The 456,015-nt window shown below is 35.8% G+C and overlaps 1 protein-coding gene across 1 annotated transcript; it reads left to right on the top strand.

The window, feature by feature from the left end:
* Nucleotides 1-42,588: 42,588 nt before the first annotated feature.
* On the top strand, nt 42,589-452,391 carry ERC2 (ELKS/RAB6-interacting/CAST family member 2). The gene is made up of 19 exons (XM_086470650.1): nt 42,589-43,245; nt 109,894-109,917; nt 110,543-110,959; nt 155,531-155,605; nt 168,241-168,396; nt 175,121-175,288; nt 217,540-217,707; nt 243,830-243,967; nt 251,690-251,830; nt 252,378-252,518; nt 255,938-255,973; nt 261,769-261,798; nt 262,686-262,879; nt 268,586-268,597; nt 283,234-283,369; nt 322,912-323,072; nt 398,988-399,135; nt 416,316-416,450; nt 452,209-452,391. Exons 1-19 carry the CDS (start codon nt 42,589-42,591, stop codon nt 452,389-452,391), a joined length of 3,120 nt encoding a protein of 1,039 aa, XP_086326776.1.
* Nucleotides 452,392-456,015: the final 3,624 nt, after the last annotated feature.

Raw genomic sequence — 456,015 nt, 5'->3', positions numbered from 1 at the left:
TACATCACTATTCAGTTTTGACAGCTGCAGAAAATGGATCACTTTTTTGTTTAGGCCATACCAACTCATCCTTCATCCCTACCTCCCAATTACATTGTCGATATGCTGGTTTACTCCTTGTTTTCAGAACTCTTGCCTCCGTGCATGGGAGCATTTGCATAACATCTAGTCATTGAGATTATTGCTCCCCTTTCTGACTTACAGGGAGAAATCAAAATTTTTGCCTTGCTGTATTTGAAGGTCTGTCTAAGAGTTAATAAACTTCACAATTTTTTTTAAACCATTTTTAAACCCAAATATTACATCTTATTTGCACAAAACATATTTCTAAGGGCAGCAGAGGCTTGAGGATGAAAAGAATAAGGCTTGGTTAATCTAAATGAAGAAATTTAGCCATTCATTTACTTGTTCAAAAAGAAAAATACCATATATTTGATCCTGTTATAGGGGAAAGGAACATATCAAATGGCCTGTTGATTCACCAAAATCATGACTGCAAGAGACTTAGATTTACATTCTGTCCTGGAATGCACATTTGTTTCTGAAGTAAATGCATATATGTGCACACAAGACAAAGATTTGGCTTCTTCACTACACAGAACTTCAGCTCATACACTGTTCCACGAGACTCAGATGGGGAAAAGTAAAACATGTTTAAGTGAGTTTTGTCAGAGAGGAAGGAGTTAAGCAGCAGGTACCTTTGCTTTTAGTTTGACTAGTGGTTTTCCTGTGCATTCAATGCATAAAGCAAGTAAGTGTACTGCGTAACTCGGTAACATTAAATTATCTTTGTTGAGTTGAACAGGCTGTTGCCCTTCGGTAAGTCTTTTTATATCTGAAGCAGAACTGGTTTGGCTTGCATATAACATGTCAAATTAATTCTTTAACACTATAGATGAAGTTGGTCAAAGTAATCTAATTTTGTTTACTGCTTTATCGAATGCCTGAAAGACTTGCCATTTTTGAAGGATTGTATTTTAAGTGCAAGATTTTTATATAATTAAATGCAAATATGCAGATTTGAACTTCCTACAATAATTTAAAAAATATTGCTTCCATTAATGCACATTTGGCATTGTATTATCACGAAGGCAGGATAACTTTTTTTTTTTTCTTTTTTTTTCAGTCTACCTTGGAAATTTCCGCCAGAAACATCATGTGTCATTCCCACTTTAAAAGGCAGAATTCTAAAAATACCCAGTGTCACTTAACTGAACCACGATTTCACAAGGAGTCCCTATGTAATGTTTATGTATTGTGAGAAGGACTGTCTCAAAGTACTTATTTATCAAAGGTGGAAAGGAGAACTGCTCTGTCCCACAGCAGGACAGTTACCTGTCTTGAACTGGGAGTACATTGTGCACTAAAGCTGATAGTACAAATTTTAAGGCAGTGTAATTACTTGCAGCCTATAAATTGACATACTGTCTTAAATGAGCAAGGAAATCTATCTATCTAGTGTACATGCTATAATTTATAATGTTTTTTAAAGAAACAATACAAGAGTCTTTGAAGATAAATCTTGCTCAGATACACATTTTAAAAAATACTTAAGTTTTTTCACCTTTCAGTATTTGTTACTATTTTAAATCATGAGAACCTTTCAACTTTCAGACAATTATTCTATTGTGTTTGAAGGGTTTTAACACAGATTGCATCAGGTAGTAGAACTCCAGACTTAACTTGTGGTTTTATCTTCCCTGTATCTTCTCACTAGGTATGAAATTAATTGCCTCCACTGACATACATTTTTGAAATGTATGACTATGGAATTACGTATTACCATTAGGCGTTTTTGTATTTTGGACTGGATGCTTTAGCCGAGCATTCCAAACTCTATGTGGATAATATATCTATTCATGACATTATGTCTCATTGTAAGGACTATATTCTAACTTGCCATGCTTCCACAGTATAATTAACTTTTGTAGTTTTATTTACTGATTCTTACCTGCAGAATTTCATGTAAGTATTAGAAGCCAATATAATAGGAGTTGACCTGAAATATCTGAAGAAATCTAAATATTATGTTTCCTGTTACTGCTTGTACGAAAATATTATTTAAAGTGCTTATGCTTTCAGGAAGGACAATAGAGGGGATACTACTTCTTTCTGTAGTGCAAGGACTGTTGGAAGGCTCTTTGTTTCCTGATAAATTAATCGCCAGCGTTCCCAAGTCTTTGGCTTGCCATTCCAGAGGACTGAATAAAAATGCTTTCAGGCTACATGCATCTCTCGTAAGGATCATAAACTACTGTACAAAGCACTTCAATCACTCATTAATTAAACTTTCTAATAGTCCATATAAGCAAGGTAAGAGGATGAGATTTCAGTGGGAGGTAGGTTTACCAAAGTCCCATCAGGTGTCTGTCTTGATCTCCAGACACATAAATACCATTAATATCTGGTCTTAAGTGACTTAAGGGAACAAGTCCTATTGATTTTTCAATCACTTAAATACTCACGAAAACCCCACTCAGAATTGTCATGCTTGTTTTCTAGGTGGATAAATGGATTGCACAATGATTAAATTCAACATTGTTAGTGATAGATTCTGGAAGCTGAAACAATAGGGGGTTGGCCTGGGATTTGGTTTGTAAATGCATTTACAATACAAATGCAGTTGAGAGGGTCCCCCAAGAATACATTTCTTTGGGACTTGCATATGGAGTGTAACCAGATTTGTATTTGGCATTGTTGCCGCATGGGAGAGTATTTTTTAAATAGTTGAGTATACTGCAAGTGTGGTTTGAGTCCATTAATCTCTGGTTTTTAACTTAATTTTGGAGGAATGGGTTCCCAAACCTTTTCAGAATAACACGACATTCACAGAAAGTATTTACCTTACAGTGTCACACAGAAATCATCATCCTTCCTCTTAATACTTGTATGTAGTTTCTCCGGGATATCCTGCCATTGCAGATAAAGTAAATCAGGAATATCTTTAAGGTGTATTTAATTTTTCGTAATGAAATACAGTAGTTTGAACTATAGAGAAACTGTGTGCACAGGTGAGCAAACAGCAAATCTCTGTCAAGTGCTCTGCAGATGAGCTCTGAAACAAAGGTGACTGCTGAAGAACAGCAGCCCTGAAAGCATGAAGGTGTCTTACATGCTACTGGACAGGTTCAAATTCACACTTAGTTTTCAGGTCTTTAGAAGTTAAATGGGAAACAAACAGTTTTGGCCTTACTTCCAATGCATTTTAGGGAACATAAATGAAAGTTTTTAGACTTGTTTTCTTGATTGCTTCCTGCAAAAGCAAAACGATGAAGAGTAACTGTCAACTTTATGCAATCAAATGCCAGCATGAGATGGTGTTAATCTTTAGCTAGCATACTTGATTAATGAAATGAATGTATGAACTGTATGCCAAGTAAACTGACTGTTGAAATCAAACAAAATCTATCTTTCAAGAAAATCAGTTACTTTTTGGCACTCCAACTGATACAGGACTGCATGTTCTGCTTTTAAAATAGTATTCCAAACAGGAACTTACGTGATGTCCATAAATTAGACTTTATATGTGATGTCATAGATCACTACACACTAAGAAGTTTTTAAAAACTAGAGTATTTCTAAAATACATTCCTGTGTAGCAGAGGAATGCAGTTCGCAAAACCTGCTTTTGTGGCCGGGAAATGTGCAGACTATACATACCATAGTTTTGTTCTCAGGGTGGAGTATTACACATTTCCTCCCTTCATATTTATGGATTTAAATTATAGTTATGCTTGAGATTGTGTTGCCTTTGTATAATTTGTTACCTTGCAATGACTATTGTGTGGGAGACTGACACTTTTATGTTCTGAAATATAAACAGTTTAGACCACCAAGAAGTGCATAAAGAATGTAAAGAAATTATGTTCTTATTGCATATGCATTACATTACAACATTAAAGTGGGAAGACAAACTCAGGAGTAAACCACCCAAATTTATGTAAATTGAAGCCTACAGTAGTCTTTTCCTTTTGTAACCTTCAACTTCATTGGTTTGATTGAGTTGCAGCCAAATTCATGGGTGGCAAAAATGGCAGTTACTCCAGTGGCGCTGCATTGTATCAGAACAACAGCAAATCTTACTTTCCTATCAAGATAAACTCTAATTAGCTTCTTGGGCTTTATAGCATATTGCTGTAAGTATTTTCTGTATTCAGGTATCTCATGCACACCTATGAATATTAAACTTTGCATGCACCATTGTTTGTAGGAATTGTTCAGAGTTTACATACTTAACTGAATATTCCAGTAGCCTGTTTTGGAAGAAACATTTTTTGAAGTGAGCCTTGCACGTGGCATGTTGAAATTGCTCATGGCTATACAAGATTCTCATCACAGTCATTTGCTGTCCTGTTTCTTCACATGGCAGTCTTAAAGGAAAAATTCTCAAATCCGCCACAAAGCTAATTTCAAAGTGTATGTGACTGAAAAAGGGTTTATGTGTAGTATTATCATAGAATTGGTGCGAAGTGTAGAAACAGAACCTATTGCATAGTAAGGCAAAACGTTATCATCAAGCAAAGAATGGATTGTGATCTAAGTTAAGTACCTGAGTGGCTGCAGATTTTTACCAAGTTTTCTTTCTATGTTCTTACTAGCAGAGAAACAAAACCTCATGGTGCTATACTGTAATACACAGTGATTGTCAAAACACAAAAGAGTTGAGTCATATTTCTTACAAATATATTCCCCATCAAACGTTGAGGAAGAATAAAGCTTACATCAAAATAACAGTATTTTCTGGTAACGAGATTAGAATGTTAATTACATAACACTAATATGTAGCATCAAGTTTGGAACCTTTTCAGAATGAAAGTACTAATGTTAAGCCTGTTAAGTGAGGATGGACCAGCGCTGCTTCTGAAGGATGTATCGTCTTTTTTTCCTAAAAGTATGTTTTGATATAGTTTGTAATAAACCACTATAAAAGCAAAGATTACCACTTAATATTTCGTTCTTGTCAAGAAAGCGTCTTCGGCAAAATACTTACAAATGAGCCTCTTACTTCTTAAGTCTTGACTGAAATGCATTATGCAGAAATCTGACAACTGTTCAGTACAATTTGCAAGCTTCAGAGAATTCAAAATACTCTTCGGTGTCTAGGCAGAAATTCACTGTACAGCAGGGAATTTAGGTAGGTTCTCTACATTTTATCGGCCCATGTTGTGTTTAATGAAGACACAGCAAGCATCTCAGAATTACTGTCTGACAGCTAAGAGGTTTCGCTCCAGGTTAATAAGCTGGATTTTTCTTTTCCTCTCTTCCATTTTTCCCCTTTGTAAAAATCCAATAGGCTGTCCAGTCTTTTATTACTTTTCTTGAAGGAGCCTTCTTTTGGATAGAGATATCATATTGGCACTGATGCATTCTTCAACTTCCTGCGTAGTAACTGTCCCATGTGAAGTGACTAGGTTCTACTACATAGCAGAAGCATTTAGTGTAATAAAATTAATACGTCACAGCAGATACAAAATAAATATCTGATTTGAGGACCACATAAACTGTCCTCAGAAGAAATTGATGAGTATGAATTTGAACATACACTAATGAAAGCTAAATTAAGACAACAAAAACCTTACCAAGAAGTAGAAAATAATAACCAAGTAACTGACATAGTAATGAATCAAAGATGAATTATTATCATAAAGCAAGGAAAAACTAGTGAATCAAACACTAATAAAGTAGAAGTATATTATACTTTAAAAATTAAAAATGTAATCTGAAACTCAAAATATTGAGAGCCCAAAAGAGTGGAGAAAAGGGGGATCAAGTGGAAAAATGGAACAAGCCACTGGATTTTTCTGAGCAAGCACTTGATCAGGTGTTATGCAGATACCTTTCTCCCCTTCTTTATTCTTTTTCTATATAAATATACTTCGAAAGTGCAACTTAGCTTACAGAGTAAATGCCCATAAATCGTTAAAAACGCCTAAGATGAAAAAACCTGTATCAATCAAATAGGGAATGTTCATCAGAGCTTGGACAAATCATCATGCAGAGGATATAGTAGGAGAAAGCACCAAAACAATCAAACCAGCTGCAGAAATATAAAAGAAAATGATAGATTTAGCAAATGAATGCTAGTAATTATATTTCCATCATTTTGTATTAGATTGTTTGTCTTCTTGGGGTAAGATTTAACTTATTCAGAATCCAAACCATTCTGATTTCTAGAACTTAGGCAAAAGGCCTATTCAGAACACCCAAGGGAAAGAAAAAGTGTATGTTCATGTTGTAATGGATCATATCTGAAAAGTGAAAGGTACATTCTGAGCTTCTGAGGCTTCTGGTGTTCAATTTTTAAATCAAATTTCATGTATTTTAGAGTAAATTTAATACTGAGTGGTTTAACTGCCTCAGCTTGGGAAGTGCAGGAAGGTATGAAGGTGCTTCTTTTCAGGAAATAAATGGAGCTCTGTAGTATCAGAAAAAAATAGATGTGACAATAATAAACAAACATACTGAATAGCAACATTAGTTAGAAATTGTGTGGCTTTGAGAAATCGGCCATGAGTTGATTTTTGCCTTCAAATGAAATAATGGAAGTACAAACAGAAGAGATGATTGCCATTTATCTTGCTTTAAGAGAAATATATTAATTTATATAAATGGATATCCTGTGTATCCATTTATTGTAAACTGGGAAGTGTTACTAAAGGAGACCATGCCTTCTTTTATGGTGTGACGTTATTACAAGATGACAGCATGTTAAAAAAAGGTCTTTTTTCTTCAAAACTGTTAATATTTTCTATACTTTTTCCAGTTGTTTCTGATTAAGGGAGGGAACTATAGAAACGTTACATGTGTTAAAATAGTCAGTAAGGGCAGTAAATACAAATACTACACTTTATTGTAACATGACTTAGGAAAAATTAGTTAATATACCATTGAGTTATATAGGGCATATGTGATTATTTTGTGTATTTAGAAGTTTTGTTAAGATGATCAATCTAGATCACAGCACTTCTGTGTAATACGGGAAGAGAAGCATATACACGGGCCAGAGGCTGATGCAAACAAGCAGACATCTCTACAACCATTTTCAGGATGCTTTTGTATTTTTGCTAATCTGATTAGAAAAAATCTGAGTATCTGCAGACTGAATGTAAAGGTGTTTGTGCTGAGAGATAAATAGTAAGATTTTCTATCGAATTCCCTCACCTGCCATTTTTCTGCACTCTAAAAAATGCCATTTTCATAGGCATTTCCATATTCTCTTGTCCTTCCCGTTACTGGTATCTGGTTTGTTCCCAGAATTTCAGCACATTCTCTTTTCCTTCACCCTTGAGCTGTACATATGATTTGATTCATGGTTATGTTTGAGGGGAAGTGATAAATTGTTGCCACCTTCACCTTCTGTATTATCTAGAATAAGAATATGAAGGAAAAACTTACATATGTCTAGTTAGCATAATTTTCTATTTGGTCCCATGGGTTTTCATTTGGTTGATCATTTGTTTCTTTATCATCATTGATAAGAGTATTTAACCCTAAATGAAAAAAAAAAAAAAAAAAAAGATTGTCCTTTTCCTTGACATTCTTGATAGTCCCTGTAACTGTATGAAGAATTCTGTTGGGCAATTAGAATTTATATTTTCCAAAGATATTGTTAACATTACAGGTTATACATGATGGTGAATCAGTCCCTCAATTAGTCCAATATCATAAATGCTCCCAAATGGAAAGTTTTATTATAGTTTTGCCTTCCCTTCTTCAGAATTTCACAGTTGTATTTACCGTTGGCAATAGATGAAACTTCATAGATTTTTGTAGACCTATAAACTCTGCTCTAACAGTTCCATTTCCAGACATTCCTAGGATTTCTTTCATATTTTGTGAGGTACTTCGTAAATCTTTGACTGAATAAATGGTGCATTAAAAAGTTAACCAAAGTAGTAATAGCAGATTCAGCTCTTGACTAAAAGAAATAGTCGCAGAAATTGATTTGGCTTAGAACCCATCAACTACACTGAATTTCCACCCCCACCCCCACCCCCCACCTCCATCCCTGAAATTTAACAATAAAAAGGCTTTTAGAATTGGAAATGTTTTGCTTTTATTCTTATGTCTTGTTTTTAATGTGTCCAACCCTTGGATATAGCTAAAACAGAAAATGCAGTGTAATGGATGGCAATTTAACACAAAAGAAAAGGATGACCTATGCTGATATAATGCTTTCAATCACATTTTGTACGAGTCTACCCATTTGTCAAGTTTTCTGAGCAAAGCTCTTTAATGGTAACTTGCTTCTTAAACCAAGTTGAGCTCGAACTTGGATGTATTTCAAAATTATTTTAATAAATCTCAGCAAATGCTACTTGCTGAATATTGTCATTTTCATATGTGCTTTAGAATTTCTGAAGATGTAAATTCATTTAGATGTAATCCTTATCAGTCTTTGAAGAGAGTGTTCATTGTGTCTGGCAATAATTGTTTTGCAGAAAATTGGGGAAAACAGCCTGGATTTCTTGAACGGTTTATGATTCAATCCCACTTAATAAGTAAGCTTTGCCAACTGTTTTGTTTCTAGCATGGAAGCTTTATATATATGGGGGTGTGTGTACACACACACACACATTAAATATATATATGGGATTGTTCTTTTAAGTATACATACACAAAAATGTATATAAGTATATACTGTTTTTCTCTTCCAATTGTTCTGAGAGCTTCATACTGTTGAATTGGATAAGCTTGAATAGAAACATTGGGACGCTAGTAATTCAGGATATTCCTTTTGAACAGGCAAAGTATCTTTATTAAGAAAAGGAGATAAAAATGTTGTGCCATAGCTTTCAAAAATGTTCTGTGCTTCAAAGAAAAATACACTTATCTGGCTACTACAAGATGAGACTGAACTTGTGATGACAAGCGTGACAACAAATCGTCATGTTGCTTGCTGTAGCTCAAGTCAGTCTATTCTTCCTTCTGCAGTGATTTTTCTGTACTACTGCAGTGCAAATGTACATCTGATAGTGTTGCTGTGTTATATTCTGGAACAAATGAAATCTGCCCGCAGTTATTCCAGTATCTACAAGAAATTGCTTCATACTTGTGCAAATCTTTACAGGTTATAAAAAAATTGTCAGTTTCTGAAAGGGTGTTCTATAATATTATGTCGTACCTAATGATTTTAATTGAGTGTGCTTTTACAACATGTGCTAATTCAGAAGCATACATTATTGGATCGTAGTTGTAAGAATGACCCAAATTCTGTTGCTTTTATGCACACTAAATAGAAAATACCTTGGTTTTAATGGAATTATTGCCAGACCAACAGAAGTTTCTAAGGACTGTCAGTAATGTTACAGACGAAGAGGCTGCAACACTGGCATAGTACTATTTCTGTTTCTAGCAGTGATTAAAAATATTTTATCTGAATTTTTGTATGATTATTCTTAGCCAAGTGTATGCGTGTATGTGCTTTTTGACTTGTATTTAGGGAGTTAAAATATGAAGCTGGATAGATGGTGTGCTACTACTATACTGTCAGAAATGCCCAAATAGATTGTCCAAAGATAAGTCTATAAAACAGCCATATGGCCAGGAGCTGAAACACGGTAATTGCAATTCCGGAATAATTAGGGTGTAACCTTTTCCCTTCCTACTTTGCTTTTCCATTTTAAAAATAGGGCAGTATTATTAAACCATTTGATAGGATTTTTCTTCAAATATGTTAGATTATGCTCTAAGTGGCATCTCACTTTCATAGCAAGTACATTGCTCTTGTTTCCAGTAACACAGAAAAATGCAGTTTCATCTCATCTCTATGGCTACATGGTGTTATGCAACACGACTTTTGAAAAATTGTAAGGGGGGGGCTTTTTTTCTTTTCATTTTATCAAGGTAAATAAATCCTTTTGTTCATTCTCAGGGGGAAGCAAAATACTGAAAATAATAGTATAAGAAAGGCTACATGGTTCTTTGTGTGTATGATACATACTATTTCATAAATGATTTGACTAACTGGCAACTTGAAGTACTGAAGCATTGCACAAAAGCTATTTGGAAAGGGATTCCTTACCCAGGCCTTGCTATACACACATCACCGCTGTTAGCTACTGTGTAGAAGGGGTGTATGTCTTTTCAGTTCCATTTCTTTCCTGAAAAAGGAGTTAGTTATTGTGTTTTCTTCTTTCATGCTAAGGAAATTAACAACTTAGAGCACTTAAGATCTTATTGAATGACCTTTGTATACTTACAAATTTGAATAAGCCAAATAACATCACCGTGGAATTAAACTTTTAAGGCCAATTGAAAGGTCATGGAGATCATAAAATGCTTACACATTTGAACTCTGGTTTGGTGACTGAAAAGAAGGTGGTGTCTGACACTTAGAACTGATTAGCATGGGTGAAAAATAAAAACAAAAGGAGATAAATAGGGACAGTGTTGACTACCTAAAGGGCAGAAGTTGCTGTGAAATCCATCATCAACTGATTTATGTGAGTTTCAAGCTCAAAAAATATTTTATGGGTGCTTCAGAAACGGAGCTATTTTTTCCTTCATAATAAGTATGATATGGATTGTGTCAATGAAGACTTTCTATTCCCGCCTTCCATCTGTGTTATACATCCATCTGTCATACTTTATCCCTGTTTAGATTGAAAATGTTCTGGATTTGTGGCAGTGTTTGCATCTACAAACCGAACAACCAATAGGCTGGATGCAACAGAAGCTGTAAGACCTATTGATATAATCACTTGGAAATAGGACCCCTTCTACAAGTAAGAGGCCATTTTTGTTACTGGAGTTGCTAAATTCTGGGATCCAATCCTTATCACATTACAGCTAAGAAAAAACCATGGTTGCACTCTACTGTCCTTAGGACACACCACTTCTGAACAACAACAGATCATCCAAAGGATAGCTGGGAACAACTGGCATCTGAGTGAACACAGTGCTAATACTTCCTAAAATACAAGACTCAGGCTAATCAATAAACATATTTTTTTCTTTCCCCAGATGACCAAGCCAAATGGCTTAACAGTTACTGTATATACAAGCTCTATAGTCTTTGCTGACTCTTTGATTTGTTACAAACTGGATATGTACAGAAGGGACAAAAAAGGAAAACGATTTATCAATTCCCGGTTAATTTTTTCTATTTAGTTCCATCTTAAATATTATCACAGAGTTCAGAGAAGAACAATAGTTTTACTTCTCTGAGAGAGGCTCTTTTTCCCACATACTTAAGGACTTTTTCACTAAAGTTACACAAACATTTATTTTAGATTAAAAAATGCTATTCCAGTATACTGTTAATTTATCCAGTTAACTGTATGACAGCACTTTCTAGACAAGAATCATTCCCTTTTCCTAGAGAGAGCTATATTTAATATAAACAGTAATTTATATATATATACACTTACTCAAATTATGACTCATGAACAGGTTGGAGGTTGGAAATATAAATAAATAAATTAGGAAATTTAAAAATAGCTCAGAAGTATACTTACTGTATTTGTAAAAAGAGTTTGATTATATCAGAGCAGCAGAGGGCAACATGGTTATTACATGAATCTGCACTCTGAAATGGCACCTTTTTTTTAAGTTCTGGTTTCTAGTATCTGAACTTTCAACTAGAAAGCCTGTCGTCTGATACTGTTAAGACATTTCTTATAAAACTAAGCCAGCATTTTTCACCATGGTGAAAGCAAGAAGCTCCTTGGCTATATTAAAAGATTCAATGGAGATTTTACCCTCTTATTCACTGCTATTCTTTTCTGTGGGCCAGTACAAGTGTTTCATGCTGTCACATGTGGAGCTGGACTGAGAGCTGATCTGACTGAAAATTTTGTGTAGGGGAAAAAAGGGAAGAGAAATGGAGGGGTGCGTGTGTAATTTTCAGTGGATCGCTTTCTTGATTTTCACCATATAACCATACAAATAGCTGTGCTGTCATAACGGAAAAAACTGTGCAGCACCATGTATGAATTGGTAGATCATTGAGTAGATGGATAGCAAGGAATGCTAAACCTGGCATTGCTCCTAAAGTAATATGTATCAGATTATGCCCTCATTTCTGGCATTGTGGTAGAGATATCTTTTTTTCCTGGTAATTGTGATGAGTTCTGGAAATGTCCCATAAAGCAAGACTTAAAATACACACCAGGCAGAGCAAAGACCGGCTAATGCTAGTGCTGGGAGACCAAGAAAAGACTGCGTCAAAACTCGGATCTACAGCATCACTGCACCTTATATGAAGAAGCAGTTCCTCAAAAGAAGTAGCTACTTCCCTGCTGATCCTGCTGTCAGATGACAGAAGACTATGGTATGAACATTTACAAAAAAAATTCCACTGGAAAAGAGACTAACTTTAGGAAAAAGCTATAGACTTATATATATATTTATTTATTTAGGAATAAATGAAATTGTTCCTGATCACTGGCATGACGAAGCTTATTATTTGTCTTAAAGGAGCTCCCCTTATAAAAAAATACACAATTTTTGCATAGTAAATGAAGTCTCAATGTGTTTCGCACTTCGTTTGTGCAGTCATAAACTGTCATACTAATTCCACAGCATCTTATTTATTTATTTATTTATAAATGTGTATTAATTTTGTCATGACAAAATAAGCAACCTCCAGCCATCCTATTAATCTAAGAATGGCATGGAAAGCTAAAAGTGCATATAAACATGGAAACAATGTTTTAGACACTTTGAAAAATTTTTATAGCTTCCCTTCAAAATCAGGGCATAAGAAGAATGTGTCTTATGAAAAGGGGACAAAACGTTGAGAGTTTATGTTTCTGTAATAACAAATAGCACTGATAGTGCTAGAATAACTAGAAACAGTTAATCTAGTTTTTGCGCACGGGAAATGCGCAGCCTTGGGGATACTAGTCCACCTCGGGTTCTGCTGTAAGCAGTAAGCAGTGATCTCAGGGATAATACTGTACCCTAAATTCTATTAAAAACTTCCAGAGGTGATCGGTATAGGGATCGTCTCTGTACTTAAAGAGCTGACCATTGCTGGAATTGGACTAATACAAAGTACTTCATCAGTTACTCAGTAGCTTTCACTTGTTTTTCCAGTATCCGTTTCATAACCATAATCATAATTCCATTGCAATATGTTTTTTTTTCTTCTACAAATACGAATTCTAATTATTGTAGTACTTTAATGCTTGTCTTTCCCACACCTCTCATTAATTTCTTCCTTAGTTTATTTTGTTCTACTTACATGCTTCTTAGTCATTTCTATACCTCTGAAAGTGTTCTACATTCCAAGCTGATCTGCAAAACAGCATCTCTAAGGTGCATGAGTTTGGTGACCACAGCTTAAATTTCAAATAGCAACATGCAGATCTTAACTATTTTCTGTTCTTTGTAAGGACTATGTGATTTTGGAACACCTCAGTTTGAGCTTCAGTGGCATACAGGATTTGTCTTTTAATAACTTAGTGTAGGAGAACTGCAGTACCCCAACCGTCTGCTTTATGCTGAACTCTCTGAAGCAGCCAATTTTGTCTTCCAGAACGTGGCTGCTGCACATGCTGGGTGCTGATTGCAAGTATTATCTTAAGAGAATCACTTTTCAATATTTAAGAAAATTACTCTTCTTTTAAAGGCATTCTTTTGTGCTTTTATACTCCTGCTGGCTTCATCACACCAGGAGGTAACTGACAAATAGCATCATTCAATTCCATGGCTGCCTTTGCTGCTGCATTGTGTTTATCAAACAGATTGGGAGGAAGAAGAGGACTACGAAAAATCAACAACCTGCAGTTTCTCAAGAAGCAAAGAGTGTAGCTTGGCGCCAAAAAGAAAAACCTGTACTGTGGTGCAACCAGGGTGGTTTGCCTGTGTAACAAAATGGGAGCAGTGTTTGAGAAGGGCCTGAAACAAAGATTCATAGCCTTTGGACACCCTAATGTCCTGCTTTACAGAGAACTCATGAAAAATTGAATGCAGAGAGGAGCCTGGCAAGAAAGAGTGTAACCCAAATATCTGTTATTAGGCATTTTCCACTAGCTTCTGTATTATTAGGTATATGATAGAAAAGTTCAATAGTGAGTGTGCTAAACAGCCAGTATTAGAGGTCTTGAAGATCTAGTGGTTTATGGGCAAACAACCTGAACTCACCTGACATTCCTGAGTACCTGCTGCTATGCCAGACTAAATCCTTTTTAAGCCTGATCTTCTTTCTTCACTTCTATTCCTTATAATACACTGTGGATCACCATAATCTCTGCTCAGTAACAAGAGGACAGAAGTAAAGAGCTATTTCACTCAACAAATATAATTGTAAACTATTATAAACTAAATAATTGTCAACTTCCAAAATACTCTGTTTTCTTTAGCTGTGCTCCGGTGTTCCTGTCTTTTTTCCTCATTAAAGACAACAAAGTAGTTTTGCTCAGATTCCCTTTTATTTCTAAATTAACTCTTCTGTTTGTCAAGCACAGGCCATAGTGCTGTTTAGGATCCTAAAACTGCAACTGTACTTGAACACCAAAACCATGAATCCCATTAGCTGCATGAAAGAAGTAGGCAAAATATTTCCAGTGAGATAAGATTTGTGCAGAGAAGTCATATATTTTCTTAGAGCAAGTGCTGTAGCTGCAAGATATTTCTAATTTTCAAACGTAATCCTCTTCAGAACTGCTTGGTCAAGGTATTAAAAAAATGAATGCAGGAAATAAAAATATATTTTGGAAAATCCAAAGTACATTTAAATAAGGAGTAGAGAAATGTATGTACATATAAATAAGAAGCAGATGAATGTTATTAAAAATACCGCTGTTGTAACTACTGCCTCCTGGTTTATCCCAGTATCTCTCTGGTTCCTCCACTCATATTAAAGATGGTCATATACAGTTCTCATACAACACTAGTAGAACAGTCTGCTCAGGGATCAAGAAATCATGCACTGTATTGTAGTCTGATATTTCATGGTTTATAAAAATCTTTTTAATTGAGCTATGCTTCAGTGATTAGTGCATTTATCCTCCCCTTCACAATGACTGCTGCTGCTGTAACATATGGTTTGCTTGTCTGCCTTTTGCTATACATATTTGCTTTCCGATTGCACTGAAGATTTCAGAATAAATTCAGTACTGCATGGCAAAATACTCCTGTATCCCAACATGAAAAGTCTTGTGGTTTATAGTTTAAAGTTCACTTGCATATAGGTGTTTTACATCCTGAAGGAGCAAGAAATGTTTTTAGTACAATGGAAATAAGCTATATTCATGAGGTTTTCCTTTGCTTTTCTCTTACCTTCTCTATGTCTGATAAATTTGTAGAAAAATTGCATAGATGTTTCTTCCTCTAGCTAGTAATTTCACTGAAGTATTTTACCAATACTTGTGTTTGTTTCTATCGCCTGATTTTTCTGGGAGTTTTGAATCTGTTCCTCAACATTTCTATATGGCTTCAGAATAGATGATGCTTTTGTTCTGCTTTTTTTCACATCTGCCAAAATAATATTGTGCTACTCAATGCTAATGGATTGACGAGAGTATACATGTTCCTTCATCCTTAAAGGTGAGGGAAGGATAAAGCAACAGCTGTGTATAGGCTTCATTTTTGCTTCCTATGTATGAGGCTTCTGTCATTTTTCAGCAGCTTCAAATAAGTCTTCTTCCTAAGATCACATCTAAATGATAAAGAAGACAAAGTATGTGAAAATTAAAGTTACAGTGGTATGTTTAATCCATAACCAGAACTGGTTGGAAACAAAATTATTAGTTGTTTCCACTAAGCTTTGAAGTTTGATGTTTTCCTGGTTTTTTCCCTTTTTTTTTTTTTTTACTTGACTCCCACAATGAAGTCAATTAGGCTATGAGAAAGCCCACAAAAATGGACAAAGGAGATTAGGCATAGTTATACGTACAGATTTTTTTCCCTCTAAACAATACTTTATCAAGTGATAACTGAAAAAAAAGTTCCTTGAATTTGTCAGAACTATGTTATGAGATTCACCTTCTCCCTCGTTGCACAGTCACACCTCAGGCATATTCATGCTCACAAATTGCGTATGCTGAGATTTGCAGTCCACTAGAAATAGATGTGCCAGACTGACAAGGAGGAATTCCTGTACGTTAGCAGCCATTTTGTACCTATTTGTAGGGAAATGTTACACAATGTCAAGCTAACTATTAGAAAACATTTCTCCCTCTCTATTTTAACTTGTAAGCCCTCTCCTTTTTCTTTTCAGTGTATAGCTTAACAAAGAAAAAGTCATCAGTTTGATTTAATGGAGCCCTCCATTATTATTATACACATAAATCCTTCTGTTACAATACATGGTTGTGTTTCTATTACTGAAGTCACAAATTGCTCTTAGTCAGAAAGATAATCCACAAACTATACTAGTGGAATAGGATGTAAAAGTGGGATTGGAGCAATGAAGAAAGCAGAAACTCTTAGTGGAGAGATGCAAAAAAAGACAGTACCAAGTTGGTCCCTGGATCTAAATGCCTCTAACTAAGGATGGCACTTCATCTGCAATCATCAGTACAGAAGCAGGCTTTTTTTCAAGCAGGCACATTTCAGGTTCTGAGGAAACCTTGTTCATGAGATGCTTCTGTAGAAAGAGGAAAAGAATGTCTTCAGAATCAACCAGATATAAAGAAAGATTTTCAGCTACAGTTACATTTATGCTAGTAAATTAAACAGGTTCAGGAGGCATTTCTTGGCTCTGGAACTTAACCGTTAAATCGTTAGAACAATACCTGTAATGTTTTGGACTAGACAAGCTCCCTCTCTCTCAGTTCTCAGCCATGTTTTGGAAATTGGCATAAGTTTGAGCATGTTCCCAATAGGAAATCTACATGGGAATACCCTATTTTGAGAGCTGAAAGAGTCTAGAAGCACAAATCCAGATAATGCTAAACCATTTCCTCTTTATGCCAGAGAGTGGGTCTGGATAAATTTAACTACGTGTGCTAGTATATGTGTAGTTTACAGGATTCTAAATGGTAAAAATGAGAAAAAGTAAATGAGGAAAAGACCATTATCTCTTTTTAGTTCTAGAATTGGTAAGTGGACATAACCCCTTGAAGTTAGATCCGCAAATAGTGACCAAGTTTTACTCAAATGTGGGAGGAGTCCTGGTGTTTCATTTCTTGTGTTCTCCAGATTTTTTTTTACATAGTATAACTTTGTGTGTAACAAATACATTTAAAATTAATTTTAAAAGAACGTTGGAATGACATAAAACATTCCCTAACTACAATCATGAACCATGAAAGCAGGAAGAGTGATGTTTTAGCTATAGAGTCAAGCACAGCTCATAATATTCAATATTTTTTTCTGAAAGGTTCTGGGAATTTGTAGTGAAGCTGAAGATTGAGAGAACCCAAGCCTTTGTATCATAGTGTTTCACTGGGAAACTTGTGGAGGGTTTTTTGTGTTTTCATGCAAAAATACCAAGGAGTAGTACTAGCATTTATGTGAAAGCATCTATAAAAACACTTTGTAAATTATCTAAATAACATATAAAATGAATGAAACTTAATTCCCCATAAATTTATACTTTGTCTAATCCTATGGAGTATTATGAAGTGCATATAATGTGTTACCACCTCAAAACACTAGTTCTATAGATCCTCTCCAGCATGTCCATATAGAGTAACAGATGGAAGACTATCAAGTCCTCCTGCTATAATCATAACAGTTGTGTGAACCTCATGCCTTCTACATAATGTCAGTTATTAGCTGATAACTAGCATTAGCGTGAGCTGGATTGGCCATCCATGGTTAGGCATATTATACTTCATGCTCTTCTGTTGGACATACAGTTCCTCAGCAGAATCCACAATGTACTAAAACAGGGAAGCATCTACACGTTAATTTTCAGTTTTGAAGCAGTCATACAAGGCTACTCTTTTTCACTATTTTCACTTTGTTTGTTAATTTATTTGATCTAGTGGGGAGCTATGCACTGTAGAATTTTGATTCCATTTTGGGACTACTCTTGTGGATCAAGTTTCTAGCTCCACCAAGCTTAGGTAGTTTTGGTTCCTGCCCAAGTCCTTCCACCATGTGAATGTGATAAAGGCAGTAACTCAGGCTTCAGTACCCGGCTGTTTAAAATTGGAGGAGAATGTCTTGCCAATAAAAGGTTCTCTTACTTGAGCAACTGCCCTCCAGGGGCAGAACTACAGCTCTGCTGAGAAAGGATGAGGTACTGGGGGTGAGTAGTCCTACAATCCTGATTTTGTTTATGCCTGCCAATTTTGCTGTAGTGGTTGAGATTGTAAGTAGGGAAGGAGATCTCAGTTTCCTGCAACTGGAGAATTGAGAGGGGAACCTCAATTGCCTTTATCTGCAGTGCCTCATGTTGATGCTTGTAAGTAGAAGTTTTAGATTTATTTTTCAGGAATAAAGTAGGTATTTAGAAGCTTAAGCCTTACTGAAAAGTCAGTTGGACTTTAGCTCTGAAGAGTCTAAACTTTTTTCTATCCTGAGCAGATTAGCAGTGCAGTACATAATAAATGGTTTAAATTATGCAATTACAAAAAATAATATACTTTCCCAGTTTGGTTTTGCATAACAATACATTATAACTAATTCTCCAACAGCATATTGTGTGTTCATGTACACCCAAGTAATGTTTTTCCATCCTCTGTAAAGCATGTGTCACTATTAGATTAAAAATAAATAAATTATACTGATGATTTTGAAAACCAAGACAGCAGACTTCGATTGGTGCTCTGTCATAAGGAAAGTAAAGAAGGAAACTAACATTCGGTGGAAACTATTTTATGATTCAGTTTGACAGTTATTTGTAGGTGGATCTCTGAACTGATGAAGAGGAAAGAGAGCAGTCCTAGAAGTCATTGACTGACAGGTGCAATACCTCTGTGGACTGGATTAATAGAACCTCATTCTGAAATCAACAGAGAAACTTAATTTTGTTTTAATGATTCTGTTTGTTTTTCTGGGTCAAGTGCTCACTCTGAGTCTGATCACCACATCATGGTAAATGCAACTTTATTTTTTTCACCTGTAACCTTCAGTATAAATCATGTAGAATTTGGGTAGGTGTTTTTCTTTTCTTCTGGAGATAGCAGTGTACTCCATGTGAAAGTAGTTTTCTTGTGTGGTTCCATTCATTTTCTTTTTTCTGGGCCTTACTAGTTGGGAAGAACTTGCACTATGAAAGTAACTTTCTGGTTGGAGCCTTGCTGGGAATCTGATATTAATATGAATATAGAGCATCAACATCCATCATGACTTAGTTTCTTCTCAAAAAAAAAAAAAATCCCTTAAACACTTTCTTTGAATATTATTTAAACAATGTATCTTGGTAATACCCTGTAGTAGTTCTACTAGACAATTATAGCTAATTTTAAAAGTGCCTGTGAAAGCAATAAACAGCTAAATTTTATCAAGGAGACTACTGTCCCATTTATTTGGTTCATACTGCAACACGAGGAAATGGAATTACTGATTCCACTTCTTGATAATAGTCTAATCTAGCATTATCTTATGTATTTGTGGTTTTTACCATGAAAACACAGGGTCTGCATGATTGTCTCTTATTTCTGCTTCAGAAGCTCCCATGCTTCTAATAGTTTTCCTGTCTCTGTTTCTATTCATGCTGTGTTTTTCTGAGAAAATAATTCAGGTTTTCAAACACTAACATAATACCAGAATTATTTTTAGGTTTTTTTTAACTTTTAATTTTTAGCTAAAATATAGACTGTTATATCACATTCTTGACTTAGCTTCTGTAATAGAAAATGAAAGCTGGAAGCAACTCTGCCACTAGGGAAGCACAGATGAATAAATCAGGGCCAGGTTCAGTAGAATAAAGCTAAAATGCATTTTCCTCAGTTTTTAAAGCATGCACCTGCAGTTGCTTGTTCTCAATCATGCAGCAGCAGTGACTGAGCTCCATTTCTATTTGTATTTCTGTTTTTTAAAAATGAAGCATTAAATAGCATACATCTTCACCAAAATATGGAAGGGAGCTAGCTGCTGCTAAAGTGTTATTACCACAGGTAAGAAGAGAGCTGGGAAGGATAAAGGGAGGCATGGGAACAAAAGACAATCAGTAACGTTATATGTTTTCTAATGTTATTTTGAATTATTTATTACTAGAATAACTAAACAGAAAAATTATAATAGTATGTTTTACACTTTCCTGTTTCCAAAAATCAGTATAGCATAGGCTGAGGAAGATAGCACACTTAAACGATTAAAGTATATATGAAATGCAGATTTTTAGGGCCTCACTTTCATTAAACAAAAAAATAATTGTCATTAATTTCAGTGGGGTTTTCACAGCTCCTAATGTATGATACAAATAGAAAGAACTATGAATATGATGCATTTTTAAGGCAGAAATCTTCTCAGAAGGCACACAAACCATTTTGGAAAACAAACTAACAAAAGTATGCTAGCCAAAAATGTATCTGAAGGCAGAAACTGTTGAAAAGTGCAAACCTTGGATATAGCATCACATGACACTTGTAAAACTTAAACCAGTATTTATATTATAAGAGACTGCTTTCCTCTGAAGGATATCTCTAGTAGTTAATGCATTGAAACCTCTTACAACAAAAACAAAGGAAAAATATTTACTCACATGATATGGCTTTTTTCTTTTTGTGCTTAATGGCACCCACCTGCATCGTGACACCAAAGAAAACACAGATGTTCCTGTGATTAGGCTGAAATGAGAACTTTCACCAGCTGCAAAGAAGTCAGTCTTAAGTAATACTACTGTTGTTATCCTACCATTTGGATTTGGATTCCAGCATTGTCTTGAATGTAAGGAATGAGTATTATTGAAGGGTTTGGATTATGTGACCCTGAGGTTGTTTACAGGGATGTTGTTTCTACTAATACAATAAGTAGATTAGCTGTAAAATTCTGATTATTTTTTTCCCTTACTTGAACCGCACATTTCTCTAACAATGCTTTCTGAATACAATTTGGCAAAATATTTTTTTCTGCAAAGCTGTACACCAAATGGTCTTGTCCGTAGTGGGTATGTTCTGTTCTTTGGCACTAGTAATACTGACAGTCCCCCATACAGATGGTCTACTGCTCCATGGTGGTCTATAACTAATTCTGCTACAAACTTTATTGAATGATAGCAATATTATTTCACTGCAATATTGTTGCAATCTTGCAGTAACTTTATGGTGTTTTCCCACAATGATTATTCCTTAGAAAGGAGGTTGTGAGGCTACTGGTCTTCTGTCAGAATGATCCTGGCTTTTGCAGGCTATCACAAGGCCCATAACCTTTGCCAGTGAATGAGTCACAAAAAAGATAAAGCAGAACCTGATGTTCCTGTCTTTTCTTATAGATGAGGATGGTGTGATAAGTTGTTTAAAAAAACCAAAAAACCACCCTGTCAGCAGCTGACACCACTTAGAACAAAAGTCCTGTCATCGTTAACAGTACTGAGGCAGAATTGGTGTTAGCAATACTGAGACAGGTCTGGAAGATATTCTTATTGCACACTGAATCCAAATTAAGCTCTAAACTTCTGAAAATGGACACTGCTTGTGCTTTGAAGCATTCAGTGTAGTGACCCACATTTTATAGTGTTTATCCATTTTCTTACAGATACAGGCTTGCTCTCTTCAAAAGTACTTTCTGTTTGCCTTTTAGATCAAGTGAAATTGTTTACAAGCCCATGTCCCCTCCTGTCAACTTCTCCAGGAACAGAAGTTGTCCGTCCATAACTTCCATGGTTTTGTAACCATTTAAAGAGAAATCTCTTCAAGTAAACATACAGGTTTGAAAAGCAACGGAGGTTTGCATTTTAATCATGGATTATCCCATTACTTTGAACTCAAAAAATATTTGCCCCATGTTGTAATTATAGCTGAGGTAGACATTGTAAGAATACGTCTCTTAGAAAGTAAAAACAGCTATACTTTTGCTATGAATTGTGTTGTTTTGAATGTTTGCACTTCTGAATAAATATTCACGACAGCAAACACTTTCAACTGGCTTTGGATAGTTCAAATACAGCAATGAAGGGATTTTGTTAGTTTCAAACATGGCTGGCTGAAATCAATTTAATTTGACACAGTTTTTAATAATAATTCCATAAAAGCTGTTCTTATAATGTTTCATAGTGGCATGTATAGGTGTATATGTGGGCAAAAGAGAAATAAAATACAGATTACAGTAAAACAGCTACAGATCTGAAACGCTTCTTAAAAACATTGTTGCAGCAAGAAGGTTAAGAAGATAAAATACATTTGTGAAATTCTATGTAGGGTAAGGTATGAAGTTTCATTGAAGTTATGAACTGAGGATGATCAGTTATAACTGTATCAAGAGCAATTAAACTCAAAAATAAGGTTTGAAAAGAAGGAAAAGTAGAAGAGGAATAAAACCACATTTCTTTGGATGAGAAGCCAGTGATGTTTATAGAAGTTTTTCACTCCCCTTAATACAAAACTAAATAAATATAATCTCAGGAGCAATTTTTAATGCAGTTTGCAGTTTTCTGATGAAAAGGGCTTTCAGGCTTCACATAGCAGCTAATTACCTGGGGTTTTTTTCTGCATACTACTTTTTAAACAAAAACATGGATGCCTACTTAATTACTTAAGACAAAACACAGACTTTTTCCTGTGTATGTACGTATATACAGTGATGTATTTTAGACACCATGTTCTTAAGCATCTGGCTTTGAACATTTTTGGCCTTCAGTGAAGAGGGAAAAGAAAGTGATTTAGCCTCTGCAGTTTTACGCAGGCATCGGTGTATTTTTAGGCTATTTCACAATGAGTAACACACTTTCCTTTCAGACGTTTGCTGGGTGGGGACTGGAACCCCTGGGTTTGCAATGAATGGACAGAGACAAACGCCGTGAGAAATCCACGGGCTTGCAGTACGTGCTCGGCGGCTGCCAGCGCTCTGCCTGCTGCCGGAGAGCTTGCTGCTGCCCCCGGCGGCAGGCCGCTCGGGCTGGTGGAGCCCCGGCTCCCCGGGAATGCTGGGAATGTTGAGTCAGGGACGGACAGCCCAGACAGTCAGGCTCGCTGCTGACTGAGGGAGACTCGCTGAGGGACAGAAAAACGAGGGACAGAAGCACACAAGCCCTCCCCCGACTGCAGCAGGTTCCCTCTCTTCCTCCCCTCGTAGGTGTTCGGTGGCTCCGGTTCTGCCTGCTGCCTCCTTCCTCCGCGCAAATGAGATGTCAGCTAAACGTGATGTTGTAAAATCCATGTGAGGACGAAAGACAGATGCAATGATTTGAAAGGTGAGAAGCTTAAACAAGAATATGGCTGTAATATATTACTGTAAATTTATTGTGATTAAGGAACTTGATATATATTGCTTTCTACAACTGTCTGGTCGCTGAAACTGGAAATGAATTGGCAGAACAGGCTTTTAATACCGCTTTAGAAATACGTTGTAATAAATGGGACCAAGTGTACATCTTATTCTGGTAACAGAGTGCCTCTTCCTACAGAATCGTCAACCAGAAACCTCTCTTGCAATTTCTATTAAAAGCAGCCATAGGAGGCTCATTTTTGTGTCCAGTGTTTAAAAATATCATTGTTATTAAAGTTTTCTAAAATAGAATTGATGAGCTTTGGGAATTCCTAGCTTTATACCTAAATACTGGATAATGTTTGGTGTTTTAAAAATCGTGTTAGGAAAAAGGTGAGAGAATTCCGTTCCCTTCTAGTGGCTGGCAAATGGAAATCACAAACTAACAGGATATTATTTTGCAGTTATAGAATTAATTAATACTTACTGGGGTCCCTCATTTATGATGATGTGTGATTTTATTTATTTATTTTTAAGATCATTTTAGGTTGGACAAGAGTGATGCATATGATAAAATCCATGCATATATTCATCAGGGATACATATATATTTTGCTGAGACCACTAGAGTAGTAATGTGATGGAGAAAGAATATATTAGATATCTGTTTTTTTTTTATTAGTGTGTGATTGATTTCTAGGCGGCTACCTGCTAAGCCTTATGATGGATGGATGGGAATCTACTCCCTTAGAGGCGAATTGCTATTTCCCTTTTGATGGACACACCAACCGACCACTGGCGTTGGCAGATACAAGCTCGTTACAAATAAGCACGGCCAATAAGTGCAGTCAAGAGGAAGGCAAATCCTACTTGTCAGGGTTAGTTTTCTGGTTGGCTTTTTAAATCGGTGGTTTCACTTAACTATGTGTTTGTTTGGGATTTGTTTTTATTTCCGATTCCCGTGCCCCCATCCCCCGTGAGCATGTCCAGCTCGTACGCAGCCCCTTCCCGGCAGCCCCGCCGAGAGCAGGCCCTCCTCCGGCTCCCCCCTCCTTCGAAGGGCGGGGAAGGGGGGAAGGTCCCCCCCCTCCATCAAGTCGCTTCTCCGCTGGCACTTAAATCTCCCTGTGGCGAAGTCGAGGACTGAAAAGATCCTCCGTCTTATGCCTGCCCCCACCCCCGCCAGCCTGCTCGCCGCCCCGCTCTGAGGGGAGATGCTGTGGAGATCCGTTCCCGCCCTCCTCCCACCTCAGGAAATCGTGGAACTCCACAGCGTTGGTTCAGCAGCTCCTTCCAGGGCGCGGGGGGAAGAGACCTCGTTTTCCAGCCCCAGGGTTAGAGGCACCTAGGACTCTCCTCCCAGCCTCCCTTCTCGTCAGCGAGGAGCGAGGAAGCCCGACCACCTTCCTGGCTCCTCTCCTCCCGCAGACGGCTGTCAGAGCAGTGCGTCCACCCCCCGCCTGTGTCTCTCCAGGGACCCCTAAAGCAATCTCTCTGCCAGGGGGATTTCCTCCAATTCTTTTAATAGAAAGGCCCCCAGCCCGCTGCACCGCTGCGCGGGCCAAAGTCACCCCCTATCTACCTCGGTGCGGGCCGAGCCCCGCGGCCGTAGCAGCCGCCCGCGGAGAGGAGGGAGGCGGCCCGGCTCGGTGTCCTCGGGCACTCGCTGTGAGCGGGAAGGCGGTGCCGCCCTGCCCCTCCCTCTCTCCTTCCCTCCTGGGCGGGCGGGGCGGGAACGCCCCAGCTTCCTCAGCTAGGAGAGGGCCGGGGCTGGCGCGCCCCCCCCCCGCCGCCGCCGCCGCGGCGCCCCGCGGCCGCTGCCCTCCTCCCCACGAGAGCCCGCGCGGGCCCTTGGGGCGAGGGCGATTCACCCAGCGCCTCTCCTGAGCGCCCGGGCGCCGGCTCAGGTCGGGCCTCTGCCGGCTGGCTTTACTGCGGCGGCTGGCTGGTGTTTTCTTTACCTGCTCTATGGGAGAGCAAAGGCTCTTGTAGCCCTTATCCCTTCAGGGTCTCATCTGCTTGAGCAGTGTGTTTCCCGATTTCGTCCTTTCCCTGGATACGAGGAGGAAAAGGTCCCTTTTTAGGGTCTATTTTTGCACAAGGGGAGTGTGCAATGGTAAGTTTCTCCAATTCCCTTAAGAAATATGTTTCTGTGGGAAAAGCTTCGTTAAGTTTCTTCATGCAAGAAACTTACAGTCTAAGTCTTGGCTTTGTGGATGACTGTTGGGGGGGGTGTGGTGTGTGTGAAAATCTCCACATCTCTTCAGTGCTTTATAAGAAACCTTTCTATTACTGTTATTTTTATTTGAAAGCCCTGTGTAAAACAGTTTTCAAAGGCATCAAGGTGAGTTAGCAATTTCACTTTTGCTAGAGGAAACTGGGCGGGGTGGGGGGGGAAGGAATGACTTTCTGTCCTGTGAGTGAAGGGAATGCAATTTCTTCTTCCGAACGATTAATGAGATAAGGGCAGCCCCTGAGATTAATGGCTTCACAGCTCAGGTTTAAACTAGATGTTTAAACTACAGAGAAACTCTGTGCTGTATCTCTTACAAGTGCACCCAGGGTGGGGTAGATCTTCCAGTTAAGAACTGAGAGATTTCTTATTTGTTGTTTTTTTGTAGTGCTAGTTAATTTGTACTATGTCTTCAAATAGACGTTTTCTTTTATCACTGCTAAAATTTCAAATGCAAAGGGAAGGAGATAATGTTTTGCTGGTGAAAGAGAAAGTGTGTATGTGGGCTGTCTTCCTCGTCATTCTCTCAGAAGTGCCATTTGTTTACTTGAGAGAGTAGATGATAAAAATACTGACTCCAGAAACAGCGTGAATAATTTTGAAGGTAGTAGCTGAGGATTGAAAAGTTGTTTCTGTGCTAAAGTGTGTTTAGGCAGGTTTGGAAGAGACTTGGCTGCTATTATCTTTAGATAGCTCCTATTTTAATCCTGCTCGGTTGATGGCGTACCTAGGCTGATACGCTGTCTTCCTGAATGTGGAAGATGATACTGTCTTATTTTCCTTCCTCATGCTAGCATTGAGATCACGTGCTTTGACTTTCTAGTTGTGTGGATTTTTTTCTTCTATACCACGAAGATGGCTTTATGAATAGAAAGTGTCTTCTGTCTTGAACTAAGATGGATACCTGTTTCCAGTAGGTAGAGGATTCGGTTACTGAAATGGTTTCCCTCCTTCCCAAGCATGAAGGAGAAAGTTGGCATGCAGAGGCATCGTTTGTTCTTTCCCATCGTACTGTGCAAAATGGAGTTCCTCGCTTTAGAAATTGTGTGTCCGGTTTTCCCAAGTATTGACCTCTTTTTACCTTCAGTTAGTGTTTGAATGTCTTGTTATACTCATTATACTTCTAATACTTTCTCTTGTGGTTAAGCTACATTTGGAGGAGACCCAACCCACCACCACTTGTATTCGGTAGGTAGCTCTTCAACTCCCCTAACATACTGGTTGTCAAATTCTGATGAATGGTAGTGTAAGATATAATTATCCATGCCAGTTGCACCTCCTATTTCTTGCCTGCTCTGAAGGCTGCAGAAAGGTGGCAAGGGAAGGGGTGGTCCATATTCTTAGCAGCCAAATACCCGGTGAGCACATTCAGCCATCTTAGAATGTGAAATATACCTGATATTTAGCGAATGAGTTCTTCAGCATGTATGTTTTTGTAAAAGAATGCTCAAGGTGATTTTCTTGCTTTAGAAAGATGATTCTTGTAGACCTTTGAGGGATGACAAACGGAAAAGGAAGAAATTCTTTACTGTGAGAGTAGTGAGGCACTTGGACAGGTTGCCCAGAGAAGCTGTGGACACGCCCTCCCTGGCAGTGTTCAAGGTCAGGCAGGATGGAGCTTTGAGCAACCTGCTCTAGTGGAAGATGTCCCTGCCCATGGCAGGGAGGTTGGAACTAGATGGTCTCTAAGGTCCTTTCCAACCCAAACCATTCTATGATTCTATGAAAAGAGTGGATTTTTCACCCCTCAAAGAGGGTGAAGCAACCAGCCTGTGTATCACTTCCAAAGATAATGTATGTTCTCCTACCTGTACCTCTTATGGTGTTTATTATATTTTTGTCCACTATGATGCATTTGTTATCTTCTCTGTGTAGTTTAGTTTGGAAGACACATGGGATATATATAGAGATGGTTAGTCAGATACATCTAGGAAATACCACTGTGAAACTGAGCAATTTTTTTTTATAATGTAACTGCTCTTTTATTTGCGAGATTATATTTGTTTTCTTCAGTTTTAGGATTGCTTTAAGATATTTGTGATATAAGTTTTAGTTTTTGAGTGATCTCACATGTATGAGGTTCCCTCAACTTATAAACTAGTATTAATGTTGCAAAATAAATATTTGCTACAAAGTTCTGGCAAAAGGGCAAGAGTTACTTTACAGCAAAATGAGATTACAATTTCTTTTTGAGGATCATAGTTGATCAAGAGAAAGCTCAGAAACAAAATTCTCTAAATGAACTGGAAAGTGCTGCTTTTTCTAGGTGATAATTAGAAGAAAATGCAAAGGAAGATCAGCAGAAACATCAGTTAAATCTTTCTGGAGCTTTTGTTTTTTTAATTGGTCACTTCTTTGTGATGTAATGCATTTTATAAAGAAACAAATCTTTGAAATAAAGTGAGATGAATTAATGCTGCTTTGTTACTGCTTGTATGTAAGGTGTGACAAAAAAAGTGATTATTTCCTTGGAGAATGGTTGTGAACTACTTGTGGAGTCCAAGAAGGCTTATAAGCATAGATATCCAATGTTTGTATAAGAAAATGGAAGTGTCTTTGAATTAACATTGGCAGTGTAGTATTTAAGTTGTGTTGTTGCTTTCTTGGCTGTTGATATTGGGAAGTTCTTACTATTTATTTAGTGATAGCAGCTTTGCAATACCCAGCTTTGGAATATCTTGAGTAGGTGATTTTTTTTTTTTTTTTGGAGTAGTTGTAACAATTGGGAACACTGACCTCATCTACTTTCAGAGACAATCCATCAGGTGCTGAGCTCTGGCAAAGGAGAGAACAGTAGCAAAGATGTCTTAGCACTTCACTGGATAAGGCTCTGCTATTGTCACACTGTTTTTGTTCACAGAAACCTGGAATTCTTTCACACTATTGGAAGTGTGGACTTTGGAATGGACAATCTATGTGTTCGGAAGTTACATATCACTACAATATCTTTAATTTATAATGAGAATAATGAGGGAGAACTGTAGTAGCAGAATTTCTGTTCTTTTAGGATGGCAGGTGGAATATGTCTAAGAATTTGAGGTGTACCTCAGAGTTTCAAGTTGTGATTGGATGTGTGGGAGCCTTTGTTTTGGATGTTTAGCAATGCCTAAGTTTTAAGATTGGATTTGAAAGGGGATATTGGCTTTCTAGACAATCTTTTCTAGACTGTCTTAGAAACTCACTCTTGCAGACTGGTGTTCACTGGAAGTGCTTCAGTCTGGTTAACGTGTGGCTTCCTTAATGACCAATGTACTTTTATTTAGTTAAAGTATTCCACTTTCAACAAACATGGTCTTTTTTTTTATCTTCTCAGTGCTTGTCATGCTTATTATCCTATCCCTCTAACTGAAATCTCAGTGCAGCTGTACAATCTAGCAGGTAAATTCCACAAAAATGGAAAATTATGAGACTTATTTTAGAGTTAAATCACTTTTTAAGAAGTATCTCAAATTCCATGAGAAATACCATGGAATGGTGAAAGGGGGAAAAAAAAAGATCAGTGAGGACTAAATGGTACAGGTATGTGTGAGAACAACGTGCTGTAGTTATTTGGACCACTGGAGTTGAGGTGGGAAGTCACTAAAGAAAGCAATGTCTGTAATGATCGTCTAGCTGAGTATAACGTGCAATTTATTTCAAAGCAAAAGAACTGTAACTGCCATTCCTGAATTTTATCCAACAGATGCCATGTTGCACAGAGCATTGGTAATTTGTCGGACAGTTTCCCTCCAAGTAAATAGCCCAGATCACGTGGGATGAATGCTGACTTACTGGTTATGCTATTCTACTGACTTTGAGAGGCTAACAGAGCACACTTTGGAGACTTTGTTCTAGTTCCTAGTGGAGGTTTACTGTGTCTGTACTCACGGCTACACTATTTGGCATCCATTGGGATTGTCTCATTGCAAAAAATAGCAAATTGAATTGGCTTTGAGACCACAGTACTTGAATTCTCAAGAACTGATTTCTCTGTCAAATGTGTGTTGAATCCTGTTGGAGATTGTGCTGATGCTTTTTCAGTTTTCAGTATCATTAACTAAGCATTTCTTGTGACCAGTAGAATTAATTTACAGGTAAACTGCTGAGATACATATTTCATTGTTTGTGGTATGTGCAATGTCTGAATAATTTACTAACTTTATAAAACAGCATAGGTCTGTGTTTCTGTGATGGTGTGGACTTAGACTTAAGTGGTTTTCTGCAGTACATTTTTACCTCAAAATACATTGTGGTTGAAATACAGTTCTTATAACTTACGTTCTTTGAACAACTTGGGTTAGTGGACAAATATGATATGGTAAAGCATAGTTGTTCTTTTTGTTGACTGATGTTAAATAATAGTGCAAGAAATGGGTACTCTCAGGTGCTTCTCTGGGACAGTTTGCTGTGTAAAGCATGTTTATTTTTCATGGCTAAATATTTGCAGTCATGATGTACTTTGGTTTTCATTTATATATCTGTTTCACAGACCTCATTTGAAATCTACTCAGACAGTTTGTAATTCCTTAAGGAAAGCAGTTGTGATAACATCTGTCGTCAATGTGAAATGTTTGTCAGATGCCCCTAAGGACTTTTGAATGGCACTTGTGAATTGGCATGATTAAGCTTAGCTAGATGGGTTTGGTACCAGCACAGAGGTGGAAGATTAGGTTATGCTATAAAGTTGCTAATAATGAACAACCAAGTGGTTGGGGAACTCTTAAAGCTTTTATGTGAATAAATAAATAAAAAGGTGATTCTAGAGGTACAGTGCCTTCTAATGGTTCCAGGGTGCTGATTCTATGCTGAATTGAGAGGTAATCTACTAAATCACTTGCATCACTCCCAGAGCCTGTAAGTTCCTTGGAGAACTTTGATCTAATGTGGCTGAGGCACAGCCAGATTCTGTTTCTGACATGGCCTTGAAACATGTGCATACTCTTATATCCCTGTGAAGAGAACAGAGAGGAGAGACATTCTGCCTGCGTATTTTTGAATTCTGATGGCTTAAAAGCATGCCGAATGCACAAATGTATACTTTTATGTTGGAGTATGTATATTACTACTGTTGAATCCAATACATGTAAATACATAGTGGATATTGAGGCTTGTTAAATTGTAAGTATCCCAATATTTAAGTATTCTTAGAAAATGCTGGCAGTTACACAGGTAGTCTTAATAGCCAGTCCTATGACTAGTCTTTGCTTTCTTTGCAAATGGGAACTTTGTGGCAAACAAGAAAAGTATAGCTTTATCCTGAAAAAATATAAGCCCATGTTTAATAACATTCATGTGAGTAGCCTTAGCAAATTGAAACTACTCCATTGTGTAGCAGTATCTCTGATTATTTCTAAGATAGACTTACAAGTTTTAAATGTGTCTTAAAATGAAAAGTATTACATTATGTAAATGACAGAATATTCTTAAACATACTTAATGTGAAAATAGTCAAATTTACAGGTCTAATTATAAATTCAGTTGATTTCATTTTACACTATTTTAGTGTTTTTAGGTTTCATTCCTAAAATAAATCGTTGCAGTCTTTAATGTGTGCTTAATATTTGTATGTGTTATCAGCTTATGTTTCGAAGACTGTTGGTATGAATGTTGACAATAGACATCTGCTGTTGCATGAACCTGTGTAACAAGTTTTTTCAGTATTTCACCTTTATGGCCTTATTTGAAAAACATTGTTTATTGTGGCATCATCAAAACATTCCTGATGCATTGGAAATGTTACTTTTCCTATTGTAGACATAACTTGTAAGGAAATATTTGTTTAATATCATGATATTTTTCTTCCTGCACATTTAAGTGACTGTTCCGTGTCTTTTATTGTTAATCTCTTTTAACCTTATTTGCTATTATGTATAGCAAGGGGGAAGACAGATAATAGATGTTTCACAACATGTTTACTAAAGCATTCAGTTTGAAGCAATGTCTTTAGTATAAACTCACATATAGAAAAACATTAAAAAGATATTTTCATAAGTATAACTTCTATGAATCTCTTATTTGTATTACTTTTGAAGGTCAAATGTGGTCTTTTCAGTACCTGAATTCTAACAGCTCTTTCTGCAAGGTCTAAAGCGTCACAACAGCTCTCCATATTGGTTCCTCATTCCAAATTTATGGAGTGATCCTTAACTTATCTTCCCTTCTTGCATGATGTCATAACAGTTTGTCTTGGTTTGAGAGACAGGTGTCTGCGGAGGAAGGCAGGAGCCTCCCTTGAAATGGAAAATGCAACCCCCTTCCCTCCAAATTATTATAATTTTGAAATTAACGGGCCTTCAGGCAAAGATATGGGGAATAGGAATAACAGTTCTTTACACACACATATATATATGTGTGTGTGTGTGTGTGTAAACACAAGGCAGGGAAAAACAAACAACCCACTGGTTTACACTGAGAGTCAGGAATACAACCTGACCCCCTGTTAGGGTGGCAGTAGCAGTCCGATAAGATGCTGGCTGCAGTCCTCCTGAAGCGATGGGTGTAGTTCTGTTGAGGCAGCGATCAGGTAAAAGAGTCTGATCTTCCTCCGAAGGTCCAGTGGTAGGTAGGTAGCTCTTGTCCTCTGGAACTCCAGTGGGGGAAAAACTTCTCTGGGAATCCAGTGGAAGAAGGCTGCTAGGGTGTTCGAAATCTCAGTTTTTATTTGGCGTGGACTGCTTGGCTCTTTCCCCCCGGGCGGAGCATCTCACAATGGGATGGGGAGTCGTGAGGCAGTTCCTTGATGGGCCATTAACAGGAGATGGCCCAGGAGCGAGTTATCGATGGGTCAGGCGATAAGGCGTTGTTGTGCCCATTAACAGGAGATAGTCCAGAGGGGGGAGGCAGGGAGCACCTCCCCACCTGGTCTCAACAGCTCCTGAAGATGGTAATAGAATACTTTTTTTTTCTTTTGGCACATTTTACACTGTAACCTAGGACACAGTTGATATAACAAACTTCTATAATATTTGTCTTCGTAAGTACGTGTTGCTTACTGGGCTCTGTTAATCCAGAGTATGCGAATGGGGAAAAAAATAAATGCATACAATTTACAAGAAAAATTCAGGTTTCTATCAGAATCGCAACTCGGTGTCATTAGCATGCACATAATTTAGAGCTAACTTTTTAAAATTAAATCCTCACCTCCCTCACATTTGAGTCAAGAATTTGGATTGTAATTTGCTTTGTCGAGAGTTCAGTTTTCCTTGATCTTAAACAAGGCAGAAGAAATGTGGACTTAGATGATAAATTAGCTATATGAAGTTGCGAATGTGCATCAACCTACTTGCTTCACTTTTTAATTGTGTACAACTTGGATGCTCCATGAGCAAGGCAAATGAGATTGCGGCTAAGAAGAAGAAGCTTGGCTATTTGAATCTGAATATAGCTATATTATTTTTACTTAGATTTTTTGTTATTTTGTTCTTTTACTCTACTATTTTCTTTACCTTTTAAAATTTGCTATAAAAGTGGAAATTCAAGCTGAATTATGTCTTCATTTGACTGTTTACATATGTTTATAATGAAATATGTATAGTATTGCTATAAGAAAAAAAATCTTTTTTTTTAATGTCTGGGACTGTCTCTCATGTCCCCTTGAAGTTACAGGTGCTCTGTAATGAAGCTTTAAAAATTAGGCTTTTGTCATGATTAAGTATAAAAGAACTACCCATGTAAAAGGGGAAGAAAGGTGACATTTGCCACTTTGACTTTAGAAACAGTAGAAAGAGCAAGACTAGTCTTCCAGTTTTTGCTAGAAAATTTTCAGATTTTTTTAAAATCGTGCTTATTTTTAGTCTCTAACCTCTCAATCAAAATAGAAAGATAATTCAATCTATAACAGGCAGTGTTCTGTAAACTGGTAAATAGTCATTCAAGTTAAGTAAATTTTGGCAAAAGTGGAATTGTCCTACTTGGGCATAAATTAAGTAATCCTGAAGAATGGTATATACTTCTACATTTTAAATTTTTACTAAAATAGTCTCCTTTGGGGAAAAATATTAAGACATCTACTTTTTTATTGTTGTTGAATAGTTATTAAACTAACCAGGTGCCTTAGAATAATCTTCCACAAGAGACTGGAGTTTGTAAATCCAGACTTGCATTGATAAATAGGATTTCTTATCGAGAAGTGAGAGGCAAGTGATTAACAATTACAGGGTAGAAGGCACAATGGGATACAGACTAGGATACAGAATTTAGCACACGCAAGACACCCACATACCTGCAAAGACTAAAATGTTAGGAATTATTTCTCAAGAAAGACAAAAGCTTGCGAAGCCTTAGAAGTATCTGCGTATCCTGAGGCCATTATGGTGCAGAAAAGTTGAGAAGACTAAAACCAGAAAGGATGCAGGCAGAGTTTTGAATGTATATGTTTCTCTCCCTTATTACTTGTGATTCACACCACTCACCCTCTCAAAAGTAGGATCTTAACCTATCTTTGCAGAGCGAGCAGATGGGTAGTAAAACAATGATATGATGAGTCCAGGACGGTGAACTTTGATCAATTAAAACGAAGGTATTTTACCCTGCATCTTTGAAACTCTTAATAACAGTGTTAATGCTGGTGCATAGCATATTTTAAAGAAAGGATGATGCTAAACATCCCTGCTTCTGTTGATTAACTGTTAAATCAGAATAAACTTCGATAGTGATATATGGACTGCATTGGAAAATATTTATTTTGCAGGCTGTACTTGGTTATGTTTGCCCAGAATTGGCAGATACGCTGCCCTATAGCCTTTTTATAAAGTTAGTGTGTCATCTGGCAAAACCAATGAAAATTAGAAGTGATGATTCTGCCATTGCTTGTCTATAGAAGCCTTTTTTTTTAAAATTATCTATCTTCAGGTCTTAAATATTTGACACAACATAAGAGAAATAAAATAAAACCATTCTTAAATTTCTCACCTCCCTTAAGCATCTTAGAAACCCCAGGGAGACTTTTTTTTGTCACATGCAGGAGTGTAGGAAAGGATTCTTTTAGTGGAAGTGTTGGAGATAGTGTTAGGAAATAGTGTTTCAACAATGAAGAGACCTAACTTAAGTTACAAAGTAATGGAGGTGTCAGTGAAGTTTAATACTACTTTTATTTAAAACCTATTTCTAATTAATATTATGCTTTGAAACAGTTACAATGTCTCTAACATTGTAATAAAAAAGTCAGTGCATTGGAAAAAAAAGTACCTCTATTGAACACTAGCCTTATTTTAAAACTGTAAAACTTGTATAAAGGAGAATTAAAAAGGTATTGTTGACTCCTCACTTAAATATACGAGAGTGAATTATCAGGGTTGTCAATTATATGAGTCAGAACTGCTTGGTTTTCAAGATTTTTAATACTACATTTTGAGCAAATATTTCCCTTGCCAGAGTTTTCTGATTGGATGATAAGTATTAATTGCTGTCACTACACCAGACACCGTTAGAATGCCTGACAACTTTATTTTCCATGTATGCCATTAGATGCATATTCAACAGCCATTCCTCCTTTCTCCTTCGTATACTATTTCATTTGTATGAAATAGAAATGAAAGGCAGGCAGGTGTGATGAACTGTTCCTGTGAGGTGACAAATGCCAAGTCTTTCACTTAGCATTGATGGGAGTTCAGGGATGCCCCAACTTGCAAGAGCAACACAGACTTTGAAACTTGCTTTATACACAACTACATATGCACTATTTCTATAACTAACTATGAGATGAGAGAAAGTAGGTAAATTTAATGTTTATTGTTGAGTAAAAAAAAGTATTGTGTAGACTATAGTAAAATTTAGATTTATATTAGAAATGCAGATTTGGGACACTCTAAGGAACCTAAATGAAAATGATGTTGCTTTTAATGTTGTCATGTATGTTGTTTTTCAAACCTCTGAGGAATAGCAGAGTAGTAGGAGGAAATGGTTGATTTTCTTATGATTAAAAAGAGTGTGCATATATAATAAATAGTTTGATCAGTTTGGTAAGTCTGAGTAGGAAAAAAGAATACTTTGCCTTTCTAATAAAAACAATGCAGGTCTTGTACTAACCCCATATGAACCAGGACTTTGTTATCTTTTTGTTTATTAAAATAAGACATACTGTGCTGCTCCAATGAATGAATGAAGAAAGGAAGCATACTGTACAATAGATTTTGGTTCTCTGTATCTAGTTTGTATCAGCTTGTTTTTTTTTTTTTTTAAATCAGCACAGCTAATAAGAAACATACAAAGAAAAGAAGATTCTCTTTTATGAGGATGTGTTGAGCCACTGTTAAAGCAGTCAAAACCCAAGGTAAAACAAAAGAATGTGCCAGAAATATTTCTGGCTGTTGGTCATTGCTTTAAATACACATTCATTCCTGGACTTCTGTGTACAGAGGTGGTTTTTGTAGTTGTAATAAGGGTATTTGATTCCTTTATTTTCTTAAAGTCCTTACTGTTTGCCAGAATGTGTGTTTATGGAACAGAACTTTTTCTGTGAGTCTGCTTCCTTTTGTGGTGTCTCAAAATACAGGGAAGATGAGTCCTCGTGGAGAATACAGGAGCATTATTTTCTCTATCACTTATTTCTTCTATTTAGTTGCTTTTAGTTTATATCTGGGGAGCTGTATGGTACTAAACAGTTTTGAACAGTTTGGAAGCCACTGAGTATTTTAAAAATCAGATAATTTCAGCACTTAGCTGTCACTATATATTATTTGGGGAGGATATCTGCAAGGAAGGGGTTCCCTTAAAGCTTTCAATAGTGTTACATATGTTTGAGCTCTTGGCTGAATGTTAATATTGGCAAGTGGTTATGCAAAGCTATTAAGTATTTGGCTAATATCCAGACTTACTGCTGTGTAGGTGATTCTGGCCAGAGGAGACGACACAAACTCAAAATTGGCCCTGAGCTTTCTAAGCATAACTGTCAGGACTTTTTTCCTTTTTCCCTTTCCCCTATGCCCCCGTCCCCCCCCCCCGTCCCCCCGTCCGTCCCCCCCGTCCCGTCGTGTCCCCCCCCCCATCTGTATTTTGGTGGCTGTTCTGGCTCCGCTATGTCTGCCTACGAAGATGGTGTAAATGGTCACCATGTGACATAGACACAAAGTGAGGAAGTAGCTCCATGCTCAAATGCTGATTATCAGTTGATGATAAGGATACAGTAACACTGACCCATATGAAACTAAGTGTGCCCTAATGGGGGGGGGTCAAAAACCAACCAACCAAACCAAAAAGCAAATCCAAAAAAGCCCAACCAACCAAAAAAAAAAAAAAGATACTCCAAACCAAGCGCAAAAAAACCCCAAACGTCCAAAAAACAGGTGAAGGAAGAAATCAAGTCTCTTTATACTTAACTCAAAATATTTGCCTGCTGCTAGTAGGATAAAGAATGATTTCTATATGATTAAGATGATACTTTAGATTTAGTACTCAATGTGCTTCCTGAGCATAGTCTGAATATTTGCTCATAGTGTTTTCTGTTATGAGAATATCTTGGGAGGAAAGGTTTGCTACATTTTGTTGTCTCTGGCCCTGGATCTAGTTAGTGACATTTTTCTACATCTCTTGTGCTTTCCAGCATAGTGTGATTTGATGTGTGGCTCAACACCCCGCCCCCCCCCCCCCCCAGTTGTTAAATCTGCTGTGGAATTAGCCACTGTGTGATGTCTAGCTTGTTAGTGAAACCTCTAAAGTAAAACTGGTGAGAATGCTCTAAGTGCTGTGGCTACATGCAGAATTGGTAGTAAAGTTCAAACTGTTAACTGTTTTTAATGGTTTGGAATATCTGTTCTGAGACTGCTGGGTGCTTAGGCCCAAACATTTTACAAGAGAGACACGGAATGTAACAATAGATTGTCTTTTCTGAATTGAATGAAGGAGGAATTTAATCATGTCATTAAAATTTATTCAGACACCATAGGCTTTTGTCTGGCAAGATCTACTTTCCATTTTTTTCTGAACCATCACGATTCACAGAGTTCAGGAAACAGGCAAAATAGTCCCCAGTCTGTTCTGAGGCTAAACTACGATGCCTCTCTCAATTCTTTTGGACTTCTTATGAAAAGATTGTCAAGACACAATGCAGAAAATTCTCACTTGCTTTGAACTTGGTGACACTGACTTATTTAAACAATTTAATGAAATTAGTTGGGTGTTTTTAGGGGAGGAGATAAGAGTATGTAGCCAGTGAAAATCAGAAATTATGGGATTCTGTAAAGACATTATTACAAGAAAACTGTAATTATGTAAAATGTAGAAGTAATGTATTTGGAAACTACATTGACTGAGACGGACCCTTCCATTAGCATCATATTAGGATCCTATGTTTTAGGTGTATATAGAAAGATTTAAAAGGCAAATAAAATGCAATGTCAGAGACTTAAGTGTTGTGGGAAATGTAAACCCATGACATTGTTGTCTGCAGAGTGCAGGTGATGAGGTAAAGCAGAAATGTGGAAAATAAGCTAAGGCTAAGTTAGAACAGCCACCAGGAAGTATTTTAGCATGACATAGACTATTTCATATTTGCTGGGATTTTTCAAGGCTGGTGAGAATGGGGTGGTGGAGGGGGAAGTGTCTGGAGCTCCCCCCAAATGTATGGTTAATTTTCTAGATCTTTTTGTAGAGTTTTTTTTGCAATGGCAAATATTAATGTCACAATTATAATGGTTAGTTTCGAAGGTATGCATTATGTACCCTAAAGTATTTTTAAAGTAAGAAAATGTTGAAACAAGCAGGTGGGCATCTGTGTTTTTTTCTAGTACTATTAGGCTGATTTGAATTTTAACTCGAAATAACCTTTTATGGCACACTGTATGCAGTGGGTCTGCAGTCTGCCCCAGACCAGACTGAATGAATCTTGGTGACTTTGTCTCAGAAGTTTTTAGGGGGATATAATCTTTCAGTTGTATTGGAGCTCCTTTGTGCTTGCTGCTGCAACATCCACAGCTTCTGGGCTTCTGTCAAGAGGGAGGGTTGATCTCTTTAGTTGTGCATGTACTGTAATTGTCTATACAGCCCTTCCATCCTCCCCATAATGTATGAGATTCTTTTATTTCTGCTTGATTCCATTCTCTGCTCCATGCACTAAGGTGCATAGGGGTTATGCTTTAGTTCACCAAAGAAGTCCTTGAAATATTGGGTGAAAACCAGTTCTTCAGAGTAATAATTCCTCCCCCCCCCGACTAAAATAGCAATATAAAATTGGTTTAGTTTTCAAGGTAGAATCATCTGTATCTCACCTGCCCACTCTAAGTTCAACTACACCAGCTTTGTGTGAGCAGGTTCTATGGGAAGATGGGAGAAAGGATCTCCTCTCTTTTTCTTTGGGCAGTGGATGATCTGTGTGGCAGTTGTTGAGGCCCTGAGTCTGATACTGTTTCTTCATGCCTGCAGTTTCTGATGTGTTGAGACACACAGTACGTCTTCCTCAAACTGGGAAGGCTCTGTGTATTAGTGGTAAGAGTGGAAAATGACATAGGTGCCTTTCTCTCCTTTTCTCTAAAGCAATGGTATATGGCTTGTACTGTGTCTGAGGCTTTTCACAGCCATGAAGGAAGGCTCAAGAAGCACAACTCCATGTGCTTTCCTTTCTCCAGGGCATATGCAAGAAAGCCAGTCTGAGTAATGCAGGTTGTAGAAAGTAATAAGTTGCAAATGAAAATAGATATGAACTGTAAGAATATCTTTAAATCAAGATTTTCAGCTTTTGTTCTGTGAGCTATCCTTAGTAGCCTGTGAAAGTAGGAAATCCAAGCATATTGTCAGTGTACCTGCACTTTTCTACATAGAGGTCTCTATCTTGATCAGGACATTTTTAGGGGGAAAATAAAACTAATAATTAAAAATGCTGTGGAAGTAAATAAAATTTCCTTGGTTGGTGGTGTTTTACTTCTCCTGTTGCTTTTGGGATTTTGACCGACATATGAAAGTTACAATGTTAAATCAGTATGTGAACATTATTATTAAAGAAAAAGGGAGTCCATAGAGAAGTTAGCTTCCTTCTGGATGAGTGTTCACAATTCCCTTTTTCAGTAGGGCTCAATGGTAAATGTTGGAGTGCTAAGCAAGATAAAAGCATTTTCTGCTTTGAGATGATAATGTCTCTAAAGTTCACACAAGTAGGGAAAAAAAGACAGACCAGAACTAAAACTCTAAAAGGCGAAGCAAATACCTAAAAATACATATCAGAGACATAAACCAGAAGATAGGTAGGATATTAAGTGACTCAAAGGAAGAGTCAAAAGTTACTTATTTATCAGACTGAGGCAATGGAAAGGAAAAAGAGTATTGATGTGATGTAAGGGTATCCTATACTTATATTTTTGAGAATCAACAAATCTGCACCAACCCCCAACACCTGGCCATGTATCAGGTTTGCTGCATCTAAAAATATTTGATTGTATCTTATCTAGTTTACATTGACACTTTATGCTAGCAATCTTAGGTTTTCACCAGGACAGATTGTTATTTTTTTAATTTTATTTTTTTATATTTTAGATTTTTTTGACATGGGAGAATTGTATCTGTGTAGAAGACAGTTGCTTTTGCTCAGGATCTGTCATGAGTTAGTGGAAGGAAAATGATCTCCAGCTTTGATCTCATATGAGATGCTCTTTGAAGGAGCTTCAGAACTAGAAATAGACAAGGATGGATTTCTCAGGGTGCATTGAGTGTTATTTGGCCAGAGGATGGCTGGCACTTGCAAATTAGGATAAGCAATTGCATTGCCCCCAGTTACCATGATAAGAATCGGTTTCTATTGATCACTACATTGAAGTTGAGATGGCAGAAAAGCTGCACCATTTTTTTTTTTCTGGGATAAGCTGTAGGTTGTCTCTTGAATGCTGGATGACAGATGAAGTCGGGGGCAGATTTGGATACTCACGAAAATGTCTAAATTTGAAAACACAAATCAGCAAGTTACACCTGATTCTTTTAAATATGTATGCCCTGGGGTTGAATTCTGGAAGCTTTAAGAGGTTTTAATGTCTCAAAAAGTTGGATCAAGCTTTGGTCTCTAGAATTAAAAATATTCATGTTATTTTGAGTTATGTTATCCTGAAGTAGAAAAGAGTTACTAGAATGTAATTTTCTGTCTATGTCCTCCTAAATAGTTAAAACCTTTTTCTTATTGAAGTAGGTACCCCTACTTTGCTTTGTGCATAGCCAAATTGTACATGGCAAAAAATGGTAATGCTTTATGACAGAATTACTGGTCTTGTTAAAATAGTGGGTATGGAACAATGTTATGTTGGCTTGTTTGATCCATTTTGCCAAGGGCAATGTTTGTGTTGAAATGAATTACTTTTAATGGAGCAGCCTGGGTGCAGTACAAAGAGTTCAGTGTTTCCAAGTTATCAATATTGAATAAATACCACACTGATATTTTTGCCCGGTACCCGTTGTCATCAACGTTTCAGTATAGTGTAGTGCCATGCCTTCCACTTCTGAATCTTGTGATTCTTGACAGAGGACTCTTGTGACCCCTTGGGAAAGAGGTGAAAATTCACAAGAAGTCACTGTTGTGTAATAGTAGTTGAAACAAGTTGAAACATTTCAGCTAATTCAGATGCATACTGGTAATTCAGATGAAACAAAAGTGCTTCAGACTATGCTGGCTGTTAAACTTGATGAAAGTGTAGCATATATGAAGCAATTCTTAGAATTCATGAGAGCCATGTGGCATGTGATTGTGTGGAATATCGAGGGGTCAGTGGAGAACTCGGCATGCTGCTTGTTTGCTGATGTCATTAGTGTCCATAATGTTTTACGCTAATATTGTTGGTGAGGACTTAATATACTAGAGGTTATTAATAAATATGACGTCAAATAATTCTTCTGCCTGCCCCTGCACTGACACTTTGTTTTCACAGCAAATGTAGAACACGTTTTAAACTGCTGGGAACTAATGCATCTATAGATAATGAGGATGCCTGGAGGGTATGGTTAAAGATTACTTCAAATTTTGTTCTTCCTCTAGTTACCTTTAAAATAAATGGTACTAGATCTCGTTAATGACCACCAATTTAATTAATAGCACAAGTTTATTGAAATGGGCAGATTTGTTTTAAAAAAAAAATAAATTTTGTTGGTCCTAATCCTAAAGTCCTATTTTTATGTTTATATTTATGTTATGTAAAGTTAATAAACTTACTTGAAAGTTGGTAAATGTATAATGATAGTATTGAAAAATTCGAAAACAGAGCATTGCTCCACATCTATCTGTTTGGTTAAATAAATTACAAGGGTAGCTCTGTCAAAGCAATCATATCCATAGGAAAAATTGTATTTCACAAACTCCTTTTCTAAATGAAAACCTAGATTATTGTCATGCAGCCTTTTCCTGGAGAGTTTATTAGCAATAAATATTAGCAAGCTAGTGCTTCATTGAACAAATATTACTCTGTTGTAATACATTATGATTGTTTAGAAGGAATATTTACTCAAGCTTAGTTTCATTGTTAATTTTTCTTAGTAAAATACACTTTTACTTGTTACAGCTAAACTATTATAAATAGTTTCCTTCATCTTTTTTCCTGTCCAAAAACTTCTTTAGTTCAAAGAAAAATTAAAAACGCTGCCTATTTTCTTGTTCTGTCTTAACTAATCTAATCTTATTAGAGAATATACAGAACTGCTGAATTGCTACTTTTATACTCTTTTGAAAATAATAATTAGTTTGGGTAGTTCTTAATGTCAACAACAGCTATTTCTTTTCCTTTATATAATTCTGCATGGTCAGTCATTTAAGTCCATTAACGTGTCGGCTAAGTTATGTTTTTGGGCCTGCGTTGTTTATTGCAATATAAAGCTTGTTAAACTAAGTCAAAATGTCATGATATTTTCTAGCAAGAAAGAAATGAGCAGTTTTTTCTTTTCAATGAAACTAATCTGAAAATGCATTTTTAACTAGTCATCCTGAATAAAAAATTTATAGCAAATTTTACTTTTAAAGTAATTACTCTAGGAAGTGGGCTACTTTATTTTCTGATATATGCTGATTACTTGTAAACTTGTTCTCCAAGGTGAAAATTTACTTAATTTTGTAATATCTTTTTTCAGGTCTCTGACTTTGGAGGAACTAGATTTTTGCCTACTGGAAGAATGCAGTGAAACTGCCAATATTTCTAGCTGGAATTATAAATTTAATATTCAACTTTAGTGTTACTAATTTCTTACTAAATAGTACCTCAAAGTAGAAGAAAAATGTATGGAAGTGCAAGAACAATCAGCAACTTAGAAGGAAGTCCCTCCAGGTCTCCTCGTTTGCCAAGATCTCCTCGCCTGGGCCATAGGCGAACAAATAGCGGAGGAGGAGGAGGAACAGGTAAGACGTTATCAATGGAGAACATCCAGTCCCTTAATGCAGCCTATGCAACATCTGGACCAATGTATTTGAGTGACCATGAAGGTGTAGCTTCTACTACTTTCCCAAAGGGCACAATGACTCTTGGAAGGGCTACGAATCGAGCTGTGTATGGTGGTCGAGTCACAGCTATGGGGAGCAGTCCTAATATTGCTTCAGCTGGACTTTCACACACAGATGTCCTTTCTTATACTGATCAGCATGGAGGTCTGACCACATCTTCACACCATCACCACCATCAGGTTCCTTCTATGCTAAGACAGGTTAGAGATAGTACCATGTTAGACCTGCAGGCTCAGCTTAAGGAGCTACAGAGGGAGAATGATCTTCTCAGAAAAGAACTAGACATTAAGGACAGCAAGCTGGGATCCTCCATGAATAGCATCAAAACTTTCTGGAGTCCTGAGCTAAAGAAAGAAAGAGTATTGAGGAAAGAAGAAGCAGCCAGAATGTCAGTTCTTAAAGAACAAATGAGAGTTTCCCATGAAGAAAATCAGGTAAGTAATTCTGAAAGTTTTTCTGTTGATTTACAACAAAGTACAGAATATTTTGCTTATGGGACTGTATCTGATGATGGAACAAGTTTGACATTTACAGGAGTTGTGTATCTTGATCTATCTGCCTCTGGCTGCTAAATGGTAGGAAAGCACATTAATAACAATCTGAATGCACATTATAACTTCCTTCATGCAACATTCTTTCATGTTATAGCTGAAGAAAATAATTGTTTGTTACTACTTTCTTGTTTTTGAGACTCCTGTGCTTTTTTGCAGCAACAGTCTAAATATACGTAGCAACCTTTTCTGAAGAGATAAATGAGCCACCTTTGCGAAAGTATAAATAAACATTGAGGCATATTTTGAGAGCTGTATAGGGATTTGGCTGCTGAGTTTTTTAAAGATACGATAGGATATTAAATCCCCATATGCAAGCTTCTGTAATTCTACATTAACAGAATGAGGTTCAAGTTGTGTTTTCAGCAATGTTTCAGAGACCTGTCTCATAGAAAAACAGCATCATGTAAATGTGTATTTTGAATTCTTCTATTCAGAACATAACATTCCTTTCCAAAAGTTATAAAAAGATAAAATATTTTAATCTGGATGAATAAAGCTATAAGGTCAAGCTTTCAGACTGTACGCTATTTCACAAAGCTATAAAAACAGTGACACAGAATAGATAAAAAAAAATTTTTGTATTGCTGTCTCCACACACTTTTTGGCTGCTGGTCTTATTTTAAGGCTGCTCCTTTTTAGACCATCTGTTAACTTTCCCTAGACAAAAACACAATCCTGTGTTTCTCTCACTTCCAGATTCTCAATCTAAACTTCTTTGTTGGCAGGCAGCAGCAACTGAAATTTTTAATTTGCTTATGAGTTTGTGATATCAGTGCTTCTTACCAAAATTTCCACCTCTTAGGCATGTCATGAATCTAAATATCTATGGAACTAACAAGCCTGATACCAGTTACTTCAGTGGGAAACTGACTGGGTCTTGATCAGGATTTCAGAACAGTGGATTAACTTACTGTTTTCTTGTATAACTTCTGTGTCTAGACTGACAGCAATAGTTACTGAGTATTTATAGTAGATGCACTAGGATGCTGCTTGAACCAATATTATTGAAAATATGTCTGGAGGTTCTGCTGTTCAAAAGCCTTATTGGTTAGACATTCTAATCGCGATAGTTGGGGTTACCTTAGCAATAGGAGAAATATTCTAATACACTCCATTTTGGTAGCATTTTCTACGGAAGTGTCACATTAACATTTTGTATTGGCATTTGGAATCTGAATCCGGTATTTAGAGACTGTCACCTGCTGGAGTGGTTGTGTGCTTCACAACCCTTTTGAAGAAATTTTTTCCTAGTGTCCAATCTAAACTTCCCTGGCACAATTTGGGGCCATTTCCTCTTGTCCTATCACTTCTTACTTGAGAAGAGACCGACCCCCACCTCACTGCAACCTCCTGTCAGGTGGTAGTGGAGAGCCATAAGGTGTCACTTGAGCCTTCTCTTCTCCAGGCTTAAACAACCCCAGTTCCCTCAGCTGCTCCTGATAAGACCTGTTCTGTAGATGTTGCACCAGCTTCGTTGCCCTTCTTTGGACCTGCTCCAGCACCACAATGTCTGTCTTGTAGTGAGGAGCCCAGAACTGCATGCAGTATTCAAGGTGTATTCACCAGTGCAGAGTACAGAGGCACAATAACTTCCCTACTCCCGCTAGCCATGCTATTTCTGATACAGGCTAGGATGCTGTTGGCCAACTGGGCACACTGCTGGTTCATATGCAGCTGTCTGTCAACCAATACCCCGAGGTCCTTTTCTGCTGGGCAACTTTCCAGTCACCCATCCCCAAGCCTGTAGCATTGCTTGGGGTTGTTGTGACCAAGTGCAGGACCTGGCACTTGGCCTTGTTGAACCTCATACAGTTGGCCTCAGCCCATTAATCCAGTCTGTCCAGATCCCTCTGCAGAGCCTTCATACCCTTGAGCAAATCAACACTCCTGCCCAACTTGGTGTCATCTGCAAACTTACTGAGGGTACACTCAATCCCTCCTCCAGGTTGTTGATAAAGACATTAAACAGAACTGGCCCGAATACTGAGGCTTGGGGAACACCACTTGTGACTGGTTGCCAACTGGATTGAGCTCCATTCACCAGCTGGTGAATGGTGAAAACTGAGCCACCCAGTTTTTTTACCCAGCAAAGAGTAGACCTGTCCAAGTCACGAGCAGCCAGTTTCTCCACAAGAATGCTGTGGGAAAGGATGTGATAGTCTTCCTCATCCTCTAAGCAGGTCACTTTGTCATAGGACATCAGGTTAGTCAAGTAGGGTCTGCCTTTCATAAACTCATGCTGACTGGGCCTGATCACCTGGTTCTCCTGCACATGCTGCATGGTGGCACTCAAGATGATCTGCTTAGTAACCTTCTGTGACACTGAGGTCAGAGTGACAGGTCTGTAGTTCCCTGGATCCTCCTTCCAGCCCTTCTTGTAGATGGGCATCATATTTGCTAACTTCCAGTCAGCTGGGACCTCCACAGTTAGCCAAGGCTGCTGGTAAATGATTGAAAAGTGGCTTGGTGAGCGCTTCCCCTAGCTCTGTCAGTACCCTTGGGTGGGTCCTATCCAGCCCCATAGATGTGTGTGTCTAAGTGGTGTAGCAAGTCACTAACCATTTCCCCTTGGATTATGGGGCCTTCATTCTGCTCCCCATTCCTGTCTTCCAGCTCAGACTGGGTGGCTACCTGAAGAACTGGTTTTACTATTAGAGACTGAGGCAAAGAAGGCATTAAGTACCCCTCAGCCTTTTCCTCATCCTTTGTCTGTCACTGTTTCCCCTACATCCAATAAAGGATGGAGATTCTCCTTAGCCATTCTTTTGTTTGCTAATGTATTTATAGAAACATTTTTTCACTGTCTTTAATGTCAGTAGTCAGATGAAGTTCTAATTGGGCTTTGGCCCTTCTAATTTTCTCCCTGCATAGCCTCTGCTGCCTGCCTCTTCTTCCAAATGTCATAAACTCCTTTTTTTAATTTTTTTATTTCATGAGTTCCAGCCAAAGCTCTCTGTTCAGCCAGGCTGGTCTTCCTTGCTGGCTCATCTTCTGGTACATGGGGACCAGCCTTCTCCTGTGCCCTTATTTTCTTCTTGAAGAATGTCCAGCCTTCCTGGGCTCCTTCACCTTTCAGGACTGTCTCCCAAGGGACTCTGTCAACCAGTCTCCTAAACAGGCCAAAATCTGCTCTCCGGAAGTCTAAGGTAGCAGTTCTGCTGATCCCATTCCTTATTTCTCTGAGAAGAGAAAACTTTTCTTTGAATTAAGACAGTTGCTTTTGCATCTATGTAAAATTCTCATGTCCCCAACCTCCTATGACAGTAAATCCACAGATTAACATGTCATTTGAAGAACCACTGCTCTTCATTTGTTTTTACACTAGACTTTGGCTCCTTTGCTAGGATTTCCTGTTCCTTGTACTGGAGGAAACGTTAAATAGTTAAAGGCTGGTGCTGGCCTCAGTGCTAATTTTATAGGACACTATCATCACATCCCTCCCTCAGCTCTTCCAGGCAGGAGAATCTTAGCATGTGTGATAGTTCCTTTTATGAAACTCTGATATTTCTTTGATTCTTCTCAATCTTTTTCAGACCTATTACATTTTTTTTGAGGTGAGGAGACCAAAAAGGCTCACGTTTTTCATGATATAGGTGTAAAGTGTTATGCATTGGTCTTGTATTGTTTGCCCTCTTATTCTGTATGTCTCCCAACAATTCCCAACATTCAATTTGTTCTTTCTAGCTTTGGATGACTTTTTTTTTACTGCTACTGAGTGCTGAGCTAATGTTTTAGTGGAAGTATTTATCACAGCTGAAGAATCTCACCAGTAGTTATAATCAGTTTAGATCCCAGCTTGTTACACATGAAGGTGGGCTTATTTTCACTTGTGTGAAAATTCACTTCATTTATCTCTGAATTTCATCTGTCAGCCCTTGCCTAGTTGCTTAGCTGTATAAAATCCTTCTTTGCATTTGGCTTTTGTCTCTACTGCCCTGAATAACCTAATATCATGAGGAAAATTAGTCATCTTGCTGTGTTCTCTGGGTTGCTTAGGACCTGTCAGACAGTGCAAAGCCCAGCCACAGGTTGCAGCAAAAGTCCACAGGGGGCTTCTGTTGGTTTTATGGCTTGTCCATGTGTTTCTGCTATTTCCTCTCTTGTAATCAAATATTTATGTATGAAAGTACCATCCCGCTTACCTAATTGCTGCTTATTTTTCTTGTAAGCATTTGGAGAGGAGCCTTTCTGAAAGAATGGCTTTGGAAGTCCAAGCTGGCTGTGTCAGCTAGTTTGTCAGTCTTACTTATCCACATAGTTATTGATTCCTTCAACAAATTTCAATTAAAATTATCAAAAAGCTGTACTTTTAAGGACAAAGTGATGTGATCTATCATATCTGTACTAAAAAGTGATAGATCTATCCTTGTTTGTCTGAGGGTTACTGGCTTTTGAAACTTCCTTTCTTAACTGAGATGTTTCTTTCTGAAACACTAAAAACTGTTTTCGGATTGGATGTGTGTGATGAAACTGACCCTGAATGGGGCCCTTAGTCTAGTAGCCAACTTTGGGAACTCTGAGGAGACTGGAGAAGGGCAAATCTAGCTGTATAACAAAAATATAATTTACTAATTTTTATTTAAGTTTGATATTTTTATTGTGGTTTCTGGAAAAATATTGTAAGAACAACCAAAGAAAACTATTTGTAAACTGTATTAATTATTGTACTTCTAAAAAAAATCATTAACTATTTCTAAAATATAAGGAATATAGGGGGAAAAATAAAAAAGGACTAGTACTCAATATGGATCTGTCAAGAATAATGTTGAAGTCTGATTTTCTTGGATGACAGGAAAACAGGCTTTATGTATCAAGGAAGAACAGTAGTAACATTGACATTGGGGAAAACTTTTTACATTGTCTCAAAGATTTTCATTAGTGAGCTCGTGGGAAGCCTGTGAGATGGGATAGGCATCCATATAATAGCACTCTGGTTGGAAGACTGTGTCAAAGTAATTATCAATGATTCATAGTGAAATTGGAAAGATGTCTAGTAGATTCTAGTAGGGATCTGTCATGTGTCTGAGGCTTTCATCAGTGTTCCAAATGATGGATATGTATTACACACCCAGATAATGTCAAGCTGTGAAGGGTTAGAAACATGCTGGAAAATAGGATTATAAATGAAAACAAACTTGGCAAATGGAAGAAATATTCTGAAAAAATAGGATGTGTTTCAGGAGAAAATTGGTAAAAATCGAACTTTTTGGAAGCGAAAAGAGACCCAGGAAGAAGTTTATGGACAGTAACTTGGATGTTCCTGACTTTCTTTTGAAGATTATTTTACTTTTGAAACTGTATGCTTTGAGCATCTGTTCTTTGATATTACCCAAAGTTAGTTGTCTTTCTATTTTTCATATTCTTTGTGACATTTTCTCACAGCACAAATAGTATTATCCTGTATATGGATTGTTTGTATACATAGAGGCAGGAAGTACTCTAAATGTTTTTAACGATTTAAAATGGTTCTTCATCTTGGAATAGTCAATTTGCAATGTCTCCATTGGAGAGTTCATTATTTTTTTTTTTCCAGGTAGATAGTTATTTTCTCTAATCTTGCTTGAATGTATTCTAGTAGAGTAGAAGGTTTCAACGGAGAGCAGAAGGGTATGAGGTGGAAAGGACTGGGAGGACACAATTTATTCAGAAGTGTTAATTCCCAGAGTTGTTGCCTGTCTGTCAAAAAGGAGGGATAACTAGTTTATCTGTTTGGATTAGCTGGTTCTAAGACAGCATATTAATGTTTATCAGTTGATATGCTGCTTTTATGACACTGCAATAACTGAATTAATTTACTGTGACATTTTAAAAATAAATTGTTAACTCAGTTACACAAAATAATGCCCTGTTCCCTACTTATAAATGTTATTTAACTACATAGTTAATCCAAAATGAACCACTATGCAATGAACTGTGGCTCTTTTCCATTCATGATATGGTTATATGTTGTTGGAAACAAGTGGTGAGCTTGACTCTTTCTTTTTTTTCTTACAGAAAACCAGGTAATCTTAATGTGTTCTTTAAAAACATATTAAAAATTTTTGATCTTAGTTCCTGTGCTGATACTGCAGGAGTTTGCTTCTGATTAATGAGATGAAAAGAAAGGATAAAAAGGGTAGTGAACAGTTCCTTTGGGAGGCTCATAGTTTTGAATACAAAATTGTTCCTTGAAATTATTTTCATATATCTATAGCAATATGAATAACCCATAGATGCTGCAATTAACAGAATAGAGCTGATAAAATAATCAGTAGATAAGGATATGCATATTCATAAATTCAGAACGGTGAGTCACTACTCAATGTTATTTCACATGCTCTTCATTTTTACTTTGATTTATGACAAGTATCTAAGTAGAAGAGTAAAAGAAAATGCACTAAGAAATAATGTGAAATGATGTTTCCCTTTGTATTAATTAAACTATATTCCTAGTAAGCCTTGATCAGGCTAATGTATACATTCTTGGAAAAAACCCACAAAAAACCCCAAACCAAACATACCATATATTTATTTTACTTTCTGATGCATTGCACATCATACTAAGTACTCTCTTTTAGTCATCTTTCTGTCTTGTAAAAGAAAAGTCAGGAGCAAGGGCTATAATTTAATTTGCTGTAACTTTACTAGCTTATCTAGGAACTAGTTGGTGGATTTAAAAAAAGAGTAATTAAAAATTGTAGTTTTACAAGTATATATAAAGAATATATACTTGAAAAATATTAAGTTTTAATAGTAATTTCTAATAATAACAACAATATGTTTACAGCAGCTCACCACTTAACTTTACCCAATGGTTTCTGTGGCTGGGAACAGCTCTGTCTGCTTCCAAACTGGACAGTCCATTGCTTAGACCCTGCTGGCATCCCCTGAATGCAAGTCAAAGGAAGTTAAAGATCTGTTGTCTCGTCACTCTGTCTACTTCTGAGATTACTCTTCATCTTTTTTTGAGATTTTTTTTTTATACCCATTGAAATTCTGAAGGCTTGATCCCAGTGGAATATGCAGGGAGTTTCCAGCAATTGGGTCTTCAGTCTGAGTTCCCAGATAGATATTTTCTTCCTTAGTACACACCGAAGTATATACTTTCTTACTGGCTGGAAAGGTGGCCCTCCCTGTTGTTCCTAAATACCAGAGGTGGCCAGAGGAATTTTTTGGGGTACAAATACATTTCAGCCTATCTCATTGACTCCGGGTAATGTGTGTAAACCACAAACTTTGAAGCTTATTGTGAATATTTATGAAGTACCAGGTTATACACAAAGGGTAAAGCTAGTAACCTGAGAAGTGGAAATGTTCTGTTCCTGTTTTCCAGTGTGTCCTGAGGTATGTTCTCACATTAATAAACTAATTTAATAACAAAAAAATTACTTGATCTTTTCTAAAAATGTCTATTTTCAAGAAAAAAGTTATATTTAAGTTTAAAATATTTAAATGTATATAATATTTACAACCAGTGAAAAGTGTCTTTTAAGATATTTTAAAGCCAGTAGGTTCAGCACATTCATTCACCTTATTTTCTGTTTTTCACTGTATTGTTGTTTCCTACTTTGTTCAGCTTCTTTAATACTTCTGTCTTAAGAGCTGCATGCATACATGTCGATTTTAAATTTGTTTTGTTTTCACTGTTTTCTTCATGTAAATTCATGTACATTGATGGTAATTTAGGTAAGTGCAAAATATTCCTCCTTTACTTTTTTTTAAATGAGACAAAGTGCTTAAGTCTTTAAATGTGTGGAATAGATTAAACATTCATCATAGAGCAAAACTTCATTATCTGAAGATAGAATCATAGAATGGTAAGATGAAAATTTAATGGAACTTCAAAATAAAATGGTTTCTGTCAAATGGGAAGAGGCTAAAATAGCAGGACTCCTCTGCTGAGGATTGGTGATATATGGGTGGTGTGAAACAGAGCAAATAAGCCATGCCGGAATGGTGTGTGTTGGCTTTTGTGTTGCTGTAACGGATGATGAGGAAAGGCTACTAGCTCTGTGGTGGGGAGTGGAAAGAGGTAAGGAGGTTGGTCATAATACAGTAGATATCCAAGGAAATTTTGAGGAAGTAATAACTCAAAAGTGTTTAAGGGTGAGTGGGAAATGTAATTATTTTTCACTATTTTTTTTACTGTGGGATTTTTAAATGTGAAAAAACTTGGTAAGTACTGAGCTAGAAAAAGAATAAGGGGAATGTGTCCCTGTAAATGTGCAAGTACTTGTTTAGTCTTCACTGAAGCTTTTTGGTTGTATCTTGGTTTAGATAATAGTACACATATATACATTATATAGTAGAAACTAATAGTTTAAGTTGTGTGAAAATTGTATCACTTGTTAATGGTCATTTGGAAAGGATAGTAATAATAAGTTGTATCCTTTTGTGCATTTTTGAGATATAAGCAGATCTGAGGAAAGTAAACATGGATTTTATGTTCTGTGCCCCCTAGTATTTGAAAAAGATAAGGAGTATGAATTGTAGTTTCTAGGGTGCTGTGTGTAACTGTCAGCTAAAGGAGCACTATTAGGTTTCGAACAAAAGGTACTTTATTAATAATGCTAGAAATTAAAAGTTTTTCAAAAAGTGACTTAAAGGAATATGGGCAAAATACCTACTTTAGTCAGTTGGGTCACTTTTTTTGTTTGCTTTTTTTTTTTTAAAAATACAGGATATAGCTCACTCTTAATTATGCCAATATGCTATCATTTAAAAAAAAATTTCAATTGCATCTTGAAGTCTTAGAATGAGTGTCAAATAATGAGTTTCAGTGAGGTTCTTTATGAAGACTCTTAAACAAAACCAGTTATGCTTTAAGGAAAGATGCATTGACTCTACAGCAGAAACGGCATTCCAATCAAAGGTGTTTGAAACTGTGTAATGCTGTATGACTCAGAATTTTGATCTCATCAGCTTTGAACAAATTCATATCCTTAGCTAATGTTTGATGGTACATCCCTGAGATACTACAAAAAGTGCTTCTCTTCTGGTGATCATCTGCTGTGTAAAACAAAACTGAAGCATTGCACGAGGTGTTTTCTGAAAGGCTATAGGATTATTAGTTGATATTTTAGCTGAATTTAGTAATTTCATTGTTTGTTAATTTTCACTTGCAGCTTCAGATGGATGCTGCATCCTATATTCCCTGTTCTGATGTGCTTTGAAGCGAGGTTCTGCTGTTCAACAGTGATTATTGTGCTGCTGTGTGGGTAAAACCCACTCAGAGAAGCCAGGATTCTGACAGGGTCTCAGATAACTACTTCAAAAAACGTAGATCTAGCAGGAAATAGGTTGGGATAAAACTATCTTTAAGTTACCCTTGCTTTAGGCTTGTAGTACTATTTGAAGATATTCCTTCAGTACATACTGGTAAGCCACACCTCAAGCATGGCAGCTGCTGCTTTTTGCTGCCTCCTGCCTTAAATTAGGGATCCGTCCAGAGCAGGCATTTTAGTAGGGTACTTTATGCTGTCAGAATGACGTAAAGGAGATGGGGGGAGAGGTAATTATATTGTAGATGAACTGTTTTGAGTTTTGTTAGAATTGGGAGGTATCAGATACGTTGCATAAATAAACTATTTGATAATACAGGAACTTATTTTGAAATCAAGGCTTACAAAGCATAAATAAAGTCTCAAAGTTAACATTTAATCTCACGAATAATACAGTTTCTTACAGGCGTGGTAGATAATACATCAAATACTATCCTTGGTGAAATTCTTTTCCACCGATTGTGATGGAGCTTGCAGTTTATGGGGTGTTTTTTAAAACTAATTTTTATTTCTGTTAGCTTCTGTAAACTGGTTTCCTTCCTGCATTTAAACCTTGAGGCCTTACAGTGAATCTGATAAAAAGCTGGAAAGGACTCTTCAGAATTTTCCATCATCTGAAGTGGGGGAGAGAAAAGGGAGGAAGTGCTGAGAAAAAAAAATGAGTCATTTCTTTCTCATTATACATTTTTAGTCTTTACTATTTCAGACATTTTCCCTCATTTTTTTTTTTCCTTACATCTTGAATTTTCTGGGAGTTGTCCCCAGTTTATCTACCAGGCAGTCAATGCCACATTCTATTAGCCTGCAATAGGGAACTCTGTCCTCTAGGCTATTTCTGAAAAAACACAACTGTCTGGCTGTGCTGCAAAGCATTATTTTTTGTTTATTTAAGATATGTATATAATTTAAAGATAAACTTGCATGACACTTCCTAACTCTTCTGTTATGTTCCTGAGTTCGTAAGATGCATTTCAGCTTGTTGTGGGGTGAGGGGAATGCTATGATAGTGACTTGACCTGTTGGTCACTATTTCAATTTTCTTCTGAATTTTTGCATGTCTGGGAATTATAGTGTGTTAATGTCTTGCACAGTCAGATTCTGACTTTACCTGTTGTTTGCTCTGTTCAAGGTTTGTCTCATTCCTGACTATAGAACCATGTATTTCCTTGGTGCCAGTTATAAAAGCTGTCAGTTGCAAATATGATTTGCTGCTTGAATTTGTTGCTAGAATATCTGTCAGCCAAGTTAGCAAAAAAACCTGGAATTCAGGAGCCCTTGGTATATTTCATAGAGGATAACTTTGCTTCAAATGGGTTTGCCTATAGCTGGAGCAAATAACTCTTTTGAATTTAGTAATTTTAAAATATTTGGCCTGTGGGATGGGGAAATAATACAGTATTTACTTTTTGAATTTCCTGAAGCATCTTCCACAACATAGTTATTGCTCTTACTCTTGGTATTTGCAGAGGATATACAAAGCTAACAAAACACATGTGAACAGAAGGCAGAGTTAATGTGAAGTGCTCTTCAAACCCTGAAGGGAAAGGAATAAATGATGTTTTTGCCAAAAGGAAAATCCTGAGGCAAATCAATGTAAATATCTCAGTGTTAGAGACTCGGAGGACACTGAGGCCTTGTAAGGTAATCTCTGTTCCAGTTCCATCTATAAATGAATGAGTGTGTGAGGTCTCTACATCACATTTCTGTAGAAGAAAAGCAAAGGTTGGCAGAAACTAGAGAAAAAGCATAATACACGCTGGGATGCAGCTTCAGAGGAGCAGCAAGCCTGAAACAAGGTCAGATTTTTCAGACTCAAGTTTTCCATTTAGTTGACTTCAGTATTAATTGTACAGGGTACAACTCTTACTGCAGAATCCGTGTTTGAATTGAAAGAAAAACACAGAAAGAGATGGGCAGTTGTGCTTTGAAAAGTAAATACTTCCTATGTATTTTGTTTTAAATTATGTGTAAACTGATGTTGTATAATTCTTTCAATTTGTAGGTAGAAAGTCTGAAAGTATAGTCCTGTTAGTGTATACTTTTTTCTCTGTGTGATATTATCTCCAGATAGCTAATGGTTACTGATAAAGCGTACTGTTCTCAATTCAGTGAAAAAATGCCTAAGTATCATGGTACAGTATTCCTGCTGGATACAGTAGAAGGTGGAGGTGAAACAGTGGGTTGCTATTTAAATCTTACTATACCAAAGCATTAATAAAATTTTTCAATCCAAACTTGAAAAATACTGTTTGAAATCAACAGGTCTGAGATAAAAGCCACCTAGTCTATTGAAGTATAGATGTAATTACACACGCACATACATACATATACATAAAAAAATTATACAGAATTATTCAGAATGTTTTGCATTCAATGATGATGTAAAATTCCTGTGTGAATTTCTACTGTTCTCTGAGCAATAGACACTAAGCTGTATCTCTTGGAATTTTGAGGGAAACCAAAATTCCCAATTGCCCTTATTCTACAGCCAAAATTGTATTTCTTCCTATGCCACTGAAAATTTACCTACTTGTCTGCATAGCTCTCTGGAATACGGAGTATATGTTACCCACATAAAAGCTGTTTGAAATAAAGGTTTGTACTGAGTTTGATGTTAAACCTAGGTACACATTATGTTGTCTTACTTGGTTTTGATATATTTTGTAAAAGAAACAAACAAAATCCCAAAATGAACCCATAACATTTATATTTCTGGAGATGATTAATACTGCCATGAAAATTACAATATACCACTGTAATGATGTTACAATATCCTGGAAATCGAAGTTCTTCCTGCAAAATTTGTGTTCAGAAACACATTGTGTTGTATGCTAGTGTTTTATTAGGAAGTTTCTGATACTGGAGAGACTTCGCATAACTTTTAATCGTTGCTTAACAACTACTTAGAAGGCTGTTACCCTCTTGTGGATAAAATGTGTTTATTTTCTCTTTATATTATTATTTTAGGATTTTTATTGTTCTATTTATAACATTGTGGTGGGTTGACCCTTGCCAAAATCCCAGGTGCCTACCAAAGCCACTCTCTCACTCCCTCTCCTTAACTGGACAGGAGAGTGGAGAGGAAAAAAAATAACAGGCTTGTGGGGTTGAGATAAGGACAGGGAGATCACTCAGCATTTACTGTCATGGTGAAACAGACTCAATTGAAGGGAAATGTAGTTTATTACCAACTAACTCGGAGAGGAGTAAAGAGAAATAGACCCAAATCTTAAAACACCTTCACCCCCCCCGCCCCCCTCCCTCCTTTCCCAGGCATAACTTTGATCCCAATTTTCCTCCCCCGCAGCGGCACAGGGGGAAAACAGGGAATGGGGGTTGGGCTCAGTTCATCACACTGTTGTTTTCTGCTGCTTCTTCCTCCTTAGGGGGAGGATTCCTCACACGTTTCCCCTGCTTGAAGGTGGGGTCCCCCTCATGGAGAAAGTCCTCCATGACTTCTCCAGCGTGAGTCTTCTCACGGGTCCAGTCCTTCATAAACTGCTCCATGTGGGTCTCCTTCATGGCGTGCAGTCCTTTAGGAACCAACTGCTGCAGTGTGAGCCCCCCTCATGGGGTCTCTGGCTGCAAACCTGCTCCAGCGGGGGCTTCTGTCTCTCCACGGGCCACAGGTCCTGCCAGGAGCCTGCTCTGGTGCAGGCTTCCCAGGGGGTCACAGCTTCCTTCAGGTATCCACCTACTCTGGTGTGGGGGCCCTCCACAGGGTGTAGGCAGTCATCTGCATCCGCCCATGGGCTGCAGGGGCACAGCCTGCCTCACCATGGTCTTCACCACAGGCCCCAGGGGAATCGCTGCTCTGGCGCCTGGAGTATCTCCTCCCCCACTTCTTCACTGACCTTCGTGTCTGCAGGATGTTTCGCTCACATATTCTCACTCCTCTCACTCACTGCAATTACTGCTGCGCAACAACTTTTTCACTCTCTTAAATACATTATCACAGAGGCGAAAAACGCTGTCGCTGATGGGCTCAGCCTTGGCCAGCAGCAGGTCTGTCTTAAAGCCAGCTGGCATTGGCTATCTCTGACAGGGGAAACTTCTAGCAACTTCATACAGAAGCCACCCCTATATCCCCACTGCTACCAAAACCTTGCCATGCAGACCCGTTACAAACATGTACTTATAACTCATATATTCTTGGTTTGGTTGAAATGTGGAAGTGAATGAGCTGAATTAACTGCATAACTGTGTATGAGTAATCTAGTAGTTTCCTTACACTATAGAGATTTTTGTCTTTAGATTCCCTAGTGAAGTTAAAGAAGTGGGGGAGAGAACTATAGAGTAGAAAGCACAAAAGTTGCTTAAGAAAGCAAAACCAGGCATTCTTCATGCTGTTCAGGCAGTTCATCCCCTGAAGAGGGAGAGCTGTCAGAATGAGAATTTGAGCAATTAGACAAGAACACTCATGGTAGGCCTTTCCACGTGAATACACTGCATTATTCTTGCTTCAGGTCTGCAAAATGAACAAGCAGTGCCAGTCTGGCAAAGTCCAAGAAAAGTTATTTCTAAATAATATTTTAGATAAGAGTTTGTTTTCTTAAGTACATATATAGGTGTTGCAGAAAACACTAGATTTAGGATTTTAGGATGCTGCTTGGAAGTACCCTTACTTTTCCCATCTTGATTTGAATATCAAGAATTCTAATTAGTGGATATTAGTAGGAGAGACTAATGATTAATTGGGAAGATAAGTCTCAAATGGAATAAATGATCAGATATAAAATAAAATCTGTATTGCCAATGCTGCTAGCATACCCCTGTAAAGTCCCAGACCTAAGATATTTATTAACCAGTCATCTGTTAGCGCTTAGAAACAAGGATAATGTGGTGTTGTCCGAGATGTCTGCTAGATAGGATTTATTATGGTACCTATCGTGTATAATCTTTGAATGGTGACCAAAGTAGGTACGAGCCAAGAGCCTACGAGCCAAGGACATGTTCCTTGACCAAACATGGTCAATTCGAGGAGTGGTCGAGACCTCCGACTTGCGGACCACCTACCCAAATTATACCACCTACTCAAAAGGGAACAATAGAAGACTGTGACAGAGGCTGCGTGCTAATTTGCATCAGAAGCGAGAGAAGAAGAACCAATCATCGAGAGAGTGATAATGATCATGCATTGTATAGACTGAGTATATATGAATTTAAGACATAAATATTTGTTGATTGCAACAGGCAGGCGGACATCTTTGGGAAGGAGCCCATGTCCCCAGTGCACATCGTTAATAAAGGACGTCTCTACTTCTCTAACTTTGTGTAAAATTTTTCTTACCACTGCAGATTTGCAACATAGCTATAACCATAAAACACAAATAGAAGCCAGCAGTAATAGAGATTCTATGTTAAATAAATAGGGCATTATCCTTTTCAGAACTCAGATCTGTATAAAGCAGTGCTGCAGTGTGTTACACAGTGTTGTGGTATTAGTATTTCAGATATTTTAACACATCTCAATTGAAAAATTAAAAAAAAAACCAAACCAGTAGAGAAGTAGTTTAGAAATAAGAAGATGTCTTTGCTTTACACAAAATTGGTCCCAAATTCTATTATTATTCTGTTTGGGTGTGTGTGTTTACCCCCCCCTGCCTCCTCCTGCGCCCTGTCTCCAGTCTTTCTCTGCATTTGTTGCATGTCTCTGCCAGTTTTAGGGAATAGCATTCTTGTCTAGCTGGCATTGTTTATTTAAGCGTTACTTTTTCAGTCATCCTGTGGGTGCTAGATAATTGAAAATTTCTGAAACTCAGCATCGTGTATGTGCCTTTTTGAAAGAAGTCCTATTGTGTGTAGAATATCCATCTTTACATTCTGATGAAGGTTTACTTTTAATAGCTTTAGGACATTCTTTTACCTTTTGGGCATCCATTAGGAATGGGTGATTCAGCTTGTAGAGTTTTGTTTAGAGGATGTTTCTCTGAAGTTTCATTTATTTAAAATTCTGTTCCTTGTGGGTTGTGACTTTCTCCACTATTTTAATACCCAAACCTGAACATTTATCTGCTTGACAAATGTGTGTGGCTTGATGTCTTATGATCTTTGCCATCTCATTCTTTTTCTGTAGGACTTTGATTCTTAGTGGGAGGGGGTCACAGAGCACTTGCAAAGTCACTTTATTTTTGTGCCAACCAGCAATCTCGCACATTCTTCTGCTGCCGCTTTTCCCAGTAGTTGTCATCAGAATTTTTATGTCAGCATAATGTGCTACATTAGGGACAAAATACTTAGGTTTTTTCCCCTGGGTTAATTTTCAGGTGGATCACTTCCCTGACTGTTCACATCTAGTCATGTGCTGATGTAAAGCAGGTAGAGGTTGAGTGGCCAAGAGTAGGAGAAAGGGGGATCTCAAATTCTGGCAGCAGTTTAGATTCTGCTGCTGAGCCTTTCTCTACTGAGGCTTGACTGCATTTGGCACTTAAGAAATTTCTTTGAAGAAAGCATGAATATCTGTACTAATACTGCAGTCTGTTTCAGACATACCTCAGTGGGTACAGAGAATAATATTTAGACTGCTTTAGGTATTTTTTACTTGCATACTTACATCATGAGAAAATAGTGGCTCTGATATTCTTGTGACTGCAGTGTACAACATAATTTACCATTGAATCCCATTCTCTTTGACAGGTCAACACTGCATTTTAGCTCTGATGATGTCTTTGGTGTTTGCCCTGGCACTTTATTTTCAAATGTCCATAACTTTTTTTTTCTCTGTCTTGATGTAATCTGAAGGGTTGGGTTTTTCCAGTGACTTGATTAAGATCAGTCTTTCCCTACTACCATGGGAATGTTTTGGTGGTTTTTCTTTTTTTCTTTTAATCCTGGCTTAATAGTGTCTACAACAAATTTGAATCTTTCAGCTTTGAAGGCTTACTTTCCTCATACTTCTTTTTCTAGAACTAAGTAATCATCTGGTTTTAGTAATTATTTTAACAGATGAGTAATTCTAAAACGTACAGAAACAAACAGTTTTTAATGCAAAAAATCTAGTAAGTATATTTTGTTATGAAGCATGTATCCTTTTCTCATTTTATTGCTTAATTAATTTTTACCAGAGAGTAGAAAATTCTGGAAAACACATAACAGGTTTTACTGCTGTTCTTGTTTTTAATTCAGCTCGCAAAAGGCTACTGGGAGGATTATGTGTGATCAAGAAGAGTGAGTCAATTTGTATAAACTCCTTATTTGTACTATTTACACATCTTAGACATTCAGTATTATTTTGCCCTTTTCTGTTGTGCTGTTCAGATGTGACTATGCATTTTCTTTGACTCTTAAATTTAAAGTCTGGAGTGTCTTGAGGTAGTAATTCTGAATGCTAGAGGTTTTCTACTCACCTACTTTCCCCAGATTGACAAGCTTGAGCATTTAAATACCAAAAGAATTACTGTGTTTCTTCTTCATTGATGCTTTGAATAGAGTGGTCATTAAAAGCAATGTTTCTGTTTCACTGTCTGGAGAAAAGCTGTACCAGGCATCAGTCACATCTGAGAGGATGAAAAGCTTAGATGTGAGGAGCCATGACAAAAGGCGAGGTTTTCTGTTCCCCAGACACTTGTCCTTCCCTTTTCCTGTATAACTGTGCTCCATAAGTAAGTATATGGAGTGGAGTGCTGTACTGAGGGATCACTTTAACTGAAACAAGCAATCATTTGTGAATATAGATGTGGACATAATGGAGGACTTTGTAAGTAGTTCTATGCCGTTATAATGAGCATAACAATTGGTAAACTATTGTTAAAATTTAAGTGGTGGTTTTTTCCCATTGGCAAGCTGCTGTCTAATCAAAATCTGTTTACACTGCCTTCATTACAATTCAGAAAAGAGGAACATCCCTTTCCTCATAATCTGGAGCAAGTCCTTCTGAGCTGGAGTGAATTTACCTTCTCTAATAAATGAATATGAGGAAATAGATGATGTCTGTTCAAGTTAAGTTGCTGCTTATAGCATGAATATATGCAGATTGTTTAAATACTGAAATCAAGCTTCACTTTTTTGGCAGGAAAATCTGCAAGTTGTAGGCTATAGATTGGGGGGAAAAAAGATTTTGATACAAATTCTGGGAAAGCTAAATCCGTATTAATTAAAGCCAATTAAAAAAGCAACACAACTCCCCCCTCCCCCCAACAGTCCAAAATACAATAACTGGTATATAAAATAACCATGGCTTGAGGTGTGTGTTCCTTTGTTTTGAATACTAAGAAGTGTAATTGTTTAACTAAGGCTCTAAACAGTATGCAGCAGATGAACATTTCTATTATAAAATTATTCTGAAATTATGAAACTTTAGGGTTTAGGTGTGAAGCAGGAAAACCCAAACAAAATCAGTGAAGTAGTGGTTTCCTTTTGAGGTGAAGTGGTTTTGTCTTTGTGTGTGAATCTTGTTTCCTATGGTTATTATAGGAGAGCAGGGAAGGTGGATATTCTCGTGTCACCTGCAGAGGCAAGCAATCAACTTTAGATCAATACATTTGCAGCTGTTACATACCTAAAAGCAGTGCAGCCATACTGTTAAAGAGAACTTCACAATTCAGGATGGTAAACTTAACTAATAGATTGCTTTATAAAAACACTTTCTTTTGCTTTTGTGTTAAACTTTAACCAGAAGTTGATTCATTTTTGGACCAATATGTATCAGAACTCTGCTACTCTGTAGATAACACGCTCGGCTAATTAAACCTTCAGGTTGTTTCCGAAGAGAGGATTTCCCATAATACCAAATTTGGATGAAGCTTTATTTCAAATAAGCTATTAATTTCTTTTGCATTTCAAGAAATTATACCGAAAAAAATTTACTTGGGCTTTCACGAACCTGTGTAAAACAGATTAAAGAAGAATAAAGGTGGGAAAAGCAGTGGCTTTGGCAGATTACATAGTAATGCTCAACAATTCTAGTATCACTTATAATGGTGTGAAAGGTAGGTAACTATACATGCTTCTGCAGTTCACAATCCCATTTACTAAATTGCCAGATAAGACTCTTAAGGAAAATAGAGCAGTTAGTGATAAGTGCTGTAAGGATCAAGTGTATACCCCCACATTTACAGTACTTGTATTTTAAAATTCTGCCTATGCACAACTCCATTGTTGAACTTTGCGTTTCAAACTGATAATTCTTGTATATGAAGCAATTCTCCTGATCTGCCTACATATTATTAAGATGATGCTGCCTACATATTATTAAGATGATGTAGTTTTTTCTTTTAATGTCTTTCAATTTTCTGCTATTTTTCTTGAGGTTTCTTTTGCTTCAGCAGGCTGTTCTTCAAATTGAATACTGTCCAAGCAATGAGTTAAGTGATTCTGAACACAGTCTTACAGGTTTCTGTAGTGCTGTTCTATTTTAGTTTACGTTTTCCTTTAAGCTGGGCAAAACTGAATGATGCTGCAAACTAAAAGGCCTTAGTAATATTCTCCATTGAAAGTGGAGTATTTCAGTTCTTTGTACAGAAATCTTTAGTACAGCACAGCTAAATTATTTTGAGTATTTAAGAAACACATGTTTTAAAATAAGTTTGTATTTCTGAGAACTGTGGTGGCTTAATTCCAGAAACAAGAACCCTGTACAGCAGCTGAAGTAGTTCATGCTCTGCTGTGTATGGGCAGCTGGAAATACTCACTAAACAAACACGTTGTTTTTTGGTTTCATTGTGTTGGATCTGTTGTAAATCTGGAAGTTCAAAAACCCTATTGTCAAGGTTTTGTATCTTCTAAGCATATGAATTTCATTCCTGCATTGCTTTTGAATATGGATCTCTGCCATCAAATCACTTAATTTTCCTTCATCAATCATAGAAAAGTATTTTTATACTTTAGTGACTGAGGCTTTGATTTTTCTAGTGTGAAATACCACATCAGCTTTACATTGTCTCCGACTATGATTCCCACTATTTTAATTGCATGGATTCTTGCTGTGCTGTAAGGGATTTCATGATTAAATATCAGCAAAACTGAACCCAAATTTGACCTTTAAGACTGCTATAAGTTTCACTAGATAAATATTCCTAATATTTTACTAATATTATCCTGTATTTAAAAGTTCAAAATTTAACTCTTTATAGTCATTGATGACCAAAATGTAAACCAGGAGGTTTCATATCAGTAGAACACAAGAACAGGAATTGTGTCTGAAGGAACACAAGAAATACTTTTCTTGGAGTATCTGATTCCTTACTGTTGATTTAATTTCCATTTTTTTTTACAGTTGTAGCTGATGATCTGGAATCATTCTGTAGAATAATTCAGTGCCTTCAAAGTGAAACTGCAGGAAGAAAATGCACTTTCAGGCCCCCCTTCTAGCAGTGTCTGTCAGTTCTAGATCCTAAATCTCTGCATTTGGTAGTGAACCTAACCCTTTTTAAAATTTTATTTTAAAATAATCTTAAATGGTCTTTAATGGCTATTCTGAACCAGTTATAAAATTAAGGGAAGGTGGTGGCCATTGATGCCATCTGGTAGGGGAAAAATAGATTGAGACAAACAGCTGAACCATTTCCTTTGCAGGGAGTGGGATGCACATGGAGGTAAAGATTCTGTGGAGGAATCACACTGATCAGAATCATAGGATCAGTCTTGAATACGTAAGGGAGTCTGGCTGTTAAGTAAATATCTGTACTTCATAGATAATATGCCCTATTAGGCATCAGAGCTATAGTCTAAATATTAATTTCAACCTAGATGTCATTTGACCTGCTTTTAGTCTTCTGGCTAGACGATGGACATATTGATGGATAGTGCTTGATAAGCTATGTCTGCCACTTTTCCAACTTATCATTTAAATCTAATTCACCAGATTGACTTAACAGTTGTGGATTTGCTTTGAGTTTTAGGCTGTCCCTTCTGTGCAAGGACCACAGAACAGAAGAATAGGTTCATTTTCCTGCAACCTCAAAAGCTTATTTAGATTTTAGTTAATTTTTAATTTTAATAAAAAAACTTAATGTTGGATGAATAGATTGTTCTCCCTTCAGAACTTTGGGCCAATAAGTTTCTCCTAACTGAGGATGAGAAACTAAGACCTGAAAGGAAAATTGTGTTAGAAACATAAACTAACTTGCAAAAATTTAATGCAACAATGATATTTATTAAAATGTCTATTAACAGAAGCAATAAGAAAACTTACGTTTAAGAGTGTGTAATGCATAGCTGGTAAAGTAACTAACAAGTGGAAAATGCAATGTTCATCACTCATTTGATTTTTAATGACTTTGATTATCAGATCTGCCTTTTCATAGAATAGCTAAAGAAGCTATGAAAAAAGTATTTAATGCTTTTAAAATACGTATTACTGTGTAGGCTGCTGTTCAAATGAACGGTTCCATGCTGTGCCTACTGCTTAGCTATATGAGAAGGCATGCATTTTGGGAGATGTTTCATTCTATTTGATTCTTTGCTTTTAGGAGACCATTTATAGTTTATCATTGCCTGTGTGAAAAGACAGAGTTTATGCTTTTAGTTACTTAAGGCTTGAGTGTTCAATAGCACAGGTACAGTGTACTCTAAATTCCTTGGCAACTATTAATATTCAGTCTGTAGTCACACCTTGGTACATGTGGTAACCTGAGCCACATTCAAGTTATGCTGGCTTTCTTCTGACTTGCACCTTGTACCTGATTTTTACGTGGATCAAGAATAAAATATACTTAAAAGTCATATTAAACCCAAAACAAAACAAACAACCCTGAGCTCACTTCATACTTGTTTCTAAACAACTTGGAGAACCTTGTCCATTTCTTTTCTTTTAAATGAAATATTATTTGCAAAATATAAATACAGGTGATCTGTAGGACAAGTGATAGAAGCCAAAATTTGCAAAGGAATTTAGGTCAGCACAATAGTTTATAGGTCTACTCTAACTTCTAGGCATTCAACACTTTTCTGTGTATTTTTTCTTTAATTCTTGTGTGGAAAATCCATAATCAATAACTGTTAAGGGACCAGGAATTCCCTTCCTGTTGTCAGCAGAATACCTCTGCAATAGATTAGTCATAGTTCCTTTTATTGTGTTCTTTCGGTCCTATGAAATTTGCATTCTTGGTTGCATAGTGGCAAAGCTTTACTGTATTTCCTCTAATGACTTTTAGATATCTTCTGTTTTCCTTTAACAGCTTTATTAGTTAAAAACCCGATTAAAAAAGCCCCCAAAATTAGAATGGAATATCCTATTACATTGTATAATCTCTGACAGATACAGGTCAGATTTGCCTGGGTAGTAGGGAGAATTTTTAACCATATGGCTACGATTATCAACTGTGACAAAGAATGTCTTGCACTATTTTCCTCTTTCCATATATGTGTAATAGTGCCCTTAGGACCACAGTGCTCAAAGCTAACAAAAATTTGAAGGGAAAGAGGAATCTCTGCCCATTTATCGTTTAGGATAAAAGCTGCAGTGTACCTTTTATTGCAGATGTTTTCTTATGAGCTTTTGTAGCTCAGCAGTGCCCAGCTAGAAAATGGGTGCAATTCCAATCCTCTCTTTCCAACCAGGCTCAAGACCCAGCTATTGCAAACCTACGTGGATCCAGTTTTCATGGCTGCAGGAAGTCATTGTTGTCTAGGATTCTGACCAGTATATTTAGCAAGAAATGTCAATACATGAATGGATATAACTTAAAATATGTAGTTGAATTATCAACTTATGGTCACTTATTTCTAATAGAAATTCATGAAGCAAGGAAAATTGGAAACTTTGCCTGTAAATGAGTTACCGCTACCCTTTATGGCTTTCTTTTTAGACACTGAAACATAACAATTTTAAAATGGTGGCAAGAACAGCCCATTTGTTGAAATTTTCCATTTGCTGGTAGGAAAGGAATATTTTACATTAATTTTTTTCAATCTTAATCAGATAAAGGCTATTTTTGTTTGACCAACTTTTTAGTTTAGAGCATAACTAGCTTTTCTCTTGATAATAAAGTTCCATCAGTATCAATAAATAAATACAAAAAAGGTCTGGAATAGCTCTTGGTTTAGCATAACAGATGTCTATTCACATCCCTTACAGTGTATCTGTTCCTCTTTATGATGAGCCACTGTTTTGTAAGCTGAAACATGAATACATTAATAAAGTATGAGTGACATATTTGCAATGAAATGGACCAAAATAATGAGATCTGTCTTCTGACACTTCTCAGAATATCATAGAAGTATGGAAGCAGTTTTGAGATGTCTGTGTTGAAATCCAGTTTTACATTGGCTGTTTGGACTCTTGGATGTCTATAATGCTCTTTGCTTCTGTTAGATGGTTGGCAGCCTTTGGCAGTTCCACAATCCTTCTTTGTGAGACTGAAAATATCTTGTCACACGAAAGTATTTTGAAGACTTACTACTGCTTGCTTTTTGGGGAGGGGAACTAGAAATCTGGGTGGTTTGGTTTTTAGCTTGGTTTTCATCCCCCTGCCCTGCCTTGTGTAACAGGCATCTTTTATTCTCTAAACTGTTATGAGATGGAAGGTCTTGTTTTCTGAAACTTTGAAGATTTGCAGGTTTTGTATAAGATTGCTAAATAGTGATTTGTGCTTGTGTGGCTGCAGAAAGTGAAGATGGGAGTCTTACATTTTTGTAGGAAAATATATTCTCTGGAACTGAGTAAGTATACAAAGCAGCATCCACATTATGAAATGTGCAGGTCTAAAGTCATCTTCCTTAGGAGAAACCAGTGAACACCTTGGGACAGCAATGACACAATGTGTAGTCAGGCCCATGACATCTTCTGAAGGAGCCTGTAAAATAAACAGTTTCTCTGCAATTAAACTTTTCAGTAACAACAGCATCTGCGTGAGTTATGCATGGATCTAAATATGCAAACGTGTTTAAATCTACATTAAATCTGATGTAATAAAAAATATCGGAACTACATATAATCTGAAGTAATTCCTAAAAAGCATATCTTGAGTTTATGGAATAACTTCATCCAAAGTTACCCTGTTTCTTCTTTCAAGGCTTACATTTAGAAGTAACTGGAATGTTTTAAAGATTACCTCATATGTGGTTTAGAAAAAAAAGAAGTTACAGATAAGCAGTCTTTATAAAGACAAATCAAATTTCTTCTCACAACCCTGTAAATGTAGTTTTATTTTTTTAACAAGAATTTAAAGTATTTTACTAAAAATTTTTTTCACTTTAAAATTTGCATGATTTTTTTCTGAGAAAACTTTGAATTAGTGAACTAAAGCAAATTCTATAGACTTGAAAATTATAACACTGCAGTATTTTTTGACTGTTAATTTAACAGAGAAAACACAAAAGGATTTAAAACTATTTATTTCTACAGTTTTCTACCTGTGCATACAGCTTGATACACAGTAAGAATAAATTAACGTAGCAAATTTAAAACAACATGAGTAAAAGAAATTGTTTTTACTATATTTTTAATTTTTTTTATAAACAACCCACCAAAACTGAACCACAAAAAACTTGAGAGGCAGAGTAAATTTTATTCCCCTGTGTTTGAAACAGTTGAATTTATTGGCTACCTCATGGCAGAGGCTGAAGTAATAAAATATTCAAACAAGCCATAACTCTACTGTTAGTGTTTTGTCAGTGGGGCAATGGGATAATAAGGCATTTGAAGGGAGGAAAAATGTAGCTGGCATACGAAAACAGCAAGAACTACTTTTTCAGGATTTGGTACAAACACAAAGAGGTTTTCCTTAATTGTTTTCTTAAGTGCCACATGTATAGGCCATTTCTTTCTTATATTATCAGATTTTACCAAATCTGTGTTTTGGCAAATCAGTTAACCTCTTCAGGAATCTGACTACTTAACTCAAATTACTAAAATCATGTTGTTAATGTCTTTTTAATGTTATGGATTAGATGGGAAGCACTGCAGTTTGTTAGGTAAAATGCTGGTTGTAAGTAAATGTAGCATCATCTGTGACCTCAGTACTAGTGCGGAGAAAGCTGGTGAGGGCACACACTGATGAAAAGAAACTTGATCCTAAGTGCCTAGTTTGTACTTTCAGAGACTAAGAAATCATAGTTATCTAGAATAATGCCAGCCTCAGATGTGTGGACCTGAGGGGCACTAGACACAAGCAAACTCTAGGCTGACCTGAGGGGAATATTAATTAGCACTAGCACACCTACTGTTCTGTCTTGAGCTTAGTAGCTTTAGCCTAGATGAGAACAGTGATTCTTAAAACAGAATTTAATGACTGTGTTAGAAAAATGGTTGTCAATATGACCATAAATTAATCTCTAGAGTAATTTCCTCTAACATGAAATAGGGTATGTTTCTGAAAATTTAGCTTTATATCTCACATACTAATTTAACTTTCTTTTTACAAAATATTAATGCAGTTTTATTTTTTTAAAAAAAGTACATAACCGACTGCTTTCAACATATTAGAGTAATATTAGAATGTTCATCCAGACACTTTATTAGATGGAGAAAGAGGAGTGTGTTTGATGGATCAAATCCCATGGTCCCAACTAGTTTCTAATGGATGAGGTCACGTCTACTGCCCAAACTTTTGCTGTCTTTCAGCTGCCAACTTTGCTGTGCTGCTGAAGCATGTGCCTGCTTGGCTGCTTTTGCTGGTGTGTCTCCTCATGAGAGACATTGCATTGGCAAAGACACCATGAGTTGTGGGTAAGAGCCCAGAGCTTACAGCTGCTGACATTGCTGTCTTACTGGAGTGTGTCCATGCTGACATTTTGCCACCAGCTGAATGTCAGCTGAGGGTTTGTCACTTGTGAAGTTGGCTTCAGTGGAAGGACTGAACATTTTGAGGTATTCTGGATATTGTGGAGGCATAGCAAGAGGGAAGAAGTATCTTACTGCAAGAATCAGCAGTATATAACCCATCTGAAAATAAAAAAAATACTGAATGATCATTTTGAACAGTTACCTTGCTTTAAAAATGTTCATAACGTGGTTACAGAAACATCTATTTTAAAAAAACTTGATTAAACAATTAAATAGTTTTATTAGGAATACTGTGCTGTATTTTAGATATATGCCTATAACTGAATTTACTATGCCTTGACCCTATTTGTATCATTCTTACTGTGCGCTGAAGTTGGTGACATAACTGCGTATATGGTTGAGGAAAAACATGGCTGTCATTACTGAATGAATGTATGCTGAGAGATGAGGGCTATGGCTTAAAAATACTAATGAAACTATAAATATATTCTAGTAAGCCTTGATACTAAATAGGGTAGGAAAGCAGGAGTATATGAAGGCCCTGGGTTTTCATTCCTTGAACTGGAGTGAATGCTACTCATACAGTGCCACTGTTGGCATAAGCAATGTATTTTGATATGTCTTTTATTGAGGTAGATAAGAATGTTAATTTTAAAATCAGTTTGTGCAAGCTTGTGCTTAATGCTTTGAAGGGAGATTGTGAAAAATGCCTAGGGAAATTGGGAGCAGATCTGACTAACTTTAGCTATTGAATTTGTGCTGTGAAATAAAAAAATTATTTTTTTAAAAAAAAGACCTTAAAAAAAGGTCTTGCAAAATCACATCCTAAAGTAAAACATAGGTTTTCAAAAAGTCATACAATACATACTCTATAGCACTTAACCTTTCACAGTCGTGAAAATGTAGTAACCAGGAGGAAGACAGTTGCTAATTGATTGTGTGTTATATATTAGTAGTACCTTGTTCACTCCATGTTAAAATAATACTAAGAAAGTATGACCCAACTCTCCTTTTATCAACAAAAATTAAAACCTCCTGGAAAATTATCTGCACAAGACACAAATATTTATTGGAGTTTTTGTTTATAGATCTCTCTCTAAAAGCTTTTCTATTGATATCCTTTCTATAGGTATTCTGAATCATCCTGTAGAAACAATTTTGTAGGACTTTGTATTTGCTGTTTGGAGATCTCTAAACACATACTCTGTTTCTTTTTGTGTAAAGGACTTTCCATAGAGCAAGGAAGCATATTGATATTTTTATGTTTTGGTATATGGGAAACTGCTTTAATATTTCATTTAACTGTAGTCCTAATGGCATATCTGGAAAGCTTATTCTCTGTCAACTGTACAATTAATAAAATAGTCTGCTGAAAACTGTATGTTTTAGTTTTATCAAGATATGAAGTATGATATATGGTATCACATCAGTATTTTATCAGTTGGATCAATGAATGTCTAAAAATCCTTTTCCTCCTGTAAATAATACTCTATCGTCTCAACAGGTACCTAAAAGCCCTTTACTGATGAGAATATTTTATTCTTTTCTTTTTCAAATATGCACGTGTGTTAACTTTTTATTAAAATGCAGTCATTTTGGTTATGTACCAAGAACAGGGAAGAAATGGTAAGAGTGCCTCAGAAGTTAGAAATGGAGTTCCTTATCAATTTATGGCATTTACAGCATGATGTAAAATATGTTTAATAATATATTGGCCCAAGAGGAAACTACTCAGACTCTATAATGCTGAAGCGGCCCGAGAGTTAAATGCTCCTTTAGCTTCTACTTCATAGCTTATGATCTAATTCATAGATTCATCTTTCTCTGACAAAACTGAAATGGATCATTTTCAACTTCTGGTGCCAGTTTTCAGTGTGCCAAATCTAACTACCTTCAGTTGTTGGCTTTCCAGCAAAACTGCCATCTGCTTCACAAATTAATGAAAAGAATTGAAGTCTTGCAATTAAAACTGGCATTTCAACAATAGTGCTATATTATTTTTGTTGAATGTTTATTTATTTAACAAAGTGGTAGTCAGATTTGCCAATCAGTGCCCCATTGTGTAATGTGATATAAAGCCCATAGAAGAAGTAGGCTGCTAAGAAGTATTTAGATTTTCTTGGACAGATTGGAGAAAAAATATTTTTGGCAAATTAAGATATTTTTCTTTGTTACATTTATTGCTGCATTTTTGATGTGATGACAGCATCATCAACTTCCAGTATCAGATTTACGAAAGTTTGTTCCTGGTTGGTTTCTCTCTATACCTTCTCTTTTGCCTGGGCTGTTCTGCATGTAAGCAGATGTAGAGAAAAAAAAAAAAAAAGGAAAACCAAATTTGGTCTGTCCATTATGTTTGTACTCAACTTGTTATCTTCTGTCTGACTCTTTGAATATTCTCTGCTTCCACCTTGCTTCCCTAGTTTTGTCTCTTTATGCCTCTTTTTAGGTCAAACTCTTTTCCACACCTGCCATATTATTTCCTCCTAGGCTTGTTATTTGTCAGTGAGCTTCTATCTGAAAGTACACCCTATAGGTAATATCTCTTCTTATCTATTTATTTTTTCCACCTCACGTACCTTTTGCCAGCTAATGACATTTTTTTCTGGTTTCAGTTCCTTACCATTCTTTTCTCTTTTTCTTCCACTCTCTTATCATGCTTTGTGCCTCACGTGTTTTAGCTTGGTTTTTGTGCCTCAGGTTGCCTATACAGTTGGAGAATATGTCTTTGTACAGATCTGAACAAGTGTTAGGGTCTGCTTAAATGAGTTGTAACTATTGTTCCTGTTGGTGTCATCTTCTTTCTATTGCCATCACTTTTCCTGTGAATTACAGTGTAGGAGTGTTTGCAAAAACAAGCTTCTGGAGGTGAAGGAGTGTAAAGCATTTGATAATATGACTCCTAGTCTCTCTTGTCTTAATTTTGGTTTTGCTAACTTTATATTTTAATATACATTTGTATGGGGAGGGACGGATATCATGTTCTTGGAATGATGGTGGAGGTAGGCTGTGTTTCATACACAGCTTAGAAATAATTATTATGAGCCAACAGACGTGTGTTACTGAATGTTGAGAGAAATTGTATGACAGCAGAAAGGGAAAATATGAAACAGATGTACCATATGTTACTGTGCATTTGTTTTCTATAATAGAACCATGGGGCATGCAAGAATAAATGTATTATTCATAAAACCCAGTAAATTTTATTTCTTTTTGCAAGGGTTCGGGAAAGCCCCAAATTTATATTTCAGATTCATTCTGAGGACTATCTTTGTGCTTGAGCATAGTGTTTGCTGTACTGACGATAATTTTTTTTTTGCGCTTTTTTCTGTGTGCCCTTTGGCAGTTGGGAAAGCACCTAAAATGGGCCTCAAATGCCCTGAATAGCTGTAATAAATATTACTTGAGCAAGAAGGGATGTGCAGAATTTGTGGCCAAATGTATATGTTTCCCAGACTATATGGGTGTTGCTGGGGAAAGAATGGGTTTTAGAAGGTCTACCTGGCTATTATGCACTGGAAAGTTGTCCTGGTTTGAGCTAGAACAGAACCAGTTCTCTATTCAATGATTTTACTTCTCAGATAAGTCGCTTCTAAGTGACTGCACTTTCTGAAGTTAACGGCATTTTTTCCAGACAGCATCTGCTTCTAGAAGTGATAGTGCTTGATGTTTATAGTTACTACCAAGGAATGGTGTGCAGAGAGGCTCTTGCTTCTACTTCTCATATAGAAACCAAGATCACTGCTGAATCTTGTGTGCTGTGTTGAAGTGCTGTAAGTAAAAAGGTCACACTTGTAGGGAGGAGTGGACAGGACAAGTGATCCAAACCTGACCAAAAAAATATTTAATTCCATATATGTCATACTCAGTATAAAGCTGAGGGATCACAAGGGTCCAGCCATATTCTTCTATGGCCAGCATCCGAGGAGGACTTTCTCCGTTCTTCTGCCTTTGATCCTAGTCTTTGTATTCCCTTCTGTCACTCAGTCCACTCTGGTGTTTCCCAGTGCCTGCCCTGCGGTGTCAGTGGTGATGTGATCATCATCAGGGGGAGTTTGATATTCGTTTTGTATACATTTTGTATCTATTTTATTGTTCGTATAAATATTACTTTTTCCTGTTACTGTTTTATTAAAGCTGTTTTATGTTATATGCTTTTTTTTTTTTCCAGTCCATTAGTGTGTCTCTCATTCTCTTTGTCATCCCCTTCTGGGAAGGGAGAGGGTTTAAGAGAGTGCACCTGTCATTCGTTTAGTGGCCAGCCCAGCCTTAACCCATGACAAAAGTAGATACATTTGCTAAGATTTCCCTGCTGTTTCTGGCAGTTTCCAATTATTTGCTATAGCATAGGGCAGATAATGGGTATGAACATTACCCTTCAGTTTTAATTGTGGGAATTATTTGAATTATAGAGTATATTTGAAGTATTTTCTTACTTCCTACCTGGAACTTAAAAAAAAGATTGTTTTAGTACTTCATGAAAACTGACCCACTAGTGAAGAATAACATGTTTTTTTTTTTTTTTTTTTTTCTGTTGGAAGGGAAAGATGATATTTTGTTGAACACTGGATTTAAGAGTGCTTATCTAAGCTTCTCTGTTTTCTCTGTCCAAATAGTATAAAAGTTTCCCTGATTCACAGTGTATACATGAAGTTCAGCTGTATGATGTGTTTAATTAAAACTCACTTGGTTTTACTTTGAGTGTAGTCTTGGGGATTGACAGTCTTAGATTTGTAAAGGAAAGAATAAATTGTACGTAAGGATCTAATCCCCTTCTGACTTGTTTTTCTTTATGTCATCATTCTGTTGGCTTCAATGAATCTACTCCAGATTTGCAGAATAATGAGTAAGAGAAGAGTTAGGCTTCAGTATAATTTTTTTTTTTTTTGACGTACAAATGTCTCTATTTCAGTTGGTTGTGATGGTCCATCCATCAAATCTGTGTCTCCAGTTTAAAGACAAGGATGTTATGTGGGATAGTGTCAAATACTTTGCACAAGTCCAGGTAGATGACATCAGTTGATCTTCCCTTATCCACCAACACTGTAACCCCATTGTAAAAGGCCACCAAATTTGTCAGACATGGTTTGCTCTTAGAGAAGCCGTGCTGGCTGCACCAGTCACCTTGTTTTCCATGTGCCCTAGCATAGTTTCCAGGAGGATCTGCTCCCTGATTTTGCCAGGCATATAGGTGAGACTGATTGGCCTGTAGTTCTCTGGGTCTTCCTTTTTTTTTTTTTTTTTTTTTTTTTTTTTCCTTTTTGGAAAGAGGGGGGTATATTTCCCCTTTTCCAGTCAGTGGGAACTTCACTGGACTGCCACGACATCTCAGATACAGTGGATAGTGTCTTAGCCACTTCATCCACCAGTTTTCTTAGGACCCACGGATGCATCTGATCAGGTCCCGTGGACTTTTGCACCTTCAGGTTCTGTAGGTCATCTCAAACCTGATCTACTCGCTACAGTGGGTGGTTCTTCATTCTTTCTGTCCCTGCCTTTGCCTTCTGTGACTTGGGCAGTGTGGCTGGAGCACTTGCTGGTAAAGACTGAGGCAAAAAAGACATTGAGTACCTCAACCTCCTCTGTATCCTGGGTAACCAGGTCTCCTGTTTCCTTCTGGAGAGGGCCCACATTTTCCCTTGTCCTCCTTTTATCACCAGTGTACCTATAGAAGTTTTTCTTGTTGGCCTTGATGTCCCTGGCCAGGTTTAATTCTATCAGGGCTTTGGCTTTCCTAACCTGATTCTTGACTACTTGGACAATTTCTCTGTATTCCCAGGCTACCTGTCTGTGCTTCCAGCCTCTGTAGGCTTTGGTTTTGTGTTTGCGTTTGTCCAGGAGCTCCTTGTTCATCCAGGCAGGCCTCCTGGTGTTTTTGCTTGACTTCCTCTTTGTTGGGTTGCATTGCTCATGAGCTTGGAGGAGGTGATCCTTGAATATTAACCAGCTTTCTTGGGCCCTTTTTACCTCCAGAGCTGTGTCCAATGGTACTCTGCCAAGCAGATCCCTGAAGAGGTCAAAGTCTGCTCTTCTGAAGTCCAGGGTAGTGAGCTTGCTGTGCACCCTCCTCACTGCCCTGAGGATCTTGAACTCCACCATTTCATGGTCACTGCAGCCAAGGCTGCCCTTGAGCTTCACATTCCCCACCAGCCCCTCCTTTTTGGTGAGAACAAGGTCCAGCATAGCACCTCTCCTCATTGGCTCCTCTGTCACTTGGAGGAGGAAGTTAGCAGCACATTCTGGGAACCTCCTGGATTGCTTATGCCCTGCTGTGTTGTCTCTCCAACAGATATTGAGGTGGTTGAAGTCATCCGTGAGGACCAGGGGTTGTGAATGTGAGGCTGCTCCTATCTGTCTATAGAGGACATTATCCACTCTGTCTTCCTGGTCTGGACCTGTAGCAGACGCCCACTATCATGTCACCTGTCCTTGCCCTCCCTTTAATCCTGACCCATGAGCTCTTGGTCAGCTCCTCATCCATCCCCAAGCAGAGCCCCTCCTCCTCTTCCCTGCCTGTTCTTCCTGAAGAGCCTGTATCCTTCAATTCCAACACTTCGTAGGAGTCATAGGAGCCATCCCACCATGTCTCTATGATGCCAATAAGATCATAGCCCTGCAGGCGTGCGCGCATCTCTAACTCTTGTTTATTCCCTGTGCTACATGCATTTACATAGAGGCATTTAAACTGTGCCCCAATGAAGCTGACTTACTGGCTGGATTGGCTGGAATTCCTTTGTACTGCTCTTCAGGTGCTCTTCTGCTGACCTGTGATCCCTTTTCAGGCTCTGGGCATCTATTGCTGACACTGGCATCAAACTGGTAGGAGTGGGATGGATTGAGCTTCCCCCTCTCTGGCAACTTTAGCTTAAAGTCCTCTTCACCAGCTTGGCAAGCCTATGACCGAAGATGCTTTTCCCCTTCTCTGACAGATGGACCCCATCAGCCTCTAGTAGACCAGGTTTCTCAAAGCAAGTCTCGTGGTCTAAGTAGCTGAACCCCTAGCTGTGGCAGGTTTTTATTTTAAAAAGGGTTGATGAACAAATTGAAAGATGGGAAACTTATTCTTCTCTCTTGATTTTTTTTTTAAAATGCAATTACTGCTTTAAAATTTGCATTAAATATCTTTTGATCATTACAGCACAACTGAAATTCTATAACCAAGTTAAACTGAAACTTGGCAGAATAACTTAGATATTTTTTCAAGCACTGAGGCAAGTACATGCTTTAAAAACCATATTCAGAGGAGCCAATGTAGATTGCTAGGAAATAAAACAGCATTTTCAGTTTTGCTGTGAGTCAAAACTTACAATTCTAAGTCAAAACTCTAAGTCATTTGGAGTTTCTTTTAAATGGGAAGTTGAGGGCTACATATCCTTTTGGTTTTCCTCAGGGGAAAATGGAAAGAAAAAAACCCCAACATTTGGATTCTTGCAAAGAGGAAGTGATTAATATTATTTAATTATATATATTTTTTAAAGATGCAGTGATGACTGATCACCCTCCCCATCTCTTGACTCCAAGGAAATCCTTCTTTACAATTCCATGGATTTTGGATTCCAGTATGTAAAAAACCTGGGATATGAGCAATAGGATTGTGATATATATGCATAGCATTTGAGTGTTATATATTGAGACTGGAGCTATTCTCAGTAATGCTATTGGCGTATCTGGACTAGACAGTCATAGGCACCTAGGTCTGATTACTGTTCCCCTCACTGCTTTAAAAGATGGCCTCTTGAAAAGGATGTTTGTGATAGCTCCTTTTTAGCTGATTTTCCAGTTGCTATAGAAATGTTGATTTGCATTAAAATGAAGGCTGTATGTGTTTCTGTGGAAATTGCTAGGATCTCCGAGTGTCTGAAAATGAAAATAACAATCTTCTGTGAAATCTTCAGGACAGTTTCCATCTGGAAAAGAAAGAAAAGCTTCACCATTTTCTCTTTACAGAACTACAGGTCCTGTAAAGCTCCACAGAGAAAGACACTTTAGTCTTGAATTATTTCTATAGAGTTTAGCCTTCTGTGTTTAAGAAATTACGTATGTATTGAAATAGCAGATTAGAAATATATTAAGTACTGTCACGATAATAATCCCATTTTTTGTTCTCTCAATTTTATGCTCTGTGTCACGTTAATTTGTTAAACATCCACATGACTCCTTTTATGTATGGGTAAAATAACTTGTTCAATATGTGTCTCCCAGTTTCATATATGCAAGAAATTGCATTTCTGTATTTTTTATTGAAATGATACTAGAAGAGCTTCACTTATTTAATTCTCATGTTGTAATTGTATGTGAATGTGCAAACCAATCTTGAAGTTCATTCAATGTTTAGCTTGATAGCCGAGAGAACTTCACTCTGAAATAAAATAAAAATAATCTTTGAAATAATCTGTTACAATGGACTGATACATTATAAGTCCAGGAGTTTCCTATATAGATAGGTTAAATTTAGTGTCTAGATTATTTGATGATGTAAGTTTATCCTAGAAAAGGAGTAGCAGAATACAGTCAAGATGATTCAAGGCAGGAAGAGGAAATTAAATTTTTCACTAAGCATGAGCAAACCTTGCTTTGTTTGAGATTTTATGATCCTTGTGGTTATTATTTTTTGGGTGCTTTATTTTTTCGAATTTGGATTGGCAGGACTTTGCATTTAATCAGAATTGAGAGGGAGCTGATCTGTTATCTGTTGATGCTGCTCTGTAGCTACCTTATGTAGTACTGTAGAAACAAAAAACTACCTCACAGGCTTCTTTGAGGTCATGGAATTCAGTTAAAGAATTACTTTTCCCAACCTTTTTTCTAGTTATATGGAATTTTATTTTTGAATAAGGGCATAAATCCGTATTCAAATTGGCAAAACTTAATTCCAATCAATGACATACCTTCTTTGTGTTGTTACCACTACCATTTATTTCTGTAAAATTTACAATTTCCTGCTAAAAGCAATGAGATTAGACTAAAATTCAACTTTTGAACACAGGAATTTTGAATGATAGCCTTACTGCAGGTGTTCTGTAGTACCTCCTGGTCAGAGATGACTTTTACAAAAAGTAAGCAAAAGGGAGTCCATCTTTTTTGTTAAGACCATTTATCAAAAATAGAGTCAAAGCTTCTGTATTGAATAGACTAAAATGTCAGCCTTTGATACATGTGCTTTGGTGGGTAAAGATGAGGTCATTATAAGAACTCCCTTAGGAGCTACAAAAGGTCCTTCATTTGTTATCTAAGGAGATCTGAATTTTGATGTGCTTAAAGGTTCTCATTATGTGTACTTCTTACTTATACACGCATATGTTATAGTGTCCAGCTGCTGTGCTGATTGGCACAGTAAAATAAATAGAAAAGAAAACCCCCTAGTTTTAGAATATTGATTTAATTTCCTATGTTGCTTCTGGTCCACTTCTTAAAATCAGCTGAGATTTCTGCTCTGAACCTTGCTTTTTGTTGGGTTTGTGTGGGTTTTTTGATCTGCATTGTGAGACCTAATGATTTTCGTAGCCAAATATAAAGCTTGTGATGGCTTCACTTGCCTGCTAGTTCCTATTATTACCTAACAATGAGTTGAGAGCCTATGGGTTTTTGCTAGTTTGTCAGAGGTTACAGGTATTCCAGTTATTTAAACTATTACTTGCTAGGTAAGAAACTGAGACTCATAATCTAGGAAAGAAATAAGAAAAACCTGCTTTTTAGCGTTTTTTGGGTGGTGTTTTTTTTTTTCCTTCTGAAAAGTTGACTGACATTGCTCTGGCATAATGTTTCAAGGGAGGATTGTTACACCATCTAGGAATCTAGTCTTTCTACTCAGTTGAGCAGAAGAATTTTATTTATAAAATATTAAAAAATATTTTATTTTGAAGAATCCTATTTTGGGGATTACCTTTGGGGGGGGGGTGGGGTGTTCTTGAGACTTCGCAGGCCTCCTATCAATCTCCCTAGCTCACTTCTGAAAGTTAGATAATGAACTCCCATTTACAGACAGAAAGGCTCCTGATATTTGTACTTGAGAACCATTTTTTCATATTTAGTAATGACAAGATGAGATTTCACTTTCATTGGTGAGGAAGTGGTCAGGGGCAGTATAAACGAAAAATACAGTTTCTGTATGCAGAAAGTATGCCTGAAAGACCTATGGCACATCCTTAATTTTTCAGTTGAAATTAATGTTTCCTTACTGTTCAACTAGTTTTCCTCTGGGTGTAGCTGTATGTATAGCTGCTTCTTCTATGGACAGTGTGATTGAAAGCTTTGTGGAGTCATCTGTTCTTTACTCTCTTCTCCCAGTGTATTTGGTATGGGACAGCCATAATCTAGCGCAAGAGGTAGGTGAATAGATGGAAAAAAAACAAACCAACAAACTGTATTCAGTCTTCCAGTACTTTTTCAGGCAAAATCGCTGTGAGAAAGATACAATGATCAGGCTTGCCTAAGAATTTTTCATTGTTGTTGCCATATTGCTGTAGTCTTTAATAGGAAATGTGTGAAAACTGTAGTTGGTATTTTGGAGAAGTAGGATTAAATTTCCAGATGACTGCGAAGAGTTATTTTCCAAACTAATTAAAAAAAAAAAAGTTACTCCTATTTGTATTTTGTTATTAAGATGTTATACATCCCTATTGTTTACCACATGTGGAAATACTTGAGTAGCATGTATTGTTGACATATTCTAAAATTAGCTTAGCTGACATATTCTAAAATTAGCTTAGTATATGTGCAGTTATGAAGTACAAATAAATTCAAATGTAGCTCTTGCAGTTTTAATATGGAGTTAGGAAATTTGGATGCAGTATGAGCTTAAAAATGACATACAAATAACTTAATTTAGAAACTTGCAAATTGATCCGAAGTGTCAGTGTATTTCAACTAAGATGTAATAGATGTAGTGTGTTTCATAAATACAGAAGACAGGTACATTATGACACTTAATTATGGTATGTCCTATTTTCAGTAACAGACTTGCAGCACAGGCTGTGAGAAGCATTTGTTTGCATTCTGATATTGCTGAGAGATTTCAATTAAAACTGAGCTTTGCTTGTGACAGTAGTTGGGCAAAGTAGTTTAGGCTCTCGGTTGAAATAAAAGATAAAAACAAACAGTGAAAGATAACACAGAAAGGTAGACAGGGAAGAACTAGTTTTGTATTCAAACTTTTCCAGCTTCCCAGACAGGGAAGAACTAGTTTTGTATTCAAACTTTTCCAGCTTCCTGTAGTTACAGGTAACCATCTATTAGGGATTTGATTCAGAGTGGTCCCAGGAGGATACTCTTCTCATGTGCTGTTTCTTCTATGTGTTATATTGTAATTTGGAGTGCTCTGTTGGTCAAGCATCACCCCTGCAGTCCTTTAATCATTTAAGGCCAGAAGTGAGTACCTCAGATGTGTGCAGGAGGCTGGCAAAGAGAAGACTGTATAGGAGCTCTACACCTTCGCTTTATTGGAGAGCTCTGCTCTGCAAGCTGTTATCTGCTAAGTAGCAATGGAGCAATTTGAGAGATGCTAAACGAAGCAAAAAGTAAACCTGACTCGATTGATTGATGGATTCCCAGGACTAGTTCTCAGGTGACACACAGGAAAATGGGCTGCTATTATACTCATTAACTGTAGCTGGCAGGAGGGCTGACAAAAATATCTACATACCCTTGTAGATAATTGTTCTTACTCTACTAACAGGTAATTCATTGGTTCTGTAGTGACCTGATCATAGCAAATTATTTTGTGTAACCTGTGGTCTTTAGTGTACAAAAGAAACAGTCTCATTTTAGCTGGAGACATAGAAAAGAATTATACCTTATGGACAGTCAATATACTGTAAATTCTTGGCCTCTTCTTTGTGGTTCACTGGTATACTAAGTTTTGAAAACAGTGGTTTAGAGATTTAAAAATATTTATTATTATTTTTCATGTTACAACATAAGCAATGTTCCATGGCAAAAAGTCCACAAAATATGGAAAACTGGTTAACTCCATAAGCCTACAATTATTTTTCTATCATATTGAATCATATGATACAAATAAGCATGGATAAATTAGTTTCTTTTGGGTTTGGACTCTAATGGGGGAATACAGTTACTCCTACATTCAATCACCCTTGTGTTTGTGTATGCCAAGGAGTCACTGATTACCTAGATAATGATGACATAGCTGATATATTCATACAGAATTTTGAAAAGCCTTTTCAAAGTCCCCTGTCAAATGTTCTTAAAAGAACTAATCTGATGTGAAGTGGAAATTCTTTCACATGCATTAATCACTTGTAGAATAACTGTCATGGAGTAATAACACATTGAAATGAGTCATGGAGATTGCTTATGAGGTCCAAAAGGGATCTCCTCTGTTCAACATATTAATTATATGAAAAAGGGGGCAAAGGGTGTGTTGGCATCTTTTGTTGATGTTCTTCATCAGGATAATAAAAGTGAATACTGACTAGAAAGATTTGCAGCAGTGTACTGAATGAATGTATGATAAAATTGGAAATTAAATTCAATACTGGTGAGTGAGAAATGGTGCATCTGAGGGAAAAACAATCCTAAATTTACATAGAAAATGGTGGTCACTGGTCTGTTAGCACACAGAAAAAACGTTTTGGGGTTATAACAGATTTTCTACTGAAATGTTAGCTTGCATGTTCAGTACAGTCAGACAGCTGATTGATAATTAAAAAAAAATTTGGGAAAAAGGAATGCTATGCAAACTAGAGAACATTAGTGACAGTTTATATTTTGTGGCTCATCTATGTCCTGAATTCTCTGCAAGTTAATCTCCCCTTCATCTCGAAAAGGTTATGGTAGAACTAGAGAAGGTAGTACTGAGAAAATAAGGTAGGGTAAACAAAAATATGGAAGGTCTACTAAGGTTGGAAAAGAGATGACAGAAGTGGGATGTAATAGAAATCTGCAAGAGTTTCAGGAACATGAAAAAGAGTGAGAAATAACTGATATTTCTCATAAAATGAGTGTTGGCAAATACCAGATGAAGGTAGCATGGTCAGAATTAGCAAAAAGACATTTAAACAAAAAATGTGGAGTTAAGCTGGTAGCTCGTGCAGGACTTTGGCTTCTACAAATTCAAAAAGTCATTAGATAAATTTATTAAGTGTCTTTCAAGCACTGTTAAGCACATAGATCCCCAATCTGGAGCTAGAATGCCTTGAGCTGAAGACTACTGGAAACTAGATCCCGCTCTGCTTATGCCTCTTCTACTCTTCCCTAGGCATTCAATATGGGCTGGTTGTTGGATCCAGTACAAGAACATTCTATAGTGCCTGACTTAGGAGCCCCACTGTTTCTTGCCCTTATTCAAAAGATGTTTCAAAGATTCTTTTGTTGTTGTTGTTATGTAGGACATTTTCTCACTAGATGATGCAATCACAATCTTTTCTGTAAAACCACAGAAAAAGAAAGCGCTTAAGTTGTATTTGAACTACATTTAAACTGGTTACCCCTCCCTGTCTGTAAGTTTTAAAAAAATTATTCACCTGTGTGGACTGTATTCAAAACTTCTCTCTGATCTTAATAAGAACAGAGTGATCATAGTCATAAATAACCTAAGGTCATCAATGAACAGTGACAACTTCTATACATCCATCTGTGTTCCAGACATTCTTCATCCTGGTCCTCTCAACCAGGGATTCTGTCTCCAAATCAAGAGGAAAACGTGCCAGAAGGACATCTCTGTTTGGAACCATGCTCGCAGTGCAACTAAATTAATTGTCAGCAAACTTACAGCAGATACTCTTGTTCACAGGCAGATTGTGTTAATTTAATTCATAAAAGCTGTTAAAACGCTAAAAAATTTTGGTCTCTAAACAAGAGTTGCCCTTATCAACTATATGCTTAATATCAAAACTGGCAAGTAGATCAGTTACAGGATATTTTAGGAGAAAATACATTTGGGTTTAGCAAAGGTTACATTTTATTGGCAAAAATAAAAATGTTGAGATATACCATCTGGTTAGGATTATTCTGACCTTTATAGACAAAGCTTCCTTTAAGTGGGTACCAGTTATCTTAGAAAGCAGTTGAAATCCAAGGCACCAGATATAAAGTACTAGAAATTAATCAGATTTTACATATGAGTTTGAATTCAGAGGAAGGAATACTGTCAAAAGGGTTGTTGAGTTTAAAATCAAAAGACCAAAAATGCTTCCTTTTTCTGTGATTTTGAAACAAGCACATTTTGATGTTTCTTTCTTATGTCATGTAAATTTAACTTTTCTGCATCCCGATGAGGAGTAAGAGCCAGCAAAACCATCAATGTTCCAAACAGTCTAATTAGCCTAAGCTACTGCAAATATTCATATTATTTCTGCTGAAAAAAATTTGAATACTGACTGGTGGAAGTGTGCTATATTTGGGGAATATTTATAACTAGCTACAGTGCATTGATGTATTTATTGAATAGTTTTATCAGATGCTTGCAATGAATCAGGCTTCAGGACCAGAAAAAATGTATCTATGCATCAGTAATAACATAGCCTTCTGGTATTGTGTCTTGTACAGTTGAATTTTAACACAATAAAAACTACAAGCATGCTTTCTTTTGTATGTAGGTATGTAATTATCAAACTTTTGTCATTGGGATAACTTTCAGCACAGCTTCGTTTTGAACAAACTTTAAAAAATGGATTTAGTATAGAAGAATACATGAAATTGCACAATAATTTAAGTAGAGCTGCTTGATTATTAGGGTTTATTCTTAAACTCTTGGTTAGACTTAAAGTATTTAGCTGAACAGAGCTAAACACCTGAACACCAGGTTCCTGAGGTGTCTTGTCAGACTGCCCAAGTTGGAAATTATCAATTTATTGCCCTAACTTATAAAGACTGTTGCATTTTCTTTTTCTAAATATTATGAGGAAAAAAGGTAATAAATTAACAAAATATTAATGTAAAGTCTATTTGGTTACAAAAGTAGTTGAATGTATCATTTTTCTTTGTTTTATAAAATGTCTGAAGCCATTTTCTCCTTGATTCTGTTTAGTGATAGTTAAAAATAAATGATCCAGCTAACTGAAGACTTTTCACTTGGTGGGTAAACAGTTGGTATTACTTTTCAAGGACATCAGGATATTTTGTATTTCATCACTTCTCAAATTTATCTTCTGTGGTCCAGCTTGATTAAACCTCCTGTGACCTAGGAGGAAAAAGAAGCAAAGATCTTAAAACACATAAAAAAATGTTATTGACCAATTAAAGTTTAGGACCATGCAAATTTAACTTTTTTTTTTTTTTCACCTTTCAGATACTTCTTGTGATAAGCAGAATACAGAGTAATCATAGAATAATAGTTGCTTGGAAATATAAATTGATTAATTATTTTATTTAGCTATTTTACTTGCTATAAAGAGGAGAAAGGTTTAAAGAATTAAAGAGCTTTAACCTCATAGACAACAAAGCATTGTGAACTTGATGTGGGTGTGAAAGCCACAAAATTTTTCCTTAAGAGTGTTATATACTGGTGGCATGTAACTGGACTTGTGCACAGCATTTGACACTGTCCTGCACGACATCCTTGTCTCCAAATTGGAGGGACATGGATTTGACGGATGGAGGACTCGGTGGATAAGGAACTGGCTGGATGGTCACACTCAAAGAATTGTGGTCAACAGCTCCATGTCAGAGTGGAGACCAGTGACGAGTGGCATTTCTCAGGGGTTTGTATTGGAACTGGTGCTGGACTGGTGCTGTTTAACATCCGTGTCGTTGACATGGATGGTGGGATTGAGTGCACCCTCAGCAAGTTTGCTGATGACACCAGGCTGTGTGGTGCGATCGACATGCTGGAGGGAAGGGAGGCCATCCAGAGGGACCTTGACAGGCTGGAGAGGTGGGCCCGTGCAAACCCCATGGAGTTCAATAAGGCCAAGCGCAAGGTCCTGCACCTGGGCCAGGGCAATCCCAAGCACAGACACAGGCTGGGCGATGAGTGGATCGAGAGCAGCTCTGAGGAGAAGGACTTGGGGGTGCTGGTGGGTGAAAAACTATATATGAGCCAGCAACGTGCGCTCGCGGCCCAGAAGCCAGTTGCATCCTGGGCTGCATCAAGGGAAGTGTGGCCAGCAGGTCGAGGGAGATGATTCTCCTCCTCTACTCTGCTCTGGTGAAATCCCACCTGCAGTGCTGCGTCCACCTCTGGGGGCCCCAGCACAAGACATGGACTTATTGGAGCAAGTCCAGAGGAGGGCCATGAAGACAATCAGGGGGCTGGAGCACCTCCCCTATGAGGAACAGGCTGAGAGAGTTGGGGTTGTTCAGCCAGGAGAAGAGGAGGCTTCAGGGAGACTTTATAGCGGCCTGCCAGTACTTAAAGGGGACCTACAGGAAAGGTGGGTCTCCTTACCAGGGAGTGTGGTGACAGGACGAGGAGTAACGGTTTCAAACTGAAAGAGGGGAGATTTAGATTAAATATTAGGAAGAAATTGTTTACTGCGAGGGTGGTGAGACGCTGGCACAGGTTGCCGAGAGAAGCTGTGGCTACCCCTCCATGGCAGTGTTCAAGGCCAGGCTGGATGGGGCTTTGAGCAACCTGGTCTGGTGGAAGGTGTCTCTGCCCATGGTAGGGGGTTGGAACTAGATGATCCTTAAGGTCTCTTCCAACCCAAAGCAGTCTTCTCTTTTGCAACTGAAGACAACCAGCAGAGCCCTACAGTGATGACAGCATCTCTTGCTACCCTTTCCAAAGGAGTTTTTTGACAAGTGGACTATGTGGGTATCCTTCTAACGTTTTGTCTCAAAAATAACTTTCAATTTTCCCCCATGCAAGTACATTCAATCTGAATAGATTACGCTGTGACACATAGACAGGCTAAACCACGTACATGTTTACATTTTACTCTTGTAAGATTTTCATATATAAATGTTCATACAAGGAGAAGGTATATTTTGTTTTTTTCTGGAATGGACAGCCTTTATCTTTTGAAGTAGTAGTAACAAAAGAAGTTCTTGAGGTGTTTTCAAGAACCTGCTTTGTCAATAAGTATTTATTGTGATAAGCAGTTTTGGAATGGTTATTCACATGAACATACCCAGATATTTGATTCGTATTGAATGTGGATGGCACTTAGTCAAGATTTCTATAGGCTTTGTGTATCAAAGGAAAAAAAAAAAATCCTCCCTAGAAAGTATAATATATTTTACTAAGGTTTTTGACAGTAGAAATGGCAGAGTGCTATTCTAAGGTACACTTCTCTATAAAGGCTTTTTTCATGTTCTCAAAGTTCAGAGTACAAGTGGCCTAGACTCTTCTCTTGGTAAAAAAAATTCAATATCTAGGGCTGAACTTGTGTTCCCAGTACAACTGGGAATATTAAAGAGAGGGTCTGTGCAATAGATGAATCATGGTAGCTGCTCAAGGCATTTCACTGTCGAGAGACAGTTTGAAGAGGAAAAAAAACCCCGAGTACCTTTGGCATGGCTTGAATAGACTGAATGTGCTGGGTTTTTTTGTTAGAAGTGATACCAAGTGATTCATTATTCCACTGAATTTTGAATTATAAGTGAAGTTATAAAAGCAGTATGAAACAGGCCTTTGAGCTGCAGCTTTTTGATTCATTGCTGCAGACATCAATGAGGTCAGTACGTCATGTTTGTGAGTAAAATTACAGTTTTAAGACTGTAATCTTTCTTGCCATCTTGGGTTGTTTTTTTTTTTTTTTTTTTAAATAGAACAAGGTAAATTAATGATAATACAGAGGAATTGAAGCAGGAAGAGAAGGGGAAGCTTTGTAGAATTATGTCCTGTTTTGTCTGAGATAATGGTTTAAGACTTGACAAAAGGACAGTGTTCCACTGACCACCTCTGTTCTCTTCTATGATCATGTAACATCTCTGTATCAGATACAGAAACTGATCATATGGATAAAATAAAACCTGCAATCCAGTCTTCACTGCCATCATTCTGACAAGTGTCTTCCTATTGGAGATAAAAAGTAATGTAATGCCTTTTAAGCTGCGTTTTATTCTCACTTCTAGGACTTCTGATCTCTTTTCTGAACTCTGTGATCATGCATTTTGGTGCCTAGTCTTTTTCACCTCTATGGCTTTGAATACACTGTCTGGCTGTCCTGCTTTTTGCACCTCTACATCACTGTCTGACAGTTCCATACCACTGAGTGGCATCATTCCTGAAGAAAAGGTCTTAAATTATTTTTTTCTGGTGTAGAAATAACTTCTAATAAATGTGCAGAGGATGCCTTGCTGTTGTTACTTGCTAGTAACAACACTTTATCTTCCCCCTGTAGAGTAAATTGGAAAGAAGTAAATTATCCTGCGATCATCAATCCATTTGCTGGTTTCAGCAGCAACTTGATCTACAGGCTGCAATTAAGAATGTCTACTCTGAAGCACAAAAGAACCGTGTTGTGTTTAATGTTCGTTTCTCTGTGCATCTCTAATGAAACACGTATGTCGATTGGAATAATGCTGTTTAGTTAACCAACTCTTCTTTTGCCTCACACATTTTAAATGTAAGGCTATATACAAGCTTGCCTTCTTGGGCTAGAATAGAATTCTGACTGTAAAGAGACTTAGACAATACTTACAGAATTAAACCAGGTTTTTTTTTTTTCTATTTTTCAGTTGAAAAAACAAATTCAATTTTCTTCAGAAGTATTAATTGCAATACTTTAAATGGCTTAAGAGACAGTCTTTTTTTTTTTTTTTTAATTTATAGTGAATGATACAAGTTCTCACTTACGGTAGATTGTGTCCTCTAGAAGAACTTCCTTTGGATGGGGCTTTCAGGTCCCCTGTATAATCAGAGAATTCTAGTGCAGATTTTGCACCTCAAGGAGCATCTGTATTACTGTATGCCTCCTAGAAGGTGACATAAATGCATTTGCTTCTTTATAGATTGAGTGAGAAGGCATACTGGAAATTATAGGAGCCGCACTATGTGGCGTAGTGGAGGGTAATTCGGTAATTCCACTGTGATTAATCCTTTGCTGTTACTAATGATCTCATCTGTACTTCATCAGAGTGTATCAGAGCAGTATCTGTTCCAGTTCTTAGTGTGGTTAGATGGTCTTAAGTTAGAGAACTGTAATTCAACATTTCATTAACTGCGAGCAGTAGTGCGGTTGTTTGAAATATTAGAAATACTAGTTGTTCTGTGCAGTCAGTGCATACAAAGCTGTTCAAGAATAGTGGAATATATTGTTTCTGTTACTAGGAACGTGATGTGAGAATATCACCTAGTAGAGTAACGATTCTGTTGTTTATTAGAGAAGGAATTACAAATGGAGGGCTTAAAATCAGCTTTTCTGGATTTGATGTGCGAACAGTAAGGATTGCTGATAGTGACAGCTAGGCCAATAGAAGACATTATAAAGACTAGTTTGGAATATGGGAAAAAGACTAATACATCATATTGCTTGTCACACTCTTCCTTCAGTGGTAGTGCTCTTTTTTTATTGCCATAAAGGCTCTGGGGTGGGGGGGTGGTGAGGGGGACACTCGTGATTTCATCTGATTTCCAACTTCTTTGCACTTAAGGGTGAACAAACAGCAGCCAGAGGAAGAACAGAATGAAGCTTTATCTCCATTAGCCTTTATATAGAAATGCATATCCCATAACCTTTATATAGAATTCATTTACCTTTGATTATTTGCATTTGTATTTGCAATAGTGTCTTTGGTTTACCAGATTTTTGTGTAAGTAATTTGTGCTGCAAAAAGTATGTTTTTCCCTAGAATTCTCCTAAAATTCTAGTGGAGCCTGAATGATGTCTGACATCAGACTAATTTATCTTACAATAATGAAGTGATACAAGAACGTGAATGAAGTGCAGTACTGAACCTAGGTAGTCTGGCTTCTGAGAGATTAACTGCACCAATGTGTGAGTTATGAGTTTGGTAGTTTATTTTCAGTCTTTTGTGAAAGTCAGGATAGAAATTATAATCAGCGTTGTGAAATGGAACTCAGAAAACACTGTAATCCTTCAAAAGAAAAATATTTCTGTTTTCCTTGAGAAACATTTTGTATGGGCACACCTGTCTTACTAACTAGTGGTTGCCAGTGCAGTCTTTGAACACATGTATAGCAGAAACATTAAAACTTGAAAATCTTTGCAACACCACAAAGCAAACATAATAACGGATCATGAAGCTTTCTGTTTAAATCAAATGTTCTTCTAATGAAAGTTGGTAGATTAGCTGCATTCAGTCATAAAGTTTAGTTAACTTTTATAGAGTTATTTTTATCTTGGAAGTGAAGTTAAAAGCATGTGTAGCACAGCAAAGATTATTGTATTTCTCTGATGTTTAAAATTGTTACTTGATGTTTTGCTTTCAACCTAATGAACTCAGAGGAGTTTCTCTCTCTCTAAAGGTTATGTTCTGAGAAAGGCATGGTGTTAATTCCCCAAACAGTGGTATTTTTACATGTGTACGGTGATTCACTGCGAAGCAATGACAATGCATCCTGTCACTTTAGGCTTTTGTGAAGTGGATTTAGTGATATTTCTTTAAATACTGAATAGTATGTTGCTTTGTCCACCAGACTGTGGAAGACCTTCTAGGTACGCTGGGGTGTATCATGTAGTATGTTTTGTCTATCATAGCTGACATTTATTGTACATTTAAATCGCTACATATACGGGGTTTTAAAATCATTCCATCATGTTGGAAAATAGTTTATTTTGCTCATTTTTGTTTTATTTTCTTTTTGTTTTTACTAGTCATCGTATTTGTGTATGTACTTGGAGAAGTAACAGCCCCCCTACCCACAATAAGACAGATATTCTTGTTCAAGGTGTTGCTACTGCATGAGTTCCACTGGAAATACAACATTGTCTGGGAAACATTAGGGTTAAAGGAAAGCTGTATTTGGAAAATACGTGTTGAGCAAAATAAACCAGATATAAGAGTGAGCACTTGTTCCAAATGTACAGGAAAATCTAGAGAAAGTGTGAATTATAGAAGAGAAGGGAGGAACCAGAGGTAGATTCAAGCAAAATAGAAAGCTGTAAAGCCAGTTTGTATGGTTAATATACTCAGTCTCTTATGTGCTGCATAAGAGTAACATAAAATGATCCCATTATAAAGATGCATCTGAGCATGAATTAAAAAGTAGAAAGATGTAAGGTTACATAATTTCTTAAAAAGTTGAAAGAAAGAGCCCATAACATAGCTGAGCAGGATGCATGGAGTGTTTTGGATGACAACATGAGTATTGATTCTATACTCTTTTTTTATACAGCATAAAACAAATTCTCTCTTGTCATGTAGTGCAAAAACTGGGGATTAAGGGGGAATGTGTTGAAGGGGGTATTAATTTTGATCACAAATCTGTACTTAAACTGCAATGACTTTGTATTATATAGGTAACAGATGTGTAAGCTTGTGATTTGGAAAAAAAACCCCTAGCAGTTACTACTAAATAAGCCTTTTGAACTCCAAGGTGGTTCTAAAATGCCTTACCTACCCCACAGATCTTGTGGTGTTTTGAAGGAAATAAATTGTAGTGGTGTGCTTGTGGAGCTTGCATTGCTTTTTATGAATATAAGGCTGGAATACAGACCAGATCCTGAAACGGCTTTACCTTTTCTTGCATTAATCCCTGATTTGTTTTGTGTCCAGTTCAAACGTGGCTGCAGAGCTTTAATAACTCCTTTCTTTCTTAATAGCTGTATAACTGGAATAGTCTTGCAGCATGCTTACTTAAAAGCAGTTTGAGAATAAAGAAAAAGTATGATACAGCAGACTGTTGGCAGGAAAGAAGATAGTGCTAACAGCTTAAAATTCAGCACTGTGGAATGCAGTTGGCCCCAAATGACCCTTAGTACCTGTTTGTTTAATTGGAGTTGGCAACGAAAGGCTCCCTGGAGGCTTCTGGGCACTTCATGAATTTGAACCACTACTAAATAGTGGACCAGCATATGGATATGCTACTATTTCAACACTGTAGTAATTAAGATTATGTTGTGTACTTGGGGGAAAAAATCTACCAACATACAAGGAAAGAAAAGGGTGGTGGTGGTAAATCATAGCTGTAAAGAATCTTCGAGCAGTTTAAAATGGAATATTTACTGCATTTAGGTGCTCCCCTGTAGTGATTTAATAGTGCATCTGTAGTCTTAGCTAAAAATTTTCTTGCTGTTTGTGGATTAGTTTAAAAATCATACCATTAGTTTAATAGATTTTTTTCCTACAGAAATATGCAACAGATTTTAGTCACATTTACAGAAAATAAGTCAGTAGTACTTAAAACTTAAAATCCGAAATACTTAACTGCTTAATTAAAAATTGATTAGGTATTTTGTGCAGTACTGAGTGTTGAATGGTGATTAGGAAGACATACAAATTTAACCGTTCTTTGATTATGTAGCTGTACTATATCTATAATGGCTTCTTAGGAATGAAAACTGTCTCATATTTAAACATGCAGATACAAAACATTGCATCTGACTGGTGGTGGTTGCAGTGCAAACAGTGTGATTGTATTTGGCATTGATTGACCAGTGTTAGTGTAACCAAGGGAACGAAATAATTTCTAGCTTAGAAGTATTGTGGTTCTGTATCAGAACTTGGAAAAAAGAGCCAAGCTTAACTTGATTTGTTGTCAAGTGCTAACTGTAAGTCAGGGATTAGTAAATTCAGAAAAACTTCTACGGGGAGAAAAAAACCTCAATACACTTTTTCACTATAGCCATATACGTAGTTTTGGGAAAAACAGCAGCTATTTTTGATTGGTGATGATAATGCAGCCTGTGAACTAAGATTTTAAACTTAAGAATTAAAGCAAAGTTCCAGACTAGTAATGCTTTGATTTAAATTTGAGCTGTATTCTAGTTTAGGGGTCCCCTGGTCTTCATTTAAGTAGTACTGGAGAGGATACTTGGCTATGCACTTGCGGTGCTCCAAACCAGAGGGGGTTTGCTACTGGATTTTAAGTTCAGTTGTGTCTCATGTTTGCTTTTTATTTATCATCCTTTCAAGGCAATCCAGTTTCAGACTCAGGGTTGGATTTTCAGTTTCTAGATACTTTTGTGTATTACACGTTGAGGAACAAATGTTTAGATTTTTACTTTTTTATATGTATGTATGTACAGACACATATGTTTATGAATTAAATACATGTAAGCATGTATTGGGTGTATATGTAAGAATGTATTGGGGGTGTGTATACATATATGTGTGTGTGTGGTGGTGTCCTTGTCCCATCACCCTGCCCCCAGTTGTTGAATTGTGAGGGGAAAATTGCCATTTCTTTTAAGAAAAGACCTGGCTTAGGCTGTTTTCCATACTTACAACTTGTAATTCTTACATAAAGTTAGTTAGTTAATTTGTTTGCTTTAGGCATGTGTCCGTGGTTTTTCTTTTGTGTTCTTGTACTTGTTAATAATTTTCTGCAGGCTGTGGATTTACTGCCATCTTGTGAGAAAACTTAATAACTGCAGTTTTCAAATTACAACGTACCGGATTCATTTAGGCCATAGATGAGAAGATACTCGTATTAAATCTGACAAGAATGAATATAGATTTTAAAATGTTGTGAAACCAACGTCTTCCAACTTATGAAAGCATGTTTTTGTGAACTGTGTAGACCTTTTGAGCCCCAAATGTTGTCTCCTTAATGATTTCTCTTTCCTGCTGATCTGCACTTCTTCAGTAACTCAGGATGAAAGGTCTTCCCAGATGGTCATCTCGCTTTCTCATGCATCATTTTTCTCTGCTGGATCTAACTGAACACTGTTCTGATTTGAGCTACTGAAATCTCTATATTGATGATTTTTTTCTTAATTGTAGCAGAACACATAGTTCTAAATCTCCTTTTAAAATTGTTTCAAAGGGAAATGATTATGTATTATGGTTAATCAACTCACAGTACTATTCCTAGTAGAGGAAGAATAATTGGAAGCTGAAAAGTGCTCTTTTATGCATTTTGAGTGATTAAAATATAACAGGAAGAGGTTGAAATTGGAACTTGATTTATCAGTGTTTTTATTTATGGCTTACTAAAAACCGTGCTTGAAGTTGTCATAGGAATAACGTATATGATTCTTCTAGTGGCTGAATTAAAATATAGTTAGAAAGTTTCAAAATCAAAAGATGGAGAGCATAAAAGAAGGTCATACAAAATGTTAAGGTGCCGCACTCCCACAGCTTTTGCTGATGCTATTCATTTGTATCTTATGTCAGTGACGATTTCCTGTATAGGAACTTCAAGCACCCATTTCACATGGAAATTAAACATGTATGTTTGCAATGCACTGCTGGGGTTTTATCTAGTTTTCTATCTTGCCTACTCTGTGTCTTTCAATACAGTGAAAATAAATCACTGGAATCTCCTTTTGAGAAATTGATGAGCTGTATCAGGCTGTTTCTTCATACTGTTTCTTAGATATGATATGCAAAATGTTAACTTTTACAGTATGTAGCATATTAAGGTCACCTGAGAAACATCACATGCTGGAAATAATTTTTTTTAATATTTCCGACTTAATTCGCGTCATTCAGTGTTTTGTCCATTACAACTTCCTGACAATGGCAGCCATCTCTGTTTCAGGCTGTTATGACTTATTATTTGAAACATTATTTGGACACCTGTATTGTTTTCCTTTATGTGCGTTTTTTTGGTAGCTTCAGCAGAACCTGTACTATGTTCACAGAAATTCCTGTTCTCAGATTTTATTTTATTTTTTCAAATAAAAGAAGTGGGATGTTTCTTTGGAGGCGGACTGCAAGTAGTGAAAGTGAGCCCAGTTCACATGATTTTTATCTAGGAAAAGGGTTCTTTTTATTTTATTTTTTTTTCAAGGTAATAGTGAGCTTTCTGCCCAAAGCCCCTAAACTTCATAGCAAAAGGGCAGGCGGATAAAGGGAGGGACTGAAGATCAAATACTGCAGGTTTTCCGGTGTTTGAAGTGTGACCTTGTTTATTCTCAGTGCTTTCCTTTTGTAAGTAATTTCTTGACTCAGTGCCTGAAAAAGAATTCCTTTAATGTCGCTAGACCTCAGTTTTTCAGAAATAAGGAAGTAATAGGCCTTTTTAGCATCCAAGATTTTTGCTATGCTGCTATTTTGACTGAATCAGCAAGCTGGACAATATATTCTACTGTCCAAAAAAAGAGAGGAAGTTACCCACCAAATATTTCTCAGCTTATCAGGCTTTTTTAAAAGCTGGCAGTCAGAAACAACTAATTCTTAACTTCCTGTTCTTCACTAAATGAAGTTTACACAACAGTTCACACTGAACTGGTGTTACTGAATATAATCTCATGGATATACCAGGAAGAAGACAAATATAATGTCCCAGATTTTCAAACAGATGCGTTTCAGTTGTATATGACCACAGAAGCAGTAATAGAGCTCAGCCCCCTATGACAAATGCAAATCTTTACAATCTCGCTTTTAAAATAAATATTCCCAGTATATGCTTTTGGCTTTTATTTCCGGGCCTGCTGTGATCATTGCTAAACCTGATTTCTTCTCAAGCCCCAAAACAGCATTGAAGAATGATGATCCTATGGCATTCTATTACTGTTTAAAAAAAAAACAATTAGGGAGTTCCTAGAGCTTTTCTGAGAAAGAAAGGGAGTCTGACAGGGCAGTATTCGATCAGCTGTATTGAGGACATAGTATGTGATTTCACTGTGAGGGGAGCTCTGCATTTTTTTATTTTAAAAAAACCCCAAAACACCCCCCTGCCCTCTCCCAACATATGATTGATTAATCTCTGTTTTGATAAAATAAATTTGTAACTGAAATTATGGAATAAAAAAAAATATTAAAACTTGTAGATATGGTGAAACTGAGTCAAATAATGTTTTAATCATTTTTCAGAAACTTTAGTTAGATCTTGGCAGGTTTGAAGGTTGGGGAATGGTCAGTAGCCTTTCTTATTGACAGTTCAATGTGTACCTCTGCTTCTTTGCTCATTGGTTTGACAAGACTGACATCAGGGAGGAATCTTCATATCCCCTTCTTAGGCAGTATAATTTCTAGTGCCTGAAGGATTCCATCTCTATTGCTAAGCTTTTCTCAGGAAGTAGTAGTAAACTGATACAGTGCAGTTAATAGCATTTTGTGGGAGCTATCCTATATTGGCAGTATGAATTACTATAATTTCAGTGTGTACAATATTTACTATAGGAAATGCTCATGGAAACTCTGAAGTATTGAGTTTTATGGCTTTTCTTAAATGTTAGTCAGTCAAAAGTGTTGTTTTTGCAGTAGCACTGTCATCCATAGGTAAAGGCTGGTGATCTTCCTGCTCTGTATTGAAATGGTTCAGAATATCCCCTGTTCTTAGCTATTGCAGAGGTATTCAAAATCCCAGTATGTTCAGGACCCACTGTTTATATCTTGAGCCCTAGCATCAGGGATAACTGAAGTGATAGAAGAGTGCTCCTCAAAGGAAGGAAATATACCTTGGGTTTAAGGCTCAGAGGAATTAAAATTTTTAATGACAACCGTGAAAGATGTTAGGTTGTTCTATGTAAATAACTTTTGGTTTTGCATATAAAAAAAGATAGCCAGCAATATTTGGGATTGTCATTCATGTTCTAAATATCTTCTTTTAACATTTTTGTGGTGGAATAGTAATGTAGTGGTGTCATCTTGCATCTTTAACACGGTTTATATATTACAAAAAAGTTACTTTCTAAGACTTGTATAATTTTGCTTAAATAATTTGTTAGAAGTTACTCAACATTTTCCTGTAGGGAATGATTTAAGGGAAGCAGTTGTAATTGTTGTCAAACTAAAATATTTAGTGTTGTATTTGCATAGCTCAAAACCAAGTGATTGACCTAAAAATTTTTTTCTATTTAAGCAACAGGTCAAGGACTTTCTGAGAAGGAGTGGATGTACTGGGCTTATTCAAAGGCATGCAGATGAGAGCTGATTAATGCTTAACACTGCAAAGTAGTAAAATACCTGAAAAGTATACTGTGTGTTTTCTTAGGTGAAAATGTTATAATGGAAACACTAGAAATAACTTACTTAAAAGTTATATTACTATTATTAGTATTATTATATATAATTATATATTTTTATATATATAAATATAATTATATATTAATATATACTATTATATATTAAGTTAAAATACTTAAAAATAATAACTTAAAAGATACTAAGAATAATACACATGAAATAGACTAGACATAATTATAAGCATTAAGGCCGCACTTATTTGATCTTGCTGTTAGAAAAAAAAAATAGGTTTCTTCTAATTGTTAAACAAGACATAAAGCAGAGGTGCTGACCACTTATAATCGTTGATGAACCCATATGAACTTTTCATAAGAGGTGTGTTAAAATTTAGCATGTTGGCTAAATTCCATGTGATTTACTAACTTACTCTGCATGTGACACTTGCTTTTCTGGGCATTAGATACATAATAACTTACTAATTATAACCATAACAAAAGCACTTTCCTAGACTTCTGCCATGATGATGTGAGGCTTGGGGGATTCTGCTCTGTGAGTGCTGTTACTCCTGGGATTAGCTGTAGGACTGAGATTCTGCTTATCTTTAGTTAACTACAGGCAATCAGAATACAAATCCAAAGGACTGGTTGTGTAGAGCCTAGGCTATGTGAGAAATCTTGTGTGGGGAGAGTAAAGCTTTATGGTCCCTGTGTTGGGTTGGTGTCTGGGGGGTTTTGGTAGCAGGGGAGGGAACTACATAGGTGGCTCCTGTAAGAGGCTTCTAGAAGCATCCCCAGCTCCAATTCAGACCTGCCTCTGGCCAAGGCCAGGCCAATTGGCGCCTCTGCAAATAACTCTGTTTCAGAGTGGAAAAGGCTGTTGGGCAAAGTCTTTGTTGGTGAGCGGAGGAGTAGATGGGGATGTGAGAGAAACAACCCTGTGGACACCCAGGTAAGTGAAGAAGGAGAGGGAGAGCTGTGTTGGAGCAAAGGTTCCTGTGCTAAGATGGCAGGCTGACCCCCTGCAGAGCATGGAGATCAGCGGTGGCCCAGAGATTGGCCTGCAGCTTGTGGAGGACCCTGGGCTGGAGCAGGGGACCGGGCCTGAAGCAGGCCGTGACTCCGAGGAAGCCTGTGCTGGAGCAGCCCGTCTCTGGGAGGATGGCAGCCCTGGGAGGGACCCGTGCTGGAGCAGGGGAATGCTGTGAGGGCGTCTCTGTCTGAGGAGGAAGGAGCAGCAGAGAATGTGTGGCAGACTGACGGTAACCCCCATTCCCTGCCCCCTGCACTGCTCGGGGGGAAGATTTGAGCTGAGCCCAGGAAGAAAGGGAGGGGTGGAGGCAAGGCGTGTTTCTAAGACCTGGTTGTCTTTCTCGTTATCCTTGATGATGGTGGTTGTTTATTAAGTTGTTGTTGTTTTTCACCAAGTCAAGTCTGTCTTTTGCCCATCACCAAAACTGATGAATGAGCCCTCCCTGTCTTGTCTCAACCCTTGAGCCTTTTGGTTATAATTTCTCCTCCTCATCCCTTGGAGGACAGGGTAGGGGTGAGCAAGTGGCTGTGTGGTGCTTTGTTGCCAGCTGGGTGGGCTCAAACCACGACAGTCCCAAATGGTCTAAAAGCTTCCTTAGAGAACCTTAAGTGCTTCACTCCCTAAAAAGAGCAGAAATGGTGTATCCTGCCAAGAAAAGAGTGTCAGAGAAGCTGCAGTGCATTAGAGGATGGACAATTTCTCACAGTATAGTTATCTGATGAGAATAGTTTTTAAATATCAATGCCTAAGATGTATCTTTGAATGTCCAGGACTTCTAAAACTTGCATTGTTCTTACTTGGGTAGCTAATGTTACAGACAGAATTTTTGGGAAAAATGATAATCTGCTTTTCTTAAGCTAACGTTGATTTCCAGGCATTGTTAAAATGTACTTTGTTTTTTCCTCCTGGTAAATCATAATAAGTAAACTTGAAATAGATTCTTCCAGATGTCTTCAGCTTGGTCAAAATCTGTGTTACAGGTGATTTTCCATCAGCTGAAATACTTTTTAGTGATTCTGGCATTGCTCAGCCCTAAAAACATACTAGCAGCATTTTTCCGAAGGGAAGAGGAAGGGAAAAAAGGAGGCCACAGTCTTGTCATGACCATGTGATTGGACTGTTTAAAAGTTGTAGTGGTACCAGTAATGATCACCTAAATACAAAACTTTGCTTTTTGCTACCATAGTCATGAATTATATATTTTAATAAAACTTTTTTAGTAACTAAAGAACTTGATGTGGACGTTTTTGTGAACATGTGTCTTTGCGGATTACTCCTCTCAAGGCTTTGTTTGACTTCTTACATTTCTAAAAGTCCTTTCCTCTTGGCTTTCTGGTTCTTATGATTACAGGCTACAAGACTGGGCCCATGAATATCAAAGTGATTTTTATCAGTAGGAAAAAACATACAGGTTAATTCAAATTTTCTAGGTTAAAGGAATTGAGGAAGAAGTTTGTACTGAATTTTTGCTTTTGAGATACTGACTACTTTATGCAAGGTACACCATAACTGAATTCCTATTGGTAAGTGTGGACTGAGGTAAAGTGTTACTGTGTCTCCAGAAAGATAAGACTGTGTTCTGACTTTGGTTAAAGCTGGCTGATAAATATCAGAAATTTTCCAATGAATAAATAATTCAACAAATAGTTTTCAGCTAGCTTTCTTCAGAGAGAAAAAAAAAAAAGAAGTATCCCATTTAAGAGGCAAGGTGGATTTGAAAGACCTGAAATGAGAGCACACACAGAAAGTGATGGCTATGCTGGAGAAATGTAGTGGAAGAAAAAAGGTAAAGATTATTGGGAGAGATATATCAGACATGTAGTTAGTTTTTTCTGTGCCAAATTACTCCACGTTAACAAATGAACTTCATTGCTTTAGAGATGGATTTGTGGTACTGTAAATATGTATTATGAAGAAATATTATTTGACAGAATGACAAGTTGTATCTGTGGCAGCAAACCTACTTAGGGCAAATGGCAAAGCAAAGGAAGTAAATGAAAAATGACAGCTCTCAGCCCACAGCAAACCAGGGAATCAGGAAAGAAATATATTTACAGATTATGCCTTAAGAATTAGGTGCAAAACTACTATGAAACGTGCAATACTAAAATGTTTTAGCCTACATTTACCCCTCAGTTATAAATGGAGATGCATTTTTGTACGATGACCTCAAGTTTTTAGGCAATACTTTGTCTTTTCAATGTAGTTGTTTTTCAGCAAAATGTTTGTGTGAGATGACCCAGAGAAGCTGACTGAATAGTTATGAAGTCTGATAGTTCAGATTAAATATAAAATGTGTGTTAAGAAATGCAGATTTAAATGTACATGACAAAATTCCTTATTTAACTTGTAAAGCACGATGTTATGGGCAGGCTTAGGGTGTGATAGAGTGGCTTGGTGGGCACCCACCACAGTCCTTTTTGGCACCCAACGTAGGGCAGAAGACAAGGCAGTTTTGTATTAAGCATGCTACAGCTATATTAGTTGCCAGGTGTCATGCTTCTGTGCAGGTCATGGAGTTTGTTGTCTGCACTGCTTATCTCTTTTATTTCGCTGAGCTTGGGAAAATATTAGTACAGATAATGGCTATGTGCTTTGCCTTGGAACTGGTGGGCTTGTTCTGGGGGAGCTATTTTGTGGGGAGGATGAGGGAATACATCTCCCTCTTCCTACCCGGGAGTGATGTGGATGGTTTTATTATGCAGGTTCCCAAGGTTCACCCTTATGTGAGCTGTTTAACACTACTAGTTGACACTGTTGGCATATTATGAGGTTTGTGAAATCTGGTGTCTTCCTGGTGTAAGAGAAGACAACTTTTGGGTGAGGTGATACTGAAATGTGTCCTGAGGCAGCCAGACCCTGGGTGGCAGGGTGTGTGGAAGAATTTGGGCAGGTTTCTGGGGCGGCTATCACCTCCCATAACCTGGGACTTTATACCTGAACAGGCAAGCAAACCTGGCAAACTGACATACCACCTGATAGAAGGGCATCTTGCCTACCCCAGTGAAAACCAGCAGCTTCTTCTGAAAACCAGCACTATACTGGGGCCTGGCCTGTGCCTATCAAGCCACAGCGCAGTACTCTGAAGGACTATGGTTGAGGCAGGGACTCAAACAACAGCCAGTAATTGCTCCAGTAGTGAAAAAGAAACAGTGACAAGGAAAACAATGGGTCACTATCATTGATTAGTGAGGGAGGAGGAGGAAGAGGAAAGGTGTGATTGAGAAGTCAGTCCTTTGGCAAAGAAATTGGAGGAAGGAGCGAGAGAATTTAGACAGGAAGTGGAAATTACCTGGTCCCTGACCTTATCAGAACTTCGAGACATGGGAAAAAATTACAGCTGCCAGCCAGGTGAGCAGATTGCTGCCTGGCTGCTCCAATGCTGAGATAATGGGGCTGGCAGAAGTTGGAACGCAGGGAAGCCCAGCAGCTGGGATCGCTTGCTACAAACTGGGGAACTGAGAGAGGAATTAGAAAAGAGGCAGCTATTTGCAGCCTCTGGAGATAGCTCCTCTCAAGTGTGAGGCCAAGATATCCAGAAATCCAGAGGATGTCCTGTGCACATGGGCCACTTGGAGGAAGGTGTTTCAAAGAGCCTCAGCATCCTATTCTACAGCTTGGCAGCGATGCATTGACTGGATATAGAGAGTGTCTTCTTGGCTCCAAAACTTTGAAGAAAATCTGTAGCTCCTCATGCCTAAGGGCTAGTGCCTTAGCTGTCAGGGGCACCCCAAGAAATCAGTCCTCTCCTGCCCTGGTCAGAGGGAAATGGAGCCCCAGGCGCGTACTGTGTGGCACACCCTGGTTCTTCATGCATGACCAGAGGGAGGACATGAGGACCTGGGGTGGTGAACTGGTGAACCCATGTTTAATCTGGAAGCCCGTATATGGGAACTGTGAGGGAAGACAGCCAGTAAGAAGGGACCACCCAAGAACACTGTTAGTTGCTGTAGAGACACAAGAAGGCAATTGGTGATCTTGCAGACATAGGAGAACTGACATCACCTCCCTTGATCCTGGTAAGGGGACTTCTGGTCTGGCACTGCAAAGGTCAGACAGTGAATACTCTGACCAGGAACAGGAATAGAGGGGTCCTTGCCTTTGGTCAGGAAGGAAAAAGATGACACGTTATAGTGGACTCTGTGGATTCGATGGCCTGGCGCATCAGACACACAGAAGTATAAGGCCTTGGCAGACACTGGTGCCATCAGGCTATAGGGGCACAGGATCCATCTGGATCTCTGGAGAGACAGGAGAACACCAAGAATTGTCTGTATTGGAGGCTGAGGTGAGCTTAACAGGGGACAAGTAGGAAAAGCACTCCATTGTGACTGGCCCAGAGTCTCCTTGTACCCTTGGCATAGACTGCCTTGAGAGAGGGTACTTCGAGGACCCAAAGGGGTACCGATGGGCTTTTAGTGTAGCCACTGTGAACACAAAGAAGATCAAACAGCTATATACCCTGCCTGGCCTCTTGGTATATCCCTTCATTGTGGGATTGCTCCAAGTTGAAGAACAGCCGGTGCCAATTACTACCAGGATGGTGCACTGGTGGCAATATCTCACATACCGAGACTCCCTGGCTCCTATTCATGAGCTGATTCATCAACTGGAGAGCCAAGGAGTGATCAGCAAGGCTCACTCATCTTTTAGCAGTCCCATATGGTCAGTACAAAAGTCTGACAGAGGGTGGAGGTTAACAGTAGACTATCGTGGCCTGAACAGAGTGATGCCACCACTGAGTGCTGTTGTACCAGATGTGTTAGAGCTCCAACATGAGCTGGAGTCGAAGGCAGCCAAGTGGTATGCTGCGATTGACATTGCCAATGCATTTCTCTCAATTCCTTTGGCAGCAGAGTGCAGGCCACAGTTTGCTTTCACATGGAGGGGTATCCAATACACCTGGAACTGACTGTCCTGAGGGTGGAGTCACAACCCTACCATTTGTAATGGACCAATCCAAACTGCACTGGAAAAAGGTGATGTGCCTGAACATCTACAATACATTGATGACGTCATCGTGTGGGGCAACAAGGCAGAAGAAATGTTTGAGAAGGGAAAAGAGTAATTCAGATTCCTCTAAAAGCTCATTGCAACATAAAAACCAGCAAGGCCAAAGGACCTACCCAGCATATTCTGTTCTTAGGAATAAAATGGCAGGGTGGATGCTGTCGTGTCCCTATGAATGTGGTCAACAAGATAGCAACTGTCTCCACCAGCTAACAAGAAGGAAATACAAGCTTTCTTAGGCCTTGTGGGATTCTGGAGAATGCATATTCTAGGTTATAGACAGCTTGTGAGCCCTCTCTGTTGAGTAGCCTGAAAGAAGAGTAGGCCCTTGAGCAACAACAAACCTTTGAGCATATCAAACAGGAAATGGCTTGTGTGGTAACTCTTGGGCCTGTCTGGACAGGACCAGCTGTGCAAAATGTGCTCTACACTGCAGCTGAAGAGCATGGTTGTGGAGAATTGCCAGGCTCATTGGTGTCATTGTGAGTCAGCAGAAAGTTGTAAGGTTCGATTTAAGCAAGTAAAGCAATGTGCTTATTGTGCCCTGCATGGAGCAAGGACAACAGCTGAGTAACTTGCTCATGTGATAAAGAACAGCAAAAGGTTAAGAGTGCTGTTATCCACTTCTCTCTTGTACAAACCTTGTGAGTGGAGATAACAGCCAAAAGAGGGAGCCTGGCAGCAGCAAGACTGTCCTGTTTTGGCTAAAGCGTGTGGAACTAAGCAGGAAAACCATTTCAGCACAAAACTTTCAAGGCCATGGCGCCTGAAGTGAAACCTTTGCTTAATTATCTAGAAAATTAATGTTAAAGTTAACATCCCTACATATATTAATGAGAATTATAGGGATCGTGCTATAGGTGTTTGACTGTGTTACTCAACTCTCCACCTAAATCATGCTATATGTAACCCATGGGAGGGGAAAAAAAAAATTGGAGGTTAAAAAGAGGAGAATATGGGGTAGAATTGGGAGAAAGGGACTGAAGACCTAGAAGAGACACTTAACAAACTGTGCTCCTCTTCCTCCACCCAAAATAGGATGCCTTCTTGATAAGAATTGCACCTTAGTCCTACAGCAAAGAATACCCAGGAAAACTTGGCTAGTATTATTATAATATATTTGTGCTGTTGCAGTAAGTGTATTTTTCAACAGCATTTCCAAATTTGTTATATCTGTCGCCTTAATAAGTTACCTATATTTGCAACGTTGCCAAACTGCCTCAGGGAAAATCCCTGAGAGGGCTCTGACAGGCAAATGTCAAATCTATACTCTTAACATGACGATGGTCTCACCTGGAGCCTCTGGCAGAAAATACCAGGAGAAAACCGAGGTTGACCATTAGAGTTTTGGAGGTGAGAGCATTTGTTATTACATAATTTTCTTCTGGAGCAACCACTATGCATACTGAAGCCCTACTTCCTCAAAAGTGGCTGGATATCACCTGCTGATGGGAAGTTTTCCTTTTGTTTTCCTTTGCTTCCATGCATGGCTTTTGCTTTATTAAACTGCCTTTATGTTGACCCCAAAGTTTTTTTCCATCTTATTTTCTCCCTGCCCCTGTCCTGCTGAGGAGGGGAGTGATAGAGTGGCTTGGTGGGCACCTGGCATCAAGCCAGGGTCATCCCACCACATGTCTGTGTTAAGAAATGCAGATTTAAATGTACATGGCAAGATTCCTTATTTAACTTGCAAAGCATGGTATAAAGGGCAAGCTTCACAGAATTTGACAAGGCACCAAATGTAAAAGCATAATGAAAGAAAAATTAAGGAAAGCCGGTAAACAAGAATTCTCTTTTTTCAGATACATGATTCTACCAGCAAATGGTGTTATGCAGAAGTTGTCTCACATCTGTTGAATGTCCAGAATTTTTAATGCTGAAAATGCATTGTGTGTGTGATCTGAGTCTCCTGTGATTCCTCACAAATTATGTCTGTCTTCTCCTTTCATCTCTTTCTATCAGTCCTGTCTTATTCAAGCAAAATTCTTGTCAACTCATCCTCGGTGTTGTTTTTTGGATGCCAGAATTATAAATTACATTAGACAGATGAGCAAATGCATGGGAGAATCCATTTCTTAAGTTATGCTGATGAAGAAAATATCTCCAATTCCCTTTTTGATTTTCTCCTACGGAAGAAAATAATGATTTGCATGTTTGTGCTTTACAATGTTTAGTTATAAATATTTGCCATTCTAATGCTCATACTTGTTTCGGTAGTATAACTAAAGTTAATATACAAATTGGTTTAGATGCAGTTGATGAAAAAGCTTTACATAGTTTGTTGCCTTTCAATGATAGAGCTTCATACAGTGAAGAATTAAAATGGAGCAATGGCAGGTTATAGACTAAATAATGAAGCTTGATTTTAGAAGATGAGAGTATAGTCAATAGCATAATTTGCTGTTACACTTGGTCAGATATATTCAGTTGTAGCTTTCTATAGTGTACAGTTACACAGTAGAGTGTGTTTTCCACAGTCTTCTGTATCGTCATGTATTTGCCACTGTCAAGAGACTAGACCATATCAACTGTTCTCGCTCTGTAGATTCTGTATTTATGACCCAAGACAGAGGGCATTTTAGTTAGTACATTTTATTCCTCTCATTGAATGCACCATAGAGATAATGTGATCATGCAAGGCTACTTATTGAGATATCCCATACCATGAAGAAGTTAGCTGTGGAGACTGCTTAAAATAATCATCTGTAGTTTGAAGAATAAGTTCAGAAAAATGCTGTGTTAAACCATGCCTTTTCAAAGGCTATAACAGTTCATAAACTACTGACAAAATCCTTTGTCATTTTTATTTGCATTGATAAAAGGAAAAAACCCAAAGAGTATATTGAAATCTTCAATTTGGTTTGATTTCCATCTCTTTGTCATGAATCCGTCGTCCTCATATGCTCTTATGTATTCCCATACTGCTACCTGCCTGGTGTAAGGTAAGGCAGTTCAACCTCACGTCCCACACTGCAGTGTGTGGATGTCTGTTGCTTGGACCTGCTGTCTTTCCTGGACTCTGATTTTTCCTTCTAAACTTGCAGGGTTTTGCTTTCAGTTTGTTTTCACTTTGTCAGATTGTTTGATCATCACATTATATGGAAGTTCTAACACTGAGAGGACAGACTGTTATCACAGTAGTCATTATTTCTCGTTGTTGTAAAGCCAGGTAAAAGGGTCCCAGAAGACAAAGCTAATACATTTTGTCCTTGTGTTTGGAGTAGGAAAAAATGGGAGAATCAGGAGCTAAAAATGGAGCCATGAGGGACTAGATAAAAGGACAGTGGGGGCTGGGAGGGAGGATTGAGGCATTAGGTGGGGAAAAAACATGCAAGTCCAATAAACTAGCTATAGCTCTTTTTGGACAAAGCATCAAAATAACAAATCATCTTGGATGGCTACAGAATTAATTGCTTCAAATCTACTGGATGATCTTGCCATCACCCCGTTTAGTCATAATGCTGTACTGAGTTATTTAGAGCAGAAACTATCAAAGAACATACTCAGCAGCTCTGGTGCCCAAATTTGAGTGATTCCTCTCTGAGGAATTAGCCTGTTAGATTATCACTACATTACAGAAAACTACTAGCAAATTGTATATGGATGGATGTAGATTTCAAAATACATCACTTGACGATAGCATAAGACCACTTTCTGCCATCAAATCCCTCAGGTTGGCTTTCCCAGTCAAGACAACCCCAGCTATAATTTCTGTCTTTCTGGACCTTACTCGAGGTTTGTCACTCCTTCTGTGTTAGTAGCAGGCAATTTTTTATGTGACAGTAGACTGGATTCTTCCACATGTTCTTTGCTTTTGGTGCCGGAGTGATGGTGTAAAGTATGATAAGCTGTGTACTTCTGTAGGTGGGCTAACAATTTTAAATCAGTAAGTCCCTTTATGATTTCCTTTTCCTTCATTGTTCACCATGTATCTAAGACTTTGGGATGTCTGAATGTGCTTATGTACTCTGGCCCAAGGCATGCTGTGGCAGGACAGTTCTCTGCAGGCAGTTCCTTGGGGAATAGCCAGTTGGCACAGATTGAAGGAGCTTCCTTCTGTAGAATGTGAATTGGCATCTGGGAAAGGTCAGTAATTCATCTTCCTTTCATATTTTTGTTTCAATTTATGGGGGCAAATTTTGAAAACCTGCACTGTGCTTAATTCAGAGAAAGATTAATGGAACCTCCTGTGCAGCTCTACGGATTGCCTCTTGAAGTTGAGCTGTACAGAAGGAATGAGAAAGTTCTGAGAGAACTATCTAGTATCAAAAAATTAGCATGGAAATATTTCTGGTCAACTGGTCTGTTTTTAATAGAAATTCTGAAAAATGTGATAGATTTTGCATGTGTCTTTTTTAAATCCCATAAAGTTCTATGTCTATTTAATGACAGCAGTGTGACAGATATTCACAGCACTCCTACATTCCTCCCCCACTGCAATTAATTATACAATTTCTTTCCACCTTCACAACATTTGTTCTTTCCTTTTCTTAGCTAGCTGCAGATATAAAAATCTGTGCCAGCACAAGTCTAAATCTAGTCCATCATGTTCAAAGAGAGTTCTGAGTCTTGAAGGTGTAAAAAAAAAAAAAGGATTCTTTTATGTCGAAGTAGCAGTAGTCTGCCACAGTTGAGGCTGTTAGTTTTAAGATGATTACTGAGAAGCAGCCACAACTACTGTTGTGCTTAGTGACAAACATGGTTGTGGGTAGAACCTAAGAACTGCGTACATAGGTTGCTGTGGGACAGAAAAGAAAGTTGTCTGGTTTATCTTAACAAAATTGCTGTTTGAGTTCTGATTTCTAGTTATTTGCGTGTTGATCCAACAGTTTTGGCTTTTACAGCTTGCATTCAGAAGGGCTGTGTGTTAGCAATGCGTATGTTAAATTTGCTTCTATTTTTGTCTTACAACATTTGAAATATTTTAGAAGTTAGTTTCTGTTTGCTTAGCTAAAGTCTTGTAGACATATAGGCATTTGGTGTGCAGGGACTGCTTGACATTGGGAGAACATCTATTTGTAAACGTTTTTTAGCATCAAGTAATAAATGTCTAATTTAACATTAGGAGAACGTATCTGAAATCATTATCCAGATTGGAGAAAACAGTTCTTTTCTTTTTACTATTTCGAGACTACTGCTAGTTGCTGAGTATTGCTGTTGCTTAGTAGTGAAATGATTTTGGAATGCAGAGGGTTTAGTTTACTGTGCATAATATGCAAAGTAAATTTTTATATGCATGTTATTTCAGCCAGTCATTCCTTTGAAGAATGTATAGATACGAACTTCATTCTTCAGATATATGCCCTGGGACTGGAGCTCTGGCTCATAGCTGATGTGGATGCCAACTTGAAAATTAATTAATTGAAAGGGAATTTTCTTTGTATAATACTGAATGAAATTTTGTTTGATCGAAAGGAAGCATTTCACTTAAAAAAATTCTAATTCAGTTTAAAAAAAGTTTAAAAATAAAAATAGCAGGAAAAAGTTTAAAAGACTAAACTTCTAATTTGAAAAGCAGAAAAGAAAATATTTATTGAATTCTTTTGAACTTTTGAGAGGCACTGTTTGCCAAGCTTGATGCAAATTTATGAATCACTTAAATGGATCCAAATCTATTTTTCTGTAATTACTCCTCTGAAGATTTTGAATAACGTCTAACCAAGGTTTCCTTCCATAACAGGAGTAATAGAATCATAGAACAGTTTGGATTAGAAGGGACCTTTAAAGCTCACCTAGTCCAACCCCCATGCAGTGAGCAGGGACATCTTTAGCTGGATCAGGTTTCTCAGAGCCCCGTCCAACCTGACCTTGAATGTTTCCAGGGATGGGGCATCTACCACCTCTCGGGGCAGCCTGTGCCAGTGTTTCACCACCCTCATTGGAAAAAATGTCTTCCTTATATCCAGCCTAATCTATGCTTTTCTGTTTTAAAACTTTTACTCCTTGTTCTATTACAACAGGTACTGCTAAATGTTTGACCCCATCTTTCTTTATAGGCCCCCTTTAAGTACAGGCAGGCTGCTGTAAGGTCTGGCTGGAACCTTCTTCTCTCCAGGCTGAACAACCCAACTCTCTCAGCCTGTTGTCACAGGGAAGGTGCTCCAACCCCATGATCATTTCTGTGTCCCTCCTCTGGACCTGCTCCAACAGGTCTGTGACTGTCTTGTTCTGAGGACTCCAGAGCTGAATGCAGCACTGCAGGTGGGGTCTCATGAGAGCAGAGGGGCAGAATCACCTCCCTTGGCTCGCTGGCCACACTTCTTTTGATGCAGCCCAGGATATGGCTGGCCTGGGCTGTGAGTGCACATTGTCAGCTCATGTCCAGCTTTTCATCTACCACAAAAACAGTAAAGATTTGCCAGATAGGTCAGTTCTATGATTCCAAGCCCAAAGTAGCAAAAAATGAATGTTTCCCTAAATTATAAGACTGTATGAAAATTTTTATATAACTTTGTTATTGTAGTTGTGGTCTTTTTAATTGTTGTCACATTTGTAGCACTATTACGGTTACCTCTGAATAAAGAAGTATTTTTGTAAATGAAGCTGTGAGTCTCGTGCATAATCGCTTTCTGTTAGAAGCTGGGATTTAAACACCACTCCCTCCACCCCCCCCACCCCTCAGTCAGTAAGAACAACAAAACCTGAACAGAGAAAAACCTGTTCCTTGAGCTTCAATATAGAAACTTGTAGTGTGTATTTTAAATACTTTAAAAAAAATCCCATACCAATGAAACTAACTGTTGGGTGTAATCTTAATGTAGCTTGCAACATCATCAGCTAAGCTAAAATGTTCTCAAAGATGAGAATGGAGATATTCCAATGTATTCTTTGAGATGTCTGTCACATTTTTTTCTGAGAATTTCCTTTTTTTTAAAAGTGAAATGTTACCTTTAGTTCCTCCCTTGCCTTTTCCATCTCAATAGTCATATATTGAAGAATGCAGTGTAATGTGAAGGTGGTTTCTGGTTTTGTTTTTCCTTTTCGTATTGGTACTCTTAAACCAGGATTTAATCCGTATTTCTGCTCTAATGCTAGTGAAGAAAAATGATATATTTTTTTATAAAGGAAACTTACGCTCTGTTTAGTCAAAACTGAATTGTTTTTAATTCAGTAATTTCAAGCGTCTGTTCTCCAACTTTTGGTGTTACAAAGCTACAAAGGATTAGAGATTACAGTAAGCCTCTAATGCAAGATGTCATTTAGTTTGAAATCATCGCAAAACTACTGTATCGCCTAGTTAAGGTAGTCTACAAAAATTATGTCCCTATGACTTCACATAGTGAAAAAGCATTTAAAAAGAAATGGTTTTGATTGTTTACTTTGCAGCATCTGTCCATCTTTGTCTTTGCCTTCCCATGTCTTTGCTAATTCACTCATTCATGATAATCACTGAATATAATTTCTGTACTATTTGAAGATTTGATTTGGATTTATGCTGAATTTCTCTGCTAAAACTGTCAGTCTTGGGGTCATAAACACTCCAAATATTAGTACATTTTAAGTGGGAAAATTGCTACATCTGGAGGAGTTTTAGGTTTATTGGGCGCTTTTAAGTTTATATAAATAATTTAAAATATTATGACATTAAGAAAAGTTAAGAATTACCATTAAATAAAAGCAGGGCTGTAAATGAGTAGCCTACATTTGTATGCTCTTAACTCACTCTGTGCCTAATAAGATGGAAATATTAAGAAAATTAAGATCTGGACATTTATTAAAACGGTGCTGTTTAATGATAGAACCAACTTAAAGTGTGTAGTTGTACAGAATTCTGCCACTGGCAATACTTTTTTTCCATTTGAAATAACTGATAAAATACATGATTTCAAAAGGTTATTTTCTTAAGGTTTTGCATTTTTCATTTTGTTTAAATTATTGTTACAAACTGGAAGCTTTAGATGTGATTGTGCTAAACATGAAGGGAGTATCAAATGAAATGATGTTTTGTTGTTTGTTTGGTGGTGTGGGGTTTTTTTGGGGTTTTTGTTTGTTTTTAGAATGTGGAGTTGCAGAATATCCATTAATGCAAGAAAGTCTGGTGCCATGCATTTAAGTCCTCTAATTCCTGCAGTTAAATGTCTTCTGGTACAAACGATGTGACTATTTGGAAATTCATATTTCTATAAATTCAGTATGCTGTGTAGGCAGTGAATAGAGGGAAAAATAAGAAGAAAAATGGTCAGATAAAAATATAATCTGAAATTAACATCATAAACCATAGTGATTTAAGATCATTATCTATGTTCCAACCTTAACATAGGCAAAATCCTTTTTGATTTTGATTTGTGTGGAATAAGAAATGCAAGATTCAACTCTTGAACAGAGAAAGACCCCTGTACTCAGATGTAGTAGAAATATTTTAGGACAAGTTACTGTGTTTTGAAAAACCTTTAAGTGCAAAAGAACAGTAAGATGAAATAGGAATGTTATTATTCACTGTGGGATTGATTATTTCTAATACATTTTTCTTTGTCACATCTATTGAGTAAAGTCTGTCTATAGGTTATATATTTGAGTACTGTGAAGTTGTTGGTGCCTTTCTGTATAACTCAATAAAATTGTTTTTTTCTGTTGAAGGTACTTTTTGTTGAATTCAGTTCTTTCTGTTGAATCTCCTTTGCTTGCATCTGACCTTTATTTATGTTGATTTTGCTTCATTTTTTCATTTACCACGCTGTTCAGTTTTTGGATGCCAGGAGAACAAAGGTTTGTCCACTACTTGCAGTCAATTTATTTTTCAAAATTCAGTATTGCTTATTGTGGTTTCTTGTTTGCTTGTTAGAGATACAGTAATCCTGTTTACTAAACATGTTCATAGCTTTAGTTGCCAAAAGATAAAACCAAAACCAACCAGCCCCAACTCAGCCGCTCCCCGAAACCCCCTTCAATTATAGTGAGTGCTTTGATTGACTTTATAAACAACAATACTGTTGAGCACCATGAAGGGCAGAATTATGTTTAGTCTATGAAGTAATTTAGAAAACATGGAATACTGAGTCTTTAGCTTTGTAGGTACATATTGACTGTACGAATGGATGTGTCACTGCCTAGTGTTTGGGTTTGTTGGTTTGCCTTTCTTTGCTATTTATTTTATCTGTAGCTGACACTATTTTGTGTGTGTGTTTGTTGTGTTCTTTTATTTTTTCTAGAAGCACTTGAAAGATACCATTACAAATAGCCACATGCATTTGCTATTTTATAAGGTCATTTAATACACTTTCATTATTGATTCTAATGAATTTTTGCAACAGCGTACAACAAAAGTTTAATCGAAGACTAATCCTACATACAGATCCTAAACTGATTTTGTTTTTTCTTTTCTTTATTGCAGCATCTGCAAATGACAATCCAGGCACTTCAAGATGAGCTTAGAACCCAGAGAGACCTTAACCATCTTCTCCAGCAAGAAAGTGGAAACCGAGGGGCTGAACATTTTACCATCGAGCTCACAGAGGAGAATTTTCGAAGACTTCAAGCAGAACATGACAGACAAGCTAAAGAGCTCTTTCTGTTGAGAAAAACGCTAGAAGAAATGGAGCTTAGGATTGAAACACAAAAGCAAACACTAAATGCCAGAGATGAGTCAATAAAAAAGCTTCTGGAAATGTTGCAAAGTAAAGGTTTGCCATCTAAAGGAATGGAAGAAGACAATGAGAGAACTCGCAGGATGGCAGAGGCTGAATCTCAGGTTAATCATTTGGAAGTGATTTTAGACCAGAAGGAGAAGGAAAACATGCATCTTAGAGAGGTAATGAAAAGCTCATTTATTTGTTTAAAAGAGATTGTCAAAGTACTTGCTGTGGTTTTAGAAAGGTACTTTAGAGTATCTAACTTTTCTTTTTCCGCTCCAATTTTTTCATAAAAAAGATAACATGCATTTATTTTACATCTGTAATAAATACACAACAGGACTGTATGAGATTTGAAAGCAAGTCTAAGAAATTATGGAAGAAAGGTAATTGTATTTTGGGCTTATCATCTCTGTCATTGTTGCTTTGCGTGGTTTCTGTGTTCTTTGTATTTCGAGAAGTCAGTGTTTGGCAGATGAAGACTAGAACTAATGAAGAGGGAAGTAACACCTGCTGCTGCTAGAAACTAAATAGTCATGAGAGCATGCTACTTTTGTGTTTGATTTTATACCCTTTGTGTTTTAAATTTTTGTCCCTTCCATATAAACAAAGGCTTCTGCCTATGTGCATTTCTAATGTATTTTCACTTGTGATACCCCAATTTTTTAGGTAAATACACCACATAATGTTGCCACATTAAAGCACTGGGGTGATGGCTGCACTGTACTTTGAGAGATCTTTAGTTTGATCCCAAGCCCACCTGCACCAGCTGCCATCACTTGTGAATGCATTTTTTGGGACTGGGTTTGGGATGATTAAATTAGTATAATTGAAAGAAAATCAGTCCTGATGTCAAGCCAGGGCACCTCTAGATGCCAGCAGCCCATCAGTGTTATCAAGTCACTAGTGTCAAGCAAACAAGACAGGGTGAGTCCTCAGAAAGACTTTGTTGCTTCCTGCTAAGAAGGGTGAAAATTGCAGGGAGATCGTGTACAAGCTATCCACAGAAAGAGAAGTCAGGATAATCAGGTCTCTTTCCTTAGAAACTCAGCAACGGTGTAGTCTGATTGAACTTCCAGTCTAGTAAAAACACCAATTTAACTGACAGATCGAAGCATGAATAAAATTAGTACAAGAGCATAGAAAACTATTTTTGACTGCTGTATATCACTAAACGTATGAATGCTGAAGATTAAGAACAGCTAGTTATATCTACAGAATGTTGTCAAAATATTTTCTTTGCTATGGACAAATTCTTCTGTACTTAGCATATGGCTACTTTAGTGGGTTTTTCCTTTTTTTTTTTTTTTTTTTTCCCTAGTCCTCTCTAGATTATGTACTGAGGACTCAGTGGTATCTGGGGGCCTATCTGAAGCTTGGCAACTGGAAAATTTGCAAGGCACAATAATACATTTCAGTAAAGTTTTCTTGTGAAGGTGTGGATCCTGAATCTTTTCACAGCAGGAATTTTCATTAAAAAGCGATGTCACCTGTTAATGAAGTCTGAAAGTCAATGGATCCTGAAAGGAGTTGCATAAGGAATTAATGATACTGAGTTTGTAATGAGGGATGCTGGTGGGAGAGTTCTATAAACTGACAGTTTGGATTTAGATCTGCTGTTCTCCGAGTATTACATAGAGTCTGTTTCAAGGATGGATGATTTGCTATTTATTATTTGGTTTGTTATGTTTGTATATAGCCGGTTGCACCAGTATCACTTAAGTTTGTGAATCCTAATTTGAGTATGAATTGGTCATATACATATGTATTGGACAAAATACATTTACAGTGGAAATCTTAAGAAGGTTTCTAGTTAGCACAGTAGTCAAGAGTGGTGAAAGAAATGGACTAAAATGGACCTTGAAAAGTAGATAAAATGTAAGCTTCCAAGTAAAGTACTTGGGCATGCGATTTATCAATTACTCCAAGGAATGCTGAAAGAAGGTCATTCTACTTATAAACTGTGCATGTTTCTGCTATATTTATACTGAATTAGCTTTATGTTTCAGAGTTTCCCAGGGTTACCCTCAGGGGCCAGGAAAAATTTCTCCCTCAAATTATATGAGGATATAGTGTTTGTCTTTCCTCTGGAGTACTGCAAGTATAGAAGCGCCAGGGGTTTACTGGAGTTTCTACCTATGACATGCTGATATGCGTTGGCAACTGATCAAGGTTTAAAAATTTTTAGGTTTGCTGTCTGGAATCTGTCCCTGTCGGATTGGCAGGAACCATCTAATGGTTTGGAGATTTTTGGCTAACAATTTTCTGGCTATTGTAAGAATTCAAGGCTTTGAGTGAAGACTGTTTCTCCAGCTCTCTCCCTGTTGCACCTGATATTTATGGGGTTTGAATTTTTTTAAATGTTTTTTCTCTTTCATATTTGAAGTTTGTTGTGGAGAGTTTGGAAGTATGATATGTAGGCTGTATGAACTCTTCAGAAACTAAATGTTTAGTAGATGCCTGCTTGTTTTCCCAGGAATCTGGATTTAATTGTTCAAGTGGGCTCTTGGAAAATGTTCTGAGGTTTGCATGTTGTCTTTTGCTGTCTTGTTATAGGAAGTTGTCTGCATGCTTTGAGGGAATATCAGATATTCTGTATAGTTTTATCTATTTGTTAAAAGTGCAAATGGATCAACTTTTGATCTTCATATGTAGCTTGGTAAGTCCTCGTTGTTCTGCAGCACTTGTCTGAATTGCTGTCACTGTGTGTAGTCTTTATCTTGCACAATAGTTTTCCAACATGATAAACCAGGATTTACTGTGTTGAATCTTCTGCAGTAGTCTCCTTGGTGGATAGATATTTTTATTTTTATTTTACTAGTGTTTATAAGTTTTCATCCAAACTGTGTAAATGACCTTGCAGGGTTACTGGATATTTTTTTTTTTTCCCTGAGAATGCTTTAAAAGTAAACTGGAACTTGGATACTGTTTTAATTAATTCAATTCATGAATTATTTAGTATTCACTCAAATTATGTTAATCTTTCTATATCTTTAACAAACTATTTGTCATTTTAGAACTTCATCTAAAATATTCTGCTTTCTGTATTTTTTGCAGGTTGGAGTATAGAGCTCATGTGTTCAGTATATTTCTGAGAAACTAGTATATTGTCATGTATAACATACTGTTTGATCAAATTCGGAACACGTGTTTCTGTTTTCTAATTAGTTTTGCTATCTGACTTTCTGCCACTGCACTCGAAACAAGTTAAAGAAGATGAGCTTCTTTGTAGCAGTGCATTAAGTTATTCAATGAACAGGTGCTTTCCAGTGTGTCATTTTACCCTTACGACGACAGATTCTGCTGTAGTCTCCAGCGACAGGAGTGCTATCTATGGAAAAAAAGCTGAACATGGTGGAAATGAGGTTGAATGTGGAAAAAATAACTGAGGAGTACTGATTTTCTACAGCCTCAATGCTACCTTAAAAAGCATATGTAGATTGGCTTCTCATAAGCTATGCCATTGGTATTTAGTTTAAAAATATTTTCAATATGAAGTTTTTCAGTTCTTGAAATCTACTTGTGTACCATCCTGTTACATTTTAAATCCTAGCTGGAGAACGGCCAAGTCTTTGAACATGTTTTCCCCTAATGCAACCATATCGTTCTCCTTTATGCTGTTCTTGGTTCTTTAAAATAGTGCCAGAGCTGGAATCCGTCTTCTCTCTTGTTCATTCACTGTCTTTTGGATCTCTCAACATGATGGAATAGAAAGCTAATGGATGAGAAGCAGAAGAAATTGAATTTGTTATTAATAATCACTAGTGGGTGGAATTTTGACCAAACCAGTGAATTAAACTAACATGCTGTGAGAGAAACCAAACCAACTGGTAGTGAATCATTGGCAGTTAAGCACACTCTCTTCTACACACTCATGTCTCCAATGGCTGTCGATTCTATCTCCTTGACCCACACACCCCTCAGCAGTGATCGTACTAAGAATTGAATAGCAAGTGGTATGTTTTTTGTTATTCCAGAGCTGGTTTTGTCTACCTAGTAATTTTTTCAAAGTTTACTTAACTAGGTAGAGAGAAATAACTTTTCTTGTTGTCTTTCAGTCTCTACCACTTTGTCAGTTATGAAATGTTTCTCGTGTTAATTTTCTGCCCATTTCATGTAAGCATGCATGTTACCAGAAACCAATATCTTGCTGTTGTGATTCAAAGTAATTTGTTGAATATCCAAGAATCATGTAAAAATATCTCTTTCTTGAGCCATTGTTGTTTCTTTTTTCCTATGAATAGCTGTAGCAGAATTTCATAATATAGCTGCCTTCAAAGATCTGGAATTTCTCCAAGCCTTAGATTATATTTCTTAGAGAAGGTACAGGGAAGAGACATACAAATATATAGTGTACCAGAGGCACAGGAATAACTCCGGAAAATAAAACAACCCATTTTTTTTTCTTTGTTTTCTTGTTCTTAGCAGATTTGGACTGACTTTTGTGTGTTAACTACCTGGCCCTCAAATATTGTACCTTTCTGCAGTGTACAGTCTACTGCATCTTTAAACTTTGTTTCATAGAGGCAAACTTGTGAGGATAGGTTTACTCAAATCCTGTGTTTGAAGGTCTTAGCGATGGGAAATTTGAGGCTTATTATACAGGGGGAGGAGGACACTTCAGCTGAAGTTGGAATCCTGTTCTTTTACAGGAATAGCAAGGAATGTTACTGTTGGTAAGCTTCATTAAAATGTTTGGACATAAGCTATGCAAAAAATAGGATTAGATTTCTTCCCATGTATTAAAGAGTTTAAAATCTAGGCAATAAGCTTTCACAAGGATAGCTAGATTCCTAGTTTTGTGATAGTTATAACAAAAGTTTCCTTAGTTGCTGATTTACAAAGCAAGAAAGAACAAATAGAACTCTGATTAAACAGCAAAAAGTATGAGCATGTGTTTCTGCTTCAGTTTTGGAGATGCAGCCTAATGAAGAGAGAATACTGAGCTCTTTTCCATGGTTTCTGAGAACTTCTGCCCAGTTTGCACTCAGTTTTCCATCACTGAGTTAGACTGAATCCTGTGTCTGTAGCTAAGCTCACTCAAATATTTTTGTTAATGTTTTTCAAAGGTAGTTGAATTTTATTGATAATTTCTGAAACAAAATGATATAACATTTGCTTTGATAAGGAAATAATGCATCCTGTATGGAACAAAGTGGTCTTTGCAAATACACATGTGTAAGAAAAAGGACTTGGCTGGGTAGTCTCCCTGTAACTACATTAATGGTTGAAAATCTGTCTTGAAGCCATAATGTCATACCATGGTATTCTTCATGTGCAGAAATAAATATCATGAAGATCACTAAATATATATTCCTGTCAGAAGGCACAAGATGCCTGCCTTAAAGTTCTTAAATTGGTTATCACATATCTCTTCTGGAATTTTAAATAAACATTAGTTTCTGTATAACTTTGGGAGAACTGTAGGTAATATGGCAATTTTATCACGTGGAAATCTAGCACAGATGTTTGGTATTACTTTTTTTTAAACGTAGTGACCACACATTATTTACCCTAAGTACCATTAAGTATTTTTTTATTATTGCTATTAAAAACTTGCCTTAGGCAAAGTCCCACTAAACCTCTAGTAAAGTCAAATGTTAAAATTCCAGCAAGTATTTTATTATATATACATCACGTATGTTACACATGCCCTCTCTATATAACATACAATTTCACTAAAACAGAATCTGAGATCATATAGGATTTTATATACACATTTTAACTCTTATCTTGCATGTGTTCTTGAAATAATGTTGTTGCACATGGTTTAAAGCTACAGCTTTTTTATATTTAGAAGAAAGAAGAAGAACACAGCTTCTTTATTATAATTTAAAGTGTACTTCTAAACTTTCAAGAGTTTTTTAAAACTTGCTCTGTCTTTGAACTCAGCTTGGTCAAATAATGAAGGCTGCTGATAGGATTTGAACTGCCGTCATGCATTAGTTATTGTGTGTTTTTAAAGTTATTAATGGAGCAAAGTTCCTTCTTCTGCTGTGAACAGAACAGATGCCTTGCAGACTTTGGTGTTTACTGTAAATGTCTTACACTGGAGCCAGTAGTAATTTACTAAGGAAATGCTTTATCGACACCAAACGTTTCTTCCCTGAAGTTAGTTATGTAGATTAACAACCATTCTAGACTGAACCTCTTTATTGGGTTCATTAGTGCCTCTTTCCTTTTATTTCTTCTGGCTCAGCTCAAAATATTAATCTTATCAGTTGCTATAAAGACAATTACTTTCTATCAAAATATCAATAGTAATATGTGTTTTTAAGGTGACCCTTTAAGTATACAGAAGGACTTTGCAATGTTGGCAGTCACTCCAGACATGAGAAAGTAGACAGAACCTGATTGTGCTCTAGAGAACAGTTATTACTTCTAACATAGCTCATTCAGATTTTGTTATACCCCATGATATTCTTGCCAGGGTGCTTGGTTGCCATAGTTTTTCTAAGTCGACATGGAGGATTAGAAGCTTTGTTCATTTAGAAATCAGTTTCTTTAAAGGCGGGATTGCTTTCTGGTAGTTTGGAATCTAGAATATGAGAAAACTGTCTGTTTCAAACTGATATGTCTCAGAGTAGCAACTGGAGAAATTATTTTAGGAAGAGAGAGAAAAGTCAGAGATTCATGGATACACTGGCTTTTCTGTACCTTACAATATGTGGAGGTGATAAGTGTTGATCCTGCCAACATCCCTGGAAACTGCATCCTTTAGAAGGTAATGTGGGGACTGTCTTGAATTGCTGTAAAACTCGTGTTTTCCCCAGATGCGGAAATACTGTCTTTGCAGGGCTGTTTGCTCAGTTCACACATTTACAACTTTCAGGCTGCATTTAAACATTTTAGAGACTAGCCAAAAATGAATAAGAGAAAAATGATCAAAATTGATGGTTTTTGATCAAATCAAATTGATCATATTATCAAAATTTGGTTTCTGTTATAGGTTTTGTTTACTTTCATCTTCTCTCTATTATCTCTTGAAGTTTCTGTTCTGTAAACATGCTGCTACTCAGTGCTGTGGCAATAATTTAATTACTCTATTCTATAATGAAATTAATTTTCTCTAGCTTCATCATCTTGTCCTTGTTCATATGAATGATAATAACTTATGTATGTAACTCACAGCTCTGACATGTTGATGTGTTTTCACAGAAAGACTGAATTTGCAGGGAAGAGGGAAGTTGGTTACCCTTCAATTCCTATGTATACTATTCTGCTTTAGAGTCTCTAAGTGCAAGAAGGTGTACCCAGAGAGTTGTTAAGGCAAGGAATAGATTGCCCAGAGTTGTTGAGGAACCTTATTGGGCTGAAGAGATACAAGATACAGATCATAAATCCCACAGAATTTATGCTCATAGCACAGTTTATTATGCTTAGAAGTGTTTTAAAGTCACTGGTCATATTATGTGCCATCTTCAACATTTATTTTAGAATTACTTGATTACTTTCATTTAGTAATTCTGTTCCCATTAGATAATCCATGGCTAAGACTTTTCTGAGAACAGTCACTAGAAAAAGAAAAAACTTGCCAGAGAGAATGTGGAAATTTGCTGCTCCTACTGAAAGAGAACTGGACTGAGAATGATTATGCATCTCCTTAGTTGCTCTGCACAATGTAATGCCTAGACAGCGCAACGCCTCGACAGTGCTGTCTGATAGAAGCCATGTTTCCTAATCACTTGTTCCATTCAGGGAGAAATCATATTTCTACCTTCTTAAAGCCTCTAGACAAAAAAAAAAAAAAAAAAAAGTAAAAGACTTGTGCTGTGTTGTTCGTATAAAATACAATGAAAATAAATGAGAGGGGAAAAGAAACATCACTGAATAAAAAACAAATACAGAAACCAAAACAAAGCACCAAATTATTTAAGATGTAGTTTTATTCTATACATAGCTCATCATAAATAATGATTACCTCTTACTTCTCACTGGGATCAGTCAACTGAATGTGTCTTCCAGAACTTCAGCACTCCAAATATAACTAAATTATTGATCTGTCCACTGATCTGTATTGCTGATGATGTTTGCATGCCTCACAGTTTGTTTTTAACAAATTATCTCTCGGTGTCTTTCTTAGTATAAAACTCCTCTTCTATAGATGAGGAAAATGAAGCAAAAGGTAAGTCAGCAAACCACCCAGATCTTCTCGGAAAATCAGTAATGAAGCAGGGGGAAGCATCTACATGAGTTCCATGTACATTCCCTGGCCACTGTTATTCCTTTCAGTCCACTGTGCAAATGGAACTGCAGTAGTTGAAAAAGGGAGTGTCTTTATTCAAAGGTTTGAATTTAAAATAGAAGACTGTATTTTAACATGCTATTGTGCTGAACAGGTTCTGTTTAAAACCTTGGACTTGGTGATCTTGAAAGTCTCTTCCAACTGAAACTTTTCCATGATTCTGTGAGTCTATGAGCTACAAGAAGCAGCTGTAAGCAACTATGGTCAAATCACCTTAAGGAGGAGACAGCTGGAAATGAAAAGGCTTAGCAAAAGGGTAGTGCTGATAGTTGTGTGAAGAGGAGGCCCTGGGTAAGAGGGTTTTTAGTTGTTAATTTAAAATCAGCTGAGTGCTTCGAGTGGAAGAGTTGCCATTAGATGTGAGATTTCTAGTACAAGCACTGCTCCTTCCAAGCCAGCCAGACCTAGAGTTTTATCAGATTACCAGTTCTGTCTAGTGCAAAGCAGTCAGTATATTGTGTATTTTGAAAATTCAGGGGGATCAATTCCATTCCAGATGTGGGCAACAGTATACATCTTTAATATCTGATAACTTTCTCTTGTATTACAAGCTGTCTCTTGAGGGGAAGATGTAATATTCTGAAACACCATTGCTTTCTATTTTCCTTCTATTATTTACTGTCTTTCATAGTCTTGTAAGATCATTGTCTTGGTTTGAAAAGACAGGTGTCTGTGGAGGAAGGCAGGAGCCTCCCTTGAAATGGAAAGTGCAACCTCCTTCCCTCCAAATTATTATAGTTTTGAAATTAACGGGCCTTCAGGCAAAGATATGGGGAATAGGAATAACAGTTTTTACTAATATATATATATGTAACACAAGGCAGGGAAAAACAAACAACCCACTGGTTTACACTGACAGAGTCAGGAATACAACCTGACACCCTGTTAGGGTGGCAGTAGCAGTCCGATAAGATGCTGGCTGCAGTCCTCCCGAAGCGATGGATGTAGTTCTGTTGAAGTAGCGATCTTGTAAAAGGGTCTGGTCTTCCTCCGAAGGTCCAGTGGTAGGCAGGTAGCTCTTGTCCTCTGGAACTGCAGTGGGGGGAAAAGCTCCTCTGGGAATCCAGTGGAAGAAAAGGCTGCTAGGGTGTTCAAAATCTCCGTTTTTATTTGGCATGGATTGCTTGGCTCCCCCCCCCCCCCCCCCCCCCCCCCCGGGCGGAGCATCTCACACTGGGATGGGGAGTCGTGAGGCAGTTCCTTGATGGGCCATTAACAGGAGATAGTCCAGGAGCGAGTTATCGATGGGTCAGGCGATAAGGCATTGTTGTGTCCAGTAACAGGAGATAGTCCAGAGGGGGGAGGCAGGGAGCACCGCCCCACCTGGTCTCAACAGCTCCTGAAGATGGTAATAGAATATTTTTTTTTTCCTTTTGGCACATTTTACACTGTAACCCAGGACAATCATGCCAGCCTATTTTCTATCAAAAGAAGCATAGACCTGATTACAGAGTATTAATGCAGGTCCTAGGTTAGTCTTCATATATACAAAAAAAAGGCAGGGGGTGTTTAGGATGAGGTCAAAGAATTAAGGCTTCGGTCAAGGGGGTTCTTAGTTATGTGCTGAATTATTGTTCATACTTCTCAAACCAATAAACTTAATTAAACCACATCCCTCTAATCTTCTGCTTACATTGGACGTGTGCAAGCAATGTGTCCTACTTTTGCTGACTCCTGCTTGCATTTCATATTGAGGCACAGCTGATTGAATCTGCTGAGTTTTTTTCAGCTTCCTTTGGGGCAATAGCCAATGGACAATGTTTAAGTCAGGATATTTCAGTAGTTAATGATATGGTCTCTTATGGCAGATGCTGTCTTCCTACTTCGAAACATTACAAAGAATTTAAGACCGTACTACTAAGCAAGTGTTAGTGTAACTGTCGTGTTGGGTGCATTTACTGCAATTTAAAATTACTGACCTTCAGCCAGCAGGCATAAGGAGTTGGAAACATGCTTACAAGGTGGACCTCAGATGTGAACCAACTTTTATTGCAGACTTACTGTCTTAAAACACCTCAGAAGGAAAATCGGTCTCAAAAATTATTGTCATTCATTTTAAATGAAAGCTGTTGAATCTTTTCGTGATAACAGTGCTTTCCCACTGTATGAATATTTCCAGAAGAATATTGGAAGAAGAGACCAAGAATCTGAGAAATTTCAGTTATTGTCATGCTGCTGTATACTGGCATCTCTTTTACTTACCACTTCCTGCATCGTCTCACAAGAAAATCTTCGAACTCTAGAGGAAAATGAAGGTTTTGTAGAATAATAGGTTGAAGAACACTCACTGTTCTTCTAAATCCTTTATACCTGTATAGCTCCAAAAGCAGAGTAAGATTAGCAAACCCCATCTTGTCATTTTCAGGGCTAGTCTTCTAAATTCTAAACCAGAACTGATATTTCCAGCACATCACATGCTTTAGCTAAGTTGAGACTCCTGTGTCTTAGGAATCATGCAGCCTTTATGTGGACTAAAAACCCAGGTATTGTAGTCATACAAGCCTGACTTCCAAAAACTGCAGCAGTCTAGCCTCCTGCCAGAGACTATGTACACCTGTGTATGTATGCTTATGTACACATTTTTCCCTTTACATGGATGCAAAGAACCGAAAGGAGAAAATGTGTTTTGTCATCTTTAAAAAAAACCACCTTCCCCATTGCGCAGTCCCCTAAAAAGGAAATACAGCTTTCCATTTGCTAAATTTTTTCCTTGTATAAATCTTAAATTCTGGTAGCAACATGAGTTTTGCCTTTGTATATGCATGGCCTATCTCAATAATAATAGTGGAAGTGTATTATAGGCAGTAGAATATAGCTAATAATGTAAACTCTTCCTAAGGGTTCATCTGAAACTCAGTTTGATGAAGGAAAAGTGCAATGTTGGATTAAACCATTTAATGAAACAAGATTTTTGATCTAGTGAACAGATGTAAATTTCTTGTTGAAACAGTCTGAACCCTTTCTTCAGAAAGAATGTACAGACTTTGAACTACTGGAAGTGGAATTTAACTAGTCACTAATTAGCTGATTATATCCTAATTTCATAGATGTATTCATTGGCTTGTGAGATAATCTTGATTATAGGACTTTTTTTTCTGTTGACAGCTTGAGCCTGAGAGTCCAACATGATTATAGAGCTCTTGATATATGTATTTGCAAATATAAAATTTGATAATGAGCATAAATATATCCTATCTCACTATAAAGATCTGGTTAAAATATTGATGAATAATCCCAATGTGCTGTGAAAGACTCATCCACCAATTATGGATATGTTTGAAAGTGCTGAGGACCAAATCCTGTTTGTGGGGTTTTTTTTGTGGGTCAAATGAGGTCAGTAGGATTAATTGAGTGATTTAAGGTGAATAGGATTAGATTTGAAAGAATAAATGAATCCAGACTTGGTTACTGGTTGGTAACTGCTTGGTTACACTGGCTGGAAGGAAGTACTTCACTGTAGCTTTTCTGTAGATGGAGCTAACTTCTTCACCTGCTTGGCTTATCTCCATTTAGCAACACATGTATCACATTCATTTGTAAAAGTATTTTGGTTGCTCTTCAGATTATTTTCTTCTTCCTGAAACATAAAACTATCAAACAAACAAAAACGCACAGACTTTTTAGAGCCGTATATGTATAATGAATATATTTAGAATAGTCACTGGTTCTGTGTGTTCTTGTTACTGTCATTTACAGAATTAAGGACAGTATTAATATAGGCAGTTATATGAACTCAGTGGACTACATACTATTATACATACCTGTAGGGTTTGGGCCCTTGCCTTTTCCTTCCACTTTCATACAAAAGAGTTGAGCAATATTCCTGCTGGTTGTTTACTAACACTTCGTAGTTCTTGTTGAAAGAAATGAACTGATAAATAGAAACGGTATGTGATCAGGGAAGTGTGAATCAGACATGTTTCCCTAATTACTGAAAGATGAGTGCATATTATAGACTGTAATGAATTATAAATTTTTTGAGGGTGTAGAGAGACAAAACTAGTGTTTCGTACTCTGTAAATTCAGAAGGTATAAGGGGTATATCTAGTGTGTTCTTTATTGCTCTGCTTTTTACACAATTTACTTGAATTTATTCTTTTTAAATATACAGTTTGTATTCTCTCCTACACACTTATGATACTGGAAGATTTTGTACATAGACCAAGTTCCACTGATACAATTCAGAAGAAGAAAAACAGTCTAGTAATTGACGTAGAGAAAAATGCTTAGTCAACTTACTGCTATACTTGGTAATTGCAAACAGGTTCTTCTTAGTGGTGTGTCACTGAGCTCTGGCTACTGTATTCCTCCATTAACAAAATTCTTACGCTGCCATTCCTCTGCTATGCTGGCAGTTTGATCCCTAATTCACTTCAAACAAGCACTTCTAGTGAACATGTTCAAAATGGGGTTAGTAAAGGGAGATCTTACTAAAGGGAATGTGCTTCACACACTGTTCTCCTTAAAATCTGCATTTGTAGTGTGCATTATTTTCATCTGTTAATAGATAATTAACAGCTATATATATTTTTCTTTAGTCACAGTGCTTTAATTGGCTTTGGCTCATGTTATCTTTTATTTCCCTGAATGTAAATTTATTTACAAAAATATGTGGATTTTAGGTTTTAGATTTATAAATATGAATATAAGATAAATGATGTGGTTTTTTCTTTGGCTCATTATTTGACCCAAAAAAAAAACATTGGAAAAAAATATTCTCTTAACATGCGGTCTTTAGGAGGAGAACTTGAGTAATTTAAGTTCGTGGTGTCTTTTCAGCAAGTTCCTGCAAATAGCGAATTAATTAAATTTCTACTTTTTCATTATTGCTGAATTTTTACAAGGTTTATTAGCCAAACCAGATGTCTTCAGATGCTGAAGAGGAAATAGTGTATTGTTTACTAGATATCTGAAGGTATTGGGGAAAAAAAGTGTTGTTAACTTGTGCCCTTATTTGCCACAAAATTTGCTGTGACTATTGATACTATTCAGATGACATTTTAAGATTAAAGCTTAATTGAGTTCAGGTTTCTCTTCTTCAAGTGATTTGTGTAATTGCAAATCTAGATAAACTGTAAGAATTAGTCTGTTCTTCAGGATCGCTTTTGATAAGAAACATGAATGTAATGAAGTAATGCATTTTCTGTGGTAGTTATATGCTAAATAAGTCAAGGTATGGTTCATATTGTTTGGTTGTGACTGTCTTTAAAGTGTGGTATCTTGATACTTCTTCACCAGTCATTGACAACATATCCCACCTGTATGGCACAAAGTATATTTGTGCCAACAAAAAAGCAAAGATGCATTGTTACCGCCATGCTTCCGAAGCATGGTTCAATTTTGTAAGTTTGTAGATCTGGCTAATGTAGAAGAGGTTTTAGTCATTTTTATTATGTTAGATGAATGGAATGTTATGTAGGCAGTACATATTAAAATTTCTATTAGAAATTACTATACACCTATTATGATTAGGCTGTTCTTTTGCAGCATGCTCATTAAAAGAAAGGTTGCATGAAACTTTTTATGTTTTCCTAGAGGGACTGTGCTGTGAAAGCTGGAGGCATGGAGAAACTTCCCATATTCTGTTTTCATATATCCTCTTGTCAAGCAGATTAAGAAAAAAAAAAAAAAGCCACACGATAGTCTAAGAGTACAGAATGTTTTTGTCCAGTTTTCTTGCTTTTCCAAAGTTTTCTTAAGTCAGCAATTGGTTTATAATCTACTGTCATATAGCTCACTAACTAGAGTACTTTATGGTTCGCTTTTTTCTGGTGACTGATTCTGTAATCATACCTTTCTTTCAAGATGTATAGTTTGTTTAAAAACAACAGTGTGAAAAACTATCTCCTGAATATTTCTAATGTTGGCATTTTGAATTACAATGGGAGCATAATAGGCCTTATCTCATTAAAACCGCAGTACAACTGTGCACATGCTTATATGAATAGTCCCAGTGAACATTGCATAGAATTGCATAGCACAGGGAAAAACATTAATCAAAGATCTAATCTCTTCTCTCCTTATATCACAAACCAGTCCCCACACATGGAGATTTGCAATGAGAACTGAGAAAAATTAGTAGTGGTACTTTATTATAAATGCTGCATTTTTCTTTAATACCCAGCAGCATTCTCAAACACCACTTCTCCATTTCCATACACCTTGCTTTGTTTCCTCTGGAATAGTCTTCTGCAGGTGTTCATTTTCATGGATATGCACTGTGAGGTTTATGAAGATACAGACTTCCAGGTATATAAAATTAATTCAATATTTGGAGGTCATAGACATTCACATTATGCTTGTCACTTAAGAACGTCCTGTGAGTTGCTGTGGCCTATCAAGTGAGATACTATGATCTGCATCTGTTAGAAATGAGAAACTTTGTCATTCTACAGTTTCAAATGTAATATCTCCTCTAAAAAAAAAAAAAAAAAAAAAAAAAAAAAAAGAAAAAAGAAGACAGAGGCGAGGGCACCTAAATAAGTCCTAAAAATCAGCCAGTATGTAGCCTCATGGGTTCACGTCCTTCATGTAAAGGCTGTGAGGTTACTGTGGTCACTAGATGGCACTCTTGAATGAGGATTGGTTTTCCTTCTGGTTTTCACAGATAATCGCGCCCTATTAATTATTTTTCATTGCTCATTTAACAATGATAGAATTAAGAGGAAGACTACCTTCATGTAAAGTCGATGGAAAGACAATTTCAGAGTCTGTAAACAGAATGCAGTTTAGAATAGCTGCATATAAGAATCAAAACAAGGAGACTAAAAGGTATAGTGCAGTGCTCTACAGAAAAAGCAAAATCAGCAATTCAGTTGTTAGGTATTAGTGGAATTCGGTCCCAAGGTGTTAGTCAAGGTTTGTAATTTAATTCACAAAAGTAAAAGAGCAAACTAGGATGTCATATTTCTCTTTTAAATGGGTTGGAGTTTCACCATCGTATGTGTTCTCGTACCCCAAACGCCGAACACCACTACACTGATACTGTGTGACTGGGACCTGGAAGGTGGATGGTGGAGAATATCTGAAGTCACACTGACATGCCCTGCTGCATTTCATGATAGGCTTGTAATACTTAGCTTACTCAGAAGGTTTCCTTGCCCTTGTAATGGCATGATAGTGTATAACCATGCTAAAGAAGCCAAAGGCAATACGTACATAGCTGCCTTCACGTCACGTAGTTTGTGATGCATTTTGGATCCTCTGACATGAAAGCCAATATATAGATATGCCCTTCAGGAATATATGAAATAATCCCTATAATTACTTCATTATGTAAAACAAAGTACTTGGCATTAGATAAGAAGATTATATAAATATAATAGATAATAAGATGCAACAAGATTTTTGAAAAGTGTTTTTTGTATTAACTGTGGTGGGAATTGTAAATCTAAATCTCCTATTCAAAATTTAATCTCTTGTCTGCATGAGATATTAATAATTCCTTTATTATTTTTGTGTAGTAGATAATACTTAAATAATTATTATTCCTTGAGAAGAAAGAGCTGGGACTTACTCAAAACAGCAAAAAAGATGCACTGTTTCTATTAAAAAAATGTAAGAAAACGTTGAAATGGAGACTCTTGTATAGATCACTCAACAGGCCTTCATAATTTTTTTAGTTTTAAAATTTATAATTCCTTAAAATACATGAGACTTTTAAACAACATGAAACTAATAACATAGAATATATGCAAGACATTAAAAGAGTTTCAGAACCAGATCCTGTAACAAGAGAGAGAACATGTTGAGCAACCAGTGACCAGTGGGGCGGTGGGGAACAGAGTGGGGAAAAAAGCAGAAAAAAGAGAAATCAAAATTTTTCTTGTACCCTTACACCATAAAGATTTTCTTTGGCCTAGGTGCTACACATCAATAAAACACATCTAAACACATTTCTTTATTCTTCAATACTTTGAGTGATAACATTTTACTTTGTATTTAGTACAGGGAGCCTCTATTCTGAAAAGTTAAAACCAGTCCTCATCTAAAAACCAGGCGAGTAAATAGTTTCAAAGTGTTTCAAACTAGTTTCAAATTATGTGACAAAGTTTTGTTTGATGTATATACATCTTTCTTATGTCAGTACACATATAACACTGGAGCAACAGGGATTTCTCAACTTTTTTCTTTTTTTTCTTTCTTTTTTTCTTTTAAATCTGTAGTGAGCAACGTAATAAAGGAACAGTTTACAGCAGTATTGAAAAGATGACTAGGTGGTGCAATTGCATCTGTTGAAAGAATAGTTTACTATTAAATGTCTGACAATTAGAATTTAATCATCTTTTATAGTAAAATACAATTTAATTATTATGAGCTGGTCAAGTGTACAGGCAAACCGTGATAGCATATTAGGGAACCACTTATGGTTATTTGAAATGTTAGCAAGTTTTTAGTAAGCCCTTGAGTTCAAGCAGCGCTGAATAGAGCCGCTGCATCTCACAGCTTAAGGCACCCATGAGACACAGTGCACTCTCATGGCTCCAGCATTCCTTGTTTCAAAATTATGCTGAAGAAGTTACTAGCCAAAAGAACAATGTTTTCAGTGAGAAAACATGTTATTCTTCTACATCTTAAGATTCACAGGCTGCATCATTCCAGATCGATTTTTCTGTCCTAAATATGAGTGATTTTTACAAGTGGTTGTGGAAGGTAGATGAGATAGATGAGATCAGGTAGATGAGAACACCCAATATTCTGCCTGCTCAGTTGTTTCCTTTGCTGTCATGTATTAAACATCTGTTTTGATGAAGGATTACAGTATCCTAGGGAATTACCATACTGATAATTCCCCAAGATACAGCTTTCGTTCTTCACTTTTTTTTTTGGCCTCACACAGAAGATACCTGTGGAGTTTTTTGTAGCTTGAACAAATAACATAATAGTGAACAAACTTGTGTTGGAGATTTTTTTCTGATTTTGTAGTGCAGTTAAACAAACATGCCACAAACAACTTTTTCCTTTTGTAGAGTGCTCTCAGGAGAGCTTTCTCATGAAGGAAGCAGAATCCATATTCTGTTTGAAAGTGAACCATCAGAGCACAGGAGGAAGTATTTTTATTGCAGATGTGTTGTTATTCCCAACAAAAAAGTCGGTCCATTTCAGAGCAGAGATGGACTGAACACCTGCACATTTCAGAGTCAGAACAATCAGTTTGTTCTCAATTATTCCTGACTCGCTCAGAGAGAGTAATTTTCAGCTCTCAACTTGAAAAAGGCATATTTTCACATAGGAGTACATCTGGCAGACAGAAGATTTTCTGCTGATAACAAATCTCAGAAACCATTATCAATATAATGTTACCCTTCAGCCTCTCAACAGTATTGTGAGTGTTTACAGAGGTCTTGGCAGTGCTTACATCCCATCTGCATCATTAAGGAACAGGATGATTGGCCAGGAAAAAAAGCTAATCTTACCAAGAGATTGGGAACAGATAAAGGTACTCCCTCTTGTGCATCTTTCTTATCCTGAGGAAAAAAAAAAAAAATAAATTTGAACACCAACTCGAATGATAGAATTTATCAAAACAATAGTGGACTTCAGGACGGTAAACAGAGCTGCTGGAAGCATTCCAATTGGTCATTTGTTTCCATTGAGCTCTTCAGTAGGAGAGTTTCTTGTCTCTGTCACATGTAGTTGGAATCTTGGTGCCACATGTAAACTTGTTCTTCAATTTATTAGCCATTTTTTCTGAATGGTTTGCATTCCAGCAAAGTCTAAAAATACTGGTTTAAATCTCCAGAAAATCTGGGTGGTTTTTGTGTCTGATGGAAAAAAGTACAGAGTTGGAAACTTGTATTAAAACTTTCTCTCCTTTTGTTCCTTTGAAAACGAATTATGAACACATTATTAGCAAGCTGAGTATTCCCAGTGTATGAATGTATGGTGCTTGAGCTTCATGGCAATCTTTGATTCAATTTAATATTGTGGAGCTTTAACTAATGTGAAATGTATTTTGAGTATTCTTTACAGTCTTTTCCTGCTAGAATCATTGGGCAGTATGATAGTGATAAACTCCATAAATAAGGGCAAGTGTAGGCTGTGTAATTACAAATGCAGCAAGCAGGGTTTGGAGCTGGTATGCACATCATCATATTGTGATGTTGGTGAAATGCTTACCAGTTCTTAAAACATGCTGACAGTCTTAGCAGAAGCTCTCCAGACAAGAGGAGTGGAAGAACTAACTTGATATATCTAGTTTGCCAGTTGTGGGGGTTTTCCATCTGTGGATTCATTGCAAGCAAGAATATCAAAGAGTTCTCGGGTCTGTGGCTGGTCAGAGATCTCTAAGGGATGGTTTTCTGAGTCAATGGTCAGGTTAACTGATACCTGTGTTCGTGTCATTGCAGTTATTCTGGCCAAAGCAGCAGTTCAGCTGGCATCTCTTGCATGTTCTTTGGATTTCCTGTTTCAGCTGGCTATAGGGGCCATGTTCAGTAATCTCTTAAATCAGATTTCTTGTCTCTGCAGGAGAGTTGCATTTGAGACCTGTGTTCCTTCCTCATGTTTAGTAGCATGTTTTTGGGTAGATATTTACTTATAGAAAAGTCAAATTTAGATGTTTGTAAGAGCATGAAGGAATTTACAAAGAAAGCTTATATCAGATTGGAAAAGATTTTATACATGATTTGAATAATCACATTTGTCATTGTGACAGATGAATTTATTTGACTGTATTCCCTCCAGGTTATTAATTAATTGTAAACTTGGCGGTCATTAGTGTTTCTAGTCCTTCAACAGACTGCTGCACCTTAAGGTTGCAGTGACTCATGGTTAGATTTATGAAAAAGCTGCAAGAATTCTTTTTCCACAAAACCACCCTCCCCTCCTTTTGCAGATCTGAGTTTAATAGTCCAGATCTAATATATTGAAGTGCTTTGTCTCCCATCCCTTTTCCATTTAACTTGGAAAGTGGAATTACTTTAGCAATAATGGTATCAAGGTGAAACAATTGAGACTTTTCTGTTAGACTGCGTTGTCCCACTTTGATACTCTACTGTGTTTCATCATGAGGTGATCTTGCTGAAGCCATACTCAACACTTTTGCCCAAGATAGTTTCAGAATTCCACATTGAATCAGGTTATATGCTAACCTGTATTCCTTCTGAGACACTTTCAAGTCATAAAGAGATTATGTGGCACTACTTAGATATCAGAAGAGCCTTGTTATTTGAAGGCTGAAGACCTCCTTTCCTGAACTATTAGTCCTGTTGAGAGACTAAAAAATTTGACTGTCTCTTTGAATAAGCCTTTGCTGTGAATTATCTAGCTCTGAAAACGTTCAGATTTTTTTTTTTTTTCCAAAAGCGTGACATTCTGCTTGGGATTCCCTTACAGGCAAACACTGACAAGGGCAAGCAGCTGAAAAAAGGAAAGTTTACCAAAGTTTTTCAGCTTGACTGTCCTCTGGATTTCTTTGAGATGCTTTGACCCTTTATGTATTCTACTTCCTGCCCTCCCCTCCCACCCCAAATCACTTCCATTCTCATCTATACTCAGAGTGTAGAAAGAACAGCAATAGGTCATGCCTTGTTCTTGCTTCTTTTATTCTGTGAGTGTAGCTAGGATGCATGTGTAGAATAAGTAGCAGCTGTTATAACTCTTTTGCAGGTGTATAAAGCATGTGAGTAACCTTGTGTGTCTGTCTGGCTGTCACACCTGCCTGGCTACACAGCTCGGACTCCAGTTATTTCCCAACCTCCAATTCAATAAGCAATTACTTGGGAATGATGGCTACATAACAATTTATACAAATACAAACATCACTAACAAAATCAATGTAACTTACAGATCACGGACTTGAATCTGTCTTTTCCAAGGAAATTTCCTGCCTATAGGCCTATTAATAATTCCTTTTTTCCCTTTCTTTCCTCTAGACCTGAAAAGTTCTACCTTAAGTTTCAGAAATGGACCCAAATATTTTTGGGGTTGACAATTCTCAACCTCCTGCAAATAAAATTAATTTATTTCTAAATCAGTATTCAGCTCATGAAAATATAAATCTTCCCTTTTCTACTGTAACTTTATGTTTCTGTACATTCATGTTTCTGTCACTGTAGTTTTGAATAAACACCATCAAATTAATTGCAAAATCAGCTGCATATGAGCTTTATTTGATGTGTATGATACCTTGCATAATGTTTGCTTTTCTGGACACTTCACAATTGCAAAGGTTTCCGTTGTCCTTAAGCTGAAACTCAGCAATAGCTAATAGGATAGAAACTGTGAGAGATACTAGGTTATAAGTGCTTTTTGTGCAGCCTTTAGTGTTTTTGGCTTATTTCATAGTCTTCATCCATAGATGAAGAATCTTGAGTCAATATGCAGAAATGTTGTTGTGAAGTGCAGCGGGAAGTCTGGTAATACATTTGTTGCAGTCATCATATGCATTAACCACAGGTTGTTAACTCGCCTGTTACATGGAACATAAACATAGAGGTCTGGCTATTTTCATTTTATGTGCATTTATGTTTAGTTTCAGAACCACCAATAAGACCTTGTGTATGTGTATCTATTTTAACTTTTGGTCTTTGTTAGAAGTATATTTGTGTGGGTCTTAAATTAATGCAGTTTAAGGCAGCATTAGGGTTCACTCACATTTCTCTTCTGCAGTAGGATATAAGTAGATTTTATCTGTGAAGTGCTGTTATGTTAGTATGTGTAACTACTTCAATTTTATGACAATTAGTAATTTGATTTTCAAGTTGGTATAGTAGTTTGGAGGTGCTTTGCAATGTAAGTATTTTTAAGAACAGCAGCAAAAAAATATTATTGGTATAATTTCTGCTCAGCAGTCTACAGAATGAACACACTTGCCTTTTAGTTAAAAAATGAAAAATAAGAAAAATCAGGCATATTTTACGTGGAGCATCTACAATTGATGTAAATGCAATTACGGCTAAAATATTGATACTGTTTTTGTGTCAGAGGATTTTCTGATACAAAAATGTTTTCTGGACAGTAAGATATTCTTCATACTTACTGTTAAGTGTATGGTCACTCACAGTAGCTTTGCAAATGAATAGGCGATTTTATCACTAATTAGTTAACACTAATATTTTAAAAATTTCAATGTAAATAATAATATAATGTCATATTTGTTGTATTAATTGATCTATAAAAATGTTTTGGGGAATTATTTGCATTTGTTCTTTTGCACGGTAGGAATACTCTGTGAAATGCCGTATAGAGAAGATGGAATCTGAAGAGACCCAAATGTTCTTTTAAAGATATTTTAGACAATAATTTCATTTTTTTTTCTGCAAAGTAAATTCAAACTCTAATTTTCTCTATCCATAAAGTTTCTTTCTAATAATTCTGAAAAAAATTATGATACCCACACTTCTGTCATGTGCTCTTCCATGTTTTTTAAATGTAGGAGTATAGAGGGTTTTTTTTTCTCTATAGGGTGTCTGTTTTGTATTCAGAAATAAAATTAGATGTAGACTGTTTATCTTTTGCACTAATTCTGCCTTTTGCATATCTTCAGAACTCAAGATGTCTAAATTGTTCCTTCCACCCTTCAGGATTTGAAGCACTACACATCCTGATTCTTGGTGTAAAATAAATTAAAAAATTCACACTTACTGTGAAGGATAGGCCGCACATATAAGTTACATATTGAAACTGTGCATATTCTCTTACAGAACACCTTGCAGCTGTGGAGATATAATTAAGAAAATACTTATTCCAGTTTTTTCTTGAGTGAACAATCTATCAAAACCTTGCTAGGAAAGGGAAATGTCTTTAAAAGTTCTCATTATGTTCTCAGCTGTATTACATCAATGGTATTAAAAAAATGGATTTATACACACTGTACCTGAACAAAGTAAACTGTAATGGGGTTGTTTCACTGTGATGACAGATTTGCAAATTATTATTAACAGTGTAAAATATTTTGTATTTCTCTTTGCTAGCAAGTTTCTGAAGGACATAAGATTTTAGATCTTGCCACACTCAGAGGCGGAGTCTGGCCTAACCTGGAAAAAAGCAAGAGAAAAAAGGAGAAAATAGACCTGTAAAGAACAAAGCTTTTGGGGATTTTCAGGGACTGGCTTGAAATCTCTTGAAAAGAAACTGAGTTAATGATTGACCTTGGGGGGAGGAGTGCAAAATAATGAGGTATCATTAATTTTTCATAATTGCCAACATTATAGGTGATAACTGGAAGCAATATATTGTTTTGTTGTGAAAACACCCTTCAAAAGCTTTTTTAGGTGCCATTATACCATTATAGGCAAACAAAGAATTAGTGTGCTTATTTATGAATTGTTAATCTTGTCCAATTTAATGCACTAGGAAATCAAATCTAACTGTTGGGGTTTTTGTTTGTTTGGGCTTTTTGTTCTTGTTTTTTGTTTGTTCATTTGTTTATTTTTTTTTCTAAATGAACAAGTAATTCTATGACTTTTCAGTGGAAGAAAGTCTGTCCAGCATGTTTTAAGTGTTATCATAAAATAGCACTGAAGTAAAGGATGGTTTTAAACTCTATTTTTGTAACACATGGGCTGTAACAGTGCAGGCTGTCTTTTTTTTCTTAGTGGACCATCTGTTCATGTACTAGTACTTAATAATGAGAAAAAGAATAGAAATAAAGACAAAAATATCTGAAGGTAGCTGAGAAAAGTCTTGTTTGCAACTTGGAGAGTGCATGTGAAAAATAAAAGCTCTTCACTTACTCTTGGACTGTGTTGATACTAGCATAATAGCGGAGCATAAGAGCAATAGCTTTGGAGAGCTAAATAGTTCGTACTGAGGGTATTTTGGGGAATTTATGCTGGATTTTTTTTGTTGTTGTTGTTCTCTGCTCTTTGCTTCCAAGAGAGAGAAAAGCTGCTTTTGTGCTTTTCCTCAAACGTTTACAGTGTGCTAGATGTTGAAGGAAAATACAGTTTGACAAGAACTTGGAAGTGAAGGAACAATATGTGTAACTTGTGCTAAAACTTTCAAAGAATTTTAAGTTATATTTGTAATTTAATCAGAGAAATTTTCAGATAATTATAGAATATCTCAAGTTGGAAGGGACCTATAAGGATCATCCAGTCCAGCTTCCTGCTCCTCACAGGACTGCCTAACACTACGGTATATTACTAAGAGCATCGTCCAGATGCTCCTTGAACTCTGACAGGCTTGGTGCTATGACTGCTTCCTTGGGGAACCTGTTCCAGTGACCAGCCGCCCTCTCAGTGAAGAATGTTTTCCTAATGTCAAATCTGAACTTCGTCCGATGCAGCTCCGTACCATTTCACGAATGTTCAGTTAGGTTCTTAAATCTTCTGTTTCATCCTAGAAAACTCCTCAAGAGAAGAGTATAGTTTTCTTTTTCTTTTTTTTTTTCTTTTTTTTTTTTTGTTAAATGTTTGTTTCTCTTTTTCCTCTCTCTACTCACTTTGCACCCAAAGCAGGCAGATTTAAAACAAGTCTTTTAAAGACATTTTTTCCATATTACTAAAGTAATATTGTAAGAGAACAGCCAGGTACTTGGAAATTATGAAGCATAAAACCTGGTTTTCTGTAGAACTTCTCATGTCTTTGTCTTTACACAATATATGCTGTGCTTGCACAAGACAAAGCTCTTAATGTAAAAAAAAAAATAAACAACGCTCAGTTTTTCTGTACTAGGATCAGGTAGTCAGTCAGTGGGGTTTTTTTTGGCAGAACTTCTGTGTCATTTGCTCTAGAAACTGGAAGAATGTGTATTGAATGAAACGAGATAAGAAAAGAAATAGTGGTATCATAGATTAAAGGGATTATAAGTGACTTCAAACATGATGTTTCTTGCTGGCTCTGTCACTGCATTTCTCCTTATTGTTGGCCCAGTTCTTTCAGGCAGAGCTTTTGCAAATGTCTGCTTACTTGTTTCTGATTTTCTGGGTTATCATCTTTCTGATCCTAAGACTTCTGTAAATGCTAAGTGTTTATAATTGCAGATGAAGTCACTGGAAGTTGCAGATAATCTTTTTTTGGGAAAAAAAATCAATCAGTCATCCAGTGACTGGAGCATCTCATACTTTGTATGGTGTGAACAGCTCGTAAATGACAATGCTGTTAAGTCAGGACTGTGAAATCAAAACAACATTAGTTAGGAATCTGGGAGGGATATCCTTCTGAAATAGCCACATAAATAGTGGAGAATAAATATGTAACTTTTCAGAATAAATTTCAAAATGTAACAGTAATCCACACTTTGATTAAATTACAAATGTCACAAAACTTTTAAGGGCCTGTTCATTAACATAGGAGCTGTTTTTTCTTTTGTTTTTGAGAGAGAAATATAAAGATCAAAACTATAAAAGTTGTGGTTTCTATGTTTAAGACCCATATTGTGCTAGAGATGATGTGATGGTTTTACAGAACTATTTCTGTAGTCCATTAGGCTGTAGTATTGCTCTTTCATAATTCCCATTGCTATAATACATTGTTTAGTTCATGCACACCATGTTTAGTCAATAAACAAACACCCGGAGCATGTGGAAAGTTCATTTTCCAGAGGTTTTGGAAAAATTTAATTAGATGAGATAATGTAGTGTTACGGTAATGCAAAAGCTAAAGTATAAAATACATTCACTTGTAATCTGAGCACTGCTCAGACTGCTTTCTGTTAAATGCTTTCCGTTGGAAATTACTTGCATTAAAAATGCAGCGTTGCTTTCTGATGGAGGAAAACCCTTTGAATGATGCTGTTCTTGTTATGATTTTGTTTAACAAAGTCTTGAAAAAAAATCTAATTTTGTAGCTTAGAATGTTCGAGACTCTTTGTTTTCATGTAATATTACCAGTGCAGTGGTCTGAGAAGTAAAAGAGAGGTGTACTTGTTCCCGACTTTGCTATGCTTCTTTCAATAGGCTCTGCTGGTATTTCAGCATATTTGGAACTTAATAGGATATGGTCTTTAATTTCTTTATGGTTGGTCTTGTACGAGACTGAGTAAAATTTGAGGAATTAGTTGTGGAAAATAAGGACAGCACAAGATGTGTTCGGGGCCTGGACCTTTAAAGCCCAGTGATGTTTATATGTATTCATGTGAAAGTACAGCATTTATGCTTGGATAACGTGCAAATCTCATACCATTTGCAAAAAACCAGAAGGGAGACTTGTCTTTGTGATAGCTCAGTATACCATTAGATTTTTAGTCCTCAAAGTTCTGCTAAAATGGTAAATGCTTGTTGGAATTCAGCTCCAGAATTACTGGAGTGAAAACTCACTAGCTTTCCAACAGCTTGATGGAAGTTCTGCATTCATGGGAATGTCCTATTTGCCAGAGGAATATTTGAAGGATGGATTAGGAATAATCCAATAGGATTCTTTTTTGTCTGCTAGTTTTTTCCTAACAGTATAATAAATGCAGTCCTTAAGAAGGTGAGAAAGAATAATACTTATGCAGGAAGGCACTTTTCTCAGTGATGTGTAAAATTAAAGTGACTGCCCTTTATCCAAGCCTGAGTCATTGTCCACTTCATAATTTTGATGCCCCTCTGGAAAACAGGTACATGCAAGCTTGCACAAAGTGAACAGCATTTGCGTTTTCTTCTAAAATACAGAAGAGGATTTTTGGCAGTGATGGTGATATATTAAACAGCCTTGGAGCAAGGGCTGAAATTGAGTCGTCTTGCTAGCTGTAGAGACTTGTATGTCTTCTGTGTACTCCAGGGAATTTGGACTTATTTCTGCTCAAAGAAGAGGATTCAACAGAAGAGGTGCAATATGCTATCCACCATTCTAGGGCACTTTCAGAAGTGAAATGTGATTTTCAGTCTTAGTAGAGGTAATCAGTGTATGTGTCTTTTGGTTGCTCAAGAATGGAAGAAGCAGGTGGAATGCACTCTGAATATCCTTATTAAAGTGGGTTCCAAGAGGAAGACAAAGAATATTCTTTAGTTCAGACAGAACTTATTTTTGAGCAAAACACCTTGTATCTTACTGCTGACAGTATTAGAGGCACTTCTGAACACATGTGGAAAGGAAGTGATAGACATCTGCAGTACCTTCCACTGCTGCAAGGAAGTTTTCATGTAAATCCAAGTTTTGGATCCAAGTACTTATGTTTACAAATTACAACTAAACCTCAGGAAGTCCTACTTTATAAATATCCCACCTTCCAGCCATGAGAATATTCAGAAAATTTGGTTAAGATTTAAATTTCTCTGATTTTGAAGGGTCACAGGACTTCGAATAGTAAGAGAAGCCCATTCAGCTTATTTGTATAAGTTGTGTTATCTTGAAAATAATTTGCCTACTCTTTCTGTTTATTGATGCCTTGTATGAGTTGTTCCTCTGTTGTTTAGTCCTTACACTGGGGCAATTTCTCTTCTCATTCGAGCTTGAAAGTTCTGGTCTACTGTCACCTTGATCCATATTTAATGACCTTATAAAACTAATCTAATATTAGAAGGACAGAGCTTGCTTTTTCTTCAGCTACTGTCTGTAGATAAAGTAAACTTTTAAAATTTAGATGGGTGAAGGTAAATAATGACTAACAACCAAATATGGATATGAACATCTATATTTAGATGTTGGTAATTGAGCATAATCATGCTGATGCCTTCTTAAACAGTATGCCTAGAACATTTAGTGTGCAACTATTGGAAACATATATAATGAAGTATTAGGAAACCCTACATCAAGAGTAAGGCTGGAGAGTGTTGAGTAATTTCAGGTAAAAATCATTCAGATGAATTATAATTATTTTTTTAAAAAGTGCACTTAAACCTGTAAGAAATTGAGAGGCAGTGCATAAACAAACCCCCAATGTCTTAAAAACCTTATTTTTAATTCTGAGTTTTAAAGCATTGTTTATTGTGAATAAATCATTACGAACTGATTGTTAACTATCAGATAAGCTATGGTAATTGAGAGAATTTCCAAGAACTGATTTTGAAAGCTATTCTGTTGTAAAAGAAATTTTGTAGCATTGATATTGCTCAAAAGATAAGAGAGAAAGATACTGAGATTCAGGACTCCTTCCTATAGATAGGAAAGGGAACCAATGTGCTAAGTGAAATTTTGAACCACATTCAGTTCTATTTTCTTAGCAAAAAACCCCTTGTTAACATGATCATTTCTCATTTTGTGAAACAGTCATTGATTTATTAAAAAGACCCCCCAAATTTGGTACTTACGCTGTATATAGGGTTTGCTCTGTATGCATACATCTGCAGATGGGGAGAACATCAGGGTGTAGCAGAAGAAATAAAGGGGGGCCTTCAGGGTGGCCTACTTCTTCCAGTCAACACAGGGTACTGGTCATGACTGCACCACAGAAGTCCTACAAGCCTTTCTGTGGTAAGTTTGCTACAGTGAATGAATTATTTGTCAGTTACACTCATATTTATGTTTGTGATCACAGAACTAACAATTTGTGCATGTATCTTGGAATCATTTTTTTTTTAATTTTTCAATTAAATTTATTTTATCATTATATTTCAATTTCTCTGTTTATCTTCTGTTTTAAGGGGTTGGATAATCATACGAGCTACAAATCAATTTAGGGTTCTTTTTTCCTTTTCCTGTCTTGCAGATACTTATCATCTGGTAGGAAATGCATTGCATAAGAGAAGGGTCAGAAAAAGAAATTGATGATCCCAGCTTGAAAGACTAAATTGAGGCAGGTAATGATGCAGTTCCTTGGCTCATAATTCTTCCCATCTGATATGAGGACTATTTAGTAGCTGTGTCTTAGAATACTGCATGATATAAATGAATTAAAGAACAGAATCACAATCCTTTTACCTAATTGCTTTGTAAAAAGAAATTAAAGTACCATTGTACCATTCTTTCTCTTAGATCACCCCTGTGATGAGATCATCCAGTGTACCACCATTTTCCTCCTAGAAAACATGGACGATAGGAGGATCAGAAGAAGCCTGCGAAAAAAAGGATTACCTTGCACTAATTTTTTCTTTAGAAGTATTTCCTCATGTTGTAAATTGTTCTAAAGAAAATGCTATCATCCAAAATTGCAATAAGATGAAGAGCTTACAATAAAAGTCTATAAAACATATTCTAAAGTATGTTTTTATTACAAATGCAAAGAAACTTTGGCGTTAAATTTTTCATAAAACAATACAGTTCCAAAACTGTGCTTGCAGAGATATGGTATGGAGGACTTGAACAATGAAAGAGACAAGTGCACATAAGAGATCTAACTTATAAAGGTGTTTTATTATTGGTATGTTTGCCAATCAATGAAAATATTATATCAGTTTCCTTTTTATTGCCTCTAAGTATAGTGAAGCTAAAGTAAGATACCTTGTAGTATCTTTTTCCATTCTATTCTGCTTAACAGACTTGCATATGTTTTCATCTGCAATGACATTGCTGCAGAGTGGTATCATTGATTAGCATTACACTTGGCTTATGCCGATGTAAGTAAGGAGTCAAACCGTTGGTTCATAGGGACCTACTGACCGCTGAAGTTCAGCCTCGAAATTCAGTTTTCTGAATAATGGCAACAGCAATATCCAAATAGAAAATTAATAATGTAAGTAAAGGGAGCTTTTAGCATGCTCAGATACTGACTATGGACCTGTTACTGAAGAGATTTCTGTTAGGAAGGATTTGGTGCCAAGAGTTTTGACATTTGTGGGATAAGTCCATCAATTGGCAGAATATGTGAAGAAGTGATTTTGGAAGTGGAAGTTATGTGGTAAGACATAAGGGCCTAGAAAATCTGCTAGACTGTATTGGAAAAGTCCATAGAGAGCTGTAAATAACTGGATAGTATTTAACCAAGAAGCAATGGAGTAAGTAAACTATGAAATAAATTGTTTCTGTAATATGTCAACAGAGTTATGTAGTTGGCACGTTTCCACCGGGTAACTTTGTACACTGTCTAGGTTTCAGCCCTTACTCTACACAGTTTCTCTCTTCTTTGTACAGTTAGCCTACATCTTACAGTTTTTAACCCTTAAACTATTTATAAATCTTTGTTTTGAATTATCTTGTGCCAAAATGTCTTTATGTACAAGCTTTGTTACCTGATGTCAGCAGAGCTTGGGTAATAGTTGTTAACAGTCTACTGCTATATCTAAACTAAGGAAAATGTATCAATTCATAGACCTGCTAGGTAAGTTACTGTATTTTTTGGGGGGTCATTTAATGACAGTATTGTACATTTTGTGTTCATCGAGAGCTTCTAAATGCACAGTAAGTAGCTAATAAAAAGCGTGGAACATATATGAGAGGATTTTATACCTAGATGGAGGATTTGGCATGTTCAACCAGTAGTATGCACTTAAACCAGTGACAGAAATATAAGATTCAGGCTCCCTAGTGTTTTACAGAAGGCCTAGACCAAATTCCACACAGGGAGGTTTGGGAAGACATAGAAAGTAAACTGCCATTTTTGAAAGGATTGTTAGGACTGACCTTGTCTAAGCCCCTAAAAAGTAGGAGATATGAAATAAACGTAAAATGCAACATCTCAGACAGTATGAAGAAAAAGAAGTGTTGTAAGCAACAAACCTGAGAGAACTGACTAAATCAGGTTGCTGTATTTCTCTGTAGTGTGAAGGTTGTATGAAAAATAAAAGAATAGTCAGTGTGAGTTATGGCATCCCTAAAGAGAAGTGTCAACATTAACAGATGCTTAACTCCTATCAGAGAAGTATGAAAAGAAAAATGGATGGATTGAAGGATGGATAAAACATAAATATATTCAAGCAAGGGGTGATACCCTATTACAGCCTCAGAGCATAGAAATTTTCTGTTAACATGATAATCAATGAGTTAATAATGTTAATATTTATCTTCTAGTAACTGACCTTAAGAATAAATGAAGTAAAATTAATGCATTCCCTAAAATATAGTGGTCTGTATAGTGGAAACTTGGCAACAAGTAATGTAAAGCAAATGTTGAGTGAAATTTTAGTCCATCTGTGTTGCAGTTTTCACTTGTTTAGTGCCTTTTGCTCAGCTATTTCAAAAAGCTTTACAAATATATTATTAATATGTCAGTGAGATGTGTTATTTTGAAACTAAATTGTAAATAAAAGGCAGGAAAAGGTGGTTCTTCATTATCATACATATTCTGGTCTCTGTGTCAGCACACAGACTGCTCTTTTTTTCTGAGTTCTAGGTCATAGAATGTTATAAAAAGAATGCGTTTGGTATATGCTTATCTATACATTTTTATTATCGTAGTTTTATCAACAATATAGATTCTGAAGTGTTGATGCATTTATTATGTGATAATTAGAGCTCAGGAATTTTTCAGATTTGCTTTTCTTATTATGGCTAGGGATTCTCAGCACCAGCTTGTGTTTTCCAAAGGTAATTCCTCTTTTTAAGTCAAACTGTGCAATTGCAAATCTCCATGGTAACACTGTAGATTCTTCTGCCAACCTGTGCTCTTGCAAATTTGCTTGTCAAACTGAAGGTAGTTTCACAGTTGTACCAAACCAGTCTTTGTCGTGTAGATAAAATGTAGAAATAAAATCAACAATTTTATTGGCCATTTTGTTTGTAGTAGCATGTATTGTGTATCATTTCTCATTTATATTGCAAGTATTTTATGTGCTTGGCTCATTTGAGGGCATAGGAAGTGTTCTGAAGGGGAATTTTAGCTAGTAGTTGTACGATGTAGCATATGTCTATTTTAAGACAAACATGTTGGAGAAACAGCTTATTGACCAAGACAACTTTAACATGATTCTTATAGTATGTTGAGAATTATTTTTCTATTTTCAAATCTCTGTTCACTAGTGAGATAACTGTCATTTACCTGTCATGGGAATTACTAGCAAAATGACTTGTGCTAATTGAATCAAAATGGCATAAAAATAATTGCTCCAGCTCAGAAATATTTTCATAAATAATGAGTTAGAAACGTGCATCCAACTCTTATAAGTAAATAACCTGAGTTGGCTACCATGTAAAGGTATATATTGCTATTAATACCATACTTCAGTGGCTAAGTTAGATTTGATGTTGGCTGGTAATCCTAAAATTACTTACTTTTTCAGTTTATGTCGAGTCTCAGTTTTGTGATAAGAGGAAGCTATCTAAGGCATCCTTTTCAATGTTGTAGAGACCTTTAGAGGAGATTCCCTGTAGCCATGGGTGAGAGCAAGAATGGCTCAAAATAGATAGATGTTTCAGAGTCATTAGTGTGGCACAGCTTAGCCTCCCATGGTGCCAGACTTCCCTGATTCCACTGGGAAGCAATGCGGTGTATCCACTATGTTGCTCAGAGGCTGTTAAGCTGAAGAGAAGCAGTGTGTGATTTCCTGATCTCAGGAGGAGGCAGCACTGTGGACTCTAAAAACTGTTCATCCCGATTACTGCTGGCATGTAAGGTGTCCCTAATGGACCGTCTATAAGTTGTCTTTCAGTGTCTGATAAAGAAACAGTTCTTGAGTGGGACTTATGGGGCTGTGCAATCGTTAGACTGGGCAGATAATGTAGCTTCATGTGAAATGTGGAATGTGTGGACTAACCTACCTTCACACCTTAAAATGAGAAGCAGATCTAATGCATGATCGAAATGCTGTTGGCATGGCTTAGTGACAGGATATACCTGCTTATGTGTGGGAAATGTCTGTATTTTTACTCATGAAATGGATATGCATTTGGTCATATGATTAGTGATGGGCTGCAAGTTTTTTGGGAAAATGGTAGCAATGTGCAGGCTGGCATAATTGTTCAATAAGGCAGAAAGGAAGAGGTTGTGGGCTGAATAAATTGTTCTGGTTTCCTACATGTAGTTGGAAGTTTACCACTTCTGATGATTAAAAATACTTATTGCGTGGAATAACAACTGGTGTACTGATGCCTATACTTAAGATCATGTGAAACTTATTCAGGTGTATGAAGGTCCAGGTAGATGTCTATTCAATAATGCTGATGATCATATGTGCAAATCTTGCAAGGGGGAAGGTATGTACCATTGGTGCATAGTAAACTCTGGGGAGAATAATTTCAGATTACTAAATCATGTTGTAGCTGGATTTGGTCAATTTTACATGGTGACTTGATATTCAGAAAGCATTTTTGTAGATAGATCTTGTTGAACTGGACTGGAAGTCCAAAGTCAAAAAGACTAAGTTGAGACTTTTAATGGCTATAACCCATCTGCTTTTTATATATTCTTCAGTTCATTTGTGGGACAGAGATCTCATGAATATGCATATGCAGTCAACTGGTGAGCAGAAATAAATCTATAAGAACAGACCTTTAATAAAATATAAGTAGTAGATCTTTTAGCTTTCTGAAAGTTTGTTGTGATTGACAAGCCATCTTCATTTCTTCATGGTTTTTTTTTTTCAACTGTTTTTATAAATTGTAGGTTTTAATTTTTATTTTGTTTTAAGTTTAGGTTATGAAGCTTTTAGTAGAAACAGTTGCTGCAATATACCTTGGAAGGAAATGAAACCTGACCTTTTGATGACCTGATAGAAAATGACTGTTATCTTGTTTGCAGTTACACATTTATAGCTTGCTGTTTTGAGATATATGAAAGTATCTTGTGTATGCCATCCTTCTCTGTACAGGGCCACAAAATGGCAGAAGTTGGTGTAGGGGCTGAATTACAATTGCTGCAGAAACTATGATCAGAAATTTAGTGGTGTGTAACTTGTAATTGTTACTTTTTTCCATTAGTTTGCATTTATGTTATAAGAAGGGTCAATAGCTAAGTTTATCGTACTCTTTTGATTTCCACAGACACCATTTTGAAAAATTTATTCAACAAAGCATTATGTCACTGTATTTTAATAATTTTTTTGCTTAAAAATCTTTGTACTTAGATGGTGGTGCTGTTCTTGCAGTCATTTTGACATCTTTATGATAGGATCTTTCACAGCAGTATCATTTGTTTTATTCGATTTAAGACTTTACTGTGCTTGAAAAGTCTACTTTCAAACCAATTTATTTCTGGTCTGAGTCTGTTAAAGCTAATTGGACATTAGTAAACATTGCTGCAATTCTTTATTTTGTAGACAAATACTTGGCATATTAGGAAGTTAAATATTTAGATGTAAAACATTGCAGCAGCAAGAGTAATAAAACATATTAGCTTTTGCAAATTGTCCTTCCAAATGATTTTTTTTTTTAAGATGGTTGTAAGAAGAGGTTTAGTTTTAGTGGATACAAGGCTTTAATTAAACCGCAGAACTCCAGTTAAAATTTCAGTTTATGTACAGCAGAAGAATCCAGAACTTTTTAGGAAGTACCTGTACCAGAGCCCAAAAGGAGTGATGGCATCTTGTCTATACATACCATATTTGCCTTAGACTGGCTAAGTTAAGCTCTAATTGCAATGTATAAGCAATAGTAGGTGGCTCAAACTGGGCTAGGGGACTCAGTATCTTTTGATGTGTGTTCCTGAACTAGAGTATGTGAAAGCAGACAAAGATTTTTAAAAATTAAAATGTTAAAAGTATAAATGAAAAAAAGGTAGTGGATCCATTTAGATGCATCAGTGTTGAGACCCCATTGTGAATAGTGAATTATGCAAACTGAACGGAAGTCAGTGTATTCACTCAAGTAAAGGGCAGAGCAGGCATTTGCCTTGATGGTAATCTGCCTGCCTTTGTCTATGATGACAAACTGTGAGTCATCTGCCCTAAACCAGAAAGTCTTCCAATCTCCCCAGCTGTGTAGGGAAGGGTTCAGAATGTGAGTGGCTCCCTTCCTGTGACAATGTTTTCTACCTCAGCCCCTTCTTGAAACTCTAAAAGGAGTGTTTCCTTTGCTTGTTCAGCTCTGTTTTGCTCCCCCAAGCATGAGAGGAACAGGAAGGTGAATGGGACTTCTTAAGAGAAAGAAAAAACGGTAAAGAAGAGAAAGCTGCTGCTTCTAGGGTGTGAACTGAGGTCCCTGCAGTGCCTCCAGGCTGGACATGAGCATTATATTGTCTTGTGATCCACACAGATGAGAAAATGAGATCTTCTGAAGAGGGTTGCCTGGGTAAGAGCAGAAGAGAACATTAAAACTCTGCCCTTGCCTGTTACTCTTTCAGTTCCTTTCTTCTTCCTAAAGATATCGTGAAACAAGTGTCGCTCTGAGAAGCCTTGAGCTCACTCTGCCGTTATCTATATTGAAACAAAGATAACATAAAATATTTAAAATAGTAGTAATCCCAAGCTTTTGAGTTTGAAAATATAGAAGTAGAAATCAGATAATATATAGCATGTAATTTTTTTCTCAGTATATTAAAACACTTATTTGTTGAAACTATACCTATTGTCTTCGGCCCTTCTGCAAATGTGGTGCCAAAAGTTACCAAAACTAAAGAAACCCCATACTTATGCTGAGCTAAGTTTAGTGCCTAAACATGTAAAAAATAGAAAGTGTTAGATAAGCCTGTTTTGTCGTTGCTACCGCTTCTGTTTCTGACATGGTGGGATTTTTTTTAAATACATGTAGTAATCTGTTATTTACAGAATTTTGTATCCTACATCATCGTGTAGTTTTTCTTTGTCTGTTTCCAGTCTTATGCTGTTTACATCACCACATGGATTCCCGATGTTGTGAAAATTCTTCTCTAGGGTTTGATTTTAATCACAACAGATGATACCAGTAATTTCAGTGGAGATTCTTTTGAGTCACATCTTTAGACAAAACTAAGCATTTAGATATTTGAGATACCTATACATTCAACAGTTATTTTAAGTACTGATGCACAGTGAAATAGTTCATAATCTGTGCCTTAGCCCCGTCATACAGATATTCATGTTCAGCATATAGTTACAGAAAAGATGCAGTCTCTAAACTGTGTAAGGAAGTGGTGTCTTGCTGCTTATATCACCCTGAGGCAAGGAAAAAGAATAAACCAAAGAAAAGTCTTTGTTTTCTTTAAAAAAAAATCTGGGAGGGGAAGCGGCATTGTTTTGAAGAGACAGTATCAGATATTTTTAACTCTGTCATAATTTTAGTGCAGATAAGAATCTGTAGCATCTTTTATGCACTTATGCACTGAGAAAACTTTTTTTTTTCTGATCATATTTTCAGCTAAGGGATGTATTTTTGTTATGATAAAAAGGGAAGGTGGAAAGAGGAAACTTGAACAGATGGATTCGAGTTACCAAGCAATGCTTTGTTTCCCAGGCAATGGAAAAAAGTCAGAGCAGGTGCTAAGTGGATTTTCTTCTTTCCTTTTTAAAAATTTTTTAAATTATTGTGAGCTGATGTATGAACCTCAGTTTAATAGACTTTTGACAGACTTCATAGAACGATCAATATTTAGCTGGATGATAACTACTTATACAGGTTGTTTACTGTGTGACCTGACTGGTTCTTTTCTGTAGTTACAGTAGCGCACAGTATAGGTGGCAAGCAACACGGTACAACTAGTTTTTGTAGATGACACTATGAAACTAATCAAATCTTATTTTACAATATTCTGATTTAAATGTGTTCCTGTAATGATGCATTCAGGCTCTTCTGCATAATATAGGTTTCAGAGTGAAATGACTATTCTGCATTCTTAAATGTTTAGACATTACCCCCTACCTCTTCTCTGCTTAGAGATTGACTTGGCGTATCTCAACTGACAGGTAAATCTGTATTGAATTGGTGGGTTTGGTTTAGTTTCTGGCAGATCCAAATATGGGATTTTTTTTTTTTAGAGGTCAATGCAAAATAATTTTGCTCTCCTTTTTGTTTTTGGAGGGGGTGTGGTGTAGTGAATTTTTATTGGCAAGCATAAAGTTTAGTTTTAGGTTAAAAAGCACGATTCTTACTTTAAATTTGAGTTGCTTTCTAATTGTTTGTTTTGAAAAAGGTCAAAGGCAATCGAAAATGAAAACTGTTTCAACTATTTTTCCTAAATATTTCATTTAACACTTTGAAAAACTTTGATTGCTTTAGACTTCTAAAGGTTTTGAAGATAGTTTAACAAAATACAGATATATTTGTTAATGAGCTTTTTCTTAAAAAAACAAAACACCCACTCCCCAAAAAACCCCAACACTCAAATTGTATGAAAAATTGTCCATCTTTTATCCAGAAATATGTTACTGCTTTCCTGTCCCTCTCTTGTCATATATTTGCATAACTTAACAGGTATATAGCATTTCTGTTAATCAATGTTCCTTTTTACTACTGTCATCCATACAAATATGTATGCTTACTTATTTCAAAATAAAATTATATTGGACAATCAAATTGTATGTAGTGGAAAAAGCTGATCAAAGAACATTAATGTTTATATGATATATTGTTAAAAATCCCAGCTTCTATGGATATAGAATATAATGCTTAGGCAGTCCTTTTGTGCATTAATTTGATCCAGCAATCCAACACTTTTATCTGCACATCCAGTAACTACTTGGGAATGTAGGGATGAAATTTGCCTGAATAGCTAGGGGCGATCGTTTTGTTAATTGAGAGCTTTGACATTCTGTTACATGACAACGTAGTAACTGTAATCTTTATGATTGTGTTATAATATCTTAATTTTTCATCTATCAGTATGTCCAAGTCCTTCTCTGTAGGGGCTGCTCTCGATCCATTCATCCATCAGCCAACCTGTATTGATACCAGAGGTTGCCTGGACCCGGGTGAGGGACCTTGCACTTGGCCTTGTTGAACTCCATGAGATTTGCACAGGCCCACCTCTCCAGCCTGTCAAGGTCTGGCTGGATGGCCTCCCTTCCCTCCAGCACTATCAACTTCACTGCTTGGCTTGGTGTCATCTGCAAACTTGCTGAAGTGCACTCAATACCATTGTCTGTCACTGATCAAGATATTAAATAGTATTGGTCCCAATACAGACCCCTGAGAGACACCACAAATATCACCACAAAACTTTGCATTTAAAAAAAATTGCCGTACCAAAGAGCCAAGGAACTTACACATTTGAAGTACTATTAGCTCTGATGTTTGTTGGCTTTGCTGATTAAAGCCTGATGTTTAAGTACTAAATAGCCTAAACCAGCAATAATTTTAAATGCATGTGAGTAAAACCCACCCATATTTAGTAAAGCACTTCCTGGACGATTAGGGAACTGAAAATCAAAACCATAAATTATTTTAGCTGGTGATTTCACTGGGCCAACATGAAGAGAAGAGAGACAGTAAGGGATACACTAAAAGGTAGATTAAAAAGTAAGTTAATAACGGAGCAGTATATCCATTAATAACAAGTATTGATATTAGTAGATACACCTATGAAACTGTGCTTTTCAAAATGTAAAGTGTTCCATGCTAATCAATTTAAAGCATTGCTGCAACATGGGTATGTATGTCACATACGGAATACCAGCACTTGTTGGCTCACGCTGTTTGCAGTGGTACTCTGATCAAGGATTGATGTTTTATCAATGCCAAGTTTATAAAAGTGATTTCTAAAAAAAAGGGGAACAGCATGTTTGAAGTTCAGTGTATATTTAACACCAGCTAATACCTTCTTCGGTAAACTTAGGAGATCTGTCCAGCAAGAGTGTGAAATACCTGGTACTACTGGCTCCAAGTAGTTGAGTTTGACTCTGGTTTTGGCAGTGTTATTTTGCTTCCATTTAAGAAGTAACATTTAAATTGTTTTCTTCGCCTGCATTCAGTCTGAAGCAGAGCACAGATGCAGAATAGAAATTAAAAAAAAAAATCACTGGGTGTGTGCATAGGTTGGAAGGTGGGGAAAGCACTAAAATGGATATTACCCTTTGTCTTTTTCTAGAAGAGAACTCTTAGATTTCAGCTTGTTTAAGGAGATGAACAGGATATTAGTTATTTGAATATAAGAACTATTGGAAAACTCTTTTCTTCTACTTACATGATCTGACCCATAGAAATATCACAAACACTATATGTTGGCAATGCTTGTGATATCCTCACAGTACTGTACATGCTTTAAAATGTGATGGGTGTTTTTTGAGGAATCTCTGTTGTGTGTTCTGGATCTTAGAACATTTGTTAATCTTTGATGTGACTATCGTTTTAAGCTTTGCCTGTATGCTTCTCATGGCAGGAGCTAGGGAAGTCTACTTTTAGTTACGCCCTAAGGTAGAATTCCATTATTATTCTGTGAGTAGTAATGTGTTACATTTATTGTAAAACTGATGTGATATTTGTTTCTTTTTCAACCTTATTAAAAAAATTCTTTGTGTGTTCAAACTTCTAAAGAGGCAGGAAGGAGTAAACAGTTTTGAAGGGTGAAAATAAATCTTTAAAATAGTGTATTTGTTGGGTAAGAATTTTTTAAACACTATGGATTGCATAAAGTATTTGTTATGATAAGGATTTTACATTATTAGAATTTGAAGATGTGATTTATAAAAAAAAGTCTTCTAAAAAAGAAAACCCCACACCCAAACACAAATGCCTAAAAATCTTGATTTATAACTCCCGACTATGTTTCACTCATGTGTCCTAATCTAAATTAAGTGAATCCTTTTAGTGCAGCTGGGTTATGAATAAATGTCTATTTTGAACATTTAGTTTTTAAAAAAATGACATACTTTTCCATGCAGTTTTAAAGCTTCATGTGGACTGCAAAGAGAATTTTTTTTTTAGCCAGGATGTTTCCAGAGCATATATGTTTTGCAGAAGTGTAAGTGGCATGTGAAACTTTTATTTTCTGATCCTAATTGACTACCCCTGAAAACAAATATATGGGCTTCCTTTACTTGCATGCACTCAGGGGGTTTGTTCTAGGTATTTAAATAAAATTAGAATGGGGAAAAGAGAGAAGACTATTTTATCGTCAAGTTTCTTTCTCTGAAGATATTTGTGAAGCGATAACTTTTCCCTTTTCTGAACTTTGGAGAACTAGTTTTGGTAAGAGGAAAGAAGATTAATGATACTGGGCAAAAAAGACATTTTGTTCCTTCTACAAAAATAGAAGTAAATTCTCAAGAATTCTGGTGAAAATAAAGTTTCAGTAGCTCCTTTCAGGAAACATTCTATGTGCTTTCAATTAGAAACTAAATTGTCCCACGTGTATTTCAAGCTCCATACACAAATCGCCTTTTCATGTGAAACTTTTTATATGTGCTCTCTTGCCAGAGGACACTTCCAGTATGACAACATACATGGTTCCTCAAGGTGTTTTTGACATACAAGTCGAAGAGAAACTGAGTTTCTTAATGCTCAGATTATTTTCCCTTATATTCTGTCTTTAGACATACGGGTAAAACATATCATAAGCCCTTCTTTTGTGCATGAATTCATGAATAAATGTAATTATTATCATTGTGAAGAAATATTTTGGGTAGTGATTCAATATGGTGGTTTTAATCTGGTGTAAAACCTCCTCCTTCTTCCCTCCTACCCTTCTTCACGCACCCAAGTTTTCTAATGTGGGCCAGGAGTGGTGTCAGAATCATTGTTCAAGAGTAATACTGAGGCAAATGAGATTATTGCTAGATTTGTCTGCAGTGATGGACTATTGATCTTTGTTTTATAGTTTGTTGGTGGTGCCTAATTCATGCAATTTTTTTTGTATTCAGCAAAACTCATATTTGCCTGTTTATTTGAAAACGCTAAATGAAGAGAGAATGAGGCATGCATCTGAGTATTTTGCTAAAATTGAGAACTTAATAAATTTAAATACACCTAATTTACAAAAGAAACTCTTTCTCTAGTACAGAACTCGTATAGCTATCAGCTTTATTTATAGTTTCCTGTAGTATTTAATTTCATATACTTATATCCACATTTTCATTTCTTCAAACTATAAAATTTGTTGGGATTCGACAAAATTTCTTTAACAGGTTCTCACAGAGTTCAAGTACCTATAGTAGTGGGATTTTAAAAGATGACCAATGGCAATGTTATTTTTGGAATTGTTCCTAATAGGTGGTTTTTTACCTACACACTGGAGCCAGACATGGAAATTTTCAGTGTTGTCAGTTTACGGTTTCCAGAAAGATAAAGACTTTGACTAGGATTTCTTAAATATACTTTAATCTAAATTACTATGAGACCATTTTGGCTGGGGGGTAGATGTGAAGGGTTAGAAAACAGGAAAGAGAATATAAGCTTATATGTTGAGAATAAATGAATTCCTGTATGTTACATTTTTGCAGTATTCTGGTTAAATAGAATTTGATCAGTCTTTCTAATGGTATTTTTGGCTGATGAAACTCTACTGTTTAGACACTTCGGTTAAGTGGCTGTTCTTTTACTTAAATTAAGTAACTTATTGAAATTATTAATTTACTTCTGAATTAAATTTTAAAATTCAGACAAGCTGATCGTGCAGAAGCAATACCAAGACTTTCTTTTCCAGGAGAATGGAAGCAGTCTGCTTTGAGGTGTTTGAGAGAACTAGCAGCTCCTATACTGTTGCCTGCTGTGATTTACGGATTTGTACATTTTATCTAGGAATGCAAGAAGCTAGATTTACTGACACAATGGTTTCTCAGACCTGTTTTTACATTGCCTTAGGTATAGTTGCTGCCATCTTTAATCATTCATCTTACTACTTCCAATGGTTGTTTGATTCTGATGTCTTTGTTCCTATTTATTTTTTCATAAATTTTGAATTTTGTGGGTTTTTTTAACAATCTAGTTTACAATTCCATTTTCCTTCTGTTCTTTAATCAATAGAAGTTTACCAGTTGAAATGCAGGCATGCACTGGCAGTTTCATGATACCATCTCTAAATTGCCTCATTTTCTGAAAAAGTCCTTTCCTTTCTAGTAATTTATGTCATGCTATTTTAGGCAGTTTTATGTAAATAGAAGGTAAAACCTTGAACTGTGTTAACAGCATTCGTGTAGCCTTTTCTTTAAGAGTTTCAGCTCAGTCTCATCTAATCAGAACAACACAGTCACTGATGTCTTAAACCTTAATAAAATACACCAGAAACAGAATAAAAGGAGCATTAGTCTGCAGCACCCTGGCTTTTCCTACAGCCAGATGATGAAGTGTCTTATAATAAAGGTGGAATAAAAAGGCAGTTTTGTTTGTGTTTTAATTAGTATTAGGTTCAGACTGTGCTATGTAGTGCAGGTTTTGAATATCAGTCAATGATAAAACCTTACAAGGTGTTTTTATCGGTTTCTGAACAATAGAACAGTGCTTATCTTCTGCCATTGTTTTAGGAAGTATATGATAAAAACTGTCTTCTCTTGGGATTTTTTTGTTTAAATTAGTGGTAAAATTGTGTGCTAAAGTTACTTTTGAGGCCAATGCAAGGTACTAATCTATCCCAGAAACATGTGGAAAGAGGGCGGAATGGCCAGCTTTGGTTTAGGACTCATTTTGGTCTAAAAGCAAGGAATATTAGAGTAAATTTAATGCGCAGAACTGATTACATGTCAGTTTTGTGGGGGTGTGTTAATCACCTTGACAACTAAGCATCGTTATGAAATCCCAGGTGTGAGCATCTGATTAAGCAGAATTATAATTCATTTGTATGTGCAAAGTGTTACTCAGAACTACTACCAATTGCAGTGATACAGATGTCATATAGGTGATATAACAAAAGCATAATTTAATTAATGAGTATGTTTCTGAGGGATTATTAGTATAGACTTTGGTTACAGAGATGATGGCACAAGTACTTTATAATAGATGTAGGTATCAAGAGTTCCACTCCAGTTCAGGTTAAAAGAAACTATCCCCAATCTGTTGTTTGTTTGGTTTTTTAAAAGTTTTTTTCTGTTATGTTCCCTGGGCTTTTTATTAAAAGAAATTAAAAAGACAAAGCAGCATCGTTCCAAAAATGATTTAATGGATAAAATCTGGTTTCCTTAGGCTACAAGGACTTCATGAAATGTTCGGAGTACCTCTTGGTTAGCTGTTCAGGCAAATTCAAAACCCTCCAGATGACCTCAGATAGTAAACCAATCAGTATAAGCTATCAGACATGTAAAGTGGTAGTATCCTTGAATCAGTATCCCAAAAGTATATGCCTGAATCGGGTACCCCAGAAGAAAAAATGCATACATAGAACAACACATTCAAGAGCTGAGCCTTGTGGCAATCTCCAAACATTTGAATCTGATTGGAAGAAAACCCACACAAAATAATAAAGTGGGAGTCATTTTCTGATCTTCCCCAGCATCCTAAAGTGTGCTTCATTTTACCATTAAGGATAGAGAAGAAAAGCTTTTAAGTCAGCCAGCATCAGATTGATTCATAAAGCAAACAGGAAAAGTATTATAAGGCAAGGCTTCATGCTATGATAGACATCTAGGAATACTCATCTTTGGCAGTCTATTCATCTTTGGCTAAGGGGGTGGAAACTCTGATTTGTCTCCCTGGGTAATGTGTGGAATTCTGTTTATATTCCAACTCAGTTTATGTGGCCTTGGGGAGCAAAGTCTGGTCTTAGAATTAGCTGTAATTTTTGCTGATCAGATAGTGGTATGACTGGCCAGCTATTTTTCCATGACTTTTGTAGCAGAACTGTATGACAAATCTATGACATACTCTTGTTTTTTAAAACAATTGTGTAGTGAAGGTACTTGTTTCGTTCGAACGGCTGGCAGTAATTGAGACATTCACTGTATAGGTGATTTGCAAGGATTTCTTTCTTTCTATAATGCAGAGACTTTGTTCTATAAAAAACTCAAACAAACAAACAACGAAAAAAGACCGTTCAGACATAGTTTTTCATAAATGCCCAATGCAAAATCAGAAGTTCACTGTTGTCTTAAATTAGAGGTAATTTAAATATATATACATATGTTTGCAATTCATTTAGTGTAATGAAAAAGCATACTTAACTTTAGGTATGCATTTAAACACTTGCACCTAATCTGACTCTTGCAGGCAGTGCTGTTTTATCAAGATATTAATAGGCTATTTCAGGTCAGAATTGAATTCAACAGTTTATCGCATCGTTATGCTTTTGTGCATCCTTTCTATGGAAAGAGCAGAGTGGGCAAAATAGAATAGGCAAGACATAAATGTTTGTGGGCTAAGATCATAGGCCGCTAGATGTTTGTAGGCTAAGATTGTGAACAAACAGAGGAGTCTGAAAAATGAGATCAAACTGGTATGATCTAAAAGGTCTTAATTTACCAGCCATTTGACCATAACTTGGCTACATAACTTAAATCTGTAGGATTAATCTATGTTCAGTTAAATGGAACACACATGACTAACTTGTGTCTTTCAGTTATTTTAATATATTAGGCTACACAATTTTTTGAAAGTATTTTATAAAGATGTTTATTATCAGTAGATTTTAGTTAACAACGTGCCCCAAATCACTCCTACTACTTGGTCTTTAAAGAGTGTTTTTTTTCTCAAAATCATTGGTAAGTGATTAGCTTGTTGCTAAACAGAACAAAAAACTGATAGATTTGATAGAAACTGAAAATTATGACTTTTAAACTTGTGGATTACAAGGTAGGTGAGACCCAGAAACGTGCTAGAATAGGCTGAGGGGGAGCAGGATAATAAATGTGCAAAATCCATAGTTGTTTGTCTTTTGATTGTTAGTCTATCAATTGTTTGTCAAGTTGTATATTGTTTGCTTCACTCAAGAAAAAGCAAACTTGAAGGATGAGAATAAAGACGATTTGAACCAACAGTGTTATGGCTTTTTTTATAATCCCCCCTCCCTGAATTTATGAGGATAAGCTAGGAGAGGCATAATTTGGAAGATACAATAGGTTCTGGGGTCAGATAATGTCTTTGTGGTGAACCTAGCTTCTCAGCCTACATATTTTCAGGCATAAATGTATTTTTCATGGTTATAAAGTTAGTTCCAAGCGTATATGTGGAGCGCCGGGGTAGAAAGAACGGAGTGAGAAAGACATCTACCATGGCAGTCCTGTCCTTTAGAGGGGAAGGACTCTTAATATCTATCCCATTTCAGTTTTGTTTTCTAATTAACTGGTTTGTGGGAGGGGTATAAGCATCACCAAATAATGTTGAATTACAGCTTTACATTGTTCTATATAGATATGTGAGTTTTTATTGAGTTATCTCACACCAGGATAAAACTCCTGTGTTTTATAAGAGACAGAGTACTGCTGTCTTCATACTCTTTTCTTCTAAAGAACAGCAGGCATTAATTCTGTTAACTGTGTGTCTTAACTAATGCAATATAATTTTCTTTTACCTGTGGATTAAGATGCATAAAAAATAGTATGAAAATGTGAAAACTGAAATGTAATTGCTACTGTAGAGGGTGCTGCATCAACCCACTATATAATTATTATCCTTAAAATGTCAAATTTAAATATAATGTCTTCAAATTGCTTACTTCAGATTTTAGAGGAAAAACTAAGAAACAACTACAGTAAAAGATTTTAAATGACTTAACGGTGTTCGAATTGGTAAGAACTGAATTAATTAAGTTTTGATGTTTAGGCAGAAACAGCAGCTTTGTATTTGGACTAAGAAATTACTTGCTGGCTTTGTCACCATTGACATTAATTATTGATAGGGGTTTCAGAAATAGCGCATGTGCTGTCAGAGTTGACTGTAATATAAGATAGGGACTGCAGTGATGCTAGAGGGATTATAGAGAAGGAAGCACCTGTAGCATTTAGAGTTATATGCTTCTAATCATCAGACTTTTATTTTGTTTTACTAAACTCATATGAGTGATTAAAATAATGGAAAGATGAGTCGTCAGGCTTATTTCTATCGTGTCCCTCCACAGGAATTACATAGAAGAACTCAACTTCAGCCTGAGCCAGCAAAGACGAAGGCTCTTCAGACAGTTATTGAAATGAAGGTATGATCTTTGCATGTTTTCCCATACATTATTTTTGTAGCGTGGACTCGTGTACTGGGTATGGCTGGCATTGAGTTAAATTTCCTTGTAGCAGCCTGTATGGTGCTATGTTTTGAATTTGGAACGAAAACAGTGTTGATAACGTGCTGATGTTTTAGCTGTTGCTGAACAGTGCTTACTCAGAGTCAAAGCTTTCTCATTTTCTCATTCTCCTCCCTCTGCCCCAGCAACTAGTTTGGGGTGGACAAGAGGCTGGGAGGGAATGCAGCCAGAACAGCTGACTTGAGTTGACCAAAGGGATACTCTGTACCATAGAATGTCAGGCTCAGCAATAAAACTGAGGGGAGGACATTCAGAGTTATGGCATTTGTCTTCCGAAGTAACTCTTATGCACGATGAAGCCCTGTTTTTCTGGAAATTGCTAGGTGGCTGACTGCCGATGGGAAGTAGTGAATGTATTCAATAATTTGCTTTGCTTGCAAGCACAGCTTTGCTTTATGTATTCAACTGGCTTTATCTCAGCCTGTGAATTTTCTCACTTTTGCCCTTCCAATTCCCTCCCCTGTCCCACTAAGGGGGAGTGAATGTGCGGCTGTGTGACACAGCTGCCTACCAGGGTTAACCCACAACACCTCAGTTTATAACTTTTACTATGAAATCATTAAATGCTTCCTTTTACTTCTCAACTTATTTTGCTGTGAAGCTAGAAATAATTAGTATTTCTTTCTCTCAATCTGTTTTCTTAATAAGACTTGATTAAAAAAAAAATCAAGTGCAGAATTGCTGAAAAGTGAGAACCAAATATTGCTTTTTAAAAAGACTCAGGGGGTGGAGGGCACTTTCAGGTCGGCCGAAGTAGATGGAATAAATTGACAAACAGAAGCAAACACCAACTGTCCAAGCCAATGTAAAATGTTTTTCTTCTTGATCTTTAAAAACAATATTTCTTTTGGTGGTTATTTGCTATCATTTTACATCTAACCTAAGGAAAATATTCATTGCATCAGCAGAGTGATATGACAAAATGTGATGAAATAGTCCTGAATATAATTTCCTCTCTTATTTAATGTTACTAAAGTGTTGTGGTTTCTGTCCTCACAATAACAAAAGATAAAAATAATAATTTAGAAGGTGAAAACTGATGTTTTTGCATAGTTCTATGAATCTGGAATGTACATCTTTAAGAAAAATACCATGAGACTTAAGATAATTTGTGAGTTGGCAATGCTGTCTGAAATACATTAATGATGGTCTTTCATTTCAGTCTTAAAAGGAAGTGCAAATTAAAGGCCTTATTTTGCCAGTGACTTCTGTTATGAGCAAATGAGTTCAGCATGTCTGAACATTGTGGTAAATACACAGTTACAACAACAGCAGGACTTCATAAATACAGTATCTGTCCTTTAATAGATAATAATTAGTTTGGATTATATGAGTAACAAAGAAGGTACATCAATTACATTATTCCATCTGCTGATGTGTATTTGCCTTGGACCTTCCCTGTTTATTCTAGGTCAGAAATCTATGTATGAAATCTAAAACGTGTGGTTTTGCAGTAACTTGTTACCCTAAGTATATGGGAAAGTAAGATACTGGCTGAGAAACTTGTTTCTTTCTATTAATATTCAGAATTATAAATTTAAAAGTTTGGGGATACAGAGATGGTGTGTTAGAATAATTTATTGTCTTCCATGTGGTTTATTAGGTATGTAAGGGGTATGCTGCAAAATAATTTGCAATTCTTCTTCTGTACCAAAACCCTTTGAAAGGAATGGGAAGGAGGGGACGAGGACCCACGACATATGAAAGACACACGTGAGGACTGTAGTTGCAGCCATGCTGACAGTGTGTGTCCCTGAAGACAGGAAAGTCTTTTCTGTTTGTCTCAGGAGAGTTGGGTGTGGGGTGATGTTCCACTCTTTAAAAGTCTTTGTAGTGAGGGCTTTCATTTGTCATGGGTGAAGCTGTAATTGCGTTGCTTGGAGCATTCTGATGCAAAGCTGCCTTTTGGCTCTGAGGCAGGCAGTTCTTTCTTTTCCTATGAACACATGCTCCTCTGGGGTTGCCCTGTCTAAAATAGGCCTAATATTGAAAAGAAAAAGGGACAAATGTAAGATGTTGAAATCCACAAGATTAAACAGCAGTTTTCATTACAAGTTCCAGCTTTGGAATGTTTTCAAGTAAATTTAAATTGTCTTAATCCAGACAGCATTTGTTTTGAAAAAGATGTGGAACATTTGTTTTGAATGATCAAGCATTGAAGCAATAATTTCCCCACAGTGTTGAGGGCAGAAGGAGGGAGAGGATTACCCTGCAATATGGCAATCTGAGGCCATACACTTCCCCATGCAGAGGCTCCAAGCAGTATACATTTCTCTTTACTGCACCCAATCCCTTCCACCCCCTCCCCACATCAGCTTTTGTCCGAGTTCCCTCTGCAGCACCCCCAGGCTCTGCCAGGAGGCAGCTTTCCCCCCTTCCTAAATCTGTCTATTCATTCCTGTGGTTTTCTTCTGTACCTTGCCACTGCTGAATGCTTTCTGTCCCTTCTCCCAGTTAGTCCTCCCTTTCATGTAATGAAGTGTATACCCTTTTCTCCTACCTATCATCTCATATATTTTTTTTTGATCCTAAACAGCTTTTCTTCTGTGATACCTTTCCTGTCCTGTCATGTTCTTCATTTCTCTCTGAAAGCTTTACAAGTAGCTGCATTTTCTTATAGCAATTGTGTTTTCTGTATAACTTGTGTTCTTGACCAGTGTCTATCTTCTGTATGCTTATTAAAAAATATATGTATATAAAAGGGGTCAAACAAAAAGACAGAAAATTCACATCCTATGTCTTGAGTCCTATTTCTAGCACTTTATTTATTCCTTTTCAGGTATCAATTGTCTTTTCAGAGGCATTGCACAGGCCTTTCTTTCCTAACTTTCTGGTTTTGCTTCTTGGACGTGTTTACTTCCAGATGTCTTTTGCTTATTCTTTGCCCTTACATTCTTTATTCCCTCATCTGCAACAGACTTTCTTCTCCAGAAGCCTTTCTTTCTTCTGGAAAGCAGAGTCACAGGGCAGAAGGAGGGCAGTATGGTTCCTTTTCCCACATGTTCCTGTTATTCCCTCAAACTCTTGTGGGTTTTTTTTTGGTTTTGGGTTTTTTTTTTGAAACTTGCTTAATCACATGGTAAACTTTACTTTCAAGAGATTGTTCTGTTTTATTTTGTTTCCCCAGCCCTCCACCATGGTTTTTTATGAGCTCCATTCTTTAGAAAGTGGGGCATACTTGATATGCTCTCTGTACCCTGGATTTAGTAATCTGCACGAAACAGCAAGTTACATCATGGTGTTCAGAGAAGAGCCACCAGAATGTTTAAAGATATTACCAAACAATGAATGTCTTTAGGGGCTTAATTTTGTGCAGTTTAACAAATAGGAAATGACAGAGCAAAGAGATTACAGTCTGTAGACACCTAACTGACATATCCTCATTAAAAAAAAATCCACTCCAGTAATGAAAACAAATATATCGTAAAATACTGTATATGGAAGCTAGAGGTAGCAAATACACACTAAAATACGGTGTGTATATTTAACAGTGTTCATGTAATTTTATGACTTGTGTTGTGCAGGAAGCCAGTCTAGTTTTGTTGCAATGGTTGCTTCTGAGTTTGTGGCTACAGATATATGTAATCAAACAGCTTTTTTTTGGCCATGCCTAAGTCTTTGTCTGTTTAAGTCTAAAATAAAGCTGGTACATTGAAATCCCTTCCTTTAATTGCAATTGCATCCATGCATACTTCTTTGCATATTGTGCGCTCACAGATGCCAGATCACTGATATCTTTGAATATCAGTACTGATATCTTTGAATATCAGTGATATCCAAAGTTGATTAACACTGATTAATATACTAAAAAAAGAGTAAAAACACACTTCATTCTTTCAATAACAAGTACTCCTGAGCACATGAATCAGGTCAAAACTTGCTCGTCTGTTGTGAGGGCCCACCTGGAGTACTGCATTCTATTCTGGGGTCCCCAGCGCAGCGAAGACATGGACCCGTTGGAGTGGGTCCAAAGGAGGGCCACAAAAATTATCAGGTGGCTGGAACACCTCTCCTATGAAGAAAGGCTGACAAAGTTGGCGTTGTTCAGCCTGGAGAAGAGAAGGCACAGGGGAGACCTTCCTGTGGCCTTTCAATACTTAAAGGTGGCTTATAAGAAAGACGGGAACAGACTTTTCATTAGGGCCTGTTGTGTTAGGACAAGGGACAATGGTTTTAAACTGAAAGAGTGTATATAAGGATTGGACATAAGAAAGAAATTTTTTTGTGATGAAGGTGGTGAGGCACTGGAACAAGTTGCTTAGTGAAGTTGTGGATGCCCCATCTATGGAAGTGTTCAAGGTCAGGTTGGATGGGGCTTTAAGCAACCTGGTCTAGTGAAAGGTGTCGCTGTCCATAGCAGAAGGGTTGGACTAGGTGATCTTTAAAGGTCGCTTACAATTGAAACCTTCCGTGATTCTATGATCTTGTTCAGACAGTTCTGGGCTTAAACCAGTGATGTTACTTGAGAGAGAAAAATCAGAAATGAGTTGCCTACAGATATGGTGTAAAGTGTAGAGCATTGACCATCCTGAAATATATATAGTCTAGCAAGAAGAATTAAAAAAATCTTTAAAAATGATAAGCTGTAAAGTAAATGAAAATATTTGTGGTTTACCTTACTTGCAGAAAGAGCCATCTTTATGTATTGATCCAGCTTTGATATTTCAGGTATGGGTTTGGTTCTAAAAAAGTGCGTACGTGTGTTTGCAGTGCAACATACTCTTATTGTTAAGATTGCATGAGCTTTCACTCTCTCTTGTCTTCAAAAATAAACCCGAATATTCTCTGTATTAAATTGACAAAGTTCAAAAAAGTATATTGTAAGAGTAATCGTGTGTGGTCTGTTGATAGCATGTATGCATATGTGCATTAAGATGAAAGTTTTATTAAATGTGAAGTTTCAAATATTTACTTCTGATTGCTTGTTGAATGCCCTACAAGCAAGATTTTTAACAGACATAGTTTAAATTTATGAAGTATTTGCAATGATATCATAAGACAGGCTGGCATGCTGTATTATTCACAAATGTTTTGCCCTTTTCCTCTGCGCAAAGTGTTCAGGAAATGCACTATAGCACTCTTTTTGTAAGGGCTGGATATACAAGATTAATGAAACATTGTAGAGTTAGTCTCCTTTGCATTGTGGAATATTATTTTCTTCAGCATCAGAACACATATTAATTGTTTCAAGTTTCAAAAGAGATGGATTTCTGCTAGGTCCAGCATAGAAGTAGCCCTAACCTCTCAAACAGAATGTCTGTAACACTATTCTAATAAAGGAGATGAGGAAGAAGAATTGGTTACTGCTGGAAGGAGGGGATCGATTCGGGCAAGTACTCTGATCTGTATCACAAATCCTGCTGTATAGTCTTATGTCTTTTAACGGATTTAGAGTGCCTGGCTGGAAAAATCTGCACAAATGTTGTGTTGTTATAGAACTCGGAAGATGTTTATTGGTACCATTTAATACTAGGCTGCTTCCTTAATATTTCTACGAAGGAATCTTCTTTGTGATTCAACACAGACCCGTGTAGTTGTTTAGAATGCTGCTAGTGCGGATAAGTCTTAAAGGTTTGAAGGAAATACTGCATCTGTTCCTATTTCAGTTTCTGAAAGATTGCCAGACCCTATGCCACAAGAGCTGGTTGAAAATTTTCCAACTGAAGTTTTCTGTGGGAAAATGCTGATTCAGCTGAATCAGAAGATTTTATGGGAATGTGCCTATTCTGTCAAAACTGTCAGTGAAAGCAAATCTATCTAACTTTCTATCCATCATGTAAGTCAACCCAGCTCCCTTGTGGCAGTACCCATTGGGAGCTCTAGGCTGTCTGTGTTATCTTTGACCTACCAGGTTCCTTGCTTTCCAGCAGTTGTCCAGAGAGGAAAACTTTTAGGTTTCTCTGGCAAGCCAGCAGCCTGTCTGGTGTATTTGCAGAATTGCCGGTCCTGTGTTGTTCATATATTAAGGAGCAGTATCTTTGACTCATTGAACAGTCTGTGAATGAAAGTAATGTCTGGCTTCTGTCATGTCATCACTGATGCTTTTGATAAATTATTCTGAACAGATTTTAGTCTTCAAAATTTGTGAAATTTCTTGCTTCAGTTCCAGTAAAAAGTTAGTACAAAACCAAGAGTGGCAACTTTTCTAGAGACAGGGAAACTAGTTTTTACACAGCTGTAATCATTATAGGCAGAGATTGATTAAAAAGAAACTTTTCCTTGGAGAGCTCAAACTTGTGATAAAGTAGAAGTACAGAAAATGCTTCCAAAAGTTATGCTAGATATTTCTCATAAAGCTTAAAAATTATTCTGTGATGTATAAACCTTATAAAGAGTGTAACAGACTGTGCTATAAATTATTTCTGCCATGTTATATTTGCAAACATGTAAAATACAAATGCAGTACAAAAAGCCAGGCTCTTCAAGACTTAGCTAGAGAGATTTGATGAGGACTACTCCCAGATGAGATGACATAACAGGTCATGTAAGTAATAATATATTTCAGTGCAAAATCATTCTAAAGTGCAGGGAAGCTGAGGTTTTGCTTTTATCTTCAATAATAGGAGTAGAAAATTTCTAAAATGAAGTCTGATGGAGCAAGCTGATTTGGTGGTAGTGTCTGTTGTGTGTAAGCCTTGATAGCTGTTAAAATTATTTTTTCCTCTTTTCTTTCAGTATTTTTCTTTTAATGTGATTTCTCCAAAGATAAGATTTAATGAGAATTCTTCCCCTTTCTTTTATTCATTTCATCTCATCCTTTTATTTTACTTTCTTCTTTTTTTAAAAAAACCTGTTTATGGAAAAATGGTTTGTGAACAGAACAGTTAGCATCTTAAAAATATTTATTTTCTGTCATGAGAAGAGCTGGTCATTTAATAGAAAGATTACTTGCTTTTTAAGATCATTCATACAGCCTTTGCTTTATGATACAAGTAATGCTGGTTCCATGGACAAATATTAATAAAGTTTTGGCAATCTGTCACGTCATGTTAGACTTATATTGTAAGTAATTTAAGTTGCATTTTACCTGTAGTTAAAAAGTTGTTATTCAAAAAACCAACTCCATAATTATATTAGATATAGGCACATAACCTAAAAGCTGCATGGAAGTCTTCCAGAATGAGGGGGATGTGGGGTGTGTGTGGTGTTTTTTTTTGTTGTGGGGTTTTTTGTTTGTTTTATTTTGTTTTTAAACTTGCATCCCTAGTCAGCTGCTTTGTGTTTTTTAATTGATTTTTGGTGGAATACTCTTTCTCTTTAAACATACCATTCAAGAAAGAAAAATATGGACTGCTGATTATGATTATCATCAGCATTTCAGTATCAGATATTTTCCAGAAAAGAAACAGCTAGTCAGGTAAAGGATAAGAAACTGCAAATTTCACATTCCAAGATTTTTTTTTTTTTTTTTTTCCTTTGCATTCTGGCACTTTTTTCTCTTTTGACTGGAGCTCCTTTTCTGAAAGGGGATGCAGTTGATTTGGAAACTTGTAAGATACAAGAGGGAGTTTGTTCCTTTTCAGAGTGCGTTACTTTGTTTATATGGTATGAAATTATGTTTACTGTCATTGAAGATAGCTCTCCTTAATTTCTGTTTTAAATTCCTATTCCTCGAGATTTCTTATTGAAAAATTTTACATCCTTTCACAAACACAGTGAAATACTCTTCAGACAGGAGCCACAGTGTATTTGCATAGTTGCACAGCCCAGAAACATATCTGCCAGGGAAAACTGGTATATCACAGTGTGATGCAAGTGAATGAATCTGCATTCAGCAGCAGGCTAGGTATATTTTTGCCATTTCCACAGTGTTAACAGTAGGCAAAATTTGACAAGTTCCCCCGCCGCCTTTTTTTTTAAGTGAAAATTTGTATTCTGGATTTTTAAATATCTGGAAGGGAGCTGACTGTGTATTTATCAGGATTCTGACTCACACAAAAATTTCCAGGCCACTTTATATGACTGTTAGCAAGTGTTTATCCTGCTGTTCATTTTAAAGCCGTTCTCTTTGTATGGTTGGACTGGTATATACTTACCTATATCAGTATAGTATTATTATTCATTTACTGTGGTTTTGATTGTGTGATTGAACAAAATTGTTAATGAGGGCATGGTCTTTCACTGAAGAAATGTGCTTTTATTCTCATGCTAATTTTCAACTAACTGTTTTGAATGAGATTATTTCCATGTTCTACTGCTTCCTACAGTCATCGTATCATGATTTTCTGATGTTTTCAGTGGAACAGTATTTGATTGAAAACTTGTTGACACATGAATAAAAGGAATTATATCTTGTAAAGACTTGTAAATTTAATTTTTACATTACTTTGGTTATGAAAGATGCAGCTGGCTATTTGCAGAAGAGAAAAGCCAAGAAAGAAGCGTTGAAGTCAGTCCTACTTTTGGGAAACACATCCATCTGCTTCTACAATTAATTATATGGCAGAGCCATTTGTGATTAATTATTAAGGCATTAGTTATTAAGGGTGCTAAAAATCTATACACGTTGATAGGGAAATGCTGAGCATATTTCAGTGGCATCACAGATTGAGGCTTAAGATCACTGTAGTACAATTACCATGGAAGTAATGACAGAGAAAGAATATTCTTTTTACCCCATTGGAATTAATGAATATTTGCCTGCAGTATATTGTGTCTCATGATTGCAAAGCACAAATGAAGACACACAATCAGGGCTTTAACCTGTCAGATCTTGAAAAACCTCCAGAGATGGATGACACCATCTCTCTGGGCAACCATTTCCAATGCTTATACTCAAAATATATCATTTAAGGTACTGCAAGGCTACTTTTAGGTCCCCCTTAAAGCCTTTACTTCTCTAGGCTGAACAAGCCTGCTTTCTTCTGCCTCTTCTTAGAGGGCAAGTACTTCAGCCCCCCAGCCCTCTTGGTGGTCCCTGCTGAACTCATTCAACAAGCCTGTGTTGTACTGCAGGGCTTAAAACTGGACGCAGTACTCCAGACAAAGTCTAGTGAATGCTGAGTAGAAGGTGACAACCTCTTCCTTTATCTACTTGCTGGCTGTGTTCACAGAATCACAGAATGTTAGGGGTTGGAAGGGACCTTGAAAGATCATCTAGTGTTCGTGTTAATAGAGTCCAGGATGTTGTTTGCCACCTTTGCTGCCAGGTCACAGTGCTGGCTCCTGTTAAGCTTGCTGTCCACCAAGATCCTCAAGTCTTTTTCAGCAGAGCTGCTCCCCAGGGAATTGGTCCCCACCTGGTATGGCTGCAAGGTTTTCTTCCTTCCCAGGTGTGGGACTTTGCTTTCGTCTTTTGTCAGATTTCCTAAGGTCCTTGTCTGCCAATTCATCCAGTCTATCTAGGTCTCTTTGTATTGCAGCCCTGCCCTTGAGCATATCGCCTGGTCTCCCAGCTTGGTGTAATCTACAGGCTTTGTGAGCAAGTACTCTAATTGCCTGTTTCGGGTCATTGGTAAAGGTATTAAACAGGCAGGTCCCAGTATGGACCCCATGGTACTCTTGTTTACTGATTTTCAGGTAAAGTGCAACATGTTAACCACTATTCCCTAGGCCTGATCATAGAACAGCATAGTTTTTTACCTTGCTAATTGTCTACCCATCCAGACATGTCTTAACTTGGATACAAAAATATGGGAGACAGTGTCCAAAGCCTTGCTAAAGTTGAGCTAAATGACACCCACTGTTCTTTCTTCACCTACAAATCTAATAATTTTATCACAGAAGGCAATCGGGTTGGTCAGGCATGATTTAGTGCTGGTAAATCCCCACTGACTGTTCACAATTACCTTCTCCTTCATCAAAAATATCCAAGAGGACTTCACCATAATTTTCCCAGGGAACAAAGTGAGGCTGTCAAGGCTGTAGTTCCCTGGTTTGTTCTTTTGGTCTCTTCTTCATGATGAGTGCAACATTTTCCTTCCTCTGGTTGTCAGGGATCTTCCCCAGTTTCCATGATTTTTTGAAGATGCTAGAGAGTGGGCTTGCAAGGACATCAGACAGTTGTCTCAGTATGCTTGGATGCAGCCTGTTGTGTCCAATAAATTTGTATGGGCTGAGTTCTCACAAGTAAGCCTTGACTGAGTCCTCACTGTTGATAGTCCTCTTCCTTGTCCTTTCATTAAGCACAGAGGCCTGAGACACCTTGTTGTTGAAGATTAAGGCAAATACTTGTTTCCTATGTAGTTCAGATTAACTTGAACTTAAGCTCAGTCGCTCTGACGTTATGAAGGCAGTGTGCATAGATTATATCTGTGCAGTCCTTCTAGTTGGGTCAATATGTGCTATGATTTATCAAATGAACTGTTATGTGACCGCTTCCTTTTCTAGGCAAACTGTCTGTATCCTAAATTCTTTCGTTAATGGAGATATATGGGACACCTGTTTGTGGTTCATTGGGTGTGTTCGTGTGACATTACTTTGCAGAGAAGCTTGGAAGTTCTAATGCTAATTTTCGTGGGATTGTTTCACACTGCACAGGTAGAATACTCGCACACAGCTCCTATAGTGTGAATTATTGGTTTTGACACACTAATAAGGGAAAAGATGTGGGCAAATAAGTTTCTATATATCTTACAAAATAATAGTATTGTTAACTACAGTAAGTACCATTCTTTGAGATGTATTGCCCCACACAGGAATAGGATTGGCTGAGAATGAGTGTTCTTTATTTCCTTAGTTGAAGGCATAAAAGTTAATTCAGGTTATTTTGCTCAGTTACTGTAGTCAAGAGTATCTGTATGCACTCCAGCATGTTTGGTGAAAGAGCATCAGCTTCAGAAAGAAAAATTTTGAAGAACCACAGTTACTGTAAATTAAATCATGTTATCATTTATTTTTAAGTAGAGTTTCTCTGTGGGTGAAAACAGTAAGGAAAATGCAAACTTTAATTTCATATTACCAATATTTATTCTGTCAGATCTTGGAAAACCTCCAGGTTTTCAGACTATGAATATTTTCACTTGTTTATGAACACCTTTTTGTACTGCAAGCTAAATAGTTAAAATACTTCCCATTCAAAAACCTGTATTAATTTTACTAATGTAAGAAATAATAAAAGAAAACTTCTTTTAATCTGAGACTTGTTAATGACTATAAAGATAAAAGCTAAAATGGTAGAGGAAAAAGGAGGAATGATAGTGTGCCATCTAAATTACATTGTTTTGAATCCATGTGGATTTGTAACAGTGGTTGGTAAATCTCAAAATTAATGTGAGTTTCATTTTTGCTTTAGTACCAAAAGTTCAGATGCTTTTTGGAACTTTGTCCAAAATATTATGTGTCTAAAAATGCTAATTTTGCCTAGCTGTATTATGAAAGAAGGTGTTACAGGAGTTCTAGTTTTGCTTGCTTTTAGGCAGCCTAGAGAAAGTACTGGGGTACTCTTAGAACTCAGGAAAATAAAACTAATTTTGAAAAAAGAAACAGAAACAAAGTCGTAGCTAAACGGTGATTCAGGCTTAGCTTTTCCTGACTAAAGAGTCAATTAAATTTGTATTTTTTCCTAAATTAGATTTCTTACTGAATTTTACTGAATCAGGATTGTTTTTTGATTTTTTTTTTTTTTTCATTGACCTCAGTGGAGCAAGAACTTCACCCTGATCGCTGATTTTTGATGGGTGGTTGCTCCTTCACATTCTTGACCTGATTGTCTGACCTGAATCACAATGTTTTCAATTTCTTAATAAATGGCTGCAAACAGATTTCCTAATGAGTCATTTTGCAATGCTCTTTTAAACAGAAAATCATATGAGAAGTTTGCATAATCACCTTTTTAATCTTTGGACTTTCACTGAAGAGATTTAGTCAATTTCCAAATGACTGGCAAGGACTGAAAAAATCCCTGGATGTTTTCAGTGCTGTGCTGGCACACATGACAGCTGTTGGCTGTGATGTAGAAATTTGATAGTGGTTGTGGTTTTGTTTATTTTGGCACTCATAATAAGAAGTTCTAAATCCCCTCTTAGTGATGTGGCTGAAGTAGTGGAGGAAAAGTATATGAGGAGACAACCTTTCTTCCTCTTGACAGCAGGCAGAACTCTGGACATAGGGAAGCTCAGCCTCAGTCTGAGTCGCATAATGAAGTGGCCTGTTGTCCTGCAGCGATGATGTACTGGCCTCCCTAGGCTAAACTTTGTGTTTAAGAGCTTGGAAGAATAGCGAGGCTTAGATGGTTAGTAAGGCAAACAAGGTATGTTATCATGTACTGTGGAAAATAGGGCATCTTCCATTCTCCCTTCATCCCTAACTGTGCAGGAATGAAGACAGAATTTTGACAAGAATGTATTCTCTACGGACTACACAACAGAATATAGCTTTGTACATTTTTTTCTGGTGATGAGAGAGGTCTAAATTCTTCATTTCTTTAAGCCAAAATCAATAGAATTACTCTTGGTTTGTGGTAATATGTGTGATCTGTATTTGTACCATCTATTTTTGCTGTCTTATTTAATGTTCATGCAGGTACAGATATAATTCTATTATGCTTTTACATTTTGTATCGTTTTAAATACTCTTGTTTTTTTACAATTTAGGATACAAAAATAGCTTCACTTGAGCGCAATATAAGAGATCTTGAAGATGAAATACAGATGTTAAAGACAAATGGAGTTCTGAATACAGAGGACAGAGAAGAAGAAATCAAACAAATAGAAGTTTACAAGAGTCACTCTAAGTTCATGAAAAATAAGGTAAGGTCTATTAATAAAATAGCTTAATGCAGTTTAAATAATGGAAACAAAAGATTTAACTTGACCTTTGCCGACACAAGTAGCTCTCTGCGTGTCTTCTTGTCATAAATCTCTATTATGAAATACTCAGTAGCTATGGAGAGAAGCATTTTGGATAAATAAAAGCGTGTTTACGTTTTGACTTAGGAAAAGGTAAGGAAGAGGCTATTTCACCACTTCTGCAGGGGCTACTACAATCCTGAGTGTATACCATGTTCCCTTTTCCCTTTCTTATGTATGGTGTTTTAATGTTGGCTTTTTGAATGAGTTCATGATTTTGACTTGCACCTTTTTGGCACAACTTTATTTTTTTCTGGTTTTGACTGTAGTTTTACAGTAAGGACTGCTGTTCCATAGATGATGCCAAATGTAATCTACTACGTTAAAGACTTGTGATCTGATGGCTTTGTTCCTGCAGAGTACCTTGCATTTCATACATAGATATTATGAGCTGACCACAAGCAGGTAGTAAACGTGTAGTGATGTAACACATTTCTTGGTGTCAAGCTCATAAAACAGTATTGCTTGGTCTTTATTTTAAAATACATCAGAAGTAAAGCTTGATGTATAAATTGTCCCATCTGGTATTTTTACCTCTTTTTATTGTGATGTGCTCAGCTGCTGTCTAGGTAAAAGTGGGCACTCCAAGTAGTGTTTCTTATGAGTTCTAATATTTCTTTTCTGATATTTTTATAATTGCCCTAAAAACTGTAATAAATATCTATAATATTACAATTTGTGCTGAATACAATTTATTCCCAGCTTTCTACCTTGAATGTGTTTTATTTATAAAGTGATAAAGTACTGAATTAAAGTGCTCAATAAAAAGAAAAAAAAAAAGTTTGAAATTATGGAGACTGAAGCTGATGCTCCCATTCTCATATAAATAAATTTAGGTCTTGGAAATAGCTTTTTTAAAAATATTATTTGTAAGCTAGACTAAGATGGGGCAAAACAAGTCTGTCCCTTGTTTATCTGGGATAGAATCATAGGCCAGCCATGCTAGGCAGGCTCAAGTCAGCCAGGACAGCTGACCTGACTTAGCTACAGGTGTAGCCTGTTCCATAATGTCATGCTTATTATAAAGGAGGAAGGTTTGCTGGGGAGAGGGGGTTCTTCTAGGGTTCTTTCTGCTCTTCATGTGGCTTTTCCCTGCTCCTGAGGACTAGATATTCATTTGGCTGAGTATAGCTCTGTGTGTCTCTGTTGGTATTGGTGTTATCTCGTTAAAATCTGTTTCACTTCTACCCACGAGTCTGTTCTCCTTTTCCTGATTCCCCTCCCTGGCTGGTAAGGCGTTGTTGGGTGACAGAGTAACTGTTATAGTTTAGCCCTGGGTACAGGCTAAACGTAGACACGAGTCACAGCAACCTGAAGTGGAAACACTGAAGAGGAAAGCCACCCATCTCATTTCTCGAAGTGCTGTTAAATATTTGACCATAATGTCAGAAAAAAATTTAGGCAAACAGCTTTGGTAGTCATGATTATTATGAAATCTTACTTTATTTTAGAATTCTTTCCATCCTAGTTATTTGTTTGTGTTTTGTTTAATATTTAGGGGGTATTTTTGTGTATGTGAAATTCTAGGGAACTGAGATAGATTGATGTACTTTTTTTGAAATGTGTACTTGCAACTCTGAAAAAACTGCCTGAGGAGGAACTGGTCCTATTACCTTTTTAGAGGCCATGTAAGCAAATAAAGTAAGAGTTAATTGCCTTAAAGCCTTGTTCTCTGCCTACCATTGTCTGTTGATGCTAAAAATACTTAGTAGTGTTGCTGTTTATGTACGAAGTTTCTGATATCAGGTAGATAAATACCATGACTGCTCTTTCAGAGTTATGCAAGCTAAGATTCAGAACATGTATGCAGCTTGTCTATGGTCAGATAATGAAAGTGTCAGCACCTTCTGGAGAATCAGAGTTCCCTGATTTTCCATTTTCTTGTGTAAATTAGACCTTCATTATCTTCTTGACAAGATGCTTTTACTTTGTCTGAATTCCACAGCGAGTAAAGGAGTAAGAAAATTCACCCCTGTGTAGTCTTGGATGCTAAAGATTTTTCTGTCTCGGAAGACCTGTTACTGTGTCCCCGTTTGGAAACTGTAGGATCTTGTGAACTACATCACAGGCAATGTTGGTGTCTTGGGATATTGGGGCAGATTTTTATCTTCCCCTGGGGGTTTGTGCTACAGAAGAAATGGAAGTGTTAGTGCCTATGTGGAATGAATCCTTATTTTAAAAAAAAAAAAAAATCAAATATATTTATTCTGTTGAAAAAAGTAGCGCTTAAGCTACAGAAAAATAGCTGAAGTTCCTAAGTAGCATTGTCATCAGGAAAACTATTTTGCTTATTTAAACATTATTAATTTTGAAGCAATTCAGTTTTAGTAATTTACAGCAAAACTCCTAATGCATCTCAGCAAATCTGTTGATATAAAAATAATTTACAAAGCCTACAATCACCATAGTCTTCTGATGCCTTTGAGAGAAAAAGCTTCAGTATATTTCTGTGGCACAGAAAGCAGATGAATAAGACGACTATTAAACGTGCCTTGCTTTGTCATAGTCTTCTGATCTTTGATAAATGCCACATTTTGATGAAACTTTGTTTTCTTTCATCAGTCCTTTTCTTCCACTTAAAATTAAGATTTGCAGCAGAAGATATTATTTTTATCATTCATCTGAGAACCTCTCAAGGTGGAAAAGCATTTACGTAGCTGTCAGCAAACCGATCTTACTATACCTGATCTGTTGAACCCGAGATTGTTAAATTCTGATAAACGGGACAAAACTCTTCTCACTGTTAACAGTTTTAGGTGCCATAAAGCTCTTAATATGTCACATTTGCTCTTGAAGTATATCTTGTTTTAAACCTGTTCTTAATTTCAATAAATGGAAAGGTATTAAATGAAGACCAATACTAAATATTATTTATTGTACATGAGTGGCAGAGAATATTGGAAAATGTTCCTTTTCTTATCTAATTCTTAGTAATAGTCACTCTTTCCAAATATATAGGCTTTCATTTTAATGTAACTTTCAGTTAAATAGTTGTAGAAAAGAAAACTTGCTTAGATTTTTTTTTTTTCTTGCCCAATTGACTCTCCTTGTTCTGTTTTTGAAGGGACAAAAATTGCCATCACTCACATGATACAGAAATCGTCAAAACAAGTCTTAAAGTTTTCATGACTGATGGATGTGAAGCTTCAAATATCTTCATTAAGGATAAGAAGAAAACATATAGAATGATATGCATTTTAAATAATTTCTGCTTTGCAAGGTTTCCTTCTCTTCTACTGTTTGTCCTTTGGCTAGCAGCCAAATATTTAAAGGAACACATGCATTTTTTTAGGTGTGAGTTTGCACTTTGGAATTTTAGTTCTTTGAGTATTAGAACTCTCATGCTATCAACAGGAATGAGTATGAAAATCTAGTGGTAGTTTTGTACAACTCGGCAAATTACCATTAAGATGAGTTTTAAGACTTGATTAGGCTGTAACAAGGCACTCTGTGTATAAGAACTTTTCACACTGTATGAAGGAAGCATGCAGGTTCTAGGTGATCCTGTAGAAGACATATACAGGAAAAGAACCACAGCATTTTTTTGTTGATAGGCCTGGAAATGCGATAAACACTTTAAAAATAGACCTTGACCAATATAACCTGTAGAATCTACAGACAGACTTGTAGAGTCTACTGTATGCAGCCACTTCATTTGCATTGCTACTGTTCTTCCATTCCTTAAATCCTCCATTTTAAAAAGCAGGTGTCATTTGTCACATAAGACCAGATCCTTATGATGCATAAATCAGCATAGTTTCACTTAATGGTATTATTTACTTAAAGATTTAGCCAATTAATTTTAATATGCAATGTTCAGGGGAAAAGCTCTGATTGTCTTCTTTTCTTTGTTTCCCAGTTACTCTATGTAATGTCATGTAAGATTTTGGTGTGTAAAAATAATAATGTAAGAGAAAGTATAATGGTTTTCTGGAAATTCTGTTTTCTATAGAACTGAAATTATGGGAGGTGGCAGAGTTGTAAATTGAGAAGGAAGACAAAGGAACTGGGGTTTCAGGAAAGGAGGTGAAGCGAGGTCATATTGGGCAATGTTGAAAATGCGGTGACAGGCAAATTACAGGTATGAAATATGTGACATAGTGGGAAGGTCAGGATCAGAGAACAAAGTTGGAGATCTTCAGATGCTACAGCATTTATACCCAGACTTGCAGGTTATCTTCATTGTAGTCTTTATAAAGTACAAAAATGTTTTTGCCTTTGTCTTTTTTTGTACTGAGATCAGGAGATCTCACTGAATTGGGGCTGTTGGTCTTCCACACCATTTAAGATATAACAAAGTGAAAATGTTTGCGCATCTGCTGGAGACAGAAATTTATTTCATGCCCTGTTTAATTTTTTTAAGCACTAATAGATAATGTAGAATTTTAAAAAAGTAAATACACCCAGGTCCAAAAATTTCTTTTGAGAAGTTTTGTGGTTTCTTGTAATGCCTTTGGTATTTTTGATATTTTTTTTTAAATGGAAGTTTTAGTACATTTCTCCATTATACCTTATTTTAATAAAACACCAGCCAAAAGCATAATTTCTCAACTTTTTTTTTTTTTTTTTTTTTAAAAATGAGAGCTCTAACACATTCTTAAATTCCTGGCAATTTGTAGGTCCTGTATCAAGAACTTTATACTAAACAGATTCTGTTTCTAAAACACAAAGAACATAGCTGCAATAAAAATGAATCTTTTTTTTTTTTTGGTTCTTTTTTGATTATTTCTCAGGGTGTGGATTGTATCATGGAAAAAAGTGGGAAAAATTTCTAGGGGAGATTAAACATTTGTGATGTTCACATGGGTCTCGTATAAAGCATGTGGTGTAATTCAGATGGGCTGCAGATCTAGGATGTGTCTTTATATCTTGTAGGCAGATTTTCCCATTGTTCATTTTGTATACATTTTTGTCTTCGTTGCTATACTTGCTTACATGTTCTGGCAAGGGATGAAGGAAGGTGATCTGCTTTCAAAAGAAAGTTTTCTCTAGCAGTTTCTTAACTGCACTTTTTACATTTTCTTGACATCTGATTTTTGTATGCTCCTTTTCTTATTTTGATATTTTCAGACTGTGAAGGTGATTGCTTTTAGTGCCAGTATAGATGCTTGATTTTATAGAGTAGCTCAGGGGTAGCTAGCCAAGTACATTAACCAGCTAGACAAACATATTGAGATTTATAAAGAGAAGGAATAAATATGTTAAGGCATATGGACTATAGTCGGAAGAATCATTTTTTAAATTTAATTTTTAAGGATAGCCTTGCAATGTAAAACAAAATAGAAATATTCTGATCAGCAGTAAATGCTTCCAGTGACTGTGCCATACAATATAGAATCTGTGAAATATTTTAGTGGGTCTTTAGGATGTGATTGAGTAGGACCAGCCTGTGGATACATATTCTGTTTTTTTTCCTGTGGGTTTTTGAATCACCTTCCACTTAGTCCTGTTAGATTTCTTGCATCCCAAATGTCTGTTGGGATGCAGCTGATGGGGAAAGAATGGAAAGAGTTCTTCTAGCGCTTCTCTGGTTGTTGCAGAATTGAAATTTGAAGTGTGGCTTCTCTGAATTATGCAGATGCACTGAGGAATTTTATTTCAAATAAACCTCATGAGATGATGTATCTGAATTCATCTGGTGACCAGTATTCTTTCACAGGACTCTAAGAAGAATAGTTATATGTCACATAATTCACCATCCTTTAGCATCATTCTGTGTATGGTCCAATGCTTTCTTCAGACTCATATTCTAAATCTACGACATTTTTGTGTTCTTTGGCTACCCTTCCCATTTATTATTGTGGAAAGGGAAGAATAATCCCAATTCCATGACATTTACTGATGAACCTTAAATTCATTTAAATTCAGAAGCTCTGTCTTAGTGACTGGGTTTCTGCTGTTTCCCCTAGGACACACTTTTACAGTCTCACAGACCTTTCACTCAGTGGAATTTTTTTATAATGTTTTCCCCAGACTTCTCCTAGGTTAATCTCTTTGGCTTGGCTTTCCTAGTACCTGAGAATTCTGTATGAACTGCCAGGGAGGGAAAAAGGAGGTGGGGATGGTGGGCAGCAATGCATTTGCAGGAAGAGTAAGGTTAAAATTCCACTCCTCTGTATTCCACTCCTCTGTTTTCCTCTCCTTACTAAGATGCCTGCTTTTCCTTGTCAGGCTCCTAAAAAAACCTTTGTTCACGCTGGCCAGTGATGTCACAAGAATCATTCTGTTGGAAGGAATAGGCTATTGAATTGAATTTATACTTTTAGGAATGCTTTTTTTTTTCTATGCATTTTTGCTGTCCTGCCAAACTTGCCTCACACAGGATAAATTCCTTTGAACTTAAGTGAGGTCCATGGTTAATTTATAGGCCAAATCATCATGTACAGTTTTTAGCAATTTCCTTTTAACATCTGCAACAGCAGGACAATCATTCTTAAGACAGGGTACATCAATTGAGTTTCCTGTAATTTAAAGGTGTGAGTGTAAAAAGTCCACAAACTAATTCTCTTCCAGAATTTACAGGTGTCTGAGTTGTCGTATCATGTTTGTCACACCTTTCAGATTTCAAGTGCAACTATGAATTGGAAATGAAAATAACGATCTAACCTTCTTTTTCCTGTTACAGATTGATCAACTGAAACAAGAACTGTCAAAGAAAGAATCAGAGCTTCTTGCCTTACAAACTAAGCTTGAAACCCTTAGCAATCAGAATTCAGATTGCAAGCAACACATTGAAGTGCTTAAAGAGTCACTTACTGCCAAAGAACAAAGAGCTGCCATACTTCAGACAGAGGTATAGTATCTTCTGATCATAAAATGCAATAGAGATATTTAGTTAATAGCATGTGTCAATGTGATGATGTGTTTGTTGCAAGTCTGTGTAGAGGGCAATTTGTTAAAGAACAGTGAAATAATTTAAAAACCTTTAAATGCCAGTATATTTGGTGTATACTTTTTGGTAGTACACCAGCTCTCGTTCTAGAATTTTTTTAGATGCACCTGTAATTGCATTCTAAGAAAATGTTTGTGCCTAATTCTCAATCTCATTCTAATTGGCTTCAATGAGGGGAGCTGGGCCTTAATGACTTGATTGTTGTCATTTCATTTCTTGTTTCTTCATCTATTAGTTGACTGAGTTTTTCTTTTGGTTGCTCTGCCTTGATGCTTCTTTTCTACTGTGTATTTCTGTTCTGAAGAGTGAAGCTACTGATGTATTTTGATGGGATCTGTTGAAGGGGGCATGATATTAATCTGTGGTTATTTTTTCAAGTGCAATCAACACTTATTTTAAAATATTAATAATTTCAGTCTTTAAAACAGGCCAGTGCATTAGTTATGTATATATCTACAAAGTCAGATCATAAAAATATGGGTAATGGAATACACGGTTGAGATGCTTATCACATTCAAAGAAATGTGTAAATCCAGTGTTTAAAATGTTGTCTGTTAGTTAATTTCCTGGGCTGTTAAACTTCATAGACCTGGAGCACACAATACTGATTAGATTGATTCGTATTATAACTTTTTTTTTGAATGTGTGTACCCCTTTCAAGCTACAGAAATACCTGTGAAATTCAGTCATACAGTGCAAATAGTTTCTATTCAGAGAAGTGTATTATTTAAGGTTTACGGGAATCTTACAGAATGTTTCAAATTTATCGCTGATAAAGCTCTAGGAGAAGAAACAGCTTAAACTCATCATTATCATGGAAGCAGGAAATAAATATTTCTAAGATTCTGATTGTCCCTCTGTTCTGTATGTGTTATCCTCTGTATGTTAAGAAGATACAGATGAAATCTTGGAATTTCCAGCTTGTGTTTAATGGGCCAGCCAGCATATGTATATAATAAATACAAAATAATCATAGTAGAACAAGGGTTAAAACTCCAGCAATTTTGGCAGATCTAGCTTTTGAGTAGTAAAACTACATATTTTAAATCTTTGTCTGTGCAAATCAGGTTTGCAAGGTTTGTATTACCTGTCATGCTGCTGAGGATGGTGATGAATTTCATTGGCTTTCCACTGATTTGAGTTCATAATTCTTTATCAGACGGATATGTGTTCAAGGCATTGCAGTCTTATGGCTGGCAAATGAACAAAAGAACTGAATCTACAGTGCTCTTGATGAAGGGCTACTGGGATTGTACAGTCCTGGTGGGGAACCAGTTGATTTCTGACAGGGATTCAGTTCGTTCTCTTCCCAGTTTCTACATAAAGCAGTTAAGCTTGACCCTTTTATATGAAGCAATATAAGTTAAAATTAGCTGTGACTGCCTGCTGGTCTGCAGGTGACTAGTGGTTGTATTGTGTCTGTTACACAGCCCCATGGGGAAACCAAGTGAAAAATTAATGTTGCAATTATCAAAGAGGTAGCTTGATAGAAGGAATAGTCTAAATAGCAGAGAATGAATCTCCTTTGTTTGGCCTAGCATGTTATTTGTGATATGAGTGATTGTGACATTTCGTACAAATAATATGATATTCTTCCAGCTTTCAATGGGAAAAAAAAAAAATCTGTTTAGGTATAGGATTCATGAAAGATATGTTCAGTATAATTTCTATTCAGTGGAAGATATCAGTTCCTGGGTTTGATTATTTATTGTAATTAACCCTTTACTTCTATATAATCCAAAGCTTTCTGATGACAAGATTTCGTTTTTTTTTCTGAATGAAATAACACTGTAAGCTAGGTGAGTCATTGCAGATATGAGACTTAAAAATGAGGCAAAACATCTCATAAATGTCCTCACAGTATATCTTGGTTCTAGACAGTTAAAGCTGTCTCTGCATGGACTTGCTAAATAATTGAGTCTGAATTTGTTTGTGACTGAATCTTTAGAAATTGTGGGTTTTATTTCATATGCATTATTGTCAGCCTTTGGTAATTGCCTCATAAATTGATGAAGCTCTGAAACACTACAAACTATTTTATATTCCACATAGAAATCTAGGTGATTTCTGTTTTCTGCTTTGAATCAGGTGTAGGTAATGATTTTATCAGACAACAGGTTTTTGAGTTTCTTTGCTCTTTTTAACATATCTTTGTAAAGAGAATTGGGGAAAGTTGGTGAATTATGTCCACCTCTTATGGGAAGTAATTTTAGTTAAAATTTGCTGTAATGGTCTGTTCATGTACAGGAGGCTTTTGGCAGAAGGGTCACATTAGTATAACTGTTGTGGTTTGGATGGTTTTTGTTTGTTTGTTTAGTTTTGTTCTTTTTCTCCTGGGAAATCATATGAAAATGAAGGCCTCCGAGTATTGGGTTAATACCAGACTTACATTTTGAGATATGGTATATCCCAAGTTGCATTAGAAGCAACACAAAGAAAACAAGCTTCAATTCCAGTTATACACATGTATTGATGCAGCTACTATTTGAAATGGTTTACCAAATAATTTTGATGTAATAGCAGATTTAAAGTGGGAGGTAACTTCGCTTGCCTCAATCTCTTCTATTTACTTCAGAAAACATAGCATTACAGGGTGTGCTCTTGTATGCACCATTCACCTATGAGGCAGAGACTTTAAGTAACTTGTCTTAAACTTTAAAGTAATTTAAAAGTCAGCAGTTTACCTGATCTTGAAGTACTTTAATAGCATGGGTACTTTGGGCAATATTAGTTACATCTAATTTTTTACCCATTTAAGATGCACTGAATGTTTTCTTACTTTCCTGTGCTCAAATTTGCACCTCAAATTTGCTGAAAAAGATCTTTTGTGTTCTTTAGGTAGAAATAAAGCACGCTGTGTACTCATTAGTTTCTCAAGCCAGGACTTAGCAGGAAGAAACAGTGTTTTCATTCGTTATTTTAAAGCCTCGAGGTTGTTGTAGGCGTGTCACAGGCTGTACAACTTTCCGTCTAGAAGGTTAGACACTCAGGCGTTACAAATAAAGAGTGGTTTCTGGAGTTAAATAATATTGAGGCTCGCAAAAGATATATGGTTAGTCTGAACATACTTTTTACCTAGTTTGATTAGACTTTGAATCAAGAGCCCCTTAAAACTACTGACCTATCCAGTCTTGTTTCCTGGAATAGAGTTTTAAGGCAGCTTTCAGCTAGCCATAAGAAATACACTCATATAACCAAACACGGGATTTGTCATCAGTTGCTGTGTAACTATGTGCTTTCTCTAACAATCATGAAAACAAGTCACAGATCTCTGCATTTAAGCAATTTCAGAGATTAGGAAATAAGATTCTTCAAGGCTGACATGCATGTTCTAATGATGTTTTATTGTTATGTATTTTTAAGACCCTCAGGATTTTGGCACATTCCTTACCACCCTGCTGTATGCTAGGGAGTTTTTCTGGTTAAAAATGATTGCTAGGTTGTCTCTTCTCCACAAACTATTATGTTACAACTTCCAGACTGGGTGTGCAGTTTATTGGAGAGAGAGTCTGTGGGCGTTCTGGAGAAATGCCCTGGAGCTCCGAGGAACACAAAAGCTGGACAGCGGCTGAATTTGTAGATTGCTACGTCTACTTCTGTAGGCCAGTGTCCTGGATTCTTATCAATATTTAGTCAAAACCAGAAAGAACCCATCCTTAACATAAGCTACAAGAAGATACCTCAGTAAAAAGTAATTGCTAAGACTATAGAGCACTGACTGGATGCCGTAAGTTTGAGGGGTTTTAGAGCTGATTGTGTTCCTAGTGTTGGCCAGTTATGAGGTGGTTGAAAGCAGGCTGTTAGTGTTGCTTGTGCTTTTTCTTATCCTGGAAGGAAATGCCTGCTTTTTTTCTCTGTTTTCTTTTGCCTGCTTATTTGCCCTTCATGTATTTTGACTGACTAGGGGGTCAATATGTGGCAATAAGAATCAAGTAATTTTTTTGTTTATTTCACTGTATGCTTCATTGTATGTTTCAATTAACAAATTCATGCATTCAGGCTGCATTCTCTTTTTACATCCTGTAAAAACTGTGTGATGCAGCAAGTCAGGAAAATTCAAAATGATGCCTTAGATAAAAATTTACCTGAACTCCCTTTATACCTGCTCTTAGTTTTATGAGGATCCTTTTTGGTAATCTCTTCACAAATATGGACTTCATATATCTCAACAATGTCTGTCTTCTGTACTCAGAAATATCCTGTTTTTCAAAAAGACTTTTTGTATTTCCACTTAGTCTTTAGTTTGGACAACTCTGGGAGAGCAGAGGGAATGTTTGTATCTCATATGAATCTTTACTGAAAATGTTACATTTGGTTATGTGTGAGGCTAAATGTCGGCTAATTCCAAGTATCAGCAGAGGCAATTGATGTTTTGTTTCTGGTATGTATATTAAGCTATGTTAAATTAAATAAAAAACCAACAACAAATCAAGAGCTTTTCTAATGAAATGCATACATTTCCTGCAGAAAATATAGTCCCTGCAACAAGAGACCCATGATAGGATAAAAGGGCTTTCTATGAACTAAAATCATGATCCTTCTTACCAGTAATCTGAAAATGGGCAAGTGCCATTTATTTGGTGACCAAGCATGTGGCCTGCAAGTCTAGATGGATGAGGAATAAAAATACTGCTTTGGCAGCTGGGATCTCCGAGACCTGGGTTTTAAGCTGACTAAACGGAGACCTAGGCTGTGCTGTGGTAGCAATCCAGCAATGATTCTAGACACAGCAGGTTTTGGTCTCTGCAACTGGGAACTGGGGGGAAAAAAATTTGTTTGCTTAGAGCAACCGAATCTTCTGTCTCCAGGCCTCAGGTCTTATCTAAAGGGAGGGCAATGGCTTCCAGCAGCAGATGGGAAAGCAGCTGCAGGGAGATGCAGGGTGAATGGCAGCCCTCCAGCAGGTGGAAATCATTATGGAAGGAATTTTGTACTGTACAAGCTATTGTTGGTTGTTACCAGATGAGTAAAATTAATAACATTTCAGCCTGCGTCAAGCCACACTCTTTTCCTCCTGCATGTTCACATTGTCTGTTTGTATGAGATAGGTTTTTATTAATTATCACTGTAGAATTTTATGCTGTCCCAAAACATGCTCATGACCTGCCTTGAAGGGCTTCTTTCTGGAGGCGAAAGTAACCATCAAAGGCCAGTTTTAATCTTGAGCGCAGTAAGGTATTCGTAGTTTGCTGTGTCAACTTCCTGCCTAAATAGGATTACTTTGTAATCACCTTGTTGTAGTTAAATCAGCTTAGTAAATCCTGTGTGTGTTTAAAAAAAAAAAAAAAAAAAAAATTCCTCAGCAGGATTTCATTATTATTTAGCTTAATAACAGCACTCTGCAGGTTATCTTCAGGTTTTGGAGACAGCAGCTGCATATGATGCAACAGGATGTGATTCATAGAATCCACGTAATGGTTGAGGTTAGAAGGGAGCTCTGGAGGTCATCTGGTCTGACCCCCCTGCTCAAGCTGGTTGTCCAGGACCACGTCCAGATGACTTTTGAATGTCTCCAACGATGGGCGTCCACAACTTCTCTGGGTGACATGTGCCAGTGTTCAGTCATCCTCACAATGATGTTTCCTGATGTTCAGAGGGAATGTCCAGTGTTTCAGTTTGTGCCCGTTGCCTCTTGTCCTGTCACTGGGCACCACTGAAAAGCCTGGCTCAGTTTTCTTTACAATCTCCTTTCATATGTTTATACACAGTGATAACGTCTCCTCTTTTCTAAACTAACCAGTAGCAGCTCTCTCAGACTTTTGTCATATGAGAGCTGCTCCAATTCTTTAACAGAGACTTTAATCCCTTAATTGCTTTGTGGCCCTTCACCGGACTCTCTCCAGTATGTCCATGCCTCTCTTGTACTAAGGAGCCCAGAACTGGCCACAATACCCCAGGTGTGGTCTGACCAGTGATGAATAGAGGGGAAGGGTCACCTCCATCAACCTGCTGGCAGCAACCCTCCTATGCAGCCCAGGATAGCGTTTGCCTTTTTGCCACAAGGGCATGTTGCTGGTGTTCAGTGTGGTGTCCACCAGGACCATGATGTCCTTTCTGCAAAGCTGCTTTCCAGCTGGGTGGACCCCAGTGTGTACAGGTGCATGGAGTTGTTCCTCCCCAGGTCCAGGACTTTACATTTCCTTTCCCTGAACTGCATGAGGTTGCTGTCAGCCCATTCTTCAGCCTGTCAAGGTCCCTCTGAACAGCAGCATCACCCTCTGGTGTGTCAGCTGCTCTTTGCATGTTTGTACCATCAGCAAACTTGCTGAGTCTACACTCTGCTCCATTATCCAGATCATTAATGAAGATTTGAACAGGACTGGATGCAGTATTGACCTCTGGGGTACAATACTGGTGCTGCTTGATACTCTTCCACCTCCCTCCATGGTTCTTACAAGCTAGGTGTAATTGAGGGTGAGGCTTAGAAGTAATCAGTTGGTATTAATTATAGTTTCATATAGTCCAAGTATCCCTGGAAGTTCACTAGTTTCGCTTTTTGTTGGCAATTTCTATCAGTGTTTGTTATTCAGTAGATTAGATTACATTTGTATCATTTAAAGTCCGGTATTTTCATGACGTCTTGGCAAAATTAGCTCAGAAAATTTTACTATGAAAGTATAGCTTAAGTTTGAGCTCATTCTTACAGAGTTGGTTTCAATGGTCAGAAATTAAGCATAAACAGATTATAGTGGTTCTTAATCTCTGCAGAATGTTGATACTATTGAGAGGCATGACTAGTGTATCTGTTTATTCAGATAGGTGTTTTACACATGTTCCAGCAGATAATCAGAAATAAGAGGACATCTGGATTTTTTGAGTATAGTTATTTTCCTTTAAATAATGATAATTGGATCAGATTTCAGGTACAATGGCGCTTTGTCACATGGTGTGAGGAAAAATTAAAACCAATAGTAAATAAGTTAAGTCTCGATCTAACATGATATGCTGTTTGCACGGTGTTTCTGTTGTCTCAGTGATGTCAGTGTTTTGGGTTTTTAGATTTATTTGACTTAAAAAGCTATCATTTGAAGTTTTTATTGACAGCTGAAACAAAAAGATATAATCCTGTAAAGCAATAACTATCATGGTGGCCAGAGTTGGGAGGTCTGAAAAGGTTTTATTGCCAGAAGGAAAAATGTTTGGAACTAGTCCTTAGAATGTTCACCACCTCTGCTACGTGCATTTCATTTTGTTCCATTTTTAAGAGTATATAAGAAAATAGTGCCAAACTATGCGAACTCTTCCTACCCTAATGTATATAGCCTTTGTTGTGATTATCTCTTTATTAATTATGTGTAAGGCCTGAGGTCAGATAAAATGAGCCAAGGTCAGGCTACTCCAGCTACAGAACACTGAAAATGTCACTGTGCTCAGTGAATTGTTAATAGGAAGTTTGTTAGACTTGCCAAGATTTTCCTTGCTGTTGTGAGAAAGCTATAGATGTTAATTTTTAAATGAAGCCTTGTAGTGTTACTGCAGAGGAAAGCATGAATGATTTCTGTCGAGGATTTGAAAAGATGAGGCACTACCATTTCTATACTTCAAAAAGTGGTAGATGGTACAGTTTGAGAGTGTATTTGCACTGCATATGTGCAGTGTCTGGCACTTAATTACTGCTCTTACTGTCAGCAAAAAAACTCTTACATAAATTGATGGAAATAAATTTGTTTCAGCTGGGTAGCTCAGTGGAGAAAAACGTTACTTTCATAAGCAATTCTGACACAAATGTATTTAGCACTTTATTAGTTAGTGTATCATTGCTTTAGATAATACACCTGTGAACTGGCAGGTGTGGTGTTTGAAGGTTAACAAACTGTGAAAAAAGTAAATGTCTACAAAGGAATTTTGTAAATTGTAAGCATAGTCCTGTCAGTGGAGAAAATGGATTAGAAAAATAGGTGAAGTCTGTACTGCAGCTGAATACTGATATGTTCAATATAGAAAACCTAATAAAAATGAAGAGGAAAGGTGATTATAGTAGGTATTTCTGGCAATCTGTTTTTTCTTTTAAACGTATCTGTTTATAGAGAAGGGCTATGAAGTGATTGACTTCTTGGAAGTTCTTAGTTTGCATAAAGAGCAAATAAAAGCAGACAGCACAAAATACTTGGAACAAAACTGAAAATGCTTTATTTTTCTTTCTATTACAATGTTGATATTTGATATTGCTTGAAATGTAAATCTGCTTTTAATTTTACAAAAATAATGTTATAACTATGGTTATTTCATTCACATTTTCATTTTTCTATGCTAGAGTTTATTTTGAAATTGTATTTTTCTGGGTTTTTTTGTGATTTTTTTTTTTTTTTCCTTGTTTCACGTCGGGCTGGGCCAGATATTTCAGTGTGGTCTCTTTGCTGTACTGCCAGTGTATTGTTCTGGTAGATCTGCTATATGTGCAAAGGAAAGATCACTCACTGTAAAAAGTACTGTTCTGGAGGTTTGTGTACCATTTTGCTCTGTTACTCCACAGCTGTTCACAGTTTTCTTGACAGCGTATTGCCTATTTCAAATGGAGCTTTAGCTCACGTGGAATTTGCCAGCCATTTCACTTGTTATACAGTTGTCGCATTTTGTGGGCCCCTGTGACAGTTTAGAACAGGAGAGAGGAGCATAGTGGCAAGGCAGGAAATTAAACTGAAATAACACTTATATTGGCAAACTGCTATATTTAAACAGAAGTAAACTGTGAAACAAAGGGGGGGTTTGTGTGTGTTTTTTTTTTTCCTTTGTTTGTCTATCTATTGGAGGATTTCAAGACTTGGCTATTCGAAGGCAATCAAATGGCATTTCAGTGCTCTCTGTGCTTTGAGCAGGAGGTTGGACTAGTGACCCCCTGAGACCTATTCCAACCTCAGTGACTCTGTGGTACTATAAATGAAGCTCTTTCAAATATATGATAGGTAATACTGTCCCAAAGATGTGTGTTTTCTGCTTTGTGAGTTGTATACTAGCATTCGTTTATTCAGAGAAAGACTGAATGTCGATTGATTTATTTACACACACGCACACCCCAAATTGAATCTATTCTTGGTGGTAGCTTTAAATGGTCTGGTTTTCTTTTGGGGACACCATTATTTGTATTTCATAAAAAAACCTGAAATGGAATTGCCTGAGAGAGGAAAAGGTGACTGAAAGAGTGGAGAGTTCCATTTGCGGGGCCTGTAGAAAGTAGAGCCCAGAGACAGGAAACACAGATAAAAAGAAAATCCGAAAGATGAAAGTAGAAAGATATGGGTTGTATACTTGATATGTGAAGACTTTACACAAGTTGTTTGGGACAAATAGTTTAATGAATGTTAGATTTATCTTGCTGTCAAAACACTTCTCATTTCTGTCTATTTTATTTAATTAAAGTGATAAATAATTTTTGTCGTCCATGTCCTGCCCTGCCCCCCCATCCTGTCCCATCCCCTAGCTCTTAGATTTACAGAAAACTACCTTGTTGCCATTTAAAACAATATTCAATTAGACAGCTTTAATGGGTTTTTATAACCGAGCAAAATTTACTGTGATAAGATAAATTAAGCTTCAATTAGTCTTGATTCTAGTGGATGGAAATGAAATGAAAAATATTAGTACTGTTATTGGCTAATTTGAAACCTGTTCTCTAACTGAAGGTGTTTGGAGAAGAACTTTGATAAGATTGCTTCAGAAATGATTCTTTGTATACTTTAACTATTGCTTACATTGTGATTAAGTCTAAAGGGGCCCAGTTATGACCCTAGTCTATTGGCACTGTACACAAAGAACTGCAAAGAAAACCCCACTTCAAAACAGTATTGGTATTTCACCAGCTAGATGCAAAACCAAGGGGAGCACAAAGAATTTGTAGATGTTTATTAGCATAATAATTAGTAGACATAACCCCCAGTCTGAAACTGTTAATGATGTTTTGCACATGTTGCTATGATGATGAAATGTGAGAAGTTACTGAAGTAATCTTGCATATTTTTGCTTGAGACAGGTGGGGAGAAAGGGCTAGAGGCACTTAGAGTTGAATCATTTGACTGAAGGGATATGGGAGGCTATGGGTTGGTGAATAAGCCATAAATGGCCTTAAGGCCAAAGACAGGTGGCTTTTGTGTTTATAAAAGTGAAAGAGGGAAAGGGCTATGGTGGCTGGTGTTTTGTGTCTGCTGTCTCGGGGTAAAAATGAAAGAAGATAGCAAATCATCAGCGAGGGTGATCCTTGTGTAGGGTACATACAGCTAGGTAAAAGTTTGCTATACAAAGTATGGACAAGGTAGGCATTTTTTACTACTTACGTTGTACCAGTGCAAGGATTGGGCTTTTTAAAAATAATTATAAATATGAGTGTTAGGAATGCAATGCAGGGATGTGATGTGGGACAGTTCAGCCTTTGTGCTGGGACTAAGGTCAGAGACTGCAAACTGTGTCTTTTTTTAATTAGCGATTCAGTTTGGGAGCATCCTTGTTCAATGAAGAGATCTGCTCTTCTTAACATAGATAACAGAGTTCTTAGCTCATAATTGCTCTTAACCCTAACTCTCAAGTTTGTGGTAGGTGCAAAGATACATTCTCAGCCTTCCCTCTATCTCTGCAGAGGAAGAAATCATGCTCACAGCAGAAGCAGAGTTTAGTAAAATAGGAGATGTGACCTATTTGAAACAAAAAGCTTCTGCAACAGTGGTTATTCAGAAATCTTTTGATATGCTCATACTGCCAGTAGACCTCAGATGGCTTTTTGATTCTTTTCTTGGTAGGATTCTGAATAATATTTTCCTTATAGCTGTGGTGGTGTGGGTGTTTGTGTGATGTTTTGTGTCCCATCACTGCCCCCCCGCCCCGCCCCCCTGCCCCCCTTTTTTTCTTTTTTTTTTTTTAGCTTTTAGAAGGAAAGACATTTCTAGATCTTGGTGTCACAGTGGAAAGTGAAAGTAAGAATCTAAGCTTGGGAAAGATCAGTAGTTTCACAGGTGACCTCCTAATATTTAGGGAAACCTCTAAATGAGATCACTGAAGGCAAACTGAAGTTGTACACTTCATGTCCGAAGTGACAAATAACATAATTGCACAATACTTTACATTTCTCTAGTACTTTCCATACTTAAAATCATCAAATAATGCGGACTGTGAGAAGTTTTGAAAGATTTGTCATTGTTATAAGTAAAAAGTGTTTACACATTATCTCCTGCAAAAGAAGCAGCAGCTGCATTTTCTCCTGAATAATTTAGTTCTGTCATCATTTGGTATGTTTTCAGCTAGCCGGTGTGGTAAACTTAATGGCATTCCAGTTTTGTGTCTTCCATTTTTGATTTCTGTTGAAGTGAAAGCTGGTTTTTCATTTTATAAATTGGATGGCATAGAAAGCCAGACATAAATGTACTGTTCTGTTCAGACAAGAAGGGTAATACATGTGTGGCAAAAGCTGTCTTTCTGAAGTAGATTTGGTACTTCACAGCTCTACCATGGTAAGTCATGGCAGTTAAGCTGTGTAGCCTTAGGGCTTTAGTAAATAAAAATCCTTGTGGACTGTTGGCTGGCACAAACATGTGGGAACAATCATCCTGGTTTCCAGTTGTTGCAGGGGGGAATTGCAGTTGTGCACAGTGACCCATGGAAATAGTGGTCTCACACTTAAAAAGAAGCTGGGCTAAACAACTACTGTGCATGGTGGCACCTAGTTAAATAAGGATATTAATGTCCTTGAAGCAAGAATTTGTAAAGATACGTAGTTAATGAGAAGGCTGTGAATTTAATTTAATTAAAATACAAAATGTTCTCAAAGGCAGGATGCTAATTAACATTTGCTGGACTGGACTAGGTAGGAAGTGCTTCTAACAGTTCCGAAATCATCTGTCTCCTTTGAAAAATGTTCTTTTTACATCTTTGGTCATGTAAGCGGTTAATGATGTTAGTAAACTGTTCAGTTAGTTGACTGTGGTGCAGTTCTCCATTTGTTTGGTTCTTTGATTCTTTTCCTGTGATTATTTTAATGTATGGTATTATAACTTAAATCTTAGCTCTTCAAACAAATCCTTTGCACTTGTGTTTCCTGCACAGGATCATATACCTTCCCCCTTCTAGCGTTAGTTACATTATTTCTATCCAATAAAATTTGTAATGCAGTAATATTTGTTAAAGAAATAGCATTATGTGGCATTAAGTAACTTGAATCTATGTTGTTGTCTTTGTTCATTATCTGTTCTGTGAAATATAAAGACAAAAGGCTTTGCATTGTTTCCTCTGTACTTCTTCATTGAACATGCACTCTTTCTCACATGGAAGATTAATTTACTCCTATGATTCTCAATGTTAATTTCCATATTTTTGAGAAGGAAGCATGGGATGTAAAAAGTGATGAGAATGCCAAGGTTTGCCGATGTTGTTACAGGCACAATATATTGTAGATTACTTGCTCTTATGGGATCATGCTTTTCCTACCCATGTATTCCACCAGCTGTAGGTTACAGTGAATCCTGATGAATCTCCAGTGTATACTCTTTGCTGCAGATCGGCCTCTCTGTTTTTGAAAGATTCTTGCTTAATGGTAACTATGAATATTTTCAGTGTGATAGCATTTTTTGTTTTATAGAAGAAACTGTGTAAGCAGTACCAGACTAGAAGAAACAAAGAATTAAAAAAAATTGTTTTAAAAATGCAAACAAATATTTCTGATGCATCTGAAGGAATAACAGTTACAAGAGAAGTAAAGGAGAGGAGATTTTTGTCAAGCATTAATAATAACCTAAAGAAATTGAAGAAAATCAGGTGTTCTACAGAATCAGTGGGAAATGAGTGAAAAAAGAGCATGGAACTGTGGAGAGGGATTGCAGAAGATGCTACTACTAAAGAGCTCTGGGATAGAAACATCAGCACTGGTGCATAGAGCTACTTAAACGTTCCCTGAGCCAGAAGAAATGTATTTAAGTGTGGTAGAACTAAGCCCTAACAAGATAGATTCAGGGAGTTAAAGTCAACTATTTAGTGAGTTCTGAAAACGTTGGTACTAGTGTAAAGTTAGATCGATAAGTAGATCAGAAGATAGAATAAAGTGGGTAAGGATGCTTTGGTTTCTGTTTCTGTAGGAATTCATTTGCTTCCTGTTTTAACATAAGGGGTCAAACTAGATTTGCAGAGGCAAACCTTAATTCTGACTTTTGTAATGTGTGGTGCTGATTTTTGCCAAAGCTCAGTAATAATTTTCCTTTAAAAGTAGTTGGTTTTGTAGATATTCATATAGGGCTTTTGAATCATCATTGCCTTTTAAGTTCCCTTCTACTTCTGCCTTTCAGTGGAAATAAGCTTGATGCATGCAAAGTGCACATCAGATACTATTACCAAAGTTGACTAGAAATAGGCTGAAACAATTCTGCAAATACTGCATTTATGAAGACTATTTTCTTTCTCATGTCCTTTTGCTTTTGTTTTTCAAATTATTCCTCAGGTCAAACAAGCAAACAGCTGTTTCTTATCTTTAAAGGCTACTTTCTTCCAGCTGCCATACATGAGGCACTAGATTGGTAGAGGGTGGGAAAGACTGAGGAGTGTGTAAATAAAAACAGTTCTGGATCATGTTCACTGTATGCTTAGTTTCCCCTTTAAACTCTTGAAGTTCCAAGAAAATGCTTAAAATACTTTCCATTAGTTTAATTACTCTTGCACTGTATCATTTACTTATTGTTTTGAACACCACTAGAGCAACACTAAATTGGATTCTGGAATAGATTATAGTATTCATAAATACTATAGCTGTCTTCCTGTAATACCTAATTGAAATGGAAACCGATATCTATTATATCTGCCCACTTCTAGATATTCATAATTTTTGCATAAATAATATTTTGCTGTTTTCCAAGTAGGTGTACTGTGGTTGAATTTAAAATATATTTGTAGCAAGATCAGAGAAAGTTACTTCCCATTGTAAAACACAACGTTTTTCAGTAGTAAATTTGGAGAAACATTGCAGTTGAAATATTCTTCACTGAGAACACTAATGTTGTCTTAAAGCATAAGAAAAATAATAAAGTAATAAGAAGAAAATTTTTGGTAGAAATTGCTACAAGTAGTAATAGAAGTTGCTCAGATGGTTTTTCTTTGCACTTCTGCAAAATGTATTCATGATGCCTGCTTGCATATCCAGTCTAACAGAAGTGATTCTTTGGTCAGTGGCTTGCATGGGAAATGGATTACTACAGGAACGTTTTATATTGGAGGTTCATCCTTAAATTCAGATATGTAGCAAAATCATTTAAAAATAAGCACTCCTTACAGTGCAAGGAAGGAAACTGCAGAGGAAAAAGCACTCAGATATATTTGAGCTCCAGATTATGCTTCACTGATCCTTTCCATGTTTCAGAACTCTAAAACATAGCAGTGCACAGTTTTTAATGGACTCTGTGATACATTGAATTTAAAACAGAACATATATTTTGCATCTTGATATAGTTCCACATTCTTTTCTGTCTTTGAATATTTATGGATAAATTTCTCTGCTTTATATGAATGTTAACCTTAATTCTCTGCAATACCTAGTCATACCCACATTATTTGAGTTGCAATAAGGTAATCTTTTCCGTTACTATTAGTTTATTTCATTTTTGAGGCAAGTGTAAATTTCATTTTGTGCTTTTGTCTTGCAGAAATTCCATTTTCTTAATAGACACAGATAGTTACTAAGATATTTAGTTGTGGAGATGTTTTATCTTTCTACATAGTTGATATAAAAGAAAATTACATTTCTCTTACTTTTTTTAGGCCAGTTTTATCTTTCCTGTGAATAAGGTCCTGGTTGACCTTTCAATATAAGGATTGATTTGCTTCCTTGTTTATTTTGAACTGTTGCTAGAAATTGGGGAGGGGGGGAGAGAAGTTGCCTTTATTTTTCCCCATTTTAGTATTTTATGCATGATTTCATAAAATTGTGGTAAATGTAGTTGTACATGTTTAATACAGCTTTAGGTTTACATTTGCAACAGACTGGAAACAATTGAGTAGTTTTCCTAAGCATAACCGTAAACATAATGAAGCTTATCCTGCCAAGTGTCAGGCCACAAATACAGACACATGTGTGGTCAACCTGCCCTTCTTTTCTAGGAAAAGTGCCATTGGACTAAATAAACTAAGTTTAAATCAGGCACAAAATCTTTGCCAGACTTGACCTAGACTCATATACATTGGTGACTCACGGTTGTTGCCCAGCCCTGCAGCTGTGTTGGTTTATGAGCCAAGCAAAAGTTCAGGCCTATCTGCATTGAAGTGCCAGTTGCCTCTGTTGCCTTTTCCTCTTCCAGCATGATTCTGTGTACTAGTGGTCTGGCAGCGGGCTGGTTTACTTTGTGTTATCTTCTCTCATAAATTTTGAAGCAGTCTGTCACATACCTAGTGACAGGGTAAGCTTAAATGGTGTATGTTTTTCCTGGACACAGAATGCTTTCAGGAATTGTTAGAATATATAAGAATGCATTTTTATACTCACTTTTGTATAACTGAAATCAGCTCTCATTCCTCCTCCTTTAATTATGAAGCTAAATAAAAAAGGAATGATACAGGGGATGGGAGCAGGCACAAGTGACCTGGAAGGAATAGGGAGACCCCATCTGAGCATGCAGGTAGGGCATTAAGAAAGCCAAAGCCTGTCTGAACTTGAATATAGGAAGAGATGTGAAGGGCAACAAGAAAGGTTTCTACAGGCACAACAACAGCAGAAGACTAGGGAAAATCTGGGCTCACTGATGAATGGGAGTGGAGACCTGATCCTGAAGGACATGGAGAAGGCCAAGGTACTGAATGCCGCCTTCACCTTCATCTGTAAGACTAGCTTTCAGCAATCCTAGGTCTCTGAAAGCAGTGCCTAAGTCCAGGACCAGGTAAATTTACCCTCTGTGGAGGAGGATCAGGTCAGGGAATATTTAAACAAACTGGACACACACAAGTCTCTTGGCCTTGCTGGAATGCATCTACAAGTGCTGGTGGCGTTGTGTCAACTATCTTTGAAAGGTCCTGGTAGTTGGGGGAGGTTTCTGAGGACTGGAGGAAAGAAAATGTCGCTCTTATCTTTAAGAAAGGCAAGAAGGAACTATAGGATGGTAAGCCTCACATTGATCCCTGGGAAGGCCATAACAAGGAAGGAATAATCCTGGAAGCCATTTCCAAATATGTGACAGACAAGAAGATGGTTTGGAGTAGTCAGCATGTACTTGTGAAGGGGAAATAACGTCTGATCAACCTGATAGCCTTCCTCAGTGAGGCAATTGCCACCACCAGGGTTGCACATAAGCATATACTGTTGATGCCGGTGAGGTCCTAAGTATTAATGTTGCTACGCAAGATTGTGTCTGTTCTGTCTATGAAGTGCTATGATTTCTTGGGCTTTTCTTTCTAAATACACCACCTAGTCCTAAAATCTTATGTAAGTATATGTCAATGTACTACTTGTTTTCAGCCTTTCATTTTAGCTAGAGTAATTCCATTTGCAAGCTAACTTATCTTTAAAGTATACTTTGCCTTCTTATAATATAGATGTGAAGGCAAGAGACTGGTCTTTATTTCTGTTCACAGTGGAACAATATAGTTCCTAGTTATTAAAAAAGCAGATTATAATTATTCTATTGTTGTATCAATTCTTTCATGAAAATATTAGGAATTTGGTTAAAATATATTAGCAAACGGAGTGGTTACAGCTAGCTGACAGCACATAAGAATAGTAATGGCTAAATATGACTTTGAATATAGCGGGATGCCATGATAAAGGACAGGGTTAGCCTGATTTCCCCAGGTCTATGATTTATGAATTTCACCAGCTTTCAGATTGCATGCCTGCTTCTCAAAATGTCTGATGCTTTAAGCATGCTTTTAGCACACTCTCAACGTATACTGTCATAGGCGGGTTGTTTTATTCTCTAGAATTTCTGGGGATATCAACTGGGGAATATAGTAATTTTTCTTGTTGGTTTAACTAGCGCTGAATTTAACACACAGTTTGTGACAATAAAAGTAGCATTCTGGATGTACCTAATGGTAAACTCTGCCTTATATTTTATTTAAACTATTTGCAGTTTTGCTGGGTGGATTATCCCCAAGAAAAGCTGTCTTTTCGATGGATTGCTGATAGTTTGATTTGAAATCTGACATTCTCCTTTGCTTATGTTGAGTTGGACAATTCTTAAGCATTTTTGTTAAGAGTATTTATCTTTTGCAGTTACTGGCAAACTCTTTTTAAATACTTAGTGCTTTTTAGGTAAGTGGAAACCTTGAAAGATCATCTTTGTTCAACTTCATTGTGGGAAAGGATGGTTAAAGCAGAATTCTCACCACTTACCTCATGAACAAAATCACAAGATAGCCGGAATTTTGGGACCTTCTAACTTTTTGTTATGTAGTACATTTCACATTCAGCCCATGCAGCCCAGTTGCTGCATGCCCATCTCTGTGACTGGTGAAATCCTCAGGGAGAGTTGGTTTGCAGGTACTTCCTAATGTGCTGCATTGTGGTGCCAGGCTTAGTGTAAGCACATCTATGCTTTTGCATATGCTTGTTGTCTATGCTTTTAGTGCAGGAGGTATGTGATACTGACAGATTGAGGCTTAAATTCAGATGAATCATAGAATCATGTACCTTGGGGGAGGGGGCTGTAGAGGTCATCTAGCCCAAGCTTCTGCTCAAAGCAGGCGTTAATTAGGGCAGGTTGCTCAAGGCTGTGTCCTGTCAAGTTTTGAATATCTCAGGAATGGAGATTCTGTAACCACTCTAAGCACCTGTTTTAGTAGTTGACCAAGCTTGTGGTGAAAAATATGGCTTTTTTCTATGTCAAGGTGAAATTTCCATGTTCCGTTTGTGTCTCATCCCTTCCCAGTGCACCCTGGAGAAGAGTTTGGCTCTATCTTCTCACACCATTCCACTAAGATATTGAAGATGGCAGTAAGATCTCCCTATGGCTTTTCCTTCAGGGTGCACAAACCTGGGACTCAGCCTCTGTTGGCACATTTTGTGCCCCAGTTCTGTGGCCATCCAGGTGGGGCCTTAGTTGGACTCATGCCAGTGTCTTAATATCTGTCTGGTACTGGGAAAGTCCAAACTGGGCACAGAGCTTCAATATGATCTCACAAGTCCCAGAGACAGGCTTCACACCCACAAGGTAGGTGATGCCTGTTCCTCCACTTTATGAAGAATTTTGTGTTCTGATGCATAACCAAAAGAAGCATTTCTAGAACATGAGTTCAGAGTTGCAATGTGTTATTAATTCCAATAACTATTATTAGTCATAAGTCCAAGAATTATTATTCACTTACAGTTTGAAGATAAACAGTATGATGAAAAGCTTATATTATTATTTGATGTGTTATTTAACAGTTCAGTGTATTAAAAAAAAAATAGATAGTATTCTGTCAATAAAAAGACAAACTTTCCTGTCAATAAAAAGACAAACTTTCCTGTCCAACAAAAAAAATTGGTGTCAACCATAGATCAAAAATTATTACCAAAATCATTTCAGTGATTAAATCTTATTTTACTCTGATGGGACAGATGCAATTTTTTTGACTCGAAGATCAGGGTATGTTTTTCAAACTTTGCCTTGGCCAGTTGCAGGGTTTTCTTGATGTTTTTGTATTTTCCCTGTTTGCTTCTGTAGGAACAGTGAGCAAATGGTTTTGATGAGCAGCTGCTCAAAGAGAACATGAAAAGAAGCCGTGACAGCAATTTAAGTCAGTCTGATAGCACCGGTTGTCACCTGATTTCATCTCTTCATGAAGGAGAAAGAGATCCAGAGGACAGTTATGTGGTTCTCTGCTTCCATCTCAACTTACTGTACTGAACCCCATAACCATCTCATAGGAACAGGAATAAAGGCATGGCATACTTTGAAGTTCAGGGCCTCTCTTTATTTATTTCATTATTTTTGAGCTAGCTGAAAAGTGTCAGCAGTCACATGCACATGGGAGTTGGCCTTGTGGGCAAGAGTCATAGCAGAGTTCAGATCAATTATGTTGGATTTTCCCCATCTAGGAAAGAGTTCTATATAGCCATAATAGTTTTATAGGTCTAAAATGTAGTGGCAATAGTTAATGCAAAATTTTAAAATATGAACAATCATAATTTAAAATGTCAAATGCAACAGCTGAGAAGGCACTCAGGATGGCAACTGTGATGTGCCATGTTGATAAATCAAAATAATAAATTCAAAACATATGTTACGATCTCAGTAACGTAATCCAGATTATGCATTAGAGGGTAACAGTCATGCATTTTTGAGTGCTAAAAGTTTACTTTGCCTTTGACCTGATGCCTTAATGTATGTTGAAGGTACAGTTTTGCTGTATTGTGATAAATGGTATTTGTGTTGAAGTGGTACTGTCAACCGACGTTTTTATTCAAATGAGACATACAAGTTTGGTTTATGGTATAAAACTATAAAGATTCTTATTGCATAAGAATTTTATTTCCTTCTCTTTGTTGCACAAGATGAAGGAACTTTAAGGTACCAAAATTTGGGGGAGGGGGGAAGCTACTTGCTGTGGTAAAGCCTTAAAGTGAGTGTGAGAGCATTTTTATACAAGTGATGAGAACCTCCTGGACATGATTGACTTAAATTAACTTGATTGCTTTTTATCAATCGCAGCTGCACTATTTAGCATAAAAATGCAAAACATCCAAAAATCATTTGCCTTGCAGTGTAGTAGAAAGATGGTTTTAGTTAGTCTTTAAGATGTTTCAAATGTTTATTCTACACAGATTCTCTGAGAACGGATCCAGAACATATCTAGTTACAGGGAATTAGTACAGATATTGTAAACTTTGAGAAAATTAATTAAGGAAAATATGCTGCTTTATGAATTACATATTTAGGATTTTTTTCTTTTAACTGTGTTAGTAAGTTAAACAGTTCAAAGATATTTGTTATAGTGGCATAACCAGGCGTCTGCTGTTAAAAGCTAAAAGAGAAAGACTAGAACTTTTTGTACGATGTACAATTATCTCACTTGCTCTCTCAACCAGTGACATGGTTGAAAGAGGAATCCTGGAGTTACATAAAAATAAAATTCTTTCTAAATAAGAGGAGAAAATTTTAGACCAGTGTTGAGGATTGGAACCCAGTGTTGAAAACTTGACCAGGGAAAGGCTGCCACTGTTATTTAAAGGCTGTGTTCTGTATATTGAGTTTTGATATCTGATCTCCATTTTCCATCTGAATTTCCTTTTTGTAGGACTGTACTGCTTGCAAACTCAGGATCCTGTGTTTGTTTCAAAGGCTTCTATTTTTCAGTGGCTTGATGATTTATATAGCATGTGACCTTGAGGCTAATTAGGTACTTCTTTGTATTCCCTGGATGCTTAATATTATCTTATTCATGGGAAAAATATTCGTGTATATAAAACTTGCATTGTTTCCTGTCATTCATTATAACCAGCAACTGTGCTGAAGAAGAACCTTTATTATGTCAAGCAATAGATTTTATTAAAGAACGAGATTACCTGAAGTCAATCTTTGGGACACTTTGAAGTGTTTTTGGTACAGGATGCCTACATTGAGGTCAAAACTTTTTATTATTCCTTAGATTCATTTACTCGTACATGTTCCTAGGATAATGATGCTGGTCTTCAAACAGATTCTTGGAATTAAGATGTTCAAAATGGAAAAATAGCAAGTTAATGGCGTACTTGATGGTACAATTTCAGCATCTGAATGCTTATTAAATTAAAAAACAAATATTTTTGTATACATGTGTATAAAAGTTTGTACACACACACACATATATATATAAAAAGAACTGAGAAGAAAGTATGGGGACTATTTTATTTTATTACTATGAAAAGACACCTTATGCTCCTCAGGTTTGTTCTTTGTTAACGTTAAAACTCACATCTATATGCATCCTTCAGCAAATAAAGTTTTAATTTTCTTTACTCCTCTATTGGGTCTTGCAATCCAGTACAGAAATGAATGAGGGTACAGGGTTATATTTCTTCTTGCATGAATAATGGAAAGGTTTAGACAGTTTCGGTTACAGAGGCACCTAATTGCATCTGCACAAATTTACAGGCAGACTGCAGAGGTATTACTGGGGGTATAATATATGCAGGAGGAACAAAGGCTGACTTTCCTGCCCTAGATTTAATTTTCAGTAATGAGAGGCCTAAAAGAACCACCTTATTTTTTGTAAAGTGAGATGGGAATCAGAGGGTAATACACCTCTGATAAGCACAGATATGCTTTTGCAATGCTATCTTAGGGTAGATCTTTATTTAATTAATTAACCAAATGATATTGTACTTGGTTTGTTCTGTTCTCTAACTCCTAGCTCTTCACTGTTTCTTTAAACTTTCTTACTAAAGGAGTACTTGGAAATTCTTTGAAGCATGATTTTAAGCTCCAAAGTGCTTATGCATTTTGCCATTTAGTTGAACTGTGTGAAATGCGTGTCACTACATGGAATTATATAGAGAAAGCCACTAGGGATTGTTTAAGACAGCTTGACAGGTACAGGCAAAAATATTGGGTTCTTTAATGTGTCCTTTAAAATGTACTGGATTGGGAAGGTGAGGGAGTTTCTGGGGATTTACTGGGGTGCGTGGTTTTTTTTTTTCGTCTCCTTGAGATGATATTGTAATACTAATTTGTGCTGATAAATATAATTAAATTTGCATATTGCAGGATTCTGTGTAGTTAATCTATGCTAAACTTTACATTAAGATTCCTTTTTTATGCTGGCGTTGTCCTGTTTCTTGTAATGTATCTTCATTTTCCCAATCTTTTGGGGAGAGTAGAAAAGGGAGCAGAATTTCACCCATGTGCAGAATAATCTGTCTGGAAAAAAGATTACGTTCAGAATACTTTCCAGGAAAAGAAGAACAGATGAGGAATGATACTTGCTTTATTTATTTATTTACTTTTAGAATTTTCTGAAAGGGCAGATTTATAAGGCTCCATGTTAACTGTCAGAGATTGGGGAATGAATTTTCATACTCAGGTTTCATTTCCAGGGCTAGTAAATCTGTTTTCATGTAGCCTCTACGTCTGTGTTAGATTATTTATACCCTGACTTTTTAGCAGTAATATTTGTTAATACATGAATATGCATATACATCTTTAAATATGCACTAAATATATAGAGACTAAAAAGAATATATACTAAATATATCTACTATATACACTAAAAAGATATTAAGAATGATTAAACAGTAAATAGTTTTAAAAAATCAATGTTTCTTGCATATTTTCTATGGCGTATTAGCAAAATCCTTTCGACAGTGATTTATATCTTCATATTTAAGAATAACCTCAGTTGAAAGGGTTAAAATCTTGAAGAGTCAGTTCTCAAAGTGCTTCAAAAACATACTTTCAACAAAATTCTTTTGAACATATTCTATTAAAAAAGCAGGAATTCTGGTGATATTTTGTATGGAACAAAACAGTTACTCAAACTTCATTGCTAGCATAAGATTTAGAATAGAATTTTACGACTTCCATTCCCAGATTGGACAGCAAGCTTGAAACAAATAGTAAAAATCCATTGTACCTAAAGTAAAAACATGTTATTCTGAGTATCCCCCTTTGAATGTGCTATAAAAGAATATTTCTCTCGTATGAAAAAACCTTTTTATTTAGCCATTCTGAGAGCCACTGTGCATCCATTTTGGTTATGAAATCTGTTAAATTAGACTAAGGCAGTATCTTTCTTTGATAAGAGTGCTGATCTTGTAGAGAAAGAAAAATACATTATGTCTAATCTAGCTGAATCTTAGTAAGGCTTTTCATGCTGTATCGTGTTCAAGTGATTATAGTGGGACACTCTTCAGGCCAAGAATGGCAGAACTGATAAAATACTGGCGAACAGAGAAACAGTGTAGATAGTACGAAAGAGGAAAGGCCAGGCTGGGGGAAATTATTGTTGAAGCATCTCAAGACCTGGTATTGCGGTGAGGCTTATTTAATATTTTCATTGTGTAGCTTGCCAAACTTTGGAAGCACACATGTAAGATTTCATGAAGATGCACAGACTAGAGCCACTAGCAATGCTGAGGAGATTTGGATGAACTTGAATTCTGGAGCGAGAAAAAGGGATGAGATGTGGTAGTATGAAATGCCGGGTTGTGCCCCTGAGGACTAAACTAGAACATATATAATGTAAAGATCGAGGTAAAGGTAGTAATAGTGTGTTATTCAGAAGATTGCTGTAGTCATCAATAAAGTGTGGCTCTGGAAAATCTGATCCTAGAATGTATCAAGAGAGATTTCTGTTACAGATGGGTAATGTTTTAATGTATTCTGTGAGATCTCATCTGAAATGTGGTTTATGTTTCTGGTCACTAAGATTCAAGGAAGATTAATTCAGGATAGGAGAGGTGCAGAGGAAGGTTAGAGGGATGATCAGGAAAATCGAAAAACTTTCTTACGATGCTAAAAAGGCTTGGCTCCATTGTATCATTGTATTCTGGTTGTATTTGCAGGGGTCACTTCAGCCGACTCATTTTACCTATCACTGTTGTGAACTGGTGACATTCCTTTTTCTTTCAGTTAGGATATATTTGCTAATAAATAGCAATTTCCAACTCTGTGATGAATGAGGTTTTAAACAACTTCAGATTGTTTACTTGTGGCAATCTGACCAGACTCGAAAATACTTTTCGGAAAAAAAAAAAAAAAAATATTTTTTACAAGGCGGGCTTCTCAGTCTGTGCTCAGAATCTTGTAGCTTGTATGTTATTTGATCATTTAGTATTATTTACATGTCACAATCTGGCCTTCCAACAATTTGGGTTTGTTGTGTGGGAAAAAAACTCTGTAGAATGTTTATTTCTCCTTCCCGCTTTAAAAACCAGAATCTATCTATTTTTACCAAAAACAGTAATAGAATTTTTGTTCAAACTTTTCCTAAATTCACTTTTTAGAGCAAACTAAGTCAAGAAAGTGTTTAATTTTGAAAGGCCATAATGAATTATTTGAAATGTCCATTTGTGCTTTTTTTTTTTGGCTCAGCTGAAGTTTTGCTTCAAGCTTTAAGGTATGGGAAACTTTTCATAGGCTACCTGGGAAACATTTCACTTTCTGGGGGCAATGATCAGATTTTTGCATAATGTTTATAATAATAATACTTGCAGAAATTGGTATGGAGGATATCTGCTGTTAAGATGCTGCACATCATATTGCATTTTTCCTTCCATCCTGCTATTGTAAAGTAATCCTTTAATGCCTCAATCAGAAGGTATCAGAAGTCTCAAAAACTTCACAAGCCACAATGGGAGAACTGACATTATGGGACTCCTGATCTTTCCTTGGGAATTTTTGGAAGAGATCGTGCTTCTAAAGGTCTTTCTCCTAAATGGCTCAAGCTGCCTGCCTGCTGGCCTGATTTCAACATTCTGTTAGCCCATCTACTTACTCTTTTTTGCCTTTGTGGCATGACACACCTCTGGCTTTTTTTGTGAGGCACTTTTCAAAGGTTTTAACAAAGTGTTCATAGCACTTCTGAGACAGGTATGACAGTTGCTATATTTACATTATGCACAGGAAAACAGCGGGATAGAGTACAATGGTCTTGCTGATGATTGCCTACTTGAGGTATTGTCTGAAGACACTAATTTCTTCTACAGAAAATGGTAGAAAATGTCATTTGGACCCTGACATAATTGTATACTTCATTGTATTTGACTACATTTTTGCTCCCCTGGCATTTTCTCTTCCTGCTGGTGGCAAAATTTTGCTATAAAAAAAGGAAAAAGGAGAAATAAAGCACAGAGAGCTTATATGTATAGTTATATGTCCAAATTAATTCAATGATGTTTTGCTATGATATGTGTAATGACCACAACTTAGTACATTTGGATCATTTATTGAATGTAATTAGAGCTTTGGTTTTAGTTTTGACAGCGATTCTGCAACTTTACTTTATCTAGTCCTTTCCTGTAGGTGAGAGGTTGTTGACAGGCTTTTGGGAGGAAGTCTGAGCAGAGAAATAATTAAACTCTCTAAAAAGCATACATTCATCATATTTGCATATTAATTTTATTTTAAGTTATATTTTTGAACTTTTGATTAGTTATGTTGAATGTTATAACATCTTTGTCTTCTAGAAATTCTATTGAAACATATGCAGATTGTACATTTGACAAACGTTACTCAATTTAGTGATAAGACTTGTGCTAACAAGTCATTTGCAACAAGAGTTGAAAAAAAAAAGTAGTAGTAGATGGAAGGTCAATGAACTAGCATTTTGTTTCATCACACTTAAATTTTAGTGGAGTACAGTAAAATGAAAAGCCTTTTAATTTTTTCAGAGGCTATTCTTTGATCCTTTTCTAATTCTAGTAGTCTTCATTTGTTGAATCTTGTTTTCAGGAAGACTTTAATCCATTTTATGGATGAAGGCTGTCCCAAACCAAGAATAATGCAGATAAACTCAGTTCTGTGTACTTTTGACGGATGCTGTGAGAGAGGCTGTTCTGGAAAAGGTGTGGGGTTTTGTTGTTTGTTTTTAGGGTTGGTTTTTTTTTTGTCCGCTACGTGCAGTCATATAGTCTTATTTTGTATGTTGGATATTCTACAGAGGTGATTGCCAAATTTGTAACGGGTTTGGGCTCTCTTACGAACCGCCTTTTTAATCACACAGAACTAGCTTAGAAGTTTGTAGACGTTTTGTAGCTTTGTTCTGTGAAACATTTTTAATGGCCATTTTAATATCCGACAGATTTATGAATTTTATTCCTAGGCATTTCATTCCTGTTTTGTAGAACTTCCTGGAGGAATGAAATATCAGAAACAAGTTGTTTGCCTGGTGCAAAATCATTTTCTTGTGGCTAAATTCTTTCCTCACTACCCCATTGAATTTTTTTCTGTGTCTTCATTATGTTATATAATAGTAGTTATGTTTCACTAAAAAGTTTTTCCTTAAAGCAAATATTACATCGAATCAAGCACATAAAAAGTCTGGGATGCCTCTGCAGGATTTAGAGGGCCCTGGGATTTTTTGCTCTGTGACACTCTGGTTGTACTAGATCTATATTAGCCACATTTTATTTTTTCCACATTACAAGCTTTATAGATTGTAGATTCTCTGAAGAGAGCTGGGAAACGGTGAAGAAGGAAACATTTCTTCCAGCTGTTCTAATGTTAGTGATTGTGGTTCAATGATCTTTTGATGCAGGTTCTACTGCGGTGCAGGATCAAGCATGGATATGTAGTTCATGGAATTTCTGTTTGAAATGTAATAAAGTGTACATGATATCTAGTATTGCACATTTTGGAGAAGGAAAGAATATGATGGCATCCTGGAAATTACAGTTAAGAGATCTGTGGGTTCTAGACTTTCTTGTACTCTGGAGAATCAGAGTTGATTTGTTATTCTCACTGAATTGGTGTTCACTTGAGGACTCTTTCTTTTTTTTTGTTTATTTAACCCCTGTGTCTTGGCTGTCACTGTTGGTTCTTGTAGGTTGCATGGCCCTTCCTCTGCAAGCAGCTTTTGAGAGTTTTTTCACTGCTGATTCTTTTTTCTGAAAGTATCCCTTACATATTTGACCATGTGGGACCACTTCTGTGAGTTTGTTTTCATATCTAACTTTACATAGCTTGTTTAGTGTCAAGACTGTTACAAGAGCAGCACAAATCAGTTTTGCTTTAATATTTCTCATGCAGATGCTATTCTGTCCTGAGAAACTGAGTGTCTCCCAGATGGAATATAATTGTGGTAAACGAGTAAACATATAGTTTCTGGCTAAATAATAAATAAACGCAAGATCAGATCTCTGAGTTGCCACTAGATGGTCTGGCAGACTGGATTCAATAAAAATATTTGGCAAACTAATCTCTGTTAGTGTGTTAGGAAGCCTGCAACTGAAACATGTCTGATTTCATTCCTGCATAACTTTTTATTTTAGTTTACCATGTAACCTCTATTATAAGTGCTGTAATAAAATTGTTCCTTTTATGTCCCTAGTTCCAATCTCATGCATTTCTTTGCAGTATTGTTGAGTTTCATCAATTACCTTGGACTTTTCAAGCACTTAAAATATGAGTTGAATATCTACCATTTCTGTGATGACTGAAGTTTTTTTAGTATAAAATGCCTTCTCCAGTTCTACCTAAAATTAGTTTCCATAAATCTGAAAACTGCTGAGCCCTCACTTTTAAATTTTAGGTTATCCATAGAGTCTGAAAATCATAACATTTTAAATGTGATATAAATTGTACTTTTATGTATTTTTCTTTCTGTTTTGAGTTTTTTAGATCATAGTTTTTCTACACTATCATAAAGACCATAATTTTTTTAAGAGTTTCAACATTTACTATTTCTGATCTGACTTTTAAAGAAAGTAAGTAATCATCACGTGACTCACAGTATGTTTTTAATCTTATTTTTAAGCCACTTGCAAATTAGCCTAGTAAACTTACTTGTCCTAGGTATTAGTAAGGGCTTTGGTCGTACCAGTAAATGAAATGTTTTCAGGCTGTTCTCTGGTCTCAAAACTAGCTGACAGAATGTACATACGGCTATTCAGGTATAATCTCCTAAAATCGATAATATAAGTACAAGTTTCCAGAAAAGATATTATCATTCTTGGCACTCTGGAAGGTTCCAAGCATGAGATCACAAATGTTGCTATTAGTAGGTGCTTGTTTAACTTCTTTCTGGGTAGAGGCACTGATGAGAAGAGTTGAGAGAACTGCATGTTTCTGTACTCTTATAAGACTAGACCAGCCAGCAAATTCTTGCATCAAACAACTGGTGATCCTTCCAAATGCAGTGCTACAGCTAAGCTATATTAGGCTCACTTTTCTGATTTATTTTTTTTTCCCCCCAAGTTGATTATTTGCAAAAAACCAAGTAGTTGTGTGATACATAGCTTAGCTATGTATATCTTTCAGTTTTGTATCAGAGTCTTTAATTTTGAACAATAGTTTGCTATTAAGTCTTACCTTTTTCATCTTATGTCAAGTCATACAAGAATGTAGGTTCTTTTGTTATTCCTTTTGTTATTCTCAGCACAGAGCCGTTTTCCTTAAGTGAGCTATTAAGTGATCTCCTGTTCTTTTTCTGGCTTATCTTTGGTGTGGACTAGTCCACACTACCGTTCACAGGAGAAGCAGAGATTTGTGCAGATATCACATTGAGGCAATGCTGACAAATATTTTTTAATTGTCGTTCAAGGGTTCTTAAAGCCTTGCCAGTTGTAGTGATAAATATGTATGTATATTGTTAGCTTTTTTAATCTTTCACCTGTTTCAAAGTTTTCATTGCTGACCTTTGAATCTGAAATTTTTTGCTTTGTGATCTTAGACTTAAATTTTCTTCTGAAGTTCGTATACCAAGCTTTGCTTACTTCAAAGCAGAATCACAACACTTGCTGCTCCTTCAGTTTATAAAGTAGATTTTCTGTGAGGTGCATCTGAAAAGATGTTTTAATCTTTGAGATGCCATAATTTGAAAACTAAGTCTATACCACACTCCTAAAAAGAATCCTCATCAGCTGAGTTTGAATTGACTATTTATATCATTTATAGCACTGAGATCACTATGAACTTGCTACAGAAGCATTTATTTTTGGGTCTCATCAGTCAGAATTAAGGAGTGATTTTTCCCTTAGTTCAGAAATAAACCTGATATTAAAAAAAAAAATCATTATGAACACTGTGATCGATACCATTTTTTCACTCTGGATCTGAGACAATGTACTTATTAAGTTGTCCCCTAAATCAACCTACTACTTGCAGGAAGCAAAAGTTGTTGCTGTAGACAGAGTGTATAGTGCCTTTGCTTGAAACAGACTTCCCATTAAAACTGTCTCCATGAACAGTATGCAAGCTTTGCTATTTAAAGAACTACTTATTGCTATCTATTATATCCTGAATAGCTTAGAATGTTCTTGCTGGGAGATTTCTATTATTTTAAAAATCTTTTTAATGTTTAGTAGATACAGAGATAAACATTTACTAAGAATGTACCTTACTACATGCCAGAGTAGTCCTTTTAGTCCATATTAAAAAAAAAAAATATTACTCACCAATTATTACTTGCATCAAACCTTTTAGAAGGTATAGTTCAACTCTGAGGCTGGAAATAAAGATCTCTCCTGAGATAATCTGTTCCTACATAAATTCTAGTTTTATTTCTAGAAAGATGTAATTTAATTATCTAGTCTCTTAGTTTTCTCTTACTTCTTGTTTTAGTAGACCTGACTTCTGAAATCCGTGAAGTTTGTGTCCTCGGCCTGGTAGAACAAAGAATGTAAAATAGGATGTCACTTTTGATTTTTGAAGTTAGTTTGCAACTTGTCTGCTAGCACATACATATTTTCAGATAGTAATGATAGAATTGAGCAAGCTAGGGTTTGTTTCACAGACTTCAGGTGCGGTTTCTCTACACAGATGCTTTATGCTATGTGGTTCAGACCCAGTGCATTCAGTTTGGTGGTATCCTCTATCTAATTCTTACATTAGAGTTATTATTTGTGAATCTACCCCTGAATATTGCTAGTCCTTAAACTGGATATTGTAATCATGGAGGACTGGGGAGACACATGGAAGGAGGATGTAACAGTGAACTGGTGCAGCCAATGAAAGAGAGAGCATGTCTGATACATATTGCCTCTTAATCTTGGAAAAAGATTTCCACTAGGAACCACAACATTGTTGTTTATTGAAATTAAGGCTTGACAGCTAAAGATTGAAATTGTTATTTTGGAAAGGTTTTATGAAAGCCATTGTAACCAATAATGTAGTACTTTGCCTCTAGATGCAAGGACACTCTGGAATTCTGAACAACCAGCATTTCTGGTTGCTGTTCTTTTGTAAGTTTATAGGGTGTTACTAAGACCAGCAACTTACAGCAGAGCTAGAAGCCCCTAAACAGTACAGGTATCCTATGACCTTTACCCTCTGTGAAAGGGGATTTTGTAAAAGTCTGTTTCACAAGGTGTGTATATGCATTGAGTCTATATGTAGCATTAGGCTTTTCCTGAAAGAAAAAAAAACCACAGTATTCTGGGCGTGTATCTACCACTTTATTATTACATAAATCCAGAACAGACCAGAAGGTTGACTTCTGTTTCTCACCCTAGGTCTTATTCTTCCAGGGGCCTCTAATTTGAGGTCTACATGGTTCAGATATGCCTGCATAGTTCAGCCTAACTTATTAGGAGAACTTTGTACAGTGTGGTCAGTGCAGCCTGTTTTTACAGTTAGTAACTTGTGTAGTTAATATATTGTCTTTCCTCCAGGCAAACACTTGGCATTTAGAATAATTTTAGTTTGTGTACTGTTACCAACTGAATTATTTCTATACATCACCCAAATTCAGCTGCATGCTGTAAAAGGGAAATTATTTTTTAAAACAGCATGTGGACAGGGTATTTTGATACAGCTCTGTACCACAAGAAAATATGGTCCCCAAATCTGCATGGGTAAAAAGGACTGACTATGGAGCTAGGAAAAAACCCAATATATTGACCAGGTCTTTCTGAAGAGGGTGGCTGATGTCTGTAATTTCACGGAGGATAGAAACTTCCTGAATAAGCGCATGTTTAAGTGCAGAATCTTCCTGCAAAGTACCTTTTAATAAAAGTACCTTTTTTTTAATCCTTTCATCTTTCTAAAAACTTGATTGTAGGAGGGTCTGGTAGCATACTACCAGCTCTAGTTAAAAGGTATAAATATTGAGAATATGCCAGGTATTTGCAAACTGAACCTTTGAGATTTTTCCTTTGGAAGAACTTCCTTTATGGGCAAGTCTCAAAAATAGCCAAAATGGACCTCCTAACTGATGTGACAACTTTTCTCTTCAGAACATTCCAAATCACTTTTAGTCCATCTAATGTAGTAAGACACTGTGTGCTGTTCCGATACCAAGCAAATATCTTCTTGCCTCATATATGCAATGGGAATAAGCAAGGGGGTTGCTTTGTCTTACATTGCCTTGAAAGCCAGAGCTGATGAGAAAGTTCTGAGTTCTGGAAGGGCCTAGAGAACTGAAGGTTTGGATTGAGGATAAGTGATGGAGATAAGCAAACGTGCAACACTTCCTGGTACTCAAGGTTGGTATCAAACCAACTGATGTTTACTGCTGTCCAGGAGATTATGGAGCATGGCTTGTTGGGAGAGAGAGGCTTCACTCTTAGCTTTTATATTTGGAAAATTTTAGAGGTGAATTTTTAATCAGAGAGATAGTTAGAAGCTTATTCACTCAAGAAAAATGCAGCAGTTTGCAGACAAAAGGCTATAACTTGGTCTCTGGAAGAATGTGGGCAGGAGAGATACAAAAGCCAAAATGGCATATTTCTTGAAGAAAATGCTGTGTTATATTTAAAGTAAACAATATATGTTTAGCTTATTGTTTTAACCTTCTACTCTGTTCACTGTGTTCTTATGAATAAATGAAAAATATTGCCCAAGATGTTTTATGTCACTATTTATGAGCTGGCCATAGATCCTGGAAGATAAGCTTGTAGCCAAGCTGATTCCAGCTGGACCTACTGGTCTAGGAATGTCTGATAAACAAGTGGGTGACATAAACAGGTGTTCCAGTCTCAGAACAGGGTGAACCATAAGATTCCAATCGGAGAGATGTGGCTCACTCAAAACATGTGAAATTGAGAGGTCAAGGATACAGCTCACCCCTGCAAGCATAACACAGGCTCTCTAGCTCAGTTGGAGAGAGGTTTACCTACAGGCATCTTCTTTGTTTGAATCTTCCGAGTAGGTTGAAAACCTCAATGTGCTTTTTGAAAACACTTTCACTTCTATGTCAGCTATGTGTAATAACAGACTCCTAGTAAAAAAAAAAAAAAAAAAAATAGAGAAAATAAATTAATGTTAAAAATTCAGTTTCTGTTATGTACACAGCTAACAGATATTTACTGATGATTCTTATACTACTATGGAATTCTACACATTTTTTTCATGAAGTATTGGCATGACTAAAAAAGAACATTGTGGCCTTTTAATTAGCTTTCTATTAATCTGTTACTATATAATAAAATTTGAATGCTTTTAGAGACAGAAATTTCAAAAGTTGAAAGCTTCCAAGATTGATAGTTTTGTAAATTGGTTTTAAGTATTTTGCATTTATAACTATCGTTATGTTGCTAAATAACATTGACTCTGGAATGACTGACTTCCTTTTGCAGTAATTCAAAAATATTATGACGGCTATAGTTTTATAGTGAGCATAAAAATCAGTGAGGTAAGTTCAATGAGGTAAGGTTAGTGTTGGAAGTTTTATTAACAAAAACTTTAAGTATTAGCACATGAGTTACAATTCCCATGTGTTTTCCAAAATTTGCTGGAACTGAACTGAATATTAAATTCTGAACTTTGGACTAGTTGCTTTAAACTACCTAATTGTAGTGGTAGGAGTAGGCAAAGATATAAATTTGAATAAAACAGCTGTTAGGCAGTTGCCTGCATTGATAAGCTACATATGATTAGAATTCCTTGTGGCATATAATATTCCACAAGGATGAGTTTCAAACTGCCTGAGGGAACCATTTATATCTTGGCTACAATCTTTGGTTCAGCTAAAACCTTTTCTAGTGTAGTCCGACTAATCAGTATTACCAATTTTCTTTCTTAAAGAGCAGTATAAATGTGACTAGTGGAAAAAAAAGAATGAAAGAAAAATCAAGATTGATTTGTAGAGATGGTGGCTGCCTAAGCTGTCCGGGAGGGAGGCTGGGAGCTTTATGAAATGTGTAGGTGCCATCTTTCAAGGAGTAAGTAAAGGAGGGTAACTGCATTTGGTGTATTACACCATCAAGTGGTTCTCCTATCCTTGTACAGTAGGAGTGAAAGAGTTTGTGACAGTGATTCTGTGAGGGAAATGGTATGAGATGGTACAAGTTTGTTTTCCTAATGTGAACAGCCAACACTGTTGTGTGTTTATAAACCATCTAACGTTGCTTGCGGTCTGTTCCTATTGACTACAACATACTCAACTGACTACAGCTGCTTTTGAACCCCTCTCCTTTTGTCAGTTCTTAAATACTGAAGTAGTAGAAAGAAGACAGTAAAATAGGTTATCCTTTAAATAATATAAAGCCTGTTAACTATCAGCTCTGTAATAACACAATTTGCTGAATTAAAATGTAAACCCAGAGTAATAGGGGTGGGAATGTTGTTGAAATAACGCATGAAAGTGGAATTTTCCTCTACAAAGGGAAAAAAGCTGACTTACTAAAGTTTCAATTTGGAGCAAGAATGTAAAGCATACTGTACAAAATTCAAGTGTCTGCAGCTTCAAAGTGTGGCCACGTTCTGCCTTCTCTGTCTTGAATTTTACATAGATCGTGTGTTTTTGAAAGAAATGAATGTTATACTATGGATTTCGAGGTACAACCATTGCTTTGAAAAAAGCTATGTTTATCACATCAGAATGAAAAATGAGGGACAAGTATGATGAGAGGGGATAGTTTTCATTTTATTGTTGTATTTTAGAATAGTTTTGTTGTTGGTTTTGTTTTTTTTTTACTAGCTCTGAAGTAGAGAGTACAGTTGGGACATTTTAAAGACATGTGACATCCTTTCTATACTTGCAGCTCGGTTCTCCTATTTGCAAAAAGGCCCACGTGAGGATATGTTGTCTGTACTCACAACACAGTACTTCTGTATAGAAAATTGAAGTGACAGCTTTTTTTTTTTTTCATGGTTTAAACTGTTTTTTGTAATCATAACTTAGTATATTGCATTTCACTGGATACATATGGACGTATAAATACAAGCACTACAATCTTTAGTGGAAGTTTGTTTTTTTTGATTAACTGAAGTGGTTCCTCAAAAGATTGCTGCATAATACACTAAGAGAGCAAGTAGTAGCACAGAAAAGTGTCAGCAGCTGTGCGGAGCCTGTAGTGCTCATCAGGAAGGGAGAGAATGATAATAGAAAAGGAGAGAAGATTGGCTCTTGTAGACAATGGCAAATATTGACTTCAAGGTGTGCTGGAACAGCGGTGGGGTTAGGGGGGAGATTGACAATGGGTTACAGTTTTCCTTCTATATTACCCCAAATGCAGTGCTACAGTACATTTAGTGCTTGACTAGTAAATTCAGAGTTAGCTTAAAAAAAAAAAATCAGCCAAACCTTTGCTTTGAATGTATTTATTTATGCTGGTAAAATAAATAATTCTTACCAGTGAAACACAGCAGTGCTTCTTCGTGTTTTACTTCTCATGGAGCTCCATAACACTAAAAACACTTTCATAAATGATATATATATATAATATGACATATAAGTTAAACAGTTAACAGTAAGGAACTTCAAGAAATAGACGTCACTACTGGAGCTGGTCATGAGTGGCAGGTGACGACATGAAGATTAATAAAGTTCGACTCTGAATTTGGCACATTTTGCCACTTACATGAACTTTTCTTTTCTTTCTAAAGTATAACCCAATTCTGAAGTTTTTGCAGTGTGTTGTATATTTCCAGAGCAAGTGACAGAGTTGATTGTATTAAATAGTTGAAATAAGTAGTTGCTGAGCAAGAACAAGTTAGACAAAATTAAAAAGCAATTTACTTGGACAGAGGTCTTTGAAATGCTTTATGTGTTAGCTATCAGATCTGTTTTTGCTTTATTTTTCTGGAAAATGATGGTATTCTTCAGATTGCCAAGTTTTACTAGTAAATGTACTGCCAAAGTTGGGAAAAATAAGTCGAGGACTCTTAAAATTACATAGTGTTGAGTGAAAAGCCAAAGAGAGGGTTTTTGTGTACCAGAAATCCTTATCCTTTCAAATATAAAAATGTATGACTGATGCTGTAAAATGACACATATTTAATTTCCTTTCAGATTACATTTAAAATACCATAGATGTAAAAGGAGGAGTAACAAAATGGCAGGCATTTCTCATACTCTACTGGCATGCTCCTTTTACAATACTTCGTTGTTCCATTATTTTTGGGAGATCTGATTTCACAGTACCATTTTCAGGGAAGTGATAATTTCTAATATTGGCAAACTCATGATGGCTATAAATGAATTAGTATGTTTTGCTTCTTGTTTTCCGTAAGATGAGGAACTGATTTAACAGCTTTTCAGTTTTAAACCATTTGGAGGTTCATATTTGGCCTATGAAATTATGTCATTCATGCTTAGCACCAAACAGATATCATACAGTAAAAGGTATGAGTAGTTTTATTTTTCATTATGAGAAATGTAAAAATCTTGGTTCATGATTACTGGAGGCAGAAAGAAGATTTTTGGGGAAGGAGAAAATGACTGACATAACTGATGTTCTTGTGAACCTCTACATTGCATTCCTGTGAATAGAAAATAAATCTGTATGCCCAAGACCACACACAGTATGAGCTGCCTATTTACTCTCTCAGCTTGGCACTGTCTCAAAATTCTGCCTCTCCAAAAGCTCATGAAGAGCGCTGATTTCAGGATGGCTACTTGCTGTGTATGTTAGAATAGTTGTATCATCCCTAAAACTATCAAAATACTTGGGCTTCATTGTGTAGGTGGATTTTTGAATTAAAGTGCTCTGCTCTGTCAGTCTCAAGATACCTGACCACTGGTTGAAGAGATGTGAGAAAATAGACATATATTTGGCAGATTGTTTTCCTTTTTTTCTTCCCAGATTTGGTGTGAGGACAAAATCTAATTTGAGCTGCACAAAAAATAGCTTCTGGGGAGTAAGTCTAGAGATAATTCTGTTTCCTGTACTTGTAAGGAGAAAAGGATGACACAGATCAAAAACCATGCTATATTATAAATATTATCCTTTTCTGATCTTAAATGTTTTAGTCTGAGCTCTCACATAGACTTGGCTTAATTATAATATATAATGGTTAAAATATTTCTGCACAAAGGGGGAAAAAGAGGGAGTATCAAATAAGGTATTGGTTTGTGAAAGAATAGGAAAATGTACCGTTTGCTAAAGGTTAGTTTGAATCTGTGATCCATATTGAAACATGGGAAATGCTATGTCAGTAACCCAGGTCACTAGCTGCTGCTCTTCATGTTTGAGAGAGATTTCTGTTTCATTAGGAATGTGAGATTCCTTTAAGAAGGGATTTCCATGTAATTCTATGGAACACAAATTTTGGATAGAACAGTAGAGCATTTGCTGACCTATGGTTCGTTGGGAAAGGACTGGGAATTGAGACAGTTTAACCTCCTAAGTATGACATTGGATTTGTTGTGACTTGGAGGTTACATCATGAACTGTTATGGAAGTGTCAGAGTCCCTGACAGAGAACGTGTGACGTAAACCTGCTTTTGATTTCTCTGTGTTAGCAACAAGGGTGTCCTCTTTGCTCTGGTGCAGCCAGAACCACTCACCTGCCAGAGGGGGAGGAGTGGGGGTGGGAGACACTGGGACTGTAACAGAGGATCTGCCACCTAAGGCTGTGGTTGGACATGCCATATTCTTGCCTTCACAATGCTTGCACTGTCCTTGTGTGAAGTAGGGTCGTTGGGATCAAGATTCTTTGGCTGTTTCGGATCTTTTAGAACATTTTTCTCAGTGCAATTGAAGGTGCACTTTGGTCATGCTTTAAAGCTTTTATTTGAAGCTACTAAGGCTAGAAATGAATTGTGACGTGAAACCCAAGAGAGTCTTATATTAAGAGCAATCTCTTGTGGGAACTGGGGGTCTAGTCAGAAATTATACCACTTGCCATCCTAAGTCCATATGCAACTTCCTATGGAAGAATGCAATTTACCTCAAACATGAGAGTTCATTAATAAGTGTTAAAAAGTCACCATGGAGCTGAAAGAATGATCTAAGGTGTCAGCTACTTACATGAAGGCATGTGGAGTAATCTATTTATGACATTAACAAGAAAACAATCTGTTTCTGCATTTAGTCAGTCCAGACAACTCTGAAATATTAAGTGTCTGCTACTCTGTGGCACAGTCGAGCTCCTAACCCTTTATCTCCACTTTCTTTTCACTGGTTAGTTCCATGTGTGTGAAAGAAAATCACCATTCACCTTCTCTCATCCCTCCAGGTTGAATTCATGTCTTTGTTTAGGGATTAGAAATAACGTATTAGTCGTGTTATGAGCTGGCTAGTGGTGAAAGGAAATGCAGCAAGGTTCAGTCATATGGTGCTCTTTAACTAACATCTGTGTGGGGTCAAGACTGTGGTCTAAGAAACTGGAGTGGACAGGGCTCTGCTCCCCTTTCCTACACAGGTTGTCACTCACAAACTTGAACTTCTGCGCCATCTACTCATCCTCTCAACCCTTCTTGTGCTCCCAGGTTTTAATGCCTAAAATCCCCATTCCTGAGTTGAATTTAGTGAGCTGTGATGACAGAGTGTGTGGGAAAAAATATGTGAAGAAGAATGAGAATTGTCTGGTCTGCTTATAGGATGGGGACTGGATGGATAGAGGAGAAAAGACTATTGACTGCAAAACTGCCTGGTTCAGCCAAGCAGAACAGAACAGTATCAGCATATGTGTAAGCTGCTGTGTTATCCCAGTCACTAGGGAACAATATGAACACTTTGTTTATCAGTGGGTCTAATCACCTTCAATTCCTTTTGACTTCAAGCATTAAGCTTCTGCCTAGTGGCAGTTGGAAAATGAGACTTGCAGTGCCTGACTGAAGAGAACCCTGTTTGGAGCGCCTCCTGCAATGTTATGACAAGCTTCTCAGCTGCAGCTTAAAGGCCCAACAGAGATTTTTGTGATTTGACTTAAGGGATTGCTTGCAGACATGAAGCAAATAAGTGATTAACTATAAAGAAGATGTGGTAATGAGTTTCAGATGAGGTCTTTTAGGTTTATTAAGAGAGGTCTGAAAGTTTGCTGCTACTTGTATTTCTCGTTTTCTAACTTAAAATGTCGTCTTTGAATCTCATGCTGCACACTGCTTATGAACTACAAGATCCCATTACTGTAATATTGTAAAAAAAAAAAAAAGTCTTAAAAAGAAAATAAATCCGTAGAATGTAAATCCTTTTTCCAGTGTATAGAAAACCAATGAGCCATTTTAAGAGCAGGAAGAACATGCATTTCAAGATCCAATAGATCACCTAAATTGGTCCCAAACCAAGTTTTAAAATGGCATTGCAAAGACTTTTGCTTTGAATAAATTTAGGGTTAAAAACCCCAGAATATAAATAAAAATAAATTAGATTTGCTGTTTGTTTTGTACTTTACTAATATTCTGATTAACTAAGAAAAAACCTGCTTAATAGGTATGACCCTTTCTGATTATTCCAACTGCGGAACTTAAAAATGCAAAACTAACATTTATGGCTTTTCGGTTTCTTTCATCTAGCTTTTTGTTACGAATAAACTTTATGTCTTTCTAGGTAACGTAAACTTTAAACCTTTGTTCTTTATGTTCTGACATGTCTATGTTTGTTTGAAATCTGGCTCAGTGAATCTAAAATTTCTCACTTGCCTGACTTCTTGTAGATGGGGAATTATTCTAGATTGCCGCATCATATATTTTCAGTCTAAACCCTGTCTTAGTGGTGTACTTTGCAGCCTAAACAAGTGTGTGTGGGTCTACATAACACCTTATGGTTTCAGAGCTGTAGAAGAAAACAGTATCAGAAAAATGGCCTCTATTCAAGAAAACCTGTCTTTGTAATAACAAATGATTGCACTCTCTTTGTCTTAGTTGTCTGCTTTGCATGAAATTATAATGTCATTGTAATGGCTTGCAAAACTTGCAAAGGTTCTCCATGACCGTGCTGCCGTCTCTGTGACCTGTCTGTGCTATGTAGTGTCTTTCTCTGGGTGGAGTGGAAGGGCAAATGTCGAAGGAAGTCTATAGCAGTACTTTTAGTATCTTCTCTCCTGGACTTTAAGTTTCAATGTGTTACCCAGGCTTCTGGAAAACTGAAATATTTCACTAAGAATAAACTCCTTGATTTCTGTACCCCAGACCTGAATTTGGGAGTTTGAGACTGCACAAAAAATGCAGAATTGAATCCATAATGCTTAACAATGAAGTGGGTTGGTTTTTTTGATCTGTTATGATGTTTAAAAGTGCTGACAAAATTTCATGGCTTTACTATATTTTCTTGTATTATTTTATTTTGAAATTAGTCTTCAATAATACGAGGCTCACGTTAAAAAAAAAAAGTGTCTCTTCTGGTCTTTAAAAACGTGATACATATACATATATATACACACATATATATACACGCACATATATACACGTGTGCACATATACACGTGTGCGCACACATATATGATGAAATCTGTTGTTTTTACCCCAAAATTTCCCCACCCAGTATTCTGTGCTATGTTGCCTGTGGGCTGCTCAGTAATTAATTTGTAACTGCATTTCTGAACCAGAATGTGGAAACACGGAATCACAGAATGGTTTGCGTTAGAAGGGACCGTAAAGAACATAAAATCATAGAATCATTTTGGTTCTAAAAGACCTTTAAGATCACAAAGTCCAACCATTATCCTAACACTACCCAGCCCACCACTAAACCATGTCCCTAAGCGTTACATCTATACGTCTTTTGAACACCTCCAGGAATGGTGACTCCACCATCGTCTTGTTCCACCCCCCTTGCTATGGGGTGGATCTTCCACTAGACCAGGCTGCTCAAAGACCTATCCAACCTGGCCTTGAACACTGCCACTGCTCATCCTACCACCACACTCCATGATGAAGAGTCGCTCCCCACCTTTTCTGCAGGCCCCCTTGAAGTACTGGAAGGCCGCTGTAAGGTCTCCCCAGAGCCTTCTCCAGGCTGAACAACCCCAACTCTGTCAGCCTGTCCTCATATGGGAGGTGCTCCAGCCCTGTGATCATCTTCGTGGTCATTCTCTGGACTCGCTTAAGCAGGTTCATGTCCTTCTTATGCTGGGCGCCTCGGAGCGCTATGCAGTACTCCAGGTGGATTCTCATGAGAGTGGAGTAGAAACAGGCATGATTTAGTGGAAGTGCTCACTGAAGGGACCAGTGTATATGGATGCAACTCTTGCAGTACTGTTGGTTAAACACAAACATATTCTGTTGCTTTAATGAGTTCGTACGTCTACTCTTTTATTACAAAAATACATTTTATTACAAAGGTATTGAATAGAATTTACATGATGGATAATTATTTTTTTGGCATTAGTGAATGAAGTTCCACTCCCAACTCCCCCAGCATATTTTAAGTTAGACAAAGAAATTGATAAACATTTTAAACTAGAAAGATATATTCCAATTCCATTTAATTTCTGGGGTTCTTTTCCCTTTGCAATTCTTCATTTGTCTGTTCAACTTAGCCCACCCTTCCATACACTTTTTTAAAATATTGTTGAAGGAATAATGTTACTTGTTCTTTCCATTTCAGTGAAATGTATATTTTTTTTTATTTTGCTGATTACCAAGGTCAGCAAAGATTACACACATCATATTTTGAACCCCCTACATTCTATAGTCAGTATCTTTATATTCTTGAATTATTACAGTATGGATTCTTAATTGTCTTGTTCTTCTCTACTATATAAAAAGCTGTACCATTAAAACTTGCAAAACTTCTTGTTCTACCTCTACTTTTTGCTTGCAATTTCACCTTACGGTTTCATCTGCGCTTCACCATCACATCATTGTAAGACCACTTACGTATTTGCTTTATTTCATTCCATTATTATTTTTTAATTTAAGGAAGCTGTGACAAGATCCCTTACTTTGAAGACCTTTTTGAAAGCTCTTGAGAGCCAATAGTCTGAGTAGTATATTAGAAGTTCTCAAAGATTGTATCAGTGAGCATCTTGACAGCAACTGCGTCCTTTCCTCTTCACAGTGTGAAGAGTAACACCTTTTCCTTTTGGAATCATACCTTACCTTGTGGTAATCACTCTAGACAATGCTTATATAGAAAGTTGTTATTAAAAAAGGTACCAGGAATCTGAAGCTGTGAAGTAGAGTTGTAAAATCTATGTGAAAAAAGTTGCTTTCCTGTCTAGCTCTTTTTTTCTTCCCCTATTTTGACATTTTTTGTGTGTTTCTGCCTGGATCCATGTGTATATGCCTACTGCTGTGGCCATGCCTGTCTATTCACATTGTGCATACTTTCCTGTTTCTTGATAATACTCCACAAAGACCCAGTTCCCTGCTCCTCCATTTCTTTGAAAAGGTACCCTGGCATTTTCCTTTTTCTCACCACTTTCTTCCTTGCTTCACATAATGTTTTTCGCTTTTTTCCCCTTCTTTTTTAATGATAATATTTATGCTGCTGTCCTTGAAGGTGCCTGTTGCTTTCCCCACCCCCTCTCCTTTTTTTAATGGAGGAGTGTCAGCTCTTTTTCCTCCTTGTTTCTGAATACTTTTCTAAGTACCTAAGCTTTTAATTGCAATTAGCAGTAGAGCTACTTATAGAAAGAATTGTATACAAATAGTAATGAGTATCAAGTGATCTACAGATTTTTTTTTTTCCAGGCCACCAGCAAGTATTTTCCTGACCATAATTTGAGAACTGTTTGATTCATATTAAGAGAACAATAAAATTGCGTGTTTGAGCACTTATACAGCAAGAAATGAGAAAATCAAGGCTACATATGCCTTCTGAGCTGTTAGAATGCTTTGCAACTTTTTTCTTTTTTTTTGTTTTCTTTTTTTTTAGTGTTTCTAAAGGAGAAAGCAGTTATGTAATGCAGAGCAATTTGGTGAGGGTCTTTATTAAGACATATCTGCTTAGGAAAAGTCTTGGAATATCCCTTGTTTTGGTTGACAGGGATTTTTGCTTACTACAGAAAACTACAGTAAGGCCCATTTGTTGAGAGACTTGCGTGATACACACTGAAGAACCTTGTCATTTCCCTCTTTGCTCTGTCTTTGTTAAGTAATTCTGTTTGTACGTTACTGATCTGTGCCCAAACCCATCTAGTGATGTAATATCCGATTGCCCACTTCATGGCTTTAACAGACAAATTAAATACATGATACAGAACACTATTTTTAATGAGTTATATATTTAATAAGTCAAGATGATGTGATAATTTCTTGTTGATTCCTTTATGCATATGCCAAGTTAGGACTGTTTTAATCTGATTTCATGTTTTGACTCTTTTTTTCTATTCGTGCTTTTGTCCTAAAAGTGCTTTTATTTTTTATTAGATATTAACAAGTAAAAGAATCTCTTAGTCCAAGATAAAGTTGGAAATTCTGCATAGAAAAGAAATAAAACTTTTCTTAAGTGACAAAAAAAAGAAATTAGAAAAAAGAAATAAAATATGCTAATGATCTTTACTAAAACCTAAATATGTTTGGTTTACTTATTGTAGGTTGATGCCTTGCGGTTACGACTGGAAGAAAAAGAAACCTTTCTGAATAAAAAAACAAAACAACTTCAAGACCTCACAGAAGAGAAAGGAACCCTGGCTGGAGAGATTCGAGATATGAAAGACATGTTGGAAGTAAAAGAAAGAAAAATTAATGTCCTTCAAAAAAAAGTAAGATCACTGATGAAAGGATAAAAGTTGTAAAAGGAGCATATATTTATTTCTTATAGCATATTTCTTTTGATATATTAAGAACATGCAAGAAGTAAATCAGTAATAGTCAAGTAGTTCTCTAGTATAAAATATGTGTTACTGTTTTCCGTGTGATCTTTTCTATAATGTTTTATCTTAATTATATTATATCACAAAAATATTAGGTGCTGCACTTTCCACAAAATTATTGGAGTTAAATGAAAGTCCTAAAAATTCTGGGAGAACTCTTTTATTCCTCAACACGAGGGCTGCCATTATCCTTACTGACACTGATTACTACCCTTTCTATATAATGTAGATAAAATGTGTGGGACTGCTAGAAGATTAGGATACTACTTCTTTTATTTAAAGACTTTTTTGGGAGGGAGGAGGGGAGTGGGGAAGGAATATAACTTAAGTCAGTTATCTGTCTTTCCTGTGAGCTAAAGGCATTAAGAAGGGAGGCTCTCTCCAAATAGCCTTGGTAGTCTTATTTCTAATTTCCCACAAATTTAACTAACTGCATTTACTTTCTTTGGGAAGTTGGTTTTAATCATTATAATTTCCACTTGGGAGAGTAGGGAGGGAATTTCCTGGAAAGGCAGCTCTGCAAGGGTTCAGCATACAGTAGTACAACGTTTATTTACCGTATTCTTTTTCTCACACTCACAAAAATACTTATACTAGCAGATACGTTCTGTGTGTTGTGTGTATCACTATCATATATACGTGCACTTGCGAGCATACAGATAAATGGAGAAAAAATTCCTGGCATCAAATACGTTTCACTACTACTTCTCCCCTCCTTTTACAGCCACTCAAAGAATGACTATTCCCTACTTTCTATTATTATGTAGGTAGTTCGTGTTATTGTGATTTTCCTCCAGAATTCATATAGGGTTCACATGGTCTAGCTGTGCTTCTGTCTGCAGTCAGTTAAACAGTCTTTAAAAAGCCTTAAAAGCTTTAAAAAGGAATATAGGTACTCATCCACTTTAATCTTATTTCTGAATAACTACCTTGTTAGCAATGCTGATGATGTAAAGACAGCAAACTTCAAGCCTTTTATCCTGTGCTGAGTACTAATTAATTTTGGACATCACTTCAGAATTTTGAAGAAAAGTATGCATCTTTTTGTATGATTTGTATTCTAAAAATACCCCAAACAAACCAACAATTTACAGCTGGTCTTGTATTTAGATCTTGAGGAAATGGATCAGTTGGAGGAGTGCGGATTCAGTGATCAAAATTGTGTGATGAATAGAACTTATCACAGAGCTCTCAGCGCTGTCTGTCATGGCTATGTGCTCAGAAATATGCAGCATAGTCTGTTTTTCTGGTTTTGATGCACCACAGCTATTTTATTAGGGTTTGCAGATGGTCTTGCCTCTTTTGCACCTGCTTCTTAATGAAAATAATCACTCTCAAACTGCACTATCTCTCTTCACTAAATCCTAGAGCAAACACGATACAGCCTCATGAGCTCTAGTAGTTAATGTGATAAATAAATCCTGGTAGCTACTAGGTGCGAAATCAGAGTTAGTAATAAATGGATTCTTTAAAACTAGAGGTAGTATCTGAATTATTTTTTGAGGATTTTATTCTGGTAAATATGCTTCATCGGGGGACTTCTGAAGTTCAGTTTTTCTGCTATGGGCTAAATACTGGGTTTACTTTTGGAAGGATGAATTATGATGATTACTTCAAAAAAAAAAAAAAAAGAGAAAAGTAGTTCGTTTACATCACATAAGTTATGCATAGATTTGCTTCTCTGAAGCGTTTTTGATAGTTACATTATCTTAATATGTAGATGTTCACATGCCCAAAAATGCTAATATCAGATCATCATTACACCATTATTTTGTTTGTATGAAAAGAATATCGTATTTGGAAAATACTTTTTTACAATTACCCTTGGGTCACATGTTCAGCTTTGGATCATTATTTTACTTGTGCCTTGCTTCCAATATGTTTGGAGATAAACTAACTCACAAGTAATTTGACTAGAAGAAAAATTGATTGAAATATCGTCCTGCTTTACTCATCCCTGTTATTTGTTTAAATCTAGAGTATGATACTATAAACAATGCTTTCACTGTTTACTTGTCGTGTGTCTGGTGTACAATTCCAAAGTAGGAAATTTTCTATGTCACCAATGGAAATCCAGCCTTTTAAATTCACTTGGGAGAAAAGTAATAATCTGCTTGTCTAGTTAACCCGAGTGTTCAACTTTTATTTTGGCAGTGCTTATTAGGTTATTACTTCTCATGATTAGTCTCCTTGAGCATCCCAGCATCCTTGGCAGCAGATGCAATCTCATCTCTGGACAATGATGCTTGCATGTGGAAGGGAAGATGTTCAGTATCTGTCTACTTTTTTTCAAGAAGCTTTCCTTGCGTTAGTACCTTACTGTTCTAGACAATTTTATTGTCAGTGCATGAAGTTATGTGTCCCAGGGCATTCATACCTCATAGAGTCTTCATGTTCTGTCAAAGGCAAAGGGTCCACAGCTCCTTTTTGGCCGTAGACAGATTGTTCATTCAGTCACGTATTATTTCAGAAATACTTTGGACTATGTATAGTAGTAATTCCTAGTGTTGTAGTATTCTTATTGTAATATTTTTAAATAGTCTCTTTTTAGGGATTTTCAGGTAGTCTAGTAGTGGATGCTGTGCTTTAAGGAAAAGATTGACGTACCTCTTTTCTTTCCAGTTTTTACAACGTACCTTTCCAATAGCAACCATACAGATTGCAGTAATCTTATCCTTTACTTGAATCTAATTATGCTTTTATCCTTTACTCGTTGCTGTATTGCACGTGCCTTTTGCATCCCTCCAGTTTTTTGCTCATCATCTCCTGACCTTTTGGCCACTTCTTGCACTGTTGTTTTCACTTCAAGTGATGGCAGCCAGACAATTGTGTGTTGAGCATTTAGAAATTAATATGTTCTCATCGTGCACATATCTGTGGAGTATTCACTGGGTGGAAATCGACTTGAATCGTTTCGTATGACACTTAGGAGGTGAAACAATTGCTGGGCCCTCTAGTGGATTGTCCTGCTGTTACCTGCCTTCTTTCAGGACCTTGCCTTGGTTGCCATCATACTCTCATGAAAACTCTTCTGAAAGTGAAGGCATTGCTTCTAGTTCTTCTTCCTAAGTTCTGTCTAGACATTAGATTCTTCTGACTGTAATATTACAATGCCTATATCCATTTTCTTTTTTCTGTGTAGGGCCAAATTTTGTATCTGTGCATTTTTGTTTACTTTTGATATGAGGACTTGTAAATAACAAATTATTTTAGTGCCTTCATTTGTTGATGCAAGATAGATGGCTACAACTCTCTCCACTCAATGCAAAGTGCTTCACTCAGCCTAAAATAATATTTGTTTTAATGGTTGTGTTCAAGTAATTGAAGAAGGAAGAATTTGTATATAGTGCGTAAAAATATTTCTGTCAGTATTAACCTGAAACTGAGTAGGAAGGAATATGTAACTTGGAAAGATGCAATTTCTAATTCTATATTCTTCCTCTTGTGTACATTACTGTTATCTGCCATATTAAAAAATACAAAGGAGACCAAACCAAAGTTCCTGTTCAAAGTTGAAGCTGTTTCTTCTCCTTTCTGGATAGCTGTTTTACTTGGAGGACAGGACAGGTTCCGTTGAGGCTCCCTACCAAAGGTGTGGAAGAAACAAAACCAAAACCATTGGCAACAGAACGGCTGTGGTGAGTCCCACGGGGTGGCATAGGAACACATGTAAGGTAACATGTTGCAGAAAAAAGTAACGGGCTAGATAAAGAGCTGATGATGCATTGTCCTTCCAAGCGGTGGTTTTGGTGTAATTTTTGACCGAATTGAAAAGCCACCACACTATTCAGTATAATTGTGTAGGCTTAAGGGAGGCCCAGCACTGGGTCAGCATGCATTTGGAGGATTTGGATCAAGGTGGATTGGCATGGAGTAATAATAAACTTATGTCAATGTCAGAGGTGCAATATTACTTAATATTTCTTGCTTTTAGAATCTTTGGCACCACTGTTCCATTTTAGTGCCAGTAAAGTTGGATATGCTGTTTTAATAGCCTTGTTTAACCTGGCAAAGCTAGTCTTACACCTCATATCTGTCAGTTTAGCATGCAGAGGGGCAGACCTTAGAAATCTTTATGTATTTCTTACCAGAATGTGCAAGTTCTATGAATATGGGCAAGTTGTAGGGTAGAAGTGCTGAACTGGATGATTCTTTCATGTCCCTTTTTTTTCCCTCAAATTTTCTTTTTCATACAGTGGCTATAGCTGTTGTATTTTGTCCTCTAGGAATCTGTAGATACTTTAAAAAACAATTATCTACTGTGAAGCATGAGTCTTGGTGTTGAAAACAGTGGCTGGTGAGGCAAGAACAATGTAGATGATATAGATCTGGCTCATATTAGGACAACAGCTTGTGGAATTTCTTTTGTGGGGACTATTATAAAAGACCTTCATATAAAGGGGACTAATATAATATTCTACTTTGATTCATAACATAACTTTTCATGTAAAATGTTACAGTTTCCATCTTTAATAGTTTAAACTTTGTGATTGATGAAGTGCTACATGACTTAGAGCCCTGACCTACCAGCTAATTAGCGTTTGTAGGAAATGTCATAAAGTCTTAGCTCTCATGTAATAATTGGAATCTGTACTTGGAGTGGCTGGACTATGCACACTAGGTGATATTGTCCAGTTTGTGTTAAATTAAATGTGTTGTAGAATTAATTGTATGCATTACTGGTAGCTGCTTTCTAAAAAAAGAGGACATTTACATACAGTTAGATTAGGAGTATACCAGTGTAAACAAATGAGTCCTACTCTTGTGCTTAGAAATTTGTATCAGTAGTATTGCTTGATGCAGGAATTCTGGCTGAGAACACCAGTGAAATTGAAACTTGTGAATCCAGGATGGTCCAGGAAGACCTAAGAGACCAATTTCTTTTGTTTGATCTTAACAAGTGCAAGCACATTGCTGATAGAAGATGACTTTGGTCTATTTTCATGATTTAATCACTTGGGAGCACGTTTTCGTAATCCTGTAAAGGGGTCATGATGAAGGACATTATTGTTAATTCTATCAGAACACTGTGAATAGGCTGTTATGTGAACTGAGGTTTTGCAAGTACCAAATCAAGAGTTATATTGTATTTCTGGAGTGAGATAACAAATTCTGAACTAATCAGTTGTTCTGTAAAACAGACCGATGTTCTGACTGCAGATTACCAGTGTTGTTATAAAAACTTAGGAAGTCATTCTGGTGTAACATGAAAGTTTCACTGTTTCAAAGCTGCTGTGGTGACTATTGACGTGTGTATTATGTTAAGAAAGGTTTCTTCTGATGATATAGGCCCACTTTAAGGATACAGCATTCAGTGTACTGGGTATTAGAAAATTGTACTTTGTTGGCTGCTTATGCTTGCAGCTTTGCCATATCATGTTATGTTATTCAGATAAGGCAGTCTGAAAGTGAGATTGAACTAAATACAGACAATTGTTCATCCAGGTTGGTGGTGTTATTGATAAATACATTTTCAAAAAAATGATCCTCAATGATTCTGCACAATAAAATGCAGCCTTGGGACTCTTAAACTTTGCATGTGGTACTCATCGAGGCTATCTGAATAAACACAGAAAAAACCTCAAGCCTAACCAGTGCAGCTGTTTGGTTACTTTTGGCTTGTACACTGAGACACTGAGAACAATGTCATTAAGATAAGAGGCAGTGATCATTTTCATTTTCCTCTACCTTCTTTAATTTCCCATTCTTTGTAACACACTACACTTCTAAGTTTTTACAGGTTATAAAAGGTCACTGGAAATATGTGACTTAATATAGGTTCGCTTGATGAAGCCTGAATGGTCATCCAGCCTAAAACCGTAGCTATGAGTTTAGGTAAGTCCTTGCACCTTGAAATCCATGATCATTATAGAGTTTTCCAGTTCGCGATTGAATCTGTATCTTTTCCAATGAATTTACTACCTGCTGAAGCTGGAAGCCCAGCATTTTGTTGTTCCCCCCCATTCCTGATGACCTGCTTGCTACTGCTGCTTTTGTTCAAGTCTACGCTTCAAAAGGAGTATAGTTGGATTACACACTTCTTACTGACCTATTTGAAAGTAAGCACTTAGGAGAAAATCACTGAATTCCTCAAATGAAGTTTCATGAGATTACAAAATCTAAAACCTGCTTTATCTAATTCCAATTCTATAAACATGGTAATTTTTGAATATCAGGTATATTGTAAATCATTGACCTGCAAGTAAGTGAAGAAATATTGACTGCACCTGGTCTTGGTGTGAAAGTTTGGAGATCTGCTCATAAGAATCATGTCTAAGCAGGTCTCTTCTTTACCAATAACAGCTGACAAACTAATGAAATGGCTGGAGATGTTTGGTACCAAGTGTTTGGAAGAATTCAGTAGTGTCACTAGGTTTCAGTATAGTAGGTGAAACTGCAAGCATGTTTTAGTTTACAGTAATTATTTCCCCAATATGAGAGGGAAGCATCTTCTTTGGGATGGCCTTCACTTGTCAGAAAATGTTAAAAGAAGTAACATGGATCGGTTTTTCAAGAAACAGAGTCAAACTGCAGTTGGCCAAACTAGTCTGGTTCATGTACCAGTAAAATACATCTTTGAACATGTAACAAAGGAACCTGTTTGTTTCTCTGTTTGAAAATCCTAATTGTGTATTAAAATCTTAAAAAAAATAGTTTGGCTGCCTTTGTATGCCACCTATGGACAACTGAGCATTTTGGATATATCATTTAATTCATTTGGGAGCTATAGGGTAAAAGATTGTTAGTGAAAAAAGTACTAGTTATTGGAAGAAATAGCCTGACAGAGGAAATAAGCACTTTGAAGAGATACCGTCACATATTATGTTTGTGTTGTTTTTAGCATGGTAGAATGATACTATTACTATATACATTATTAACTATGCATTATTAACTTTCTAAATGTAGTTATGTATGCAGAAAGGAGGCAATCAGTTGTAAGATCTTAAATATGATGTACTACAATACATAAATGAGAAATTAAAAAAGAACACTTTTTGGGAAATAGTGAAGATCACATGTACTTTGAATTTTAAAGATAAATCCTTGAGTCTAAATAACGTAAGTTATTCTAGATCAAGTTATGCTAGCTAGTTTTGAAACTGTTCTTCACACGTAGCTGAAATGGAGAGGTGAATAGTTCAAGACTGAGGTTATACATAGCACACAGAACTGCTTTTAAAAACAGTATGCCATTTGCAAAGTAGGACTGAGCTTAATGAGATACTTACATAAGAGTTTCATACTGCTAGTGTGACACCAGTGCTATTGGCGAGGAAGGAAGCTGCCATTCGGCTCTGAAATGTCAATACTAATTAACAAAGTTATCTTTAAATAAGATCCTAAGTTTTATTCATGCTGAGAAAACAGCCAACTTGCATGCTGGGAATTTTAAGCTGTGTGAAGAGTAATACTTTCTTTTCAATAGAGTTGGAGGAAGTTTCTTTTGAATTGTGAAAGAGCTAAATTATGTATAGCATGACTGGGTGAAAAGAAGGTAGAAGTCATATTTGGAAGGTGCAGAAGAACACAAAGGAAATATTTAGGCAAGTGGATGGCTACTTATATATCTGGAAAAGAATGAGGGGGAATCAGAATTGCTTAAGAGAAGAAATATATTTTTTCTGTGAAATAGTCTTCCAAGAAATGAAATAGAAGTCTGCTGATTTGAATTAAAAATTATGAGGGAGAGTGTTATAAATGTAATTGAGAATAATTTTATATTAAGAGAGGTATCCTGCTGTCATGACTCTTTTTTGAATTTTCAGCTGCTGACTGAGAGGAGAACATGTATTCATGTGAATCACTGCTCTTGGAACTGCGTCTTTGAGTGGCAGCCTGACTATTTCCTAGCTGTCTCAACATGACAGATTCAGCTGGTTGTATACCTGCAAGCCATTTAACATTGAACCCTTGACAACCGATTTAAATAACACAAAATCAGATTCTTCCAAAAGTAGCCCGTGGAACAAAGTTTTGCACAAACCCAAAAGGCTTGTATGTCTTATTTGCATGCTAATCTTTCTCTTGCAAGCTCCATGCTCCAGGTGACTGATTTGTGGTAGGGAGGAAGGTTGATTCTCACCTTTTCTGACTGACACAGACATTGAAAAGGGGGATTCACAAGAACATGCTGCAACTGCCTCTCTGAATCAGCAGCCATTTCACTGTGTGCGTTGCAACTGAGTATAGGAAGTACTCTGTGCCGGGCTCCAAATTTTAGACCCGCTGGATTAGATTAACATTTTAGGCATATTCTGCAGTAAAATAAATATATGTATGTTTGAAGCATAACTCTCACTTCAGAACATATAAAGTGGCAAGCTGGGAATATGTTGCCGAGTAATACCTTAACTAGAGTAACAGTTGTTTGTTCTGTAAATCATATTTTGTTACACGGCATAACTGTGATTACACCAATATTGGTAGGTATGTTGAAATCATATCTTTTTCCTTTGGGATACATAAGTTGTCACCTTCAATATAATCCTTTGTGAAGCTGGGAACTGTGCATCCTGTCAGGCTAGTATATTTAGAGATTATATGTACTGCTTAGTGCTCCATACATCGTGGGAGCAACTGTTGGTGCTACTTATTTGGGGAGATTTTTGTTAATGCTGTAATTACTTCATGCTTGGGTAAAGTGAAGATGTTGTTTACCAAATTGACCAAATAAAATGATTGGATATTATTTAGTTGTTTTCATTTGAACTAATGCACCATTCATACTGGAATTTGGTATATTAAAACTAAGTCTCAGATACAGTTCAAAGTTTACTAAGATGGCCTATATGCAAAGTGTAGGGATAAATTTTGACTCTAAATGGTCTGTACGATTCCGTATCATGGTTATAGTACACTGTTTCAAATGTGTTGCTACCAGGTTTTTATTAATGATCCCTATTCCTTTTAAGCATATTTTAGCTAAAAAATGCTACAAAATTGCGAATCATGGTTTTATGAAATACTTCCTAGGAAAATAAGTTCACCAGCTTGTTAATTATATGCAGTAAAATCCATGAGAAGACAATTTTAAATTTTGAGTGATTCAGAAACTACATTTTATGTAAGATTTTGAGCCTATTTTGACTGAGAGATTGCTTTTGTCATAGTCTAATACACAAAATATTTAGCCAATGTAGTGACTGAATAACTTGTTAATGTAGTAAACCATCCAGACCTTATCCTGAAATAAGAAAGTATATCCCACGGCCCTTGTTCATCTCCTTGCTAGGATAGGCAGTTACAGTTGATCCGCAGCTTGACGTAATGTATATCCAAGTTTGTTATATGTGGAAATAAAAAGAAACATTTCCTAATAAATATAAAAAGTAGACTTATGCATTAGCAGTTGGTTTTTAACAGTTTTGTAGTATATTAAATTTCTACTCTTTTGTAGGCATAGAATCAAACACCTTAATTTATGCATTGCTAGAGCTGCTTGATGTTGGCAGTCATGCTTTCCTGGTGGTACTCCACTGCTGTCCGTCTGACTGAGCAGTCTGTGACTAGAGACTCTAATACCTTAGTAAATTGGCTATTTTATCACTTTTGGAAAAGCATCACCCCTCACCTTTCAGTGGAGCTCTTATTTGCTTTATGAAAGCATGAAGTTCAAAGACTTCAGAGTACACATGCAGATAAGTTTAATGGTAACAATAAATGAGAATTGTTATCTTCATACTTCTCCCTTCATGTTATTGTTACCAGATGTAGCCAGAGCTAGTGGTGCCAATTTGGTCGGATTGCTTTGATAATTTTCTTGTTGCCAAGCAGTATGTGTTTCTTGGTGGTAGAATCAGCAGTGGTGTGTTTGAATATGAGTAAAATAAATCCAACTTTAGAATGGAATCTGAATCTAATTCACTTCCTTCTAGCACACCTGACTTCAATTTTTAATGCCTAGCCATGCACAGTGCTAAGATCAAAGTGAAATCAAGAGAACAGGGTAAAGCAGTTCTTGGAAAGTAAAAAGAAAAATGGCATAACATTGCATAATGTTTTATATGTGAAAGTAATATTGGGCCTATTTGCCATTCACTTAGGAATAAATCTGCAGTAAATTTACTAAAGGTAATTGTGCCAGTGTAAACCCTTATTTATCTGGGAGAAAAATCAGTCCCACTATATTTATTGCCTAAAGGATGCCTTGATTAGACAGCAGAAATCTCCATTCATGTCCCTAGTCAGGCACATAGTCTTTCATTGCTCTGTATTTAACCCCACGCCGAAGTGACTGTGCACCGCGGGAACTGCTATACAGTGCTCTCTGTAGTGCCTACTGATGATCTTGAGTGAGGGTGAAAAGCTGCTAAAGGTCCACTTGAATTTGTAAACTATTTGTCTTAAAGGAGCTGCTTGTTGATAGACAGGATTGAGCGTATGTAAAAACACATTTTAAATTGGAGTGAAATACCTGCTGTGACCTATCCCAAAATCTTAATCTATGGTTAAGTCTGGATTTTTGTTGTGGCTGTCATGGGAGCCATAAATAGCTTGATTTGAATGTTTATTTAAAAAAAAAAAATCCGTGACTTTTGAGAGTTTCAGATTTTTTTGCATGTCAGGAGGTGGATGTGATAGTAAGCAGCTGAACGAATGTGAACAACTTCAAAGTGTAGAATCTAGACTACATAGGAAGGTAATAGAAAACAGGAGTTTGCTAATTTAGTTGTAAAAGAGAGCATCCCTGTGAACTATCTGTAGGAGTTAGTCTTGTGTGTTAGATTTACAAAACGTGATTTCTTGTATGACCTTTCATGCGTTCAGCAATTTTCACTGTTAGCACTCTTTAATTGTTACTAATTTTCATATACTGACATTTTATGAAATGTAATATAATTCAGCCTCTGCCTTGAAATGTGTGAATTGCAACGCCTTCTACCGAGTCCTTGTAAACCGTTCCAGTTTTAGGGAGGGGGAAGAAAAGGCACGTCGTAGACAGCTAGCTGCAGGCACTGCAGCAAAATGAACCAATTCATACCATCATCCTTGTGAATTGCCTCCCCTTGGCAAGGCGGGAGCTTTCCTCCTCCTTTGGCCATAGTGTGATGCTGATGGCAGTGTTTAATGCTGACAAACGTATCTTATTGAGACCTGTGCTACAATTCATGCTGCAGGACATATTTCTCAGTAAGGGCTAAATCTGGGGGGGGGGGTTTGGGAGGGGATCTGGGGTGTGGAGAAGATGGGCAGTGCTGCAGTCACTGGTCATCACTGTGCGTTAAGTGTTCTGCTGCAAAACCTGTTAAAAAACTCCAAAACCATAAAAAGCCACAGGAAGAGAAGAGGAAGATTTGTTTGGGTTTGCCTAAGTTTTAATATACTATTTACAGAATACCTGATTAAGACTCAGGCTACCTGATTAACCTTTTGTACTAAAGCTAAAATGAAAATTCTTTGAGTAGAGCAGTAGAAAATAATCTCTATATATGCTTAGTTCGGCAATAAGCTCTTCCCTGTGTCTGACAGTTTTTTAGCATTGAGCTGGCCATCATTCAATCATTTAAAAAGTCCAGACTGTTAGTAGTATCTGTCATCTTCTGAATGGGAGACACTGAAAATGGAAGTGTGGTCAGGCTATTGTAGTTTTATTGTTCAGCAATGCTCAAGTTTTTTGAAAGAATTTTACCATTAAAGTGCATGTTCTTGAGGAGAAAGCCTGACAGAAAATAAGTTCTGTAAAAATTCTAGTTCTTGCAGAAGTGCAAAGATAAGGTAGTCAATCCATGTAATCTATTTTGGTATAGCTGTCATCTCTAAAGGACTTCAAAGTGTACTTAACTGAAAACTCCTGACTCACCACTCTTCTGAAGGTTTTATCTAGTGTCTGTCAAATCCCACCATGGAGAGGGGCACATGTTTCAGGTAGTAACAGAAGTGAACATGGAGCTACAAGGGCTTAATGCTATGGGAGAGGCAACTGCATCTGACAGTTGCTGAAACTTCTCACTGTCCTGTGCAATTCTTTAAGATAAACTATTAAATATCTGGCATAAAAAGCAAAGAAATATACATCAGAAAAAAAATATTACAAGTGTGTTAGCAGTTTTAGTATAGTATGAGGTCAGTGTCATTGACAGTGCAACAGCAGACAACCTCCAAATGCATCTTCAGGATATTATAATGAATTTTCCTGTAGTTGCCAAAGGGACAGTGGGTGTTCTTGGATCCTTTTGTCAAGTCTTTTACAATAAATGAAAAAATAAAGCAAGCAAATGAATAAGGATGGCTACATTGATTAATAAATCCCAGGCATCAAAAACTTAATGAAAAACTGGATTGGGGAAAAAAGTATTTGTGTCATAGATCACTATATTCTAATTTTCCTTTTTTTTTTATACTTGATGGAATTGGAATGAGGCTAAGATGTACATACAAACCTGCTGTATTTTAGGATGAGATACATGATGAAGGAAATCCAGTGAAAGATTAAAAAAAAAAAAAAGGAAAGACATTTCTTCATAGCAAAAGCAAACTGTCTTAAACGCAGAACTACTTCAGATTATTTCTGCTTCCTCTTCAGACATTTATATAAAAGCATTGCTGTGTTACCTTTGACGCTATAGACAATCTAAACTGTTCAGCAGATGTTGATTAAAGACATCCAAGTTGCTGCGTGTAACATTTCAGTTTAAGTTTAGTGGTGCTTTGATAGTTTATGCATAGAAAGACTCTGTCTGGCCTGCAGTAACTAATGGTGAAACTCAATATGTGCATTGTCTTTTGTGCAGCTATGGTGCAAATATTAAGTTACATCTCATAGTAACAAGAACCTTAGTTCTCTGATGAGAACTGTTTTGAACACTTCAACTCTTAATTGATATAAACCTGTGTACATTGACCACATGTTTATTTAAAATGATTAAGAAAATATCTCTTTAAAAAAAAGGGGGCAGGAAGATATCCTTCTGCAAAGCTATTCTTTCACATAGAGTCATTAGATATAAATATAGATGGCCTCTATAACTAGGGAGCTAAAAGGAAAATTTCCAATAGAAAGGGTATTATTATTTCTGATTATTTACTACCTGTTTCAGCTCTGCAGCTATGCTTTTTTTCCTGCTTTTTACCACTGGCACTTGAGGAAACTCATATAAAGTAGTACCATGTGAAATTTTGTTCTCTCTTACAAACTCTTGAATGCAATTTCTAAGGGCAGGATGCTCTTCTAGTGCAAATCAACATAGCTGTATTGAATTCATATAGCCATCTTTTATTTATAGTAGCTAGGGGCAGGCCTGTCATTTTTTACTTTCAATGTGAAAATTTTTTCTATTAAGTTTTTTTTCATTAAAAATTATTTTCTGTTTTTAGGGCTTCCCTCCTCCTTCTTCAACCTGTGTGCCCCCATGTTCCTTACTTTGAAAGTAAGGAAGTGTGAAGTTTGATATTTTTCCTCTGTTGATTTTGATGAAGTATTATATTATTGTTTAGAATATTTTACAGGAAAACTAGGAAATAAGAGAATATTGGAAATCTCTGATATAATTTTGTGAGGATGTAGGAAGATGTATGTAATTAAGAATTAAAGATGACAGAGCAGTTTTAAAGCATGGTACTTACACTTGTTTTTCCCTTCAGGTGTGAAATTTCTGACACATATATGTTCTGTGCAATCAATTTATCATTTAGAATTAAGAGCAGTAAACTCAGCTGAAAGTCTCTGAAGAAAAAATACTGAGAGGTCTTTATGTTCCGGAAGAATCGAATAAAGCTTACGTTATCTCTCAAGTGAATTTTCTATCTGTACTTTTGAAGTCTTTATACCAAATATATTTAATATTGTTATACAGTTCTATGTAAAAGGCATGTTATGAAACTGTTAATATAAGAATATATATAATTACTGTTATAATGTAATTTATGGACAGCCTTCTAAGAAAATTAGTTGTAGCATGCTGCAGTAAATGTTAGATATTTGCTATACTCATGGTTGTATATGATCTGAGTTACACGGTTGTGTAGCATAGTATGATGTTTAAATGTGCATTTATTTTCTTTTGTCTAGACTCTTGTATCTTTTATAGCTCTCCATTGGAATCAAAACTATAGGGGTTGCTTAAATGAGAGATGTATTGAGTTTCAAATTCAAACCTTACAAAGCATCTTAAATATCTCTTTAAACTTTCCAGGAAAGGAAATAAAGGTATTCTTTCCTTTCACTAAAGCTGGTGAATTTAAATGGTAACCCTTAAGCCATCAATAGAAATACAGCAGTGTTGGTAAAAACAAAACAGATATTCTGAAAGTATTACAAAGCATACGAACACAAATTGAAAGTATATGAAAAATAAGCAAGAAAAACTGGGATGCTACAGATTATGATAGAGTTTAAATTCAGTGTTAATTCTTTAACTAGATTGTCCAGTTAATGTATAGATATCTCAATGGTGCAGTGACTTTCTAGGCTAGAAGTGTTTCATTATAAACCATAGTTCTGGATTGAATATGGAAAGAATGAACATAAGACAGCAAGAATAAAAGTAAAAAAAAAATCTTCAGGTAATAAAAAAAAATGTCCTGTATTGATTGGCGTTAATAGAAGAAGTATGAAAAAGGATAAATGGGCAACTACAGTTAAGATGAGGGGGGCTTACTTGGAGTGAGAAGGCAGGTTTTTATCTCAGATATGGCCTTCTTCAATAGCTTAATTTAGAAAATACTCTTCAGTATTTCAGTTAGGGGAAAAAAAAGGTTTAAATGCAGATAAGGAAAAAGAAATGGTGACTAGCCTGAAAAAGAAATTTGGAGTGTTAATGCCAGGAGGCTGAAGGGAGTGATCAATATCAATTTAGAAGAGTATTTGCAATGGAATGTAGTAATAAAAATTGCCAGTGTTTCAGTCTGCATAAATACTGGGTAGCAGAACAAAAGATGATAACCTCTCTTTAGATGGCCTTTGTGTTATTACACCTGAAAAACAGTGCCTGATTTCAGACATCTTATTGTCAGAAAAATGATGTAAATGTGAAAGAGACCAAAAGAATAGTTAGAGACCTGACAGGTACGGGTATCTGGCTAAAACTAATAGAGCTTAGTTTTTTATTCTAATATTCTGAAGTTATAAATATCACAAAAGAGGAGAAATTATTTTGGACAGTGTAAAACTTGGAAAATGAGTAGCATGAAATCAGATTGACAAGGAGATCTGTTAGGTGGTTGGAAAGCCTTCAAATGGCAAGGGAAATTCAATTACCATAGGCTTTTCGATGCTAGGTGTAACATAGGCCACAGTTCTGGAAATGATCTTAGAGTATCATAGTGCATTCCACTGCCCACAAGCAGGATTTGAAGGAGATCCTTACAGTGAATGAAAACATTGCGTTTTCTCTAGGGCTTAAGCCAGGCTTCCAGGGTCTCTACATCACAATCTGCTCAACATTTTCACTTTGAAATAAAGCGCAGTTTGTAAGGTTTCTGCCTGCTATTCAGAACTCTAGATGGTGGCTCTTTTCTGTAATTAAAAGTAAATCCTTTTTTGTTGATGACTGTCTTATCTTAATAATTTTCCTAAGTAAGTACAGTCATAACTCAGGATAAGTTGTAGTAAATCATTCCTTCTGTTATTTTTCTAAACTCTTTTTAGTCTTTTACTGATGGAGATTATTTCTATTTTACTGCTTTGTTTTCATTGATGAGTGCTTCTCATTAATTACTCAGGACTATATTGCTCTTTAATGACTACATTGACTTTGATAATATATTGTAAAGTAAAATAATTTTATTTAAAATGAGGTAATATGCTTTTTAGCTTCTTTCTTGTGATACTTTGGATACCAAATCCTAAATCTGCTTTCAGGACAGATTGGTCATCTATTTTAAAGCTTATATTATTTTTCTATTTCTATATATAATTCTCTTTATATAGATGTGTATTTTAAAATAATGCACACAACATACACCTTGTGTATGTACTTCTCCTTCATGGTATCCAGCATATTGATTTCCTGTGTTCATTGCTCTGGAAGATTTCCCATACTACTGTCTAACTGGCTCTTGCTTTCTTTCTGCAGCACTTGAGGTGCTTATTCTTTCTCTATTCCCTTTGTAGATTCCCTTTTCAGTATTCCCTGTTGCCCAGCACTTGTCTACAACTTATCTGCTGCCTCTCTCTTCCCAGCATCTGGTAGATTTTTTTTTTTTTATGAGATGTGCTGTAATTTTTTAATCTGGGCAGAAGCTCCCAAGTCTTTCCAATCCATACTGACATAATAGGAATGACAAGATACAAACTAAAAGGTATATCACTGTTCATCTTAAATAATTTGTATTAAAAGTGTAAGTATGCCAAAGCAGCTTCTTTCTACATGTGAGTTTACATTAGAATGTATTAGGGTATATATACTTCTCTGGCTGCATATGACGTAGTATAACAGTTTTCCATGCAAAATCTTATTGAAAAATTCTTGTGTAAGCTAACATATCCTGCTTTATATGCACCTGTACTAAATAATACAAAATGGCCATGAATAACAAATCATCAGATGTCTTGAAATACCTGAAAGGTGGGATTGAGCAGGAAAGTATGATTTTTCATGGTTAACTTGGAGAAATAATACAAGTCATACTTTCAGGTTGTATTTTTTCTCAATGTGCAATTGGGCTAGACTTCAAAGAAAAGATCAGCAATCAGTCATTACCCTGCATGATGTAAAATCTTGTGAGGTGTAGCAATTCATACCCATCCAACCCAGCTTGAAAATCTGCCCCTGAGTATACACAGACAGTTATTGTAAGAAGCATTAGCTTGTTAAGAATGTATGTCCACGTCTTCATCTGTCATAACTGTAATTATGTGGTAGTCTATTTTGAATTATTATGTTTACTACCTGGAAAATACTTATTGCATTTTGAATTATATCATGATAAATACATATAATGAGAGCAAAAACTTTTCAATGAATGTCTCGCAAGACTGTGAGTCCTGCCTAGAAGAGTCCAAGAGTCAAGCTGTTTTGTTCAGAGAATTTATTGGTCCCTGAAGAGAAGGAGACAAAGACTGAGTATATCCAGATATACAAGTGGATATTATCAGCCCAGGCTTCTTTTGGCTAGCTTCCTGGTGAAGGTTAATTTTAGCATTAAGTTCCAACTCTTTCTCAGCTGGAGTCTGGCAACAGAAGCCAAACTTTCAGTCCAGGAGTTCCTTTCTGTGTGACAGCCTTCTCCTCTCTTGGCTCAGTTTGCCCACTGACCTGCTTTTATAGCCCCGTAAAAGTATCAGCTGACTTGAGGGCAGATCCCTTCCCTAAGCAGCCCTAGGGGTGTTTTCTTCTCCTCTCTGTATGAAAACTCAGCACACACGTCATCTTTCTTAATGCTTGTTGATTCCTCTGAATCCTTCCTGTACCTGTACCCTGTACTATGGAAGGATTCTAGAAACTCTCAGTAAGTAAAAATGGGTGAAATATTTCCTGCAGTGATTGCACAGTAAAAGGAACATACATGCTTCTTTTGGAAGGCAAAGAAGAAAAGATATCACTGTTGATCCCCAATTTTAGTTGCATTTGCTTCTACTTATTGATGCAATAGGATGCTCTCAGTTTCTACATGTACATGAAATAGTAGGCTGATGATTCTGATTATAAAATAAAGAAAACTTTTTTTTATAGTCACATATGACAGAACTTTATTGCAGGTACTGACCAGAGAATGTGACTGCATATTCCCAGTAAACAATACGTGTTTTCTCTTAGTGATCAACAGTTCGTAGGTTCTTTTACTTCTTTGTTTTTTTTTTTCTCCTCTCCCAAATTAAGGGACATATATGTTTTCTTTTTTCTTTAGGTAAACTTCCAATCCTATTGGATTTTTTTTTAGATAATGTAATAATACTTTATGCTTCTATACTATTTCCCCTAAGATTTTACTAATACTCGGTTGATACTCCATACATTTAACAAACTGAAGCATACAGAACTTATAATGATGTGGTAAATACTTGCACGTTATGTGAGTAGATCTCTTGTTTCTATGACATGCTTGTTTTCCTCAGCCTGCCTCAGAAAAGTTTAATTCCTGTGTAACATCTGTTCAGAAGCTTAGTATCACACTAAGTTTCATATCTTCATTAATCATATCCTTTTTGTTCTTTCCAGCTTTACAGCCATACTGTGGTGAATGTGTTGAGTGACCTGTCGAATGGATGGATAGACAGAGTGAACATATAGGACTAAATTATTCAGTAGCAAGAATGTCTTCTAGATGTTAAAATATCCCTGTATTCCTAAATCACTTGCTCCTTAGGACAGAGATTTCTTGTAAGCAAACCTGACAAAACACTTGTAATAAGTTACAATATAAAAGCAACTATTAGTCCTGTGCAGTTGACAGGGCCCTACAGCTATATGTTTCTGTGACAGCTAAGAGGGGTTCAAGGGCTGAAATTTTGTTTATAGAGCTTCTGTGGAAAGTGGGCTTCACATACTGCAACTCTGCAAAGACATTTCTTTTCAGGTTACTGTACCTGAGAAGTATGTGAGAATTCTGAAATCAGTTTATTTAGTTGTCAACTAATGGGAAAAGGAAATGTAAGAAATGCATTTAATCTTCATTTAATTCCTTGAAAATTCCCATCTCCAGATGTCAGCATCTATGTAAATTGTTTTTGTTTGTCTGGTATTTTCTTACATTTGGTTGCGACTACAGCTTTATCATTCAGTAGTAAGAGCATCATTTTTTCATCCAAAGTACTATTTTCTGTATTGTGATCTTTGTATATTTGTTGTAATTTCCAACTCTCTCTTATAGAGGCATGATGCCATTTTTGCCTCTCATCTTTCGTGTCCGCTTTCTCTCTAATGGTAGTATACTCAGATATTTTTCTTCCTTATTCAGTCACATAAGGAGTTAGCCATGCACACTGCACAGCTTCTTTATTTTGAAGAGTGTATGCAGTTAATAATCTGTCTCATGTCCTGTAATTTTACATATTCAGCTTCATATATTGTTGCTTGTGAATAAACAAAAATAGATTGCCCTCCCTTTTTTGCATTATTTCATACCAGGTGCAAACATATAATATGGATCTCCATTATACTGATTTGTTTTTCCATTAACTTTTTATGTGGGTTAATTTGCAGTATGCATTTTAATGTTTTATTTAGTACGTTAGTGAAAGTTTTTGCAGGTTAACTTGAGACTGGAGATGAATACATGAGTGAATAGCTTTCCTAAAATGTTGGATAATCCTGGAATACAAGTGGTAACAAACACGAAGCAAGCACTCTTTCATCTAGCTCAGATTTTCAGCTGACTTCACAGTGTTCATTTTTTGAAGATAATTCATTCTAGCCCCTGAGCAAGGCAGAGATCAAATTCTCATCCAGTCTTTCACAACTGTCTTTACACAGAGCCTTGCCTAACAAAAGTAGTCGTACTTAGTATGTCATCCCAGGACTTGACATTTGTTCTCTATGAAATGGTGCACTTGGCTTACTAACATGTCAGTGCATATTACAGAGGACAGCATAAATCCATGGGGTATAGTTTCCCTGTAAGTTCTTGGTTGACAGAGTTAAAACTGGATAATAGTAGCATTTTTTAAGTATAGAGAAAGGTATGTCTTAGGGAAGTTATTGGTTTGTATTGTTTTATTGGAGCTATTTTATACAGAATTGTTTTTAAAATACATTATATACGTTAATACAATAAATAATGCGATAACATTACCCAATAAAGTGTGATGAAAAATAGACATTAATTGATTTCACTGAGAAAAAAAATCATGTCACAAATGCTTCAGTTTCTTTTGTGAAATGATGTAGTATTTTGTATTGCAGTATTTCTGTGAAGGCACCAATTAGAATTTGAAGCCTTATTTTGCTTAAACACTGTTAAACTGTGTTTAAACTGACAGCCTCCTGGCCCAAAGCACTTGCTACTTTATTAGAGACAAGTTCACATGTGAAGATTAGCAACTTGAAATGAAGCAAAAGGAAAAATGATTCTGTTATATTGGATAAAATGGGCATGGCCAGGTGGTTCTTAATAATGTAAATGTAGTGGGTTAAACAAAAAAAAAAAAAGTCTTTAATATAAGAGTAATAGATGACCATAAAGGTAAATTTTCAAAACACAGTGCTAGTTGTAATCCTAATGGCAAAAACTCAATGAGCTTGAAGAAGCAGAAAGTGTGTTGCATAGAAATGCTGTAACTCTAGAGGGAAACAATATAAATATAACTCAGGAAAAATACTGTTTACCTCTTTTTCTGGTTTCTTATTATGGTCTTATTTTTTTTTTTTCTGTTTTTTAAGCTTGCCAATTAAAGCAAAATTCTGAAGGATTATTTTCTTTCCTGCTTGGATTATGTGAGTTGGGAAGGTAGCTCATGCGACTTCTGTATTGCTCTTGTCATCAGTTTAATGTGAGGGCTGATGTTTGAAGCAGCATTTGCTTCATTAGCTCCTTTGTGACAGTCACTGTGCAGCTGCACTTTGCTACTTTGGACTGTAGTCCTGAAGGAAGTTTGAGGTAAAAACTATTCAGACCGATCAATCGTCTTTTGTGAAAACCTTACAGACTCATTGATTTGCAGTCTGCTTTCTCCTTGTGCACACACCATATCCATGGTAAATGTTGTTTTACATAACTACAGGGATATGTCAAATTTATGGACAACTTTACAAATACCTTTACTGTCTGATTCAGTAACCCACTGTCATATTGGCGGTGTAGGATTGAGTTGGTCATACGCTTTGGGCTATCTGAAACCTCTGATGTGTATGAAAGTCTTGTGGGGCAAAGTGATGAAAGAATATAAAGATAAAAGATACTATTGAACCATGAGGTAATCTGAAGTAAGTACAGTGCCTCTATGTTACTCCAATTTGGAAAATATCAATTTGGAAGGTAGCAACAGGAAGGCACTCTGGAAATATTGTAAACTGAGAATATATTATGCAATAGGCTACTATAGGTAAGGAGCTTTATTCTATTGAGCAATAATCAAGCGTTTTGGTAGCTGTTGGAACTGCTTATGAAATCCGAGTATTTTATCATGTCATAAGATTAGCAAGCTTTTTTCCAATTACCTTAGTAAAGCCAAAGATTAGTGCAGATCTTACACTTTAATAAATATGTTCAGTTGCAAGCAGCAAAACCACATTTTATAATATTTTAAAGAGTTTTATAGTATATCATTATATAACATTTAATTTTTCAAGTTTAGATGTATGTATTTTGACTTCTGAAAAATTATTCCTAATAAATGCTTGTCTGTCTAACTATAATAGGAAGAAAAACAAAGTGAAAATTAGTGGTATTGAATGATGAAGTACCTTTGGGGCTGTTCTTTTTCAAAATAAAAGACAATTCTGCAATGTCAAATGGTTGAAGCATAGGTTGCCCTTCAATGAGCTTATTTTGTTGACTGAAATCCTACTTAAACTGAAAAATGTATTTAGGTCCTATCATGAATGTTAGTGGAAAGCTATGAAGCCACAGCTTCTCCTTCTTTCCCCATAGGCTGAAACTTCAAATAGCTGCTGTAAGCCTGTTAATTTTAAAATACTTTGACTGACTTGATATTTAATAACTGTACATTGTAAAAATTTCTGGCTAAAAAGATATAGTGCTTTCCAAAAACTATACCTCTGTATATTACAGTTTCAGGTAGTAATATTTTTACACTCATGGTATAGACATGTAATTTCATTTTTTTCTGGGTATTTTATTGCAAATTATTCATGCACATGTAAACAAACAGAGATGTTAGGAACATCTGTAGATACATCTATTTTACTGAGTCACTACCAAAGCTGGTGTCATGTTCTGGGATATACTGAGATGTTTCTGAAAAGACCTATATGAGACAGAACATTTATCATGAGTCTTACTAATGAAAACAAACTGTGTATAAGTAGACATTTAGAGTATTTGCGTTTGAACTATACCTAACTATTTTTTCTGTTTGATTAATAGTTACCTTTTTTTTTTTTGACTTTTGTTATCTATGTCTATGAGGCAGCAGCTAAAGTCTGAGAATGAATACTAAGGTTTAAAGTAGTCGTAGTTAATGCTTATGTTGGATCAATGCTGTTGTTTATTAAATCTCGTTTTCTTATAATTCCGTTAACTGTTTAAAGTAGAGTGTATTGGTACTTGGGAAATTTTTCAGCAGAACTTGTTTTCCTAAAATAGTAAGATTTATATTTTTTTAGTAAATAATGAAAATGATATAGACAAAAGATCTGTTTCCTACCCTGTGTTTCAATTTTAAATTTAAATTAAACTAATCTTTTATTATTGATCTATTTCACTGGAACAGACATGACCTGTGCTTTAATATGAAACAAATATTAAGAGTTCTGTCTAGGTAAATTTGGAATAGAGCAAAATGAATTTTTAGGATTAAAAAAGCCATTGTTACAAAATACTTGTCTGAGTTGTTTAAAACTCAAATACAGAGCAGGGAGGAAAATATATGGAGCTAAGTTTGACTGTATGGCTTTACGGTTTCACTAGCTAGGCCTAGGAAGTCTCTGATAAATTCTCTCTTATACTGTCTTAAACTCCTATACTTTAATGCATATCTCTAAAGGCAAATTGTTATAGCATGGAACATTTTATTTCATTATGTAGTTTTCTTGCAAATTCCATAGTACAGTACCTTAATTTTGATAATGAAAGTAATTTTCTTTTGAGAACTTGGGCTACTGTAGAATTTTAAAGCCTGTCTGCGGGTGAGATTTAGTTTAATCCCTTGGGTATTTAGGAACCATTCCTGAGACTGTTGCCAAAAAGTGACAAGATTAGCACTTGCAGTTTATTGACTCAGGATGCCTCATAAGAAAGACTTTATCTGTAAGGGTATTGTTTTTAAAAAAGGAATAAAGTCTCTCTTAAATTCTGGGAATAGACACACTTTCTGAAACACAGAAAGAATGGAGCAGTTTCTTTTCATACAACTCACGGCACAGGGACATAGCTGTTTACAGGGGTAAGAATTACATGCTGACAAAATTACACAGTAACTGATTTTCTCTCAGATAAAAATATGAGTGCTTGAGGGATTAAGAACGTCTTGATAGTTCCTGTCCTAAATTAAATTCAGGCATGCTCAAAAGTAAGTCATTATTCAGCAATAAAATGGTATCCTTACATATATACCCATACTCAAATATATGTTGGAGAATGATAGAGGTTACCAGAGGAATCGTTGTTCTTTCTGGGTTTAAAAAACCAAGGAAGAACTAAATCCTATCTGGTGTTCCAAGATTTCAGCATGTGTGACTGCTCAATCTCTTTGTCTCCAGTAACCTTTTTGAGAGAACTCTTTTGTGATTAACTAGTCATAAAATCTTGTCTGCATTAGCAGATCTTTTACTAATCCGTGCCCATCCCAACAAAAAACCCAAATACTCTGTGGTACTGATTCTACTTTCACATACCCCAGTGTGGTCCTGTTCCCATCAAGTTATTTCTTTCAGATTTATATAGCACAAATAGAAGAATAATCAGATCCTTTCCTCTTATTTTTTCTATGGACTACTTATCGAATGACTTCTTTTAAAGCAGTTATGATTCAATGGGGATGTTTTTAATTTGTTGCCTGTTCTCTTTACCTCTGAGGAAAGAATTTTGTAAATGCTGAATAATTTTAGAACATGTTTTCTTCGTTAAGGGTTGGATCATATTTTAAATTAGTTTTAAGAGGAAGGAAATAGTGTAAATGCTGTGGAATTCAGATAAGCACTATGCATAGGAAATAAATACTTTAATTTAGGGTGCCTAGAACTGGTAGGTCAAGCTGATGATAATAAAGGACCAGACCTTAACTTTGTTTCAAAGAACATGTAATCAATATTCACTCTCTTGTTTTATTTCCTTTTTTGCTTGAGAATTTATTTTGGTGAGGCTGAAATGTGCAATTGCGTAAGTATTCCACAGGGTGTCATGAGGTAGTTGTTGGAATCATGAGTACTTGGATGAGAGTAAAGAAAGAAACATAGTGTGTAGTCCTCTGAATGCCAGTTAATGTAATTTTAGATGTGACTAATACACATGCTATAAAATGAAAAGTTCTTAACTCATTAACACATGTATCTTATTTCTGTATCTGTATAAAATACACACACGAAAAGAAATATTATGAGAGGTCGTTTGCAAGAGTGAGCTATTCTATGTCAGGTCTTCCCAAAAAACCTTTCTATATATACCTTAGTATTTTATAGTTTACAGAGCAAGTGGAATCTTTGGCCCTTAGCAGTAATCTGACATACCAAACTATGTATATTAAAAAAAGAAAAAAGTTGCAATAGTTGTGTTTGCCATACTGTTATAAAAAATTTCTAATTGGGATGTGCTCCTCCAAATTTACTTTTAAATTTTATTTTGCTTTTATTTGAATTTTTATTTAAGTTCTTTTAAGATTTAAATTTATTTAAACAAACTTTATACAGTGCATACAGCTGTACTGTGGATTTTACAATTTGTTCATTATAGACACATATGATGTCAAAACTTAACTTCAGGCTTTTTTTCCTGAACACGTGTAACATAGTAGTAGGAGAATTTTTACCAAAATATGCCCCAAACTGAAGTGTGTTTAATTATGGTGATACATTTTTGCATATGGAGACCAAAGTTTTATTGATATAACTTTTGACTGCTGCAGATCTGCACATATATTGAATTCAGCTTTAGGTTTGTAAAAGAATCTTTAAATACACTTTAGCAGTAATTATGAATGAGCCTGCTTCTGTTAAGATCTGAATTGCTTTAAATGGAAATGATATTGGCCATGAGAAAATTTACATTATGTATGAAATGAACAGTAAAGCTTCATTCATTTCAGTAGCAATAGAACATGATCCAAAGTGTAAAATCACAGATGAAAGTAAGAATTTGAGTCTCTGTTGACACTAATAATTTGTCTAATTGTAACAGCATATTTAAAACCAGTTTTGAACAAATGATACCTTATGGATTTAGGCATATTTTGTCATATTATATAAAATAGCATACTAAAATAATAGACTAGTTAATTTTCCTGTTACTATTTATTTGTGCTAAGTATTATGGAACAAATTTTGGTTTTATGCCAGTGCCATAACAGTGAGTGGCACTGGATGCATAGGATGAAGGGAAGTTGATTCTTCTGATAATTAATAAAATTTTACACATATGACGTATCATGTTCTCTCTGCATTATACCCAGAAGGTCATAGTGTCTTATAGCCACAGAAGATGATTGCCATGGCAATCAGAAGCTGAGTGCTTTTTTGCAGATTTGCTTCCAAAATCCACATGGTGCTGTGGACGATTTTTTGTGCAAAACCTTTCTGACTTGACCATTGCAAATCATCACCTGTTTAACAAATTGGTGTGTTTATAGGTACCTTAGCAGTACGTTTAAGTACTTACTAAAGAACTAGACCTGTTTAAAGCCATTTTAATATCCAAAATAGAGTGACATACCTTAAATCTTCATGGAGATGAAGAAAGTGAATGGAAATGGTGGCCTTTGGGGTTTTATTTTGTTTCTGGGTTTGGCTTTTTGAAATGTAAACATCCGGATTTGTCCAGGTGAGTTTTCTTTACAGCTAGGGCATTGTGGAAGAAGAGGTTTTTAGACAGGTAGGTTATGATCTTTCTTCCTCAGTTTAGGGCTCACTGAACTCGCTTTGCCTCTCCCTTTCTTTTTCCTTCTTATTGCAACTAGAATAATCTAAAGCAGTAATTCCACACATACTTTGAATTACTGAGATAATGCGGTACCTTAAACTGAAGTGATTAATATCAGAAAATATTTAAAAAATAAAATACCTGACTGCACTGAGATTTTGCCTATACTTTATTAGAAAATGATACTTTTTAGCAAAGGGAAACAAAATAGAAAATACAGAAATTAAAACCTATTGATATTATACCATGTAAAAACATGACAGTACACTGAGGCACATGTCTCATCTGTTGGTATGTATACATTCAGTTGATCATAGCACCCAAGTCCTTCTTTGAATGTGAAGACAAGTTGATTAATATTATCTTCTGGTTTTATTTTCAGATTGAAAATCTACAGGAGCAACTTAGGGACAAAGACAAACAACTAACTAATCTAAAAGACAGAGTGAAGTCATTGCAGACGGATTCTAGTAACACAGACACAGCACTAGCAACCTTAGAAGAAGCTCTGTCAGAAAAGGTAATGTTTTTTCATGGAACAGCATTATGTGCAGCTCTTGTGGGTGAAGCGTGTCCAGAGAAAGTCTTTTTGAGCTGGTCTGGCACCTGTAACAAAGCCTATGGGCCTTGTCAGGAAAGCAGGTGGCTGTGTTCTGGTAGGATGAGCAACGAGTGCTTCCTGGCTGACAAACTGGAACAGGACTCTGAGGTAAAGAAGGTTGTCCTTTCAAATGGGGCAAGTAAATGGCCCAGGTCATGGGAAGATTTTCCCTTAGTCAATGGAATGAGTGGTTGTTCCCTGAAAGAACTGAAAGCCATGGACACCTGACTTAAAGAAGGTAGAGTTTGGGGTATTTTTGCAGCTTTGTGATCTTGATTATCCTGTTCTTTTGTCTGTTAAGCAGAGTCAAACTGGAGAGCCAACAGCAAGTGACTGTACCAACTGTTACCTTGGCTTGCTGTTAGCACGGTTGGTTTTCTGCTCTTAATTTATAAAAGAAACTGTATTTCATTAAAAAACAAATGGAGAATTACTTTTTTTTTTTTCTTTAAAAGCTTATACCTTTAATTTGAAAATACATAGCAGAAGGGGTGCACCTGGAGTGTTTAAGTTACTGGTCACATTCCTACCAGTTTCTGCAAGGTCAGGGTTTTTCTTCCAGTTTATATGTGTGTATATATATATATATATACACACACACACATATATTCCAGTGAATACGAGATAATACAAGTGAATTTGTATGCCAAAAAAATTAGTACAAGTGTACTCTTTTTTGCTGCTCACAGATCTTAATATGTACCTCTTAAATGTGCACAGGTGAGTGCAACTAATTAAAGTATTATGTGCCATTCTGCAGAATGTAATCCTATGAAAGTATTTATGACAGTACATGACTTTAAAATGACGCTGTGGTGTTGGTACTAACACCTAAAATGTTAATGTTGGATTTTTGATTTCTTTTGTATGTTTAATCACCTTACTAACATTTGCTTGGTCAATGAGAAAAGTTGGCATTATTATTACTTCAGTGGCTGTAAAAGTTTTTATAATTTTGAATACGTTTTGTATGTATCTGAAAAGAAAATATTCTATTCTTATCAGACATACAAATTGTAACATTTTATGACACTCGGGATGCATTACTTTTGAATAGCGTAGTGAGGATTTGTCCCAGAGTTTGTTTAAAAATTGTGCTATAGAATTTTTTTGTGTATATGATAACTTGAAATGTGACAACAGTAGAGACCCTGATGGTATGGAAATTTTGTGTCAAGCTGTATTTGATTGCTCTAATAAAGGTTCAAAGTCCAATAAATTATGCTGGTTTTAATGTTTTGGAAAAAATAGATAAACTTAGATCCTTCTCTGAAGTGCATTTTTTCAATTCAAATCTGCTTCATTTGGAGTTGCATGGATGTATATGAGTAGACACTTCTTAAAAGAATCAGTTTGATTAGTGGTTTTTCCAAGTGGAATTGATTAGACCTCCCATGAGGTCCCTAAGGTTGAATTCTGTACAAAGTACTTTGGTTACATACCGGCAGCTGAGAATGCCATCTTTCCTGCAGTGTTTGCAAGCTACTCCGGGGCCCATATACAATGAGTACCATGGGATGTTTTCCTCTGCCACGGAGATCTCTGTCTTTTTGCAGCTGATGGTGTATTTTGTAAGCCAGTGCTTTTGAGAAGTGGCATGAAGCTGAGCTGTGCTGTGGTTTCTGGTGACTGTTTAAATCACTTATGGAGAGATTGTTACTTATAAATGTTAGATGGCAGTGTATAAAGGGAAGTTCTCTGTGTGTTAGTGATAAGCTTATCGTTCTATATTACTTCAGAAATTGTATTTTGTTAATCTAAGGAAAATATACACAGAATTATAAAAGAATAGCCTTTTTCTACAAATGAGCTTTATAACTTTTAATGTGTGACCAGTCGTTGTGTGATACTGGGAAATGTTTTTACAGTTGAGGAATGATTTGTGTACCCCCCCAAAAAAAAAGGAAGGAGAAAAGCAACACTGCAGAGTAGAATTAATATGAGCTTTTGAGAAACAGGGTACTTGATCTTAGAGCATTAGACACAATGACGAGGAAGCATCTCTGTACAGTTTTGATTCTTGTATGGAGAAATCACGCCCATTCTTTCCCATTTTGTTTCTTGAAGACCACACCTTCAAGGGTAGGTTACTCAATCGTAAGTGTAGTCTCTGGGGCATACTTGAAAGAAGCCAGAAGTTCCAAATGAACTATTATGTCTAGCTATTTTATGTCTTCTGGCAGCTAAATACCTTGACAGTTTATGTTTATATGTGTCTTGTTCCTGTATGTGTCCAGCTTTCCAACTCATCCTAGCTGCTCTCAGTGAGTAACCTTTCTTATCCCTATTCCTGTCTGCAGTAGTTTTCTTAAGACTACAGACTTTATCAATAGTTATTAACTTTTACCACTGCAAATACTGGTAGAAATATGAAATAGATTTTTGAATGGGACAAAACAAGAACTCTTAGTGATGGTTTCTTGTTAACAAGTGCATCAATATAAATACTTTTAATTTCAATTTGTAGTGCTGCCAAGAAAGGATGCTGCTTTCATTCAAGAATACCTTATCTCCATGGAAATTGATTGCTTGGGGTTTTTTGGTTTGTTTGTTTTTCCTAGAAGTTGTATCAGACATTTGCAGCTATATCTTTGCAGATGTACTTTGTGGCTATATCATCTTGTTTTTTACTCTGAGATTAGGCACAATTTTTGGCTTTACCTTAATTCTTTGTTAATTCAGTAGTTTTTAGAATTTTACTTTATAAAATAATGAAGAAAATACTCCAAAAGCATGATGAGAAGCTCCTTTAAAATAGAAATAAAATTTATTTATATCAGTTTTGTTAACCACAGTTCACTAAAATTGAATTTAGTTGCTTTTCTTAGTTTCTATGGGAAGAAAATAAAATTGAAACATGATCATATAGTGTGAATGAATTATGAAGCTAATTTTAAAGTCCAAAACTCAAATGTTTGAGCATTTGTATTTTTAGTGCATTGTTCTTGAAAATAATCAGATTGAGATTTTTTTTGGCTCTGAATTAGAAAATATGGCTCTTTATTCTTCATGAAAATAGATTTTTCCAAGTATCTGTCTCTGATTTTCTTTCTTTCATATTAGGTGATTGGGTAGCATGGGAACACTAAATGAGAAATTACTGTAGACATCATAAAGCGACATCAAAATTTCCTGAAATGCACTCCTTTTAACCCTTGTATTTTCCAGCAATGTTGCTGATATAATTTGTTCTTTTATCAGGAATTGGAAACAAATCAGCACAACTCAGTCACTTTTGAGTGTGTTTTAGAGCTAAACTGAAAAAGGTATTAATTCACTTCTTTACTCCTGAGTTTGGAGCCTCTCCTAACCACTGAATATTCTTGACAACAATAAAGGTTACGTTGCAATAAATGAAAAATAAGTTTTCTCCTATTAAAAAAAAAAAAAAATTGAAATCGGAATATGCGGAAGTGCTATCAGCTTCCTTGATGTTTTAACAAGAAACTTTTCAAAGAATATCTCAGCTCTTGGACTGGCCCAAAGCAGCTCAAGAGGTTGCTTTCATGAAGCTGATATTTATAAAGTTGGGCCTACTGTAGCAGCTTACAGCAGATAAGCAATTGAGCATGTCTGATAATATAGCTATATGCTGTGGCAATTCAGTTTCTGCTTCTGTGATAAAGTGCAAATAGATTAGACCTGTGAGGTCCTAGATTAGTGCATAAGGAAAGCTTGCCAATGCAAATAAGACTGAAACAAGCACACATTGTTGGAACTTCTGCAAGTTAGCTGTTAATCAAGTAAAACATGGTATATTAGGGCCTTTTAACACGTTTTTGACATTTAGCCTTATGCAGCTGACAGATAAATTAGTCGTCTTTTGTGACTGACTGAGAAAAAATTTATGCTGTTCATTAATAAGCTGAAATAGTGTTATGTTTGATTGTCATAGAAGAAAAAAATCATTTGGGTAAATAAATCTTCAAGAATGAATTGGTATAAAACTAAGTCTGAATATAACTAGGTGGATTCTGAATGGTTATTAAACTACTCCACTTAATGGAGGCTGGCATTTTAATGTTTAATATACAAGGGATTAAGAATTTATATATTTGTTACTGGAATGAACTTCAAGCTATTTAGTGTCCTATATCACCCCTTTCTTGCCCGATCTATCTAGCAAAAGCCAGCTAACAGTAAAATTAAAAAAAAAATCAAAAACCTAGTACATTAGCTGGTTTGTCATTTGTGTAATACTCAGCACTTGCTGTTGAAGGACCCTCATTCTGTATGAACACATTTCTACCTGAAATCCTGCCAGATATGAGTCAAAGGGAGAATTTTGCCATTGAGCTGAATGAAACCAGGCGTCAGGAACATCTACAGTGCCAGGGGTCTCAGTGCATAGACAGCTGATCCTGCCTGGGAAGCAGATTTAGTTACGGATAGCCTGCTACCTTTAGTTTTGACCGTATCTCTTTTTCCTATATGCTAAGTGGAACGTAGTATGTCATCAATGTGTATTTCTTTTTAAATTAAATAAGTGGGGATACAAGTTTGAGAAAGTAGTGAACACTGTTTTCTGTAATGATTCTTACAGTAACGCTTATTTGATAATATGTATGTTCAGTTAGCTAGGTTGTAAAAGGGAGTCACTGATGTCAGGGGAATGCTAGATGCAAAATGAAAGTAGCACTATGAACTTCCAGCCCTTTGAAAAGGTTTTTCTTATGAACTGGGTAGCAAAAAATAACTATACCAATATTCTTATTACAGGATTATTCAATATAATACTGAAAAATATAATGATTATTTTCCAATGTCTAAAAGATTCAAAATACATTTATTTGCAAACTTAAATATAATTTCTTATTAAAGATCTTTAATGGTTTAAAACCTTCTAAAAATTAACATTAATTTTAGTAATACATCTAAATACATTATAAAATACTCAATGTGATGCATTTTTAAAGATTTTGGCTATTGGTGAAGCATTATTACAGCTGGAAGCCAGTATTACATAAATGAAAGAAAAAAATTAGTCAGAGGAACATAAATGTTTGAAACAGCTCTATAAGGAACGTATTTGAAATATATCACATTTTGCACTTAGGCCTAGTTTCACATCCAGTAATAGACTATTCATATAGCAAGCATCTATGAGATCAATCCCACGTGTGTTTTTGATACTTGACTTTAACAGCTTATTATATAGTAAGATGTGTTGCATCATAGCTTACGTTTGCTATAGAAACATAATGCAAAAGTAAGTTAATTTTAAATATTTAAAATAAAAATAAGGAAATATAAAAATTAAGATTTAAATTAAAATTCTAATATGCTTAATTGCACTTACACTGGGGTCTACATTCCAAATAAGTAAAGAACAATATGAGAAGCTGAATTTTTCTATTTCTTTAATTGGTGTTTAAATATTTTCAAGGATATTCATTATCTATTAAAGTAAAATTGATTTAAGTGTAGCCAAGTTTTAAATCAGTAATTAAAAATATTAAAATATTCATTCAGTTCCTACAGAAACTGATTATCAGTTTTAAAATCTGTACATGCAGATAATATGGCATTTAAATGATAGAGTGGATAAATGGAAGATCTTCAACAGATGCTTAGTGAAAGTGGATATATAGAAGCTGAAAATACAAGGGGACACTTATGGAAAACTTCCCAGTCTTCTGAAATCGCTCTGTGTTCAATTTTCTAGCAAGTAGTTCCTTTGCTATGCAGTATGAAAGGAGGAACAGACAAGCAGCAGCAATGGACAGTTGTCAGCAGAGTTGCTGATGTGGTCACTGTTACAAAGGGATGAATTGTGAAAATGGGGGGAGAGAGACTTAGCAGAAGAGAAACAACCAGTGTTTGAGGTACAGCATCTAGAAAATGTCTCTGCCTATTCCACAGAACCAATGAGACTGGAAAAGACCTCTGGAGATTATCTAGCCCAACCCAGTTGCTCAAAGCAGGGTCAGCTGGAACAATTTGCTCAGGATCTTGCCCAGCTGGGTTTTGAATATCTCCAGGGTTGGAGACCACTGGGATGAAAATCACAGCCTTGATTTTAGGCTCTTTTTTATGTGTGTAAGTGTTGACAGTTTATGACTGTTGGCTTTTTGCAAAATACGCCTTGAGCTTTAAAAAGCACAGAAGCAATCTTCAGAAGAACTTCCAGGGCTTGGAGGAACGTCATACCTCCTGTATGGAGAAAATGAATTAATAACTAGGATTGTCTGAACAATATACACTTTTTAAAAACACTATTACTACTTCATCTAACTTTGATAATGAATTATTTTTTTCTTTCATTATAATGACTAAGTTTATTACAAATCAATATGGGTTGTACAGCTGCTGACATGTTGCATGCATTGTGTTGTTTGTTGAGATATAATGACCACAGCTGAGAGCATATTGATGTGGGCAAAGGTAAACTGTAAATACATGTAGTCCATATATGTTTATGTGTGTGTTTATATATCTGTGTCTATATCTCAAGTGTGTGTGTATATAAATGGCAGTATAAGGAATCATGGACAGAGGGAATTAGCGTGAGATTTTTCTCTCTTTCTAGTAATATTAGGCTTCCATCAGTCTTGTCCAGTTCTATTTTGAGTATTGATCCCACTCTTAAACTCCTCCTTGGAGATTTCAAGTGTAAGTACAGAAGGACTTGAATAGGATCTGTGAGCATGCTGATGGTTCTACCTGAGCCACGCCACTGGTAGTGTACAACTTCATCAGTCAGGATGTAGTTCTGTCCCGTGTAGGTTTAACTTTCCCAAATGATACTTGTAGTTCCTCTGATATTCTGATTAAATTGACCTATTCCTAATTCAAATGCAATTTTAGTAGTTATTTTATTTTACCTTAAATATTTTTCTCTGATTAATATTTGCATTCTTCAGGTATTGGTAGAATGTGATTTTGAAGAATGTAATCAAAGCTTAACAAAACCATACTACTGCATCTGCTTTTCACATTTCACATTTCATTCATCACCAAATCCTTGACTGGTGATTTTCAGCAAACCTTATAACAGTAACTGAAAGTCAGCAAAATATTTAAAAACATAGTTGAGTTTAAAAGTATGTAGGGTTACCATTAATTAGATGGAGAAAAATCTTCCTTTGGATATCATAACTTGTATCAGGGTACTTTTTCTGTCTCTTGGAGATTTTTTTTTTTCTGTCCTCTCAAAATATAATACATGCAATCTGTAAATTACTGATAGTTAGCAAGTGATTTCTAACTAGATTGGAACCTTGAAAACTTCTTGCAACTGCTATAGAGGGTATGGCATTCAAAAAATATAACCAAAGTCAAGCTGAGTAAACCTCTCTGTTTTGAACTTTCATTGAAGACTTCAGTTGCTTATGGGTACAAGAAATACATTACTGAGATGAATAACTTTCCATATCTAACACAAGGCTAAGCATATTCAAATCAGTATAGACATTTAACAAAGTTTGTGTACTATGTTACTGTTATCAAGTATTTAAAACCTTGATCTGATGCTTTTGAAATCAGGGGAAATCTTGCATTGACTTTAACACCATTAACACAATCATCCTCTGCTTCTGAAGGTTGATTTTTCTAAGTGCTACTTAATGTAAAGAAATTTTATTCTGTCTTTTCTTAAAATGATTCCAAACTTTTCCATTTTGCAATTATTTCCCTTGTTAGGAAAGAATAATAGAGCGCTTGAAGGAGCAAAGGGAGCGAGATGACAGAGAAAGACTTGAAGAAATTGAATCTTATAAAAAAGAAAACAAAGACCTGAAGGAGAAAGTTAATGCTTTACAAGCTGAACTGACAGAAAAAGAGGTCAGTCTTTTCACTAAAATCTATGTCCTATCTATGTCATTATGATGAAAGTCCATAAGGATTACTCTTGAATCATTTTAAGTACTGAAATTCTGCCACTTCAGTGGTCAGCTTCTGAGCTGCTATTTTCTTAAGCATTCTTCATAGTCCTCACTTTTGTACATAAAATATTGCTTCACTTTTCCATAGTTGTGTGTCATTATCTCTACTTTTTCCTTTACATAAGCTTCCAGTAGGCTAAAATTCTCCATTGTTGCTCCTGTATTCATTTGTCAGTTAGAGCAATAGACTTCAAAGTAATTGTACTTCCAGAAAATAACGCCAACTTGTTCGTATTATGAATGTTTCTATGTTTCACTGCATGCCAGCTCCTGTGGTTCCAACTGGTTGTATTCTCAAGACGGTGTCTTTTGCTATCAATGCTTACCTTTGTGTCAACTCTTTTTGGGTAAGGGGCGGGGAACAGGATCCAAGTGCTTACTAAGTTGGCAATAAGTTGGTTTCCTGGTGACTAGGAATTAACTTTTTACTCTTGGTCATTTTTCAGTCTAGTTTAATCGATCTCAAAGAACATGCATCTTCATTGGCATCAGCAGGGCTGAAAAGAGACTCCAAACTTAAGTCTTTAGAAATAGCCATAGAACAAAAGAAAGAAGAGTGTAGTAAGTTGGAAGCACAGTTGAAAAAGGTAAGTTCCATCTTCAAACAAACAAACAACAATCAGAAAAACAAAAATCAACATCCCATCGCCTTATTTTGAAAAGATTAACTTCTTTACTCTTCTGGAGTAGATGTAAAATCTACCCATCTTATGCTGTTTGCTGATGCTTGCATCAAACACTGCTTTTTGAGGCTTGTACCAAACCCACTAGTGAGCCTCAGAAATTATCTTCAATACCTATGTGAGGGAATTCTGAGAAGCTGTTACAAATAGATGAACTGGGATCAGGACATTGGAGGAAAAGTAGAAGGGCGCAGAAAGAAATTATCAAACCAGCAATATGTATGTATATGAATTAATACCGCTATTAGAAGTAGACTGAAATGTGTGTAGCATGGGAAAAAATTAAAGACTCATGCAAGAAATGCTGTAGTTCCTAATCAAAAAATTTCTGCTTCCACAGTGGAAACTCTAGCTAGGTTTTATTTTGAACGTTTTTTCAGCTTTGTTGGTGGACGAATATTTGTGATAACTAAGCAAAATACTGAATTCCTAGCTATGCATTATTTCTATTCAGCAAGTAGTGGAAGCAAGCATTTAAAGGAAACCATACAAATGCTATATTTTATAACATGGTTTTATTTAAATTGATGCATTAAAATAGTTTTTGCTTAAATGATTTGCAAGTTTTTGATGCCTTTTCTATCATACATGGTTTCTTTGACCTTTTTCTGTGTCATTTGGTAATGTCTGCTGTCATTGTTTGAACACCAATCTCATGACATATTTGATGGGTTTAGGCATTGTTTGCCTTCTGCAATTCATGACTAAGTGTATGTCTAACATGTTTTTTTTTTTTTTATATTGATATCTAATGTTTAATTTTCTAGAAAAAATATTTATTTATTCTATGAATGTAACCACTGTTAGGATAGTATTCTGACACACTTTTTACCCAGGTTGAGTAGTATCCTGCTGTGTTTAAGCATTGTTTCAGTAGTCTTACCTGTGAAGAAGGTATTGCAAAGTATAAAGGATGCAAGAACATAAACCTATACTATTTTTTGATTCAAAATGGGTATCTGCAATTAGGTGCCTGCGTTGCCTGTTTAATTGTGGAGAGGAAGGGAATCTTTTTCAATAAACATATACAAAAACTTTTAATGGAAACACAACTACTTTAAATGTTTGATAGCTCATAAATGCTATTGATGTCAGAATTAAAATATCAAAACAGGCTATTTCTGTGGAAGTCCTTTATTTTGTTTTCTTTTGTTAGAAAATGTGTGTGTTTGCTTTGCACTTCACCACAAAATATACTTCATTACAATCTGAAATAATTATTTTCTTAATTTAATTTAAAAAAAACCCCACCACCTAAAAGCACAGATCACTTGAAAAAAAAAATGATCAAAATGCTCTTGAAGGTCTTGAAATCCTAACTTAGTCTTTTCTGACTGTACCTATAAACACATCTTACAGTCACGGAGAAATAAGCACTTATAAAAGTCAGAGAGTGACCGAGACGTCTTTCGTATAAAAAGGGAGTATGTTCTCTGTGTATAAATACAAAGGATTATTAAATGAAGGTTGAAAACATAATCATTTTATTATATCATAAATACGGCATAAAGTCCCAATGGAAATTCGCCCAACGTTTGTAGGAGACCAGGTACTTCCACAATAAAATATAGTTACAACCTTCTCTGTGGGCATGTTTAGTTGAACAGAAACAGTGACTGTTAATGATAGTAGACTCCAAACAGTAATTTTCAATTCACATTTTCTCTAATAAAATACTTTATGTCCAAACCCGTGAATATCCTGTGTTAAAAATAATTGGTCTCCAGAAAACTACCTTCACCATGTTTTCACTCCTTAGGAAACTAACTGAAACAGAAATCTGGGTTATTCTTGCCTATGTCTGAGTTAGAGTAGGAGGGAACATCAACATAGTTTTCAGTAAATTAACCTGCGAGTCCCATAAGTGTGCTTATGTATGAACATTATCCACTACAGAAGCTAGAAGGAAAGCGCACAGTTTACATGTCTCTTTCAAAAGTGGCTCCACGGGGCTGTCTCTAACTTTGAGACAGCTGAATGCAGCTTACACAGTATTCCTCCCTCAAAAATATCATAGAAAAAGCACTTTTTATTATGATGAAATCATTATAGTTTAATGTTGATTTATATGCTTTAACAAATTATGTTAATAAAAGGGGAGATAGTATTCTGTGCACATTTGTTAGGAGTTAGTTTTCCATGAGCACTGATACCAATAAGTACTATGCATGAGAGAAAACCTGTACAAGGGGCAAGTACAAACAAAATCTGTAAACTAAAAAAATTTTTTTTTTTTTAGTTTCCCTTCCCTTGTTGCCTCTCCTTCCTGTTTTTGGAGAGAATAAGATTAATCCATTGATAATAAAGAAGGTTTTGTATGGATCTGATTAGATCCAAATATTTTTCAGTATTACGTAACTGGATTGTTTGCATTTCAGCAGGTGAAATCACGCTGATTCTAAAATCACTGTTTTAATTTTCAAAAAGTAATAAATAGGATATTTGTGAAGAGTAATTATTCATGTGACTGTGCTATATTTTGATACACAAAATAATGTTTAAAACTATAGACATGCTTATTAAAATTTTTGTGTCAAAGATTCTGGATTGTAATTCATAAAATTAAAAAAAAAAAAGTCCTGAAACCCAGAAGAATGCTCAATGCTTTTTTTTTTTTGCCAAAATTCCACAGACTTTTTATTGACTTACTTTGTATTGCTACTAGTGAAAGAACAGCAGGGATTACTTAATAGGTAGCTAAGTGTTTTTTGTATATATATGTGTGTGAATATATATAATCTTATTATCCACTCCAGAATTTACTCCTTTTGTTGTTTTTTCATTATCTTAAATTTACTTGCTTACTGACATATTTGCAGTTGCTAAAGTACGTTTTGCCAAACTGTACTGTTCAAAAGTCATTCTGCATAGAAAATTCAGTCCAGTATTAAACAAAAAGAAAGTAATAAATGTAATGATACAATTTAATTAATCTTTTATTATTACCGTCTTTGAAGCTTTGGTGATAAATTGCAGCCTCAGCCAAAAGCACTTCTCGTGATTCATTGCTTGTGACCAGCACTTAATGTATCATCAAAAGTGGACACCTTTCTTTATTTCATGGGTTATTTAACTTGAGAAAGGGAAAGTAACACAAACCTTAAATTTCTTACTCCAGCTATTCTTTTCTAGGAGCCAAAGTCAACATTTATGTTTCCCCAGTGCCTCTCACTTTCACCAAGGAATGTTTAGAATCTTAAATTTCTACTTTTTTATAACAAGTTCTGTGCAAATGCACTGGTTTTGTTGAGCTAATGCTGTTTTCCTGGATCTTTCCTTCTTTTCCTGTCTGTGCTTCACTCCCTTCCAACTTTGCAATGTAGCAAGCTGAACAGTTGTTCAATCAGATGTACAATCCAGTAAGTTCTTTTTTAAAATGCCCGCTGTAACATATGAAAGCATGAGGATCCATTACCTTACTGTGTTGTGCTCTTCCTCTGTGGAGCTTTGCAGAAAAATTCTGATGCTCACTATGCTATATTCATTATATCCAAGTAAATGAACTTTGTGGACTTCAAGGCCATTTTAAGAATATGGAATGTATTAAATAGGTTCATACAGTATCTCTGAGAAAACAAAGAGCCTAGCCTTTAGGTCCTCAACTTCTCCATTAGAAAAAGCATGCAGATGATTTTTTTTTTTAAATTATTTTTCCTTCCTTTGCTTTGCTTTTTGATTCCTCCTTGTGCAGTACTTTATTTGATCCTTCAAACTTAAATAACTTCTGTTTTATTAGGTTTTTCTTAAGTGAGTTCATTATGTGAATAATAATATCTAGGAAGTGACTGGTAGTATTTTCAAAAGTCCATAGGATTAATATAGTTCAGATCAGTTTTACTCAAAAGACTGTATACTTTCAGCATATATATACATTTAGACTATGGAAACATTGTTCATTTAATTGAAGAAAATGCAGAAATATAAAAGGGTGCATGCAAAGGGCAATATTTGAAAAAGCCGAACAGTATTACTTTGACTTGTTTAGCTTTATTATTCTTACCCATGTCTGCTTTAATTGCTCAATATGTACCTTTTTGACTTGACTGTGTTCGTTTTTCAATTTGAGGAAGAGCAGTACCAAACATTCTATCTGCAGAGAACAGTTCTAATTTTTTTGGCTGAGTGTCTTATATTTAGTGTGCTATGAGCATCACTGGACAGAAAAAATGACCTAACTGTAATAGCAATTTACAAGCTGTAGTTTATGTAGTAATCATAGTTGGAATTACCATGTAATTGGGATAGTATATATAGAAGAACTGGTTTTGTAGCTGAAGTAGTGTGATACTATGCATTAGGGAAGGTATTGCCTTCACTGAAGTCAATGGGAATTTTGCCATTAGTGTCAGCAGACCAGGATTCCAGCTTCGGAGTCTATTATTCCTAAGTTTTGTAGCTTCTAACTGTGTAATGGATACGTCATGACTTATGTATGGGAAAAGAGAGTCCCACAGAATGTGCTGTATTTACTTTTAAAGTTATTGGTTAATTGTTTTTAGAATCCAGTTATAAATTGATAGTAAGTAGTATAAGACCTGATATTATCACCTCTACCATCCAGCACACTGCTGGTCAAAGAGCTTTTCCCTTTGAATGATGAAACCCTTTTTTTTCTGTATAATCTTGGCTCTCCTTTGTGGTAGTTATGTTTCTGTTCATATCATTTCAACTCCTACTGTGTGTGTCTTTTCAGACTGGAGTCTTTTTCAGACTGTGTTAGTTTTTATCTTGATTTTCATAAATGCTTTCCAGTCATTTCAATATTAGGTATTCTGCTCTGTGGAATTCATTTGTTACTTCCTAGTCTATTTTTGTGTGGTGTTCCAAAGCCAGTCAGTCCTTTTTTTATTTTATTTTTTCTGCCTTTACGTGCTTAATTTTCAGAAGGCCAGCTGGTTGGCAGTTCTGAAATAATGGATGCAAGATTTTTTTCCTTTGGCACCACGCAGCAATCATACTATATCCATGAGACACGTTTTGTTAAATAAACTTTTCTTGCTCATCTTCTTTCTTCTACTTAGCATTGTTAAATGTTGACTTTTATATATATATATATATATATAAGTAGAGATCCTCTTCTCTCCCCAAACCACCTAAGATCTTGAAATGAAATCTTGATTTGATTGAAGTTAATGGTGACATATTCTTTGGATTCCACAGGGCCAAGATTTCACCTTTGTTCTTTGACTTGGCATAATAGCAGTTACTTCAAACATTTTTTTGTACTGCAAATCGTTATTATACTTTATTTAATAGAATGTTTCCTTGCCCTTTTTGTTTTGTTTGAGAAAAATAGTTATAAAAACCCAGATGGCAATCTAATCTTAAAAAACTGAAGCTTTAATGCTCTTTTGTTTACATGTGTCAGAGAAATAACAGTCAATCTCTGAGTAGACCTCTTCTAGCCCATGTGGTAATATAGCACTTTTTTTTTTTTTTTTAGTGGAATGTATTTTTTCTGTCACATAGGTATCAACTCCAAGACTTTCATTTATTGCTGAATCTAATGTTTTTAAAATACAGCAAGGGATAGAAATACGTTATGCTTATACACATTTGTGTACCAAAGTGGAGATGATATGGAAGGGGTGCAAATCCTGCGTACACTATAGCAAATGAGTTCACAGGTATTCACCTGTGTGAATGACATGTGAACAGAATTTGGCTCACATTTCTTCGTGTTTTGAAAGCTGAGCTTTTTGAAATACCTAATGATTATTGATCATAGGAAGTTACATGATTGGTTTTGTACTGTAATGAAAATATAATGATGCACTTAGTTCAGAGTTCAGGTGATCCTTTTTCTGAATAATAAAGACTTAATTTTCCAAATGCTCCATCAGAGCAATGTCAGATTAAAATTTAAAGTACTTGAAGAATCCACTCTAAATTGCTTAGAGCAGTCCCTGAAGTTAAATTAGAAGAACCTTGACTTTTAAGGAGACTACAAAAAAATTAAGGTGACAGTAAATTTTTTTTAGTTTATTATTGAATATAATAAAATTTGAAGGATCTTAGAAAGTAATTTCTTGCATGTAAATTCTGCTGTTCCATTTATTATTTTTATGAAGTTCTTGGTTGATTTCTGTGTATGTTTGTGTCTGAAGCTTTAAAAATGAAATACTATATCTATTCATCCATTTCTGTTATGCAGAATAATGCATGATTGTACCGTAAAATTTTAATACACTAAATGATTCATGTTGCATGTCTGTGCCACGCTATTATGTTGTTTCTGTAGGAAATTTGCGGTTTACATAAGGAAATGTTACTTTACTTCTAAAATATTTGTAGTACTTACTGAGCAAATATCAGAACAAATACAGAATTACTGTAAAAATTATTGAAATTTTAATGGTAGAGTGATACACCATTTTTATTGGATTATAAAAATAACATACAACAACAGAGTCACAAGATTCACAGACAAAAACATCATAAACTAAGTGTGCTAGTTTAAAACTAGCCTAATCTGCACACACAAGTATTATCATTTACAGATACAGATTAAGAGATCAATTATTTTGCTGCTGAAAGGTATGCATGAAACAGTCACTCTTACCCATAAAAGCCCCATAAAAATAGAAAATGTTTTCTTCCCAGGAAAACAGAAGTGATCCAAGCCTGCCTCCCACAGCCTGCAAAAAAGCCAAAGAAATCTGCCCTGTCCGGGTGGGAGCAGGGTCAATATCAGCTGAGCTACCTTTCATCTCCTTTGGGCCTACTGTTTGACCTCAGAAGTCAAGTTCCATCTGTCAACAAATCACCCTTGATCTGTATATAACAATTAAAAAAAAGTGCCTAGTTCAAATCCAAACACATCTTTCAAAGCCATAAAATATATTAGGGCTCTTATAAGTAATTCTCTGCCTTTGTCCTGGGAATGTCAGATGGATTGTGTTTTGCTCTTTTGTAGTATCAACAGCTTTGTTTACGACATGAAGATTCCCTTAAAGGCACTTATTGCAAGTTGGAGTACCACCTGCAGAAAGCTCTTTTTCAAAAAATGTTTTATGTTTTTGCCTTCCCTTTTTGACTAACTTTCCTTTCCTCTTTCATTAAGGCAATGCCCTTGTAGAAATCTGGTCCTTGCCAATAGTCCAAAAATATTCTATAGGAAGTGCTTGTAAGAGTAGAGGTGACCAACTTAATTGGTGGTTTGCAATACTGGGACCTTTTCTTTTTAAAAAAGATTAAAATAATCTTACACTTGACTTTGAACTGAATGCTCATATTGATTTATATGTGACATTATGGATGACTGTCCTGTACCTTGAAATCTTGTATAGGGTGGATACTTAATTACATTGGATTTAATCATACCTTATAGGTTCTGCTTCATGTTGAAAACCATGGGGAAATACAATGACCAGGTTTATGCACCAGAATTTTCTAAAAACACATCCCACAGATATGGAACGGCATGGGTACCACAGAAAGCAGAAGAATTGAAAATATTTCTGCAATTTAACAATTTCCTTAGCATGCTATTAAGCAATGATTATAGGGCTAAATGGAAGAATGTAATTTATATATATTATTTCATGTTTTAGTTGTAAACTGTGGAGTAGATGACCTGTTCCGTACATTTCTGAGCTGCTATGTGACAGGAATATTATAGTTGAACATTTAGCACCTTTGCCTTGGTTGACACTATCATGTACTTGCCCAATTATGTATTTTCATTATAGAAAGTCCAGTCTGGCAATGAAAAGCAGAAAAATACGGCAGGCTTCTCTGTGTCTTCTATGTTGCTTCTTGTCCTGGGTTAAAACTAGGGTAGAGGTCCATGAGGGGAAAAAAGTTTGGGCTGAAGCTGCTAGAGTTCCTGTATGCTAAAGTGAAGAAAAGCCTGGTTGGAGGCAGGAGGGTGGGTGTTTTGCCTGTTTATGAAATCATGAAAGCAAGGCTGGTGAATAAGTGAATTATAAGCTAAAATGAACAGTAGGGAAAGAAAGGTGGCGGGGAGGAACATGACAGTGATAGCCTCTAGAGGCGAACTGTGAAATTCTGGATTTACCCTTAGGAGAGAAGGAAAAATCTGAAGAGGAATAGGGAGCAGCATCCTCTTTGCATAGGCCTTTTAGTATCTTAAAGGTGGGAGCTGAGTTGGGTTTTGGTTGTTTTGGTTGATTTTTTTTTTTTTTTTTTGTAGGGTGAATTTACCTTTACCAACGTATGGAATTATTTTTATTCTTTACGAAAGAACACAGTAGTCAGTTTGGAGAGATAAAACATTGTGTAATATCTTAATAGAGCTGATGGAAAATTGAAGTGGTTTGCAGCTGGAAATTGCTATGCGGTCTCTTACATAATTGGCCCTGAGTCTGACTGTTACATTTACTTCAAAAATTATAAAACTAGTTAAAACTAAATTTCTTGAAACAGTTAACACCCGGTATAAAAGAAATCAATATTTATTATTAAAGCAGGGAGCTTTATGAGGGTGAAAATTAATCACTTGCTAGCATATCACCTGAACAGTGAAATCAAGATACTCTTTGTATGTTACCTTAAAACAAGCTCTGTGTTAGGAAAGCCACGTATCTGCATAGAATTCAGGGCTGCAGCATGTATTATTATCCAAAATAAAGAATTTGAAAAGCAAGGTCAGTCAGTTTAGTCATGTCATTCCTTGGCTTAATTTAGTAACCAAATATTTCTTCGGAATAAAAATCTCACAGTAGGATAAATAACACTTAAAATCTTTTATCTTTTTTCTTATTATCCTCATGCTTAAATGATATGTTACATGCAAACCCCCTAAGTTTCTTCCCTAATAATTTCAATTTTTTCATTGTCATATTTTTACTAAACCCAGATTTGTTCTTTATTTATACAGAAAATTTTAACCATTGCAAAGAATATGAACCTTCTAGTATCTGTAGCTTATATTAGTTCTTTCCAAAACATGCATGTTTCATTTTGATCTGCATTTCTTTCATTGCTTGCTTGCATTGTCTGTTCCCTGAAATTAAGAAGGTTAAGTAAGTCCACATCTTCTCTGCGTAATAAGATAGTTGGAGGACCTTCAGTTCTAAATATCCTGATTTTATGTAAAATTCCTGTATGTTAAGAGACTATTATCTGAATTTTCTATGTCTAATGTGCACTGCCTTAAACTACTTGTTTTTTCCTTGCCTGCTCTTTCAAGATGCCAATTAGGAATAATGGGAAGCAAGGGGTAGGCTAAGCATTGCAGTGCATTGTTGTTTCCATCTGTCTGTGATTATTTCAGCCAACAGTTTAAAGCACTTGATGCCAGATCATGCTCCCATTGAATTTAATTGGGATTTTGACATTAGGTTTGATGGGAGTAAGATTGGGCTCTGCACTGTTGTTGTTGTATTCATTGCGTTCCTTCTTGTCTGTGAAACTGCCACCCATCCATGCATGTGTTTGCCAGGATTGTGCCGTTTCCACCAATGGGCTTGTTCTTCTGATGTTTCAGGTTAAGTATTAATGATGAGAGAAAAAGGATTATTGGGTAGAATGTCTGCTGAAAGCAACTTTTTAGTTTATTCATTTGCCTTTTAAAAACAGCACTGCATAAAAACAATTTCTTCCTTTAAAATTCTTTGTATCAAACTGCATTTGGAACGCCTAGTGGTACAGATTACAATATGTATATATGTATCTGTGTGTCTGTATATATATATACATGGACAAAGTGTGTGCGTATATATATGGGGAAAGAGAGAGCATATGATTTATTAAGAAATTGCCTAGATATTTGAAACACTTTAAAAGCTTTATGCAAATTAAATTAATTACAAGGCAATTTTTAAATTTTAAAACCCCCGGTAAAATATGGTCACTTTAGTATGTAAAAAACCTTAATAAATCCCCTCTCCCTTCAGGACAATAGCATTTGACCGTAATTTTAGACTATGAAGATATTTTCATTCCTTTTCATAATGCTTCTCTAGACAATATTGTCATTGGACAGAAATACCCATAATCCTTTTTAATGAAAATTTGCACTTCGAGACTGAAGAAGTAAAGCTCTTAAAGCTGTATAAATTATTGTCATCCTTATTTTTTTTTTTTTTTTAAATGTTGATTCTGAAGGCTCATGAGGCTGAAGAGGAGGCACGGATGAATCCAGAATTTGCAGATAGAATGAAACAGCTTGACAAAGAGGCATCGTACTATAGAGAAGAATGTGGCAAAGCTCAGGCTGAGGTTGACAGACTTCTAGAAATACTCAAGGAAGTAGAGAATGAGAAGAATGACAAAGATAAGAAAATTGCTGAGTTAGAAAGGTAATTCTTGTATTATTTGTCTTACATTGAGTGATGTTTTTATTTACTTGATCTTCATTGCAGAGCAAAATAGAATAAGTTTTTTAATGAATATTTATTGTCTTGTAAAATTGAATGAGAAATTGAAAAAAAAAAAAGACTATGTGAGAACTGCATCTCCTGTCTGCAACTTCGGAACGATTTAAAGTTTCCACATTTTAGTAGTGTCCATAAAAGGGAACACATAGAGGAAAAGCCATATGCAATTTACAGTGATAACAACCCTCCCAGAAAACAGTGTCGGGGAACAATCCTGTCTTTCTAGCAACTGGTGAATCAAAACTGTCACCAGACATGTTTCTTCAGTGTGAACAGCATCACTAGTTCTCAGGTCCTGAAAAGTATTGATAAGTATTTCTAACTAGTGTAGTGACTATTTAATAATAGTTGTAACTATTTCTCAGTGTTTCTGTAGTCTTTGAATGCTTCAAATGAGTATTTTCTGACATTAACCAGGTAGTGTTTATCTTACTTCTGGCAAGGTTGTGCAGTCTTTCATTAATGGAGACAGGAGGGTTTGAAGATTCGTTTGTCTCGTGCCCTTCATAATTAAGTGATTCTTGGAACCTTCTCCCATGCAGTATGCTGCAATGTATTTGATTGATAAGCACTTTATATGGATCTGATTTCTTTGTTCCCTTCCTGTACTTACCCAGTCTTAGGTAAATGAAAGAAGGAACTTTTTTATCAACTACTTTATTGTTTTCTAGTGATCAAGTCACTTGATCTTGGTTCCAAAAGAGATGTTTAAGGGATCTCATTGTTGTAATTATTGCTATAGTTCCAGTCAAGACATAGCACTGCTCTGTCCCATTAGGGCGAATTACCATGAAAGAGGGGAAGATCTGCAGGAAATGTTGGTTACCTTAGGGGGAGGAAAGCCACCAGCTTGGATAGGAAGATGTGCAGAACATCTTTTACTGGTGACTCATCAACCTTCACAGTTATCTGATGCAAAAACTTATCTTTGCAGACATTTGGCAAATGTTTAATAATGATAATAATGAATGGTATATAGTTATGTAAGTGTCATGAGAACTGAGACGTCAAATTTAAAGTGAAAAAAGATTTGTGCTCGAAATAGAACTGAGAGTTTACATGACAACATTAATTAGCAGTTACCTCTCTCACCACATCAGAAGGAGTTTAGAATACTCTAGTGTTTGCACCAATTCTAACTTGTAAAGTAGATACCAGAGGAAGCTAGTAATGAAGAGTGGTCACTTTATGCACCATGACTGTGAGTTCTGCCTAAACTCTCCAAAATCCTAAAGCAGCATGTTGGAAAAAGATAACACGATTAGTGGATTCGTGCAGTTGGCAAAGTGCTGCCTATTCCAACCGTCCGTGCATGTACTGTTGGGGCAATTACAGACCTAAGCTTGTAATATAGTGACTTCAGGTGTAACCAAGCTGGTGGAAACTGACTGTACAGTTTTTAGAGAAACAGTAAGTGATATCCTCATGGGCTATAAAACCTACTGAATTATTGTGTGACACTGGACACAATAGTAGGCATGCTAAATGTTTGTTCAAGAGGATAATCTCAAGAGATTTATTAAGTAGCAATCACATATGTGTTCAATGGTTGAATATTAAAGTAACGAGATTAAAAGATGATGAAGTAGTGAAGCTTGTGATCTAAATTTTTTAGTAAACGTTAATTTGATTTAAATATTTTATCTTAATTTTATCTTAAAATATAATTATAAAACCTCTTCTTACTGTCCAAGAACCCTGTAGAGGGTTATGTAATGAATGGAATTTTCTGTTTTGTACTAATTATTTTTGAAAATTCTATGCACTTTTATCAGTGAAATTTTGGGACACTAATTTCCAGTCCGTTATTGTTGATGAGCGTTTTGATCCTGAAATAACTTTTCAGAAAATAATTTGGTACCACTGAGTAAGCAGAGACTTTTTGAACAGGATATGATGTGCTTTGAATGTGATGGAGTTAAGCTTTGGTATTAATCTTTAAGTTTTTCTGTAAGGCTTACAATAAGATACCTGTGGCATAACCAGCTAAGGACAGTAGTATGTTGCAATTTTGGGGAATCATCATGCTCTAAGATTTGTTGGTGAATTCTATTAACTATAGCGCAGTTTCTCACTTGATTTAATTTATATGCAGTTTTCAAGATTAATTCCAAATTCGTATACACACAGTATATAAGTTAATTATTGTAAACTAGGGAAAAAAAGGGATTTACATAAAAATTATCTATTATTGATTTCATTAACAGAAGTTACTGCCTTTACTCGGTAATGATGTCTTAAAGCCACTTTCCACCATGCATAAACACAGGCACAAATTCATTGATTAGCAAGGCCAGCAACATAAAGGTGTAATAGGGAAATACTTTTAGAGAGTGGATAACTAACCCTTCTTGGTAATCAGGCTCACTTTAGGTTTCTCTAAAATTTAGTGTATTTTCTCTCCCTCATCTTTATTTTCTGAAAACATTGGCCAAAAGATCTAAATCTGTATGTAACTGTGCCACCTGTTGGTGTCCCTAGAGAGTGAATTTTGATGTTGAAATTCCCCTTTCTAGGGGATGAGGTGCAGTGTAAATTGCTGTAACATTTTATGAAGTGCTACTGCTTTCTGTGCTTGTAATGACTACTTGATTGGCTTATTATTGAAGGAAAGGGGTGGAGCCAAAGCTCAGTTTACCCACTTCATGGGAATAAAGCATTGTGAAAATGACTGCAACTGTAACAAAAACATATTTGAAAATGTTCTTTCCTTCTTGCCCCACTGTTTTGTAATGCATATAACGCGTGTTAGGTTGCTGTTTTCTCTCCTTACTTTTTCTCCTTTTTTTTCTTGCTCAGAAACAGTGTATCTTCAACACTTCCCCTAACTTCAGATGCAAGGGCATCTCGGGTTTTGTAGAAATAGGAATGCTCTTTTAAATGTATTTGTTGGTTTATAGCTTGCTGGGATCCATGTTCACTGCTACGCCAACATTTTTACATAGCAAGATAATTGCAACAACACAAATTCTTAAAATTTATAAACATAAATTTTGGAGTTATAATCTAGAGTATTGCAAGCTATGGTATCTTCACAACATTTATTATGTTCACATATAAATTCATTAGCATGATGAGGGTGCACTTCTATAAATCAGTTTGAAAGTAAAAATGTTTGTAATAAAGTTATTTACAAATTCAAACAAGAATTAAAACAAGATGATGAATACTAATATTCTACTCTTGGTCAGAAAGTATTAACACAGAAAGTGTCAAATACTAAATGGTAGAAATACCTGCTTCAAGATATGGGCAACTAAATTTGTAAGTGTATGCTATTTGGCAGATGAGCATTATTAATAATCCTGAAGATTTCATATGAATGGTAATTCTTTTGGTTTTACTGTGATTTTCTTGCCTCAGAAACTATCACACTTCTGAGTTGCATCGCTTAAGATTCCTACTATTCCTCATATATAAAAACATGTTCTGTTTTCTAAATTACTCCATATATATTGTTTTTGTATTTTTTATCTTCTTATTACTACATACAAGAACCGATTCCTCCTCCTATACTAAAGCTGTTTGATCGCTTTTATTACATCTTTCATGATTTATCTGTTTATAATGAGAACGGGTTTAAGTTAAATGCAATATACGCCAGCATAATGTACTTTTGGTAAATTTAGCTTGATGGTTTTCTCTGGTTTTCTTGATGTGTGGGGTTTTTTTCAATAGTGTATATGGAACTGGGGAAGGTAGTGATCAGCTTAAATTTTAATGTGAAGGGCCTAACCAAAGAGGGGTAACTGCAGCTGACATGGAACTGTCAGGGTGGAAGGATTATATTGTTTAATGCTTTTCTTGATGGTATTATAATGAAAAGTATATTTATGAAATACACTAGGGAGTTTGAATCGTGAATTAAGTGAAATGCAATGGTGCAAAATGCATGCTTGTGAAGTTAGGACCATTAAGACTGCCTGCTGTAAGCTAAGGATAATCCTTGATGCAGTTTAGGAAGAGAAAGATTGGGTGAATTTGCTTATGGCAGTGTCAGAATGAGCCATCTAAATAGTGAAGCAGACATCTAAATAATGAGGTGTGAATCCTGATATGTCAGAATAAATGTCTGCAGTAAGGATAGGAAGGTATTAATGTCATCAAGAGCTAGCAAGCCTCCATGTGGAACAGTGCTGTATACTTCTCATCAGTCATATTTGGGAAGGCTGAATGAAAACTGGAAACAGGTGCAGAGAGGACTGGTAGGGTAATTAAAGGAATGGCGTGCTCCTGTCACAGGAGGAGTCTAAACAACACTGGTTTGTTTCTCTGGAAAAACAAAGGCTTGGTAGGGATGCTTGCTCTTTATAAATATGTGAAGGGGTAAGCACTGCGGTGAAAGAAAATTGATTTCAGTAAAAGTGTGGCACATAAAACAATGGATATAAATTATCCGTGAATAAATTTGGACTGAAAAGAGAAAGTGATGAGATCATAGTATAGATTGCAAAATGTTGGATCTGCTTTTCTCCAGTAGTATGTTTGATGGTCAGTCATTTGCATGATTAAGTGTAAGTTCTCAGCAAAGCTTAGAACAATATGGAAGTTAATTTAAAAATACTGTACTAGCTATGAGACAAAACCAGTCTGTTTTTAAACAAGTTTGGGGTTTTGTTATCCGCTTCTCATATACAGTGGTAAGTTTTGGGTAATAACATTATAGGTACGCATTTAGGATCTTGTCGTGTTCTGACTACAATTAATTAATTATGAATTGATTTGGATTGGAATTCTGATGAAAATAAGTCCACAGAGCACTGACAATTTGTTGCATAAATGACAAAACATCAGCATATGTAATAACTGCATTCAATAAAAAATATTTTTGTGGCTTTTAAAAAATTTGCCGTTCATAAGTGAATGAAAAACTGTGCACCAGTGACAGCTTTAAGGATTAATCTAGCTGGGTATCAGGCTGGAAGTTTTTTTTCTCTGTATTAATTGAAAGGGCATGTTAGGCATTTTTTAACAAGTAAGTTATCAAGCATCGGAATATTTTCAGTGGTGAAGTATTAACCTTATTCTTCAGACTGAAGAAAAGAAAAAAAAATGCTGTCAACATTAGAAGGGGCTGTGTTTCCTGGGGAAGGGTCAAACCTCTGTCTCTGATTATTAGGTACCGTGCCTTGTGAACTTCTAAATGGTATCTTTGAACAAGCTGCCAGATTGTTTTGACTTTCATGAGAAGACTTGATGAATGTGGGTCATCAAACCTATGTTGGTTCAAAAAAAGACTTTGTAGCATATGATGAGACATTTGTGTGGCAGCAAACACTACTAATATTCATCTAATTTATTTGTTCCGTTCAGTGTGTGTATGCATTTGGGTGGTTATAAATATGGATGCCTTTCCACAGTCCACAAATGACAAGATGCCATTTTACTTTAAAATGTCTCTCGTATTCAGTGCACAGCAAGGATATACTGCTACAGAGATTTTATTTTATGTCTCGCTTTCCCTTCCCTTTCCTTTCCTTTTTTTTTTTTTTTTGAATAAAATCTGCTGATGTAACATCTGCTTGTTATATTTTTAAAGAACTAATGTGTTCCTCCCTTTGTTCTCTTTTGCTGTCTTCCTCCCTATTTTTTTCTCCAAACTGCTGCTTTCATCCCTACTCCAACCAGCTTGACTTCCAGGTCAGTATTTTCTGCTCTCCTACTTAATTCCTCCTCCCACAATGAAGGTTTTCATTGATGCTTCATTTATTTGGCAATGTCGATTCCATATTAATAACTTCTGTTCGTCTTTCTTTGGGGTTTTGTTTTTTATTCTGCTTGTCCCTATTGTGAAGTTTTTGGTCATTCCATTTCCAGATCAGAAACTTTAGAGTAAATGAATGCTTTTGTCAAAAATCTGTAAGAAAAAATGTTTATTAACAACAAATTCAATTCATATGTTGTTTTGTGTGAAGATTTTTTTGTTCTTTCAGTTTTACTTTTAATATCTTTGTTTTGGGATGTCAACATTGGGGATAAGTTTTTGGTGGACAGTCCAACCCAGTAGGTAGTGGATTGAGCTATAACAATAGTATACAGAGAGATTTATACCTAAGATCAGAGACTTACTCTTAAGACTTTACTATCGTGCATTTTACTGTTATTGCAAACATAATAGGATGAGTTGGAGTGGTTCAGCTTCTGGTTCAGAAACTTCTAGCTGTTTCTGCTGGCCGGATTCTGGACCAGCACATGACTGCAAGGGAGGTGTATGTATGTGTATGTTTTATATGCTGTGTTTGTATATAGCATCGTCTAGTAAGATTCATGTTTTTCTTTCTTCCAGATTTTAGATAAGTTTAGCTAGTGTTTGCACTTGCCCACTGTTTTTCAGTAATCTTATCATCTTATTAAGTGTTACTACATGTCTTGTGGTGCTTTTTGAAAGTAAAAATTGATCTAGTCAACATTTTTTTAATCTTAGTAGGCTTTGATGGTAATTTTTCTTTATCATGTTTACGAATGGCTGTAAAGTGTAAATTAGTGAAGTCTTAAAATATCTACTTGGTATTTTAGAAACTAATAACTTTATATGGTTTGGACTGCAGGTTCATCTGCTTCTTCCTTTCCCCATTCATTTCAGTGTGGTGTGTGTTTTTTTTTTTTTTTCTTTTTCCTGTGACAGGTGTTTAAGACAGTTCTATACTCTTCGGCTCAGGTCTTATATTTCAATATCTGAAACTGGTGATTGAAACTTGCACAAAGTTTTGTTTCCTGGACTGATGGAGCTTTACTTTAGGCAGGAACAGACCTGGTTTTCAGTCAGTATCAAGGTGGAAAGTGATTACTTCATAGATCGATCAGACTGGAGTATAAAGGAGGGTGTATACTGCAAAGAATTTCCAGGTGGATTTCAGCTACCAAAGTTTTGCATTTGCAGATATGGTTCCAGGTATCAGGTTGCCATGCAGCACATTTGACTAGAATCATGGCAAATGTCCAATCTGCTTTTATAATGTGTTCAGATCTGGGGTTTTCAGAATTTTTAGTATCAATATATGTTTTATGTCTATAGTATATTTTTTGCACGTATTTTTCATATAGAAACAGAGCTTGCCAGTCTGGGAGAGTTTTTTAGTATCTTAGTCTCAAAACCAATCACAGTTCAGTTTTCACGGTTCAGATGTGTCAGGGAAGTCTTCATGGATGCCTTCAAACTGTATGGCAAAAGATGGCTCATTATGAAAAGATTGATGAGATAAGAGAGATGTTTTCCTGATGTGCTTTAAGGCACATCACAACCCCTTTCCAGCGGGAAAATTTTGTTTCTGAAACTCGAGGCTTGTTGATTGCAGTAACGAATCAGATTAACACTTTATTGTCTGTCTACTACAAGCACAATTTTTATGTACTTGAATGGACAGTTATTACACCTGAATTATAAAAATATTTAATTTATTTTCAGAAACTCTCTTTCTTCCTGTAATTAAGTGCGTTTGTTCTGGAGTTGGCTATGATGAAATTATTGTCTGAATGTGACCACTCTGGCATTTCTATCAGAATGTACTCAACATTGGGTGAAAATCTCTTTAGCCAGAGAGAGCTTAAAGAAAGGTATTATGCTATGTGGTTGTCATTATGGTTGATTTCACTGGAATTCAATGATTGGTATGCAGAAACATTTGTTCAGCAGTTGGAGGTGCAATTTCTGTTATGTTTTATTGACCTGAAGAACCAACTGACCTTGTTGAAGCAAACTGTCCTCATAACTCTGCCAACTTTCATCCCTAGAGTCCTAGATAAGTTGTAGTGTATGATTAGAGTTTATTGTGGGATTTCAGTGAAGTGTTAAGTTTTTCCATCTTGAACTGCTGTTAAGGTCAAAACTTAATTTAAGAAACAGAATTATTAATTTCTTTAATTTCTGCTAATCAATATATTCTTAGCTGTCATTTTATTCACAGGTATGCATCTGTTTTATAACATGAGGGTCTATTGATACTGATGGCAAACAAGAAAATGGATTATATTGGCGTAACCCCTGACATGTGCATTTACCTGTACAATAAAAAATGTTCTGAGCACAAGAATCAGTACAATAACTTTTTGTTTTCATTTAGCTTAGAGCAGATTATATACTCCCCAAACTTTTCTGCCTGTAAATAAAGAGGAGATGTACATTTTTTCCATGTATAATATACTGACCATGCTAGAGATTTTCCCACTAGTCTTTGATGTTGCCTTCCTAATTGTTTCCGTGGGAGGCTATAGAGCTCAATGAGATGCGTAAGGCAAGGTTTAACAGTGTTTTAAATTTAACTTACGACCCTTCCGCAGTTTTGTCAAATGTCAGTTTGATGGTTCCAAGGGCAGAGTGATAAGTTGTTCAAAGATAATTTCCCTGGAGAAATTGAGATAGTGTACGAATGAAAACTGAGAGAATCTCTGATATACATTACTCTTCTGAGAGACTGGTTATTCTGAGTGAGAAACATAGTTGTCACATTGGATAACAGGCAGTTTGTTGTCATGTCTTTCTGTTTTGGTCTGTTTGCTACATGCACAGAATCAACATTTTAATATTGTGAACATTTTAACATTTGAAAAGGTGAAGATTTGAGATGAGATTATTTAGATTTATTTGATTACATGTGCAGTTTTGAATTTGTGTACATTTACATTTCATTGTATTTAAGAAATTATAAAGTAGAAAGTTTATTCCATTGAAATTCTACTTTCTTAAAAAGAAGTAAAATAATAATATTATACAAAATAAACCTAAATCATAGAGATAAACAATAAAAAGAGACAAACAGGTCACTGGGGCAGGATAATGTGTTGTTGTTCATTTTTATTCCTCTGCCTCCTGAACCTGTCTGCTCAGTTCTGTACTTTCAATTTGCTTAAAGGCATGTAGAGGTTAAAACAATAATTTCTGAGACAACTAGAAATGGATTATTTAAGTAAGGAGGGATATTTTATAGTTTCTCAGTGATGTACTTTTTTGTTTTGTTTTGTTTTAATTTGGAGTGTAAATAATTGGTGGAATTAAGTGGATGTGCAGCTCTACCTCTCTGTAGGAAAAATATCCTTTGGATTGGGTTGGACCTGACACCACAAGTCTGTTGGGGAAGAGAGTGCATAAGGAACTATTACTCTTTCTGTTCTGTTGTTACTAATTTCAAGACAGAACAGTATTTCTTATGCTTCTCTAGACCTCTTGCTTCCACTAGTTTTCCCCAAGGGATAATCCACAGAGCGTATTTCTTTACCTCTTGAATATGTGAATAAACTAGCCATACAGCAATGCTCTGGGGAGCTGGTGACTGCCTGGGTGCAACACTGTCAGGTTTCCCTGTGTACAGGGGAGGGGTGTGTGAGTGAAGAATCATTGTGAGATAGCACAGCTTACCCTCAAAAAGCTGTGACTGAAAAGAGACAGGGGAACTAAATTTAGGAATTGGGCTGTTGATGGAACCACATCTTCCACTTGCATTGTTTGCTTCCATAATGCAAGAGCAACATGCCTGGACAATGATCGTGAGTCGATTGCAATGCTTTGATCTGAGTTTGTAATAAGGGGAAATTAGTCTATCAAAACAAGAAATCATACAAAGTGTACCTGATTTATTTGGAGGCTAGAGAGGTTACTGCAAAAGTACGGAAAGTTTGATTTGCATATTGCATGATAGTGGCTGGATTGATTCTGAGAACTGCTAGATTGAGCCAGGAGTTGCAGTCAAAAGATTTGATTCAAAAGGAAATTGCAATGAAATATGAAGTGCAGCAGAGGAGGTTTGGTCCCGATTACACACAGGCTGAGCTGGACATGCTGTGGAGCAGTTAGATGCAGAGAATAACTGGACAGAGTCAGGAGTTGGTGGGTTTTTTTGTTGTTTTGTTTGTTTGTTTGGGGATTTGTTTGTTTGTTTTTAAAGGAAACAAAAAAGGAAAAAACTTACTTGAACAGCTGGAAAGGACCGGACGAAGCAGCAGCAGGCCTGCAACTCCTTGGTTGTGAGTATCAGGCAACAAACAATTTCTAGTTACTGATTACAGCTATACTAACAGTATCAATTAATAAAATAGCTGAGCAAGCAATTGCCATATTAAATCAGATCAAATATCCTTCTCATCTAGTCTCCTGTCATCAGTGGTATTTTTATTTTTTCAAAAAAGAACAACATAGGAAGAAAATATAGAGCAATCCTGGGTTTACAAAAGAGATATGTGTGACAGATGAGTCTTCTTATACAGACTTCACGTATCTTCATGTAAAGTGTCATCCAGTAAGAATGTGCTGAGAAAGACAGTCGTGCAATCCACTGTATTGGCGTTGCAGTGGTTGCAGTGCAGATACGTGTTGAAACAAAGTGATATGAACCATAGTTTGGAACAGGATTTTAGTAGGTCTTTTTCATTCATGCATTATCCTCACATGGATACTTCTAGCATCTCTCTAGGGCTTTGGAGGGAACTGTGTCAGACTAAACACTTCTTAAACAAAGATTTTGGAAAACTTCCCAGATTGTGTGTTAGGTAAACTCTTCCTCCCACGTTTTTGTTTTTGAGGTGAGAAATATTTAATGACTGCTGTGACATTCGCTTTATTTCTGCCAGGCAGTGTTGTTGGTTCTCTCAAGTTAACAATATCTCTTAGTGGTGCATTTGGAGGCAAAACAGTTGTCACACTGAAGCACTGTCGCAATCTGAGTATTAAGAAATCTTAAAGTAGGCTTAAACATTTGAAATAATGGTGTTTAAAATGGGGGAGGGGGAAAGACCTTTTTTTTTTATTATTTTTTTTACCCCAGCAATAGAATCATCTTGTGTTTTTGGAGACCTATAGATCTGTGTGGGCTGCAAGCTTGCTCTTTTGAGTGAAAATAAAATAGCTATGTAATCCATTGGTAACAGGAGCTGGGAATGTAATGAAAACATTGAATATACTACAATTTATTTATCTTAACTGGTAACTCTTGGCATTACAGCGCTTTTGCATTCAATTAGAGAATTAGGGATGTGGAAATCAAATTCTTTGGAGATTTTAAAACTAGTGTTTGACTTGGATGATTTTTTTGTACCATGTTTGTACTGGCCATTTTGATTCCTGACCTTTATATCACCATAGAGAGAACACAGAGGGCGCTTCTCAGTTCTCCTGGTGAGTAAATGGAGTGTGAACTGTGACATGGAGTTTGCCGTAGTCTCAGCTTCAGGTGAATGACAGAAAGAAGACCAAGCATTCTTCTCAGTAAGAGATGACAATATTAACTTCTTGTGATTATATTCTCTGAGGCATGTAGAAGAACAGTGGCCTTTATTACCAAAAGATAAAGTCAGTTAACGAGAGAGTATTACCTTCCTCCAGATTCTCCTGTCCAAAAGGCAACAAAATGTTGCTCAGTTGTCACAAGCTTATTTCATAAGGGAAGGTCTTGATGTCCCCTGTTACCCTTCCTGGCAGCAGGGACAATCCAGCCCCCAGGTGACAATGTTTTCCTGTCTCTCCAGGAGGCATCCACTCAAACTTTCCTTCTTATCCCGTATTATAATAGCTATGCTAAGGAAGCTGAGCTACTCCCATTTCTGTCAATGTAGAACAGATATTTTTTTCCAGTTACAGGATCAGATAGCACCACTGTAAAAATGAAATTGTGTCACAGGGTCAGCCTTAGGGTGGTAGGTTATGTTGTTACACAGTTTAGGAGTTTAAATAATTATAAAGGCAATTAGTTCAGGCAGTTGAAGTCTTGCCCCTGCTCCTTTTCAGTCAGAAGAAGAAAGGGGAAAGTATAGGTCTTCTATAGAGAAAAGAAAAAGAGTGGGAATAAGATCTGCTAGATTTTCTGCTATGGAATAGTGAGGGCAAGAAGGGCAAAGGTGTGAGGCAGGATAGACAGGGCTTTTTTCTATAGGATGCTAACATGTTAGTCAGACATGCAGAGAAAGGAATCCTTTGGGGTTTGGGGATGAAGTATTCCTCCAAAATGTGGCCTTTATGATAACAGACAAGGAAAAGATTCTGTTTTTTTTCTTTTGAGTCTGTCTAAACGAAAATCGAGGAATGATTTTCCCACCCCGCCCCTTAGGAAGTCTTCATTCAAAGCAATTTATTCATATGTGCGTATGTAGTGGTCTGTATTAATCTGTGAGCTTAATTAGTCTGTTGGTCTGTCAAATCTTCACATTACAGGCAGAAAGACTCAAAAGAAGCAGAAGAAACATTATATTTTAAAATGGCGTAATAGCTTTGAAATAAAGAATGAGCTGATTTATGCCAATGTTATACTTCAGTTTCAGATGAATCAATATGAGCCATGTGCTCCTTAAGGCAGAGAATTATCTGGCCACTTATATTCTCAGAATTCAGGTGCATCGTATAGCATTATCAAATGGAATAAAGAGGCTGTGCAGAAAAAATATTGCAGATTTTGGCAATGTTTTTTTAACAAGGTAACAGATATTCATAGAAGCTTCATCATCAGACTGTCAGAATAACCAAGGAGACAAACCCCAAATGAAATAGTTACTCTGAAGGAGGTAACCTATATTAGAAGTGGTAAATTGCTTAATTATAGCTTCGGGACTTTCTTAGGCTCTATTCTACACATGCTGCTTGTTTTGTGTGTGGAGTATATTGTATCAGTGGTGAATATGCACTTGGTGTAGGTCTTGGATCACTTTTGGCAGAGCATCACTGGAACAGTTCACACATCTAGCATATATATTAACATATATACATTTTTCTGTGTTTTGAAGATTCGCTATTGGGAGAACCAGACAACTGCTTTGTACCTTTGTTTTTCCCTTTTTGTTTATTGATACTGCAGTTGTCACACACCTTACTTCAATGAGGAATACTCTTCTGTGCAGCTTTGGACATACTAATACTTTTCTCACTCTTAACAAATGCACTAGACATAAATAGTTGCATTCTGTGTTGCTGTAACATGATATTTTCTAGTCAGTGGGTGTTGGAAAAAAATCATCGTGTACAATGGTGAGATGGCTTTGCAGTTTTGCATTCAGTAGATTTCATTTTACAAGGAAAAAGGCAAAATGCTCATGAAATAAAATGTTTTTTTATATGTTAATACATTTTAGTCTGTTTTCTTTCTGTGGTTATGATCATTACTCTGCCATTTTATATCAGGGCGTAAAGCTGGATGAATTATTTGGCTTGGAATGTACAAGCAGTCTAGCTTCTGAGCATCATCAACATCATTAAAAAAAGGATCAGTCCCAATGTAATTTTTTGCCGTCAAAGGAGAAAGAGTAAAAGTTATTTTGAAGCTAAGGTCTGTTGGACATGCTCGCTGTCTCAAAGTAATTAATTTCTTAATGGTTGGGATGAATGCTTTTGATTTTGCATTTAAGGTGTTCTTTAATTTTTTTATCATCATGACAATTATATTAGTTAACAAAAAGAAAATAAGGGAGGTTAAGAATAAGGAAAACCACTGAATTTTAAAAGATGTTGTGGATGGTAATAATTCTTTAGGTTATAGAATCTGGATTAAAAAAAAACCAACAAACAGCCTGAAAGTTCTTGTAAATGCAAATGACAGCACAGGAAGATTCTACTTATTTTTTTTATTAGCATATCCTAAATCTTAAGGTGACTAGAGTCTAACATTAAATAAAGTTGACAGTCAAGCACAAGAGCTTTCTTTTAGAAAAGTTATGGTTGTATTTTCTTTGTCATATCAAAATTTCAGCATGTCATGGATATAAGATTTCTTATCATGATAATACCTATTTCTCCCAGCCAAATCCATCTACGGGTTGTAAGTGAATAGAAAGTGTCCTTGCATATTTGTGTCATGAATGTGTCTGTCAGTAACCCTCTTAACATCTCTTGTGATGTTTACTGTTTGCTAGAGTCTAACCCATCTTTGTTCTTCAGGTTTATAGGTTGGTAGTGGCAAATACATTTGTATCCCAGGAAAATGCCAGAAACAATACTTAACTTTGCTCATTTCTTAATGGAAACTCTGTCTTGTGGATTTCAGTGGAGTTGGAGCTGAATTTTAGAGTATTACCTGTTTTAGTCTTGACTCGATAAATCAAACATGAACCTATGTGTACTGCCATTTTTAAGACAGTGAGAAATGAACTGTTCTAAATATTTCTACTGAGTCTTACTGAAGTAATGTAGTTCAGAGCAGCCATTCACATGGCCATGATTTGCAGAATCGGGTCTTCTGCATGACTAGCTACTGAGATACAGAGTGCATAGTAAATTGTCAAGATCCATTTTATTGCTCACATACGTGAATTGTTTGTAAAGGTGTGGACTGCTTATAAAGGAGAAAGAGATGGTCAGTTATGAAGAAAAACATTTTTTTCAAGTACTGATGTTGGTAATATTCTACCCAATGCATGTCTAGTACAATAGGTGAAGATGTTTGATTATTTAAAATAAGTGTACTGGACTGAATTTTAAAATGTATTTTTGAAACTTTCCTATTTTATAGAAATTACTTATTTTGACTAAATTGTTGTATTTCATAAATTTTTTTTTTTTTTCCCCTGAAAACATTCTTTGGTAAGTTTATTGCACTCTGATTTGTGGGGTTTTTTGGGGTTCTTTTGGTGTTGTGGGTTTTGTTTTTTTTTTTCTTAATTTTACTTGCTGAGGAGTACAGGTTCCTAGCATGCTGGAGAATTTTTCGATTGACTTTCAGACAGCTGGTCCTGTTGTAATGCTATATAATGTGATGAAAATTGTTACAGAGACATATTCCTTCAGAAAATGTTAGAGATTTTGCTCTTGGGAGTATTTTGCATGTCTGCATTTTTTGGATGCTCTGAAGAATAAAAAAATATTTTTGAAACAGAGAAGGCTATATTAAGCATGTCACACTTGGGCTGACATTACCAACTTTTTGGCCAAGGTACTCAGGTGGCTAATTAAAGCTGGGAATTTAAAGAAATAGTGTGATTTTCTATAGCTATCAGAGATGAAGGCGTTGGAGTTTAGGCAACAGATACACACTACTGTAAAATGAAATCTGAAAGATACATATATGTGAAAACTAAATGTTAATATTTGTCTTAAAAAGTTGGACTGAAGGAATCAAATGTATTGTAGTTAGGACTATGAGATCGATTTCTATGCTATTCCAGAAGAACAAGAAAAAACCACAAATGAACATGGTTAAATGTAGTCATTACAGTCAGTAATGTTCATTCTATCAAGAACTAAGTACCTCTACTGTTTTGATACGCTTTGACTTTTCTGCTGATCAAGGGTCTGGGTCTCCATGACACTGATGTCTGTTTCTTACAAAGACATTCAATTACAAAATTAAATAGAGTGAACGGCTAGTGTAATTGATGGAAGGGAATCTTGCTGATTGCATAGCAAGATTAAGGGACTCTAGGTTCTATGGTCCAGACTTCATAAGAGACAAAGTTATAGGGCTGTATAAAATTTTTCTGTCTTTTCCCTTTGCCTGTCTTGTTTCGATCTATGACATTCTAAGTGTACCTAAATGTTTAGCAGTCATAGTTTGATGGTTCTTCTGCTGAATCAGAAATCAGAGCTGCTACAGTCTGTTGATTCCTGTGTTGATGGTCTAAGGCCGTTTTTCTGGAAAAGTTCTTGGATGCTCAGGGAAACAGATGTAGGCATTGCTGTGGTTTAGGTAACTGTTTTTAAGTCTAATGCCCAGTGGAGGTGGAAATTAACAGCTGCAGAACATTCTGTGTGTTGAGAAAGATTATTGAAAATTATCCCAGATCAGGAAGATTCGGAAGAGCAACGGGGAAGTACAACTGGCCGATTTTTACTGGAGTAGCGTAGCTACAGTCTACTGTGTTTTTACAATTCAGAGCAATGACTCGATCTAGATTAAAAAAAAAATCGTAAACTCAGTTTAACATACTGTGAGGTAGTTTCTAGAGAAGTATGTTACTTTATGCGGTCTTTTGCTTTTCATTAGGACTGAGAGGATGTCTTATGTACTAGAAGAACCAAATTTTACTTAGAATTTTTTCTTATATCTGGGGTTCTTCATCTTGTCTTTATTAACTTCCAGTGTCATTGTCATCTAGTACTTATGTGGCATGGATGTTTGCTGGATAGTGCTTTTCTGCACTGAACAATCAAATGAGTTGGAAGATGCCCGTGGAGTCCTTCAGTTTGTAACTGTGGAATAGAACAAAACTTGTTTTGTTTCTTTTATTTTCTTTCCTTCTTTCAACCTATTCAAGATGTGCTTACATTCTAGCTCCATTTTGAAAACAGCTTAGCTCCACTCTGAATTCCTTTTTTGTCCATAGATGAAGCTGCTAGATGTTTTATGACAATTGCTGACTGGCTAATAACCATAGGAACACAAGAATAAATTTAAATTTACTATCTGAAAAAGTATCATTAACCAGCCATTTTAATGTTTGGCCAAGATTAAGCATCTGTGTAAAGTGTTAATCATCTACACTGCATTTTAGACTGCTTTTTTTCCTTCTGAAATGTTATGAGCGGAGAACATAATTTCTTTAAGCCAATTGGGTGCTTTAGAACTAGTTTGAAGACTGGCTTTGCAGTTATGTAAAGTTTGTAAAATTACAAACACAGCATAGTATTCTATAATAACTAGTTTGAGATGACTGTAATGCCTAGTTCAGTGGTTAAAGGATTTAGCTCACTATAAGATAATTGATATCCACCTTCAAACTGAACTGTAACAAGATGGAAAATCAGAAAGCTGTGGATTTCATCTTACTGCTTTAGGGCAGTTAGACTATCAAGCAAAGGATACTTCTGTATATATTTTAGTACCAGAATATGATTAACATGTGATGGTAAGATCAGTTCTACTGCCCAGACCCCTGCAGTATACTTTTCAGATTATGAAGACATATATCTTAAACAGTAATGGTTTATTTATTTTATTCGGTCTAACGAATTTTGTGGTCTTTTAGCTTTAAATTGAAATGGTGTAGTAGAACACATGAAACTAATTCCTCATGATAAGGAGTAATGTAGACTCAGCTATGTGTATCAGCACAGCTACTAGTAAACTATGTGAATATTTTATATCCTATATGTAATGGCATATATTTTGTGCTGATTGCGTCTTGTTCCCAAATATTTTTTCTTTTTCTCATACATAATTTTTACTTATCCTAAGCTTCTATTTTATTCAAAAGCATTTTAGAAACAGACATGTGAAAAAATACCAGAGCAAGGATACCCCAAAATTATACTGGATCAAGGATTGTATTTGATATATTTGCTGTTAAAAAAATTTAAAAAATAAATGGTGGGGAATACGTTCTTTTATTTATTTCCTCTGTTGAACTCCTCCTGTACCTTTAATGCGGGCCTAAAAGAAAGCTACTCCACTAGGCTTTTTAACTGTAGCGTTTTCTTTTCACTTCCATAGGCATGTAGTCAGTTGTGGAAGAAAGAGAGGCTATGACACAGCTTTCTTTTATTTGCTTCTCTTCAAGATTTTGCATGTCACAGGCACCAGATGTTTTCGTTTGCAGCTTTACCGTGTTCTACTTTTCAGCATGGCATTAGGCAGAAACTGAAATGGAAAGTTGTGAGAGGGAAGGGTGATGAAAGAGGTGGTTAACGTTGACATAAAATTGAACTTCTTACAGAGATAAAATATAAATTAATTTATCATTTACTCAGCATTAGATTGGAAACCATTTTATATTTTAACAGCACAAAGTCATATTATATAACACCACCAAAATACCACACTTAGAAGTTGTGAAAGTAATTTTTTCTAATATTCGTTTTGGTTTTATGGTTATGAGGTATATGCTTACAATCATGCGACATGGACCCATGAAAGAGAACTGATTTTTCACTTGGAGTTGCACAGAGCATCTAATATGTATTTGAATATTTGATGTAGTAAGACAAAGGGCATCACTAAAATTCTTGAGGAAATTTAGTAAAAAGTAGATAACTCAGTAGCTAAACCTGCTATATACTTTAAGAGGTAGAAAAAATTTAAAACTGGAACATGCAGTTTCTGGCTTTTTTTGTTAATCTGTCAGTGTAACTTTGACAGAAATATCCTGCCGTTTTTAGCAGCATGTCCTCTTGCTTGCTTATTATTGGTTAGCTGTGGCAGAGTGGTGTGTTTTTGAGAAAATTAACCTTTCTTAAAACACTATGATAACATACTGTGATTTATGCTGTACACCCAGGCCTATTGAGGTGTAGGTCTCATGTAGGCAAGTTTCTTCTGGCCATTGTCTAGTATATTTTTTGTTCTCAAGTGAGCTGAATTTGGGGATTTAAACAAGATGCCAGAAATCTACCAAGAGACAGCTGTAGTGCTGTACTGATGGTTTCTTTGAGCTGGGAAAAACATGTTGTTTCTTAGGAGGCTTGTCGTTTTGTTAAAGATCTGTCTAAAAGGGAGAGAGCCTTAGATGTATAGTTTGTTAGAACTATATCTGGGTACTATAAAAAATACTTGAGAATATTTAAGGAATAAAAAGGCTACGGTCTCAAAGTCTCTAGCATTACAAAATGCTAACTGCTGATTAGAGTTGGTTCAACCTGGAGAAGCTCAGCTGTTCATCTTCTAGTCACTGTCTTGTGTAATATAGAAATGATTGTACTAAACCCAAATAAATTTAAAAAGAATAGCATTTGTTTTTTTCTTTATTTTTTTTTTTTCCGAAACTGGTCTATATTCCGGTAATAATGTCTTGTTGGGGATTCTTTTAGCCTTACGGTATGTACAGTCTTCAAATTTTATTTCTAACATTAAAAAATGAAACCAAAAGACAAATGCTGTGAACAGATGATCTCTTAGGCTAATTATCTTTTTGTGCCTTAACAGGCTGATGCAGAGTCTCGTACACAACTATAGGATAAGTCTGTTTTTCAAATAGAGGAATTCATACTTGTCTTTTAAAAAAGTTACCTATGAGCTTGATGTAGATTCTTTTAAAAAGCAAAAATTTTTATTTAAATTAGTTGTACCCACTTTTATTTTTCTAGGCAAGTTGAAGTTACTTTTTTTAGTAATAATAGATTAGCTTTTCTGTTGTGTACTGTACCTACGAACTTGTATATGAAATGTCTTCTAAGAATTTCTAATACTATGACAATATTTATTGATTAGAGAGTCGTTGTTAATTTTTTCAGTAGAAATAAGTACTGAAGAAAACAGTGGTAGGACAAAGAAACCAGTGATAGAAGTAAATATAAAAATACCTAGTTTCTTTAGCAAATAAAATCAGTGTAAAAAAATGTATTCTATGACTTTTTCACTGAAAGTTCTAACATGGAAGCCACAGAGACATTTTCAGTGATCCTTCTGGGCATTGAATAATATTCTCTTCATTTGCCAAAATAGGATTAGTGAGTAGATCTCATTAGGAATTTGCACATGACTTTATTTTTATACAGATAAAAGGGAGCAAATTCCTCAAAGTAAATTGGGAAAATAGTATCTAAGAATCCAAGCAGGTAGAAAGCATTACTGCAAAGATATTTTTTCAGTTCCTGCCAGGCAAAATTAACTTGCCTTCTTTCTTAAAAGGAGGTAGGCTAAGCATCAGAATCAGAAAGCTTCTGGTAACTTAATGAATAAGATCCACAGCAAAAGATAATTAAATGTTGAAACAATTTAAAAATACTTTTTTTACTTGAGTACAGTCTTAACAAAAGAATATATATATAATGGTGGTAAAGATTGTTTCATTTTCATTGGCAGTTATGCATAAATCTATTTGTTGATAATCTTTTGTAGGAAGAAGTCTCATTGTTAAAAAAGATAGAAAACTAATGTTTTTGTTATGTACAAAGCTATTTGTAACGGCATCCTTTATTCTTCATGGCATATTTATGACCTGACCTTCTACCCCACCACACTTTAATCCTCAGAAATGTTGTATTTATAGTCGAGGTTTTCAAAAATAGAATTTCACAACATACATTAGTCATCACCTTCACCTTCTGCTTCCTTTGAAATTAATGCTACTTAAAGCACCCATTAAAATTGTTCCTGAACTCACTGAGTGCGTAAGGATTGTTGGATAATCTCCCTTTGTTACAACAAAAAATTTTCTTCATAGTGCTTAGAACATTTATGAGTATTTGTGAGCAAAGGATAAAAAAGAAAAAAATCTTATAGGCTCAAATAATTGCTTTACCATTGTATAATCTGGTGGTATTAAAGCTGTTTTGATATGCCATCTTGAAAACAAGATGAAGTTTTATAATTTGCATCTGATACTTGGAATACATGTATCTCTTGGAACATCAATGTCCTGTGTCATAGTCACAAGTTAATTTATAAAGTGATTGCAGTCATTAACACTAATGCCTATGTGTATGCAATTCTTAGACATATGAAGGACCAAAACAAGAAGGTTGCCAATCTGAAGCACAATCAGCAAATGGAGAAAAAGAAGAATGCACAGTTGTTGGAAGAAGTTCGTAGGCGAGAGGACAATATGACTGACAACTCTCAACATTTACAAGTGAGTTTATTTTTCAATTGTGTTTTAAAACCACCAAAGAAAGTACACTTCTGTTTCACTGTGGGTTTTCCAGGATGTGTAATGAATCTCTTCCCACAAAGAGCTGATGGCTCTCTCCTTTCCTACCAGAGGATGCACTACTGACTTCAGTTGCATCCATGAAATATTTACAATTTAGGATGACGAAAAACCAATAGAATTTTAAGCCCTTTCCTAACGACTGTACTTTACTTATTTAAATGCAAGTAAGCCAATATAGCTTTTTTGAGGAGAGTCAGAAAATAAAGATAATTATTCTTTCTGGATTCTATTTCTGTGCTATTCACAGCATTATATGCATAAGCCATAGTGAGGTTATGCATGTTCAACATGTTTGAATATCAAATAGTAGCCTGCTGTGATATTTTTTTTTTTGTACAGCACAGACATTTAGATATGTTGGTGATTAGCTCTGTAAAATACAATTCAGTTTTTCAAGAGCATTCAATTATATAACAGAAATTCTGCCATATTTTCCAGTGTGGAGATTGAATACAGCAACATTTGAGACCTATGAACCCCTTCATGTTCTATGTTTACCTTATATGTGTAAGGTACATATATACGTTACAAATACTAGGTGATAGCATCAAGTCTTGTTCTTATATGAATCTGTTAAGTAAGTGGTTGGCTTGTTAAAAGGCCAAACAAACTGTAAAGGTCCAGTCAATTATCCTCGATATACAAAGGAAATTTTTTTATAAGAGTTGTTTAAAAAACCCCTTGTCCTTCGCAGAGTTATTTAAAGAGCAAATATCTCTTGAAATGCGAGTTTTTCCTTTTAAAAATGATCAAGAGCACTGGTGGATACAGTTATTAATTTGATTGGCCTGTACAGCTTGTTATTTCAGGGTAATTTTATTTGAGGCTTTTGTACCTGGTCACTGAAACCTATTTCATGTATTTGGCATGAGATAAACATTTACTCCTGGAATATTTAACCACAAATGCCTGGGTGCAGGGATGGAACACACCTGCTTTCCGTAGGTCTGAGTATACAGCTACATTTGTGTGTGTTCTAGATTTGAACTTACGCGTGTGTTCAAAAGGATGCATTTAATGCAGTATGTAATAGGTAAATTTATTTTCTTTCCTTACTCCCAACCCAAGGGTACAATACTTTCCCCAGGAAGCAAAATATAAACTGAAGTTCTTCTAGTTGTGTGAACATATACATAATTCAAACTCGGATATGAGAGTTGACTAAATGAATAATCTGACAGAGTAGAATACTTGCTCACTCTTTATATTAAATTTAGGTTTACAGATAGTATATAGAGCTGATAAAATGTAACAGTAGTGATCTAAGGATTTAAGCGAGTCGGGATTTGTGGGGAGACACATGATGTGAGATATGTTATACTTGGAAAAAAAAGGTTTCTGGGAGTACTGTGCATCTACTAATTAAAAATAAAATTAATTTGTATTTCAATAAAAATTGGATTAACGTCTTAGTAACCCGTAAGACCTTTTTCTGTTACTGGTTATAATATCTTCTGCCATGTTTAGGAGAAACACCCTATGTTTATGGGCATTAATAACACATAGTTCTTGTGTCTATAGTGTTCTTGTTACATTTGAGAATGATGTATTGAGCTGTTAGTGTAAAGTATATCCTAAAATTCTCTGGCCTGATGTAATGATTGTATTTGTTGGCTAGCTGTGATAAGCTGGCTGTTGGCTAGCTGTGATAAGCTCAGCTGAGAATTGAAGAGCTATTAGACTAGTCAAGTTACAGTTACTCCAGCCAAGTTTCAATCCCTTTTGCAGAAGTACTGGAAAAGATGTTGTAAGAGAACTAGTATAATTGTCCATGGACCATTCAGGGAGTAATTCAGGGCAAACTGAAGCAATCAGTTGAAGTGCCATCCATTTTGTACAGCACAAGTAGGGGCTGAAGCTCTAACCATTCAGCTGTCCACTTGCTTTCTGGTAGGTTTGAAGAAGTTCAGAAGTCTGTAAGTTTCTTTGAAGCTTCAATGGTGTGTAATAGTTCCTGAGGCTTGTGACATCATGTATATTCGTGACACTTTTCACTATCTTTTCAGATAAAAGCCTCTCCAAGCTGGTTCATATCTTGGCATCAGTACTTGCAGGTCAAGTTTGAGTCTCTGATGGCTCCATCTCACATCACTCCAGGGCCACTGCTGTGATTGAGAGTGCCCTGGGATGCTTGGGGAGGGAATTCACTTTGGTCTCCCTCAGCTGTAATTGTGAGTGATGCTTCAGGTGTGGTTTTGGGGAGTTATTTGGATCACTCTAAAATTGGAAACATCAGGGAGCCAGATTTCGGATTAATTCTTGGGAATGAAGAATAGTTGTGAGGTTTTCTGCTTTTTCCTTCCACAAATCAAGGGCAGACCGTGTGCAAATCTTGCCAGACGTGATGGTCATACATTACATAAAGTATCACAGCAGGAGAGCTGGCCCTTGAATACTTAATCATGAAATTTTTTGAGAATGGTGTATCCAACATGCCTTCACTTTTTGCTCTTTTTTGTCTGTCTTAAAAAGATAAGCCTTTCTGAGAAATGCTGAGCTAAGAAATATACAGGTATCAGATCATAAAGTTGTGCATAATTCTTTAAAGCTATTTATAGGATCTTGAAATATTATAGATGTGAGATATGGTTATTTCCTGAGATGCATTTTCCTTGATTCTTATATGGAATATGTTTGTTCCAGTAACACTGTTACCTCAATAGAACTGGGAAAGAAAACAATTGCATAACATTGAGAACTTGAGTGGGTTTGCTTTTGATCCTGATTTCCAAACCTGCTGTAATAACAAAACCAGCAGTGTCTTTCTTTTCTCTAGAGTAAACAATAAGAATGTGCATGTAATAATATTCCTATAAGTCTCATCATGTAGTCTCAAAGGAAATTAAATGTACACTTTTGTCTGATTATACTTTCATAAATATAAGGTATCAATTTAGTAAGTGAATCGAACCTTACAGAATCATATCTGTACAAAGTCCACAAACACTTCTCTGTGGAAACTTTAAGCAAACTGCCGGATGCATACACATTACAAGAGAGGTGCAGGGATGAGCTTGAAAACAAAGTTAAAAAGTTTAATACCCTGTTCTGCTCTGATCTACACAGCTTCTGGGTGTTTCCACCTTTTCTTCTGGTTTACATGCTGGAAAAGTTTTTGACTCTTCTAATGTTTTAAATGTTTGGGTTGTTTGTCACAATTCTTTTTTAGGTAACTTGGATTTTCTTTGGGTGGAAATCCACATGCTGAAAAGAGGTGTTTCACTAAAAAATTGGTTTTGAGTGAAACAATGTGTAGTTCTCATTGATTTCAAATATCATATACAGGCAGCTTGATCAATGCTCTAAGCCTGAAGTACTGTGAAACAGATTGTGTACACACGTACATTTCCCAGGTGTAAATATCTTGCTTTTTAAACAGAGTCCAGCATGTCAGCCTTGGTTTGCTACTGGACGTACTGAGGCAAGGCAAGAATTCTAGTTTTTCAATAGTTTCATACTGGCTCGAAATTTAGTCTTGGGTAACAAATAAAACATGATCAGGAGAAAATCCTATCAAAAGAGAGAGAGAAACTAGGTAGTTAATATTACTGATGTCTGATTCATGCCATGTGAATATCTGTTATTACCTTACTTGCTAAAAATAGCTCCCAAGAGATTTCACAGCTAGTCAGCGTGAATCCTCAAACTTGGATTTGTTTTTTTCTTACTCTATGCTTCAGCCTGTAGTTTTTATCTCCATAATAGTTCTAGAAATACAAAATATACTGAAGACATAGCATATTGCCATGTTATGTCTATGTCTTCCAAAATAAAAGCATCAGGTATACCTGATGTTAATTTATTATGATTTTTCTCTTGATGCGGTGTATTTCCTACTGCATTGTCTCAAATACATTGAGACTGTAATGTTAATAAAAAGGGGAAGCTAGGGAATGAGATGGTGTCTTGCAAATAAAAATGAACAGTGTAATCAGTTCAGAGACAGAGGAAACATTTGTGATTGTTATGCAGACAGGCATTAGTGTATATAGCTGACATAAGGCAGGAGAGAATTCGTTGCATAAACACACAGCTTTGTATTTATTAGTGCTGAAATACATACGCAGTGAGAAAACTCAACCTTTTAAAAGGTTAAAAATGTGAGTTATTTTATTAAAAGTGAATTCTAGTTTAAGCATGCATCTGAAAGTGGACCTATACCTCTCTGGTAGGCTTTAATAATTCTGAGTGTTTAGGAGATTTTGTATGTCTTCAGAAGTTTGGTCATTTTGGGGTGGAAGATGGAGATAAGATTGGGATTTTACACCATTCCTCTCTGATTTCCACAATGTGCATGCATGAAATGCACATTGTGGTCTATCTCTGATGAGTAGAATTGCTCCCTACCTCTCATTCAGTGTTGGGCAAAGGATAGGGGGAAATAGGTGACGGCTCTTGATTTTCCTTTCTCGATATTATGAGCAATCACAACACACAGATGAGATATGATGGAGACAGACTTTTGGAAATATGTACAGAGGCAAGAGAAAGGATAAGATATGGCCTGCAATGCTTGCAAGGATCTTACCTCTTGCTAAGTTTTCTACTATCAGATACAAATATTTTGAAAGAAAAGATGTTTTTTTTGCAAGTCTGTGTAGTCACCTGCAACAAGTCCTTCAGTTTTTGTGCAAGTTAATGAAGAATCATAAGGCTTTGGAACCAGTTCAGTGACAAATTCAAAAGATGGGGTAAGCTACAGCTCGAATGAAGTTTAAAGCCCTTTAAAGCTCCCATGGTCTTGTTTGTGGAAATTACAGAATAGAAACTTTTTTTTTAAATGGTTGTAGTGAGTTAACTTATTTTACCGGAACTTTTCTACAATTAAAGCAGTAGTGTAATGATGCAGCTGACATTTAAGATTGAAGACTGTGATGGTCTTGTGTTGTAGATGTCCTTTTTAATATAGTAGCCCGTGCAGAAATATTTTCAACAACAACCGTATTTCCAAAGTTTCATGCTAAATTGTAAATTTTTTTAACTCAATACAGTTGTTCAAGCTGTGGCAAATACTTTTTAACAATTGAGATGATTCCAAGTGCAAGTGAGCAATTTTTGACTAAGTTCTCCATATATAGTCGTATTACGTTAATGAACTAACATACAAAGAAATGTAAAAGTCAGTATTTTATGCTAGTTTTCTGTTATGCCTCTACAGAATTCTCTTCAATTTATTGCTTGAAAACTAAAATATGTTATTGTGTGCTTTTGTTTTCAAACTATAGTTTCCTTGGGGACCGTAAAGTTTTGAGTGGTTAAGCTGAACTTTGGTCAATTTGTAAGAAAATTAACGTTCATGTACACATAAAATAGTTTTACCCTTATAAAGAGTTATGTACTAGCAAATGGGGAGAATCTAGCACAGTAGATTACACAATTGTGTGCATAGTGGTATGTTCATGGGTACTTCCTTCGGCATTTCTCTGCTTCTCTAATTATAGCTGTATTTTGTCAAAATAGAGTGTAGCTAATAACTACAACGTCAAAAATATCCAGCCTTCAGCAAAATGTATAGCTTATTATAAATTTCACACAGTTCAGGGAACTTTTTTTCTCTTTTGAGTATCTAGGAAAAAGGCAGGAATTCAATTTTCTTAAAGTAGTCATTTTCATGTTGCTGAACATAAATTTTTAATAGACTTTTTTAAAAAATGTGACTTAACGAAAGTGTCTTTTCTATGATGCATTGATAAGCAATCTATGAAAAAAACCAACTTTGAGCGGAGACTCAGACAGCAGGTAATAGAAAAATAAATAAACCTGTGATGATGTAGTGCAATATATTAAAAAATGATTACCAGATTAGAAGTGCATACTTAGAAAAATCAGACTAATCAAATCAAAGTAAGACTATTGAAGACACAGCTAGTGTACTTATTTTCAGATTTCTAACCTAATATAAATATAAATTCAGATTGTAAACATGGATGGACATTGAGGAATTTTGCTTGCTTGGCCTGTGCTCGTTCCATAAGTTGTGGATAAATTCCATATGTGTTGCTGAAATGTGTGTTGAACTTCAGCCAGTAGTTTAAGATTATGTTGAAGAAACTATTTCTAAAAGGTTTCAGATGAAGAAAAGTATTTGAGAGTCTACAGAGGGCAGGAAGGTTGATTGGTAAGTCTGAGGATCAATACCAGAAGTGGTTTTTTTCTTTGGGGATTTGCTTTGACATTTGTTTTCGTTGTGCAGTGTAATCCCCAGAAGCCAAAACTACTCTTGTTATAAAATGTCCCTACAGACAATCTGTGAAAATCTCACTTGAAGATCAGTTTCTACTAGACTCAGTCTCTTAAATCTTTTTTTCTTTGTCATAATTGGTAGGTTGACAGAAGTGGCTCAATGTTCTGTGCTATAGCTATATAGCTGGTTTAACCAGCTATAATATAAAAAAAAAAAAGTTTGGTGGGTAAAACATTATCAGTACAACTGTTGTATATAGCTGTCGTATCCTTTCTTTTGTCTAGATTATTACATTATATGAGTATGTATAAAACAACATTAATTTTATTCTTAGAACTATCCCAATTTATTACTTTTGGATTTTTAAGCAAGTACACAGTATTATAGGACATTATTAATACAACCTATGCACTATTACAAGGACTTTTAGAGCGCCCCATTTCAGAAAGCCTAAATAGTGACTTTCTCAACTTTCCCAATTTCTACAGTTAAGTCAGAAACATAATCTTTTGCAGCGTTGTCTAAGTAATGTTAATTCACTGACTTCAGTTATGCAAGAATAAAACCTGGACATCTTGATTGGCAAACAAGATTAAATTTATATATTCTAACATAATTATTTAGAAATCTGTGAACTGCGATTATGGACAAGTATTTTATGTTTAGATTAAAGAAGAGATTTCTACTATGTGCTTTAATAAGTGCTTCGTTAGTTGAAAAAGGCATTTATGGCAAGGCCCTGGAACAAAAAGATCCTGTTGGAAAAAACAAAACTGCAACAATAGAGAACAGGAAAAATTTAATGTGATACACCTTTTTTTCTCCTCCTCAATATTTATGTAATAACTCACACATGTGGGACTCCTGTAGTCTCCAGGGGGCAATCGCATTCAACATGCATCAAAAGAAATAGTTCAGTTAAACCAACTCTCCCTACCCAGCAATAATTACCACAGGTTTACACAGAGATATAGTTGCAAAAGGTTAGTCAGTAGGGCATCTGCAAATCAAGTCATATGTCAACTCTACATCAATAACCTCATTATAATAGATGTTAGTATTTCAGCACATGACTGTCCAATATAGCATTCCACATATAGTTCATTTTTAACTTTTACTTTGACTTATAGCTCATCTAATATTTTACAAACTTATGTATTTAAACACTCTATATTACATAAATTATAATCAATGACAAAAACAGTGATTTAGATTGAAATTCTGCAAAGTGAAATTGCAATAAAATGTCTGACCCTATTTGTTTAGCTGTCTTCGATATAAAATGAATATGGGAGGTTTAACCCTGGAAATTTGTATTAGCATTTCCAATTTAGGCATTGCTTAAAAATGTTACCTATACATTTTTTTATTTTAAATTTTCACAAATGGAAGCTGTTTAGCTATATATAAACTAGCAAAAAAGTAATCATGTTCTAAAATACAACTGATTAGCTAAATTCTGTGCAAATTCTATCTCTATATACTTTGTTATATTCATAGCTTAGCCATGGGCTATAATATTTTTGAAAGTTTGATAGGCTGGATGAAAATACAAAAAGGTTTCAAAAATCTCCTTGTGGTCTGCATCAAGCTCGGATTTCTAGCTAGTTTAATAATTTGGTCTTGTTGTATTTACCTATTTGTAAGCAGTGCTAGTTATTGCTGCTGGTTGTCACTCTCCATAGATCATTTTGAATAGCATGCAAGTCTGTTACTAATACATCTGGTCAGTAACAAAAGTTCTGCTTGAGATAAGCCTAAATAGAATTATTTTGGTTGGTTGCTAATGAGCCAGATTTATGCCACTTATCTCTCATTACAAGTATTCTGTAATAGCTTTACACACTATTACTTACAGACTACCTTGTGTTACAGACTGTAAAGAGAAGGGAGGTGAAATTGGTTCTTTATGTAATCTTGTCTAGAGCACTCCTACCTTGGAAAGTTTTCTTGACATTATTTATTGTAAATGCATCCTTGTATTGAGAAGCTTTCATGAGATAGATTTCATGAGAAGATTTTGGGATCAAATTTCACTGTTATGCTTTGCCAATCCATTTTTTGGATTGTTTGGTTTTAGTTGAGCAGAATTTAGCCACCAAAATTTGTGGTGGTAGAATAGATAAATCATGGAAAAATCTCGTTTTGAAATCTCAAGCTGAACCATCAGCTCTTGGAGTTAAAGAAAATATACTTCACTTCTAATTTAAACAGATATAATGTGATCAGATTAAACCCAGTTAGAAACAAACGAGTATTGGTCACCTACTGAAATTTGAAGTCACTTAGAGCAAAGTCATATTCAGATATTGACTTCTTAACCATGGAAGTATGAGAGTAAATTCTTAATATTTCTGCTTCCTAGCTCTTTTGCAATACATGCACGTTAAAACAGTATGCATGTACCACCAGAAAATACTCATTTGTGACTAAAGTCAAAGGTAAAACTTTTTGTTCAATTAAGAAGCCATGTTTGACAAAGCACACTTTATTAATAGAGCTCAAAGTATTTTACAGAATAGAAATATAACAAATATATTGAAAGAAACTGAGGCATAAGGAACAAAGGTTATGTGCAAAGTGTCCCAAATAGCTGATGGCATCATTAAGGAGCATAGACTTAGTCTTTGTTCTATCCAGTATTCCATTTATTGGTCTGAACTGTTAACCTATAAGATTTGGAAGTGGTGTGTTACTCATGATACTAGAAAAGTTTGCTAATGAATTGATACTGATTGAGGTACTGTGTGCAAGTGAATTTGATAGGGTTTTTAGTCCAGAATAATTGCAAGATTAGTCTTTAACATGTGAAAGACTAGGAAGACTACGTACCATGTTAACTATGTTGCAGCAACTAGGCAGTGTTGCTAGTCTTGCTTCTCTGTGGTGGTCTAAAATAGCTGCATATGAAGAAAAAGAGTAGTGCCATTTGCAGTTTAGATTTCTTTTAGAATGGATTCAGCTTTTTTTTTTTTTTAACCTGGATTGTCAAGATAATCGGGTAATTCAAGAACAAACAACAGTGGAGTGCAGTACATTAAATTTTATAGAAGGCTGTTCTTTCAAGTTACAGCTAGGGTCCTTACTGCCTTAACAAACATTTCTTTGATCCTCTACTTCTGTTTGTATTTTCCCATTTCTCTTTTTCCTTGGGAAACAGTCTGTTCAGCTTTCTGCATCTGAAAAAGACTCCTTCCTTAAAAATACCTTGGAGAAGGCCTGATACGTTATGAATATTGTTGAAGTCCTAATGTTTTCACCAAATAAGTGTATTCGTACAATAGGAGTTTTTTTCCATTATACCTTTCATAATTATCAATGGGGAAAGTTTAACTTAATTTAAAATATTCGTTTGATGAACTATAAAAATGTTAACTTTGAATCCTAAACACCAAAACTATGCACAGAATGCAGAATTTTTTCATACTGCCTTTTGAAAAAATACGTTTTGAGTTATTTGTGTTTCTGTGAATATTTTAGTGACAAGAGTTAGAAATGCTTTTACAAATGCATTTGTTCTTTAGTGGGGTGGAGTTTTAATTAAAAATATTATTTGGTATCAGCCAGTCATGTTTCTTTTCACAATTGCATATTGGCATAATGAAAGAAGCATTTTACACATGCTCTTTAGCTGTCACATACCTTTGTTTTACTGAGAAGTACCATAATTTATCCATCTAGAAGCTATGACAGAGATAAAAGCCAGGTGTATGTGATCCCCCCTCTTTTTTTTTTTTTTTAAACTTCAAAGGGACATTATAACAATGTGAACAGTGTGTCACATGAGTGCTGTAGCGCCTTCATTTTGAAGAAAGAATTTTGTGTTTTCCTGCATACGGGGTGAATTCCTGGCTCTAGTAAAGTTAATGGGAATTTTGCCACTGCCTTGTCAGACAAAGATTTCTCACATGAATAGAAAAATAATTAAAAAAAAACCCCAAACCCTGCACAGACAAAAAATAAACTGAAAAGGTCATTGAGAAAGCAGATCTCGAGTACAAATGGAAACAGTCCATTGTCATTCATCATTTACATCTGATCTGTTGATGGGAATTGTAATTTCTGAGAAAGTCCTTCCGCAGTCAGCTGTAAAGTTTGTCAAGATTGGCTTTTCTGTCTGGGTGTTCTTTTATAAGAACATTTGGCTGCCAAGTCCTAGCAAGTATCATTACTTCTCTTAACACACACATTAGAAAAGACTGCTAGAAGGCTGCTGTCTGGTTCATGTGCTTTCAGCATAGGCCTCGATCCTTTGTGCACGGTTGCTTTGTTCACCTTTTTCTTATGAAACTGATAAATACTAAAATAATTAGTGCTATAAGCAGGATAGCTGGTTCCTTAAACTCCTCCTCTTTTATATCTCTTCTCTATATGTGAAATAAGTGTATCACAAGAATACTAGAAAGCTAGCATATAAAACATCACCTAATAGATTCCTACTTAGAAAACTTTGCTGTGAATAAGTTCATGGGATACCTGGATGAAAGTATCCTAAATCCATTGTGGCAGGATATGAATTATTAACTAGCCTTAGCTGCCTGACATAAGCCGACTTGTGTACTGTTGGGTCTTTAAGGCGCTCTATTCCAATTTTCACCTGCAAATTACATGATTTCCTTACCTAATTGAAATGTGTATAAAGTACCTATTGACTTAAAACACATATTGAATTATCTAGTAGAGAGGTGAAATAATTTATCTCAAATCTTGAAAATGTTTCTTAAAAGCTAAAGGGGAAGCTTTCGTATAATTGTCCTGCATAATCCCATGAATTGTGATTTCCCCATTCTCTTTGCTGTGAAAAGCCAGGACATTACAAAATACATGTGAAGACATTTGAAGAATATTTATTTCTGCAACTTCTCAGTGCAGAATTATCCTGCAATAGCACTTTCCTGGTCATAATAAGGGAAGCAGAGACCATACAGGAACATTCTGATACTAATGCTGATCATGGAAATGAGCAAGCTGCAGCTGAAGTCAGAGGAGATCCAGGAGGCAGGACTGGGGATAGGAGTGGGCACAGGGCTGAGCTGAGGTGGGAGAGCCAGGGCTTGTAGGCAGGGGTTGGGGGGAGGCCCTGGGTGATGCCAGTAAGGGCCATTAAGGCCTGTCGGTGCCCTCAGGGCCCTGACAGCAGTGCCTCCCCCTTCTCCATCCTCTCACCCCCTGGAGGTCTGGACTCTGAGAGGGCTCGTTGTGAAGTGACCTGTTTGCCATTGGGTGTCAATGGGCTGTTTCAGGGGACAAGGAGGTGGCACACGGGACTTTGAGCTGGGTCAACATCATGGCCGGGACATGGCTTAGGGGCCTGCAGCTGGTGGGGGGGAAGTTGGTGTTTGAGGCTGCCACTGAGAGTACCCCCCTCAGCACACACTGATGGAGAAGTCCCTGAGGAGCCTGGGGCTGAGCAGGGGGTTGGCTGCTGGGAGATCAGAGTCCAAGACCCTCAGGAGGAGGGACACAGGCAGGCTCCATGGTGCAGGATTGCATCAGGTTGGGCCTCACCGCCAGGCCACAGGGCAGGCCAGCTGCCCCCTTGGGGACCTGGAGCACAAAGGCCACCTGGGCATGGCCTGTGCCCTTGCCAGGTGGTCCAGTCTCACAGGATCTCAACATGGTGGACAGAGGTGGGTGCTGGCAACAGGGTCTATCCACAGTCCCAGGCGTGACTAGTTACGGACTGGGTCCAAGAGCTGTTGAGGAATCCAGTCAGGAGGAGCAGGAGGTGGGGCCAGAGGCCTGACTGGCTCTGGACAACAGGCTGCCATGTACCATCCAGGTCCACTCAAGATGAGGGCTGAACTCTATCCGGGGGACGAGGATGGAGATAGGTAGACCTACAGTATAGTTCTGGCAGATATATGGTGTGTTATGTAAACTGTTTCCTTCACCTTACTGTTGGTTTGACCGAGTTATTTCACATAGAAAACCTTAAAAAAAAAAAAAAAAAATTAGGAATCCTTCAGTCTGTAAGGGGAGTTTGAAAGGCAAAGACTTTCTTGAGCCTCTGTACATCCTTTTTTCTGTCTGTCTCCACGCTTAGTATTTTAGCCAGGCAGTGCCTACCAGAAATATCCTGTACCACTGAGGTGTATCTCAGTCACTCAAATGCAAAGCAAAAGCTTCAAGATCAAAAAGGGAACATTTTACATAAAAGTAATGCTTTAATTTAAAATAGTTGAATAGTAATCATTCAATTAAATAATTTTATGTAATTGAAGTATTACTACATGGTATATTTATTTTCCCTATCTTTTACAATGAAGAGTTATCAGATTAATATTTCTACCTGAGATTTCTGAGAATGGAGGAAGTAGTTTAAATGGGTAGTCTTTAAATCCATGTTTGTGTTAGACTGCAACTAGAGTAGATTTAGTTAAAGGACACAGATAAGTGACCCTTGATTTAAATCAGCTTTCTTACAGTTCTGGAATATACTTCATCAAAGTTCATACATAGGTGCAGCTTTGTCCTCTCATGCTCAGTGGCTGAAGTATGTAATGTTGATTTTAACCTACTAAACTACTGGTGGGTAGACTCAATTGCATGCTTCAAAAATGATGTACACAGCTACCTTGAAGCATTACAGCACATTTGCTTCTGGTTTTGTTGCACTTTTTCCTTGTGAAAGGAGTCTTATGAGAAATTAGAAAACTGCAGTTTCGAAAATTTTTTAAGATGTGCTCCTCCCTTTCTCTGGTTTACGTATTCATCTTGGAGGTGTTCTTTCTTGCTCCTATTCCAGGATTAATGCTGTAATTACACTGTTTGGTGCGCATGTATTAAATTCACCTTCACAGGTTATACCACATGTGCAGTGACCATCTGTCCTTTAATCCAGATAAGGATATAGCAAGCATAAACCTGTCTGTCTCTTCTAGCAAGGTTCTGAAGTCTGGTGTCGCTGATAGGGTGTGTGTTTTGTTTTGTTGTCTTCTTTTTTTAAATTTTCTTTTTTTCCACTCAAATTTATTGTTCCCAAGACTAGTCCTTGAGTAAAAAACAGCTGGCCAGATGTTTCATGTAGTGGTTGCAAGTCAGTCAGTCAGGCAGAATATAGCTATAGCATTTGTGCTTTAATGAAAAGTATAATCAATAAATTCAGTGAGCTAGTAACAAAGGACCTAAAAGTTTTTCAGAATGTTAGGATGCTGCAAAATAGCTCAGTATTTTCATGAAAATATGAGATGTTTAGCACTGAATATGTGTTCAGAAGAAAAAATAACTTTTTCACTACTTATTTTTTGTAATAATTGAACAAAATCTGGGTCAAACTAGGTCCATAATATGAATATGTGAGTTTATACATACTAATATGAATCCTGAATGCTATGAATTTATTTATTTTTAAGAAATTATGTAGACCACTTCCATACACGTAGAAGTTATAAATTGTGGAAAAAAGTGTTTCTCTATGTGTGTTCTAGAAAGAATCTCTCTTTGGTAGAATTAATATTTGAAATATGAACAAATGGAAGTCTGCTAAAGAGACATGAATTTTCTGAGGCTCTTGGTCTCAGTCACATTCAGTATCCATATTGCTGGGGTTTGATTGGTGGTATCCATTATATTTTTTTTCTGCAATCTGATTTTTTTTTCCCAATATTAAAAGTATATAAATCTGAAATTTCACCCAATTTTGATTTTTATTCTGATTTATGTTTTTTATATATAAAAAGTATTTATTCCTGTACACGTTCTCAATCATGTAGTTTTGTCCAAAACTTCATTAACATTTGCTTAAAACCTTGTCTTTATTGTTCATATCTTTTAAATGGTCCAAATATCTCTATGTATGTTGGCAATATCATGTCCTCATGTTTATGTCTTGATTCCCAGTGTTGGATACCCAAGGAATTTTGTTTTGGTGCATCCATAGGTGCTAACACTTAACACGTTCTCGTTCTTCAAAAACCACTGCAACATCCTTGACAGATGCCCCATTCAGAGAAGCTTGCAAGTTCTCTTTTTTCTTGGTATAAGTGAAGTTTCATAGTTCATGAGGTAAAGCTGGAAACCAAGCAAAAGGCAGCTTATGTTGTCAAATGTGGTACAGCTGTGGTGAATACTGCTGATGTTAACTGTTGATACTATACTATCTGTAGTTGCTTAGTATTTTCAAATAAAGAAACTGTATGTTAGCCTATGCTGATTGAATAAAATGAAATTGAAACCTGGTTTAACAGCTGGGGACTGCGAGTGATGCTGTAGCAGTTGACGTTTTACCTGGGTTCACTATGCATGCTGGAACGACAAGAACCAAGAATACACTGTATCTGTTTCAAAAAAATAAAATAAAATGGAAACTGCACAAAAATAAGGAAGTTGATAAAGAAATTAGAAAGGACAGTCAAAGGAGCATATGTTTTACAGGCATCATGAAGTCTATTTAAAGAAAATTATATTGGATCGTAGGAAATGGATACCACCTATCAAAAGCTACTTGAGGAAGACCAAACAGAAACCAGCATAGTTAAACAGCAGGATAAAGGAAGCTATCAAAAGGAAAAAAAAAAATCTTTCAAAAACCTGAAATTTGTCCTGTTGAGAAAAATAGAATCATAAAATCTGGCACGTAAAATGTAAGCACACATAGGCAGACCATCAAATGCATGAAGCACAATAAGGAGTAAGTCATGAAATGCATTCAAACAATTTTCCAATGTGTCAGAAGGCAGAAGCCTGCCAGAGAATCTACAGAGCCAAAGATAATCAAGACATACAAAGAGTGCTTTCAGAAAATAAGGTCATGAGGTCAAAGAAATGAAAGAAATTTCTTTCTCCTGTGTTCACAGAAGAGGAGCTTGGGTAGTTTCTGCTTCTGGAACTCCTTTTTATGGACAAAGTATTGGAAGATTTATCTCAGAGTGAGACGACAGTAGAAGAGATTATGTAACAATTACCAAAAGTAACAATGCCATAGGATCAGTGGATCAGAGGATAACTTAGGTTGAAAGGGACCTCAAAGGGACCATCATGTTCAACCTCTTGTTCAAAGCAGGGTGAGCTTGTGGCCAGGCCAAGTTGCTGTTAGAACCAAGTAGTTTTCATTCTAAAGTTCTTGGAAATTAGAGACTAAATATGTGAATTTATAACTGCATTGTATAACTTGTATAAAACTTGTATAAAATTCGGTTTTTACCAGAGGACTGGAAGGTGGCTAATGTGACATCTGTTTCTTAAAGGGTTGCAGGTAAGTTTGGGGAACTATCTCTACGTATGACGTCTGTTATTGGACAAATCAAGAAAAATTGTTTTTAAAAAAGTAGAATTAGTGGGCACATGGCTAAACGTAGTATGTTGGTAAAGAGGCAAAGTGCTTTTCCTTAAACTAAGCCGTTCCTCATGAGTTCACAAGTCGTGATATTTTTCAAAAGTCCCATAAGATTCTCTGTTGTGACTGTTTGGTGTGTTGTCAAAAGGCCTGGAGAAGAGAGTGAATAGTTTAATGAAATTCAGCATCATCCACTCCAAGACCAAGGAATGTTTGATTGTGCCTCCCAGCAAACTCATAGGAAACTGGATGGTATTTAAAAAAAGAACCCATAAAAGTAATTAAAAAAACCCAACAAATTATGACAACTGTCATAGAATAAGAAAGCCATTAAGATATGAAGCTATGTAATCATGTTACTAAATGCAGTACTGATGGCAAAAAGCTTAAACATTACAGGGAAGAGTTTAGTGAAAAAGCTTATGCAAAAACTGAAAAGAACATTTTGGCAAACAGGCTGATTTATGATGGTAGGAGGAACTCTGTGGGTTTGCATGGTTTTGACCCTAAACCTGCAAATATATGTTGGATTTGGCAACATTTCACTTGAAGTTTTTGGCTTCCTTTAAGCCCAGAAGTCAAAGCAACATTTGGGTTATGAACCAAAGCCAACGAAAAGGTTTGGATGAACTGTACATACCATAACAGCCAAGTTTCACACAACTCTAATTATCATAATGGTTTTCCCCTTTCTTTGTTTCTTTACACTTTTTTCCAGAGCTGCTTTTCTATTTCTGAATCTTAATGGGCAGGAGTGTCTATACCAAGTAGAAGTCCTTTTGCTGTGTGCATAAGGAGATGAAAAATGAAAACTCAAAGGTTTTGTCACTCATTTTTTGTCTTACAGCAGAATTTGAACAAAAAGGTTGTAGATACCATCTGAAATGGTGAAGTGTCTCCATGTCCATTTTGGAAATATTTTATTTTGTCTCTTTGGTGGAAGTGATAATGTTAGCTACTTGGCATTCCTTGAGTATTTTGGAATATGAAATGACATAATTAAGACATCTGAAACACTGAACGGTTCAAGAAAGGGATGTAGTTTAGCTTCTTTCTATCACTTATTAACAAGTATCTCTTAAATTCTGGTAATGTAAATACCTCTTTCCATGAAGACAGCCATGCCTGTACAGTAAATTATGCATGTTCTGCATCTCATTTGGAGCTCATGAAACTGCAGGATACGATATGTTCAAGCTGCCGATCTGAGAAAGCGTCTCAAATCCGTAGTCTTTGTATGCGCATCAGACACTACACATATGGTAAATGATAAACATACCATATGGGATTTGGGACGTTAAGACTATCAAATTTCTCTCCCATTATTTTTTCTTACATTGTATGGTCAAATCAAAAACATATTATTCTTCACATTATTAAGGGGTTATGGTTGCGGCCCCATTTATAAGGTTACAAAACTGATCACGCTTTAAGCTTTCCTTTGGCCTAAAAAATTTCCTGCTTACACTCAGGTTGTCATTTTTTTTTTTTTAAAAAAAAGGGCATGTGTGAAGTTTGCAGAAGTTCAGCCAATTTTTGAATTATAGAGTTCTGAAAACTTCACGTGTAACCTTAGCCAAATATTACAGCTCGAAAGAGCTGAGATTAAGGTTCATTTTGAAAACTTAGTTTTCCAGAATTTTGTTGTATGTATTTTGAAGATGTTATCTGGAATGAATAGTTGTGGTCCTGGTCCTGACAGTGTCGCAATTATATATGCAGTTTCATGATAGTTTTATTTTTTAAGTTGTCTTTGTGGACTGGAATAACTTAGTATCATTAGCAGAACTGTCAAATGTTTATCTAAAAATTATAAATTTAGTATCTTCTTCTTCACTTACTTTTACATGACAAAATTCTTTTAATCGTACCCCAATATTTAAGTTAGTTATGCTATTGAAGAAATGTGAATTTGCATTGGGGTCATAATTTGTCTTTGAACTCTATTGTTATACAACCATTTACCTTCAGTTCATTAAAAAGAAAGTGGAAAAGCAGTAATCACAATAAACTACAGCAACAGGAACGTGGGTACCAAGGGAGGAGCTAGGAAACAGAGCTCCTTGAGAAGTTTAAGTAAGAAATTGAAGGGAGGGAGGAAAAAAAAAAAGATAGATTTTGTGACTCTGTTGCATAACCATCCTTATTTCTCTTTTGATACTTGTTTTGAAAGTGAGTACTGTATATCCTGAGTGCACCGGAATGCAGCTTTATTATTGTGTCCCCTTCCCATGGCAATAAATAGCTCAAACATATTAGGGAGAGAGACTCTTTCATTCCACATGCATCTCTGTGCCTGAACTCTCTCTGTAAGTTAGTGTAGACTTTCCCCTTCCCCTCCTCTTTTGGTTGGGGGTGGGCAGGCAGGTGCCAGTAAGTTTCTTCTATGACTCAAGAATAAAAAAGCTGGAAGTATGTTTCCTTTGATGTCTCTCTGTTAGATTTTCTAAGTGAAGATTAGTTTTTCAGCAAAAGATCTGTGTGGAATTTGTAAGCGGTAGGGATATGGCTTGGTAATGCTTGATGGCTCGGTAGTGCTTGTTACATGTGAAATGTATAGTTCTGTCTTTCCATGAAGATGCTACAGGTTTTTCTTCTAGACATGTCACTCTGAAGCTGAAGAATATGGAGAAAAAAATTATATTCCACCTTTATTTTATGTCCTTCTCATCATCATCTTCTCCAGGGACAGGCAGCAGAAAGAGTGGTCTACATGTGAAGTGTTTATGTAGATTCATAAATATGTGAAAGGCTTCTACACTTTTATACCAATATTTCTGACAGTTTGGCCTACTAAGTAGATGCTTCATCAGTGGAGCAACTTCCTGAAAACTGTACAGAAAAGAGTCAGATACTTAATACTGTAGGCTTGCGGGAAGCGGGATAAAAGTTTCTGGAGAGATAAGGAATATTAGAAATACGTGGGGTTTATATGAAATGTCAAGCTACCAACACACAAGCTTTTACAATTATTTTTTAACTTGCAGAAATACCTACTGTAAAGAATGAAAATGTCTATTTTATTCTGAAAGGACTAGCTAGGGCACCAATACAAATATGTAGCTTTTGATAGCGGGCTTAATTCTGTGCAGTGTACTTAGTGAAGAATGTTAACAACTGAACAGAAGAATCAGGAATAACATCAGGAATCAAAATTTCCACTTCATGTATCACGAACTGATCTCATCACTTGAGATGGGAATGAAGCATGTTGGGTGTAAGCCATCCTTTTTCTCACTCTACTTATTAGTTAAAAGTACAATATTATGTTAGAAAGGAGATAAAGGTACGCATTTGTCTATAGGGTGGGTGAGACCATATACCAGAGTTTACTGGATTCCTTACTTTTACAACCTGTGGTCCAAAAATTTTGTGGATGGAGCCACAAGATTTACACTTTGGAAAATCAAAAGTAGGGAGGTAGAATATGGGCTCTTGGTCTTGTTTACCAAATAGGAAATGACTTTATCTCTAGGGGGTCTGTGGGTGAATCTGCTTTAGTCATGGAGCTAGCATAAAAATTAATCTCATAATTTTAGCTGTTTCTTTTCTTCCCAGCCAGGGTTTCAGATTAGCCAGCTGTATCCCTACTGCAAAACAATGTTATCAGTTGTGTAATGAAACCGTATCATGGGAACTTTATTTGACCTGTCCACTAGACATGTGGCTCAAGAGTCACAGTCTGGAAACCCATTTCACCTGCAGCCAAAATGTGTCTTAGGATAAGAAAGATAAGCAGGTATAAAATAGTAAAAAACCTCAACTCATAGAAGGACACTTGTATAACTGAAGAACTAAGTATCTCCTGCTCTTAGCAAGCATGAATTTGGACTTGAAGTTTAACTAAGCTAAGTCTGATCCTGTTAAAATGAGAGGACATCTCACTGATTTCATTGACCCTTCAACTATGCAGAATAGAAAAAATAATAAACTTGTATTTTTTAATATCTAGAAAACATGTTTACAGGAAAGATTATCTGGTGCCAAAACAAGCAGCAGTTAACTGACAGTTCTAGAAGAAATGCTAGACTTAATACAGCATTTGAGTGGAACCTGCACTAATGGAATTGTTGAGAATTTTTTCATAATCTTTGAGAAAGGTAGAATTAATGTTTTAATGAAATTTAGGGGAACGATGGTTCTCAGAATGGCCCCAAGACTGAAAAGATGAACCATTTCTTTCTGTGGGACCATAAAATTGATACAGGGTGAATGCAGTGAAATTATCAGGCAAAAGCTGAAAATGTGAAAAGGAACTAGAATACATGGTGAATAAGTTCTTGGGCTGCAAAGGTAAAACGGATGCACATGATACTACTATGTCTCAGAACTTCTAGAATCGTTGCATGCGTGAGTAATAAGTAAGGAGGATGTGCTTTAACTGCTGTACAGGTATATAGGCTCAATTTCTGAATTAGGACATAGGTGGTAGAAGATTAATAGAATAAGTTTGAGACCCCGGTTTACATCCTTTTGTGTGCCACCAGTTAGTTCTGTGCTTTCTAAAACACTGTAGAAATATGTACGAGACTGTTTTAGAATATCTAGGACTGCAGGAAAAAGCTAAAAATATTATGCTCGAATCTTTGTAAGAGTCTGTGAAAGACATTTATTTTTTTATCAAGCTTTTTAATTTTTTTTTTTTTTTTTTTTACTTTTAAATCTGAACAAAAGCCATAAAGTTTTGTACCTGGAGAATAATTTGTATGATTTTCTCTGTTTCCCCTCCACCCCCATGCTACAACAGCATATCCTGAACAGGAAAACTACTTTGTGATGAAAGTCACTGATTGCTTGTAAAAGCCCAGAATAAGCTCCAGACATCAAGGCCCATAATCCACCCAGCTGATGTCTTACTTTCCAAGAAAAGAATCCAAAATGGCAGCTCAAATGACGTTGTTTCATGAACCACTTGAACTGTGGTGCAGTGTCTTTGGAGACAAATGGTTTCCTGAGATTTTCACGTGATTATTACACTTCAGTGAGTAATTATGAATGTAATGATATGGAATATATACATTTTAAATTCCAGTGCTGTCAAGGAAAAACGTGCATGCATTAGTATAACACATTCAGCTGTGATTTACAGTAGGGCACTTCTATCCATGTTACTGTATACCAGAGGACCTAGAGAATCTGTTGGTTCTTATCTATCTACTCACAGCTGTATTTAAGCAAATAATACACATTTCTATAAACAACTTGATTTATAGACACGGTTGGCCACTGAAAAGTAAAGTTTTCTTGAAGGGCAGAAGGCATGTCATTCTTCTTTGGTTTAGTGCGGAGATCACAAACTTCCGGCTCCTGTCATGCCTTTTGCTGTTCAGTATTAACCATTTTACTCTCTATAATACTTGCAAGTCCTTTTCAATTTATAATATATTTTGTCCTTTCCTAAATATTTATTTTATTTTCGTGAAATGGAGAAGTGCTTTTAGTACTTTTATTCTAATTACTATCATTAACTATTTGATAGACTTTCTTGATTTTAAATAGAGACATAGAGGAATTTGACTTATATTTCTTTCTCTCTTTTTGGAGACCTTAGCCGATTAAGAATTGTAGTGATTTTGCCAAGAGTGATTTCTTCACTTTCTGCAGAAGAATGAGTGAAAATTTTGTCCCAGATAGGAATCTTTCTGCATTTGTGTAAGCACTTTTCACCCTGAGATAATTTTAAAGAAAATCTGGTTCCGTGTAAGGTTGCAGATTACATTACTAACGCTCTGAGGCTGAATTAGTGTAGCCTGTGTGACATACCTGAGTGGTTTTTAGATATTTCCCCAGAATGAATATTAGACTACGAGTCGTGCACAGCAGTAGCTTTAATTAACATGTTTTTGTGGTTGGTCCCTGCAGCTTGGGAACTAGTTCTGTAATTCTGCATCACAGCTACCCTCTGTGGGTATTATTATAACAATTATGCCTTCCTGATGAATTGAGAATGAGTTGGTGGGAGCAGTGTTTTCAAAGAAGGAATCATCACCTCGACATCAATCCTGTCCTTTCGTGCAACTAAAAGGCGTTAGCCTTTGCAACATAAGAACTGACACACTGGATCAGATAAGAGATACATTTAATTAATTTTTTTGTCCTGGTCAGCAGAAAAAAACTTCAAGTAGAATAATACAAGAATTAGGGCATGAAAAAATAAGAATAGGCAGAGTGTTTTTTCCTCAGTATACTTTCTTGGGTTCTACCAGTTGGTGACTTTAGGGACCTTTTGAGCTGGAAATAGCATATATATTGTCATGTTTAGAAACCATAGAACTTATAATCAATAAAGTGTTTGAAACTTTTTGGCACACATTTTGGGGCTGAGAATTACCGCAGATCCTTGAGCTGTGCAACTTAAAATGTCATGTTAAGAGTTTTTTCTTTTATGTGACTTTTAAGCCTGTTGCTTGGTAATGTCCTTAGGTGGCCATAATTCTTCAGCTGTGAGAAATAGTGAACAATAGTTCCTAGTTCACCTTCTCTATGGCTTTTATGGTCTCTTGCTTCTTTTTCAGTAGTGCATTTTCCAAGCTGAAAAGTCCTGTTTGAAAGTCTGCCTTTTCTCATTGCAGATAGTTTTAACTTGTTTGTCTGTCTTAACTGGGAGAGTAGGTTCTTTTCAAATGAGTTTTGGCAGGTCTAGAATGTTTTGTCTATATATTCTTTTGTGCATTTTATGCTAGCAAATAAGATAAACAGGTTTTGTGTATGTTTTAAATTAAAATATCATAGAAAACAGGGCTGGAAGGGATGTGAAGGTATCTTGTAGTGCATCCGTAGTACTAAGTGAGTATCAATAATACTACTGTTACTTCTGAGAGAAGTTTGTCTAACTTGGTCTTAGTGACTTGTTAATAACCTCATTCATGATTCATTGTCCACAGGTGTTAAAAGATTTCTCTAATACCTTAACTTAGTCTCTTTTTTGGTAATTTCAGGCAGTTATTTCTTGTCTTATCCACATTGGACATAGTGATTTTTTTTTTTCCCTCCTTTGTGATGTCCTGAAAATGCATATCATGTTCCTTAGTTTGATCTTCTTGAAGTTGGTAGACCCTAATTCTTTCATTCTTACTGAAGAGGTTATGTTTTCTAGTTTTCTTATTGTCCTTGTTGCTTTTCTTTGTAGTCTTTCCAGTTTGTTCACATCTTTGAGTGGATAAAATTGGATCCAGTTCTCCTGCTGAGATCTTTCCAGTGCCAAAGAAAACACAAGGATTACTACTATATATACATCTTTTATAGTGTGTTTTTTGCAACAACATGACACTGTTGACTTGTCACCTTAATGTCTTGATCCTTTTCTTTAGTAGAAAAAGACAGCTTCTTAACCAGTTGTTTCTCTTCCTGAATTTGTGGAGTTGATTAATTCTGCTGAAGTGTATGACCTTGCTTTTCTTCCCATTACATATCAATCTTTTTTCCCAGAACGGTTCTCAGGTTTGGCAAGCTGTCTTAAAGTTACGTTTTTGTTTTCCATACTGATGCCATCTGCAAATTTATAGTCTTAGTATTTGGGGTTATCAACAAAAGATTTGAATATCATATGGCCCTGCAAAATCCCATTTTTTAAACATTCCAGTTTAACGGTGAACTGTTGGTAGCTCACTACAGTTCCCCAGCCAATTTGGCACCCATGTTGTTACTTTCATTTGGATTGTATTTTTCTTTAGCTTACTTATGTGAATACCTTGAGATTTGTTACCAAATATAACTGCTAATCTTGTCCTTCAACAAAGCCACTTACTGTCATATGAAAAATTTGATTCATTTGACATAACTGACTTATCTGTAGTTCGCCCGTCTTCCTTATTTCGACTAAGATCAAAATTATATTTGGCGTTCCCTGTTTTTTTGATATCACAATTGTTCCCCAACAGGTTTCAAAACCACTTTTTTTCAACAGCACTGAGATTTTATCAGCCGTTTTTATTCCTAGGACAAAATTCAGTACATCTAGCTAACATTAAAACATCCCAGTATTCTGTTACCTGTTGTTTTTTTCCTTCCACTAACAGTGAGATTTTTCCTTTCCACCACTTAGTGGTAGTTGTACTAGCTATTTGATCCGTGCTACCATTAGGTGAAGAGTGATATAAAAGTGTATCAGCCTTTTGGTGGTCTTGGCATAATCATTTAATAAATTTACAGATGTGTTAGAGTAATCTTAATAGACTTAAGCCTCACTTTCACTATAGTTTTAGTAATTTTGTTTGTATGTGGGTTATTTATGACATTCTTTTAAAAGTTTGGAAGTGAAAGGGCTAACACTGTCTCATCTAGTACAAAACACTTGGACGTTAGAAGTCAATAGGGTAGTAGAGACTGCATTTCTTAATTATGATAGTTAAAGATGCCGGTGGGGTTTGATTTCTACCAGCATCCAGTAACTTTAGCACAGACAGGTGGTAAAGGATGGGGGAAATATAGTTGTAGCCTCAGGCAGATACTCAGCTCATGCAGCTGTTTCATGCATTCTGGCAACATGACTCAGTTAAAATCAAATAACATTCCTTGTGCCAATATTTCTTACCTGCATATGAAACCAGTTGTCTTTCATTTTGCAAAAATATGATAATTCAAAGAGCATAAAAAAATGTGCTGTTTCTCACACAGAATTTATATCTTGCAGCTGCACACTAATCCAAGTGAAATGGAGTAGAGTTTCACTTTATCAGCCAATCATAACTTTAAACTGTTTTTACAATTCATTGTACAGTTTTTAAAGCCAGATTTAAGTCTGTATATGAAAAATAGTCTACTTGATGTATGAAACCATAGATTAGTCAATATGTATGCAAAGAATTACTTCAGTAACAACAGAAAAATGACTTTAGAGAATTTACAGACTAAACTCTGAATTATACACATGGAATGCAAGTGTTATGCCATCAGTACAGTTAGGACTATGTGTGAAAGGAATAGCTGAAAAATATAGTTAATTTGCTCAGATAATCTCTGATCCTACTATTCTTCTCCAGCTGTCATATTCACACGATTATTAGTCTATCCCATATCCTAGCTGCTTGTTAGCCTTTTTTATTTCTGAGATCAATTATGCAGCAGGTGGAAGACAGAGTGGATCTGTTGCATCTGGGTAAGGCTGAACCTGTTCATTATTGCCTTAGTTGGGATCACGGAAGAAGATGAACAAACAATTAAATTCCTTCTTGTGACTAGATGTGCCATGTAAATATGCTAGAGAATTATCTTTGTCCTCCCAAGATGCTGCTGAGAATTCAGTTGCACCTCTAAATTGGGAAAGCCATATCTTGGTTCCTATTCCCAGTTTAATCCCCTCTTAGGGATTACTAGAATTAAAGAATTAGTAATTACATGAGGAGAAAAGAAGGAAAATCATTATAATGTGCAGACTCATCACTTGTCACACACCAGTGCTCAGGTGGTGGGTACTACTCAATCTGCGGCATAGATTTGGGACTGATTTGTATCTCCAGAGAAATGTTGCATACTTCATCTTCTCTATCTGAAAGTGTCAGGAGAATCATAAGATATTGATTTGACCTTTTTGTCTAACTTGGATGCTAAATTTTTCTTGAGTCAAGATTGTGTTTTAACAGGAATAAAAGGATTAGAAAAACTTCTTTTGCCAATAATTTAAAATGTTATCTTTCACTCCATATAATTTTTAACTTTTTTGGTTCTTCAGCAATCTTTTTATTCTACGTGGGCTCAGATAAACTTGTTTTAGTATGTGAATAGGGTTTTTTTGTATTCTTAGAGGGTTTTGGTACTTCAGGAATTAGTCATGTGGTTGGACAATAAAAGTTACAGAAGTGACTGCGCGGGTGACTGTCATGATCTCTGTTTACACAATGCGTTTAAATGTACTGAAACTTAGGTACACGCTCATGTACTATTTTGCTAACAAACTCTAAGTATGACTTAGAAAAGACAGCTACTAGGAATAAAAAACTATTCATGTTTTACGCCTACTCATTTCTTTAAAATTCTGTTTACTATGCCAGATAGTTTTAATGATGACAGTTATGATATTTGTCTATTTTTGCTGTCATGAAGCTGTTAAACATATTACTATTCAGCATTTTTGTATGAATAATGCCTTTCCTATTTCAACTTTTTTTAGAAGTAACTTCCTGCTATAACAATATTTTCTGGAAAAAAGTCAAGAATACTTAAATACCTTAAACAGGTTTTACAAGTTAACAATTCTGCTATAACTAGTCTTCAGACTACCTCTGGCTCCATATATTTAAAGCTATCAGAGTTTACTGTTTTGTGAAAAATATGTTTTACTTTGTTTGGACATGCTTGTCATAAGTTTCTCAGTATATTATTATCCTGTAAAACCTCCCACTGGCAGCGTCTGGAGGGAAAAAATATAGTGTAAACTATAGAAGACCTAACGGCAGCTTCCTGCCAACGTTCATTCTTGAGTCAACAACATTTGTTTTTGTTTTTGCTTTTGTGAAAATATCACAATCTAGTCTTTCATATAAGTTTGCTAGTTTTAATTGTCAGCCTAGTAGAGCATATATCCACATCTACTTTCCCCTGTTTTTGATCCTTTTCATTCCATGATATCTGTGTTTCTGGTCGTACCACCAGTGAGTGTTTGCTCACATAAATTATACACCTAAAACCACTCATCACTAGAAAATTTACTGCTTCTAATATCTTTCTCATGAACAGTTGTGTTTATTTCTGAGTTGACTTCTCTGGTAAAGACAGCAATGCTCTTAGCTTTGGTTCAGTTCTTTGTTTTTTCAAGACTCTTATTTTAGATATTACAGTGTATATGGGACCATGTGGGCTTTTAACCATAAGCATGTGCTGGGAATATTAAAATGGTTTTAGTTCATAAATGCAACTGAGTAAAAATAGTAGTGGATTGCTATCTGTGTTAACCATACTGCTTCTACCCTGCTGAAGCCAAGGGCAGTACGTGGGAGCAGAATAGATCCTCCTGACAGAGGATATAATTGGCTTTTCTTTTTTCTATTTGAAACACTGTTCGAAGAAGGTAGGGAGCAGGGAGGAAGGTTGCAGTCCTTTAAGATAAAGAGCTTGAATCTTCGTTCCTTTGTCCAGGAAACTTATGTTATTTGGTTTGGGAAATCTTTTGTCTTCTGGGCCCCTTTTTGGCAGCTTAACTACTAACTCAATGTAACTAAAGTAAAGGAGAGACAGATACTACAGATAGTATCTTGGAAAAGTAGATGCTCTTTTCACTTTTTTTTTTTTTAAAAAAACTTCTTTAAACATTAGTTGCCACTATTTTGGGTATTTTGAATATAAAATACTTGGTGCTTTTGTAGTATTACAACAGCATAGTAAATTAACAGTTATTGTTTTTATTATCGTATGTTACTGTGCATTCATAGCAATGAGGGTTACTCTTTTGTACTTCCAGTTTTCCCTCCTCTTGAGGTGCAATGTTGTATAACACGACATGAAGTACGGTGAGATACATCTCAGATTAAACTATATTCATAATGCAATACTGTAGGATACTAGTTACTCAAACAATGTGTGTGATGTGAAATTTGCCTGGGTGACTCGGAGTTTGCATCGTGAGGAGTCACTGTCAGATAAGAAGACATGTACAGCAGGGAAGTTTGGATAACAAGAATCATACTGTGAGTATTTAGGTTTTTTGTTGACCAAATCCGTTCTCTGTAGAAAGGCTATATTTTTTATTTCTTCATTTATAGGACAGATATATTACACTATCACATTAATTTACTGAACAGATGTTGTATTATAAGCCATTACTTTTGATCTTGTCATTAATAGTAGATTTTAGATAAGTGGCACCAGCACAAAAGAGACCCCAGACTGAAAAAGCCAACTTACAACAAAAGAATTGTTGAGCTCTAATTTTGAATAATAATTTTATTTATTCATTGTAAACAATTTTTCTTAAAAGGAAAAAAAAGTAAACCCGTAAGTGCCCAGCTCTCTTCCTGGATAAGAAAATACTCAAATGACATCTCATGTATTTGCTTACCACTGTTGTCTAATTTTGTGTCTTTTGTCATTTTTAGACCAAGGAAGATGGAGAGATATGATGATTTCGTATACCAATGATTTAATTTTATTTAGTTTTCTTTTTTACTAGCCTTGAAACACTATTTTTCTCAGTATCCCTTATACCAATCAAGATCAAGAAAAATCCAACTTTCAATAAAAAATGCCTGCAATTTTCTAAACTGTGTTGCCCAAATGAATGAGAATTATTGAAATCTCCTACAGTCTCTGTGGAGATTTTGCTTTGTAGAGGTGTTTCCTGTGGAATTCATCACAGAGAGAGGAAGGAATTTGGATGTCATTTATGTGCATATGTGTGTGCTTACTGAAGTGATTTTGAAGGTCTTATGTATGCACCAAGAAACTGAAGAAATTAGATATTTCAGAATGGAAATTGGTGGTCTTCCAGGCAATATTGGATCTAAAAGTGCTAAATCCTTTAATAAATAAACCTTGATTCAGACTGGAATGTCTTGGCTTGATCTTAAAGGTGATACTATGAGGGACTTCTAGCTGTTGACTAGCCTCAAAGATAATTATCTGCACATTCCAATCTTGTTCTGCCATCAGCAGTGCCTGAGGTCTAAATGGAGCAAATATTATTTCCACTAGAAGTATATTATATTTAGACTATCCTCGTTCCCAAACATTTCAGAAAATATTTGTATCTGACTAGAAATATGAAGAATAAAATAATTAAATATATGACCTGCTTCTTAGAGTTCTGTGTGCTTAACACAGGAATCATAATTTCAGCCATTGTAGGCAGTTTTCGAATTATGACATTGTATGTTGTGAGCACACAGTTATATTGGTATTACTACTTTCATTAGGCTGTGGATGAAAGAATGTTTTTCTTTGCTTGAACATTTTGGAGGTGAGATCTCTTAAAACACATCAATACGATGTTAAGGATTTTGCTTATAATACAGATGCTTAACAAATTTCATTTACTGTGTCATGTACTGGAGCTAATTTGGGAGACTGAGTAGCCCGTCTGAAACAGTACATAATTTAAGCATTAGTCATATTTCTGTTATCAAAGACCTTGAAATAGATGGAAATGCTATTCTGCCTTAAAAAACTGCCTACTTAATTCATAGTACATAACTGCTTACTTAAAAAGGCAAAGACATTGAGTTAAGTGACTGCTGAGCAGAATTTGGAACTAAAGCACTCCAAGAATAATATGGAGAAATGTTCCAATATGACCTAGACCAGCAGGTTGGGAAGATGAAGTGGAAGAGGGACAGTTGGTTCAGGAAATTCTGGGAGCTTGCTAAAGAGCCAGCTCTATGATATTTATTCCATCAGAAACCAAAAGATACTAGAAATGGACATAGAAAATTGAATGCAGAGGATTGTAGTGGGGAAATACTTGGGGACAGTTACAAGAGGGAAGAAGCAACAGAATTCATGGAAGAGAGAGCTAAGCACCACTTTCTATTGCCTTTTTCTATTATTTTCTTGTATCTAGTAGATGTTGAGGTAATATAAGAATATTACCTCAATAGAGGTATAGTGTAGTGATAAGATGAATAGGGGGTATAAATATTATAATCTTCTCCTCCTCCCCTTTTTCAGTCTAGTGAAGAAACATCTGTCACTCAGTAGAAATGCATTGCCAAATGCATATTTGGCTGGTGTATCATTAACTGCATGAGGGGAGATGAACAAAAAATCTAGGTGCTTGAACTTCGAGTTACAGTATTTGCATTTTTATACTTGGGCCAAACTCTCACAAACTGATGTGACAGAATTGAAACCTTTGTTTCCTTTGTAGGTGAGGCAATAGTTTAAGTGACAGCTCTTTTTCTTCCTCTGGACATCCTTGCTAAACAGTTTTGGTTCAGTGATAGTCAGACCATGTGATTTTGTTGCTTGGAAAAGAGCAAGTTCTGTAATTTGGCATCTTTGTTATTCCTAATAATGTTTTTATTCATTGTTAACTGCTGCTCTATTTCACAAAGACATGGAGGTGAATTTTTCAGGAGCTAACCTGGAGTAAAACCATTATAAAGTCTCTTTACTTCCTCTTCCTTCCATCAGATAATGATTGATGAAAATTTTGTGGTTTCAGAAGGATGATATTTCTCAGGCTATCTTCCTACCCTTGTCAGTGTTCTATTGCCCCACCTGATTTTCTTCTCCCCTCTCTGTAATCACAGCAAGCCGTTCCTATAGAGTTGCTTTTCTTGCATATCTGTGTGTGTATAATTCTGCACGTTCTGTCTTTTTGCAACTTTGCTCTATAGCATTGCTTGCTCTGTGTGCAACTGTGTAAGGATATGTTCAGTTGCTGCATAGTTTCCTCCTGAGCTAGTGAGCCTGCAGCATTGTGGAGGCATCTATGGGCTCTGTGACTGCCTTCTCAGCTTTTGCTAAGTGCCGGCTGCCCTGCTCTCAGAGGCAACAGGCTGTGCAACCATCCTCACATCTGGCTCCCTTTTTGCACAAGTAGTATTTCCTGAGACTGTTGAGTTCAGTTCAGCATACTGCTCCTCCAGCACTGCTTCTTCCTCCCACTGGGAATTTCTCTCTAGTGTGTTGATTGAGGGGAGGCACTGTGCTCTGTGACTGATTTACTCAATAAGCTTATTACTGTATAGTAGGTGTGGGGACAGTTTCATGAACAGGGAGCTGCTATTTGAGCAAGATTTCTCTTTAACGCTCTGAAAATTTGACATGCTGATTGTGCACTGCCTTCATGGAGGAATTCCTGCTGACAAATTTGGGGTCGATATTTTTGCTTCATCATGTGATCATTCCTAGCTTATCATGTGTTAATAATGGAGGCCAGTTGCCAGACATTTTGTTGTCCCCCACCGGCCTCCCCTGACTGTCTTATGGGCTATCCTATCCTGGACAGACTCATAAGCACTTCAATTCTGTTCCTATGACTGGTCTCTTCCTGAAGTAACCCTCCAAAGCAGGTGGTGTTTTGTTTTGGTTTTTTTTTTGTAAGAAAGATTTATTTCTAAGGAACATTATTGCCCAGAAAAGTACCAGAAATTACACAATATATATAACCTTTTTTTTTTTTTTTTTTAAGGCTTAAGTATGTCTTATTGACCTATAAAGACAAAGCCCATATTGATACATTCGTGTTGCTTATGTTCGTACCATGTCTGAAACAATCAACTGTTTGTAGTCCTGGTCCATGTGTTCTCCTGTACTTCACCCATGGCTCTGGATAAATTTGAGTAAGGATGTAACTACCAATTGCTATACCAAGTATGAAAATTTTTCTTGATAAGAGTGATCTGCAAATGATTGTGCCAGAGCTAGAACTTGGCTCTTTAATGTATAGACATACCTTGACTTTTCTTATGGTTATTTGTGTAGCTGTTACTGTATTAGATACAATAGGAATTAATTTTAATTTTTGAGCATGTAGCACGTCCATGCCACTGTGACTTTTGTAGGTGTGCCAAGTCAATAAAATATTGCAGAAATAATTTTATAGTAAAAATGCCATAGAATTAAGTAAATGGGGGAAGATTATGTGCATCAAGAGAAGACTGGAGATACAGTTTCCTTGGGCATTCAGTACTCCCATGAACAGTATGTTAAAAGTCACACTTCTAAAGATTATATTAGATTTCTTTGGTGCAGAAGCTATACATTGTTACCAGTTGCATGAATCTTTATTTATCTTGCTACTTATTAAGATTATTTAGCTTGTATCAAAACTAGAGAGGAAATGGCCTTTTCTGAGATTTCTGACTTAAAACTATACAAGTATTTTAATGGAATAACATTTTCACTTTAAATACTGTGATTTCACAACATGTAAGCACATTGTAGTGTGTGGAGAAACTCTTATATACATAAACTACCTGTTTGCAGTAAGACTTTACACATACCATGTGAATCTCTGCTGCCTTTGGAAATATTCTAAGGTAGAAGCATTTCTAACTTTAATAATATATTTGGATTATGGATTAAAAGCAGTGGGGAAGTAGCTTTGTGCAGTGTAACGTAACAAGTGAGCTAGGAATCAGCTTTTGGCAAGAAAACTCCCGATTTGCCCTCTGTCCCTGAAGTTGACCTGGTGGATGAAATAGTAGATGTGTGTATGATTCTAGGCATGCCTTCTCCAAAGATCAACATTTGTACACACTTTAGTCACCTTTTATACGCAGTGCTATTGACATTAACCAGAGAGGCCAATCTGACAGCGCTGTACTTTAACACCAGCTAAAGAGTTGCACTGCTCTACTTGCATGGTTTATCTAAAGAGACTCAACACTGAAATCACACAGTGTAATTGTTTTCAGTCTGTAAGAGTTCTCTTCCAGATACAACATCCTGTAGGACAATTGAGTGTCCTACTGAAATCAACGTATATTCGATAGCTAATTCAATCACTTTTTTTTTAATGCTTCTTAAAACCTTAGGTTGAGCTCTGTAATTGATCAATATAGTATATCTAAGTCTGCTTTCATTTGAACAATTTTAAAGTACCTTTAATGGTAATTTTGTAATTATCAAAGTAGATTTTGTAAATATCAAAGCATCAAACGAGTCTAAGTTAGAGCAGTACTGAGGCCACCAGCCATTTAAAACAATCAGAATGTTGCTGAAATGAAGGTCAATGAGAATACTAATAAGATATATCAATGAAATAATTTTCAAACTAAATGAAAAATTAAAAAGATGCTACTTATTTTGAAAAAAGTGGAATTGCACAGTTGCTCGGGTGCTTGGTCTTGTTTCCATTACAATGCATGTCTGGGTGACTTCTAGAGTTGAATGAGACTGACAGTGAGTTAGGCCTTGTCAGCATGAAGTTTACCTTGGACAAAGAACATTTGTTGACTGATTCTTGCAACACTGTGAATGCTGGTCCATCTTGTTGGTTTTTTTCCTATCTTATATTGCGTTGCAAAATCAGAATGTGATATTAATTACTCCATCATATAACTACATTTTGCTGCTAATGAAAGAGCTTTTATTTGAGGTAAAACATTCCAGCTGCATCTGCAAGGGCTATTCTGCTGTTTTGCCCATCCTTTTTGGTTTTGCAGGAGGTCACATTCACATTTTGACACCCTGTTGTCACACAGTGTTTTCTAGTTGAAACTAATTGAGAATACTGTAACTGGAGGCCAGTTGTGTTTCACAAGATGAAGTGTTTAAATAGATGACAGTATTCCTGGGACTCCAGTGGAAACATCATTTTTGTTTGCACTTGAGAGTAGTTTTTGTTTTCGTCTGTGTAGAGACATAACCCTAGAGCACAGAGGTTCATATTATTTATACCATAATTTTTGTTCGATTTAATTGAAACTATATATATATATATAAATTTTGTTAGTGTTGCTTTTGATTGTTGATTTGGTTTGGCTTTTTAAACTGATTACTACTAATATTTTCCAAAATTATTTAATTGTTTTTTCAGTTATAGGTGAAATCACTATAGTAATTGGAAGACCAGATCAGAGAATTATATTGTTGGATCCTATATTTTATTGGATTACTGAGGCTTAGAATAGAAAATGATCAATGTTCTAACTGCCACTATCAAGAAAGTTCATCATTTTAATACAGTTTCTAGAACTGTCTTGCAAAATCTTAAATTAATAAAGATGGCTACATTATTAATCAATCCACTTAGGATATTTATTTCTTTTAATCTATGGGAATCTGCTAAATTTTAGAATATTTTTATGTAGACATGGACATATGTCTCTGTCATAACACCATGCTAATATAAATTAATGCGACTGGTAGCCACCATGGGACAGCCAGCAAGGAAATACTAGGGAAACTGAAGTAGCTTCTCTCCCTGACTCTGGTCCCTACAAGTCTAGATGGGAAATATGTGCTGTATCTATACTGTCTCTCCTCTTTATCTGAACACTAAACCTCTTGTATTATTAACATAGCACTTAGCAAGAGAATTAAAATATTTTAAATCCTACTTTATGTAATAAAGTAATCTCAGTAAGGTTTCTGAATTCAAATTCTGCAGTATGGCATCCCATTTGATAATTGTGCTGTTGTGTTCATGTGGAGATGGCAAGCTGTTTCATGGGGAATGCTATTTCAGTGCTTCTGGTAATTTGTGTTATGCTACCACTGCATTGCTGCTGATAGTATTAGGCCCCACTTGCCTAGTATTATTTTGTGTTTTTTTTTTTTTTTTAAATGACCCCAAGTTGAAAATGAACTATTATCCTTGATTTTATAAATGTTCTATGTAATTTTCTGTCAAATTCTTCACTTAGGCTGTTCATTTTAAAGCTTATATACATTCTAGAGTGTGGTTACTTCTTTCTTCTCTGACAATATCCAAAATTGTGAGAGGCAACATGTATCTAATTTCTTTGTTTCAAAAGGAGCAGGAGCATCAGCATCCATAATTATACTGATTTCGTTAGACCTGTTTCCTGGGTTTAAAAGCTCTGATGGAAGAAGTCAGAGGTGAGGAGTTTGGCTATGGATGACAAATGGGATAAGAAGAGAGAGGAGGGGAGGATGATAAAGAGTTTATTTCCATGTCTTGAAAAGCTCAGTATGACACTTTTCTATGTCTGTTTGCTTTTCTGAAAAACCCCTTTGTAATGAAGCTGTTTAGGCATTTGAACACTGGAGAAATTCCCATTAGAAACAGAAAGAAACAAGGTACATACAAACCATATTGCAGGACAGTGTTGGCAATTTTAAGAGCAGTAGGTCCACTTGACTTATGTTAGACCTCCTGTAGGTGTGTAACTGAATTAGTCATGAGATAGGCTGGCTGGCCAGCAGCCGCTGGTGCAGGATCCTGGGATGCCTGGTGCTTATCCTTCACTATGCAAAACATAGGCAATCCATTCGTGCGAAGAGCTGAAGTCTCCAGCCTGTGAGTCAGAAGAGCCGGTAAGAGGATATTTGTGTGTACAAATCCAGGTTTTTATCTCTTTTTTCCCCTCATCTCTATGAAGGTGTTATCTATGTCGTTTTCGTCCCATGACAGAATAAATTTGCAGGAAAGCCACACATAGAAGACTTAAGGAATACAATCTTTCCTTTTCACAATCTCATGCTTAGTCATGGGGAAAACCCCCAAATGTAGATTTTATTAAATTAATCTTCACAGAACTGGAGGTAACCGAAATTTATATAGTATGCAACTTCGCAAAAAAAAAAAAAAAAAAAAGGTGTTTCCTTATAACAAATGGACAAAAAGAAAGCACCTTTGAAAACAACTGACTGGATTTTTATACTGATTGACGTCTTATAAAAATGCAGCTCACAAACCTGTACTGGATGAATGTAATAGTTTGTTAAACCTTTTTGGTTCTTTTTTTTTTTTTGAATTATCTATAATGGTTAATATTGTTGTATTAAAGAAAAGTGAAGAATATATAAGTAAATAGAATTTATTTATTTTATTTTACTGTGTAAAATTCATAAATGATCTGTACATACTAACACAAGATTAGGATTAAAATTACAGTAGGTGTGGAGTTTTTGTTTAGCTGCTGATACTTGAAAAATTAAGCAAATCCCAAACTCTTGTATTTATCACTGATATCTTTGCTCAAATGAAGTGCTAACCCTTTAAAGATAGTAATGCTAATAATACTAACCTTGATTGCTGGAAAGTGGCCAGCTCTTTGTCATCCTGCAGAAATATATTATACTTGAACTGAGAAAACATGCAATTGTCCCTCCGCCTCCTTATTACCACAAAGGGGAACAGTGTAATGTTAGCATGAGTTGTGCTGAGCCGAATCCAATCTGGAATTAAGAATGCTCCAGGGCATTTTTAATAAACTGTCATTCATTCGAACTTTAGCCTTCTTTAATTTGCAGATTCTGGTAGCGCAGATGTAAACTTCAGCCACATTCACTTCTTTTTCTTTTCTTGGTGTGAAACACTGCTGGCGGGACTTGAAAATGTGAAGCTATAGAAGAAGTAGAAAGTGTTCATTTATAATAGACTCAGACTAAGAAAGAATTATAGTTTAGTTTGCTGGTTTTATGCCATTCGAAATGTAAACTTAATTCTACTGCTGATTTTAATAAAATACTTGAAGTGCTGAGGTCAGTTAGGCTTTCTGCAAATATGAAAAAAGAATGGCTTTTATTGGAAAATGCAAAAGGATAAAATGAGGCCATTGTCTTTCAAAGGGGAAGAAAACCTAGTTAATGTATTCAGGTCATAGAGTACTTAGAGCAAGGAGCTTTGTATTCAATGAGGTTCTCACAGTAAACTCTTTCAAAACACGAATTCTTACTGATTCTTCAGCTGGTATCTAGAATGGCAAAGTTTGCAATCAGAAGTAGTTAGACTAAGAGATACAGAGGGGAAAAACCACACGCAGGCTTTCTGGCCTCCACGCAAGAGGGGCGGCCCCAAGAGAACGTTGGTGCTATGTGTGCAGTGACAGGCCGGCCTGGCCTCAGCGCATGCGGGTGTGGGAGGCGTGGCCAGACTGTTGGAACATGTTAGGGACCAACAATGAGTGCTTTGAGAGACTTTTCTGTACTTTTGTGTAAATAAAGGTCTTAAGGATGCATACATGATAATTGAGGTAGAATAGGTGCTTCAGTTTGCCGGGGGAAATGGCTGGATGAGATACTACAGGTAACAAATGTGGTCGTGAATACAAACGTTATCTTGATCCTTTGTACAATGAGAAGAAAAGTTTGTCAGTGTGTTACTTGGTCATTATTGAAGTGATGCTTCAACAGGGGACTCTGCTCAATATCCAGAGAGTGGAAAAACTAAAAAGAAACTGGATGGCAGTACCATACCGGTGCTTTGGAGAGGAAAGGACTCCTGGACGCACATTATTCTCTAGATGAAGTGCCCCTAAATGCAGCAAAAGAAGTATTTGCCTTAGGTCAGAAAGCTGAAATTTTTCACTAGTAGGACTAGATTTATTTCAGTTTCTTACAGTAGGACTAAGAGGTAGTAAATCAACATTAACTTAAAATTTTAACCTTGAATTTTTTCAGCTATCATTTTAATTTTAATAAAGAAGAGAATGTGTTCTTACATGAAGAATTTGGTTTATGTTTAACAATACTTTCTCCCCCCCCCCCCGACTTTTATATTTAGATAATACTGCCTTCAGTGTTTAATTTTCCATTGTAACATATCTGCCACAGATAATAAACACACTGAGATGATTGTGTGTGCAACTTCAGAATTCACACATTATACATTTGATGGTATTTGATTTGAAAAAAAAAAAAAAAAAAATCAGTTTCTTCTGCACTTGCCTGACAGTTGAATTCTGCTGGTGGTGAGACAGTTAACTAGGAAAACATACAACTCTGAACTTGGGTTCTTATTCAAAAAGCAAAGGAAGAACTAGCTGGCAAATATTGTGTTGAAAGTGTAAATGAAAGTATAACTTTCAAGTCTACATGTGTTAACGATTTGTGGTTTGAAAAAGTTTTCATATTTGAATTTTTAAAGGTTTTTTCCCTTTCTTTTAAACTTTGATCTCTTTTGTCTGGTAATAGAAGAGTATGTTATTAATATACATTAACAAATCCACAGTTTTGTTTTCCACAGGTCTTTAATTCCCTTAAATGTTCTAAAATGTAACTGATGTGATATATCAGAACTTAGATGAGCATTCAGTCAGTCAACAGGTTGGATACTAAAGTGAGCTGGAACTGTAGGAACAAGGAGTGCAGTGATACAAAAGTATCTGCTATTCTGCCTTTTTATGTTCTCATCTGCCAAACAAATCTGCAAGTTTGGAGTGCTTGGTGTTTAAAGATACTGTCTCAGAGCAAGAGTCTCTATGAATGAATGACTTTGCAGTCTGGAGTCCTTACTACTGTTTCCATTAATGTGTGTTGCCTGGAATTAACTAACAGATTGGAGGCTCAGCAGAAACTATATGCAGTTTTTAAAAACCACAAGCATGAGCCTAAGAAATAACCCAAGAAAGCAGGTAGAAATATCATATTATGTTTTAGTAGTTGAGGCTTGTACTTGTGGAGAGTATATTTTTAAAGAAATGTGATCTGTCTGTCTCCTGTTTGTTGTGGTTTTGGTGTTTGTTTTTTTAAAATTATTTTTATTATTATCATTCCCCCACCCCCCCCCGCCCCGGGATTAAAGTGCAAATCCAGCTTTTAGTTGTTTTTTTGTTTGTTTGTTTGTTTTTTTAATTTCCCTCACGTATATTTTCTCTTCACTGTTTCTACTGTAAGAGTTCACTAGATAGTTATTTTACAAAGATATCTAAATCCTTCATTATTCTTCACAGTTTACATTAGTGGCACCTTGCACCTGCACAGACTCTACTGCAGAATTTGCACTTCTTCCTATTTTGTTTATATCAGTATTACACTGGGTTTACTTTCTGAGTGGGAAGTTGAAAATCAGTAGTTTCTCTGCTATTGGTAATTCTGATTCTGCGTTCATGAAATATAACTTTTTGCACGCTGAAGGGTATCAGTATTCCATTGATCTTGTTATGGTGTTTTATGAAGATGCAGATGCAGCTGGTGTAGAAGGGGTAACTAACTAGTGCATCATTCTCAAACAGGGTGTGAGTCCTCATTATAACTTGGAGGACTGTATTATTAATTTTGCTTTATTGAACCCATTATATAGGAGGCAATGTGTGTTCAAATTGAAACAAAAATATGTGGCTTATAAACATTGATCGCATACTAGTAGGATTTAGATAACAACAATTAAGCATGAACTTGGGAGAAAACATCTTATTTTCTCTGTAGCCACACTGATTATATGACCACAGTGGAATATTATCAGACTTTTCAATACACCAGCAAAAGTGAACACTTTTCAATGGCTTGCATGATGTGAACAACTGGAATATGTCCTCTCTCCCATTTCATTTTAGTTAGGTGTTCTTCTGGAAGTGGTTACCAATTTATAAAATATTAGTATTTAGACAAAGGAGGTGAGAAAACAGATAGAGGAAATAGCATATTCATTATTTAAATCATTATATCTCATAAAACCGAATTAAAGCTGTTTACTTGCAGCTCTTAATGTAAATTAACAATTGAATAGGGAGAAGTCGTACTGGTGTCCTGGTTACTATTCATGGTCCTCTGGGTTCTGAGAATATAATGATTTACCCCTTAAGTAAATTTCCTGCTGCCAGACAGGTGGTATATGTAGTCTTCATTCTTTAGTGTGTTCTTTAAATAATGTGATGGACCATGTCATACACTTTTTTACTTCTGCCTTTCATTTTCTGAAAAGATGAAGATTTTCTGAATTTCTGCAATAAGAAATTTATCCTACATCCAGTTGACATTTGCCAGTGCTAAAGAAGGAGTGGGGTCACCCTCACTTTCTTACATTTCATATTTCAGAAATTCTCAGTTGTCATGAAAAAACTCACTCAGTTGTTATGAAAGCAGTAACAGACATTTAAAGTTCAGAATCATACAATAATTTGGGTTAGAAGGGACCACTAGAGGCAAAGTAGTCCAAACCCCTGCTCAAAGCAGGGATAACTTCGAAGTTGGATCAGATTCTCCAGGCTTCATTCAGTCAAGATCTGAAAATACGCAAGAATTGGAGAGTCTGTGGCTTCCCTGGGCAATGTGTTCCGCACAGAAGAGTGTGCATTTTTTAAAATGAAAAATACATGGATTGTCATGACTGGTCTTATATTAAAATATGTATCTGCATCTGAAATTACTATTATGATGAGTTACCACCATGCTGAATAATATACATGGTGCAGAAAATATTTATAAATTGTGTCTGTATGAGGCAGTGGGCCAGGTTAAATATGTTTCTGGTGATCGTGTGTTAGTTCTGTTTGTATAAATGTTGCTTATTACTTGATGGATACACGGAAGCATAAGATTTTTTGGTATTTAAGGACTACTTTTGTTAGTGTTTAAAACAGTTAAGATAGGAATAGATTTGAACAGATATTTAGTTAAAATAATTCCATTTGTGGTTTTTTTTTTCCATATTTATATAGAGTTAAGACTTTCTTATTTTAAAGAATATGGAGTTTAAAAAGTTCTGTCTCTTAGGTGGAAGAGCTGATGAATGCACTGGAAAAGACTAGACAAGAATTAGATTCTACCAAAGCCCGTCTTGCCTCAACACAGCAGTCTTTGGCTGAAAAAGAAGCACACCTGGCTAACCTGAGAATAGAGCGAAGAAAACAGCTTGAAGAAATTCTGGAAATGAAGTAAGTACATTGATTTCTATAATTCATAGGAAAATTAAAATTACTACTTTCTTGCCATAAGAGAGATTTTTTTTTTCCTGTGTTTTTTTCTATGTATATATTTAAGTCTGAATTTGAAGACTTCTAATAGTTGTAAGACTGCTAAAATCCTTTTAAAATATGGAAATGTGAAAGTCTTCATTTAGAAGTACTCAACTATTGACATGAGAAGAATTTTTTGAAAGTTGTTTTTTGTTACATCAGCACATATAACCTCTGTGGGAAATTGTGGGTCTAAAGCCCCATCTTTCAGTGGGAATTCTATGTTGGATTTTCTGTTAGTCTCAGATTCAAGGAAGAGGTTTTCTTAACTTTATATGGACGGTGCAAAGTTTATTGCATTGAATTGGTTAAAAAAAAAAAAACCCAAACAACAAAAACCTACTTGCATACATGTTATCACTATGTGTATGTGTGCAGAATGAAAAAGGAAGATAGACTTATAATTTAAATCTAACTTCCTACCCACAATCAAGGAAAATATCTGTAATTATGGGATGTTAAAGCTCTGACATGATCTTTAAAATTGGCAAAAAAAGCATGAACCTATGATGACTTGGCTAGGCTGCTAAGTGTGTAGTTAACATTCAGCGAAGAAAATTCACAGTTGTAATTTTGAAACTGTCCTATTGAGGGAGGGAAAAAAAACCAAAACACTTACACCATGTATAATTTCAGGTAAGTTGTTGTAGATATCCTTACATTTTAAAGGTAGGTAAATAATCAGAAAAAGTGGTTTTAATAATGTTGCTGTAAATGAGACAAAGTGGAAATGGAGACGTATGCTTACTCTAGAGTTTTATAAAAGTAGGTTTTAAGAATGGCTGCCATGTAATATAGGTGCAGAAATACTGTCATATAAACATGAATGTTTCCAGTGAAATCAAAAGAACTTCTGCTTTGACTTTAATGAGGTCTATATCTATATAGAAAAATGGGAGCACATATGAATTATAGTATGTGATATTATATTCTATAATAGATAAATTTTTTTATTTTCTGATTTTCTTTTACATGTACATATTAATTCACCTATGATAACTGAGATGTTCAGCACCAGTATATTTCATCCAGTCTTCTATTTTCTGTATAGTGCTTTGGTCTGTTGAGTGCATGCTTGGTTTTCGTCCTAATGGTGAGATTTTTTTTTTTCATCGCAATTATCAATTATTTAGCAACATAGGGAAAAAAAGCAGTATCTTTTATTTTGATATTGTGACTTTTTCGGTTGGGTACACCAAACCTCACAGAACTGTGTAAGGTGTGTATCTCCGGTCTGGGGAGTGAAGTTGGGAAAAACTGGTAAAGTTTGACTTTTCTATTGAGAAAAGCTGTTCTATTTTATGAGTAAAGAACTGAGTGGATGGTAATAGTCGTGAAAGCCGCAGTATCAAAGGTCCAAGTTAGTAATAGTTCAGAATTTAAAATGAGATATAAACATATAGTGTGTTTTTATAGTATAAATTTTGAAAGTGAAATAGTAAAGTTAGAAGCAAATTTTAAATTAGCAATAAAAAATTACATAAGTAAAAATGCCTGGTTAAATGTGAGTAGGTTTTTTGTTTTCTTTCAGTAGTCATTAGTGTGGTTTCTTTTGTAATAGACTTCTTTCTTATTTTTCTTTTTTGCCTTTGACTTCTTAATTGCTACTTTGTTAGCTGTATAAGCGTGTAAACTTTTCTGCCATTACAGTTTTTTCCACCCTCGGGAGAAGCAATTGTTCATATACAGTTTTTGTTTTTAATCCTGAAGTGACCTAAAATTCCTCTGAAAATCTAAGTGAATAACAAAACCCTTCTAACCTGTAATAATAAAATACAATTAATTATAATGCATACTACTTCCTACTTAGGCCACAGGGGGTTACCTAATCCTCTACTAGGTAGCTGTCCCAGCTACCTAGCCCTGTGTTGTTGCCTGTAACAGTCTAATGCTCTAACTATATACAAATCACTCCCCCGAAATTTGTGATTCAGCTAATAACTTAGAATTAGAACCCACTTTTGCTAAGAAACCCATATATTCTAGTCCTATTTTTAATTCTGTCCTGACTTTAGTTTCTGTGAAATATGTTACAAGGCTCAGTTCATATTGGAGATGGAATCAGAAAGAACTTCTATTGCTTGTGGTGCAATGGAAAGAAATGAATACGGCTGTTGGACGTCAGGATGGTTTTGCTGGTCTAAGAGGTAGGAAATAGAGTTAATGAACAAAACAATATATGTAAAATCACAGCACAAAATTACTAAACAGAATGAATAATGACAGAAACTCACATGATCATATTTCAGGTTATTTCATTTAATAAGATAACACTAAACTACGTTAGTAGATACACATGTATTAGTAAACATCTTTTAGGAATAATTCAGATATTTCATTACAGTAGTTTAATTTTTGAAATTCCTTACTGAAATAAGTGTATGACAAACTTTATAAACTGCTGCATTACAACAAAATATCCTAAATATGGCATTTATTTTTTTATGAATAAGGTATTCTCAAAAAACAGATTGTAGAAGCTAGCTAAGACCCAGACATCCGCTGACAAAATAATGATAATTCTGTGTTGTAGTAATACACTAGAATAGTGTGTCTTCTCTCTGATATTTTAAAATAATTTATTAATTGGCAGCATTGACCATAACTTCTATTTAGAATTTTTTTAATCTAATTTTGAATGATTACAGGCTTTGGCTGCTAGCTTCCAGATTTCCTTTGCTTATATTATGTTCAAGTTCCAAACATAACTTTGCATTCTAGGTGCATCTGGTTGATGTTGCCAAGATCTATCTTAATTTACTGGCTACAATAATTTGTCAGTTTTAGATAACTCTTCAGTTGTCATTACGTGTTCCCATATACATTCAGTTATTTAAGGAAGTTTACAATAAAAATGGATAGCAACTTAATCTTGTTCATTATCTGGTTCATCTTTTTGAACTGGAAACTAGATAAGTACCTATTAAATGAAAGGCAATTTGATGGAAGGAGATAAAAATCAAGTTATTCTCAAATTGATGCCAACATATAAAAAAATAAGATTTATTTTAAAGAATTCCAATGTGTTAAGTTTGGAGAAGGGTTTGAATTTGCATGTTTCTTTCTAAATGTGATTTTTTTTTTTTTTTCCCAAATGTCTATTAAAAATATTACTATAGGAGGAAATATTTTTGTTATGGTCATATTATTTTAGCAGTGTACACGTAACTCATACTGACATTAATTGAAGTTATGCATACATGTTAACAGTAAAATGCACCATGTGTTCAAATCCATCATTTTGCCTAATTGTCTTAATGCTTTGTGCTCTTTCTATTTCTGAGCATAAAAAACCCCAAACCAAACCAGATCAATGCACTTTTTCTTTTTAATGTGATAGATTAAAAAAAAACTTCATTGTATAGTGTGACAAAAGGCATGTTGATGTTTTAACAAAATGTATTTATCATCCATAGAAATGTTTCAGTTGGCCTGAACTTAAAAATTGGTAGGTAGAAATATTTATCAAGACTACTTTTTCCAGACATTGTTTTTGTTTTCTGAGAGTCTGCAAGAAGGAGCACAGTTTACTGAGTACTTCACAAGGCTTGCCTAGAGAAGCTTATTAATTTTGTAATATGAAGAGCTTGAGGGTAGGAGAAGCTGTGCTGTGATGTCGTGGAGGTTTTTTCAGATGTTTCAGAAATGCCATGTTTGTGGAGCATGCTTTCATGGCCACAATGCTTTCATATAGATGTCCTTTCCTATGTGGTGTTTCTTTCCAAGACTCATAAACCTATTTGTAACAAAATTAGATAGGTGTATAGATGGATAAATAAGCATTTATATAATATTAAAATTGCTTTATATATGTATGTGAAATAAATGCCTGTCCTTTTGGAAAGTGGATTTTGCTCTATGGGATAGATCATCTTTTTAGAAATGGTCAAAATTATTTTCCCTTTGAAAGGTAAAAAGTTTGACCTAGAGAGCTAAAAGGCATGTGAGGGAAAAGGTATAAAATCTGCTATCACCTTTTTTGTTAGTTAAACTTTTAAATTATATGCATGTAATCTTCAAGCTGCAACCACTGAAGCTAAAATAAAAAAAAACCAAGCCCCTCAAACCCCCCAAAACTTTGCTATCAAAACTTGGGGCTTTCTTGGTCAAAGGCCCTTAAATTAACTTTCTGTAGTGTTTACTCTACTTAGAAATAGGTTTAAATACAAGACTTGAAAAAAAAAAAGTCATTGTTATTTTACATTGATTTGATGATCTTTCAGTGACTTAGTGACACGTGACAGACACTGCACTTATTAGTGAGTAACCGTGGCATTAATCCCCCAAATGACTGAACTTCATGTGTTGACTTGAAGATCTGTGAATTCTTAATTTTTGAGATCCAACTGATAATTACTGATTGTTTCCTTTAGCAGTCAACTTGGTACACTTAGTGCTCTGAAGCTTTCACTGTATCCTGAATGAAATTCTTGCCAAGAGTTTGAAAGGCAATTGCCTTGCCTTTGATAGTGTTCATGCTATGACCTGTGGGTATTGCTAAATCAGTTTTGTTGGAAGTGACTTTGCCCTGAAATTCACTACAAATTTCCAGAAGTATATATATATTTTCCCTTATGTGGAATAAATCAGATCACTTCAGAAGTAAAACATTAAGGATCTCCTAATAAAATAACCAGCTAGTAGTCCTTTCATTCAGTAACAAACATAGAACATTGCTATACTGTCCCCCAAAAAATTATTTTAAAATTAGGTTTTGCAGTAAATTTTTCTCACGGTGACAGTATAAAATTAAACATCCCTTCCTTTGTTTAAGAATGTCCACCATTTTTTTTCACTGAAAATAATAAATGAATATTGCTTATCTATGTTTTTCAGTATGTTTACTTTATTCATTTAACAGCACCTGTGTATAGTCAAGGGCGAAATATTTGTGGGAAGAAGGGGATAAAATGTTTTTTTCCACCAAGCATTCAGTCCCACCAGCTGCCACTCTTTGCGGAAGTGCTGAACGCATACTGCACTTTTTTTACCTGCTGGGTTAGTGGCTCAGCTGCTCTGCTAAACAAGGAGAGGGCACTTGTATTTGCCACTAGATGCCAGTCTTGGGTGCAAGACCATGGTCTGGATCTCCTTGGTTTAACAAACAGTATGAGCAGCTTCACAGAGTAAGCAGGAAGTTTGTCCTGTTGCAGGGAAGAGAATGTCTTGTCTGTTTGCCTGTCACCTGGTCTGACTAGTCCTCTCCTTCCTTTTAGTGCATGAAATTCAAGCATGAACAAGCAGATAAATGGTTTCAAGTGGACTTTTGAGGGTATTGCAGGGATGAAGAGGATTCTGGAAGTCAGGGATCACAGCCTAAGGGAAAGACTGTGTAAGATGTAAAACCAGAGAGTCACAGTCAGAGTTTGTAGGGAAGTCAAAATGCTTTATGAAGTACTAGTGGCAGAAGTATAAGGAAGTTTACCATTCATATGGTTTTCTGCAGACATACCCGTTTTTTCCATCTATAAATTTTACGGGAGTAGAAGTTGGGGATTTCACATTTGTGTAGCAGCTCAGAAGGAGCTGCAGCTCCAACGGGGGCTGTTGGACGTCCAAAGAATCTAGACCTGTTTTCAGCACCTGGACAAATCAGCTCGTGTCCATGCCTTACATTCGCCTATTACTATTGCTATCCATCACGGTCTCAGACTGGCACTTAGGAAGGCAAAGGGAGAGGAACTCAACATGTTTTCCTTTATTTATGTCCTAATTTCTCTACCCCAAGAGGTTCTGTCACCCACAGGATAGTGTTTCTTCCTCGTCACTGTGTACAGCGATGGTCAAAAGCGCTTCTGAAATCTCTGTGTAAGTAGTAGATCCAGTGCATCTGGAACGTTTCAGAGTAATTGTGTATGCAATTCACCTGTTCAGGGCATGCACAGGCTGGAAGCATGACACTCATTGACAGGAAAATCCCTGATGAAATTGTAGGGACTCTACTTGAATGCAGTCATGAAGTTAATTTCCTTTTTTGGGTTCTTCCATACAGCAGCAAGGATGAGGAAAGCAGTATAGCAAGGTAGGAGAAATTGGCAGGGTGATTGAAGGTTGGAACTACTCTTTGAAATTGCTTGGAACTCACTCTTTAAAGTCACTTAAAACAATAGCGTCCCTATAGATACTGTCTGCTTTCTGTGTTATAGATAGGCAATGCTTTCCTCCCACCCCCTTATTTTCCAAAAGGAAAGCAAGGAGGTAGGCAACAGTTTCTCTTGCCTACACGGGAAACTGAGGTGTTTAACTAAAAGGAGTGGGCAAAGGTGCTTAGTTTATGCTTCTTTTTTAAACACTAGTATATTCTAAAAAGAGCCAGCACCTACGCTGGGGATAGTTCCACACTAAATTAGTAGTGGATACATGACATTAAAGGATACTCTTTGAATTAAAGTTTAAGCAAATACACCAGGGTCAGATTTCTTAGACTATTAATAAAGTATTATTTTGAAAATAGAATAATTTTAAAATATTTGTTTCTACTTTGTCAGTTCTAATACATCCTGTATTTTGAGAATCATGGCTATGATAATTTCTGTAACATGAATTTTTTATCATATATTTACTTAATAGTTTAGATAACTAGTGTATAAATAGCTGTGGAGAAAAAATTATTTTCAGAAAAGAAGTTTACTAATTTCTGTAATTTTATTAGAGGGATTATTTTGACTTGTTTCAGCTATGGTAATGTATACTATAAACATGTTCAGTGAATGGATAGCAAGTTGATTGTCTCAAAAATTGTACCATTTTGAATGTAGAACACTAGGCTGTTTTTTAGTAACCTGTGGACTGCTTCCATTTAATTGTAGGATTCATGCTGAGAGTGTAGAGAGTCATATCCCAAGTTAAATACAAACAGCAGGATGTTGATACAACTGTGACTTCCATAGGAAGTAGTTAGAATGGTAATATGGTCTCCTTGTAGCTTGGGTGGAAAGTCTCTTGTGACTGCTTTTGCCCCACAGACCTGTAACACAGCATGCCTTGACTAACATTTTTGACACCAACTTGCAAACACCATAAAGATTAGAGAAATCCAAATGAAGCTTTGTTCTCTGGAACAGAAGCTTTCTTGACTAAAATGAAGAGATGTTTTTCTTTTGTAAACAATGAAGGGGCACAAAGCAATAAAATGTTTCTCGCTGTGAGAATAGAATGAGTGAACTGTTCACTTGGCAAAGCATTTCTGTTATTTAAATACATAGGAGTGTCACCAAGTTTCTATTCACTTGGGAGTCATATGTTCGGAATAAATGATAGTATACTTTGATTTTATTTTACAAGATTCACGATGTTTGTAATTTCATCAGCGTAGGAAGAAAGCATGCCATTTCTTTTCTTCATTTTGTTCTTATTACGGTCATAATTTACTTTCAAAATAGATTGTCACCTGCTATTGAACACTGGTAAGATCAATTTATGATTTTCCAAAACATGATATGAGAGGCTGTATTTTGCCTGCTTTTATATGGGTATCCAAGCAAAGGAAGCTGGACCCTCTCCCATGTTTCCTATCCTCTTTAGACAGTGGGGAGAGTGCAATAACAATCTTTTCAAAGTGTTTCCTTCCCATGAAGGCAGTGTTTTCATCTCTGTTATGTAATGACAGTAGTGCTTATGTCACCGAAGGATTGTCTAAAGGTGAACCAGAAAGAGTTCAAACATATTCCAGACAACACGTATTATGGTTATGATAAATAAGCATACTTTCCTGATCTAGAAAATGGGTGTGGTTTTTGACCAGCTTGTTTTCTTCATCTTGTAAGTATTTTGGCTTTATTATCATGCATTTCCATGAGTCATGTTCTCAAGAAACTACAGAAATTTAAGCTTCTGACTCTTTAGTTGTAAAAATGATCTTCCAGATTCCTGTAATCCATATGGTTAGAGGCCTCTGTCAGGCAGAAAGGGACTTTGGTGGTAGTTGCCACTCTGTGTCCTAGTAGTGCACTTTTCTTTCTGATTTTGTTGCTGTTATTCTCTACCCTTTCCGGTACCTTGCCTCAGTAGAAAAACAACAGCCAGTGCTCCAGCAAACATTTTATGTTGGAAATTCCACAATGCTTCCTAGGGGTTTTATTCATTGAGTGCTTTCCCCAGAACCTGAGTGGTAGAGAGATCAAGGGGATCCTGCAGCTGCTTTATGAGGGAGAGACTTAAAGACTTTTCACTCTGGGGAGGGGAAGGCAGGGGCAGGATATGTTTGAAGTTTGCAGAATCTCAAAGGAAAGCATAAACTGAAGGTAGAACTGTTGTTTGCCAGATCCCTCAGCATGAGGAATATCAGGCACTTGCTGAAGTTAATCAGTGGTCGGTTCGAAAGAGAAGTGCAGCTTTATAGAGTGGTTGGTTGGTGATCTGGAACTTGGTTCCACAGAGGGCAGGATGGCATCAGCTGGTTCAAAAAGGGGTTAGAAAAATTCATAGACAAGAGGTACATAAACAGCTACTTCTTTATATTCTTTGGCTGTTCTTGAACTACATTCCTAAAATTTATTTTTGCTTGGAAGCATTAGCTCATTCCTTTCACATAGCTCCCTCACACTGAAACACATATAGTTAATGATCAGATGATTTTTAGGTTTTTTTTTTTATTTTTTAGAACCAGTTATATTGTCAACTAATACACTCTGGAGAGATTAAAGGCCACACTTTGAATAGCCTGTTGCATCTTCTGTTGCCCTATAGTGTGTAAGTGGATTTACAAGATGATACAAGTGACTGTTTGTTTTAAAGTGCAGGTAGTAAGAGGGAGATATGATGGTTACATCACTTTCTCTAGTGATTGAACCACTTAGAAAACAGACAGGATTAACAGTGCTTCAGGTTTACCGTGTCTCAAGCTGCCTGAAGGACTTTGAGATGCAGAGTATCTTAGTCTGTAATGTAAATGAAAATTTGAAGAAACAATTGCAATTGCAAATCATTATATTTGCTTCTTCTCTTTTTTCCTTTTTTTTTTTTTTAAAAAACCCAACCTCTTTATACTAAAATGCTTTTCTGTTTGTTTTTTGGTTTTGTTTTTGTTTTTTTTTTTTTTAAATTTATAAATGTGTTAGGGTTTAAGATACACCAGTTTAATCTGTGACATAGCTTGATTTTAGCATTCTAAATTCATGTGAGATAGAATAGTATACGTAAAGGGACAGAGATGAGAAGGACAGCATATAAAAGTGAGAAGGGACTATGAGTTAGCATTCAGTGAAACATGGATGATGGTAAAGAGGGCTGTAGAAACCTGAAGAATGAAAATCCAGATCTGGACTATTCCAAAGGAAAGGTATAGTTTAAAATATGTTTCTATTTTTTAAGGAAGCTTACTATTTTTATCTAAAGTTAGCTTATTGTGGAGTTCAGCAATCTTAACTTATGAGATAAAGAAGAAAAAGTTTGTATGCCATCTACTAAGTATGAAACACATTTTGTCTGGTTTCTATCGCACACATTTTTTTTTTTAAAATGAATATAAGAAAATATAAGCAACAAAAGAATTTTACCAGAAGAACAATACTATAGAAAAAAAATGTACTCTGTAATTACTGATCTTGACAAAGCTATATAAGGTTTGTTTTAAAACTACCTTAAAAATGATGAAATAGGATGGCATTTGTTTTGAAGTTCAGCCAGCATGGGAATGTGAAGGCCTCCACCTCTGATAATATACTCAAAAGAACAAGTGGCTCAAAAGACAGAAAGGAAGGAGTAGGAGGCTGAAAGTAAAGAGAGAAAGAAAAAATTAGGCTTCTATTTCATGTTTTTTTTTAAAAGCTGACTGAATTACGCCCTTGTCTACCAAAACCCTCTTAATGTAATTCCCATTGGCCTCCGTGACACCTAGGGCAGCACTGATCAACTGCAGGCTCCCATGTTCCTATCCTCAGCCAACTGAATATGATTCTAGCAGATGTTTCTGCATTTTAGACCTCAAAATATGATGGGTCAGGTTTTTTTTTCTTTTTTCCAGTGGCAAATCTTGCATACTTGAGACTCACGACATGCAATTCGATGGTAGGAATTATGAGCTGAGGGTCTCCCCAGTGGGATAATGCTGAACTTAATGTAAACTTGTATCTTTGAAAATGGAGAACCAAAGAAATTTAAAGATTTGAATGATTTAAACTAAATTACTGGATTATTGTTGAATGTTGTATAAAGTATAAAATGTGCTTAGACATGTGTATGATGATGTTTTCTATTAAAAGAAAAAGGTCTTATAAAGTCAGGAGAGAACAGTCAGAGGCAATCAAACAGGAACAACTTGCTTAGTGGTAGAAGGGAAAGGTTTGCTTAGCTTCTCTGTCTTCCCATTACTCCTTAGGTGCTATGAAGTAAATCCACTGCTGCCTCCTTCCTGTGTTCCCTCATTCCTCCTCCTCCCCATGTCCCCAGCAAAACAAGAACTTCTCTATGTGCAGTGGAAAAATAAATCTAAGTTCCTATTGCTTTGCTTTCCTAATTGGGTTCTCTTGTGTCTAATAAGATGCAAGATGTGCTTGAAGTTTTGCTCTCTGATGTCTGAGAGCATTCATTAATGCTCTCTAATATGTGTTCTCTCATGCTTTTTAAGGTGTGAGCTCATGGGGCAGCCTTTCTGTATGTAAGAGCATGAGATTTACTCTTTTATCTAACAGATGTAATGACACCTGTAAGAATTAATTGTCATAGAGGTCTGTATCTTGAAATCAGTCAAAGAGTGTCTGTCTTCTGGGGAGGGAAACACACTCATACCATATTTTAGATCCAAAGGAACTTCACACTACTTGTTCTGGTGGTGTTTATGCCCTCCCACTGCACTGTGTATAGGTTATCTATTTAGAGTATAAGTCTGACGAGATTGATCAATGCTCTTTATTAATACAGTGCCAGGCATAATGGGCTCCCATCCTTCACTGGCCATCAAGCATTACTGTAATAAACAAGATAATAATAAAGACATGTATCATGTTATCACTGTCAACACTATCTAAACAATGTAAGTGTAGAAATACTGTAGTAAAAAAATAATTTTTCAAATATCGTTGGTGCAATATGGCATAGCACAAAAAAATGTGATAAAGCACCTAATTTCTAATGAACAACACCTCTCCTTTGAACACTGTGCTGCTGCTTAGCAGAGACTGACAGATCATGACTTACATGATGTCAGTGGAAATTAGGATGAGTGCATCTCAATTTTCTCTGATTGTGAACAAACGACTATGTCCACGCTGATATGCAGTGTACCAGGGTATCTTAGCAAAGAAAAGCCATATTTAAGAAGGTACGTTATATCAGTCTGTGCTACGTCTTATAGTCAAGCTGTTGAGTTCAAGATAAACATAACCTTAAAAGGACACCTTGGCTTGCTTGCTTAGGGTGAAGTGGCTCCAACTGAATAGATAAACTTTTCGTGGTGAAACAAGAGCCTGGTGACAGCACAAACTTATGCAGGATATTGTTAGCGGAAAGATTTTTTTTGATTGTTGGTAAATCGAAATGTAGCATTTGTAGAGGAGCTTGCGTAATCCTAATAGGAGTATTATGCTTATTATGTTGCATTTTAGCATTTAAAAGTACAGTGGGGGATACAAGTGAAAGACTTGGTATATATTTTTCCTTATATTTAATAGTGAAGTTTCTCAAAACCCATCCAGATTTAGTTTTGTAAATATGTAGATACTAAAGGGGGAACTGTGATTTACTGGATTAGATTAGAAATGTAAAAATACTTTTTTTGTGGTTAAACTCTTCCCAGTTTCTAACCACTCCTACCTCAAACATGTAGTTTATCTTCATTGCATTCAACTCTGACCAAAATTAGGCCACACAGGTCTCTGAGGATCACCATATTGCTAAAGTCATTCTAGTTACTAGGGATTCTTCTTTTTTGCTTCCCAACAAACTTACCTTGCATTCTTTGGAGACTAGCTTACATGGTTCTCATCTTCTAGGTGGGTGGGAAAATGTAGATTGGTCTAACAGAGACAGTCATTAAATATATTAGTTTGTTCTTTTGTTTTTCAACCCCCCTGAGCTTTGCTTATGGCTAGGAAACAGGGATAGGCACTGAGGAGAAGCTGTCAAAGGTAGGTAGGATAGGATAGGATAGGAAGGTCGCCTCCGCGTGCAACACAGAATCAAAGCTAGCCTAGATACTTTCAAATCCTTACGTTATGTAAATTGTAAATATAAGTTATTGAACAAAATTCTAATTCCACTTAATCTGCATCCATAAGAATGTAATTTTATATCCTGCCTTATTTCTTTAGGCTGGAAGAGTTTTAGATAAAATGCAGTCAGGTGTGAGCGTAGGGCCTTATTGCATCAATTGGTGAGCAGTAGTGAGGGGACTTCATGGTAGTTATGCGCAGCTGTCTGCATGTTGTGGCAACCTATATCCCAAAGCCTGTTTAGGAAGGAGTGATGCAGTTAATATGAAGAGTGTTCTGAACTTTTAAACCCCCTCACTCTAAAAGCTTCAAAATATGGAATTTTCTCTACTTTTTAGCAGATTTTTACTGTGTTACTGTATTTTTGTGAGCTGGACAACCTCATCCAGGTCTTGTATGACTATCTTGAGAAACTCTTTTTAGTTTTCTGTGTGGTCTGCATGCAAAAGGTAAGTAGTTCTTGTCTGTGAGGTTTAGAGCAGGAGCTGGGGTTGGGACTAGTGTGAAACTCAGCAGCAAAAAAGTAGATATTATTATACAACACCTAAAGAATAGAAGCCCAAGAAGTGAGGCAGTTCATCATCTGACATCCAGCAACCTGATACCCTCTTAACAGAGCAGAAACTACTGTGACATTCATCAGTTTAATGAAAAGACTTTTCGCCTATTAAAAAAAAACAAACAACTTTCAGTACGCATGAAAGAAACTTGATTGCTTTCCAGTTTTGTTTTGGGTGCCCATTACCCTCCTCACCCACCTGGATTATTTTGTCCACATCTGAAAAAAACCTGCTGAAATGAAAACAGTGTCTTTTATGATTTCTATGACTATGCATACATATGTACCACCCAGCTACCCACTACTGCCCCTCCCATCAAATCCCCTCTTAAAAAAGATAGTACAATTATCCAGTCAGGATGAAAATAACCTCTACAGTATTTTCACAGTTGTATTAAGAAATATAATTTATATTTTTCTCTTAGAAAGATCTGCCTTCAACACTTCAATACTATGATGTTTTGTTTAGTCTAATGTAGGTTTTTGTTAGTATCTGGCCTAAAAATGAATCTAATTAACAGATGAATTTGGGAAATCCCTACTGTAATTTGGCAACTAAATGAATAGGGGATATCAGTATATGACAAGCAACTTCCACTTAAGGCTAATGTAACTATTACCTCATTAGAAGTGCAACTTTACACCCTTCAAATAAAACCTTTATTGAATTTTAAATATATATTTGACAAAAGACTAGCTGAATGTACTTGAAATTTGCTTTATGAAGTTAATGCTGTCTTTATTGATACTGACTAGCTTCATAAATGTTTATCTTAATTATGTTTTATTGTGATTAAAAAAGATTGCAGATACTCTGCCATTTCTGTAAAGTGAGCTGTTGGAGCTTTTTTTGTTAAAGATGAGGGTAGGGTACAAAGAATAGTCCAGCTCCAGAGAGAAGGCCCCTCACAGGCCATATGAATCCACTTACATGTAAATTGCTTGTCTATGTGAATTAAGGTGAAGGTTATGAAAGAACTGCATTTCTGTGTTTATTGTAGAATTTTTGACAGTCTCTTTCCTCTTTCAAGTAAATTTGGCTTAAGTCCACAGTCAGTACAGTTTTAAGTAAACTCCTCTTTTGTTACATTAACAAGGTTATAACATCACTAAGGCAGATTTCCAGCTGCATGAGTTGAGGCCTAAGTGTGCCGACAGAGGGGATAATTAAAACCTTAGGGTGGGTGAGTTAAACTACCAACTAAAATTTGATAAAAGGCTAATTGTCCATAGCAACATAATACATGTTTCTAAGTACCTGTGAAATAAAGATAAATATTCGTGGTCTTTAATTCCTTTTTTTTAATGCTTAGATTCAGATTATGTTTTAGGGCATAACAAAAATCAAGAGTAAGTAAATAGACACCTAGAGATTTCTTTCTGAGTTATTGTCCTATTTTAGTTTATAATTGAAAAACAGAATTATTTTGAAGGCTTAAGTGATTTTCTGACTTTGTTTGCAATTCAGGAAGCATTTTTGTGTAGGAAGTATGAGCTTCACTGTGTGATACAGTATATCGGAAGGGACTGGTTGGTGCTTTATCAAAATTTGTCATATCTCTTTTTCCTGCCTCCTTTTTTTCATTAAGAGTGGAGTTACATACCTTTGGTGACCTTCAAGAAGATGACATAGAGTCAGGCAAGATGATACATTACCACAAAGTTAAGAAAACAAAATAGGTTGTAATGGCAGCTTGTACTGAACTAAATGAATTGTGAAGGCCCATTTGTTATTCATTAGGAGAAGCAGAGCAGATTACTGTTCTGCCTTCATAGGGAGCCTTTAAACTTAAGGTCATTTTACACTAGTACCCTTGTGGCATGGACAGCATTTAATACATTTTTAACAGCTTTTACATTTCCATGGTTTGCAGCAGTGCTGGTTGAATCATTTCTGTAATGAAGGCATTTTAAAGTAGTTTAAAGCTACTTTGGGGGAAAAACTGGAAAAAAAAAAGAAATAATTGGGTTGATGAAGTGACTTTATGTATTAAAAAGCTAAGCGTGCAGAATGTACTGCTGTAAAGTAATGCATGCTGATTCCCACTGCTACAGAAGTACATCCCTAGGGAACTGTGGGGTTTTTGTTTGGTTGGTTTTGTTTGTTTGTGGGTTTTTTTTGTTTGCTTTGTGGGTTTTTTGTTTTGTTTTGTTTTGTTTTTTTTTTTTTTTTGTTTGGGGTTATTTTTGTGTGAATATATAGTTGTTTTTTCACAGTGCTTATTCCTTTGGGGAAGGAAGGTCTGAGGATGGAAATTTAAGAATATTTTATGAGCTATTTCTGAGTTGCTCAGGAGTCTGATGGAGAACATTCAACGTTTTGGCATGTTTTGGGGAAGTGTGCATGCTAACTGTCTATCATAACCATTGATGCGGGCATCTAAGGAGCTCAATGTAAATGAACGTAGAGTGGAAGGTAGAATTTTGCTGATCAGAATAAATATTGATTATTTCAATAACTCTCAAATGGTTCAGTGGTGCTGTGGAAAGTCAAAGAAGAAAGGTAGATACCAATATGAAACAATCTGAGAATAATTTGTTTGAAATTGTTGAACAAATCTAAAGTTCTGTTAGCTTAAAGGATGATTTATAACTCTAAAGAAAAGTTAAAAGAGGCAATAATTTCACAAGCTCACTTTTTTTTTGTATTGTAGATGATTGTCTTTCATTTGCTACCTTTTAATTATATTGTGGATTTAGCTGTCAAAATCCATATTACAGTGACTTTATTTTTGTTCAGAAGATATTAGAACACAAATGATGCACTGTGTTTCAAGATTTGTTTACAAAAAACTTAATTAAGAGAATGCTAATTTAAATGTATGATGATAGTTCTCCCAGCAACCAATCTACCCCTAATTTCCTTTTTCTTGTTATAGAAGATTAACAGCATTCATTCTATACTTCATTGCAGATGGCTTTCACTAGAAATTTTTCTATCAATTTTACTGTTTTGTGAGGCTCAATTTTGACAAAATACATGTGGATCACAACCAGCATGTGAGGACAAAAAAAAATTACTAATTCTTTGACACAAGAAGTATTTTTTCCTGAGATTTTGAACAATACATATCTTAGAGCTGAAATGCTACGTATCTTTAGAAAATAGCAACCTTTAAATAACATTATAAATGCAACAATGTTTGCTTTTATTTAATATCAGAGAGATAATATAATGTAAGAAACTGTGAACTCTGAAAATCTTGTTGCTGTTTGGACTATATATGTTTTTAATAAAATCAGATTCTTTTAACGTAAATTTTAAATGTTCAGTTGCATCAGTATTATTGACTTTTCCCCTAATAGACATATTTGTTTTCTTTTACCTTTGTACTAGCTTCATGTAGTCATTTCTGGTTTGTGAACTAAAACTTTTAATTTCTCTGTTTTTAAAAGTTCTTCACACTTGTGAAAACATAAACTGTCAATATATGTCCATAAAACATATTAAGAGTGGTTTTGTTTGGTTTGAGAATGGACCCCATCACTTTTGTTATTTTAGATTTCTGAATATGCAATGGAGGGACTGTTACCATCCCATGCCAAAGCAATATGATGAGAAAGGCGTAGTGCCACTACTTTCGTGTGTAAAACTCACTAATGAGAACATGAAGAATTCTGTGAAGGCCATACATGCTTCCTGTAGGAGTTCTGAACTGGGATAGAGTAGAAATTAAATTTTAATTTTATTTTTTCAAACTAAATACATATAATTAATGATAGCCATATTTAATTTCCTGAAACTGGTGGTTATTTTTTCTTTAGGTTACCTTACAACCTTATTTTCGTGTTTGTCAGAAATATAAAATAAAGAACATGGGGCATACTAGTATGAGGAGAGTTCCAATACTGGGGCTACCTTAATTATAAAATTATGTTAAGTAACTAATACACTTTAATGTTCACTCTGTCGGCCCTTTAACATAGGGCTGTCACTTAAGCTGAGGATTGTACTCTCCCCAGTTCTGAAGCTACTTCTAGCGCACTACTGAGTCAAACCCTCAGGTTGCCATTGATTGGGCATCATGCTAGCATTTTCAGACAGGTTTTGTAGCAAATGTGATCAATGAAACATGAGGTAGCCAGAACAATTCCTACATGCCTCCAGAATGTTCTTTGAATTGTGTTAGGAGGGTCCCTATGACAGTAGTATGCCAATTGAGGCTTACATAGAATAATTCCAGATGTTTATTCTGCCACTGGGAAGTGATATATTTAGTCAGAAGTTTTGATTCAGACACGAGTTCCAATGTTTGAACAGGTTAAAACCAAAAAAAAAACCAACCCCAAATCTAAACAAGAAAAGTCTCTTGAACATAGGCAAGAAAGATTGGTATAAAAAATTTCATTGAACACTAGTATGTTTGAAGTGCTTAGGCACTGTATGTCACATCAAGATTGTTACCTTGCTGGAGCCGCATAGCAGAAAGCTTGGTCCAGTTTCTTCATATATGTGAATTTTCTCCTTTTGATAATACTTTTCCTGCAATGTCTGTGTGAGGTAGAAGATTCAGATGCCCCTTCAGAGGGAAGGATCCATGTTTGTTTTCTGAGCCTTTTTGTCAAGTAGTAATTGGGACATTCTGAAAGACTTCCACGTGAAATCACTGATTTTTGTCATATAGAAAAGGATAGGCCTTAGTCAATTTTATGCCTTAAGAACTAATTTGTGTTTTAATTTTACCATTTTCTGGTTTTCAAAGGCAACTAGACTTGGTGGTTCAGGATGTCTCTTTGAATCCATGTTCCTACCTCTGTTCATTTTTTCCCCAGTTTTTTTTTTTCCTTAAAAATAAAGTTTGTAGCTGCCTTCTGACTCACTTAGGTGATTTCTTTTCCTTTTCCCACCTTCTCATTCCCTTAACAAAGAAATCTAGCAATTTTCTTCTTGTTCTCCAACAAATGACATCTCTCATAATACATAAAATTGTTGTTTTCAGGGAGACCTAGGCTTTTTAATTTTATCATAAAGATTATACTGATATGTCAAAAGGAGTGTAGAACCTTAAGGCTGCTGTGTATTTATTTTTATCGTTTCAGATATGTCAAGGAATGCACAGGTGGTGTAACTGGTATCTTAAAGTTAGTCTTTTATGTATAAACGTTAGAAGGTGGTTGCAGTTCTGAATCATAGCTACTAGTATGCTTGGCAATAAATATCAGAAGCTTGTGTGTTCTGGTCCGACTCCTATTTCAGGGATTATTTTAAAGGTTAATTTAAGGTCTAATCTTTCCATTTTAATGGCTTTTTTCTCTTAAAAATTGCAGGAAGCTTATGAATAAAACCTCTATTCTATGGGGTGTCTGTATTAGTATTAACTCTCAGTTCAGCGGCCACACACATCCAACCAGATAGAGAAAACCTTGACCTGCAGCTACCTTCTTAATATTCCTCATAGATTACAGATACACAGAGGGAGTTCTTCTGAACAATGAAGTATCGCAGAACAACCTGTCATGAAGTAAATTATTTTCTTCGCCTTTGGGAAAATATTATATCACTGTGCATAATAATAACTGTTGAATCAAATAGAGACACTATGAGGAGAAAAGTCTTTTAAAGCATGCATGTTCATATTAACATCCTGTTACATGGACTCTGTTCAGACCTCAAAAAAAATTAATATTCACTAAAATAAGACACTAAATTTGTCTCAGCTGATTTTCAGTTATTTTTGTGTTTGCCTTTTATAAATAGGGTAGGGAAAGAATTTGCTTGTAGAAGCGTTCACAAAACCCACTAAATTTTTAGCATGTTTTAAATAATGGCGACCGCATATGTGCATCCTTGAGTGATAAAAGTTGTCTACTGCAGTCTGTGGAAAGGCATGTAAAAATCTCAGACAGAGATGATATGGAAGCCTACTTTTGTAAGAAACAGCTCCTTTCTTACCCTGCATTTTTTAGAAATGCCGAGGTTTTGGGATAGTGTGTTATCTATGGTGGGTTATTTTCTTTGATCCTATGAAAGTCAGCCCTGTGACAGATCTAATACATCCAGGCAGACTTCACAGTTTTACCTATCTTTGATACTGAAGGGGCTTTGTTTGCTGTGGCACAAAAGAGACATGACGTGATAGATTTGTGAGAAACTGCTAATGGTTAGAGCTTTGCAGTGTGCCTGCTTCCATCTAGGCTAGATGAATCTAAATTTCTGTCTAAATAACCAAATTTGACTAAAGAGGTATTAAGTATTACTGAAAATAAATTGAAAATATTATTGAAAGGATAGATAAATGGTAATCCACAGGCAAAATGTTGCAGTGGTTGTGGGGTTTTTTTGTGTTATTCTGGCATCGCAAAGCAAGCAGGGGGTTTCTTTAAAGAAACTGTAAGGAAAATAACTGGGTTTTGACAACCTGTATTGTAAATCTGGCAAAACTACGAGAGGAAGAAAGGCTTCAGTTATATTCCTTCAGCTGGTTAACCCTCCGACTGGTAAGAAGAGTGACAGAATAAATGAACACCAGATAAAAGATTCACATTGAGAGCAGACATCGTGCCTCACTAAGGGAAGAACTGATTTCTGTATCAAGTGGCTCTTTTGACAGTGACCATTGTGGTTGGAGTAGGTTTCTTAGATGGGAAAGACCATATGTGCTTCTAAGGTCGATTTCATATGAAAGCAAATGTAAATACAAACAGAATATATTTGATGTGATCTAATCTACATCACTTGTTTCTAAATCAGGTGAACCACAAAGCAGTCATGCTGGGGCCTTATAAAGGGCAGGCATGGATAATATACAGCGTATTAGCAGTCTTCTGTTTGTATAGGCAGGAGTTTATATGGCTCAAGGTAAAGAACAGCAGATTTCAGGCTCCTACTTGCCACATCTGTGGAATGCTTGAGAAAACTCTGATGGTTCCTTAAGTGAACAGAACAGTAGTGAGACAGGAGCAGAACTTAAATGAGCTGCACAGTGATGTACTGTATATTCCTTTGGAAAGGATAATATACTACACTTCATAGGCAGGTGGTAGTAACAGTCCAAAGTTAATTATTATAGTCAAATACAGTCTAGAAGATTAAAGTGAAGACATTAAAGAAACGGATCGTATGCCTTGTTTCTATAGAACTGAGATGCATCAGAGGGACAAGATTTGGCAAAACAAAGGGAAATATTCTCCAGTTTAAACACAGTATCTGTTGTCTGAAAGCTGGTATAAACTAGTCCTTCTTCCATTGGAAGATAGGGGAATTGTCTATGAAATTTTAAGGGAATGGAGGGTTTAAGTTGTATCCTACTCAGAGATTTTGACAGTATGACTGGCTTCCTTAGAGTCACAGCTAGGACAGTCTGGGGTTAGTAAAGCGTGCTTTCTTAAGGAAAATAACAATGGTACCAATTGTCAGAAACCATCATGTCAGTAACGTGGTGAATAAACATGTGGTCAATAACTATTACGTTAAAATTTCTAGTATCAGAGATCATTTTATTCCCACTAGTGGAAATGCAAGATCTGATCTTTAACTAGATTATAACTAGAGTTTAGATCTTGTAAGAGAACAAAAGAGGCTGACAGATTTCAATGGTGAAAAGCTTCTGGTTAAATGAAGTGAGCTGCAAGGAGCAATAGTCATGACACAGTTGGGCAGAGACAGATGTGCAGATGAATAATGAAAATTAATAGCAGGCACCCTTAAAGGGCTGGTTAACCTGCCAGTAGAGAGTCTGTCTCTTTTCTACCCACTAGTACATCAGCTCATAAAAAATACAAATGAGCCCAGTAGCAGCAAGAGCCTTAAGATCTGCTTCCTCATTAGTGAAACTTCAGAGAAGCATTTCCTGTGGCTCCATATCTTTTTCTACCTTTTAAGAAAAGTTGTTAAGCAGGAGTGGGTAGACTGAGTTCTTGGGGCGGGGGGTGGTAGGAAGTAATTGAATGAATCTATAAAAGGAAGAGTTTATCTTGCATTTTTATTTTTTTTTTGCAAAATATATTTAAGCATTTTAATGGTGAAAAATATATTAAAGTGTTTGATAAGTGTTTTTTGTATGGTAGAGAAGAACAACTATCATGTGGTTTATATTCTTGTTCATGGTTTAGCCCATTGAGAGTAGCAGTGCTAGTAGATCGTATGTGATATCCTGTTCATTCTTAGCTGTTAGGGGCTTGGTAGCAAATTCTCATGTTTTGCACAACTGGGACCAACCTAAGGAAAAGTGGTCCAAGGATGGGCCTTCCTCTCAGTACAGGATAAGTTCATGCACTGTAAGTTGTGTGTGTAATGTTGAAGGATAAAGTTGCAAATTTAGGGTGGGAGAAAATGCCCTTTTCAGAAGCTGAAAATAGCAAGACAGGGTAGAGCAACCTGGAAAACAAAGTTCAGCCTTAGAAAGATTCTGTTTCGTGTAGTTGTGGAAAAACTGGGAATAAAGTGAGATGGACAGCTGGAAAGAGAAGAGGTCACTGGTCAAGAGGTACACTAGGGGCTGTTCAATTGTAATGAAAACTTGAACTGATAAAGTTAGTTTAGAGGGGGCTCAGTCCTCCAAAGAGTTCAGCAATCTAGCACTGAAATAACAGAGGCTGTAAACAACTTTGTTCCCTCTGTCTTCTGTCTGAAATTGCCCAGTGAAAGCTAGGAGCTTCCTTCAAGCACTCACTCACAATTTTTCTTCTCTTTGACTTTCTGTTTGGATGTATGCCTAATATATAGAAATTACCTCAAAGCTATTTGTAGTCATCTTTTGGGATCATGTAGCTAGTTATGTGACCCACTTTTATTAAATGTTGGAACAAAAATTGTTCCATGCAAAACAACCAAAAAGCAGAATTGTAAAACTGGTTGCACATGTGTTTAGTGTAATGAAATTTATGTCCGACTCTTTTCCTAATGCTACATAATAGATCATGATGATCTTACTCCTGTACAATGCAATCTTTCTCCAGTATTTCTGGGTTATCCAACTATTACACTATTGTTCAAACTGATTTGGGTGCCTCTTTCTCTCCTTTTCCTCCTCCTCCTTCATAAATAGTAATCACATAGTTACATGATTCCTGTATTCCTTTTAATGACCTACTTTATGCTTATCAGCAGCTCTTACAAGAGCATTCATGGTTTTTTCCCAAGGTGTTATAGTCTGCCCCTTCACAAGTTCTTTGACTTAAGTATTTATCCTCAATCGTGTTTAGAAGAAAGGGCCTCTGTGCATGAAAGATTCAGATAACAATAGCAATAGAGAGTGACAATGTACATTTGAAGTTATTACAGTGATGTACTGACTTGTAAACCTGTATCATTCACCTCAGAACTTTGTTCATTAAGTTTTGCAAGATACTTGTCGATTTGTCTGTGTCTGTCTGCATCTATAGAGCACACAGACACACACACACACACACACGTAGATTTTGTATTTATTTGTTCGTGATGTGAAAGATCTTTTAACCACCTTCTGCTGTCTAACAGGTTCAGGAATTACTGCTTTTAAAAACCATTATTGACCTGATGGATTCAGGAAATTCACACACTTTGAAAATGAAAAGTTTTCCATATCAGGAATATTATTCATTAGCAATATTGTTCATTTGTCTAATTTATACTTAAGACTATGTTTAAGTATTTCCTATAGGTCTGTAATTACCAGTTGACATGCCAATTCCACACAGATAGTGTCAAGAGATTGTGAAGCTTTTCTCCCTCTAGGGAACTGAGAGACCAAGAAATGTATTAGCTATTTAGAACAAAAATAGTTGTATAATTTTGCAAACATTAACGACATTTGTAGAATTGTTTAAATTGATCCTATTTAAGGGATAAAAGTATTTGTGTTTCCTTACCTGCCTTCTCTACAAAACAAATTTCTTAGCTGCCAGTTCCATACCGAGTTTATTTATGTTTGACACAGAGGGGATGGCCTGCACTTTCTCATTCATCTGCCGTATTTGCATAACCTTCCAGAGTTAATGGCTGCCATTCTGACAAATTAAGCTGGTTTCCTATGTCTTTAATGGATTAAGTCCTCTTGGACAAGCTATACTTTATTTTAATCTGAGAATAATGTTTGCTAAGTGTTGTAAATAATTAATTCATTTTATTTTATTGATGTTTGCCTTGTATGCTAGAAAACATACGAAGAATACTTATGATATGGAACAAAACAAGTTTTTTGTCTATATAAAGACAGAATATAAAGATCATCAGTGCTTAATAGAAGAAGAAATAAAGTGCTTATGCTTCAGTTACTGTCAAATAATTGAAAACATTTTGCCTGTGAGAATAGTCATACTTTTGAAGTATGTACATCATTTACACAGTGTACTCCCAAGTGTAGAAGCATCATGTATGATACATGTCATAGATGAGTTCCCTGACAGCTGCAATAATATATCGAGTCGTAAATATGTGTAAACAGGTGAGAGGCAAAATATCTGAATTGAAGATGTTACTGTTATAAACACCTGAAAATGTCGTGTTTTGCAACTGATGTCATATTTAAAACATAATAATCTCTGGGAACCAAACATCATTGAAACTGAGGCAACATCACCTACCTATTTATAGAGTAGTATTTTGATAATTCTTAAATGATCAATAATGGACGTGTTCTTAAAGCATTCTGGTGTGGTTGAGAGGTAGTGCTTCTGCAGTTTTTACAGATAAGTGGAGGTAAAAAGCTTCTTCTTTTCATTTCAGTGTAACATTTTACTGAAGTATTTTTCAACATGAGAATTATGCAATACATTAGTTTCACACTGCTTCAAGCTGTGCATTTCCCCAGAAATGCACCTGGGGTTTGGGAATGGAAATACGCACCTCCGTTGATCACATTGGCATTTATTTAGACAAATAAGATTTTTTTTTTTTTTTTTTACTCTATAAAGTACATATATAGTGTCTGTACTGCTTGGATTAGAACTGCTTTGTAATTAAAATGTATTTAGCCACATAGTATAGTCAAGTGAGGAGGAACGGAATTGTTCCTGGCTACCAGACCTTTATTCAATTCATCAGACCACACGTACATTGCACTATAATTTTTTTTTTTTTTTGGTAATATGTCAGATCTCTGGCAGCGTTCCTAAATTATGTGTTTTGTGCGCATGGGCTTATAAGCTAACTCTTCTTTCTAAACAAATCTGAAAATTCTGTTTCTTCCAAATAAGTCCTAGGCATGAGATCTCTCCATGGACTATAGAGTAAAACAATGCAATTTGTGAGATATGACATAACAACAAAATTTTAAACAGGAGCTTAATTCTTCCCGTCCTACTCTGAACCATGACAGTGGGCCTCCTACTGGGAAATACAATGATCTATTATTAGAATGACAGCCCCACCTAGGGAGACAACAGCCCAATTCAAAGAGGAGAGCCAAAAGCGCTTCCACTACCACCACCAGCAATTGAGATCAGCTGGTGCACTAACAATCCCTTGATTTAAACATCTGGTGGCAGGACTTTCTCAGTGGAGGTCTGTTGACTGTGGAATTTTCTTACACAGACACATACATGGTTTAACAAAGCCAAAGTTTCTTTATCCTCAGGGTAGAGTGTAAGGCTATTTCCTTTCCCAGGCAGAAGCATGTTGCTGATGGTTCCACTGGCATCCAGTACTGCATTACAGGAACTGTTCTAGAGGGATGTAGCCAGTGATGCCAGAGGATTAGCTACTCTGCAATGTCAGTTAGTGTTCTTCGCCGGCTCTCCACAACTAGTAGAGCCCTTGAGGGAGTGCAGGGTTAGAAACATCTCTTATTCTTCCATGGGAATTCCTCATTTTTGCATGTTATCTCAGTTTTATAGAGAGGTGTGCACAGCTGGGAATTAGGAAGCCAGAATGTATATGATCTCCTGTTCTGCATCCTAGAGCCTGTGTTCGGGTGCCCAGTTTCCAAGGGTGCTTCTGTAACTAATCTTCTGAAAATGCAAAAACTTTATTTTTATTTTGCAGGTGTAATTCTGCAATGCTTTTTCACAGCTTTATCACCTGTAAAATATGTCTGTGTTGAAGAAAAGATTTTAGAAATGCTTTAGCTTACTGTAAAAAATAACCAAGCTACTACAAGCAGTCAGGTGTCAGAGGCAAAGAGGAAAGGGTGTATTAATTTATCTTGGTGGTGTCATGTCTCATGGAGGTGGGACGAAGTACTGTTCTCCCAGGTTATCTATGGACACTAATATTCTTTTTCCGTAAAGTTGAGTTTTTCTTTTAGAATAAGACGATGTCTGCGATGTTCATATTTTTTTTTTTTGGTACTACTATGCATATTTCAAATTATGAGCTACTAAATTAAACATAACATGACTTTTTCACAACATGGTTTATTTACAGCATGTTAGAAAATTAAGACCACACAGTAGAAATAATATTCAACACAGATATGTGAATCACGAACAGAACTGGGAAGGAGGAATTAATAGGTATCTATGGAGTTATGATGTAGCATGACAGAGTAAGTGTAACACAGTACTAGTACTGTAATGTAGATATAAAGCAGTGCAATTCTTCCTCCCTGTCCCCAAATCTTCTACTTTGCAAAGTAAACGTAAGAAAGAACTTTAGCTGAAGAAGTTAAAAATTGTGTATTGACTTTTGAGTGCTTTTCAACCGTTTTAGTTGTTTATCTACCTGATGAAAATTTGTTGTGAAGTATATGATAAGGAGATACTGCTACTCTTAAAATGTCTGTAAAACTTTAAGTGTAAACAGTCTGGAATACTGCACTGCATTTGCTTTCACTGTGAAAATTGAAAAGGAAAAGCTTAAGTGAGGAAAATAGAAATGTTTTCTGTGCTATTTTCCGATTGTTGTTAGAGGCAAGTATTTTTAGTAGCACAGTACTGTAAGATGTATAGTGCCTTAAGGATTTTTTTTGTCTTTCTGTTCTCACTATGTGCATATTACTGTAGTAGAAAAATTGGCACTATGTGTTAGAACCAGCTTTGATCTAAAGACTGGTAGAAAGTACATACAAGTAACTTTCCCGTATCTCTCTCAGCTGCTTATGAATGGGAATGACAGAAGCCAGGACACCACTGCATTTACATATGACATCCTTGAAGTGATAATTAAATCGAGGCTTCTATTAATCTCAGCAAGCAAGTTAGAAAAAGAAAAAAAGTCATATTATCAACTGTTCATGTAGTTTTCTGTTTGGTTTCTTTAATTATTTTTTATGTACTTTATGAAGCTAATTTTGCACACATGCTTCTCAGTGAAAGAACAATGCTAGTTTATATATAAATAAATGCATATGCTTTCGTAAGTATAGAGGGAAATATGCCATTGGCAATCCTGCAGAATATGTGTTGTTGCTCTTTGTGGAAGATAAATATTTAAAAGACACAGGAGAATTTCTCCCTAGCACTCTTCAGTGTAGTCTTCATTTAGATTGTTTAGAATTTGTTTTACATTTATTCTAGACTGAACTTCACTGCACATTACTTTTAATTCCTTTTTGCCTCCTTTTGAACTCAGTTCTGTGCTTTTGAACAAAAGAAACCAGAGCAGAACAGGATAAATTAAATATATTTATGTATATGGTGTGTAGAAGGAGGACATTTATTTCTTTATGGAAGAGATTGTTTATTGTTTTGGGTATTTAAAATATCACCGTATTTCTGGAATAAAAGAAGTTCAGCCTTAAAAAAAGGGATAGAATTTTGTTTTATTAACTTCCACTAATAGCCTTTCGTGAATATATGCAAATAAAACAAAAATAAATGCAAATAGCAAAGTACAAAATATTCTTGAAGTCATATTAGCAAACTTAACTAATATCCACTTTTATATAAAATAAAAACCAACCTTCACCACCTTCCCTCAGGCATGGTTAAGGAGTATTGGAATGTTGTTCCAAAATGGCACGTGTCTTTGCAGTTCTAATATCGTCATTATCCAATAGATGCTATCCCACAAGTGGGAAAACAAAAATGTGTTCCAGAGACTTCTCTATTCTCTACATGTGTGGTAAAAAATTTCCATGCACCATATGTCTCTTTATTATATCTATATAGTATCTGCCAAAATAAATATTTTATTTCATTTATTTTTAGTTGGTATTGCACAGGTCATCCTGCGATTAAACAGCCAAAGGTCAAATAAGTTGAGATGAACTATAGTTTTAAAATAGTTGTGCTGCTCATAATTATGTGTATAGAGGTTTTTAGATATATACACATATATGAACATACATATATAGACACACATACATACTTGATTAAAAGCCGAGGATGTTTGCTCAGCAGAGAAGCAAAACCATCATTATCTGATTGTACATGGAATCCAGTGGCTGCTAATCAAACCCGGGGCTGCATCTGGTTAAACATACTTGGCATAGACTTTTTACAATTAGAGGGTTTGCCATGTGAAGGGAATCTTTCACTCAAAGCAGCGACCCATATTGTACTGAACAAACACATGAGTTTTTAATTGAGAACAATAGCTTAACAAACCACTTCCCAGGACCACTGAAAGAAAAATATGTGCCTGTGGCAATTCTGGCGCTGAATTGTGTTTATTTGAATCCATTTATTCCAAGCCAGGGTTCAATATACCAAGCAAATAAAAAAAAAATTTAAAGTCAACATGGAAAACAAAGTTAAAGTGAGAAAAATATAGCATGCTGAATGTAATGCCAATGTGTAACTTAAATACTTGTGATTTAGCAGATCTGTGTGTATGTGTTTGTGCCCTTTCTGCTCTTTTATGGCTTTTAAACCTGAAGATCTACACTTAAATTATTTTGTTTCATAGCATATGAATTTTACAATGTATATAGCTATGATGTAGTATGTATTGACATTATAAAGTGAGCATTGAATATAGCTTTTGTTATATAGAATTTATTCTACATCTGTATTTCACAATACAACTTGACAGAAATTATTGTATATTTAGAAATAGCTGGAAATGGTAACAAGAGTGTAATAAACATTAAAGAACAAAATGCCTAGTTTGGGCAGTTAGGTGTTACACACACTAGCCAGGGCCAAAACTTTCTAACTGATGCATATGGCATGCTAAATAATATCTGAAGTCTGAGTATATATCTGACGGTATAAGTTAGACCAAGGTAAACGACTGAAAAAGAACAGCAAAAACTTGGCATGGTATTTATGATACTGGAATAAAATTTAAGATATTTTAGTTGTATTCTCTGTTTTTCTACAGCTTTCTCGCAATTTTGAAGTACCAGTTTAATAGCAATTTTTCAACCTCAGGTTTCTAGTAGGAAAACATTATCATCTGCTGATTACATGCAACTTTAGGTAAAGTTGGGTACTCAATTTTTAAAAATTTTTGTTTTTTTTTTAAATTTTCTTTCAATAGCACCTAGATTAGTAGAGACTTTTAAAGGTTCAAATCCTAACATTTTTAGGTTTGTCATCTGACAATTGGTCTTATACTCAAACCTTTAATTCTCGTCTGGACTGTCAATGTGTTGGTTCAGTTTCTGACTCATGACTGGAATGAACCAACTTCATACCACCTGGGTACACAAATATACAAGGAGGAAGCAGGGAGTTGAGTGAAAGGGAAAGCTGGCTTGGACTTGAAAAGGTGTACGCACTAGTCACTGTGGACATAGTTTAGTTTTTCTACAAGTGTGTGATACAGCTTGGGAAATGGCTAGTGGAGTGTTCAACGTGTATCATAAAAATGCTGCAGACAGTGCTACAAACAATGTGGAAAGTCTGTACGTATGCCTGATAAATCTGTAATAGTAAAGGAGCAGAGTCTTAAAGGTGAGTTAAGTATTATGGAAATGCAACGTGAAGTTTCTAAAGAAAGGTGGGTGTATAGAGACAGTGGAGTACCTGTAGTTGTGTGAACTACCGACTCTTGGAGATATGCTTAGAAAGTTCTGCCGGTAAAGAACTGGTTGTGAGAGAGATGCATAATCCTAAATTTCTGAGCAGAAATCTGTTGCAGTTTTTTATCAGACTTGGATTTTTGTTTCAGGAGACAGTAAATGCAGTTTTGGGGTAGTTATTAACAGATCAATAGTGTTATTAAGTATGAATGCTGTACGAAATCACCCTTATGGTTCTGCTTTCTTGGAAAGCATATTTTTTCTGGCAGGCCCTATTCCACATCAGTTATTGTCTGACCATGTGACTATTACGCCCTGGCAGCAAAGAGGATTGCATCAAATTCAGTATAACAAGCATTCTGGGGTGCAGCTGGTCAAAAGAGGTAATTATCCCGCTGCATTCAGCACTAGGGCAGCCTCACAGGGAGCACTGTGAGCAGTTCTGGCCCCACAATTGAAGAAGGATGTTCAGGTACCTGAATGTGTCTAGAGGAGGGCACCAAAGCTGGTGAAAGGGCTGGAAGGCCTGTCCTGTGAGGAGCAGCTAAGGACTTTGGGCTTGTCTAGTTTGCAGAAAAAGAGGCTGAGGGGCGACCTCACTGTTCACTCCAGCTTCCTGAGGAAGGGACGTGGGGAGGGAGGTGCTGATCTCTTCTCCCTGGTATCCAGTGACAGGACATGTAGGAATGGTTCAAAGCTGTGCCAGGGAGGCTTAGGCTGGACATTAGGGAACATTTCCATACTGAGAGGGTGGTCAAACACTGGAACAGGCTTCCGAGAGCGGTGGTCAATGCCCTGAGCCTGTCAGTGTTTAAGAGGCATTAGGACAATGGCCTCAGTAACATGCTTTATTGGTCAGCCCTGAACTCGTCAGGCAGTTGGACTAGATGGTCATTGTAGGTGTCTTCCAACTGAAGTAGTCTATACTATTCCTAGCGTGTTTTACAAGAAGCATTTCTGTCCTTCTGCAGATAATTTAGAGTTGAAATAAACACTGTATTTTATAATCGGCTAATGTGGTGGAAATGCAGTTGTTCACACTTCAGCATTTTTGTACCATTGGGCTCCAGCACTGCACAGATCTTAGTGCGTTTAGAGCTATGGTGTTAGTTTTATTAAAACAACTCTAAAATGTTTTCTTACTCAAGGAAATGTACACTACCTTCTTGTATCATAATCAGTATGTACGTATTTGTGGTTTTGTATCAAAAAAAACGGTTTCATTCATTATTTTTAGTAGGTTTATGTAACTTCTGTGTTATATGATAATTTTGCTGCTGCTGCTGTGTTTACATTAGAATCTACTGCAAAGAGAGTGTTGCTTAAATTTTGTGTTGGGTGATTGGCAATGAAATGTACTTGAACTAGAGAGTGGGGGTTTTTGCCCTGTGGGCGTGAGAACTTGGTAACATTGAAGGAGTAACCTAATAAGTAAATTACTTGACTGGATGATTGAACTTCCAATACTCTTGTTCTGTTCTTTTATGTAATATTGCTAATAAGATAATCTTGAAGCAAGAATTCATTCGAGTAATACAAAGTTTGTGTTATCCTGCTGCTCACGTGCTATCATATACTAAGTCACTGCAGCTTAAAATTTTCTTACTGATTTCCTGAAGACTTATTTCAGCACTGGGAATCTCCCCCTGGCTATAGCATAGTTTTTAATTACTATTTCTTTGTTCATTTGTCCCAGAATGAATTCCTACTTGTTGACAGCACAGCCTTGTACTAACAGAGTAGTAGAACTGAAATATTATGATGATAAAACTGACAAAATGGAGTAGAGGGATACACTGACAGGTTTCTTTTTTAGAAACCACTTATCTTAATCATGTTGGCTTTTTCTTATTTTGAATGGGGCATGTTTTTAAGTTAGTCTGAAAATACAACAGTCAGTAAGTCTTATGTTAAACTTCTTATGTTAAAATCTCAGTGGTCAGAGTGAAAATGTTCATAAGTTTTCCACAATTGATTTAACCCTCTTGCATGTCTTAGCCTCCATTCAGACACCCTGTTCTGGCTACAGCTGAGGTTATGAAGTTACCTCCTCTAGTTCAAGACTGTTTCTACTCTGCTAGAGGTGACTGCTGTCCTTTGATCTCTTTGTATTTGTATTTGCTTCTTACCCTAGTTCTGTCAAAATGATCAAAGTTATTTTAAATTCTTTAATAATGCTTAGGAATTTTTCTAAATCAGGTCGTTTTGACAGAAACAGATTTACAATTACATCTGTAGTTTTACTATGAAATCTGAGGGGATGGGCCTATCCCTCGCATCATACTTAAGGGAAGGTATGCAGTAAGATTTAGAAAATTGGAAGTTGGGCAGCTCCGTTTTCCAGGCTCTTCAGTGCTGTGGCAAGTGAGGCCAGTGGTGAAAGTCAGCAGGAAATAGGGATTTGTTTGTAATATGTAGGTCTGCTTGTGCTCATGTGAGTATTTGAAATGAAGTTTATGGTTAGAGTTACAAAACCATGAGCTGAAAAATCAGTGTATTGCCTGAGTACTGCATATTCTGACAATACAAAATGAGTGCAAACAGCAGCAGTACAGATGGACTCATCTTTTCTTCCTATGGACAGTAGAGTGTTAGAGGATGGATAGGATTTTGGATAGATTAGCAGGAGGAAGGATGCACACACCACGAAGGTGAGGAACTGATCGTTCATTTTTAGACCATTACAGTGTACATTAGGTAGTTATAAAGGTTAAAGTTAGAGAAATCAGGAGCTGGAGAGCTACTCTTTTGAATCCTGCAGTGTTTCTAAACTAGGATGAAGAGCGTGTAAAGGATGGAGTCCGATCTTATATAGGTAGTTCTAGGAAGCAGTAATTCCTTGGACACACGTTAGTGTTCAGAAAAGCAGAAGCTGGAAGGCTACTCTAGTCAATTAATCTTGCATAATTTCCTAAGCTATGATGGGGTAACAAGCCTACAGGCAGTAGGAACTCCTCTTCACAAAGAACTTTAACTTTTTAAACTGGGCACATACATGCTTGTTTCTAATTTGTAGCAAATCAGGAAAATGCTGCTGTTATGGCAATCACAAAATAAGTATTGCATGACTTATTTTTGACATGGGTTGTGTCTGGAATCACAACTGGTGCCCGCAAAACAAGTTTTCTTTTTAAAACATCCTGTGTCTTCACTGCTCTTCACTGCTCAAAACAACTTCCTTTGATTGCTCATTTTTATATGCAGCACATACTTGCTGTAATGTTGGCTTTTTATCAGAGAGAAATGGAAAGAAAACCTGAATGTTTTTAAAATATAATATTATAGTACAGCCTTAATATGTACTTAAATATTTGCAATCTGCTGGTTTAGAGTAGCAGCTGTCTTCCAGTTTGATTAGACAGCAGTAAAAAAAAAAGTCACCATTGCAGTGATTGGAGACAAAAGACAGGTTTAGTATGGGGACATGATTTCTTTGCTGTAATCAGCACTACCTATTCTAAAAGTTCTAGGGTGTCTTTTTACATTCTGCTCTAGTACGATATCTGAAAACATCTCAGCAGAAGGTCTCCTCATGCAGTAAACCTTTATTAACAGATGCATTAGGCATTCCAACATTCTGTTATTCTTTTTGTTTAATTAGTTGTTTTGACACACTTTTTCAGGATCACTTCCTGCAGTGTAGACCCTTAATATTTTCTTTTCCTTGTTGCTGCTAGCATACATGGAAATGAACTAATTTACTCAGGTGGGTATCTTTTCAAAAGTATCATAGGAGCTTGTAGAGTAAGTGATGTTTTTACATGGCTTGCTTGATTGAAACACTCATATTATGGCTCCAGCAGCCATTAATCTTCATTCTGCTCTGTTAATGAATTGGTCAAGCATATCAGCTTGCATGATAAGGACATGGAGAAAAAGGATAGTATCACGGCCACTATGTGGGGAGAGCTAGTTCTGTTGTTAGTTCTGTCTTGGCAATGCGTGAGAAAATTGCATAATCACTGTGTATCTCACTTTTTGAATTTCAAAAGAAATATTAAAAAAATAAATGCAAGTGATCTCCTATATGTGGTCGCTGTAAAATGATTCTTAAGTTTTTTGCAGGCTTTGAGTGGGAATATAATGTTCCTAAAAATATACGTACGTATACATAAAACATACACAACAAGTAACTGTTTTTATTCCCATAATCTGGGTAAACTAGACAGCTCTAAGATGGTTATGACTATTACTTTGTAGTGGAAGATAAGGTGATTCTTCGTGAAAAGCCTCAAACAGTCCAGGAAGTAAAGGTAAAATAAAAATAACTTAAAACCTATGGCTTTTGGGAAAGGTAACACTGCATTGTTTGAAAGCCCAGCCATTCAAAAAATCCAGGCAGGACAGCAGTAGTTATTGAGGGGATTTGTGTATCCAAAGTTGAAACATATGATTACTTGTTTTCTTGTTACTAACTTACAAATGTAGTGAACCAGCTGAAACACCAGCTAGGGGTTGAAGCTAGGAGTTGAATGTTTTTTCTGCAGAAGCGATGGATGTTTATTCTTGTGAATTTTGAAATGCTAAAGAAAATTGCAGTGAAAATGGGCTGCACAGGCAACCCTCCAGATGTGTGGCTTGAAAAAACTACAGTATTAATATTTCAGATATAGCAAATAACTAGTGCAGTAAATATATTCAGCTTGAAAGGTATTATTTTAAAATAGAAAGTTACTCCTAAAAATTTAATTTGAGTCTCCTGTCTCTAAGTACGCCTTAATAAGATGTTAAAGTGTTTGATTCTCAGACTGTCAGTATTCTTTTGCAGAGATGAGCATAATCTTAGAAAATCGTGTGCCACTTTTGGCCTGTTTGAGGAGTTATTTTTGCTGGAGATACAGGCAATTATGAAATTGATAGGTATTAATCTCTAATTAATTTGTATAATTCAAAAGAAGGTAACACTAACTTGGTAATTTACTTCCTATATTTTTGCAAAATATATTGTCTTCTAGTGTATGTTGTCCTTACCTTTACATTAGAAATCTCTAGTAATAAGTATTAGCCAGTTATCTCTTAATGTAATTTTTTCTGCTAGTAGTAAATTATTCATTCTTTACCCTAAACGCCTGTAGATATGAAAAACTTATTTGTTTAAAATTAATGAAAGAAGAAGAAAATGTTTTCAACGTCTGTTGTATTAGAGAAATTTGGAAATGCAAATTCATAAAGTGAGAATAAGTGATACCCAAGTGTAGCATTAAACCCTCCTTTGGTACAAAATCTTTGATAATCCTCATCTGTCACTCAAACCTTTATAGTAGAATATATTTTGTTATTGAAGTAATGAACTCTAGAGAGCTAATTTCTTTTGTTGTGAGTGATACTCACTTTTTTGCTATGTTGACTCACCGTAAACCAGCTCATACTGCTAGTGACAAGAGAATAAGTAGTCTTCCCAGATCCACAGGATAGGACTTCCCCATTTACTGTAACCCACTGTCCTTGTTTTGGCATCATCACAAAAGACCTGCTTTTTTTCAAATATCACTTCCTTGGTCCATCCACATTCTTCTAACTTACTAACAGGCAATAAATATGGAAGCTCCTCCCTCTAGTTCCTTACTGGCAACTTTGTCAAGGCAAGTTAGTGCAAACCTAAATGCACCAGGGTACCTTGCATTGATTTTTCATGCCTCAGTGAATGTCACATTTTGTAGCTGAGGTAGAATTACGTAGTTAATATATTCAATTGCAAGGACAATTTTCTTTTCAAATGATTGCTCTTTCATAGTCCACTTAATACTGCATTTTTCTCATACTGCCTTTAAAATGACAGCATGAAAGTCACATGCTGTGAAGTTGGTGGCAATCTTGGCTTTGATTAAAGAAAACAGGATATCACTAGCAATTTTTGGAAGCATTATCATGTGAATTTTAATTAATTCAAATTTTAAGGAAGAGTGGTTTCAAAGTATTAACAAAAAGAAATACCATCTTTGAAGACTGCAGAGTGGAGATTATTTTTACCTTTATTCAGAGAGTACGGTATGTCCTAAAAAAATTACAGTGCATCACAATTTGATAATATATGGTGACACATGAGGAAAAATTCCATTTTAGTCATGTTACTTCAGTATGCACAGATGAGCTCTTCCTTGGGCTGTTCAGAGAGGGTCATTCATCACATCTTCTAATGGAAGTCATATGTTGTGGAAATATACTTTAGTTATTCCTATCTAGGAGAAATAAATATACATTGAAAGGTACAGTTATCATTTGGAGATAACAGGATATAAAGGAGCCTTCAGTCATTCTGGAAAGAGTTGTAGGTTTTGCTGTAGTTCAGAGAATTTTGTAGAATCCTTTCAGTTGCATTAATTAAAATTCATCTGAACTTGGCAAAGGAAGAACTGAAAAAGGAACTATTGTCCTGGTGATATGTATACATTAGAACATATGTAGTCATTTTGCTGTGTAGTAGACTTCACAATAATAAAGCAAATGATTAAGCAACATATGAAGCAGCTATTGTGGAGGAAGAGCACGTATCTGCATGCAAGTAATGCACAACATTTTATTTTTAAAGATATTTCAATTCTCTTATGACTGATTCCTTGTGTTAAGGAAACAACAAAAAAGCAAGCTGTTTTAGATATTATAGGTACTGTCATATAATCATTACTAGAAAGTTTCATAGGGGCTAAGGCATAAGTGATTTTTCATTAACGCCATGTAAAGCCAATTATTCAATCTTGGTAAAAAATCCTAAATACATATTAGTGGATATTTTAAAGTACTTCTCATAGTTTCTAGTCTTTTTTGTGAGCTATATCAGTTTTAAAATGAGATTTATTTTTTTAATTTGTGAAAATATAGGTTTATACCTCAGTTAGCAATATGTTGTATACTATATGGTTAGATGACCTAGAATGTGAGACTTAATGGAACATAGCTGGAGGTCATGGTTAAACTCAGTTTTATTATAGCCATTTTATACACTGTTAGGACAATTTAATTAGCTAATAAGCAAAGGAAGTTATTTCAACCCTCATCTGTTAAGAGGTTGAAAGAATCAGATGGTCCATATGGCTGCATTTAAGCTTCCTGTTGTGTATTTTTTTTTTCACAGTTCAGATATCTTCTTTGTATTAATCTGGGGGATCAAATAAGCCAGACATGCCTTAACTGGCACCAACAACAAAGACAAACGCCTTGTAGCTGTGAGACCTCATGAAAGCCAGACTTTGGTCTCTTTGACCTTTTTAATACCATTTACACGTCTACAGAGTCTATTAGTGACATTTTTCTTAAGGTGGAATTACTCACCTTTGAGCTTAGTCGAAGCTGGGAACCAAAGATTTGATATTTCATGTGACACGAAGTAGATGATGATAATAACATGGGTTTTATTGAATGCATGACGCTTACATAATATTTAGGTAAATAAACTATTGTAGAATATGCATGGTTCCTATTTATTTTGGAATTTTATTTGACTTAAGAGAATCACTAAAAATAACTAACGTTAATGGAGAAATAGCTCTATAAAGCAATCTTCCATTCAGGAAATTACTCATTACATGTAATTTTCATGTTCAGGAAAAGATTGAGGTCTATCCTGTATCAATACAAGTAGTGGATCTACCACACGATCTGAATTCCAGCACATTTAGCAGTCTAAATAATCACTATTCAATTTAGTAATAATTTACTGAAAAAAAATTGAACTGATATGCCTGTAGATTTGCTACATGAAGAGGAAGTTGGGTACTGTGACATCTGTTCCCTGGAAGAACTAGTCTTTCAGTTAATTTACAGTTTGGCAACTACTGAAATTCTATTGTCTTGACTTTTTGAATAAATATTTATGAAGGGTGCCCTGCACAGTTTCACTGTGAATAAAGAAATATTGGCAGTTGAACTGATGTAAATCTACAGAGGACCAGAGACAAACATTTCTTTTGATCTTTGTCTTACTAAAGCCCTGTAAAAATGACCAGAACCTGATAGCATAGTCTCATCTCATAGAGACTGATGTGCTGAACATGTCCTGTAGCATGCTGAACACAATGCTTTTGCTGAAAGGCACAGTTAGAGGTTCTGAGCATGTCACAGAAACAGGTCTCTACTTTGCAGTTTTTCAATAAAGCTTTTGAATTGCTTTGTGGCAATGTATTTCTTCTCAGGCAGTTGTGAAAATTAGTTTATTCCCTGGAAAATTTTGATGAGCCATGAAATTTCAGCATAACACTGCAGACAGTGTGGTTTTTTTACTGTCCCCTTACAATATTTTAAAATATTTTAGAAAAGTAAAGAGAGAAGCATATTTTGCCTTTCATACGCGTGTATCGATAGAACAGAAGCAGTAGGTTTTCCTGTAGCATGATCTGCAGCTTTTCTTTAAAATCTGTGTAAACTACAAGAAAAGAGTGTGTTTATCTGTATTTGATAGTTAAGAAATCAACATTTCTTTTCTGTTCTAGCATTCTCTGGCTTGAGAAGCTTTAATGTTTGTGGCATATCTTGTAGTTATATTAGGACCACAGATGATAGGCAGAAAAAGTGAACCTGTGTGTATCTCACTCAAGTAGAACTAAATTAATGATCCTAAGGTATTGTTACAATGTGAAAGGCATGTCCCATTACATGTATTGAACATTGTGCAGACAAATTTTGTTATCCAGTCCTTGTCTATTGTCTCATTTATTAAGTTGTACTTTCATGAACAAAACCATGGGAATCCTTGCTTCCAATACTGAAGTATGTTGACTGATGTGTCTTAGTGATCTCAAGGGTAATCCTTAATCGTAGCATTGCAATAATACAGGATGGAGGTCAAATGGAGTGATGACCTGCAATTTTTCAGCAGCAGAAGGCAATACAGGCTTGCTGTAATGGAAAATGAGTTGAATTCAGCAACAGGCAAGAATCAAAATTATCTTAGTAAAAGCATCAGTATGTGACCACATTTTACTAATCAAATAAGCTTCCACATTTATAGCTACATAATTAGTTTTCAGTTTGTCCAGTGATGGGAGGAAGGGGTTTCTTTCTTCTCAAAACCAGCAGGAAATTTTTTGTTTCACTCATTTCACTCGTAGCAGAAAGAATGGTAGTGCTTAGGTTCTCACAGTATCAGAGAAGAAGGGGTACAGACCTCATTTTAATTGATCAGTTGTGGTTGAATCCACATCCTTCACCTAGCAGGGAAAATGTTGTAATCTGTTGACTGGTGATCAGTCTCTCCTTCTACAGCTGTTGCAATAATGTTCTGGAGAGAAAAAAGAAATATCACTCAATGTTTATGAGAGACCTGGGGAAAATAGTTTCAGTCCTTGAGCCGGTGGATTAAAAGAAAAAATAAAAACGTTTAACCCTAATCCTTCAGTTACTCTAATGGTTTTACTTTACTGGGAAACATTTATTTTGTTTTATCTGGATTGAGTCTCAGTCAGTTTTTGTGCAAGCTTCTATTGGACTAAGGTATTGGGAAAACAGAGGAATACTGAGATACTGAGTTCTGTTTCTGATGCAATGTGTTGACTGTGATCAGCACACGGATGGCATTTGATTGTGTTGATTCTATCATTTTATAGTTTTGTCACAAAACTGTACCTCTGTATTGAGTTCTGTCTTTAACTTAAAAAGGGAATTTAGTCCCATTGCTGGAAATCTTTCTGTATTAGGAGTCTGTATATGTGTACAAACCGGCAGCTAAATCCATGAGAACAGACTGGATTTCCTGGGTTCTTTTCTAAACTTTTGATTGAAAGAAAACCATACTGTATTCAATATAGTGATCTCCCTCATTGTTCAACACAAAGCCTTAACTGCAATCTTAAGAACATCAACAGATATTCAGGGTTGACATACGTATGGTTTAGGTCTGTGGTATGTTGTGTGTTTGTGGGAGAAAGCATGAGGTTGTAATTAAGGTTTTACATTGTACTGTGTGGAAAGATTAATGTGTTTGTCTGTAATGTGTTTCTTCATCACTGGGAGACAGGGGAAGTTCTTAATAATGATGACAAGCCTGTCACTGAAAATATGTGATTTGGGCACTGGCATGAAATTAAGTATTGTCCCATAATTTGTCATATCCTGGGTTTGCCTTGTGAGTGATGCATGTATTCAGCTTTTTATCTTGTAACATGGAATTTTTATTAAAAAAATTTAACACTAAATAAAAGGAAGACCAGTACTTCTATTCTTCTTTCATTTTCAATTCTTGTAACTGAAATTTATAATAGAATATTAATTTTAAGATTGCATGAGTAAGGAATGTCCTGCAAGATGTTTGATTGGAAACTGCTCCCTTCTTCCCGAATCTCAGATGTTAAAAATGGAAAACAACATTCAGATTTTTTTTCATCATAGATCTTGTAATTTATGTTATAAAAGATAATTTTTAGCATTTGTGTTTATCATCCTAATCAACTGCCATGCTCATGGGCAAGTCTGGAAAGCAGCAGGAAGAAATATGGAAATATGCAAGGCATATCATGACTAAGTTGGAATACCACGTCTGTTCAGTTTAAATGGCTGGAACAAGCTGAAGCAGTACTGTCACACAATAATTAATTGAGGAGGCAATAATCATATACAGTGTTTACTGAGTGAAATTTTGTAGGTATTATAACTAGAGATACATAAAGTTTGTTTAGGAAGTAGAGGAACTGTTGAGAAAAAGGAAGCTTAAAGGATTTTAGAATGGTAGAAATTGAGAGGAGAAAAGTTAGGATGAGGATTGGTGATTTGTATGGAAAATGGAAATTCCAGTTATATAGCTGAACCACTGAGGAAATACTGGAGAGAATAAAAGGTAAGTACTGAGATGCTGGAAAAGAATTGGGGAAGGCAGTATTAAACAGCAGTCCTGTTTCTACATTTTAATGTAAAATATCTTTAAAACAATTTTGTTCGCAACAGTGATACTTTATTTTTAAATTATAACAACCACTTTTTTCCATCATTCACTGCATTATAATAAATACTTTGGACTGATGTAGTGGCATTTTATCAGTTAATTGAGTATGTATTTGAGTTGTTTCACCACAAGGTCTTAACAGAGTTATACACTTTTTGTCACCAATAAAGAACCATACGTGAGATCACTGTTTCTCATGTGATCCTATTTTTATGATAAAAAAAAAATTCATTTGATTTCCTTTTAAATCTTTGATACGTGGCCTATGATTTCCATGAAGACTGCCACATTGTCATCACCAGTGCCAAATGCTTCACTCCATAGAGAAGGCATTTGTGATGCAAGTTGCAGAACTACACTGAACCATGAACGTTGGCTGGCCAACAGAAATTTGGACTGTTCAAGAGTGGTAGGCTCTAGCTTAGATTCAGGAAATGGGTGTAAAGTAGAAATTGTGAAGCCTTCTGTCTCCACCCCAGCCGCCCTTCTCCCTCTTTTTCGATTCCCACATGCTGCTGTTCCTTCATGGGCTCCCAACATCTTGGTAGTCCCCTTACACTTTGCATGATGGATTTACATTGTACCCTCTGGAGATGAACATGTCTGGTTTTTTAAGGGTGTTTCTCTTCAACTGGGAGCAAAGGGAATTCCTTATGTTCCACATTCAAATTGAGCTACTCTTCCTTCTCAGCAGTGCAAAGTGACAGGTATGAGAGCATAGAATATTTAGGTTTGGTGTGCAGATTTGAACATTATGAATCAGATTATAGATATTAATATTTATTATTCTCTCTGTATTGATGGAAATTGTAATGAATATTATTACATTTTTAATGGTGATGATGATAAATGCTTCCACAAATCTATTATGCTTTTAACTTCACATTATATTTTTAACTATTTTACAAAGTGTTTTCAAAATTCTACATTACTGGCAATCAGAATTTATATGGCAGTGTCCAGAAGGATGGATGCCTGGGAAAGCCAATGATAAGGAAAAAGTCTTTGCTAACAATTATAATGGAATTACATATAGTGATATGTGTATGAATGTGACAGTGAGAGCACTGAGTACAAATAATTTAGCAATAAATTTATGTGTTTAATTATAGACAGATTCAGACCAGATTTTTTCCTTCCCAGGCATGCCTATCATGGGAGAGATTGCTGTACTAGCTTTTTTTTTTTTTAAAAAAAAAAAAAAGTATAAGAAAGAAAGAAGTTTCTCATGAGTTTTGCTGAATTAGTGACTGAACAATGCTTTAATACACCAGACCTCTCTCTGAGTAAGAAATATTGCAATAAGCTATAAACTTAGTTCAGCTCTGAATTATGCATTGTGTACTTAGGCTATACTAGACCTATAGTATGTTTATCTGTTGACTTCCACCAAGATTTAGGGTCTATTTTGACTTAATAACTTGCTTTATTTTGTTTGACATATATTTTATGTCTTCCATGTGCATGGATACATAAGATACACAATCGTGGGTGAGGGTCTTGAGAGAAAGTGCAGCACTTCTAAGTACTAATAATAGTGGTTGTAACATAAAAAACATCCCTGTTTTTTTCTGGTGTCTTGTCACTCCTCAACTGGTCTAGAAGCCTTAATAAATGGTAAGAAGCAGAAACTGAAGAAGTTATCTCATTATGCTTTCATTTTATTTTACTTGGCAAGTCCAAACATTCATAAAAAAAAAAATATTGCCACATCCTGCTGACAACACAGCTATCGTGTTCAGTGCAAAAAATCATTTTACAAAGTGTATTGCTGATTGGCATCCTATACTACACCTCAGTTTGTGTTTCTAGTATTAGAAATCAAGTTACTGAACAAGTGTGTATGCAGCATGTGAAGTGCTCTTAAGTTTAAATATGAGTTTAAATTGCACTTATTTGATATTAGAGATTGTAAGAATATGTATGATTATAAAGCTTTCAGCAGTTTGATCTGTGCTGTTAAATAGAGAAAGATTAAAGCTAAACTAATCTACTCTGTCTATAAATTCTTTTTGATTTCTACATTCTGTGTGTCTTTTGGCTTTTACACATTTGGCTTCCTTTTACTTTATGGTTTATAAAGGAAGTCAAGGGCAAACTGATGTTGTTATGGACCCCTCCTGTTTCAGCTAATTGTTGCTTTCTTGGAGATGTATATAAGAAGATTAAATAAAAAAAAATCTGGACTTTTAGTGGAGGAAGTATAATCTTCTACGTTTATTAAAGTTTTAAGTGAGGTGACAGGGTAATCCTTGCCATTTTGTCAAAGATGATAGAGGAATAAACAAAAAGAAAGAAAACTGCAGAAACAAACCCAAACCAAGGAAGCAATCCGTCCAAAGACAACTTTCAATTCAGTTGAGTTCACAGAATCTTGTGTTGTCTTGCTTTGGTTCTGCCTTTCTGATACGGTGTGCTGCTCCAGAGGCACTAGCAAAAGCACTAGTGAGATTCTATGTGGGGAAGCTGATTTTAAAGAGTTAGTGCGGGTACACTTTGCCTGTTCAATTTATTTGAAAATCTGGTCTCCTTCCAGTCCTACATCACAGATGAGCAGCCCTGAATGTAGGGCTATCCTTGTGAGTATGGAATTGTGGGAGATTGACTGGAGATGCGTTTGTCCACCTGGTTCCTTCCTGTAAAGTGCAGGGGCATCAAAAGACCTGAAAACAGTGCAGTGCATTTTGGGACAATCAATAGAAGGTCAAGTGAGTGCTATAAAGTGAGTATCATAAAATACTTTATTCCGCAGAATAAATTTCATTCTGTATAGAATAGGCCTTCTGCTGTGGGGTAGAAATGTCTGTGTTAGCAACAAGAAAAGGTTATGAGTAGTTGGTTCTGTAGGTTGATTTGTTATTTTCTATTAAGATGGGTGGCATGATGACTAATTCAGACCAATCTTCTCCTGTGAAACTTCGGTATAAGCGTACTGATGCAGAAGATGGACATGAGTGTTTTTTTACAAATGCTAGCTCAATTTTAATGGAAGGCCATTAGGAAGCTTAGTGCAGGAGTGCAGTGTCAGAACCACGCTTATTGACTGAGGATGATCTTCCTGTTCTATGGAGCAATGCAAGTCTGAATTCTAGGAACAATTTAACTGCAGGAATACATCACTATCTGAAACAATTAACCTTGTCAGGTCTTGTTAGCTGGGTTGCAGCACTGTGCTGATGTAGCTGCAGTCCTCCTACTTTGGAGTTACTTAATTTGTGTTAGGTCATGGCTGCGTACAAGCCCCTTGAGGCAGCAAACCTCATGTGAAGCAAGATAGACTTCACTACCATTCTTGCCTTTGAATAATTTTTCAACTGCATTACCTATGGATCTTGCTTTACAAAGTTAGTTTCACCTTTCTATTATTATGTTTATCACATTGTCTGACATTGTAGTTTTTGAAAGGCTAAGGAAAAAGCATATCTGGAGAACAAACTATTAAAACACTGAACTCTTTGTAGAGACTTTGCAATGGAAATATCATCTATCATCCTATGCAGTGATTTCAGGATCAAGCTGAGGGTGATGTTCCAGGCAATGTAATAAACGTAATATGATTATCCCTTGCTTAGGAGCTAGGCAATATATGCCATTTTTAATTATTATATATTGATGACTGAAAAGGAATGCTTGACAAACTGCAGTGAAAATAACATCCCCCTCTTGAGAAATTTTTTTTGGATAAAATTATGACCTCCTAGTATAAATTCAGTATTGCACTTTCTAAAAAAAAAAAAAAAAAAATTATATCCACTATTCGTATTTTTTGATCACTGGGGAAAAATACCTGTGATCAAAATAAATCAGGATTGTTGAAAATAGAATCTGTTCCTACCCTGAAGTTTAAAACCATGGCTTTTATGATTTCAGTATTTTGTCCAGTATTGTGTCATAGTTTGTTTTTCATATACAAAATGAACTTTGAACCCGTGTTTCTCCACTGCAAATTATTAAGTTACAGTAAATGTCTTGTTGTAGAAATTGATAAGAATTTCTATGAATACACTTCTGAGTTAAGACCTGTTAATTTTTCTATTGCATTTTGAATACTACTTATAAGTTATGAAATTACTCTGGATACACTGGAGTTTCTCTTGAATTCTGTTTCTGCAGTATTTCTTATTGTTTTCTTTTCTGTGAAACAGAATTTAAATAGAATTACTTGCATATATTTAAATAACATTCTAGATTATCTATTTACATATATAGTTCCATAAAACAAGATCATATTTTGAATAACTATAAATAAGGATTGTTCAAAGATGACAGGGTAAAAACCAGTCCTATGCATAAATAGTAGGTTATCTTTTCAAAGGAAATATGTTATCAAACAAACAACTATTGAAGACATCCAATGGATTTGTCCTGTCTGAATGTTGCAGCACCGATATATCTTTGATTTGTTTGATTGATTCTCCCTTTGTGTTACATTCCTCTAAAAAAGAAATGACAGGTTTATATGGAGTTTTTTTTTCTAGGTGATGGGAGATAGCTTTTTCCATGGGGAAGAGCCAAGCTTGGATGGAGGAAAATGCTTGGAGGGGATCTCTGGTGAGGATCAAAGAGACACAGCAGGAAGCAGTAGTTTAGCAGTTTAAGCAGAGAGACTGCATAGCAGAGCAGGAAGCAGACCCCCAGGCCTCAGAGAGATGGAAAGACCTTTTCAAGGGAGCATGGACGACTAGCTGGATTCTGCACCAGCCCAGAAATCCTGGGCCTATATGATTACAATAGACAGGAAAGGGAAAATTGTTATCAGCAAGCTTTGCTTGCTATAAAATGGCACATATGTTTATGAAGCCTTAAGATGTCAATAATTGGTGTACTATCAGTTAATTACCGTATCACAGTTTCAGAAATGTAGGTTATATCCATGGCTCTTCATGTTCTATTGGCATAGATGCATTAAGATAATGCTTTGCATCTTTAAACACATGTATCACTAGGAGTTCAATTACCTGAGTTTATTAAATCATGTACTTCTTGGAAGATATTTTGCGATGTATATATTGGTTTTCATGTTTGAGTTCCTGAATCCCAAATTGGTATTTTAATTGAAATAGAACTGAAAGATGAAATTCAGCTTTTTCTATGTGAGACTATGAAACCTATGAGGAAAAATAAATATAATAAGCTTTTTTTCCCCTGTTTTATTTTTGTTATTGCAAATTTTCTTTGGACTTAGTTTAACACTTTGCTTAAGAAGTATTTGTAAGTAAGTATCATTTTTTTAGTTTTCGGTGGAACCAAACTATGATCCACTCCTCCCAATGTTTAAATATCGCTTAATTTTTAGAATGCAAATGCTTCCACTGGCTTTTGTCAAGTACATATGTAATCACCAACAGTCAAAACTTATGGGTGTTCCCAAAACATTATTAATACAGCAAATGATGCTTAATATTGTTCTCAGAAGAAATACAAAATTCAGTGTTATTTCATGATACTAGTAGAGGAAGCTTTGAAAGCTCTGTTGAAGATGATGTTATAAAGGTTGTAAGTACTAGAACACAGACTTAGTTTTTTTAAGAAGAAAGGCTTTTTGCTAGGTGAATGGAGACATAATTTATTGGCTATATACGTCTGCACAGTAAGGGATAATAAATCCACATAGAAAAGCAGCCACAAAATAATTTTACTATTACAGTTGGAGTCCTGGGCCAGATTAATCCCTGTTTTTTTTTTCTGGTAGATCAGTAGAATGGCACAAGGGATTAATTTATCTCTAATAAAAACACCTATTCCTCAACTGTAACTCCCAAAGCCATCACCTTGTCTTGTATCAGAATATAGCCAAACGTTGTGTATCTATGTATATATATGCTGATTTTACGTGCCTTTTGACAAAAGTTACCATAACATACCATTGCTCATTCTGTGTATGCCAGATGTTGTAAAAAATAAAATGTTTAAGCTAGAACTCTAAACAGTGAAGAACTTTCACATTGGATATTTTTGCATCCCTTGAAATCTGAATGCCTTAAATTGCAATCAGTTCAAGTTTATAGGAGTTTGTGAAAGCCAGGCTTCGTAAGTTTTTTAAGCAAGATAAATTTTTTGTAGCTGTGTAATATGTTGTGTTAAGGTCTAGTATTTCTGGTCTTGCTGCATGAGGAGCAAACACTGACTTCTAATGGAAAGATGATGTCTACTACGTAAAAGTTTCGGGTCTCTGAGTCATAATACCACATACAAGCATGAAAAAATTGCTATCAAAATTCTTAAGTTTACTCAGTCTCCTTTCGGAAATTTTTACTCAGGATATTTTGGACTTAGGAGGAGGAATAAAGGTGTATTTCTTTAGCTAAAAAAAAATTTAAAAAATTAAGTTGTGTAATACCTCTATTTTATATATGTATATCACCCAATTACTTTTACATCTAAGTATCATGATAACATTGATGTAGTTAACTCTTGTGACATGCCTAACATGATTCCTATTTTGTAGATTAGAAGTGATATAGAAAGAGACAAGCCAGATTTAAATAATTGAGTATGTATATCTACACAATTAAGCAACACATCAGTAGAATTTTCTAAAATGGCTTGGTCAGTGATGGAAAGCTTTTTCATGACATGTTTTAGAAGTATTATCAGCACTAGCTTTTGTGATTCATACCCTGGGTCACCTGTCATGAGCAGGTTCCTCTATGAGATCTATCACTAGGCATAACATAGAGATTCATGAATCTAGGTAACCTTTTATTTCCTCTGATGCAGAAGTGTCTTCTTTACTCAGACTCTCAGGAATGTTTGGTAGAAAAGCTGAAAACAAAGTGTATGACTGCGTTGAAGGCATGTGATTTTCCAGCACCCCAGTTGGTGAACAGCTGAGGTGCTATTTTGATAGATTGTTTGCCACAAATTGGCTATTACCAGGGCATTTTCTTCAGAAAGTTCGTTGAGTTTCTAACTGTGTCTTTAAACTCTTAAATAGCCTTTTCCTAATTTGCCTTTAAGTAACTTTTCCAAAGTAGTTTGTAGAATCTAGGACAGAGGCTGTAGGCACATCATTATCTCAAGCCTGGTGTTCTAACTGTACTAGACAGTTAGCACTGAACATGTTAGTTCTAGTCTAGTTAGTACTAGACATAAGAATGTGAAACTGTGTTCTGGAGAAATTTAAAAGAAGGCTGAGAGCAGGTAAGGAAATCAAAGATGTATGACAATTTTCAGTCATTGTGTGCACAGGCACGTAACAGCTGTCTCTTACTGTGCATGTTGTGTTAACAGTTCATCTTTCTCTGAAAGCCCTGCCCTGCTTGCAGTTAACAAAGATTCATTACCTCAGCCCTAGCATACCATGTCTGCACTGTAAGAGGTGGAGTTATCTTCCTGTTTTCATCATCTACTTTCAAATGTGCTTAATGCATGGCCTGTTGACAATATTTGTTTCCTTGATAGCCTAGATTTCTTTTGCATATGTAGGCAAGGATATGAGAACATAGAAGAAATATAAACTGTATCTTCTTTATTCAATGCCAGGTTCTCCAAATAGCATTAACTTGTGCAGCAGTATCTCAGGTAAGAGATGTGGTACATCCTCTGTGGAAGTATTTTTATGATTATGACATGGAGAGAGAGTGTATATATAATTTTTTAATCTTCAGGAGTATCAAGACAAGATTTTCTTGTGATACAGTAAGAGACTAATAATGAAACTGCATTAAGTGTTACTTCGCACACGGTCATTTCAAGATATATATATACAAGGTAGCTGAATGTTAATGGGGAGTTGTCTATCTCATAGATAGCTTGAAGTAGTTAATTGAAATTCTAAGTACTTAGCAGGCCAGTTTGTCACATCTATGTTCTAGAAGCTATAAGCTGCGATGCTACTTCTGTGAATTAAAATTATTTTTTAATTTTAAGGCACGATTCTTTGCTGCTTAGCGTAGTAGTGAGTAATTTATAAATAACTGATAATGAGACAATGAATTTTTGGAAAGTAAAGTTTTTCATGAGAGGAAAATACAGAATGAATATCATAATTGTAGATCTTTTAAACTGAGAAACAAAAAGCCCACTAATATTTAATTGGAAGAAAATTAATATAGAAAACAATTTTTTTGTTAGTTCACATACTTTTTTTTTTTGTTCTCTGGCTGTGTTTTGCAAAGTTCAGCAGTCGAGCATGACTTAAGAAACAGTGAAGTTCCCTTAGGGACACTTTGGGGATTAGAGACATACTGTAGTAGAAAATGTAAACATGATAGAGCAAAGAGCAAGGTCAAGCAGAGCACTGTCTGTTAGCAGAAGATCTTAAAATTGATTCACTGCTGCTCTCTAAATTCTCTCTGCAGAGAAATAATGATCTCTGACGTAGACTGGATGATCATTCTTGCAGGAAGGTTTTGCATAAAGTACAGTTGCTTAAGGAGAATAGAAGGATGACACTTTCAAATAATCAGCTGTGTTATTCCAGTCCAGAATTAATGGTCCGTGTAAAGGCTTGTTAGACTTAAAAACTATCAAGATAAAATGATTTACTGTAACCTATAAAAGTTTCTAAATTTGCTAGGATTATAGATTTATGTTGTGCTTTAAAGAAGGACATAGGTGAGGACTAGTGCAGTATAATTGATCAAATGTAGCAATAAATCCCAAGTCCTTGAACTCCACTTTTGGCCACAACATCAAAAATTACCATTTATTTTTAATATAATATTGGTTTACTTTAGGTGTATTGATTTTTAGATCAGCCAGGCATCATCAGTGTCAAATATGTGCATTTTTCACCTCTTGCAAATTGTTACTACCATGACTTTACAACAATACTTCAGTTAGTGTCTCCCCACATTTTTAAAACTGGTAGTGGGCCTGTCTTCTGTAGACAGCACAGATGAGTGGCTCTGATGGATGCGTTCTTATGTTGGTCCGAATGAAAATCTGCTGTGGAAAAGGCAGAACTGCCATGCGTGCCTGCTGATGTTGAGGTTTGCCATGGGAATTCTGAAGGATTACAAGTGATTTGAATTTATAAAGTATCCTTTACTTAGCATGCCACATGATTCCATTTTTCAGGTCTGTTCTGTTTAAAAGTCTGATAAGTTTTTTTGAAGACACCCTATCACAGGGACTGTGTTTTCATGCTAAAAGCAATATGCAGGAAGACTATATGTCTGAGAATGCCCTAGAGATGTTATAATTACCTTATTTTTCTCTTGGATTTACGATATTTATACTGATATCCCATGTATTACTCTTTCATATATGAAATTTGTTCCCCCTTCTTTTCTGGCTGCTTTTACTGTTCTTCCACTCATCTTTTCTGTAATTTTTACAGTCCAGATAGTTTTAATTTTTTTATTTTTTTATTTTTAATATTTGTAATTATTTTTCTGGTGTGAAAAAATATTGCCTACAGGACACCATGGATTCAGATAGAAATCTCTCCTTTCCAATGATCTGCCAACCTCTTTAAAACTTTGAAAGACTTGTTTTGTATTAGTAAGGTAGACAAACAGGTAATCTACTTCTTAGTCAAGGAACAGAACAGAGATATCAGATGCTAAAAAGATTGATAGTTACTCTTATCTGCAGATTAAATAAGATTCTGGGGAACACAAAGAATGTTACAGAATATTTGTGACCCTTTACCGACTCCTACAACCACAAATAGATGGGGATTTAAGGGAGGATCTTGCAAGTAAGAATCTCACTGTTCCTGACCACCAAAGCTCTTAAGCACATACTTAGCTGTAAGCATGTGGGTAGTTCTACTGAATTCAAATCTGATTTGCCTCTGGGAAAGCATATGTTTAAGTGTGTTAGACAATAGGAGCAGACCATTCTGGCTTTCAGGACTCAACCCTATTAGTCAAGGAAAATAATCTTAAAGGGATTCTGCAGACCTGGAATATAATCAGTAATGGTGATTGCAGGTTTTTGATTGTTTTTTCCTGCATCCTTGACGTAATGGGCCATTACAGTCACTTGTTTCTGTTACAGCTTGTACGTATATGTATCACTCTTGCAGTATTTCTTATTTTTCTTTCCTTATAAGTTGTGTCTTCAGTATTTTGAAAAAATCAAATAACAGGTACAAAATTTCTTTTGCTATTTCTAAGTGGCACTGTATGTAAAAACTAGACAAAACTGGGTTTGTATTTTTGTTTTGTTTTTAAGAAAGGTCATGTCATTACAAGGCAAAACACCACATTTGGGGTGAACAGAAAACCGTATTTAATCAGAGTATTTAAAATATATTACATAATGAAAGAGTTCCCTTTCAGAATTTCTGGAACAGAGAAGTGATAGAAATTCTGAATGAAATTAGTGAATGAAATTCTGGATAGAGAAATGATTTTGACAGCTTTGTTCCAAGTCATGACAGTGAAAAACCACTGACCAGACAGCACATTTCCTAGGTGCTGTATATGGCACATGCAGTCAGGGATTCTGATGGAGAGATCTGAACTGTTAAAATGGGACCATTTAGAATAAAGAATGAAATGAAAATATTTGTCAATTTTCACTTGATCTTAATTATTTTCGCTAGTCTGCATAGACCACTAAAGGCTTGGTTAGTGCATAGCATAGCATGGCTGTTATTACCATGTTTTTACTTTACTGAAACAAGACTGTGAAGACATTTTTATAATTCTCAGGCTAAAATTCCATTTTAGATGGATCTCTTCTAATATTCTGTGGCTCCAGGACAGAATATACAAGTTATTCTTGATAATGTACAAACATTATTTTAATTTCTGGTGTCTCAAACACGCTTTATGTATATCAATATTAATCTTCCAGTATTGAAGTAGCTGGTTATCACTTTTTGTTTTACTAGTTTTTACTGGATGCGTCTGCGGTAATGAAAAAATTACAGATTTCAAAAGTGGCACTTATGATGGAACTGTTTGTATAAGAGATTTTTGGGAGCTAAAATCCAACTCTCTTTAGCTGTAGTTCTCTTTAGCAGTCCTTCCCCTACAATGAACTTCAGTAAGATCTGTGCATACGGACGGCTTGCAGTAGAATACTAGAACTTGTTACATTACACAGCAATCCATGTCCAGTCTTAAGACAGTGCAGCTAATGAATAAAGCTGTACTCTGGGAAACATAAAACTTGAATGTTGTTCCTGATTATTCTTTTGCTATTTTTTGAATGATTTTAGAAAAATAACTTTCATCCTTCATTCCAGTCTTTCCTCTTGTTTATAAAATACTTTAAGATAAACTAAAATTCCCACTTACTTAAAAAATGTTGGCATAAAAATAGTACTATGCTTATATCTGATGCCAACCAGTTTCTGAATCAATAGGATTACAAAATGACTGAATAAATAATGGCAGTTCTGTGATGCTTAATTTTTTTCTGTTACAATTACCGATTTTAAAATGCTCATTTAAAGTGGAACTGGCATTAGTCTAACTTATGTAATAGAGATTGCATTTTAGCTAGTGGGGTTTTTTGCTTTATTACAGTCTGTTCTCTATTATTAAAATATATTATGCAAATACATACTTTATTGCTGCATTATGCACATTTAACTTATATCACAAAATTAATAGATTTGCAAGAAAGTACTCTATATAAAGCAAACCTGAGTATTTAGTAAGCTTTGGAGCTAAACAGCTATTTTTAGCTCATTCAGCTAAATGTAGCTCTTTTACTCAATAATGGGTAAGGGTAAACACAACACTGCCATTTTACGTGCATGAGATCAGTGAGACGTAGGTAACTTTTATTTTGGATGACTTTGCATTGCAGATTAATCAGCTGAACACATACTGTGCAATTACAGTTTTACTATATAGCACGATCCGCTTTGAAAAATTAAGTTGGGTTCATGCTGTGTTTGGGGAAAGAATTTGGAAAACAGCAGTATAACTGGATGAAGAAAATGCCTGATGTTCTTTTCCATTTATTCTAATCTTGCTTTTCCCCTGTTATCTATACCCTGTTTGTCTGAGTTATGTTCCCATTGGCTCTAAGCAAAGAGAATTTGATTCAGTTTTACTGCTTGCTTAAGTAACAAGACTGGGTGTCTCCTGAACTCACTTTTGCTCTGTGCTTCAGTCTCTTTCCCTTTAAGTCATTCCATATGTTTATTGTACGTGTCAGATTGTTCAAACTGTTATTTCTAGACTGTTTTATTTAAGATTTATTTTTAAACTGGCAAACACGAATTCACTAAGCCTGCCTCTGTGTGGACCAGTGTTGACACCCTGTGGCTAACTAGATTAAATCACAGATGAGTATTTAATAGTGATATCCTATGGGACATCTCCCAGACTTTATCTACTTCTTGAATACAGTAGTCACATAGCTGAACTGTGTATTAACTTGTAGCATATTTCTGCTCTCATTTCCTCAAGAGTGTATGTGAAAACAGTGCAATAATATATTGAATAACAACGGAATTTTATGGCTACTTTTCCTTATCCTGATTCAGTACCTTTTAACTGCTTATATGCTAAAGAAAGAGCTGGTTGCCAAGTGTACAAAAGCATTATGTGATATGTGGTGATCTTTTAAACAGTCATAAAATCAATTTTCTATTAATTGACCATTCCAAACATTGAGTTACAAAATCTTTAAGTCTTTTTTATTGCTGTTGTGGACACAGCATTTCTCTGGAAATTGTTGCTATATAATTCATTTTATATCTTAACGTCTGTCTTCACATTAAGTGCAGTGCTTCAACCTTAAAACATAGTGGTAAATTCAAGTAGCACAATTGAATGCAGAGACTTTAATCAACTGTGAGTAAGGTGTACTTTAAGTACTGAAATGTGGATTTTTAATAACATCCATTTGACTTTTGCTATAGATTTAAGACATCGTGTGAAAATATAAGGCCTTGTTATTACTTTATTTTCATTTTTTAGCTGTGCAGTGATGGCTTAAAAAAAATCATGCTACTTGAAGTACTTTTTTGTCATTCTTTAAGGAAACTCTGTAAGTGAAGCCAAGGAATAAAGAAAACCTCAGAATAACTTCACAATTCATGCAGTCCGAGACTGAATTTTTGCTAGTGAAGTTAATGTGTTTGTCAAATAGTCTCAAATAGGAAATGATACTCTCTTCAGGCACTCAAGGAAAATGATGGTCCTTGCAGCATAACCTTATGGACTGTTTCACATCAAGAAGTGCAGTTTTTTGCACAAGAGAACACTTCTTAATGCTTTCTCTTCTTTCTTCATTCCTGTTCCTCTTTCTTCCCCCCTGCCTCCATGCACTCACGCTTTCATAGGGAAGACTCTTGTGCTGGGTCTCTTATGCTGCCCAGCACAAAGGAAGGGTAAGGGGGAATCTTTCAAGTAAGCAGGTGCCAAGCCATTTAAGACTGTAGATCAAAACTAACACATTCAGTTTCACCCAGAAGTTGGCAGACAGCCAGTGCAGGTCATGGAGTATTGGTGTTAAGATCTCTGTCTAAAATATATGACTTACTAAATGGATTGCTGCCCTTTGCATTAGCTCAGATTTCCCCTTGCATCAGTGCTAGAATTGCTTCATGTTGAGCACATCACAGTAATTAGACCAAGAAGGCACTTTAAAGTAAATTCTTACCTAATTTTACACCCGCTACAGTGCCAGTCATCGCAGTGTATATGGTATGTAAATTAGAACAGAGTTATGCTATTAGTTGTTGACATTTGGCACCATTTTGAGCTGCCTTTTCTGTATAACTGTACTAACTAGAAGCCTTCCGCTGTTCCTTTAATAAATTGTATGTCAGCTGTTTGTGGACATTTTGCTCACTGATGCTACATGTATTATCTACTAAGAAAAATTACTAGCTCTATTAAAACTTTCATGGCTTCAATTTATTTTTTTTTTATGATTTAAAGGAATACTAAAAAATAACAGTGTATTTTCTTGGGATAACAGAGGGGGTTTGTGGCACTGTATTTTTTGAAAATTGCTAGTTGAGCCTTTTGTTCTCCTTATCTCTCCATGGGTAATTCACTGCACCAGTCTTTGAGGTAAAGTTAATATAATAGGGTCCATTTGATATTCCTCCTTTCACTTTAACCCATAATATTGGGCAGAAACCTGCTCCCATATAGTGCTCCATGGGTCCCTGCCACCCCCCAAACTATCCTCCCACTTTAAATGACACCATAATCCAAAAGACTCTGTCACTTCAAATTTATGCAACCCATGCTGCTTTCACTGTACTGAGGATTTTTCTTATGATTTTGAGGGAGAACAGGTCTGCCTTGCTAGCTTCCCACCCTATCTCCCTTTAACCTCTCAAATCTCTTTCCCTAGTTTCAAGTTTCATTACATATGCTTTGACCGGCTCTACTTGTTGCCTGTTTTAGACTTTTGCATTCCAGTTATTAAATTCACTTGGGAATAAAAGCTTGATGTGCTATAAATTTGCTTTTCTTTTACAAGAAACAGAATATAGTTCTTTGGAAGTTAATCTGTTGTCCCCATTTGTCTGATAACCTTTGGGCCGTTTTTTTCTTTAAGAAAGTGAGTGAAAACATATTTCAGTGTTCTTGTAATAAAGTATCTAAGAAACCAAAGTGTAGGGGTTTACTGTATTTTAACAGATTCCTACAGGCAAGGAACTCTGAGACATGACATTTATAAATTTTTAGACAAAGGACAACTTATTTAACCAAAACACAATGTTGAGTTCTCTTTTAAACCTTTTTTTTTTTCTTTTACAGTGGGAAAATGTATTTCTTTTCTCCTTAAGTGTGTTACTCTTCATAATCCTCCATAAAACTTGAAAATGTCAGTCATTTAGATAATTGAAAACATATAATAAACTTAAGACTTATATAGTTGTTAAATTAACTACCAAGTACATTTAAAGACAAAAAATTTATAGCAAAAATGTTTTATTCCCAAGCCTTTTTTGCTTCTAATTATGCACTAAGAAAATAAAAAAAGATTTTACAGTTAGTGAGGTTAAAATATTCTCTTCTGTTTAGTCTTTCATCTTGAGTTTTGAGAAGATGAACTACCATGTTTATCATACTTATTTTGACCTTAACCTTTTTTTAATGAAAGAGACTTAAAATGTCCCAGCTGGCATGTCTCCCACTGTTGTGGAAAAAAAAAAAAAAAAGAAGAAAGAAAACTTTGAGTAGTTCTTCCTGTGCAGTAGTCCTGGCAGGATGAATAAGACCTAATGATGTATTAGGCAGAGAGTCAGCAATACTGTGATTTGGAGATGGCATTTGACAGATGTCTTGTCCCAGTTTGTATCAAACCTATGAAGAAACAGTGTAGAGAAAAAAAAGTCAGAAATTATATTAATAAGTATACAAAAGCATTAAAATATGCTTCTTTTTCACCTTTGTTGTTTTGCATCAATAAATACAAGCCCAGCAATCATAATAGCATCTCTTCAACTTTTAATACAGGGTAGTTTGGCTTAGCACAAGGCATATGTACCAGACTGTTAAGTTTGAACTAGGACAGTCCCTGAGATTTTAGTGGAATTTACAAAATGTGTACCAGCTGGAGATCTGATTTAAGGAGCCCTATATAAACATCTATACCTCACCTATAAAAGCACAATTAAATTACAGGTGAGAATTGGTTCTCAGAATATATTCTCATACTCGTATCAAAAGGGCATTGTATAAGTCAGCAGATTCTACTTTGGTGCAAAAGCATTGCAATTGAGATTCTTTTTCTTTTTTAATCAGTATATGATTATATTTTCATAAGTCTGTCTAGCATCAAATGTAGAGGAGATGAGGTATATTTATCTTACAGTCTATATTTGATGTCTATATTGAATATTGTCCAAGAGAGTGCCTCTGAAAGGAGAACACCTTGCTCCAGATAGCTTCCAGACAGATGTGGGAATCAGCGTAAGGCTGTCCAGATTACAGTAGTATTTAGTCAGAACCCAGTGCCTTGGGTTCTATTCTTGTGAAGAGCATTCCGTTCTGTCACTTGGAACTTGAATTATATGCTTTTACTTTTTGGCAGTTGCTGCAATTATAGAAGTGTAAATAACACTTTCTGCTTTGAAACAATGGAATAATCAAGCAGACATACACTGTAGCCTATGAATAAGGTTTAGAAGAACAAGGTTTTGGAACTCCTTATAGGAATACTTCACCTAAAAGATGTTAGGAGCTACCCACACTGGCTGTGTATAAAACCTGCATCTTGCTGATTATGTTCTATGCTGAAATAGAATTTTACTGGGTAAAAAGTACTGTTCTCATCGTAGTACTTGAAAGAATGTTCTTCCTGACTCCATTAAAATTATTCATGCTTTATAGTGAATATGATGGCTAATTAGTGCTGTAGAACATTTTTGAAAGCCATTCTTACATCTTGGTAAATCTGTGACCTCGTGCATTGATGTAGCATGCTGATGTAACACGGACTTTATTCAATGTGTTCAGAATCCCTGGTAGTTCCTTTGGATTATTTGTGGTGTCAGTATTTCAGCTGTGTAGCTCTAATAGCTTTTCTGACTCTTTGGTCAAAGCCTAAATGTGGGGAAAAGTTGTAATGTTTTCTTTTAATACGACTTAAATCCTTTAATTTATATGGCATGCTTCAAGTTATGTCCAGTCATGTCAGTGACATGGAAGGAGCCATGACTTCTGTCAGTCTTGTGGCATTAGCCTGCTAAGCCTATTTTAACCTGATACACTACTGTAACAGAGGGCCAAATAGTTCTGAGTAGCAGAGAGATTCAAGACTTTTACCTTAGTTTATTATTGTTAGTAAATACAATAACAAGTTGATGCAGTGAAATTGGCAAATTTGTTCTTTATGGATGATCTGAAATAATTACAAGTTAATATTCCAGAAACTGTTATATTCCATTACAAAGGTATCAGGTAGCATTATTTTTTAATCCAGTGTCTTCCAAATAAGAAATAAATAAATAAATGAGATATCTAACAAGTATTTACTTGAAAGCTGTCAATGTCCTGGTAACATCAAACACCTTTTCTCAAAGAGTATTAAAATGTATGGCATTAGATGTTCATTGTCTTATAAGTAGATAACCTAATTCATTTTTTTGTGATGCTATTGCGTAAGGGGTAGATAATGGTAAAATGATGTTTAAAAACACGAGTATGGTGGCATTATGTAACAGTCACTTTTCAACACAGTTACAGTGTTTCAATTTGCAAATTTTACATACTAAAGAAAAAAGAATCAGTCTAGCAAGCTGCAAACTTTTAAAGACTTTAAATCTGCCAAATTAGAGCGACTTATTTTTGCCTGACATATTTTCAGCTTAGAACCACATAGGGCCTGCCAAACTTGTTTCTTTTCATTACCTGTTCTATGTCTGCCTCGAAGTTTAGATTTTAGAAAATGGAAAAAAGCTGTTTGTGAAATCACAAGGCTCTTGAGCTCTTAGTTTCCTCTTAGTATCAACGTTTATTTATTTAGGTTTGGGCTGGGTTTCAAAAGATTGAAATTGGAAACAGAGAAGGTGACTCTGAATACCATTTATCTGTATGTAAGTGAACATTCAATGTACATTTAATTTAAAAAATTGCTGTTTCCTACAAGAGGGAGATATTTTTCACATTGTTAAAACATTTTTAGAGGTCACTAGGTGGTCATGTCACCAGCAGGGAGTTTTTGTTTGGCAGGCTGCATTAGCAGTTAGTAACAAATGCCTCCCATGATTCTGTGTTCAAAAGGAGTTGCTTTGCAAGTAACAAATACTTACAACCTGAGAACTGAAGTATAAAAAGTAGTGACAGGGGAAAATGTTTGGAAATGTAAAACAGCATCTTTAGTGGCCAAATTGGAGTGTTTAGGGAATTGAAGATTACAGATCTGCTTTATACTTGAGCTTGGAGTTTACAGAAGCAATAATATTTTCACTACTGCAGTTGTGAGTCTCATCATTTCTAGTTAGTAAAGAACTGTAAATTTGCAGCTTACAGAAGTATTTTGTTTGGGATGTATTTAACATTTTCAATACAATTGTCATCAAGTCTTTCATACTCCTTTTAATTTTTGTTTCCTGATGTGGTATTTGCATATTTTATGAATGCCTATAAATATTCTGACTTAATTTTCCACAGATTTTACATGTTTTGAAAAGTAAGAAGGAATAAAACTGAGTAACACCAAATATGTACAAAAAGTTTGGCCCAGTCTACACTGTGAGAGAACAAAAGCCAGGTTTGAGAGATTCTTTGTAATATCTGAACATGTTGTCTTTGTTGATTGAGATATGGTGTGTAAACATTTGCTACTGAGAGTACAATGGAAATACTAGTATTTGGAAAGTAAAAGCACTGTGAGTTGGACTGAAAATATCAGTTCGTTATATATCTATAAAATTAATTTATAAACAGATGTTATTAGTGGCTGGAACAGTGATTTCTTCCTTTAACAATACTGTTCACCTTTCCTGATGAATGTAATACAGAAATTCTGGTTATTCCAGTGTATAATTTAGGCCTGTATCATCCCACCATGCAAAAGAAAATGGGGAAGGGCTCTAGAAGAAGGGAATACTCATGGTGATGCTAACCTGAAGCAACTGCTTGACTTTCTTTCTTAGGACTGCATTGATTCACATCTAATCTCTGACCCTGACACCTATCCTGTTCCATTGCCAAAATCTCCACAATCCCTAGGCTTTATGCAGTCAGATGCCCTTGATAGGATGGCTATATTTTTCACTTAAACTGACCATGTCCAGAGCGAGGCCTTCTTTGTAGTAGAGTGTCAGTTGTTGGGCACATAGCATGTCCAGTTGTGTTTTTTATGAGGTATACCTTCTGTGGAGAGTCTGCAAGGGATGGACAAAGCCAGAACCATGAATTAGACAGTCTTTTGCTTTGGCATCTCAAAATATTTGTTTTCTTAAAACAGAGCTTAGCACTTCTCAAACGGAGCCTCTTCTTGATGGACAGTGCTGAAAATATGAGAACCAAGATTACCTCTGAACTATGGCAGGATGAGATCTGTGTATAATCCCATCAACTCACCTTTATACTTAACTTCCACAGGAAGGAAACTCCAGAATATAACATAGAAGAGAGCTGCTGTGCCCTCTGATCCTGTGACCTTGTAAAAACCAGGCCTCCAATCTGGATGAGCTGAAGAATAATGCGCGCCAGCTGTGCAGTCTAGATGTAGCATTGGGAACCAAGAGCCTGACAAAAAAAGGCGCTTGGAAAGGCACATTAGTCCAATTAATACCACATGGTGACCTTATAAGGACTAGAGTCCTTGGGGTCCCTTTTCGGAATTAGACCTGGACCAAATCTAGCAGCTGGATTTTGTTTACACTAGAGGGTTACTGTGGTTTACTTAGCTATGCTATTGCTTGTCTGTATTGAATAGGAAAAGACCAGGCCTGGAATTCTCAATATCTCTATTTTATTATACTCAAAAGACACATTCTGATAATTTTTCTGGGGATTCCTGGCAGGAGCAATATGAAACTTAATCTTTACCTCAAGCTATTCTGTACTAGATTAGCTCATGTATTACAATGGTTAGGGCTAGAGAAGATACAGAAGACTCTTATCTCAAGTCTATGGGCCAGTGGTATATCAAGCAAGGAGCAAAGGACTTCTGTTTCTCATGTGTGTTTTACCTGGTTGCTCTAAAGCCTGCCAGCAAGCTCTCTTATTTTCTGTATTATTATGGACATTCTGCTAAGTCAGGAGATGTTGACCTTGTCTGACTCCCTGAGAGGTATGGTTATGTTTATCTTCATTATTGTGGGTTATAATAATGCAATATTGACTTTGTGCTGGGTAATGGGACAGTCTATGACTAATGAGATTTAATTGAAATATTTTCTTGAGTAGGGTTTCCTAAAAGTGATATAAACTGATTGGAATAAGCAATATTTACCTGGTCCAAGAGTTCCACAGCCTTTTGTAGGGTTCTCACCATTTTAGTTTCTGTGCAAAAGGGATCTGTGGGATATTTTGAATGTTTTTTGAAAAATTCATTTTTATTTAATCATTAGACTAAAGAAATTACTGCTTTTTTTTTTTAAGAACATGTAGGTTCATATTGTCACATGTACAGTATGAAATAATTTGTAATTTGGTGGGTTTGTATTTGTATTTTAAAGAACAGAGCTTGAGTAGTTCATCTTGAAGATAACTAAAAATTGATCTATGAGATGGTAAATATTGGTAAATGCTATTTGTTCTTTTAGTAGCTAACATACCCCTGCTTCTCTCCTGTCCTGTAGCAGCTGAGTTTTCACTGCTGGAATAAATTACCTTATGGTGATTAGTGTTAGGTCCATCTGTAGGAAATGAAGGCCATAGCTTTTTAACTAGAAAATTTTATCAACATCTTTAACAAGTCACCAGTGAGGCGCAGTAGTCATTGTCAGTAATCATTTCTTTGCTGACTTGGAAAAAGTCATAGTCACTGAGATTGTATTCTGTTACTTCAAAAACTAAGGCCTCTCTCAACCATACAAACATATGCTTGGGTCTTTTGAGGAATTCAAGCTGTTTCCTGAAAGAAGGCGGGGGCACAGTTGGGGTTCTATCCATCTCTCAACTCAGAGAATTGATCATTTTTAGGTATATCTTTGAACTTTGGGAACTGTTTTCAGCTGATACTGCTGGTGCTCTGATTCGTTCAGTTGACTGTAGTACAATTACCTGATGTTTAGTTACCGGATAATAACAGAAACCTAATGATGAGGCACTGCACAGAATAAACTGCACAGATAAACTCTGCCAGGTAGGTTTTTAAGTTTGTCCAGTTTGTCCATCAATTGTCTGTGTATCGGCTGGCTGGAACTGGAGATGCTGGGGTGCATGGGGCAAAGATTTCAGGCTAGCCAGCTTCCTGGCTTAGTGACAATGCTGGCCCAGCTGTGGGATGCAGAAGAGCTGTTGGTCTGAGGTTAAGTAGAAGTGGCAGCAGTACCCACTAAGAAGGCAGGCAGGTGTCAACAGCCCAGGGTTGTGAATGGGAAGAATGTCAAGGTGGATCACTCAATAGGGCAATAGTCCTTAAAAGGTTTGCAGCTGCAAAGAAAGTTGGCAGCTAGTGACATAGATTACATTCAGATGGAAAGACTTCAGAAATTGCTATCCATTCAGCATTCCAGGTCCAACAAAAATTCACTGGCTAACAGCATAGGACTTGATTATAACCAGTAATAGTTATTTACCTATTGAAAAAACTGAGGAAATACCTAGTAGCAGTTCCTCCTTTTATTATAATACGCATATGTCTTATACACTGTACTGACTGCAGAGTAGAACAAATAATTTTCTTTGTTATATGAGTGTCTGAGAAAGTTAGTTCTTAGAAAACAAGAAATTATTTATTTTGGAGATACTGTCAACATATGTGAAATTATGTTCTTGTACACTACACTGATTTACTTTTCACTTAGGTAGTCAGAACTGATATGTTAAGTACCTTGTTTTTCAGCTCTCTTGCTTCAAGCTAGTCTGCTTGCTGTAAATGTGAACTGAATATGTCAGCCTTTATAAACATCATATGCATTCTATTCCTCCCAAACAATTGTAGCTGTTAGTAATTGTTCATTATGAAGTAACTTCCGCTAATGTTCAGAAGCATGGAAGTAATTTGGGCAGAAATATACTTTGTTCTTTTGTACTTAAATAATATGACTCTGCCTTAAGGATAAGCTTAAGACAACCTTAACTGTGGAATCATGAGCAGTATTCACAGAGTATAGTTTTAAAATGAGCAGAACCACCAAACCAATTATGTCTTTGCCAGGTTTTTAATACTTGAATGTAGTTTTTAATGTTTTAAATATTATATTTATTAGATTTTTACATAGTGTTTCCTACTTTTAAAAATATATCAGTTCTTTATTAACCAAAACATTGGTTTGTGTTGTTAAAACAAAGGTTTCTGTAATGAATACAATAATAGCCTATATATGTTTCTCTGTTTGGAAGAATTAAGCCAGCCATAGATAAATTTTCTTAGCACCTGATATTGACCTGAATTTTTGGTTTTGTTTAATCTTCTGTTCCAGAAAGCATAACATTGCATTCTCTCTTTCAGCATCTTTTTGGCAACTTTTTGTATTATTTTTTTATTTGGGGAAATATTGTTCTAGCTGGCTAACATGGTTCTCATATGTTTGAAAATAATTTCTGGAATACTGTAAATCTTTATTGTATTTTGAGAGTGTGAATTTTCATTTGTCTTGGACAGCACATTCAAGAGCATAGCTACTTGCAGAAAACAGTTTTATTCGTTAGTTCCATTTTGCACAACAGGAAAAAATCCTACACCTGCTTTTGTATCTAGACTTTGATTTGGTTAGTTCTGGCTTCTTTGAACTGCTGAGGCACTATTATTTCCTACCACCTGTACAGAATCTCTGCTTCTAGCAGAAATTAATGGCTGTCATTTCATTTCTCATAGCAATGGCACTTAATTCTATTTGCATTCCTCCTTCTAGTGGCAGCTCATCTTAAAATAGATTGTATTATTTGTATGAGTCACAAGGCCACCCGGATAGCAATTTGAGAGTATTTTCCATAGCAACTACTTCTTAGGCTCTTTTTGTCACGATTCTTTCCAGATGTTCAGTTGATTCAGGTAATATTCAATATCCTGCTAAGAAACATCTTATTTTTCTGCTTTCTTGAATTCTAGAACTCATCCAAGGTTATAGTAAGTGTACAATTTTGTACATAGTTAAAAAAGTAATCAAATCAACCATGGAAATGCAGAAGCCCCAGAAAGTGTATTCTGTTTGATTTTAAGCAAACTCTTTGTTTGAATTGGCTGGTTATTATTTTTCCAAAAGCACTATTGTTTTTTGTTACAATTATAGCCCATGACTTAGGTTTAGGAAGTAATTTATAGTTTTTGACTGTACCATAGCTACTGTAGACATTTAGTGATCTTTATTAATTTAAATATTCTTGCAAGCATACCTCTTGTAGGACTACACCTATGAATTTACTCTCTGAACTCCCTGAGTACTTTCCAATTTTCAGTGTTGAAAACTGTATTACTTTTGTTTTTGTTTGCGGTTTGGTTTTGGGATTTGTTTTTTTTTAACTTGCGTTTAAATTTAGTAGGATAGTTTGTCATCACTTTTGAATGTCAGATTTGAAAAAGGTTTGCATTCTGCACAATGCTTCTATGCTATACTTTTGTTTTTCTACCGTAATGTTCTTTTAAACTATAAAATCTATGCCTCTGTTAAAATTCAAGTGTACAATAGTATCTTCACATCCTCTTTGTCAAAAAGTGTCACCCATCCTGATCAAAGCATCAGGGTTTCCCCTAATAATCCCTTTTGATTTTGATTCTTTCAATCCCTTCTGATTGTGTTTCTTTAAATGAATAATTTATCCTTTGCTGCTTATGTTGCTCTTGTAATGTCTAGTACAGGTTTAAGTATTGGCAGCCAAGTACTAATTCTTCAGTAGTTTTTGTTGACTTCTTAAAGAGTTCTTAAATTTTACTAAGACCACAAACATCACTTTACCTAGTGTTCTGCAACAGATCTGTATATTTTTCTGAGATACAGACATCAAAACTTTGCAAAGTAACATCTAGGTAGTATTTTGAAGTTGCATTTTTGAAAGTATTTTGATTTTTTATTATTGATGGCTTTTCAGATTACTGCCCTATGTTTTCTAAAACCCTGCCTTAAAAATAGACTTCGCACACTGGACTAAACGTATTTTGTAATTACAAAAGTAATTTATATCCTTCCAATTAATGAAATGCTGTGAGGAGAGGAGCTCTCAGGCCTTGCAAATCTTGCAGATACAATTACGTGTGAGGGAAACATTGCTAATTCCTGTGGTTTTCCATAAGATAAGAGCAGAAAGAGTGAGAAGAAAAATGCTACGTTCTTTATTAGGAAGAAAAGATTTGAAAATGTATACAAGGCCATTATACACAGTCCTGTTACTCCATTGTCGCCTTGAAGATTACAGCAGTGCATTCATTGCTGACATATATGTGTCTGACGTGAGTAAACTCAGCTGAGTGCCATCTGGGTTCATCTCAGATCCTATGGTTGATAAAGACATGACTGAATGGCTACACATGAAAGTCTAATGTTGTGTGACGGGGCCACAGCTTGGTCATAGTTTTGACATGAATCTTTCTTTCTTTTTTTTTTTTTCCCGCCCCTAAGCATTCCTCAGAGATGAGAGAAAGGCTAGGAATATCTCATCAGAAATGAAAAGATCTATATATAACTCCCCCCCTGCAGACATGCCCCTTTTCCAGTTAACTCAGTGACTTTTGAATGGCAGAACACTATTCAGTTCCCACTGGTTCCTCAGAAGTGTTGTCCGTCCCCTGCCACCCTGCTTGTAATCTGGGTGTCTGTGCAAGCTGCTGACCTCCAGCTCACTGCTGTGACATCTTTCCGTGTCCCAACTTGCAAGCTTGGTAGCTTCTTCAGAAAAGGTCTTAATATCCACTTTCCCCACGAAGATTCACCTCAGTCAGTTATTTTGAACATGTACTTGAGAATACCCAACTACTTTATGACATACTCCTAGCTGATATCTACAGAAGGGAGTGATCTAACTGTGGAAAGAGCTGATAGTTAAAACACTGACAAGGAAGGAGAAGCAGTTTGGTTGATCTACTCAACTAATAGTAAGTTCCATATATATTTTTTTATTTATTTCTAGTTCACTGATTTTAATAATGCAAAAAGTATCATCAAACAACTCTTCAGTGGTCCTATGGGTTAAGTCATTTTATAATCAATTTTTGTAGTAAAATTTGAACTAACTCGATCTTAGCTCAAAGGCAGACTCTTTCTTTGCCCTCAGTACAAGCTCTTCAGTTTTAGAAGTTTTCCTAAAGACTGTAAGAAATAGTATTCAAATCAACAGGGAACTTCATGGTTTAGTCCTGTTAGTCGAGTATGATATGTAAGAAGTTAATGTTTATCAAGACTAAACATGCTACAATTTGTTGGGGAACTGTCTTCAAATATCCAACTACTGTTATTTCTATTGTGATGACTCCTTATTGCCACTCAGACATCTATCTTGCTGGGCACTATACCTTCTCTCTCATACAGTTCAGTGATACACACCTTATGCCTCTTCCATCTACTTTGAGAAAGTCAGTACGAACTGTCTTCGTTGTGAGTCAATGTGTATTGTCTCAGAGCTCTAAGACTGTACATATGCCTTTTTTTTAAAATGCTTCCTTAGTCTGAAACAAATTTTGAAACAGTTAACCCACCAAAGAAGATCAATGAACAAACTTCTTTATGCAAAGTTGAATCATATGATGGTCTTCATGCTCCTGGCAATGCTTGTGAATAGCTCCATTAGTGGGGAAGTCATATAATTAAATAACATAATGTGGTATCCTATCTCATTCCCAGTCCTTTGAGATACTAATTAGAGAAATGTTTGTGTGCTGTTGTCTAATTCCCTCTCTCTTTCCTTATAAAATATCTGGTGCCTGCTCTAGGCTTTCATTGTCTTTCTATTTTATCGTTATTATTTTCATATACTGTATTTTGGGCATGCAGTATTTTATTAAAAATTAAGGTATTTTTCTCGCTGAGGTAAAATGATGGAGGCAGGATTTGAATAAATGTTCTCTGACAAAATGCCTTTAGGCACTTAGGTCTTTAGACATCCCACACCTAAAGGAATGGTGGCCTGTTAGTTTGAGAATAAATATCTTAATTGTCTTCTTTACTCAGATGCTTAACTACTTTTTGTTGTTGTTGTTAACACCAATAATTGTGGTGTTAATAGCTGGTTTTCTGTTGGTTGATCATAAATGCATATCCAATGGTTCCTAATATAATGAAATCCTCAGAAACAATATGTCTGGAGCAGTATGTTTAAGTTTACTCTGTACCTAGCAAGACCTTAATAACTAGGCAAATTTAACAAAAACATTGTAGTTTTAAAAAACAAAAAATGTTCAGTAGTAATAATTTGTACAATTTCTTATATCAAATTAAATTATGTAACAGGTTTAACACAGACTCATAGTGTAGCAATAAAGAATGGACATTGTCATGTTAACAATGGAAATGATGATTCTGACTTCAGATCAAATTAGAATAATTAAAATATTAAAACTCTTAGCCTGTTTGGGGTGTGTGTATGTGTGTGTTCAAAATTCTAAGGAGTTTCTTAGTTTAAAGCTAACATACAGAATCGTACTCTGACACATATTTGCGGCTAGTGGAAATTATGTGACCCTGTTTTACATAATCTCTGTCTGACATCCTATTTATTAAGTGAACATTTAAACTGTGCCCTCAGATCAGTTATCAAATATGAATTATGCATTACCAAGACAGTGCATTTTGTTAATTGTACGTATTCAGACAATTTTTTTTTCTTGAAATTACATTATAGTGTAAAGCTCAAGGCATAAATTCTAATACATATTCTCATTGATTTCTATATGTTTTTTCAAAATGGAGCTAATTATTCCCTCCGATAGACTTTAAAGTTCAATGTGATCTACATTGGATTTTATGAGTTTTGTTACATGTGTTATTCAAAGTGCAGGGCAGCTGTTTGCAACTTTATGGAAATTAGAGAGAGGACTTTAAGTTACTGCTTTCAAAATCAGTCCAATCTTTTGGAAAGGAAGGAAACAGATGTTAATATCTTTTTATTTGTGTTATCTGTTTGCCAAAAGGATAATTTTTTGATCAGCATTTATTAAAAGTTGAAAGAAATCCCACTAATTTTTTAGCATAACCGTCTACTTTGTAACAAGTGGCCATTTGGAATATGTTGTCAATTCAAAATTAAGAAGAGAATACAATTAACAAAAGTTTATGTCTTTTTAATATGTTGTCTTTGCATCTCAGTTTAGTATGTCTTTGACTCAAATATTTTGAATTCTCTGCAAATTCATTAAAACAGCAGTAACTCTTAATAGTAACTTTTTTCCAAGCTTAAACATTTATTTGGCACTTCAAAAACATTACCAAGAACTATATTATAGAGATCAAACCATTCATCCTGTAAAGTACTTTTATCTTTGTCTTCTATAAACACAAAAAGTGGTGTTGAAGGATGAGGAGGCTGACAGTGACAGATCACCTATAGTTGTGTTTTCCTGTTTAACTTAGATGGACCCTGTGCAGTGCTATGTTCTGCTGTAACACAATACCATGCATTCAGATACCATTGTTCTTGTTCTCAGCAGTCCCCATTTCTGCACCACATTGTGATATGGCATAAAACAGGCAGAACTATTTTAGCCAAGTGTTGGATGCATTCCTATAGACAATCATACAAAGCCAAATGAACAATAGAAGTAAATTCTAGTAAGAAGCTGCAACACCCAGAAATGTCATCTTTTAACTTCTTCAGCTGTGTTTTGCAGCACTCTGAATTCTTTTTTCCTCTGCATTTCTCATACAGTCTGAAGCTTGCTATATTTACTCATGTGTGAGCAGTGCTGCCCATTTGAATGAAAAGATAATGCAGTGGTTATTGAAGCATGATCTATGAAACTGTGATGTAATTGCTTTCACAGATGATTATGTCTTTTCTGAGGGGGTCTGTTTTACTTATCTGTCATTTCTAAAACATAAATCATGGAGACATCAGAAGTGCAATGTTATAGGGCTTGAAAAAGTTCAGAGAATTCAAAGGGCAGTTGAGTGCCTGCTTTTTACTTGAAAATGAGCCCCAAAAGATGGGCATGAAGTTCCTCTTTGCCTTTTAAAATTTCTCTCTGAACTTCTACCTTTATACTGGATGATTTTTCTTTACTTAAAAAAGACCTATATGCACATTCCAAATTGCTGTTAAGGTGGAATAAAAGGAATAATTTGAAATTGTCAATCTAAAGACAATACAGCTACTGTTACTGGGGAATGTAAGGAGAAGTGTGGTTATGTGAATAATAAAACATAGGGAAGAAGCACTGAACTGTGGCTCTGGGGAGGTAAACTGGAGGAAAGGGACAAATAGATAAGAAAGCTGCTTTTCCAAGAAGCTCCTCTGTGATTATTCAGAATCAGGTCCTCACTTTTCCTTCTTCCCATTTACTCTGAAATTTCACATTAGGTACAGCTGCTTCTTCCCATTTCTCCTTGCTTCTAACATGATGAAGATATACATCTAATACAGGTGTAATATAGACACTATTTGTTGTCTGTCTCACACAGTGTAATGTTTGATATTTCCTTCTCACACTTGCTTCCAGCAGAAGGCTTGATCAGATGATAAATTCAAGGTTTGTTATTCAGATAATATGAGGAAAGCTGCTTGGTAGGTTGGACTGGTGGACTGGGGTGTGTAAGAGCAGAGCCCCCCGTCTTTCTGTCCCATGGTTAATGGAGTAGTCCTCTCTCCTTCTTGGTGTGTTTGGGCTGTGGAGCATCAGTAGTTCTCTGTGCTTGCTGTAAGGGCACCAGGCTGACCTGAAGTGCTATTTCATGCTGGTTTTTTCCTCTGAAAGTATTTCAAAAGGGATTGTTCTTTGAAAACAGTGCAAAATAATTGTTCATTTAAAAGAAGTAAGCATATGTAAAGCATAATTAGTCATGTAATTGGAGAGACAAATTTTCTGTCAGCCTCAGACGTACAATTTTAGGATAATAATCTAAAATCAATAGTGACTGAATTTACATGTCTGTGCCGCACAACTAGCTTAGACTTACACTTCTGTTGTTGAATATACAGATTCTTAATTTCATGCTTGTGATCAGTATGTCTTGTTTTTAAAGAAAAAGCTTTAAAATACCAATAATATTCTGAAGTTTATTTTCTAAGATGCATGCACATCCATAATGGATTAACAGCATGTTTTAACAAACCATTTATTTGCTTTAGGAGTGACAGAGAGAAGCTGTTTCAAACAGGATCTCTCATCACTGTCTATCTCTAGTCACCTCCTACTGAACTTAAGGTTGAATACTGGAGGTCATGAGGCAAAGAAAACAATAATTAAAGGGAAAAAGTTGATTGAGATGGGTTTTTTTTTCTCCTTTAGTACTACTAGCAAGTAAGAAGCTGGTTGAGTACCGTAGATCATTAGTTCAAACATTTCTGACTTGGTTTAAATTTAATGGTGACTTTTAAAGTTGTATTTCTGTATTTTGTGGAGAACGGCTTAAGTAGTAAAGACAGTAAAAGTTCTTGTTAGATCTTGATTTTATAAATAATCTTGGAATTCTGTTAGATTACAATTGGACTGTTTCTAAGAACTCACCCCACCTCCCAAAAAGTTGTCCTGAGTTCTTTTATTAAAGCTCAGAAAATTATTCTTAGACTAAAAGAGTTTGGGAGTAAAGCAGAAGTGTTTACAGAGTTCACTTCTAAATTGACTGTGATAAGTGGCAATGCAATGTATTATGATTAGAGGTTTCTCGGAGACTCTTTAAGAAGGTTAACTGCAAGGCAGCTCTCAAAAGAAAGCATTTATCTTAGTGGTCATCCTTCAGTGTTTTATACTACTGAGATTTTTTTGTGGGTGGTTAGAACCATTTTTTGTGTTTTATTAGCTGTATCTTGAATACCTCCTACAAGCTGAATGACAGTTTAGGGTTATTAAATCTGTTCTTAGTACATTTTTTTATCCATAGTTAATCTTGACTAAATATATATTAGCGAACAACCCTTTTTTTCTCAGTTGTTGCCCATATTTGTTAAAGAAATTATTCCACTTGACATTTGTTTAGGCTGCAGTTTGATAAAATACTGTGTACAATATACTTTTTCAGTTTGGCATTCAACAGAGTCTTTCATGGATTTATTTCTTCTTGCATTATCTTATCTTCCCTTCTAGTATGCTAAGGCTTCCTTTTCATATTAAGTAATTTTTTTCACTCCAAGACAGATGCTTTCACAAACGTATACTCTATGTCCTTATTGCTAGAGATCTGTAAGATTGTGTTTTTCAGCTATTAAGTTACATTTATAATTGAGTTGCTTTCGTATCATCTGCTTTCTGTTACCCTACGTATGGTATTTTTTTTTAATTCAAATTGTTCTTTAACACTACTTCCGGTGACTTTACTGAAAGATTTATATGATTTTATACTTTTTCTGTGTTTAAAAGCCATGTCTATTATCAGGTTAATGGTTGATAGATCCTCCAAGGAAAGGCATCTCCATATTTCATTATCACTGGGGAATGGCCTGTGCAGTATGAAGTCATTCTTATCTGTAACTGGTGTCATAGAAATTTTCACAGAAAATTGTATTGTTCTTTCTTACTATAGATGTAGAAACTTACATGTGAAAAAAGGTCTTTTCTTCCAGTCATTGGAAGGCTAGCAAGCATGCGATGGAAGCAGATAAAACATGACGTTAACTCCGAGGACTGCTGTCTTAAATGAGACACAGAATAAATAAGCTTTAAAACATAGAATTATTGAATAATTTGGTTGCTGGTAAGGTCATGTCTTGGGACAAGATCAGCTATACACAGGTCTTTTCTAACAGATGTTTGCCTAAATTGTTCAAAAAGACTTCCACTTGCAGTGACCCAACAATTTCTTCTAGTACTCAGTTGCTATTCATACTCACTTGCCACTATCATTAGACTTTGGCTAGATACTAGGAGTCAAAACCCACAACTTTTTCTCCCGCAATTTATGCGCATTACTTCTTGTTCTGTGTGCCATGGATATGGAAAACAATGTTCTATTTCAATTTGTTCTATTTCAGTTTCTCATTATCTCATTGCCACTCATAGAATATTTATCGTAGCTTTTTCCAGTGGTTTCTTGTCAGTTATTTATCTGACTGCTTTTGTTGCTTTCCGCTGAAAAGTCTCAACATTTTTCTTGGAGAATCATATTTAAACAGGATTCAGTATTTCAGCTAAGATCTTCCTGAAGTCACATGGATCGAAACAATCCCTTCTGTCTTGCAATCTATTTCTGTTTATACTTCACAGTGTGATGTTTGCCTTGTTCACATTAATATGGAATTCCCCCTTAGTTTTCTAGACAGTTTCTATGGTTTGTCAAGAAATTTTTATTCCTGTCTTCATGGCACTTGAAGATCCTCCCAGTCTCAAGTCTCATTGAAATGTTATAAGTAGATCTTCTAGTTCATCATCCGTGTAGTCAATGAAAACATTAAACAGAGTGGAATCCTGAATAGTTTTGGGTGGAATACCACTTGCAGAAATAAATTAATTCCTGGCCATTGAAAAGGGACTGTTCCTTTTGTCTTTTCTTTTATATTTGAATATGAAGTGATAAGTGTACTAAGACATTTGTGCATGTTTCTTGGGACTTCTCACTGGTATCATTAGTACCTTATGCCCTGATCTTGCAGCTGCAAGTGTGCTCATCAAGACGCTTATGTTCACTGTCTTTATGTTAAGAAGACTAGCTTGAGGTAATAGATGGATTGCTGTTGAGTAGAATGCAGTCAGACTTTGCTTGGGGAGGAGACGTTTCGTTTCATGAATTTTGTTTTTCCAGGGAAAAGTTCTACCTGTCCTCTTTGTAATGAGCAACCATATTATAGTGCCGGATATATAGAATAGGAATCCTAGGAATTATTTTGTGTACGTCAAAGGAAAATGTACAGAATAATTAGCAATGTGGATCAAATGCTGTTAAATTTAACGTGTATTTTGTTAATCTGTGAGTTTACCTAATTTTACCGTGTACAGTTAGAGTGATTTTTCTTGGTGTTAAAAATACTATTCTGTTATTTTTATAACAGATTAGTTTGCCAAAAAAGAGAGGAAAAACTGCTAATAGCAAAAAGGATTACTCTTTATAAATATTACTGTTAAAGAATGTCATTTAATTCAGTGCTCTAATAAATTATTTTAAAATGTATTTTATTACCATCATTTATTAAACAATAAGGAGACATTTTGGCTGCAAATAGTGATAACATCTCTATAGAACGGTATTTGGATGGTAATTTTTTTTTCTGACACAGTAGATAATTAGGAATTATAAATTATGCTTACACTCTTAAGCATGTTAGCTGGAGAGTATATCAGACTGTATGTTGTTCTTGGTGCCAGTTCAGGTCTTGATTTTCAAAAATTCTTCATGGGAACACATGGTAAGTTTCGGTTTAGATGAAGACCTTGCCACCTGTTTACATTTTAAATTAAGTTTACTTCATGTTTGTAAGAAAGAAAGTCATTATTGTCAACTCTTTTGCTGGCATCCTAGCCTTGTTCCTAGTGGTCAGATAATCTCATTTCAAATGTTTGTTTCCTGCAAAAATGGTGATAACTAATTTTTTGTCAGGGTCGGCAGGTAGCTAAAATAAATTGCCTCTGTTCATCAGATATGGTTCTTCCATAGGAAACTTGAAGTATGTTGACAGGGTAGCACAGCAACTTTCAGATGTTGGTAAACCAGTGTGTGATATGTAATAAATGAGATATGATAATGTAGAGCTCCGGGTCTGTCCCCACAGGATGCTTCGTAAATGCTTGAATCTCTTCACTTACAATGCCCCACAAGCACGGGCAAGGTATTTTTCAACCTCTATCTCCCAGGGACTTAGGGGAGGAACTGTAACTCTGGTAGTATGCAAGGCCATGCAGAAGTAAAGGACGCTTCAGTTTCTTCAGATGCTCTGTCACAACCTGCATCTTTATTTGGTACTCTGTAATATAATAATAAAAATGGTTAGGTCTCTTCCCTCTGTGTTGAAGTAGTTAATTAATAAGGATGTAAGCAACCAACATGTATCGTTTGGTAGAATATACAGTCCTGCCTTTGCTGAACTCTTGTTAACCCGGATGCCTGGTTAAATGCCACTAGATTATATATTTGAAGTTATTACTGTTCACATTATCCGTGATAATAGACACAGATAATATGCCGACATACTCCAGGAGTATGTCTGTGCAGACAGGTGCAGACAGATGCAAGCTTCCTCTGCCCACACTCTGAGCAGGCTGTATGTGAGCCAGTTTTGTCTGGAAGCCATCAGCATGTTGTGTGGCACTATGCCCAAGCTAAAACACAATGTCTTTTAGATAAATGAGGTTTTACAGCTTCTGAATTGAAGCTGACTCACATTCGGGTGGTTTCAAGAGTACTGGCAGTGTGAGTTTGCATCCAGCTGCCCATCTGCCTAGATGTATTCATCATTCCACATTGCTGTGGAAGGACTTCAGTAGAAACCCCCATCCTTGTATTCTTGTGCAGTTGTCTCTCAACATTTGTAGGTTTAAGGCCTCCCAACTCCACTTACATTTACTATAAAGATAAGAATTAAGAAGTATATTGACAATAATTGGGGGGGCAGTTCAACTTTGTATATGTGCTGTGGGTTTGATTCAAATCTTGGAGCATTTCAGTGAAGCCCATATGGAGTTATATGACAGCAGCTGTTTCATATGACTGTGAACCATTATTTCCTGGAAGCGTTGGAATTAAGTGTTTGGTTATGTATTTTCCCAAGATAGAAGAAGTTGTGTACTGAATAGAATTATCCTGTGAGCAACAAGACAATAGAGAAAAAAGATTTTGTTAGCTTTCCCTTGCAAAAACATTCTCATAACTTCTGGTTGACTTTGATAATCCCTCAACACCAGCAGCTGAGAAAAAGCATACTAGGGTCTGCAAAATCTTGTGGGTTTGGGGCTGCAGAGTCCAGAGTGCAGATTTTTCAAAGTGTGTTGACTGGTTCTCCTCTCCTGTGGGAGGTTTTACCTCATCTGCTACTTTAAAGTGGGGCTAGGGAGTGTTGCACAGTTGAACATTTATAACCACAAGAACATGTGATCATGTTGGCTGGTAATACAAAAAGGATGGATGTGAGTGAATCCCATTATCAGATGTTGAAATGATGTCAAATTATTCAGTAGTTCTGACTCTTCTTCCTCACTAGTCAGCTTTGTATTTTCACTGACAATTTTGAGGCAGTGAAATAATCTAAACTTTAGAGGGGAAGTAAAATTTCAGTGTAACTTCACGTAGTTTCCAAGTCAATTTAAAACTTTTATTCCATTTGTGGATTTTTACAAGGGGTAATATATGTTACACATAATTAAATAACATTATATATCATTAGAAACCTCATGGACAGCAAGTATTTTCCATGAGATCTTCTATTGGATGAGCAGACGTATTGGGTCTGGCTGGAATGGAGTTAACTTACATAATTTAAGAATTAATCTAAATATGTTTAAAAATTTTGGAATTTCTGAGATATAGATTTCTTTACCTGTTTTCATTCTGAGTGTGTTGGGTTAGTGATGGTTATGTCAATATTTTTCTCCAGATATTAAATAAGTATATCTTTAGATTGATAAATATGGTATAAATAGATTTATATTTTGATCTTTACCAGGACTAACTACTTTACAGCAATGTTTACCATGAATTAAAAATTAGGATTTAATCCCACTGGTGTTAATTGCAGACAGGGCAAATCTTTGTCCTACATATCCTGAAAACTAGAAGAACATTGTGAAACCTTTTTTAAAATAATGCTCAAAATAGCAACAAAGTTGTTGCTTGATGCAAGTTAAAAATTGGAAAATGTTCCTTGAGGAAAATGACTGGAACATTGTCAAAACTTCTGACTAACCTTTCTTTGTAGTTTTAGTACAGTCTTCTATCAGGTAACCGTAGAGGAACTAACCTAGTCTTACTCAATTTAGAAAAATATTTTATGTAATAATGCAATATGCTATTTCTTTGGCTTTAAAGTCACAGAATACCTGTTGCTAACACTTTCTGTCGGAAAGCTTATGTTATCGCCCCCGAAAAAACCCTCCACCTTCTGTGGTTAGGACACATTTCTAAACCAGAAAAGTACAGACCTGTATGTAAAAGGTACTGTGGAGAAAAAGCTGAAATTGTGTTATGTTCTTCTTGCTGTTTGAGCCACATGCTCAGAAGAGGGCATATTTACATTTTATATGGTGCATAAATTCTCTGCTTTCTGCAAGATGGGAGGAGTTGTTGAATACAGTAGCAAATCAGATTTCTTCTATTTCAGTGCATTAAGAATTTTAGATTTTAAGGAAAATGTTATGGAATTGAGATTGTATTTGAGCACAACACGTGAAAATACTGACAGTCTTTTACAAATTACTACACGGCAAGTTATATGCATTATTATGAGGTTTATAGAAAACAATATACCCATATCTAATTTCAAATTAGCATTATGGATGTGTGACCCTCTGATACATTTTTTTTCTTCAATACCTGTTATTTAAGATAATGAATAGCTTTCATTTAAATTAATAATGTTGGAGACTTAAGGCATTCTTTTTTAAACATCATTTAACTGTGATTAGAATGAAGAAGACAGAATAATAAATGAGACTATTTAAGTGTATGAATAAAATACGACTGTTTATCTAAATTGATCCATGTCTCATAACTTTGAGAGTAAAATAAATGGGTTGTTTTTCTTTGACTCCATCAGAAATATTGTCCTTATAAATATTTACATTAATACATTAGGAACTTTGAAATAAAAGTGAAATAGCTTTCTTGACAATGTTGCTGGCAAGCAAAGGACTGAGAATTCCAAACTTCCAGCTCACCTTGACTGTATGAAGTTCATGAGCTGTATTCTTACATTTGTTAGCCGTTGGAGCCTAAGGTAAATTTATGACTTATTTATCCATGTTTATTTTTTAATGATTGATCTTATATAGTTCTTGGAAAAGGTATAGGCCTTAACATATACTGTTCTAAAAGCTATTAAGTATTATGTGCTATTTCTTAACTGGTAAGTCATGGTCTGTCATTGAATGAGTTGCACAAGATGAATGTAGTTCTTTTATTGTGGAAAATGGTGACAGATTATGGCCTTACCAACGTGAGCATTTTAGAGTATAAGAAATAATAAGATACTGCAAGATCTGTGCTTCCAACTGCAAGTTGTAAAAATCCCCTTTGTCATATATTCTTACAAACTGTTTACAATGTACCCCTGCAAGCTTCTATGTATTTCTATATGTTTCTGAGTGCTATAAATTTCTGTTTGCTCTGTGGAGATTGAGGGGTTGAGATTCCAAAGGAAAAGATTCCCCATGAACAATTAGATCAAGGAACTTCTTTTCTAGACTTTATATTATACTTCTAGAATTATAGTTTTGTGGTGACACGATGAATAATAATAAATCTGCAGGAAAACATTTAAGTAAATGTGAGGAAGATATCCAGAAATTTCTGTACTGAGATCTCTAGGGTTCCAAATTAAGAGGATAATATAAAAATCTGTTTTATCTGTATCACTTTGCTTTTTATTGTTCAATCTGTATGATTTGAATAATTCACAAGAGATTTAGATAAGATATTCTGTAATTCAGGAAAGTTCAGGAATTTAAAAAAGAAATACCAAAGATTTTTAAAAGCAAGACATTTCACAGAAATATTTTTACATATCGTGTTGTAGTAAAATGGACTGAGATAAATGTTTTATGAAATAGTTAAATAATGAAAAATGTATAAAGATAAATTCTTTTGGCTAATCAGTTTATTTCTTTATTTGATTAGACTTGACAATGTTTGCTATTTAAACAATGTTCAGAAGGTAGTTGATTGTTCTCCTAGTGGTTAAAAGAAGCACTTGATGTAGTACGATGTAGTAGTATACGTTCTGTTTTAATGAGACTGTAACAGTTTTTATTTTATTTTATCAGACAGGAAGCGTTGCTTGCTGCAATTAGTGAAAAAGATGCAAACATTGCGTTGCTTGAACTATCTGCTTCAAAGAAAAAGAAGACTCAAGAGGAAGTGATGGCTCTTAAACGAGAGAAGGACAGATTAGTACATCAGTTAAAACAGCAGGTGGGGAGACATTCATTTTCATACTTTCATGGCAACAGAAACTTGGCATTATTTTCACGTGTACTATTTTATTCTAACCTCATATTGAAAGTCTTCAAGACAGGTCTGACATGTGACAGCAGTTACAAAAGGTAGGAGGTGTCCAATGTAAGTGTTTATTGCTTCTCTATGGTTGTTAAGTACTTAGCTGCATGTTTACTTGGCTCATATTATATGCAGCCAATACACTTTCTGTTTCCCTCCTCATATAGCTTCCAACCTTCTCCATTCTGTGAGACAGAGGAGAGCAGATGTTCCTTGCCATAAAGCAGTATCTATCCATTCTGTTGCCTCTAAGCGTCTTCTGTTCAGTAATTTGCTTATCTGTTGTAAAATAATTGTGTTTTCAGAAGGTTTCAGGCTTTCTGAGAGGTTATCTGGAAATCATGATTATCCTTAAAATCTCAAATGAGTAAAAAACACCCTGTCTTCAACACTGTAAGTCATTTGAGGTTTTAATAAAAAACCATGTAGTTACAAACTCTAGAAATAGATTTTTATCACAAGCAAATTTAATTTATGTTCTGCTTTATTAATGAGGAAAATAACCATACTAGGCACAGTACACAGGTACCAAACACTGTACGTAGGTCTGTTCTCTGTCTAATTAAAATGTTTAAAACTCTGCATACTGTGGAGTGGCTACTTCCCCTAATCTTCAAAAGGTAATAGTCATAGCCAGAAGAGGTACTGTAGGGAAGTGGACAAAGGATGTTCAGATAACCTAGGTACTAAAGACCTGTGCTGTATGTAATGTATGTTGTTAAACACCTTTCCTCTTTCAGAATAGGTGAAAAAGATGAGAAAGATGTTTTCAGACCATGTCTGAAGGTGTTGTACATAATGTTTTCCTTTGTGTGACATTACTGAATTCTGTGATTGTTGCTTGAGGAGGAGAATAATACCATTGGCAAAATCATTCTGGTCTCCTTAGCCTGTCAGTAACCACTCTGCTGTCAGTCAGTGTGGCAGTTTACGACTGAGCATGCCATATTAATAATGTTTAGGACGTACTACAAAGTCAATGCTATGATTCTTTGTTCTGAATCATGCATTACATGTAGAACACCATGCATTCAGTAACAGAAAGTTAAGGAAAACCCTTGCTGCTATGTTAAATTCCCAATAGTTCTGACCTCACGAATCTAATCATTATAGCTTTTTCCCACAGGTCTATAAAAATAGGAAACAGCCCCTGAGCATGAACTTATCATCCATTCATGATGCTGACTTCATTACAGACATTCCAGCCAAGTACTTGTGTTCCAGCCATGATGCACTCATGTCTCAGGTCAGTCAGCTGGCCAGGAGACATTTCACCCAAGATTTATACGCGAAATAGGAAGACTGCTTTATGCTTTTTAGTACTTCATCCCACTGTGCTGCATCAGAGCAGATGATTTTACATTCCAAATAATTTTAGGGATTTTTGGTTTGGTTTACTTTGGAAAAGAGAAGGCAGTTATTTTCTCTTTTAGGTGTCTTCTTTTTTCCTTCCCTTTTATCTTTTGTTACTGAAGAGTAAACATTGCCATATTCCACGATACCTGTCACGGATATTTTTTAAATGTTCATCAGACTTGGGCAAACTGGTTTTTTGTTCGTTTGTTTATTTTAATTTGGTTTTGTACCTTTAAGCTATTGCTGAAAAGTGTTTAAAACATTCATAACTTTATTCAGACAGAGTGAAGGAACAGCAAAAGAGGATTGCTAGAGAGGCATTGTTTTGGATAACTTCAGTTAGAATTGTAACCAAATACTTCACATACCTCCATTATTTATAGTGATAAAGATCTTCAGTAAAGCTATTTAACTGGATTAAATTGATGCCAAAATAATCTCCCTGTTATCTCAGACACCACAAAAAAAAAAAGAGACACCAGGAACAGGAATGTGGTTTAACTAGGTCACCACTTTATTACACTTAAGAATTATCTGATAATAGAGGTTGTAGAGATCATTCATGCTTATTTAATCCCTTTGGGGAGAACCACTGTCAACCCCCAAAGCTTTCACATGTATATCCAACACAAAAGCTTGTTAGTGCTACTCTTCCTGCTATGACTGTGCTGGGTGGGGCAGGGGAAGTGACAGATTCCAAACTGTATGATATATCCACCCTGTTCTTCAGTTTCTTTGAGACATGCTGTCTCCCAATCTATTTCTGATTCATTACAACTTCAGTGAATGATCAGCTGCAGCATCAAATTTTTTCTTATGTCCTTATTTGTCCCATCTCCCGTTTCCACAACTGTTACACTGCTGAAAGAAAGATGAAAAAAAGCCCAACTTCTCCAGCCTAACGTAATCATGAAAGAAGAGATATATACAAATATTAGATGACTCACTAGACAATGCTAAACATTAGGCCCCCAGATCCACTCCTGTTCTACACTGTAGGAGGAATTTTTGCTTTGAAAGGCAAAATAACGTGGTAGGCAATGATAAAAATCTGTTTTCCTTTCATGTATATCCACAGTAGCCAATGGATTTTTATCCATCTACCAGTGAAGCAGGAAATCTTCTGTTCATGGCTATAGGAAGTTCCTGAGAACTTTTCAAGGCAGCAGGGCAAAGGATGAGAAATGCAGACCTTAAATAAAGTAAAGAGGGTTTTTATAAGTTTCTTCTTTTCATGTTGCTCCTCACAAAGGTGCTCTGTGTCTTTCAGTTACTGATAGGAAAGCTAGGCTGCATGTGAAGCACTATGGCTGAAAATCTTACTAACAGAGCATCATAACAGTAGGCTTTCCCTGTTCCACAAAGAAGCATCAGCTGATAAGAGTAAATGCACTGCAGAAGACCCCTCCCTTCTCCTTCAGCATCTGCAATTCAAGCATTTATTCTGATACATTTATACCCTAGAGGAAGTACCATTCTTAATTTGAACATCAAATAATGCATCTCCTGAAGATAAAAAAATACTGTTACAACTGTTCTGTGTTGCTACAAAATTGCTACTATTACAGGTGCATCAATTTTAGGAGATTTCTTCATTAAATGTAAAAGTATTTTCTACTTTGTTTCAGAAGAAAGTTGCTTTACTCCACTTATTTCTCTGTTTTCCTTTTACAACTCCCATGCTACTTCTAATGTTCTCCAAATTTTGCTGAGAAGTGTTCTCTTCAAAACCAGACTTTCATTTCACCATAGTGTTAGACCTGCAAAACAGAAGGACATTTGTTGCAGTAGAAGTTAGTATGGATTATGTCTTAAATCATGGAGTCAAGTTATTGGGACATCATTTGTAATTATTTTAGAGTGTTAACTGAAGTTAGAAATTTCCTTGGACATAATTTCACCTTGCCTGGAAATCTGCCTGCACTGTTGTGGATGTCAGCAAAGCTCATCTAGAAGCAACATCCTAGAGTTCCTTTAGATAATGTTGTTATATTTTCCTCGTTATACTGCAGAGTTCATGTGGTTATGCTGCAGTTGAACTTCTAATTGCATCTGCTCTCCTTATGTTCTCCATGTCTCCCAAGAACATCTTGTTTTTCAGACTTGTCATTTTAGCAAAGGAGCAATAATTTGAAATTCGCCTTCAGTGAGGATGAGCTTTACCATTTGAAATAGAAAATATTATTTCAATCAAGTTTTATTTTGTGATCTTTATAGACAGGTGAATCACTTTGTCCTAAATAAGCTGTTGTGAAACTTCAACCCTTGTGCTGCATCATTATATATCTGACAGTTTGATTTGCTTTTTGCTTCTGTTTGCAGTTTGGGGAGTTTCTTTCTATCTCAGAAACTCTTTAAGGTTCTGTTTCTGCTGCTGTCTCCTTCCATGGCATCCTGGACTTTGTCATGTAGTTGATAAACTCCAGTTCCATATTTCTAGCAATTTCAAATCATGCTGTACTATGGATCATTGCAACGGATAATACCTAAACCCCCACAACATTATACTCCGAGCCTAGGATGCTGACTTGCTATTGAAGTGGTGGCTTCAGTGTCTGAGGTAGGATCACTGTAGCTTGGAAAGTCCTCTGCTGATATGAAAAAGTACGTACAAAGGGCTGTTTTTTGAGAGAGCTACAAAGGCTGTTTCTTGAGAGACAGAAGGAGAGGTAGGTATGTGGATTCATCAGAATCAAAGATTTCCAATTGTGTACGTGAAATGTCCAGGAATATCGTCTTTGAAGTATAAGAAGGGAAGCCACTGTCTTCCTCTGGAAAAATCCTGTAACTGAAAGTAGATTTCCCAGAGTCAGATTTTTTTTTTTTTTACGTACAAAATATGTGAATACTCCTCCTTAGTATTTCTGTGTGCAGGGGAAGGCCAACTACTGCTCTTTCACTAACTCTGATGAGGCCAGTGAGGGTCGTGATTTAAGGGAAAAGGTTGTGGAGTTTTAATGCATATACTTCATAACATTCTTAGGCGTTTACCTAACTGGGACATCAAAATGCTTGCGAATTCATCTGCTGCTATTGAGAATGCTGTGCAAGAGCTGTGGTGGCTCCCACCATGTGAGGTCATTGTAGGCAATCAAAAGCCTGCTTCACATTTAAAGGGATAGGGCACAGTATGTAGTAGAGGTCTTAAAGGTTCAGGAGGTCAATTCTATTAAACTTAGTGGAGTAACCCAAAGTATTGAGGTTACTCATAGAATTTTATTGTTGTTGGATTAAGGCCAGAAAAACAGATTCTATCACTGTACTGTAATATATCGCAGACTCGCACTGAGATTGAATTGCCCAAATGCAAATATAGCTTCTCTTGCCACAGATTTTCACTGCGAAAAAACTTCTCTAATCACTGTGGTAGACTCCTAAAGCATCCTGGTGTATTTTGTATTTCAACTGGAAGCTTCTTTGTTCTCCATAAGCTTCCTTGGGGTTGCTTCAGAAGAATATTAACATTCTGCCACACGCAATGAGCATGAAAAATTCCATGAGATGAAGAAAAGTACCAAGAGCTTTTCAATATCTAGGAGTAACTGGCTATTGGTTTAATAGGCACCATTCTGGCAAAGATAAAACAAATACAGTGTACTGCCTGCTTAGGCATGAATATTCATCTTATTGTGTATCCACGTCATAAACTTGATGTTATTTTATGTCTTTTATTTTTAATGTGGTTTGTCTTACTACAGTGAAGTCAGTTACTACTCAGTTTGGAGGCAAAGTATTTACTTCACAAATGTGTGTGTGTGTGTGTGTCCCCAACTAAAAAAGACACCTCCAACCTTTTCTTTTTAATTAATCAAATATGTTTATGTCATAAAATGTCAATATTTACTTCATTGACAAACGTACTGATTTCCATTGCTTGTCAGTGCCTGCAGACTGACAAAGGACATCCCAACAGTAATTGAAACTAAAATAGAATTAAATCAGAAATAGAATGTGTTCAATAAAAAAAAAGTTTTTAAAAAGTCTCATTTGCAAATTTCAGGGTTTTTTTCTCTTTTTAAATAATTTATTATTTAAATAATGCTCCTAGTACCAAATATGCAGTTGAATGCCTTTTTCCAGTTTTTCTATTCTAATTTTTCTGGCCTTTGGGAATGTCAAACGGATTGTAAATTAACAAGACACGGATTTTGAAATAATTTGTCCCAATTCTTCACACTGAAAAAGAACCATCTTAAAGAAGTGAAATATATTGCCTTTGTAAAGGAATGAGAACGTATTTTAAATATGAAGCTACAGATGTACATATATTGAAAACCAAAATACTATTTATGTGAATGAGTTGAGCAGTCTTTTTATGGATTGTGACTATGTGAGTTTAAGTAAAACTGCTGTTATTTCTAAGCTGGAAGAAAAGCATTGGTTTTATCTCAAGTACTGGCTTGGTTTTACAGGTTTTTTACACTGTATTTTGAAAAACTAGGAAATTATTTGTATCACAGTGTATCCATCTGTAAAATTAGTAGTAATAATACTGATCTCTGTGTTGCAAACGCCTTCCTATAAGAAATGAGCATATTTAATTGTAATGATTTAAATACAATTTAGCAGCTGCAGTCTGTCAGTTAAGTATTTACTGTTTAGTGGTTTGAATAAATGGGAAGCACAGTAATGCACTCCCAGCAAAACAGAACCACTGGAATTGTTTTGATTCACAGACCAAATGCTGTATTTTGAGAGCCACAGAACTTTGTAATAGGTTTAAAAAACCCTTTCAGAAATACAGTATTAAACAAAATCACCACGAGGCCTTGGCTGAGTGATTACATAATATTTATAATCACCCTGGCCAAGATTCTTTTTGAGAATTCTGAGACAGCTATTTTTAGACAAATCTGTGTAGTGGTGCAATCCTTCATGACATAATTAGCTTAGAGTCCAGTTTTAGAACATCTCAAGAGATTTTCATAGGAGCAGAATACACTGCTATGTTACTGATTCATTCTGAACTTGAATACAAGCAAGAAAATTTCCCAGTTGCCTCTTTTCAGTTTTGGGATATAGAGCCAAAAGTGTAAGTGGAGTTGGCCAAAATGCAAGGTCTTCTAACTCCTTGAGAGCATTTTGGTTTTATTCTCGAAACATGAAATTAGAAACCTTTCCAGTGTTTTCAAGACTGCAGGTGTACAGAATACTCTGGCCAGAGGCAAAGCTGGTGTTTGGCAGTCTTCTCTAGTCTATTAGTTCACTGCTCTATATTTCATCACACAAATATAATGCTAACGAAATAAAAAGGGTGAGAAAAAAATCAACGATTTTTAAAAATCTGTGTAACCGCAGTTTCTCAGCAAATTAACCACTAGAAATATTTTCTCCTGTGTGCAATACATAGAAGTATTTCTTACTAATTAGCATCCAGATATTTCAAAGAACTCTTTCACCAGCAGAGGAGTAAAATGGAATTGAAGGCAGCATGTTGCATTACGTATACTGTTCTAATTATGTACATCAGAAATAGTGCTAATGTGATATTATAGCAGTGACATCAAGCACTCAAGAATAACAAAATACCCCAAGTTATATTTTCCTTGTTAGATTAATTCAGCTGTATTGCATTGTGTATTTTATGATATTGAAAGTGTTTATATTACTGTATAAGAAGAAGAATAGGATTAGAAGTTGTTGTGATTGTGAGTATTCTGGCAGCCCAAAACATTCTTCTGCAACACTGTGCATTCATTAATTGCATTTAAGCCCTCTAATGTTTAACAAGTGTGGGAACAAAAAAGTCTTGCAATGCTTTCTTACGGTGTCTGTAGACATCATCTGTAGCCCTTGTGATCAGTAGCACTGTCCTGGTATTGTGTTGATTCCTAATCACTATTGCTTCTGTTTCTGATGTTGTCGAACTAAGTTAATGTTTCTGATTTCCTTCAATTTCACAAGTGACAATATTAAAGGAGCACAGAATACTATTTTACTACTATTATTATTATATACACAGATCTGCTTCAGAAAGAGATTTGTTGTACTGTTGAGTCTAAATGTTACTGCACAGTAAAGAGACTGCATGTTATGAAGCCATTCACATGGGTACTGCAGACATATTTGACCGCTGAGCTATTTTTTCATCTTCTAGCACTCATAATACTGGTCTTGCTCAAGCTTTAAGCACCTAACTATGAACAAAGGAGTAGTCGGAGACCCTTAAGTTTTAGGAGTTATATTTTTGTTACAGTTATGCTACACAAGGTCTTTGTTTTATTTTGGACAGGAAAGAGTAGATGTTCTAATAACTTCATATATAGAACTCTCATATGAGGAAAATCAGTCTGGTTATTTTTTCCTTAAAAATTCTGAGGCAATGTGGCAAAATGGCTATTAATCTGTGATTTTCAATGTATCTGTTCAGATCCCATTGATGTCAATACAAGCAGCCCATGCATTCCAACAGCCTTAAATTTATTCACTGTCTTTAAAATCCTTGTAGTTTGTACTTTTCTCTTAATTATAAATATCCTAAGGCAATATTTCTGCATGTCTTAACATTGGGTTTTAATCTCTTAATTTGTAATCTGATTTTTGAATGTGTATTTTTAAATGTGCCTGTAATTCTCAATTTTGCCAAGTACAAGCAGCTTAGATATAAACCCAGTGTGGACAGAGAGTGTGGAGGTGAAACAGCAGAGTGCCACTTCTCCCTATAGTTTAATGCAGCAGGCTCCATATGGCACAAGGTAGCAAAGAGAAGGCGTGTGTGTAGCTAATAGCCTTTGCCTGATCAAATTAGTTAATTCAGAAGAAATGTTCTCTGTTGAAAAAACATTGAACATGCTGGCAGGGCTCACACAACAGTTCTCGCATATTCTCAGTAAGATTTGACAATTTATATTATAAAAGTCGAAGGACCCAAGACATAGCTGGATACAGGATAACTTTTTCCTCCTTATGCTCTCAGGAATCCAAACTCCTTCAGATATTATTTTTACACAAACATTTTCCAATAAAAGGGGCTTTTTTTGCCCTGTAGCCTATAGTACTCAGGCCCTGAAGGCATCACAGGCCTGGTACATAAGTCCTTTCCTACTTTGTAATTGGTGATCTGCTTTAAAATCTGTTTCTGTTTGTTCTCTGTTCAAAGTTTTTTCATTTTTGATGAATTTATGCCATATCTTAAGCATAGCAATGTCTAATGGCACCCTTTTTCACTGGTGATAATCTCATTGTGAACTTTTACCAGAACCTCTCGATAGCTATAGCTGTCATAACTCACTTTGTTCAGACGAATGGTTTAACTCCGCTGAGGCTGAAAATCTTAAATGGAAAAAGTAGGTAATGCAGATATAAAATAAAGTATATATTAACACTGGAAGTTTTGTAATTTTTTATCTGGCTAGCTTGATAGGTGAAAATGGGTGTTAAGTATCTCAGGTAAGAATAGTGAATATCTCCATTATATAAATGAGTGAACTGCCAAGCCAAAAAGTTTGGTTATTTTTTTGTTCTCCATGACATTTTTGAAACAAGTCCTTAAGTTCTACTACAAAGTACCCCATGATAATAAAGCTAAATATAGTTTAACACTTGATCTCAAGTACAGTGCTAAGTAGCTCGTTATTAAAAAAAATTGTAAAAATTGGGTGCCAAATTTTTCAAAGTTCTTGTTAGCTATTGAATTTTCTGATTCATGTCTGGTTTTAAATAGTTGTTAGGGGCAAGTATCTTTTTAATGAGTTATTTCCTGTTGTAAAAAAAAAGGAAAAAAAGACACAGAACCTTACCTTCTTAACGTTGCTTGTTTGCATTTAGTAGGACCTGGCCTGAGATGTCCTCAGGCAGCTACTGTTTCAGAGCTTTAATTATGCTTTTTAACCCACTTCTTTGTGTCTATGCTCTTACATACTTCTATGTAATTTCCAAGTTTAGTAGTAGGACTCAGACAAATACTTTTAGCATGACTTTAGCCTACGCATTACTGAGTATACTGTATTATTACAAGATATTTCCTGCACTTCAAGCCATACTTTTAATTCACAGAACTTAAAAAGACTTCAAAAACACGAACTCTAAATGCAGAGACTGCAGCTAAAAAGTCAGGTGGACCATGTTTAAATCAACATAACTTTGTTCAATCACAAGTGTCAGGAAAGTTGAAATTTGGCCTTAATACTTTAGATAAGTGTCTGCTTGTCACTTGGAACTGCTGCCTGTCTTGGTCTGTCAAGTGTCCAATACCCCAGCTGGTGTTTGTAAGACTACTATCCTTCGGCTCATTAAGAGGGACACTTACTATGAGCTCTAACTTCTTTTAGGATAAATCAGTCACATTTTGTAATCTTGCAAAGCAGCAGGTGTAATGGTTGTTCATATCAGTTAAATAGTACTCTAATTGAAAAAGAACTGAAATACTTGTAAAATTTTTATGCTCATGTTCAACACTAAATTATCAGATCCAAGTCTTTGAAAAGGTCTACAATGGAAGCTGCTTTCCATTGCTGCACAGGAGTCAGAATATCTAATTCGACCAGCAATTGCTTTTGTATTTCACCTGGGAGGAAGGTTGGATTTAATGAAAACTTGGAAAATATCCAGTACTGTTTCTTTGTCCCTATTCTTTGTCCTGTGAAACTGAGGAGGGCAAACAGGGCCTGAAGAACAAGTGTTCTGGTTACATGTGTGTTACAAATTATAAGAATTGTAAGATTTTAATATAAAACATCACATGAATTAAGTTTAATATATAACTAGATATAGATGGGAAAAAGAAAAACTTATATGCTTTCTTAGCATAAAAATGTTACTGTGTTCTTTACTTCATATGCAACAGTCATATTTTTAATGAGGTAAAAAATAAAAAGAGTTAAATGAGGAGTAGCCAAACTTTTCTCCAATAAGCTATCACGCACACTTTTAGCCTGCATGCATCCTGTCTCTCACACTTTCCAAGACAAGTCATACACTATAACAGGAAAAGAAAAACACACTTATTAGCCCATTTGGAATTTTAACAGGGAAAAAAATTAATTGCGTTCTTCAATGGAGGTGGGAAACAAAACAGCAAAACCCATGTTAAAATACAATTAAGAGTAAGAATATAAGAAGAGATTACATTACAGGGATGTTATAAAAAGAAAATACATAATTAAAGCACTCAGTAAAACATAGCTCTACCCCATAGTGATGCATTCCAACACCCACACGGTTACAATTATGATAGTTATTTAGCATCTAGATTTCCTAGTTAGTTACCATACCGTAATGTTTTTGTTATCTTTTGGTTACTGATGAGTGCTTGCAAACATATCTTCATAACTTAAGTTGTTGTTTTTTTTTTCCTATTGGCATTTTGTTTGTGTCTAAAAACTCACTGCATAAAAACCAAAAGAGCCTGAATTGAATGTCTTCATACATTTCTAATGTTTGAAGACGAGAGTATGATTTATTATTGAAACAATTAGCATTATGTTGCTAATATTATGCTGTTAGAAGTGGCCTGAATGATTAGTGTGAAATAATACAAGCTCCGGAATACTTTGAAGTATATGGAAGTATATTGAAGAATATTGAAGTCTACTTCTTCCATGCAGCTCTAAATTGGTGAAAGATCCTTCAAAGCAGTGGCCAATTAACATATCCTCCAGCTTGTGGAAAAATGACACAAGTCATTCTGTCAAAACCATATTTGATGGATATATTTTAACAATTTGTCTCATGTAATCATGTGTTGATTTAAGAAGTGTGCTACCATTAGAAAGAATTGAGAGCAGTCTCAAGGTTAGGCTTTTTAACAATAATGGCCTTGAATGATCTTTTTTGCTTCAGCTAGATAATTAGTGAACCAGTGCTTAAAAATCTCTAAGTATATCAAGAACTTTAAGCAAAAGAAGTTTCAAGTGAAACTTTGCAATGGAGTTTCTCTTAAATCTTTTTTCTAGATGACAATTTAAGCTCACTATTTGGCTTATTATCAAATCACTTATGGAGGAGGCATATACCTCTAGTAAGCATGAGATGCTCAAAGAGGGTGGAATTAAATGGCAGTGGTGTTGAACATGTGTTTTGGAGGCCCAGGGTTCGAACTTGAACTTGTTGGTTTTGATCTCAGAAAAATATTTAATGATGATCAGACCACAGAAGTGAAATAAATGGAAACTTGCTGAAGAGTTTTAAAAAAAAAAAAGGGCAGTGAACTCAATCAAGTTCTAGAAATACAGGCTTTACATGGCATTTAATTTTAATTTTTGATGTAGCCTGTGATGATTTCTTCAGTCTTAGAAGTCACCATAAAGGTTCCTTAGAAATACAGCATTCTGTGTTGCCTTCTGAAATGCCTTTTTGTGGCTTCCTTTGACTGTTATGCAAGTGTAACAGTCTACATTGTGGAATACTTTGTATTTTTTAATGAACAAATTCATTCTGTTTTCATAAAGTTTTTGTTTCGTGCAAACTGTTAAAGTCCTTTAACAGATTTTGACTGACGAAAGTAATTTAGTGAACTTTAAGGATGTTTGAGGCCAAGTACAACATTTGTTTTCCAACATGTAATTAACTGTTACTTATAAAAAATTGGCTATAAATTGTATTCTGTGGCTGTTAGCAACTTCTGTGTTATGCAGCAGTAGAACTGGTAAGACATTCTTCACTTGTCTTTAGATGATAACAGTTTTCAAAGAATGTGTAAAAATATTGTTCTGTCTGACAAGGAACCTGATTTTGTTTGGAGACAGTAAGTACAGAGCTGGCTTAACTAGCAAACATTTTGTTAACCCTCGGCTAATGGAATTCAGGCCTGAAGCATTGGATCCATACTGGAAAACCAATTGCAGTTGCACTTGCTTTCATTAAACCCAGGTTAATTGCAATAAGTTGGTGCAACTTTTGGATAAAATTGGTGAACTATATAGACTTAAGCACACAATTTTTGAGATCCTTACCTTCTGGATTTCAAAGTTTAAAAAAATATTTTATTTGTGTTTTCTAAAATTTTTGTCTCAAGAAAAACAAGTTCAGATGAAATAATTAGTAAAAATCAGGAAGACTAGAACTAAACATCTGCCACATGAAGATATCCAAGATCGTTGTGGAAATGTTAGCGTGCTTGTTTTCAAATAAGGAGATTGCAAGAAATAGACGTTCTGTGTCGTTGATGACCACAAGAGGCCATTGCAGAATTAAAGCTAGAATGTGGGTCTCTAGCTTTTAAATTCCATCCTTTAATAATTAGACCACAGGATATCTCCAGAATAGCTTGTAGGCCTTGTATCTGCCTCCTTCCCATATTCTATAGGGAAAAGTCATACCCTATTGAAAGTGAATATTCTAGAAATGTTTCAAATTCTAGTTAGTGAAGAGAGATTGAGAAGAAAATCCAAATGAAAATAATAGCTATTGAACGGAATTACACTTATATCCCAGAGCAACAAATCTTACTATTTTTCCTCATTTGAACCTCATTCATGAGAGTTTTGTTGTTAACATGATCCAGATGACAGATCAAAGCATAGTTCCCTATTGCCACCTTGCTAAAATATTTTTTAAAAGACAGTTTTAATATTATAGTTTTACAGTTACAGATTGCTGTTAAGCTATTTGGTCTGTTACCAGTCAATCAAAGACTTTAATTTCACTTCAGTAGATCCTTACTTAAACTCAACAGAACTTTAGGACCAGAAATATCTGTCAGTTTTCCTACAGTACTAGATCATAAATTCTTTGGTAAGTGGGTTAAAAACTCAGTTACACATACCATTCATGACCTTGACAGTTTAGCAAATAGTGATATTGAATGATCAAAGACAACTGTTTCAAGCCCTAAGGGTTAATATACCTGTGCACCTAGATTTAAGCTGCTTTTAATTCCTCTATCACTCCTTTATTTCAAAATGGGTGCAGTATTTATTGAATGTAGTCAATAATTTAAAGCAAAAAAAAAATCTGAGAAAACTGTTTAGGCTAAAAATAATAAGGCTATACATGGTCTGTAGGAGATGCAGTTAATTAATTGTTGCATTTTACAAGTTAACATTTTTTCCTTTGCTATTATAAATCCAAATTAAAACCTGCTTATTCTCAGGTGTGGGCCTGATATTCACCAGGCATTTTCAAAAAGAACTGTTGGTATGATAATTTTGTTGTCAGCTGTGGCTATGTAAATTTTGAGAAAACCCATTTTCAGGAAAACAATGTAAAAAATAATAGTTTTAAGAGGAAAATGTCAATAAAATTTTGAACTATATAATATAACTATTTCAGGTATGGAGTAACTCATGCAGAATAACATGATGCAAATTAGATATGGCACAGTTTAAATGTCTGTACAAATATCACTCTAATATTCATGAATTGTACATTCCAAGACCAATTATCCAGAAGTTTCCCAATTATCCAGAAAAGTCATATTGAATAATCTGTTGTGCTTTCAAAAGTCATATAAGAAAAGGTCTTGGATGTTCTTGAATAGGAAGTTTTCAAGTATGCTGAAGATGTTGCAGGAAATGATGGCATTGCAAAGTCAGTAGGTGGTATTTTGTCCTTGCAGTCAGTACTGTATCAGTGTCCTAATGTGTTGATGTGGGACCCAGACCATAAGGGTTTACTGTCTGTCTGATAACTAACAGCCTAAAATGTATACGCCTTTCTGTGTGTTTGTGTATGTGCTTGTATGTAGGTGTAGGAGTGTGAAGCCCTGGGGTTCTGAATGAATTCCAGTGTGCTTAATTAATTTCTTCCTCAAATAAAAATATACCTGTCATTTCAAAGCCTACTGAAGATTCAAAGACTTAGCAAGGGAAGTGAACAGAAGTAATGTTACAGATTTTTGTTTAGAAGGATCTGAAAAGGATTGTATTGTTCCTCTGGATGGCTTTGCTTTTGTTCATCCTCCAGAAATCCTCCTGTTCATCCTCCTCAAAAGTCCTCCTTTTAAAAGTTTGAAATCATACTGTTCTGTACTTCGTGAGTCAAAGCTAAGCATACCTGAAAAATACAGTTTGTGTGGAAGTATAACACTCTGACAGTAGTTAAAGCAAACAGAACCTCAAAATCATATTAGTTATCGTTGCGAAGAGCTAACAAATAAAACCAAAAAGCTTTCAAAAATAACATTTTGCAAAATATTTAGCATAATTTTAAGAAATTTATGACAAATAAAGTTTGGATGGTTTGATGATCACTGGAGTGGAAAAGAAACTCTCATTTCACTTTTCTTGTATGTTTTGCTTCCATAACAGGCACACTAAAGGAAGCCTACTGCAGCACTAACATTTCTTTGTGCAGATTTTACTGCAATCTGGCATCCAAAAGGAAGAAATATTAGAAGCGGTTTATTTACATTTCAGCGCCAAATTAGAAAGATGACATCATTCATTTACAGTTCTTATCACATGACACATCTAATCCCTGACACCTCGTTACAGGGGACACTTTTAGGATTGCATATATCATCTTGTTTAACTTTTGCATTCTTTTATGGAATACAGTTGAAAGGTAGGAAATTTAAGGCTGTTCATTGATAAGAAAATAAACTGATAAAATGTTAGAAGCTTCCCCAAAGAGGCAGGATATTACAGTGTTTACAGCAAGTGAGTTATTATTTGTCTGTTAATTCTCTATCTTTCCCACTCTTTGAATCTAAAGACAAACAGACCAACTATGATGATTCAGATTGAGTTGGTCTTTCCACAAAATCAGAGGAAATTCGTACAGCTGTTTGCTTCCATCTTCTTATCTGGGACGGAGAAAATGAAATAGTTCCAACTGTGCAGAAAATAGGGTTAAAAAATGTGAAATGATACCGTATAGTGCCAGTGCAATTCCTGTTCAACGGAATCCATCACTTGACCTGTGGAGGACATTTGTTCTGTAGCACACTAAGAAGATGCTCTTTTAGTGCTACAGAGATTCTCAAAATAGTCTGACAGTCACTAAAGCATGTGCACATCTGATCTGTGGTTGTTCCTCTGCCTTTTAATTGGGGATGACTTAAGGCTTTGGTTTGGTTGCTTGCTTTTACTTGGGCTGAGTACAGGTCCCCTCCTGTAAACTAGTTTTCTATGATTCTTCTAATCAACATCATGTGAAGTGCTTGAGAAGCATTGTGACATTTCAAAAAAATTAATTGCTAAAAAACACATCAGGATTTCCTGTGATCTCTGTGGTTCATAGTTTTCCTCACATTAGATTATGTTACACTGCAAATATTGTGTAATATGTATATTTAGTTTGCCTTTTTTTCCAAATCTCTTTTCTACTTTAGCAATAAACATTAAAATTGGGGAATATAATAACAATCTGTGAGTTTTTACATTTTCTATTAAAATATATTTTCCAGTGAAATTTTCCTAACGGAGGTTTTGATACAGAACTGTTCTCATAGGAAAATCAATTTACGATAGTCCTGGAAGTAGATCTACCACATAGTAGCTATCTCATGGGCACTTCAGAGTGGAAGCCAATTAAACATCTTAATATAGGAACCTACTCAAACAAATGAGTTGTGTTTAAAATAATCTGTTTAAGTTGGTCCTTTAGAATTCGTTAGTTTGGGCAAAGTCCTGTGGTAATGTGTTTAGCCAGTGATCTCACTGGGGTTAGCATGAATCCTGCTAGCTTGGAGCATGGGTAGAACTAAACTGTGGCTTTTTGCAATTGATTTCAGTCTCTTATCTTTACTGTTCACCAAAAGTGTCTATGTGCAAAGTAGGCTTGTTTGTGCTTGACCAACTCGGATGATGTCCACATACAGAACTGGCACAAAGTAGATAATACTTCCTTAAGAACAACCTTTCTCCTATAGGGTTCAGGTGAGATTTTTGAAGACGATATTAAGTGTGTTAAGACTGCAATCTTTCCTTCAGTCATCTGCATGATATTAATTGTATGTGTCTCTAATTGGCTCTTCTAATTTTGGAAGAGGTCTTTGAGGGTTGAAACCTTTTTCTTCTGGGTTTTATTATTGCACAAATAAGTAAAACTTCATTACAGGTTAACAAGTTTGCCTGAGACAGCCTTCAATCCTGCTAACAGAAAAAATAAGGACTGTACCCACTGGTATTGGTAGTAAGATATTTTTAGTATTGTGAGCAAGGTTTGAATTATTCCAATGCATGTATTTCAAGGTATGGAATAATTGTAACAGTGATAAAGAGCAGTGGTGTATCTTGTTATCTCATGGTGACATAGATTTTATTATCTGAACATGGCAGTAGATGAAGTGTTGAACTTCTTTTGAAGATCTATATCTAAGACTTACTTTTGTTCCATAACATGTGTCAGTTTCCATAATCACTTGCTTCTCTAAGTGCCTGTGTCTGTATTGGTTAGTGTTCAGATTCTTTTAACTTAGTGTTTAGCAAGGTGATCCTGGGCCAAAATAGAGCTTTTAGCATAACTATTCATGATTGTTGTTGACCTGCCTCAGTAGCTAACCATAACTATTTGACGTACACTTAATACTGCTTTCAGTGAGATTTTACAAGTTAATTGGCAAGACATAGTAGTAGACTGGAAAAAATAGGAAATTGTTCTAAAATAGTAAATTTAGAAAAGCTGAATGTCTCTGACACCCTTCAAACACAACATCCTTGATTATATCCTTTTCTGACTTCTTTGTGCAATTCTACTCGTGTGAAAACTGAGAGGTGTGTTTACTTTGTTATATTTTTTAATTTCTATTTCCTTTTCTTTGTGGGGAAAAAAAAAGGGAGAGCTAAGACCTTCCTAAAACAGTTAGAGTAATATATTCTACCATGTAATAGAATTGTCTCCTTTTACACCTTAAACAGACACAAAACAGAATGAAACTGATGGCAGATAACTATGATGATGACCATCACCACTACCACCACCATCACCACCACCACCACCATCGATCTCCTGGAAGGCCACAACACTCCAATCAGAGACCCTCTCCAGATCAGGTTAGTCACCTCTTTTTTCACCTTCAGTTTTATAATTTTACTGGGTATTTCAAGATAAAATAAATATTTCAAAGAAATAATAAGTGACATGTTCTTTGAACTGAAACTAATAGCTTTGGTATTTATTTCCATCCCAGAAACAATTTAAACATTTTGGCTTTTCGTCTGATGTCTTATAGTTTTCTTCCCTATCTTTCTTTAGAAGTTTTGCAGCTGTTTTCAGCATTTCATAACCAAACTTTTTCAGTAGAAAATCAGTAAAAAATTTCCTACTTAGTGATCGCTAGTGATTTCAGAAGTATGCACTTTTTGGAATAATTTTTTGTTTATTCAAAGTAAATGGATTAATCATTACTATTGAAAAACCTGTGCAGCAGTTCTCTTTGGCAACTTGTAAACCAAGATTCTAAACTGGTTTTGAAAGTATCTGTCTGTTGAAGCTTTCAAATAATACATATAGCTTAAAATCAATAGTGATGCATTTTTAACTAGGCAAGATAAACCAAATTCCAGAGATGTTTTAGTTCAAAAATGTTTAGTAATTCACTATTATTCTTAGTGTTTCTTCTTCTTAGTGTCCTGTGTTTCAGAAAGGGCAAGTAACTGTCCTTATAACATAGTCTTCTAAAATATGTTAATTGCACATGCTAGCATTGAACATTTCTGCTCCACCCAGGGTGAAAACATATGTATAAGCCCAATACTGTTTTGATTTTGTAAATGTCAATATTTATTGACAAATAAATACAATTTTTTCAAGTAAAATGTTTTTGTAAATATGTAACTCATTTGCTTTTATTGATAAAATTTTAGAATATTAATGCTAGAAAGTTAAGATATGGAAATTAAAATACAAAATTATTAAAACAAGTGTACTGTCACATAGTTTTAAATTAATATTTGCACTGTATATATTTGGAATGAGGAGATTGTGATGTTCTGTGGTCTGTTAACATTCCAACACTTTGTCTTCTGGAATATTTTAATGTGTTTCTTCAGAGAATGTTGCTGTCAATAGGTAGAAATTTGTTAAGTGTCCAGTGTGCAAGCTCAGTACTTCTGGTTCATAGACAACCAGGTGAAGCAGACACCTTGTCTGAAAACTTTATTGTTTTGATGATGAGTTTGAAACAGCTGTTTCCAAACAGAAAATGCTACACCTTTTATTTCTGGAAAGTTTGGTTTAACTTTGTAGTTCTAATATTGAAAATAATACTATAGTATTGCTATAGCTGTTAGTAATAATATTATAGTTATTAGTTATAGCTATTTATCATTATAAAGTTATAGTATTGAAAATAATAAATTCTTTCTTTAATTTGTTATGTTATTATATGAAACATACATTATATTTGTATATATACACACCAAAATAGTATTTCAAATTCTAGTGACAACTTTATCTCATCCTTAAAATGCCCTTCTGCCAGCAAATATGTTTTCATAATTGTTTTCTAGGGTGTCTGATACTGTTAAAAATTTGTTATGGTAAAAAATAGCGTGTGTGTGTACGTGTATGCATGTATGTGTATATGTGTGTGTATGAAATGCTAAACCACAAGAAATACAAATGAAAGTTGCTAAGCCATAGTAGAGAATTTCAAGAAACAAACTTCTGTTTTGAAATTAAACCTTATATGTAGCCCGTGCTGCCAGCACACCATGTGTTTCCCACTGGTACTGGGTGCCACTATTCCATTTCAAATGACTATGCTTAGTAAGTGGGGAGTTTGCCAGCTATGGATGAAGTCTGGCCTGAAGATGTCTTTCAAATTTTAAGGTAGACTTCACTATATAACTCTTTAGCCTACTACAGTGGGTGAGAGTTGAAAACTGTAGGAGTTTTAGGAGGAACTCAGTCACAGTAGGACAAGGAGGAAAGTTATCAGTATATGTATTTGTCCGGAGTAGGAAAAACAGTCTATAGAAGCAAGTAACTCTTTTTCAGGTAGAGAACCCTGGGGAAAATAAAACATTGCTTTTATATGAAGAATCATTGTTTGATACTAAATTAGTTTATAAGTTCATAATGTCTGGGTAGAAATACAAGGGAAAAACACTGGTGAGGTTACAACAGTAATGTCTGAAAGACTACTTAATTTGGAATAGGAGATAAAGAGACAAATGACGCTTTTTTTTTAGAATGACCAATAGAGTTAAAGACAGGAACTGGTAAGTATGAGAAAACTCAATTTCTTGGATACCACCTAAAAAATAAATCAAACTTAGAACATGAACAGCAGAACACAGAATCCTTTGCATTTTTGAAACATGTTAAGAACAAATTTTTCTTTCAAAAGGTGTAGAAGGGTATTAAGGTCTTGCTGTCTGGGTTTTCGTTCTGTTTCTGATAAGTTGGCTGAGTTTATAAAAGAAGGCAAAATTGTCTGAAAATGACATTGTGCAAGGACTAGAATGAGAAAAACAGAATGAAGGCAAGAGATGTGAAAAAATCAGGTAACCCAAACGCTAGTTTAAACTAATTCAAGAAACCTGAACCTGAAAAGAAAATTTGACAGACAAGGTAATGGAAGAGAGCTAACATTTAGTGAAGAAGCTGTTTTTCAGTGATATTCAGGGAAGAGAACAGATGAGAAGCATAATGAAAGTCTGTATCAAAACATCTTCAAGAACTTAAAAACTTAAGAAATTATATGAATGATGGAAATGGGTACATGATTAAAGACAGAGCACATAAAATACAAGCTATTTTACTAGTACTAGTATTCTCAGTTTTACTCAGAACTATTTATGAATATATTCAACAACTCTCATGTAGGATATAGGAGATCCTTGGGGGCTCGAGGAAGGCAAACACTGTTCTAATCTTTGGAAATAAGGTGTATGGGGATTTATGAATAACTTTATTTTAGACCCTGGAAAGTTGTGGAATAAACCATTAATCAGTGAATAAATAGAAAGCCAGTAGTCTTTTCACTGTTCATTTTTAGTAGCTTGATGTCTGTATCAGACTGTATGACATTATCTGTCCATCTCAGTGTATATCATATCACTTTATACTTGCTTTGTCCATATCCTCTTTTCCTAATCATCAACTGGTGGTTCCTACTCTAGACCAGAGAAACTATTTTTACATTACATTCTTGAAGATATGAGATTCTTCATCACTATGTACTCACTTTATTCTTGCACTCTTTCCTAGGTGACAGTTTCGGGCCACTCTAAAGCAGAATGCAGGTCTAAATGACTGTTACAAAGCATACCCATCCTATATTTAGTCTGCCTGTATTTGTTGTGGCCAAATTATGTCAAGCAAATCTGATTTCCTTTGATAGGGTGACTGGCTTTGTGGCTAAAGAAGAAAGTGATAGCTGTGACATACTTTGAATTCATGAGGCCTTTAACACTGTCCCACCATATATCTGTAACAGACAAATAAGTACATTAATTTGGGATGTAATTAACATGTAATGTAAAATGCATTACAATAATAAAAGCTGTAACTAAGCATAATACTATTTTAATTTAATTATGAAATCACCATGAGATAGGTGTGCAACTGATACGAATAACATGCTACAGACAAATTTTCTATTACTCATTCTCAGACAGGAGGGACAGTTACAGCAGGGTTCCAAAGAGGTCTGTCCTTTATCTGCTTCTCTGGAGTGTTTTGTAGAAATTATTTTGGTGATGAAATAGAAAAAAACATGAAGATTGATGATGAACAAAGCTGCAAGAAGCTGCAGGCATAGTAGGAGCAGTTAAACTGTTCAGTAAGCTGCTCCAGTCTCAAAGTGGAGAGAAAATCTAGAATAAGTAGTCTGAAATTCAGCAAAGTCCATTTACAAGAGAGAAGTCACATGTACTAATGAGGCAATAGCATGGAAAAAGGAATCTGGATTGCACAATGGAATACCATTGTGATGAAGTTGGATCTAATTCTGGGATGGATGTAATACTGGAAAAGAAGCAGGAAGAAATTATACTGTTCTTTCAAGCACTGATGAGAGCTCATCTGAAAAGCTGTATATAGTTTTGATCACCATGCTTTAAGAAAGATAGACAAATTAGAAAGGGACAAAAATAGAGCAACAAGAATGACAGGAGTTTTAGAGAACATGACCTATAGGAAAGCTTAAAGAACTGGGTTTGTTTAGTCTAGAAGGTACTAAAGGGGAGACATAAGTCTTCTAATACATAAAATGTTGTTGTAAAGAAGACGATAATCAATTATATTCCAGTGCCCACTGGAGAAAGACTAGGAATTGTAAATTTAATTTTACCAAGAATAACTAGGTTAGTTATTAAAAAAGTGAAAGTTTTTCCACTACAAATCTAATGAATTTGTAAGTGGAAAGAAAATGTGGACATTCTTTCATACAAATGTAATGGAAGCTCTTCTCTTAGAGATTTTTAAGATCAGATTAGATGACTTGTGGCATGTAATAGCTTTATTTCATCTTATGTTGGTGCGTTGGCTTGGAGTAGGTCTTCTCCTGAAGTACTGCCATCCCTAATTTCCACAGACTCTGTGAACAATGGATTAGCCCAGCAAATGTTTACTTGTAAAGCAAGCAAATAGGAGATCCATAGCAAAATCCTTGCTGAAATAATCTTTGAGAACAGCACAGTCAGTGATAATTATGAGTGAACTCAAGTCATTGCTTTAGCTTGCATATTTCAATCATAGATTTTGTTATTTTGTTTTTACTTTCTGTGTTTTGTTATTTACCATTCTGTACAGCATTTTTTTGTACAGCAGTTTGATCGCCATGTGCCATACAAACCTGTACTTCCCATTCAATAGTGTATTATACATAAATTGTAGATATGTGGTTTTCATGACCATAATCCAACATACTGCTAGTGATTTGAAACCACAGAATAAACTGAGAAAATAATAAACTTGCAAATTATCAAAAAGCATTTTTGATTTTGTAAGGAGACAAGAAAGTAGTGCAGATTGTAACATAATGCCATTTAATTTAGTGAATGCTAGGAAGGCGTTTCGTAAGTTTTCTCACAAATTTTGGAGATAGTTGAATGTATAGTGTTAATCTTGAAATGTTTCTCATTAGGGATGATGCTGTCTTTTCTGATTTATATGCTACATTTATATAGAGAAATAAAAGAATGTTATATATGGCTGTAAAAGTATGTATATATGCATTTGAGTACATATTTGTAATGAAGAATAAGACATTTCCCACTTACTGATGTAAAGCACTGTATATATGCTACCATCACTCTATACCCCCTTTAAAGAGAATGGTCTACTACCAGTTTCTTGGAAGAAAAATACACACACATTCTGCTTCAAATATGCATACTTTTTATGTGGTGCTGTTCGGTTCAGGTATTGACATTTTGTTTTAATGAACATGGTCTTGTTATAACTGTTACTCGCTATCATATCCTGCTATGGGCAGCACGGTTTAGACTCTGTTTAGGGTGGAGATATAGGTTGGCAACCTTTTTTACCCTTGTATGTCTGGACCTAGACTCTGGGTAAGAAAACTTCACAAGCAGTACAAAGACTCTAACTGTCCTCTGCCCATACGCATGGTCATGTTACAGTGAGCCATGATATGTTCCCTAATTATGTTGATGCATCTGATTTTTATTTGATATAAATAAATTTCTGGGGATTGAATGCTACCATGTCAATAACATTGCAATATTAACCATTTTTACTAGTCTTTAAAAAATTTTGAAAAAAGATAATTTTGCAGCTTTGCACTAAAAACTTAAATTTATTCTCTTCAGTTTTGGCTTGAGAGTTGGCAATCATTCTTAAATTCCACCTGGAAACATTTTGGCAGTCAGTGTGTATCCTGCAGCGCGGGTGTAATTCTCCTAGCATGAAAACGAGCTTAATAAGCTTTCTGTACCAGCTTCAGTTTCCAAGGAGTTGTAATATGTAGCCCCTTGTAGAGTGCATTACAGAGATCCAATCTGGATCATTGCATCCAAGATCTATCTGGAATGAAAAAAAACCCATGGCTAAATAAATTTGAACTTCCAGATTTAGAAGCTGTCCTGCCCCATAGTGCAGACTTCATCACAAAGCCTACTGTCCAATTCACTGCCTCTCTTATTTCTCATCTCTACATACTTACTGTTTTTCCTTAAAATCTTTTTCTCTTGGCCTCCATTGCCCACATTATCTTTCAGTTTTCTTTCTTGGAAGAAAATGTTTTGAAGGAAGTGCCTGCTTGTGTCACACAAGTGACTATGTGCTCTTGAAGCAAATTATGGTTGAAAGTTAAGAGGAATCAGCACATTTGTATTCCCTGCCACAGGTGCCTTACTATACTGCAGTCCTTTCATCGTTTTTGTTGCACTTTTAGTATCATAACAGACCTGGAAGTTACTAACGAACCAACAAGGAATTCTGTCTTGCTAACCACAATTCTGGTCAAACTGAGACATCTCATTCCCTTTGGTTTTCTAATCTCAGAAGCCTTTCTGCCCCTTCATATTTGTATCCTGTTCTGTTTCAGGCTTTAGTCACCCATATTTACTTACTATTAATTTCTGTGGGCATCTTACATTTCTTGCTGTCTCTGAAACAGTCCTTAACTTATTGGCACATATGATAGATCTCTAGCTCTGTGATGGTCTTTACATAACAAATAGTATTCTTTGGCTATCACCCAGGGCTTTCTTGTTCAAGTTCATGAGAACTTTGCTGAAATATCCTAAGTTCAAGTTGCTGCTTATGGCCTATATAGTAAAAAACTGTACTTGATTATTTAGATTAAAGATGTTGTGTAGTTAATCTATGACATGTATGTGTCCAGGATATACTTAAGTTAGTTTGATGGCATTCTTTATAGGAAGTTATGCTATTTGAGAGAGCATATGGAAGAACGTGATTCTGCATTCACACAGTGGAAGACTGAAGGTATAACATCCAAAGAATTTCCATACTTCAGGACTTTATTGCCAATCCTGATGACTACAAGAACTATCAAATCATCTTACTTCCCATAGTACTGGAGATTTTTAAAGACATAAAATGTAAGGTGTTTCTCTTCTCATAAGAATTTCCTGAATTCCGAAGCTGTAGTTGAGTCAAAATTGAATGCTTTACTCTATGGTCACCAAGGCTACAGATATTTTTAAATTTTATTTTATGATGAGAGATGTTACTCTCCTAAAAACAAATCTGATTTTTAGAAAAATATGAGTATCATAGGGCATGCCATTAGGCTGTAGGAGTTGGCTGCTTTCCAAAAAGTTGGCCATGTTCTTAGAAGCTGTAATGTCAAATGGTGTCATAAGCATGTAGCATGTCCTTTTACATCTCTTAATCCAGTCTGGCTACTTAGCGCTTTTCTTCCTATTTAAAACATTTTTGATGGCCCTTCTACAAGATGGTGGTGTTTAGAAGTAATTTGTCAAAAACTCACCATCAAGTTTTCCATTACTCTGAAATCTTAGCAAAGAGGCCTAAAAGGTAGTTCAAGGTTTCTGAACCATCCTTTTATCTAAACGAAAAGTTCTCCTTATTTGGACAATGATGGGGCAGTGTGTGTCTTTGAATCTTCCCTTACTGCCATTCTCCAGTCAAAAAGCCAGCTTTTAAACAACTATCTGATAACTTGTTCTTGGTATTAAATATGTGTAATTTAAAAAATATTTTTTGAAGTATGCTAATGAACTCATTCTTTTGAGAAAAGAAATCACATACAGTGATGCATGAAACTTGACAACAATCTGACTGTTGTGAAGAAGTATGCCACTGAAAATTAACTTTTTGAGGAAGACCATGTGCTCTCAAAAAAAGTGTTTATTGATTTGTAAAGTGGTGACTGGTCTTGGCAACAGGTCTTTGTTCATCAGCTGGAACTGCTAAATATCCTTGGAGTTGCTGAAAGATGATATGTGAGAAACTCTGAACAGGTCAGATGGGATTTTGTTTGAGGTAGATGACTTTGAAATCAGAGCCACAGGACAGTCAAACGATTATTATTTTAGTGTCTGGATCCTGATCTGCAAATCACTGTATTGATCCATATGTAATTTTAGGGGAAAGGAGTGCATGCTACTTTGTGTGTTTTGGCAGCCCTGGATGTTAGCACAATGCCTTATATTCTGTGGCCATGCTGGAAAATTGCCAAGCTCAAACTCCTGAATAGGCCTCAGGAATACTGAAATTGGGATTTCTCTTTCAAAAAAAAACCCGAAACAACACAACTTAAAAGGAGGACAGATGTAAACCAAAACAGATATATTTTAGTTTATTCATAAAATTCTTCAAATTTCTTTAGACTGTGAGTAGAAAGTTCCATCTGAGCAGGAGCATAGTATCTGAAAAACTGAAATAGCATGTCTGAGAGTTTTCTGCAACATTAAAACTTTATCTTTTATTTGTTCAGGAAAGAAGAATCAAAAATAAGGGGAAAACCCAAAGCACCCGTGACATTTTAGCATATAAAAGAAGTGATATGATATAGTAAGTTGGAATTATTGGCTCCCTCCCTGACCCAGATTTTGTTTAAAATTCTGTGTTTCTTTATCCTGTATGTTTACGCATTGTATTTGGGCAGGTGTGTGCTTGCTCTTCTCTGTTCACTAAATGTATGTGAACTTGTTCTGCTGGTGCCTCAAGCTGCAAGGAAGCACGCAATTGTATTAACACGGTGCTGAGCCTGCACTAAGCTCATTGGAGTCACATGGATATATTTAATTTAGGAATTTGGGCAGGGCAAGGTTTGCTCGTCAGTACATTCAGTATAAACAATCCCAGGCATATCCACTGTAAATAACTAGTATTGTGCTGAATTAATTCATGTTTTGAGATCTCAGGAGTGCAGTGCAAGTTAGTCCTATAAATGCTTTCACATTTTTAAATATATCATCTAATTTTTCATCTTTGCTATACATATACATATTCTCCCTCCAGAACAAAGAACTTGTGATTCATATCACACATTGTTCAGACTTGTTGAACTGAATGCAATAAAATCCAATTTGTATCATGGTCACCATTAAAAAGTCAATTTTCCTATTAAATTGTATGCAGTTACAGCTGTATTGTTTATTATAAACAAGCTTCTGAATGGCAAATACTTCTCTTCTAATAAGTATGTAATTTCTGTATAAGCATTTCCTTAAAGTCACTGTCTTCATATGCTTATTTCGGTAGATACAGAGATTTTTTTCCTGCCTCTGATATCTATCTAGGTATTTCTGTCTACTTTTATCCTAAAAAGAAAACCGAAATAGTCTTCCACAGAGGCTTGTCCGGCATTTGAGGATAATATGATTGGTTTCAAACCTAAATTTCATTGTATATTACATTGTACTTGTGATGGAAGAAAAGAGTGAGCCTTGAAATTTGGAAGAGTCTGCTCTGAGTTTGCATTTATTTTTCAGGGATACTCTAGTTCTTGATTTTCATGTACTGCTGTTTTACAGTTACAAACATTGTGCTCCACTCAAAGTTTCTCATCCTAAGTAAAAGCTAATAGAATTTTGTAATATTTGTTAATGCTTTTGTTATTTCCTACCTCTTAATTGTAATTATACTGTAGCCAGATGATTTTTCATATATGTTTTAATTATATCAAATTTGTAATTTGACTAAGAGACCAGCTAAAATGGAGCTATATTAAAAGTAAGAAGTGGAAAATAGGTTTTGCTGTCTATGATACCTCCAGGAGATAGATTTTGTATATTGAAAATTTATACCTCTCCTTTGCTTACAGAAATGAATTTATTTTATGTTTTGAGGTTTAATGAATGTGATATAAATGTATACATACTACTCAGTGTGTATATTTATATATATCTATATTTACATGTTAGCTTTGCAGTCTTTTCCACATATGGAAGAATTTTTTGAGATCATGTTTAGCTATAGAAACCTCTCCCCCTCACTTCCCCTGAATGTGTGTGTTAGAATATACAATGCTTATGTAGAGGTTTACATTTATCTTGTATTTCTTACTAGAAAAATTAGCTGCCACCATCATAGTCTAAAACAGGTCTTTAGACCAGCTGATAGAGCCAAAAATGCATTTCTGGGAGAAAGTAACTTGATAACAAAAGTTGCGTATCTGGCCCTGGTTACTTAAGTGAGATAACATGTCACAGGCTTTCACTACAAAGGAGACCATAAACTTTTGCATTGCAAATCTGATTTCACAGACGGCTTCTTATAAGAAGCATTGAGTTTCCACTTCATCTATGATAAAGCTTTAGAATGCATGAGTATCTGGTGAAACATCTTATTCATGTTAATGCTAGTCTGGGTGTTGTAAAGTAAGTGGTCAGAAACAACCTTTCGCTTACCCCCGTTGCCAGTATTTATGTTTGATTTTAACCTAACTATATACAAATAGAACAAATGGTGAGATGGATTTTATGGTCATTTTAATAACTGGGTGATGCATGGTTACTTGTGACCCCTTCTGTTATGGTTAAGTTTGAAAATAGACCTGTTACATAAATCCATATTGCTGAAGCCATTTTTAAGATTTATTCAACTTTCTGAATATACAAATGAAACATAAAATAAAGACCTTCTAAAACTCTATGGACCAAAGCCTTAAATTAATCCACTTTTAGTCTTTCCCCTTTCCAGTTACAGGCTCAGTTATTCAAATCATTCATGTACAAAACTTTTCTGTAGTCAATTGTTCTGTGTATGGAGAGTTCATGAAATTAGTGCTCAACTGTGTTTGCTCCTAGAAATTGAGTAGCAGATAAAAGTCTTTCTAAGCTCTGAAAGATTTTGATTTTAGACTAAGTTCTTGATTTGAAAGGAATGCCATTTCTTAGCTTAGCAGGTAGATTGCTTTGTCACAAGGGGAAATTAATATTTGTAAATGTAATTATTGGCTCTAAGTAGGACAATTTCACAGTCCAGAGCCAGTAGTTACATGTTTAGTGACCCATTAGTAGCCATAGATAAAGCGAGTAGCGTAAATCAGTCATCAGAAAGTTAGTTCAAGAGATGAGCAGGTTATTGCTAGATTTATTTAACCCGAGTTAAGACATTAATTCTTAGCATGCTAGCACATGAAAGGGAAATGTGATGAGCCTTGTCAGGAAGGGTCTTCTATTGTGGAAAGAGAGCCAGAAAAGCTTAACTCATCAGGTTTTTAATGTTGTGTGCGTTGTGAAAGCTTTTGTCTAAAGGGAGAACAAGATGGTTTTTATTTTTTTTTTTTAATTTATTTGAAGAATGGATTTTATAAAGATACTTGCATACCACAAAAGTGAGGGGACGTGTGTTGTACTGCAGCTGTACAGCAAGTATTTGCTGTCTGTTTTTTTTGAATCAGTTTCACTATATTCTTTACTTAGGTAACCAAATTTCATACACCATGGGCCTCATAGTAATGCACAATTGTGCAGTCTTTGAGTGCATCTGCATTAGGGTTTTAGTTCTGATCAAGAGTGCAGATTTGAATCTAATCTCCGAATCATTCCTACTGACTGTGCTACAGTTCATATACAGAAGCAGTGTTGGAGTGGGCACACAGAATTCCTTTTTGATGAAATTAACTGTAAGATGCATTCCAGGAGGTTCACCAACACAGTGAAATTGCTAAAGGGAATTCAGTCTTGGAGACAGAGCAAAATTAATCCAGAATACCCCCCAAACAGGTGTACAGATGCTGATTCTCAGTACCAGTTCTATTGACTGTAGATCTGTTGCTGTTGCAACACACTGCTAAATATAACCTCTTCCAACTATTTCATGTTCACCAGTAATCAAGAGCATTCTATATGCAGAATGGTTATGAATAGGCTTATAATTTCTGGCATCTGATTAGTAAAATTTTTTAGCTATACTTAATCATGTAGACCATGATTAAAGTGATCCTTTGTTTCTAACCTTCTTGTGTAATGTAGCGCCTTTTATCTGAAGGCCACTGTCTCAAATTTACTACTGAAGCTGATGAACCTTAAAGAAGTGATGGCTGAGAAATGTGCCTGCAAAACTTGTCTTGAGATACACTTCAATAACAAAACAGAAGACATCTTCATACAAGCTTTCTACATGTCGGTAGTGTTCTTCAAGCATTATTCTTTAGGTTTTTCATCTTGCCGCTCTGAAGCCAGTTTTGAGGTTTTAATGTTAGTTAACAGTAAATCATATTTAGTAACACCAGGTATTACTTAAGACGTTAAGCAAATATGGTAAGTAGCAGCACAGAAAAAAAGAGCTAGCACAAGGATGAGATAAAATCAATTGATTAATAATCTATAAATATCCCATGTACAAAGGCTTTCATATTACTTGGTATTATACCACTGTACTGTATCTAATATATGTCCAAATGTGGATGTTAGTCCTAAAAATACAAGGCATTCAATATCTTAAATATTTTAAATTTATAATAATTAAACATGTATACTAATTTATCAATTCAATCCGTATTTCTTGATCTTTTTTTCCTCTTTGCTTGTCTGTAATTGAGATTTTGCTTTGCAGTTATTGCTATTGAATTGCTATTCTTGATCCTATAAACCAATGAAAGATCTAAGTTTGAAAAGCAGTTAATATACACAGACATTAATCAAAAATTGCTTGATTATGGTTTATTGTTTGAAAGAGCCATAGATTAATGATTCTGTTTGATGCACACTGATATGAAAGACTAAGCATACTTCTGGAAGCCACTGATCCAATATTAATAAATTATAAGGCATAACTGCGGCTTTTATTTTGCTTCACTGTGTGTCAAGAATGCAAAAATAGGTAATGAACTCTATTTGTCTCAGAACATCAGTGAAGAATTTTGTATTCTCTTACATTGTCTCTTTGCATTGAGGTACCAAACCTTATCTTCTTCATAGACTAATTTAATCATAAAACTAATGAAAACTACAATCCTAGTTCTTATGTGGTTTTTATCCAGTGCTTTTGGGTAGTTGTTCCTATCCAACAGAAAATTCTGTAAAACCTGTAACACTCAGTTAGGATTTACACCATTAAATATCCACTTTTTAAAATGTAAAAGGCAGCAGAATGGCAAGGGTGGTTGAGTCTTTTCTCATAACATTGAACCAATGCGCTGGAAGGAGGTAGTGCAGGCTTGAAAGCCATCTGTCTGCATAATGGGAATAGTAAATGATCAATGCGTTCTTTCAATATTCCTTTAAGATCTTGCATATGTACATTCTGGCTTCTGTTATATGAAGAAGTAACAACCCATATAATGAAATTATGGTTCTTTAGTTTAATCCTGGTTTTTTAATGAAAAAGAGGGTTGATGTTCTCCGATATCTGTGGGGAATTTTACTTTTCTCCTCAACTATCATCAAACACCAAGTATTTTTAGATGCGTTACCTAGCATCAATATATGACATAATTAACTAAACAATAACATATTAGGTAATAAAGCACATAATTATGAAACATTGGGCTTTTTTGGTGGGGATGCTAGGTGGGTGAGCTCTCCTTAGGTTAGTGCAAGTCTAAAAATAATTAGTCTGTGGAATTGAAAATGAGATATGAACAGATTTTCTGGGGTAGGTATAAATCAAGTTAAAATACTACATAGATACAGGTTTTTAAAACAAGACTGTATATTGAGACTGATTTTGAGGTTGCTCTTAGTATTAAAAATTTAAAGTCCAGTGTGAGTTTGTTTTTCTGTTCAGTTGCCTGCCAGAACAGATCACTGTGTTTAATTATTTTTTATGAACTTGTTAATCAAAAAAATTGGAAAATATGCAATAAACTGTGTTCAGAATAAGATCACAGCACAGACATTCTCACTAAAACAGATGTGAGGAAAAAAATGGAAGAGGATTTTTATTAATTGTAGATGTTGAAGGTGAAGTGGACCATGATCATAATCTGGACCTGACCACCCAACAATTTCTTCATTAAATCTGTAATTTTTTGGAACTATTTTGAATACAGTTAGCCTTATTTTTTAGAAAGGGTCTAGGTCTTGATATAAAATCTTCAAGTCATCCAGAACTGATGCGCTATTGAAAAATATCTGCCATATTTGCTGTGTAATTACACCTTATAAATCTCTATCTAGACTTTTTATGGTAGAGAAAAGAACTGTCTCCTTTTCTGTATGTGTTAGTTAATAGTGATCAGACAATCTTTAAATATTTTCTGAGTGACCAGTTAGGTTGAGTCTCTTTTGTTTCTCACTGCCAAGTTTATTTTTCAATAATTTTGTAGTTGTTTCCTGATCTGGTTACAGTCTTTCAAATATTCACAAGAGTATGACACAAGCACCAGATGTGTAATTCTATTAATGCTTATGCTACTGCGTAGAGTTAAAGCAAACTTTTAGATTTTTATTTCTCTGCCTGTATTTGTCCTTGTAAATCTGACATTGTATGGCATGATCATTTCCACCATGATCTGTAAAGCTCTTTTTGATATCATCAATTTCAGATGCAGTTCCCTGTCTTCTAAGTTTGCCCTGTAAGTTTTCAAATTATAACCCCGTACGTGTGATTTTAGTCATAAGTGAATGTGGCTGATAACATTTATTCAGCTCATCCAAAATATGTTCACTTTTCCAAGCAGTCTTTGTCAGACTTTTCTTTCAGATCGTAGCAATACAGAACAAGCTTGGGATGAGAAAAGGTACCTTCAGGTCCCCTTCCTTCTCCAGCAATATTCATTCTCTGTAGAGCTAATTTTGCTTACACTGTGTCTTGTGGCACATAATCAAATGCCTTACAGAAATCTCAGCATATTATTTCAAAGCACTTACCTTATCAAAAAGAGTCTCTATGTAATTGGAAAAGATAGAAAGTTATTTTGACAGGACCAGTACTCAATAAAGCGATGTTGATTGACATTAACTGAGCAGCTTTTCATTTATTGCTTATTGTATATCAGGATCAGTGTCAAACTCTTTAGTCTGTGATTTCCCATAATACTCCTTAAAAATATTTGACAATATTTGATTTTGCAACTCTTCTAGAATTCTGCCAAAAAGAGATCATGCAAATAATTGAAGTAAAAATGAATGTCTGCCTGTTTGAAGAATTGCAGTACACTAAACAGCAAAACAACTGTATGTAGTTATGAGGAGTCATTTGGAAACATACTGAGTTTCCAATTTTGCTGATTTTTGCTGTTTTTAAAGATATCACCAAAGATTAACCTAATGCATTCTGTTAGTGAAATAGGATCAAACTACTCAGTGGAAAAGAAATCCTTCAGTCTTTCTTCAACCTCTACTCTGGCAAAGGTCTTGTCAACTTCAAAGTCGTTTCAATTAGCATTAGTGGGCCTGAATAAAAGTAGCTTCTGTAGAATTCAGAGGGAAGGACTTACTTGAGTGAACCCAGCTCATTGGAAGTTTTACAGACCCTGTCCCTTTGTTACAATAATAAAGAAGAATATTCAGGGCTTATTGTGTCTTTGCTTTGTGGTGTAGTTGTGCAGACCTTATAACTAAGATGCATTCCAAGTTAACAATAAAAAATTTACCCACATTTCTTCTGTGTTAAATGATAGCTAAGTTTATAGTGGACTGTCAGATTTCTTTACTTAATTCAGCAACATGCAAGACATCTATCTTAACATCTGTTTTTTAATAACAGTTGACATCTGGGAGCTCTTTTTTTATTCCAAGAATGGACTAGGAACAGTAGTGATACTGGCAGTGTATATTTTCAGGCTACAATTCCTGTCCGTTTCAATCATAATTAATTACCATTCATTTTATTTAGTTTTTAGCTTTAATTAAGTGCCAGCAATATGTTGCACCAGCTAACTTTCAAAGTTTTGAAACTATAGAGTGCAACTTTTTTGTTTCTGAAATATTAATGTGTGAATTTTAAGGATATCTGAAATTGTAAGATTTGATTTGATTTTGAGATCCTGAGTTAAACGAAAAACATTGCTTGTGTGCCTCTATGTTCTAGAAGCTGAGTATCGCATCAGAATTTGGCACAGTAGAACTGTATATAGATGCAGATATGCACGTGCACTTCTGTGAGTGCATAAACAAAGAATCATTATAAAAAAGTGTAATCCTCAGTAAACGTATCCAGGGAAGAACATTTCACTCTCCTGGTTTAGTTTGTTTTTTACTGTGTTCTTTTTAACTTCAAGTTTATAATAAATGTACAGAAAGACCTTCTGCTTTCAGCATATCTACAGTAAAATAATCCCTTTTAAAAACAAATTCATTGAACTGTTATGATTTTTTGTATTTGCCATTAATATTATGTATCATTAAAACTGCAAATGAGTAACCCCAATGGTTCAAAAACGGAAAAAAGGAGAGAAGCCGTCTAATAGTATTCAACTATTCACAGTGTTTAAGGATTGCTTAAAAGGTAGTTTTAATTGATAGCATGTTAGAAAAATGTACTTTACTAATGATAAATTTTTTTTTGTTCTTCAGCAGTTTTGTATCTTTTAATCTAACAATGTAAGGCAATTTGATTATAGTAACTATTTTGTTACTTATAAGGTTTGATATTTTTCTGCTGTCAATGTTGAAGTGCATGCAATTAAAAAATAGATAATCTTTTAATATTTAATCTTATAATCTACTTCCTACACACTGTTTTAACTGGGTGGGAAAAATGTTTACGACACTGTTCTAGGTTTTTTGGTTGCTATAGATGCAGATTCTTGTGCATGTGACACAAACTGGTTCAGTTGTTTTCACTGGTTTACATTTTTTAAAAAAATCATGTTTTTAACAGCCAAGAAAATTGTTTTTTATACACACCAAAGTAACTAACCTTTTCTTCTTTTATTCCAATGCTAACATCTTCTCTGTGCATCTCCTAATGGCTGGCACACAGGATGATGAGGAGGGTATATGGGCATAACCATTCCTATAAACCAAAGTTCCAGTTTTGTTTTGAGGGGTGAGAAACTCTTTTTTCTATCTCTTTCAAGCTGCAGTCTAATTTTCATTGTTTTATTTTAAACTGCATGGAGCTGTGTGTTTTTTGACAAGTGTATATGTGAACCCTGTAAAAAACGTTTTGTCATATGCAATGAACAATGAGAAACTATGTCTGATGGTTTAATGGTCTACTGGTTTAATATTTTTCATAGTATATTGTGGCTAAAGATGTAGGTAGGTACAAAACTAAACAAAGCGGTGTATTTTTATATCTATCTTTTTTCAGCAGATAAGAATTTTTTAAACTAATATTAATCTGCTATAGCATCTCTGTATAAAATCCCTGTAAGAAAAACATAGTAACTTTGCAGACCGAGTATGGAAGTTCGACACTTAAGAAAGTTTGCTGCAGATTAAGCATACAATTTTACTTAGAATTTATAATTTGCATGGAAAAAATGAGACCACCTATTAAGCTAAAATGTTTTAGTGAAATTTTAAAATAAGCAGCAGATGCTTAATAAGGAAAGTATAATCTGTCAATTGCAATACATGCTCTTTGCCTGAAATAATCTGATGGACTAACATCCCTGCAGTAATTTGATTGTGATATTTAAAATTGCAACTTATTTTAAATCTCTTTCAATTATGGGTAAATACTATATTGTCACTGTGTGTCAGTTATTGATCAATCCATATCCGCTTTTTTTTGTGCTTGTCTTTGAAGCTGTAGGTAATTTGTAGCTCATGATCACTGTCGTCTCAATATTGCTAAGACCATCAGGCCTGGTAGTTCACTCATTGAAAATGTTGCTCATGTCACTACTTCTTACTGGAACAATTCTATTTGCTGGGAGTATTCCGAGGAGCAAACTCTACTCACATAAGTAAAGATTAATGTGTTATTAAAGCTGCCATACTTTAGATTGCTTTGGCCCCTGTCACTCCAAGACAAAGATAGTATGGTTTGTTTTGTTTCCAGTAGTGTTAGAAGCCACGTTACAAGTCAGTCATTCTATTTGACAGGAATAAAATCTCAAAAATAATTTTTATTCTTACATGCTTCCTTTTTTGAATAGTTGCGAGATCCAAAATCATTGCTATCTATAATGAATAATTTGTATTTTGTTTTAAGAAAAATTAAACTGTTGAAGATTTCTATTACAGAGAACTTTGATTCAACAATTGTAAAGTAAAATAATGGCACTGTGGTACCATTAACATTTAAAAGCAAGCAACCTTGGTTTATCAGAGTATAGTTATAAACCTTTTTTGGTTTTATACTTTCTGATTCAATTTTAAATGTCATGCTTGTACAGGTTGTATGTGTAGATAACCTCTTTCTCTTTGTTTATGGACACACGTGTTGCGTGTGGTAACAGTAGGAAAGGATGTGACTCATATTCTAAATTTTTTTAGTTACACTTTCTTCTTTCCTGAAAATATGCATCCTTAAAAAGAATCTGTAATTTTTTACATTAAAATGTAAAAAAGTTTTATGGGTTTTCTTAGTGCTGTGTTTTAAGTAATTAGCAAGGTCTGTTAACTGCAGCTGCATGGTATTTTAATGGCAGTTTATGATTTAATTAAAAGTAATGTAATTTTCAGCTGTTTGTCAGCATCATTCTTCTGTTTGGGGTGTGGAGAGCAGATCTTTGTTTGTTTTCCAGGCCCATATATATTTCCAATTTAAAACCAGACATTCTCTGACTCTTGTGTTCAAATGCCAGCATAATTTATCTGGTATCATTGTATACCAGACCCTTGAAAAATAACTTTTTTGCTCTTTCTTTTCACGTGGGGGAGCACTGCAAAGGTAGTACAACAAATAGGTGGTAGCAGGCATAGCCTGTCCTCCAGACTGAGCTCATGAGTAGAGCTGTCCTTGTAGGTTGAATAGCCATGAGTCTAATGGAATGGATATTATGAGATGAGCATTCATTTCATAGACCTACTTCCCTAGGGAAAAACAATAATTTAGGTCCCAGACCTGTAAACCTTTGTGATAATACATGTGGTAATACTAAATTTCCTCATATTCACTGTTAAGAGCTGTAAGGATGTCTTATAAGAGAGATGCTTACAAAAGATATACTTAGAAAAATAATAGACAAATTTTTCTATTGTGCACAGAATTGAGAGCTAACAGCTTGATTTGGCTGTGTGAGCACAGGCGTTTGCAGTCTCTACTCATCTAGCTCAGAAGTGGGGGTTGCTCAGGTAGAACTAAGCTACTTAGCTTAAACCAGAGGAAGACTGGATTTAGTTCTGAGAAGTATAAGTTATGACCTACTTTTGATGTCTTTATTCCTACTTTCTAATGTTTGAGCAGAGCAGCAATTAAAAATTACTTGATTGTAAGATAAGTCCATGGTACTTTCTGCCACAAAAACTAAAGCCCTGGATCTGTTAAGAAAATGAAAAATTTGGATAATTGGATTATTTCCTGTTTCTACTTACAATCAATACCAACAATCAAAAGGCTGATACAGTTGAATCTTGCAGACACTGTCTTTGTAAAATATATGCTTTTCAACATTTGTTTGCTTTGTAAAAAGTCTGGACATTAGAATTAGTTCTGTTGTTATAACTTGCTGTATGATGCTCCCTTTAGAATCCACTTTATGATGCTGTAGTTATGGATTGAAAGGAATAGTGCCTGTGATTTAGTTTTGGAACATTTTAATAATTTCTATTGCTATTTAAATAAGACACAGAAGATTTGGGTGCATATGGCTCAAGGTTAAGTGAATTTAATAGGTCAAATGGTTAGTAATCAGGGCAAAATGAACTGTCTTGAATGTTGCATTACTATTTAAAAGTGGCATTATTAAACTGAGTAGAATATCCAAGTAAGTGATTACCATAGAGCCATTTCTGTGCAGAGTTTTAAAGCTCTAGGTATAAACACTTCACTATACAGCACTCTGTCCTATGTTTTTGACACTGCACATAAGAGGAGTCTGGATGCTCTTCTCACCAAGGCAAGGTGATAAAACTCCCTGAACTACCAGGAATGCAGGTGCACGGTTCACTCCAGTTACCTTCTTTGTACTGTGGCTTCAGGATTAGGCAGGACAGGTTGACTCCTTTTGCATGATAGTAGTAGAGTGGATGAGTGGTTGAACCGGTGAACTTTCAGTAGCCTGTTGAAATAGATCTGGAGACTAGATAAATGGAACAGGAATGAGGTGGAGATTTCATGTCCATGTAGGAAGCAGGTGATTTCACTCTTAAAACTTCCCTTGATTCATGGGATTAGACATGTTTTTACCATTCTTCCTCTCTCACTTTCTCCTGATTTTCGTAACAAGTAGTATGGTTGAGGGAAATCAAATCTCTCAGTCAGTTAAGCGTGTATTAAAACACAGACTTAATACAATTAAATTGGGTGTGTATCTTCTTTGGAAAAGCTTTTCTGTATTTGTTTTTTACTGCAGACTTCTATCAAAAGCTAATTATGAACATGAGAAAACTGAAAGAGCCAGTAAGAATGAACATGAGAGGTGTATTTTATGTTGCAGAGGAAAGTAGAATTTTAGCAACAATTTAATTTCAAAAGTATTTGAACTGCAATAATGTGGATTTCTAGAAAAAAATCCTTCACCTTTTTATAGTTTGTGTATTTGCCATAAATTTTAGTTATATAGTTTAAATTATATGAACTATGGATGCAGCAGTTCCATTGCTGCACACATTTTAGTTTAGGAACCAACACATATTAATGTCCTTTTAGAGTCTCAAAGACAAATTTGTTTTGGTTTGAAAAAAGCTTCTGTGTAAAGTGCACAATAATTTTGAAAACTGACTGTCAAGAAACTAAGGGAATCTTAATTTAATTCTTGTTACATAGTGTAAAATAAACTATATGCTTTTTAACTGGAATTGAGTTCTCTTTAAGAGGATTTTTTTTCTACAAAGAAAAAAGTCCCTGAGATAGCAAAATATTTAACTTCTGAACTTGCTTTGCTTCAAGTCTAATTTTGTCCTGATTATATAGTCTTACTTACATTGTTTTAAGTACCATGCAGGTAGTCTCATGCAATCCAAAGCTTTCCTGAGGCCATGAAGTAGTACTCTGCCTAAGTAAGGATAGTGCAGGCTGATCCTCTAATTATGTATAAAAAGTTGTAAGTTAAAAATCAGTGACGTCCTTTTAAGCTTTACCACTTCAGCATTCAAATCCTACACAAAAGTGACATGAAATGGTGGTGGAAATGTAGAGTGGCAGGACAAGAATGTGTTGTAAGGTTATGTAGAGTTAGTTACTCCTTAAGGAACAGACAAGGTGTTCAGGGAAATCTTACTGGCCAGCAAATTTGTTAGCACGTGTAGCTGCACTGGTTACGGCTTGTTAGAAACAGGATCTCTAGCCCATCTCCTTACCATTACAAATTAAAAAAAAAAACAAAAAAGAAAAGAAAATCAAGAGGTGATGATAAATTTTAAGAATTAAGCTGATAAAGCAGTCTGTCATGGGTAACTGAAGCCATGTGACTCTCAGAAAATATGATTCGTGGCGCAGCTGAGGTGTACAGGTAGAACACAAGTGCTTGTTTTTTTCCTTTCCAGTTCCTACCACTGAAGTGCAGCAGACACTTGAAAAACAGTTAGGACTGCCACAAGATGTCCATGTGTGTCTGCAATAGAAATGAACACAAAACTTGTTTGTAGACTGTTTTGTTTGTACAGTACTGTAGACTTTATTCTAAATCAGGTGTTTCAAAAGATGTTTAGGAGTGTTTGGACAAATTTATCATCTGTTATATCCTTAGAACAAGGTTACCTTCACATCTGAAACAAAGAAGGACCCAAGCTTGTGCCTGGCAGAAAATGATGTTTAGTGTTTTTGAAACTAGAATCATAAAGCTAGTCTAGTAAATTTGGATTTAGGATCAGAACAGAAAGTCTGCAATTTTAAAATTTTGCCTTAGTAGACACTGTGGAGGCATTCTTAAGGAGGTATCAGTGTCATTCAGTAAAAAAACCCTTCAAAGCAGAAATTATCTACAGAATGGTCAAAAGAATAAAGCTTCTTAATTATTGTTCAGCCAAATATTCACTGTTCACTTCAAACTATTGGATGTGTTTTGTGTGTTCTCAGGGAGGAGAAGGCAGTTTTAAAACAAATATAGTGTAAAACAAATGTAGCTTTGTCTTTGTTGGGATATGAACATTTCTCTTTCTGCTACCAATAGCAGTATAAAGCATAACAAAATTTGGTCATGTTACTGTATAAGGATGTTTCTAAAGACATTAACTATTAGCTATTGTTCTGCTTTTTGTTTTCATTATTTCAAGTAAAAATTTTTGTACATAATTTATTTTTCTTTATGTTTGAATATTCTGTTTAGCCTGTTTTGGAAAAAAACATGTTAACTTTGAAATGAGTCTTAGTAGCATGCAAAGCAATAGAAAAATAAGGAGCATGACTGTTTGCAGTGTTCATTTTAATTTTTTCATAGAGTGTATGAATACTAGCTCTATGCTTAATCAGCTAAATGGGTGTTACTACATTGACTGGAGCCGAAGGGCATTTTGGATTTGTAAATTTTTAGACGATTGTTGTTTTACTGCAACTTCGTTTTTACTAAACAAAAGGAGGAACCTCCCCAGGAATGTTTGTTTGGACAGATTTGTGACTAGTCTTCCTTCCTGTTAAAATACTTGTATTCATAACGGAAGATGTTTATAGTTTTTTATTTTAATTGGGGAATTTTATATTGGTTAAAAAGATACCTTTCTTTTTTTCTTAAAGTTGTCATTACTACTGCTAGTATTTGGGTATTAATTGCCCATTGTTGAACACAGGGTTTTCATTAAAAGTACATAGGAATTTCTTTAGCTGTATGTATTTGGTTATTTTTTATTGATTATGCACTGGAAATACATGAATTGCTTGACAAACTTGAAACTTTTTCTGTATTTCCCATGGTATGGAAGATCAGTAAAGACGATCAGCATTGTTCTCTTGGAAAAAAAAAAAAAATCTTAGCTTTCTGTTACAACACTGCTATGGCCAAATACATTAGAGTTAAGGTCAAGTTGAAACCCTGGCTCATTGAAGTCAATGAAAGTTTTGTTATTTATTTAAGTACTGTTAAGTTAGAGAAGTTTCTGTCTTGATTTGCTCGTAGTCTTAGCAGAAAAACATCTGTGCATATACATATGTGTATTCTCAAAAAGATTTGTACAAACAAGATGTCTTTTACTTTACTCTTGACAGGCGTTTATCTTGTCTTATCCTTGGTATTTATGAGACACCAAATCACCCTCGTGTCTAGCTATGGAACTTTATTATATGAATTCAATAGTTTTTTGTCTGTCACTTGTATTTTAGCGCTGTGAGTCAGGCCGTTCTGCCTGATCTTTGGCCTCAGTTTCTTCACTGCAGGTGCTGAAGGTGTGCAAACATCCTGAAAATGCAGCTGATTAATTGAACTTCAAAGTTTTTAATGTACTCAGCCTAAAGACAACAATCACAGGGCCTACAATAATCAATTGTAACTTTTTGTAATCTTCCACAGTAAAAATATATAACATAATAGAGCAATTTTTAATGTTGTGGAAAGTGAGAAAAGGCAGTATGTATTTTCACAGCTAATGTTTTTTTGAAATGTTATAGTTGCTCTAAACAGGAGTAGATAATTACTGACTTCACACTGAAAGAAGTAATCAAATAATCTAGATGTAGTTTAATACCTGAAGCTAAGAATGCATCTTCAAAAAAGTAGTGAAAATCTGCTTTAAAGAGATTAATTCAATGATGAATTGCATTTTGTTGGATTGCACTTCTACAAATATTTGTGTGAACATGTGAAATTAATATTTGTCTTGAAAAGTTTCAAGCAGTTGTTTGTGAATATTAGAGTATGTGGGAATATTGTCCCATTAGAATATGGGACTGGCAGCACACCATTCCTCTTGGAAGGTCTTGGTTTGTTTGGAAGCAGAAGTGCCACCTGACTTAAAGACCTAATCAAAGGTCATATGACCTAAATTTTTGAATGTAAGATTTTACTATCGAACACTAAAATATGAAAAAAACAGTCAATTTTGAATAAACATGAGGTTTATATAAATTGATCTGGGAAGTTTAGGAAAAATACAAGGGAAAATGTTCAGTAGAGAACAGAAAATAACACCTAATAAAAATTGTATTATAACTTTTTAATATAAATAAGCATATTAATTCTGTTAGTTACAATGCTGTAATGCTACTTTTTTTAAAAAAAAAAGTAAAATAGAAAATCTCCATGAGCTGACCCTGACCTACTTACAATACCAGTTGTCATTGCATATGTTTCTTGATTTCCTCAAGGAAAAGCTTTGATGGGTGATGACTGCTATCATAGATATCCAGTCCTACCAGCCACAACGTCTGGAGCCAGTTTTGAGACCCATCCCTGTCTCTTATGCTTCATGTTATTCTGGCAGAGGTTTCTAATGTGGATTTTCAGATCCCACACATGCAATAATTGAAGCACTTCATCTGGGTGTGGTAGCTAGAGCTCAGACTGAGCTGAGTGAGGTGTAGATGCAAAGAAACTGATAAATAAGTCATTTGGCTGTTTCAGCAGGTGTATACTGCTTGCATAACCATTCCCTTTCTCTGCTAAAGATAAGCAATCCGCAGGGTGGGATTGTCTTGAGTTAGAGCCTTGAATCAGTGGCTGAAATATGTGAATTTATAAAAAATTTTATAACAGAGAGTGCAATACAGAAATCTAGGAAAAAAAATTATTCATGTGATTTAATTAAGTTCAGTATCAAGCATCTTGGGAATGTTGGTTTGACAGCATTAAACTATTTGTATACTTGTGGTCTAGTAGTTAAGGAATGTCTGTTAATATTCCTCGTTTTGCTATACTGTCCCACTCTAATTAGGCATCCATTTTGGCTTCAATATTCTCATTTGTTCAAAAAAATCTATTGTACTAATTGTCCATTTCAAGAGACTCTAGGCAAAGAGCAACTTTAGCTGTTGCAATGGAATATCCCTGCATATCACAGATGCCAGAGCCTTGCTGCTTCATATTGATCTTCAGTTTTGAGCTTTGCTTTATAGACAGTTCATCAGTGAAAATGTTTACAGGTCTGTTTTCCAGAAAAGCAGTGATGATTTCACTGGTTTCCACCTGGAGCCTTTTAGCTCATCTGGCTGTCCAGATCATAAGTTCTTCTTCAGCCTGGCTCTGAGTTCTACCGAAGTGAGCCAAGCTAGCTGAACAGTTCATGTACTAGTTTTATTTTAAACCAGATCTTTCTGAGTAAAATGAGCAAGCTACTCACTTGAACAGCATTACTGGAAGATTTGAAGTAGTCTCAGAAGGGAGAAGGGCAAGCATCTGGAATCTCTTTCAACAGCATGTCTGAATGTAGATGAGGATATCTGTCCACAGCCTTAGGCCGTGGGCATAGCACTCTACAAACAGCTGTGCCAGTTGATGATGTTATTACCACCCACTCTTATGCGCTTATTACTATTTTTCTGGTAGAGATTGTTCCCCTCCTAGATCCATCAACAGAAGAAATCACTCCCATCAATCCCGTATCAACTTCGAGCAAACTGAGCCAGGTTAGCTTAAACAGTGATGAATACCCCTTCATCAGGCAAGCCTGTTTATCATTGCCTAGTGTGGATTAGAAAGCACTCTGACATTTCTGTTGGAAACTGTGTGGTAACATCCAGTTTATGGTTAGTGAAGAGCAGCCAGTGGCAGTAACATCTTCAAATGGAAAAGCTCAGTCTGGAAGAGAATTAAGTCCATAAGTTAAAAACAAAAAGACCCTTACTGAAATCACTTTATCTTCAAAGGCTCTTGCACCAATTTAGGTAATCAGGTTATTAAAATAATTTAAATTAAACCAGTGCAGTTTTCTTGTTTAACTAATCAGAATCAGAACCTCTTTGTTCATTTTGCAGATAGACATATTTTTACCAGATGCAAGCATGGAGCTCAGTAATAAATTATATTTTCCATTTTATATAGAAACTATAATTTTGGATAGTAAATCTGTGTTAAATTCTAGGAAAAAAGTTCTTCAAACTGTTTTTAGTTGTGTTTTTTTGATAGATCTTGCAATAAGTCTTTACTGGGCCAATTGTGTTAATAGTATGATTAATTTTGTCACACATGGTTCTAGGACCTTGAAGTGCATTAGGTGATAAATCTCAAACAAAGCTGAAAGCTTCGTTGTTTATAGCAGATCTTAAGGTCTATCTGTAAGTGTTTATGAATGACTACTGTTCCCTAATGTGGCTGAGGCCTAAATCTTTATTTGTTGGAGCCATCAAAGAAGCACAGTACAATCACATTCTTTGTGTAGTGTTTTACATCTGTTGACCTGGCTCCTGCATGTGAGCTTTTCATGAGGATTCATTTTAGTTCTAAGAATATGGATAGGGTCAAATGTAAACACTGAGGTAAGTTTTAATGATTTAGGAATTCTGTTAGCTAGGATGATTTTGATTATGGCAGTTAGAGGCTTTAGGTCTGACTTACATTGGTTCTATACCCCTATAGGAATTTATACCTGTGTAAGTAATAAAAGATCCTAACATTTTGATGGAATTAAGTTGTGTTCAGGCCTTTTGGGTGGAAAGTGCTCTGAGACGGCCTTTACATTTTTTAATATAATTGAGTATTTTATCCCACATGCATTAATTGGCGGGGGGGAAGGATAAAGGTGAAAAGCTTTACTCCTTTTGCAAAATGTTTTTATAATAGTTCCTGGTGCAGTGTTGGACTTGCCTTCAATGTCATGCTACTGAAAGGTTTTTTTTTAGGAAGTCTCTAAATTTTCTTCTCTGCCTTACTCTGTGCTGAAGTTATTATTTAAATCTGTGATTAGATTTAATGAAAAAATAACTCCTTATCCACCCTGTTTAACTTGCCCTCACTCATACTCTGTCTGAGGCTGACAAAATTGTTGAGAAAGTTGCATAGATCCTGCAGCATTCATTTGTAAAATATTTGTGAATGGTAGATCATCTTCTTAAAAACTTATAAAACTGCTTGAAATCTGTTTGCTGATTTTTTCCAGATTTCTTTACCAAACCAGCTTCAGCTTTTATTCCATCTTTTACATAATTGTGGTCAGTCGTCTTCTAGAAGATCTTTTTCTTTGTTTGTCAATTTGCTTAATATCTAAAGTCAGTGGCAGAAATTTTAATAAGAAACCATCTTATTGCTGGTTTATGATTGAAAGGAACTATTTTACAATTTCAGTGTTGCAAATCAATTTACCTTTAGGCTTGTAATGTGTTTCCAGTGTGTAATTAACAGATGGAAAAATATTTAGGGCTTGAATTGCTATTAATTTAAAAAAAAAAAATGCTCCAAAAATATCTTCTATTAGTAATAGATTTAGAATTGAACCTGTCAACCAAAAGAAGCCTGCGACTGATTGCAATGGAGAGAAGGGCTCATTCTCAGAGACCTAATTATTTTTTTAGTTACATCTATTTTACTTGTTTAATAAGTTCTCTAATTTTTAATTAGAAGTAGTGAACCTACTTGTTCAAATATTTCAGTGTCTTAGAGTACTTTGACTTTTGGTTTTGTAGGAAAGAGAGGCCTTACTATGAAAACTACTAAAGTTGTATGTGAATTCTCCACAGATACAGTCTTGCTCGAAGAAAGTTTTATCTGGAAATGGTCCTTCAATATAAGGATCAGAAGAAAAATGCCCTTTCTTTCCCTCTTGAAAGCAGCATAGCTTCAAAGAGTGTATTTTAAGACAAGCTGAGTGAGCACCCTGCCTTAGTTACAGAAAAAAGATACTCTACAGAGAAAAAACATCAGCTTTCTAGCTATATTTAGCTGCTGTTAGCACCAAGACAAAATGAATAGTCAACTGTACTTTTACCAATGTACTCTGTTATTCCTTGAGGATTGATAGGTTTAAATGTACTGATTTTTCTCCTTGACTCTGTCTGTCAAACTTTGATCTGATGTTGAAGTGTTCAAAAGCTGCATGTGTTGCAGGATTTCAGCAAACTTGATCTTACAGGTTTAACTTAAATATTGTTTCCATTTTGAAGTCTGTCATATGGGTGTACCACAAAGAGTGTTTGGTTTTACCCGTGATGTCTTGGGTGGTGGTATGCAGCAAGTAACAGAATACTTGGAATAAAGAAAAATCCTGAAATGAATCCCTCCAGCTATGGGCCAGTTGAGACCTAGAGAGACAGGATGTAAAGTAAAACCCGTATGTCTCTCTTTGATCAAAGGATAGATTCCCCACCACCACCCAGCAGGTGATTAACACGTAAGTACATTCTCCCCTAAATGGGCTGATTGGACAAAACTAAGTATCTGCTTAGCACCCATAAAGCAAACTCCAGTTAATAAGGTGATATTAGGAATATATCAAATGCTGTCTTTGTGCATTCAGATTCATGAAGTTATGTGATCTGATATGCGTAAGTTGCTACTAAATTGTCTTAGAATATGTAATTCTCTAAAGGAAGAATTACTAAGCACCTTATGAAACGGCATTTTTATTTTCAGAAAGCAAGCTCTTTCCACAAGTAAATTGTTACATATTTTTCAGTTGCGTATGCTTTCCATATTTAGAGAAATTCATTAATAGTCAAATGCACTATAAATTTTTAGTGTAGCGAAACAATACTATAGGGTGTGGTTGTGCATGGTTTTATACATAAAAGCCATTCAGAAACAGACTTGACCAGCTGGAAGATCTGTAACCCACAGACTTTTTACTTCAGAAGTAATGACAGTGGGTGTTTCACTTCGATTCTAGAAGTACAATACTGGGTTTGGAAATCTTTATTTTCTCAGGTTTTAATCTAATTTTATTTATTACATGCCAAATACATTTTTGAAGGACATAGCGCAGGAAACCACCGCTGTCCTGAAGAATTTACAGTGCAGTAACACACTAACGTCAGTAAACTCTGTCATTGTCCTGTTGACTTCTTTGAGGACAAAATTTCACGCAAGAACTTTTAAAATGGAGAGTGTCAGCTATGCTGTTCTCACTTTCATGATTATGAATTGCTTTCCAGTACAAATCAGAATATAATGACCAAAATCTAAATATAAAACGTCTCTGTTGTATTTCGCTACTAGTATGATAGAAAAACCTCGTCAGTGAATGTCTTTTTAATAAGTAGCCTAACTTGGAATGTCTGATAGAACATAATCTTAAGAAAATTTTTATTCAAAATTCATTGTAGCACAAGTATTTTTATATGAAAGACAATCAAGCCATCTCTCTCACCAAGCAGGATCTGCCACATATAATCATTCAGAACAATGTATTTCAGAAAATGGGAAGCAATAATCTGATTATTAAGCAAACTATTTTTTTCATAATTTTATTATGTGAGATAAAATATAGGTATACACATGACCCATGTTTTTTGCAAGGATCCTGCTAACAATAATTAACTAAAGTATTTATCCTGTTACCCAAGAGCTCTACATTCTTAACATCATGATTGAATTTTTGAAACACACAAAGATGCGTTGCCAGGTTCTAGAACAACATTAAATGAATAAATCTTATCCAAAAGAGATGCAAACATTACAGAAGTAAAGTGTGGATGTGGTATTCTAGAAAATAAAGCCCCCAAATCTATAAAAGCTGTACTGGATATTGTCTTTGTTACAAGACTGCACTGTGGTTGCTATAATTTGTATGCTTTGGTATTGGTTTTATAATGCAATTTTTAGCAAGCTTCTGTATAAGAAAAATATTGTTATTTAAAACACTGTTTTAAAATGTTATATACTTATTGTTTTTTTTATATTCTTCCCACAAATGTTGGGTAGAGCGTGCAGAGTTTCCAAGAACCTAATATTCTCTGTTTCAAAGATTAATGATCATGTATTTCCAACACTGGTGTTTTTAAATGATGACGGATGAATAAAGGCTTTGTAGTAAGGAGAAAATAGGTGTTGAGATGCAGAACAATTTATTCGGTGTATTTTAAGGCTTTTTTAATAGTAGAAAAGCTGCTTTCTTCTTCAGTGACTAGTTTTGTGTTGTTTTATGATTTTAGAGAAAGACTCCTCCTTTCTTGACATACTGCTCAAAGTCCTGTCAGGATATAGCTTAACAAAGCATCACCAAGTGTCCTGATATGCAATCCTGACTGCCAATCACTTGGTACCTAAGCAGATAGGCATTATCCTGAATGTCCTGGGGGTGAATTCTTGTTTGCATTTCCTTTACAAAAACCCTGCGGTTGTTATTACACCTGCTGGTGTTCAGTGTCACTGACCTCTCACCTAATGTACAGTCAGGTGCTCCTTTTTAACAGGCAATCTGGCATTCAGCCCACTTAAATTAGGTTCATTTGTCATGTACTCCTATCTGCCAGCAAGCAAACTGGGGAAAAAGAGGTCAAAGTAGGGATTTTTCGAATGTAAAAGTTTCCTGGAAGCTGCTGTTGAAACGTAGACAAGTCATTCAAAATGCATGTTACTGCTTGCCTTCTTTCTTAGCAAACTAATTGTCTTTTACAAAAACTTTCTTTTGTGAATGTCTTTGCAACAGTTTTGCATGAAGTTGTTGCATGCATATTTTTATTGCCAAATATTGTTGCAAGCAATAAATAAATCACTGGGCTATATTAAAAGCATATTTTGCCCAGATGCTGCTTTAAAATACTGGATTAAAATGGAAAAAATGTTTTAAACCGTTTACAGGAAGTGGGATCATGCAAAAGGCTGATTTAATTTCCAAGTATCTTGTTGCAATCATTGCTTTTGTATATGGGATGTGTACAAATGTGTATTACAATATGATATTAAATTTACATTTTAAATTTAATATTTTTTTTTTTGCTAATTTAATCGCATGGGCCAACATATGAGTAACATGGTGGTGCAATGTAGATTTTTGAGGTTCCTTTTGTTTTCATTTTCTCTTGTTTCCCTTTTCTTATGTCTTAGATATCTGATTGTTAGTTTGAGGAAATATGTCTAAAATATCAGCCTTTTGCTTCTGTTTATTTGCCTTCATGATTTTTATATCATAATATGACTTTTCTAATATTATTTATTAATTAAATTGTTTAGATTCCCCAAATAGCCAAACTGTAGTTTACTTCTGTAGGCATGTAAAATGAGCAGCACACAGCTGAAACCTCAAAGCAGAAAAGTGAAGGGAGGTGAGATCTAGAACACAAAGGAAGACTAGGTTTTCTTTTTACCTTTGTTGTGCCTGTGTTATACCAGAGAAGCTTTTGGTTTGATCATGTTTACTTTAGGCTACGAATGTGAAAGCTGCTTTAGGAAATTAGCTTCAAGAATAGAATACAATTGTTTTATTAATTGCTAAAGATAATAACTAACATATATAAACTGTCTGCTACTCTAGATGAGTCACTACATGATAGTTTTACTACAGAATAAACTGGCTGGGATTTAGTATAGGTGGAGATGTAGTATACACATCATCTTGCAAGCCCATGGAAGAATTTCCTGATTGGGTCTTTCCAGTGAGTTAGAGAATGTATATTAGTTATGTTACTATAACAAAGTATAATCAAAGCTATTTCAGTAGAAAGACAGAGTCATAATTGGCACAGTGAGCTACAGAGTAGAGTACAGAAAAAGAAATGGTGTAGCAGATGTCAAGTGGACAGATTAAAGAAATCCCACTCTTACTGTACAGGGATATTACCTAGATATTCAAAAGATTAATTCAAAAGTTGAAGTCTTTAAACACCATCTTTCAAGATGGAAAATTCTTCCACTCCTACAATGGGTTTACATCTCTGCCTGATGATTCTGTTAAGGAGGACATAATTCACTTCCTCAGTAGCTGAAGAACAGGTCAAATTTTAAGAAAAAAACCTTAACAAACTGTTAAATGAGTAGTATTCTAAGTGCTATATTTGTTTCAGATGCTTTTAATTGCTGTTATGAGCTAGCAATAGCACATGAGCAGTAAGAAAACTTTTATTTCTTCATGGCTTTTTGTCAGTGCTCTAAAAAACCTCTAGTCCCTCAGAAAAGTCCAAAAAATTGTTCTTTTGTTCTCCAAAGCTGATTGAAACTACACTGGAAAAGACATTTTATCTGATTTTTCTTCTTGTCAGATATCTAGAAAAAACAAGACAGATAAATGGGCCACACTAAGGTCTTCAGTGTGGTTTTTTTTAAAAGAATTGTCCATTAGTGGATAGAAAAATCTGACTTCTATAATGGATTTAGAAATGTATATGTACAATGCAGTTTGATATAGAATACAAAATATAATAAAATATATAATGACGTTAGAGATTCCTTAGAAACTGCTGTTCAGAAATGGTGAACGAGTAATAAGTTCATATTATATATATCAAATATTAAACCATATATATCATATTACATTTCCATTTTGAATTGGGGAAACCACTATTTTTTTATTCTACAATTCTTAGTATTTTTCAAATCTCTCTGATTAAGAAGATAATCAAAATAATTAAAGCAGGGAAGTATACATGGTCAGTGACTTTTAAGGAAGTTTTCACTTTTATTACTTAATAAATTGTTAAATCAAAAAAAAAGTAAGTTTTCAAGGTTAATACCCTGTCTTCTGTTTTCCAGTTGTTGAAAGGTATTATAGAGTCTTAAAGAGTTTGAAAAGTCTTTCCAGAATTTTGCAAATTCTAAACAATTTTCAGGAGCTAAGGAGAAATTAGGAAAGGTGTAGAAAGTTGTATGGAAGATAAAGTCAAATACTTTTTCCCTCAGTGTGGATGGATCCTCATCGACATTATGTTTTTGATTTAAAAGAGCCAGGGGATTGTCTGCCAGTTTTCTTCACTGCTGGACTACCCAGTCTACAAAGATGGTTAAGGGCTGGTAATTGTCAGAATCTTACATCCACTCCAAATACAGCTTATTCATCGGAGTCCATCTTACTGCTCTCCCTCCAAACAAACAGATACATCATAATTTCTGTTTATCTGCTTTGCTGTAGGATATGAAGAAAAGATTTTTAAAAGAATCTGTTAATATAGAGTGCACAGTATAAATTTACTCCCATGAAATCAGGAATGACTCAAGACTTCAGGTGTGTGGCAGAGTGAGAATTCTAGATCCTTACTGCCAATTTCCAAGGCAACTGCTGAAGTCAGTCTTAAACAGTTGTTCTCACTTTAGTAATTTATGGCAGAGACAATGTTGTATTGTATAGGACAACTTGAATGATATCCAAGTCAGGACAAAAATTTGGAAACAAAGGGAGAATTTGGTATTTATTAATCTGTCGGGTGTGCACATAGTTTAAATAACTTTGATGTGAACATCTAGGTGCTTTAGAGTCAATAATCAAAAGCTTTGTAGATTTGGGAGAAAGAATTTAATTTTAAAACAAAATTAACAAGTCATAAAAGAATCTTAACATAAAAGTGGAATGAAGTATGGTATAGCACACCAAGGCTTACATTTCCAAATCCTTTTATATATCCTTTTGTGAACATAAACCCCAGTGTGTACATGCAGATTGAAAAAATGAATCAAATGTAAGCCATCAACAAATGTTTATGCACGTGTTTTTGCACTTGGGTTTGAAGATACTGATTTCCCTAAATTACTGTGGCTCGGTGCATTTCCACTTATTATCATTTTGTTTTACAAAATGTCATTGACAGCAGATCAGTGAATCACATGCTTAGAGTAACCAAGAAATAGTATACACTTTTGATGGCTACGCTTTTGCCGTTTGAAATCTAGTAAATTTCCCTTTTCTTCTGATTTTCTTAGAATTGTACACTATTTGCATTACTGTGGTGCAAGAGGTGTGTCATGGTAAAGAATATGATCAAAATGCCAGTACACCATCAAAGAAGTCCCAATTCTAAAAAAATGTGAGAGGGTTTGATTCACCAGATTTAAGCTTTCTTTATGTCAGGGCAGAGATCAGGTCTACCAGATTCCAGATCAGGTCTGAAGTGTTTTCCCAAGGGTTTGCCACTTAGTGAAAAGAAGGCCTGTTGCACAGAAGCCTTAAAAGTACAAACTGAGCTATTTTGGTTTTGTGGTTAGGACAGTGCTGGTTATTGAGTTTTCAGGTAGGAATCTGGTAGGTTATCTAGCACTCAATAAATTACTGTATGTTCATTGAGCTAAAAAAAAAAAATCAAGATGGTTACACTGTCACCATTGGAAATTAGTCATCTAGTCAATCTGCTTATTTAAAACAATATTATAAAAATGACGAGATGGCTTCTGGCATAATTTGCTGGTTCTGTGAGAGCGTATTTTGATTTGCTATTCCTATGTACAACAGCTTCAAAGAAAACTCATTGCCTTGCCATACTTGCCACATTTTGTTAGTTTATTTTTACGTTTGCAAGCACACTGGAAGCCTGAAAAAGTAAATATATTGTGCTAATTAGATTAATGAGTTCCTAATCATATTAGCTTCTGAATGCTTGAAAATTTGACATGCATTGAAACATAAATATATCAGTGTTTGGGGCTGAGAGAATAAATGACATGGCTCATTGTTTAGTGATAAGATATATTTTTTAATGTACTATTTTATTATCCTAATATGTTCAAGGAAGTCTAAATCTAAATTCCTTTGGCCTATTGGCTTGACTTTCCTGCCAGGATCAGGGAGTTGCATAGTTGTGCCAAAGTTTTTTATTCATCCCTATTTACACAGGGTGACTGGAAGCTTTCAGAGTCAATCATTGCAATCACTCATACCTGAACTGAACCCACATGAATGTTGATCCATCTGGCATTTACCCATCCCATTTAATTTGCATATTTAGCTATATGGTTTCTATCTTTTTTCGTCAAATAGTATATATTATTTTGTGAGACTAGTTTGACCAATAGCATCTTCTATGAGTTAGTGAAAGAAGGAAGGGGGTATAAAGGACATAGGAATAATGCCTCAGTTTGCTGTTCATCTACAGTTTAAGCAGAACATGTGCATGCTGGCATATGTGTTAGTGAACATCTCTAACTAGCTGTGTGGTATGAGGGCCAACGTGATGAGGTAGAGCGTGCCAGTTTTTCCTTCCCCAAGGATCTAGTTGTTCATATTGGCAGGAAGTTTTACTTACCAAAGTGGTTAGCAACTGGTGAAGTGAGCACATCCAGGTCTAAGGTATTCCTTACACACGTTTCTTCATGGGAATTTCTTATGTTAACAAAGGTACAGTATGCGGTGTGCTTAATATTCTGTTTTATTTATCAAGGCAAAGAAACAACTGTATGACTAAGGTCAATATACAGTAAAAGTTATTTTAGGTTGAAGGTCAATATGTTGTTCCTTGTGGTTTGTTGTTTAAATCTTTAGAGATTTTACGTATTAGCAACTATTTCCTGGAAGCAGTAGGAATGATGTGAAATCCTAGAAGGATTTTCACTTTTCACTTTCCCTATCTCCCTTTTAGAGGACAATGGGTCTCATCCTCCTAAAATTAATTTCTTAGGTGTAAAGTCTATATAACTTTTGAAGACTAATATTTTACATGTATTAAAGAAAACATGTGAATATGTTTTAGAAAGTACACAGATTTTGTTCAAAAATTGAATAAAATTAGATCAATTGAAGCGTTATGTTTACAAAACTTTTACTGTCTTCTTATCTGCACCAAATAGAAAGCTACAGAAGGTGCTTGTTTAAGCTACCAAGTCTAGGGAATTCTTTTCTTCCTTTCATGGACATGATATCTCAATGCACTGGCCTACTGATGAGGTGATTGCTTTTAACTACTGCATTTGATTTAGAACATTATTTTTATTGAAACTACTATGTTTTAAATTTTTTGTCTAAAGGAGAATGTTTCTTCAAAAAAATTCATTAAATTATGAAGTTGCTTGTTACTCTTATAAAAAAAAAAAAAAACAACAAAATTGTTGTAATCTGAGTCAAAACAAACAAAACCCTGCACCAAATAGCAGTTTAAAGGTCGCAGAAACAGTTTGTTAAAACAAATACTTTTTGATAATATTGTTGTCAACATTAAGACACACCGCATTTTGTCTTAAAGGTTTTTGATGGGACAGTGATGTGTTTAGTAATTTGTGATCCTTACTACAGCCTGGCTGTTGAAAGACCATCTTTGTGTTTATCTGGAAGAGATCAAGGTGCATCACCTGTAGAACAAGTCCTGGTTTTGGCTCACAGCTGTCCTGGAAAGGGAGCACAAGACTTTGAAGAATGTTACTGCTAAATCCATCCTTTCACCTCAGTTACAAGCTTTCCCGTATGTGAAGTTTAACTGCAGATGAGTTATTTCCACAATAAGGCTCCTCTGCTAGCAGTTTTTAAGTCTTGCTATGTGTTCTGCTATCACTGTTTTCTCAATAGGATGACAGCAGCTGTTCTTTGATTGAAACATGAAGAAAGATGTGTTGAAGTCAGATAAGCATCACTGCTAAAGCAGCTTTACCTCCCAATTTGCCGGTCTTTGTAATATCGCTAGTAGTAAGGAATGCTGAAATTGAGCTTTGTACTTGATTTAAATTATAATCTTACAAGATACGTGTAAGTCTATCTAAAGAAATTTTTATTCATGTATCTCTGCTTCTTGAGACAAAATGCACTCATGTCATTGTAAACTAAAAGGTACAGAACAAGAGGACAACGTCTGACCGTAGTAGTTCAGTAGGATTTTTTTTTGTCGTTCCTTATGATTATGATTTGCCTTTTTGATGACTTGTCAGTCTTTTTTTTATCTGAAGTGATTTGTGGTTGTACGGCAGAAGTTTCTTTTATCTTCGTTTCCAAAGCTGCACTTGTAAGACCACATTCAGCAGCAGAATAATCCTCAAATACTTTGGTTCAGTTTTCACAGTAGCTGCCAAGTAGGCCTTCTTTCACAGACCATTTTATACTTTGTGATACTTGTAATTAACAATTACTTACAGCAAGTCTACTTCTGTATTCTGCATGATGAAAAGTAAGCCTTAACTGATGCAAAATACGAATGAAGATAAGCAACATGAAAATTTACATAGAATTTTCTATCATTTTTTAAATGCTGTGAAGTATAGTGGGCAAATAATCTGTTGATGAAATGATCCCAAGTGCTTTGGCAGATACTGAAGATTTTCAGAATTTAAGTAAGGCTAAAGAAATGCTCAGATCTGGTTTCTTCTGATCTCATTTGATTTTTGGTTATGTACAATGATGAATGGCATTCTCTTAAAAACAGAGTATCATCTTTAGTGTCTGCTTAAATCCACTGGATGCCATTTAATTGCATTAGGAATAAACAGGTCTGGTAAGGTATACTTCCAAACAATACATGAGATGAGAAACTAATCTCCCAGCTTTTTAGTGACTTTAAAAATATGTGTCATTGCTGAATTTTCTTGCCAGAGGACTGAACCGGTAAACTTTTCAATTAATCTCTAGACTGGGTTTGACTGTGATTGAAATTGTGTTTCAGTTTTAGTTCAATAAACATCAAAACCACTTTTCAAAATAACAAAACCGTCATATTCAGTTGCAGTTAAAGTTAAAAAAAGCTTTAAACTTATTTTCAGTAGTGTTTAGCTTGTCTCCTTGAAGATCTATTTCTAATCTTTCTATTGTTGTTAAAATAACAAATATATTACTTTGGAATTTTAAATTTAATATACATGCAAATAAGCATTTTTTGACATTGGCAGAAGTTGGATTTTGAATCTTCATGAACTGCATGTACTTATAGATACCTTTGACCATTACCCCAAGTATATTTTTAGCCCTCAGAATCATTAACTCATACATTGTCTGTAGTCTGGGATAAATTATTCTGTGGACGAAACCTTTGAAGAAGACATATTTCTTCTTAAGATGATAACCACCCAACTCAAACCATATCTTACATGAAGCTCCTCTTATAAAATAGCATTCGTACAAACTTTATACATTGCATAAAACTGAGTGGAAAGTCATCTTCTTAAAAGTGTGCTCATTTTATGCATCAGGAATCATTTACACAACAGGAATTTAAATAGGGACTTCTTCATGGGCTTTGATCCAAATGCATATTAAAGAATATATCTTTCAAAAATGTAAAGAGGAATTAATTTAATTAAAGCTTGCGCAGAGATAAGAGGATTGTGCTTCACCACTAAGTATTTTTATGAAAGAAATACTAATGACAAGAAATTTTTAAATGTATATGGGTCTACCTACATGAAGGTACTGATTAACCACGCAATAGGAAAAAAATGCTGCACAGAAAACTAACGTGAAAAGTTCACATTCCAGAAAATATTAATAAATAGAAAGCATCTTTCCCTGTTTCCTCCTGTCTCTGCCAATGCCCTGTTGGAGACCTGTCTTGGTGTTTTGCACAAAGTAGATATGATTACTCCTTATAATAGTAGCAATTATTGTAATATTGCTACTAGTAATAGTAACAGTAGAAGCCTGTCTTCTCTAAAGATGCTCATTTCTACTAACATTTTAAACTAGGAGTTTTTTGTTTTGGTGTGTTAGAGCACTTTGTTTTGAGAATGTACCCATTGTGACACTTTAAAGGAACAGACCTATTTCAGCTACTTGCAAGCTGCTCTGTGACTAGCTGCCATGGAGCAAATTACAAATCTGAAGAAAACATTCTAATCTAGGTTCTTCATTCTGTTCCTTTCTGGGACTCACAGACCCTATTATGTCTAAAGAACTTTATAGTATGCAGAGGCTGTAGGAGGAATGCAAAAAGGGAGTGAGTTAGAGCCACCTTAGTGGGAAAATCTTGGGAAGGGTTTGGTGAACTACTGTGAGATCATTCTAGGAAAGCAAAGAATTTACAGTAAATTTAAAGCACATAAAGCAATTATGCTTTATTTAAAATCCTTCAAAATGTTAATAAGACTTTAGTTCATTTCTGAAAAGGTCTAGTGTCAGTTCCAACCAATTAGCTTAATGAAAAGCAATTAGAACATCCCTGATTGCAAAGAGAATTTTCAGAATTTTTTTTCTTCTTCATTGTTTTTAAGCAGACAGACTCTAAAGTATTTTGGTGTAGCTACACTCACTGTGTCCATTATCAGTCTTTCTTTTCTCGTACATATTAGTGAATGTAAACCAAGTCATTTTTAGCCTCTCTGGTTTTTATTCGTTTTTTCAAACAAAGTGGTAGTGACTATAACAGCTCTATCAGCCTTTCAAGAAGGCCAATTCAAGCCTTGGCAACTTGCCAAACACATAAAAATACTATTTATTTATTTACAGGAAGGGGGGGCTAAGATGAGGCAAGTGCCCCTTTTTGCTTTCTTAAACAAAAAGAAAATTTCCCCTAGCTTGAATCTTCTTTGATAATAACTCATTCTTTTTCAAATTTGTAATTTAATTAAATAATAACAATAATTAAAAGTGTTGAAAGAACATTGCTAAGTTGAGTACCCTAAATCTATTGTAAGGTAGAAAACAGATCTCACAGTGTTTAATTACATCATGTTTACATCCCAGTAGTTAAAAAGATCTTTGTGTTTTGTTTGCATATTTTGGTATGAAAAACAATTCACATAGTTATTGATTGTTAGCATTCAGCCCTTGTTTTAAGAAATGTCTGTTTTGTTTGCTGTTTCCAAAATAGAGCCAGTATTAGAACTTGAAGGTGTATTTCCATTTTGAAATTTTGTGTATGTAGTGTCCATGCCCCTGCTTTTTTCCAAGGCGTGATGCAAATCTCGAAAGGGTCTGTTTTGAAGTCCTGGTTACATTTGTAGCTGGGTAGCATGTTCTGGTGGGACTTCAGTTCATGGGGATAAAGTGATCCATCTCAATTTCTGAAAACGGTTTGTAAAATTCCCACCTGATTTCTGAATCCAGCCCATCAAATCCATATTTGGGTTGAAAC

Source organism: Leptosomus discolor, chromosome 9 (genome assembly GCF_034619465.1).
Source record: "Leptosomus discolor isolate bLepDis1 chromosome 9, bLepDis1.hap2, whole genome shotgun sequence".
Classification (NCBI taxonomy): domain Eukaryota; kingdom Metazoa; phylum Chordata; class Aves; order Leptosomiformes; family Leptosomidae; genus Leptosomus; species Leptosomus discolor.
This window is presented reverse-complemented; position numbering and strand designations above follow the sequence as displayed.

What these genes read in the sequence shown, in the direction of transcription:
- ERC2 (XM_086470650.1), top strand. Translation starts at nt 42,589, where the DNA reads ATGTATGGAAGTGCAAGAACAATCAGCAACTTAGAAGGAAGTCCCTCC. An exon ending in AAGAAGCTCTGTCAGAAAAG is followed by an intron (nt 243,968 to 251,689) that starts GTAATGTTTTTT and finishes TTCCCTTGTTAG; the next exon opens with GAAAGAATAATAGAGCGCTT. An exon ending in TCAATCAGATGTACAATCCA is followed by an intron (nt 255,974 to 261,768) that starts GTAAGTTCTTTT and finishes TGCTCTTTCAAG; the next exon opens with ATGCCAATTAGGAATAATGG.